Source organism: Pleurodeles waltl, chromosome 6 (genome assembly GCF_031143425.1).
Source record: "Pleurodeles waltl isolate 20211129_DDA chromosome 6, aPleWal1.hap1.20221129, whole genome shotgun sequence".
NCBI classification, from domain to species: Eukaryota; Metazoa; Chordata; class Amphibia; order Caudata; family Salamandridae; genus Pleurodeles; species Pleurodeles waltl.
The window spans coordinates 1,554,311,648-1,554,888,363 of NC_090445.1; the positions used below are offsets into that span (position 1 = coordinate 1,554,311,648).

Sequence of the window (576,716 nt, forward strand, 5' to 3'; positions counted from 1 at the left end):
TGAAGTGTTAAGCGTACCATTCTGGCCCCAATGTGTAAAGTCACTGAAAGTAGCATTCACATAGAGCTGCCAATTTTTTAATTTAGAAGGGACAGGTATGCTAGGCAAAGTCAACTCCCTAATTGTCGCTAAACCCAAACAGCTAGTCTGTTGTACTGTGTCATTGAGGAAAATCATCTGCACAGGGATAATACATGCTCTAAATAACGTGTCCCTGCCTTGCATTTGCCAATTTTTCGTACCCCAAACACTTTTCAAGTCAACAGTTTTGAACCAGTATTCATATCCCTCGACCGACAGTTTAGATACAAACAAATTGGAATACAGTAATTTAGTATCGGTCAATAACATTTGCTTATTAGAATACGGTGTAACTTTAAAATAGTAGGACCTAGCATTACGTGGATCATGCCCAGCAAAATATGCAAATTTTTCATAATACGTTTTTGAACTCCCTTGTGGAGGAGTCGAGCAATGTTCCCATTGCACATAATTAAACATGGGCTTAGGGCTACTAGCTTTATGAATAAAGTGGTGTCCATAATAGTTGTAACAAAACATGTCACCATGATTATCTCTAAACTGGTAAGCACCTTCATCGTCATAGACAGTATAATATTGCAAATCAGTTAGCATAGAATCTACTGTCTTCACATCCCAATCATCAGAAACAATGCCAGGTATAACAATATCATTCATTGATAATTTGAGGACATACGGTATTTGAATCAATTCAGTGGGACCATATATATCAAACATTACTTTATCCCACACAATTCCATCCGGAACTGGTATAGCAGAAATGTTCACTGTGGACAAGTCTCTTCGAACCATATGAGACGAAAAATGCGGTTTTAACACAGTCTCCACGTGCTCAATGTCAGATCGATCAGGAAGAAAATGACCATGTATTATCAGAAAAAAAGTAACCACAAATCCCAACCATAATAAAATAGTCATCACGGCCAAAAACAGCCAAAAATAGTTCCAAGGAAAAACAAAATATGTTCGTTTAAGCCATCCCAGCAGCCGTCGGGGACCGTGGACAGAAGACATCGAGGACGAGGAGCCGGACCCATCATTATCAGCGTCGTTGAAGCAGCCAGAAGCAGTTCTAGCAAAAGGTGCAACTGTGAACGAAGAAGCAGATGGAGGCTCTCGCCGTGGCACGCTATAAACCACATGTTCAGAAACGTCAGTAGAACGTACAGCAATTTGATCACAAGATTCCATATTAATCGCCGTCGGTGGAACAATCGCAAGATCATCATCCACCCTCCCCAAGCTCGGAGAGGAAACAGTGTCAGTGAAAATCACCTGCAGCGGGACCTCTTCCCCAGTAGTGAGAGGGATTCCGGAACTACTGGGTGTCCCTCTTGGTCTGCTGTGCAGAATCGGCCACATGTTGTAACTTGACATTATCAATGGAAACAAAGCGATTTCCTTTGGCCCCTCGCAGCGGCGGTAAAATCACAGTTCTCGTGCCGCTTACCCCTAACACAGGGACAGGTTCTCGATAAGAAGGACCAAATTCTTTTTTAACTGCGACCTTTTCACGCACTAGATCCCCAATCCTGGGTATCCAACCAGTAGGTGTTACTGGCTCATCCTTTATTCCTGAGGAGGCAGCACTGGCAGAAGAGTTATCTTCACGGAATTGTTGTAAATCCTGCAAAACAGTGACACGATCATTTATGTCAAAGGGCGTATCTGCCGCCTCCACACCAGGACCATCTAGATCAGGAACATACATTTGTGTTCCAAACAGGCACTCATATGAAGTACGACCCCCCCAGTGACCTTCTAGGCAAGTTATTAAGTGCTCTCTGTACTCCATATAGGTGGGCTATCCAACCACGACCCGTACCTATAACTCTGGCCGTTAAGGACTGCTTTAAATCACGATTTAAACGCTCCACGACAGAATTTCCCTCGGGATGAAATGGAGACGAGAATTGGAGTTGGACCCCCAACGAAGCCATGGTGTCCCTAAATGCCTTAGAGGCAAAAGCAGGGCCCTGGTCTGAATGAAAAGCCGCAACTGCAAATATATCGACAAAGATGCGCAAATCTTTAATAACAGTGCGAGCGTCAGCCGAGCGTTGTGGCCATACCCATACAAATCTGGAGCACGAATCTACAGCAACCAATATATATTTGTATGCACTATCTGGCGTCAGCGGACCACAATGATCCAAGTACACACACTGTAAAGGTTTATTTGAAATCAGAAGGGGCGTCTGCTGCGGGCGTCTAGCCGATGACGCTTTAATTTTTTGACAAACGTCACAACAAAGGACATATTGCTTCGTCTCTTTATAGAGACCAGGCCACCAGTAACGAGCCTGTAAAAGTGAAATCGTGGCAGCCACCCCAGCATGTGCAGAAGCCACCCCCTCATGTGCTGCAGAAATCAATCGAGGTCTCTCAATCTTATTGGGAAATTCACGTACACCAATGCCTGGAATTGTAACAGTAGCATTTAGCGCACCATTTAAGCAGTAACTATATTTTGAAGGAAATCCTTTAGGAAAGGGCGTGCCATCAGCCGTAGCCTTTATGGCAGCCGAAATGTCTGTGTCTGGTTTGGAACTCGAACGAGTCACTGCGGCCACAGTGGCGACAGCCACTGCCGATTTCGCGGCTTCATCAGCCAAAGTATTCCCAGCAACGTGTATTCCAACGCGCTGGTGTCCAAGTGTATGCACAACATGGATTTTAGGAAGCGTTTCCTTCAGATCCGCAACCTTACCCCACAACATTTTATGCTTAATGGTGTTGCCTTTAGTATCTCTGAACCCATTAATCTTCCAATAGTGTAAATATTCGTTGAAAGACTGCACACAGTAGTAGGAGTCACAGACCAGCAAGGTTAAAAGTGCCGGATCCGCGTGTTCCAACGCTAACAATAGAGCTTTGAGCTCAGCCAGCTGTGCCGTGCAATCTCCCAAGGTTTTAGTATAAGTATGTCGGGGGCAGAACACTTCCCCCTCCATAGTGCCGCACACCACCGCACATGCAGCAGAATACTGTTGTTTAGTCCCAACCGCTGGTTGCGCAGAGCCATCGGTATACATGACCACTTCATATTGGTCAATAGGCAATGTACCAGCAGGAACTGGGTGTTCTATTTCGTATTGAAGAAATTCTTGAGTCTGCAGTTTAGGGTCAAATACATAATCTACATCAGTGGCTGTCAAAGACGTAGCCCATTGTATCCATTGCGGGTGTAAAGCTTTCGAATTAGGAACACTCGCTTTTGTAACAGCCTCTAAGGCCGGAACCGGGGAAACAACAACTATGCGTTGACCCTGGGCCAGCGGTCTTTCTTTAATAACAGCCATCTGTACTGCAGTGAGAATTTTCTCAGTTTGTGCAAAACGTTGTTCTGCAGCAGAATACAAGTGAGACTTGTATGCAATCGGGACAGTCTCCCCTTCATTAAAGGTGACATAAGTAAACCCAACAGCCCCAGGTATCACCCTGATCACTAAATGTGTCTTATTGTCCCGTGTGTGTAAGTGTTTAACTGCTAAAAGATCACTGTGTAATTCTCGCAGTATGTGTGTATGTTCAATCGTCCAAAATTTACTCGAAAAATTCGGGCGAATCAACTCGTATAAGGGTTTTATACGCGTTGCATAATCAGGAATGTAAGTTCTGCCAAAATTCAGAAACCCCAACAATGACTGGAGCTTCCGAACCGTATTAGGAGGCTGCAATAAAGCACATTTCTCCAAAAAATGTGGCGCTAGGCTCTTGCCCTCACTCGACAACTCATATCCCAGGAAAATGACGCTGAGGAAGGCAATCTTTGATTTCTTAAAATTAAACTTATAGCCAATATCAGCAAACCCCACAACAATGCGCGATACACGCCTTAGATGTTGCAGAATCTCATCATCTGTCAGATATATGTCATCAACATATGATAATGCTTCAGGGTCGAACTCATGCAGCATTTCAGTTACACGAGCCGAAAACAGTCCTGGGCTATTCTTATACCCCTGAGGCAAACGACAACATTTTTTCTGAGAGCCAAACGCACTGAAACAGGTATAGTCCCGACTCTCGGGCGCTATATTCTGGCAGAAAAATCCATTCGAGATATCTAATGTTGTCTTGTATTTTTTACGCACTATATTATTCATAAGCGCTGTGCTGTGTGAATTCTGTATTGCATATGTGTGTGTATGACTATTTAAATGTCGGTAATCCACCACTATCCTATATGAATGGTCCGGTTTAGCAACCGGAAACAAGGGATTATTCATCGGCGAGACACAGGGCTCAATTACACCCTGATACTCCAATTGTGTAAGAATTTTTCTAACCGATACCCTAGCTTCAAATTTGATAGGATATTGCGGTTGTGGCTGAGGTTCGCCCTTTATCGGAATTACATGATAAGGTGATTGTCTGTCCCACCCCACGTTATTTCTATACAAGGCGGGAGCCTGTGCTAGAGCCCATGATTTACTATAGGACTCCGCGAGTTCTCTCGGAACAAGTGGTGAGAAGGAAGGTGTAATAACCTCCTCCCCAACTGGACAGTCGCGAACAAAGTCAGGTGGCCAATCTTGTTCGGCCAACAGAACATCATATGGTTTTACCACATGGTCCCAAAAAATGGCGTTTATAACACGGTCAATGTCCCCTTCCAATTGCAGAGTCACTTCATATACTCTATCAGGATCAGAGACACGCATATCCGCCGTCTCGACTTGTATGAAGTCATCAGTTGCTTTCACCTCCAGATGCTCTAGAAGACTCCGGCGAACTATTGTGACCTCTGCCGCGCTGTCTAACAGTGCTAACGCCCATGTCTTGTTCGTCAAGAGAACTCTCTTCTTGAGTGGCATGTCTAACTGAGACAGCTGCCACTTTCTTCTTTTTAAATTGCTGTTTCTGTTGCAGCGGTTTCTCTTCTTGTTTAATAGAAACCTCCGCTGAGCGTTGTGAATCCTGTCTCGGTTTCACGTACTCCGTCCTCCGCTCTGACCGCCCACCTCTCTCACTTCTCTTTTCCGAGGAGTCCTGAAAGGAACGAGATTGGCGTGTATCAGTATATTGATATCTATCAGGCGTCTTCAAAGTATCCCTATTCCTGAGATTATACTTATTCTGTGGGGTCTCCGGTTGCGGAGACTGCCCACCATCTTGCTTCGGTGTTTGCTGTTTCTTTTCCCAGCGCTTTTTCGAACCCTCAGGTTGTTGCTGTTTAGCATTTTCTTTATTATTTTTACCCTGTAACTGGGGTTTTTGTGGTCTAGCCCCTAGGCTATCACGACCAATACTAGAATATGTTTCCGCTATTATTCTGGGAAGCTCCCGCTCCTGATTAAGCAGCGGTACATCCCGAAGACGCATACGCACCGCTAGTGCTACTGCCTCTCCTTTGAGATTACTCAAAATAATAGAAGAAACTGTGGCAAAATTGCCCAGCAACTGCATGCCCAAATCCAAGGCAGGGGCAGCCCCATATTCATCCTGAATCTGTTTAAGTACGTCCGGTAAATAAGCTAATGTTGGTGTACCGTGTGCCGTAGTGTAGAGCGCGGCAAACACCGTGCCCCAGGTATTACAAAGGTCCACCGGAGGAACCATCCCGTACGGCAAACACATCGTCAAAATTCTATGTTTATCCTGAGGTCCCGTATGGGGAAATACTGCTTCCAGCGTATTCATTTTTTGCGCCAGCCAAAACGGAATCTCCTCTCGTTTAGCCGGTACCTTACCCATAACTGAGTGGACAGTGGCCGGATTAAGACCCGGAACCACAGCCTGTGGGTGCGCTGGAGCAGCACGCGCTGCATTCGTATATAATGTCTGCATCACAAACTGAACTAATCGTCTATATGTAGCCGTTAATTCCGTATATAAACGACGAACATCAACCACTGCCAATTGAGCAACCGCAGGATGTGGTGTATATGTAGCCAATAAAGGCCAGGTAGGACCATCATTACTCAGTGGACCTAACCTAACTTGTGCTATTGTGTGTGGGAGGGCGCCATCAAGCCAATTATGGTGTTCTTGATAAGATAAAGGTATTTCTAAATAAGCGTAAGCCCTGTATTGTCCAGGGACATTCGCAACTGTATTCGTGAAAAGTATTTGTTCCCCCATTCACTGCTGGAAACCCGACCCAAGAATAAAAAAGTTCCGTTCTATAGGCTGCATGGGCGTCCACCACAAAAGTGACTGGACCCCCCTGGACTGTCAGTCCATGTGTCAACAGATGTCCCGTGAGCGGATGTCGCATATTAATTGCTATGTTCACTACATTAGGATTCGCCATTTTATCAAAAACGGCTTCAGGTCAGAGAAGGCACACCAATATCGGGGTTTTTCCTTTCAAAGTTCAAGCTTGAACAACCAACCACTAAGCAATAGGAAGCACCTATGCTGTGGCGGCGGAAACCCTCAGCTCCACGGACGTCTCCGTATACGGAACCGAGGAGTCAAAATATATATGAGACCAAGAGAGTCAGTCGGAGCTAATCATTAGAGCCAGACCAAACGTTGGCGGCGCCATGTCGCGTGGGCTCTCATTATTCTAAATGAGACTACTGGATTTCTAGGTAGCAGGATCTATAACGGTGTGGGGGACTGAGTCTGACCCACGTGTGAAGAACTCTGTCACCCTAAATCCGGTTTTTGCTCCGGCTAACTAGCAGTGCCTCATTTCTCCCATGTGGAAGGAATGATTTGGCAGCTGAGCGAATGACATCTTTGGAACTTCTCAGGGAAGTCGTGGTTACTCAGATCCGAACCAACTCTCTTATTTCCAAATATGAAGTCTAAACTATTACCACGTCTATCGGCAATGTACCAGACTGTATCCTTGACTGAAGCACAGAGTAAGTATGTTATGGAGAACTCCAGTGCTGAAGTAGGCAAAACAGTGTGATATGAATAAAAAACAACACCGTAGAACTGGCTATTTGAAAAATAACAGTACGAAGCCTAATAAAAAGCATGTAGAGCAAAGTACACAGAGGCTCTAAGCTGTCAGCAAATGAATAAAATATATTCAGGGCAAAGTGCACAAAGGCCTCAAGCCTGAAGCTAAAGCGCAATGAATACGTAAAACTAACCACACTACAGCACTGTTGTCCTGATTCTGATGCTAGGACAGCTGCTCAAGTAGGACAGGCTTCTCTCAGAAATCTCTTTACTTTAGTATCTCATCATTTTTCTATCTGCTCCACTGCTTTCAGTAGGATGGGCTTGCTACTCTATTCAGCACTTATGACTGTAGATGGAAATCCCCTGTGAGAGAAGGTATAGTTTCTTAACTGTAACTCCAGTTCTCTCGTAGGGGTATTTCCATGATAGTCATAAGCAATCTTCCCTCCTCCCCGTTGGACTAGACAAAATAATATTCAGGCACCTTTTTAAATTAGCTAGTACTGCCTACAGAAAGAACTGAGGTAACTGCCTCTCGGTAGGCAAGATGGGATATTAGAGGTCCCAGTGTTCTTAAAGACACAGGCCCTCATTACAACCCTGGCGGCCGGTAAGAAAGCGTTGGTAATACCGCCAACAGGCTGGCGATCACAAAATTGGAATTATGACCACAGCGGAAACCGCTCAGACAGCCAGCCACTTTAACACACCGACCACCATGGCGGAATCAACAAGCACCACGGCGGTAACCGCCAACAGCTAGGCGGAAGACAATGTATTGCCCTCACTACTATGACCGGCCTATCCGCCACCTTTTCCGGGGCGGTACCAACGACATCAAAAGCCTGGCTGAAGCAAATCTCAGAAGTCAAAGGACTCACCTGTGGAGACTCAGGGAGCAACCATGATGCCATGGAGAACGAGCTGCACATATTCCCCATGCTCGTCCACCTTCTGCTGCATTATAAACATAAACGCCGGCGAAGATGACCACAGTGAGTACTGCCGCCTAGCACACAAGGGAGGGGGGAGGAAAAAGAGAGTGACACACACACACACAACACGCAGGACCCCCACCCCCAACACCATACACACAACCAGATGCAGTAACATTACATATTCACCTCGTACCCCTCAGGAATAAGGCAAGGACAAAATTATTTGAAGAAAGTGAGTGTAATACGACAAAATACTATGAATAAGTGCATCAAAATCCAAACGTATATACATATTTACAAATTTAGGGACACTGCTCAGTCCTCAGTGTCCGTGGGCCACAGGGCCACAACACATAGGCCAAGGCGCCACCTCACTCCTGCAACACCACAGAGAGAACACTGCAGGGGCATCAGGTCGAAAATACACAGGCACCTCAGGGGAATGAGGGGGGGGGGGGCACCACAGCTGGAAGATGCTACAATGCCACTGGTCCTGGAGGGGGATTCATGCCCACTGCTTGGTCCTGGGGAGTGCAAGGCCACAGTCTCGCAAGTGGGTGGTTTGCCCACTGCTTGGTCCTGGGGAGTGCAAGGCCACAGTCTCTCTAGTGGATGGCTACTTCCACTGGTTCTGGAGGCGGCATTGTGCCCAGTGTGCTTCATCCTGGGAAGGATGGGGTGAGTGGATGAATTCTCCACTGGTTCTGGAGGGGGCATTGTGCCCAGTGTGCTTCATCCTGGGAAGGATGGGGTGAGTGGATGGCTTCTCCACTGGTTCTGGAGGGGGCATTGTGCCCAGTGTGCTACATCCTGGGAAGGATGAGGTGAATGTATGGCTTCTCCACTGGTTCTGGAGGGGGCATTGTGCCCTGTGATGCAGATCTTGGGGAGTGCAAGGTCACATTCTCTTACCTGGGTGTCAGACCGAAAGGATTTGCAGGGCCCAGGCCGCTCAACAGCCCATGGATTCAGGACTACACACTGCCCGCCGGCGGTGACGGCTGCTCAGTGGTTGCAGTGGCTGTGCTCCAGCCCTTCCCCTGCAGCCTCGGACAGCTGCCAACTGGGGCTGTTGGTGCTGGTGGCGGTGCTGGCAGTGGTGGGGGGGAGGCTCTAGCCCATCCCCTGCAGCCTCAGGCGGCTGCCCTCTGGGGCTGCTGCTTCTGGTGGCGGTGCTAGTGGTGGTGCTGCAGTAGTGGGCGGAGGCTCCAGCCCATCCCCTGCAGCCTCAGACAGCTGCCCACTGGGGCGGCTGCTGCTGGTGGCAGTGCTGGCAGTGGTGAGTGGAGGCTCTAGCCCTTCCCCTGCAGCCTTGGACAGCTGCCCACTGGGGCTGCTGCTGCTGGTGGGGGTGCTGGTGGCGGTGCTGGCAGTGGTGGGGGGAGGCTCAAGGCCATCATCTGCAGCCTCGGACGGCTGCCCACTGGGGTGGCTGCTGCTGGTGGCAGTGCTGGCAGAGGTGGGTGGAGGCTCTAGCCCTTCCCCTGCAGCCTTGGACAGCTGCCCACTGGGGCTGCTGCTGCTGGTGGCAGTGCTGGCAGTGGTGGGGGGAGGCTCCAGCCCATCCCCTGCAGCCTCAGACGGCTGCCCACTGGGGCTGCTGCTGCTGGTGGGGGTGCTGGTGGCGGTGTTGGCAGTGGTAGGGGGAGGCTCAAGGCCATCCCCTGCAGCCTCGGACGGCTGCCTACTGGGGCTGCTGCTGCTGGTGGCAGTGCTACCAGTGGTGGGGGGAGGCTCCAGCCCTTCCCTTGCAGCCTCGGATGACTGAACCACCATGGTTGGTGGTGGGGGCTCCAAATGAATCTCAGCATCATGCCTCCTGTCCTTCCTGCCGGCAGGTGCAGGCTCCGTGCCCTTCCTAGACATAGCTGGTGGTGCCTCCATGCCCTTCCCAGTAGCAGCTGGGGGTGCCTCCGTGCCCTTCCTAGACGCAGCTGGTGGTTCCTCCTTGCACTTCCTAGACTCAGCTGGTGGGGCCTCCTTGCCCTTCCTAGACTCCTGGGCGCAGCTGGTGGGACCTCCTTGTCCTTCCTTGAAGCACCGGGTACACGCACCCTTTCAGTGTGGCTGCCTGGTGCCCGGGATCCTCTCCCACCTGCAGTAGCTGTCGACACTACTGTGGCCGTGAACTGGGTGGCTGAGGTGCTCGCCTGGGTTCTGACCACCCTGGCCAGACGTGAAGGATGGGGGGTGGGAGGTGGGGGGGGGGCGAGGAGGGAGTGGTAGGGAAGAGGTCAACGGTAGGTTTGGGAGTGGAGGAGGAAGAGAAAGTGGTTTGTAGGAGGTGTCTGCTGATTTTGGGTGCAAGTGCATGGGCTGGATGCTGTTGTGAGGAGGATGGCTGTTGGGTGTCTGAGTGCTTGCGTTTGTGTACTTTGGGAGGAGGGGGCACAGACACAGTGGGAGAGGACACAGGGGACGTGTGCATTGATGTGGGGGTGGTGACTGCCAGTGAGGGGCGTGTAGTGATAGGCGTGATGGTGGTAGTGGATGAGGATGTAGTGCATGCAGGTGTGAGTGTAGACGCTACTGGAAGGGAGGTGGACGAGGAGGAGGAGGGGGACACAATGGAGGCAGTGGATGTTGGTATGTCTGCTTCTGGATGGTGTTTGTGTGAGTGCCTGTGTGATGATGTGTGGTGGTTGTGTTTGCCTGAACCACTCCTGTGTGCATGCTGGTCTGCCTGTGTTCTTGGGATAGGTTGGGGTTGAGGGGAATGGGATTGGGTAGAGGAAGTTGGAGGGGGGAGACTAGAAACAGGGACAATGGCTGCCATCAGGGAGGAGGCCAGAGCCTGGATTGATCTCTGTTGGGCCACCATGCCAGAGTGTATGCCCTCCAGGAATGCATTTGTCTGTTGCAAATGGGCTGCCAGCCCCTCGATGGCATTCACAGTGGTTGACTGCCCAACAGAGATGGATCGCAGGAGGTCAATAGCCTCCTCACGCAGGGCAGCAGGGCTAACTGGGGCAGGGCCTGAGGTGCCTGGGGCGAAGGAGATACCCACCCTCCTGGGTGAGCAAGCACAGGAAAAATGCTGAGGGGCTGCTGGGAGGGCGGTGATGGTACAGGGGTGGCGGCTGTACCTGTAGTTGGGGGGGGGGCACTGAGGTGTCTGCCACCACCAGGGAGCTTCCATCTGAGGAGTTATCACTGTCTGAACTGTCCCCTCCAGTCTCCGCCGTGGTGCTCACCTCGCCCTCCGTCCCACTGGTGCCCTCACAGTCTGTGGATTAGGCTTCCTGGGCCCTGTGGGATGTAGCTCTCCCCGTCGCCAGTGCCTCTGCCCCTCCGCTAGATGATGCTAATGCACATAAGGACAGGGTGACAAAAAAAAAAGAGAGGGGGAGAGACAAAGGATACACTTGGTCAATGGCCACAACAACACCACCGTTGGCGTACACAACACACACACACACACACAAGGAACAGCCCTACGCACTAGGCAATGCACTAACAGTCACAATGCTAGTCACCAGCCCATGGACAGGGACACCTAGCGCCAATTGCAGCATACCTGAGACCCCCTGACCCCTGCCCTGTAGTGGATTCCTACTAGCTTGGTTGGAGGAAGTTTACATCAGACCCTGCCCAACATGGGACCTACCCTGCAATGTCCAGCCTGGCCTGGGGGCACCCACAGGCCCACATCCCCCATCCAGATGCCGCCCCATCATGCGCAAGTAGTATTATTGGGGCACTGTACTCCCTTGTGGCTGCTGTTATGCCCCCAAGCGTCCATCCAGCTCCGGATAGGCCACCGCCAGTATGCGGGCCATCAGGGGGGTCAGGGTTTGATGGGCACCTCTTCTTCGTTGGGAGGCCATCCCCAGCTGGGCCTCTGCAGTCTCAGGTCCTCCCACCGTTTCCAACAGTGGGTGCTCCGCCTGCCGTAGACCCCCAGGGTCCGCACGTCCTTGGCGATGGCACGCCTTTTATCCTTTTTCAGATGGGCATACACATAGGAAAAGGTATCAGTCAGACCGTCCTGCCTGCTACACTCATGGCCCACCATAGCCCTCACATCCCCTTACACACAGACATGGCCCACCATACATGTAGCACGCTGCCCAGGGCCCTTTCACCAACCCCCCCCCCCCAACGAGGCCTTCACACACCACTCCATGCATTCATGCCCCATGCATCGTGCTCACAGTGTACTCACCTGTTGGTCTGGAGGCCCATACAACATTCGGTACTGGAGTAGGACCCCATCCACCAGTCTCTCCAACTCTTCTGCGGTGAAGGCAGAGGCCCTTTCCCCAGTGACATGAGCCATGGTCGATTCCAGACACAGGTCACAGCAGCAGATGCAGTGTAGGCCCTCTCCTGTTTAAGGTCAGGTAGCAAGTGAGTGAACAGATAGAAAATGACAGTCACATCCGTGGCGGTGCATACCGTCACCGCCGGCGTACATCACCATTGGCCACTGTATTGAGGAGTTGCACGGCGGTTCTCGACCGCCTCCCGCAACGGCGCACAACGTCAGCGGAATTACCTCATTTCCACATGTCCTTCCTAACAGGAAAGGCGGACGCCATTTCGGGGGGGTGTCAGGCCATGGCACCTAACTGCGTCACAGTACACATAAGCACCATTTGAGCCTTTCCAACAATATACTGTTAGAGTCACAACATGCAATGAAGTGTAGTGTTTGGAAATATGGGATACTGACCAGCTGCTCACCGTTTTGCACCCTAGATTGCAACCGCTGCGGATGAATAGGAGACGGAGACATCCCCCATGTACATGCTCCTGGTGGACTTGGCAACAATGGAGGACAGGCATCTTATCCTCACCTATAGACTTGACAGGGCCACAGTCACAGAGCTGTGCGCCCAATTGTAGCCTGACCTGATATCTGCTATCTGTCACCCCACCGGGATCCCCCCTCTTGTGCAAGTCCTACCTGTGCTCCATTTCCTGGCAACTGGCTCCTTCCAAGTGACAGTGGACTTGGCAGCAGGAATGTCACATCAATGTTCTCAATAGTACTGACCAGAGTGTTGTCTACCCTGATTAAACACATGTGCAGCTACATCGTTTTCCCCCAGGTGGAGGATTTGGCCACAGTGAAAGCTGATTTCTATGCAATGGGACATATCCCCAACATTATTGGGGCTATTGATGGTACCCATATTGCATTTGCCCCCCCTCCCCCCGGAGAAATGAACAGGTATCGCAAGAGTTTTCACTCAATAAATGTGCAGATAGTATGCCTGGCGGACCGGTGTCAGTGCAGAGTATCCTGGGTCTGTGCATGATGCCTTTATCCTGAGGAATAGCAGCATCCTATATCTGATGGCTCAACTCCAGAGACACCGGGTGTGGCTAATAGGTGAGCCCTGGTTTCCACCCAGTGGATGTTGGTGTATGGGTATGGTGTGGGCCCTAAGGGTTAGTTTGTATCTAACAGTTGTTCCTCAATATTTGCTGGTGACTGGTTATCCCAACCTCTCATGGCTACTGACCCCTGTGCGGAATCCCAGGACAAGGGCAGAGGAACGTTGCAATGAGGCACATGGACGAACAAGAAGACTCATAGAGAGGACTTTCGGCATCCTGAAGGCTAGGTTTCGTTGGCTCCATCTGAATGGTGGTTCCCTGTGCTACTCACCCAAGAAGGTTTGCCAGATCATCGTGGCATGCTGTATGTTGCACAACCTTGCCTTACGTCGCCAGGTGCCTTTTCTGCAGGGGGATGAGGCTGGAGATGGGCATGTGGCAGCAGTGGAACCTGTGGACAGTGAAGATGAGGATGAGGACAACAGAAGTGCAATAATTTGTCAATACTTCCAATGACACACAGGTAAGACAGTGTAACTTCACTTTTAATTGACAGTTTTGTGTTTGACATTGTCACTGGCAGGCTGATTTTCCCACTTCTATAGCCACTTACTGTACCATTTGTCATCTCTATTTGCAGATATGTGTGCCCCACTATCTCTACTGGTGTGTTGACTTATATTTATACATTACTGTACAGTTGTATTGCAGTATTTAAAGCTTGTTAAACGAATACATAGTTCAATCATTTGACAGACTCCATACTTGTATTTTTTCTAATTGTGTTTATTTAAGTGCTAATAAGTAGAGGGGGATGTGCAATGGGCTGGGGTGATGGTGGAGGAAAGACCAGGATAGAGTCCAGTCTATGTGGATCACAGGTACATTGTTCAAGGGGGCATAGGAAGTGGACCAATGGCAGTTCAAGGTGGACAGGGTGGGACACAAGGGTGACAATCAGGAGAGTCTTATTTCCTGGTGGGGGTCTTGGCAATAGTCTCTGGCTTCTGCCTGGATCGTAGGGAACGTTTGCGGGGTGGTTCTCCTTCTGCAGGGGGAGAGGTGCTGGTGGCCTGTTGGTCCTGTGGCAGAGCCTCCTGTCCATTAGCGGCAGCGGAGGTGGAGGGCTGTTCATCGGTTTGGCTAGTGGTAGCGGCCCGGTGGTGTGCTACTGCCTCCCTTATACTGTTGCCCATGTCTGCCAGCACCCCTGCAATGGAGACCAGGGTAATGTTAATGGACTTCAAGTCCACCCTGATCCCCAGGTACTGTCCCTCCTGCAGCCGCTGGTTCTCCTGCATCTTTCCAGTATCTGGCCCATCGTCTCCTGGGAATGGTGGTATGCTCCCCGGATCTTGGTGAGTGCCTCCTGGAGAGCCTGTTCCCTGGGCCTTTCTTCCCCCTGTCGCACAGCAGTCCTCCCAGCTTCCCTGTTGTCCTGAGCCTCTGTCCCCTGAACCGTGTGCCCACTGCCACTGACTTCAGGTCCCTGATCGTCCTGTGTTTGTGGGGTGGCCTGGGGTCCCTGTAGTGGTGGACACACTGCTGATTGATGTGTCCTGGGGACAGAGGTATGGGCCCGCTGGGTGGGTACTGTGCTGGTGTCTCCTGAGGGGGAGGCTCTGTGGTGGTATGGAACTGTGCATGGGTAACCGACTGTCCGGAGACCCCTGATGGGCCAGGTTGGTCATCCACATCCAGGCGTCCAGAGCTGCTGTCATCACTGTGGGCCTCCTCTAGGGGGGGACTGGATGCTGGATGTTGCTGGCACTTCCTCTCCGGTGACGTTCGCTGGGGGACCCGTGGGGATGTAAATGCAGTGTTATTGTTTCTGCGTGTGTATAGGAAGTTGGCTCTGTATGTGCTATTTCAAAGTAAGGAATAGCATGCACAGAGTCCAAGGGTTCCCCTTAGAGGTAAAATAGTGGTAAAAAGAGATAATACTAATGCTCTATTTTGTGGTAGTGTGGTCGAGCAGTAGGCTTATCCAAGGAGTAGTGTTAAGCATTTGTTGTACATACACATAGACAATAAATGAGGTACACACACTCAGAGACAAATCCAGCCAATAGGTTTTGTTATAGAAAAATATATTTTCTTAGTTTATTTTAAGAACCACAGGTTCAAATTCTACATGTAATATCTCATTCGAAAGGTATTGCAGGTAAGTACTTTAGGAACTTTAAATCATAAAAATTGCATGAATACTTTTCAAGTTATTGACAAATAGCTGTTTTAAAAGTGGACACTTAGTGCAATTTTCACAGTTCCTAGGGGAGGTAAGTTTTTGTTAGGTTCACCAGGTAAGTAGGACACTTACAGGGTTCAGTTCTTGGTCCAAGGTAGTCCACCGTTGGGGGGTTCAGAGCAACCCCAAAGTCACCACACCAGCAGCTCAGGGCCGGTCAGGTGCAGAGTTCAAAGTGGTGCCCAAAACACATAGGCTAGAATGGAGAGAAGGGGGTGCCCCGGTTCCGGTCTGCTTGCAGGTAAGTACCTGCGTCTTCGGAGGGCAGACCAGAGGGGTTTTGTAGGGCACCGGGGGGGACACAAGCCCACACAGAAATTTCACCCTCAGCAGCGCGGGGGCGGCCGGGTGCAGTGTAGAAACAAGCGTCGGGTTCGCAATGTTAGTCTATGAGAGATCTCGGGATCTCTTCAGCGCTGCAGGCAGGCAAGGGGGGGGTTCCTCGGGGAAACCTCCACTTGGGCAAGGGAGAGGGACTCCTGGGGGTCACTTCTCCAGTGAAAGTCCGGTCCTTCAGGTCCTGGGGGCTGCGGGTGCAGGGTCTCTCCCAGGCGTCGGGACTTTGGATTCAAAGAGTCGCGGTCAGGGGAAGCCTCGGGATTCCCTCTGCAGGCGGCGCTGTGGGGGCTCAGGGGGGACAGGTTTTGGTACTCACAGTATCAGAGTAGTCCTGGGGTCCCTCCTGAGGTGTTGGATCTCCACCAGCCGAGTCGGGGTCGCCGGGTGCAGTGTTGCAAGTCTCACGCTTCTTGCGGGGAGCTTGCAGGGTTCTTTCAAGGCTGCTGGAAACAAAGTTGCAGCCTTTCTTGGAGCAGGTCCGCTGTCCTCGGGAGTTTCTTGTCTTTTCGAAGCAGGGGCAGTCCTCAGAGGATGTCGAGGTCGCTGGTCCCTTTGGAAGGCGTCGCTGGAGCAGGATCTTTGGAAGGCAGGAGACAGGCCGGTGAGTTTCTGGAGCCAAGGCAGTTGTCGTCTTCTGGTCTTCCTCTGCAGGGGTTTTTCAGCTAGGCAGTCCTTCTTCTTGTAGTTGCAGGAATCTAATTTTCTAGGGTTCAGGGTAGCCCTTAAATACTAAATTTAAGGGCGTGTTTAGGTCTGGGGGGTTAGTAGCCAATGGCTACTAGCCCTGAGGGTGGGTACACCCTCTTTGTGCCTCCTCCCAAGGGGAGGGGGTCACAATCCTAACCCTATTGGGGGAATCCTCCATCTGCAAGATGGAGGATTTCTAAAAGTTAGAGTCACTTCAGCTCAGGACACCTTAGGGGCTGTCCTGACTGGCCAGTGACTCCTCCTTGTTTTTCTCATTATTTTCTCCGGCCTTGCCGCCAAAAGTGGGGCCTGGCCGGAGGGGGCGGGCAACTCCACTAGCTGGAGTGTCCTGCTGGGTTGGCACAAAGGAGGTGAGCCTTTGAGGCTCACCGCCAGGTGTGACAATTCCTGCCTGGGGGAGGTGTTAGCATCTCCACCCAGTGCAGGCTTTGTTACTGGCCTCAGAGTGACAAAGGCACTCTCCCCATGGGGCCAGCAACATGTCTCGGTTTGTGGCAGGCTGCTAAAACTAGTCAGCCTATACAGATAGTCGGTTAAGTTTCAGGGGGCACCTCTAAGGTGCCCTCTGGGGTGTATTTTACAATAAAATGTACACTGGCATCAGTGTGCATTTATTGTGCTGAGAAGTTTGATACCAAACTTCCCAGTTTTCAGTGTAGCCATTATGGTGCTGTGGAGTTCGTGTTTGACAAACTCCCAGACCATATACTCTTATGGCTACCCTGCACTTACAATGTCTAAGGTTTTGTTTAGACACTGTAGGGGTACCATGCTCATGCACTGGTACCCTCACCTATGGTATAGTGCACCCTGCCTTAGGGCTGTAAGGCCTGCTAGAGGGGTGTCTTACCTATACTGCATAGGCAGTGAGAGGCTGGCATGGCACCCTGAGGGGAGTGCCATGTCGACTTACTCGTTTTGTCCTCACTAGCACACACAAGCTGGCAAGCAGTGTGTCTGTGCTGAGTGAGAGGTCTCCAGGGTGGCATAAGACATGCTGCAGCCCTTAGAGACCTTCCTTGGCATCAGGGCCCTTGGTACTAGAAGTACCAGTTACAAGGGACTTATCTGGATGCCAGGGTCTGCCAATTGTGGATACAAAAGTACAGGTTAGGGAAAGAACACTGGTGCTGGGGCCTGGTTAGCAGGCCTCAGCACACTTTCAATTGTAAACATAGCATCAGCAAAGGCAAAAAGTCAGGGGGCAACCATGCCAAGGAGGCATTTCCTTACAGTGTGACATCTTGTGCTTGGGTGGGTTGCCCTCTATTGTTGTTATTGCCCTGGCAGCTTTGCCTTGTATGAGTAGTTATTTGGTGGGCTTGCTGTTTCCATCTAATGTGCATGCTTTAGTGATGGGTGTCCATGCAGGTCTGTGATCGGGGTCCATGCATTGGTAGGGCATGCAGGGCTTGGTATTGGGAGGGGTGGGTTGTGAAGGAGGGGTGTGTGGGAGGTGGTGGAGTGATGGGAGTGTGGGTAAGGGTGGGGGTATGTGATGCCAAGCAGGTAGGGGGGGTGATAGTAATAGAGATTTGACTTACCAGTGTCCAGTCCTCCTCCTACTCCTGCCAGGCCCTCAGGATGCATTATTGCCAAGACTTGGTCCTCCCATGTTGTTATTTGGGGGGGAGGAGGTAGGGGTCCACCACCAGTCCTCTGTACAGCTATTTGGTGTCTTGCTGCCACGGAACACACCTTCCCCCGTAGGTTGCTCCACCTCTTCCTGATGTCATCCCTTGTTCTGGGGTGCTGTCCCACGGCGTTGACCCTGTCCACGATTCTCCCCCATAGCTCCATCTTCCTAGCAATGGATGTCTGCTGCACCTGCAATCTGAATAGCTGTGGCTCTACCTGGATGATTTCCTCCAGCATGACCCTTAGCTCCTCCTCTGAGAACCTGGGGTGTCATTGTGGTGCCATGGGTGTAGTGTGAATGGTATGGGTGAGGGTGTGTGTGGTGATGTGTTGGGGTGTGTGATGTAAGGTGCATAGATGGTGTATAGGTGATGGTGGTGTTTGGCTGTGATCTTGTCTGTGGTCTTGCTATCTCTCTTGTGGCACTTGTTTGTAATCATAAAGTGTTGTGGGTAATGTGGGTGGGTGTTTTATTGTGGTGTGGATGTGGTGTGTGTATGGGTGTCAGGTGTGTGTTATTTGAATTGTCCAATGTAGTGTTGTTTTGTATGTATGTGTGTGTGTGTGTGTGTGTGTGTATTTTGAGCACATCGGTATGTAGCGCCAGTGGTTTACCGCCATTGAATGTCCACTGTGGTGATTCGTGGGTCATATTGTTGTGGGCGTAGTTCTGTTGGCGTAACGTAGTGGGTTTGGATACTGCCAGTTTATCACTGACCTATGGGCTGGCAGACTTGTGTGTGTGGCTGTATAGTGACGGTTTGCTGTGTGTGTTATAATATGGGTAGCGGTAATCCACTGCGGCGGCGGTATGTTGGCGGCAGTCAGCATAGCGGTAAGCTGCACTTACCACCAATGTCATAATGAGGGCCGCAGTCTCCTTTTTATTCCTTTATAATGGCAGTCTATGGGCTACACTGACCTGCACTCCTTCATCCTTATCTTAGATAACAAGAGGGTTTGTGAAAGATTTTTTCTGTTATTTTTCAAAATATTCATGCTTTTGTCTGCATGTCTCCTTGGTCTATTTCCCTTTTGTATCAACAAGATGAAGACTGTTGGCCACTGTAGCCTAACCTTTAGGCTGCATAATAACATTCTTAAGTGACTATGCAGGTTTTCCTGAAGAAAGGCGAACATCAACACTTAAGAAGACATATTGGAAAAAGTGCTCCGGGGTCACTGCAGGTGGGCGGAACTATTCTACGCTTATGACTATCATGGATATGATATTTGTGTTTTGACCACTGACTCCATGTTGCCTACGTTGCACGTAGCATAGCTTGTCCACCGTCACATTAGTGGCCACCAACTACAGACTCCATTTTGTAGTTTTCTTAGCCTTCGCTTTATCGCCATGTTAAACTGCAAGTATTTTTCCGTGTACAACACGTTTTCGCTCATGTTTTTATTGTACGTGTCTGCGTGTTCTTCCTTATCACGAGCTAAGGCATAACATGGGGAGTTAGTCTGATGGGAATGCACTAGGATGATGTTTATGGTACGGCAGGAAATGGTTTAGTTTTGGGAGGGACACCTTGGGAACTTGGCCAGTTCCAACATGTTCCTTTCAAAGCTGACCTGAAGTAGTCCTGAATAACAAGGAGCCAGGGGGAGTTTTCTAGAAATCCCCTCTCTGGCTTGTTCAAGGTACATAAGAGACTCAGTATTGACGGTAGGGAGATTCTGAGACTTCAGTCAGGATTGAGACGTCAGTGCCTGATATACCGTGAGGGAAGATCTCTTTTTCACTTCAACAGTCGATCTTGGAGTCTATGGTTTGAAGCTACTGACAGAAAGATGAAGGAGCAACTGTGCCCCACGATGATGAATTTTTACTAATTATTTACTTTGTATTGTGTATGAATATATATATTGAGTAGTAAAATCTTAATACGGATATAATAATATCCACAAAAGTAACACCAATAAAAACATGCATGCAAATCACCAACACCATACATAAGTTCAAGATACTAAAATTCACGCAAGATAAAGAGGCATATAAAATATAAATAACACTTACAGGTCCTCACCTATACGCAATTCAAACAAACACCTATCACATGAAATGTAAAAACATATAAAATATAAAAAAACACTAACAGGTCCTCGCCTACAAACAAATCATCCCAACTGTTTTAAAACAGCATCCTCTTATGCCAGGCCACTGTTCCTTTAAAAAAAATGGCCCACGGAGCTACATACCTCATAATCATTTAACTGGTGAAGAAAAAGCAAAGCAGCCCTGCAATTGGTAAAGCTATAATTTCATAACAGAGGTACCAAGTGTAATTTTCTTAGAGGCGCATAGTATTTACAGAAGAACATAAAATGTAGCAGCGATTGTGGGGAGTGCTCATCACAGGGGCACATACAGATAGTGCTGGAGGAGAACTGTCTTTTAGGAAAGGATAGTAACCAGTGAAGGGATCCTAGTCTGAAGCAGGTTAAAAGCATTCTCTCATACACATTATGTAGAAACAATAAATAAGGGGCTGGGCCCCGGGCACATTTGTACTATACAGTAATCTTTGACAATTACCTTGACCACTTCATTTGATTCACGAGCTGCCCGCCTTAACTCAAGGAAGAGGTCACATATCCACGTTTTGTCTTTTTTTGGTAATCAAGTGCGGATTTTTAAACAAATGTGGGCAACCCACTTCATTCAGAAGTCCTTAGATGTATTTCAGCCGTGGGCTGGAACAAGCGGCATCATTAATAAGGCAATTCTGAATTATCAGCTGGTTGAGGGCGGCTTCTTTATTAAACCAAATTGCACACCACAGCTCCAACGGGGCGATGCTAATTCTATCCTGTAAGTATTCAAGACCCAATTCCTGATGGACAGAAAAATGGTGAGTAGAGGGTGCGGGACACCCAACAACCGGCGACAGAATTGAGTTCCCTCTCCTGAAGGTTCCCAACATCTTTATACCCCTACAACCCCATTCCATGGGTCACAGCCGGCAGACATTTTCTCCAATATGGGAGCAAGCGGCTCCCACCATATATTGGCAGCCAGGGAGGGGTAATACCCACTATACGCACCATGCGTAAAACCCAGTTTTTTAAAGCCGGGACGCAATCTACATGCTTCATCAAATTCTAGCCCCAGATACGAGAAGGAACCTACTTTTGTTAAAGTTCGTTCTCCTATCTGCATAGGGCACGTCTTGATATTTTCAGGACCACAAACCATTACAAAGGTCTTCGGGCAGTTGGTTCCCCAGTCGAAATTTTTCATGAACTCAACAAAACTATCCACTAGCAGCTTGAGCCCATTTGCAGTCCTCGCCAGTAAGACTGCATCATCCGCATACCGTAGGGCTGGAATGGTGTTATTGTGTATGTGCGACACATCAGCTCCTGTAGAAACCAAGGTTTTCTCTAGGTCATTATTGTGTAAAAGAAATAGAATGGGAGTGAGGACACACCCCTAGCGAACACCCTGACTTACACCAAAATGGGAGGTGGTCTCGCCATTCAACCCATACCTTATTTTTGTCCTCTGTTCCTAGTGAAGGAGTCTCAAAAGATCTACGAGACGGTCATCAAGACCCATGTTTAGAAGAATTGCCCAGAGATTTTCCCTATTAACATAATCAAACACACTAGACAAGTATATAAAGGCCAAGTGAATGGACCCACCTTTCACATACTTGTACTTGTCCTTAAGAAGGTAAAGGTTCAGGCACTGCTCAATAGTGCGCAGACATTTCCTGAAACCATATTGGGCCCAAGAAAGATTTCTTTTTCTCGTGAACCTAAGAGATCAAACGTTCCAAAACCACCCTCCCCATTAATTTTGAGGAGGAGTTGAGCTTTGAGATTGGCCGATAACACCTGGGGTCTATGGTATTGCCTTTTTTAAAAAATTGGAACCACTACAGAAGTTTGCCACAGGGTCTAACCCTGCACACCATATTAAAAATTCTGGTCAACAAAGGTGCCCAAAACTGTCACAAATCTCCTTTAGGACCGCACTCTCTAAAAAGAAAGAACCAGGGTTCAAGGGCAAAGTTATCTGTACAGATTAACACCTTGCCTCGTTAGCCCCATAGATACCTGAAAAATGGCCAACCCAAGCATCAGGGGGGGATATGCGATGTAATTGCCTCCGGCAGTTTGACATCTGAGAGGCCAGCCCAGACTACCTTCCAAAAAGCCTGAGAGTCCTTTTAGAGGCTTCTATTATATTTTCCCATTGCTCTAGCTTAACTTCAGCCTTCTGCTGTTTTACCACCTGGTTATATGCCTTTCTACAAGCAATGGCAGTAGCTTTGTCTGTAGGATTTTGGCTAAGTGCCTGGCGCAGAGAGACATTGGCTACCCTACATGATCTATCAAACCATGGGCAGCCAGTCAAAGAGACATTTTTTATTGGTCTACTCATGAGTTCCCTAATATAAGACGTGATCTCAGCAAAACCTGTTAGGCAAATGGCAGGGTCCCCACTGCTTATTTGACTTAATGTTTGCAGTGATAGGGGTGAGGTTTGCACCTGGTCCATAATTAACGCGTGATTTGCCGAGCGTCAAACTACCCTCCTACCCTTGTCCTTTGTCCCTAGTTTTAGTCTGGGACCAAGTTCTCTCGGTTTAGTCTGGGAGGGCACTTTAAGTTGGATTGCCAAGGTGTTATGGTCACTGAAAACTGAGGGAATCACTTCAAGCCCATTTGTCAGGGGCAAGAGATTCTGGGAAACGAATATGTAATCAGCTTTGGAGCTGCAGCCCCGGCCAAGAAAGGTTGGTGCCACTGTGATATGTGGGCAAGATTTGGGGCTAACCAAGTTGTGAGCCAGAAGGGGCACATATAAGTGCCATCCCTTCGGGTTCAGCCCCGTTTGATCCACTTCCCTAATATCATGATCGAATGGAGAATCCACTCAGGTGGATACATCTCTCAGTTTGGCACTGAAATCCCCTGCCAAAAGTATATTAATGGGCCCGCTACTAGCGTGAGCCCTATCAGTCAAAAAAACGGTTAGCTAGAGAGAGGTCAAGAAAGGAAGAGTTGTAAGTAAATGCAAAGTTATTGTAGTAATTTAACCAGATAAATTCTTAACTTGCCACCCGAATGAACTACTAAAGCTTGAATTCCATCAGAGTCCATTGTTATTGATAAGACCTTATAACCAAAACTGACCTTAATCCAGGCCACCAAGCCCCCTTTAATGCGACCTGAAGGTGAGGGGGTGGCAAACTTACTAAGGCTAGTGTATCCACCAATAACAAATTCTGAAACAGCCCAGGTTTCCTGCATAAAGATAACATCAAAACTAAGGAGTTTTCAGTGTTGAGTTTTGTCAGTTGATGGACACCTCTTGGATGGCAAAGCAGCCAGTTCCCCTGGAACATGTACAGGTGGATTAACTTCACATACAATCTGCCTGGTGACAATATGTCCCTTCTCCCCTGAATTCCCCTCCCCAGTAGTTCTACTAGGCTCAGTTTGGGCTGCCAGTGGTAGTCAATCCACCTCTTCTAGTTCACCCAAAACTTAGTAGTGATCGCTAAGTGGAAGGTGGCTTGGAAGGGAGCAGCTCCTTGAGCCCAATATAGGGGCTTGATGGAAAGGGTGGGTGTACTTATTGTTCTGAGCATCTCTCATGGGGGCTAGATGGTTATGAAAATAACCTAACAGTAGAGTTCTAATCTGTTTCAGCTTCGCCATACTAGCAACAGCGAGCGCTAGAATTTCCCTGGCAACATTCGGATCTCAGAAGCTGACAATCACGAGGTCTCCAAGTGATCGTCTCCTCACTAGCCTATATCACCCACCCGAAGGACAAACAGGATTTATTTAAAAAGGTCCCACTTACAGCTTACGTTTGTATTTAACCAAAAAATAACTTTGTTTTTAAGGGATGAGGTAGATTCCTTTATGGGGCCTTGATGCCTAGGGACATTATCCAGAATGACCACATATGGGTGAGAGGCTGGTGGCAAATTTATAACCGGGTACTGGGATAGGGAGTGGACAGCCTGCTGTTGTTCATGCTCGCTACCAAGGAAATGAGTACTATTTGCAATTTGAGGATTAAGCTCCTGTGTGTGTGAATTTACAGGAAGAGTGGCCAGCTGGTCAATTGAGGCTACCTTCTCTACCTCCTTTCTGTAAGCCTGTAGAGATTTGTGTGGCTACTCTAGGAAGGTGATTAGGTCTCAAAACAATCCCCCTAACAAAGGGGCAATTGAGTGCCCCTGACTAAGATGCTACTGACTGTGCTTGGGGGGTCCCTTAACCGACATTGAAACTAAATTACCCAAACTAGATTCTAGTATTGCTAATCAAGTATGGATTAGTAGCAGCTTAGAGTCCAATAAATTGTTGAACCAAATCTTCAGCGAGGCCTAAAGGTCAACATTTGGGGGGTGTGAAGGCACAGAACTAATGAGAGAATCTTGAGTCCAGGGATATGAATTGGGGCAGATTTAATTTTTGATTTAGAAATCAAAAATTAATGGGCTGGAGTCAAAGAAGCCACACAGAACATCTGGCACACCGGAACAATCAACAATACTCTCATCTACATCCTCAGCTATGTTATCCACAACCACCCCTTCCAGGTCCACGCAAGGGGTTTGAGTAACAGGGGCCGGGGTGGAGTATCGTGCAGCATATCTTTTTGCAGAACCAATGTTGCATATGGTGGCAGGGCTCAAGGGCTTGCTAGGGAGCCTAGATTCAATATCCTCTGCCACTAAAGAAAGGCGATGCTCTGTCAACTTAATTTCATTTGAAACCAAATCCATTGTGTGTACCAGAAAGTTATCAATGGAGGACCAGGAATGAGGTTGTGAAGTGGACGTGGAACTTATGGTCACCTTCCTTTTCCCAATTATGCCACAGGTCACTATGGAAAAGGCTACCAAGATCTAAAAATGCCTACGACAGTAATAACCCAAATATATGCATAAAAAAGTCTAAAGAATATGGGTCCAGCCCAGTCGCTGCCGGGCTAAGACGGGCCTGTCTTTGCCCGGGCATGGCCTGCGCTGCGAAGTGCACCCACACGCTTTGTAGCGCCCGTTGGTCTGGTCAAGTGGGTGCAGGTGCTGTGGAAAATGGCCACCTCCTGGGGCCTCAAAGCAGTCTGGGATATGTAGTCCCTTCAATATTGCTAGCGCGTTCCGTGCTGCAAAGTGCCCCCATGTGCTTTATAGCGCTCGTTGTTTCGGTCAAGTGAGTGCAGGTGCTGTAGAAAATGGCCGCCTCCTGGGGCCTCAAAGCAGTCTGGGATATGTAGTCCCTTCAAAGTTGCTAGCGCGTCCCATGCTGTGAAGTGCCCCCAAGCGCTTTATAGTGCTCGTTGGTCTGGTCAGGTGGGTGCAGATGCTGTGGAAAATGGCTGCCTCCTGGGGCTTCAAAGCAGTCTGGGATATGTAGCCCCTTCAAAGTTGCTAGCACGATATAGATATCTGTATCTTTGCATGTATGAATTTGCTGTTTATAGTTTGAAGATTCTTTGTACATGTTTTCATTTCATGGTTGCGCACATTTTAAACATGCACTTTCGGTTGTACTGACCTTCCTTTACGAACACTGCAGAGTGATTTAATAAATGTCTTCTTTAGACTAAGAGGTGCATTCCAGAGATTCTTTTCAGTGTGTGTGTGTGTGTGTGTGTATTTCTGCTCGATCAGCAGTAAAGCAAAACAAGGGGTTCATTTTGTCAGAGGGAATATGGTTAGTCCTGTAGAAAGAAAAATTTGGACATGTTTTAAGTGAGTTTTCAACTATCTTCCTCTTTTTCATTAAAACAATCTGACATGCAGACTGAAACAAATGTAGCACAAATATCACCCAAATGGAGCCCAAGTTTAGGCCAGTGACGGTGTGAAAAACACTTAGGCCCTCATTACAACCCTGGCGGTCATTGTTAAAGCGGCAGTAATACTGGCAACACGCCGGCGGTAACAAAAATGGAATCATGACCACGGCAGAAACCACCAACACATACAGCCACTTTAACACTCCGACCGTCACGGGGGTAGCAACAAACACCATGGCGGTAACCGCCAACAGCCAGGCGGAAGACAATGTACTGCCCACCCCATTACAACCCGCCCATCTGCCAGCTTTTCCTGGGCGGTACCAATGCCATCAAAAGCACAGCGGAAACAGTACTTTGAAGGGAACCCACTCACCTCTCGACACTCAAGGAAGAACCAGGACGCCATGGAGCACGAACTACAGGTGTTACCCATGCTGGTGTATCTTCTCATATACCAGGAGTACCAACGCCGGTGACGACGACCACAGTGAGTACTGCACCTAGTACACAGGGGACGGGGGGAGGAAAAAGAAAGTGACACACACACACACACGCAACACACCCACCCTCACCCCCAACACCATACACACAAACACATGCAACAACATTACATATACACCCCGTATTCCTCGCTGGCACGGAGCTGCCGTGTTTAGAGGGCGAACAGATGGAGGCACTTGAAGCACCTCTCAACCTAGAAGAGATGAAATCTAGTATTCGTGAACTTGCATCCGGGAAAACGCCGGGCCCAGATGGTCTACCAGCTGACTTTTACAAGGCCTTCGTACTGTAGCTAGCGCCCAAGTTGCTTTGCATGTATGAGGAAGCTGAGCGGAGGGGTTACCTGTCAGCCACTCAAAGAGAGGCGCTGTTGGTCTCCCTTCCTAAACCTGGGAGGGACCCTGTGGAGATGGGATCATACCGGCCCCTGGCAATGCTGAACACTGATTACAAAATATTCGCGAAAGTGCTGCCGATGCAACTAGTGCTGAGCATGCCGGGTCTAGTCCACCCTGATTAGAATGGGTTTGTCCTGGCAAGAGACACCTCACACAACATTAGAAGATTGTTCCGGGTCATGCAGTACGCAGGGCGAGACTGGCCGCGGGCGGGTTGCCTTGTCCTAGATTTGGAGAAGGCCTTTGACTCCATGGAGTGGCCTTACCTATTTAGAGTGCTGCGACGGTTTGGTATGGGACCGTCCTTTATTTGCTTGGTTAAACTGTTATACACCAAACCGCAGGTCCGGGTGAAGATGGGGTCCGTGATATCAGAGCCGATCTGTGTGTGCAGAGGCACGAGGCAGGACTGTCCTCTTTCGCCTTTATTGTTTTCACTCGCCATGGAGCCCCTGGCAGCGACCATCTGCGAAAAGGGAACTGACTGGGGTATCCCTCTTGGGGACGGTCTGCACATAGTGTCACTGTATTTTGACGATCTCCTTCTATACTTTAGAGACGTCACGCGGATCCCGCCGGAGGTTGGGCTGCTCCTGCACTGCTTTGCGACGATATCAGGCCTCAGGGTGAACTGGTCTAAATTGTGTCTCTTTCCCTTCAATCCGGGACTCTTGGACCCTGGGATTAGTCTGGCCGGCAGCCCTGTTCCATGGCAGCCATCCACGTTTCGGTATCTGGGCATTCGAGTCTACCATCGTGAGGAGGATTTACTTGAGGGCAACCTCACAAAGGCGGTGTCTTCGGTCAGGTCACAAATGTCATTTTGGAGGATGCTACCGCTATCGGTAGCGGGCAGAATAGCACTCCTGAAGATGGTGTTCCTGCCGAGCCTCTTGTATTTCTTCTCCATCCTCCCACACTATTCCCCCTGGGTTCTTTAGGGCCCTGGAGACGGGGCTGAGAGACTTTATCTAGAACGGTGGCCGATGTAGAGTTGCCTTAAAGAAGATGCACCTGCCGCCAGACAGGGCGGCCTGGCAGTCCCTAATCGGGAACACTACTACTTGGCCGCCCAGCTTCTTTGGATATCCAGGTGGCTGGCGGATACCCAACTTGCTGACACAGCATCGGAGGGAGCTCCCTGGTCACTACAGCAGATTCAACATCTGTTCCACCCACTTACGCGTGCGCCGACTCCACGACGGTTGTTCCTTAGGGTTGTCCATAGATGCTTCCACAGATCCCTCTGACTCACGGGACCGGCGGTGCCATTCGTGCTGGCCTTGGCGTTGTCGGGCACACCACGAGGCCCCAGAGTCACGTCAGACTCCGAACTGCATGCGTGGCACAAAGTGGAACTGTACACGTTGGGTGATCTTTATGAGGAAGGTCAGCTGCTCCCATTCGCTAGGCTCTAAGAACTGGGGCTGCCGCCCGGCCAGTTCCTACTGTACAACTCCTTGTTGCGGGCCCTGAGGGTTGGGTGGAGGGCATCTCAATAGCTCCTCCCACCCATTTATTGAGTCAATATTTGCAGGTGATTGGCCAAGGACGCTGCTTGATTAGTTGGCTTGCGGATGCATTGCGAACTCACACTGCTCTGGAGAACGACGCGCGCGGCGTGGGGAGTGGACATGGGCGGTCCAATGACGGAAGCGCAGTGGAGGTCAGCCCTCTCGGGCCACCTCAACATACCCCGTAATTCCAGATTTCGTCTAATACAGTACTACTTGGTGCACAGGGCCTACCTTATGCCAGCCCGAGTGAATAAATACGTTGCCCGCCAGGATGCGGCTTGTCCCCGATGTCGTGAGATTGGCGCTGACTTGTTGCATGTGGTATGGTCTTGTCCTAGCTTGTGTGCCTACTGGAGGGTGGTTATTGATAGCCTATCTGATTGCACGGCTCGACAGATCCCCTTTACTTGGGAGGCGTGCGTACTGGGGCTATTCCCTAGAAGTAAGTGGCACAGAGTGGAGGTGCGCTTCACGGACCTGGGACTCATTGCGGCGAATCAGCTGGTGACTTGTAGGTGGAAGTCGCCAGACAGCCCCCCCCCCCGCCGGCACGGGCCTGGAGACGCTCCCTCGAGGTGTGGGCGGGAGCAGAGTGTGCAGCGCTGAGGAGGTACTGGGACTATGCCAATTTCCGTTATCGACCAGCTGGGATGAGCTGATGACCTAGAAGTAGGAAGCTTGGATCAGTTCGATTGAGTGTCTGTTAAAGGAACGATGTGCTGCTTTGGGAGATTAAGGGGGTGATTCTAACCCTGGCGGTCGGTGATAAAGCGGCGGCCAACCCGCCAACAGGCCGGCGGTCCAAAAAATGGAATTCTGACCCTGGCGGGAACCGCCAACACAGCCCGCCACATTAACACTCCGACCGCCACGGCGGGACCGACAAACAGCGCGGCGGTCACCGCCAACAGACAGGCGGCAGACAATGTACCGCCCACACTATTATGACCGGCCAATCCGCCACCTTTTCCGGGGCGGGAGCACCGCCGATAAAAACACGGCGGAAACAGACTACGAACGGGAAAATGCGCACCTCTACGCACTCCACGAGGAAGGAGGACAGCATGGAACCCGAATTAAACGTCCTACCTGCTCTCGTCTACCTGCTCATCTACCACGAGTACGAACGCCGGCGCAGACGACAACGGTGAGTACTGCACCTACGACACAGGGGAGGGGGGAGGACGAAAGGTTACGTGCACACACATACGCGATACACCCACCCCCCCCCAAACCATGTACACACCAATGCAGAGCAACAAGTCACAGTGACACCACCCAAACCCCCGTAAAAAAAGCAAGGACATAATTAAATTGTGACTCGAAATTTATGGGAAATAAAAAACACTGATAAGTCACGGTCAAATAGCAATAACAATTCAAAAAAACCAATTCAATATCCAGTGCATACGATAAACCAAGGCAATAAGTCCTGCACATCTAACGATATTCCAAGTGTCCGTGGGCCAAAGTGTATCAACACAAGGGCAAAGCCCACACAGGAGACCTGAGTCCTTTGGAGAGAACACTGCAGGGGCATCTGATGAAAAAACTACAGGCACCTCAGGGGGAAGGGAAGGGGGGGGGCACCACAGCCACATGAGTCCACGACGCCAGATCCACGAAGGGGCCACCATGCCCACTGTGCCATCCTGGGGAGTGCAAAGCCACAGTCTCTCAAGTCTCTACAGTGGGTGGCTTGCCCACTCGGCCATCCTGGGGAGTGCAAAGCCACAGTCTCTAGTCTCTACAGTGGGTGGCTTGCCCACTCTGCCATCCTGGGGAGTGCAAAGCCACAGTCCATCAGGTGGATAACAGTCTCCACCGGTCAAGGAGGAGGCATGGTGGGCACAGTGAACTGTGAACAGTAACTCGAGACAGATCCTGCACTGTCCTTGTGCCAGTGGTGCTTGAGACGGCGGGGCCCAGCGGAGCGGTGCTTGACAGGAAGGGCCCAGCGGAGCGGTGCTTGAGACGGCGGGGCCCAGCGGAGCGGTGCTTGAGACGGCGGGGCCCAGCGGAGCGGTGCTTGACAGGAAGGGCCCAGCGGAGCGGTGCTTGAGACGGCGGGGCCCAGTGGAGCGGTGCTTGACAGGAAGGGCCCAGCGGAGCGGTGCTTGAGACGGCGGGGCCCAGCGGAGCGGTGCTTGAGACGGCGGGGCCCAGCGGAGCGGTGCTTGACAGGAAGGGCCCAGCGGAGCGGTGCTTGAGACGGCGGGGCCCAGCGGAGCGGTGCTTGACAGGAAGGGCCCAGCGGAGCGGTGCTTGAGACGGCGGGGCCCAGCGGAGCGGTGCTTGACAGGAAGGGCCCAGCGGAGCGGTGCTTGAGACGGCGGGGCCCAGCGGAGCGGTGCTTGACAGGAAGGGCCCAGCGGAGCGGTGCTTGAGACGGCGGGGCCCAGCGGAGCGGAGCGGTGCTTGACAGGAAGGGCCCAGCGGAGCAGTGCTTGAGACGGCGGGGCCCAGCGGAGCGGTGCTTGAGACGGCGGGGCCCAGCGGAGCGGTGCTTGACAGGAAGGGCCCAGCGGAGCGGTGCTTGACAGGAAGGGCCCAGCGGAGCGGTGCTTGAGACGGCGGGGCCCAGCGGAGCGGTGCTTGACAGGAAGGGCCCAGCGGAGCGGTGCATGAGACGGCGGGGCCCAGCGGAGCGGTGCTTGAGACGGCGGGGCCCAGCGGAGCGGTGCTTGAGACGGCGGGGCCCAGCGGAGCGGTGCTTGAGACGGCGGGGCCCAGCGGAGCGGTGCTTGACAGGAAGGGCCCAGCGGAGCGGTGCTTGACAGGAAGGGCCCAGCGGAGCGGTGCTTGAGACGGCGGGGCCCTGTTCAGCGGTGCTCTTCTGCACGGCGGGGCCCTGTTCAGCGGTGCTCTTCTGCACGGCGGGGCCCTGTTCAGCGGTGCTCTTCTGCACGGCGGGGCCCTGTTCAGCGGTGCTCTTCTGCACGGCGGGGCCCTGTTCAGCGGTGCTCTTCTGCACGGCGGGGCCCTGTTCAGCGGTGCTCTTCTGCACGGCGGGGCCCTGTTCAGCGGTGCTCTTCTGCACGGCGGGGCCCTGTTCAGCGGTGCTCTTCTCCACGGCGGGGCCCTGTTCAGCGGTGCTCTTCTCCACGGCGGGGCCCTGTTCAGCGGTGCTCTTCTCCACGGCGGGGCCCTGTTCAGCGGTGCTCTTCTCCACGGCGGGGCCCTGTTCAGCGGTGCTCTTGTCCACGGCGGGGCCCTGTTCAGCGGTGCTCGTCCAGTAGGTCAAGGGAGCCAGACCTGGCCTGGACTCCCTGCTCAGTCGCCCTCCGACCGTGCTGTTGCTGGACCCTTCGGTGACAGAGTCCTGGGCCCTTTGGTGTTCTTCCTAACACCCGGGATGGGGCTTGTGGGCCCCTCCTGCTCCGCGCTCTTGCTGGCTGACTTTTCCGCCCTGCTGCCCTTTCGCTCCTTAGATGGGGCTCTCGGGCCCTTGGCTCCCCTAGATGTTGTGGCTGGTGAAGTGGGCGAACTTTGCTCCTTGGGGGCAGCCGTGTCAGTCCTCTCACGGCGGCCCTTTAGCTTCCTGGTCTTCTTGCCTGGTGGGGGGCTGGCTGTCCCCTTGCTGCTGATTGAAGTGTCACTGCTGGCAAAGGGTGGGCTCCAGAACCCATGCACCACAGTGACACTCGAAGCTGGGCTGGTGGTGGCTGAGGTGCTCTTGGGACTCTTTGCAGATGGAGGGGGTGGGTCAGTGGAGGGAAAGAGGTCAAGATTAGCAAGGAAAACTTTCTTAGGACCAAGGTAAAAGGTAGGAGAAGTGGTGATGGGAGTGGAGGAAGAGGATGTGGTTGTAGGAGAGTCAGGTGTGCTGTCTTTGGGTGCAGGTGCTTGTGCTGGAGGCTGTCGTGAGGTGGATGGCTGTTGGGTGGGTGTCTGCCTGCGTTTGTGTGTCTTGGAAGAGGGGGTGACAGACATAGTGGGAGAGGACACAGGGGACGTGTAAATGGTAGTGGGGGTGGTGACTGCACGTGTGCGGACTTGACTGGAGGGTGTGCTGGTGATGGAAGCACTGGCTGATGGTGGTGTGCATGCAGGTGTGAGTGTAGACGTCACAGGGAGGGAGGAGGGAGACGAGGAGGAGGGGGACACAGAGGTGGTAGTGACTGTTGGAATGTCTGCATCTGGGTGTTGCTTGCGTGAATGCTTGTGGGTTCTGTGGTGCTTGTGTCTGGATGAGCTGCCCTTGGGTGTTGAGGTGTGTGCAGGCTGGTCTGATGGTGTGGATGGGATAGGCTGAGAAACAGGAGACAGAGACAGGCTGGAGGCAGTCAGAAGAGGGAGGCTGGAAACAGTGACAATGGCTGCCGTCAGTGCTGAGGCCAGAGCATTGAACGATCATTGATGGGCAGCCTGACCCGAATGAATGCCCTCCAGGTAGGCATTGATCTGATGCACCTCCCTTTCTACCCCCTGGATGGCATTCAAAAGGGTAGTCTGCCCAACAATGATGGTCCTCAGGAGGTCAATGACCTCCTCACTGAGGGCAGCAGGGGTAACAGGGGCAGGGGCTGAGGTGCCGGGGGTGAAGGAGACGCCCGCCTTCCTGGGCGAGCGGGCACGGAGCGTAGGCTGAGGGGCTGCTGGGAGGGCGGGGCTGGTGCGCTGGGTGGCGGCTGTACCTGTAGAGGCGGGGGGCCCGGATGTTGCCGCCACCGCTAGGGAGCTCCCATCCGAGGACGTGTCGCTGTCGCTGGTGTCACCACCGGTCCCCGTTGTGGTGCTCCCCTCGCCCTCCGGATCACTGGTGCCCTCGGTGTCTGTTCCTGGTCCCACCGGGGCCTTGTGACTTGCAGCTCCCTCGTGCTCCGATGCCAATTCTCCTCCGCCTGATGATGCTAATGCACACATGCACAAGAAGATGAAGAAGAAGGGTGGGGGGGAGAAAAACGAAGACCAGGTTGAGTGCATGCAATGTCAACACCGTTGGCGGAGAGGACAGACACAGGAGCCTCATGCACTAAGCCGCGCATTCGGGGTACACTACTCAGTACTTCTGACTAGGACAACAGGTCTAGAGACGACAAAGGCGCACATGTGTGATGCTGGACCATCGATAGCTGTACTTGTCACCCTACAGAGGTGGGGGCCGGGAGCACAGGGCCATGCCTAAAGGAGAGGACTACACTACAGAAAGCGCCCTGGCCTAATGTCACCCACAACCCTCCTCCCCCACCCAGACGCCTCCACTGCGCAGAGAGATAGCAGAATGTGCTGATACTCACCCCCTTGTGTCTGCTGTGATGTCCTCAAGCGCCCATCCAAATCAGGGTAGGCCACCGCCAGGATCCGGGACATCAGGGGGGTCAGGGTACGACTGGCACCCCTCCTAGGTTGGGAGGCCATCCCCAGCAGTGACTCAGCGGTCTTCCTGGTCCCGCGGCGGATGTCCTCCCACCTCTTGCGGCAGTGGGTGCCCCGTCTGACGTGGACCCCCAGGGCCCGGACTTCCTTGGCGATGGCACGCCAAATGTCCACTTTCTGATGGGCGCTGACCTATTTGACATGTACAGGGTGGGAAGGAAAAATCATCAATTTTCTGCATGTTAGATGCGATTGGCCCCCCCTCCCCAACCTTGCCATATGGCACATGCTCTCATCTGTCGTGCGTTGCACTCCTCATTCGCACCCCACCCCACCAACTTACATCCACCCCACTCCACACAGGCATAGCCCATTCAATGTGCACCCAGTGTACTTATCTGTTGGTCTGGAGGACCGTAGAGTAACGCATACTGGGGGAGGACCCCATCCACAAGTTTCTCCAACTCCTCAGACGTGAAGGCAGGGGCCCTTTCCCCAGTCGCAGCAGCCATTGTCACTTCCAGACCGAGGTCACAGCAGCACTTGCAGTATAGGTCCTCTCCTGTGGATGATCAGGTCTCGAGTGATTAAGCAGATAGAAAATGGCGGTCACGCCCGTGGCGGTGCGTACCGCGACCGCCGGCGCACCTCGTCATTGGCTCCTGAAACCCATAGGCCTCACTGTTAGCCAATGCGGCTTCGTATAGCGGTCTTCGACCGCCTACCGCCACGGTGTGCCACGCCAGCGCATTGACCTCCCATCCCATTGTCCCACTTCACAGGTCAGGCAGCCGCCATTTCAAGGGCCCACATGGCATAATTTGTACTGCGTCACACAGGCCTAGGCCTTGCATTGCAACACATACACGCCTTTCAATACATAGATAATCATGTGCTATGCATGCAGTGGTGAGCGTACCTGTGATTTGCTTGACTCTGTGCGCCATGTTGTCCTTCCTAGGCACCGTCCGCTGGGACTTGCGAGGAGAAGGATGAATCCTCGCGTGTACCGACCGCTGGTGGACCTGTTGACAATGGAAGAACGCCACATCATACTACGATACCGACTTGACCGAGCCACTATACATGAACTGTGTGCCCAGCTGGAGCCAGCCCTGATGTCCCCCATCCGCCAACCCACAGGAATTCCCCCTCTAGTGCAGGTTCTGTCAGTCCTCAATTTTTTGGCAAGTGGCTCATTCCAGACAACAGTGGCCATGTCATCTGGAATGTCTCAGCCTATGTTTTCAAAAATCTTGTCTAGTGTTGTCTGCCCTGACGAAACACATGCAGCGCTACATTGTATTCCCTGAGGAGGTTGATTTGGCCACTATGAAGGGTGATTTTTATGCCCTTGGACATATCCCCAACATAATTGGTGCCATTGATGGGACCCATGTGGCTTTAGTACCCCCAAAAGACGATGAGCAGGTGTACAGAAACAGGAAAAGTTACCATTCGATGAACGTCCAGGTGGTCTGTTTGGCTGACCAGTACATCTCCCATGTGAATGCCATGTTCCCTGGGTCAGTGCATGACGTGTATGTGATGCGAAATAGCAGCATCCCTTATGTGATGGAACAGCTACAGAGACAACGTGTGTGGCTAATTGGTGACTCTGGTTACCCCAACCTGCCTTGGCTATTGACCCCAGTGAGGAATCCCCGGACCAGGGCAGAGGAACGGTACAATGAGGCCCATGGGTGAACTAGGAGGATCATTGAAAGAACCTTTGGTCTCCTGAAGGCCAGGTTTAGGTGCCTGCATATGACAGGGGGATCCCTGATGTACTCACCAAAGAAGGTGTGCCAGATCATCGTGGCCTGCTGTATGCTTCACAATCTGGCATTGCGACGTCAGGTGCCTTTCCTGCAGGAGGATGGTCCAGATGGTGGTGTTGAAGCAGCTGTGGAGCCTGCGGAGAGTGAAGAGGAGGAAGACGAAGAGGATGACCCAGACAACAGGGACAGAGTTATCCAACAGTATTTTCAATAGCACACAGATAGGAATCACCCACGCCATTTAACATTTACTGAAAGCCCCCTGCATCTTTACTTTGTGTATTTCCCCCCAGTTCTTTTAAACTGATGTTTGATTTTCCCTTCCCTTTTCAGTGCTGTATGACCCACTGCGTGACTTCTGCTTGGTTAGCCCATGGACTAATGCTTATTGACATCGGTATGTTGTCATCACATAAATAACAGAACATTATTGATAAGTAATGTGTTATACATTTGTAAATAATACAGGCTGACTCCAGAATGATTTCAGTGCAATGAGTGATTTATTTTTAGTGCTATATATTGGTACATGATATTAAAACGGTGATGGGTGAGGGTGGAGTTATGTCCATGGCAGAGTCCAGTTCTCGGTCGCACAGGTGCATTGTCCATATGCCTGTGGAAGGATGGAGCAGGGGCAGTTCAAGGTTGGACAGGGTGACACTGTGGGACAGTGGAATGACATCCGGGGGGATATTAGGCTGGCGGGGGGCTTGGCATCCTACTCTGTCTTCCTTTGAGATCTCAGGTTCCTCTTGCAGGGTGGTTGTTCTTCAGCAGGAGGTGGGGTTCTGGTGGCCCGTCGTTCTGTGGGGGCCTCCTGACCACTAGCGCCGGCGGAGGTGGTAGGCTGTTCCTGGCTAGTGACAGGGGCCCTTTGCGGTGCCACATGGTCCCGCAATGTGGTTTCTATCCGGTTGAGGGCCTGGACTATGCTCCCCATAGCGGTAGCGATGTTCTTGAGTTCATTGCTGAACCCCATGTACCGTTCCTCCTGCTGTGCCTGGATCTCGGTGAACCTGGCCAGTACCGTCGCCATCGTCTCCTGGGAGTGATGATATGCTCCCATGATGGTGGTGAGGGCCTCTTGGAGAGTCGGTTCCCTGGGCCTGTCCTCCCCCCCCCCCTGTCGCACAGCAGCCCTCCCAGTTGCCCTGTTTCCCCGGGCCTCTGTCCCCTGGACGGTGTGCCCACTACCACTGCCCCCAGGTCCCTGTTGTTGTTGGGGTGTTGGGTCAGCCTGGGTGCCCTGTAGTGGCGGACACAGCGCTGATTGACGCGTCCGCGAGACAGAGGCATGGGCCCGCTGGGTGGGAGCTGTGCTGGTGTTCCCAGAGGGGTTTGGGTCTGCTGTGGCCTGTGTCTGTGTGTGGGGAACCGACTGTCCAGAGGTCCCCGATGGTCCGGGCTGGTCGTCAGGTTCTAGGTCGTCAGAGCTGCTGTCCTCGCTGGGGGCCTGTTCTGGGGGTGGGATGGACAAATCTGGACCCTCCGTGGCGGTGTGTTGGCGTTCGGGCCCTGCAGGGGTAAAGGAGTATGGTTATTGTTTCTGTGTGTGCCATGGCGTGCATTTTGAGTGCCCTTGTCCCCCAGTGCTGGCATTCCCTTGTGGGAGGTGTTGTGAGGGTTTGGGGGGGGGGGGGGGGGTGTATGGGTATGTGCAATGGTCATGCTTTGGTGGTGGCTGTCTATGGTTTGTGTTGGCATTCAGGGGTTGGTGTTGTTTAGGGTGGGTTGTGCTGGTGAGACATTGGCAGGGAGGTTGTGTGCTGGGGGGTTGAGATTGGGGGTGAGGAGGGGGTTGGCATGCTGGTGGTTGGGGGGGGGTGAAGTAGTTGAGATTCAACTTACCAGAGTCCATTCCTCCGTGTACTCCAGCGAGGCCATCAGGATGCAGGATGTTTACCACCTCTTGCTCCCATGCTGTGAATTGGGGTGGAGTGGGTGGGGGTCCGCCGCCAGTCTTCTGCACAGCGATGTTGTGCCTGGAGATCATCGAGCGCACCTTCCCCCGTAGGTCGTTCCATCGCTTTCTGATATCTTCCCGATTTCTGGGATGCTGTCCCACAGCGTTGACCCTGTCTACGATCCTTTGCCATAGCTCAGCCTTCCTTGCTATGGTGGTGTGCTGCACCTGTGTGCCGAAGAGCTGGGGCTCAACCCTCATGATTTCCTCCACCATGACCCGGAGTTCTTGGTCCGAAAACCTTGGGTGTCTTTGGGGTGCCATGGGGTGGTGTGGATGAGGTGTGGGGTGGTGTTTGTGGTGATTTGCGTGGTGATATGTGCGTAGATGTGGTGTGGGTGATGAAGTTGGGTTCCTGTGTGTGTTGGGGTTTTCTATTGCTGTGCTCGCTCTCTCTATCTCTCTCGCTCTCGCCTTCGCTCCGATTTCCAACTAGTGGGGGTTTGTGGGTGATGTGGGTGTGTGTTTTATAGTTGATTGGATGTGTGGGAGTGTTGTTTGTATGTGTCTCAGGTGTGCGTATTTCAAATTGTCCAATGTGGCTGTGTTTTGGAGCTGTGTGTGTATTTTGAGCGTGGCGGTGTGTACCACCAATGGAATACCGCGGTTGAAAGACCGCCGCGTGGATTCGTGGGTCAGAATGGCATGGGCGTGTTTGTGTTGGCGTGACGACGGAGGTTTGGTCATCTCCAGTTTTCCGCGGCCCGCGGATGAGGCGGCCTTCCTTGGATGTCGGATTTTTGGCGGTTTCACAGTTGGTGGTCAGAATGACCGTGGCGGTTTACCGCGGCCGCGGCGGTAGAATGGCGGACTTCTGACCGGCGGTAAGGGCCTTTTACCGCCGAGGTCAGAATGACCCCCTAAGTGTGGGAATTGGCGAGTTGTGATGCACTGCTAGAAGACAAAAAGGCATAATCTATTGAACCTGACGCCTGTCCCAACCCCTCTGCTGACATGTTGAATTGGCACAAATTGGTCCTCAGCCTGATCGGGGAAACAAATGTGTGGGAAATAATAGTATAGATGTCCGAAACCAACAGTTGTTACTAGTTTACTTGTTTAGTTCATATAGAGTTAATAACATCTACTTTCTTAACAACAACACTTGAACCAAAGCTCTAAGATGAGAATAACGGCATACTAATGAGTGTTGCCCAATAATGTGCTCACCAATTGATGGAATGCAGATTACCATCTACCAAAGCCACAAAGGCAAATTAGGATAATATTAGTAGAGTATTTTAAATGGGTGAACATTACTGAATGCAACTTATAGATGGTTCAGAAGTAGAGCCAATTCTATGAACGTTTTGCAGGTCACATTATAAACAGCAATGCAATATTGTGTTATATTTCAGTTGAATAGTGGTCAGCGCTAATGATGCTGTACAACGCACTGTGTCAAAATGTTGATAATTCATGTATATGATATAATGTTACAAAACTTTAATAAACAGATTTATGAAAAAAAAACATATACACCCCGTAACCCTCTGGAATAACGCAAGGACAAAAGGAATGGAGTCAAAATAGTGCAATATTAGAAATTTAGAGAAATACGTTCATAAATAAATAAACAGTATGTACAATATATACAAAATGAGGGACAATGTCCACACAAAAATAGTCTGTGGCCCACTGGGCTATAACACATAGGCCAAGCCCACACTTGACACTTGCCTCAAAACGGAGAGAACGCTGCAGGGGCATCAGGTCGAAAACACACAGGCACCTCAGGGGGAATGGAAAGGGGGGCACCTCAGCCAGAAGATAGTACTATGCCACTGCTCCTGGAGGGGGCTCCATGCCCACTGTTTGGTCTTGGGGATGTCAGACTTTGCCGTAGTCATACCTCTAAACATAGTATCTCTCCTACCAAACGTTCTTGCCACACACTTTGTTCTATTAAAAAACATTCTCCTCTTTATTCATGTGGAAAAATGCATTTGTGTAATAAGAGTGCTCGGTGGTGGTTAAACTGCTCAAATCCACGATGACTATATTGATGGAACTACAATTCCCAGCATCCTGGTGTACACATGATTAAGGGTGTAGTTCTTTCTGGAATTTTCATGATTGAGGGCGTGGTTCTGCTATAAAAACCGACCACTCCCATTTCCCTGTGCTTACTATTTTGGACTTTGCCTGGATTGGATTTGGTTTGGTGATTCCCATCTGGATTTGCCCTTTTGGTCCCCTGCCGTGCAGTGGATGGTCTCTGGAGTTCCAAGAAGCAAGTGGACGGGGTCGTAAGAGTGTTTACTTTTCAGGAACATTTATTTTTTGAAAGACTGCACCCAAGCTGAATGTTTCATGTTTAATAACATTGTTTATTTTGCAGACAGAATAGAAGCTGAGAGTTTCATGTTTAGTAACACTGTTTATTTAGGATAGGAAACTGAAGTAATTGCTTGTTTAATCTTCAGTATCTTTGTGTAGTTAAAAATCTGAAAAGGGAGTGTTTGACCTTTAACAACATTGCTTTAGGAATATCCGAAGCTTTGTGTTATTTTAGTTTAAATATGCCCTGGGGATTAGTTACAATTCTAGTGCAACATATTTTTGTTTAAAAGGATTCTTTTAAGTAAAACTAAGCACGGTCATTTGCAGACTTTATAAAAGGTTCCAGCTGAATTGAATTATGTTATTCTTAAATGTTTAAACAGATGACACATTTACACGTGCGCACTCATGTTTTAAAAAGACTTCTTATTTAAATGTTTTGTTTATTTGAAGAAAGAATCAATATAAGAGCGCATTCTATTGTGAAAGGTTAAACATTAAAATTCTCTGTTTCTTTTGAAGAAAGATTCATAGGTATTTTTACAAAGATGAAAAGTTACAGTTTTAGAATTCATTGTGCAATTTTGGACAAAAAGATGTAAACTAAAAGACATTGTAGATTTCATATTATATTTTAATTATTAGATAAACATATTTGAAGGATATTAATATTTCTTCTGAGATAGTATTTTTGTGAATATATTATTAAATATTTGTGTATTACTTGCCTTATAATAAATATTGGATAAATGTTTAAACATCCTTGTAATTGGCTTCTATGCATGTCTAAGAAACTTTTCTTTTTAGATTGCCTTTCATGCTGATCTTCTTTTTCCCTTTTGAGTATGATATTTGAAGTGATAATTGCCAACAATAAATCATAACAGAACAAAGACACAAATCCCGAGGAATCCGACTTTTCCAGGGGAGTGCAAAGCCACAGTCTCTAAAGTGGGTGCTTTGCCCACTGCTTGCTCCTGGGTGCTTTGCCCACTGCTTAGTCCTGGGGAGTGCACAGCCACAGTCTCTAAAGTGAGTGCTTTGCCCACTGCTTGGTCCTGGGGAGTGCAAAGCCACAGTCTCTAAAGTGGGTGCTTTGCCCACTGCTTGGTCCTGGGGAGTTCAAAGCTACAGTCTCTCAAGGGGGTGGTTTGCCCACTGCTTGGTCCAGGGAGTGCAAAGTCACAGTCTCTCAAGTGGGTGGTTTGCCCACTGCTTGGTCCTGGGGAGTGCAAAGCCACTGTCCCTTAAGTGGGTGGTTTGCTCACTGCTTGGTCCTGGGGAGTGCAAAGCCACTGTCTTTCAAGTGGGTGACATGTTCCACTGGTTCTGGAGGGGGCTTTGTGCCCAGTGTGCTTCATCTGCTAAGGTTATGGTGAGTGGATGCCTTTCTCCACTCGTTCTGGTGGGGGCTTGGTGCCCAGTGTGCTTCCTTCTGCCAAGGATAGGGTGAGTGGATGCCTTTCTCCACTGGTTCTGGAGGGGGTTTGGTGCCCAGTGTGATTCACCCTGCTGAGGATAGGGTGAGTGGATGCCTTTCTCCACTGGTTCTGGAGGGGGCTTTGTGCCCAGTGTGCTTCATCCTGCCAAGGATAGGGTGAGTAGATGCCTTTCTCCACTAGTTCTGGAGGGGGCTTTGTGCCCAGTGTGCTTCATCATGCCAAGGATAGGGTGAGTGGATGCCTTTCTCCATTCGTTCTGGAGAGGGCTTTGTGCCCAGTGATGCAGCACACAGGGGTGTGCCAGGTCACAGTCCCTCACCTGGGTGTCAGAGCCACGAGATTTGCAGTGACCAGGATGCACGATAGTCCATGTAGGGAGGGCTACAGTCCATCCACCGGTGTGGACGGCTGCACAGTGATGGTAGTGCCAATGCTGGTGGGGGTACTGCCAGTGGTGGGGGGAGGCTCCAGCTCTTCTCCTGCAGCCTCGGGGGCTGCTCACTGGGGCTGCTGCTGACAGTAGTGGTGCTTGCGGCGGTGCAGGTGGCGGTGCTGGCTGCGGTGCTGGCGGTTGTGCTGGTAGCCACCAGGCCTTCACCTGGAGGCTAGGATGGCTGAAGTGCCGTGGCTGGTGTTTTGTGCCTTTTTCTGCCCTTGGCAGATGGTGGTGTCACCTTGGGTCTGGCAGATGGAGTCTTTGAGGTGGCCTTGCTGGGTGGTTGTGGCTCCTTCCCCTTGCTGGATGCTGTCCCCTTCTTCACCTTGCCAGGTGGCAGAATGTTCTTGGCCTTGGCAGGGGTTGGTGGCACACTGGCTGGACTGACGGGTGCCCCCTTTGAGCCTCTGACAGCTGCAGACACCACAGAGGACGTGGACTTGGTGGCTGAGGTGCTGGGCTGGGTTTTGGCCACCCTTGTCCGAGGTGAAGGTCGGGGGGGAGGGAAGAGGTCAATGTTTGCTAGGAAAAGCTTCTTAGGGACATTGGGGTGGGAAGAGGGTGAAGGTTTGGGAGTGCTTGTAGGAGGTGTCAGTCTGCTGTGTTTGGGTGAAAGTGCATGAGCTGGATGCTGTTGTGAGGTGGATGGCTGTTGGGTGGGTATGTGCTTGCGTTTGTGTACTTTGGGAGGAGGGGTCACAGACAGTGGGAGAGGACACGGGACGTGTGCATGGATGTGGGGGTGGTGACTGCCAGTGAGGGGTGTGTAGTGATGGGCGTGCTGGTGATGGATGGAGGTAGTGGATGAGGATGTAGTGCATGCAGGTGTGAGTGGAGACGCAACTGGGAGGGAGGTGGACGAGGAGGAGGAGGGGGACACAGTGGAGGCAGTGGATGTTGGTGTGTCTGCATGGGGATGGTGCTTGTGTGAGTGCCTTTGAGATGAAGTGTGGTGCTTGTGTTTACCTGAGCCACTTCTGTGTGTTGATTGGGTGAATGCTGGTCTGAAGGTGTGCTTGGGATAGGCTGGGGTTGAGCGGATTGGGACTGGGTAGAGGAAGTTGGAGGGGGGAGGCTGGATACAGGGACTCTGGCTGCCATAAGTGCAGAGGCCAGAGTCTGAAATGCTCTCTGTTGGGCCGTCACGCCAGAGTGAATGCCCCCCAGGTATGCATTTTTTGCAAATGCCTCTTGACACCTTGGATGGCATTCAGTATGGTTGACTGCCCAACAGAGAGGGATCTCAGGAGGTCAAGAGCCTCCTCACTGAGGGCAGCAGGGCTGACTGGGGTAGGGCCTGAGGTGCCTGGGGCGAAGGAGATTCCCACCCTCCTGGGTGAGCGGGCACAGGAAACACGCTGAGGGGCTGCTGGGAGGGAGGTGCTGGGGGCGTGGCGGCTGTACCTGTTGGGGGCGGTACAGAGGTGTCCGCCACCACCAGGGAGCTTCCATCAGAGGAGGAATCACTCTCTATAGTCTCCCCTCCTGTCGCCATCATGGTGCTCCCCTCGCCCTATGTCCCACTGGTGGCCTCACCGTCAGTGGATTCGGCCTCCAGGCCAATATGGGATGCAGCTCCCTCCGTCGCTGGTGCCTCTGCTCCTCCGCCAGATGATGCTAATGCACACAAGGACAGGGGGACAAAACAAAAAGGGGGGGAGGGACAGAGGATATAATGCCAGCAACACCACTACCGTTGGCGTACACAACGCACAGGGAGCAGCCCTATGCACTAGGCCATGCACTACCAGTTAGTAAGATAATCAGCAGCCCATGGGGTACATAATATAACGCCATCAGCTGCACACCTGAAACAAACAGGGCCCTGACCAGTAGGAGATGCCCACTAACACCATTGGGGTTGGAGTGCTTCAGAGCCTGCCCAAAAAGGGACCTACCCTGCCATGTTTGTCCTGGCCTAGGGGCACCTACAGTCCACATCCCCACACAGGTAAAACCTTAACATGCGCAAAGTCATGATTCTGAATTTGTACTCACCCCCTTGTGGCTGCTGTGATGCCCTCTAGTGCCCATCCAACTCCGGATAGGCCACCACCAGGATGCGGAAAACGGGGGGGTCAGGGTACGACGGGCACCCCTTACTCGTTGGGAGGCCAGCCCCAGCTGGGCCTCCGCCATCTTCCTTGCCCAGTGGTGCAGGTCCTCCCACCGTTTGCCGCAGTGGGTGCTCCGCCTGTCAAAGACCCCCAGGGTCCGCACCTCCTTGGCGATGGCACGCCAAATACCCTTTTTCTGATGGGCGCTGCCCTGCAGGAAAAATACAGCAGAAAAGGGATTAGTCATACTGTCCGGACTGTCAAACTCACGGCCCACCATATCCCTCCGATCCCCTTACGCACATACATTGACCACCATACATGCAGTACTCTGCCCAGGACACCTCAGCCCCCCATACATGTGGCTTACGCACACAGCACTCCATACATTCATGGCCCACTCATCAAGCTCACAGTACTGTTTGTCTGGAAGACCATCGAGTAAAGTGTACTGGGGTAGGACCCCATCCACCAGTCTCTCCAACTCCTCCGAAGTGAAGGCAGGGGCCCTTTCCCCTGACACATGAGCAATTGTTGCTTCCAGACACAGGTCACAGCAGCACTTGCAGTGTAGGTCCTCTTCTGTTGAAGGTCAGGTAACAAGTGAGTGAACAGATAGAGAATGGCGGTCACGTCCGCGGCGGTGCGTACCATCACCGCCGGCGTACATCACCATTGGCTCATGGAACCCATAGGGCCTAACGTTAACCAATGCGAAGTTGCACGCACAACGCCAGTGTAATTACCTAATTTCCACTTGTCCCTCCTCATAGGTCAGGCAGCCGCCGTTTCAGTGGGGCACAGGCCATCGCACCTAACTGAGTCACAGCAGACATTGGCACGTCAACTGACTCTCGGATTTACATACTGGTTCTGTAAATGAAAATATGCATCATTATTTCAAATGATGTGTGAATATGACCCTCTGCTCACCATTTTCCTCCCTAGACTTCAACCGCTGAGGATGAATATGAGATGGAGACATCCTCCAGTGTCACGACCCCTTGTGGATCTGACGACAATGGAGGACAGACACATTATCCTAACCTACAGACATGATAGGGCCACAATCCAAGAACTGTGTGCTCAATTGGAGCCAGACCTGATTTCAGCTATCTGTCACCCCACAGGTATCCCCCCTCTAGTGCAGGTCCTGTCAGTGCTCCATTTACTGGCAAGTGGTTCCTTCCAAACAACAATAACCATGGCATCAGGGATGTCTCAGCCAATGTTCTCCATTGTGTTGACCAGAATGTTGTCTGCCCTGCTGAAACACAAGCGCAGCTACATCATATTCCCCCAGGTGGAGGATTTAGCCACAGTGAAGGCTGACTTTTATGCCCTGGGACATATCCCCAACATCAATGGTGCCATTGATGGTACCCATGTAGCATTTGTACTCCCCCACCCCCCAGAGAAATGAGCAACTGTTTAGGAATAGAAAAAGCTATCACTCTCTGAATGTGCAGATGATGTGTTTGGCGGACCAGTACATCTCCCACGTGAATGCCAAGTAACCTGGCTCTGTACATGACTCCTTTATCTAGAGGAATAGCAGCATCCCATATGTGATGGCTGAACTCCAGAGGCACCGGGTGTGGCTAATAGGTGAGCCCAAGGTCCCCACCCAGTATATATTGGTGTATGGGTATGGTGGTGTCCCTAAGGGTGTGTGTGTGGCTCACAGGTATCCATCGATATTTGCAGGTGACTCTCGTTACCCCAACCTCTCATGGCAACTGACCCCAGTGAGGAATGCCAGGACAAGGGCAGAGGAACGTTACAGTGAGGCACATGGGTGAACAAGGAGGATAATTGAAAGAACCTTTGGCCTCCTGAAGGCCAGGTTTAGGTGCCTCCATCTGACTGGTGGATCCCTGTACTACTCACCCAAAAAGGTGTGCCAGGTCATCGTTGCATGTTCCATGTTGCACAGCCTGGCCTTGAGACGCCAGGTGCCTTTTCTGTAGGAGGCTGAGCGTCTATGGCCACTTACTGTACCCTTTGTCATCTCTATTTTCAGATCTCTGTGCTCCACTCTGGCTCCTGGTGTGTTTACGCTACCCACTACAGGTCATACCAATGTTTATATTACTGTACATATGAATTGCAATGTTTACAGATTGTTGAACTAAAACATATTTCAATCAATTGACAGTCTCCAGACTTGTATTTGTTCCAAGGGTGTTTATTTAAGTGCTAAGAGGTTGAGGGGGATGTGCAATAGGCTGGGGTGATGGTGGAGGAATGTCTAGTTAGAATCCTGTCTCTTTGTATCACAGGTGCATTGTCCAGTGAGGCATAGGAAGGGGAGCAACGGCAGTTCAAGGTGGACAGGGTAACAGTGGAACACAAGGGTGACAATCAGGAGAGTCTTATGTCCTGGCGGGGGTCTTAGCAATGTTCTCTGGCTTCTGCCTGGATTGCAGGGACCGTTTGCAGGATGGGTCTCCTTCTGCAGGGGGTGGGGTGCTGGTGGCCTGTTGTTCCAGTGGCGGGGCCTCCTGTCCACTAGCAGAGATGGAGGGCTGTTCTTCGGTGTGGCTAGTGTCAGGGGCCCATTGGTGTGCCACTGCCTCCCTCATGGTGTTGGCCGTGTCAGCCAGCAACCCTGCAATGGTGACCAGGATGATGTTGATGTGTTTGAGGGCCTCCCAGATCCCCAGATACTGTCCCTCCTGCAGCCGCTGGGTCTCCTGCAACGTGGCCAGTATCTGGCCCAAGGTCTCCCGGGAATGGTGGTATGCTCCCAGGATCCCTGTAAGTGCCTCGTGGAGAGTGGATTCCCTGGGACTGTCCTCCTTTCCCTGTCGCACAGCAGTCCTCTCAGCTTCCCTGTTGTTCTGTGCCTCTGTCCCCTGAACCGTGTGCCCACTGCCACTGATCCCAGGTCCCTGATTTTCGTGGGTTTTACGGGGTTGCCTGGGGTCCCTGTAGTGGTGGACAAACTGCTGATTGACATGTCCTGGGGACAGTGGCATGGGCTCCTCTCATGTTGTTAGTTGCGGGGGAGGAGGTGGGGGTAAACCGCCAGTCCTCTGTACGGCTACCTCGTGTCTTGCAACCATGGAACGCACCTTCTCCCGTAGGTCGTTCCACCTCTTCCTGATGTCATCCCTTGTTCTGGGGTGCTGTCCCACGGCGTTGACCCTGTTCACGACTCTCCGCCATAGCTCCATCTTCCTATCCAATGGACGTCTGCTGCACCTGTGATCCGAATAGCTCTGATGATTTCCTACACCATGACCCTTAGCTCCTCCTCTGAAAACCTTGGGTGTCTTTGGGGTATCTTTGGGGTGATGTGTTGTGGTGTGTGCTGTGAGGTGCGTGGATGGTGTATGAGTGATGGTTTTCTGTGGATCAGATTGAGTGGGTGCTCCTGGCTTGTCTCTCTCTCTGTTAGCTATTTTATTTTCGTTGAAAGGGTTGTGGGTAAGCTGGGTGTGTTGTGTGTATGTGTGTCAGGTGTATGTAGTTTGAATTGTCCAATGTGGTGGAGTTTAGTAAGTGTGTATGTATTATGAGCGCGGCGGTGTGTACTGCCAATGGTTTACCACGGTTGAAAGACTGCCGCAGTGATTCGTGGGTCCTGATACTGTGGGAGTTTTCCTGTTGGCGTAATGGTGTGGGTTTTGGTACTGCCAGTTTATCACTGACCTTTGGTCTGGCGGTCTTCGGTGGGTGTCTGTATACTGCATAGTGGTGGATTTCTCTGTGTTGGTCATAATACCCGTAGTGGTATACCGCTGCGGTCACGGTATCTTGGCGGCCGTCAGCACGGGGGTAGGCGGCATTTACCGCCAATGTTGTAATGAGGGCCTTAATTTTGTCTGCAATATTATATAGCGTAGCCTTAACCTAAAGGTACTGAAGTGCTTTACATGAGCAACTGTTACCTTACACAAGGACACATTAATTTTGTTTTTAGACATAGTGAGAATAAGTGATTTGCCCAGAATCACAGGATGGAAAGCAGATGCTGAAACTCGAACCTGGTTCCACAGTTGCAAAGTCTGCAGCTCTGGCTGTAACACCACATCCTCTCCCTTAAGTGAAATATATAATCAAGGTATCAACTGGACAAAAAAAAACATAAAGATATCAAATTATTTTTAAGTACTATTTGGGAATTCGGACAATATGATCTCATTTTAGTTTTTTAGAGCACTAACCATAATTTGTATGAAAATAAGACCCTCTCATTTTTATAATTTCTAAAGGAAATGTTTAAGATATTACAGTTTTGATTACATCAAGATGATGTCAGGCGTGCCACACCTTTGTAATAAATATAGAATGTTAGCTACCTAGTTGTTCATTAGAATACTGTGGGGAGACAGAGGTCAGGGGCACAGACTCCTATAATTGTAGGAGGGAGGAGGGTGCAGAGGCGACAAGTTGACCATGATAGGCAGGCGGGAGGGGCAGTGGCATCACACCAGACCATGGAGGACAGGTGAAAGGGGGGCAAGGACAACAAAGTAACATGCAGGGTAGTCAAGAGAGGCTGTTGAAATGTACCAACCCTTTGAGGGCAGAAGGAAGAGGCGGTGGCATTACAACCATACATGCAAACAGACTCGATTCAGTCAGGAGACTCCAGATGTTTTTCAGCCCAAAAGGTCTTTATATTATCTGTCTCCTGCCTAACATTTAGGTGGTCATTATGACTGGCGGTATTCTGACCGACAGGGTTAACATGGCAGTATCACTGCTAACAGGCTGGCAGTAATGACTGCCAAATCATGACCATGGCGGTTATCCCTCCCCTAGCCAGCCAATGTACCACACCAACCACCAGCGAGGTACGAACACCGAACACGGCGGTAGCCACCTACAGGCAGATGGAAGACAAGGCTCCGCCCACCATATAATGACATAGCACAAAAGCCATGATTTCCAGGGTGGTAGCAACAACACCAAAAGCCTGGCAGAAACACATTACTTAAAAGGAGCCACTCACCTCCTGGGACACAAATGAGTCCGCAGCAGCCATGGAACCTGAACTGCAAGTGTTCCCGATCCTGTACCATGCCATGGGTGTCCTGGAGCACCAATGCAGATGAAGACAATGACGGTGGGTACAGCCACCTAGCACACAAGGGTGGGAGAAGGGGGGGAGTGATACCCACACGCACAACACACACCATACACCCAGAAACACATGCACAGGAGTAAACAGTAATAGAACCCCAGAGTAAATAAAAGCAGAACACATACACAGTTGCAACCTCTGTATTCCTTTCATATGAATTAGTAAAATGCTAAAACATGCACAACTGCAGAAATAGATAAATGCAGGTCCAACGGCCAGTCCAAAGTCACTAATGCCCACAGGGCAAAGTCCAAGCCCCAACATGACTCCTGACAACATCAGGACTCCACTGTTCAGGGGCATCATTTTGGAACTGGGCAGGCACCTCAGGTGGACGGGAGTGTGGGGTGGGGTGGGGTGGATGGGAGTTGAAACTCATTGTGTGGGGGCTCCTAGCCCACTGGTTCTGGAGGGGGCTTCCTGCCCACAGGATGAGGAGGGGGCTAGCTGCTCACAGGATGAGGAGGGGGCTGGTTGCCCACAGGATGAGGAGGGGGCTGGCTGCCCACAGGATGAGGAGGGGGCTGGCTGCCCACAGGTTGAGGAGAGAGCTTCCTGCACACAGGATAGGGAGGGGCTTCCTGCCCACAGGTTGAGGAGGGGGCTGGTTGCCCACTGGTTCTGGAGGGGGCTTCCTGCCCACAGGATGAGGAGGGAGCTGGTTGCCCATTGTTTCTAGAGGGGCTGGCTGCCCACAGGATGAGGAGGGGGCTGGTTGCCCACTGGTTTTGATGGTGTCCCTTGGCCTCTGTTTCTGATGATGCTCCATGGCCACTATATTGTGGGCCTCCTGGTCCAGGGATCCTTGTCCAGGGATTTCTGGGTGGCCTCCTTGTCCAGGGATTTCTGGGTGGCCTCCTTATCCAGGGATTTCTGGGGGGCCTCCTTGTCCAGGGATTTCTGGGGGGCCTCCTTGTCCAGGGATTTCTGGAGGGCCTCCTTTGCCTTTGATTTCTGTGGGGCCGCCTTGGATGTCTGGGGGGCCTCCTTGGCCTTTGATTTCTGGGGAGCCTCCTTGGCTTATGATTTCTGGGGGCCCCCCTTGGCCTTTGATTTTTGGGGGGCCTCCTTGGGCAGGTACTTCATTGGGGCCTCCTTGGCCCTGGGTTTTGGAGGTGATCCCATGCTCTTGCCAGTCTGTTTGGGAGGGGCCAGCACTGTAGCCTTCCGTTTGGAAGGGGGAGGAGTGTCCATGTTGCGGGGGTCCTGCTTCTTACTCATGTGCCCTTAGTAGTCTTACGGGCAGGAGGGGGGTAGAGAAAGGGAAGAGGTCAAGGTGGGCAAGGAAAAGCTTCTTAGGGACAATGAGGCGGGATTTGGCAGGAAGGATGGGAATGGAGGTAGAATGGAGGTAGAAGGAGTGGTTGTAGGAGGAGGAGGTGATGTGCTGGACTTGGGTGCAGGTGCATGGACAGTGTGCATGTGTGAGGTGGATGGCTGTTGAGGGTCTGAGTGCGAGTGTGTGTGTTACTAGAGGGGGCAGACAGGGTGAAGGAGGACAAACATGACGTGTGGATGGATGTGGTGGTGTCTGCAAGTCAGGAGGGTTTGCTGCATGAGGTGGCGGTGACTGCGCATGTCGTGTGTGGGGTGCATGTCTGCCGTTCTGCTGTTGTGACTGTGGGCAAGGCTGTGCAGGTGGCAGGATCTGGGACTGTTGATGCAGTGCATGCCGGTGTGAGTTGAGGATGTGACTGTGAGGGATGAGGAGAAGGGGGACACAGTGGAGGCAGTGGATGATGTGTGTGCATCTGTCTGTTGTCTGTGTGAGTGCTTGTGGACTGAAGTGTGCGGCTTGTGTCTGTCTGTAAGAGTCTTGTGTGTTTTGGGTGTATGCTTGTCTGAATGTGTGCGGGGGATGGGTTGGGGGTGAGGAGACTGGGAATGGGTAGTGGTAGTTGGAGGGGGGACAGATGAAACGGTGACACTGGCTGCCATCAATGAAGAGGCCAGAGCCCGAAATTACCTCTGTAGGGCTGTCAACCGACCGTTGATGCCCTCCAGGAAGGCATTGCATTGCTGCATCTGGGATGCCAGCCCTTCGATGGCATTCACAGTGGTTGACTGCCCTACAGAGATGGACCTCAGGAGGTCAATAGCCTCCTCACTGAGGGCAGCAGGGCTGACTGGAGCAGGGCCTGAGGTGCCTGGGACGAAGGAGATGCCCACCCTCCTGGGTGAGCGGGCACAGGCAATTCGGTGGGGGCTACTGGGAGGGTGGGGTAGAATGGGGAGGGAGGGTGGGATGGTAGAACCTGTAGTTGGGGTGGTCCCAGAAGGGCCCGCCATTACCAGGAAGATCCCATCGGAGGACGAATCAGACTCAGTGGTGTGACCTCCTGTCCCCGCTGTGGTGCTCCCCTCGCCCTCCGTCCCACTGGTCCCCTCGGCATCAGTGGACTCTGCATCCTGGGTCCTGTGGGCTGCAGCTCCCTCTCTCGCCGGTGACCCTGCTCCTTCACCAGATGATGCTAATGCACACATGGACAGGATGACAAAAGGAGAGAGGGGGGAGAGAGAGAAAGGGAGCACAGGGTCAGCACCAGCAGTACAGATGGCAGGCATATCAATGTCACACACTGAGACTGCGGATGGGCAGTATGGACCACACTGGCATACCATTGGCTAAGTATCACAGCAGGTAGGAGCCAATCATTGCCAGCTACACATCAGCTGGGACCAGCTAAGCCCTGCCTGACATGGGAAGCCACCTACCTAGCTATCTAATACATGCTTTACACCCTCAGGCCCTCCCACCATTCGCTATAGTGGGTGGTCCACCTGCTATAGACCCCAGGGTCCGCACGTCCCTGGTGATAATACACCACAATCCCTTCTTCTGATAGATGCCGACCTGCAGAGGAAACACAAAATTCAGTATACCATGAACCTGACAATCCAGCCTGTCTCACACATGGCCCCAAAAAAGCATTTCCCCTCATCAGGCACACACATGACCCGTATCCCTGCATTGACGCTGCCACCAGCCATACCCCCACCTGACATACAGCCAGCACACACACACATCTCCATGCAGTGATGACGCATGCAACATACCCATGGTATACTCACCTGTTGGTCTGGAGGCACATACAACTGGCCATACTGGGGTAGGACCCCATCCACGAGGCACTCCAGCTCCTCCAACATGAAGGATGGGGCTATTTCCCCTGTAGCACGAGCCATGGCAGGTTCCAGACACAGGTCACAGCAGCACACGCAGTGGAGATGTCGTCCTATGGAAAGTCAGAAATCAAGTAAAGTATTGGAAAGGAAATGGCGGTCACGTCTGCGGCGGTGAACACCGTCACCGCCGGCGTTGATCATCATTGGTTTCTATACTCCATAGAGGGCCATGTTAGCCAATGAGGAATTGCACGTCTGTGCGGACCGCCTTCCGCCATGACACCAGCGGTGTGAGGTCACTTCCACCTGTCCCTGAATATAGGACAGGCGGGTACCATTTTCTAATGCTGGTACACATGTCCAGATTAATTTGTGCGTCATTGTAGCCGAATGTACTCACCTACACAGTTCCAGTGTCCAACATACAAACATTCTCTGTGTACACTGCTGTAGTGTGTTCATGGTTCCTGTTGATACTCCTTTTCTACATTTGGGTCCCTTAGGTACCAACCACTGCGGAGGAATAGGAAGAGGCAAGCACCCGTGTACAGACCCCTTGTGGTCACATTTGATCCAGCAGTACTTCCAATGACACTCAGGTAAGACTGTTGAACTAAGCAATACTACATTTTAGTGTTATAATGTGTTACTGCACCATGATGCCAATCATTCCCTTTGCATCCCACCTGTCACCCATATCTTTCCTTATTGCAGATGTTGGTGTTCCAACATTGTACTGCTGTGATGTGTACAGGCTGTTGAGATACATTTGTTGGATGGGTCAACATGTTAACATTTACACAGGATCATGCAGTTCATTACATTACCTGTAGATAAAGCACTATTACTCAAGTTGTGTCCAAGGGAGTTTATTGAAAATTGTTCTACAATGGGAAGTGTAATAGTGTGGGGGTGATGGTTGGGAGTAGCCCTGGTTGGTGGTCTGGTCTGCTTGTACCACAGGACCAGTGTCCAAGGGGCCATATGAAGGGGAGCAATGGCAGCTCAAAGTGTCAAGGTGATACAGTGGAACACAAGGGGAACATTCAGGAGGGGGTCATTTCCTCACGGTGGTCTGTTCTTGGCAAGTGTCTCTGGTGTCCGTCTGGGTCGCAGGGAACGTTTGAGGGGTGGTTCACCTTCTGCAGGGGGACGGGTGCTCGTGGCCTGTGGGTCCTGTGGCAGGGCCTTCTGTCCATTAGCTGCAGCACATGTGGAGGGCTGGTCAGTTGACTGGCTAATGGAAGGGGCCCGCTGGTGTGTGGTGTACTCCCTCATGATGTTGGCCATATCTCCCAGCACCCATGCTATGGAGACCATGGTGGTGTTCAGGGCCTGCAATTCTTTCTTGGTCTCCTGGTGGTGTTCCTCCTGCAGCCACTGGTTCTCCTGCATGATGTTGATCCCCTGACCCATCTGGTCCTGGGATTGTTGGTAAGCCTGCAGAACATTAGTGAGTGCCTCCTGGACAGTCGGTTCCCTGGGCCTGTCCTCTCCCTGGCACACAGCTGTCCTCCGACCGTCCCTGGACCCCTGTGCCTGTGTCCCCCGAACGGTGTGCCCACTGCCACTGACCCCAGGACCCTCATTGTCTTGACAGGTGTGGACTGGCGGTCCCTGTGCAGGTGGGCACACTGCTGATTGACGTGTCGTGGGGACAGAAGTTTAAGGGTGGTTGCTGTGGTGTTGGATACTGAGGAAGAGGCTCTGTGGTGAACTGGGTGTGGGCTGGGGTATCCGACTGACCAGTGGGCCCTGAGGGGCCAGGAAGTTCATCCAGATCCAGAACTCCAGAGTTTCTGTCTTCACTGGGGGCATCTTCTGGTGGGGGATTGTGTAGCTGTGGCACCTCCTCGCCGCTGAGAATGGCTGGGACACCTGTGGGGATGTAAGTGGTGTATTATGCTACATGTCTGTGACATTTTCTGCATCCCTAGCTTCCTCTATATTGTTGTTGTTCGTGTATGGTAATGTAATGTGGGATTGTTAGTTCTCCATGCTGTGCATGCATTGGTGGTGGGTGTACATGCAGGGCTGGAAGGGATGTGCGTGCAGTGGGTATGGCATGCAGGGCTTGGCATTTAGGTTAGTTAATTGTGGTGGTGCACTGTGTGGGATGGAGTGGAGTGATGGGTTTCAGGGTGAGGGGTGGTGGTGGCATGCAGGTATGGGGGGATAGGTAGTAAAATTGACTCACCAGTGTCCAGTCCTCCGCCAACTCCAGTGAGTCCCTCAGGATGCAGGATTGCCAAGACTTTCTCCTCCCATGCTGTCAGCTTTGGGGGAGGAGGTGGGAGTCCACTGGATTATGAGCTGGTGCCTTGCTGCTGTGGAACGTACCTTCCCCGTAGATCATTCCACCTCTTCCTGATGTCGTCCCTTGTTCATGGATGCTCCGCCATAGCTCCATCTTCCTGGCAATGGATATCTGCTGGATCTGTGCTCCTAACAGCTGTGGCTCTACCCTGACTATTTCCTCCACCATGACCCGCAACTCCTCATCAGGAAAACGGGAGTGCCTTTGTGGGGACATGGGTGTTGTGTGGTGTGTGTTATGAAGAGGGTGTTGAGTAATGTGGTGGGGTGTGTGATGCGTGACAGTTGAATGGGTGGTTGTGGTGTTTGTGTGAAGTTGTCTCTGATTTGCATGGCTAGCTATTGCGATCTTTTTGTGTTGGCAAAGGATTGTGGGTGATGTGGGTGCGTGTTTTATAGTGCTGTTTGTGGGTGTGTGGGGTGGGTGTAATTGTGTCAGTTGTGGGTTTTTTGTTCTGGCCAATGTTGTCTTGTTTTGTCTTTGAATGGCCTTATCCACCGTGGCGGTGTTCACGCCAATGTTTTACCAACATTGAATGTCCGCTGTGATGATTGATGGGTCATCATTTGGAGAGCCTAGTGTTGGTAGCGTAACGGTATGGGTGGTAGTACTGACAGTTTATCACATTCTGTGGGTCTGCCGGGTTTGTGGTTGTCCCTGTTTTCTGTCAGTTTTGTATGTCTGTGTCATAATGTAGCAGACGGATGTCCGCCTCCGTGGCGGTCTGCTGCCTCAGTCAGCACAGCGGTATTTGTTATTTACTGCCAAGGTCATAGTGAGGGCCTTTATCTTTTTTAATGTAAGTCAGTGGGGAAAATCGATTCCCCAGGTTTCTTTTTCAAAATCTCCCTATTACCAAATTCAAAAATGTTGGTAAGTATGACACATCAGATCATAGAGGGCAGATGAAAACACCACACAGAGCAAGCGGGACGTAGTGCAACATAACAGACCATGGAAAGGAATCAGGAGGGGACAGGGCCATGCACATAGACATCAGAGGGAAAAAAGGCAAGGGCAGCAAGCTGACCCTACCGGACATACAGGAGGGACAGTTGCACCATAACGCACCATGAAGGGTAGGATGGAGGGGGCATGGGCACGACAACAGGCCAGACAAGGCAGGAGTGAGGGGGATAGGGGCCTTCACATGGAAAACTGAAGAAAGGCAGCAGGAGCAGCAAGCTGACTATGAAGGGAAGATGGGATAAGCACTAGAAGCACACCTTGTAGGGTACCAATGAGACTATAATACCATACACAGACAACTGAGGGAAGGTGGGAGGGGGTCATGGGCAGCAAGCTGACCCCACAGGGCAGGTGGGAGGGGTGGTGTCAGCACAACGGCCATGGTGGGCAAGAGGAAGTGGGCAGGGGCATGCACAAAGGACTATGGAGGACAGAGGGGAGGGGTAGGGGCTGGACACAGACAACAGGGGGCAGGGGAAGGGGCTTCATAACAGACCACACAGGGCAGGCAGGAGAAGCAGTTGCAGCATGACAGAGCATGGAGGGCAGAAGAGAGTGGCAGCAAAATTGACTATGGATGACAGCAGGGAAGGGCTAGGGGGAATTACAATTCTGACAGGCAGGGGTGAAGTAGCATGAACAGACGGCATCCATCTGACCATGCTAGGTAGGTGGGAGAGGCAGTGGCAGCTCAACAGAACACTCAGAGTAGAAAGGATGGCAGGTCTAAGAAACAAATAGGAGGGAGTAGGGCATGCACACAGATGTCAGACAGTAAGGGAAGAAGGGTAGGGGTAGCAAGATAAGCACAGAGGCTAAGCAGGAGGGCAATGATGGGGCATAGAAGTGGGCAATGAAGGGCAGGAGGAACGGGTAAGGACATCAAGCTAAATTGAGGGCAATAGCAGCACATTGGACCAAGCAGGGCAGGAGGGAGGGGGCTGGTGTATGGACTCAGACATTAGAGAGTAGGGAGGTGGTGAATGGAGCAGCAAACTAAAGCCCTCATTACGACCCTGGCGGTGAGTGATAAAGTGGCGGAAATACCACCAACAGGCTGACGGTAAGTACTGCCAAATTATGACCATGGCGGTGATAACTCCCATAGACAGCCAATGTACCACACCAACCGCCAGGGCGGAAACAACACTCACCACGGCAGCGGCCGCCAACAGCCAGGTGGGAGACAAATTACCGCCCACCATATTTTGACCCCGCAATCCGCCACCTTTTCCGGGGTAGTACCAACACCATCAAAAGTCTGACCGAAACACATCACAGAAGAGAAAGGACTCACCATCAGAAACACAGGGAAGAACAATGCCGCCATGGAACCCTAACTGCAAGTTTTCCCAATGATCTTCTACGTTATGGTCCACCTGGAACACCAACACCAACGAAGATGATGATGGTTAGTGCAGCTGCCTAGCACACAAGGGAGGGAGGGAGGAAAACGAGAGTGACCCACACATGCAAAACACACACACGACACACACACCATACACACAACCAGCTGCACACACAAAAAAATTGCCCCCAAAACACAGCAGAATAATGCAAGGACAACAGGAATGGACGAAAGTGATTGTAATCAACATCTAAAAAATGTAATTGATTTGTCAATGAAACCGATATGTACACATGTACACATAGGGACACTGCCCAGTCCAATGTTCAAAGGGCCCACAGGGCACAGTCTAAGGCCTAATTCAAATCATGATTTTGTCCGGATAGTACTCTGCAGGGCATCAGTTTGCAAATGGGCAGGCACCTCAGGGGGGGGGGAGCACCTCAACTGGATTCGGGAACAAGCCCACTGGCTCTGGATGGGGCTCAATGCCCATTGCTCTGTTCTGGGGAGTGCAAGGCCACAGTCTCTCAGGTGGGTGACTTTCCCACTGGTTCTGGATGGGGCAGCATGCCCATTGCCCTGACCTGGGTAGTGCAAGGCCACAGTCTCTCAGGTGGGTGACTTTCCCACTGGTCCTGGATGGGACTACTTTCCCATTTCTCTTTGCTGGGGAGTGAAAGGCCACAGTCTCTGAAGGGGATGACTTTCCCACAGGTCTGGATGGGGCAACGTGCCCATTGCTCTGTCCTGGCGAGTGCAAGGCCACAGTCTCTCAGGTGGGTGACTTTCCCACTGGTCCTGGATGGGGCAACTTGCTCATTTCTCTTTGCTGGGGAGTGCAAGGCCACAGTCTTTGGAGTGGGTGACTTTCTCACAGATTCTGGATGGGGCAACTTACCCATTGCTCTGTCCTGGGGAGTTTAAGGCCACATTCTCTCTGGTGGGTGACTTTCCCACAGGTTCTACATGGGGCAAGTTGCCCATTTCTCTTTGCTGGGGAGTGCAAGGCCACAGTCTCTGGAGTGGGTGACTTTCCCACTATTTCTGGATGGGGCAACTTGCCCATTGCTCTGTCCTGGGGAGTGCAAGGCCACAGTCACACGGGCAGGTGACTTTCCCACAGGTTCTGCATGGGGCAAGTTGCCCATTTCTCTTTGCTGTGGAGTGCAAGGCCACAGTCTCTGGAGTGGGTGACTTTCCCACTATTTCTGTATGGGCCAACTTGCCCATTGCTCTGTCCTGGGGAGTGCAAGGCCACAGTCACACAGGTGGGTGACTTTCCCACAGGTTCTGTATGGGGCAAGTTGCCCATTTCTCTTTGCTGGGGAGTGAAAGGCCACAGTCTCTGAAGGGGATGACTTTCCCACAGGTCTGGATGGGGCAACGTGCCCATTGCTCTGTCCTGGCGAGTGCAAGGCCACAGTCTCTCAGGTGGGTGACTTTCCCACTGGTTCTGGATGGGGCAGCATGCCCATTGCCCTGACCTGGGTAGTGAAAGGCCACAGACTCTCAGGTGGGTGACTTTCCCACTGGTCCTGGATGGGACTACTTTCGCATTTCTCTTTGCTGGGGAGTGAAAGGCCACAGTCTTTGAAGGGGATGACTTTCCCACAGGTCTGGATGGGGCAACGTGCCCATTGCTCTGTCCTGGCGAGTACAAGGCCACAGTCCCTCAGGTGGGTGACTTTTCCACTGGTCCTGGATGGGGCAACTTGCTCATTTCTCTTTGCTGGGGAGTGCAAGGCCGCAGTCTCTGGAGTGGGTGACTTTCTCACAGATTCTGGATGGGGTAACTTACCCATTGCTCTGTCCTGGGGAGTTTAAGGCCACATTCTCTTTGGTGGGTGACTTTCCCACAGGTTCTGCATGGGGCAAGTTGCCCATTTCCCTTTGCTGGGGAGTGCAAGGCCACAGTCTCTGGAGTGGGGGACTTTCCCACTATTTCTGGATGGTGCAACTTGCCCATTGCTCTGTCCTGGGGAGTGCAAGGCCACAGTCTCTCAGGTGGGTGACTTTCCCACTGGTTCTGGATGGGGCAACTTGCCCATTGCTCTGTCCTGGGGAGTGCAAGGCCACAGTCTCTCAGGTGGGTGACTTTCCCCCTGGTTCTGGATGGGGCCCCTCGTACGTCAGCTCCTGGAGGGCGACCTACATGTTGTCTGCTGGCGGTGACGGCTGCAGTGTGTTGGCGGATGGAGGTGCCTTCTGGGCAGCCTCTGAAGTTGCTGATGGCTACAGTGTTGTGGTGGATGGAGGTGCCTCCTGGGCAGCCTCTGCTGTTGCTGATGGTTGCACTTCATCAGCTGGCAGTGAGGGCCCCGTGACAGCTGTTGGTGGTGAAGGTGTGACTCTAACAGGCACCGCAGGAGTAGAGGGCTTCATCTCCTCGATTACATGGGGCGTGGATTCTTTACCCTTCCTGTTAGGGGTGGATGGCCTCTTCCCCTTTGTGGAGGGAGGTGCAGGCTCCTTCCTCTTCTTGTCTGTAGGTGCAGGTTCCTTCCTCTTCTTCCATGAAGTTGCAGGATCCTTTCCCTTCTTGGATGGAGGTGCAGGCTCCTTCCCCTTCTTGCCTGTAGGTGCAGGCTCCTTCCCCTTCTTCGATGGAGGTGTGGTATCCTTACCACCACGAGTAGGTGGTGCTACCACTGTCCCGTGGACTGTTTGGCTGAGGTACTGGGCTGGGTCTTTGGTACCCTGCTCATACGGGCAGGACAGGAGGGCGGGGGAGGGAATAGGTCAAGTTGGGCAAGGAAAAGCTTTTTAGGGACGGTGGGATGGGAAGAGGGAGGAGTGATGGGAGTGGAGGTTGAGGGAGTGGTTGTAGGAGGTGTATGTCTGCTGGATTTGGGTGCAGGTGCATGGGCAGTATGCTGATGTGAGGTGGATGACTGGTGGGTGTGTGAGTGCTTGCATTTGTGTCCTTTTGGGGGGGACAGACAGGGTGGGAGAGGACAAAGGGGACATGTGCATGGCTGTTGTGAAGGTGTCTGCTAGTGAGGTGTGTGTGCTGCTTGGTGTAGTGATACAGGTGGTGGATGTTGATGTAGTACATGCAGGTGTGAGTGTGGACTTGACTGGGAGGGAGGTGGAGGAAGAGGAGGAGGGGGAGACAGTGGAGGCAGTGGATGTTGTCGTGTCTGCAACTGTATGGTGTTTGTGTGACTGCTTGTGGGATGAAGTGTGGTGCTTGTGTTTGCCTGTGCCACTCTTGGGTTTTGTCTTGTGTGCATGCTTGTTTGTAAGTGTGCCTGGGATGGGTTGGGGTTGAGGAGAATGGAACTGGGAAGTGGTAGTTGGAGGGGGACGGTAGAACAGGGACAATGGCTGCCATCAGAGAGGAGGCCAGAGCCTGAATTGATCTCTGTTGGGCCACCAATCCACCCCGAATGCCTTCCAGGAATGCCCCTGGATAGTATTCACAATGGTTGATTGCCCTACAGGTGTGTGTTTTTCGTATTGGCCAATGTGGTGTTGTTTTGTATGTGGGTGTCCATTCTGAGTGCGGCGGTATGTACCGCCAAAGGTTTACCACCAATGGTTTACCGCCATTGAATGTCCACCATGGTGATTCGTGGGTCATAATGTGGGGGACGTTGTTCTGTTGGTGTAACGGTATGGGTGTTGGGACAGCCACTTTTGCACTGCCCTTTGGGTTGACGGATTTGTGTATGTGGCTGTATTCTATCGGATTGATGTGTGTGTGTGTCATAATATGGCGAACGGATATTTGCCACCGCGGCGGTATGTTGGCAGCCGGCAGCATGGCAGTAAGTGGCATTTACCGCCAATGTCATAATGAGGGCCTAACTGTGCAGGGCAGGTGGGAAGGGCAGGGCAGAACAATGGCAAATCAGGGCTGTAATGAGGGAGCAGGGCATGATCTTGGACAATGGATGGCAAGGAGGAGCAGCAAGCTTGGATGGGGGCAGCACAATGCAGGGCCAGGCCCTGTGCCCAATCCCCCACCACCTATTGTGATGGGCATCTTACTTATTGTTAAAAGAAACCTAGAAATTAATTGGAAAAAAACAAAGGTTACAGAGATGTTATAGTTGGGAAATAGAATTAAAAAAACGTAGAAATTCACTAAAAAAACAAAGGTTACAGGGAAGTTATAGTTGGGCTCAGATTTTGTTTGCAAAAAAAACATCGAAATTCAGCGGTTATAGTTAGTTATTTCAAGTAAGTATAACTCATGCCCTAGTCACAGGGACTAGCTACTCCAGCATTCTCTGTTGTTGAGTGGTGCTGTTCTGCTGCATTCTCTTCTTACAGGAAATGGTATGATCTAGACATTGAATGGTTTGAAGAAATTGCCTCCCACTGCAGAACTCTGTAAGGCTCTTGTCAGTTAGGAAAGACTTAAAGTTTATCATGACATGCAACAAGCAAATCTATGTGGCATGCCCACGTGATCCTGTGTCTTATATCTAAGGAACCTTTATCCGGTGAACTTTTGAGTGTACTTTGCAGGAATTCAACCAAGATGGCTGAAGAACTTTCTGCCAATATCAAAGAAATGTTTGATAGTAAAGAAGACCCTGGACTTTTGTTGTGTAATGGGAGCTGTTAAAAAGGAATCTGTGCGCGATGTGGAATATAAATTGGCTTCTTCTGCCTTGTTAAGAGGAGGAGCCTTTGGCATACACCTTTGCAATTATCTCTTGGAAGGAAAGCGTTTAGTTGCCAGGCTTGGTGACACTTAATATGCAGCTAGCTGTCTAGACCAGTAACCACACTTTATATGGCCCTGAGCTTGATATGTCTGCCTAAGGCAATTCTCCTCAAGAGAAAGATAGGCTTTTGGCCAAAACCCTTATTTCTGATAGGGACTTCTAGCTGCAGATTCCTCACCTTTTGAATATTACTCAGGCATCAGACTGGATCTGTAAACTTTTTTCATAGCACCACTGTGTGACGGAAGGTGGTGTCATGCGGCTCTGTACTGACTCCGCTTTGCTCTAGAAATGACATGTGGAGCCCATAAAGGAGCCACTCTGTGTGCTAACGTTATTATTTTTCTTTCTGCACCACTAAACGCTAATTTGAACAGAGAACCCAGCAATTTTGAGATTCTATCCTGTTGGTAAGGGATCATGTTGGAAAGGTGGATCTGCAGATTGTCTACGAAGGTTATGCCTTACCCTTCCTTGCTTCCCTCCCGCACCTTCCACTCTCTTCCCAGCGACTGACGGAGGGCAATTTCTCCATTTTGCAGCAGGAAATTCAATCTCTTTTGGCCAAAGGAGCTGTTAAGAGGTTTCCGGTGGCAAAAGTAGGATGTGGTTGATCTTCTGATACTGTCTGGTGCCCAAGAAAGATGGCGGTCTTTGGCCTATTCTAGATCTGCGCCCTCTCAGACTTTTCCGCTGTAAAGAGAAGTTCAAAATGCTCACCTTGCCCAGGTCTTGTCTGCCATCTATCGTGGAGACTGGCTGTTGGCGTTCGGCCTGGAGGACACCTATTTACATACTCCTGTCCTTTCGGCCTATAGTCACTACTTATGGCGCATGATGGACAGGAGTATTTTCAGTTCCCTGTGCTTCCCTTTGGTATCATCAGCACTCCTTGGGTGTTCGCAAAGGTGATGTTGGTGGTGTTGGCAGCACACCTTCGGAGGTCTGGGGTGCCTGTCTTCCCTTACCTTGATGACAGGCTGTTGAAGGCGAGCTTGCCTCCAGACTATGGCGAACATCCTGTCATCTTTGGGGTTCACTATAAACAAAGCTCAGACTCTTTCTCAGATGCATCATCAGAGCCATTCTGCAAACAGTTTGGTTTCATATCTTTCCTCTGGGAAAGATAATCCAGGACAGTCAGGTAATTACTCTGATGTTTCATCCTTGGTCATGGATTTAAATGAGGTGGACTCTGAGGCCGGTGGGACTGATGGCTTCCTGCATCCTGCTGGGTGACCATGCCAGGTGGCTTATGCAGGCTCTTTGGTGGGATCTGAAGGCCGAGGGCACACACATCAAGGGGACCTCTGTTACCACATTCAGATTTCAGAGACTTCAAAAGATCTGGAGTGGTCATTACTGGATTGTGACAGGGTCAGTGGCAGACCCCTCCCTTTCCCACCCAGAGCTGATAGTGGTGACCAATGCATTGCTTCTGGGTTCAAATGGCCATTTGGGAGAAGTGGAGATCAGGGGCCTCCAGGTTCTGTCCTGGTTCCACATCAGCCTTCTGTGTATGAGGGCTGTCCCATGGTGTTGAAAGCCTTCCTTCTGTCTTTGAAGGGTAGACTGATGAAAATGGTTCTGAACAACACCACTGCCATGTGGTATATGGTGGTGGGGACATGGACCGAGTGACAGGAGGGCTTGCACCCAGGGCCAGCTTTAGCACTGGTGGCACCCACTGCCATAGTCTTTTTTGGCTCCCATGACCACCTCTTCAGATTCCCTCACTACCACCATACAATAGTGACATTCATCTCTCCACAGGCCCTGTCTCACATACATTTCATTTGTGTTACAGTGCTGGTAAAGATTGGCTTCACTAAAAATAATGTATATCTATGTAAAAGAACCCTGCTTAGCAACATTAAAAATAGGTAATGAAAGACTTGGGTGGGGGGGGGGAATAACAGTCTGACATATTTTATGCAGTTTACATGCAGCTCTTTGATGACCGTTCTTAACAGTCATTGTTCTGTAAAACGGTGGTCTTTTATGAACTGCAGTAACAAAAGAATCTCTGACAAAAGCAGAAATCCACTCAACTATCCACATAAAATATACATCTGTAGTGTGCACACTACGGGTTCTTTGCAGCAGGTATATTAACCGTCTGTGCTTCTTTATGGTGAGAAAAAACTGCCACTAGACAAAGCTCTGATCTCTCTGGCTGGAACATTAATCACAAGAATTATCTTGACATTTTTATTGCTGCCTGAAAGCCGAGCCCAGAAGGAACTCTGCAGCAGGTGCTTTTAATTGGTAAGTTATTGCTAACACAGCTCACTAGCTCCAGGTTGGCGCCCCCTAGGTTGACACCCAGTGTGGTTGCCTCTTTCACACCTCCCTAAAGCCAACCCTCTTGCACCTCTGGAAGCGGATGTATCATGAAGGAGTTTTCTGTGTGGTGAACCACCTGGCAGGATCTTTGAATGCCATGGAGGAAGAGCTCAACCATCAGCACCTAGCAGACCACATCCAGAGGTGCTGCAAGGTCTCTCACGAGTGAAGAGAACCTTGGCTCAATCTATTCACCAAAGTCAATAACGTGCAATATTGGCGCTTCTGTGTGTTAGAGTGTCCAAGGCGTCTCTCACTTGTATGCCTTTACACCAATACCAGTCATGCCCAGAGTTCTTAAGAAGATCAGAACAGATCATCCTAGTGGCTCCAGATTGGACACGGAGAGAGTATGGTATCCAGATCTCCTGGGTTTGAGCATATGTCGCGTAGGCTCTTATTCTAATGAGACTGCTGGATTTGAGCGGCAGAATCGCCTGCGGTGTGGGGGGCTGAGTCTAACTCACTACAGGTGACACCTGTCGGCCTAATCCGGGTTTTGATCTGGCTAACTAGCAGTGCCTCATCCCTACCCTAGAGCAGGGATGATTGGGCAGCTGAGCGCATGAGACAATTGACTCCTCAGGGAAATCGTGGTCAGTCAGATCGCATCCATTTCTCTCATTCACATTAGTCTCACATATACAAGGACAGTCAGAGGCAGTATATGTTTCAATAAGGTTTTTAATGAAGCAATTGCATCTTAGATAATAAAGCATGTACTGCAATAACCAGGACGATGAAGCATGACAGGATTAAAATTGTGACAAGGAGAGTAAAGCATAAAAATAACGCTTCCATGTTGTCACTAGAATCAGTAGAGCAATTCCTACCGAGGCTATATTAGAGCACAGCAAGTTATGCTATAGTTCTGCACTTCAGGATCCCCTGGGAAGACATCATCCCCCATACCTGAGCAAGAGGCCTGTAGCCTACAGAAGCAGCTGTAGCGAAGCGTTCAGGAATCAGCATACAATCGTGGTCATATGACTGGAATCTCCCTCTAACGTGTATGGGACAGAGAAGTGTTTTTATTATAAAACAGCTGATATTCTGAGAAAATGTCCTTACGTAAGGATGTGTATGTTTCTATGAACACTAGAGACAAAGCGTTACCACATTTACCGGCAACCTATCTTACTGCAGCCTTGAAAAAAAGCACAGAGTGAAAGAAATTTCTTGTTTAAGAACGCAGTGCTGGTCCAGGCAAAGAACAGCTAGATAGAGAAAAAGAAAACAAAACTGCAAATGTGTCTATTCCTAAAAAAGTAAACAAAGCTGAATAAAATATATCTAGGTTAAAGTGCACTGCGGCCTAGTGTGCTAAAATAACGTGCTTGGAGCTATGACTAAACTGGCTCCACGACACCCTCCCTTTGCCGGTTCAAAGCCTAATAATATAAAAAAGCTATTAAAATCTAACCTACTATAAAAATGTCAATAATAACAAGTTAAAAAGACACTTGAGCATATGTAAAAAGACAATTTAAAATGTTAACTTGTGGCATAAAAAAGGCCCAATTTCAAGAGTCAGAGTCATTTTGGAAGATGCTAATCGAATCTGGGATAATTGAAGACAGGAAATCTTCCACGTTGGCAGGTGGTAAAGTAAGAAACTCATCGCCAAGAAGAACCAAGGAGCATTTGTGTTCCAAAGCCTGAGCGTCAGCCAAGGCAGCAGCATTCCGTGGTGTGCCCAATAATGAGTTCAGAGCTGCATCCTCCATTAAGGGCAACTCATAAGCAGCTTCCCGTAGGAAACGCACCCTCAACGTGCATGTCTGGTAATGAACCCTCAGGGAGAACATCAACAGATCAGCATCCTGTGAAAGCAAGAGCTGCGTAGAAAGACAAACTTTCAGTGCAGGTTCAAACGAGCACCATATACACCGAAACACAGGCTGCACACAATGCAAAACCAGTCTGTATGACAGAGACAAGTCACACTCCAATTGCTCCAAAGTACTGCATCATGCGCTCACCACACAGCTACGCTGGTGGAAGCGCTTTCATTCCTCCTTTTTGCGGCAGGAGAGCCATTGTGCAGAAAAAGTAGCAATTGCAAAATGCCACCTGTAATAGCTAAAGTTATCCAAAATCCTCAGAAAATACTGGAGAATATTGAGTGGATGGCTAATGGTATTAAACCAAATATAGAGGAGAAGGTGTGAACAAAATCAGAACCAACAGCCTTAAAGAAATTTGCGATTCTAGTAGTGCTGGATGCATTAAATATTCATCCCACAAGCTCACCAAAGAGTCTCGGCAACTTAGTACTTAAAAGGGACTGTATCTCTGCTGCTGACCTTGCCACCTGAAGTGTGTATGTCTTGCGTGCAGATGTGAGCGCCTCATGTTTTTGGAACAATAAAGCCTCAAGTCTGCTCAACTTGTCAAAATTCACATTGGAAGTAGAAATATGGGGCCAAATCTCAGCTACTCGCCTCTGTCTTGTAGGAGGAAAAAGTACGTTCCCGCAGCATCCAAAAATCTTAGAGACCGACACAACATAAACTATTCTGGCTCGCATCCCACAACAGTTTTCACTATTGAGGAGAACATAGCTGCCATTTGAAAGCACCTGGAATGCAGGTCTAATCAGGGGGAATCGAACTCCCTTCAGATAGCAAGCCAAGTTCGCTGCCGAAGCGTTACATGCCCGTGCAAGGACAGCTGTTTACAAACCATCAAATGGCTGACAGAAGTCTGCACTCACTATCGCTAAGAAAGACTTCTTTCATGCCACTGAGACATTTGTATGAGAAGGGCAGCTCCCACATCTCATGGATGTAACTATCTCCCAGCCTTTCATATCTGCCTACTGGAGTGTGTTTTAAACAAGACGTGAATTGGAGTGTTGAAATAGGCAGATTAATGACCCCGTGTATTAACCACTCAGCAGATGGTATTTCACCGTCAGTAAAAGGAAACTTTTCTAACTTTTCAATATTTAACATGACATAAGTCGCTTCTTTCTTAGCCATTAGTTGTTGTTGCTGCGTTAAATTAAAGGTAGAAAATATATCCCTTGCGCTAACATGTTGCCAGGGAACACAACCTGCTTTCAATGTTTGAAGTGACCAAATCAACTGCATAATAGACCTTAGTTGACTCTGTCCATTGTGTAAAGAAGATGTATCACTTTTTATTATATCTATTGCAGAAGAGACAATGTTGTTTAAGGTGTATATCTGGTCGGATAGGGTATTAATCCCATTGTCTAAAACAGCTAATGCCTTCTGTAAGTTTTCGTGATCCATTTACCTTAACCGGGCAGCAGCTTCTTGTTGGGAAAGTTTCCAAATTTCATTACAAACTGCTTATAAGAAGCGCTTTCTGGTTAGGGGTTATCTTTTGAGCCTCTCAATCTTCTTACAGTTGCCAGATCAGCCCTTTTTGTTTAAATCACCGGTGTTGATGCTATTTTTAAAAGACCTCCTCATGCCCTAATGAGACCTTAATCTGATCCTGACTTATCTAATGTGCACTCTGTTGAAGCCGCTTCACAATTGTCCCTTACAGCTTCTTACCATCAAGACTAGGCCTGCGTGTAGAACTCCACTACGCCAGTGGAGTTTGCGGAAGCCGGGCACTTTGCGCTATGTGGAGTAGGGTGGAGGTCCTGAATTCTGCCCTCCAGCACGGAGCAGAGTTTGTTCGCACTTGTGAGATTGAGTTTTGGTGCTCTCTTCTGAGTGTGACGATACTCCTGGCTGCGAGCACGTGCCAGGCTTCGCTTTTGCATGCGTTGCTTCCAGCGCAAACTCACTTCTGAAGTAGATTTTCTACTCCAGAGCCACTAAATCTAGTCAAAAAGAGATTTTGACTAGATTTTCTTCTCCAATGGACCTTGCAATTTGTTTTTCAGATTGAAAAGCCTTTTTTTCCAAACAGCAAGGAAGTGTGTCAGAGACTCCAACTTCCTGTTCCTGTCCAGCAAGCTCCTCCCAGTGCTTTGGCCATCTTCTGGTCACTTTTCACTTGGATTTTGCAGTGGAAGGATCACTCTCTTTGTCTCCTGGATTTACCTTTGGATAAGGGCATTGTTTTTGTTGAACCACACAAGTAAGTTAAAAAAATATTTTAGAAGAGTGTTGTTTGTTTGCTTGGGCATGCTCCAATATTTTCTTGTACTTTAATTTGATATTTGATTTTAAAATTTTATAGTGTTGGGTGGCCTGGAGTTTAAGTATGGGCCGGGTTATTATTTATTTTGCATTTCATTGATCTTTCACCTTTTGTAAAGGAAATTTGTTGCACAGTTCAGTACCTTTTCCACATGTTTGTAATATTTGCAATGTTACTTTAGTATGTGCCCTAGATTTCCATAGGGCCATTTAACCAGTAGGCCCAGTACTAGTAGTCACCAGTGCATGAAATAAATGTTTTAGTGGTATGTGTTTTGAAAACTTAGCGTAGGGATGGCATTGGATTCAATTTTAAACATTGGCTATTGTTTTCATTTCATTTTTGTTGTAAAAAGAGTATATATTGTGGGGTAATAATATTTGATGCATAGGAGGATGTTGTTTGACAATGTGGCTGGCAGCTATTTTGTCCACGCAGACAGTGTCCCTTTGCCATAGGTTTGCATGTGTTCTTCTTTGTTCTCCTTGCTGCTTGTTTTTATTGTTTGACCATGTGGCTGGCAGCCATTTTGTACATGTAGCCAGTGTCCCTTTGCCATACGATTGCATGTGTTCTTTGCGTGCCATGCCTTCTTGCTCCATTTTGTTGTTTGATTTAGGTGTCTGGCAGCCATTTTGTGCATGCAGCCGGTGTCGCTTTGCCATAGGCTTGCATGTGTTCTTTTTTGCCATGCCTCCTTTCTCCTTGTTGTTTTTGTTTGACCATGTGTCTGGATGGCAGCCATTTTGTCCATCCAGCCATAGGCTTACATGTGGTCTTTATTTGCCACGCCTCTTTGTTGTTGTTGTTTGACCGTGTGGCTGGCTGGCAGCCATTTTGTGCATGCAGCCAGTGTCCGTTTGCCATAGGGTTGCATGTGCTCTTTGTTTGCCATGTGCCTCCTCGCTCCTTGTTATTATTTTTTTACCATGTGACTGGCAGCAATTTTGTCTACCCAACCAGTGTCCCTTGCCATAGGCTTGCAGGTGCTCTTTGTTCTCCATGCTTCCTTGCTCCCTCTTGTTGTTGTTTGATCATGTGGCTGGCAGCCATTTTGTGCCCGCAGCCAGCCAGTGTCCCTTTGTAATAGGCGTGCTTGTGTTCTTTGTTGGTCATACCTCATTGCTCCTTGTTTGTCCCTGTGGCTGACTGGCAGCCATTTTGTCCACCCAGCTAGTGTCCCTTGCAGTAGGCTTGCATGTGTTCTTTCTTTGTCATGCCTTCTTTCTCCTTGTTGCTGTTGTTTGACCATTTGGTTGGCAGCCATTTTGTGCATACAGCAAGTGTCCCTTTGCCATAGGCTTGCATGTGTTCTATGTTTGCCATGCCTCCTTGCTCCTTGTTGTTTTACCATGTGGGTGGCTGGCTGGCAGCCATTTTGTCCACCCAGCCAGTGTCCCTTGCCATAGGCGTGCACGTGTTCTTTGTTTGTCAAGCCTCCTTGCTGTTTTTGTTTTACCTTGTGGCTGGCAGCTATTTTGTGCATGCAGCCAAGTGTGTTTTTGACATAGGCTTACATACAAACATCATTAATTATTAATCATTTGTTTTTTAAGTTCCTATTTTTATTGTTTCTATTTTAATTTTTAAATTTTAATTTTTATTTCATTTGTAATTTCTTTTTATTTAAATTTGTTTATTTTATTTTTTATATTTCTTTTTTAAACTTTTTTTTATTTTTATTTTGAATGTTTTTAATTTCTTAATTTCAATTATATATATGTATATTCTGTATTTTGCTTCGATACATCTGGTCCATTCCTTCACCCATCTATCCACCAAAGAGGCAAACCTGGACTACAACTTTCAGTTTGTTTAGGTATAATTCCATTTCCTCCAGGATTTCCTGGCTGCGGAGCACTGCTGACAAATCAACAGCATAATTCATTGTTATTTAAAGGATTATTCCATTTACCCACACACCTCTCTTTGACTACCAAGGTGTCTCCTTTAAAACAGATGAAGATAAAGCAAAGAGCTAGATCTGCCTGTTGTGCGGTCTGATTTGAAATGTAATTTCTTTATGGTGTGGTGGTGTGGTTTGCCTTTCCAATGTTTGCTTTAATAGGTATATTGCATAAGTAACCAACTGCGCTATGATTGCATTTCTCTGCAATCAACCTGCAACAATGCCATGTTTCACTAACTTCATATTTTTCTTGGTTGGTTGTTTTTAGGTGCGCAAGAGAAGAGACCCCACATCACTGCAGTACTGCTAAAGAGAAGGCCTTACTGTTACTTCGGTCCACAGGCACAAAACTATTTTGCTTATGCCACTGGCTGCCTAGAGCTTAAGATGGCCCTAAAGAAAGTTGCTCCCAAGAAAGTGGCCAGTGAGAAGAAGCAGCTGTCTGCCAGTGGCGTGCCAACCGCAACCTTTTTCAGGAGACATGTTCCTGCCACCCCGGCCTCTGGGGAGAAACCTGGGAGCAGCACTTCTGCATCAACAGCACCACTCCAACCCAAGCCCAAGAGCATGTCTGTCAGTGAGGCAGCCACTGCAATCATGGCAACACCGACGAGCAGTAATGCTGCATTGGATTAGTCACTTTTTGCAAAGTAGTACCCAGTCATTTCAGGAAACAGAGCAAAGTGGACAGCAGCCGCAGCCAGATCTTCCCGAAGTTGGAGGAGAAGAGGAGGTTGAGCTTCCTGCTGAGCAATAACCTCTTCTTTTAGAATCAATGGCTCCTTGATCACCAAGAAGAAAAAGGAAGGGTACTGCTCCACCATCTTCTCTAAGCACCACTTCTGATGACGATGACAGGGACATTGAGTGGACCCCGGCAGAGTCTGGGAGATACCAGTAGAGGCAAGGGAAACTAAAAGTTACTGAAAAAGACGACAAGCCAGTCATTGTGGAAGCTGGCACAGAGGAGTCTGACATTACTTTCCAACCTGCTCCGAGGGATGTGGCACAGGCAGCACCGCCAGCTCCCATATTTGTAAGGTCCCAGAAGAGACCTGCATCAACCCGTACCTCAGTAGAAGAATGCACTGCAGAGAGGCAATCAACACACCCACCTACATCCAATTCTTCTTCACGCATTGGCAGTAGCCCAATAGGAACGTATTCCTCCCCAGTTTGGGACTTTTTACAATTAGCAAACAGGAGGAGAACATTATCATATGCTCCGTTTGCCACATGAGTGTTCGTCGAGGTAAGCCAGGTTCACATTATGGTACTGGGGGACAGATGACCCATATGAAAAAACATCACAGAATCTGGTGGGAGGAGCACCTTAAAAAAATGGCTCAACATGGTTGCAATGGTGAAAGTGAGGAGAGCCAGGAAACATCAGCCACAACTAGTCAAATCACAGTGGAAGGTGAGGAAGAAGAGGGTGACATCCTCATGCAAAGCAACCCTGTCCTCAGCAGTGTGCCAGATTCGCCCCCTTCAGCGACCTAACAATGTCACAGGAAAACTCAAATTCAGATGGAGACACCACAGCATACAGTGACTGCACCATGACGCGCATTGAGTCTACCACCACCTATGTCTCAAAAGTGGCCCGCGTCAGTGGCCCCACAGGAGAAGAAAATCCTGACTACAATTACAGGCATGTTTAGGCAGGAGATTCCCTATGACCGCAACCACCCAATAGCACATTTGTACAATGGGAAGCTGGCAACAATCTTAGTGCTGGACCTCCTCCCTTTTTCTTTTGTGAATGGAGTGAGATTCTTGGAGTTTGTGGCAGCCCTCAGCCCGAAATGGAAGGTTCCAAGCCAGACCTATCTTGCCAGAGTTGCTTTTACAGCACTTCAACGCCATGTGCTACAATTGGTTGGGCAAGCTTTGCAGCAAAGTGGTGTTCACACTATCCTCCTGATGAGAGACATGTGGACCAGTTGTAATGTGACTGATTACATGTGCATCACTTCACACTGGATCTCTTTTCTGGGGGTAAAGCAAAACCATCTATAGGTCTTGGACCTGAAGAAATTTTTAAGAGCATTCAGCGCCAAACAACAGTAGCCATGTTTGCCATAGAGAAATCACACACTGCTGCAAATGTCTTGGAGAAATTTAATAGCAAGGTGTCTGAATGGCTGCGACTCAGTGGTCTTAGAGTTGGATTTGTTGCCAAGGACAATGGAAGTAACAAGGCCCAGGCCATGGCAGACAGTGGCTATTTCAGGGTCCTGTGTTTGGCCCACTGCATCAACCTGGTTGTGCAAAACCTTATTTTTAAAAAGACAGTCAGTAACATTCTGACCACCTGCAGATGCATCTGCACTCATTTCAGCCATTCTTTCAAAGCCCAGGAAAGAGTTACAAATGATTCGGGGGATAACAGAGTACCAGTTAAAGCCTTGATACAGGAAGTGCCAACACGTTGGAACTCAACCTATTATATGTTGAGCAGTACAAACAGATCAATCACTGTCATTTAAAAAGGAGCTGATGCAATTGAGAAAGCTATGATCACAGATGGAACAAATGGGGCCTAGACAAGAGCCTCACACAGATGCTGCTCCCTTTTGAGGTTTTCACACAGGAAGTTAGCAAGGAGTACTGTACAATGGGCCAAGCTATCCCATTATTTAATCTGCTACAAGAGCAGATAAAGACAGTGTCTGAAAGGTTCGCCTTTTGTGGTGTAAACGAAAACCCAGAAGCGCATGCCTTGGTTAATAGCCTAAGCTTTCGCTTGACTTGTAATGCAAGACTGCACAATGACATCATTTCGTCCTAAGAGTTTATCTGTGCCAGCTTACTTGATCAAAGCTACAAAAAAATTATTTCCACTATCATTCCTTTTTCTGAATGTGATGTTTTACAATATAAGAAGTGGATTGTAAGCAGGAGAATTGGAATAAGACTGCTGGAACTTTGAGTCCTACTCCACAGCTCTGGGGGGCCACCTTCAACTTCTAGAGAGGGCAGTCTTGTCTCACATCTGCCAAACCCCACCAACAAGAAAACTGGCGACAACAGCAACAGAAGAATCAGGCTCAACCTCTGCATTTGCTTGGTTTTAAGTGGCAGGTCTTAAGTCCAGTGCAGAGGCAAGGGAACAAAAGGTTGAGCAGGTGGCAGCACCAGTGATACATTGAGGGGAGGTTCCTGAAGTATCTGGATGACCTGAAAGAGGTGTATGTGAATCAAAACCCATTGGTGTATTGATATGAGAAGATGCACTAATGATCAGAGCTCAGTAGGTTGGCAGTAAAGTTTCTGGCTTGACCTGTAGCCAGTGTGTCTGCTGAATGTGTGTTCAGTGCAGCTGGTGCAGTTGTTACAGTAAAAAGCACCAGTCTCTCACCCCAGAATGTGGAGAGATTGGCCATGATCAAAATGAACCAGCATTTTATACCACCTGATTACATTCCAGAAACACCACAGGATGCGGAAGAGGATGATTGGTCAGAATCAAGCGTGTTAGCTGACCAACTTCTGGGAGGACCATCTGAGTTTGAGGACAAACTCTACTTCCCAGATTGAGCATACCAGTGCCATCATAGAAACTTATTTATTTCTCGTTCAGCTTTTCTCTTTCTTTCTTTGAAAAAAAAATATATATGCTAGTGCGTCATCATGTCTGTGTCGGATTTATGCTGACGTTATAGTCACTTATATGTCGGGATTTGAGGTGGACCCGTGTGCAGTGAAGAAGCCCCCACATACCCTTCAGGAAGTTAGAGCTGATGCATGCCTTACTCACATGCCATTGCCTATCCTATTTATTTACATCACCTAGCAGAGCTTTTCTAGAAGGTCATTGATAAAAAGACTGCCAGTGCCAATGTCTAATTCCAATGTGTGGATACCATGAAAGAGGAGGTATTTTGTTCAGCCACCATGCTTGGATTGGAAGAGTTAACTACTACGTAACTATTGCATCAATGAGTAGTGATATATTGATTGAATGTGAATTTGTGAGTGATGACTGATGCATGTGGTTGCTGACAGTGAGGGTGGGATTTCAAAAGATTTGTAAACTTGTTTCTGAAGATTTGCAAAGTTTGGGGGCTGATGGGTGATAATAATTTCCTGAAAGTGATTGGCCTTTCAAGAGTAGTGAAATTTACCTGCAGGGTCTACTCCTTTTTGTTGGTTCCTCAATACAATCCAGAAATTTAGAAACAGCAAAACCAGCGAAGACCTCGCCTCCTTCAGAGCCGCCATTGCTACCCATCACCAACGCATCAAAAACGGAAAAAAAGCCGCACTCCGTGAACGCATCAACACCTCCCTGCACAACACAAGAGAGCTCTTTACAGAAATTCACCAATCCTCCTTCTGAAGCCACCAACATCCCCCATCACAAGACCTCTGCGACAAACTGCCCACTTTCTTCCACCAAAAGATTAAGGACATCTATGACAGCTTTCCACCACAAAACCCACCTAGAGTCACAACCTGCGACTGACCCAGCTCCCCAGAACCCAACCTAATCATCCACAGCTGGTCCACTCTCACCACAGAAGAGACCAAAATCATCATGAACAGCATTCAGTCCGGACCTCCAACAGACCCCTGTCCTCACCACATCTACAACAGAGCCAGTGCATCCATCGCCCCTGAACTCCGCAAGACGTTGAACTGCTCCATCACAACAGCAACCTTCCCCGAAGATTGGAAACATGCCGAAGTCTGTCCCCTCCTGAAGCAATCCACAGCCAACCCATCAGAGCTCAAGAATTTCACACCCATATCGCTGCTACCCTACCCAGCCAAAGTCCTGGAAAAAGCCATAAACTCACAGCTGCAACAAGTTCTTGAGGACAACAACTCTGGATATCTCTCAGTCTGGATTCCACAGCAACCACCGCATGGAGACAGCTCTTCTTGCAGCCACTGATGACATTGCACACTCCTCAACCGCGGACACACTGCAGCACTCATACTCCTCGACCTCTCGGAATCATTCAACACATTCTTCCACAGCACCTTATGCACCAGACTCCACGCACAGGAATCCGTGGAAAAGCCTTGCAATGGATGCACTCCTTCCTCACCGGAAGAACACAGAGTTAGGCTCCCACCCTTCATATCCAAACCAACAGAAGTCAGCTGCGGAGTCCCTCAGGGATCTTCTCTGAGCCCAACACTCTTATATATAGATGGCCCTGCTCACAGCCATCTTCAGAGACCATAATATGAACATTGTGTCAAATGCCGATGCCACACAACTCATCATATCCCTCACTGAAGACCTGGACAAAGCTAAGAGGAACTTCCACACCGGGATGGAAGCTGTCTTCGCCTGGATGAGGGAGAGCAGCCTCAAGCTCAACTCAGACAAGACCGAACTCATCATCTTTGGAAACTCCACCTCAACCTGGGACGACTCCTTGTGGCCCACATCACTCAGCGCACCACCTACTCCGACAGACCACGCCCGCAACCTAGGTATCATCCTCAACTCTTCCCTATCAATGACCTGACAGGTAAACGTAGTCACCTCTTCCTGCTGACACAACCTCCACCAACAAAATATTAAAATGGATCCCGGTCGACTGCTGCAAAATAATCACTCACGCCTTAGTCACAAGCAAGCTCTACTATGGCAACGCTCTTTACGCCTGCACCACAACAAAGAGCATCAGGAAACTACAATTCATCCAAAACAGCGCTGCCAGACTCGTCCTGAACCTCCCCGCCAAGAACACATCTCCCAAAACGTGAGGACCCTCCATTGGCTCCCAATAGAGAAGTGAATCAACTTTAAAATACTCACCTACACGGTCCTTCACAACATCAGACTGGCCTACCTGAACCATCATGTCTCTTTCTATAAACTCACCGGACCCCTCTGTTCTGCCCAGCAGGCATTAGCTACTGCCCCAAGCGCCCGGAAAACTACAGCCAGAGGAAGATCCTTCGCATACCTCGTAGGTAAGAGCTGGAACAACCTGCCTACGCACCTCAGACAAAGCCCATCTCTCACCATCTTCAGGAAGAACCTCAAAACATGGCTCTTCGAATGAGGCCTAGATCCTCCACCAGCGCCTTGGGATCCCCTTAGGTGAGTAGTTGCGCCTTATAAAAAACTGATTGATTGATTGACTGTGTCATAATTATTTATCCCTGTAGAGTTTCTTTGTCACACCTTTCCCATCCAGTCATCGAGCCCTTAACCCTCTTCCCCCATGCTGTGTGATTTATTGAGGTGTGACCTAATTTTACACCATAAATGAATCACATACTTGCTGGGGTGGATGTGACGAAAGCAACACCAATGCACAGCATGACCTTCTATTACCTGAGCAATATTCCACACCAGCCCCATCAACATCTTCATTCATGCCTTGTGTATGTATTCCCTAAATGTTAAACCTGCTCCAAACACTTTTGAGTCTGAGCCCACTTCTCCTGCCTTTATGATTTTATTTCCTAAGTTTAGTTTTATAGCTCCCTACCATTGCTCAGAAGCATTTGATATTGCTAGATTCTATTATCATATGGCCTTCTTTGTTGTGTTTCTAATGCTATCATTGAGGTAGTCTGGTCTCAGTCTTCCCACAGTTATGACATATGACCCACAAACTCACTGTTTTATTTTTTTCTAGTTGGCAGTGATGGCTAACCCTTTAATTAAACCTGCAGTTGGAGTTCGCATAGGTGGGAGTAGCACCCTCTGCCTTCCCTGTTAGCGCACTATCATGCTACTTCTACCACTACCTTAAGATGCCAACTTAGGAAAAACCCTGCAGTAAGAAGGCTACCTTGCTTCATCTGTTCAGCTAAGAGAAAAACCATGGATTGAAGTGAACTTGTTTGGTTAGTAATTAACTCCTGCTGAAGAAGATGTTGTCTATGTATACTGGGTTTTTGTAGGCAAAATAGGCTAGGGCAATCATTCCCTAGTGGTCAATATACAGTTGCAAAGAGCAATAGAACAAGGGTCTAAGTAAATGACCTACACTTTTTTAGCAGATTAAAATAACAGGCTACACTAAAAGACAGCAGTACAAATTAAAAGTCTAAAACACCAAATTAAAGATCTGAGACGTACATAAAGTAAAAAACAAATATCTGCGTTATTATTTACAAATAGAAAACCCTCCCTCTCCACCTACAACAGCCCCAACACTCTCCCCAAACAAATAACCCCATTTCCAAAAAATCCAACAAAAAGACTAAAGTCCAGCCCAAATCCCTTCCCATCCTCTCTACCCACAACAAGTCCCTCCCACCAAAACACAAAAAAATAAAGAAATTGATTAAAAGAGGGCACTGTCATGGGTCCAGAGTTGGCCAAGCTCTGCTCAATGCTGGTGAGCCGGCTCTCCATCCGGTCCATCAGCTGCAGGATGCATCTAAGCATCTGAGCAATGCCCTGTTGGAGAGGGGGAATGCAGCAGCAGGTGCAGACAGGGGCCGTGACTGCTAGCGGCAGCACAGAAAATGTACTGGCCGGGAGGCTCGGGGCTGGCATGCTTCTCTGCTGGGTCCTGGGTCTGAGGCACCTGTTCCGGCCTCTTCCTCCTCCACGATCACCAGGCACCGATATTCTGCCCACATGTTGCTCAGTTTCTGCTGCTGCAGACAGGCTGCTACCTCCTGCCTTGTTGGTAGTGGTCGTCGAGAAGGAGTAACTATATCAAGAAAAAGAATATAAATAAATAAATTGTAAACAATGCTCTGAACAAACACTTCTTCAAATGATAGAAAGTGGGTGGCACAGTAACACTACATTGGTGGTCCCCTAGGGACATTGGAATTTGATGTGATTATGATTAGGGGAGTCACAGGGCCAATATTTTATTTGTTTACCTACACATGCCTCCCATAAAAAGCACTGACTGTCTGCTAGAAACAATTAAGGCAGAATAAGACCATATTAAAAAAAAAAAACCTGTGATTTCATTTTGTTTTCTTTTAAAGGCATTTCTAGTTACTAATCAGACATATTTAGTGGAAAATAAACATGAATTACCTCTCATTATGATGAGTAAAGCATGGAGTACAAGTTGATGTGCCAAATATTTGGAGGCATGCTAGCCAGTGCTTCAAGTATCTTGCTACTGTTTGTAGCTCGGGCAGCTCTAGCTGACAATTATCTATCCTTAATTCCAATGGCCCTCCTCTTCCTCACAATCCTTTTACTTAGCATAATTCCTACCCTGACTCTAAAGAGGCAGATGAATAAATGATATGTCAGACATGTCATGCATAAAATCCAGATATACTTATCCTGTTTGCAGTAGGTAAAGGCGGGTACAATGCACTGCACTACAGGGAAAGGAATGGGCTATATAGATTGTGTTTAGCACGTTCGTCACAGAGTATCCTCTATGGCAAACTTGAATTAAAATCGGGCTTTTACTGTCACACTTTACTCACTGGTCTCGCTCACCACTGCAAATCTCTTTCCAACAAATTGATTCACTGAGCAGTAAGGAAAGTAAAGAATCTTGACTTGATCTAATCCTGAGTAAGGCAGATGGATTAGGCAGGTAGGTACAGCTTTTGCCATAGGGGAATAGAGGGGGATCACTGATCTCCCTACAGAAGAAGAGCTCCCTTTTTTATTCATCCAAGCAATTATTCAATTGTCCTTTCATTCTTCCCCTCTATATACACATAGCCACGATGATTTAAGCTTTACTTTCTATCGTCCAGTCTTTCACCCAAATTCACAATACTTTAGCCAGTCATTCATTACCCACACTATCCACCCTTTCTCTCAATCACGCTTTCACCCATCCATCCATTTACCCGATACCAATACTCACCCACGCATCCTTTCTAATCCACCCTTTCTCATTCTTTTCTTTCACTCTTTTCACCCACCCTTTCTTTTAACCTTCCGTTCTTTCACATTTCTATCAAGCCATCATTTTTAGCATATAGAAGAGGCCATAAGTAACCCAACCACTGATGTAGCTGTAATGTGGGGCGTTCATGATTCCGATCACGACAACACCCTTGTAGCTCATGAGTAAGAGTAATTGTCAACAAGCAAGCAATGTAACTTATCATTGCCTGTCCCTGCCGCCACGTTTCCCCTTGCTCCATCTGTTCCTGAAGCTATAGAACTTGAGCCAGCTCCACTGGTTGGTGTGGCTATAAAAAAACAGTATACAGTTTTTAGATGCCAGGTACACCTCACATTCTTAATTTTTTACATTAAAAATGCAACCGCAATACAACATTATAGTTCAGTTATGACTGCAGTATCTTCTGTCAAAAATAGAAAAGCCAAGTAGTCAAGCCAACCAAAAGGTTTGCGTAATAGAGGTGCGGAGCTACAGCCTCGGCATGACGAGGACTATGAATCATTGAAGAGCAATCAAGGGGTAGAATACAAAATAGTCAATGAAAGACCAAAAAAAGATAACGCATGGCTAGCAGGAATTAAACAAAACTTGGATAGTGGAGTTGAAAAAAGGAGAAAGTAGAAAAAAAAGTAACCAAAACAAAATTAAAAGTAGTATAAAAGTGGGAAGATGTAAGGTAGGGAAATGATAATATTAAATATTAGGACTTACTGGGATGAGCAGAGCCATCAGCATTGGTGCTGGTGGTTGGCGCCTCCCCAGCTCCTGCTGGACCCGCTGGTGCAATGCCCCTCATCTTGCCCTTCAGTGCTGATGTAAGCAATAAAGAATATAAAAAAATACATTAGTGGTACCGTTAATCTCCACAAAATTATTATATACAGGCAAATGCAATAACATTGTACTTAAATCAGATTGTCTATGGTACTATGCTAATATGATCAACTATAGTTGAGTTGGCTATGTTCCTAAAATCCCTATTCCAAAGTTCCTCAACAAAAACTACTTTTGGAAATAATGCATTGCAGTGCATGATCTTTCATTCTATTCTCATTTCTCAAGCCCCTTGATGGACCAACTCAGTCTCCCTTTTGTCCAATGCATGCATACTCGCATCAATGTGAAACTGCGTTGCAATGGCTTCTTAAATAATCAGCCAAAGCGAGTGCCTACCTACGAGTATGATGATATAGTGCCTAACACCTGCCTAGCTCTAACTGGATCACATAATAAATAATATTCTTAATGTAAACTAAATGTAACTTACCTCTAAGTGGAAGCTGCGTGCTATTCAGAAAAAAAGCTTAGCATTGTAGAATACAAACACAATAAAAATATAATACTCACCCAGCCCCGGGATCTTGACACCTAGCAGGTCAAGCAGGTCTTGTTCGTGGTCGATTATGTCCACCCAGCGGTGCGTCAGCCACTGGGTGGTGCACTGGACCTGGGAGGTGGCTCTGACCAACGAGCGCACCCTAACCCAACGCTGCCGATGCTCCCATAGGGGTAGCCGCTCCCAGGTCTGCTGCCAGCATGGAAGGGAGGTGGTACTGCACATAAAAAACAATGCTGCCACCTCTGCCTTACTAAAGGTCAGCCAAGGCTGCACCCTTTGACGGCAGCTCCGCCCACAAGGCAAGCATCCGCAGTTGCCCTGCTCTGCCATGGTACTGGGTGGGATAGGGTGAAGAAGAGAAGAAAATAAACAGGAGGAGAAGGAAGGAAGAAATAAGGGAAAAATATACAATAAGTCACAAAAACACACACAAAAAAATAATCAGACACAAAAAGACACACTAATGCAATAAATAAAAAATAGGGGTAGATTAAGTGTAAGGGTAGAGGATTACAAAGATTGAGGTTGGAGGAAAAGTTGAAGGACGAGTGAAAAACAAGATGGGCGTGCCTGTGCAAACAGCACTGTGCAATTCGTGTGTGAATTTGAATGAGAGTTCGTACTTTGCATTTGAAGTCAAATGCAAAGTGAATGGGCGCAACAGAGAACTCTGCCTGCTCACAGAACTCCACGGAGCACAGTGAAGATCTTTAGCCGCTTCGCAGACGTCTGCGTAACGTGACTCAGTGCACTCTGTCCAGGCCTAATCAAGACTCTGTTCCTATTTGTCACCCCCTCAGCATGATGTGTAAGTGAGCTTAAGGGTTTTTTTTGTGTCGCTCTGCCTTAACCACCTTTTCCCCAGACAAAATGGTACTGCGGACAGAAGTATCCTTTCTGTTGAAAGTTGTGACACCTTCCCATGTTGGTCAGCAGTCACTGCAGGTTTTTAATGCTCCGTCTTGCCCCTGTAAAGAGGAGAAAAGTCTCCATAGCCTGGCCCCAAGAACACCAGGCGTTTACATAGATAGCACCTAATACCACCGGGTAGATGGTCAGCTCCTTGTGGGGCTCTCTGAAGAGAGGGAAGGCAAAGCAGTACAGAAGAGAACCACTTCCTGCTGGATCAAAAAGTGACCACCAGAAGGACTGCAAATTCATTCTACCAGGGCTCCAAGCTGCTACCACTGCGCTGGTACATGGAGTCCCTGTCTTAGCCATATTCTAGGTAGCTACGTGGGCATCTTTCCATACGTTCACAAAGCACTATTGTCTAGACAAAAGGGTTCGCAAAGAGGGGAACGTTGTCTGCTTGGTCCTGCAGGACTTTCTAGTTTGAGTTCATTTGGGCCTGAGCAAAGCCCTGCACAGGCACTCCTATGGATAAGGCCATCACCCAATGCCATTGCAGAGCTCATTGGGATCCAGCCTTCCTTACACAGCACTGTAGCCCTGAGACCCTGGTTGTCCATCTTCTACCTCCAAAATGAACCCTGGCGTTGTCTCTACCACACCACTGGATAGGAAATAGAAGAGGCTGCATACATTAGGGAAGAGACTTCTCTCTTCCACCAGCCTTGTACTGTGGTCTGTGACACTGCATCGTTATTGGGCCTGTATTCCCATATTGCATGGGATTTGGTTGCCCAGATGCTGCCTATGGTCTCTGAGGAGGCCAAGGCCATACTCTCCAAAGCTACTGCTGATGGTAGAGACACAGCAAAGTTGACCATTCACTGCAGATTGGATACCACCAACTTGCTGGGCAGAGCCAATGCTTCTACAGTGGTGCTTAGATGTAATGTTTTGCTGAGCACAACTGGAAATTTGGGGGATGTCGAGGCATCCCTTATGGACATGCTGTTTGATGGCACTCGCCTCTTTGGCAACAAGGCAGATTCAGCACATGAGCATTTTAACGATGTTATGGCCACTATTAGGTTGTTGGGGCTCACCATGACCCCACGACAACTGCATTTCACCTTCTGCGGCTACGGTAGGAGCGAGCGGCTGTATTCTTTGACCCCAGCCACCACGGCAAACTGGTGCCCCTATTCTTTTGTGGCCACTACTCCCACAGATCCCATGGGGCTCAAAGCCAGAGGTCTTCCTAATGCACTCCCCCTCTGGCAACTGAAGCCTCAAAGCCCATTTAGTATACCCTCAAAACATAATGGGCAACCGGTTGGCAGCAGAATACCGCACCTCCTGCCCCAATGGTGGACAATAATGTTGGACTAATGGGTGCTTTGATTATCCAATGGTGTTATGTCCCCCCTTTTTAAAATACCCTGCCACCTTTGCCATTGTCTCCTGGTCAGCTGATGGAGGACCACGTTTCGCTCTCGTGAGAGGAAATGCAGGCTCTTCTGGCCAAAGCAGCCATCAAAAGAATGCGTCCATCAGAAGAACCCTTTATCCTATTCTAGAACCTCCCTCTCAACTACTTCTTGCAAAAGGAAAAGTTCAAAATGCTCACTGTTCCTCAGGTTCTGTTTGCACTGAATTCCAGAGACTGAATGGTAGCTCTGGACTTACAGGACTTATACAACCATATTCCTTCCCGGCCAGCCCACGGGCATTACCTGTGGTTCATGGTAGGTCACAAGCATTTCCTATTCGCTGTGCTCCCCTTCAGCATTACTAGTGCTCCTCAGGTGTTCTCAAAGGTGATGGCGTTGGTCGCACTCCATCTGCGGAGGCTGGGGATTGCAGTCTTTCCCTACCTCAGTGGCTGGCTGTCAAAGTCAGGCTTACCCCAGGCAGTCGTCTCTCACCTCCAGACTACACTGGTCCTCCCGCATTGGCTTCTCTATCAACATACCAAAGTCACACTTGACTCCCTCTCAGATTCTCCCTTTCTTCTGAGCCATTCTGGACGATTTCTCACTTATCTTGCAGAGCAACGCATGTAGGATGTTCAGGTTATGATATCTATGAGACAGGTTCTGAGGCTGCTGGGCCTTATGGTATTCCTGCTGATAAAATGTGCCCTTTGATATATGTGAGCTTGCCAGTGGGACCTGAAGTTCCAATGCACTGTACATCGGGGGACCTTCTCTGACCTGGCCCATATATTGGAGGGAACTACAAAGACTTTAAGTGGTGGCTGACTAACCAATATTAGATCACTGGCAGACCCCTTTCCCTTCCCCAGCCAGAGCTCATAGTAGTAACAGATGCATCACTTCTGGGTTGAGCCAGCCAACTAGGAGAGACTCTAGTCTCCTTTGGAGTCCCAGCTCCACATCAACTTGATGGAGCTGAGAGCGGTATGCTTGACACTGAAAGTTTTCATCCATTGATCAAGGCAAGGTTGGCTCAGCTGTTCAGACAATACCACCACCATGTGGTACTGCACCAAACAGGGCAGAGTAGGGCCCTGACCTCTATGGCAGGAGGCTCTGCGTCTCTGGACTTGGCTAGAACATTAGGAAATGTTCCTGGTTATGCAGCACCTGCTGGGTTCCTTAAATTCCAGGGAGTCACTCAACCGGCGATGCCTTGTGGTTCATGAATGATGTTTCATCCAGAGATGGTGCAATGTCTCTTCCATGACTGAAGAGAACCTTGTTTAGATTGGTTTGCCACAGCTGAGAACGCACAATGTTTGCACTTCTTTGTGCTGGAGTTTCCAAGGAAGCTCTAGCTCGAGTCAATCTCAGGCCTCTTTTTTGCTTTTCTGCTGATACCTCTCCTGGTCAGAGTTCTCAAGAAGATCTGGACCGACTAGGCACCAAGTCATTCTTGTGCCTCCGTATAGGGCAAGCCTCCGTATTGGGCATGGAGAGTCTGGTATCCCAAACTCCTGAGCTAGAGCTTCAGTCTCCATTCTAGCCACCCCTTTGGGAGGACCTCCTGTTACAGCAACAACCAAACCTGCACATTCTCCATCTTAATGCATGGAGATTGAGCAGAGAAAATGTTCAACCTCCATTCCAAAATGAGTGGTGCATTTTGGCCATTTCAACTTTCTTGCTGTGGCAGGATTGATCCCACGATGTTCAAGTCACCACTTGTGACACCCTTCCTGACAGGTTTACAACACGTTTCCACCCATACATTTCATTATGGCCCAATGGGGCCTTAATTTGGTTCTTAAGTTTCTGATGTACTCAGTTTTTGAACCCATGCACAACTGCTCTCATCAACTGCTCACCATTAAAACAGTCTTCCTCCTGGCTTTTACATCTGCCTTGGGGTTATTGAGTTTCAACCGCTCTCAGTCAATCCTCCGTACACTGCTTTCTTCTGGGACGCACTTGTCCTTAGCACCCATGCCACCTTCCTTCCCAAGGTTGGGACACCTTTTCATGTCAGGCAAAAACATCTCCCTGCCAACTTTGTATGCTTCTCCTTACCCTTCCAAGGAGGAGGAGAAACTCCACCTCCTGGAATCAAAAAGAGCATTATCGCTCTATATTGATCATACTATAGACATCCAGGTGAACAATCAACTCTTTGTGGGATTTGCTGGATCAAAGAAAGGTAAAGCATTGCAAATGAGAATCATCTCCAGGTGGATTGTCCTCTGCATTAAAATCTGCTGTGCACTGGCCAAGAAATAACCCCCCTAAAGGTTTGCAGGCCGATTCCACCAAAGCAAAGGCTATGATCAATGCATTACCTTTTGGAGTTCCAGTCCTGGACATCTGTGAGGCAGACACATGGCCAAACATTTGTCAAATACTAGTGAGTTGGACATTTCTCCTGTCCTCAGGACTTTTTAGTGTAAACAGTCAGCAGACCCACCTCCAGAGAGATATTGCTTTGGTATCTATTCTAAGGTAAGGAATCTGCGACTAGATGTCCCTATCAGATGAACAAGTTACTTACCTTCAATAACACCTTATCTGGTAGAGCATCTAGCTGCAGACTCCTTACCGACTTTCCCACCCTTCCAATTCTGCAAACTGTGATTTCCATCTTAAATGTCCTTGAGGACCACACACTGGTTCTGTACCTCAATATGGCTTTGTGTTTCTGGCACAGTAAAAATATTCATGAAACTGAGGTCAATGCGCTGCGGTAGCACCTATATAAGCACCACGCATGTCACTTCCGGCACGAACAATGCCAACAGTGCCATGTGGAGCCAAATGATACCATCTACGGCGCGCAAGGATACTGCTGAAAAAAAACTCTGGATCCAGTCTGATAGTCTCTACCAGAGAGGTGTTACCAAAGGTACGTAACTTGTTCTTCTGATAGTGACTCTAGCTGCAGATTCCTCACCGACCCTCCCACCCTCCCCCTTCATGATTGGACTCTAACCATTAACAAGATGCTAAGTATAGGAATCTGCACCAGGTCTACCAGTTTGCTTTTGGGTCTTTATATCTTGGGGCGCAGACAGTCTCGAAAGCAACTGGAATCAGTGTGCAGGAGTGGTGCCTTTATGGGCCTACACATCATTTTTGGAGAGGAGCAGCATTAGGCCAGAGACGCGTGGTGCCACCTTCTTGTGTGCAGCGATACTATGAAAAATGTTTCTGGATCCAGTCTGACTTCTGAGGAATATTCAAAAAGCAAGGAACCTGCAGCTAGATATTCTCTACCAGAAAGAGTACTACCAAAGGTAAATAACTTGTTCTTCAAGATTAAGCCTGCTCTTTACAGTATTCCTGGACTAGTACTTCACTAGTGGGGGTTACTGTGCCTAAGACTTAAGTACCAAAAGTTGCAAAAATGCCCCATCCTATCATCCATTTGTTAAATAAGAACCTTAAAAGGGTAGAATACCGTTATCCTTTTTGTATGCAAATCTCCCTCAAGTCTAGAGACATTTTGAAAGATTCTTCAGCAGTCAAAGAAAAGAAAAAGGAAATTACAAATAGGAGTGGGACAGGTCCTGAGTACGTACAGGATAAGTATTGATTTTCAGTGTATTAAATATTTTATTGCTAACTGTTGTGGCAAATTCAGTATTGGAGGTATTGTCATTTCCCATAGATATGGAGGCATATTAATAGCTCTTCAGGTGAGGTGTTTGAGTTGCAGTTTTTTTTACAGTTCCTCCAAATGTGTGTGTTGTCAATTATGAACTCCAGAATAAGGACTCTAGTTTCCCCTCCTCCTCCAAGTTTGCCTCCTCTTGTAATTCTAATCGCTTATTGGTGCCCAGACTTATAGTTCTCAACTTGTTCCAATACACTTAATAATGGTGCTTGTGCATTTCCTTTCTTATTCATGATCTTTTCTGTAATCTGAAGGAATTTTGCAATAGTACACATAGAGACTTCTTCTGAGAAAACAATGTAGCGGCTTGATCATGCAGCCATGTTTGTATAAAATGATAGTGATGTAGTAGGTCAGGGCCTGAATTAGATCTTGGCAGGGAGGAATACTTTGTCACAAATGTGGCTGATATCCCGTCTGCTGTATTACGATCCCATTGTGTTCTATGGAGATCAGAATATAGCTGACTGGATATCTGTCACGTTTGTGACAAAGTATTCCATTAGCCATTAGAAATCTTTTATTTCAGCCACCAGGACCATAAAAAGTACAAATGCAATAAAAAATACATAATACTAATTAAAACAGTACTTTTCAGCATAGGAGGAAAGTATTCCATCAACTGAGATCTAAATCAGGCCCTCAGTATTTCTTATCAGAACACTACTTGATTAATCAAGATTAATGTGTTAACAACACAATTTCTCTGTCTGTTTTAGATCCTATCTCTGTCCATCCATAGAGCGGTCATTGCTGATGAGTTGTACATTCCCTGATGAGCTGCTCTAGACCAGAATTTACATTGAAGTGATTCAATCAATGCCATTCAGCATTTCATAGGCACTGATCCATAGAATGTCTTTTGTTCGAAATAGGCTTTTGCATTCTTATTTTTTAAGGTATAAATACATTGGTTTCACCTCTCCCTGAACTCTAAAAGCCCTTTCTACCCCTATACTCCACCCATCCCTGACCTGTAAAACCCCTCACTACCTCTAAACTCCTGAACCCCCAAACCCCTTTTTACTCCTAATCTCCAGCCATCTCTGACCACTTAAAACCCCTTCCAACACTTAAGCTCTACCCATCCCTGAATCCTAAACAAATACCCTCACCGCCCTTAAACACCACCCATCCATGACTCCTAAAAACCTCAATACCCATAAACTCTACCCAGCCTTGAACCCTGAAACCTGCTTTCTACAACTAAACTCTACACCTGAATCCTTAAACCTCTCACCACTCTAAACTCCATCCAGTCCTGAACCCTATAAACCCTTCATCACCCTCAACCTCTCCCCATCACAACTTTAAAACTCACTAGCCCTAAACTCCGCTCATCCATGAACCCTAAAAACCCTACACTCCTCCCATCCCTGAGCCTTAAGACTCCTCACACCTCAAAACACCTCTCTTCAGTGAACCCTAAAAACCCCAACCCACCCCTCGACCCATTACTGATACCTAAAAAAAAAAACTTCACCACCACTAAATGCCACCCATTCCTGAACCCTAAAAATCCCTCTCTATATCTAAACTACACCCATTCCTAAATCCCTAAAACCTCTTGGCACCCTAAAATCCACCCAGTCCTACCCTAAAAACTCTTCGCCAGCCCTAACCTCAACCCATCACTGAACCTTGAAAACATTCAACAGCCCTAAACTTCACCCATCGATGAACCCTAAAAAACCCTTTCTGTGACTGAACTCCACTCATTCCTGACACCCAGAAAACCCTGACCACCCCTACACATTATGCAAAAACAACAAGTGATGGACGGAATGCTGAACATTGTCAAACATTCACCCCCAGTCACAGATCTGGGTTTAATCCATCGTTTTTTTGCTGCCCATGCCATTCCAGTTTGGACCCAGCCATATGCAAATCAGTCTTGACCCTATTCCCCATGGGAACAGTCCAGCCCGAACTGCTGGGCCAGGTCTTCCCTGGACTGGAAACAAGCATCCTGGGACCGGTTTCGGGGTTTCACCCCTCATCAGCCAGGCTAGCTTGAATCCAGTGGCATGGGAAGCACGGGACCCACGTCTGGGCATACCCTTCCCACTTAGGGCGACAAATGCAAAAACAACAAGTGATGGACGGAATGCTGAACATTGTCAAACATTCACCCCCAGTCACAGATCTGGGTTTAATCCATCGTTTTTTTGCTGCCCATGCCATTCCAGTTTGGACCCAGCCATATGCAAATCAGTCTTGACCCTGTTCCCCATGGGAACAGTCCAGCCCGAACTGCTGGGCCAGGTCTTCCCTGGACTGGAAACAAGCATCCTGGGACCGGTTTCGGGGTTTCACCCCTCATCAGCCAGGCTAGCTTGAATCCAGTGGCATGGGAAGCACCCCTACACATTAGCCATCCCTGAACCCAAACGCCCCTCAATAGTCCTAAACTCCACCTACATTTAATGTTCCCTTAAAATTATCTTTCCTTTAAAATATTCCCTTTAATTTTCAATTTATTTGTATTCCCTCATAATTGTCTTTCCTTAAAATTGGTTTTCCACGACTTGTTTCCTTCCAATATGGGTTTTCAGTTTTTGTTTTTCCAATAATTCACATACATCAAATTCCATCACTACAGCTGTACAGCCAGCTGTTTCTATGCACCTTTGAATCATCTAAACGTTTACCTGCTGGCTTCCTCGTAATAAGTCCAAAGGTGACTCTTCAAGCGCTGACCATTTTTACATTAAGGGAGTCATTATGACCCCGGTGGTAAAAACCTCCTACTGCCACGGCGACGGCTGCCAAAAGACCATCGCCGCGGCTACCAGCCATCCAACGGATTATGACCACAGCCGGATTTCCATGACAAGGAAGGCGGAAATCCAGCTGTGGCCATGCCTGCGGATGGCAGTAATGTGGCGCTTCTGCCAGCAGCAGCACCACGCCAGTAGACCACCGCCAGTCGTATTGTGAGAATAATACGGCCTGGCGGTGTTCTGCTGGCAGATGCTGCTGCTGGCGGCAGCGCCCCCTCCCGTCTCCTGCCGGAGGACCCCCTGACTACAGGTAAGTCGGGTGCTCCAACAGGGTTGGGGGGTGTTGTGTGTGTGTTTGGTTGCGTGTGTGTATGTCTGTGTATGAATGGGTGTGTGTGCTGCATTTTGTATGTGTGTGCATGTTTGAGGGTGTGAGTGTGTGTATGTTGAGTTATGTTAATGCGTGTGTGCATGTATGTAAGTGTGTGCAGATGTGTGTGTGAATGGATGTATGCATGCATGGATAAATGTTGGAATGGGTGTGTTAATGCATGTGTGTAGGGAGGGGCGGTTGTGAAGGGAGGGTTTGAAGAGAAAGGGGAGTGGGGGAAACCTGGGGAGGGGTAAGGGGCCGGGGAAGATCCCTATTAGTGACAAGGAAGGTATTCCCTGTCACTGATAGTGCCTCCCGCCATGGTTTTTGTGGCGGTAAGGATGCCACGAAAACAGTGGTGGTAGGCCGGGTCATAATCCTGCAGACAGGCAAGTGACGGCCGCCGGGCTGGAGATTGAAATCTCCAGTCCGGCGGTCGTTACCGCCGTGACAGTCAGTGTGGTACTTTGGCAGTTTGGCTTCAGCCAAACCGCCAATGTCATAATATGGAGGAGAGTACCGCCAGCCTGTTGGCAGTACCTTCCTCCATATTAACGCCGACCGCCGGGGTCATATTGATCCCCTAAGTCTTGTGCACCTTGCACCATGAACATAGCAGCAGAAGACAGAAATGATGTTGGAAGATTCAATGATGAATAACTTAATACCAGATCCTCCCACTGCATTGTGGATGTATGTTCTCCTCCTCCCCTTGCTCTAATGACAATAGTCCTTCGTTTTTTGGTGAGTAGCACGCTACTCAGGAACCCTAAAGGATTAGTGGTGGATTAATATAGTTTCTCTATAAGCCCTTGGGCAACAGCACTGAAAGGAATGTGGCGGGGTCTGCGAGCGCTCCTGCCTAAGATATTGTATACTGATATCAGGATGATACCGATAGTAAGCAAAAAGTCCTTGGGCAACCAGATAATATAAATAAAAATCTGGAACACCAAAGCCCTTGCCCTCAAAAGAAAGCGTTAATGTGGCCCAACGAATGCAATGATGCCTACCCAGCCAGACTAGGAGACTACGCATCGAATCGAAAAAAGTGCTTGGTCAGGACAATCGGTATGTTGAAGAACAAATCCAAAAAGCTTAGGAGAACCACCATTTTAATAATGGCGATCTGCCAGCTAGGGACAAAGGAAGGCCATCACTCAACCTGAGAGGTGAGCTTGTCGATTGCAGGCCCATAATTTCACCGGATAACTTCAGTACTGATCCGGTGTAGGTGTATCCCAGGAATTGTTGCTGATCAGTTTTGAGCCAGACCATAGCAACCTCAGCCAGATAATCAGAAAGTGCTGCAGCAGAACCAGAAGTGCGAGTCGAATATAAAGAGCGATAAAACAAAGTAAAAGTGGCAAGGATGTCAGAGGGGCCTCGTTACCACATCTCCGTCGTCTCTCTGAAGCGCAGTGACATGTGAGGACTGGTATGATGGACACAGCATACGTGCAAGCGTGTGTCCAGGCCGCTCACCCTCTTCATAGCACCTTGCTGCAGCATATTTGCCACGATACAGCAGCTCTTGTTCAGCGGCCTCATGGAAGTCCCACATCAAGGAGGCACGCAATGAAGAAGATGAAAGGATAGAATCCGACGTCTGTTGATCTAGTGCCTGAAACTCCCTCTCTCTACGTGCATGGTTATTCCTAATAGCATGAAGCACACCAGAATGCTTCAAAATGCATACCCCTCTAATATAGGCTTTAAAGGCATCCCAGTCGCGCATGACTGAACAGACCCCCCCATTGAGTGCAAAATACTTCACTATAGCGTCTCGAATATCACTCTGGAACACCTCGTCCAACAGAGCATTGTAGGGGAACCACCATGCGTGCAGCAGCGGGGTCGGGGTCGGAATTTGGAGAGTAGCAAGCACCGGGGAATGATCTGACAGTGTGCGAGGGAGGAGGGAGATACCTACCAGAATGAGACAGCAGGGGTTGTACACCGGTGATCAATCACGGACCAAACACTATGTGGGCTAGAATAGAAAGTGTAGGCAGTGTCAGCAGGGTAGGGGGAACACCATACATCAGTAAGTTGAAACGTGTCAAGTAGTGAGTATAATACTTGAGTGGAATGAGGTTTAGTAATTCTGGTGTTATCAGTGGGATCAAGTTGTGGTAGGAGAGTCAGATTAAAGTTGCCACCCAATAGTATGTGTTCAGAGTGGAATCTTTCCAATAATGCCAACAGGCCCTGGAATAAATCAGGGGATCAAGTTGTGGTAGGAGAGTCAGATTAAAGTTGCCACCCAATATTATGCGTTCAGAGTGGAATCTTTCCAATAATACCAACAGGCCCTGGAATAAATCAGGGGAGTCAGTGTTTGGTGCATAGACGTTAACCATGAGCAGAGGTATGCCCACCATGGAACCTCAAACATATATATTGGCCCTCTGAATCAGATAACGCCTTATTACACGCAAAAGGCAGGCTCTTGTGAACAAGAATGCAGACTCCCCTGGAGTAGTAGCTATAATGGGAGAAAAACAATTTCCGCCCCATTGTGAAGCAAACGTGCAGGTTGCAGAAGGCTAAAGGTGAGTCTCCGGCTGGAAGGCAATCTTAACCCATATCTGTTTAGGTAGATAAGGACCTGCTTCCCTTTCCTGGGATTGTTCAGTCCCCTGATGTTTCATGTGGCGCAAGAAACCTTAAGGGCAACAGCGCCCACTGGTTGGTGCGTCATCAGTGTATTAGAGCATCAATGCAACTAGTGCCCAGTTCGTGCCATATTGCAATAGATGTGCTATGACAAAACAAAAACAATATAACATAGCAAACAATACATAACGAGCACCCGTTCCCCTGCCCATTCCAGAAAACACAAACATTTCCAGCATAACCCCAAACCCTTCAAAAACACTACATTCAACAAGGTGGGGCACTCCATGGGGGAATAACGATGCTCCATCATGGCTAAAACCAATAACACCATATGAAAAAAGGTAATAGAATGTATCATTGTTGCAAGTCTGCTAGATTTTGTAGGGGATACCCAAAGCACTGCTGACCAGGGGTAGAGTAGTCTGTAAATAGGAGCTCAGAGTAGCCCAAGGAGGGGAGCAAAAACAGCCGGAAGCCATCAATAGTGGATGTAGGAGAAGGCCTCACTCCGGTGGGGTACCATGTGCCTCCAAGGAGGAGCAGTGCGGTGAGTCCTGGGAAGAGCGGCACATTGCCTCAGCTCAGTCGAGTCTCTGTTGCTTACAGAACAACCCGCATCCTCCTGAATGTTAAATACATGCACCTTGCCATTCAGGTCTCTCCATAGATGTGCTGGATATAACATTCCGTAGTGCTAACGAGCTCACAGCAACAAGTTTTTAACTTCAATGTGTTTGTGCCGAGCCTCCTGAACTGTAGGAGTGAAGTCAGGATAGAGCAACAATCATCCCCTGAAACTGTAGCGGGGCTGCCCACTGCGGCTGCTGCTGCTGCTGGTAGTGGTGGGGGGAGGCTCCAGCCCATCCCCTGCAGCCTCGGACGGCTGCCCACCGATGCTGGTGGGGGTGCTGCTGGTGTAGCTTGTAGTGTTGGGGGGAGGCTCGAGCCCATCCCCTGCAGCCTCGGATGGCTGGCCACTGGGGCAGGTGGCAGCACTGGTGGCAGTTCTGCTGGTGGAGCTGGTAGTGGTGCGGGAGGCTCCCCCCCATCCCCTGCAGCCTCGGACAGCTGCCCACTGGGGCTGCTGCTGCTGGGGGCAGTGCTGCTGATGGAGCATGTAGCGGTGGGGGGAGGCTCCAGCCCATCCCCTGCAGCCCCGGACAGCTGCCCCACCATGGTTGGTGGTGATGGCTCCGACTGAGTCCCAGCACCAGGCCCCTTGCCTCTACTGCCTGCTGTTGCAGGCCCCTTGCCCTTCCTTCCAGCAGCTGGGGCTGGCTACTTGCCCTTCCTTCCTGCCCTTCCTTCCTGCAGCTGGGGCTGACTCCATGCCCTTCCTTCCTGCAGCTGGGGCTGGCTCCTCGCCCTTCCTTTCTGCAGATGAGGCTGGCTCCTTACCCTTCCTTCCTGCAGCTGGGGCTGGCCCCTTGCCCTTCCTTGAAGCACTTGGGGCAGGCACCCTTTCCGTCTGTCTGTCTGGCTGGTGGCCGGGATCCTTTCCCACCTGGAGTTGCTGGGGGCACTACTGTGCCAGTGGACTGGGTGGCTGAGGTGCTTGCCTGTGTTTTGACCACCCTGGACTGACGTGAGGGACGGGGTGGGGGAGGGCTAGGGAAGAGGTCAATGGTGGTGAGGAAAAGCTTCTTAGGGACATTGGGGCTCGAAGAGGGAGATGGGTTGGGAGTGGAGGAAGATGGAGTGGTGGTAGGAAGTGTCAGTCTGCTGTGTTTGGGTGCAGATGCATGGGCTGGATGCTGTTCTGAGGTGGATGGCGGTTGGGTGTCTTAGTGCTTGCGTTTGTGTACTTTGGGAGGAGGGGACACATACACAGTGGGAGAGGTCACAGGGAACGTGTGCATGGATGTGGGGTGATGACTGCCAGTGAGGGGTGTTTACTGAATAGTGCGCTGGTGATGGTGGTAGTGCCTGAGGATGTAGTGCATGCAGGTGTGAGTGGAGATGCTACTGGGAGAGTGGTGCACAAGGAGGAGGAGGGGGCCACAGTTGAGGCATTGGATGTTGTTATGTATGCTTCCAGATGGTGTTTGTGTGAGTGCCTATGGGATGAAGTGTGGTGCTTGTGTTTGCCATGTCCACTCTTGTGTGTTGTCCTGAGTGTCCTCTCGTCTGAGTGTGTGCTTGGGATAGGTTGGGGTTGAGGGGAATGGGATTGGGAAGAGGAAGTTGGAGGGCGGAAACAGAGACAACGGCTGCCATCAGAGAGGAGGCCAGAGCCTGGATTGATCTCTGTTGGGCCACCAAGCCAGTGTGAATGACCCTCCAGAAATGCATTGAACTGTTGCATTTGGGCTGCCAGCCCCTGGATGGCATTCACAATGGTTGACAGCCCAACAGCGATGGATCGCAGGAGGGCAATACCCTCCTCACTCACAGCAGCAGAGCTGACTGGGGCAGGGCCTGGGGTTCCTGGGGCGAAGGAGATGCCCACCCTCCTGGGTGAGCAGGCATGGGAAACTCGCTGAGGGGCTGCTGGGAGGGCGGTGCTGGTACTGGGGGTGGTGGCTGTAGCTGGGCTGGGCACAGAGGTGTCTGCCACCACCAGGGAGCTTCCATCGGAGGAGCTATCTGTGTTCAAACTGTCCCCTCCAGTCTCCGCTGTGGTGCTCCCATCACCCTCCGTCTCACTGGTGCCCTCACCGTCGGTCGATTTGGCCTCCTGGGGATGCAGCTCCCTCCGTCTGCCGGTGCCTCTTCGCCTCCGCCAGATGATGCTAATGCACATAAGGACAGGGTGACGAAACAAAAAGGGGGGGAAGAGACAAAGGATACACTTGGTCGGTGGCGGCACCAACACCACCGTTAGCGTACATGACACACTCACACACAGGGAAAAGCCCTACGCATTAGGCCATGCACTACCAGTCACAATGCTAGTCACCAGCCCATGGATAGGGACACCTAATGCAAATTACTGCATAGCTGAGACCCACAGACCCCTGCCCAGTAGTGGATGCCTACTAGCTTGGTTGGAGGACTTTCACATCAGAACCCTACCCAACATGGGACCTACTCTGCAATGCCAGGCCTGACCTAGGGGCACCCACAGGGCCCACACCCTCTACCCAGATACCACCCCACCAGGTGTAAGTTGTAATGTAGGGCACTGTACTCACCCCCTTGTTGCTGCTGTGATGCTCGGAAGCACCCATCTAGCTCTGGATAGGCTACCGCAAGTATGCAGGCCATCAGGGGGGTCAGGGTTCGACGGGCACCACTTCCTTGTTCGGCGGCCATCCCATCTGGGCCTCCACCTTCTTGCATGCCCAGTGTCTCGGGTCCTTCCACCGTTTCCAACAGTGGGTGATCCACCTGCCGTAGACCCGCAGGGTCAACACGTCCTTGGCGATGGCTCGGTGTATACCCTTCTTTTGATGGGCGCTGTCCTGCAGGGAAAGGTATTAGTCAGACTGTCCTGCCTGTTATACTTATGGCCCACCATGCCCCTTCCCATCCCCATTAGCACAGAAATGGCCCAGCATACATGCTGCACGCTGCCCAGGGCCCATCCATCACAATCACTGAGCTGTGTGCCCATTTGAAGCCTGACCTAATATCTGCTATCCGTCACCCTACTGGGATCCCCCCTCTTGTGCAAGTCCTATCAGTGCTCCATTTCCTGGCAACTGGTTCTTTCCAAGTGACAGTGGGTTTGGTAGCAGGAATGTCACAGCCAATGTTCTCAATAGTACTGACCAGAGTGTTGTCTGCCCTGATTAAACACATGTGCAGCTTCATCATTTTCCCCCAGGTGGAGGATTTGGCCACAGTGAAAGCTGACTTCTATGCAATGGGACATATCCCCAACATCATTGGGCAATAGATGGAACGCATATTGCATTTGTCCCCCCGTACCTTCCCCTCCCCCCCCTAGCTAAATGAACTGGTGTTCAGAAATCGAAAGAGTTTTCACTGCATGAATGTCCAGATGATGTGCCTGGCGGACCAGTACATCTCCCACGTCAATGCCATGTATCCTGGGTCTGTGCATGATTCCTTTATCCTGAGGAATAGCAGTATCCCAAATGTGAAGGCCCAACTCCAGAGGCACAGGGTGTGGCTAATAGGTGAGACCTGGTTCCCACCCAGTGGATGTTGATGTATGGGTATGTTGTGGGCCCTAAGGGAGAGTGTGTGGCTAACAGTTGTCCCTCGATATTTGCAGGTGACTCTGGTTACCCCAACCTCTCATGGCTACTGTCCCCTGGGAGGAGTGCCACGACAAGGGCAGTGGAACGTTACAATGAGGCACATGGGCAAACAAGAAGGATTATAGAAAAGACCTTCGCCCTCCTGAAGGACAGATTTCGGTGCCTCCATCTAACAGGTGGGTCCCTGTGCTACTCACCCAAGAAGGTCTGCCAGATCATCGTGGCATGCTGTATGTTGCACAACCTTGCCTTGCGACGCCATGTGCCTTTTCTGCAGGAGGAGGAGGCTGGAGATGGCCGTGTGGCAGCAATGGACCCTGTGGACAGTGACGATGAGGAGGCAGAGGATGAGGACAACAGAAGTACAGTTATTCGTCAATACTTCCAATGAGACACAGGTAAGACGGTGTTATTTCACATTAATTGACAGTTTGATTTGTGACATTGTCACTGGCAGGCTGTGAATTACTACTTCTATGCCCACTCACTGTACCCTTTGGCATCTCTTTTTGCAGATGTTGGTGCCCCACTATTGCTCCTGGTGTGTTCAGCCAACTACAGGTCTTTCCTATGTAAACATTACTGTACGGTTGAATTGCAATGTTTGAATCAGGTTAAACAATTACATTTTGAAAACATTTGACATACACCATACTTGTATTTTATCAAAGTGTGTTTATTGCAGTGCTCTGAAGAAGGGGGGTAGTGCAATGGGCTGAGGTGATGATGGAGGAAAGTCCAGGTTAGAGTCCAGTCTATTTGTATCACAGGTGCAGTGTCTAAGGGGACATAGGAAGGGTAGCAATGACAGTTCAAGGTCGACAGGTTGACAAAGTGGGACACAAGGGCGACAGTCAGGAAAGTCTTATTTCCTGGCGGGGGTCTTGGCAATAATCTCTGGCTTCTGCCTGGATCGCAGGGAACGTTTGTGGGTGGTTCTCCTTCTGAAGGGGGAGGGGTGCTGTCGGCCTGTTAGTCATGTGGCGTGGCCTCCTGTCCACTAGCGGCAGCGGAGGTGGAGGGCTGTTCAGCAGTCTGGCTAGTGGCAGGGGCCCGCTGGTGTACCACTGCTTCCCTCATACTGTTGGCCATGTCTGCCAACACCCATGCAATGGAGACCAGGGTGGTGTTAATGGCCTTCAAGTCCTCCCTGATCCCCAGGTACTGTCCCTCCTGCAGCCGCACGTTCTCCTGCATCTTGTCCATGATCTGACCCAGCGTATCCTGCGAATGTTGATATGCTCCCAGGATCAGGGTGAGTGCCTCCTGGAGGGTCGGTTCCCTGGGTCTGTCCTCCCCCTGTCACATAGCAGTCCTCCCAGACTCCCTGTTGTCCTGTGCCTCTGTCCCCTGAACCGTGTGCCCACTGTCACTGAACCCAGGTCCGTGATTGTCCTGTGTTTGTGGGGTGTCCTGGGGTCGCTGTAGTGGTGGACACACTGCTGATTGACGTGTCTGGGGGTGGGGGACTGGATGTTACTGGCACCTCTTCTCTAGTGACATTGGCTGGGGTTACCTGTGGGGATGTAAATGCAGTGTTATTGTTTCTGCATGTGACATATTGTGCATGGGTGTGTTGCCCTCTATGGTTGTTATTGCCCTGGCAGGTTTGCCTTATGTGAGTTGTTTTTTGGTGGGCTAGGTGATTCTCACTAGTGTGCATGATGTGGTGATAGGTGTCCATGCAGTTCTGTGAGTGGTGCATTGGTAGAGCATGCAGGGCTTGGCATTGGGATAAGTGGGTTGTGATGGTGGGGTGTGTTGGAGGTAGTGGGGTGATGGGAGAGAGGGTGTGTGTAGGGGTATGTGATGGCATGCAGGTAGAGGGGTGATAGTAATAGAGAATTGACTTTCCAGAGTCCAGTCCTCCTGTTACTCCTGCCAGGCCATCAGGATGCATGATCGCCAAGACTTGTTCCTCCTATGTTGTTAGTTGTGGGGGAGGAGGTGGGGGTTCATCACCAGTCCTCTGTACAGCGAGTTGGTGTCTTGCTGCTTTGGGACGCACCTTCCCCCATAGGTCGTTCCACCTCTTCCTGATGTCATCCCTTGTTCTGGGGTGCTGTCCCACGGCGTTGACCCTGTCCGTGATTCTCCGCCATAGCTCCATCTTCCTAGCAATGGATATCTGCTGCACCTGTGATCCAAATAGCTGTGGCTCTACCAGGATGATTTCCTCCACCATGACCCTTAGCTCCTCCTCTGAGAACCTAGGGTGTCGTTGTGGTGCCATGAGTGTGGTGTGAGTAGTGTGGGTGAGGGTGTGTAGGGTGATGTGTTGGGGTGTGTGATGTGGGGTGCATGGGTGGTGTATAGGTGTAGGCGGTGTGTGGCTTTGGTCTGGTCTGTGGTGTCTGTCTCTTGCCAAAGGTTTGTATTCGTAAAGGGTTGTGGGTGATGTGGGTGTGTGTTTTATAGTGGTGTGGGTGTGTGTATGGGTGTTAGGTGTGTGTAGTTTGAATTGTCCAATTTGGTGCTGTTTTGTTAGTGTGTGTGTATTTTGAGTGCAGCGGTATGTACCGCCAATGGTTTACCGCCATTGAATGTCCGCCGTGGTAATTCGTGGGTCGTAATGTTGTGGGCATAGTTCTGTTGGCGTTACTGTGTGGGTTTTGATACCACCAGTTTATCACTTTGGGCTGGCGGACTTGTGTGTGTGGCTGTATAGTGACAAATTGGTATGTGTGTGTCATAATATGGTTAGCGAGTATCTGCCGCCACGGCGGTATGTTGGTGGCAGTCGGCATGGCGGTAAGTGAAATTTACCACCAATGTCATAATGAGGGCTATAGTGTGCACAGAGTCCAGGGGTTCTCTGGAGGCTTAACAGAAGCTAAAGTAGATAATACTAACGCTCTCTTTTGTGGTAGTGTGGTCGAGCAGGAAGGCTTATCAGAGGCTAGTGCAAAGCAATTGCTGTACACACACAGGCAACAAAGGAAGCACACACTCATTGACTAACTCCAGGCCAATGGTTTTTATATAGCAAAATATACTTTATTACTTTATTTCTGGAATCCCAAGATTCTGATTGCAGGTAAGTATGTTTGCAAGTAAGTAGCAAGCATATGTATCAACATCACTTTGTTTCAATTTGGTAAATTAAACGGTTTTCAAATAAATACGAATAATCTGTTTTAAAAGTTTCAAACACAGTTCTAGGGTGGAAGAAAAGTTAGTACAGTTTCGAGGTAAGTACAAGACTTACAGTTCCGGTCTCCGGCAGTTAGGATGTCCACAGGTTGGGGTACAGGTTAACCCCAAACACCCACCACCAGCAACTTGGGGCCAGCCAGGTGCAGAGGTCAAAGTTGCTGCAAGATTAAAAAAAGGGGCTTCTATGGAGACTGGATGCACCCAGAATTGGATCTGTCAGCAGGCAAGTACCCATGTCTTCAGAGGGCAGATCTGGGGTGTTTAGGAGAGCACCGGGTGGGCACAGGTCAGCACCAAACATATACCCTCATCTGCACAGGGCAGCCAGGTACAGGGTACAAACTCAGCGTCAGCCTCCCAATGCTTTTGAATGGGGGGACCCTGGGCGTCACAAATAGGCTGCAGGCTGGGTCCACAAGGTTGGTTCAGAGTAACCAAAGGATGTACAAAGAGGACGGTCGTCTGCTGCATGTTGCTGCACTAGATGTTGAGTTCCCAAATGCAAGGGGGCTGCGGGTGCAGGGTACCTTTGGGATTGGGTATCTTCGCCCGGATCCTTCACCGGCAGGGGGTCCTCAGGATTTAGGCGGTCATTCTGACCGCGGCGGGCGGCGGTCGCCGCCTGCCATGCGGTCACTGACGAATGACCGGCCATTCCAACTTTCCCGCTGGGCCGGCGGGCGCCCTCCAAAAGAGCGCCCGCCGGCCCAGCGGGAAAGCCCCTGCAACAATGAAGCCGGCTCCGAATGGAGCCGGCGGAGTTGCAGGGGTGCGACGGGTGCAGTGGCACCCGTCGTGATTTTTACTGTCTGCTAAGCAGACAGTGAAAATCTTTGTGGGGCCCTGTTAGGGGGCCCCTGCACTGCCCCACGACACCCGTTCCCGGCAGCCTGGTTCTGGCGGTGAAAACCGCCAGAAACAGGCTGGCGGGAAGGGGGTCGGAATCCCCATGGCGGCGCTGCAAGCAGCGCCGCCATGCAGGATTCCCTGGGCCAGGGGAAAACCGGCGGGAAACCGCCGCGGTCAGAATAGCCCAGGAAGCACCTCCAGCCTGTTGGCGGTGCTTCCGCTGCCCTCCGCCGCCAGGGTTGGAATGAGGGCCTTAGTCTCCATGCGTCGTTGTGTTAGTCAGGAGGGTCAACCCAGGGTGGACACTAGGTCAGAATTGTCTGTAGACCTGCTCTAGACTATTGGGCCACCTGGACCTGGGCCAGGGGCGTTGAGTGCATAGTGGCCAGGACTCACAGATTTCAGGCTGCTCTGGAGTCCTTTGCTGAGTTTCTTTGTGGACAACGCCACTGTCCTCAGGAGATCTTGATCCTCTGGTGGGCAGGCAGGCCTCTTGGGGTTTTGAAGAGGTCACTGGCCTGCAGGATGCATTGCCTTTTCGTAGCAGGGGCTTCAGAAGCTGTAGACAGGCCTTTAGGACAGGGGCTAAGTCAGTTGGTGTCTGCAGTCTTCTCTGCTGGGGGTCAGCTTAGCAGTTCTTCTTCTTTCTTCGTCTTGTCTTCTTGAGGTTGCCAGGAATCTGGTGAGAAGGGTTCAGGGGTGCCCTTAAATCCTGGATTTAGGGGCCTTACAAGGGTCAGGGGATAGTAGCCAATGGATACTGTCCCTGAGGGTGGCTATACCTTTCTTGTGCCCACTCCCTTTGGGGAGAGGGACACATTCCTAACCCTATTGCTCCCTGTCCTCCAAACCAAGATGGAGGATTCTGCGAGGAGGTGGTCACTCCAGCTCTGGACACCTTTGGGGTAATCCTAGCTAAAGTGGTCACTCCTCCGTGTTTTTCCCTAATTTTTCTGACGGACTTGCTGCCAAAAGTGGGGCTTTGTCTGGTGAGCGGGCATCTCCACTAGCTAACAGAAGGGTGTTCTGTGTTTAGGGTAGGATGTGTTCTAGTTGAGAGCAGTCCTCTCTATGTCAGCTTCATAGAGTGTAGGAAAGTAGCCTCTTTCTAGCATGGTTAAACCCACTTTGTGGCCTGTTTGTCAGTGTGGTTGACAGTGTTCACTGGGATCCTGCTAACCAGGACCCCAGTGATTATGCTCTTTCCTTTCTAACTTGGTTTCTGGAACCATTTTCACCCCACATTTGGCAGACTGGTGACCCAATGTAAGTCCCTAGTATATGGTACCTAGGTACCCAGGGCATTGGGGTACCAGGGTATCCCTATGGGCTGCAGCATGTATTATGCCACCCATAGGGGGTCCACCAAAGTGTTCAGCAGGCCTGCCATTGCAGCTTGTGTGAAAGGGTATATGTACCCTTACACCACCAGGTCAGTACACCAGGTCACTATAAGTCATCCCTATGATAGACCCTCTCAGCCCAGAGAGCAGGGAGCAGGTACCTGTGTGTGAGTGCACCCCTGCACTAGCAGCGATGCCCCCACAAACTCCAGATCAATTTTCCAGGACTTTGTGAGTGCGGGGATGCCATTTTGCGCGTGTGCTGGACATAGGTCACTACCTATGTCCAGCTACATAATGGTAACTCTGAACCTGGGCATGTTTGGTATCAAACATGTCAGCATCATACCCCAAATCTGTTGCAATATTGGAAGTATGATTCCATGCACTCAGGGGGCTCTTTAGAGGACTAACAGCATTGCTACCACCAGTCTTGCAGGGTTTTCTGGGCAGCCCAAGCTGCTGCCACCCCTCAGACAGGTTTCTGCCCTCCTGCTGCTTGATCTGATCAATCCCAGGAAGGCAGAACAAAAGATTTCCTTTGGGAGAGGGAGGTAACACCCTCTCCCTTTGGAAATAGGTGTGACAGGCTTGGGAGGGGTAGCCTCCCAAGCCACTGGTATGCTTTGAAGGGCACATTTGGTGCCTTCCATCCATACACCAGTCCACACCAGTTCAGGGACCCTCAGTCCCTGCTCTGGTGCGAAACTGGACAATGGAAGGAGGAGTGACCACTCCCCTGTCCACCACCACCCCATGGGTGGTGCTCAGAGCTCCTTCAGAGGTCCCTGGGTTCTGCCATCTTGTTTTCAAAGTTGGCAGGGAACTCCGGGAGCATCTGAGTGGCTAAGCAGGTGACATTAAAGCCACCCCCCGATAGGTGCTTACCTGGCTAGGTGACCAATCCCTCTTTCAGGGCTATTTAGTGTGTCTCTGTTGGGTGGGTCCTCAGAATCGGCTTGTAAGACTCCAGCAGGATTCCTCTGCAACCCCCACTTCGACTTCTGGCTACTGGAACTGCGACTGGATCCTCCAAGAACCGACAATGCAGCAAGCCACGAAGAAGACTCTTCTGAAACTTTGTTTTCATGGCTCCTGTCAGCATTGCAACATTTCCCCGGCTGTGCATCCTCAGAAGACAGCAACTCTTCAGCCTGCACAAGAAGAAGAAGGAATCTCCTTTGGAGTGAAGGAGTCACTCCCCTGCTACCGCAGGCACCTATGGCAACGAAGTCCGCCTGCGTGGATCCTCCTCTCCACCTGAGCTACATGGAACCAGCATCTCAGGTGGTCATCCAGAGTAGCCCACTTGGTCTTTCCCGCCAGCTGTCCAACTTTGATCCTTCCCAAGCAGGATAGTACCCCCATGCACCACGTCTCTTGCAGCTGCCAAGGCTTGTTTGCATCTCCTCCAAGGGTTCTTCAGGCGACATGTAGCTCCAGCACTCCTTTCTGTGACTCACAGCCCTCTGCGTGGTTCTCCTGCAGTATGGGATCCCTTTCTGTAATGCTGCTAAGGCTCCTTCTGCAACTTCTGAATACCCATCCTGTGGGACTCCTATTGGTGCTGCCTCTGGTCCTGTGGACTCTCTGTGACGGTGAGGGCCCTTGTTACTCCCCCTACTCCTGGGCCTTGCTGGTCCCTGGCAGCACCACTTTTCCACAAACTGCGAATTTGCCTTTGCCAAGGCTTGTTTGTGGAATTCCTGCATCGACACCCGTCTGCAATCTTCACTCCAGTGTGGGACATCTTCTGCATCCATCAGGAAGTCTTCTCTGGCCCCAGGGCTTCAGTGCTTACCTGTTGTTCCTCACCATCGACCAACTCCTGTAAGTACAGCTGGGTAGGTAATAGCTCCTATTCCTCCTGGACTCCACTGACACTTTTGGATTTGGTCCCCTCTCTCCACAGGTCTTCTCCAGGAATCCACCACTGGTTTTTTGCAGTCTTGTCTGTGTGTCTTCTTTTCTTATTTCTCTTTTTTTTTGGGTGGTGTGGGGAAATCCTAGTGATTTACTCCTGCTTTCCTGGTCGCTGGGGGGTGTTGTGTTACCTACCTTTGTAGTTTCCTGGTACCCCCCCCCCAGCTTCCCTCTACACATTCAACTTACCTGGGTGGAAGTCCTGCATTCACATTCCATTTTTGTTTAGTATATGGTTTGGGCTCCCCCTAGAGTCACTATTGTTTACCTACATTTGCATTGTTTTCTAACCTTTTCTATGCCTATTTCTGATTACTAGTATACATATTTAGTGTGTTTACTTACCTCCTAAGGGAGCATTGCCTTTTAAGTAATATTGGCATTGTGTCACTAAAATAAAGTACCTTGATTTTTGTAACACTGTGTGGTTTCTTTCAGGTGTGTAAGTGCTGTGTGACTGCAGTGGTATTGCATGATCTTTGCATGTTTCCTAGATAAGCCTTGGCTGCCCATCCTCAGCTACCACTAGAGAGCCTGGCTTCTAGACAGTGCCTACACTTCACTAAGAAGGGATGCCTGGACCTGGTATAAGGTGTAAGTATCTTAGGTACCCACCACACACCATGCCAGCTTGCTACATAAAATCTTTGTATTCGGGTGTCATGGTCAGCTGTGTCAAACGCGGCTGAGAGGTCTGGGAGAAGTAGTGCAGCAACTCCATTGCAGTCTACTGGGTTTTTAAGATCATCCCAGATGGCGATGAGGGCAGATTCTGTGCCTCTTCCTGAGCTGAATCCAGTTTGGTAGTCTGAAAGTATGGAGTTATCTTCAATGAATTGGGATATCTGGGCAAAAGCAGCTCTTTCAGTTTGCTCAGGCAAACTCCATTGGTAATTGGTCTGTAGTTGTTGGGGTCATGCTGGTCCAGGTTTGTTTTCTTTAATAATGGGTCTATGTACACCTTTTTAAGGTCTTCAGGAAAGATTCCCACAGTTAAAGAAATATTGATGATTCTTCTTACTGATGTGGCAGCAGAGATAAATAAAACAATGTTCTTGAAGATGTGTGGTAGACAAGGGTCAGATGGGCAGCCATAAGGCCTATGTGCTTTGACCAGATCCATAAATTCACTTTGTGATATTTGTTTGAAGGAGTGCAGAGGCTGAGTTGGCTTACTCCTGGTGGGGGTGATTTTTGGAAACAGGTTGGTGCTGGTGGTTTTCCTTTTGTTTTAAATAGGAGTCCAGTGTGTCTGCCTTGGTTGTGTAATGATTTGTCAGTTTGTTTGTAAATTCTTGAGAATATGATGAGTTCCTTCCATGCATTTAGGTTTTTGGAATTTCTTGTGAATTTTATGAAATTCTTTATTTGGAGATATAGCATTTTTAATTCTGAATAGTAACCTTTTCTTTTGCTTTTTTGATTGATTGATTTGTATATTTAGTTAAGTTTGTGTAGGTGAAGTTTGCTTGAATGTTGTTTATTTTGAGCCACGTTAGTTGCCACCTTCTGATTTGTTGTTTTATGTTTTTTATTTCTGTATTTCTACAAGGTGCTTGTTTTCTTATGTCCTGTTTGGTTTTTAGGTCGAGCATAGCAGCGCACAAGCTCTGCTTTTCGACCTATTGTAGCCTATTCCGTGAGCTTTAACGATGCCCATCTCATGCACATCACTTTCATCCGCTCCTGGGATTCCTTTAAAAAATCCTTTGATGTCATTATTAAATGTTTACGTTTTTCCCGCCTTGAGACTCTTTTCTTACACTTGCAGACTGACCCTGTTACATGGATTATTGCACGGTTGCCGATATACTATAGTAAGGGTGAACTATTTTTTTTCTTTTGTCTTTCTCCTTCGTGATCTATGGCGGCCATGCTGCTTTGAAGTTTTATAGAGCGCAAACAGCGCAAACTCGATTGGCGGTATTGGAGCACTCATCACATTGTTCACACTGTTACCTAATCGGTGTCATTTCAGTTTTGCTTTTGTCTCTCCCCTTCGCACTCCATTGCTTTAAAAAATCCCTTGTAATTGGTAAATGCTGTAGTGAAAAAACACAGAAATCATCAAAGCGGATCTCCCAGCACAGCAGGAGAGCCAATACTAAAATATTCACTACACTCAGGGAAACACGCCCCATAATGCTTTGCGGGATTCCCTTTACAAAACATGTTTGCTCATAACTCTGCCTGTGGTGGTCCTAGGAGAATGGGGCCACCTGCAAAACACTCAACACGAGGTGCTCTTTCTAACTACTTATCTCTGGGTCCCCACACTAGGTTAAAGGGGACCCCAAAATAATTGCCCCTCCCACCATTCAATGTCTTTTTAAGATCTCTCATGGCTCAAACTTTCGTTTTACAGGTGGGAGTAGTCTGTATTTTAAGGGCCTTGTTTATAAAATCATTATAGTAGGCCTACTACCCCTGAAAATATATAATGCACTATTCATTCTAGGGGCTAAATATGTGGTTACACTCTATTACTTTCTGCCATTCTGTTTTCATGTGGTTATGATCTGCAGGGGCTAACTATATGGTTACATGATCATGTTTCTTACAAAAGCTGTTTTTATTGCGGTATTCTCTAGGGGCTGTTCTGAGCATGACAGTCAACATACTACAATATTAGCAGAACTCGCAAACCTGCCCCATAATGCTTTGCAGGGCATTCCTTTTACAAAATATGTTTGCTCATAACTCAGTCCATGGTGGTCCTAGGGCAATGAGACCACCTTCAAAATGTTCATCACAACGTGCTCTTTCTGTTTGTATCATCTCTGGGTCCCCACACTAGGTTAGAGGGGACCCCAAAATAATAACCCCACATACCATTCTGTGTCTTTTTCAGTAGTTTGTGTTTTAAGGGCCTTGTTTGAAATACTATTCCGGTAGGCCTACTAGTCATTTAGTTATATGCAGGGCTACTGGAATTATGTGGCAAGAAAAGTCCACTTATGCATTTACAACACCAATAGCTCTAACTCAAGCAAATGCGAGACCTATTGCATGGCAAATGCTTGTTCTGAGGGGTATTAGGATATCCAAACCGTTCTGTAGTCACTCAAAACGTTTTTGAACAGAATTTATTGTGTCTAGATTTGTGTGGGCTGTTAGTTGTGTTTCTAAGTATTGAAAATTGAGTTTTTGTCTATGGTTGATAGGTGAATGTATGCAAGGTGGTCTTAGTTGTGTTGATTTATGGTGTTTTATGTTGGAAAGTTACCAAATCGTGGTCTGACCATGTGACTGGTGTGATGGTTTGAATGGTAACTAGTTCTGGATTTGCGAATATGACATCTAGGATGTATCCATCGATGTGTGTGGGATGTGTACAATATGATGAAGGTTCAATGTGAGTAGGCCAGTGATGATAGCTTTTGGATGGGGCACTTCGGGTTTGTCAAACCAAATGTTTTGGACCCCAAGAATGCATAGGTTGGAGTATAGTGTCATGAGGTTTGAAACTGGGTATAGAAAAATGTCTGGGAATGTTAAATTGCTAGGTGGTGGACTGTAAAGGAGGAGGAAGTTACAGGATGAATTAGGTATAGGGTTGCATCTGTTGATGAGGATCTCACAACCTTGTATGGTGTTTGCTTTGCTGAGATTTGTTGCTTGTTTGAATATAACAGTTAGTCCTCCTCCTCTTTTGCCTATACAGTTTTGTGTGGTGGTTTGGCCTGGACGAACGGCTTCATGTAACATTGGGGCAAGGTCATCTCCCAACCATGATTCAGTTATGAAGAGTAAGTCAGGTTGTGTGTCAGTGAGTAGGTCGTAGATGTGGTGCTTATTTTTAGAGAGTGATCGAGCATTTATTAGTAGGCAGTTTAGAGATTGTGTTTTGGTGGTGGTGTGACTTTGTTTTGTAGAAGTTTAATCAGTATATTTTAAACTTGTAGCAGACGTGTCATTAGTGCTGCTATTAGCTGTATTAGGGTCACAATAATGTTGTTTTTTTGTATTTTGTGTTCCTCATCCAGCAGACTTAGAAGGCATTTAGTTGGGTCTGTGTGTATCATGGTGGATATGGTGACTTCAAGTGACATGGTGAGCTGTTTTGTTTTTGTAGAGTAGCCTTGTTGTGTAATAGACATGGGGATGCAAAATTGTGAAGAGTGGCATGTTGTTGATTTTGTTTGTGTCTGTTTAGGGTGGAAGGAGTATGGGTCAGGAGTGGTGACGGAGAAGCATATGGGTCATATTCTAAGGCCTCAGAATAGTGCAATAGATGAGAGGCAGGTGAATTAATGTTGCTGTGTTGGGGTATTTGTGGTAGATATTGGTGAAGATTGAGAATATAGAGGGGAAGTTGGTTCAGGATTTGTATTATTTGTGTAGTCATGAAGGTGGGAGGGGGAGTGACGGAAAGTATTATGAAAGTGTGTATTATTTTGATGTGGTAGTGTGTGTGTGTCTCACTGTTTTTTGGAGTAGTGAGAGGAGATGTAGTTTTCTGTGAAGGATTGTTATGTGAGTTACTGCTGGTGAGTGATATTTGAATAGCACAGGGGATGGTGATGTGTTATGGTGAAGAGTGTATGTGGAGTGTAAGAAGGCATGGACGAGAGGTATGAGTGTGTTAGATTTGATCACTGGAAGATATAATATGTGTGGTGTGTAAGGATTGTATGGTTGTGTGTAATTGGTAAAAAGAGGAGGAGGGGGTTGATGGATGGTGTGATGGCAGAGTATAGGTTTCGTCATGATAACAAGAGATCTGTTAGGAGGGATTAGGGGGTAGAGCTGGTGTGTTGTATGAACAGGGAGTGTGTCTTGATACATTAAAGGTATGTATAATGTGGCTTTGTGTTGTGCTGGTGATGTGTGGATGTGTTAGTGGTATAGGATAGAGTTGTGTTTTGTGTGAAAATGAAGGTGCCATAGTGTTGTGGTAGAATTGTGTATAGGTGTGGTTTGTGGGGTTTTGTAGTGGTTGTTGATATGGTTTGTTTGTGGTGAGTAGTGTGTATTTGCTGAGAGAGAGTTACTATGTTTGTGGATGTGGCAAGGCTTAAGGTGGTAGGTGGTGAATGGCATTTTTCATAGAGTTTTTAAACAGAAGTAGCGACCAAACAGCTAGTAAGATTTCCTTAAAAATTGGCAGGAGTATAGACTATAATGGAGAAAGGATCCTTTTTGGTAGCAGATGTAAATTGCTTAATTAGTTTTAAAGTTTAAGGCACAAAAACTTAGTGATATATTCCCTGCAATATACTGCAGTAATTTTGCAGTATACTGTGGTACATGCCAGTGACAAGGCACTAAGGGCCACATGTACAAATATTTGGAATTGCAATTCCATGCAAATCGCAATCAAGGAATAGCAATTCTAAATGTAAGAAACTCCATTGAGTTTTTTTGCAATTCCCGGTGGGACGCAAATAGACCTGCCTCATTAATATTAATGAGGTAGGTCGCAATTTGCGACCCATCGGGAATCGCAAAAATCACAGGGATGGTGGTCTGCTGGTGTCATCAAATAAAGCAATACTTTTTTTTTTAACACAGCCCGTTTTCCTTAAAGAAAAACAGGCTGCTTTTTAAAAGAAATAAATGAAACGTTTCAGTTTCATTTTTTAAGAGTAGACAGGGCTCTGTGCTCTTAAAAAACGTTTTCGCATGCATTCACAAAGGGGACCTCTTTCCCTTTGTGAATGGGTTAGCACCAATTGAAATTGGTGTTAACTGAGATGGTTTTGCGACCGCAATCACGGTCACAAAAAAATCATACATACCATTTAGATTCGATATTAGGAAGGGACGCCCTGGACATGCCCCTTCCTAATACCGAATCGCAAAACCCAAATTGAGATTTGGGAACAAATTACTGAATCGCAGTTTGGGCTTTGTACATTTAAAAAAACACTTTTCTAGTCTCAAAGGAGCCGATTCTGCAAAAAAATGCTTTGTACATGTGGCCCCAAATGATTGGGTAATAACTGCCTTTACAAAAGTAAAAAGGCAGTCATGTTGTTTTCACCACACTTTGGCTGTGTTCTGCGTTTTAAGCCTAAATATAGTGTACTACCAATTTAAAAGTGACTAGGAAGTGATGTGTCAGTTTACATAGGTGTGTGAATGTAGGTAAAAGTAATAAAGATTTGTAGAGTACTACAGTACTACCTAGAAAGTGCTACAGTACTTAAAATAAAAAATAAAAAAACACTGTGGTACACTATATTTCCCCTTAAAAGCTGGAATGCCCTGAGTGCGGTCCATATGTACTCCGAAAACTTTTTTAAAAAGATATAAAGAAATAAAACTACTTTTACCTACCTTTACACACCTATATAAACTAACTCATCCCTTCCTATCAACTTATAAAAAAAAAATAGTATATTATATTTACACTTAAATCCTTGACGCAGACTAAGGCCCATATTTATACTTTTGACGCAAAACTGCGCTAATGCAGTTTTGCGTCAAGAAGTATAGCACCGGCTAGCGCCATTCCAGGACGCCAGCCGGGCGCCATTTAGTGCAAAGGGTGGGCTAGGGTAAAAAAAAATGACATTAGCCGGGTGGGGTTGCGGTATGGGAGAAGGGGGTTTTGCACCAAAATATGACGGTAGACTGGTTAGAGTCAATAAAAATGACCTGCCTAGCGTCATTTCTTGATGCAAAACCTACCATACCACATGACTCCTGTCTTATAAAAGACAGGAGTCTTGCCCACCACCCCAATGGCCTGCACGAGGGACAAGTGTCCCCTGCTCATGGCCATTGCACCCAGTGCCATGTAGGGAGGCCCATTTCAAGGCCCCCAAATGGCACTTTAGGAATAAAATAAGATACTTACCTATACTTTCCTGGGATGGGGTCTTCCATCCTCCGCTGTCCCTCTGGTGTGGGTGGGGGTGTTCCTGGGGCTGTGAAGGGCACCAGTGGGCTCTTTCCATGGCGGGGCCTCCTGTCCACTAGCGCCGGTGGAGGTGGAAGGCTGTTCCTCGGTTTGGCTAGTGTCAGGGGCCCTTTGTTGATCCACTGCCTCCCTCAAGGTCTTGCCCATATCAGCCAGCACCCCTGCTATGGTGACCAGGATGGTGTAGATTTTTGTGAGGTCATCCCTGATCCCCATGTAGTGTCCCTCCTGCAGCCGCTGGGTCTCCTGAAACTTGGCCAGTACCGAGTCATGGTCTCCTGGGAATGGTGGTATGCTCCCATGATGTTGGAGAGTCCCTTGTGGAGAGTGGGTTCCCTGGGCTTGTCCTCCCCCTGTTACACAGCAGTCCTCCCAGCTTCCCTGTTGTCCTGTGCCTCTGTCCCCTGAACCGTGTGCCCACTGCCACTGACCCCAGGTCCCTGATAGTCCTGAGGTTGCCTGGGGTCCCTGTAGTGGTGGACACACAGCTGATTGACGTGTCCTGGGGTCAGAGGGATGGGCCCGCTGGGTGGGTGCTGTGGTGGTGTTTCCTGAGGGGGAGGTTCTGTGGTGGTTTGGGACTGTGGCAGGGTAACCGACTGTCCAGAAGTCCCAGATGGGCCAGGCTGGTCATCCTGATCCAGGCGTGCAAAGCTGCTGTCATCACTGTGTGCCTCTTCTGTGGGAGGACTAGATATGGCTGGCACCTCCTATCCGATGATGTTGGGTAGAGGTCCTGTTGGGATGCAAATGCATTGCTATTGTATCTGTGTGTGCCATCTTGTGCAATGGGTGTGTTTCCCTGTATAAATGTGCTTGCACTGTCACCTTGGCCTTGTGTGATTGGTGATTATGTGGGCTGGGTGAGTCTATTGAGTGTGCATGCTGTGGTGATGGGTGTCCATGCATTGTTGTTGCATGTTGCATGCAGGGCTTGGTATTGGGAGAGGTGGGTTGTGATAGTGGGGTATATGTGAGGTGTTGGAGTGATGGAGGTGAGGGTAGAGGTGGGAGATTTTGATGACATGCAGGTAGGGTGGGGGGGATAAAGTAGTAAAGATTTGACTTACCAGAGTCCAGTCCTCCTGCTCCGTCTACGAGGCCCTCAGGATGCATGATCGCCAAGACTTGCTCCTCCCATGTTGTTAGTTGTGGGGGAGGAGATGGGGGTCCACCGCCAGTCATCTGTACAGCAATCTGGTGTCTTAAAACCACTGAATGTACCTTCCCCCATAGGTCATTCTACCTCTTCCTGATGTCATCCCTGGTTCTTGGATGCTGTCCCACGGCGTTTACCCTGTCCACGATCCTCCGCCATAGCTCCATCTTCCTTGCAATGGAGGTCTGCTCACCTGTGATCCGAATAGCTGTGGCTCTGCCCGGATGATTTCCTCCACCATGACCCTTAGCTCCTCCTCAGAAAACCCGGGGTGTCTTTGAGGTGCCATGATGTGGTGTGAGTGATGTGTGAGGTGATGTGTGGGGAGCTTTGTTGGGATGTATTATGTGATGTGCGTGGATGGTGTATGTGTGATGGTGTTCTGTGCCTCTGGGTGATGGTGTGGTCTTTGCTTTTCTCTCTCTCTGCTTGTTCTAATTTGTACGTTGAAAGGGTTGTGGGTAATGTGGGTGTGTGTTTTATTGTGGTGTGAGTGTGTGGGTGTGGTGTGTTTATGTGTGTCAGGTGTGTGTAGTGTGAATTCTCCAATGTGGCGGTGTTTTGTAACTGTGTGTGTATTTTGAGCGCAGCAGTGTGTACCGCCAATGGGTTACCGCGATTGTAAGACTGCTGCGGTGATTCGTGGGTCGTAATACTGTGGGCATATTCCTGTTGGCGTGATGGTGTGGGTTTTGCTATCGCCAATTTATCACTGACCTTTGGTCTGGCGGACTTGTGTGGGTGTCTGTATAGTGGCGGACTTCTCTGTGTGGATCATAATACCGTAGCGGAATTCCGCCACGGTCACGGTATGTTGGCGGCCGTTGCCACGGCGATAAGCGAGATTTACTGCCAGGGTTGTAATGAAGGCCATAATGTTTAGTCATCTCAATGTACTGTGGTATACCCCAAAATGACAGCAGTATACTGCAGCACAATATATCAAATATGTTTTTTTCCATTATGGGCCGAGATTCACAGTGGTAAACTTACACTTTTGTGTAACCATTGTTTGGTATTCACATAGGCATTTTACCAGTGGTATTTCTTCTACTGCAAAGTCTCTGCACATAAAAAGGCAGGACTGTTGTATCTTTTTACGTTTCGGAAACACTACATTCATAAAGATACTACTCATAAAATACCTTAGATAACAGCAAACAATCGTAAACTTACACTAAAGTATAAGTTTACCTTTATGAATCAGGCCTGATAACTTTATAAACTACTTAACCAATTGAGATCTAATAGCAAAAAGGACCCTTTACACCCCATATTCTACATTCCTTCAGTCATAGTCTGTTTAAACAACACTACTCTACTCCACTATACAACATGCCACTCCACTCCGCTCTGATACCCCAGTACACCCTACAGCAATCCACTCCACTCTGACATTCAGCTCCTTACCATTCTACGATACACCACTGCACTCTATAACAAGCCTTTCCACTGTACCACATAATACTCCACTCAACAACATGCTACCACTCTGACAGTCCATGCCACTCTACTGAACACCACACCACTCTACCACAAGCCACTCCCCTCTACAACTTGCCACTTCACTCTATGCCCCTCCACTCTAAGACAATATATCACATACCACTCCTCTCTACTGTAAGACATACTGCTCAACTCTACGTCACTCAATTGTACCACATTCCACTTCAATCCACGTAACTCCAATCTACGCTCCTCCACTCTAAGATACTGTACCACAAGCCCCTCTGTTGCACGACACTGCACTCTACTGTATGACATGCCTGTACACTGTATGCCACTCCACAAACTCTACTCCACTCTATGCCACTCAAGTGGACGCCAGTCTACTCCATTGAATCACACAGTACGACACCCCACACCACTGTACAACATGAGACTCAACTCCATAATACACCACTCTACTCTAGGACATGCCACTCCACTCCACTCCACTTTAGGACATGCCACTCACTGTATGACATGGCACTCCACTCTGACACACCACTTCACTCTAGGACATGCCTCTCCACACTACTACACCCCACTCCACTCTACGACATGCCACTACACTCTATGCGACTCCACGCCACTCTACAACACTACCCTCCTACACTCTGACACTGTGCTCGATTCTATGCCACTCTGTAACACTGTTCTGCACTCCGTCACTCTACAACACTCTATTGTGCCCCACTCCATTCTACACATTTCTGCTCTACTCTACACCACTCCACTCTACCCCTCTCCACTATAGGCTGACACAATACTCTGACATGACAGTCAATGCCACTTCACTCTGTGGTATTCTATGCCACTCCACTCTACGCCATTCCACTCTCCTCTGCGCCACTCTATGCTATGGCACTCCACTCGAGGCCACTCACCTGTACTCCACGACAAGTCACACCACTCCACGACCCACTCTGCCACACTACAAGACTCTGTTCCACTCAATGCAACTCCCTCTATGCCACTTCACCACAATTTACTCCACTCTACTTTAGAACACAGTACACCACTCTACTCCACTACTCTATTCTATGCTACTCAACTCTACGCAACTGTATGCCACTTGACTATGAAATTGTATGCCACTCTACTAATTTAAAAAATATATATGTTTTTATTGATTAAAAGGGTCAAAGCATACATAAAAAAGTATTTGCAATGCAATGGGTCTCGCGTTTGCTCGAGTTAGAGCTATTAGCGTTGTAAATTCCTAACTGGACTTTTCTTGCCACATAAATTGAAAATGAAAAGTAAAACACTTGACACAAGCAAGTCAATTCAAAGTGCCACGGCTGCCATGAGTGTGAGCGCGAAGGAGAGACATAAAAGGAAAAAGAAGGTCTCTTCCAGTCAAACATATCAGCAGATGTGCAATTATCCATGTAACAGGGTCGGTCCCCAATGCAGTAACAAAACCTCCCCAAGGCAGGACAAACATAAAGCATTTATCAAAGGATTTTTGAAAGGCAAGCCCACGAACGAGTGAAAGTGATGGGCATGATGTGGTCTTGGTTAAAAGCCCACATAGATACCAACACATCTAAAAAGCAGCTTTTCGCACTATTATGCGTGACATAAAAAACATTCCGTCATTGTTGACATTGGCATGAGCTATAGTTTGTAGGTCTGGGATCATATAGAAAGGCATAACATTTAGACATATATGTTGTGTCACTAGCATGCAGCGCAGTGAAGACACGACACACAGGTGTTGGGTGAGTAACTCTTTTATTGCTCGTCTCAAACCCAACTTAACTTTCCCACGTCCCCACCACTATTTATGCCTTCCCCGCATCATTCCTGGTGCACTGCACCTCGCGCCTTGCTGCAGGGGGGAACACTCTATAACCCCTTCCACTCAGGGGAAGTGGTCTTACCCACTTCCTGCGGCAACACTACATCCTTTCCCAGCGGGGGAGACAATATGAACAAACAGAATAACTGCAAACAGTGGGGTGATGCTGAAAGCGTATGGCCTGCGGCAGGGCAGGTTAGGAAGGTCTTGGCCCGGGTCACCACTGTTAGGATCAGTCACATGCAAAGTCTGCATAGCGTCAGGAAGGCCCTGGGTTGTGCCTCAACATGTATCATCCGCTCCCAGACCTCTCTGACACTGGGGCGTGGTTTGTGCTTTCGCTGGGTGCCTTTGCTCTCGGGGATTGCTCTTGCGCTTGTGCCGGCGCTGGAGTAGCCGCTTGTTTATCAGTGGTGGGTCTCTCTCCGTTGCTTGGGGTCTCCTGGTATACGGGGTCCGTGTCTGAGTCCGTCCCAGCATCCGTCATAACCATGCTTCCTCTTCTGTCCTCGCAGGATGTCAAAAGGGGCAGGCGTTTGAACAATGCCACATTGCGGGTTACGGTCTCTGGGCCCCGGCGGGCTGTCACCATGGTGCCCTTCACGGCAATCACTATCCACGGGTGTGCCTCGAAGGGCAGGCAGAACTTGCCTCCGGGTTGGCGGTCTTTGAGTAGGACAACAGCGCCCACCTGCACTTTGACTGCTCTAGCTCTCTGTCTTCTGGAGGCATAGGCATTGGTACGGGCCCTCCTTGCTGCAGATCGGTCTGGTGGTGGTGGTTGTGTTGCCCACAAGGGGTGATGTGGGATGGCATTCGTTATTGTCCTTCCAAAACAAAGTTGGCTGAGAATCACCCCGGTGGTGGTGTGGGGAGTGAATCTGTATTCTTGTAGAAACGTATAGATGGCGCTTTCCAGGTTCCTGGATTCCGCCATGGCAATGCGGATTACTTTATTTAGAGTTTTGACGAACCTCTCCACTTCTCCGTTCGCTTGAGGCCATCGGGGTGTGACTCGCCGGTGCTTGGTTTTGGTGGAAGCCAGAAAGTCCGCCCACTCTCAGCTGTTGAAGGGGGAGCCCGTTGTCTGTGTGCACCTCGCCGAAGAAGCCATGGGTGGCCATGAGTTTCTCAAATTTCGGGATGACCGTGTGTGCAGACATGGAATGCACAACCTCAACCTCGGGGTACCACAAGTAGTCGTCAACTACCACTGTTGTGTAACCATTTTAATTATAGCTTCATGCATGTTAGTTTAATATTTTAGGCCGCTGTGCACCTTGACCTAGATATATTTTATTCAGCTTTGCATTGTTATTTTTACAATAACCAGTTTCACGGTCTTGTTTTAATTTCTTCTATCTAACTATTTTTGCTTAGCCCAGCACTGTGTTCTCAAACAACACATTCTTGATCACTCTGTGCTTCAGTCAAGGCTACAGTCTGGTACATTGCCGGTAAACGTGGTAGAAGTTTAGTCTCCAACATTCGTAGAAAATACACATCCTTACGTAGGAACATTTTCTTACAACATCAGCTGTGTTAATTATAAAAACACTTTCTAGTCCCATTACACGTCAAGAGGGAGATTCCAGCCAAGGAACCACAACTGTATGCTGAATGCTTCGCTGCAGATGCTGACGCAGATTACAGGCATTTGCTCAGGTATTAGGGTTGATGTCCTCCCAGGGGAACCTGAAAGGCAGGATTAGAGCTTAACATGCTGTGCTCGAAATATTATTAGATAGAGAATATCCGGATGTGACCTGAGTGACCACAACTTCCCTGAGAAGTACGATATGTCATGCGCTTGGCTGCCCAATCATCTCTACCTTTCGGGAGAGATGAGGCACTACTAGTTAGCCTGAGCAAAGCCGGGATTTGGAGCGACAGGTGTCACCCACCGTGGGTCAGACTCAGTCTCCCACACTGTGGACGATGTTGCTGCTCAAAATCCAGTAGTCTCATTAGAATAATGAGAGCCTGCGCAACACCACTACCATGTATGACCCATCGGGAAGGCTTCCGAAGTCTGCGCTCACCCTTTGCCACGGGGCCAAGGGCCCTTCTTCGGTGATGACCGGTGCCAGAGGATCCGGGGAGCCACTGGCTTGGCAGACAAGACACCCTTGATGGCTTCTTCTACTAGCTGATCTAGTCCTGGAAACCACACCTTGTTACGGAGGCGGGTCTTAGATTTGACAATGTCCTGGTGGGCTCCCTGGGCGAGGGACATGGCTCGGGCCGTCAAACTGGATGGTATTACCAGGTGGAACTGTCTCAGCAGGCAGCCATCTTCGCTTACTGAGAGCTCATGTTGTACATTGAACAAAGCGTGTAGACTGGCTTGAGCATCCTGCGTATGGAAGATGTCTGGGCGCTGGAGTGGTCGCCAGTCCCCTGACCAGGTGGCTGTTAAGGCAAGTTGTAGGCATTCGTCCTGGTTGGTAGCAGCTATTACTTCACTGAGTGGTATGGGCAATGGTCTGGCTCAGTCTACCACAAACCGCACGTACTCCTCCGTTTCTTGGGCCTCTGCCACTTCTTGAGGAGTGGCCAGGCAGGCATGGTGTGATAGAAAGTCTGGGGGATTCTTTGTGCCTGGCTGATATTCAATGGTAAAGTCAAATTCTTGGAGTTGCAAGATCCACTTCTCAATCCTGGGGAGAGGTTTTGAGGACGACCTCTTGAAGAGAGGCAGCAGTGGTTTGTGGTCAGTGACTACAGGGAATGGCTTGCCGTACAGATATAGGTGGAAATGGCGACACCCCCATTGGATGGCAATGGCCTCCCTCTCAATTTGGGAGTACCTCTGTTCCGTTGGCGTGAGAGTGTGGCTGGCAAAGGCGATGGGAGCCCATTCTCCGCAGTCTTGCTTCTGCGCTAGGACAGCTTCTAGGCCTGTGGGACTGGCATCGATGACCAGCTGTGACTCCCGTTGGGAGTCAAAGAATGCCAGTGTGGTCTCAGCGGAGAGTGCATCTTTGGTGGCTTGGAAAGTGTGTTCTTGTTCCTCATCCCACTCCCATTGGTGGTCAGCTTGTGTGAGCCGTCGCAGAGGGCCAGTGATGTCTGCCAGGTTCTTCATGAACCGGCCACAGTATGTGACCATGCCTAGGAAGCTTTGGACCCCCGAAACTGAAGTTGGAGCCGAGGCTTCTTGGATATCCCTGACTTTGAGTGGGTCCAGTCCGAAGCCGTGCTTGGAGAACAGGTATCCGAAGAAACAGATCTCTTCCTTCAGGAAATCGTATTTCTCTCAGTGGAGCATCAGCTCCTGCTTCTGTAGTCTCGCAAACACAGCCTGCAGCCTCTTCAGGTGTTCATCTAGGGTAGGGGCGTGAACAGGGTGTCTTCTCTCATGTTGAGGACTCCTGGAAGTCCTTGCCGAACTCCTTTTATGACGTGTTGGAAAACATCTGCGCACTGGAAATGCCGAAGTTGAGCCGCTTGTACCGCCAGAGGCTATTGTGGGTGGAGAAGGTAGTTATTGGTCGGGGTTCGGGGTGTAGCATGATTTGATGGTCCATTTTTGAGAACCAGCGGGATCCGGTTAGTTCGCTGAGAATGTCGTCTATGGTTGGAGTCAGGTGTCTTTCTCTTTTGATCGCCAGGTTCGGCATGCACATGCCCACGCAAATGCGGCCAGCGTCTGGCTGCTTGTTTCCGTGCCACCACGATCGGAGACACCCATGGTGTGGGGCCTGAGACCCATTCAATGATGCCCTCTTGCTCCAGGAGTTGGAGCTCGTGCTCTACTTTTGGGCAGAGGTGGAACGATACTCGCCGATGCCTGATGGTCGTGGGGGCGACTGAGTCGTCTATGTGGAGTCAGAGCGGGGCCCTTTCAGGCAGCCAATGCCTTCAAACAGGGAGCTGAACTCTTCCACCAGGTCTCGGAGTGCCTTAGCATGGATGCTGAATGTGAAGTGCACTAGGTCAAGGTCTTGGGCAGTCTGGCAGCCAAGCAGGAACCCGGCATCGTCCTTGGACACGTAGATCTTCGTGGTCTTGCTGGAGTCGTTGTGGGTGACCTCCGCTGTGAACACCCCAGCTATTTCTAGAGGTCGGGTGTTGCCTAATGTGAACACTTGCCCACCTGTGGGTCGGAGCGGCGGCAGCGGCTTGGGTAACGTCTAGTACACACCCATGGCCATCAGGTTTATGGAGGCGCCGGTGTCCACTAGTGCTGATATGGGGAATCCTTGGATGAGAATTTGGCATGTGGGTAGCCACCGATTCCCAACAGTGTGTACTACGTGGACTATGTGATGGTCGCCGTCCACGTCGCTGTCCGAGTCTGGATCTGGAGTGGTCGCAATCATTTTGATTGATTTTTTTGTTGTGGGAGTTGTAGTTTTGGGCATAGACCGGCAGACTTTTGCGAAGTGGTTGGCATTTCCGCATGCGCTGCATGTGTTGCCCCAGGCATGACAGGTGGTGGGGTGTGGTGCTGGACCACCACACCACTTACAGGGCTTGCCTTTCAACCTTCCTTTGTAGCCGTCGTCTCTTGCTCGCTCTATGTTCGTCGTTACCGCGTTGGCCGCTTCCGATTTTACCTCGACTGGTGGTGCTTGCTCCATGTGCGCCGCACGAGCTCGCGACAGTTCTTGGGACTGTCCGAGGGTGAGGATGTCTTTCATGGGCATGTTGGGTTGTTGTAGGATGCTCTCCTGGAGCTTTGATAACGAGCACCCTTGGATGAACTGTGCCCGGATTTCGTCCTCCTCGTCGGGTAGCGTACAAGTGCTGGCTAACTCCTTCAGCCTGGCATAAAAGACGTCAACTGACTCGTCCGCTCTCTGGCGAGCTTGGCGCACCAGAAATTGCTCGTAATCTGGGTTCGCTTAGGGCTCGAAATGTGCCATGATTACACCCTTCATGGTTTCATACGTGTGCGGCCTTGCCTATGTTACTGACTTGAAGACTTTATGGATGTCTTCCCCACCGATGTGAAGAAGGAGGGGGTCTCCGTTTTTCTGCCTGGACGTCCAGAGCCTCGAAGTAGGTTTTGAGGCGCTCCACCCAGACTTTTTACCTCGCGGCCTGGGTGGGAGGGGCGCTGGTGATGGTGAACTGCTCCAGAGGAGGTATATTGGCCATGGCGAGGACGTGGTGATGTGCCGTACACATGGTTTTGGGTCCTCGGTTACCTCCTATGTCACTGGCCTGAGGTTGTCTTCTCCTGCACCACCTCCTTGCAATTGAGTTGTGGAAACTCTCGTGGTGCAGCTCAGGAGGATCGTGGGGTTGGGAAGCTAAGGTGGCAGATGGGAAGCGTGCCTGGTGCAGCCCCAGATTCACCCTCCTATGCCCCAAACATTCCTCTGATAGGGTTGCCCTGCTTCCCAGTGTACTACACCACTAAGACAATGGCAAGCTGGACGTCACTCTCACTTTGCACTATAGGTGACCTATATGCTGAGGGCCTTCCCCTCCCCTTTGACGAACTGGTTGCAGACCACGATTTACCAGTGCGGTCTGGTCTCACCTGGTGCACTGTAGGTATTTCTCCCTTCTTCTTTCTATTTTTATTTTTTTGGGTTGCTGGTGGTGGTGGGCGTGGCAGTTTGCAGCAGAAACTCTCTTGTTTTTCGTTGATTTCGTGAGGATGGTAGGAAAGCCCTCTGGGGGATACCCGCGCTGAGGAGTGGGGTAGTAACAGTCCTCAGGGAACCTCCTCACCTTGCGATGTGTTGCCAGCAGCAGAGGGTGTGGTAGGGCGGAACGGCCCCCTGGAGAATATGCGCGCCGATGCGTGGCGTGCCGTCGGTGGCCATGGCTGGGAGGAGCAAACTGCAGGCAGGATGGTCGCGGCTGCGTGGCTGTGTGTGCAGCGTCTTCTTCAGGTTTCCGCTGTCGGAGGGGTCTTATCGGCAGTTGTCGGGACGGGCCTTGAGAGTTACCACGGCCGACTGGTGGTGGGTGGGGCGCGTCTCCGCACGCGTTGGGCCCGTAGGTTAAGGGCGCGGCACCGGGCTGGAGTGGTGCAGCGCACCGGATCGTAGGCGCTACCTAAAGGCGGTAGGCCCACCTTCGTCCCCAGAGAATGTCGTGTCCCTAGCATGCAGCGCAGTGAAGACACGACACACAGGTGTTGGGTGAGTAACTCTTATTGCTCGTCTCAAACCCAACTTAACTTTCCCACGTCCCCACCACTATTTATGCCTTCCCCGCGTCATTCCTGGTGCGCTCCACCTCGCTGCAGGGGGGAATACTCTATAACCCCTTCCGCTCAGGGGAAGTGGTCTTACCCACTTCCTGCCGCAACACTACAATATACACATTCAAATTGTGACAGATCTATTGCATGGTAAGCAATAGGGTCCAGTAACGAAGTTGATTGGGGCATATCGGTCCCTGGGTTGAATTAAAGGCCTGGAGAGAACCAGGAGGATGGAACTGACAGCACTAATAAGGGAAAGTGGTGTACCTCGTGTCCAAGTGCAGGTGTGGTTGAGGTGAGAGAATCAGTGCAGGATCATAATGTTGTTGTGAAGAGGGTAGGGTTGATGGGCAGCCACTGTGTTGGGGAGGGATAGGGACTGTGGGGGAGGGGGGACTCGGGGAACATTAGCAAAGAGTAGGTTAATGGAAGGATATGGTGTACGGTATTGTGGATCAGGGTGGCATTGTGTTGTCTCGTATATGTTGGTGAAAATGAAGAAGTATCATTGCCCAGTGATTGGAGATAGGGTGCTTACGGAGACCGCGCAGTTCCTAATCTCGAAATGCCTCTTCCACAGCTTCCCGTTTTAAGTAGGGCTTCTCACCAAGCCTCCATCAGCGGGGAGGTGGCAGAGCACCAATTAAGTGTCAAAGTGTGGATTGCCAGCTGGAGCGCTAGGGAAGCAAAATGGGTGCATACCTTGTGATTTGTCCTGCGCTTAAAGATGCCTAGTCCACTGGCTTACCATGTATTTAGATCAGTCAGTTCTGTCACTTCCCGTAGGGTTTTGAGAACTGTATGCCAGTCTTGCCGTAATGTGGGGGCAGGACCGTAATACATGTTGAAGGTCCGCATCTACGAGAGGGCATCTTGCACAGGTAATGCAGGCAGTTGGATTATAGCGGTTTAAATGGGCTGGGGTGAGGTACGCGCTATGTAAGAGGTAGAACTGGATATTCTTGAATCTGGAATTCAGGGAAGCTTGTTGTGAGTGCTCAAGAGCCGGTTCCCATTCCATATTTGTCAAGTTCCCTCCCCACTTCGGTTTCCCATTGCCGACCGAGTGGTATCAAAGAGTTCTTGAATGGCCCTATAAATCTAGGTGACAAGATGTCGGTGCCTACATTAGTGGCGGCCAGCAGTTTTAGGAGGGGGGGCGGGAAGCACACTCACACTCATTCTTTCACACACACACACACACGCATGCAAATCCATTAACAACACTCATCAACATTCAAACATGCACGCACGCACCAAACATTCATTTAAACAATCACACACACACTTACCTTCAGCCTTGGAGGTCTCAGGACGGTCGGGATTGCTGCCTTCCCTCACTGGCTGACCTTAGGTCAGCCAATAAGGGAAGGCAGCAGTCCCAACTTCGTCACAGAGTGGGATGGGGTCAGTGAGTCTGCTTACCTCATCCCTCTCTGTGACAAGGTGTCACTGATTGACATTCGCCCTGGGCTCTTCAGGGCTTAAACCTGAAGTGCCCATGTCGAAGTCAATGGGTGACACTTCCCTCATCACCCCAGGGAGGGCCTCAAGGCACCTTTGCTGAGCCGAGGAAGTCACGCCCACAGGAGCTGTGACCTCTTCAGCCCAGCAGAGTTCCGCTCAGGCAGTCAGGAGTCTGCAAATTGCGCATGTCTGCTCCTGGCTGCCTGACCTGAACATGAAGAGTGTCTGTCAGGCTGACCTTTGTTCAGCCTGACAGCCACTCTCCACGAGGGGCAAAAGGTGGAGGGGCGTGGCCCCTCCGCCCTAAAGGACTTGCTGCACTTGGCGTACACATAGTGAGCACTGTGCGTACGACTGAATGAGTAGGCCGCTCAGTGTTCACTGCATCCCACAGCGTGCGCGCTGCGTTCTGCAATTGCTGATATGAGAAATTGCCCAGCTGGTAAATCGTGGTCTGCAACCAGTTTGTCAAAGAGGAGGGGGAGGCCCTCAGCATATAGGTCACCCATAGTGCAAAGTGAGAGTGACGTCCAGCTTGCCATTGTCTTAATGGTGTAGTACCCTGGGAAGCAGGGAAACCCTATCAGAGGAGTGTTTGGGGCATAGGAGGATGAATCTGGGGCAAGGTGATGGATGTGAAGCATGCATGACCATGCTTTTGACACCTGGAGGTGCCAGGGAGAGGGGGGAGCACCCTAGGGAAAAGTAAGTTACGAAATGTAGCTGGCGAGATTGTGCCTAGGGTGCCAGTGGCCTGCATTCTATAAGAATAGGCTTGCAATCAAGGCGGCCCTCTAGCGGCAACTAACGGCCCTCTTTTTCAATCGTGACTCCTGTTTCTTGAAAGGGGACCTTGGGTCTCACTCAAAGCAATGCTCCCCGTGATACGCTGAAAATGTCGTGGCATGTAACGTTCCATGCCACCGTCTACGGAGGCGTGTGAGTTCCTCAGAGGTGGTGTGTGATTTCCTCAGAGATGGTGTGTGATTCTTGGAGTACCACGTTTGTCTTTTGGCATCTTACGTATGAGTAGACTGTATATCATTTCGTTGGTGTATCAATGCCGCGGACGTTAAGTGTAAGAAGCCTTATATTTTTTCTACATGTCACTGACATGTCTGGGTTTGGGGGTCTAGGATGGGGGAGGAGAGGCCAAAAGGAAGGAGCACAGTAGGTGCCGTCTGCGGTAGCAGTCGGGGTAAAGCGTAGCGCGAATGTAGCCGCTTACTACCACACAACAGAGTAAAAAAATCAAGCAATGGGAATAAACTCAGGTTAGCGTTTAAAGGGTAACCGAGGGAGCGCTCCACAGCTAGTGGAGTTCCCAAACAACTAGCTAACTGCATTCTCTACTAGTTTTCAGGGGTATGGCTCGTGGGAATATCCAGGCGTGCCCTTTGCGCCCTTGGAAGATCAGTGTATTCATTTTGGGCATGAGTTGTCTATAAGGTCCGGGGGGCTGGGAGAAGGGGCCATCATGCTGTGTTTTTTGTCTGGAGAGACTGGTGTGTAACTTATTGTGATCAGTTATGTAAGGAACACAGGGCTTTTACAATTTGAAAACTATAATAGCAGTTTTTGAAGTCATAAGCAGGCATGCCACTCCATCCTACCACATTCTACCATACTCTACACTACTCTATGCCAGTCCACTCTACTTCACTCTCACTTTCTTACACTCTGCGACACACCACACCAATCAATTTACGACAAGGTACTCCATTCTATGAGACTTTACTGCACTCTATGCTAAACTGCTCCACTCTACAGCACTGCATTCCACTTTACTGTACAACACACCACTCTATACTTTACTACACGCTACGCTATGCCGCTCCACTTGATTCCACTGTGCTCTACTTCACTGTATGACACTTTACCCCACTGTATGACACTCCACTCTATGCCGCTCCACTCTCTGACAATCTACTGCACTCTATGCAACTCCACTACACACTATGCCATTGTATGACACTCTACTCCACGCCCCTGCCCGCCTCTCTACAACACTCTACTCCATTCTGCTACTGTACAACACCCTAATCCACTGTCACACCCTACTCCACTCTACACCACTCTATGCAACTCCCTCTAAGCCACTCCACCCCACTTTACTCCACTCTGTCCTATGACACGCTACTCTACTCTATGCCTCTACTCCATTCTGTGCCACTCAACTCTCTAACACTCTGCCACTGCTCTTTACCATTCTCTGATACTGTGCTCTACGCCACTCCACTCTACAACACTCTACCCTGCTCTATGCCCCTCTGTTACACAGTATGACACTGCGAAATGCTGTCCACTCCTTTCTACGACACACCACTCCGCAGTATGACATGACACTCCATTCTACGACACTCCACTCCACTGTAGTCCACTGTGTGCCACTCCACTCTACTCCATTCTATGCCACTCCACGACACTGTACTTGATGACACTCCATTTGATGAGACTGCACTCAACAACACTCAACCCAATGGCACTCCACTATACAACCCTCCACTAAGCTCCACTCTTGACATTCCACTGTATTCTGTGACATGCCACTTCACTCTACAACACCCTACTCCATTGTATGACACTCCACTGTACTTTGTGACACACCACATCACTATACGCTGCTCTACTCTTGAAAACTCAAATGTATTCTTCTCTACTGGATGCCAGTCTACTCCACACTACCACACTCAATTGTTTGGCACTCTGCTCTACTCTACTGTACTACACTCCACAAAACTGCTCTACGACCCTATACCCACTGTACCTCACTTTCTGCCACTCCACTGTACAACACTCTACCCACTGTATGGTATTCTAGGGCACTGTATGAGATGACACTCCACGACATTCCACTCCCCTAAACCAGGTGATGGCATTCCACTGTAAGACACTCCACTCTGATACTCCACTGAACTACACTTCTCTGCACTCTGTCACTCCACAGTACTGTACGACACGCCATGCCACTCCACTCTACAGCACTCCACTCTACTGTAGTCCACTCTATGAAACTGTACGACACTCCACTGTAGGGCACTTCACTCTATTGTATGCCACTGTACTCAACTCTAGGCCCATCCACTCTATGGCGCTCTACTGTACTCTGCTACTCTACAACACTGTAATCCACTGTACAACAATCGATGCAACTCCCTCTATGCCACTACATACTAATTGTTTTTTTAAAAAGTATTTATTCATTTTTCTAGACAAAACAAAGTAGTGCAGTATTACAATCGGAAGAAATGTAGCATAATCCCTGTGGTAGGCCAAGAATAGGGGTTTCCCAGGTAAGGACAAGGAACAAAAAGAATAGATCAACACCAGGCATCCACAATTTTTCAGGCGCTACATGAGGGAACAGTGAAAATAGCTGGGCCATTCACAATTCTCAAATTGAACCACTAACATTAGAGGGAGCAGGAGAGTGTGGGTGCTGGGGAGCCCCCAGCTCATCTAACCCAATTCCAGTGTCAGCTATCACAACAGGGGCTGAGTCGTCTTTTTTAGGTGTGGCAGATCCTGGCTCATCTCCCAGGAATGTGTTGCAATCTCCCAACTCGTCCAGCATGTCACCCCAGTACTCAGGGTCTCTTTCAATGTTACCATCAGCGCAAACTCTCCAGAGCTGCCACTCATCCGCTGCCACCCATTCCAGGAAGTCAGACCTCCATTTAGACAGAGTTTGAAAGGTCGGGCTAGCCAGTGTATGGCTGTGTCGTTGTGCCAGTACTAGGCCCAGTTGAGCGAATCTGTATTGCATTTTGTGCCCCTTCTTGGGAAGAGGCTGCAGTCTCAGCAGGCAGGGTTGTAAGTACTACATTCACCTTTTTCACTCTGTGCACCTCCTGCAGCACCTCACCCCAAACAGTTTTTAACTGTGCACAGTGACATGCAACATGTTCAAAACTGCTGGGATTGTACCACAGCTAATGAAACCCGCCGGACATGTCGGGCAAGCTCTACGCAAACGCTGTGGCATCAAATATGCTCAATGGCGTAGGTAAAATTGTATCAACTTAAAGTGGACATTGCTGACTACATCTCACACCTGTGCAAGGGGTCTGTTCCACTCGCCATCTGTAAGCGGGGTCTCCGACTCCACATCTCAGAAGACAGGTTTCGGTGGAATATTCGTCCGCCTGTCATGCCTTAGCTGTGAGATAATACCTCTGAAGGAGCTGGGACCTAGAATCACCTGTAGTACTTGGGACTGCACTGGTTCCCCCGGGAATGATGTCCAAATCTCTGGGGCCATACAAGATTAACTGGCATTTTGTAGAAAGTCTGTCCGATCCATAGATCATAGACAATTGAGTGAGTTTCAACCTCCTCTACAGTCATAAAGGAAACTGTCTGCGATCTATGCCATATTACATTTCACCTCCTCTACAGTCATAAAGCTACCATTTAGAAATAGGTCCCCGCTTACTGGCAACCACCTGCATGCCATTTAGTAACATCCATAGTCTCGAATATACAAGAAGGGGAGGAGCCACTAAATTGGGAGTATCCTGGCATAGGGTGCCTGCTTTGGAACCTTTGTGACAGCTCTTACCCACGCTTGGGCTCCCTGAGTGATAACAAATGGAGTCCCGACATGAAACCCACTGCCGCTCATGAGAAGCCTGGGAAGCTCAGGATTTGCAGTGGAGCCAGTGAGCAATTTTTCCTCCCAGATGGGTCCATCGTCGCACCACTGCAGCTGACCTACAAGATAATACAATTGGAGATCCAGGAGACCAAGTCCACCATGGCTGAGATTCAATTTCAAGATCTCCAGGTTGGCCCTGCTCCTCGTACCCGTTCACACCAAGTTCACCAACAACTTTTCAATCTGCTGAAACAGCGTTGATGGCAACATACAGAACCAGTTTTGCATTAATTACAGGCAGCAGGGTAATAAGACCATTTTTCCTAAGGCTATTCTACCCATTGCCGAAAAAGGCAGCGTGATCTAAAACTGAACAGATGCCATAAGGCTTTTCCGGATCCTACTCATGTTCAGCTCTTATTGGAGGTGGCAGTCATGGGTTTTCTGCAGACCCAGATAGCGAAAATTCTGATTTTACCATGTCAAACCCACCATAGGAGGATCAGATTGATCTAAGTCAATCAGGGCTGCACAGGGTACAACACTGTTTTGTGACGATTAATGCAGGTCCCTAACACTGCCTTAAAGTCTGCCATCAGCTGCAGGAGAAGGGGCACTGAGTGTTCAGGGTCCCTTGCATAAATCAATGTATCATCAGCATACATGAACATGACGTGTGTCTTGTCTCCCATATGCATTTTACTTACCTGCAAATTACTTCCATTTTCGTTGTAAATGCATATGCTCTGTAAACATTTTCGTTGTAAAAATATTTGTGGTAAAAATGCATTTGTTGAAATGAACACGTTGTAAAGGCATTCTTGGTAATGCCATGCGTGGTTCCATCATACAACCGTTTTTCATCAATTCAATTAAGAAGTTCAGAATATTTTAGGGGAAGTTAATTTACCCAATTCATCTGTATCACAGTTCAAACCACAGCCTCAGTGCCCGCTAATGCATTTCAACGTTCTCACACAAGTATGATTTTGTCCTCACAACATCAAAGCAAATGCATTATCAAAAAATCTAACTCCTAATTCATCCAGAAAGGTGAAGCCTCCTGGGCTGAAAATTCCATGATCAAAAAGAAATTCTTTAAGACCCAAGCATTATAGAATTAAGGAAAAACAAACTTTTAGATTCAGTATTCAATAGGTGGCAAAAGATGAACACAAAAAAATCAAAAATGGTTTATTATGGTGCAAAGGAAACATTTATGTGCCTAGTGCTGAATTATGACAAGTTATTTGTGAAACCCATGATTTCCCTCTTGCTGGTCATTGTGGTATCACTAAGACTGAACAACTAAAACATATTTCAGAGTAGGTTTCATAGTTGAACTATCCCCTGATGATGGATTCGCTACTATTATGGCGGTGGTGGACTTATTCACAAAAGTGACTCACTTTACACCAGTCAAAGGCAATCATACAGTGACAGAAATTAGTGACTTGTTTCTATAAAATATTGTTTGCATCCACGGAATAACCCAAGTAATGATTTCAGATTGAGGATCTCTGTTTATCTCATGCTTATGGGAGACATTGCAAGACGGTAGGATCAGAAATTTGACTCTCATCTGCATATCATGGCTAAAGTGAAGAAGCAAATTAAGATCTGAATCCGTATAAACTCCTTCCACTGTATAAGAAACAGGACCCTTGCCAAAAATTATAACTGATAAGTAGCTTCTGAGGTGACTTAAGAGCTAGGTCCTTTTTCTCAGATTTGATCTGCGTAGGCTGTAATGGAAATCACCCAGTTAATCGGAGAGCAAGTCCTCTGTGTCATTTTGGCTACATTCATGTTGGCTCTTATGGTCTATGGGACTTTTTGAGAGACACTGTTAAATTTTCTTACCCAAGTGTAGGAGGAGTATGTTATTTGTCAGAACATATCATGACTATTGAGACAGAAATGTCTCTGACTTGGATTCCTGTTTCCCACTTTAGAATTCAGACAGTCCATTATTGAATATGTGACTATAAAATCAAATCTCTTTCTCATCTTCCCTGAAGTTTTCCTATTCTTTTCCTGTTTAAATGCCAGTCTGGTGGTAGGATGTAATACAACATAGCTGTGTTCCTTCGCTTATTATCATACTCCCTCCACATGCCGATCCTTCCTCTTCAATGTTGGGTCTTCCATTCCCAGATTCCTGATTCTTGGTTGTCTCCAACCCTTTGAAGACTTCATCAGTCAGGAGGTCCTAATGCTTTGGCTGCTCTTTCCTCCTGAGACTGTGGCAGCTTCTTGAGGGCATTTGCCTAACACATATATCAGTGCATGGTGACATCATGGCTTCCAGGAACAGTTAGTTGCTCTTACCTCAGACAGCAGAAGATCCAGATCTGGAGTCAGGGTAAGTATCCAGAAATGAACAATGACTTTGTCATTTTTAATAAGTTGTTAAAAAAATCAGTAGAACATTTTCATTAATTTAGTATGACCTTAGGTTCCCATTTTTCGCCAATTCCCACCTGGCCTTGGGGTCTGCTCATTAATTTAAGTGTGGTTAAGAATGTAAAAGGAAGTGAGATGAGGATGAAGGGCTTCTTCCTGTTGAAAGCCAAAGAATAAACATTGGGTGCAGCTATTTTTAAGTTTCATCTTGATACACCTCCCATCTTATGGAAAGTGTTACCTCTGATTTTAATTCATTTGCCAGTGCATAATTTATTCAGATACATTGTTTTTCTAACAAATTGTTTGAACACATTGATTTCCTCTTTATTTAATTTAACTATTGGCCATTGCTAAACATGACCTTCATCGAATCTTGATTAGATAGCTTAAGTTTAAAAGGAAAGTGTGACCCTGTACTTATTTAAAAGTTAACTCAGGGCCATGAGCTAATCTGTAGGTGTTTGGGAGCTGCTGGTAGCTCACGATCTACTAGTTGGAGACACCTGCCCTCAATGATCTGTGATTAAAAGGCATACATGCATGCATGTCCTATATGTTGATAATAAAACCCTTGTATAAGTGGTGGTAAACTGGTAGTTGCCTTATTATCTATGTCAAGCTTCATTGCTTGTATAACTAACTTGTGTAATGTGTGTAGAGTATTTGTTACCAGACAAGTTTCATCCTATGTATATCCAAATCATGTAATGTATGTAGAGGCTGTTCTTAGTGCTGCACCCAGAGTCCTATGGTATTATGGCAATGCTGAAAGCAAAAAATATTTTTAGTGAGTTGGAATTGCCCTTCTTGATGAATGTTCTGCAGAAGGTTTGATGAGTGTTTTGCAGAAAGTTGGGTTAGAGTGGGTGATTATATATTGGCAAATTAGGTTAATGTACAGACACCCACACCTTGTTATATGCACTGTTGGACATGGGTATCTATTTTAACCATGACTTTTTAAAATAGCCATTGTACCAAAAGCATGTGTAATTAGTGGAAACTCTCACATGCGGATTGCACTCTAAATTCACAAGATAATAGCAACAGACGCCCACGATTAGATAATGTACTTCGGAAAACGAGAAGTCAGCATGATTTCTTTTCTGTCACATCTGTAACTGTGAGGATGTGCAGTGACGCTGGATAGAAATCGTAACAAGACTTTATGAAACAGCCAAGAACTGAGGTAATTTGGGACATTGTCCCTTAATTTTAAAACAACTTTAGTAAAAACGTTGAGCTTCTTTTTGTTTTTGTCAGGGTATTTGATTAAGGCAAGTCTGCTGCCTAAAATATCATCGTTTTTAAGCACAGTTCATGTTGCACTTGTATGCAACAAAACCAGACATCTCATCTTCCTATAAAGACATTGTGTGTTCAGCAGCTATAAAACAACGCTTCTTAGTATAGGTCACATGGATCTGTCTTCTGGATTAGCTATGAAAATGTTAATTTCGCCATAGCTGAGTCAAAGGTTTGCAATATTTCTCATGAATAGCGAGTTTCTGACTGCTGCAAAATGTAAGGAATTTAAGTTTGGAGACAGGACGACACTGGCGTGGTCCACTGTTTTGGACGTAAAACCTCTCTTAAAGAGGAATTCACTTACTTGCTTAGGTCGCCTCATTATCACACACACACTTGATTAAACTATTGAGCCCAGGAAAAAGTCTGATGCATTATAATGGTGTATGCTTCTTTCACTTCATGGAGTGTAGCTGTTTCGCTGGTCAGAGATAAAGCAATTTGAACTAAGAAATATCCGACATTCGGCAGTGTTTTAACCTGAAAGGTGGCAAAAGCTCAGTACTCAATAGTAATAGTGTGTTCCTACATAGGAACCTACACATGAAGATATTGGCAACAGCAGCTTTTGACAAAATGTAATATTTAGTAACTCCAGGCATAATTGTGTTTTTTCTTTGCATCTTTACTAAAATTGTTTACAAAGCATGTGTTGGTTGGTGTAAAATTGCAGTTGGAATGTAATGAATAAAGGTAGGCAGCAGAAGTAAAAAACGTATGATGAGTATATACCCACCAACTTATCCTGTTAGTATGTGTTGTGTGAAGGAACATCAATACAATTACTCAGGTATATGTTGGGACATCTGTCAATTTTTTTCAATGATGTTCTGAATCCAGGAAATGTAATTAGCTATTTTGGTATAAGCACCATACTGTTTAGCAACACCACACTCTAAACCCCAAGAAACAATGCCTCCCACATACCACTTTTTGGATGGAACGTCCAGAAAAACTAATGGTCCACCACTGTCTCCTTGGCATGAATCCTTTCCACCACCCTCGGACCCAGCACATATCATATTATCAGTCACTATGTATGCTTTCCCGTTTGATGCTTTCTTGCTTGCATAGGTAGCCTTACAGGTGTTGTGATCCATCACGTCTACCTCCACAAACTTCAGCTTTCTTGCCAAAACACCTCTCTCTGTATATCCCCAGCCAGCTACAGCACCGGTGTCACCGGTCGTCACCTGGAAACGGTTTTCTTTGCCTGGTAGGCAAATGGGCAGCACATTTGACTTGATTTGAATCTTTGTCTTCAATTTGATGAGAGCAATGTCATTATTATAATTGAAGTTATCATTCAGAAAACCTTCATGTATAAAGACTTTTTCAGGCTGGGCTTCCACGTAATCTTTGGACAATAACCTCAAAAGGCCCATCTTGAGTGTCATGTCTGAAATATCCGAAATGTCACTTACAACATGAGCTGCTGTTAGGACCCAGCCATCACGCAGAAGTGCCCCGCCTGACACCGCCCCGCCCCTGAATAATATCAGAACTTGCCAGGGAAAGTCCCCAAGACTCGCATCCTGACCGCCATATATGCGCTTTGTTGCCTTGATGGTCTTCTGTCCACATTCTAGGGAAAGAAATAGAAAATTAAGTCGTTGTTCTGTTCAGTTAATAGGACACGCAAAAGGCAGAGTCTGTCAGACATACATTTCTAAGTGCTAAGTAATATTTTAAACAATGGGAGTGTCTTAATCTGAAGCAGGATGTTGGAGGCTTCATCAGAAACTGCTTTGTGCCACTTCACGTGAAGTTTCACATCTTTGCTGACAACAGTGAACATAATTTGCCTGTCATTGGATCCATAGCACTGGTATCCCTTCAGATCAAACATTTGGCAGTACAGGGATATAGGCAAAATTGTATGAGACAAAAACTCAAAAAGAGGTCCTTCTCCTTGCTTTAAATAAAGGGAAAAATGTCTAAACACAGGCATAAAAAGGTTATGATCCAACATAACCAGTGGCAATACTTGATATAGTTCCGCATGCAATAACTTGGACACAAAAACAAATTGCATTAAGGCTAACTCAAAATTCAAATTATACTCTGAATGGCAATAAAGGAATTCTTTTTTAGTTTGATTTTTATTAAGAGAGGTGCTCTTAATTAATGTAATCAGCGCAAAAATATAAATGGAAAATACTCTAAAAACAAGCAGTCTGCCGCAATAATGATGGCCCTCCTTCATACTGACTAGGACTGCTGACACAAGGCATGTGTTGGCCGAAGTTTCATGCAGGCATCAAGAAAGGCCTGTATGGGGAACGTGTCAAACAGGCACCAAGGCACATCTACGGTGGACGTTTCAAGCAGGCACCAAGACATATCATTTTCATATGCCTGCAAGAAGCTTTGTTTGGAGTGCTGTCATCCCTCGAATTAGTCTTAATAATTGGATATCTGATAACAGCCCTCCCATAATGGATGTTATGTATGACCGACCTCAAGTGCCTCTAGCAAAGGATATATATGTCTCTAAGAAGTGTATTTCAGCAGAGGGTATGTGCTTGTATGCATTGTAAACTGTTCCATAAGGTCCTATGTTGTACCTCACTGATAAGGCCCAACAAAACGAAACATTCCTGGGGTTGCTTATGTTCTCTTTGAGAAGGGAGGTGCTTAGACCTTCCAACTAATCTGATCCTTTTGGGGGCAACCAAGGCTGATTTGCATTTACTTGGTCATCTTCTTTAATCGCAAAGGCAACGGAAAAAGCAATGGCTTTGAATGGACCCAGCGTAATAACCAGTGGCTCAAACATTTCCATCCATTATTTTTGCTGTCTCTGTGCAGTCCCCTACAGCACAGAACGAGGCGTTTAAGTGACCCCCATTAAACATGGATTATACTCATAAGTAACGCCTTCTGACGCCTATTACCAGTTCCACTCTGTTTGCATATCAAAATATGGTCTACAGAAATCCTAAAGCCTTTAGCCCGCTGCCGAGGGCTACACTGGTTTTTAAAGGCTCTGAACCGGAGTTATAGGCCTGAGCCCCAGGTTCGGGCCTATAACGAGGAAGAGGGTCTTTAACAAGTGGTATAGCCCAATGCAAAATGGCTAAAAAGCTATTAGAACATTCCACCCACTAAGGGTAGAATGTTCAAAATAAAGAAAGAAACAGAAAGATAAACAATGGAATGTTGAAACATAAGGCTTATACCAGAGGCACTGCATAGTCTTCAGTTGAGCTCCCAACATTCAAATGTTCTAAAGTCTTATATTGTGCCATTTGTTGTAGTTTTTCTGCTATTAACTTAAATGGAGTAATATTTTTTCTGACAATACTTTGCTGCTACAGCTTCCCTTCTATCAGATTAACATACATCTTTTAGTCAGATGCCTACAACAGAGGTTATATCTTTCACAGATATGCTGTGCTTTATTTAACCCAGTTGGGATCATTAATCTGTAAACTGCCTCTTCGTCCATAGTATGCATATATGTTAGCTGCCTAAAAAAGAACAGAGTATATGGCTATAAATTGCCTAACTCAGCAGAGGTCTATAATCTAAGTAGTTACGTCTAGCAGATGTCTACTACTTGAAAGCAGACTCCTTGGAAGATCTGCCAAGTCTCTTTCCACTCGCAGTTGAGGATTAGGCCAGTAAAATGTCTTTTTACTATGGATTTTACTACTGAAATCACAGATCCTACAAGAATTTGTTGGCAATTACATTCAACAGGACATCCTCAATGTCACATAAGTGTTAGGGACATGCAAGTAGGGGAGGAGGTGGAAGGTACAGTAATGATCATTGGTTGTAGTGTGGATGGACATATCCGTGTTAGCCAGAGAATAATGATGACCGGAGAAGATCACAGACAACATGGGTTGACAGCGTTGGAAATGTAAAAGCAAGTGGAAGACAGGGCCAGCATAGAGCTTATAGTAGAAGCGATGGTTGTTACTGGGAGAAATTGGCAAATTCAGCAGAGTGGGAGAAGATTCCACATGCAATAGCAGTTTACTTCAGTTGATTGGAATGAGTCCAAGAGGAATACTGGGCATGGATACCGGGGCCTTGGCATTGAGAACAAGCCTCCATTGCATGACTGTGAAAGGTAGACATCATGTTAGCAGAGGTTTTGAGCAGGTGAGAGGGCCTGTTGTGGAAAAGGTCAAAATAAATTACTGTACCCTAAAAGACAGTGGGTCTACTGAGGTATCATGACAGGTATCAGAAAACACGATTAGATTCGTTTTTTTAGAGTGACCTCTCAGCCATTACATTTTATAACTTAGAAATATTCATATAATGCTGCAAAACGCTGACATTAAACCTCTTTTCAGTGTTGACCTGTCATGTAAATTTATCCCACGCATCATTTCTACTCTTAACTCTGCTGCTTTCATGGACTCTCGCTCCATGCCGGGCAAGGCAGTCTTATGCATTGTGCTATGTTAGAACGTTCTCCCCGCAAAAACGTATGAGATATTTTACTTCTAATAAATACATCTTCCAATATTGGATCCTGAAAACCACACCATTTAAAATACCAATTGGCTCTCACTGCTGGTTACTCGAACTGTACTCGATCTATTAAAATGTAGACAAACCGGGTTTGGTGATCAAGCAGTGTCTCAAACTTAGCATGCTTTTTAGGTTGTACACAAAATGAAACAAGCGGAAGATTTATATCTGTAAGTGGGCCCCAGCCTTTCCGCCCCCCCCCCCTCCCCCCCGCCGCCTGATACAGCCAGCTGTGTTCTGCAGAGAGTCTTATCCTGATGTCCTCGAACAATTTTTAAACACATTGTTTTAAATACCGTTTGCCTGTAATTTATTTTTAATGTGGGTGTTGTGTGAGAGTTTATTACAGGCATTCTGCAGAGAAATGTTGTTTGTTTCATGCAACATCCATAAATAATCTTTTTGGAGCAAAAGAGGACCTCATATATGTGAAATTGGGAGGGTTTCACAGACATTATTTGCAGTAGTAGTAGTGAGCTACTGCTGTTACAATATTGGAAAGACACATCATTATCCCTGAGTAATAGACGTAAACACATTTAGGATTTGGAGTCTGCCTGTGCACTGTCGGTGACCTGGCCAAAGAAGGCATGAAAGAGGTTAAACTGGATAATAAATTCAAAGTTGTTCTGATTAAGGAGCACCCAAAATCCGTTTGGCCCAGGGCCTCCAAAATCCCTCCCTATCTGGTATTTAGTTAGCGAACATTCCGGACAAAATAATATATATTTTAATGATACTGTTTGTGAGGAGGTTCAGTCAAATAAGAATTCCGTGACTACAAGTTTCTAATTGTACGACAAATTAATAATTAGTATCACCAGTCAATTAGCATAGATTTATTGCACTTAGCTGGTATATAAGCTCTGTGAATTAAGCAGTGGGCAGTGATATTTGTATAGAGTATAGATCACAAATCTAATTTCTGGCAAGGCCTACTGGGTCTTTCATGCTTCTGAGGTCAATGAACTGAATATCCTTAAATGTTACATATATGAGCAACAGAGTCACAGTATCGAGTTACATAAAAACATAGAGCTTCTTCATAAAAATAAAGAATTACAATCAGAATGTCGTGCTTTCTGTACCAAATTCCTTAAACATTGACTAGTCTGTCACTATGGTGGAGGTAAAGGGCCAGATGTAGCAAAGGTTTGCGACTCGCAAACGGGCAGAATCGCAATTTGCGACAGTGCAAAATCGGAAATGGGATGCAAAAAGCCCATTTCCGACTCGCAAAAAGCGATGGGACCCGTTTGCGAGTCGCATCCGTTGCGACCCGCAAATACCAAGTCGCAATTTGCGAGTCGCAAACCTTATGCAATTGCAACTCGCAAATTGCGACTAGTCGCAAAAAGGCCATTTTGCATGTCCCATTTACCACTAACTCAGAGCAGGTGGTAACCATTACCAAAGTATAAAAGGAGACCCAGAAGGCATCTGGGTTACACAAGATGGCGGAGATATAACTGATAGCAGTGAGAAGTAGAGTCCACGCAGCCCAGCAGAGGAGGAGGAGGGGCCACAGACAGGAGAAGATATATAGAACAAGGCAGACTCTTTTTCAGCAAACTGAGGATGAGATCTATGACAAATACCGCCTTAGCAGCGCAGCCATCCTAGAATTAATAGATTTACTCAAACCACAGCTAGAGCACCAAACTCTGCGTGGCTGCGCCATCCCTACGCATGTGCAAGTGCTATGCTCACTGCACCTCTTGGCCTCAGGGAGCTATCAGGGGGTCATTGCTGTGGCAGGTGGGGTATCCCAAAGTGCAGTGTCAAGGTTCCTCAGGGCCTTCCTAGATGCCTTAGTCACGCACATGTCCCACTTCATATACTTACCAAGGAATGAGGCAGAAATGAACAGCACCAAGCTGGACTTTTACCGCATTGCCCACTTTCCCCATGTCATAGGGTGTGTAGATGGGACACACATTCAAATATGCCCCCCTGCTAATCTAGAACACATTTTCCGCAACAGAAAGTGTACCCACTCACTCAATATTCAGATTGTTTGTGACGCCCATTATGTCATCACTGACATTGTAGCTAAGTTTCCAGGCAGTACCCATGACTCATACATTTTTAGGCATAGTGGGATACATCAACGCCTGGAACGTGGGGAATTCGGAGACGGTTACCTCCTAGGTAGAGCCACAGACACTTGCAGACATACACACAGGTCACTGTGCACGACAATCTGGACTTCCTAACAGTGTACTTTTGTGCCCAACAGGCGACAGTGCATATGCTCTCAGGCCTTGGATCATGACTCCGTTTTTAACACCCAGCAATGATTCAGAGAGGCAATACAACAGTGCACATAAGAGGACCAGGAACCTCATTGAGCGCACCTTCGGACTCCTGAAGGCAAGATTCAGATGCCTCCACCGCAGTGGAGGTGCCCTCCAATACACCCCCATTACTGCATTTAAAATTGTGGTCGCATGCGCCATCCTCCACAACATAGCCACCCGACGTGGGCTACCTCTCACCCCTGCAGACCCAGATCCTGATAATGAAGAGCAAGAACAACCACATCGCCATCATGGGGATAGGAGTTTGGCAAATCAAGGCAGACTGAGACGGGAACACATTGCAACACAATATTTTGGACGGTACGTGTCAACTCCAACCATACTCACCTATTAACCAAAAACTCCATTTGTTAAGTGGCAAAAAAATAACTGTTTTATTAGTGTATTAAATAAACTATTCACAAGTGAAGATTGTCCATGGGCAGTAAAATGCCAACCAGGCATGTGGCACATTAACGTCATGTGCCACATTTAATGGTCCAGGGTGATCTCGAAGACCTTCTGCCCCTCCTGCCAGCCTGGCTGGTCCCTGCTGCTTCCGTGGTGCTCTGCCTGCCACTCCTGAGCACCCTGCTGTCAGTGACAGAGACACTGCTCACTGTTGAGCCCTCCTCACTGTCCTGGGGTGTTTCCCCTGTGGCCCTCGACATTTCCCATGTCTCCATCAGTTCGATAATGTGGGTGAGACGTCCCAGGCCCCTTGCCACATCCCCAGCGAAATGGCCCATCTCCACTTGCAGCCCAACTGTCGTCCTCGACAGGCCTGTGGTATTCATGGCGAGCCTGCCGATGGACGTGGCCATCCTGTCCAGTCTGTGCATGATCTGCCGATCCCTGCGCCGCCCACCCTCTGCCTGGGCCAGTAGTCCTCCCGCCAGTTCCCTCATGGCAAGGGCAAGGTCCCCAGTGTTACTGCAGATCATGTCCATCCGTGTGTTGAGGTGCTGCATGCTGGCATGGTTGTTGCACACAAAGCGGTGCAGCACACCACTAATTCTGCCCAAAATTCTGTTCTGCAGGCGCTGACCACGCAGCAGATGTGCCTCACTGGTGGTTGGAGGAAGTAGCCCGGATGCAGACTGCAGCCCAGATGGTATTGACCTGCGACGCCTGCGCAGCGGTGGCTGCCCTGTGCTTCCACCTGTCTCCTCCCTGCCTGTTGCTGGGGCAGCCTCTTGCGGAATTGTTGCAGCAGGTGTGGCTACTACAGGGATGCTGCTGACCGTGCAGGTGGGGGTGCTGGGGGGTCCTGTGGTGTCCTCATGGGCCTGGGTGCTTGGAGTGTTGGTGTTGTCTTGCTGGAGACCTGTGGGACATGGGGAACAGACTGTCAGTGTCTACTATCTATTGCACACTTCCTAATAAACATTTGCCTATGAACTGCCTACTTGACTACATTTCCCATAATGCATCATTCTGGCATTTGCTACCCTGAAATGGAGCTATTTTGGTTGTGCATGCCCCTGAGTACATGGTGGGTGGGGGTATGGCATTGATAGGGGTACAGGCATATCACATGGTACTCACCGGTTGATGAGCCGGGCTCTTAGGTGTCCAGGTCCCCAAATCCAGACACTGCCCACTGCTCCAAGGTTTCTTCCACCCTTTCTTCCAGGGGTGTGGGTGGTGGCACAGACGATGGTTCCCCTCCTGTGCCTCTCATCTCCCGGAGCCTTTCAGCCACCCTCTCCTTGGTCCGGGAGCAGAGGTCATACCACCTCTTCTTGATGTCGTCGATGGTCCTATGGCTCACCCCCAGGGAATTGATCTTGTCCTGGATGTCCTGCCACAGTTGTTTTTTTGTGGCCTCAGGAACATTGTGGGCTGCTCTCCCAAACAAGTCATCATAGTGCTGACAGCATTCCTCTGTCAGCACCTCCAGCTCCCTCTCAGAAAATTTGAGCTTCCTCTTTCTTGGGGTTCCCTCCATGGCAGCTGCTGTTTGTCCTGTGTGAAATTCAGCAGTTATAAAAGGGTGTGGTCCTCCCTCCTCCCAGGTGTATTTGTAAACTTCCTGGCTGTGATGTCATCATCATGTGTGTAAGGAAATGCCTCCTTGGCATGGTTACCCCCTGACTTTTTGCCTTTGCTGATGCTATGTTTTGAATTGAAAGTGTGCTGAGGCCTGCTAACCAGGCCCCAGCACCAGTGTTCTTTCCCTAACCTGTACATTTGATTCCACAATTGGCACACCCTGGCATCCAGATAAGTCCCTTGTAAGTGGTACCCCTGGTACCAAGGGCCCTGATGCCAAGGAAGGTCTCTAAGGGCTGCAGCATATCTTATGCCACCCTGGAGACCCCTCACTCAGCACAGACACCCTGCTTGCCAGCTTGTGTGTGCTGGTGAGAACAAAACGAGTAAGTCAACATGGCACTCCCCTCAGGGTGCCATGCCAGCCTCTCACTGCCTATGCAGGTATAGATAAGTCACCCCTCTAGCAGGCCTTACAGCCCTAAGGCAGGGTGCACTATACCATAGGTGATGGCACCAGTGCATGAGCACTGTGCCCCTACAGTGTCTAAGCAATACCTTAGACATTGTAAGAGCAGGGTAGCCATAAGAGTATATGGTCTGGGAGTCTGTTTTACACGAACTCCACAGCACCATAATGGCTACACTGAAAACTGGGAAGTTTGGTATCAAACTTCTCAGCACAATAAATGCACACTGATACCAGTGTACATTTTATTGTAAAATACACCCCAGAGGGCACCTTAGAGGTGCCCCCTGAAACCTTAACCAACTATCTGTGTAGGCTGACTGGTTCCAGCAGCCTGCCACACTAGAGACATGTTGCTGGCCCCATGGGGAGAGTGCCTTTGTCACTCTGAGGCCAGTAACAAAGCCTGCACTGGGTGGAGATGCTAACACCTCCCCCAGGCAGGAGCTGTCACACCTGGCGGTGAGCCTCAAAGGCTCACCCCTTTGTGCCAGCACCGCAGGACACTCCAGCTAGTGGAGTTGCCCGCCCCCTCCAGCCCCGGCCCCCACTTTTGGCGGCAAGGCCGGAGAAAATAATGAGAAAAACAAGGAGGAGTCACTGGCCAGTCAGGACAGCCCCTAAGGTGTCCTGAGCTGAAGTGACTCCAACTTTAGAAATCCTCCATCTTGCAGATGGAGGATTCCCCCAATAGGATTAGGGATGTGACCCCCTCCCCTTGGGAGGAGGCACAAAGAGGGTGTACTCACCCTCAGGGCTAGTAGCCATTGGCACACCCTTAAATTTAGTATTTAAGGGCTCCCCTGAACCTAAGAATTTAGATTCCTGCAACTTACCGAAGAAGAAGACTGCTGAGCTGAAAACCCCTGCAGAAGAAGAAAGAAGACACCAACTGCTTTGGCCCCAGTCCTACCGGCCTGTCTCCTGCCTTCTAAAGAACCCTGCTCCAGCGACGCTTTCTCCAGGACCAGCGACCTCTGAATCCTCAGAGGACTGCCCTGCTTCCAAGAGACCAAGAAACTCCCGAGGACAGCGGCACTGCTCCAAAAGAACTGCGACTTTGTTTCAAGGAGCAGATTTAAAGACCCCTGGAACTCCCCGCAAGAAGCGTGAGACTTGCAACACTGCACCCGGCGACCCCGACTCGACTGGTGGAGAACCAACACCTCAGGGAGGACCATCCGGCGACTCCGAGTCCGTGAGTAACCAAAGTTGTCCTCCCTGAGCCCCCACAGCGACGCCTGCCGAGGGAATCCCGAGGCTCCCCCTGACCGCGACTGCCTGAACTCCATTTCCCGACGGCTGGAAAAGTCCCTGCACCCGCAGCCCCCAGCACCTAAAGGAACGGAACTCCTGTGCAGGAGTGACCCCCAGGAAGCCCTCTCCCTTGCCCAGGTGGTGGCTTCCCCCGAGGAGCCCCCCCCTTGCCTGCCTGCAACGCTGAAGAGATCCCTTGATCTCTCATTGATTTCCATTGAAAACCCGACGCTTGTTTCTACACTGCACCCGGCCGCCCCAGTGCCGCTGAGGGTGTACTTTTTGTGTGGACTTGTGTCCCCCCCGGTGCCCTACAAAACCCCCCTGGTCTGCCCTCCGAAGACGCGGGTACTTACCTGCTGGCAGACCGGAACCGGGGCACCCCCTTCTCTCCATTGAAGCCTATGCGTTTTGGGCACCTCTTTGACCTCTGCACCTGACCGGCCCTGAGCTGCTGGTGTGGTAACTTTGGGGTTGCTCTGAACCCCCAACGGTGGGCTACCTTGGACCCAAACCTGAGACTTGTAAGTGATTTACTTACCTGACAAAACTAACAAAAACTTACCTCCCCCAGGAACTGTGAAAATTGCAGTGTGTCCACTTTTAAAACAGCTTATTGTGTTTTATGTAAAAAGTATACATGCTAACGTAATGATTCAAAGTCCCTAAAGTACTTACCTGCAATACCTTTCAAATGAGATATTACATGTAGAATTTGAACCTGTGGTTCTTAAAATAAACTAAGAAAAGATATTTTTCTATAACAAAACCTATTGGCTGGATTTGTCTCTGAGTGTGTGTTCCTCATTTATTGCCTGTGTCTATGTACAACAAATGCTTAACACTACTCCTTTGATAAGCCTACTGCTCGACCACACTACCACAAAATAGAGCATTAGTATTATCTCTTTTTGCCACTATCTTACCTCTAAGGGGAACCCTTGGACTCTGTGCATACTATTCCTTCCTTTGAAATAGTGCATACAGAGCCAACTTCCTACAATGTGCCAGGAAGTGTTTCTAGAGTGTTCTGGTGTGGTTTCTGGAGTGTTCTGCTGCACCTGTAAGCAATTTTCAAGGTAATCGCAATTTGCAACACCTACTTGCTAATTGCGAGTTCGTTTTTTGCACACTCGCAAAAAGCGACCTCGCAATCTGCGGACTCGCACACTGCGTTGCGAGTCCGGGTGCGAGTCGCTATTTCGGAACGTTTTTTTTCCTTGCATTACAAATTGCGACTCGCATTTTGCGAGTCGCATAAACTCGCAAAATGTGAGTCGCAATTTTTTGTTTTGCTACATCTGGCCCAAAGTCCTTTGCCACCCTGATTCATGGAGTACTGACCGTCAAACTTAAATTCTAGCACTTAATGAGGATAAAAGCTCTGCCTAGTGACAAAGTGCGATCTCATTCGGCACTGCTGGCATGATGGTCGACGACACAAATGCTTAGTGTGTGTGTGACATTGCAGCAACATGACCACAATGTAATATCAGGACTGGTCCGGTTCGGTAATGTATATTGTTTCATGCCTATGGGTGTTTAGGGGACAATAGGGCCTGAATTGTGCTGATGAGGGTTTTACAACTGCGTAATTAAGGCCAGAATCTCTGCCCCCTGTGATCCAGAAGTGTTGTGGTGGAAGTGACCGCATACCGCTAGCGGTTGACGTAATACCGTAAGGCGGTGTTTACCGCCATGTGCAAATTCATTGGTTAACATGGTTGTCAATGGGCATTGTTAGCGTATCATGATCGCTGACGGCGGTGACGGTGCACACCGCCGTGGTGCGTACGCGAACTCGTTACCCCAACTTCACTTGACTCCGTGATCTCATGCATGCAAGTACTCCACTGAGTGTACTGCTGTGTCCTGCCTCTGGTCATGGAAATGGTACGTGTTGCAGGGGAAAGGTCCCTGGCCTTCACCAATGAGGAATTGGAGAAGCTCGTGGATGGGGTCCTGCCCATGTATGCCAAGCTCTACGGTCGGCCAGAGGTACAGGTGAGTAGGCGGATTGGGGTGCATGGATGTGTGTAATAATGGTTGTTGGCTGCATACATGTGTGCACTTGTGACACTGTGGCCGAGGGTTCCTGACATGCTGCGTGTGTGTATGCTGTTAGGCTGTTTTAAATGTCCGTCCCATAGTGGACGTGTAGCCAGCTGTATACGATTGGCCATTGTCTGACCTCAGTGTTACTTTTCTGTGTGTCCCTTATAGGTAAACGCCCAGCAGGAGAGGGGACTTTGGCATGCCATCGCCAAGGAGCTGCGGACCCTAGGGGTCTACAACCAGCGGAGCACCCACTGCAGGAAGAGGTGGGAGGACCTGCGGCACTGGGCGAGGAAGATCTGTGAGACGCAGCTGGGGAAGTCCTTCCAACGAGAAAGGGGTGCCCGTCGGGCACTGACCCTCCTTATGCAACGCATCCTGGCAGTGGTGTACCCGGACCTGGATGGGCACTTGAAGGCTGCACAGCAATCACAAGGGGGTGAGTACATATACCATATTTTGGCTCCTTGATGGATGTGTGTGTGTGCGTTTGTATTTATGCTGTCTAGCGGCAGGGACTCTGACTGATGTCTATCTACATAATGGCCCTGTTGGGGAGTAGGGGTGTTTGGGTCAGGTCTGCAGTACGTCAGGTCCTTAAGTTCGTTGGGGAATGGCTGTAGAGCAGGGTTCTGGCCACTAGTCAGGGGCATAGTCATGTGTATAGCGGTAGGTGCTGCCTGGTGGAATATTTTCTGGGTGGGTGTATGTGTGAACCACTAATGTGCCTCCATTCAGCTATTTACAAGTGTCTCTTCTGTTTTGTCTCCCCATCCCTGTTCTCTTGTGTTGTCTGTGTACATCAGCATCATCTGGTGAGGGAGCTGATGCACCGGCGAGTGGGGAGGCAGCAGCCCACAGATCCTTGGAGGTAGAGTCATCCAACGCCAAGGGAACCAGTGGGTTGAATGGCGAGGGGAGTACCACGGGGGAGGCAACTACCACTGGAGGTAGTGACTCTGATACCTCCTCTGATGGGAGGTCCTTGGCGGTGGCAGACCCTAGCGGGCCCACCCCTACTGTGTCATCTTCCCCCACCCCCCATACTATCACCGCCCTCCCAGTTGCTCCCCACAGAGCTGCCCGTACCCGCTCACCCAGAAGGGTGGGTGTCTCCTTCGCCCCAGGCACCTCCTCCCCTGCCCCAGTCAGCCCTGCTGCCCTCACGGAGGAAGCTATTGACCTCCTGAGAACCATGTCTGTAGGGCAGACAACCATTGTCAATGCCATCCAGGAGCTAGCATCAGAGGTGCAGCAGACCAATGCCTATCTAGATGGCATTCACGGTGCCGTGTCTGGCCTAGAGAGATCTTTTCAGGCTCTGGCCTCCTCTTTGACGGCAGCCAGTGCCCCATGTCATTCCGTCCCCCCTCCAACCACCTCTACCCCTTCCAGCACCCCACTCCCTTCACCCGTCCAAAGCACACATTCTGACACGCAGGCACACACCTCTACACACAAGAAGCACACTTCAAAACACAAGCACCACACCTCCCACCACAAGCATACACACAGCCAACATACACATGCACACACACCAACATCCACTTCCCCCAGTGTGTCCACCTCTTCCGCCTCCCTGTCTGTCCCCTGTACATGCACACCCACAGGGACTGCACCCTCATTTAATGTTGATGACCCTATTCCTGCAGTCACCACAATAGCATACATCCATTTATGCACCCCAGACACCATAACTGCACTCACCACAATGACTTTAGTTGACACATGCAGCACACTCACCAGACTTGCAGACACCCAGAAAACATCCATTTACACTGGCAGCCTGTCTTGTCGTACTGTGTAAACCCCCCTCCTCCCAAGACACTCAAACGCACGAAAACACCCACCCATCACACATCCACAACACCTCAGCATACCTGCATCCACGTCACGCACACCTACATCTGTCACGACCACTCCCTCTACCTCCACTCCCACATCTTCCTTCAGGTCCACCCCAATTGCACCTAAGAAACGTTTCCTATCCTGTGTTGACCTATTTGAACCCACTGGCCCATCCCGTCTCGTCCCTAAAAGTGCTCACCTCCTTGCCCTGTCCACTTCGCAGCCCGACCCTGTCCGCCCTTCCCATTCCCGTGCTACCTCCCCTGTGAGGAAGAGATCCCGTGCTGACCCAGGAACATCTGCCGCACCCCAGGCCAAGTCCGCTCCTTCATCTGCTGTGACAAAACCTAAGCCCCCTCTACCTTCCAAATGGAAATCTAAGCCCCCTTACCAGTCTTAAATCCCCACCCCCACCACCACCTGCCCCTGTTCCCTGAGGTGCCTGGATGCCCCACTGTTGCCCCTATGCAGTGGAGTACTGTTGCACTTGTGGGAGTCAAGTTGGGGCCATTGTAGCCCATTGGACTTGTTTTACTATGGACTGGCCATTAGCCTTCTATGCACTTCTGTTGCTCAGTGAGCAGAATAAAGGTTAATGTGTGGCCTGTGTTGTTTGAGGCACACTCTGGATCCGTGGTCTCTTGTTTCATTGTTTAGGGGTGTTGGGCACATGTATGTACTTTGGGCTGGTTGGATTTGCCTTGTGTCGGGTAAGTACCTCTTGCTGTGGGGTGTATGGCTTGTGCTGCTGTGAAGGGTTGTGGGAGCATTGCAGGGTGGGTAAGTAACTGTGCCCTTTCTTCCCTTGTTTAGTAGGTTGCAGTACTTACCATTGTTGTCTTTGTCGGCGGTCTCGGTCGTGGAGGTATATGGCAAGGAGCAGGGCTGGCATGATCTGCAACTCTCTCTCCTTGTCTGCTTTGGTGTATTGTGTGAGCCTCCAGTGAGTGTTTCCTTATATTTGGTTCGTTTCCGCCTGGCTTTGCGTGGCGGTGGTTCCTGCCCCGCAACTGACGGCGGTCTAGTGTTTCATTATTTGATGGGCGGGTAGGGCCTTTCCGTCAGCCTGTGGGTGGGCTCTGCTGTTGTTCTATACACTCCTCTGCTGGCGGTGGGTGGTTTTCAGGATGCCTGTGTTTCAGTTGGTTTATTATTTGGCGGTTCGGACCGCACGTCTGTTGGTGGTTGTTCCCGCCACCGCTGGCAGTGCGGTGTTTACCACTGTGTTCATAATGAGGGCCACGGACTCTGACTTAAAATGCAATACCCTGGCAATAACTGGATGGACCCCAGGGGTTGGAGGTCTAGCAGGCACCCGAACGGCTCTCTTGACTGCAAAGAATGATGAGAGGCCTTCAGGTTCTATCTCATCTCGGGTCCAGATAGCCAGGAATTTATTCATGTCTGCTCCGGGGCCTTCCATGCATTCGGGGAGACTAATAATCTGTATGTTGTTCCTCCTGCCTCTATTCTCAGCATCTTCTGCCTGCAGCTCTAGTACTTTTACCCTGTTTTCCATCCCTGCTAGCTGGTTGGTCACCTCCAGACGTAAGTTTTCCAAAGCATGTTCCGTCATTGTTACCCTCTCTGTGAATTGTCTGTGATCGTATCTGAGGAGTCCCAGGTCTGTGGCCATGGTATCTATTTTGAGCTTCACAGCTTTACTGGATGCTGATTTTGCTTGAAGAATAGTGTCCAGTGTAGCACCATTGTGTTCCTCTGTGTCTGTGCCCCCAGTCTTAACAATGGTCCCCGGCGCAGTGGCAATAGTGCCCTGATCCAGGTCAGGGTCTCACGTGTCTCGTTTCTTAGAGCACTTGCCCATTGTGGTGTGGTCCTGAGATGGGTGGGGAGGAGGAAAGCGCTTCCGCCCCCTTAAGTGTCTCGTGTCACTGGTAGTAAGTGTCTCAGATCAGGCTAGGCCCAATGTACCCAGAGCACTGCAGGGACAGATACAGTGCAGCAGTGATACTATGAGGTGTAGCGTTCTGAGGGCTGCAGTCCAAGGGCCTTGGCGTGCAGTGGTCGAAGTCCTGGCTCGGGTAGCTCTCTGCACACCACACTCAGGATGGCCTCCGATGCCGCAGAACACCCCTCTGCTTATAACTACTCAGTGGCACTGTGTGTTTCTTTGGTGCATAATAGATATGGGGGTACTCAGGGCTTCATTCCCATTCCCTTGGTAGCCTCAGTGTATCCGGTGAAACATATTAAGCTTCCACAGCACATGTGACCATTCTTAACTTGTGGTTGCCAACTGCAGGGTGTTGCTTGCCCTGTCAGAGTTCACTCTCTTCTTCAGTTCAGGTGGTTCTTCTTCTCCCACTAGTCCACAGAGCGCAGGCAATCTCTCCCACCTGAGCCCCTGATTTCTGCCCCTATCAGCGCCACCTCACCTGTTCCAGACCTCAGGGCTGTCACAGTCCCCAGTCATCGCATAGCTGCATGGGGCAGCCACCTTCCAGCAGCAACAGGCTGTGTCCAATGTAAGAAGGGGGCCAAGTGTGGTGAAGCCAGGAACAAGTAGACGGCACTGGGCCTGCAACAGCTTGTATAATTTCCAAAGGTTTGGTGCTGCTGGTCTAGCAAGTCCACGCCTCAACCCTCCCCCGCTCGGCTCGCGGGAAGCGGGGCATAGGTACCTTCAGTGGGGTCTGGCAACCAGCTCCCCTCACGCTGCCTGTCAGGACACCCAGTGCACGCTGGAAGGTCGGCCAGTGGTGGTCTTGTGTCGATCAGGTGCGGGTTCCACACCGATGGCCGCCATCTTGCTTGAAGCAGCAGTGCAGTCGGGTCCGCCCTGCACCACCGGAGCCCTGCACCACTAGAATAGGATGGCCACCCCCAGGCTGTGTTCAGTGCAAGGGGGGAGTGGTCAGCCCGGCAAGCGTGGTGGAACCAGGCCTGCAACTGTTGGTATGCTGCATGGGGCCTGCAACCACCTGTATGGTGTCCACGGGGGCTGGCGCTGCCAACCCAGGTGAGTTCATGCTGCACCCCTCTCTCAGTCAAGACGTAGGGGGTAGCCCAAACACCCTCCTGTGGGGTCCGGCAGTCGGATCCACTCACGGTGGCTGCTAGGACACACATAACATGCTGGTGGGCTGATGAATGCCATCTTGCTCAGAACAACAGTGCTGCCAGGTCCCCCCAGAACCACCAGAGTGCTGCACTGTTCGGGTTTGACAGTTGTCACACAGTGGGGGAGGATTCGGCGGCCGTCCTCTTCAAATTATGAGGACAAGACCCACCATAGCCATTTTGAATGGGTCTTGGCAGAGGGACTCGGCCGTGAACTCTACTGGTTTATTTCCTACCACACTGGCACCAAGCCACACCCCCACAGCAGCTGAAAATTCTTGTCTGTTGTCCCAGGTGCCGGTCCAGAAACCTCTCCATGGAATCTCAGCGATACTATTTATTGCTGCCTTCCCATTTTTACTTTTCTTTGCAGCTGTCAGCATAACCATCACTTATGTGTTATATGTGAACTTCCCTACAACTACTCTCTTTTTGCCATGATAAAAAAGTTAGGTCAAAGGAATCATCATGACAGAGGCAGAGACTCCGGAGGAGTCTGGAATTGCAGTGTCAAGAAGGAAGAAAGAATTTATAACAAGGGAGTATGGAAAGCATGCACGATGTGCTTCAGTACACTTGGAAATAGAGCCAGCGCCTACCTACCTTCAGCCTTCAGAAGGAGAGTCAAAAAAATGACAGATGCTTTATAATCTGGTGCAACTGCTTCAACATTAAGCTTTCTTGCTGCACAGTTTCTCACTTCATCAAAAGGGACAACATCATATTCAGGAGAAGTGCGAGTTACAGGAGAGGAGAGTCAGGTGTCTTAGCTGACTATGTGGCCATATTGGTTTTCTCATCTGTAGGGTAGCTGGTAGTTTGAGGCTATATCTCTTTCTGAGGTAGAGGAGGAAAGACGACCTAGGAAGGAGGCTGTTGTCATGAACCTTGAGGAAGTCCATAATCTTCCTGCCTTTTCAAGTGCAAGTATTTCTTGTGTCTCTTCTGAGAGTAACACTCCCTTATAAGATGCCTTGAGTGGTTCTTTTTAAGTGGTTCACACTAGGACTTTTATGCTTCTAGTGTTTGTGGAACCTCTCCCTTTCTGCAGCTCAAGAATGAGAAAGGTGAAGGAGATAGAAGCAGGTGATGAGCAGAGATATGCTGAGAAGGAATAGGTACAACAGGTGGTACCAGGGCTCCTTGATTGAAAGGTATGGTTAATTGGGAGAGCGTTCACTGTACTAGGAATAGGCAAAAATTCCTCATTTAAGGGTTCCATAGGCTCTGGCGAGTGAGAATATGTCTTGGTTCTTATGCAAGACCTCACACTTTTGAAATCAAAACCTTTGGGGCCAAGAGTATCAAAAGTGAGCATAGGCGGTAAGCTGACGATTTTAAAAAAAGTGGGTTGCTGTCATAACAGGCAGTATATAGAAAATATACTGGCAACAGTAGAGGATAAGTTAGCGACAAAAATGGCTGAAATTTTTAGCACATTATTGTTGAAAATTGAAGTACTTACCCAAGAGGTTCATAGTCTGAGGGTACAAGCAACATCGACACCAGCAGATGTATTAACAGTACCTCTAGATTTACCATCTGGAAATTGTGTTGAGCAGGCAATACTCGCGGGCAGCAGTCTAAGACATAAAGCCCCATGTAACGAAACAAGTTTGGAGGCGGAGCCCACTATACCTAGGGAACCCGAAGTGATTCGAGGGTCCCTAGAGGGTAGGCCTCAACCAACTTGAGTCCATAAGGTAGCAAGAGAGCACAACAATAATTATAATGTTAGGATTGATCTCCCACCGGAGGCTGCTCCATTTGTATGTATATTGTCAGGAGTCCCAGAACTTAGTTCAGGTAAAAAAGAAGGTTACAATGACTTAAAAAACAAAGTAGCCTTCTGGCTTACTAAGAATAAACCCCTCCTCCCTACCATTGATGGTAAAATCTTAAATGTGAGAAGGGTGGGTTGGCTTGGCCACATGATTAAAGATATCCCAGGTGATCTGGTAATAGTTAATTTCAGGAGTACTAATGTGGTCCCATTTTTGAGAGGCTGGTGCCCGCAACTTGCAGATGGACCAATAGTCATGTGGGAATTACCAGATTTTTATCCTACGGTGTATCCCGAGGTGAAGGTGCCTTCCCAGATTAACAAAAATGTCATTAACCCTCCCAGGGGTTGGTTCGTACCAGAAAGCATTGAACCCTTGATTACTGCCGGGAGATATGGGCCGTTATCCTGCCTTGATGAGAATGATTGACTCAATGGTAGAGAAGAAATAGTTAATTTAACTTTATTGAAATCCCCCCACATAGAAGATATAAGTTGGAAGGCTATTGCCACAGATCAAAGTAATAATCCTGACATTACCCCTGTTGGTACATTGTCTGCATTACCCAATTTTAGTACGGACTCACCCTCTGCTTTAGCTGAGCCTGTTGATATGTTATCAAGGTATATATCCTGGAATATAGCCGTTCTGGAGTCCAGCCAGTGTATTCCTGATTGGAGGGACTTCATAGATCAGGGCGATATAATTGCATTCCAGGAAACATGGGCTATCACACCGATATTTCGGGTGGGGTATCTGAACTTTAGCAAGCCAGCAATTAGAGGCCAGAAAGGGCGTCCTGTTGGAGGTCTTACAATTTGGGTCCGTCAAAGTGCGGGTGTAAGAGTTGAAGAAGTGACAATTGATAGTCCAGACATAATTGCCCTAAAGATAAAGTCCAATCAAGGTACAAACATCCTGTTGGTTAACATTTATGTCAGGGGCCTCCAGGGAGGCAGGGTCTCTCCGACCCTCCTCCTGTTGGATGACATTCTATCAGGAGCAACGACCGATGGCCACAAGATTGTGATGGGGGATTTTAATACTTGTTTTGAGCCTTTGGGTATTGAGGACGGCCCGCTCACCGAGGATGAGGATCTATCCTGGGGTATTCCCCAACTCTAGATACCTCCGATTGCTAAGCGGTCGAGCTCAGCCACCTATATCAAGGGGCTATGCTTGGATATGGGTCTAAGAGCTGTTAATGGAAGGGTCAAGTCAGATAGGAAGGGCAGGCATACGTTCAACAACGGCAGACACAGTAGTCGTATCGACTATATTTTGGTCGATGTGAGGCAGTGGTTTGCAGTTGTTGATATGCTAGTTACGGAACGCCCAGAGAGCGATCATGACCAGCTGGTTTTGACCTTAAGGGATTCCAGCTTTCAGAGGTCTGAGGGCAGTGGTCCTAATATAACAGAAAAAGAGGTCATTGTGAGCAATGATACGCGCAGGGTACGCTGGCCCAAAATAGCTGTGGACGCTGGGGCCCGTAGGGCGATAAGAACCTTAGTGTCTAGTTCTGTGGAGCTTTTAAACAATTGTGGCTCACAGGACGAGATTAACAGCGAACTTATACTTACCCATTCTGACTTGTTTCAGGAACTTAAAAAGTTGTTCATCAAATTTATCCCTAAACAACCTAGGACCAAGAAATACTCATCCACTACCTGGTTTGATAAAGAGTGTAGCAAGTCAAAAAGAGTTCTCTTTGAGGCTATTAAAAACAAAAATCATAGCCAGATTAGATCTTGTAGAAAACTCTTTAATGAGGCAAAACGCAAAGCAAAACAAAAGTGGGACGAGGAACGCTGGCTTATGCTGTCAGAAGCCTGTGGTAAACGCAATATGCAACAGTTTTGGTACCTCATAAAATGGGGTATCTCGCAGGACGCCCACTATAGCCCAGCATCTGTCTCTAATCATCAGTGGGTAAAAAATTTTGAGGATCAGTTTAAGTGTCATACAGTAGAAGTGACTATACCCTACTGTCTTGAGCCTGTCGAGCCGTTAATATTCTCAGTTACTGAAGTTATCAATTGCCTGCAAAACATTCCCAAAAGGGAGGGCCCCTGGCCCAGATGGTATTCCAGCTGACATTTTTTTGGAAGACCAGGACCTGTGGGTACCTTATATACTCCACCTGGTGAATGCAGTTGCAGCAGGCGCTAAAATTCCTGACTCATGGTATGGGGCAGAAATCCTTCCTATATACAAGAAAGGCGATCGCTCAGTACCCTCAAATTACCGGCCTATCAGCCTTATTGATGCGATCCAAAAAATCATAGCGTGCCTCATTTTAGGGAGGATACAGGAATGGATAACAGACTCAGATATTTTGACTCCGTTGCAGGCGGGTTTTAGACCTCATGTAAGCACCCTTGATCAAGCCTTTCGTTTTGCCCTTTTATATTGGAAAACAGTTTTTTTGGGTAAGAGCAAGTTGTATGCAGCTTTTGTGGATCTAAGATCTGCATTCGACTTGGTCCCTAGGACTAAATTATGGGATTGCATACTGGAACAGGGAATGCCCAGGGCTCTAGTGCGACTCTTAATGAATCTTCATGCATACACTTATGCCCAAGTCCGCTGGGGTAAGCCTGGCGAGGTTACGGACAGGTTCCATGTTTTGAAAGGTGTTAGACAAGGATGTGTCCTGGCTCCCACTTTGTTTTCCCTGTTTATTAACGGGGTTACCAAATATTTTGCAACACATCCCACGGATGCTCCCCAGATAGCGGGAATGAAAGTACCATTGCTCATGTTCGCGGATGATACCTTGTTATTATCAAAGACAAGGCAAGGGCTCCAGCAGGCCCTACTCAGATTTGAGTTATTTTGTGACGAGCATGAGCTAGAAGTAAATGTTTCTAAAACAAAATTTATGGTACTAAGAGGTCGAACACAAACTGTGGCAAGGGTTAAAATGGGTGGTGCTATTCTTGAGCAAACTAATGAATTTACATATCTGGGTGTGCATTTTAGTGATAACTTTAGTTGGAAACCCCAGATTGATATCCAAGCACTTAAACATGTTCAACTAGGCGGTGCCCTTCTTAAGGAATATAAAAGATCATTTACCCGCCCGATGTCCCCACTTATGGAAATCTATGGGTCAAAAATTCTTCCCTCAGTCTTGTATGGGGCAGAGCTTTGGGGTTATAGCAATCTGGACCGACTGATGCTGGCCCAAAACAGATTTACAAGAGGGGCGGTTGGTCTTTCGAGGTCATCCCCACGTATCCCGCTCCTTTATGACCTTGGGCTCCAACCGGTGGAAGATCAAGCCAGATTTCGGCCCTTGGCCTTCTGGCGGAGGTTGTGGTCTACCCCAGAGCTGTTATTATATGCGAAAGCATGCCTCGAGGTAAGGGACACCCTAGGATCCGATAAGATTGGTTGGTTTAAGGGTGCTAGAACCACCCTTTGTGCCATGGGTCTAGGTGCCCTTTGGCACAACCCAGACTCAGCTACTTTTCCTTCTAAAAAAGAGCTGAAACATCTATACTGGGAATGGGTGGTAGGCATAAGACACTCATCCCTTATAGGTAGTTCCCTTACAACAACATTTGTACACGTGAAAGATGCCTCTGCAATTGATAAGTACTGGGATGTTATTACAAAACCTATGGACCGTAAACTATATCACCAAGTTAGAGTGGGCTCAATACCATTAAGGTGTTTAACCTCAACCTGGGGCACTGGAGGCCCAGATAAATGCCCATTGTGTACTGAAATGCGGGAAAATGTGAGCCATTTGTTCTTTGTCTGTCCATTATATGCTGCCCCAAGGAAGAAGTGGTTGGTACCCCTATGCAAAAGTCTGGGCACACAATCGGCCGAGACTGCTTGTAGAATCCTTAAAACTGATCTTTCACCTACTATAGTAATAGGGGTGGCCAAATTCCTGGGGTGGGCATGGATAATTCGTTCTGAACTACTAAAACAGCTACATGTTTTAGATAAGTAAATTATCTTGAACTTTAGAACTGAGTTTTTAAAGCAATGTACTTCTTTTTTTTAATATGTTAAAATATTTAACAAATGAAGCATTAGATAGATTTAATACGTTCTTAGTAGCTTTTATGAAATATTGTATTTATTGTTATAATCGTTAGCACTGATAATTTTATAAGTATTATGACGTGTAGCATGTCTTTTATGATGAAATATCGAATAAAGACTTCATTGACTTGACTTGATTTCAAAATCAAGATGGTTCCTGGCAGCAAAGATTAACTCACATCCAGGTAGCTCTGTACACCCTCAATTTGGAATGGTTTGACATGGAATGGGAGCGCTGGTAACAGTAGGGAAGGTCTGACAGTCAAACTGTGTAAAAAAAAGACCAGGATTGTAGCTCCCTAGTCCTGCTGGAGCTATTATCCTTTATGGCTCTTATTCAGTATTCTGTAGCAAAGTCAGCAACTTACAGAGAATTCTTTGGCATTTTCATTATTTCAGGCCTTATGTTTTCAAACATATTTGCCCACTGGGGCAATGAACTGTGTTTTATTATTTTGTTTGGCTTCAGCAACCCACTTCGGATATAATTGTAAAATCAGGGATGCTTGAAAATATAAGGCCCGAAATAATGAAAACGCCAAAGAATTCTCTGTAGGTTGTTGAATTTGCTACATTCCATAATGGCCTGGTATGAGTGCGCTTTCGTTCAGGACAACTCTTTTTGGTACAAATTAAACAGCCTGTCCATCCATGAAGGCAGCATCACTGGATAAAGAAGCAGATCTATGTGTGACTTTATGGATGGTCACTTTCAGAGCAGGTTGGAACATTGGCAGCAAAAATGATTTTCTTATTTTGAATTTGTCCACTGGGGTAACGAACTGTGTTTTATTTTTTTGTTTGGCTTCAGCAACCCACTTGGGACATAATTGTAAAATGTGCAGGACTACCTTAACCAGGATGCACTTTACAGCTCACTTGAGGTCCACCGAGACAGAACTGGTATTCAACTGATATCCGGTGCCTGCAATTAAATCTGCTGAGCCGCCAGGCAGTTGGCCTTTGAAAAAGGAAGGAAATGTTTCTTCTCTGCGAAAGAAGGGAAGAACCAAGAAAAACATGTCCAGAGATGCTTGAAAATCCAAGGCCTGAAGTAACGAAAAAGCCAAAGAATTCTCTGTAAGTTGCTGACTTTGCTACATTCCATAATCACCTGTTGTGAGTGCGCTTTCGTTCCGGAAAACTCCTTTTGGTATAAATTAAATGGCCTGTCCAGCCGTGAAGGCAGCACTACTGCATAAAAGAGCAGATCTATGTGTGACTTTATAGATGGTCACTTTCAGAGCAGCAGGTTGGAACATTGGCAGCAAAAACGATTTTCTTACTTTGATTTTGCCCTCTGGGGCAATGAACTGAGTTTTATTATTTTGTTTGGCTTCAGCAACCCACTTGGGATATAATTGTAAAATGTGCAGGACTACCTTTACCAGGATACACTTTGCTGCTCACTTGAGGTCCACTGGGACAGAACTGTTATTCAACTGATATCAGGTGCCTGCAACTACATCTGCTGAGCAGTCCGGCAGTTGGCCTTTGAAAAAGGAAGGAAATGTTTGTTCTCTGCTGATGAATGGATGAACCCAGCAGAGATGTTTGAAAAGATAAGGCCTGAAATAATGAAAATGCCAAAGAAGTCTCTGTGAGTTGCTGACTTTGCTACATTTCGTAATGACATGTTGTGAGTGCGCTTTCGTTCAGGACAACTCTTTTAGGTACAAATTAAACAGCCTGTCCAGCCGTGAAGGCAGCACTACTGCTTAGAGGAGCAGATCTATGTGTGACTTTATGGCTGATCACTCTCAGAGCAGCAGGTTGGAACATTGACAGCAAAAATGATTTTCTTGCTTTGAATTTGCCCACTGTGGTAATGAACTTTGTTTTATTATTTTGTTTAGCTTCAGCAACCCACTTGGGATATAATTTTAAAATGTGCAGGACAGCACTTACCAGAATGCACTTTGCAGCTCACTTGAGGTCCACTGGGACATAACTGATACTCAACTAATATCGGGTGCCTGCAACTAAATCTGCTGAGCAGTCAGGCAGTTGGCCTTTGAAAAAGGAAGTAAATGTTTGTTCTCTGCTGATGAATGGATGAACCAAGCAGAGATGTTTGAAAATATATGGCCTGAAATAATGAAAATGCCAAAGAATTTTCTGTAAGTTGCTGACTTTGCTACATTCCATAATCACCTGTTGCGAGTCCGCTTTCGCTCAAGACAACTCTTTTTGATATATATCCAGTGTCACAGTCCCTCTCGATTTGTACCCGCCAACAATGGTGCGCGTATGGGTGAGGAGCCCATCAATATGCGAAAGACACTCCTGTTACAAAGGAGACATGCACTACGGTGCTAAAGCAAAGTTCTTTACAGGTTTGAGTTGAAAAAACATTGTAATAAAGTGCAATGCCATCAAACAACTAAACGCGTTTCAGCATTCCACACGCCTGGCTCAGGGTCAATCACCATAGCTCCTGGCACCATAAAATAGACAATTGCAAACAACGTAAACAAAGGTTAAGGGGGCCTAAAGCAAATGCAAAAGTGGTGGCCATCCTGAACTCTTACATTAAATGTAAATGGAAATGCATAGCGTCATACATTAAAAACTGGAGCAGTCCATTTGCTGTTGACAAAATTCTGTACATGCATGACAACAGACCTTGAAAATTAAATCAATCCATGCCACCTTGACATAAATAATATAACATAACTTTGCGAACATAATAAGTACTAAGTCATCACGATGCTAGATAACAACATCAGCATGGTTGTAAATGCAGTATTTCTAACCAAACGTGTATAACATGCTTACCAGATATGCAATTGTAACTCAGCCCATATTGCCAATGTGGGCTAATACCTTACACTTCTAGATAACATCAGCATGGTTGTAAATGCGATATTTCTAGTCAAACGTGTATAACATGCTTACCCAATATGCAATTGCAACTCAGCCCAAGTTGCCTCAGTGAACTAATAACTCAGTTATCCAAACAGTATGCCTATGTGAGGACAACCATATGCCTCATCACGTAAGGAATTCTGCTGCGGTACAGAGCTTTGACCCCTGTAGACATCCCTTAAGACATGGACCAGGAGCAGTGCAGAATAAGTGTGTAACTTCTGCCACTAACAATTTGAGTTCAAAGTAGGTCCCCGCTTCCCACCTGGGACACCCATAACATATGCCAAAGTTGGAGGCTGCGGGGAGGAGGGGGGAGCCCCAAGCAATCCACTGCCACACCCAGCTCCCCAACCAGCACCCATTGTGGCCCTATGAGGAACCAGGATATTTTTTTTAAAGTGGGTGCTCTGGTGCCCTCCCGGGGAACCCACAACACAGCTAGCCACTAGGGCTAATGGGGATATCCCAAGGCCCCCAATGACTTTGGCGGTTACTTAGCCAGGAGTCTCCTGCACAGGGAACATCAGGGTCTCGGCAAAAGGGGTCCCCAGGACAAGGCACATACAGGGGGATGCTCTCCATCCTCCCCATTTAGTAAAAAGCATTCCTGGGGGATGGGTTCCAAGGGGCTTATAAAGGCTCTGGGAGGAGACCATATGCCCTCCCTCCCCAAAAAATATAAATACACTGACACCCCCAGGCCCTAGCCTACACTGGGGGGGAACTAAGTTTTAAAATGTGTGAAAGTCCCTATTCTTTTTAATTGGAGCTGCTGGTCCTTCACAGATGTGTGGCATCGAGAAAAAAATGTTTTTTGGTCCTGGTGAGGAGGGCTCCCTCTAGAACCCCCCACCACCACACCTAGGGCTGAAGGGCATCCCCACCCTGCCCCCATGTGTTTAAAAAAAAAAAAATCACGGGACAGAGGACTAAATTCCTCAGTCCTAAAATACCTACCGCCACATCTTTGTTGATGCAGTGACAGTAAATCAGATTTTAGCTTGAGATCTGTAGGCTCTGCGGATCCTCTGCAGCATCAAATATACTTTTTTTAATCTTCATCTCTCAAAAATGACTGAATTTATTTAAACCAAAGCTTTCTGCCAAATGTAATATAATTCTAGCTAGTCGTTTTCAAGGTACCTTTGTTCAATTTACCTACAGAAAATTGGATAGATTTTAGAAATGTGGTCTTTGGTTGACAGTCAACTTACCCCCTGTCCAAGCAGGGACCCTCACTCTAGTCAAGGAAAAGGAGAAACACACCCAGTGAACCCCCACTCATCCCCTTGGTAGTGTGGCACGAGAAGGCAGGCTAAATCACAAGCAATGTGTAAAGTATTTGTACGAACACATGCAGTAATACAGTGAAGACACTACAAAATGGACACCACACCAGTTTAGAAAAATAGACAATATGTATCTAAATCAAACAAGACCAAAACGACAAAAATCCAGCATACACAAGTCAAGATATGAATTTTCAAAAGAATAAGAGTCTCACTCCATAGAAAACAATAGAAACATTGCTGTTACGCAAAGTACCTGGTTTGCGTTGAAAATAAAGCTGCACGGGTGAGAGTGTGTTGGGAAAAGTCAGCAGTGCGTCGCTTTCTCACTCGCAATCGAGACCATGCATCATTTTCTTCTCCGGTCGGTAGGCGCTGCGTCATTTTTCTCTCTTGCAAGAGAGCGATGCGTTGATTTCCGGATGGGCACCTTGGATCCATGCAGGCTTGCGTTGATTTTTGACGCCCAGCAATGATGCGTGTGAAATCCGGCTGCATGGTGATGGAGAACCACGCTACCTGGGGTTTGCGTCATTAGCAGCCGCAAGCGGTTGTTCCATTGTTTCTCCAGCTCCAATGCAGGTGGAGTGCCGATTTTTGCCCCGAAGCGGGTGACGTGTCATTTTTCAGCCACATTGCAGGTGGTGCGTCTAAACATTTTCAGTCCTTGTTCTGCCAACTTCACCTCTCAAGGGCCCAGGGACTGGATAGGACACCACTCGGCATGGCAGGAGTCTCAGCAGAGAGTCCAGGTGCTGGCAGAGGAAGTCTTTGATGGCCAGAGACTTCAAAACAGGAGGCAAGCTCAGTTCAAGCTCTTGGAGATTCTTCTCAAGCAGGAATGCACAACTAAGTCCAGTCTTTGTCCCCTTTCCCAGGCAGAAGCAGCAACTGCAGGATAGCCCAACAAAGCACAGACAGGGGCAGCACTTCTCCTCAACTCTTCAGCTCTTATGCTTGGCAGAGGTTCATCTTGATCTCAGAAGCAATCTAAAAGTCTAGGTTTTTGGGACCACTACTTATACCTTTTTAACCTTTGAAGTAGGCAAACCTCAAAGGAAAGTCTCTAATGTTCATAAGATCCTGCCTTGCCCAGGCCAGATCCCAGACACACACCAGGGGGTTGGAGACAGCATTGTGTGAGGGCAGGCACAGCCCATTCAGGTGTAAGTGACCACTCCTTCCTCCCCTGTAGCTCAGATGGCCCATCATGATATGCAGGCTACTCCTCAGCTCCATTTGTTTAACTGTCTGGAGGGGTTTCACAAACAGCCCAACTGTCAGTCTGATGCAGACAGGGAATCCACAAACAGACCGTGCCGCAGAATGTTTTAAGCAGGAAAATGCCCACTTTCTAAAAGTGGCATTTTCAAACTGACAATTTAAAAACCAACTTTACCAAAATATATTTTTTTTAATTGTGAGTTCAGTGACACCAAACTCCATATTTCCATCTGCTCCCAAAGGGAATCTACACTTAAATGTTATTTAAAGGCAGCCACCATGTTAACCTATGAGATAGATAGGCCTTGCAACAGTGAAAACCAAATTTGGCAGTATTTCACTGCTAGGACATGTAAAACACATCAGTACATGTCCCACCTTTAACATACACTGCACCCTGCCCATGGAGTTACCAAGGGCCTACCTTTGGGATGGCTACAAAGGGAAGGTTTGGGCCTGACAAGTGGGTACAGTTGCCAGGTCGGACTGGCAGTTTAAAACTGCACACATAGACACTGCAGTGGCAGGTCTGAGCCATGTTTACAAGGCTACTCAGGTGGGTGGCACAACCAGTGCTGCAGGCCCATTTGTAGCATGTAATTCACAGGCCCTGGGCACCTCTAGGGCACTTTACTAGGGACTTACTAGTAAATCAAATATGCCAATCATGGATAAACCAATCACACATACATTTTACACAGGGATCACTTGCACTTTAGCACTGGTCAGCTTTGGTAAGGTGCCCAGAGTACCAAAAACAGCAAAAACAGAGTCCAGCACACAGTCAAAGCCTGGGAGGCGGTGGCAAAAAAGACAGGGTAGACGATGTCAAGGATGACAGGTCTAACAGTAGTGAAAACGCAACCCCTCCCTTTTTCTCCACCCCTGCTTGACAGATCACCATGAAACGTTCGAGGCGGGAGTTGAGGTGGATGAACTTTTGGAAAATTTGGTGAAGATTTGGGTGGTTGCCAGTAGGTAGTTATAGTTAGGACCTTGTTTCCATAGGAACAGCATTTTGTTTGTTGCCAATAACTTTGGTGCCGCTTGATGAATCTTCAGAGCATTTTTTAATCTAGTTTGCCACTCACTTTAATTACTGTCTTGAAAGTTTCAGCGTGATCTGTCAAGTGGGGGTCGAGAATAAGAGTGGGGGGATGTTCCAAAACACATTTTCCCCATGCAATTTTCCATAGGGACTTTAGACATGACTACAGCTTGAACCACTGGACAGAATTACCCCGAATTTGGCAGAAACCTAGACCTTATACAAGAAAGATCAGTTTGTAATTTGGTGTAAATCTGTTCAGTAGTTTTTGAATTATTAAAGAAAAAAGATTTATGTATATCTAGGGACATGGATCCATTGCAGTAGATCTGGAGGTACATGCACCAACAGCAATGCCGTGAATGACTGGCCACAACCTGACAGGGAAGTTGAGGCCGCCATTTTCTATATCGAGACTTGGTGCTGGGAGTCACAAATTTACATCTGAAAATGAATGAATGGGTCAGGGTATAAGTACCCTGGCATGATGGGTGTGATAAAGGAGTCAGAAAGGGATCCCTGATGGAGACAAATTAAAAAACAAAACATTTTGTTTGTGCATATGAGGTTTTGTAGATCCACTGCTGTGCTCAGTATGGCCCCCACATGTAAATCAATAACAGATCCGTGAATCCAGTGTTCAGTCAAAAATAAAACATATACACCCCCTCCCAGACCCACTCACACCTCCACACAACCACTCTTAAACCAACTCACACGTCCATAAACCCACTCAGACACCCACTCACAGACCCATACAGCCACTCATACACCCATTTGCACACCCATACAGCCACTCACATACCCACCCACAAAACCACTCACACACCAACTTACTGACCCCAACAGGTAGCCACAGACCCCCCACATCCCCATAATACCACACACACTTACAGACCCATGCATATAGTCACACACACACCCTCAAAACCACTTACACTTCCAGTCACAGACCTACACAACCACTGACAAAAACACTCACAAAAGTAAAAAGCCACTCACACACCCACTCACATACCCAGGCAGCCACTCACACACCTTCAAAACCACTCACACACCTACTCACAGATCCACACAACCACTTATGCACCCACTCACAGACCCATAATCTATTAACATAACCACAAAACCACCCACACACCCATTCAAAGACCAACTCACAGACGCACGCAGCCACTCACACCTGCTCACACACACATACAACCACTCTCACACCCACAAAACCACCCACACACACACCAAATGACATGCCCATACATTCACTCACACACCCAGTCACAGAAGGACACATTTACTCACACACCCACACTGCCACTCATACAACCATTTACACACCCACTCATAGACCCATGCAGCTATTCCCACTCCCACTCACACACCTAAAATAGCCTGCAATTTCACCTGCCTCCGGACCTGCATCGCACCTGAAAGGCCAAGCACCAGCAACAACCACCTCAAGTGCATCCTGCTCAACATCCGCTCCGTCCACAGACACGCCGTAGAACTCTGGAATTTGCTCGACACAACATCACGGAAACCTGGATGAACGCCTCCTCAGCCCCCGACATCGCCATAGCCATCCCGGACGGATACAAGATCACCCGGAGGGACCGCGTCAACAAGACCGGAGGAGGCATCGCCATCGTCCACAGGAACACCATCCGCATCACGACCAACTCCGACGACACCCTCACCGCCACCGAGCACCTTCACTTCCAGATACACACCGACCCCAAGACCACCCTCAGAGGCACTCTACAGACCCCCGGGACCACGCACACAATTCAGCGAAGCCATCGCAGACTTCATCAGCCCGCACGCCCTCACCTCCCCTGACTACATCCTCCTAAGGGACCTCAACTTCCACCTGGAGGACAACACTGACAGCAACACCACCACCCTGCTGGACAACCTCACCAACCTCGGACTCAAGCAACTGGTGAACACCCCCACCCACTACGCCGGCCATACGCTTGACCCCGTCTTCTCCTCCAGCAAGCACATCTCCTTCAGCCACTCCACCGGACTTCATTGGACTGATCACAGCTGCGTCCACTTCAACTTCAGGAGAACCACGACCCACCACCACCAGCAACAGGCTCCCCGCAGGAGCTGGAGCAAGATCACTGCCAACCAGCTCACCACCTCCCTCCCGCCACCGCAACGGACCCCAACGAAGCAGCCCGCAACTTCACAAAGTGGCTCACCAACTGCGCCGACGATCTCGCACCTCTGAAGAACCCACCCAGCAGACCCGGCAGCCAGAAAGCCTTGTGGTTCACCAACGAACTCAAAACATCCAAGAAAAACTGCTGCACCCTCGAGAAAGCCTGGCGCCACGACCAGACTACAGAAAACATGACAGCCCTCAAGAACGCCACCCGCATACACCACCAGCTGATCCGCACCACCAAAAGAGCAACATTCAAAGAACGACTGGACAACAACACCCACAACAGCAAGGAACTCTTCAGCATCGTCAAAGAGCTCTCCAACCCCAGCGCCGGAAACAACGACATCACACCCTCGCAAGACCTCTGCGATTCACTCGCCTCATTCCTCCACCGCAAGATCGCTGACATACACAACAGCTTCGGCGCATAGACCGCGCACCTAACCACCGAACCAACGCCCCCCACCACCACCCTCTGCAACTGGACCCCGGTCAGCACCGAAGACACCACCCGCACGATGAACACCATCCACTCCGGATCCCCTGCCGACCCCTGCCCCCACCACGTCTTCAACAAGGCAGACTCCATCATCGCACCCCAACTCCGAGACATCATCAACATCTCCTTCACCACCGCCACCTTCCCGGAGAGCTGGAAGCACGGCGAGCTCAACGCCCTCCTGAAGAAACCGACAGCGGACCCCACCGACCTCAAGAACTTCCGCCCCATCTCGCTCCTCCCTTTTCCTGCCAAAGTCCTCGAGAAGACCGTCAACAAACAGCTCGCCGCCTTCCTCGAGACCAACGGACCCCTCGACCCCTCACAGTCCGGTTTCCGAGCCAACCACAGCACCGAGACTGCCCTCATCGCAGCCACCGACGACATCAGATCCCTGCTCAACAACGGGGAAACAGCTGCCCTCATCCTCCTGGACCTCTCTGCAGCGTTCAACACAGTCTGCCACCGCACACTGATACAGCGCCTCAGCAACACCGGAATCCAAGAAAAGGCATTGGAATGGATCATCTCGTTCCTCAACGGAAGAACCCAGAGAGTCCGCCTCCCCCCGTTCCGGTCCGCAGCCACCGAAGTCATCTGCGGCGTACCTCAAGGATCCTTGCTCAGCCCCACCCTCTTCAACGTCTACATGAGCCCCCTCGCGGCCATCGCACGCCAACACAACCTCAACATCATTTCCTACGCCGACGACACCCAGCTGATCCTCTCCCTCACCAACGACCCCGCCAGAGCCAGCCTACACAAAGGAATGAAAGACGTCGCAGAGTGGATGAAGAACAGCCGTCTGAAACTGAACTCAGACAAGACGGAAGTCCTCATCCTGGGATCATCTCCCTCCGCCTGGGACGACTCCTGGTGGCCCCCTGCCCTGGGCACCACCCCCAAGCCAACGGACCACGCACGAAACCTGGGCTTCATCCTGGACTCCTCCCTCTCGATGACCAAACAAGTCAAAGCCGTCTCGTCATCCTGTTTCAACACCCTGCGCATGCTCCGAAAGATCTTTCGTTGGATCCCCACCGAAACCAGGAAAACGGTCACCCAGGCGCTCGTCACCAGCCGACTGGACTACGGGAACGCCCTCTACGCAGGAACCACAGCCAAGCTTCAGAAAGGATTCCAGCGCATACAGAACGCCTCCGCACGACTCGTCTTGGACATCCCCCGCCACGCCCACATCTCCGCCCACCTGAGAGGCCTGCACTGGCTCCCCGTCAACAAGAGAATCACGTTCAGACTCCTCACCCACGCACACAAGGCTCTCCACGACCTGGGCCCCAAGTACCTCAACAACCGCCTCACCTTCTACACGCCCACCCGCCAGCTGCGATCGACCAGCCTCGCCCTCGCCGCCGTACCACGCATTCGCAGAATCACCGCCGGAGGAAGATCCTTCTCCTACCTGGCGGCTAAGACATGGAACTCCCTCCCCATCCACCTACGGCAGACCCAGGACCATTTCTCCTTCAGGAAGCAACTCAAGACCTGGCTTTTCGAGCAGTAATGGACCCCCCCTACCCAGCGCCTTGAGACCCTTGAGGGTGAGTAGCTCGCTATATAAATTGTTGATTGATTGATTGAAAAACTACTCATATACCCACTCACAGACCCAAACAACCACTCAGTCATGCTCACAGAAGCACAGAGCCATTCACACAACCATATAGCCACTCACACACCCACTCTCAGAAAACCACTCACACACCCACTCACAAACTGACACACCCACTCACAAACCCACAACACCACTCACACAACCGCAGACTGACACAGCCACTCACACACCCCCATACAGCTACTCACACACCCACTCACACACCCACAAAACCATTCACACGCCCACTCACAGATCCACACAACCACTCATAGATCCACTCACACACCCATACAGCCACTCACACACCCATACAGCCACTCACAAACCCACAAAACCGCGCACACACCCACTTCCAGACCCATACAGCTACTCACACACCCACTGACAGACTGATACTGCCACTTGCACACCCACAGAATCACTCACTCACCCACACAGTCACTCATATACCTACTCATGGAAGCACACAGCCACTCACACACTCACTCACATACCCACAACACCACTCACACACCCACGCACACACACAACCACCCACACACAGACCCATGCAGCTACTCACACAGCCACTCATACACCCACAAAACCACTCACACACCCAAATACCCAAACAACCACTCACAGAAGCACACTGCCATTCACACGGCCACACACACACACACACCCATAAAGCCACTCATGGACCCATGCACAGTCCCACAAAACCACTCACATGCGCACACACAAACCTACACAACCACTCACACACCCATATAGCAACTCACACACCACAAAACCACTAACACAACCACTCATAGACCCATAAACCTACTCACACACCTGTACAACCACTCACAGGCCCACTCACAGAAGCACATGGCCACTCACCCACCTATTCACACACCCATACAGTCACTCACACACCCACTCACACCCACAAAACTACTCACACACCCACTCACAGACCCATACAGCTATTTACACACCCACTCACCGACCCACACAATCACTTACACACCCACTTAGAGAAGCACACAGCCACTCACACACCCATACAGCCAATCACACACCCACAAAACCACTCACACACCCACTCACAGACCAACACAATCACTCCCACACCCAGTGACAGACTGATACAGCTACTTGTACACCCACTCACAGGCCCAAACAATCACTCACACACTCACAGCAGCATAACACCACTCGGACACCCACCTACACAACCATACAGCCACTCTCCCAAAAACAACTTACACACCTACTGACAAACCAACACAACCACTCACACACCCACTGATAGACTGATGTACATTCTTGCACACCAACTCACCTACCCACAGAATCACTTATACACCCGCACAGTCACTCACATACCTACTCCCAGAAGCACACAGCCACTTACACACCCATACAGCCACTCACACATCCACAACACCACTCACACAGACACTCCCACAACCACTCACAGACCCACGCAGCTACTCACACATCCACTCATACACCCACAAAACCACTCACACACCTACTCACAGATCAACACAACCACTCTCAGATCCACTCACACACCACAAAACCATTCACACAACCACTAGCACACCCACTCCTAGACCCATACAGCTACTCATATCCACTCATAGACCCATAGTTACTCACACCCACTCACACCCCCAGAAAACCCCTCAAACACCCATACAACCATTTACAGACCGACTCTCAAGCACACGGCCACTCACACACCCATACAGGCACTCACCTACCCACAAAACCACTCACACACCCACTCACAGACCCATACATCTGCCGCACACACAAAACCATTCATACACCCACTCACAAACCCACATAATCACTCACACACCCACTGACAGAAGCATACAGCCACTCACACACCCACAGACCCACACAACCTCTCACACACCCAGTGACAGGCTGCTACAGCTACTCACACATTCACAGACTCATTCACATACCCACTCACAGACCTAAATAATCACTCACACCCCCACTCATAGAAGCACATAGCCACTCATACACCCATACAACTACTCACACACCCACAACACTACTCACACACGCACTCATAGACTCATACAACCATTCACACACTGTAGGAGGCTGTCTCTCTATATAATGTAAGAAAATGACATGCCCTGTGCAGGGAGTCCAAACAACCACACTTTGGTATCCAGAGGTTAAAAGCAGACCACCTAATGCTCTGTTGTTGTGGTAGTGTGGGCGAGCAGTTAAGCTAATCCAGGAAATGTGCTAAGCATTTGTTGTGCTCACAGTATCAATAAATGAAGACACACACTCAGAAGAATAACTGGAGACCAATTTATGTAAATATTATAGATTTTTATAAAAAATTTAAGACCAAGATTGTCGTTCTACAGTAGGTATACTTTTCTAGTTATGATTTTTCAAAGTTTAGAAAATGGATACTTTTCTGTGCGTAATTACGCCCCATAGGAATCAATGGGAGAAATTAGAAAAATGCATATAAAATCAGGCAATGCTCTCAAAAGTGTCACCTTCTGTTTTTAGGTCGAGGTCACGGATGGGTCCAATGGGTCAGCTGGAGAAGTTCAGTTGGTTCCCAGTTTGAGCGGGAGCAGTGGTGAGGTTTTGGAGCTGGCGCACAGAGGAGAAGAGGGACACTTGGGAACACACTGCACAGAGGGATTTAAAGGTAAGTCTCCCGGGTCCCTTTGGAGGGGGGAGGTCACAAGGGCTTGGGGACCACGAGCACACAGCTGATTGGTCAGTGCAGGAGCAAGGGAGGCCAAGTGCAGTGCAGATATGTCAGCTAGGCTTTGTGCATCTTGGAGTCCTCGTGGTCGGGCAGGCAGAGTTTAGGGTGGATTGTAGGTCAGCTGGGCCTCTCAGGGGGTGGATATCAGGTTTCCTGAAGCCCCTTGACTGGTGTTTCATCCTGTGCTTTTGGGAATGTGGAATGGACTCTGCTTCTGGGTTTCTGATGTTGGGGGTCCGGTACCCCTGGTACCCTACAGCCCTAGAAAGTCCTAGTGCCACCAAACTTTGCACAGTGGTGGGTCTGGTCCTTTGGAGCTGTTGTACAGTTTTGGCTGGGCTGCTGGGTCTAAGTCATTGGTCTGCAGTAGGTCAGTTAACCGGACTTCACAGGTTTCTTGCCTGCAGGGGGCAGGAAAGTTATACCTTCACTCTGAGTAAGTGTTCTTGGGGATTTGTAGAAGTCTGGAGGCAAAGACACAGGAGGGACATATCTGCTCATGCCCTCACATGCATTAAAGTGCACCCTGCCCTAGGCCTGTATAGCCTACCAGAGGGGCGACTTACCTATATTGCATGCAGTGTTAGTGGACATCACCCATGGTGAGTGTCATGTCCAGTGAGCTACTTTGAGTCCACCTTGTCATGCATGTGCAATGTCAGTTTGCATGAGAATGATGTGGGGCCTCTGAGAGTGGCACAATTTGTGCTGCAGCTACAGGGGGCCCTCTTCAATATCCATGCCCTAGGTACCAGAGGGACCATTTACTAGGGACTTACAAGGGTGGCTGAAGCGCCAATCACAGTACAGTTTTGGGGAGATAGGAACCTGTTTAGCAGGGGTCCAAGGCACTTATAGTTGGAAACCACATCATTATCCATGCAAAACGTAGGGGGCTAACCATGTCAAAAGAGACACTTTTTCACACAGACCCATACAGCTACTCACACACCCGCTCACAAAACCACACATACACCCACTCACAGACCCACACAGCCACTCACACACACACACCCAAGCCCACACAGCTACTCACCTGCCCACAAAACCACTCACACACCCACCACTCACAGACTCGCTCATAGAAACACTCAACCAAGCACACACCCAATCACACACTCAAACACTTTGTCACAGACCCGCAAAACCATCCATGCATCCACTCACAGACCCATACCATCTCTTACAAGCCCACTGTATTAAATGTGCTGTTATTTTAAATAGGTGTTTTTTGTTGGGAATGGACCCATCATGGAGCCAAAATGTGCTGCTGTTTTGTATTGCAAGTGTGCTTTTGGTTTGGGAATCCATGACGATTCCACACATCTGAGTGGGAAATCAGAAAAAAATAATTTGAAAAGGAAATTAACTAGTTTTTAGGAAAAGGGTTTGCTCTGAAAAGAGCCTGTGTGTTTATGATGTGTAGATAATTATAACACATTGAAGAGGATGCAGTTGTTTAAGTTGTTCAGGAACACCATCTTACCTCCGTCTCTGAAATAGGCTCTGTCTTTTTGATCTATTCCATCCATATCGAAGCATAAATTGTTGTGGTATATAGAGCCCATATTGTGGTTCTGAGGAATGCTGAAACAGTTTTATTGACATGTTTCCTGGATTTCTGTATTTGTGGACACAAATTGGTTGACCACTGGCACTTCTGTTGTAGGCAAATTTAGGTGAACACCAAGGTAGTGTGTAGAGAAAGTGTCATTAATTTACCAAAGGTATACTTCATTACTATTTCGAGACCTACCCCAATAATTGTGCCTAGGTCGTTGCCACCACAGTGCACAATCATAAGATCTGAGTTTTGGCAATCTGCAATGCTTTTAAACAAAGGCAACAATTGATGCCACTTTACCCCTCTCTGGCCAGCCCAAGTAATGTCTACATTAGATAAACCTAAGTCCCTGTCAATGTCACTCTTTCTAGCACTCTCTCGGGCCCAAAACATGAAACTATGGCCCAGAACCCAAAAACCATTTTGGAGACGCACAAAGGAAAGGCTGCAGCAGAATGAGACCATTTTGAAGATGAAATGTAGTTAAAATGGAAGCTACCACCTATAATATAAAAGAGGATATGTGATTGGATGGTGGAGATGTGTAAGGAACTAAAATTAGGTAGTGATTTCAAGAAATAACATAACTAACTCTGTGATTGGCTTTGGAAAACTAAAAACATTTATGTTGTTTGGGATATGCTTGGAATTGCAAACATTCAACCTCACCTGCTACAGTTTAATTTGAAGCTAGTTTGCTGCTCAGAGAAGTTCCTTTGAACGCTTGACCTAGTGCTAGCAGAGAGTGTTCCAAACATGGTTACTACGGAAACAAAGCTAAAAGAGTGTGTGAAGGAAATGAACAAAAGAGACTGCAGCGTAAAACTGAAAAGTAGAGTGGTGTACCAACACTGGTCTGTAGAGAGTATATGGCTTGTAATTGAATATTTTTTGCAAAGTAAACTATAAATAGAAAGGATTAACAGAATATTGTTAAAATTCATATGAATATTGTTAAATGTAAGCAATGGAAGGGATTCCATGATGTAAGGGATTCCGTGTGGCTCCGCCGCAAATTTATACTGGGGCCGTGCTAATCGCTGCAACTGATTCAGGGATCAACCCCAAAACACTACGAAATTGGGCTTCTTTACAGGATTCTTAGAAAGTGTTAAAAAATATGGACCACTTAGAAGTGGTATAAAAAAATTAAAAGATCAAAGGAGGCCTGCGAGTACAGTACAGTAGTATCAGTGATAGCATAGTGGGAAGCCATTATTGGAACTTTTGTACAGAGAGTGGAAGAGAATTTCTATATTTCTGGCTTGAGATTTGCACTAAAAAGAGATATTCGGTGATATTACCAGAAGAGTTGGATAACAGAAAAGAGATTTTACAGGTATGTTAATTAGAGTCTACTATAAAAGGAAAACAGGCTCCATTTCAAAAAGAAAATGAAATGTTTCACTTTCATTTTTTAAGAGCAGGCATTGGTTCATGCGACCACTGCCTGCCCATAGAAAATATTTTTGCATGCATCCATAAAGGGGAAGGGGTCCCCTCAAATTGAATGGGTTACTACCAAATTGAATTTGGTGGTAATAAGTGAATGTTTCACAACATCATTTTGGTTGCAAAACATTCATACATACCGCTGCGAGTCGCTGTTAAGAAGGGGCGCCCTTGACACGCCCCTCCCTAATATGGAATTGCTAACCCATTTTGCGATTCAGTAATAGATTACCGAATTGCAAAATGGGGTTTGGTACATCCAAAAAGTATTTTTTCTGGTCGCAAACGGCCCGATTCTGTGAATCGGGCCACTTGCCACAAGAAAAAAGCTTTGTACATGTGGCCTCAATGTAAAAAAATATTACTGCATATAAGCTGAAATGAAATGTGTAGCTTCCAGACATAACAGAAAAAGGCAAATAGAAGGGAGGTTAGATGGGGACATTACGCAAAAACATAGGTCCTGATTTAGAGTTTATCTTTAATCTTGTGGACATTGTAATATGGCGGATGGGATATCCATCCACTTTGTGATGGAATAACCTGTCCACCAACCTCTAAATCAGGCCCATAGTGTCCAGCAAAGGAGATAGAGAAATTATCAAGGCAGTTTGAATGAATGTGTCTGGAATTAAATGTTGGTGATCACTTAGAGTATGTAATTTATTAGTATACAATTTATAACTACTCCCACAGTTATACAAGCACTTACATACCTAGTTTAACTCCCACTAAAGCACTTATGTACCTGCCACTGATATAGCCTGAGATTGACTGATATACTCAGAAACACATCAATAAAAGCATTTTCACATATATTTACTCACCTATACATCCACTTATAAAGTCATTTCCAGACCTACAGAGGCACTGTCACCCCCCCCACTCAAACACCTTTACAGTTATTTATATATGAAGCACTCATGTAGTTAGGTAAACATGCACTTGCCCACATATACACTCAGTTATATGTGAAGTCACCTACACATTTAACCAATCATGTACCTGTTTACAAAACCAAACAGCCAGTTACACACCTAGTCAGACAGCAACTGAGGCAATTTCACATCCACTCACACCCACACAGCAGTTTTGTACGCACCACTAACCAAGACAGTTGCACACACAGACACCCAAACAGTCACTAACATCAGTTAGCAATACATAGAGCCACTTACATACCTGTTTACTCACTAATACACTCAATTACACAGCCACTCATATACCCACACAGCTACTTACAAATCCAGTCACACACCCACACAGACATTGATGTGCTCATTGATATATGCTCCCCACCACTTGCAGACCCAGCACCCCACTTATGCAGACACTTCTACACCCATTGATATACCCATAATAAGACACTTACACATGGTGTGACACACTGTTATAACCACTTATGTAGGTACTTAATTGCTTACAGTACATACTCTAATAGTATGTAATGTAAAGATACATGTATTCTGTATTTGGTTTTCAGATATCTGCTTGTCTTGAAAGAGGAGGATTTATGATGCTAAGAAACAGTACTACCTGCATAAAAGTGATATTAAAAAAGGCCTGATGATGGAAAAATTGTACTGGAAGTGTACTGGACAAAAGAGCAGCTGGTAATAGAACTAAGGAGTTTTTATAAAACAAAATGTGGAAAAATTACACCTAAGTAGTGAGGATTAAAATCAACTTACAATAGAGAATGAGTAAGTCACACTGAGAGTGAAAAATCTTAAAAGAAATCACTTAGTTTGACATGGAGACAAACAAATTAAAGAAATAAGATTGAGAATATTTAGAAGTAGGATAATACCGAATTTGGTATGAAAGATGAAGCAGTATACGAGGAGAAGGGCAGCATTGAAGCAAAAAAAAACATATTGAGAGTGTGGGTGATAAAGCGTTTACCCTGAAACATAAACTATTTACCTTGATACTAAAGAGAATGAGAACACTGGATAAAACAGTTTTGTGTATGAAGAAAAGACGCAGAAAAAAGGTTTATTAATTAAAGTAATTTTTGAAAATGTTTTGAAGGAGAATGGAAACATACATCTAGCACTACAACTTCCTTTAACGAAAAAAGCTACTTTTAAGAGAACACACTAGTGCATACAATTGAAACAACTGGCCAATGTGATTTGGTAAAAGATAGTTCTCCCATTGCAAAAGAGGAGTTAGAGGAAGAGATAGCTGAAGAGGTACAAGGAAGCTGTAGACATGCCCCTGTTTATAAACAGGACTGTCATAGTATTTGTAGTGTTCACCAGTAATCAATAGATATATAAAGAAATTTTCTACTTCACTTTCCAGATAGAAGTATGAGCGGAAAATTGCAATGTTGCAAGCGTTAGATCCATGCAAAGTCAGGAAATATACTAAATTGGAAGGACACTCACTGGCTGGTCTATCCAGGAAAGTGTGCACAAGAACTTTTCATTATTTTAGAATGTTGGCTGTTCATAATTCAAAAATATGAAATTTAGTTAGAAGACTATACTTTTTAAAAAAGTATTGCACTAAACTATGTTTGTATTTGTTGTTGGCACACTCACTACAAATTCCAAATTCAGAGTGTTGATGTGTTCTTGAAAACTGATCAAGAAAACAGAGAAAATTTGCCAGAATTTAGAGTGTACTTATTTGTGGAGGAACACTTTGATTTGTTAACATGCCAGATCATGCATAAGTATTGCTAAGACAAATTATAGAACAAAAAAATGCCTGCCAGAGAAATACATAATAAGTTAGAGGTGGTTGAAATTCCAGAGGAACTTTGACATCTTAATGTTTATGAAGGAATACCCATACAATCTAGATGCCCTTTTCAAGCAATAGTTTGTATGGAACCAAAGACTAGGAAACTTCAACCCACTGAGCTTCAGAAAGGGCTTAAGAGTAGAGTTGTGTACTTACCTTTAGATTTTAAATGCAATATATTTTTATTGATTTTGGTCAAATTAACACAGCAAATCATAAGTACACGTGTGCATTTACCGGAACCCCCAACACACCCAGTCACTAGCTAGTGCAGTGAAAGAAAACAGAAACATGTGCATCAATGACCTCATGATGTCAAGCTAAAGAGACCCAATCCCTTTTCAGAAATATACCGACCCATCCCTTCAAACAACAGTTACTCTTATAAAGGCCCCTGACGCCGATAATAAATATGTCAACAAAGGTCCCCATATATCATTGGGCCTAGAAGTTTTTGGTAATTCATCCACATACAGTTCTAGTTGGGTTATACAGTACGTCATATCAGATATCCAGTTCTTCTTGGTGAGCCTGCCCCCACCACCCCAAAGTAGAGCCACCCTTCTCTTTGCCAGCAATTAGGCCAGCAACACAAATCTGTGATTGGGAGTCTGAAAGTATTTTACCATTCCCAGCAATCACACCTTAGTATCACTGGTTACAGACTCTGCAGCCATTTCCGTCAAAGTCTCAGTAACTGGATTCCAGCATTGCATGACTGAAGGACATTGCCAGGCCAGGTGAACAACGTCTGCGTCCAGCTCCCCACGCGGCACACAATTGGTATTATCCTGTTCCCCAATTTTGTAGAGTTTACTAGAATTGTAATATGTTTGGTGCAAAGATTTAAAATGAAACAGTCTCAAATTACAACTGGGTGTAAGCATGTATAGTTGGGCACAGCAAAACCTCCACCCAGCCTCCTCCAGTGGGCGAAGTAGTTGTGCATTCCAGCTCTCTAAAGCTTTTGCAGTATTAACCTGTTTATACACTAGTGTAGCAATATAGAGTTTGTAATTACATTTTGCCGAGAGGGGTTAGTAAAGAGGACCTGTAGTGCAGTAAGGGTTGGGGACACACACTGGGAGTTGAGGGTAAAGAGTATGCAGTGCTGCCCAAAGCCTGTAATATGTGAACGTCAGTAGAGGTGTGGGGCCCTGTTCATCAGGAATCTCCTCTACTGCCACAAAAGCATCTTCAGGGTAAATATCTCCTATTTTGTGAATGCCCACCTGAGCTGGTATTTTTCGGGCTTTTTCTTCCTGCATGACAGAAATGTCAAGATGGTACTGATCTGGCAATGCAGGAGCATCTAAGGGTAGTTTCCCGGCCAGTTTCCCCAGGAGCTGGCAAGCCACTGAAGTAGTTAGTATCATGTGCCATGTACTAATAGTGGGTGAAGTGTGCCTGTGCGCAAAGATAATAAAGGTAAAAACCAGGGGCATTGAATCCCCCTTTATCATAAGGTAATGTTAGCATCTCCTAACAGATTGTTGGTTGCTTTCCCACCCAAATCATCTGTAGAAGGTGTGTTCGTAATTTCTAGAAAAAATATGCCAGCAGAATAATGAGTAGATGAACCAAAAAAGTACGGGAATTTAGGTAATATGACCATTTTAAGACCTGCTATCCTATCCACCGTAGACAACAGCAGCCCTTGATCCTCTAGTTTTGTCATTGCCCTACCATAGTTTGCCTTGGCCACCTGCTCTGGGTCTCTCTGTATCCACACTCCTAAATATTTGACTTGTTCCTTGTCCCAGGTAGGCGGAAAATCTAGGGGGCATTGATTAGTGTCAGGCATGAGCGGGACTATAGCAGATTTTACCAGTTAAATTATAGGCCAGAATAATACACAAATTTAATGTATTAACGGATCACAGGAGATAGGTATCTGTGGGGGTCCCAAATGTAGAGCATCATATCATCCGCATAGAGCAAAGTACTCAGAGGTCTTAACCGGAAAGACAGGGCAGAGACTACATGCCATTCTCTAATAATGGAGGCCAGGAGCTCCAATATTATTTCAAATAACAATGGAGACAGAGGATACCCCGTCTTGTGTCTCTGCTCATAGGAAAGCTCTCAGATGTATGTCTATTGACTCGCACTCGAGCTACCGGATCTGTATAAAGGAGGCATATCCATTGAAGAAATGCAACAGGCATGCCCATGTGGGCCATAATAGTGAACATATGCTCCCATGCAATGGAGTGGAATGCTTTGGTGGTGTCCAGGAGCACCACCACCACCTGCCGGTCAAGATCCGACTGGTGGAACAATGCAAATATAGTACCCTGGTTGTGAGAAGTAGACCTTGACGGTATAAACCTGGACGGATCTTTCAATATCAACTTAGGGAGTAATGGCTGGAGCTGTCGCCAGCATTTTAGCCAATATTTTTGTGTCAATATGTATTAAAGATAATGGCCTATATGATTTGCATAGTTCCAGTGATTTGTCTGGCTTCAGTAGAGTTACTATTAAAGCTTCCCACATGGAAGGAAATGAGCTTTTTCTGATACGCTTCCTAATATACTGCATGTAGCTGAGTGGCTAGGATCTCACAGAACTCTTTATAAAATACCCCTGTCAGGCTACCTAGCCCAGGAGCTTTGCCATTTGGGAGTGTCCTTACCGCTTCTCTAATATATTCAACCATTACTGGTTGCATGAGATAGCCCTTCTGTCCCAGAGAAAGCCACACCAATGCCACATCTTCTAAATATCAATGCCCCTCAGCTGCAGGGGCAGTTTCACGACTATGCTACAGTGTCCCATAAAATTGTCTGAAGGCAGTAAGAATGCCAGGTATGTCACACTGTTCATGTGTGTCTGCAACTACTATCTTAACTATATATTCCACAGTCTTCTATGTCCGGAGTCATGTAAACAGGCTACGGCCTGGTCTCCCCCGCCCCCTAACCATATGCCTGCACCACATGCCGCTTTGGCAAAAATTGTGCTTCTTGTATCGCTAATTCTTGAAACTCCATTAGGTGTTCCCAGATAGCAGGGTGGCGAGACTAGACCTACTCTCATAGCCTCTTTCAAGGGACCCTAGTGTTTGTTTTGTTTTGCGTAGTTTGGTATGGACTGCTTTCAATACTCCTGCTTGGGTGTTCATACAGATCCCCCTTATCGTCACTCGCAGAGAATGTCCCTCCCAGCTACAGTCCCTGTATTTTTTGCAAAGTATTCAGTGATTGCTATACGTATGGTTGCACGAAAGCGCCATGTAAAAGAAGGTGGGGTGACTGCGGCTAGTGCTAAACTTAGCATTACTGGTGAGTGATTAGAGAGTATTTTAGGTATATGTTTTATCTCTTTTTTCTGTAGATAATAACCAATAATTCAATCTGGACCAAGTTCCATGCATTGATGATGCAAATGTGCCTTCCCTCTTCTGTGGGTGCTGAAGCCACCAGGCATCTACCGTCCCACTCTCCCTCTTGCAGCATTCCAGTATCACATGTGGAGAGTGCTTACCATGCCATTCTGTTGACGCTGATCTATCTAGTGCAGGATCTAGATACCTGTTCAAGTCCCCTCACCACAGTATAGTGGATGGGTGGAATTCATGTATATGTCTCCATACAGTTGTGAAAAAAGTAGAGTCATCCACATTATAGTTTTAGGTGTTAACTAGAGTGATACGGGTTCCATAGAGTGTGCCCTGTGCAATTGCAAGTCAACCTTGATCATCTACTAGAGAGTGCGTTACTTCAAAGGGGACACCTCTCTACACTAGCAGCAAAACCCCTCCAGCATAAGAGGAGTAGGATGAGGCCAAGCAGTAAGCCTCCCAACATGAGCCTGTAGTTATGACTGTGGTAGGTGACAGATGCTTTTTCTGTAAGAGAGTGATAGAAATTATCTGTCAATCCATGTAGTTAAGGACTGGGTGAATCTTTTGGGGATTATTTAACCCAGGAACTTTCTTGGTGACAAGTCTCACCGTGCCCCCCAGATCTATCGATGTTGTGTGTATCATCACTGTCTGCATTAAGGGGTCACCAATCAGTTGTGTGTTGTACACTTTAGTGAGCATGATGGGAAGCACAGTGTAACCAACTGTAAACCTCCCTCCTCCCACTTCAGCAATCTCATCCTGCTAAAGACATTCCCCCAATTGCTAACATGCAAACATAACAAGATCATGTCATACATCAGCTTCATAACTCTTATGCTTATAAGAACACACTCATTTGAGGTGCTGTCTTCTAAAGTGGCACCATGTGCCCAATACTCCACCCATGGAGTGGAGGTGGCCGGGCTATGCAGAAGTGTGCCAATTTACCGGCCATCGTAAAGGAGTAGTGGATTATCACCAATGCCACAGATGGATTCAGCTCTCGTTCCTTATCCCATACTGTAGGTTAATGTGAGCTTCGACAAGCAAAGAGCAAGTACTGCATGGCTAGTTGATGGAACCTCCACATCCTCTGTATCCTCTGGGTGCTGATCATGTTTCCACAGTGAGTGATTTGATGTATTATCAGATGCTTTGGGTGTCACACATATGTTCTATGTTCCGTTGTAGTCGATATGAAGTTGAGCCGGGTAGAGCGCTGCATAGGATATGTCTGCCATTTGTAACATTTGCTGACAAGTTAATATTCCTGGCGGGCCGCCTGTAGCGACTGTGTAAAGTGTGGATAGAATGCAATTTGGATTCCCTGATAGTGGATCTCATGTTTCCCACATGCTAAGTGCGACACCATGTCTCTATCAGGGTAATTAATCAGTGTTGCAATAATTGGTCTTGGAGATGCGGCAGGTGGCGGCTGCTCCTGGAGTGCCTGATGTGCTCTTTTTACAGTCATAAGGAAAGGCAAGTTTTCAGCCCCAAACAGTGTTGTCAGCATTTTCTCCATGTAGTCTTCCATTCTCTCAGTGCTAGTTGACTCTGGGAACCCAGTAATTCTTACATTATTTTGGCACGACCCTGCTTCCAAATCTTCATTTTTTGCTCAAATAACTGTCAGGACTTTTTCCATATTGAGGCATTTTGCGGTTACTGATTTTGAGTCATCCTCTGTCACCGATATTCACTGCTCCGCTTCCTCAAATTCTTGCCAACTGTTTGTCCAACTTGATATGTGAGCTATGTGAAGATTGAGGCTGTCAATCTTCTCATCTATTGACTGTAGGCTTGTCTTCATTACCAACAATGTAAATTCTAGGGTAGTGGATTTCAGTGTAGCCGCACTCTGCAAGCTTGCCGTCTGGTCCAAAGCAAGTCTGGTATAGGGTGCCATTTTCAAGGAACGTCTTGTGTCAAAATTGAGGCGCAGTTTTTTTGTCAGTGTTTCCCATATTGGCCAAGGAATTGTGGTTGCCTGGGTCCTAGACTGGGTCTTAGTTGTCTCGCCTGGGGCTCTTGTATGCCAATTACAGGAGGTTGTAGTGTCAAGTCTAGCCACACCAGTCAAGGGCATGCGTAAAAGAGTGAGTCTGCTCCACCTCCTGCCTCTCGTATAGCCCCCTTCTCAGCAGTGTCAGCCAGGCCTAGGCGCTCTCCAGTTATGTTCAAGCATTTCCAGTATTTCACCCCCAGTTACTACATCAGCAACACCACTGGCCCGCAAGCGTTTAACTTTAGTGTGGGTCAAATGGCACAGACAGGGCCTTCCTCTGCAGTACGCCAACCAAATGGGTCAGTTGTTTGTGGGCTAATGTAGTTCACTCCTCACTGCCGCCATAAAGGTCTCCTCGCCGATTGCAGCCACACTCCCACTGTGCCGTTCACTGCCGACAGGTAGTCTCTACATTCTCAGGTGCAGTTTATTAATTCCATTCTTAACTGTACATTTATGCTGCCATACCTGCCCACCCTCTCAGAAGTGTTCATGGGCCATAAGCAATTAGCTGTCTTCCCTGAAGATTGACAACCGTTGGGGCATTTATTCATGCAAGTTCTGCTAGGTCCGTTTCCATCGCCTTCTTTCACTGTCCAGCAGGCCCAGCAGATTCAGCAAGATCGCTGCAATGGCCTTCCCCAGCATTCTGAGCCACCTTTGCCCAGCCACATCCCCACCAAATGGTCCCCCAGTCAGGCAGCAGACTGTGCAGGCCACAAAGCTGCAAAGCGCCTGATGAGGGATTGCTCTGCAGAAATATCCAGGTCTCTGGTCGTCTCGACATACACACTGGCAGCTGATCAATAGGGCACACAGGGCACCCACTCTTACAGTCTAATGTGTTCTGTGCTGCTATCGGGTCACCATTATTTCTGGAGAGCTCTGCTTTAATAATATCTCCATGGATCATGTGTTGACCTTCCGCCTCGTTCCTCCGCAGTTGCAATCACCACATTTCCTGGCCTTCACGCAGCCTGCCTGGGCTGCAACTATGTGCCGCTATGTCCGTGGTGAGGGCATGTAGCAGCTTAAAATCAACTCAAAACCGTCTACTCACCCTCTAACAGACCAATGAGGACAATATTTGAGTTTACAGGCAGGCAGATGGCAGAATAATATATGGATTTTTGAGCCCAGCTGGCAGACCTACACTAAACTGCGGCCATCTTGCCTCGGGCTATCTGGCATCCCCTAAATGCAATATTGAAACTGTGGGTGTATAGAGAGATCTGGACAAACTGCTTGTTATTCTAGTGAATGGTGTGCACAAAAAAATCTGGCAGAAACTAGTGGGTGTGAATAAGGTGAAGAAAGATACATTTTATCTTAAAGAGAATAATATGTGTTAGAAAAGTGAAGATGTTGTCGTATATGGAAGTTGCATGGAGGGAGAAATGTTTCCTACAAGTGAACAGTTTGAAAAGGTGGATAAAAGTAGATCTGAATAAAATATTTTAGTGCTACAGTATCCATCCACTGCATTCAAAAGAGGTTATGGGTGATGCCATTGAACTGTATCACATAAAACAAGCTAAAAGAGCTCCAATAAGTGTGCAGGAGAAAAGTTTAGAAGCTTGATGTTTTCCTCAACTATTTCCCACTGAAGTAGGTGGACCGTCTGGTGACTGCCCTGTGCAAATACCTGCACCTGAGTATAGGTCAACAAGATTTTATTCAGCGGACCCTAGATTTTGACAAAGTATTCAATCTGTTATTTGAAAGTGATTTGAATGGACTGAAATATGCTTTTATTAACCATATTCTTAGGACAGGAGTTAATGTGCAAAATATGTCTGCAAAAGACTTTGAAGAAATCATTGATGGCAAAGATGAGAAGTTTGAGTACAATTTGGTCAATCTGATGGCATGCCAACGTGGCACCAATGAATACTGGTATTGTCATCATGGTGAGATGAAATGCATGTTGCAAAACATAGGTGCACCAACTTGGTGTGTAACTCTCAGTTGTACAGAGTATGCATGGGATGATTTACATGAGTTTTTGAGAGAAGCAAACTCTAACATTAAAGGCATTGAATTGAAAACATCAGGAGAACCTTTATCTTTGGATTCTGCAAATGTTTGCAGGTACTTTAACTACAGATTTCAAGTTCTGTTGTCCTTCATCTGCAACAAAACAAATCCACCTCTTGGAGAAGTTACTGATTTCTTTTGGTGAAAAGAGTGCCAAGCAAGAGTTGCTCCTCATATTCATACGCTATTGTGGATAAAAGATGCACCTACATTTGGAACAGACACAGATGAATCTGTACTTTCGTTCATAGAACAGTATATTACATGTAACACCCCAAAAGACACTGAGGAAAAGGGGTTAAAGCAGAAAGTCCTGCATTTTCAGTCACATAGATGTGGGAAGTACTGTCGGTGGAAATACAGAGCAAAAGAGAAATTGTACACACAATGTTGTTTTGGGTTTCCAAGACCTGTTATTTCAAAATGAAGGGTGAACAGTTTTATGTCAGCAGTAAGACATACACTTACTCATAAGTCACCCAAAAGCACCTACAACCTGAGGAGAACAGAGGTTTACAAATATATTAATGACTACAATCCTGTCATTTTTAAAATGTGGAATACCAAAATGGAGATTCAGTTTGTGGCAGATAACTGTAGCTTTTACTCATTATGTAACTTGATACATAAAAAAATGAGAAAATTTAAATGAAATATGTGTGGGAAGAGATTTCTGCTCAAAGCTCTCTAACAAAAAAACTGTACAGCTTCAGTTTAAAGATGCTTTTGCACAGAGAAATTGGATCATTGAAATGCTTTGATTGGTTGAGTTCAGCTAGTTTATATTCTGAGCTGAAGGGAACTGGCCTTGCATCAACTTGAAACAGAGTTTTGAAATGGTTTCCAGAAATTCAATATCTTCCAGAATTTGAGCCAGATAGTATTGACATTGTAAAAAGAAACATGTTGGACACCTATTATCTAAAAAGGAGGGCACACATTGAAAATATGTGTCACTATGATGTACTCCAGTACTACACATATAGATACAATGTGACAGAAAATGTAGATGAGGGTATATTTGCAGTAGGTTGCAATGGGTTTTTGGTACAACATAGCAAACACAGGCTAACTAACCATAGCAATCTGAGATGCCATACTGCTGAAAAAAGAGAATTTTTCTATTTGGCTCTTTTGCAGCTGTTTAAACCTTGGTGTTCTGAATCAGAATTACTAGGAGAGTTTGAATACTATGAAGACTTGTTCAATGCTACAAAGGATGTTATTCAGTGCTCAGTACTTCCCAACTGCTTGAAAATGTTGAATGATGAAATTGAACAGGAATTGCGCTGATGAGGTAGCTAAGGAGAGTTGACAAATCAGCCAAAGTTCAGGTCCTCAAAGTCAGTACCCACTTGGACAGCCAATAATTGAAAATGAGGATGCTATTGCAGTGAATGAGATGGAGACTGTAATGGAGCAAACAAGACAGTAAACAATTAATTTGGGAGATTAAGTTGGACAACTAAATGATGAGTAAATTGATATATATTAATATAAATGAAAGCAACAGATGAGCATGGATTACTTCATGACAACCAACAGTGCGCATGCTCAACATTTAAGCCTAGAAATTTATATTTAAGCTGTCAAGCTGGTACTGGTAAAAGATTCTTAATACAAGTTCTTACCGCTTTCCTAAAGAAGACTACAGACTACAATTTATTATGTGTGACTACAGCACCTACCGGATTAGCTGGACATAATATTAAAATTATCACTTTATACTGACTTTTGATGCTCCCTATGAAACAAGACAACAAACTGGAATACCAAATGTTTATCCAGTGACGCTTGTCATGAAGTGTCAAGAGTGTTAACAAACTTAAAACTTTTACTCATCATTGAGGTGAACATGCCTCAAACTTAATGCTTGTCTTTGTTCATCTGAGAATGCAAGAGGTTATGAGAATGGATTATGATGCCCTATTTGGAGGAAAACACTTGGTTTTGGAGATCTGGTGCAACTTATACCTGTGAAATGTCAGCCTTTATTCAAAGCCATCCTCCATGATGAAATTAGGAATTCTTTGGGTAGCATTGGAATTCTGAATATTTGGTTACATTTTGAATACAAAGAATTAATTAGGAATTTGCGACAACCATCGGACATTGAATAAGGAAATATTTTGAAAAAGGTTAGAGTAGGTGTTCTTTCAAAAGAAGAAAGGCATGTTTTAGAGAGTTATCTTCTTAAAAAACTGTTTCCAACAATGAAGACAGCAGCAGAACTAATGTTCACTTTCATACAAGTAGGTAAGCATATTGTGTGCCTAATGCCTACATTTGAAAAGTGTGCCTCTTTCTACAAATAATTGCTGGAATTGGAGAAAGCAGAAACTTTACAACTGAAGGCAATAGATAAGTGGAATACCAGGGTGTGACTGTATTGCTAAATGAAAAGTTACAAACAAAACTGGATTCATTAAAGAAATTGTTACATGAACTGCAGGATTGGAGAAATGTTTAGGTCTATGCAAAAACTGTGGGTTGATTTTGTGTCGAAATTTAAATGTTGAGGAAGGTTTGGTCAATGGTGCTATGGCTATGGCTATGTTGATTGTAATAATTCTTCTAATAGGAATGAGGTGGAATACCTTGTGATTAAATTTGATCAGACTGAAAACGCGAAGCAGATTGAACAATCTATTGCATGTTCTTTGCTTGTGATAGAGTTATATGTTCGACTGAAACAGTTTCTGTTTCTCTAGCATACATTCTTGGCATTCATACATTTCCAGGTTTAAGTTTAGATGCAGCATTCATTTATATTGGTAGTACTGTGTTTAAGAAAGGTATGTCATCTCTAGCTTTGTTTCAAGTTAGGACATATTCTGGTTTGTATCTCGTTGCATTTGATGAGAGCAGAGTAAATGCAGACTCAAGTTGTGTTACGGAATACAACCGACTAAGAAGTGTTTATGCTTCTCATTTAGGACAGTTTCCAGTTTATGAGAAACACTCCATCTGTCTGAAGCAGAAAGTTTCAAAGCAACGTAGTGATAGTATTGCAAAGAAGGAAATGAAACAGAACAAGGAAGTTCTTAAGAAACAAAAAATTGAAAATGATGGGAGATATTGTTGGTTGTCAATTGTCAAACCCCTCTGGTGTGAAATGCTGTACTAATGTTGTAGCAAATGTTTTGTTTGCATTACCTCATTTTGTAGATGCAATTCAAGAGAATCAACAGAAGGTATTGTGTTCTTCACTGTGTAGTTTGTTGAACCCCCCGAGTACCAAGAGAACGAAATTACATTCCACATCAGTAAATTGAGACACTGCAGATCTATGTAGTGGAGCTGTATAGTTCACTCAAACTACTCTAGAGGATGCACAGGAGTTTTTAATGGTAATATTTGGTGTCTTCGAAGAAGATGAGATACCTGTAAATTACTTGTTTGAACTTAGTTACTTGTGGCACTAGGAATGTGATGACTGTTCATGTATATCAACTACCCAAATGGAATCAGAGCATTTTATTTGTTTAATGTTATCAGATTCCCAAAAAGTGTAAGCTTTGACACACTAGTGTAGAAAGCTACTCAAAACAATGTATGTCCAAACTGTTGAACAGATATTCTGTCGATTTTAAATGTAGCAAGAAGTGGGAGGTATGTTATTTTAATGCTACAACGATGCAGAGCATAGGTTAGTAAATTGCATTCTGAGATTACTAACTTTAAAGCAGGACAAATATCTATCTCTGGTAAAACATACAGTACTATCACTATCACTTTTCATGAAGGAGTTAGCATTAGCTGGTCAGTACACTGTCTATTTAAAAAGTAGATCAACAGAATGTAATTATAGGAACCTTAAATGTAGACAAAGGTTACCTTGGAAGTTCCTATGTTTTATTTTTGGAACCAAAATTCTAAGGAGGGTCACAGTTGTAAAAGTGAAATAGTCTAGTTATTGTAGATGCATTATCAGGATTTATGATATCATGCGGCCAACCAAGGGTGAAGTCCTTAAAAGTTTAGCCTTTGCAGATGCACCTTATATATCTAGAAGAACTTCTATATGATGAAGTTCCCAATTTCAGCATATGTTTCTTTAGATCAATAAAGTAAGTATAGGTAAAATTATCGTTTGAAAAATTGTAGTCAGTGCAATGCACAATGTTGCTTATTTGCAGCGACATACTGTGCATGTTCGGGTTTGTTTATACAGTCTATACTATTGTTTTTTCCTCAATGTTGACTCTTTATACAGTATATCAATTATCTTGTACAAGTATAAAAGCTTAGAACACTAAAAAAGGGAAAACAAAATATTTATTCTTATTGTAACATAGCATTACAGCATGGGGAAATGTGTAGTGATTTGTTGCAATTATGAAGTTATGCATTGTTGACAATTCTAAGTTAATTTAACATTTTATAAATTCTAATACCAATTCATATCTTTTTCTTTTTATACAGATGAATGGCACCATCTATCGGAGTAATGTAGTTTACAAGTTTGTTCTTCCAGTGTTGTTGTATTTGTTATATTGTAAGGGTGTTTCAGACTACAATTAACAAAAACACATACACCCACTTACACAGTCAGACACCTACTTACACTCTCATACAGACAGTCATACACACCCTCACACACTCATTTCTCACATACCCACACATTCATTGACATAGACTCATACACCCATACAGATACTGTTTGAAATGGGTTCTCTGGTTGGAAATCAGTTTGCACTCTGTCCAAGCAGGGACCCTCACTCTGGTCAGCGCAATGGAGAGACACACTTAGATAGCCCCTGCTGACCTAGTTGGTAGCTTGGCACAAGCAGTCAGGCTTATCTCAAAGGCAATGTGTAAAGTATTTGTACCAACACACACAGTAATACAGTGAAACACTACAAAATGGACACCACAGCAGTTTAGAAAAATAGGCAATATTTATCTAAATCAAACAAGACCAGAACAACAAAAATCCAACATACAAAAGTCTAGATATGATTTTTTTTAAATAAAAAGAGTCTTACTCCGTAAAAAACAATAGAAATTTTGTTTTTACACAAAGTACCTGGTTTGAGTAAAAATATAAAAGCTCACGGGCGAGCGTGCATCGGAAAAGTCTGCAATGCGTTGATTCCTTACTCGAAAGTGAGGCTGTGCATTGTTTCTTCCCCGGTCGGATAGGCAATGCTTCGTTTTTCTGATGGATACAACTACCTGTGGATTCCTCACCTAATGAATACTCCCATGGCGCCAGCATTCGACGGAAATCTTCTTCCTAGCTTCTGCACGTCGACGAGGACGTCACATTTGCCCACGCGACGCCGTCTGACGTCATACCGGCAATAAGAGGTCCTCGCCGACGTGCCGACGTCAGTTAGTTTTTTCCATGCATTCGAAACGGTTATCTTCGAGGGAGCTACTGTTGCTTTCGAAGTTACAGTGTGTGTTTCTGCTGCGTGTTTTTTCTCTGAGGTTACTATGTCTCAGAGGAAGTCTGGTTTCAAGCCCTGTCGGGAGTGTGGGGGCAAGATGTCCGTTACTGACCCACATTCGGACTGCTTATGGTGCTTAAGCTCCGACCACGACGTCGCAACATGTGATTCATGTCAACACATGAATCCGACAGCCCTAAAAGAGCGAGAAGCCAAACTCTTCATGGCGAAGTCAAAGAGGAAGGAGAAGAAACATCATAGGAAGTCCTCCTCGCCGAAGTCTCATCGGCGTCATCGAGACTCCCGGCGCCGTAGGGATTCACGGCGCCATTCGAGCAAGGAGAAGTCTTGATCGAGGTCGCCTTCGGCTCGGCGTCGAAAGACTTGGGAGGTCAGTCCCACAGTCACTTCACATCCATCGACGCCATTGCCTTCTCCGGCTCCGCCGACTTCGCCTGGGCAGACATCTTCAGTGGTTGAAGTGACGCAGCCTCAGGTGTTCTCTCCGGCGTCGCAGACGTCGAGGCTGGCGTCGGGGTCGCCTTCGATCCAGGCACCCCAGTATCCGGCTTTTCCTGCCCCTGGAGCCGATAATACCGCATTTTTGAATGCGATGTTTACCATCTTCCAGCAGATGGCTCCAGGCGGTGCTCCGACTGGTCCTTCGGGGCCGTTGGCTTTCACCTTGGGTGCTCCGGTGCCGCTACGGCCAGCACCATTCATGCCCTTTCTCCCCTTGGGGAATGTGGGCTCGGCGCCGGTGTCGGCTCCGGTGTCCGCTCCGGTGGCTCCAGAGGTTTCGGCCCCGGAGGTTTCCATCCCGTCGACTTCGGGGTTTCGGCCAGTGACCCCGATAGGACCATCTGAGATGGCTCCTAGCTCAGCATCGAAGCTTCCTGTGGTGCCGGACATGGCGTCGGATGGATCCGGTGATCGGCGTCGTTCCTCGACTTCGGCAGATGCCATGTCGACGCTGCGTATTGAAGAGAGGCCACATTCTAGGTGACGTGCTCTCCGTCTCTTGGAGGAGCAGGAATACCAACGGGTCTTGGAGGAAGGAGAAATTGAGGATTCTGGCGAGGGTCTTCATGGACTGGATACAGCTAGTTGCCTGGATACTTCCCCTGAGTGGGACTTGTCATCTCCAGGGGAGTATACTGAGGAGGCAGCCACTTTTCATGCTGTAGTAAGAAAGGCAGCTAACTTCCTCTAACTGCCTTTGCCAGTAGCGGAGGTGAAACAGAATTTATTAACTGAGGTCCTACAGCCGGCCTCTACTGCGGCAGAGCCTCTTTTACCATTTAACGAGGCTTTGCTTGATCCGGTATTGGAGGTTTGGAAGAAGCCGGTATCTTCCTCGGCTGTTAATAGGGCTGTGGCCAGGAGGTATTGGGCTGCACCATCTGACCCTGGCTTTCTGTCCAGACACCCTACGCCGGAGAGCTTGGTGGTCCAGGCTTCCTGTTCTGCTAGATCTGCGCCTGGATCTTTTCCGACAGTGCCGGGGGACAGAGACTCCAAAAAGTTGGACTCACAATCGAAGAAAATATTCTTGTCCTGTAGCATGGCGTTGAAGTCCACCAACGCTACATGTATCTTGGGGAGGTACATCTATGCTCTTATGGACGAAATAACATCATCGCATACGGAGCTTCCTCAAGGACTCTTGAATATCGTGTCGGATGCTCAGGCTGCTGCAACCCAGGTTATCCAATCTGGGTTGGATACAACTGACTGAGTGGCTAGAGCGATGGGCACGGCGGTGGTTGCGAGGAGACAGGCTTGGCTTCGCAACTCAGGGTTCTCTTCGGACGTGCAGTTGACCCTGTTGGACCTCCCGTTTGATGGGGACAAACTTTTTGGGGCCAAAGCGGATTCGGCCTTGGAAAGGTTTAAAGAAAGCAGGGCCACAGCCAAGTCATTAGGACTGCAAGCCGCTTCTTCTGCCTCCTCCAGGTTTTTTAGGAGGTTTCGTGGATTTGGACGTGGCTCTTCCTCCTCTTCCTTTCGGGGGAGATTCCAACAACCTGCCTCTTCTCTCACCTTTAGATCAATTAGAGGGAGGGGTAGGGTCCGCACCAGGGGAGCCTCTCAGCAGCACTCTGCCTCTTCCTTGTCCTCTGGAGGGGTGCAGCAGGGGAAGCAGCCTTAGGCTTCCACCAATTCCCACTCACTCCTCTCCTGTAGGGGGAAGGTTACAGCATTTTCTTCACAAGTGGGAAGTTATTACATCAGACACTTGGGTTATATGCATTGTGGGAAAAGGCTACACCCTTCCCTTTCGGGAGTTTCCGCCCCCCATCCCGCCCGCCCATCTTATTGTTCAAAAGAACACCTCCTGTTGTTAGAACAGGAGGTTCAAGTCCTCCTCTCAATGGGCGCGGTGGAGTTGGTTCCAGAGCAGAAAAAGGGTCAAGGTTGTTACTCAAGGTACTTCCTGATCCCCAAGAAGGATGGTCGATTGCGTCCAATTCGGGACCTGAGGATTTTGAATTGGTTCCTCAAACAGGAAAAGTTCAAGATGCTGACCCTAGCTCAGGTGCTTTTGGCGTTGAACAAGAGAGATTGGATGGTGTCTGTCGACTTGCAGGATGCTTATTTTCATATCCCGATACTCAAGTCGCACAGGAAGTATCTCCGGTTTGTGGTGGGGTCGCAGCACTATCAGTTTGCGGTCCTCCCGTTCGGTCTTACTTCGGCACCTCAAGTCTTCACGAAGGTGATATTGGTGGTTGCGGCAGAGCTCAGAAGGAAGGGGATAGCAGTATTCCCTTACTTGGACGACTGGTTGATCAAAGCCAAGTCCCCGGAGCTTGTGTTGCATCATCTGCAGTCGACAACCCAGTTGTTGTTCGACCTGGGCTTTTCGGTGAACGTGCCCAAATCTCACCTAGAGCCCTCTCAACGCCTCCTGTTCATAGGGGCAGTACTAGATACAACATTGGATCGAGCCTTTCCTCCGCCTCAGCGGATTCAAGATATTCAGGAGTTGGTTCCAATGTTTCGAAGTGGAGCGGTCGTTCCAGTCCTCAAGGTCCTTCGTCTGCTCGGTCTGTTTGCCTCCTGCATACTGTTGGTCACGCATGCTTGCTGGCACATGAGGGCTCTTCAGTGGTGCCTCCGAAGGCAGTGGTCTCAACACAAAGGAGATCTCGAAGGTTCTGTCAAGATCTCCAGAGATGCTGCTACGGACTTGAAGTGGTGGATTGCGGGCAACAATCTTTCACAAGGAAGGCCGTTCACGCAGTCGCCACCAGTGACCACGGTCATAACGGATGCTTCCACTCTAGGGTGGGGAGCTCATCTGGGGGATCTGGAGATCAAGGGGCTTTGGTCTCCAGAGGAACAGATTTTTCATATCAATCTGTTGGAGTTGCGGGCTGTACGTCTGGCTCTCAAGGCCTTCCTCCCATCCCTTCGCGGTCAGTCGGTTCAGGTCCTGACGGACAATACTACCGCGATGTGGTATATAAACAAGCAGGGAGGAGTAGGGTCGTACCTTCTCTGCAGAGAAGCTCTTCGACTATGGTCCTGGGCAAAGGACCATCAGATTTGCTTGGTAGCAAATCATTTGGCCGGAGTCTTGAATGTACGTGCGGACGGTCTCAGTCGCCATTTCTCGGCCGACCACGAGTGGCGTCTCCATCCAGATCAAGTCCGTCTAATCTTCCAGTTGTGGGGGGTTCCTCGGATAGATCTGTTTGCCACCCGGGAGAACTCGCACTGTCCGTTATTCTGCAGCCTCCAGTATGCGGTGCAGGGGGCTTTGGGGGATGCGTTTCAGAGAACCTGGTGTGACCAGTTGCTTTACGCGTTTCCCCCCATACCCTTGATTCCTCGAGTATTGAGGAAAATTCACCAAGACCGGGCTCAAGTAATCTTAATAGCTCCGGATTGGCCAAGGAGGGTGTGGTATTCCGACCTTCTCCAACTCTCAATGTGCCCTCCGCTCCGTCTCCCTCTCAGGGCAGACCTCCTCTCGCAGTCGCAAGGGCAGGTTTTACACCCCAACCTCCAGAGTCTGCACCTACATGCCTGGAGATTGAGCGGGGCAACCTGAGTTCCTTCTCTCTCCCGCCTGATGTAGTGGATGTTATCTTAGCGGCCAGGCGACACTCCACTAAAACTATCTACGCTAATAGGTGGTCTAAATTTGTGTTATGGTGTGGAGAGAGACAGATTGATCCCTTACGCGCTCATTTGTCGGATGTTTTATCCTTTGCTTTGTCTTTAGCGCAGAAAGGTTGTGCAGTGGCTACTATTAAAGGTTACTTATCTGCCTTGTCAGCCTTCATTTGTCTTCCAGACCAACCATTGTTATTTAAATCTCCTATAGTACTTAGATTCTTGAAGGGCCTTATGAATAAATACCCTCCAAAACCTTTCGTTATGCCTCAATGGGATTTGTCCTTAGTCTTGACTTTCCTTATGGGGTCCCCTTTTGAGCCTATGCATTCTTGCCCATTAAGGTTCTTAGTTATTAAAACAGTTTTCCTGGTGGCCATAACATCTGCAAGGAGAGTGAGTGAGTTGCAGGCTTTATCGGTAAAACCCCCTTATACAACTTTTTATGGGGATAAGGTGGTGTTGAGGACCAAGGCTGCTTTCCTTCCGAAGGTTGTTTCACCCTTCCATTTGGCTCAAACAATTACTCTGTCCACGTTCTATCCTCCGCCTCATCCTTCAAAGGAAGAAGAGAGACTTCATCGCTGGGACCCAAAGAGGGCATTAAGCTTCTTCATAGACAGAACGAAGTATTTCAGGCTGGATGATCAGCTTTTCATCGGATACGTGGGCAAGAGGAGAGGCAGTCCACAAGAGAACACTCTCCAGGTGGGTTGTTCTTTGCATTAAAATTTGTTACTCTTTAGCAAAGAAGGATCCTCCTGATGGTATTAGAGCCCATTCCACCAGGGCTAAATCGGCTACTTCGGCCTTGGCTAGGCCTGTGGTCGACATCTGCAAGGCCGCAACTTGGTCGTCCCTTCACACTTTTACGAAGCATTACTGCTTGGACTCTGAGGTCAGAAGGGACGGCCATTTTGCACGGTCAGTGCTGCAGGATTTCTTGGTTTGACCATACAGGCACCCACCACCGGGCGTGGTACTGCTTTGGGACTCTATTCATTAGGTGAGGAATCCACAGGTAGTTGGATCCATCAGAAGAGCGAGTTACTTACCTTCGGTAATGACTTTTCTGGTGGATACATTAGCTACCTGTGGATTCCTCATGGTCCCACCCGCCTCCCCGTGCCTTTTTGGTCTTACCAAGTAATCCTTGAGTGTGCTCCTCTTGGTTTTGAGGACTGGTGTAGATTATGTATATATGGATATTTGTATATATATATTTATTTGTGTATATACATATTTAGTGTATATATGTATTGTTTGAAAGAAAAAAAAAAGTTTTATTAAATCTATAGCCATGTTCTTGCAATGATGTGTAGTTTGCGTTGTTATGAAATGTTGCCTTTATTTTTCATTACATGGGATTATTGTTCTCAGGCACGTAAAAAATGTTGGTACTGACGTCGGCACGTCGGCGAGAACCTCTTATTGCCGGTATGACGTCAGACGGCATCGCGTGGGCAAATGTGACGTCCTCGTCGACGTGCAGAAGCTAGGAAGAAGATTTCCGTCGAATGCTGGCGCCATGGGAGTATTCATTAGGTGAGGAATCCACAGGTAGCTAATGTATCCACCAGAAAAGTCGTTACCGAAGGTAAGTAACTCGTTCTTCTCTCCCGCAAGAGAGCAATGCGTTGATTTCCAGATGGGACAACTAGGATCTGCCCAGGTTCCCGATGACTTTGATGCCCAGCAATGATGCGTGAGAAATCCGGCCGCACAGTGAAGGAAACCACGCTGCACTAGGATTTGCGTTGTTTTCAGCAGGCCTAAGTAGGTGTTGTGTTGTTTCTCCAGCTGCGATGCAGGTGATGCGTTGAAATCAGCCGCAAGGTGGATGGTGTGTCATTTTTACAGCCGGGTTGCAAGTGGTGCATCAAACTTTTCACTGCACGGCTCCCTGTGTGTGGATTTCAGTCCTTGTTCTACCAACTTTACATTCCAAGGGTCCAGTGACTGGATAGGGCACCACTTGACAGTGCAGGAGTCTCAGCAGAGAGTCCAAGTGCTGGCAGAGGATGTCTTTGATGACCCTGAGACTTAAAAACAGGAGCCTAGTTTAGTCCAAGCCCTTGGACATTCTTCACAAGCAGGAATATACCACAAAGTCCAGTCTTTGTCCTCTTTCAAGCAGAAGCAGCAACTGCAGGCCAACCCAGCAAAGCACAGTCACAGGCAAAGGGACAGCTCTTCACCTCTTCTCCTTGGCACCGGTTCTTCTAGGTTCCAGAAGTAATCAGAAAATCTTGGGTTTTGGGTCCACTGCCTATACCCCTTTCTGCCTTTAAAGTAGCCAACTTCTAAGGAAAGTCTCTGTTGTTCCTTGCCCAGGGATGGCTCCAGACTGACACCAGGGGATTGGAGACTGCATTGTCTGAGGGCAGGCACAGCCCATTCAGGTGTAAGTGACCACTCCTTCCTCCACTCTAGCCCAGATGGCCCATCAGGATATGCAGGCTATGCTCGAGCTCCCTTTCTTTCACTGTCTAGAGGGGATTCACAAATAGCCCAACTGTCAGTCTGACCCAGACAGGGAATACACAAGCAGGCAGAGTCACAGAACAGTTTAAGCAAGTAAATGCCCACTTTCTAAAAGTGGCATTTTCAAACTGACAATCTTAAAGCCAACTTCACTAAAAGATGTATTTTTAAATGGTGAGCTCAGAGATCCTAAACTTCATATTTCCATTTGCTCCCAAAGGGAAACTCCACTTAAAAGATATTTAAAGGCAGCCCCCATGTTAACCTATGAGAGAGATAGTCATTGCAACAGTGAAAACCAAATTTGGCAGTATTTCATTGCTAGAACATTTAAAACACATCAGTACATGTCCCGCCTTTAACATACACTGCCCTCCTGCCGATAGGGCTACCCAGGGCCTACCTTAGGGCTACCTTACATGTATAAAAAGACATATTACAGGTTTGGGCCTGGGAAGTGGGTATACTTGTCAGGTCGATTTGGCAGACACAGCGCTGCAGTGTCCGGTCTTAGCCATGTTTACAGGGCTACTTATGTGGGTGACACGACCAGTGCTGCAGACCCACTAGTAGCATTTGATTTAGAAGTCCTGGGCACCTCTAGTGCACTTTACTAAGGACGTACTAGTAAATCAAATATGCCAATCATTGAAAAGGCAATTACACATACACTTTACACAGGAAGCACTTGCACTTAAACACTGGTCAGCAGTGGTAAAGTGCCCAAAGTACCAAAAACAGCAAAAACAGAGTCCAGCACACAGTCAAAACATGGGAAGCAGAGGCAAAAAAGACAGGGGAGACCACGCCAAGGATGCCAGTTCTAACAGGAACTCACTCATGAACTCACACACTCACATAGCCATTCACATACTGTGAGTAGCTGCCATGGTGTGTGGTGGGTACCTAAGGTACTTACACCTTATACCAGGTCTAGGTATCCCCTAATAGTGTAGTGCAGGAAGTGTCTGGAAGCTGTGAATGAGCAGCCAAGGCTTATTTAGGAGGCATGCAAAGCTCATGCAATACCACTGTAGTCACACAGCAGTCACACACATGAAAGAAAACACTCAGGGGGTTATTCTAACTTTGGAGGAGGTGTTAATCCGTCCCAAAAGTGACGGAAAAGTGACGGATTTACCACCAGCCGTATTACGAGTCCATTAGATCCTATGGAACTCGTAATACGGCTGGTGGTATATCCGTCACTTTACCGTCACTTTTGGGACGGATTAACACTCCTCCAAAGTTAGAATAACCCCCCTCAGTGTTACAAAAATAAAGTTACTTTATTTTAGTGACACAAATACCAAAAGGTACTACAGATGCGACCCTCCAATAGGAGGTAAGTAACACACTAGTATTCAGAAATAAGCATAGAAAGCAATATGCAAATGCAAATAGGCAATAGTGACCCTAGGGGGAGCCCAAACCATATACTAAAAAAATGTAATGCAAATGCAGGACCCCCACCTAGGTAAGTGGGATGTGTAAAGAAGAGATAGGGGTACTAGCAAACCCCAAAGGTAAGTACTGCAGTGCCTCCTAGCGACCAGGAAGGAAGGAGTAAGTTGCTGGATTTTCCCTAAACCAACCAAAAGGAAGGAAAAGAAGAAAATGAAACACCCAGATGAGACTTCAAGAAACCAGCAGTGGATTCCTAAAGAGGAAGACCTGTCGAAGAAGGGGACTAAGTCCAGAAGTCACAGAAGAGTTCAAGGGGAGCAGGCGCTGCTACCCATCCAGCTGTGGTTGCAGGAGTTGGTTGACGGTAGGACAAAGACAGCCAGGAATGCCGATCTGGAGCAGGTGAAGAGTTCCTGGAGGATGCAGTTGACGTCCCACACCGGATGGATGATCACAGTTGGTCAGATGCATGGAAAAGCCACCAACAAGCCTTGGCAAAGGCAGAAGTCGCAGTGAAGCACAAAGTGGAGATGCAGGGGCCCAGCAAGGTCCAGGAGACTCAACCCATGGGGGAAGTCCTAGGGGTATCCTCAGCAAGGCAGAGAGTCCACAGAATAAGAGGCAACCCCAAAAGAGAACCCCCTGGACAAGGAACCATGAGTCACAGAGGAGCCCACGCAGCAGAACTGGCAAAGGGACCCACGCTGCAGAAGCATGTAGAGAGCTGTGCTTCGTTGGAAGGAGTGCTGGGGGCTGGGCTACACGGAGCCTGAAGATCCCTGGGAGGAGATGCCAACAAGCCTTGGTAGTTGGAAGAGATGTGGTGCATAAGGGTACTGTCCTGCGTGGGAAGGCAAAGGCTTACCTCCACCAAAGTTGGACAGCTGTCAGAGAGGACGAAGAAAACTACTCCGGACCACCACTTATGATGCAGGATCCATGCAACTCAGGATGAGAGGAGATCCATACAGCCAGTCGTCGTTGCAGTTGGTGCCTGCGGATGCAGGGGAGTGACTCCTTCACTCCAAGGATGATTTCTTCTCATGTAGACTGAAAAGTTGCCACCCTCAGAGGATGCGCATCTGGGGAAATGTTGCAGAATCTGGAAGGAGCCATGGAAACAATGTTGCAAGCAGAGTCTTCATTGTGAATGCAGATTGTCGGTTCCTGGAAGGTCCAGTCGCGATTCCAGTGGCTAGAAGTTTAAGTAGAGGTTGCAGAGGAGTCCTGCTGGAATCTTGCAAGCTGAATCTGAGGACCCACCCAAGAGAGAGACACAAAATAGCCATGTAAGGGGCTCAGCGCTTTGAGACCCTCACAGGTGAGAAGTGCACTTTACAAATTCCCTGATTGAATGATCGGTCAACTAGCCAGGTGAACACCTATCAGGAGGGGGCTCTGTCGTCACCTGCCTGACCCGGCCACTCAGATGCTCTCAGAGGTCCCTGCCAACCTTAGATTTAAGATGGCAAAACCCAGGGATCCTCTGGAGGAGCTCTGAGCATCACCCCTAGGGTGATGATGGATAGGAGAGTGGTCACTCCCCTTTCCATTGTCCAGTTTTGTGCCAGAGCAGGGACTGGAGGTCCCTGAACTGGTGCAGACTGGTTTTTGCATGGAGGGCACCAAATGTGCCCTTCAAAGCATACCAGTGGCTTGGGGAGGCTACCCCTCCCAAGCCATGTAACACCTATTTCCAAAGGGAGAGGGTGTTACCTCCTTATCCCAAAGGAAATCCTTTGTTCTGCCTTCTTGGCCTCGAGATGTTCAAGCAGCAGGAGGGCAGAAACCTGTCTCAGGGGTGGCAGCAGCTTGGGCTGCACAGAAAACCCCAGAAGGCTGGTAGGAGCAATGCTGGGGGTCTTTTAGGGAACCCCCAGAATGCATTAAATCATACTTCCAATACTGGTATAGGTATTGGGGTATGATTCCAACATGTTTGATACCAAACATGCCTAGGTTCGGAGTTACCATTATGTAGCTGGACATAGGTGGTTTCCTAGTAAAAAATGGCATCCCCGCACTGACGAAGTCCAGGAAAATAAAACTGGAGTTTGTGGAGGCACCTTACTAGTGCAGGGGTGCCTTACACACAGGTACTTGCACCCTGCCCTCTGGGCTAGGAGGGCCTGCCGTAGAGGTGACTCACAGTGACCTGGTGCAGTGACCTATAGTGAAAAGGGTGCATGCACCCTTTCACGCAGGCTGCAATGGCAGGCCTGAAGATACACTTTCCATGGGCTCCCCTTGGGTGGCATAATACATGCTGCAGCCCATGGGGATCCCCTGGTACCCAAATGCCCTGGGTGCCATATACTAGGGACTTACATGGGGGCACCACTATGCCAATTGTGGGGTGTAAATGGTTCAGGTAACCAAGTTTAAAGGGAGGGAGCATAATCACTAGGGTCCCGGTTAGCATGATCCCAGTGAACGCGGTCAAACACACTGACAACAGGCAGAGTATGGGGATAACCATGCCAAGAAAGAGGGTACTTTCCATACATACCCACCCATACAGCCACTGTCACACCCACTAACACATCTACACAGAGACTCACACACCCACTCAGTCACACAACCGATTGCACACCCACACAGACATTTACATCTCCACTAACACACCCATAGAGTCACTCACACAGGTACTGACATACCCACACAGCCACTCACACACCCACTGACACTCCCATACTGTCACACACCCATTTAAACAAGCAAATGTCAAATCATATAGACTTATACATCCACACAGATACTCACACACAAACTCACACACCCACACAGGTTCTCACATATCCACTCACACACCCATACAGTGATTCTCACACCCATTCATACACCTACATAGACACTCACACACCCACTCAAATAGTCACACATCCAATTACACCTCAACAGTCATTTAGATCCCCCTAACACATGCATACAGAGACTAAAACAGCTACTGACATGCCCACACAGCCACTGACTCATGCACCGATACAGCTACTCTCTCTGTCACTCATTGATCCATACAACCAGTCACACACACACAGACTCACCCACTTACACACCCACAGACACATCCCTAATGACACACCCATACTGTCACTCACAGAGGCATTCTGACAGTCACACAGACACAGCAGTTCACACTCCCACACATTTACTTACACACCCATTTACACAAGCAGAAATCTACACACATACACTCATACACTTACACACTTATTCACACATCCACACAGCCACTTACATGCCCATTAATAGACACACAGCTACTCACATACCCAGAGAGCCACTTACACAAACACTGATATGTCGATTCATCCACTAACATACCCACTCACACACAATACAGTCACTTGGACATCCTTTTCCATTTCAGTATTCTAGACAACATTGCAAAATGTTTGCTAGTATCTTCTTTTTTTACAAAAATAATCTTTTTATTGTTTTCCCCCAATAATAGGGACACAAAATAGAACATTGCAACAAACCATTGTAATATGAGAGATAACTGCCATTTCCATCCAGGTGACATGTAGCACAAACTTAATACCACAAATCATGCACCCGTTCTTATTACAGATATCTTGTGTACATTTATCCCCATGTGCTTCCCTCCTGGCACTACAGAAGACCCAGTCTCATCATCTTATGTGTTCAGCCTTCATCATATGTCGATTCTGCTGGTGTTTTTTCCCTCCCTTCCCACAAACTTCATCAAAAGTGCCTCCCAAGCCTGTAAATCCTCCCCCACTCTATTGTCTCGCCTGCATTGTCTGAGGCGGACTTCCTCTACCACCATTCATTCTGTCACATCCCTCTTCCAGCCCTCCACACTCAGGCCCATTTGACCCATCCAAGTTATCACCATCCTATCTTTAGCTTACAGGAGTGCCAACTGATTTAATTTGTATTCCATCTTCCTACCCTTGCATGGTTTTATGTCACCCAGTAGACTGACCGTAGGGTCATATGGTATATTATTGTCACAGACGTCCTTCAGGTGCTGGACTACAGTATCTCAGAAGGCTCTGACTAATAGCCAGTGGCATGACAAATGCCGAAATGAAGTATTACTTATTGGGCAACGGTGACATCCATTCGTCCAGGTAGGATCTTTTCTATGCAAGAGCACTGGGGTAATGTAAGTATGATGGAGAAAATTAAAGTACACTAGTTTAAATCATACATTGCAGGATACTGTGCAAGACTAATCAACATGTTCTCTACCATTGTGCCTCCTCTATCCATGTCCCCAGTTTCTCCTCCCATGCAGTCTTGGATGGAAACTGGGGGCCATATTTACAAAATTTGACATAGGGCAGCACCGCAAGCCTTCTTGCGGCACAACCCTGTGTCAAAACAAAAGGGCAGGAATACACTGCTTTTATAAGATACAGTGCATTCCTGTCCTTGTCGCCTGACCTGGCGCACAATGAGCTGCCATGCGCCAATGCTGGCACCCTTGCACAGAGGTGTGTGCATTGTGGGGATGATTGTTTTTCTGCAGCACACATAGAGGAAAAAACAAAGATAATAATATTTGTCCTTGTTGCGCCTCCCTTATGCCACCCTTGGGCCAGACACAAGCATCCTGGGACTGGTTTCAGGGTATCACCCTTCATCAGCCAGGCTAGCTTGAATCTGGTGGCACAGCAAGCACGGGACCCATGTCTGGGCATACCCTTCTCACTTGGGGCGACAAATTTAAAAACAACAGATGATGGCCGGAATGAAGAACAAATCAAAAATTCACCCCCAGTCACAGATCTGGGTTTAATCCATATTTTGTTTTTGCTTGCCTTGCCATTTCAGTTGAGACCTAACCATATGCAAATCAGTCTTGACCCTAGCCCAGACTGCCAGGCCAGGTCTTCCCTGACCAGAAACAAGCATCCTGGGACCAGTTTCAGGGTATCACCCTTCATCAGCCAGGCTTGTTTGAATCTGGTGGCACAGCAAGCACCGGACCCACGTCTAGGCATACCCTTCCCAGTAGGGGTGACAAATGCAAAAACAACAGATGCTTGTTTACGGTCCAGGGAGGAAGAATTGATGGATTAAACCCAGATCTGTGACTGGAGGTGAATGTTTGATTGATTCCGCATTCCATCCATCATTTGTGTTTGTTTGCTCATCTCCACTCAGTAGCAGAGATGATTGGGGCAACCGGGTACATGACATAAATGACACCTCAGGGGAATCGTGGTCACTCAGATCTCATCCATTTCTCTCAGTTACATTAGTCTCACGTCAGCAAGGACAATCAGAGGCAGAGTAAAGTTCAATAAAGTTTTATTGAAGTAACTGCATCTTAGATAATAAAGCATGTATTGCAATAACTAGGATGATGAAGCACAATAGGATTAAAATTGGGCAAGGAGTGTAAAACACAAGAATAATGCTACCATGTTGTCACTAAGGTTTTTAGGGATAGTTCCTACCTAAGCTATGTTAGATCACAGCATGTTAAGCTCTAATTCTGCCCCTCAGGTTCCCCTGGGAAGACATCATCCCTCATACCTGACCAAGAGGCCTGTAGTCTACATAGGCAGCTGTAGCGAAGCGATCAGCAATCAACATACAGTCACGGTCATCTGGCTGAAATCTCCCTGTAATGTACATGGGTCAAAGTAGTGTTTTTATAATAAAACAGCTGATGTTCCAAGAAATGATCCCCACATAAGAGTGTGTCTATTTCTGTGAACATTGGAGACAAAGCGTACCACTTTTGCTTGCAATCTATATTAGCCTTGAGAAAAGCACAGAGTGAAAGAAATTTCTTATTTAAAAACGCAGTGCTGACCTAGGTGAAGAACAGCTAGACAGAGAAAATAAAACAAGACAGCAAACATGGCCAATGTTAAAATAATAAAACAAAGCTGAATAAAATATATCTAGGTTAAAGTGCACAGCGGCAGGCCTAGTTTGCTTAAATAACATGTATAAAATCATAACTAAAATGGCTACACAAAAGCCTCAGTCTATATTCACAAGGCCATGAAAAGTCACACAGAGTGGCTCTACATGACCTTGTAAATATCGCTCTGCAGTGTCTGCTGCAGGACCATTACTAAAAGTGACGTTGTAGCGACGCAATGGTCCTTAAAATATGGCCCTGGGTCTTAGGCCTGCCAGTTAACATAGCTTTATAAAGGTGTGAAACCAAGTGTTGTGTCCCCCCTCCCCAGCTCCAAGAGTGCCGGAAACATAAGTGAGGAAGGCGGGGCAGTTTGGTAAGTGAGCCACAATCCCTAGGCAATAATGGCTATACTAGCATGTAGTAAGAACTGCCCATCTCTCAATGCAAAGTCTTCCTGTACCGCTTCAAATGTAATGAATTCCTCATTGAGATAGACGTCTCCCAGAGACCCACACCCCGCTCCCGCTGCACCAGAATGTCTACTGCATTAGCTAAATTCGGAAGGCAGGTAAGTACCAGAAGGCAAATGGAGCCCTTCTGAGCACCACTTGCACAGCTCGCTCCCATAGAGACACAGTTTGCTTAATGAGAAACCTAGCTGAGTACCGGCTGTTGGAATGTAGTGAACGCTGGAGCGCAGTGACACAATTCTCATCTGCCACAATTCTCCCAGTTCTCCCCCTCCCTGAGCCAATGGGCCACATGCTGGATTGGAAGGCAAGGTAATACAGCTCCATGTTTGGCACCACAAGTCTGCCCTTCTTCGTGGGCAAATATAAGTGCTCACAAGCTACTTTACAGCAATGAGGGGCGGGGGAAGGTAAAAGAGAGTGACACACACACGCAACACCCCCACCGTCATCCCGAACACCACACACACAAACACATGCAACAACATTACATATACACCCCGTAACCCTCAGTAATAACGCAAGGACAAAATTAATTGAGTCAAATGAGTGTTATATTAGAAATAGTTAGAACTACGTTAATAATTCAAAAACAGTATTTACAAAATACACAATATTTACAAAATGGGGGACAATGTCCACTCAAAATGTCAGTGGCCCACTGGGCCAAAACACATAGGCCTAGGCCACACTTGACTCCTGCCTCAAAACGGAGAGAACACTGCAGGGGCATCTGGTCGAAAACACACAGGCACCTCAGGGGGACGGGGAAGAGGGGGGCACCTCAGCCGGAAGATGGTACCACGCTACTGCTCCTGGAGGGGGCTCCATGCCCTCTGCTTGGAACTGGGGAGTGCAAAGCCACAGTCTCCCAAGAGTCTCAAGTAGGTGGTTTGCCCACTGCTTGGTCCTGGGGAGTGCAAAGCTACTGTAGTGAATCCTAGTTTGTTTTAATAGGATAACAGAAGTTAGCTTAGCCTTAGGTTTGCAGACTCGTGCCCCATGCCCTAGTGACCTTTAACCTACTTAGCTTGCTCTGTCTTAGACCATTTATTTAATGAATTCTTCTTAGATGGCTGCCTTGTTTATAGTTAGGCCTTTTTGTTTAGAGTTATGTTATCAGTGTCACCGCGCAAAAGCGTCAACTCAAACAAACTGTAGGTGCTCACATTAGAAATTACCGTCCCAAACATGCAGCGTTATCTATTGTTTTGGAACAACCTACGTCAGGGGTCCAAGTAGATCTGTATAAATACATCACACTTTAGACAGAAAATCAGAGGGATTCCGACCAGATACCATCGCTGCTTTCGATGCTGCATGTCGCCTTGACGCTGACTCAGACTTCGTGTTCTTCTGAAGTCTGAGCTCGAGACCTCATTCAAGGTAACCAGAGTTGGGGGACACGGCATTGGCAGATTAGGTTTAACATGCCCAGCTCTCCTCTAGGTAGAAGGTTAGACCTATCATGATAGGGTACTAGAACATACTCCATACTTTGTCTTTCCATGCTAACGCAAGATGGTGGGGGTCTTCAGAATTATGGTGGTCATTCTGACCCTGGCGGTCTTTGACCGCCAGGGCGGAGGACCGCGGGAGCACCGCCGACAGGCCGGCGGTGCTCCAATGGGGATTCCGACCGCGGCGGTAAAGCCGCGGTCGGACCGGCACCACTGGCGGGGTCCCGCCAGTGTACCGCGGCCCCATTGAATCCTCCGCGGCGGCGCAGCTTGCTGCACCGCCGCGGGGATTCCGACCCCCCCTACCGCCATCCAGATCCCGGCGGTCGGACCGCCGAGATCCGGATGGCGGTAGGGGGGGTCGCGGGGCCCCTGGGGGCCCCTGCAGTGCCCATGCCACTGGCATGGGCATTGCAGGGGCCCCCGTAAGAGGGCCCCTACATGTATTTCACTGTCTGCTGCGCAGACAGTGAAATACGCGACGGGTGCAACTGCACCCGTCGCACAGCTTCCACTCCGCCGGCTCGATTCCGAGCCGGCTTCCTCGTGGAAGCCTCTTTCCCGCTGGGCTGGCTGGCGGTCTGAAGGCGACCGCCCGCCAGCCCAGCGGGAAAGTCAGAATTACCGCCGCGGTCTTTCGACCGCGGAACGGTAACCTGACGGCGGGACTTTGGCGGGCGGCCTCCGCCGCCCGCCAAGGTCAGAATGAGGGCCTATGTCTCTCTCTTCACAATTCTATTTCTTGCACTGTTCATTATCTTAATCATTGCAGCCCATGTTGTATCAAATAAAAACTATTGAAACATTATTGCATCTTCGTTATTGCCTGTGTTTGGGACGAGACATAATATATCTGTGAGAAAGGAGTAATCTCCATTTAACCACGACACTCCCTTAGATATCATACTTCTGAGTCCATGCTTAACGGCTGCCACAAATCACCTTTAACTGTTTGGGTTCTTGGTGAGGTACTGCTAGTGAGCCGGAAGGGTTGGGACTACAGTTGCAACTTGTTGTAGGATAGGCATAGTCACATACAAACATAAGTACTGTCATTCTCGAACCAGCAGTCTTGCCTAGAGCAAGAGTCCAAACTACGACACCACAGTCTCTCAAGTGGGTGGTTTGCCCACTGCTTGGTCCTGGGGAGTGCAAAGCCGCAGTCTCTCAAGTGGGTGGTTTGCCCACTGCTTGGTCCTGGGGAGTGCAAAGCCACAGTCCCTCAAGTGAGTGGTTTTCCCACTGCTTGGTCCCGGGGAGTGCAAGGCCACAGTCTCTCAAGTGGGTGGTTTGCCCACTGCTTGATCCTGGGGAGTGCAAAGCCACAGTCTCTCAAGTGGGTGCCAGTTTTCCACTGGTTCTGGAGGGGGCTTTGTGCCCAGTGTGCTTCATCCTGGCAAGGATAGGATGAGTGGATGCCTTCTTCCACTGGTTCTAGAGGGGGCTTGGTGCCCAGTGTGCTTCATCCTGCCAAGGATAGGGTGAGTGGATGCCTTCTTCCACTGGTTCTGAAGGGGGCTTGGTGCCCAGTCATGCAGCACATGGGATGTGCAAGGTCACAGTCACTCACCAGGGTGTCTGATCCACACGATTTTCTGTGGGCAGGATGCATGACACACCATGCATGGATGACTACAGTCCATCTGCCGACGGGGACGGCTGTACAGTGGTTGCAGTGCCGGTGCAGGTGGCGGTGCTGGCAGTGGTGGGGGGAGGCTCCAGCCCTTCCCCTGCAGCCTCGGACGGCTGGCCACTGGGGCTGCTGCTGCTGGTGGCGGAGCTTGCGATGTGCAGGTGGCGGTGCTGGCCTCAGTGCAGCTGGCGGTGGTGGCCACGGTGCAGGTGGCGGTGGTGGCCGCGGTGCAGGTGGCTGTGCTGCCAGTGGAGGAGGGAGGCTCCAGCCCTTCCCCTGCAGCCTCGACGGCTGCCCACTGGGGCTGCTGCTGCTGGTGGCGGTGCTGCTGTCTGCGTTGCAGGTGGCGGTGCTGTCTGCGTTGCAGGTGGCGGTGCTGTCAGTGGAGAGGGGGGGCTCCAGCCCTTCCCCTGCAGCCTCGGACGGCTGAAGTTCCCTGGCTGGTGTTGGGAGCCCCTTCCTCCCCTTGGTAGATGGTGGTGCCTCCTTGCTTCTGCCAGCTGGAGTCTTTGCCTTGGTCTTGCTGGCTGGTTGTGCCTCATTCTCCTTGCTGGATGCTCTCCCCTTTTTGCCCTTTCCTGGTGGCGGAACCTTCTTTTCCTTGGCAGGTGTTTGTGGCACACTGGCTGGGCTGAAGGGTGCCTCCTTAGAGCCTCTCAGAGCTGCAGAAACCATAGTGGACGTGGACTTGGTGGCTGAGGTGCTGGGCCGGGTTCGGGCCACCCTAGCCCAAGGTGAAGGACAGGGGGGAGGGGTAGGGAAGAGGTCAATGTTGGCAAGGAAAAGCTTCTTAGGGGCACTTGGGCGGGAAGAGGGTGAAGGTTTGGGAGTGGAGGAAGAGGAAGTGGTTGTAGGAGGTGCAGTCTGCTATGTTTGGGTGCAGGTGTATGAGCTGGATGCTGTTGTGAGGTGGATGGCTGTTGGGTGTGTGTGTGCTTGCGTTTGTGTACTTTGGGAGGAGGGGTCACAGATACAGTGGGTGACCCACAGTGGGGTCACTAGCAATCACCACCCCCACATGTGGGGGTGGTGATTGCTAGTGAGGGGTGTGTAGTGATAGGCGTGCTGGTGATGGAGGTAGTGGATGAGGATGTAGTGCATGCAGGTGTGAGTGGAGACGCTACTGGGAGGGAGGTGGACGAGGAGGAGGAGGGGGACACAGTGGAGGCAGTGGATGTTGGTGTGTCTGCTTCTGGATGGTGCTTGTGTGAGTCCCTGTGGGATGATGTGTTGTGCTTGTGTTTGCCTGAGCCACTTCTGTGTGTTGATTTGGGTGAATTCTGGTCTGAAGGTGTGCTTGGGATAGGTTGGGGTTGAGGGGATTGGGACTGGGTAGAGGAAGGTCGAGGGGGGAGGCTGGAGACAGGGACAATGGCTGCCATCAGTGCTGAGGCCAGAGTCTGAAATGCTCTCTGTTGGGCCGCCACACCAGAGTGACTGCCTCCAGGAATGCATTTGTTTGTTGCAAATGCCTCTCGACACCCTGGATGTCATTCAGAATGGTTGACTGCCCAACAGTGAGGGATCTCTGGAGGTCAATAGCCTCCTCACTGAGGGCAGCAGGGCAGACTGGGGCAGGGCCTGAGGGGCCTGTGGCGAAGGAGATGCCCACCCTCCTGGGTGAGCGGGCATGGGAAACAAGCTGAGGTGATGCTGGGAGGGCGGTGCTGGTATGGGGGTGGGGGCTGTACCTGTTGTTGGGGTGGGCACAGAGGTGTCCGTCACCGCCAGGGAACTTCCATTGGAGGAGGAGTCTCTGTCTGTAGTGTCCCCTCCTGTCTCCATTGTGGTGCTCCCTTCGCCCTCCGTCCCACTGGTGCCCTCTCCGTCGGTGGATTCGGCCTCCAAGCCCATGTGGGATGGAGCTCCCTCTGTCGCCAGAGCCTCTGCTCCTCCGCCAGATGATGCTAATGCACACAAGGACAGGGTGACAAAAAAAAAGGGGGGGGGGAGACAGAGGATACACTTGGTCAATGCCAGCAGCAACACTACTGCTGGCATACACAGCACACAGGGATCAGCCCTATGCACTAGGCCATGCACTACCAGTTACAACCCTAGTCACCAGCCCATGGGGTACATTTCCTAACGCCATCAGCTGCACACCTTAAACCAACAGGACCCTGCCCAGCTGTAGATGCCCACTAACACTATTGGGGTTGGAGTGCTTCTGAGCCTGATCAACAAGAGACCTAACCCTGCCAGTTCGCCCTGGCCTAGGGGCACCCACAGCTCACATCCCCCACCCAGGTACAACCTTAACGCATGCAAAGTAATGAATCTGATTCTGTACTCAACCCCTTGTGGCTGCTGTGATGCCTTCAAGCTCCCAACCAACTCCGGAGAGGCCACCGCCAGGATGCGGAACATCAAGGGAGTCTGGGGACGACAGGCACCCGTTCCTCGTTGTGATGGCAGCCCCAGCTGGGCCTCTGCCGTCTTCCTTGCCCAGCGATGCAGGTCCTCCCACCGTTTGCGGCAGTGGATGCTCTGCCTGTCAAAGACCCCAAGGGTCCGCACCTCCTTGGCGATGGCACCCCAAATACCCTTTCTCTGATGGGCGCTGACCTGCAGGGAAATATGCATAGAAAAAAGAGATTAGTAATACCATCCGGACTGTTACACTCAAGTCCCACGATATACCTCCCATCCCCTTATGCACAGACATTGACCACCAGACATGCAGCACTCTACCCAGGACCCCTCAACCCCCCCTACACAAGGCTTACACACACAGCAACTCCATACATTCATGGACCATGCATCAGGCTCACAGTATACTCACCTGTTTGTCTGGAGGACCATGGAGTGAAGTATACTGAGGTCGGACCCCATCCACCAGTCTCTCCAACTCCTAGGAAGTGAAGGTAGGGGCCCTTTCCCCAGATACTCGAGCCATTGTCGCTTCCAGACACAGGTCTCAGCAGCACTTGCAATATGGGTCCTCTCCTGTTGAAGGTCAGGTAGCAAGTGATTGAACAGATAGAAAATGGGCCCAATGATAACCAATGCGAAGTTGCACGGCGGTCATCGACTGCCGACCGCAATGGCCCATAACACCATGGGAATTACCTCATCTCCACTTGTCTCTCCTTAGATGTCAGTCAGCTGCCATTTCAGGGGGGCACAGGCCATGGCACCTAACTGCGTCACAGCAGACATTGGCACATCAACTGACTTTCAAATTCACATACTGTTTCTGTAAAAGAAGAAATTCATTTTTGTTGCAACATATGTGTGAATATGACCCTCTGCTCACCGTTTTCCACCCTAGAGTTCAACCACTGAGGAAGAATAGGAGATGGAGACATTTCCCCATGTACAGACCCCTTGTGGTCCTGGCGACTATGGAGGACAGGCACATAATACTTACCTACAGACGTGATCAGGCCATAATCCAAGAACTGTGTGCCCAATTGGAGCCAGACCTGATTTCAGCTATCCGCCACCCCACTGGTATCCCCCCCTCTAGTGCAGGTCCTGTCGGTGCTCCATTTCCTGGCAAGTGGTTCCTTCCAAACAACAGTGGCCATGGCATCAGGGATGTCTCAGCTAATGTTCTCAAACGTGTTGACCAGAGTGTTGTCTGCCCAGCTGAAACACATGCGCAGCTACATCGTATTCCCCCAGGTGGATGGTTTGGCCACAGTGAAGGCCGACTTTTGTGCCCTGGGACATATCCCCAGCATCATTGGTGCCATTGATGGTACCCATGTAGCATTTGTCCCCCCCCGGAGAAATGAACGAGTGTTTGGCTGACCAGTACATCTCCCATGTGAATGGCAAGTATCCTGGCTCTGTGCATGATGCCTTTATCTTGAGGAATAGCAGCATCCCATATATGATGGCTCATCTCCAGAGGCACCGGGTGTGGCTAATAGTTGAGCCCAAGGTCCCCACCAAGTATATGTTGGTGTATGGGTATGAGGTTGTCCCTAAGGGTGAGTGTGTGGCTAACAGGTATCCCTCGATATTTGCAGGTGAGTCTGGTTACCCCAACCTCCCATGGCTACTGACCCCATTGAGGAATGCCAGGACAAGGGCAGAGGAATGTTACAATGAGGCACATGGGCGAACAAGGAGAATAATTGAGAGAACCTTCGGCCTCCTGAAGGCCAGGTTCAGGTGCCTCCATCTGACTGGTAGATCCCTGTTCTACTCACCCAAAAAGGTGTGCCAGATCATCGTTGCATGTTTTTTTTCATTTTTTTGTTGTCGTCACACACCTCGGTAAATCGCTCCTTAATTCCACAGGGTTCTTATTTCTGTATCTGAAACAAAAGTGGACATACCGCCCAAGGATGGCCCCATATCACCTGCTCAGCCTACCTGGGGCCGCCCCCCTGTGGCTGGCACAGATGTAAGAAGGGTTTTTGAATCATTGGACAATATACCTCTGGGAAGGGGCCCATTTCAAGAGCGGAGCCAATTGTTTCCTTTTTTTCCACCTCTGTTCAGGGCCACCTGCCTTCAGATCTAATTTGACTGTATTCACGAGCATATCCAGCCAGCTCCTATGTAATGGGGGCTGCCATCACCCACTTCAAACAAGTCTCCCTTCTGGCTAATAAAATAGCAAAAACAGCAAGCTCCTACTGTTTCTCGACCACCCTACCAAGTCGTGTGGTTTGCCGAAAATGACAAGAGGGAGATTTACAGTCCGTTCCTTTCCTATAATCTGCAACAGCATTCCCACCACCTCAGACCAAAAAGAAACAACTCCTGGGCACTCCATAAACATATGAATGTCAGAGGCGATTGGAACTCCACATTTAACACAGTTCACCAATTCCCCTTTCTTTATTTTCATAGGTTTTGCTGGGGTGATATGAGCTCTATGTATCACATACAAATGTTTTTACCTCAGCGCGGCAACCTTAACTACCTCAAAACACATTCTCATTGATTCTTGCCACCCTGACTGCTGTATTTCTTTTGTCATAGTGCCTTGCCACAACTGCTCCGGCAACTCAAAATCACCATTGATCAACTCCAGAATCTCCGAATACCACTTTGCAACCTCATTGCAGTTGGGGGAGCCATTAAAAAGGTCTTCTGATAAGGGATTTTTCCCCAACCGGCTTCGTCGAGTAGACTGTGCCCAGTCTGCCAGTTGAAAAGATTTAAACCTGGACAGAGTACCTCCTGTCTTCCCAGGAGAGTAGCAACGCATCCTGTATGAGATCACCCCAGTATTCCAAACCGGCTTTTCTTATTGGTTTAGCCAAGGCATCTTTCAAACATTCTGGAGTGCCCGGAGAGTCCCAGATAGGAACTCGCTGATTGTAATAGTCGATCTTAATGATGGATTTCACCTGATGCCAACACATTGCTGCCTCCCTCAACATTTTTTATCTTATTTTTTTAAAGAATTTTGGATCACCAAACTTAAAAAGAAAGTGATTTGCCACCCCCTGGATAGTTCGTGTCATTGCTTTGAACATTGCACTTATTGCTGTATCATCCAGGGAGGTAAATAACAACCCCGAGTTCCTCAGCAGAAAGGCCCAAGCGTACAGCTGTAGGTCTGGTAGTGATAAGCCTCCCTTCTCTCTCCTCCTCCGCAGCTTTTTCCACGCAATCCTGGGACCCTTACATGCCCAAATAAATGAAGTGATAGCCTGTTGAAGCTTATTGAGATGTCTACCATTCATTTGTAGCAGAATAGCATTCTGGATTAAATTAATTTTGGGGAGAAGAAACATTTTAACCAGGTTTGCCCTTCCCAGTACTGTCAACGGAAGATAGGCCCAGCCCTTCATTAAATTAATACACTCTTCTAACAATACTTTTTGATTTCTCACCACCAATTTCTCAATGTCTTGTGTAATTAATAAACCTAAATAATGCATTTCAGCCTTCCCATGTCAGCCATCCCCTTCCTGGTTCCGTGCCATAATTTCAGTATTTTCTGAATTAACCTGATAGCCAGAGACAGAGCCAAAATCCTCGGCTAGTCTTAGTAAGGCTGGAAGTGCGGTCGATAAGTCTGCAGTGAATACAATTAAATCATCTGCATAAAGTGCTACTTTCCTCTCCAACTGCTCCCATTTAAAAGGAGCTATTTCAGGAAGCTGTCTTATTCTCCTGGCAAAAGGTTCGATATACAGATCAAACAAAAGTGGAGACAACGGGCAGCCCTGCCTAGTTCCCCTCGATATCCTAAAAGAGTTTGTTAGTTTCCCATCCATTAGAATTCTAGAGTGGTCATGATAAATCTGTTTTATAGCCCTACAAAAGTTATTTCCCAAATTATAATTGCTCAGAATCTGAGCTAAATAACCCCAATTGACCCTATCAAAGGCTTTCGTAGCGTCCAAAGCTATAACCCCCAAGGGGATCTTATAAGCAGTTGCCAAATCCATTGCCCCAATTAGAGTATGCGTGAGCTCGTGTAAATACCTGCCCTTAACAAACCCCTTCTGATCTGTATTAATCAAATCCTTTGCCCTCAGATTTAATCTATGCGATAAAACCTTTGCAAATAACTTGTAGTCCGAGTTTAGCAGCGAAATAGGTTTGTATGACTCACACCTAGCCGGATTTTTACCTGGTTTCAGAATCAGTGAAATGACTGCCTCATTCCAAGACGCAGGGATGGGGGAGTAGTTTGTAAAAACCTCAGAGAACAATCTTAACAGGAAAGGCGTTAATACCTGCTCCAGAGCCTTATACAATTCACCCAGGAGACCATCAGTGCCTGGAGCCTTCCCCCCTTGCTTCCCCTCAAGACAGCTGTAATTTCACCTGAAGTGATAGGTCTATTCAACCAATGCTGCTGCTCTGGGGATAGAAAGGGAAGAGTATCTTCCCCCAGCCAAGTTTGAACAGCCAATTCCGTAACCTTAATCTCTTCCATATAAAGTTGGGCAAAAAATTGTAGAAAGGCCCTATTTATTTCCCCACTCTCTCTGGTCCTCTGTCCTTGCTCTACCTTAATTTCCTTAATACAGTTCCTTACTTGATCCCTTTTAACTTTCCATGCCAATAGTTTCCCTGGGCTTTCCCCATATTCAAAATGTGCCAACTTGCTTCCCTCCCATCACTTTACGACCCTAGATTGCAAAAGAGCTTCAACTTGCTGTTTAAGAGCGTCCAGTCTCTGCTGCCTTACACGTTTATCCCCTTCATCTGTGCTCTTCAATAACTGCTCTCTGCAATTCCTCATTTCTGTTTCCAAGTGCTCTAATTCTTCCCTATGCAACTTATTTTTATAGCTGGCAGTGCTCATAAGAATCCCTAGTAACACTGCTTTATAGGCATCCCAAACCACATGAAATGGGGCTGTACCTAAGTTCTTTAAAAAACTCCTCAGTTTCTACACGCAGCCTGGTTCCAACTTCTTCATCTAACAATAAGGAGTGGTCTAACGTCCACCGACTCACCTCCCTCTCTTTTAGTAGATTAATTTTTAATACAACCGCTCCATGATCAGATAGATGAGGGGGAAGATACACTATATTAACTATCGCATTACGCCATAGCTGATCCACCAAGAAATAATCAATCCGTGAAGAGTGGCTATATTTCTTATTATTATATGAAATAACCTGCTGAGAACCTGCTCTATCCCTCCACCAATCCTCCAATGCCCTTTCCTTCCTTCATGATCCTTCTCAGAAACTGCTGAGAATTCAAGTTCACTGTTGATCTGCTTTTAGTTGATCTGTCCAGCTTTTTGTCCAGTATTATATTGAAATCTCCTGCCATTAACACTGGATCAGAAAAGTCCAACAGCTGACAAAACAGCTTCCTAAGAGGCTCTGTATCATCACTATTGGGGCCATAGAATCCTACCAGAGTGATAGGTCTACCAAGTAGCTTAGCTTTGATTATTATAGCTTTGATTATTATCCATCTACCTGTAGTATGTGTATTGACCTTTAATATTACTGGATCACACTGATGCTTAAACAATATTGCCACCACCCTAATATGAAAGCCCTGTTCAGTACATACACAGAAGCGGACCCAATTCTGATTTCTAAACAAGGCTTTACATTCATCCCAAGTTAGGTGCGTTTCTTTTAATATCAAAACCTGAGCAGAAGAGTCCCTCAGAAACTGTAGAATCCTGTCTCTCCTGCCTCTCACCCTCAGACCATTCACGTTCCAGGACAATATTTGAAGTTTTTTTTGTTATTACAACTGACACCTTGGGCACCCTTCTTATACATCCCTTACGAATTGTCTAATGTGCTGAGGTGTACAGGACTTTTTTTTCTTCAATATTTCCCCCATCTGCTCCCCACCCTGTGCTCCCATCACCTCCCCCCACAGTCGTGCCCCCCCTAACCCCCCCAGGAGAACCCTCCCTTTATTCAGGTCCATGACCCCATTTTGAAGCACCAATTGGTCATCCCTCGGCGGGCACAAATTATTTCTCTATACCTGCATCTTTAATAGTCTCCAGCAGCTCATCTGCTGCTTTCACCTCTCTTATATTATACATTTTATTCTTATACATAATCCTGAGGGTTGCGGGGAATTTCATCTGAACCGAAGCGCCTTGTTTCCTAAAATCTTCCATCCGCCTCCCCAGCTCCCACTGCCTATTTATAGTTGTACTGGACACATCAGATCTGACCTCAAACATAAAGTGATCCCCCTTTAATGTTTTCTGTCTAAGTGCCAGGGTCAGGATTTTTTCTTTCAAAGAATAAGTTTGGAAGTTTATCAAAATCTTCCGAGTTTTGATACTATCTGGCCTTTTCTTGAAAGGGTCCCTATTGATCAGCTGGATATCCCTTGCTATTTCTTCTGGAGTCTCTTCCAATGAAAGCGAGCCTTTAAGAAGAGAACTCAAAAACATTTTTCAATTTTCCCCTTCTACACCCTCCAGAACATTCACCTCTCTCACATTGCTCCTCCTAGAATTGTTTTCCAGCTGTTCCAGCTTGTTCTGTAAGGACTGCTCAATTCCCTTTAACATATCAATTTCTCTTTTATGATCTCTGATTTCTACTTTCATTTCTCCCACCGCCTCCTCCAATGCTTGTGTTCTTAAAACCAAAAGGTCCAGTTTTTTTCCAGAGCTCCGCAGGCCTCCCTTATTTCCCCTTGATTATTCTCAGAGATAGCAAAGCCATTTTTAATATCCTTCGATAATGTTGAGAACGCTATCTCAAAAGGGGAAGCTGGGCTGCTACCAAATACTACTGAGCCAGAAGTGGAGGTCAAAGGGGGGGGGAAACAGGAGCTTTGCCTTGTGTGCGTGGTGATTTTGTGGGCTAGGTGATTCTCTCTAATTGGCATGCTTTAGGGATGGGTGTCCATGCATTGGTGTTGCATGCAGGGCTTCATATTGGGATGGGTGGGTTGTGATAGTGGGGTATATATGAGTTGGTGGAGTGATGGGGGTGAGGGTAGGGCTAGGAGTGTGATGGCATGCAGGTAGGGTGGTGGATATAGTAGTAAAGATTTGACTTAACAGAGTCCAGTCCTCCTGCTACTCCTGCGAGGCCCTCAGGATGCATGATCGCCAAAACTTGCTCCCCCCATGTTGTTAGTTGTGGGGGAAGAGGTGGGGGTCCACCGCCAGTCCTCTGTACGGCTACCTGGTGTCTTGCAACCACGGAACGCACCTTCCCCTGTAGGTCGTTCCACCTCTTCCTGATGTCATCCCTTGTTCTGGGGTGCTGTCCCACGGCATTGACCCTGTCCACGACTCTCTGCCATAGCTCCATCTTCTAGCAATGGACGTCTGCTGCACCTGTGATCCGAATAGCTGTGGCTCTACTTGGATGATTTCCTCCACCATGACCCTTAGCTCCTCCTCTGAAAACCTGGGGTGCCTTTGGTGTGCCATGGATGTGGTGTGAGTGGTATGTGTGAGGATGTGTGGGGTGATGTGTTGTGGTATGTGCTGTGAGGTGCGTGGATGGTGTATGGGCTCAGAATCAGTGGGTGCTCCTGGCTTGTGTCTCTCTCTGTTGGCAATCTTTTTTTGTTGTTGAAAGGGTTGTGGGTAATGTGGGTGTGTGTTTTATAGTGCTGTGGGTGTGTGGGTGTAGTGTGTGTATGTGTGTCAGGTGTGTGTAGTTTGATTTGTCCAATGTGGTGTAGTTTTATAAGTGTGTGTGTATTTTGAGCGTGGCGGTGTGTACCGCCAATGGTTTACCGTGGTTGAAAGACTGCCGCGGTGATTCGTGGGTCCTGATACTGTGGCCGTATTTCTGTTGGCGTAACGGTGTGGGTTTTGGTACTGGCAGTTTATCACTGACCTTTGGTCTGGCAGACTTGTGTGGGTGTCTGTATAGTGGCAGATTTCTCTGTGTGGGTCATAATACCCGTAGCGGTATACCACCGTGGTCACGGTATGGTGGTGGCCGTCAGCATGGCGGTAGGCGGCATTTACGGCCAATGTTGTAATGAGGGCCTAAGTGTGCCACATCCCCCACATGAATGCCCCACTCAGACATCGCCTGTCTAATTTGTATTACGAATGGTCCCGGTGCTATCACCAAAAGTAGCAGCGATAGCGGATGGCCCTGCTGTGCCCCCCTACTCACCTTCCATGGGTTCAGGCACAATTGGCTGACTCCGATCATAGCGGTGGGTTCAGTATACAGCATTTGTATCCATAATCTGAACTGTGATCTGAATCATATCACTTCTAGCAGGCTCATTAAGTTGTGCTAGTCCACAGTATCAAAAGCCTTGTCGATGTCGATAGACACCATCATTGGGTCTTTACTTCTTTCTTCAAGCTCATGTATTACATGCATCAACCTTCTTAAGTTAACGGTTGTGTTCCACCCTGGTATAAACCCACACTGATCAGCATGTATCAATTGGGAAATCACCGGCCGCAGCCAGAGAGCAAGAACCTTGCAAAGGACTTTAGTTTCTGTATTAGTCATGAGTGTATGATAGGAGGATGGACCGGAGGGCATTTAGCCTGGTTTTAGAATCATAGTGATACATCTCTTCCTCGTGGATGGAGGAACCAATCCCTTTTCTCTCGCCTCTAGGCACACTTCAAGTAGCTGTTGCGAATATTCCTCCGTGTAGGCTTGATAACATTCAGCGGTAAAACCATCACTCCCAGTTGACTTTCCCCCAGAGAGGCATGCTAGTGCCAGCCTGACCTCCTCCAATGTGAGGGCACCATCCAAGTCTTGTGCTGATATTTCCCCTACCTGTGGTAGGGACAGAATCGAGAGGTAATCAGATATGTGCTTCAGGTCAAAGACATGTGGGTTAGTGTATACTAGTTCCACGTGGTCTATGCGTGTAAGCAGTATAGGGTGCTGAATACATGGGTCATTCCCTGTAGGGGTTTCAAGATGCACTATAGGAGAGAGTAGGGTTTGCCGTGGAAGGATCTATGCTAGGGGGTGCCCTGAGTTGTCTCCCTCTTTATGCAACAGTTGGCAGTAGGACTTCAAGTTATAATGCTCAAGTCTGTCCCTACTGATGCCAACTGATGCCACAAGGTGGCTTCCACGTGCTGCCTCTACTCATCCTCTGGAGGGAGCCTCTGTACCTCTGCCAGATCATCCTCTTTGCAGAGAAACTCTGTCTGGAGGGCTCTACACACCCTGCAGGAAAGGACCACACACCTGCTCCCCAAGACAGCCTTCATTGCCTCAGGCTCCGTATCATGACTCTGTGTGGTCATCCAGTTGACCTCAAAATAGTCTTTCAGTGCTTCCGCCACTGTTTCCCGACACACAGTGTCCTGCAGTACCTCAGTTGGGAATTGCCATGTGCAGGGTGACCCAGGACCACTCCCCCATTCAAGTATTCATGTCACCGGTGCATGGTCAGATAAGCAACGGCACAAGTGAGCCACTTCAAGCACCCTGGTGGCTAAATGTCCATCCACCAGAATATGATCTAACCTACTGAATGTAATCTGTGTTGAGAAGTGTGTACTTCCACTTCAAGTGTGTCTCTCTCCATATGTCACAAACCCCAGTTGTGTCATAACTTCCCGTAGCTCTCATGTCATCCATGCTTATTGTTCTACCGCAGAGGATGTTGATCCAATTTGTCATCAATTCTGCAATTAAAGTCTCCCACCCAAAACAAATTATTATCAGCCACTGAGAATGCAGCATCCCTGTAGTGATATTTGTATTTTGACCACTGACTTCATGCCGCACCACTTTGCACTTGGCTTGGCTGTCCAGGGTCACACTAGTGATCACCAGTTACAGACTCCATTTTGTATTCAGCTTAACCTTAGCTTCACTGCTTCACTGCCACGTTAAAGGTACGAGTAGTTTTCAGTACAAACATGTTATGCAACATGTGGTAAATTGCTGCATGTTCTCTTTCTCACTGAAGAGCTAGGACATATTATCACCGAAGAGCTAGGACATAATATGGAGGAGTTAGTCAGTCAGCACGATGAGGATGGTACAGCAGGGAACAGCTTAGGCTTGGGAGAGACACCTTGGGAAATTGGCAAGTTCCAACCTGTTTCTTCCAACTCTGACCTAAAATAGCCAGCATTTTTTAATACTTCTTGTGCCAGCAGGAGGGTTTTTTCCAGAATACTCCTTCTTTGGTTTTTTAAGATATAAAAGAGACCCTGATCGACAGTAGGACATTCAGAGATCTCAATCAGGATTTAGACGTTGAATGCCTGATATATATTTCCCGGGAGGGTAGAGAGCTCTCTTTCTCGCAGTCGAACGGGGTCAACACTTGCTGGCAGGAGAATGATGAAGCACCTGACAGGCCGTACGGTGATGCATTTTTAGTAATTATTTGCTTTGCATTGTGTATGAATATATATACATATATCAATATGAGAGTTTGTATCTTTGCATGTATATATTGGCTGTTTATAAATTGAAGATTCTTTACACATGGTCTTACTTCATTGTTGCACATTTTAAAAGTACACTTTTTGCTATTCAAGCCTTCCTTCACGAACCTTGCGAAAAGCTATAATAAATGTCTTCTTCAGATTAAGAAGTGCATTCCAGAGAATCATTTGGACTCCTCTCAGTGTGTATATTTTGGCTCAGTCAAAAGTAAGGCAAAACACTTTGGCATAGGTCGGCAGGGGAAGGATTTGTGGATTAAAAGTGTACATTTAAAAGTGAAAATATGTTTGGCAGGAAGACTAAAGCATCTGCTTCTAAAAATGTGCGTGAACAGGGTGTTTTTCAGATTCCTGGATGGTACCGCGCACCTTATGATGAGTTAGCTAGTGAATTTTCACATTTGGCTGGTTTATCAGAAAGCTGGGATGAATGTTTGAATGAAGCATAACCATCAAATGTTTTATCTTGCTTAAGTAAAGTACCGGTTGAAGGGAATGATCCTTCTGTTTTTGGCAGACAGGGGTGGATACTTTTGTCTGCATAGAGAAAAATGCATGAAAAATGTGAACAGTTAGAAAGGGTAAATGAAAAACTGGAAAAGCAGCTTGTGGATTCAAAGAATAGTGTTACCATGTTGTCTTGCCAAAATATATTATTGCAAGATAAGGCAGACACGTATCAAACCATCGCAGAACGTTCTGCAATCACAGTAGCTCAAAACAAATATCGTAAACGTAGAGGAAGGATAAATCCGAAAAAGGTCCATTTAGTAATTGCTAATGCTGGTTTGGATTCATGCCCAGATTTGTCTTGGATTAATAGCGTTTGGACCAGCAGTAATACATCAAACCTGTGATGAGCAGAGTGAAAAAGGTGGGGAACAGGGGGACCTACAGGAGCAGAATGTTGTGCGTGCACAGCCAATATTTAGATGAAAATTGCAGCATATACCACAAGATCCAGCAGGAGTTGCACTACATGCTCCTGAAGATTACACTCAGCAAGAAGTAAATGACATTATGGATCACTTTAAACAGAGAACAGGGGAGTCCCTACTTGCTTGGGTTGTGAGGTTGTTTGAAACTGGTGCTTCGGATTGATACAATAGCTACCTGTATTCCTCACTTTATGAATTCACCCATGCGCCAGCATCCGATGGAAAATCTTCTTCCCAGCTCTCCACGTAGACGAGGATGTCACAATTGCACAGCTCCACGTGACTCTGACGTCACTGTGCCAATAAGAGGTCCTCGCCGGCGTGCTGACGTCAGTTCCCTTTTTTTCCGTGCCTTCGACACTAACGGTTTTCTCCTAGCTCTCGCTACTGTTGGAGGTGTTCCATCTTGTTGCTAGTTTCTATCTGGCTTCTAGTTATAATGTCTCCTCCTAGGAAGTCAGGATTCAAGCCATGTCGAGAGTGTGGGGGTCGCATGTCAGTTAATGACCCTCATGACGATTTCCTTCAGTGTCTGAGCTCTGAGCATGACGTCGAGGAGTGTGTTTCCTGCCAGAGCATGAATCCAAAGGCTTTGAAGGAAAGAGAGGCCAAACTCTTTTTGGCCAAGGCAAAGGAGGGTCATAAGAGCCATCGTAGATCCTCTTCCCATGCTTCTTCGAAGAAGCATGAGAAACGGTGTCGTCATGACTCGGCCTCGTTCGGCTCGGAGCCGATCAAGGTCTCCATCTCGTCGACGTCATGCGACGTGGGAGGTGAGTCCGACGGTGACTCCACAACCTCAGAGCCCTGAGGCTTCTACGGCGCTGTCAGTCTTCAAGGTAGAGCCACCTCCGGACAGTCCTTGATTTTCACCTGCTGCTCATGAGTCCGATGTTCAGCAAGCACAGATGCAACTTGGAGATCAGCGGTATCCCGCCTTCCCGGCTCCGGGAGCGGATCCGGTGGAATTTTTGAATGCCATGTTCTCCATGTTCAATGCGATTGCCCCTGCTGGTGCACTGGCTGGTCCCACAGGTCTGTTGGCATTTTTGTTGGGCTCCCCTGCTCCATACAAGGCAGCACCGTTTATGCCATTCTATCCATCTGAGGGTGCTGGACCAGCACCGATGACTTCGCCTTGAGGCCCTGTGGTTCCCATGATGTCACCTTCCAGGCCTATGGCGCCGATTTCATCGCCCCATCAGCCGGTGCATATGGTGGAGCCGCAAGTGTCCTCTGCGCCGTTGGGATCCGTTCCGGTGCCGGATCCGGGTGATGGATTTGACCGAAGTCAACCTTCTCTTGTTCCACGTCAAGTATTGAAGCCAGTGTCTTCGACGTCGGCCAATTCTGTGTCGACGCCGAGGTTGGAGGCTAGACTGAGGTCATGCAGAAAGGCCTTGAGACTCTTAGAAGAGTACCAAAGGCAGTTGCTGGAGGAAGGGGAGATTGTGGAGCCCTTGGAAGAATATCAAGGGCTAGATTCGGCCAGTGGGCTTGACACTTCCCCAGAATGGGACTTGTCTTCACTGGGGGAGCTCACGGAGAAGGCAGCCTCTTTTCACACAGTGATTAGGAAGGCGGCAGAGTTTTTAGATCGTCCATTGCCTGCTGCAGAGGTTAAGACAAACATTTTAACGGAGGTCCTGCATCCTTTTTCGACTTCTGTGGATCCTTTGCTTCCATTCAACGATGCTCTTAGGGAGCCCATATTAGAGCTTTGGAGGAAGCCTGTGTTGTCGCCTGCTGTGAATAGATCTGTAGCACGAAGATACAGAGTGGCGCCTGATGACCCGGGGTTTTTATAAAGACATCCTACCCCGGAGAGTCTGGTGGTTCAGGCCTCTTGCTCTATATGGTCTGCTCCCTGTGATTCCATCAGACAGGGAATCCAAAAGGATGGAGCAATCCGCAAAGAAGACTTTCTCGTCTTGCAGCATGGCTCTCAAGGCTGCGAACGCTACCTGTGTGCTGGGTAGATACGTCCGCGCCATGATGGACTCCGTGAAGGCTCTGGTTCCTCACCTGCCGCAGGATGTACAGAGGCCATTTGGTGAACTCCTATCTGATGCGCAGGCTGTGGCAAAACAAATAATACAGTCTGGTCTGGATTCCACGGACTCAGTGGCCAGGGCAATGGGTACATCGATACCAGGAGATACGCTTGGTTGAGGTCCTCTGGGTTTTCTTCGGATGCATAGACCACTTTATTGAATTTGCCCCTTGATGTGGAAACGCTGTTTGGTGATAAAGCGGACTCTGCCCTAGAGTGCTTTAAAGATAGTCGGGCCATGGCAAAGTCTTTGGGTCTGCAAGTCTCTTCTGTTACCCCTTTCAGGTCCTTTCGGAGGTTCAGGGGGGTTGAGCGTGGAGCCGTTTACAGTGGGAGACCCCAGTCCACGGTCCAGCAGCCTACCAGCTTCCCATATCGATCCTTTAGAGGGCGGGGAGGGTTAGGACAAGAAGGGCCACCCAGCAGCACCCTGCATCATCCTCTTCCTATATAGGACAACAGCAAGGGAAGCAGCCCTAGTTTTCTCCCCTTTATCCACCATACTTCTCCTGTAGGGGGAAGATTACCTCTTTTTCTCCAAGAGTGGGAGTTAGTTGCATCAGACTCATGGGTTCTAAACATTGTGAGAAAAGGATATTCTCTCCCTTTTCAGGAGTTTCCTCCTCCCATCCCCCCATCTCTCGTTTTGCTCAGAAGACCATCTCCTGTTGTTACAGCAGGAGGTTCAGATCTTAGTGTCAAAAGGTGTGGTGGAGTTGCTTCCAGAGCAGGAAAGGGGTCAGGGTTGTTATTCAAGATACTTCCTGATCCCCAAGAAGGACGGTCGTTTGAGACCCATTCTAGACCTGAGGATTTTGAATTTGTTTCTCAAACAGGAAAAATTCAAGATGCTGACTCTGGCACAGGTACTTCTGGCGTTAAACAGAGAGGATTGGATGGTGTCTGTCGACTTGCAGGATGCTTACTTTCATATTCCTATACTCAAGTCGCACAGGAAGTATCTCCGGTTTGTGGTGGGGTCGCAACACTACCAGTTTGCGGTCCTTCCGTTGGTCTTACTTCAGCACCTCGAGTCTTCACAAAGGTGATGGGAGTGGTGGCAGCAAGTCTCAGAAGGAAGGGGATATCGGTATTCCCTTACCTGGACGATTGGTTGATCAAAGCCTCGTCTCCAGAGGTTGTGTTGCGTCACTTGCAGATGACAACTCAGTTGTTGTTCAGTCTGGGTTTTTCGATAAATGTACCCAAATCTCACCTGGAGCCCTCTAATTGCCTCCTGTTCATAGGGGCAGTACTGGATACAACATTGAATAGGGCCTATCTTCCGCCTCAGCGGATTCAGGACATTCAGGCATTGATTCCAATGTTTCAAAATGGAGCGGTTGTTCCAGTCCTCAAGGTTTTACGCCTGCTTGGTCTGTTTGCTTCTTGCATTCTGTTGGTCACTCATGCACATTGGCACATGAGGGCTCTTCAATGGTACCTCCGCAGGCAGTGGTTTCAGCACAAAGGGGATCTTGAGGAGTCAATAACGATCTCCAGAAAGGCTGTAGCGGAGTTATGATGGTGGGCTGTGGACGGCAACCTTGCTCAGGGAAGGCCGCTTTCACTGCCGCCTCCGGTGGACACAGTCACGACGGATGCTTCCACTCTAGGGTGGGAGCTCATCTGGGGGACCTGGAGATCAAGGGTTGTCGGTCTCCACTGGAACAGACTTTTCACATAAATCTGTTAGAATTGCGGGCGATACGTTTGGCTCTCAAGGCCTTCCTCCCGTCCCTTCGCGTTCAGTCAGTTCAGGACTTGATGGACAACACTACTGCGATGTGGGATATAAACAAGCAGGGAGGAGTAGGGTCGTATCTTCTGTGCAGAGAAGCTCTGCGTCTATGGTCCGGGCTTCAGGACCATCGGATTTGCTTGATAGCAAATCATCTGGCCGGGGTGCTCAACGTGCGTGCGGACTCTCTCAGTCGGCATCTTTTGGCCGATCACGAGTGGCGTCTCCATCCGGTTCTGGTCCTGCACATCTTTCGCCAAGATCGGGTTCACGTCATTTTAATAGCCCCAGATTGGCCAAGAAGGGTGTGGTACACGGACCTTCTCCAACTCTCACTGTGCCCTCCGCACCGTCTCCCTCTCAGGGCAGACCTCCTCTCGGAGTTGCAGGGGCAGGTTCTACACCCCCACCTCCAGAGCCTGCACCTTCATGCCTGAGATTGAACGGGGCAACCTCAGTTTCATTTCTCTCCCACCAGATGTAGTGGATGTTATTTTATCGGCCAGGTGACACTCCACTAAGACCATTTATGCCGGTAGGTGGGCAAAATTCATGGCTTGGTGTGGAGAAAGACAAATTGATCCATTGAAGGCCCACCTTTCTGATATTTTATTATTTGCTTTAGATTTAGCAAAGAAGGGTTGTGCAGTGGCTACGGTTAAGGGTTATTTAGCTGCTCTGTCAGCCTTTCTTTGCCTCCCAGATCAGCCCTCATTGTTTAAATCACCTATTGTGATTGGGTTTCTTAAGGGTTTGGTTAATAGGTTTCCTCCCACTCCTTTTCATGTGCCTCAGTGGGATCTAAATCTTGTTTTAACCTTTTTAATGGGGTCACATTTGAGCCCACGCACTCGTGCCCGTTAAGGTTTTTGATGCTTAAACTGTTTTTTTTAATTTTCTCGTTGCTATAACCTCGGCTAGGCGGGTTAGTGATCTTATCTTCAAGCTCTTTCTGTTAAACCCCCCTTTACCTTGTTTTCCCCCAGATAAAGTGGTGTTGAAAACCAGGGCGGCTTTCCGGCCAAAAGTTGTCACTCATTTTCATATAAGGCAGACCATTACCCTTCCATCTTTCTACCCTCCTCCTCACCCCTCGAAGGAGGAAGAAAGGCTCCACCATTTGGACCCTAAAAGGGCACTTAAGTTTTATTTTGAAAGGACGAAAGACTTTCGCCTGGAGGGTCAGCTGTTCGTGGGGTATACTGGACAGAGGAATGGCAGAGCAGTCCATTAAAGAACAATCTCCAGGTGGGTCATTCTTTGTATCAAGATCTGCTACTTGTTGGCAAAAAAAGTTCCCCCTGAGGGTATCAGAGCCCACTCCACCAGGGCTAAGTCTGCTACTTTGACCCTGGCAAGGGGGGTTCCGGTGGTGGATATTTGCAAGGCAGCAACTTAGAGTCAAAGCAATAATGGTTTGCGAAGCTGTGGAGGGACGCCCGAGGTTAGGAGGGACGGCCATTGTGCATGGTCTATATTGCAGGATTTCTTTGTGTAATCAGGCAGGCACCCACCTCCGAGTACAGTACTGCTTTGGGACTCTATTCATAAGGTGAGGAATCCACAGGTAGTTGTATCCATCAGAAGAACAAGTTACTTACCTTCGGTAATGCTTTTTCTGGTGGATACAATAGCTACCTGTGGATTCCTCACAGTCCCACCCACCTCCCCGTTGCCTGTCTGGTTACACTAAGATATGTGGTTGTATAGGTGTATGTATGTATGTATTGATGTTTTTTCCTGTATATATAAATGATGGTTTTGATTATATTGCATTGTGGAAGTTTTATGTATATATGTATTTATTGGAGTTATTGTGGGGTCGGTTCTCACCTGTTCGCCTCAAAGGCACGTAAAAAATGGGTGAAACTGACATCAGCACGCAGGCGAGGACCTCTTATTGGCACGGTGACATCCGGCGGAGTCACGTGGAGCCGTGCAATTGTGACGTCCTCGTCGACGTGGAGAGCTGGGAAGAAGATTTTCCGTCAGATGCTGGTGCATGGGTGAATTCATAAGGTGAGGAATCCACAGGTAGCTATTGTATCCACCAGAAAAAGCGTTACCGAAGGTAAGTAACTTGTTCTTCTGGTGTTATGTTAGATGTTGGTGACTCTCACAAGTTCTGTACTCTAAGTTCTGATCTAGTAATACAGAAACAGTTCAGGGGCTTTCAAGGACAACACCAGACCACTTTGTTACAACTAGTTGTTGATGTATGTAATCTGAAGTACCCCACTGATTCAGAGTGGTCTCCCAGTGAGAAACCCTGGTATACTTTACATGATGCAATGCAAAGAATTAAGGAGGAGGCAATGACATCTGCCATTTTCTTAGGCAATGCACACCAATTTTTAGATGGACTGTTTACTGTGCCAGTAAGAAACACAATAATTTGCCTTGCTCCACCTGCCTATCAGCAAGTAATTATGACTTTATTAATCAATCAGACAGGGAAGGCTTTGAAATATGTATTAGAAATGGTCAGAGAGATAGGTGAATTAGGAATTTGCTATAAACCTGAGAGATATTCAAGGACTGAGGGTCACAAAGATAAGAACAGAGTGTCCAGGAAAGACATGTTTACAGCGCTACTAAAAGATTGTGTCAAAAAACAACAGATTGATGGGCTAGATACCAAACGCTTAAGGGAAATGTACCATAAAAGGGGTTTAAATCGAAAGGAAAGCAGCAGAAAGATAAACAAGCAAGATAACAAGCGTGAAACGCAGAGCCAGTCACAGATATCAAGGGAAGGAAAAGAAAGGGAGAAAAAATGTCTTCAAGAGAGAGTGAGGAAATCCTGGACAATGACTGGGTAACTTTTGAGAACAGAGACGAGGGTGAGCCTGCTCGTAAATATGAAAGCATATATCCAGACCTCACTTGGGCAAACTTTGACAGGTTTAAATCAGACTAGGAAACTGGCCAAACTCCGGTACAAAGTTGGGCTCGTTGAGATAACAGACCTCATGTTGATTTAGAAATACATTGAAAACACAAAAATTTGCAAAAAGTTTGAGCCTTAGTTGACACGGGAGCAGGAATCATATTTGATTTATGGAAATCCTAAGAAGTTTAACAGACCGCATTACACCATTACAGGGTTGGGGGGAAGGCAGAACCCCGCTGTACAAACAACAGTACAAATGAAAATAGGGAGAACAGCAAAAAGAGAATATACTGTGCTGATTGTGCCTCTTTTGGAATACATACTGGGAATTGACATTTGGAAAGGAATTACTTTGTATTTGGATGATGGTTGTTATCAGTTTGGAACAAAAAGATACATTTCAGTGGCTGCCATGAAAGTAGGTCATTTAAAAATTCCCCCAGTGAAGGTGCCCCTGGCAACTAAAGTAATTCATTTGAAACAGTACCACATTCCTGGAGGGTATGATGAAAGAAGTGAAACTATAAAAGGCATGATTGAGGATGGTGTAATAGCTCCAACTACTACTGAATGGAACAATTCACTCCAACCGGTTAAACAACCTGACGGGTGGTACAGAATAATGGTTGATTACCGTGAGCTGAATAGACATACGCCTCCTTTGACAGCCGTGGTCCCAGACATCATCACTTTGATTGAACAAATACAGAAACCTACAGGGACATGGTATGCCAATGTTTTTTTCTCTATATCCTTGACACCAGAATGTCGAGCAATTTTCATTCTCCCACTGCGGAAGGCAATTTAAAATGTTATCTTTGCCACTGAGGTACATATATAGTCCCACTACCTGTCACCGGCTGGTGGCGGAGCACCTGGATGAAGAATCTGTCATCCCAGGTGTGCAATTGACCCATTACATTGATGATGTGATGATTCAGGGAGAGACAGAAGAACAGGTGCAGATTCAGTTGGAGAGAGTAGTGGAAATCTTGAGGAGTAAGTGGTGGATGATTAACACAGATACAACACAAGGACCATCTCAAAATGTGAGGTTTCTAGGCATTCAGTGGAATCAGGGACACAGAGAGGTGTTACCACAAGCAAAGCAAAAGATTCTCGAGCTTGCCACGCCCGCACTAAGCAGGAGACACAGAGATTTATTGGATTGTTTGGTTTTTGGTGACAGCACATCCCTCATTTGAGTCAGATCTTAGCCCCTCTGTAGAAAGTGACAAGGAAGAAACATGAGTTTGAATGGGGTGAAGAGTAGTAGCGTGCTTTTGATTTGGCAAACAAAGCAATTCAACAGGCCTTAGACTTGTGGCCACTGCAGGAGGGAGATACTGAGTTACATGTAACTGTTCAGGGACAATATGCAAATTGGAGTATGAGGCAGAAACAGGGAAGGATGAGGGTGCTCCTGGGAATCTGGACTAGGAAACTACCTGACTCTGGGGAGCGCTATACTCCTTTCGAAAAAAAGCTTTTGGTCTGTTATTGGGCTGTAGTGAATACTGAGCAAATAACACTAGGTTATTCTGAGACCTGAAATACCAACTATGCAGTGGGTGATGAATTCACTGAAGTCTCACCGTATAGGACATGCACAAGAGGCTAGTATCATATGCTGGAAATGGTACATACAAGACCAGACTCAAGTAGGACCAGCAGGCACTGCAGCCCTACATGAACAGGTGTCACAAGCCCCTGTACAGGATGAGGAGAGGTTGCAGACGGTACCACAGGTAAAAGAGTCATCAGTAAGATGGGGTGCACCATTTGAATCCTTGTCCCCTGAGGATAGGAAACATGTATGGTTCACCGATGGTTCATCCAAATATGTGGGTACCAAAAGACATTGGAAAGGAGTGTCATACAATCCAGTTACCAAAAAATTGCTGACCACCACAGGAGAAGGAAAAAGTAGCCATTATGCAGAGTTGTACACTGTGTATCAGGCTCTAAAGCAAGAGCTGCCTGGGACTTGTCATATTTACACTGATTCTTGGTCCACTGCCAATGGGTTAGCCACTTGGCTTCCCACATGGCATGCACATAACTGGTTTATCCACTCAAAGGAGGTATGGGGCAAAGAGTTGTGGCAGGAAATTTGGGAAATGTTTGAACAGAGTAAAGTCACAGTATATCCAGTGGATGCCCACTGTCCCATTGACTCACTAGAACGCTGGTTCAATTCCCTTGCAGAGGATAAAGCCAAAATTTCAGAGACAGAAGTGGCAATAACGGATTCTGACTTGGTGGGGATGGCTAAATGGGTGCACCAAAAATGTGGACACCTTGGAGAAAAAGTCACTTACAGGTGGGCAGAGATTAGAGGGATGCACATTCCCCTAGACTTGATAAAAACTGTAATTTTGCAATGTTCTATTTGTCAGCACACACAACAGAGATCTGTCCCGCCAACAGTTAAAGATCAATTGAGGAGCAGAATGTTACCAGGACAGATATGGCAAATTGATTACATTGAACCACTACCGATTAGTAACGGGTGTCAATACGCCTTCACCATAGTGGACACTTATTCTGGGTACCTAATTGCTGTTCCTTGCAAACGTGCTATTATGCAACAATACTATCAGAACTTTGGATTTATTAATTTTATACTATGGAGTACCACTCCAGGTCCAGAGTGACAATGGGTTACACTTCAAAGGCAAATTGGTGCAGGACTACTGTTCTCAGCACAATGTTGAGTGGATATATCATATTCCTCATTATCCATAGGCCTCAGGACTGATCGAGAGAATGAATGGCTTACTGAAAGCTCAATTGCCAAAATTATCTGATGGAACTTTGAAAAACTGGAGAGAGCATTTAAATGAAGCCCTTAAGATTCTTAACAATAGACTATTAACAAATGCTGAAACACCCCTGATGCAAATGTTAACTCCAGCTTTGCAAATACAACCATATGTGGCCACCAATACCATCACATACTGGGAAATAAAACCTGGAGCCTTAGCTCCTCTCTGAGACACACCCAAATCTGCAGGTCTTCACTTACATGCTTTACAAGTTTATAGACTGAAACCACGAGACATAGCACTGGGTAAATGGAGTACAGATTCCCTTGGAGCATTTCGGATTGATTGCTCCCAGATCTGGGTTGGCCCTCAAAGGTATTCAGATTTTAGGGGGAGTGATTGATGCAGATTACCAAGGAGAAATCAAAGTTATTCTGTTAAATAGTGGAGAAGTTGATTTATTAGTTCAAATTGGAGACAGACTTGCCCAACTTGTCATACTTCCATTGTATGGAGGTTTCGTGAGGAAGGGGACTGCCCCAGCCCTTCTTACTGTACGTGGGGAGGGAGGTTTTGGTTCAACTGACAAAAACCCTGGTGCTAAAGTGTGGATTGAATCCCCAAATGGCCATCCAAAACCTGAAAAAATTATAGAAAAGGGCCCCAATAATGTCCTGTTGATCATGAAACCAGGAAGGGAAAAAATTGAAACATAATCCAGCTGATAAATGTTATTTGTGAGAATGATAATACTTGTTTCTTTTACAGATCATACTACAGCTTGTTTGTGCTGTGAGTGTGTTGTGTGGTTTCCTTTTGGGCTTGTGCGTGTGGGGTTGGGAAACACCTAACACCCCCAACCTCAACTTGATTGATCGACCACATCGCGCAACACCTTTACTGCATCTGAATGACAATATTTGGATTCCTTTGGCACAGACCGTGCTCAACAGATCTGACTTCTGCATGGGCGCCATGAGAAGCACTGTGGATGTTTCGTCAACCTGTTTAATCACCATACCAACACCAACAAGCATCTTGTTCGAAATTTTCAATGCCACTAAGCAGGATAAAGATGTGCAAGAACATGATGTTGAAACTCACTTCAGTCCTTATGAGTATTGCAGGGACTGACAGGAAACAACCAATGAAAAGTGGGACAATCTCACTCAGATAATTACCTACAACATTACTACCGGTGACATGTTACTACATGTCGGGCAATTCTCGTGACATTGGAAAATGCATTCAGTTTCGTTTAGAAAAGAAAAAATCAACCTCTCAAAACCTACCCTGGGAACATAGAGTTTTGTGCTTTCACCGAACTGACAGACATTGCAAAAATATGTTGGATCACATGGGTTGTCATCATCTAGTGACTTTTGCCAGTCACATTAAACATATCAAGTTGCCAGTTGGCTGGCTGATTTAGTGTGGAAACCTTACTTTTACTTACATTCCAGCTAACATAACGGGCGGGCCGTGTACTTTCGCACGGTGGGACTCATGATATTTCCATCTAACTCTATACATACCCGTTATCCTAGAGACACTATGCAATTAGATGAAAATTGGGACTCAGATATTCATTTATTATCCCAATCAGAGTATCTAAGCTTAAGTCTTTCTATTGTAGGCATGCCTAGTTTAGCTGTATACAATGCTAGGGTAATTAATAAGCTAGCATGTCTAATAGTTGAAAACATTAACCATACTCCTATTGCGTTATCTGAATTTTTATTAGATGTGCGTGGTACTAGAAAAGCTGCATTACAAAACAGGGCTGCTGTCGACTACCTTTTGCTAAAACATAATCATGGTTGCAATGAATTTGAAGGCATATGTTGTTTTGATCTTTCTGACTACTCTTAATCTATCAAGGCCCACATTGATACACTATATACATTAGTGAAAGGGGTAAAACAGGATATAGATCAGGGATGGTGGGACTGGTTGTTTCAGTGGTTACCTGATTTTGGACAACTGCGCAATGTTTTGGGTGGAATATTTGTAGCATTAGCTCTTGTAATATCATTATGTTGCTGTGTACAATGTATTCCTAATCTGTTTGCAATGTTTAGACTAAGAAAAGTTGATTTTAAACCTATAGACTACATGACTCACTGGTCAAAGGGAAGAATGTAGTGATATTTTTATTCTGACCACTGACTTTGTGTTGCACCACTTTGCACTTGGCTTGGCTGTCCACCGTCAGACTAGTGATCACCAGTTACAGACTCCATTTTGTATTCAGCTTAGCCTTAGCTTCACTGCTTCACTGCCACAATAAGGGTACGAGTAGTTTTCTGTACAAACATGTTATGCAACGTGTTTTCTATTTCTGCGTGTTCTCTTTCTCACCAAAGAGCTAGGACATAATATGGAGGAGTTAGTCAGTAAGCACGATAAGGATGATACAGCAGGAAACGGCTTAGGCTTGGGAGAGACACCTTGGGAAGCTGACAAGTTCCAACCTGTTCCTTCCAACCCTGACCTAAAATAGCCAGCATTTTTAATACTTTTTGCGCCAGCAGGAGTTTTTTTTTCAGAAAGCTCCTTCTTCGGTTTTTTAAGATATAAAAGAGACCCTGATCGACAGTAGGAGATTCAGAGACCTCAATCAGGATTTAGACGTCGAATGCCTGATATATATTTCCCATGAGGGTAGAGATCTCCCTTTCTTGCAGTCAAACAGGGTCATTGGCTTGCTGGCAGGAGAATGATGAAGCACCTGACAGGCCCTACGGTGATGCATTTTTATTAAGTATTTGCTTTGCATTGTGTATGAATATATATACATATATCAAAATAAGTGTTTGTATCCTTGCATGTATATATTGGCTGTTTATATATTGAAGATTCTTTATACATGGTTTTACTTCATTGTTACATATTCTAAAAGTACACTTTTTGCTATTCAAGCCTTCCTTCATGGGTCTTGTGAAAATCTATAATAAATGTCTTCTTCAGATTAAGAAGTGCATTCCAGAGAATCTTTTCGACTCCTCTAAGTGTATATATTTTGACTCAGTCAAAAGTAAAGCAAAACAATCCCTTATCGTACTATAGAATGAGTCATCATCCACATTCACCCCATAGGAATTTACAAAGGCCACATCCACCCCATCCAGTCTACCCTGTATCAATAAGTATCGAACTTGCACATCCGCTTCCATATATGTCAATGCGAACGGTGTGCCTGGGGGAAACCATATCAACAATCCGTAGGAGTACGATGAATAATTGGCACAGTACACTTGACCCCTCCATTCTGTTTTTGCTAGTTTGTTTGTCACCTTATCTGTGAGATGTGTTTCCTGTAAACAGGCAACACCCACCCCATGCTGTTTAATAAGGGAAACAATCTGTATCTTTTTTGGTAAGAGCCCCCATGCATTCCAAGAAAGGAATCTTAACTTACTCGGGATAGACATTGTCATACATGACAATTGATCCCTTCGGATAGTCTCCATCATGTCAATCTGGCAGTGACCCCAAAAAAACACAATCAAATAATTAACCCAACAAACATTCCCAGAACCCATCCAGGGCAAGTAACAGCAAACAAATACCACATGCTTGTCTACAATCCTTGATGTGCCAGGTCTTGCAGAATTGTCACCCTTTGTCACTCCTGAACTTCCCTCCCTAGGAACCCCTCAAAGAAATCCCTTCCTCCCCAACTGCCCAAGTAAAACATCTCAAGAAATCTCCCCATAACATCCGCTATGTAACTTGTATGATTAAGTGCAACACTGTAGTAATTCGTGCCTCCGTCCACTACTCAGATTACCAACCACCCTGTTACATCGGGCAAATACCCAGAAACATGTAGTGATCATCCCACGTTGTACATCCTCTCCCATTCACTACTCTCTCCACATTCTTGCACCTCGCATTCAATGTAGAACAATTGTACTGCCATCCAGAGGAGCAAGTTACATAATTTCACACAACAGCTAGTCGGACCGCCATTACTACTGGCATCTCAGCGCACCCGTTCATGCCACACTAAATACAAAAAGGCTCCTTTTCATCTCCCAGAGGCAAACACTTACACATCCTCTTGTGTAAACACCAATCCCTCTTCATCACTCAGCTCCAGTCTTCACTCCAAGGCAACTTGCTATTCATACACTACTGCTATGGTGACATGCCCAGTTGCCAGTCCATTGCCACATGATTCCTCTCAGTCATGTGGCATTGGGCCAACTGAGGGCTCAGACATCTGTCTCTGGAATGACTCCCCGGTGTCTGCAGAGGAGTCTGAGTTCTCATCCTCCCCGAGGAGACCTCTCCATGGGTCCCCAAGGCCTCCTGGTGGTTCACAGTGGTCGTGGCCATCGTATCATTCTCGCATCACCACCGGCCAGTGCCCCCTTAGTGGACTGCATCTTTTGGTCTGATCGATGATAAAGGGCCCACTGCCTTTTGCCAACCACATGGAAGGCCTCCACTTCAGCCAGAGGCCTGGCCCGGGTGGTACCTGCCATACCAAACCAAGTCCACACATCTTCCGGATGCTCAAAAAAGTGAGATTTGCCAGCATCAGTGACCCACAGTTTAGCTAGATAAAGGAGCACGTATCAGCGGTCCATGGTTCTGAGGTGTTGTTTGACCTCCAGAAATACTTTGAATCCTGCACTTTGTGGGTATGAGCAGGATAAACTGCAATATTTTGTCCTTCAAATTGAGGAGTTGAGGCCTTTCTGGCAGCCCTGAGGATCACATCTGTTTCTGCAGTTTAGGAGCTGGGTGACAAGAGCCCTAGATGGGGTGCCTGGGGAGGCATCGGCATTGCTGCCGGGTGTGTGCCTTCTATAAGGAAAGGCTCTGACAGCCCTACCGGCTTCAGCTCCACACTCACCCAGTGTTTCAGGAACTGCTCTGTTAACTATCCCTACGCTCTCTCCAGATTCCCCACAGGGGTCTATTGTTCCTTTTTGAGCGTCCCTCCACATCCTCAGCTTGATCCTAAAGTGTAGTAGTGACGGTAGTCATGTGCACTACCTATTGTTTAAGCTGGTGCACATGTTTGATGGGTCATGATGTTTAATTCTGCCACTGTTACCCTGTCAGCCACCTTGCGCAGATCCACAGGGAGCAGATTAACCTCCACCGATGCTCCTGCGATTTGTCCCTCCAGTGCCACTCTTGGTTGCTGGATGGCTTCCAGCGAGGCTGTACGCGACAGATCTCCTGTCGTTCTGGGGACTGCTCCGGCATGCCCCTTCCCTGTCTACTAAGCCTGTGCCTGTTCTGATGTGGGGTTGTATATTGCGTTATGATGTTACCCTGCGCCTGCCTCTGAGGTCTATCTTTCCACATGATGCAGCCCATACAGAGCACAGTGTCCCACCTAGGCTAATGACAGTTTAAGTGGCTGTTCGCCAACAGTACAGTTCGCACAAGCAGGAAGGAGTATGTGACCACTCGTATTGGCCTCCTACCTGTGCAGCTAGCCAGCCCCCTGTTGCAGGGTAGGAGAATTCAGAACACCCCAACCCTGAGTCCCACAGCACCATCACGCCACTTACTTGCTGTCCACCATACTCTCAAGAGGATTGCCTCCAATACTCAAAGGGTCAGAAACAAACAGAACTTGCAGACAACCTTATTACAGGTTCCCAAGCTGCTGACTCTGCACAGCTAGTAAGTTACCTTGCACGCCAGTCGCCAACCAGCTACCAGCCTCCAAGGGGCCATTCACACCATCCGAGTGTCCACTTGCAGCCAGGTCTGTCACGCAGAAGGGCTCCTGCATTTGGGCTCCGCTGAAAGCAGAAGGAACACAGGAGAGGAGGGAACGATTGTGGAATCCTTGGGGCGCTACTAATGGGGGGAGCCACCAGAGCAGTCTGGTGCATCAACAGTGGATTCCAGGTCTCCAGAGTCACTTAGAACAAGTCTGTCTCACAGGCCGCACTGCCTTTATGCCTTCAGGACAGCTCCGATCACCTGTTTGCTGTGTATCCAAAGTCTTAAGAGGCCTGCGCCTTTCGTGTTCCCAGCTAATCATTGTTGTCAGGAGCAAATGTCCCGCAGCCAGTGCTCAGTTCCACTCCAGCACATGAAGGGTAGCAGCAACTCACCACTGGCGGTCTGCCCTCACCCCTTCTGATCCCACTGGGAACATTGCGCTCAGCAATGGCTCTCAGAGCGTGGGTGCTGCCTTAGGAGATCTCCCAAATCTCTGATTCAGTACCTGGAGGTCCTTCTCAAATGAGGGTCCTCAGAGATTTCACCATCACTGTCGCTACAGTCAGTGGTTGAGCTATGCAGCAGAAGCTTCCTCCGCTCTATCTGCCCGCTTTGCTGGCTCACCGGCCTCCCTCACTGGCACCATTTGGGGGCCACGCAACACACTCTCCTCTACTATATTTCAGGAGTTATGGGCAAAGAGGCTGCTCCTACCTCCAGGCAAGAAGTTGTCTCCTATGCACTGTGTACCCTGGCCCATGCAAACCACCAATCACCATGGACCAAAACACATTCTGGATACTCGTGGTACCGCCCATATTAAACAGCCGTTGTGACTGCCAGAGAAATGCCAGCTCCTCCAGTTTATATCCAGCCATCTCGCTTGTCTCAGGGTTGTGTATGTGGTAGTGGGTTAAACTGCAGTCACCCTCAGGCTGTGGAGTGCGCTTGTATGTGTAGGATGTTAGAGGATATGTGGGTCAGGGGACAGTGCTCCCTAAAGGCATATCCTGTCAGCCATCTTGTTGGCCACACACTTGCTAGTGTCTTCTTTAATACTTTATAGGTTTATTTACCTTAGTGAATATCAAAGTAGCCACATAGACTTCTTTAATTTCACTTATGCAGGGTGTAGTACATATATACATACAAAACCTCAGAAAGTCTTAAACACACAATTGCACAAAATCATGAACAATGTAGTTAGCTTGTTCTTTTTAACCAGAAGAAGTAGTTCTAAGAAGAACAGTTTTTTGTATAGTTTTTGGAACAATGTTATTTTTTTTCTTCGTTTTTTCTTTGGGAAAAAAATAACCAGGGTAGTACAATGGGTAAGGGAAGGCACCTTTTAGGAAGCAAGTGACTTCAGTCTTTCAAAACAATGCAAGTCGACGGGGAGGACAAAGAAAAAGTAACAGCTGTGGTTATTCACAGCGTTCATGGAGGTAGCCACAGGAGAGATGTTCAGACCCACAGACATATAACATTTGCCACAAGAGTCACCATCTTAGAAAGTTTCTGGGAAAATCCAAGAATGGTGATCACTTCTTGAGGTGCCAGTGGTTCTGCGGATGGTCCTGTTGATGATGACTCTCCAGATGCTGCCTTTTCCCTTATCATCCGATCATATGTTCTCTGATGGATCATTTTTTAATGTTTCCACATAGATGAACTTCCAAGGGAATACTTCTTACCCGTTCCTCGTGATAATTTCTTACCACAAATGTTGCACTGCATGATTTAAACTATCTCTTTCTTTTCTCCAGATGGAATCATGAAGTGTTTCCATACATTGGATTTCTTTTTTGGTGGTAGCATATCTTCTTCCTCATCTCAAAGAGGTTCAGGGGCTCTTCAATCTTCTGAAGAAGACATAGCTGCACTGGTAGAAAGTACTTTTGCAGGATTGCAAAAAAACACAGTGGAGCACTTGAATTCATTATTCTCTATAGAGACCTGAAAGCCAAATGACTGACTTAGAGTGTGGTTTGCCATGTGCATGGGGGAGGACTTACTGTATCTAATCAGAAATAGAGCTTTGGGTGTGTTCCAAGCAACACAGCAGATCCGCAGTTCCAGCCCGTGTATCTGCAGATTCACTGAAGTGGTAAAACAAATAAGTATGTTTTGATGAATCCGAGCCCATGGATCCAAATCCAGGGATCCGCTGCAATTTCATCACAGGAACTAGTAACCATAGAATGGCCATGTGGGCTTCTTTCTTAAACTCGCTGTGGATCCCGCGGACCCACAAATTAATTTTTAAAAAGTGGAAAACTTGTTGTATTGCATTTACAAAAACATTACATAAGTTACATTAACTTGAATTGGTATTAGTTACTTTTAAAATGCATAATAATAATAAATGTGAGAATAAAATGTATTTATAATCTTGTAAAAATGGGTATTACTAAATTGAACGTACAGGTGAAATTGTAGTACAATTTATATTAAAAAAATTGTGAAATGCACTGACAAAAAGGTTACAGGCACATTATAGTTAGGAAATCACATTAAAAAACTTAGAAATTCAGTAAAAAAAAGCAAAGGTTACATTGAGATTATAGTTAGGAAATAGAAATAAAACCATCCTTATAAATTCACTAAAATAAAAAGGTTACAGGGAAGTTTTAGTTAGGCACAGATTTTACAAATACAAAATCATAGAAATTCAGCAGTCATTGTTACCTTAGCTAAATATAACCTATGCCCCCTATGCTATTAAACAGAATTAATGATATCCCTTTGAAACCCAAATATTTGATGGCAACAGTAAACGTTTCCTTATCTACATCAATACAGCACTCGGATGGACTTAAAGCCTGCAGGTACTTCTTAAGTTCAAGATTGGTAAGTTTGATGGAGCACTCTGAAATGGTGCTGGAAATGATGGACTTTTGCCTTACACACAATGGGGGTTATTCTAACTTTGGAGGAGGTGTTAATCCGTCCCAAAAGTGACGGAAAAGTGACGGATTTACCACCAGCCGTATTACGAGTCCATTATATCCTATGGAACTCGTAATACGGCTGGTGGTATATCCGTCACTTTACCGTCATTTTTGGGACAGATTAACACTCCTCCAAAGTTAGAATAACCCCCAATGTGTTCCTGTTTGATGGAGACTACGATTTGCAAACGCAAGAAACCACCATAGGCACTTCTTTTGCCCCCTCATATTTCAATTTAACAATGGGGTGGTGGGAGGCAGAGACTGTTTGAAGTGAGGAAATTGCTGAACTATTACAGCAGGTGATTCTCTGAGTCCGATACATAAATTACTTATTTGTAATATGGGAAGAAGCAGTGGAGGATTTGGAGAAGTACATAAAGGGGGTCATGCGGAACACTGGCGGTAACACTGCCAACAGGCTGGTGGTGTTCCGCCAGTGTATTATGACCGTGGCGCATTAGCCACGGCCATACCGCCGGCCCCTCCACTATACTGCCAGGCTTCAGCCAGGCGGCCATAATCCCCAGGGCAGGGATTATGAGTCCCCAACCGCCAGCCTGTCCATGGCTGTAAACACCACCATGGAAAGGCTTGGCGGTAAGGGAGACTTGGGGGACCCTGCACTGGCCATGCACTTGGCATGGGCAGTTCAGGGGCCCCCAGGCACAGCCCCATCGTGCATTTCAAATGCGCGACAGATGCTGCTACACCCGCTGCACATCAACATTGCAGCAGCTCTATTATGAGCCAGCTTCAATGTTGAATTGACTTTTCCGCTGGGTCAGCGCAAATGTCAAAATAGGGTGCCATTAATACCGCCAGCACTGGCAGTATTGTGGCACCTGCGGCTTCTGCGGTCTTTTTTCAAGACCCGCCGAAGTAGTAATGAGGGCCTAAGTCAATAAACAACAATCCACATAAATTGAAATTTGCGTATGAAATAAGTGCGACGCAAAGCAATTTCTTAGACATAAATGTGTATATTGTTGATGATAAGATCAACACCAGAAACCACAGAAAATCGTCCAGCTGTAACAGTATATTATATTCCAACAACAGCCATCTCCGGGCATTAAAAGGGAGTTTGCCATTTGGGGAGTTCCTCAGGGTGAAATGCAATTGCCCAGGGTATGATGAATATGAACAACATGCCAATGCGATGCACATAAGATTTATGAACAGAGGTTACCCAATGATAATACTAGATGATGCATTAAAAAAACTAAAAGAAAGGAAAAGGTAGGATCTCCTAGTGGCCACCAACTTTTCAATAAAGAATAAGAAATAAGATATATTCTTGATTACAATTTATCTCATTGTGAAATGAAAAATTTGTTGAAAGCTAATTAGAAGATACTGAAAATGGATGAAACTCTAAGGGACTTGTTATCAAATCAATCAAAGATAACATTAAAAAACTGTATCACTTGAAGATCTTTTAACAAGAAGTTTCATGATAAATTATAAACCTGAGGCACCTAGTTCATTTAGGAAAAAAGGAATGTTTTTTTTTTAGAAACGCACAAAATGCAAGACATGCCTGCATGGTCTCAATTAGACAACAATTGAGCTACAACATGGCCAGATAAAGAAAATAAAGGAATAGATCACCTGGAAGACCAAATATGTGATTTATGTACTAGAATGTGGATGCAGTAAGAGGTGTGTTGGAAGTGCTGTAAACAAGTTACAATTGTGTATCTTACTAGACTTACGAGCCATCACAAATAAGGATTTTATTTAAGTAGTTGCCAAGCATATTTTTGAAGTACACAATGGCAACAAGAAGGATCTGAAATATTATGGAATTCAGCATATCACGACAAAACGTAGAGGTTATGATTTGGAACTTGTGCTCAGAAAATCGGAGTAAAGGTGGATTTTCCTGATGGGAACAGAAAATCCATGAAGATTGAACTCCGATGCCAAACTCACTGTCCATCTATAGTTCTTTTTAAGTGCATTGTGAAACATTATCTTGAATATGGATACACATCTATAGTCATGCCAGCAAATAACTCTTTAAATCTCTGGGGGGAATGTGAAGCCTCTAACCAAGTCCTTTAATGTTTGTTCATTGTCATCTATGCCCTTTTATAATAATGGCGCAAGATATATAAGCTAACAGTCTACAGACATTGTACTGTAGAATACTATAGGTGTATTTTAAGCATATTGCGTATTTCAATACCATTTAGCATACACCCAAGACAGCGAGGTAAATGAATATTGAGGTGCACATTTAGTTAAGATATGCCAACCTTTGTCCAACCAGTAATTATGCAGACAAAAAAGATGTATAAGAAAGAGAAAGGTTTAAAGGGGAATGTTCCATAGAACTGCTGGCATGGGTGGCTTATAACAAAGTAATGTACATTGATGTACTTGACACATGCATAGGCCATAGGATATTATATGATAAGATGACTAGGTTATATTTTACCAACAATGCACTTTATTACTGAGTAAAGGTTGGGCAACATGACACCTGGACTGTGACACATATATGTTTTATTTGGGACTGTGCAATTCATGTATTTATTCAGGAGGAATGCTATACAATGTACTTTACATCTGCACAAACCAAGGGACAGTGTTTTATTGAATGATATGAATTTCTATTGTGCACTTTACTGCTTTGGCTGGGCAAAGTGATATGATGCTATGTGTACTGCTGCGAATGCACTTTAAAATTAGATCCATGCAATACAAAAGCCCTTATCATGAACTTTATTACTCTGGCTGGGTGCAGCAATATGATGTCATATGACTTTTACTTATGTACTTTAGAAGCATAGTCATGATAGTTTTCACTGAATAATATGAATCTTCATTTTGCACTTCATCAGTTTGGTCAAGTTAAGCAAATATGATGTCATGGGTACTGGAACTAATGCACTTCAGAACTATAGCCATGCAATGCACTGTTCCTTATTCATTTTGGAGCAACAACCATGCAATATATTAAATTAGAATTTAGAAAAATTCTGCCATAACATAAAGAAGTGGCCTTCATCAGGTTGGAATGGTTAAAACCGTTTCAACAATGAGCCTCATTAGGTACTGTGGGTGAGTGCAAATTGAGTAGATGAGATTGGGAATGTATTTCTGTGACTTTAAGGTTGGGGGTTTTATAAGAAACATATTCGGTTGACACTTGTTTGTTTATTCATGCATGAGAAGATACATGTTTATATTGGTACTTTACCAGGATTTTTTTTATATATATATATATATATATATATATATTTGTTTATCCGTTTGGTTTTTCTGATTGTGAAAAAAAAGTTGCTGCCCTAGGTAAAGAAAATGTTGGCCCTAGTTTTTTTTCTTTGAGAAATGTATGCCCTAGTTCTTTTTTTTTAAACAACAGGAATCTAAAATTATGCTATTTGAGTAAATTTATGAATATATTAGTTTGAATTTGTTAAAAATAATCCCCCAATCCACCCCGCAAGTAAGAAGGTAGAAAACAACATTGTAAGCAATTATCCTGGTAAAAGGTATGAGTGTGTAGAATATGGGTAGTTCACCTTAAATCAGAATATTTTCAAATATCTTTGACAAGGTTGATTTAATTTCATTTCAATTCATTGTAATTTTGAATGAGGGAAATATCTGTGCATCAATTTGGTCTTTCTGACTGTGAAAGTAAAACTGACGGTCCAGTGTTTGTCCTTATTTTGACTAGTAGTGGTAATATGGGATGGTCCCTTTAAGAAGACACTCTTTCAACACACCTCTGTGGCCCAGTTGAAGGCTTCAGCTGAACCGCGTAGGCAATACGTTTCCTTTGCACTTACACTTTTGCTAATGAACTTGAAAGAAAATAGCAATATTGGAATTCACTGGATTGTGCCATCTCCTGCTTTAACCTCGAGGAGTGTAATCTTGAGAGTGCGGTTGGCGAAGCGCAGAGCTGATTGGTGATATACATATTGACTTAAAAAAACAAAGGTTACAGAGACATTATAGTTAGGTTCTGAATTTACTTGCACAAAACCAGAGAAATTCACCTTTTATAGTTATGTCTAGTAATTATAACTTGTGCCCTAAGGTAATTATATCTCACGCCCCAGCCATGCACAGTTTTTTTTCATCAAAATTGTTACTGCAAACATTACATTGATATTATCAATGATGTTATCAAGGATGTCAAAAGTGTCGTAATTTGTGGGGCAATTAGCAGTGCATGGCGAGGGAGCAAGTTATAATTACCTTAGGGCACAAGTTATAGTTACTTGAGATAACTCTAACAGGTGAATTTCTCTGGTTTTGTATGAGTAAATTCAGAAACTAACTATAACTTTCATGTAACCTTTGGGTTTTAAGATCATTTCTAGGACTATAACGTCCCCGTAACCTTAGTTTTTTTTCTGTGAATTTCAATGCTTTTTTTTTTTTTTTTTTTACATAAGGTAATTGTAATTACTATAGGTTAATCCAACCACGGCTGCACATGGCCGATGTTGACTGCAGGGCATGGCCTGCGGCCAGACCCTTCAGCTAACCCCTATAACCACCCAACCTCACACCACACACGGCAAAAGGCCATGCGCAGCAGAGGTAAGGTGCAGGGCAGGCTAGGCCCTGCAGCCAACTCCTATAACCACCCAAGCCTGTGCTGCGCATGGCCAAAGGCCGAGCATGGCAGGGGTTGGCCACAACGTCTGGCCTGTGGCAAGGCCATGCAGCCAACTCCTATAACCACCCAACCACGTGCCATGCACGACCTTCAGCCATGTGCAGTGGAGGTTGGCTGCAGGGCCTGGCCTAAACCCTATGCCATGCATGGCCTTCAGCTCTGCATGGCAGGGGTTGGCCACAAGGCCTGGCCTGTGGCCAGGCCCTACAGCCAACCCCTAGACACACAGAGACTTTGGACATACAGAGTGGGATTGGCTGCAGGGGCCCTTTAATCACTGAACCCTGTGCCATGCAGGGCCTGCAGCAGGCTGTGGCAGGGGTTGGCTGCAGGGTCGGCCTGTGGCCAGGCCTTAACGCCAACTCCTCTAACCACCCAACCCCATCCCATCTCAGTATTTGGAGGAATTTTCAAGTAATGACCGTATAGATCAAACAATGGGTCTTCCCGGATGGAGGTTTTTTTAAGTATCTTTATGGAGCTTAGGTAGTAAATCCAACAACAGAATTTTAGGATAATCACATCTTAAAAAGAGGTACTTCTCCCATTCCAGGAGCCCCTTCCCTCTCAATTCGAACACCATCTACTAATACCTCTGATTAGCCGATGTTACCTTAGCCTGTTTAGATACGGTATAACAAAAGGAGTCTCCAAGGTGCTTCAGTCCTCCAAATACATTGATCACTATCTGAAACCTTTTGTCAGTGCCCTCCCAGCATATATAAAGGAGACCACACACTTCCTCATGATCGCAGAAGATTTACATACGAGGAAGAATATATACTGCTCACACAAGATATAACAAGCTTGTACACTAGTATCAGGCATGACTTAGGCATTAATGCCATCAGACACTTTGTGAGAGGCAGATCCATCTTCTTGTTTCTGCATACGGAAATGTTACTTGACATGATCCACTATTGTCTTACCAACAACTTTTTTCTTTTTGACAAGCAGGTATTCAGGCAAGTGCAGGAAACTGCGATAGGCACCTGCTTTGCCCCCAGCTACGTGAACTTGTTCATGAGCTAGTGGGAGGAGCAGGTGTCCATGGATTTGAAATATTTTGATAGAGGAGTAATTCTTTGGAGCAGATTCATAGATGATATTTTTGTCACCTGGAAGGCAGATGAAAGTTCTGCTATGGATTTTGTATTCACCCTTAACAATAATGAGTACAATTTGCATTTCACAGGACAGACAAGTAAGTCTCAGACTGTGTTTCTAGATGTGAAGATCATAGTAACGGAAGGTAAATTGACAAACAGGCTATTCTGCAAGTCTACTGCGGGGAATAGCCTACTGAATGCATCTAGTGCCCACACATCTGGCCTGATTACAGTATTCAGTATAGGGAACTGTTGGGTGCCAGGTGGAATTGTAGCACCACAGAAGCTTGAACGTGAAAAGAGAATTATGAAACAAAGGTTTAAAGAGAGAGACTACAGTGAAAAGGTGCAAAAGGTTTAAAAGGCCAAGCCTGTGTAAAGGTGGATGTGATTCCCACGGCATAGTTATTGCACACTAGCAGCAACTCCAAGGAGGATAAACAGGATCAAATAAGGTTTGTCACTACATACTCGAATCAGGTCTATAATGTAAGAAAGCTACTAAACAAAAGCTGGAATATATTGAAAATTGACCAAGTACTGGATAAATATCTGCACAACACCCCACAGATCATTTTTCGCAGAAGTGGGCCACTTAAAAATAATCGAAATCACGTTTTGGTCACACAGAATGTTATGGGAAATAAACATAGGGGATTCAACAAGGGGTTCTCTGTTGTATGAAATGCAAAGCATGCGTAAACAGTTTCAACTGTACCAGTATTAAAACTGGTTACACCACAAGAGAATATTCATTAACGGAAACCATAGTTATGACACATAATATTGCATTTACTGTCTGATTTGCCCGTGCGAAAAGCTCTATGTAGGGAGTACTATTTAGAGAGCTAGGAAAAGAGTACTGGAACATAGGAGAGCAATCTGGCATAATGATCACCAGTACCCAGTTGCCAGACATTTTAATGAACACCATTTTGGCAATGAGCATTTGTTAAGATTTTTTCGGATTGACTGTGTGGAACTAGACATATGAGATGGTAATAGAGCTTGCAATCTAAGAATCTTGGAATCCAAATACATTGCAGATTGTGATAATTTAGCTCCTATGGGGGCTCAATTTCAGTGAGGAAATGGTTGTGTTTTGGGGTTAAAACTTTGAATTAGATTTTATGGGCCTTTCATTAGATTCTTTAGGTTTCACTGTTTTTAGAGTTGTTTTTAAACTGCACTTACACGTTTTATTGTCTTTTCTCTTTCACTTAAGTATGAACATTGACTGATTATGAACATAGCCAACCAAAGCACCTATAGTCACTATGAACTCCTCACTGCACCTTAACAACAGCCATTAGACAGAGTAGCTCACTTGGGCGGGATTGAGTTTTTAGGTTTGGGCAATTTCATTAGAGGCACCTCACTGTGGTATGCTTAGTGCCATTAGGACTATGATTTGTTTGGCAATAGCAGTTGTTGTGCATACATAAAATTACCCCTTGCTGTTGCCCCATGCCCAAGTGCCCTGAATTTGATTCTGAGCATTTAAATCATTTACTTTTGATCTGCAGAATGGTGGATTAAAATTCTGCCTACATTGCTTCTGGAGAATATGTACAAGTACCCCTACCTGATTACAGGATTTTAAACTGTTTATTTTGGGGATTTGGGCATAATCAAACGGGGTTATATGTTGAGGACGTGCACAAATAAAGCACGTTATCACTACAAATGGGACTACAGTTAACCAGCAAGTCCGTAAAAACCAGCGCGTACAGTGGGGTATGTGGAGTCATGCTCAGGTTTTGAAAACAACATGGTTTGTGTGGCATGTACAATAGGATGTATATTTATCAGTGATAGCCAGGATATGGAATGCCCTTTGACACCAAGTACAGTTAATATGATTATATGACTACAAATTGTAATGTGTAAACTGATAATGTCAGCTGTGGAAAAGCTTTGCGGCACATTTCTAGATGGCAGCTATAGTTACACAAGCTTGTGGCTCCTGCCCCACTTCCTCCTTGGCATCTATTGTTCAAAGTCCATGTCCCTGCTCCTCATTACAGCCCTGTGTGGCTGTTGTTCTGCCACTGCCCTTCCCACCTGCCCTAAGCAGTTAGCTTGCTGCCCCATCCACCTTCTCTCTACCCTCTGTTGTCCATGCACCAGCCGCCCCCCTCCTACCCTGCCTAGTCCAATATGCTACCACTACCCTCCATTTACCTTGATCTCCCTGCTCACACCTCCTGCCCTCCATTGCCTAATTCTATTCCCCATAATTGCCCTCCTGCTTAGCCTCTGTGCTTAGATTGCTGCCCCTACCCTCCTTCCCCCGTCCTCCGATATCAGTGTGTTTGCCCATGCTCCCTCCTTTTTGCTCACCATGTTCCATGGGCCTGCCACTGCCCCTCCTATCTACTCCAAGTGTTCTGTTGATCTGCCACTGCCCCTCCCACCTGCCTGGCATGGTCAGATGACTGTCGCCTGTCCCTGCCACTTCCACCCTGTCTGTTCGAGTTCCATGCCCCTATCCCCTCCTTCTGTCCTCCATGGTCCATTTTGCTGCCATTCGGTTCTGCCCTCCATGTTCTGCTATGCTGCAACTGCTCCTCCGGCCTACCCTCACATGGGCTGTTGTGAAGCCCCATTCCCCTGCCCTCTCCTGCCTCTGTCCAGCCCCTACCCATCCCTTCTGTCCTCCATGGTCCTTTGTGCATGCCCCTGCTCCCACCCTCTTGCCCACCATGGCTGTTGTGCTGCCACTAACCCTCCCACTTGCCATGCATGGCCTACTGTGCTGCCACAGCCACTCCAACGTGCCCCGCCCTGTGTAGTCAGCTTGCTGCCCCTGACCCCCTCCTACCTTACATCTGTTGTCTGTGTGTTTGCCATTATAGTCTCACTGTTTCCCTCCATGGTGTGATGTGCTTCCAGAGCCCACCCTACTTGCTCTCCATGGGCAGCTTGCTGCTCCAGCCCTGCCCCATTACCCACTGCCCTCTGTTTTCCATATGCAGGCCCCTATTTCCTCCCTCCTGCCTTGTCTGGTTTGTTGTCAAGCCCCTCACCTCTCGCTCCTGCCCTTCATGGTCTGTTATGCTAAAACTGTCCCTTCTGTATGTCCAGTACGGTCAGCTTGCTGACCTTGCCTCTTTCCTCTCCAGTCTGCCTCCTGCCCTCTGTTATATGAGCCCATGTCCCTACCCCATTCTTCCTGCCCTCAGTGATCCAATGTGCCATACCTGCCAACATGTTGGACTTGGTAAGAGAGAGATTTTGAAAAAAAACGGGGGCATTGATTTTCCACATTGACATATATTGAAAAAGGGGAGATTTTAGGCAGGAGACAGACACAATAAAGCCCTTTTTCGGCTTAAAAAAATCAGGAGTCTCCTGCCTGAATTGGGTCTGTTAGCAAGTATGGTTGTACTGCCTCTTCCTTCTGCCCTCAATGGTCTGTTATATTGCCACATCCTCTTTTGCCTGTCCTGCATGGTTGGTTGGTTGCCTCTGCCTCCCTTTCCCCTGCCCTCCATGATCCGTTGTGCTGCCACTGCCCCTTCCACCTGCCCAGTGTGGTCAGCTAGTTGCGTCTGCATCCACCTCCCTGCACTCAGTTATCCGAGTATGTGACCCTAACATCTGCCTTTCCACTGTATTCTATTACTAACATTCTACATTTATTACAAATGTGTGGCACACCTGACGTCATCTTGATGTAATCAAAACTGTAATACCTAAACCATTTCCTTGAGAAATTAGATTAGTGCTCTAAAAATCTAAAATGAGGATATTTTCTGAGTTCTCAACTAGCGACAAAGCACTTTTAAATTATTTGCTATTGTGATGTTTTTTATCCAGTTGATCACTTGATTATATGTTGCACTTAGGGAAGAGAATGTGGCATTACGGCTAGAGCTGCAGACTTTGCAACTAGGGAGCCAGGTTTGAGTTTCACAGTCAGCTCGACCTTCTGTGATACTGGGCAAATCACTTAGGCCCATATTTACACTTTTTGACGCAAATCAGCGCTAGGGCAGATTTGCATCAAAAAGTTTACCGCCGGCTAACGCCATTCCAATGCACCAGCTAGGCGCCTTATTTATGGTATGACTTTAGCCGGCGCTGCGGCCTGATTTGCGTCAAAATAAATGACTCAAACCGGGCAGCTGAGGCAAAGGGAAGACTGGGGGATTGTGTGTTAAAGAATGGTGCAAGTCAGGTTAGAGTCAAAAATATTGGCTCCAACCTGACTTGCGCCATTTTGTGACGCACAACCCCCATGGAAATGACTCCTGTCTTAGCAAAGATAGGAGTCATGCCCCCCTGCCCAATGGCCAGAGTGGCATGTAGGGGGGCCCAAGTTAGGCCCCCCATGCCACTTTAAATAAATAAAAAAACTTACTAACCTGCACTCACCATGGATGGGTCCCCCCATTCATGGGTGTCCTCCAGGGGTGTGCTAGTGTGGCAGGGGGTGTCCCTGGGTGCAGGGATGGGCACCTGTGGACTGCTTCCATTGTCTCCCACCATGGAAAAGAGCCCACAGGTACCTTAATGCCTGCCCTGACCCAGGCGTTATTTCTTTACGCAAATCAGGGTTTATGTCATTTTCCGGCTCCGCCTACCACCCGTGGGCCATTTTTGCCCAGTTGGATAAATATGGCGCACGGATGTTTAAGTTATTTTGTGGACGGGAACGCCTACCTTGCATGTCATTAACGCAAGGCGGTTTCACGCATCCAGAAAATGATGCACACTGTGAAATGTTGACCTTCGAGGGGTCGGGCGTCAAAGTATAAATATAGTCTTAGTTTTGCGCTGAATTTGCATAAAAATAATGACGCAAACCCGGCGCAAGCAGAATATAAATATGCCCCTTAATCTCCCCATGCCTAATGCCCAAAAGGAATGTGTCCTTGTGTAATGTAACTGATGCTCATGTAAAGGACTCCAATACCTTCTGGTCAAGTCTGTGCTATATAAGACTGCAAAACAACAAAACAATTAATGCCCTCAATTTAAGAGTGCCTGGCACCTTCTTGGGCCACATTAGCATCATTTTTTTAAAGCTAATGTGGCCCAATTAGGCCAAAATCGCAGCACCAAGTTACAAAGTGGCGCAATGCATGCCTATGCCAGGCACAATGTATGCAAGAAGGGCGTTCCCTCGCTAAACGTTTTGACACTAGTTCCTTATCTACCGCCATAGTATGCCGTATGTTAAATAAGGCGCACACATGGTGGCATTAGGGGGCGCAAAGGAGTGTAAGAAAAGTGGCGCTGCATTGAATGCAGTGCCACTTTTCTTAAATCATGCCCTAAGTGCTTTCGACATTTCTGTCATTGGACTATACCTGGGCTACATTTGGGTGTTATTTGTGCTACATTTGGGATCTTTTATCTCCGGTGGTCCTCTTGGGAGATATATTTGTTATGAAGCTCCCTAATCTCCTAATTTACTTCACTACCCACAGTAGAAAATGCTTTCAGTTTTCCACCTTGACAAATATCTTGATGGAATCGGACGTGCCACACTTTTAACATAAATTCAGAATGCTAACATTCTAGTTGCTCCTTAGAACACTGAGGTAAATTGTTGATAACCAGGGAGTTAACTGGCAGTCTGCTAGTGGTGTTAAGAGTGCATGTTTCAATCTACATGTCAGAATGTTTTAATGAAATAGATGAAGATAATATTTGAGAACTGACTTAATTTTTCTTTCTACAGCTCTAGCCATGATTTCTATGACAAAATGAAACCCCTCATTTTGATCATTTCTAAATTAGGGCCCATATTTATACTCTATTTGCGCCGTATTTGCGTATTTTTTTTTACTCTAATTTGGCGCAAACTTAACTCCATATTTATACTTTGGCGCTAGACCCGTCTAGCGCCAAAGTTATGGAGTTTGAGTCATTTTTTGTATGTGAAAACCTACCTTGCGCTAATGACATGCAAGGTAGGCGTTCCCGTGCAAAAAATGACTCGAAGGCATGTGTGCATTATTTATCCTCCGCCGTCAAAATGACGCACAGGAGGAGGCGGGCCTTAAAACATGGCACCCAGCCAGATTTGTGACGCCTGGGTCAGGGCAGGCGTTAAGGGACCTGTGGGCTCATATTCATGGTGGGAGACCATGGAAGCAGTCCACAAGTGCCCTTCCCTGCACCCAGGGACACCCCCTGCCACCCTCGCCCACCCATGGATGGGAAGACCCATCCAAGGTGGGTGCAGGTAAGTGCAGGTAAGTATAACTTGGGCCCCCTTAGATGCCACTGTGCCCAGTGGCCATGCCCAGGGGACAGTAGTCCCCTGGGCTTGGCCATTGGGCAGGGAGGAGCATTACTCCTGTCTTTGCTAAGACAGGAGTCATTTCCATGAAGGCGGTGCTTCAAAAAATGGCGCTATTCAGGTTAGAGACAATATTTTTGACTCTAACCTGACTTGCACCATTCTTTGGCGCACAACCCCCAGTCTTCCCTTCGCCTCCGCTGCCCGGTTACCGTAATTTATTTTGACGCAATCCAGGCCGCAGCGCCGGCTACCATCATTCCATAAATAAGGCGCCCGGCTGGCGCGTTGGAATGGCGTTAGCCGGCGGTTAACTTTTTGACGCAAATCTGCCATAGCGCTGATTTGCGTCAAAAAGTATAAATATGGGCCTAAATGTCTTAAATTTTACTAGTTCGATTCAAGTAAGATGGCTTTAAGTGTCCTAGACGTTTGTCATAAGTAAGGCTTTTAGGGGCATGTTTATACTCTGTTTGCACCGAATTAGCATCATTTGTTTTACTCTAATTCGGTGCAAAACTAACTCCATATTTATACTTTGGTGCTAGACCCGTCTAGCACCACATTTATGGAGTTAAAGTCATTTTCTGGAAGTGGAGACCTACCTTGCCTTAATGAGATGTAAGGTAGGTGTTCCCATGCAAAAAATGACTCTATGGTCTTAATGCCATATTTATACTCCCATGCAAAAATGGTGCAAGGGAGGAGGGGTCAAAAAATCGTGCAAAGCTTGCTTTGCCCCATTTTTTAAAGCCTGGGTCAGGGCAGGCATTAGGGGACCTGTGGACCTATTGCCCCGTAGCGTAAAAAAATTACACTAATCTGGTTAGAGTAATTTATTTTGACTCTAACCTGCTTAACGTCATTTTATTTTTTTACGCTAGCCTACCCTTTACACCGGCTTGCACCATTCCATAAATATGGTGCCCAGTTGGTGCTAAAAAATGGTGCAAGCCGGTGCAAAACCTTTTGGTGCAAAACTGCATTAGTACAGTTTTGCACCAAAAAGTATAAATAAGGCCCTTAGTACTCTAATTGTTCTTTAGAATACTCTGGGAGGCTGCAGTAGAACATAAGGGAATCAATTAACAGGCGGGTCATGTAGAAAGTATGTGTTTTACTAAGAATGCCAGACTTCATTCTCATATGGCTGAGAAAGATAGTGTGAATTTACAAAACAAATGCTCTCATTTTAACTTCTGCAGCACCTTCCATAACCCCTACGGGAAAATCATGAAAAAACTGTTTCCTCTCAACATGATCATGAAAACCCAGCAGAAGATTTTTTCACAGGTTAAAATCACTTTAGCCACAAATGATTTATATTGTAACTAAAATCTGTTATCACTCTTTACACGTTCTTCTTTTTGTGTGCCTCAAAACCTGCCATTCACTACAATGCATTTCAATGAGGTGCTATCATGTATATTGGTCCCAGGATGGCTGACATCACTCTCTGGTTAAAGTGCTGACAGCCAATCAAATCTCACCATGAGATCCATGCTTAGGCTTCGCCCAGTTATACAAATTTTGATTTCTGCAAATATCTCAAACTTCTGAATGGATTTACATCAAACAACAAAAAGGATGCTTTCTGGACCAAGAGCTACTTCCTGCCAAATAGAAACAACCCCAAACAGCAAACTAGGGTTACATGTAAGTGATATCTCTTTCCTTTTTGGTTTGGCTACTATGGTCTTCACTCTCCCTAGTTTCCACTAGGGTTAGGTCCTTTGGCTTGAACACAGTTTTGATCATTGTACGTTCTGTCAGCATACCAACTGTATTACAAATACCTATTTTCAAGCACTGGTGTTCCTTATTTTTGCTTTTTGAATTCAGTTTACAGTCTTAAATATACCATTTTGGACATTTGTTCTTAACCTGTGTGGCGTGCACCACTGGAGGTTGGTGACACCTACTCTGGGGGTCCAGGACTGTTTAGAAAAATTAAATAATGTTAACGATAATAAAGTATGCACAAATAAAAAAGCAAAATTGAAAACTGAGAATTCTGTAAATGTGAAGTAGTATGAAACGAAAGGCTAAAAATGAAGGGCCTGATATAGATGCTGCCGGAGCGGATTACTCCATCACAAACATGACGAATATCCTGTCCTTCATATTACGATCCCATAGTACCCTATGGAGACCGTAAATACAGCGGACAAGCCATCTGTGAGGTTTGTGACAGAGTAATCCCTCCACCAGGATCTCAATCAGGCCCTAAGTAGTTATCTTTAGTTTGATTTGTTGGAGCAACACAATTACAGCAAATAGAATATGTTGTAGACATAGGACATCCTCAACTGAAGCTCTAACAAAAAGCAACAAAAAAGCATGCATGCATGCATTCCAGAGTTTTACATATCTCTTCATCTTTAAGAATTAAAAAACGAATTTAAAGCTCCACCCTTCCCACTAAAAGTACAACTTAGATTTTTCTATATTTCATTGTGAATTAAACAAAATATTTGAACATTTGTGCATGATGCATTCTTGTTTCTGTATTTATGTGTATTTTTTTGAGGTTTCAGCACCGTGTGCACACCTAAGCAAAAACTAGCTGATAAATGTCACTGTCATGTTTAGATGTTTAACAAGCAACATGATCACTTCACGTTGAAATTACCATGCAACTGCTATGAATTGTGACTGAGATGCAGTCCTGCTGACTTCGACCTCCATCCTGCAAAGGAAGATAGCCTGCAGACTTAGACTGACTTCCTGATCCATAAGACTCATATATGGGGGTTAGTTTTTTCCAATAATATCTGGCAGAGGGTTCTCCCGCTATGCTCTCTTTTGTATAGTATTAATGGCATATAGGAGTAAGGTAATGTAACAATTAACATTGTTGCATTGTTTATATTTTTCACTATTCTGATAATGCTTAATACAATTATATGTCTCATCTGTATAATCATTGTGGCTCATGTTTTCTTTACAAGAATACGATTATTTCAATAAATGTTTTGAAAATACGTTTTTATATCTTTCTTGTTTATACCTTGAGCTTTCACAAATAACAAACAAAAGGGGTTAGATCTGTTTCCACAATCCTTGGGAATCTGAACGGTCATGTTCGAAGTTACCAGAAGCATTTATTACCCCTGTAAGGCTAGTGGGTAGATGTGGTACTGTGAGGTAGCTGAAATAAACCAACACTTATTGACGATATATGTAGACTAAGGGCCTGATTATGACTTGCGTGGCGGTCGGACCATCTTCAGTCTTAACAATTAGAGACAGACAATTAATAAGATCAAGGATCAACATAATGTATTAGCCAACTAGGAGCTACTCTATGAATAAAGATGGGCAAGTGGATGATGAAATTCTTCAGAAGATAACACCTGTCAAACCGGGCATCAACAGCACACTTACCAGAAGGGCAGCAGAGAAGTACCAGCTACATAAGGTAGAGAGCTGTGAATATAGCAACAGTGTAGGGAAGCAACTAGCCATCAGAGCAAGACAAAAGGAAGTACAGAATGGCATTATTGCCATTCAAGATAATCAAGGTCAGCTAGTTGATTGCCTGGACGGTATAGTTGGAGGTATTTGTCAATTTTTATAGCACATTTTATCAGGAGGACTTGGCCCACTCATTGCATGTTATTAAGCAATATCTAGATCAAGCAGATGCTGTAGTATTAGGAGTAGACGTTAGGACAGACCTCGACTCTCAGCTTACTCTAGAAGAGTTACAAGAAGCACTGGTCTCCCTGGCATTCAGGAAGGCTTCAAGGCCATATAGAATATCATTGATTTATTGCTCACTGATGATGCACTGGACGGGTTCACTTCTCTCTGACGGAAATGAGAGGGGTGGGTGGTCAAGCTGGATGACGACTGGAGGGAGGCATGCTAAGCTCTGAGAGAACTGGTGATTTGAACTTGATTGAGCATGATCCAAGTAAATAATCTTCATGCCACTTATTTATCCCCCTATCGCCTATGACCAATGGACCCAGTGGCCCAGGCCGCATGTGTACACTGTTCTTTCACTGATGCTGATTTCTACCATGTGGACTAGGATTGCCTGGCTTTTCTGCCCCTTCTGGGAGGAGGTGAGTCACAAAATGTCAGAGTTACTTGGTTGTTCCATTGATTTGGGTCCTTCGGTGACTCTGTTGGAACTTTTAAAGGAACATGGAGGGCACTCTCCAAAAATCTTTTCATAGGGGTGACCTGCTTGGTGGCGAAAAGGGATACTGCCCGTCATTGAAAGCAGCCTACACCCCCCTCACTGCTGACCTGTTGGAAGGGAGTGGACTGGAGTGCACACCAAGCACAGACAATATATGAAGCACGGGAAGCCCTTATAAACATGATAAATTATGGGGGAAATGGTGAACACATCATGGGTTATCAACATAGTGAAATGTTATTTGACATGATTATTCAGACTCAATAGAGCTATTATCATTACGGAATAATATTTATGTCACAGTGAATGATGCTTGCACTGTTAAACACAATGCAATTTGGTAATAAAAAAAGGGTAGACCACGTCTGAATCCTGGATCTTATAGGCCAATTTCGCACATCAAGAGCAGTGTTATAAATTTCATCAAAGGTGTTTGCAACCCTGTTAAGCAGGGTCATTGCCAAACTCGTCTCTCCATGGAAACATTGGTATGTCCCAAATTGTAGTACGACAGATCATTATAGACTGGTAATAATGGTGTTTGATATAGCAGATCCCAGGAGGATCATTATGGCAATGATCTAGCTTAACACATAAAGAGGATTGAACAGGTCACCTGGGCATATCTTGGGATGTACCTGAGATGGTAGTAGGGCCTAATTATCAGGCAGAAATACGGATCATGCATTGCAATCTGACAACTAAAATACAATTGGTGAGTATGAAGATTGATAATATTAAGAATTAAGATTACCAGGGGGACAAGGCAGAGGTGCCCATGCTCTCCTTTTTTCTTTGCTCTATTTAATAATCCTTTTTTGTTCAAACGTATTAATAATTCAGCTATAAGCGCCAGGGTGATAAATGGCTTTGCAACTAAGATGCTGTTATATGTGGATGATGTGGCAGTTGTCACCACAGACCTTGATGGAGCCATCCAGGAGATAGAAGCGGAAGCGACTCATTTTGGACGGATTCCAGTGTATTTCTTAAATAAGGGAAAGACCCAAATTGGTTGTAATGATGATACTCGCTTTAATGATTGTCAGAAGACTGACAGTACAATCTACCTGGGAGTCAACATAACCTCCAATAGATAATATTATTTCATCTAACTTTCCTATACTGTATAAAATTAAGGAAGACCTGGCAAGCATAAAAAATCTCCACCTAACAATAATCGGGTCATGTACTGTAAGTAAAATGTTGATGGTCCTAAAGGTTCCTTACCTATTTAGAGTAATCCCACTTGGGAAAGGGAATGATTGGTTTAAGAAGCTGGAAGGTATCTGTAGCAACTTATCTGGGAGTAGAAAAGTGCAAGAAGAGCCCTGAAATGCCTATTCCTGACACTGGAAAGGGGTGTTTGGGCCGTTTCTAACTTTAAGTACTATTATTGAGCAGCAATGCTGCAAAATATAGAGTTGTTGATCATTGGTTCTCACTGTATTTATTGTGTGCCAGACAGCATGCTGAGTATTTACGAATTTGCCCAGGGCAAGGAAGCTAGCGTGTCTCCTAAAATTTTTGGAACCTGTCTATTATAAAAAACATGAGATTTAAAACGATTGCGGCTGCTTATAAAATTTGGATAAGCCTGGGGGGTAAATTGGCCACAGTCCGGTATAGATTTTACACTTCGCTTCGGCACTCACTCCTTTTTTCCTCGGTATTTTATGACAAATACTGTCTGTCTTTGGAGAAGGCTGGTATATGGAAATTAGGGGACATCTTTTCTGAGGGTCAGATCTGCTCCTTTACAGTTGATGTACGGATTGCCCAAGCAAAGCTTTTTTAAATACATACAAATTAGAGACTTCTTTTATAAATGGGTTGACAGTTAAACGTCATAAGAGCAGACTGTGGTTGTCCAGTTCTTAAACCCCTGGGGTGGCAAAAAATGTAAACAATATACGAGCAGTTTATTAATCTTAAACTAGATGATTTGAATATTCAACAAGAGAAATCTGTAAGAAGACTGGATACTGCTTCAGATAACAAATTTTCCAGGCAATCTGTGAATCTTGGGTGGAAGATACTGTTATGTGCAAGATCAAGACGTCAACATTTTAAGACGTTGTACAACCTATATTATACCCCTCGGAAGCTAGGCTGTGCAGTTGGGGAAGATGAATACATTCAAATTTGTCCATGATGTGGGGACATCGAGGATGATATAGTACACATGTTTTATACTTGTATAAAACTAGACCAGTTCAGGAATAAAATGTGTGAGTTGTTGAGCATGATTCTAAACACTCAGGTCTACATTGTGCCTCTGTCTGGTTAAGCTACTAGGGGTAGATGTGCAGTATAGTGATAATAGGGGTAAACTCTATCCAATTTTTGTTGCCATGGCAGTAACGCAAATCTACATCACAGAGGCATTGCTGAATCCAGAACCTCTCTCGTATCACCAATGGCTTTCTAGATTGTTGTCAATATATTACATAGAAGAGAGCATACATCAATATAAAGGTGAGGGAGCAAGGTCAAGAGGTATTGTTATCTGGAAACTGATGGCCAATTGGCGAGTGTTAGACTTGATAGCCATAGGGTGGCCTTCCCCCAACTTTTTGCCTGCCTCCCTCAATTTTTCCGATCTCGGTTTTGCTGGTTTTAGGACTCTGCGCACTTTACTAGTGCTGACCTGTTCTAAAGTGCTTGTGCTCTCTCCCCAAAACATGGTAACATTGGCTCCTACCCAATTGACATATTTTATTTACCTGTAAGTCCCTAGTAAAGTGTACTATCTCCCCAGGGCCTGTAAATGAAATGCTACTAATGGACCTGCAGCCCTGATTGTGCCACCCACATAAGTAGCCCCTTAACCATGTCTCGGGCCTGCCATTGCAAGGCCTGTGTGTGCAGTTTCACTGCCACTTTGACTTGGCATTTAAAACTACTTGCCAAGCCTTAAACTTCCTTTTATTACATATACATCACTCCTAAGTTAGGCCCTAGATAGCCCTACGGCACGGTGCTATGTAAGTAAAAGACAGGACATGCACGTGTACGTTTTTCATGTCCTGGTAGTGAAAAACTCCCAAAGTTGTTTTTTACTATTGTGAAGCCTGCTCCTCTCAGAGACCAGCATTGGAAGTTCCATTTTATACTTTTAAGTGGTAATTTTTGATCTGAAATGAGTGGCATTGTCATGTTTGGTATGGTTGGAATGGTAGTGAGGAATCCTGCATTCACGTGAAGTTGGATTTAACATTACTATTTTAGAAATGCCACTTTTAGAAAGGAGAACTGGTCACTTCAAAAACACTCTTTGAAGTCTTTTACGCTTCAAAGGCACATTTGGGTATTCATACTGGGTCTGTGACCCCCTCAAATCAGACACTACTGAACCTACAACTGGACTCTGTCAGAAAGACTGCAGTGCTGCCCAAAGGAGTCATCTGGACTGCTTTTCTGGAAGGACTGCTCTCCTGCTTGTTGCCCTGCTTCCTGCTGCTCCCTGACCCAGCCGGAAGGAATTTGTCTTCCCCACTCAAGGGATCCCCAAGGGCTTGTCAGCTTGCCTCCTGTTAAGAAGTCTCAGGGCCATCAAAGACTTCACCTAAGACAGAAAATTCATTGTACTAGAATAATTGATGCAACGCCTGCAGAATAGATGCAACTTCTGTCTCGCACCTGAAAATCTGGTGCAGCGCCTGCAGAATTGACAGAGTATATGTTTCATCATCACAGCACATTTGGATTTTCCATGGATCGTCTCAGGGCATCAATTTGTCATCAAACCCCGCACAGCAGTAAGAAACTAAGGCTGCCTGCCTGGAAATTGATGCGTCACCTAAACAGCGAGGAAAGAATTAACACATCACCTCCGTAATGCCTGAAAAATCGATGCATCGCTTTACTTTTCAATGCCTCACCTCCTCTGCGGCCCGCAGCATCTTTATTTTTGATGCATCCCAGGTACTTTGTGCTAAAGAGATGCATTGATTCCCATGGATTAAGACTTATTAAACCTCCAAAAAGTGATATCCTGACGTGTGCATATTGGATTTCTGTTGTTTTGGTCTTATTTTATTCAGATAAATAATATCTATTTTCATAAATAGGTATGGAGTATTTTTATGGTGCTTTCACTGTGTTACTATATGAGTTATTGAACAAATACTTTACACATTGCCTTCTAAGTTAAGCTTGCTTGCTCTGTGCCAAGCTTCCAGAGAGTAAGCACTGGATAATTTGTGTTGTGTTGTGATTTACCCTGACGTTGGTAGGGTGCATACCTCTGCCAACGACAAATCCAATACCTAACAGCTAGGTACTCTTTAGCACCTTCTGGCGCCAGAGCAAGTCATACGTTAAGGACCATCCTGGTGCATAGGAATTTGATACTTTGAAGGTTTTGACCCTTTTGTATCCTCCAGGTTAATGGTATAGCTTTCCTAACAATCTTTCTTTTTTTTTATTTTGGTATCATGGGGTATGGCGGAATTTGTAAAGAGGGATGACTCTGGAGGTAACAAATCAACATTATGTATTTTAAATGGCAATTGATGATTAATGAATTTAGTGATGTATGATTTTTCAGATGCGTATTTATTATGTATGACTTTAATGATGGAAAAAGACTGGTTAGTCTTCTTGTTTTTTTTTATTTATTTTGAAATGTTTTTCTCCTCAATTAAAAACAAAAAAAGAAGCAGGCAAATGAGAGTGACAAGCAATGGTAAGCAATGGGCGGACTCCAAGCCGCTGTATGTTGTTGAAGAGCCACAATGTGTCTAGTAGGATTCAAAACGAGTCTGACTTAGCTGTTTTCAGGATGAATTCTAGTTGGGGCACCTCATTTGAATCGCTACAGAACATTGGGCACAAAGACCTTCATTGGGAGACCTCTGAAGCACATTTAGTCCATATGCTTATTGTAAGCTTCAACACTCTGCTTTTTAGAAGGAACACTTAGGCCATTGGATCATTGGCCAGAGAAACCACATTTTTTTCACATATGAAAACTTCTATTTCATGTCCTGATCTTTGAAACAGAGCTTTCTCACCTAGCATCACTATATTACAGGTAAGGTGCTGTGGAGGTTGGGAAGTGAGGGTAGCATAGAGCTAGCAGCTGCTTGTCCCTCAATGCTACATTGATTGGTTTTATGCTGGATTAGAAACTGAGTGCAGCACTCATACCCCATGCACTGTCTTCCTAAATGCTGGATGGTAGTAGAGGGCAGAGTAACTTTCAAACAGACACTTGACACTTACCTCCACATTGTTTGGACAGTTGGATGCAGGGGGGCATCTGAATGACCTTTGGGTAATCTCTCCTATACCCTTTCAATGTCTGGCTAAGCGGTGGTAGGGAGTGAGGTCAGGAGGCGTAGATCTGTGTCTTGTAGAGGTGGTAACAACATGTACGGTTTAGGGTGGCCTGTAATTCATTCCAAAGAGAATTCCCAACAGCGGTCCAGTGGCAAGAGTACTGAAGCACTGAGGGTTTCATTTACAAGAAACTGGTGCATCATGATCAATGAGCTAGTTTTCTTGTGCTGCCCTGCACGCCCCTAGCGACGCCATGCTAACACCATGCTGTATTTACAGAATAGTGCTTCATGGCGCAGTGTCCACAGCTGCGTCAGCAATTCTAACGCAGTTATGGTGCTAAACCTTAGCATTGTTGGTAATCCAGCAATGCTGGGGGGGCACTGAAAACAGCACAGCGTCACTTTAACGCCTACCCTGAGCAGGCATTAAAAAAATTACGTTGTGACGGCACAGAATGGCACAGTGAAGTCTTGCAGATTTCACTGCACCATTTCTGCAGCCATTTTTGTGGTGGAACACCTATCTTGCATTCATTATACCTGACGCGTGTGTAATGTGGTGCAAGGCTTTACAAACTGGCTCAATGGTAACATTGTGCCAGTTTGTAAATGTGGCACTGTGTGAGGGACTGTTTGCCTTGCCGTAGCATCAAACAAATGGCGCTATGGTGGTGCAAGGGGCTTATAAATGAGCCCCTGAATTTGTAAGAAGCCTCCCAGTGCTGAAAGACATCCACCGATGTTTAAGGGCCCTGCGTGGGCCCCTGCTTATTTTGGAGAGGGGTTTGAGAATGAGCCCGAGGAGGACCCAAAGAGTAAGGTTTCTGGGACTGTGGGTGGGGTGCTACAGTGAAGCACGAACTCCGTCAGCTAGACAGAGGCCAATTCCGTAGCATCTCCACTTGGTGAGCTGTGCTAGATGCATATCGCTGGAGGGGTGCGACCTCCACTGACAGCAATGCGCCACAGGGCTTCTACCACCAGGGTAGTATTGTGACGTTGCTCCTCAAAGTGAGGCAAGACATGCACTACCCTGTGGCATCAAATATTATTCAATGGTGACCATATGTGACCAAAGCAAAAAGCCCTACCTCATTAAAACACTTTGAAATTGTCACGCACAGGGCCAAGAGCAAACTCACCTTACCATACACAAGTAACATGTAGTATATCAAGGTACTACTCTCATTTGTACCGAAATAATTACCCTATGTTAGACTATGTACAGTGATTCTTTAACTGTGTGTAATAGTATTAAAGTACTTTTCTTTTTGTAAAAAAAAAAAAAAAAAACGAAGTACTGGCCGGACATTGATTTATTATTTATCACCTGATGACAGTTACACAATGAATGTCTAGCTTCACACCACTTTCTTGAGCAAGCATCGACTATTTGACTATGCTACTGTGAGAGTCAAGTGCCAATCTGTGAACTTGTTGCTCAGGTTTGGGTCCAAAAGCAAGGTTATAGTTAAGCCAATGGACATCAGTGTTAAATTGCTCAGGCTGATAGAATATGAGCCCTGTACCCCAAAACTGGCCAAGTGGCACCTGAAAATGTCCCTGCATCCATCAAATCCTAAAATAGACTTCTATGTATTTTACACCTTTAGTTTGATTTTTTAAAATAAGTTTTACACCTTCAGTCAACCTACTTGGAACAATAAAATATGCCACCAAGGAGACTAGCTATAATTCAGATTTGGCAATGTTGGAGTATAATACCTAGTGAGAGAATTGTGACTTTGTAAATCATCATAATAGCAAATAAGGTATCTTCATTAAAATGTTTTTAAGCCCAATGGAAGATGCAACCTGCAGCCTAGCTTTTCGGAATGAAAAAGATGTCATTAGTATTCAAAACCGCAATGCAAACATGGTCTTTAACATCAGAACATTGCTAGGGTCTATGCTCTATTTTCCCCCACATTGAATGGGTGAACAATATATATATATGAATATATATATATATATATATATATATATATATATATATATATATATATATATATATATATACACACATACATATATATATATATATATATATATATATATATATATATATATACACACAATGGTCTACATTACCAGGGTCACAGACAGGGAGCGTCTTTTCTCCTGTGGTGGTCTCCCATACGCCTGCTGCTCCACAACGGTAAATGCCTGCAAATAGTCAAGGCAGAGAAGTGAATAATTAACATGTGGATGGGATTACATATAAGGGCACACACAGAAGGTTGAGATACCATGCATTTTAGGCAGGGCCGGCTTTAGGGCAGTGCGAACACGTGCGGCCCCACAGGGTGCAGACCTTGATTGGGGGCGCTGACCTCAGGAGGGCGCTGTGTTTAGCAATAATGTATGAAACTTGTGATTAAAAAGCACCTGCTGAAAAGTTCCTCGTGCGTCCAGCCTTCAGGAAACAATTAAAATGTCAAGATACCTCTTGCTATTAATGTTCCTGCTAGGGAGAGAGATGGGAGTTTTGTCTAATGGCAGCTTTGACTCGCCCTAAAGTAGCACAGAGGGTTAATATGCCTGCTGCAAAGAACAGAACTATATTTTTATGTGGACAGCCAAGTGGATTAGTAAAGCCAGCCTTTACAAGGGCTTTGTAACAAATGAATGTATGGGAAAGTGGGCTATGGAGAGTTGATGGGCACATTTGCCGGGTGATAATAAACAAATCTGAGGAGGTGGACATGGTGTGGAGGTGCAAAAAAACCAAAACTGTCGCACAGGGTGCCACCAGCGCGAAAGCCTCCCTGATTTTAGGACGGGTAACACTGGACGTGTCTGCAGTGTAAAACGCATACTCTGCTGGAGGTAGTGGAGAGGGACCATAGTCTGCCATTGTATGCCAGAAGGTCACAGTGGCAACATCAACCAACGTATTGTGTGACAATAAGAATTAAAGATGGGTAAACAGTGTGTTACAAGGATGTTTTTCACCAAGGGGTTCTGAGTGACATCAAACAGACAATAAGAGCGATCTCATTGAGAACCCTGAGGTGAAAACATTTTTATTCACTTTTTTACCCTTCTATAATTATGTTGTAGATGACCCCCAAAATAATCTGACAAAGCTTTCAATTACTGCATGGGGGGAGTAATGAGGCAGCTGTACATAACCACGCCTCTCCTCCCTGTATCAAATGTAAAATAAACAGTGCCTAGCCTCTTGCCACAGCTGCCCCCTTTATCCGTGCTTCCCTTTACCTCTTCTCCAGAAGCTGTGCTCCTTGTTTTTCAGTTCTGTTCTGACAGGCTCTCAGAGAGCAACCTAGAATTCCTATATGATCTAGCAACAATGGGAAACAGAATCTGTTCAAAACTACTGTTATGTCACACCAGTGAATTACTAGATTTAGAATCCAGTTATTCACACTAGAGGTTCTCTATCAGAACCAGACATAACAAACATATGTATGCATATTTTCTGTGTTTCATTTTATTGGGCTAGTGGTGTGATGTTTTTCTGCTGCTGTTTTTGTGTTGGATAATTAAATTGAACATTGTGTTTTCCTTAGGTTGTTTTCTGCATTCCGTTTCCACTACTTTGTTCTGTTGTGCCCCTTTGTGTTTTAGGTGTATAATTATTTTCAGTTGTGTTATTGTACTATGTTGTAATCTTACAAACATAAGAACATAGGTTGCTTGTTAAAATCAGAGACAGATCACAAAACGTTAGTGCGCAGTCGCGTCTACATAAGGCACAGGCATCCTAAAATCTATAATACTGATTTTTCCAGCAGAAAAAGTTAATTATTATGACAAAGCGACACATTTTTTCCAAATTTGGCTTGCTATAGCCCTGTTGAAATTGGGCCAATTACTACCCTTTCCACATTTGACTGTCTCGGGTAGCGAGGGTGAAAATTCACAAGCTTCTCAGGGAGTAAGGCCCATATTTATACTTTTTTAGTGCCGCATTTGTGCCGCTTTTTGACGCGAAAGTGGAGCAAACTTACAAAATACAATTGTATTTTGTAAGTTTGCGCCGCTTTTGCGTCAAAAAATGATGCAAATGCGGCGATAAAAAAGTATAAATATGGGCCTAAGTGTGGGGGAACGAGCTCAGAACTCAGCAATCAACAAATACAGAACTTAATACCCAATCCAAAGCTTGTTTTTTAGAAAAAGAAAGTACTTTTAATGAAACAACAGACAAATATGACATATTCTAATGTATTGATATGTCACTGTTTTCCCTGCTACGGGTGCTAACACCTTTCTCTACCCAATGCTGTCCTGCAGTCTCTTCTAGAGGAATGAATTAGATCAGGGGTCTCCAAAATTTTCTGTAGGGAGAGCACCTCTGGTCAGTAAAAATCATAGTGAGCTACTGAAAGCTAAACAACTTGCATATTATGACACCCCCACACCCAGCTTCATTGACTTTCAGCCTGATGTTCAAAGAGCCATATCCTAAGGTTTGAACAAATCACTATGGGCCTGATTCTAACTTTGGAGGACGTTAGGATATAATGGACTCGTAATACGGTAGGTGGTATATCCGCCACTTTTGGGACGGTTTAACACCGTCCTCCAAAGTTAGAATCAGGCCCTATGACTTGGGACACTATGACAAGGCTGCCATGTGTGTCAGTGAGAATGTGGTCTTTGGGGATGTATGAACATGTGTGCATATGAAAGGGATATATTTGGATGGGTGACTAAGAGCCTGTGTTGTATGTACTTGCAGTACAGGATATACCTTTAGCTATAGGAGGCACTGTTACATAAAACAAACATACAATCTTTTTTTTATGAGAGAAATGTAAAATGTAGAAAAATGTAACATTTTTCTGCACTTTAAATTTCTCCCATTTTAAAAATTTTTTTGTCTTTTTCAGTTATACTTATGGCACAGTATCTACTGCCCTTTTGGAGCAAGACACCTGTTGTCTGTAAATATTGGAACTGGGAGAAAATTAAAATTAAGAGTTAAACTAATCATTAGGGTAACTTTTCATGTGTTCATCAGGTTGATTCTTAACACTGGTTCTAGTTGGGAACTGCTCCTATGCCTATGTTTGTACTTTGTACAATACATGTGAAACTCTACATAACTTAATAAAATACATTTTTTGAAAAATGTAACTTTCATTTAAATTTTCTCCCATTTAAAAGCATTCAGAAACATAATTTTGTTCACAATTCCAATACTCAGTTTGCAAGGACTTTTATTTAAGAGATAAATACCTCAGTTCTTCAGAAGTTCACCTTTGTGGCCCCGTCCCAGCCATGGTCATAAATCTAACTGAGCAGGGTTCTTTATCTGGCCCTGCTATCTGCAGCCTGATGATAATAACGGAAAATAAGCACAGCCTTCCCCTAACTTTAAAATTGATTTATGATCTTGTGCTTATTTAAAAATGAACTCAAGGCTGTGGGCTACTATGATGGCGTCTGGGAGCTACTGGTAGCTCACGATGGACTGGTTGAGGACACCTGAATTAGACGCAGATGCAGATAACGTTCCCCCACTTATTTAAATGCACAATCAGAAAGCTTGATTTAACACCTGTAGCTGTGGGCTAAATTAGTCTCAACTCTGTTGCTCTTGAATCATTCCATTGCAGTTCTCTGTCCTATCCACAGGCATGGACCAGCAGTGCGTGTTCATTACCTCCTTCACAGTTGAGGAGGAAGGGCGACTGTCACCCACATGTTTGAGATGTGCAGCCTCCCAGTGGAACAGATGAAATGCAGCTTAACAGGCACTAGCTTAGAGGTCTCAGTGCTTTCAGTACTTGTGGGATTCAAAGGCAAGGCACGTGCAACCCTCTTCTTTGGGCAGTGCAAATGAATTTCATAGCAAGGTATTCGCAACCCTTTTCAGGGTTGCTGGAGACAAACCACATGGCAAGCAAGTTGCAACCTTCTTCTAGGTCAATGTGTACTCCGGGCATTTGCAGCCCATGCAAGTCAAACTGCTTTCTCTCAGCAGCATTGTGGCTTCTCGTGCCGTCATCAGCAGCAATGCTGAAATTGAGACCCACTGCAATCATCAACGGAGACACATATAGTTCATTTTGGGGATTCTTTCAGGTGCATTAGATGTGAACCACGGAGGGAGTCCCAGAGACCCACTTACAACAAAGTCTATCCAGGCCAAGTAGACTCCTTCCCTATTCCAACAGGCAGGCTTCTGTGCACTAGGCAGAAACACTGTTCCTCCTAAAGAAACTGCAGTCTTCAGGTGATGTTCTGTTACCTCTGGGTGACTGGCTGTCAGGGAGACCCAGCCTCGGTTACACAGCAATCCTTCAAGTGATCTGCGTAGTACTCCCTTCTTTGGTCAAGAAGAACGTGGAGCTGGAACATAGTGGGTTGGACCGGATCCCACTTTAAAATATTTTCCATAGAGAGGAGGGGATCCACTGCCTCATGCTTTAGAATTGGTTCCAGTTGGTACCTTTTCGCATTACATTTCCAGGCTACTCTCCAGACACAGTCTCTGTGTAAAGTGATGTTTCTCACAGCAGGTACCACTGGGGCTGTCTCCTAGTTGGGGCACTCACAACAAGGGTACAGTGAATTGTGAGATTTCTGTACCTGGCTGTTTACCATCTTCCTGAGCAGTAATCAGGGAGAGGAAAAATGTCAGGCCTTACCTAGAAACCTCCTCACCTTGAACAACAGAAACTGCAGTCCCACATCTCACTCCTACAATCAGTTTTGGCCCTGGAATCACACTAATCTAGGGTGTGCAGAGAGGCCTAGGACTAGCCCTGACATTGTGAGGTCAAGGACCCGAGCCATGATCTGGAAGGGCACACTAATCACACCCTCATTTTGGACAGAGGCACATAAAATGGTGGTGGCTGTGCACCATGTTTTGAGAGTCCTTAGTGTGCCTAGATCTTTTATATGTGACCAGCTGGTTCTTCCTGGTAAATGGACCACTGTTATGTGAAACCTAAAATCTTGCACTGAGATCCTGGGTGAATGTTGAGTGTGTGTGCATCTAGACTGTACCTAGAATACATGCATGGTAGTAGCACTCTGGGTGTGTATGAGCTGAGTACTGAAACCTGTAGCAGAACTCCCTTTTTTGTCTAATTAAATTCGTAATAAGTTTCAGTCGACCATATCAAATACAGATTTGAATTCTACAAAACATACTGTTAACTGTGCATTTGATATATAGTATCATTTAGAGGAAAACGATGATATACAGTCAATTGACCAGTGTGAAAACCTGCTTCTCTTAGTGGGATAACATGATTTGTTAATGCCCATTCCTCTAAATCCCTAGGCACAATTATAGCACACATGTTTGCTGAAAAATTGATTGCAGAGTCATCCTGTAGTGCTGTGGGTCATGAACATCCCCTTTCTTACCTTCATACCTTAGATTTGAAACTTTGTTTCCTTGATCCCTTTCTCAAAGGGCATTATAGACCTTACCACTTTCATTTCATAATCAGCCACAGATGTCATTAACTTAAATTATATTTGATGTTTCACTATTCCTCCTTACTGTACACCTATAGTGTGGCATTCATTCCACTGCCTTTCACAAGAATCTCTCACTTAAATGTTACCCTTGTACTTCATTGGTAAGTCTAAGAAGTAGAAAACTAGTCAATAATAATTTCTTGTCAGCCTGCTGATCCTCATCTACTAATTTTGCATTTAAAAAAACCCTAAAAATATTACTGTCCCCACTCCAATAAGTCTCATGCAGCACCTTTACAGAAAATTTGCAATTCATTAAAGAAATACTCATGTTTTTCAAGGTCTGCTCAAATCCTTAGCACAGAGGATTAGAAGCGCCATCATGTTGCCTTACCATTATTGTTCGCTCTCATGCTGTAGTATGTTCCATTGCAAGTATACTGAATTTCTGCACCATACTGAGTGACACCAGCTTTTGTCACGTAGGCCATCTTTCCATTGTCAATGTCTTCTGGCTGACCACAGTCGATAACTAAAAGCAGGAAAGATCACATTTTCAGTAAAACATATCACAGTGGTTTCTGTGTTTCTGTGGTTAGTGTAACTGGCTATGGATGGTGTAGGCTGGTTTTCTGTGACTACATGAGTCATTTAAACAGGTCTTATTTTGATTTGTATGCCATTTTGTGTTGTTAACTGTCATTTCCTCTTCTCAACAAGAGAAGATAGATTGCCCTGGTCTCCTACAAAGGCCATATTGAATCTAACTTTAGCTTTTAATTTCAGATGTTGCACTTAGTACCGGGATCGTAGTAATGTTGGCTCTGGCTGTTCTTCCTTGCCTCTGCAGATGGGCTAAGGATAGGTCAGACTAGAAGGCGAATCTTAAAGGAAGGGTATATAGAGCACCAAACGTCTAGTTTCTACACTTAACTAGCTTAAACGGAAAAAACAATTATGCATGGTGCCTTATATATCCTTAGATTACTGGGTAAGGCCCTCTGTGCCATCCTTACATATTCAAAAATATAGAGTAGAGTATATGGATCCACTTTCAGAATTACAATCACTACATTAACTGTAGCAAAAAACTATTTTACAGTAGTCCAACATTGTTAATTGTGCTTGTTATATTACTGTTCTTTTCTTAATGAAGGATTTGTTTTGGTAGATTAGGAGTGTTTTTTCTTAAAAGGAACAGCTAACGTGCTTCACCCTCAGAGGCTTGCAGGCCTGAAGTTTTTTTAAGAGTGAGCATATTTTACAAAATATTTTCAATCAGAAAAGAAAATAAATGTCAACCATTGATAGACAAGTAAAACCAAAAGCAAGAATTGTAAAAGCTTTACAAAAAATCCTTTATATGTGAATTATAGTGGTGTGGCATGACACTCATAAGGCACACAGAGGAAGAAAAAGGGAGAATGTGTGCTATTTGTGTAAAGCTATAGAAATACACAACTCTCTATTATATGTAATCCCAGTAAGAACACATCTCACTTAGTGGTTTTCTCAAAGCAAACATTTTTCATTCTTTGTAAATCTATTATGTTGTCAGAAGTCACTTTAAAATACATTGCATTAGGTAACCCTTTACCCCTCTATAGGTTATTATATTGTGCTCATATAGATAAAATAAGAGTGAACGAAAAGGAGCAAGAGAAGAGCATGATACTAGGAAATTGCTCTGGTACCAAATTTTGTTCGCACTAAGTAACGTCTCTGTTGTCGGGAGGGAATGAAAGGAGTGGTCAGTGAGGAAAATAGGAAAGTGAAATACAACCTGTAGTTATAGGTCTGGAGAGGCTTCCCTCAATGATAACTTGAGGTGGTAAAGCAAAGTGTGTAGGCTCATTCAAGTAAGTAAGCTTATCTGTGGTCACTGATATGTCTGTCACTTCGGTCCCAAGAGTAGAATTGTTTTCAGTCTGTGTGGGCTGTGCTCCTAAGTATGAGACAAGCTGCTCTCTGCCATTGGTTAAGACAGAAGTTCATACGCTAACCTCTACAACTTTTGTGTGCAAATCTTTTTAGTGTTTTTACCTTTTTTAACTGTAAAATACACGATAGGGCAAAGCCATGCGAACAGAATTGTATTTAATCCAATAATGAGAAAATCAGAAAACATCCACAGAAATATTTAGCATTACTTTCAGAGTTTGTACAAAACTAGTGTATGTAGTCAATATATTTATCTTTAACTATGGATCCTCTCTTTCATAAACTCAAACATCCGATAATCTTCGCCATCACTGTTATGTTAGCCCATGATATGCGATAGGGGACAGGCTTGTCAGTAAATTGCCCTGTGGTTTTATAGCACATAGTGTGCCCCGTGACAAAGTACAGGAGTTAATAGAAAGGCTGAGGAGGCTATCCTCGCAGCCAGTAACCAGCTATAAGTGATTCACGATTCTGTATTGCTGCAAAGGACCACGCCACACAATTCACCACAAATTGGCAACAAGGGAGTGATAGTGCCTCCTGCGTGTCTTCCACATGCAGTACTGCCCAGTCTACTTGCCTCTCGACCTGACCCGGTATCTGCTTCTCTGCAGCCTCTTTCTCCTAGCGCGGACTGCCTCCGGAGGTCAGCGGACCCTGCATCGGGCGGGAGGTGTAGGAGTCTGGCCTGGCTTATAGTGGGTACCTTGTGGTACTTACACCCTGTGCCAGGTCCAGTTATCCCTTATTAGTAGAATAGAGGTATTTCTAGCAGCTTAGGCTGATAGAAGGTAGCTATGGCAAAGCTTAGGCTGAACTAGGAGGCATGCAAAGCTCCTACTATACCACTTATATCATATAGCACAATATCATAAGAAAACACAATACTCAGAGTTACTAAAAATAAAGGTACTTTATTTTTATGACTATATGCCAAAAGTATCTCAGTGAGTACCCTCAGTTATAAGGTAAGTAATATACACACGTCATATGTACACAAACCCAAAACAGGTAAGTAATAGTAGGAAAAGTAATGCAAACAGTGTAGAATTACAATAGGATGCAACAGGTGAACATAGTTCTAGGCGCAACACAAACCATATACTCCAAAAGTGGAATGCGAATCACGAATGGACCCCAGACCTATGGGAGCTTGTAGAGGGTCGCTGGGACTGTAAGAAAACAGTCAGGGTGTCCAAGATACCCCACCCCAAGACCCTGAAACGTAGGAGTAAAGTACCCCTACTAACCCAATAGGACACAATAGTCGTGATAGGGGGATTCTGCAAGAACCACAAACACCAGCAAAGCACTGTAGACGGATTCCTGGACCTGAGGACCTGCAAAGCAAGGGGACCAAGTCCAAGAGTCGCGATAGTGTCTGGGGGGGGCAGGAGCCCGGGAAACCCCGGATGAAGGTGCAAGAAGGCTGCCTCCGGATGGAAGAAGCCTATGATTCTGCAACAAAAAAGAGAGCTAGGAACTTCTCCTTTGGATGGAAGATGTCCCACGGTATACTGGAGGTTGCAGAAGTGTTTTCACGCAGAAATATTGCAAACAAGCCTTGCTAGCTGCAAGAGTTGCAGTGGGAGTTTTTGGATGCTGCTGGGGACAAGGAAGGGCCAGGATATAGCCCCTTGGAGGAGGAGACAGAGGGGGTGCTCGGCAACTCCGAAAGCCCCCACAGAAGCAGGCAGCACTCGCAGAAGTACCGGAGCAGGCACTTAGAAGATTTGTGAACCGCAGAGTCACAAAGGAGGGTCCCACAACGTCAGAGTCCAACTCAGAGGGTTGAGCACTGCAGGACGGAGTGCTGGGGACTCAGGCTAGGCTGTGCACAAAGGAATCCTTGGAGCAGTGCACAGAAGCTGGAGCAGCTGCAAATCACGCAGTACACAGGTTTGCAGTCTAGCGTGGGGAGGCAAGGACTTACCTCCACCAAACTTGGACTGAAGGATCACTAGACTGTGGGAGTCACTTGGATATAGCTCCTGTGTTCTAGGGACCACGCTCGTCGAGATGAGAGGGGACCAAGAGGACCAGTGATGCAGTCTTTTGGTGCCTGCGTTAGCAGGGGGAAGATTCCGTCGACCCACAGGAGATTTCTTCTTGGCTTCCAGTGCAGGGTGAAGGCAGACAGCCCCCAGAGCATGCACCACCAGGAAACAGTCGGGAAAGCCGGCAGGATGAGGCGCTACAATGTTGCTGGTAGTCGTCTTGCTACTTTGTTGCGGTTTTGCAGGCGTCCTGGAGCAGTCAGCGGTCGATCCTTGGCAAAAGTCGAAGAGGGAAGTGCAGAGGAACTCTGGTGAGCTCTTGCATTCGTTATCTGAAGAATACCCCAGAGGAGAGACCCTAAATAGCCGGAAAAGGAGGTTTGGCTACCAAGAAAGGAGATTGGCTACCAAGAAAGGTAAGAGCCTATCAGAGGGGGTCTCTGACATCACCTGCTGGCACTGGCCACTCAGAGCAGTCCAGTGTGCCCCCAACACCTCTGTTTCCAAGATGGCAGAGGTCTGGGACACACTGGAGGAGCTCTGGGCACCTCCCCTGGGAGGTACTGGTCCGGGGAGTGGCCACTCCCCTTTCCTTTGTCCAGTTTCGCGCCAGAGCAGGGCTGGGGGATCCCTGAACTGGTGTGGACTGTCTTATGCAGAGATGGGCACCATCTGTGCCCATCAAAGCATTTCCAGAGGCTGGGGGAGGCTACTCCTCCCAGCCCTTCACACCTATTTCCAACACCCTCTCTCAGAGGAAATCCTTTGTTCTGCCTTCCTGGGCCGGGGCTGCCCAGACTCCAGGAGGGCAGAATCCTGTCTGAGGGGTTGGCAGCAGCAGCTGCAGTGGAAACCCCGGAAAGGCAGTTTGGCAGTACCCGAGTTCTGTGCTAGAGACCTGGGGGATCATGGAATTGTCCCCCCAGTACCAGAATGGTATTGGGGTGACAATTTCATGATCTTAGACATGTTACAAGGCCATGTTCGGCGATACCATTGTGACGCTATACATAGGTAGTGACCCATGTATAGTGCACACGTGTAATGGTGTCCCCGCACTCACAAAGTCTGGGGAATTTGCCCTGAACAATGTGGGGGCACCTTGGCTAGTGCCAGGGTGCCCACACACTAAGTAACATGGCACCCAACCTTCACCAAGTGAGGGTTAGACATATAGGTGACTTATAAGTTACTTATGTGCAGTGAAAAATGGCTGTGAAATAACGTGGACGTTATTTTACTCAGGCTGCAGTGGCAAGCCTGTGTAAGAATTGTCTGAGCTCCCTATGGTGGCAAAAGAAATGCTGCAGCCCATAGGGATCTCCTGGAACCCCTATACCCTGGGTACCTAAGTACCATATACAAGGGAATTATAAGGGTGTACCAGTGTGCCAATGTGAATTGGTAAATTTAGTCACTAGCCTGCAGTGACAAATTTAGAAAGCAGAGAGAGCATAAACACTGAAGTTCTGGTTAGCAGAGCCTCAGTGATACAGTTAGGCACCACACAGGGAACACATATAGGCCACAAACTTATGAGCACTGGTGTCTTGGCTAGCAGGATCCCAGTGACACATAACAAACACACTGACAACATAGGGCTTTCACTATGAGCACCGGGCCCTGGCTAGCAGGATCCCAGTGAGACAGTGAAAACACCCTGACACATACTCACAAACAGGACAAAAGTGGGGGTAACAAGGCTAGAAAGAGGCTACCTTCCTACAGGAGGCCTGCATCAGTTCTCGACAGGGGCTTGGCTGAGAGCTGCTAGTCATCGCAGCACACCCCGAGGCGGGCGTGTGGTAGCCTAGTCTGATGCGGTGAGCTGGCAGTGTATACACGCACATCGAAGCGATGGCGCTGGGTTCTCATCCTTATACTGCCGGGACAACGCTAGTGAAGCGGTGCAGTGAGTTGGCAGCATCTGCACGTGCTTCGTAGCAACGTGCTGTGTTCTGTTCCTTGTGTTACCAGAACAAAGACCAGGAGGAGCGCTCATGTCCTGGCAGTCGGAGGAGGGCTGTTGCAGCTGATAATTGCTGGACACTCCCTGCTGGTTGCGCCTGGCTGTAGTGGGCCCACACCAAGAAACCACGTGGCTGGTGATCAGTCCCCAGAGACAACAGAATCAGCAGAGACAGATCTAGTTAGTGGAAGGTACTTGTTAGGAACACTTGCACATTGAAAATAATTTAAAAAATAAATGTGTCAGGAGCACAGACACATAAGTGATTAACCTCTAGTGACCAATAAAATCTCCATAAAAAAAAGGAACTCAGGGCCTTTCCTCTGCCCTATACCTTGGTCATCTTAAATCCTGGGGAACGTGCAGACAGCTATTCCTAGAACGCAAATAATAAAGAGACATAGCATATGTGTTTTTTGTCTCCCACCAATCACCGTTTTTCAATTTTGACTACAAAATGTCATCCATCCCTGCTCTTGAGCCGTTTGTTGTAGAGGGTCCTCCTTCTGCACCAGCTGTTCGAAGGAAAGAATGGATTGATAGGCTGGAAACCTACTTCCCAGCAGTGGGGTTAGACAATGATATAACCCCCACACTTCTACACCTTGGAGGTGCGGCAATTCATAAACTGGGCAAGTCAGTAGTGGAATAAGGCCCACCTTTCACTTACCAGTCACTTAAATGGGCCCTGACGGCTCATTTTGAACCTCTAGTGAATCCAGACTAGGAGAGGTTTTTATTAAAGCAAGCTAGGCAACTCCCTGAAGAATAGCTTGACACCTTCTACGCAATGCTAAAAGAACTTGCAAGCACCTTCACATTGCCGGATGTAGACGATGAGATCCGCGCACAATTTATACAAGGCTGTGCATCTGTCAAGCTGCGAGAAAACATCCTACAGGTGCCTGGCATGTCTATGGTGAACTTACTCACGATGGACCACTCCAAAGAGCTGTCAAAGGTGCACACAGCACATATGGAAGCTGCTCTGCAGACCCAGATCAAGGTGGAACCTGTGAATGCAGTCACTTTGGGGGCAACGGACAAAATGAAGACCAGGCCAAAATCTGCCACAAGCTCATGAGTATGTTAACTGTGTGGTGGGCTGTTTCCTCATCAAGGTCCTTGCCCTGCTCAAGGCAAGAAATGTTCAAACTGTAATGAAATTAACCATTTTTGCCAAAGTGTGCTGTTTGTCTGCACATCGGAAGTAGCAAAAACTCTAACCAATCAACCTAGTACAACAACCAATGAATATGATATGGACGATGATGATGATGAGGAGGACTGGGGCTGTCCACATTGTACACGCCAAGCAGCTGGGAGGGTGTCCTCAGAGACGCATACTGAGGTGCACTGTACTTCTTGAAGGTCACAGGGTTCCTGTTTTGATCGACACTGACGCATCCATTAATATATTAGCACAATCAGTGCTGCAAACTCATCCCATACAGCCTCAGCTGCATCCAATGTCCACTTGGGTGTATGCTTTTGTGTCCTCTCAACCACTACCTTTGGCAGGAGTTTTTACAACAGATATTTCTCATGATGAGAATTCAATTCGCACCAAGATCTATGTCACCAGGACTGGGCCTGAAATGTTGCTGAGCTGCAAAACGGCTGAACAACTTAATCTCATCTCTTTTACCTTTAGTGTACACCTTGGGACTGTTGGTAATCTTATAGCCGAGTTTAAACCATTTTGTGAAGGGATTGGTTGCTTGAAAGACCGTCTGATACACCTGCATATAGACAAATCTGTTTAGCCGGTTGCCTTAAAGCATCGACAAGTGGCATTCCATCTGTGCCCTAAGGTGGAAGCTGAACTCCGGAAGCTTGAACAAGCCGACATTATCGAGCGTTTGGAAGGTCCCACACCCTGGGTGTCACCAATTGTAAACCCAAGCAGCCTGGCGAGGTCAGGATCTGTGTCAAAAGGTGTTTGCCTATTGTTGCCATCAAGCGGGAGCAACATTTAACACCTACAGTCAATTACATTGTTGCAGAGGTGCCTGGATCCAAGTGGTTTTCTAAAATGGATCTGCATGCTGGGTATCACCAAGTACTGTTGGATCCTGACTCTAGAGTCATCACAACTTTTTCTACCCATGTCAGTCTGCAAAGGTACAAACGCCTGAGTTTCCGGATATCCAGTGCTGCAGAGGTGTTTCTGGACACTATTATGGGGATGCTCACTGGTCTGTCAGGAGTCATCAATGTCACCGATGACACCCTGGTACATGCCCCTACCATCGAACTACACCTTCACCATTTGAGAGCGACCTTTAAGCAACTGCAAGAGAGTGGTCTCACACTTTACGGAGATAAATGTGTATTCTTACGGAAAGCAGTTGCATTCTTAGGATATCGTTTCTCTGGAGAGGGAGTAATGCCTGATCCTTCCAATGTACAGGATATTCAGTCAGAATTTGCACCCATCAATGTATCGGGTGTCCGCATCTGTTTGGGTATGATCAATTACTGCGGACGCTTCAACAGAAATCTCACAGTTTTGACGGCCCTGCTCCAAGACCTGATAAAATCAAATTCTGTATGGGAGTGGGGGCCCAAACAAGAAGCATAATTCCAGTCCACCAAAGCGGCTCTCTCAGAGCACACCACATTGGTATATTTAGATCCCAACAAAGAGTCAGAGTTGTCGGTCGATGCCAGCCCTTCTGGTCTAGGGGCTGTGTTGGCACAAAAGCAAGAGAATGGAGAGTGGGCTCCCATGGCCTATGGTAGCCATGCGCTAACAGACACTGAAAAACAATATTCCCAAGTTGAAAAGGAGGCTATTGCGGTGTATGGGGTTGTCGCCATTTTCATCTATATCTATATGGCCAGCCGTTCATTGTTCATACGGATCATAAACCATTCATACCCCTTTTCAATGGATCTTCATCTAAACCTCCTCCAAGAATTGAGAAGGGGATCCCACAGTTGCAGGACTACTGTTTCACTGTAGTCTACCGATGTGGCTCTCTCAATCCAGCGGATTTTTTTGTCTAGGCATGCGAGGCCTGCCACCTCTTGTGAAACTGTTGATGCTGATGATGTGGAGGAATATGTGTGTTTGGTGGTGGAAAGGTCAAGGCCACTGCCTATTTCTTTAGATGCAATTAAGACAGCCACAGCAGATGATGAGTGTTTTCAACTGGTCATGTCAGCAGTGGCCTCTGGGAACTGGCATAACATTCTACAACATGTGGCTCAAAGAACTGTGGAGCCCCAGCTGACTCTATCCTCGTTACACAAAGTCAGACATGAGTTAGCATTGTCCTAAGAAGGATTTTGGGAGTTTGCCTGACGGCCATCACATATTCCTAGCAATTGATGATTTCTCCTAATATCCAGAGGTTGAGATCTTACAATCCATCACCGCCTCCCAATACCATTCCCCGTCTGGCGAAGATCATGACAACACATGGGTTGTCGCATGAAATTCAAACTGACAATGGACCACCTTTCCCTAGTCAGGAGTTTCGCCGAATATCTGAAGTATCGGGCATCACTCACAAGAAGATCACTCCTCGATGGCCACAGGCAAATGGGGAAGCGGAACGATTCATGAGGACGCTCAATAAAGTGTAAAATTGCTGTGGCAAGTGGTCAAAATGTGGACCGTGCCATATATGCTTTTCTATGTGAATACCGACTCACCCTTCGTGTTACCCAGTTCCATGTGTATAAATCTGATGGTGTGAGACACCATTCCTCATGTAACTGATTCTTCCGAAGTCCATGACAGCGCAACTGAGGCACTCTCACTGAGGAAGGTCTAAAATTAGAAAGTGTTGAGGAAACATAGGGCAAAGAGGAGAGAGATCCATGTTGGCGACTCTGTTCTTGTGGAAAACAAATGGTTGGGGAGCAAGTTTATGCTGCTCTTTGAAAAAGAACCATGGGTGGTGAGTGCCATAAAGGGCACTATGGTGACAGCTGGTAAAGGTCATAAAACCATCACAAGGAAGACATCATTTTTTAAGTTATTTCGGGGGCCTGGTCATGATCAGGAAAAGGGTGAGTGAGTTCCAGTTGGAAAGTTTGTTTGAAGCTGATGGACAAATCTTTGCAGATCATCCTGATGGTCGACCCACGTCTCTGGGTCAGCCTTTGAATGCAACTGACTGTCAGTCATCACCTCTGGATGCATTGGAAATGCAGGACTCTGAGCAATCTGGAGTACATGTTCAGGAGGTGCCTGAATCGCTGATGAATGTCCCTCTGTCACAGCGACGAGGAATGGAGAGATATAATTTAGATCCTCGACCACAAGGCTCGTCGCGACTGCAGGGATTTGTGGTGGACTAACTGCTAAAGTGTTATTTTTTTGTTTGTGTTTGTTTTATTTTTGTTTGGTATGGGGAGGAATGTTATGTTTATCATGGGCTAGCCCATGATATATTATCTGGGAGGGGCTTGTCAGTGAATTGCCCCATAGTTGTATAGCACATAGTAGGCCCGTGACGAAGTAGAGGAGTTAATAAAAATGCTGAGGAGGCTATCCTCGTGGCTAGTAACCAACTATGGCCCTGATTTATACGTTTTTTGCACCTCAGTACTGCCATTTATTGACGCAAAAGCGGTGCAAACGTACGAAATAGAATTGTATTTTGTAAGTTTGTGCTGCTTTTGCATCAATAAATGATGGTAATGCGGCACAAAAAAAGTATAAATCAGGGCCTATATGTGTGTGAGTGATTCATGCTTCGGTATTGCTGCAAAGGCCCACGCCACACAATACACCACAGTCACCATCTGTATGTTCATCAAATTAATTTTCTCAGTGGCCACAAATTCTACCGTGTTTACGGGGACAATCACAGGCCTTGAAAATTGGTTCCTGAAGCAGTCAGCACCTATCCATGCCTCATCTCCATTTCCCCAAGGAAGGAGGAGTCTTTCATCCAGTTTTGTGCAATTTCTCGTTCCTCGTCCTCCAGCACGCCTATGTCTGCATCCCATTCCTCCCACTCCCTCCGTAGCTTTTACATTGTGTCAGAGGCAGAGCCAGCCTTAGCTGAGACAGTGCCCGGGGTGGAGAGAAATGTGGCGCCCTTGCTGATGAAGTGAGTTAAATGAGGCAGCAGGGTGTCCTGTTTGTGTTGAATGGTCAATACCTGGGTGAACAGCCTCTGACCCCTGAACACAAACCTACCCGGAGCTCCCCCAGCTCACCTAAATTACCACAGATGATGGTTTTCTTTATGTGTGTCAGCAGGGGTGAGAGGGTGAAGAGAGGGCAAAGAATGGGGCTAAAGGGGTGTTGAAAACATCACCTGCAGCATGATAATGAAGAACTAAAACCCCTTTAAACTGGCAAATAAGACAGAAACAAACAGGCAGGGACAAGGCTGGAGCACGATGAGAAGGGCGCTGCTGTTGGCATAACCTTAATGTACACAGCTCCATGCACCCCTCACAATATTGGCGCCCTGGGCCTGGGCCCAGCTCGTCCATGCTAAAGACCAGCCCTGGTCAAAGGATTTGATGATCAACATTCTATACTGACATGATACTTTCCCAGTCAAGGGGAGAGGAGAACTGCTGTACTCAGGTATGTCTTTATAAGTGAGCAAGTATAGCCTTGGAGCATGTTGTAGCTAAAGATTACTGTAGAATTGTGTATATACCAGTCCAAATTCCTCCTTAATCTGACGTCTCGTCAGGGGTAGTAAGCGCTATATTAATACTATTAGAATGACAATTACAATTACAAATGCCGTTTGTAATGAGTGCAGCTCTTGCTCAGTCTTGAAACCTTTTCTATTGCCTGTCTCTGCAAATGAGCCTATCATTATGTTGTATTGTTCTTTTGCTTCAATGTAAAAATCTTAATAAAAATAATATTTAAAAAAATCTGAGAATGCATTCAATGTCCTTCTTTGTCACATCGCTCGAAGTTGAGCTGCCTAGTAAGTCCCACCCGTGAAACCCTCCATGGTGAATACCTCAGACAGTGCTGTGCTTAACCACAACAGGGCTTGACCAGTAATTCTTCCACTCTAATCTATCCCCCTTTAGCTGCCTTCCACGTTGCCAACATTGTTTGTGTAGCTGGGATAATCCTTTATGGCATATAGATAATGCAGCGGGCATTGTCTCTAAGTGCCCATACTTCGAAGGCATAAGCAGACCTGGCTCCTCACCTACACTGGCGGAGTAAATCCATTCATTCACTGCGATCAATTGCTTGGCTTGACAGCATGCTTCTGGATCAATCATCGCAAGACCTCCATCATAACTGGATTTACAAAATTTAGCATAGGAGACTCTTGGGTGTCTCCTATTCCATTGAAAAGATCTTAGTAGTGACTTTGTGTTATTCATATATTTGCGGGGTATGATGAAGGGAACATTTTGAAGAGTGTACAACAGCTTAAGGTGGATGACCGTCTTAACTAGAGCTATACGCCACATTATAGAGAGCTGAAGGGGCATCCACACCTGTGTGTCTCTGCAAACTTCTTTCAAACAGTGAATCAATATCATCTATCCTAGCTGTTTCGGTATTCAGTGTGACCTGTATGCATGAGTATCCGATGCTACGTGTACTGACTTGGCTCCCATGGTCAAAGACCCATGAACCCAGCTTTTCCCCTCAGACATAGGAGGAATAACTTTGACCTCTGCCTCTTTTTAACATAGATGTGACCTGAACTTGAGGGTTTTGCTGTGTGTCACGAAGTATGAACAAGGTTTTTCATATTCAATACTATCTTTGTTTGTTTTCTCTCAGTGGTAATATAACAATAGAACTTATAAATGCGACTATAACAATAATTGCACTTGTGATTTTTCTCTCTCACCGTAACTTGCTCCAAGTTAATAAAATTAGTGAAGGTCATTTACAGCCAAAACATGTTGACCATTTTGATGTGGGAATGATTATGATTCCTAACATCGCCATTTGTTTTTTAACCTTATCAGTAGTCCCTATAATAAATTATGCCTTGGATGTACCTGTAGATAACTCTAACTATTTATATCTAGTATATATGGATCACATTCCTTTAAAAAAATATTTATATCCTTATTTGTGCTCCCCATCTAGTCGAGCCCACCCGGGGTAAATACTCTTCCCAGGGAGAAGAAGGGAACGGGGTAATGAAGCATGCCATCATTGGAGGTTGAGAGTTCCACAAACCTAACCAAATGTAGTTTAGCACATATTGGTCAGTCACGTACCATAGCATAGTCGGATTCACGATACTTTGTTGGTTTTTGTTTCCTTCTATTTTTCATTCTCCAAATGGTCTAATAATAAAATGTGAGAATACTATAAGGTTATAAATAATTCTATTTCCAAAGTACATCTATTGAGCAAGTACTATCCAGTTACTTGCTTCAAATGACTTCCCTTCGTATGTAGTCTTACTTCAAGGTTGCAACTCGGGAAGATTGTGCTATTTGCTCATTGGAAAAATGTTTAAGTTCTATTATGTTCATAATGATGTTGGAGTATTCATGGTCAATCATCCTAAAGGACGAGGTGTATGGTACTTCCAAAGTATATTTGCTCTCAAGGACTTTTTGTGACATACACCACTGTTGCAATTCATCCATTGCTCAACCCTAAATTGTGGTCCAATCTGATATTGGAATGTTTTTCTAAGTTTGTATGTTGTCGAGTCATGGCATATGTCGAAGCATTTTGGTTTGTCAAGAAATGTCTTCTGCCAATATAGTGACCTACGAATTCAGAATTACACACAATATTCCTCTTCCATACCAGACAACTCATTCTGCTATTTTCTACATTACTACTGAGGTATAGTTTTTAAGCCTTCATAGTCTAATCTTTCGTGTGTACCGTGAATGGCCTGGCTTCAGGTACTGTTGACTATTTGCACTTAGAGACTGAAACTTGCATTGCTTATATATGCCACCTTTTGCACTGTAACCTTTTCTCTATTAAATTCATAGATCGCCGTTTGTAAGAAAGAAGAACCCACGCAGCTGTACATCAAGGTCTAATGATTTCTATGCCTTGAAAACAAAAGTGCTATAAAAACAGCCTGCGTTGACCGTGTGATAGCACTTTGTTTTTACTTTTAGCTGTGCTGCTGTACAACAGGTCTGTAAAACATTGCCAAAGCCAATTGATCTTGAGCGTAGGTGAGGCCCTTTAGCTTTACCAATGTTTATTAATTTATTTGTTTAAAAAAACAGTGCTTTGTAATCCAGTCTGATTTACTAAGCCAATAACACAAGGCCATGGCGTCATGTTGAAGAAAGGCTTGAGAGGCCGCAGCGCTGACCAGAGAAAGGGTCCTTTAAGCCAAGGCTCTGGCTACTCAGTTCTGTCCACAGATACTGCCCGGGGGAATAATGATGATGCCAGCTCCGTGGAAAAGACTTGTGTGCAGTTATTGGGAGCAGGGTAGGTGGCAAGAGAACAGCAGAGCGCTCTCTGCCTTTTGCAGGCCATCTAGGTGGGTGAAGGAGCATCAGAAAGCAGCAAAGAAACCAAATGAAGGAGTGGGTTGAAGGGGGAAGAGTACCCTGGTCTGCTCAAATAATGAAGTGAATGTGAACTTGTGTAATGTAACTGGTGCTCATGTAAAGCATTTCAATGCCATCGGGTCCAGTCATGACTATATGATACAAGAAAAAAAGCAAGCAGGAGGCAGTGGGAGTAGGCGAGAAATAGTACCTCAATCATATTGAGAGCATCGGATGGGCACAGAATTAACTTGAATTAATCTGTGCTTGGTCGCTGCTCCATAGAACTGAAAATTACATTACATCTGGTCTGGCCAATTAAGGAGGCTGTAAAGAAGAATACGGGAATCCAACAAATGATAGTCAGTTGGTGGTCTCCAAGCCCTTTTTTGTATACAATAGTGTCTCGCAAGCGCATGTACTCACAGGCTTGACCTTAAAAACGAAGGTCCTGATTACGAACTTTGCGGAGGGGTTTACTCCGTCCCAAATGTGACAGATATCTGATCCACCATGTTCCAAGTTCCATAGGATATAATGGAACTTGTAATACCATGGTTGGGATATCAGTCACATTTGGGACCAAGTAATAGTGGATGATAAACCTCCTTCTGAGGGAAACTGAAATACCACATACCAAGCAGAGAAGAGATCAATGCACCATTCAAGAGACATGTCCTTTGCCCCCCATCCCCACCCCTGGCAAGGACATGCCTTCTAATTGGTGGGAAGCCTGCAATCCACACAGACTACTAATGCAACATCTTGCCTCTGAGGAGCTTCTCAGTGAAGTCCACATGCTCTCCTCTGAAATGTCCATTCCTAGCAGTTCAAAGGAATACATAGACATAGTGCTGACTACTGGTAATACATTGCTTGAGAATAAGCATTGCTGTCAGATGAACACAATTTTTTTCTCACCTGGTCACTCATGTACAGTTTTTTAAATAAGCTGAGCTGGGTTAGACCCTCCAGTTCCGATTCAGTTTGGTCCGTTATTCTATTCATCAATTGCATATTAACTGAGGAGCCATGAAATGCATCATTTAGAACTTGCTAAAAGGTTGGCTGGAGACGGGGGCTCCAGTGAAGGAAGGGATAGTTCTTCACACTAACATTCTTCTGTTCCAGAAAATGACATACCCAAGCAATCTAGCAAGTGCTTTCTATTCCACAAAAAATATTTTGACGTAGATATTGATAACAGTGATGTCACTACTGGAGTAACATCTCTGTTTCTAGATGTTTCTTTTAACCGATTACTAGGGTCCGAGGGACACACTTGATATCTCTCAGTGCTTTTCAATGTGTTTTATTTCATTTGTTGCTATTGTTATAATGAGACATTCACTTTGGGATTTGTTCTGATTTATTTGGTTATATTTGTTCAAAAGGTTATCCCATCAAAATGTTATGACTTTGTTGTGTTTGACCATGAATCTGGATCTAGACAACACTGGTCAACGTTTAACATGGACTAAGGAGGCAGGGCATTCTATCATAAGCTTACCGACCTCCAGAGAAAGATTCAAGGTCTTATATCTGGTTCTTTACAAGCAATGTTTCGGATGTTTAAAGCTATTCTAGTTGCATCTCATTGCGTAAATTCCTGCTGGAACGAGTATTCAAATTATGCTACTTCAGGGCACTGCATTTCAGATCTTCACATTTGACATTGCACTACAGAGATCTACTTTCAAAATGCCTATCTAGTATGCTCACACCGCATGCCTATCTCAGAATAAATCCCCACTCCCACCAATGCCCAAACCCATTCTCCCTTTAATACAAATCTACAGCAACACAAGAGATCACACCCTTGACAATTGCATTGCACCTTAATGATCCCCAGCCTAAAGCTAGGGGCTTTAGGACAAAAAGGTAGATTCCTGCAACTCTGATCTGGAACATGCAGAAAATGCTTCCATTACTTACCGATAATGGCATTACTCCTAGTCCTATTCCCTCACCTTCCTTAAACACCAGTGAGGCCCGTTCCTCCCTCAGGCCCCACCCTTCCCAATATAAAACACCACCTATCCCTACCCCCTCCTGTACATAAACAAGTCAACCAGAAACTCAGTTGTCTCGTACCATTAGGACCTAGCTGCTATTCGAGAGCACCTGGAACGCAGGTCTAATCAAGGGGACTGGGACACCCTTCAGATAACAAGCCAAGTTCGCTGCCGAAGCATTAAACGTCCCGTGCAAGGACAGCCATTGAACGGCTGACAGAAGCCTTGCGTTCACTACCGCTAAGAAAGACCTCTATCATGCCACTGAGACATTTGACACCTCATGGATGCAACTATCTCCTATCCTTTCATATATGCCCACTGGAATGTGTTTTAAGCAGGATGTGAATTGAAGTAGGCAGATTAATGACCCAGTGTATTAACCACTTAGCAGGTGGTATTTCTGCCACAGTAAAAGGCAATTTTTCAAATTTTTCAATATTTAACATGACATAAGTTGCTTCTTTTTTAGCCATTAGTTGTTGTCGTGTTAAATCAAATGTGAAAAATATGTCACTTGCGCTAAAGTGTTGCCAGGGAACGTGACCTGCCTTCAATGTTTGTAGTGTCCAACCTAACTGCATAATTGATTTTAGTTGAGTCTGTCCATGGTGTAATGAGGACATGTTGCTCTGTACTATGTCTATTGCAGAGAAAACAATGTTGTTAAACATGTATATTTGGTTGGACAGGGTACTAATCCCATTATCTACAACAGCTAATGCCTTCAGTAAATTTTCCTGATCTATTTGCCTTAACCAAATTTCATTATAGACTGCATATAAGAAGCGCTTTCTACATTGTTTTCTGGGGCCTAACAGGAAATCCTGTAAGTCAGAGTTATTAGACAGGAGACTGAGGTGTTCTCTAACAGCATGTAGTGAGGAACTCTTCAACCATTGCTGGCATAATTTCCCTACACTGGTTGTTGTTACTATACCCGCATGTTCAGATGACACATAGCGAGGGTCATGCCTACTTGTTCTAAAAACCCCCGAGGAGTTTACAAAACGTTTATGACACCCATTGGTATCTATTGGCCACAGTAACCACCCACCAGGATGTGAAAGTGAAGCATTAAATGTGCCGTTTTGGACCCACTCATCGAGATGATCTTCAGTTGCATTTATATACTTTTGCCATTTGTAAAATTTTGCAGGGGCAGGAACACTAGGCACATTCAAATCCTTAATCTTTGCTAAGCCTAAACAACTTGTCTGTTGTGTAGTTTCGTTTAAAAAAATCATTTGAACAGGTATCAGGCATGCTCTAAACAGAGCTTCCTTTCCCCTTATTTGCCAATTTTTTGTTCCCCTCACACTTTTTATGTCAATCCACTTCAGCCAATATTCATAGCCTTCAATAGCCAAGCGGGAAACAAAGGAATCTGAATAAATGAATTTTGTATCTGTCAACAATATATGTACATTTTCCGCGAATGGTAATTTGAAATAATATGACTCAGCATTTTTAACATTGTGCCCAGAAAAATATGCACATTTTCAGAGTATGTTTTGGAACTCCCTTGTGGTGGAGTTGGACAATGTTCCCATTGTGTGTAATAAAAAATAGTCTTTGGGGTACTTGCTCCGTGAATAAAATGGTGTCCATAATAATTATAGCAAAACATGTCACAATAATTTTCTTTCGATTGATAAATATCCTCACTTTCAAATACAGTGAAATACTGCAACTCAGTCATCATAGAATCAACTGTTTTCACATCCCAGTCATCAGAAACAACTCCAGGTATTATTGCATAGTTCATAGAAAGTTTAGACACATATGGTATTTGAATGACCTCCATCGGGCTTTATATATCAAATGTGATTTTATCCCCAAAAATACCATCAGGAGTTGGTATAGCGGAAATGTTCAAAAAGACAAGTATATGTGCACCTTGTGAGAAGAAATATTAGGTTTTAGGACCTCATCTACCAGTTCAACTGTTGATCGTTCAGAAAGGTAATGACCATGTATTAGTGAAAGAATGTAATGACAAAGCCTATCCAAAGAAGGAAAGCTAACACAGTCAAGGAAAGCCACAGATCCATGGGAAAATAAAGTAATTTATTTTAAGCCAATTTATCAACTTACGTGTTTTTGGCAGTTCAATTGTAGAAGAGGCAAATGAGTCCGAAAAGGTGTCAGTGATGTCGGCAAAGTATCCAGAAGCAGTTTGGGTAAAAACTGGAGCCATATTTGAAGGAGGAGAACTGGTAGGAGTCTCTCGCGGTGATTAACTGTAAATGACGCCATCCGTTTGTGTAGAGGTCGAATCAAATCTTTTTGTGTTGCTTGTTGCAATAGATGTTAGTGCAACTAATGCAAGATCATTTTCCACCCTCAACAAGCTCAGAGAGGTGTCAGCGCTGCTGCTCCAAACTTGTAGAGGGACATCTTGACCAGTGGTGAGAGGGATTCGGGTAGTACTGGTTGTTCCTCTTGGTATGCTGTCCAGGATTTGCCACATGGTTAATTTGACATTGTCGATGGAGACAAGGCCGTTTTCTTTAGAGCCAGGCAGCAGTGGTAATATAACAGTTCTGGTACCATGTATTCCCAGGACTGGAACCGGTGCACAATAGGAAAGATCAAACTCCTTTTTCACAGCAACTTTTTCACGTATTAGATGCCCGACCTTTGGAATCCAGCCAGTAGATGTTATTGGTACATCCTTAATTCCTAAGGAGGCAGCACTGGCAGAAGCGCTGTCGTCCCGGAACTGTTGTAATTTCTGCAAGACAGTGACACGTTCATTTATGTCCAAAGGTGTTTCTGCCGCCTCCATGCCAGGACATTCAAAGTCTGGAACATACATTTGAGTTCCAAACAGGCACTCATATGAAGTACAACCCCTCCCCCCCCGGGACCTTGTAGGCAGATTATTAAGTGCCGTCTGGACTCCATACAGGTGATTAAGCCAACTACGACCCATACCTAATACTCTGGCTGTTAAGGATTGCTTTAAATCTCGGTTTCGTTGCTCCACAACACTATTTCCTTTGGGATGAAATGGAGATGAGTAATGGAGTTGGACCGCTAATGAAGTTATGTCGTACCTGAATGCCCTTGAGGCGAAAGCAGGGCCCTGGTCTGAGTGGAAAGCTGCAACTGCATATGTTACGAGAAAGACTTGCAAATCTTTAATAACAGTTTGAGCATCAGCCGAGTGTTGTGGTCACACCCATAGAAATCTGGAGCAATAGTCAACAGCAACTAAGATATATTTGTATGCACTGTCAGGTGTCAAGGGACCGCAGTGGTCCAAGTACACACATTGAAATTGTTTGTTTGAAATTAGGAGTGGTGTCTGTGGTGGGCGTTTGACGGTGGACCTCTTAATTTGTTGGCAGATATCACAACAAAGTATATACTGCTTGGTCTGTTTGTATAGACCTGGCCACCAATAACAAACCTGCAATAATGATATTGTAGCCGCCACACCAGCATGGGCAGAAGCAACCCCCTCAGGTGCTGCTTTGATCAACTCTGGTTTTTATTGGGAACTACTCGAACTCCCACACCTGGTATTTTTACTTCTGTGTCAAGGAAGCCTCCCATCTGGTAGGAATATTTATCAGGAAATGCTTTTGGTAAGGGCGTGCCTTCAGCCATGGCTTTCACGGCAGCCCATATGTCATCGTCCGGTTTCATCCTAGAACGAGTTCATGCAGCAACAGAAGCCGTAGCTACTGCTGATTTGGCTGATTCATCGACCAGCGTATTCCCAGCAACATGTATTCCAACATGCTGGTGTCCAAGTGTGTGTACAACATGGACATTTGGTAGCGTTTCCTTTAGATCCGCTACTTTCCCCCACAGAAGTCTGTGTTTGATGGTGTTACCTTTGGAATCTCTGAACCCATTCTGGTGCCAGTAATGCAAATACTCATTGAAGGACTGAACACAATAGTACAAATCAGAGACAATCAGTGTTAGCTGGTCAGGATCCATATGTTCCAGTGCCACCACCAGAGCATTTAGCCATGCTAGTTTTGCAGTGCAATCACCTAGGGTTTGCGTATAGGTATGGTGTGGATACAATTTACTACCCTCCATATAGCCACTTACGACTGCGCAAGCTGCAGAGTATTGATGCTTTGTGCCTGTGGCAGGTTGTGCTGAGCCATCGGTGTACATGGCTCTTTGATATTGATCAATGGGTAATGTATTTGCCGGAATTAGGTATTCTAGTTCATATCACAAAAATTCTTGAGTTTGTAACTTTGGGTCAAAAATATAGTCAACATCAGCGGCTGTCAGAGACGTTGCCCATTGGATCCAACGTGGATGCAGTGCTTTAGCGTTTGAAACGCTGGCTTTGGTAACAGCCTCAAGGGCTGGAATTGGAGACAAAACAATAATGTATTTCTCCTGGGCTAGTGGTCTTTCTTTAATGACAGCCATATGAAGAGCAGTGAGAATTTACTCAGTGGGAGCAAAACGTTGCTCTGCTGTAGAGTACAAATGTGATTTGTATGCATTCGGCACTGTCTCACCCTCATTGAATGTTACATAGGTGAAACCAATGGCACCAGCAATTACTCTGATGACCAAATGTTTTTATTGTCCGTTGTGTGTAGATGTTGTGCTGCAAGAATGTCTTGTTGCAATGCTCTGAGAATGCATGTGTGTTCGATTGTCCAGAATTTACTGGAAAAGTCAGGACATATTAAGTCATATACAGGTTTTATGCGTGATGCGTAATCTGGAATGAATGTTCTGCCAAAATTTTGAAAACCCAATAGGGACTGGAGGTTTTTAATAGTATTTGGAGGTTGTAACTGCGTGCATTTTTCTAAGAATTGTGGCGCTAGGCTCTTTCCTTCACTTGATAATTTGAGTCCCAGAAACAGGACGCTAAGGAAGGCTATTTTTGTTTTCTTATAGCCGAATTCGGCAAATCCCACAATAATGCAGGCTACCCATCTTAGATGTAGCAGTAGTTCATCGTCTGTGAGGTAGATATCATCTACATAGGACAATGCTTCAGGGTCAATGTCCTGCAATATTGAAGTTACACGGGCCCGAACAGTCCTGGACTATTTTTATACCCCTGTGGTAAACAACAGAATTTTTTCTGGGAGCCTAGTGCACTGAAACTTGTTAAGTCTCTACTCTAAAGCACTATATTTTGGCAGAAAAAAACATTTGAAATATACAATGTTGTTTTGTATTTTTTGCGCCCTATGTTGTTCATAAATGCCGTGCTATGAGGGTTTTGTATAGCACATGTGCGTGTAGTACTGTTTAAGTGTCTGTAGTCTAAGACTATTCTGTACGAATGGTCCAGTTTAGCTACAGGGAATAAAGGATTATTAATTGGTGAGACACAGGGTTCGATTACACCCTGGTACTCTAGTTGTGTGGGGATTTCCCTCACTGGTGCTTTAGCATCATGTTTTATTGGATACTAGGGTTGAGGTTGGGGTTGATTCTTAATTGGAATTACATGATAGGGGGAATCTTTATCCCACCTTACGTGATTGCAATATAACACGGTGCATGCGCCAATGCCCAGTCAGTGGCGTAGGAATCTGCAAGTTAATCGGGAACAAGAGATGAGAAAGAAGGTTTGATAACCTCTTCCCGATATGGGCAAGTATGGACAAATTCATGTGGCCAATCCCTTTCGGCCAGTAGAATATCATATATGTTTACGACGCGGTCCCAAAAGATTGCATCGATCGTGTGCTCAGCGTCTCCTTCTAACTGGAAAATGACTTTGTACACCCTATAAGGCGTGAAGACACGCATGTCCGCTGTTTCAACTTGTAAAAAGTCATCAGTTGCTTTCACCTTCAGATGCTCTTTAAGATTCCGGTGAACTATTGTGACCTCTGCTGCGCTGTCTAGCAGAGCTAGTGCCCACTTCTTGTTCTTTAATAGAGCCCTCTTCTTGAGTGGCATGACAAATCGCAACTGCTGCAACTTTTTTCTTTTGAAAATGGGTTTTGTGTTGGGGAAATTTCTCTTCTTTTTTAACAGAAACTTCTGTAGAGTGTTGTGAGTCCTGTCTCAGTTTCATGTACTCAGTTCTTTGCTCTGACCGCCCACCTCTCTCACTGCGTTTTATCAGTGAGTCCTGAAAGGAACAAGATTGGCGTGTATCAGTATATTGATATCTGTCAAGCATTTTTATATTTTCTCTGTTTCTGAGATTATATCTATTCTGAGGGTTCTCCGAATGCAGAGATTCTCCCCTTTCTTTTTTAGGTGTTTTCTTTTTTTATCCCAGCGTTTTTTAGACCCCTCAGGTGCTTGCTTGGTAGAATCTTTGAGATTTACTCTGAAATTGTGATTTCGTGGGTCTGGCCCCCCGGACTATCTCGACCAATACTAGAGTAGGTCTCTGCGATAATCTTTGGCAGCTCACGTTCTTGATCCTATGGAGGAACGTCCCGGAGCCGCATGCGCACTGCTAGTGCAACTGCCCCTTTAAGGTTACTTAATATGATTGAAGATACTGTGGCAAAATTGCCCATAAGTTGCATCCCCGAGGCCAGGGCTGGGGCAGCCCCGTATTCATCTTGAATTTGTTTTAATACTTCCGGAAGATTGGCAAGTTTCGGCGTACCGTGTGTGGTAGTATAGAGCACGGCAAATACCGTGCCCCAAGTATTGAAGTTATCTACTCTGGGAACCATCCCAAAAGGCAAGCATATAGTTAATATTCCATGATTATCCTGAGGTCCCGTATGGGGAAATACTACTTCAAATGTATTTATTTTTTGAGCTAACCAAAACGGAATGTCTTCTTGTTTGGCAGGTACCTTACCCATGATTGAATGTACAGTCGCAGGATTAATACCTGGCGTTGCTGCATGTAGTTGCACCGGGGCAGCACATGCTGGGTTTGTATTTAAAGTTTGCATTACAAACTGTACTAACCGTCTGTATATTTGTGTAAGCTCAGCATGTAAGCGGCATACTTCACAATCAGAGATAGAGGACTCTGGAGCAGCCCCCCGCGTGAGAACCAGAGGACTTCCTAGGTTGTGCTGAACAAGTCTGCACTCTCTCCTCCTCCTCACTCCCACCTTCTGTGGCCCAGCCTCGCCCCTCCTTGTACTGCTTGCTGGCTGTGCCAGCTGATGAAAAATTAAACGATAGTATAACTATTGTTTTATTTTTCATCTCCTGGCTCTTGGCCATGGGGTTGACGCTCCTCCACCATTGCAGAGGAGCCTCCCGTGGGAGGGGGTAGAGGTGATGTGGTGTTTTATGTTGGGAAGGGAGAGGTTTAGGGGAGGCCAAGGGCCTCATTGCTGTTTAAGGAAGGCGAGGGAGGGGCGGTAGGTAATACAATTTACTTCCTAAAAAAAAACAGCTGCAACCAAGACCAGGAATTGATGCATGTATAATACGATTTTGGTAAGGTGAAGAAACCAATGGGCTGGCAGTATCAGAGATACTATGGTAAGAATGTATTATTTTTATGTATAATTTTGTCAAATCTGCATGTGTGCCTGTGTGTATAAAGGTTCTGGCTTTTTAGTAATACTTTTACATTAAATCTGAGTAGGAAATGGTTGTCTACTATAGGTTTGCCCAGGCTTGAAATTAAGTTGTCTTTGATTGTCACTGTCAGTTGACCTGCGAGTGGTTGTGTGTGGGATGTGTTGTTCATCTGTAGACTAGAGAGGGTATATACTCTATCACCTGCACTTTATATGAACTTTGGAGAGTGTTTTCTTGCACACATTACAAACCTATTGCGCTGTTAACCCAATGTACAAATCAATTTCCTTGAAATTCAGGCATCTTTCTGAGCATCGTGTATTATACTAATGTTACTGTTGCTGGACTTACATGTGCATATACTGAAATTTGAACCACATCACGTTTTAAGTATTGAATCAACATCAGTATTGTATTAACATATTTACTAAAGTGAATAAAACTATGGACCACTATTTAAAAGCACACTGTGACGGAATTACTATTAATATATTTAGGGGCATATTTATACTCTGTTTGCGCCGAATGTGCGTCAAAGATTTTGACACACATTCGGCGCAAACCGTGCACCATGTTTAAACTTTGAGGCCCGAGCCCACGTACGCCAAAATTCCGCAGTGTGCGTCATTTTCTTGATGCGGGAAACCACCTTGTGTTAATGACATGCAAGGTAGGCGTTCCCGTCCAAAAAATGACTTAAACACCCGTGCGCCTTATTTATCCAATCACGCTAAAATCCCACACGGCTGAGAGGCGAAGTCGGAAAATGACGCACAGCCCGATTTGCATCAAAAAATGACGCCTGGGTCAGTGCAGGCGTTAAAATGGGGCAAACCCACCTGCACTTAATGAAAACACACAGAAGCAACAGCAGAGCTCCAAAAGTAAGACATGGAGGTGATTTTCATCCAGCATACACGCAGACGCAGAGCACAGGACCAACAACAGCAGCTTCCACAGCAGGGACCCCAAAAGCAACGCAGAAGGCAGGAGAGGATATTCCGCACCAGGACAACCCTTCTGGGACTCAGCCAACAAGACCTCATCCAGAGGTACAGGCTCAACTGGCAAGCCATTCAGCTGCGGCTGCGCAACATTGAGCCACAGTTGGCACCCAGCTTGCAGACACCCCGCACCATTCCCCCAGACACCAAGCTGCTAGCTGTACTGCACATGTTGGCAAGTGGCTCCTTTCAAACCACTGCTGCCCTGGTTGCCGGGATCTCACAGCCCTCATTCTCTGCATTCCTACCCAAGGTATTGGATGCCATCATCTCCCTCACACCCCCCACATCAGCTTCCCCAACACACAGCAGAAGCAGCAGGAGACCAAACAGGACTTCTACCAAATCAACGGCTTCCCACACGTCCTTGGTGCCATTGACAGCACACATGTACGCCTTGTGCCACCTGCTGCAACGAACATCCATACCGCAACAGGAAGAACACACTTCATCAATGTGCAGGCCATTGTCGATCACCGGGGATTGATCACCAACATCGCACACACTCCATCAATGTGCAGGCCATTGTCAATCACCGGGGATTGATCACAAACATCATGGCAAAGTATCCTGGGAGTGTACATGATTCATTCATATTCCGCCACTGCACCATCAATTAACACTTCCAGGATGGACGATATGGAAATGGCCTACTTGTTGGTAAGTACAGAAAACTACTTATATACACCCAGCTCAGCAACCCTCTAGGACAAACAACACATACACCACTACATTGACACATGGCCAAGAAGACAATGAGGTTGTGACAGTGCTAGTCATGTTTGATATCCTGACCCATTTGGATATACACCTATGGATAAATGACAGAACCAAATAACAGCAGATGCCACTCCACAGACACAAGGGAACAATTTAAAACAACACAATGACAATGACATGGCCTCAACTGGCAGTACAACTTGGAAGATAAATCTTCCAATATCACATCAATAACACTCAATCAAACACTCTTCCAACCAATACGTACTGTGTAAGGGGTGTGTAATGTGTTATGCTGCAGGTCAAAAACTATGACACATAGCATGATGATGACTACAATGAAGGTGACATGGAATCATTGAGGCTGTACCAATATCTCACATCACTCCTGCTCTCACATTGCCCACTACCAATAAGCAAGTGGACTTTGCGAAGAACACATATTGATGGGACAATATTGAAAGTGCACATTCCTACACATACGGATTTAGACAATTTCACACACACACACAACAGATGTACAGGCAAACGAACCTTCTGACACTCCAAATGACAACCTCACAACCAAGTAGCCAGCTGAACTAGAACATGTTCAGTAGTATAGGTACACGTTACAACCCGCGTCGACTTGGCAAGGGCTGAGAAATAGGTCTGCAGAGATTTTGTCACACATGTGAAATTAGTGCCTAGTCAAATGTCAACACATCAGTGCTGACAACATACATAGTGAGACCCTTAGATGTGTTGTACATTATCACCTTGCCAAATCTAAGGGTCTCACTATGTATGTTTAAATAATTCAATTGCACATGTGAAATTGGATGGGATGTCCAGGGTATATAGATGCAACTGTGTTATCACCACTGTGGAATTGATTCTGTGTATGGAAGTATCATGTCACACCCAGTTAAGACACATGGACACCTCTTTTACAGTACATAATGCAAGGGAGTACACAATGTACAGCAACTCTACAAAAAAACTGCTGCCATCCGGTCAATCAGCCAAACACCCGTTCAGATAAGGAAACAACCCAATGCTAATGGTACATCCTAGAAGCCTAGGATTCCACACAACAACACAAACACAGATGAGTCACAGACAACACAAAAGAACAACTGCCATGCAAAGTGATAATCATGGTGCAAGCAACATCAACATTTTCTCACTCATTTTCTCTTTCAGCTGATCAGGGGTATGGGATCCAGCCATGGATCATGACTCCATTTGCAAACCCAAGCACAGCATCAGAGTGTGCCTATAATGAGGCACATCGGAAGACATGCACCATAGTCGAGAGGACCTTTGGCATCCTGAAGTCAAGATTCAGGTGCCTCGACATCACAGGAGGCAGCCTCCTATACTCACCTGAAATGGTGTGCACAATCATTTTGACCTGTGCCATCCTGCACAACATATGTGTAAGCAGGACCATTCCCCTATATGAACCCAACCCACAAATGCCTGAAGAGGAGGATGCTGTCCATCAACATGAGGGGGACCATCCAAACACAGCTGCAGGATTGCGTCGGAGACAACATATTGTCCAAAATTTCTTTTAACTCTACTCCTCCATCACCACTGTCTTACCATATGTCAATAAACACCTATTCTAATCACTATATCATGTTCTGGATAATCATTTTTGCATAACATTATCCCTAACTATCAGAATCAGGGTGTAGCCTAATGGAGCACTACAGAAATACAGATTAGGATATAGAAAAGTCCACATCATATTTGATGCATATGAATGTACCGCAAAATTCACACACACTGTAAATTACATATAACATCTGAAGGTCAATAGCAGAGGACCACAGCTATTTCACACATACATGTTGGAAACATGGTTCATCGCAGCATATGGCACACAACTAAGACACCATCAGTCAATAATGTAAAAAAATGCCTCATACATGAGGCAGTGGAAGTGCTATTTCATTGGTGACAAGAAGGTATGACCAGACCCTTGACATCAGTAGGTGTTACATGAGCTATCTTTGCAAGGACTATGGGCCTGATTCTAACTTTGGAGGACGGTGTTAAACCGTCCCAAAAGTGGCGGATATACCACCTACCGTATTACGAGTCCATTATATCCTATGGAACTCGTAATACGGTAGGTGGTATATCCGCCACTTTTGGGACGGTTTAACACCGTCCTCCAAAGTTAGAATCAGGCCCTATGTGTGACAAGAATTCCATATAAGCAGCAAATGGATAGCATAAGTGCCCCAGGTATGACTAGCATTGCTCACAAGACATCCCCTGCACATGGCAGCCCAGGTCTTAAGCCCTGCCACACCCATGTTCACTGTTGCACCCCACCCTTCCTCAGAGGTTCCTGGAAAGGGAATATGTGTACCCAGATAATCCCTCCTCTACCCACACCCAGACTCACATTCTGAATCCAGTGTGCTTCCCTCTTTAGTATGGTATGCCATAGTCATTGTACTTCTGTCTGCATGGACTTCTGGTTAAATAATGCACTGCCTTGTAGTCTGTAGGACATGTAATCACCTGTACATTGCTTCCCGTGTGAAAGGTACTGTTGGCCCTTTGAACTTGATTCTCACCTACAGGACTTGTGAGAGACTGAAGCTGCACACACCTGTGAGCACCTCATGCAGACCAGCCATTTGAACATGCAACCTGACCCATGGGTAGTAAACAAAGAAGTGCCTAGGAAGTAGTATCCAACATTCCAGGACATGTGATGGCTTAGTTTTGGAACATTGCCATGATCAACCGTCTGCTATCTATCCTGTGCATGCTTTGTCATTGGTGGTGCTTATGTTCCAAAAAACCTAGGAAGTGCACACAGCATTTGTTGCTACGTGTATGACAAACACATTTCCTCTCTCATTTTCACACTGAATAGCTTCTGATGGTTGGACACATTGGCTCCACATGCATACAAGCAGATTTGCAAAAATGCGTCTTGTGATGTTCACACAGTGGGACAACTATATTAGTAAGAGCCAAATCACACACATTGGCACATAAGCATTGAGTTACTGTATTGAGTTGCATAGCCTTGCTATCCTCTCTTGACGCAAAACATGCCCAAACTAGGTAATACCTAATTGTATTCCACACGTTTGGCCATCTATTGCATCAGAGAAGAGTACAAATCCAGTACAACAAGTAGAGGATCATGGTCCGCAGTAGTATGATCTGTCACATGTGCCCACACACCGGAATGCACAATGTTGGTGCAATCAGCCTATCTCTGTATTGTCACACCTGTCATGTACTATTACAAATGAGAAATGACCCAAACCCAGTCAAAGACAGAAATGTTGACGCATATGCATCAAAAAAGATGCACATGCATCACAAAATGATGCATATGCGTCGAAAAATGACGCTCATTGCCATGAAACATCCATTGGCCCTGAGCGGTAATTCCACACTGTATCCCCTGAAATTGGTTAAAAATGCATAAGATTAAAAACGCACCGCATTTGAGGCAGGAAGTGATGTAATAGGATATCCTGTTTACAGAATTGGTACAGTGGGTGTACTTTCACTTTCACTTTGCAGTCTGGGATATTTCCTGACTGTGTGGCTGTGTCTTGACTTGTCTCTCTCTGTGCATTTTGTGAATTTGTTTCCTGTGTGGTCTTAAAATTGTCTTTTTGTGTTTCCGAAGTGTCTGTGGTATCTTGTGTTTTTTTGGTCATTTATGGTGTCTAAATTTGTCTTTGTACTGTTGGGAGTCTGTTGTGGGTAGTGTTAGTTTGAGGATAGTTGGGCTTTGTCCTGTAGTTTTTTTTGCATTTCCCTCTCCTACTTTCCATCCATTCACCTCTGTACCCCTTTATTCCCTGTTTTTTGTGCAAGTATGTTGGGTAGGCCTCGTTTTGGCAGAATGGGAGAGGAGGAGCTGGGTGGCTTTATTTGGCTGGTGTGCCACTTCATACCCTTAATGATCAAAGCAGGTGGGCGTGTGATACAGGGGTATCACACAGAGGCAAGGAGGCTCCGGTGGGCAAAGATCCTGTACCATCTAAAGCGAATCTACAACACACGGTGCAACAACCACCAGCTGAAACACCGTTGGGCTGACCTGGTTGCCCAGGAGCAAGACCTGCTGGACCACCTAGGGATTGTGATTGGTGGCCCTGTTAGTGAGTAAACATCAGAGTAATATGCACATTTAAATGCTCTGTAGTGACAGTAGCAGATTTGTTCATATGCTGCAGGCAATGTAACTGGACATGTAGAATGCAAGTTAAACATACAGTTGCCTGTGAGATATACAATAATTCCTACACGTTACCGTCATTTGTTGACGCAACAGCTACACTAACTTACAAAACACAACAGGAGCTTGTAAATTAGTGCTGCCTTCACGTCAATAGATGATGCAAATGTGCCTATAACATATGTTTCATGCATGGTCTGTGAGAGTACCAAGAAACACATGTTTTAAATCCAGATATTTTCAAGAAATATTGTGTCCCTCAATTTTTTCGGATACATGTCTGAACTGGATTCGGACACATACGAAACAAGTTATAGCTGACCTCAGGTAACTTCTTAGACTGATATCTGGACTTTGTAGTGCCACAATTAAATTAGGGATGGATGCCAAAAGTTATGCACACAGGTAAGACCACAACGATCAAGTTTGTGGGCACAGTTCCCCAGTTTATTCGATATCGCCTCAGCCATCCATCTAACCATCACCAACCGTCACCTCGCGTCCCCGTCATTCTATCTCTCGAATGACAGCGATCGCGTGCGGTGATCGCGTGTGCTAATACATCACAGGTTCATAGCTCTATGGTTAGTGCAACTTACCATAGCTGTGGCACATAAAATTAAGCAAATGATACAAATTGAGGGCTAACAACTGTCCCCGGCCCTCTGTACATTGTACCTGTGTGTTTTACATTGGTCTTAGTGAAATCAGATGGGTGACTGGTATTGCAGTCCTCCAGGAAAGTAGCTTTGCTTGTCTCTCATGGATACACATGATGAGAGGAATACACTCTATGAATTAGTCTGCTAACTAATGACGGAGCATGATTACCACCACTTGATAGTTAGGGCACTGCATGTGTGCAGATATGTGTGTATCACTCACTGGAGTCCCCAGGTCTGTACATGTTTGCAGTGGTATGTCAGATGCAGTATCATCATGTCTGAGAGGCTTGACTTTCTGATTTAATATTACACATAGTATTTGTATTTGGAAGTGTTGTACAGTGCACAGACATTGAGCACATGTATCTCTTCCATGCCTTACAGGAGGACCTGCCCCCTACACTATCGGAGAGGTGGCTCGATTTGTGGACTCAGACATCTCCAGTAAGTGTTGATATTTCTGTTCTGTGTTGTGTTTGCTGCTGTTGTGTGATATTGACTCCTGTGTCTTGGACACATAGCAAGGTGTGATGCGCTGGCCAATGATCGGATATGTTCCTTGAGTGGAGTATCATTTTTTCCCCCTCTTTAAGTTGGCCAATCATTAGCGTATTGTCATAAATAGGGATCGTAGGTCAGTCCTGTAGGCACGGCCATGTGAATAGGGATGAGTTTTGTGGATAAAACCTAAAATAAGAAAATGTAGCAGAGGACCATATTTGTTATTTAGTCAGCAAGTCAGACCCTGATTCTCACAAAATAGGGATGCCAAAGTCTTACCCACAGACATCAGCTTCCCTATTCACTAATGAACATGTTTGACTGTATGTTTGACTTCCTAGCAGCATGTAGCTCCACATGTTGTGCTACGAGTATGTGGCACTTGAGTGCAATGGCCTAGGTGTGCATGCAGCTCATGGCCAGATGTGTGCTTGCATCTATCTGCTTGTTGTAAGTCATGTGTTACCGGTAGGAAATTATGTTGACAATTGTCTGCATTTCCAAAAATAAGTGTGGATGGGATTGTCCAAGGTTTGGCTGTATCCTAGTTGGACTTCGTCCTTACCTGTGGCGGGCTGCCCAAACCCTTGTACAGCTGTCCAAAGCTTCCTGGGGGTCCACCCCCGGCACACAGGTACGGTTGTGAAAGGTGTACCTGAGACTGATGATCCAAGTTTAGTACACAGACATGTAAATCTGTAAGTGACTTGTCCAAACCTAGGATACCCACTCATGATTGGCAACTGCATTCTATTCTGGCAATTCCATTTACAACTCACACATCTTGTGGCCCTTGATTGTCATCAAGAAGATAGTCATTAGTTGGCCTGTCAGTGGTGGAGAACTTGCAGCATTTGTTTTACCTGACAAATGGCTGAATAATGATGCATAAGTTATTCAAGTTGTTACCCATCTTTTATAGTATAGCTGTGCTGTTTGATAGGACATGTGTAGGCTGCATTGGCATGTACTTCCTCAGGGACAATCAGTGATCTGTATGATGATGTGGGCTGTTTCTGGTACATTAGATGTATTGTCTGATTTACTTCTGGAGCCATTTCACACAATGAAGTACCTAATGCTTGGTTTTCTATTTGTTTTAACAGCTGCCAATATGAATCCCATTCAGATTCTGGAGTTTCAGCACAAGGCGATGCTTTACCTCCACATTCTGGATGTGGAGTTTGGGTTCCACAACATGGCAAGGCGTTATCGCCAGGAAAGAGCCTCCGGAGAGTGTAAAGGACATTTGCCTAAGGGGTCCCTTCCGTGTCCTCCACAGCCACCACCACCAGCACCACCACTACCACCCAGGTGGCACCAACCTTAGCAGGCACCTTTGTTGGACCGTCAACCTACACTGCTGCAGGACCTGTCACAGCTACCTCCTCCTACAGGCATGGCACCGACAAGGGCACATACTTCCTCAACTGGCATCCAGACCACACCTGCTGCAGTCATAGACCCAGCAGCTTTTCAACAGATGCATCGGAACTTGGACCGTATGTTGCGGAAAATGACCAGGCTGCAGCAGGAGGTGGCACAAGTAAATCGGATGGTGCGTGCCATAAAAAACACCCTGCGGAGGGCAAACTTGTAGACAATATACCCTCAGCCATGATTCCCTCCCCTCCCTTCTCTCTCCTTGTTCTTTTAATTAGTGGGTTTAGGGGGCTTAGTGTATGGTTAGTATCGGCCATTAGTTTAGTTAGTAGTAGTGGGTGGGGGGGGTGAGGGTATGATACTTTTTAATATCTGTTTTTTATTATGTGTGTGGGTGGGTGTTGGATGATGTTGGGGTTTTATTAAAAATATATATATATATAAAAATACAAAAAATATATATTTGTTTAGTATAAGATAGTATGTGTGTAAGTTAGTATATGTTGTCCCCCATGTGTCCCGTCTAATAAGGGGGGCGGGGTTGATGTTTAGATTGTTTCGTTAAATGTGATAAGTAAGTTTAGCTTAGGTTAGTTAGAGCCAGTTGTGGGTAATGTGTAGTTAGGATAGGTTAGGTTAGGTAAGGTGTTTCCCCAGGTTTTTATCTTTTGTTTTTACTCTTTAATAAATATTTAGGTAGCCCTTTACAGTATGTGTCACATGCTTGGGGATCAGGGCCTTGGCATGAGTGAACAGTGTCTCTTTTGTATTAGCTTTTCTGTTCCATGCTGCAACCAAATCCCAACTGAGCTGTTACATTGGCAGCTACACCAAAGCTACTTTGCTAAGATTCTGCCATCCATTGCACCCACCACTCACGGTTACTATGGATCCCAAAGTGTTGTTCATTTTTTATGTATGTTCTCAATGTCACATACTTTGCTACCAGAATTGGTATTGAGGACACTGTGTTAAATCTGCCTGCAGCCTGATGTCCAAGCGAATCCTTATAAGGTGAGTGATAGTATGCTCTCATGTAGTATGGTTTACATAACTTACACCTATCATTTGTTACAATGTTCAGCCCAGTTACATATTTGTATGTAAACTCATACACATCCATTCATGCAGTATGGTGTGTGTTAGGTAAAATTAGGGTCAAATGTCACATACGTTATTTTTGGCTTGAAGAAAAAGATGAAGGCATTAATTTTTGGCATAGACATCCCTTGAGGCAGCGTTATTCTGTCCGACACAGCATTATGGTGTATAGTTTCTTTTTTCCTCAGAAATAACCCTCAGGAAGGGCAGATGATGGTACAATCCAGACCACTGTGCATAGTTATCAGCCAACATGCTTTCAGGTCAGGTGTACTGACAATCTATAATCATTGACCTGAGGTAAACATAACTGATCTACCTCACGGTTGATGTGTCACATTACACAGAAACAAAGTTGTTGTGTAAGTGCTATTTATTAGAAAGTGCTGTAGTGCTAAATGTACATTGTCCATGATTGTGAGTTCATTAGTGTGACACCGTCCATTGTGATCCTACACAAGTGCAAAAGGACATGTCATTGGACATGCTGGGGTGAAGTGTCAGACAGTGCAGAGGGACAGGATTTGCCAATGAGTTAGTGAGAGACAATCACAGGGCAGGGTGACAAGATAAACAGTGGGCTGAATAACAGTGCTTGAGTACAGTTGTTGCAAGACTGGCATGTTACAAAGCACAAGACCTTGGCAATAGGTGGCCATGTGGCAGGGACTAGTGCTACCGGGTACTCTTACGGGTGAAGGTGACCTGTACCACGTCTTCATCTTCTTATGTGTGTGTTGTATCCTCTGCCCTTGGTTGTGGTGGTTCTGAAGGGGCAACACACACCTCAGTGTTTGAAGACGTGGAGTCAGACATCCCACTAGCTACCAACTGTGGGGCTATTAAGGGCAGTACTGCAGCAAGGAGAAGCTGCTGGTTCTTAAGAATAGCAGCCACATCACTGTGGTAGGCAGCCAGGTCGGCCCTGAGGGGTTCAATATTGCATTCGGGCACGCGTTGACAGAATTGTTGTTGTAGCTGTTGTGTCAACTGTCAACTATATTACAGCTGTGCTGATTTCCTTCAACCATTTTTCAAGTTCCTGCAAGATTGATATTCGCCCTTGCATGGCTGCTGCCTGTTCTGCAGTTGACATCATGCACGAACGCACCCCCTCTAGGCTGCCTGCCATATTTTCCATCCCCACCCGCACCTCCTTGGCCAGCTCCTGCTGTACTCCAACTACAGTTCTCTCAAAGCTGCTGCAAGTGTCATCAGAGTCCTTAGCTGTGTTGGAGCTGGCAGGTCGTACAATTGGGGTGGTGGGTCAGTCCTCTGTGATGGCTGCTAGTTCTGTGCTCCTCCTTGTGACTGTATGTGGGGTCTGGAGGGTTCCAAGGACATCTTGGAGGGTCTGCTGGCTGATGTTTGTCAGCTTGTCATCCATGTCATCAGGGTAGTCCTGGACAGGCATATCCGCAGGAGAGCCATCGCCCTCTGCAATGAGATATGGTACAATTAGTGTGTCTGTGTTGTGGGACTTGTAATGTGACGTGCCTGCCTTCCTATTATTTTCACAATGTGATCTTGCTTCCTGTTCATTGTACCTGTCTTTCATATTAGCATTCTCCCAGGCCTATGCCCCACCTGCATGTCACATGTATTGTGGTCAGTTTGTGGACTTGTCAGCATCACATCCTCTAGGTGTTGGTTCTGGCCAAATTATGAATTGCCACCTTCTTGTCCTACTCAACCCTCCGTCTACTTCCATTCTTATGGTGAGGCCTATCACTGGCTGTGAGTGTTCTGATGGCACTTGCACCACACTTAACATTCTTAACATTCTGGAACTGCCCCAGTCCTTGATATTTCACATCCACCTATATGTTGCAGAGTCCTAGCATATACTATGTATTGCATTGGCATGGCACGATACGGATGTCAGCATTGGTAGTGTGTACTGCTGATGTTGGGAAATGTGTGCTATATTGGATTGCACTGATGGTCTTAGCAGTGTTCCATTTCTTCCTCTGACTGCGCGGGTGAATTTCTGTAGCCAGTTACATATGTCCTCCCCCTCAATGCTGTTGTCTGAGCAGTATGACATTTGGGATGTTGCATGGTGTCATTTGAGCTATTGTGAGCTAGGCATAGGGTGGACCCTGACATATGCAGCATGGGTATGACATTAGTGCTTTGTACCTCATAATGTTTATGACAATGGCTGATATTTGCAACAACTATGAACAATCACATTTGAAAGGATTGTAACATTTGTATTGATTTCAGGGGATTGATGAAGTTGTCATCCTGAACCCTCTAATTTGGGTGTGTTTGATCCATGGGGACGTTACTGCCATTAGCTACTTGACCTGCACACACAGCAGAGGTGGTAGTGGCAACTGTTGTCAATGTTAAATTCCACTTGCAGATATTTCCTGAGGTTGTTAATTGGGCCCTAGTTCATGTAGAGAGAATACTGGCTGACGTGTGACAGCACGCCAGTTTTACATTGTACCCTACCCTCATGGCCTGGCTTTACCTTTCCAACATCCTTGGCATGGCAGCATACCCCCATGCAAAGTTTGTTGGTGTACTGTAGTACTGTGCCCCAGGTTTCCTCTGAACGGGCCATGCCCCTGTACTGTGCCCCTTTAACAATGCCACTCTGTGAATATCATGACTTCCATGCATTGTGTAGTAGGTATGTCCCCCCCCCCCCGGTTGCAGTTAACAATTAGGCATTTTAGTTCCCCATGTGACTTACCCTGCATCTGTGTTGTCTCCTGGTAGTCTGCGCTGTCCTGTCTTGGATGCCTGTGACGATCTCCTCAGGGATGACCGCTGCCACCATCTCCTCCATATGGTCCAGGGCCTCCTGCGGTGCTGGACTCCCACCTCCAGTCTGCAGTGCTGCCTTCCTGTTCCTGGCCATCTTTTCCTTGGTCCTGCGCTTGCAGTCATGCCAGCGTTTCTTGCACTCGATGACTGTTCTACGTACTTCTGCCACACAGTTGATCTTGTCAACAATTTGTTGCCATATTGCCTCTCTCCCACTAATTGGCAACTTTGAGGTGACAAACAGTTGGTGCTGGTATTCTGTCACCTATTTCACCAGAATGTCCTGCTCCTCTGCACTGAAGCAACACTTTATTTTCTTCTTCTCCTTGTTCTGGGTCTTGTGTGGATCCTCCTGGCTGGTTCCTGGTCTGTTGTCATCTTCCTGGGGTCTGTGCCAGCATCTGGGATCCATTTTGGCTCTCCTTAGCACATTTTGCTGTGTTTGTGCAGCTTTTTGATGCAATTCTGTCAAAATACAGCGCGTTTCCAGTTTGTGACGGCGTAAACCGGCTCACAGTCATTTTTGCCGCGTTAATGCCGTTTTTTGTGACGCATTGGTTTGAGTAAAAAAAAAAGACTCACACCTGTGGTTTGCGCTGCTGTGCGTCATAGTATAAATTTGACGCCTGAACGGTGCAAAGAAATGGCGTTAGCCGTCGGTAACATTTTTGACGCAAAACTGCGTCAGCTCAGTTTTGCGTCAAAAAGTATAAATATGGCCCTCAGTGATTTAATCTGCATATATTGGTTTACTGAGGTCTGATGTTATGTCAGTTTCCTCTTCTTTGATTTCCTCAAGGAAAAATAACTTTTCAATTCAATGTGTTCATTATTCCTCTGAAACCCCATTGTCTGTGCTGTATATATGTAACCAAGCTCTCAATGAGTCATTGGGTTGCCCTTCTCCATAGCCATCAATACAGATTCATGCAGTCATGGTAAGAGGTAGCTTTCCTTTCAGTCCTGTGGTTCCAGGCTCATATTCCTACCTAGAGGTTCACAGGGTGCAGTTGTAAGTACCATGAATATGGATCCACTCACAGGGGATTCACCACAGACACAATTACCATAAGTAGTAGCCCATTTCTAGTAGTGACCACCATTTGAAAACTCATGCTATATCACTGGGTATTCAAACAGCTCTCACCATATGCTGTCCTAAGACCACAACAATGGTTTGAATTGGATGGAAGTGTAAAATTGAACGATGGGCAGTGGAATTGCGTGCTCGATTCACAACTAAACCTCCTGTAACACCACAACCTTCTACACAACAAGAAACCCCAAGTAACCATAACCTGGCGTTGTGATGCTCTTCGCCAAAACCTCTCACTAGAATAATTGAGTACCGCCATGACTCACTGATGGGATAAGGTGAACAAAAGCTGCGCAGGGCACGATCTGTTCCTTCTTATATACATTCGTAATCTGATGTTTGTGTAAAAACAGTTTTCAGTAAAATTAGTAAAAAAAATACAAATTTTCTCTGAAATCGATAAAAAACAAAAACAAATCATACACAAGCCCTGTTCAACTTACTGCAGAATTGGTGGGTACTTTGACCCTACAAAAACGAAAGCCCACATCTTGCAGTGCCAGCTGGCTGACCTATCCTGTCATTTTTCATTTTTTCTGAGTGTCCCTACTTTTTGAGGCGGTCCATGTGGTCCAAATATAAGGGACCACTCAGCCACAGACTCCAGTGATTCCCAGAAGATCCATAGCGGCAGCTGGGGCAAGAGGATCCCCAAGTGGTCTCCCTGCATTCTTGACTGCATCCTCAAGCCCGCTCAGTAATGGTTCAGGCTGATTACAATTATTTATCACGTAAGGCGGTAACGCTTCACTGTACACCACGGCCGAGGCCTGACGTCCTCACCATGCAAGGTCTATCCTCTCTTTTTAAAGGGGATTGTTCTTCTCCTCAAATCAAGTGTCTGAGAACTCTATGATTGTAATGAGAGGGAGAGATAGAGACTGTGACAAGATGGAAACAGAGATAGAGATAGAGATAGAGACAGAGATAGAGATAGAGATAGAGATAGAGATAGAGATAGAGATAGAGAGGGAGATAACTGGTGGATGTAAAAGGCCTGATTTAGATCTTGGTGAGAGGAATATTCGGTCACAACTGTGAGGGATATCCCGTCCCCCATATTACAATCCCATTATATCCTATGGAGATCGTACTACAGGAGATGAGATATCCGTCACGTTTGTGACGGAGTATTCCATCTGCAAAGATCTAAATCAGGCCCATACATCCCACTAAACCGGGTCCCATCCACTCTTTCTACTTCCTCTCTGTGCCTGGGGGAATCAACAAAATCTTCATACACACCAAGGTAGCCTCACTGAAAGGAATGTGTGGCTGCCCACACACCATGCTAGCAGCAGAGCTAACCTCGTTATGCCTCCTTCCAAAATAAGGCTGATTCATTGTGACTTTGGAAAATTCATGTGGGCTTCTCAAGGCAGGTCAAAGCCAGTAAAGATGACAAATCTTTGAACTCTTAAATAAAGTGGATTTGGAGTGAGCTGGTGCCCCAGCTGTCACAAATTGAGAACCCTTATTCAGTCTGTCTTGCATTAACAGAGTCAGAGATATCTGTTCCCAAAGACTCTGTATTCAACAGATGGTTGGGTTTCCTTCAGTGCCACAGGAAATGTGACCTAGGCACACTAGTCACACCTCAGATGTACTGAAAAGAGTAAAGATGATAAGAGGGTTCACCTCACTTTTACTGTCCTAGCTTGTGTACAGAGGTTAAAAGGTGTTGTCAGATCTAGCTAATGTACCACCTCTCTAGGAAGTCAGGAGGACAGAAGACAGCATTGGGTACCACTCCCACTGTCAGTGGTGCTATTTGAGAATATAGTGCATAATACCCTCCAGCCACCTCAGCCAAAAATATATGTATTATGTTGGACCATGTCACCAGGCACCCTGAGGCATTGTCCTTCAGAAGCATCTTACCCCAATGCCTGGGTATTTTTTCAGTGTCTGTTCCCAGGTTGTTTTCTCAAAGGAGGTAATGTCTGTCAGGGAAACCAACTTTGTGTCCACATACATGAAGGAAATGAAAGAATAATGTGGGGTTAGGGCACCAACAGAATTTTCTCATTTTAGCTCCTCCAGAACAAAAGACTGATTAAGCTATTTACTAAGGAACTAAACAGTATGATGGATGTTCTAAAACACGTTAGATGTAGTATTGTAGCCATCCTCCTTACAAACTTGGCACCCATTTTTTCCACATTCCCGTCCATGCTTATTGCATATACATCTCCTGTCTTTCACTTTATTTATCTTGGTGTGCCTCTCCCTCCATCTACTTGCCTCCACTTAACATATGTTCCCCTCATCCACCCCTTCTTTCTTCTGTTTGTTTTTTTCTTTCTCTGCCCCTCCCTTGCCCTTTTCTGTTAGTTTTAAATATCTCTTTTAATGTTCCCTCTTATCATGCCATATCTCTCTCACATCTTGACTATATCCATCTAAGCACTGGTCTCACACTCTTTTCTGTTTTCTTCAACTTCAATTCATTTGTCATCCTTGCTTTGCACCCTATCTCCATACCCCTTTTCTGTTCCACCCATCTGGCCTGCCTCTTACCATGCTTCTACATAGCTGTGCTTGAATTAAGACAAATAATTTCCCTCTGCTATTGTTCTTCTCAGGAGGTACAAGCTGCTGTTTTCAGCACATAACTCGAGTATATCTCCCCTACCCTTCCTGCCAAGAATGCAGTCAGCAACAATTGTTACTTCGACTATCACTTTTCTGCATTCAATGCCTAGACACAGTTCACCCTCTTCTAGGCTGAACTGTTTTAAGGCATGGGCACTTGCCTGGGACCGCTCATTCCAAGAACCCTCCCTCCAAGGTAAAGTGATAGGGTCTCACTGTAACAATCTAGGATTGGTGTGTAGAAAAATGATTTAATATCTGAGCATACAGGCTTCACAGAAACTGAGGGGAATATGCACAGCTTTGAGTAATCCACACATGTACGTTTAGTCTTAAAAGTGTGAGTAACTTTACTATTTTCACTAGTCACCATTCACAAATGCAATGATACTCAAAACTGTAGGCTTACATGTCTTAATACCTTGAAACAGGAATTGGAGGCAAATTTGCAAGCGTAGTATACTACAGCCAAAAAGGACCAGTATTATATCCGGGACCACCCATGGCCAACTACTGATACTGCAACACTCTCCCATAGAAAATAATGGCAGCAGGGACATCAAATAGAACCCGTAAGAAATAATGTCAAATTGAAGTATTTTATTTCAACATTTTGAAAACATATATGCCTTCAGTTTAATGTTGAAAATATTATAGATATTTTAAAAGTAAATATTATTTAATGATGACATATTTTTTTTAACCTTTTTCATTTAAAAATAAATGTTACAATTTTACAATACAATGCAAAACAAAAACATGTATAAAGCACACTGCTACCTCTGAAAAGGTAGCCTAGTGCTAGCGGCTTCAAGATGCAAGGGCAGTAGAACTGCAACTATATGGGAGCAACTGTTGATCAAATAAATGGGTCTTTGAAAGTTTCCGAAAAACAGATTCAGAAGGTGCTAAACAGAAAGACCCAGGAAGGGCATTCCATTGTTTGGCAGTCAAATAAGAAAACAAACAACCGCCTCTCCTTGCCTTAATGATCCTTGGTACCAGAAGCAAGTTTTGTCCACTGGACCTGAGTAATCTCTCCTGCCGATAAGGCAAAAGTCTTTTCCTCAGGTAACCAGGACCTTGTAAGACACACGCTCTGCAGGCAAAAGTAAGAGCTTTAAATTTAATGCAGCTATTGGTGGACACCCAGTGCAACAGCGCAGCAAATACAGGGCCGACATGCAAGCTGGAGGCTCCAAAACCAGTCTGGCTGCTACATTCTCGATAATCTGTAAGCTATGAAGCAAATAGGCTGGAAGACCCAGACATAGACTATTAGCATAATACAATCTTGTGGTTATCAAGGCATGGACAACAGATTTGCGGCAATCCTCAGGGGTCAAATAGATCATCTTCCTGATCGATTTCAGCACCAGGAAACAGCTGGCCGAGACAGCCTTAACTTGGGGGTTCAAAGGATAGATTACATCACATTTTACGCCCAAGTTCCGTACCACTGAGGCTGACTCGAGGGGAGCCCTTAACTCAGAAGGCCACCAGTTAGAGGCATCCGAGTATAAATTTGTGCCAAAGAAAACAATCTTGGTTTTATCCAAGTTTAATTTAAGGCAGTTTGCACTCATCCAGGCCCCACCATATCTCAGACAGTCCCTGAACGCCGCCAGTGCCCATATTCCTTTTCCTGGTAAGAGAGCATCAGCTGAATATCATCTGCTTGAGAAACAGCTAGCTTCAACCGAACTGGCCAGTGGGGCCAGATAAATCTTAAATAGTGTAGGGCTCAGAGCAGAGCCTTAAGAAACTCGCACTCCAGAGGTTCAGGAGAAGAAGTAAAAGGTGGAAGGAAAACCCTTTGAGTGCGTCCCTCAAAGTACGATTTCAACCAGGCCCAGGCCAGATTCTGAATGCCCACTTCCCATAGTCTGTCCAAGAGAATGGAGTGAGAGACCATATCAAAGGCCGCTGACAAATCAAGAACAACCGTATTGTAAAGAATAGTGAAAAGTTAAAACGTTATTAAACATGAAATAAATTAGCAAATATATTTGTATGTAAAATAATTTGCTTTATTAGTTTTAAATGTAGAACAAAATAAAAAAGGTGCAACATTAGTCATTTAATTTAAATCTAAAATTGAATTATTTTAAATATATTAAATCAAATTACAATTAATTTTGTAAAGTTTAAATTAAACAGACCTTACTAAAAGTAAATGTTTTATTCTTTGTTAATTATTAAGTGAAAGTAAAAAATGTTATTGGCAAACTTAACAAAAACCATCGCTATACACATGTTTGTACTATATAAACGCTCAAACCTACTCTCTATTTAAGAATTAAATGCACATACATTTTTTTTGGCTTATACTGATCCTAGGTCATGTCATAAAATCTTAAGTGTATACATGATTAAAGCCTACTCCACTATCATCCTTTATTCTTGGTCTTAAATTCAGGGACTTGCTTACGCCCATATGAGAGCGACGTTGCATCCTGGTTACTAAAAATAACATAAAATTAAACCTAGATACTAATGACTGATTACTAGCTAGGAGCTAAAGTTGACCATTTGGGTACTCTTCAAACATAAACCGAGCAACCGGGCACACACATTATTAATTATTAAATGGATGCATACAAATAATTAAAAGTGATGTACTTATATTTTAATACAAATTAAGGTTACATAAATTTTTGAATTCAATAAATGCTACTCAATTATTTAAAATAAAATAATAAATATGGTTTGTTATTGGATTTTTTACATTAGAATAAATGTATTTATATTTGTAATTTGTTTAAATAATTGAATGTAATCATTTCCTTTAGGGTTTTATTTTAAGGCCCTATCTCTATTATTTTCTATTGGAAGGTGTTGCAGTACAAGTGGCTGGCCATGTGTGGTGCTGGACATACAACAACTTTAAGCTGGAGCAATTTACTACTATTGTGGGTCCCTTTTTGGTTGTAGTAACTTTAGAAGTGTAGTTGTGAATTGCAATGGGCTTACTCTTGAGTGGGTGCACGCATGACCATAGCAAAACGCCTCGTTTTTCCTCCCTAAATGACTCCCGTTTAGTAGTACATAAGCCCTTTCTTCCAGCCACTCACTCTGGTCCCTCCCACAATTAATACTAGGTAGTACATTTACATGTCTGAGGGTCTTTCCATAGAAAAGATAGGGGAGGTGGAGATGGGGATATACACTTGTGGTTTGTGAATAGCTTTTTGTAGTACTTTAGTAGTACTATTTTAGCCCTACTAAACGTACTACAGATAGCAGTTTGCAAATACGACCCACATTTTGTGAATCAAGTCCACAGTATGCATGACCGGCCAGGTGACCCTTTAGCCTCGAACTATTGTTGGCAATTAAGTAAAACTAGCATTGTCAAAGCCAATATGTCTTGTCTATGTGAGAGGTATTGGCTTTACCAATGTCTTTTATTCATGTTGTAGAGTAGCAAGACAGCTGTACAGCATGGCTAAAAGTGTAAAAAAAAACACTATGAGAGCTGTTTTCCCCTTCCCATGCTCTAGTGTTTTTTTTATAACTTCCACACTCCTCTATAACATAGGTAAAAGACATTGGCACAGCCAATAGCTTTCACATAGGCTAGACACATTGGCTTTGCTCTAAGGGAGGGAAAACAACACCCTGAAATTGCAGAACAAAAGAGAGGGAAACTGGTGCAGAGCACACACTCCCTCTAGCTCATCACAGAGCTTTGGTTACCTTTATGGGGTCAGGTTGGAGCCACACATGGATGAAAACTGGAGATGCTCCTCCTAACCACTGATTGCTGTGGGATGTGAGGGTGCACTGGATGGATGGGGAAATGAAACAACCCCAGTCTGGTCTGCGTGTGGCACAGCACAAAGGGGGAGCAGGAATGAGCTTGAGCAGAATAAATAACACTCACTACAGGAAAAGGCACACTCAGTGTGAACCCTCCGCTGCAGATGTATAAGCAGAAGCATTTTCTGGACTCTCACTGTGAAAAGAAGTTGCAGACTGGAGTCAATGGAACTTGAAAGTCCTCTGATGTATACACGTGATCACTTCGACAAGCTGATAAGCCCTGACTGTATTATATTGCTTTTTTTTTAATGTTATGTGTCGGGGCAACATGGACTACTGGGGGAAGGGTGGGAAGGAGTGAATGGGTATAAGTATCTAAAACAAATGCTCAATGACACAGCCAGCGCTGGCTACATCATAGCCCTTTTTTCTTATGGCAAGAGGGGATAAAACTATGGAGCCAATTATCAAATTTCACCTGATGTAATGGTGACAACAGTCAATCTGAAGCAATCAGTACTTGCTCCATGCTCCAGCCAAAAGAAGAGGAAGCGAAGATAGCACATGCCTGCCAATTTGAAGACAGCAAAGAAGAATGACAATGAAACCAATGAATGGTAAGCAATGGATGAGCTGCAAGCCCCTTGTTGTATACAATATCCCTCACAAGCTAGAGCACATGCAGCACATGCACTGCCGCAGGGGAACCCTATAAATTATTTTTCTGACTTGAGTCTTTCTTCTTACTTTACCCTGCCTCTTTTAACTCACCCCTCTATTTTAACTCTCTCTTGCTACCTATCTCTAATTATCAAAATATATACATCCTCTTTCGCTCTTATATTTCTGTACCTCATCTCTCTATCCCTCGCTCATGACTTTACATCTCTACACTGTTCTCTATATCTCTACCTTTCTAATCCTATTGCTACTCACCACTTGCTCTGCTATGCACTGCTTTGTTTCCAGCTCATCTCCTTGTCCATCTCCACATGTAGCTCACCTCATTCTTGTAGGAAAGTGGAATATTATATTGTGTGGGGGTTAGTCCTCACCATGTAAATCTCTCACAATACCCAAAGATGGATCTTGGATTCACACTAGTAAATCCTTAGCTCGGTCCTGCTAGTGTGTGCAAAGACCACTCAGGTTTTACTAGGAGGAACATGTGTTAAGCATTTCAGAGCACCAACATGGACGATAAGTAACTGACACAACGCAAAAGAAATTCAACACAAATTTATAAAAATAGAGCTTATTTTTATCTTAATTTAGCCACCAAAATGAACAGAATTGAATAAGTATGATCAGAGTTATAGATTTTAGAAGCTATTTTAAATTACAGCAGAGCTGGTATTTAAACATTGCCTTGAAGTCTATGGGAGAAATATTACTGGTTGCAAAAATTTACTTAGAAAGCGGGTTGCGTGGAACCCTTATAGGGTTATGGTTGTGCAGTCCTTAGGACCAGATCTCAACAGTCAGTCCAGTTTTACCTGGCCTGTGGCGTCGGGGTGTAGTGTTGCCCAGGCTGTCTGTGGTGCTGAATTGGACTCACGTTGAAGTCAATGGCAGGGAACCACTGGTGACAAACAACCACTTCAAGGTTCAGCTGCAGGGAACCCTGGCAGAGTTAAAGTTGTGCAGGTCCTGGGACTAGGCCACAGCAGTCAGTTCATTTCTATCTGGTGCATGGGGTCTGGGTGCAGAGTTGTCCTGGCCCTCCGTGGTACTGAACAGGACTCGCACTAGTGCTTATTTTACCACTTACATAACGGTGCTGACAGAGGGATGCAAAATCTCAGCTGGACCTGGGTTGCAGATGTTGGATGCAGGTTGCACGCTCTGACCTGCAGTGTCCAGGGTGAGGGTTAGTTACTGGACTGACAACCAACAAGCCTTGGAAACTGTAAAGGTGCAGAAATCCTTTAGGAACTTCCCAGGGTGCGAGGGAGTGGTGTACCGGCCTGAAACTTGGAGGCAGGTGGAATTACAACTCCCAGAAGACACTAGACCACCTGCCTTTCAACGAGTCCATGGTGGGCCTGATGGCCGGTGAAACTTCGGATCTTGCTAGTGTTTTTACCTGCAGTTTGCAGGGGTCTGGTGCCATCAGTTAAAGGGAGTCTGAGGGTGCTTCTGACTTCCACAACAGTCCCTCTGGTAGGGAGTGATGAGTTCCAGCCAAGGCGAGGGTCATTTATGCAGTTCCCAGTCTGTTGCCTCAGAGGCAGAATATCCCTCTTTTGCCTTGGTGCAGTGGGCAGAGTCTGATTGTCGGTGATACAGAGCTCCTCTTTGCCCTTCTTCGAAGTTGGTCAGTCAGAACTGATGTTCTAGTGTCAGGGGTGTCCCTTAAATCCAGTATTTAGGGGAGTTAGGGGGTGTTCAGACTAGTGGGCAATGGGCAGCTAGCTCCTACAGCTAATCCACCCCTGAAACGACCACATCCGGTGGGACAGGTCACCTTTAGCTACACAGAACCCTCTATTCTGCCACTTCTAAGATGGCAGAAATCAAAATGTAGGGCACAGACAGGGCTGCTCACCCTAGAGGTGTAGTCACCCTGCTGGTGGTGTGTACAGTCCTGCATACCTAATTTCCCACCTGTCCATGAGCAAATGTGCCTAGGGCAAGGGGGAGGGCTGTATCCTCCACTGGGGGACAACACAGATGGCTATCAGGGGCAGTGAAGCCTTTGAAGCTCAGCATCCTGATGGTCTATTCACTAGGTCGAAAGAGGGGCGGGAGGTGTGACCTCCTTCCTGCTTCAGTCTTTGTTTCTGACTCCTGGGAGCACCCAGGCTGCCTGGCAGGGGGCTAGAAACCTGTCTTGGTGGCAACAAGCACAGGGAAAAGGACAGGCTGCTCAACCAAAGCACAAAGAAGGATGCCAAACAGGTGGGCAACCTCTAGCGTGCCACCTTGGTGCATGCCAGCTGTCCCTTGACACCAGATTCATGTTGGGGGAGAGCAAGCAAGTTGTTTGACAACAAACTTAACATATATAGTTGGTACTATAATGGAGCTAGTAGACCAGGTCCGCCCAGGCTTAAGTCCCATGTTATCCTATTGACCGACTTGCACTTATAGTGTACCTTAATGGAAAGGACACTTTAGAGACGTGTAAGCTCATGCTTACATTCCTGCACCTTAAATACAATGCACCCTGCCTCCTGGACTGCGGAGAGCTTCCTTTGGGGTGTCTGACATACAAGTAAGGCAGTGCTTGGGGCTGTGCCACTCACAGTGAGGGCACACTTGAACTTTGCACTGTTCTGGCAGTCTGCAATGGCAGGCCTACCATCAGTAGTTTGCAGTGGTCACCTAGCATGGCACAAACTCATGCTGCAGCCCTGGGGGGCCCTTTACCACCTAGGCCCTGGGTACCATTTACAAGGGGCTTACAAGGGGTTAAAGTCCTGCCAATCAGGGAATCACCATGTCGACAAATAATTTAGGGAGAAAACACGTACAATGAGACCTGGTTAGCAGGTCCCGGGGGCACTATCAGAGTCAAAAAAGCAGCATCCAGTGGTCCAAATTGGAGCAAGAAGTGAGGGGCGGGGCATATGCAAAAAGCCCAGTTTTCCTACAGTTCTTAACCTATACTCTCATAACCTCCCCTCTATATCTCTATAAACGTATCTCTCTATCTTACCTCTTTCTACCAGTTTTTCAAATCCCTCTCTCTCGCATCTCTTTCTACCTCACCTCTTTCTCTTTGCCTAGAATCTCTCTCACTCCCTCATCTCTTTCTACCCCACTTCTGTCTCACTATCTAAACTTTCAATTTAACTTGCCGTTTATCCTTTTTGTGAGCTCTATACCACTTTCCTCTCTTTCTACCTCTGCTCTCACTACCTTACTTGATCTCTTTTTTGTTATCTATCCAACTTTGTCTCTCATCTTTCAATGCACCTTCCCTATTTCAATTTACATCTTTAACTTACCTCTGTTCCTCTACCTCTCTCTAACTCGCCTCTCTTCTCCCTTAACGCTCTCTCTCTCTGCCTCTTTGCAGGCTCCACCCCCTCCCTTACACCAGATTTCATTCTCCCTATCTCCAACGTGTTCTAGTTCTCCCTAAAATATTTTCTATTTCTCTATCTCCATCATGCTCATTCTACTTCCCCTTATCTTTCTTTCTAACTAATATTCTCGCTTTACCATATGTCAGTCTAACTCACCTCTTCTCTATCTCCAATCCCTTCTGCTTCTACTTCAACTAATTTGCTATATCATTCGCTTTAGCTTATAGTTCTCCTGTTTTACACCAAATGCAATTTCTCTATTGAATAGAATCAGAAATCAAAGAAATGCACAGATAGAAAAAGAAGAGGAGCAACAATATTATGTACTGTTCCACTAATAATCTACCAAGTCACCGTCGCTACTTGTTGCAAGATAAAATACACTCTAAGTCAAAGTTTAAAAAGAAATGGCTTTATCAATGTGATTCCAAGCTTTCTTTTGGCAATATTTCACTGGTGGACGCCGGGCAGCTTCAGCTTTAGGCTGGTTTTAAGTACAGCATCTCTTAAAGTTTATTTTATAGATTAATCACAAGGCCTTAAATTTACTGAAAAGTGGTAATATATTTAAAAATGTTCCAAGTATGGTGCCCCAAAACCTATCTTGGCTAGGGTCCCAAAAATCCTTAAGATGGCACTGTCTCAAGGAACCTCCTCCTTAAACATTAAAGCCCTCTTTATGCATAGTATGAATTTTTACACCCAGTACTATACCTAATGTGGACGATTGCATCCAATATGCAGGGGCCAGCAGTGATTAGCAGAGGTTACATTTGCATGCTCTAGGTTTCCTAGAATTCTGTGTCTCCCAGTATTACATGTATTTCCATGCTTTCTTTCACAACCATAGGAGAAACAAGAAAACACTCCAAACTAATCAAGGACAGGAGAATTTACCATTATCATGTCAATCTTCGAATATTTGTTGAACGCGTATTTTATGTTGTCCTCGCTGTAATGTCGGCAAGCAGGGAAAGTAATATTAAGGGCATGTTAGTTCTCAAGCATGCGAGTTGTCCACATACTCAGTGGTGATGACAAAAAAGGGGAGTTTTAACATATTGTACGAATTTTGCATTATAGATCAAGCATCAGAAGAGTTAATAAGGCCAACACTTTGCTGCTTTATATGTGGATGGGGTGCACAGGGGGACAAACGCAGAAACCCACTGTTGTGTGGGGGAATCAAGGGCACCTACACCACTCTTAGAGAGGGTGCAGCAGAGGCCTGCTGCCTGTGGATGCACCTCATCTGAGCATAACCAGTTATGAAAATTATTCTCTTAACTCTTTTTCCCTCCATCCGGGGTGACAGGTTTCCGTTCTACATCCCTGTCCACTATAGTTCTTACCGTTTGTAATGGATTTAGCAGCAGAGGAATTTTGACTTCTTTTCGAGAAGTTAGACTTGATGTAAAAGGAAGAAAATAGCTACTACGCGTCGATTTTTCAACATGGGATTGTCCTAAGAGTCAGTTGCTTAGAGTACTCTTCTGATATTGGGATTGATCTGTGAGGGCTGGAAAATATTCTAAGCATACAAATCCTGGAGTAACTTTTCCTTAGACACTCTAGCCTTCAGCAATGAGCCTGTCTCACTTATCTTATTAGAGTCTGTTAGAGAGAATGTTCCTTCTTATGTTTTCAAACTTACTGTTACACCGTGGCATGGGCTTATTCCAGGAACCGTCTTTTTGGCACTCTGCTGTGAATGATGGCAGGATATAATCCCCCTGTACAAGTGAAATATACATCAGCGCTAAAAATATTTGTATCTCTTACTTTTTGAACATGAGTATATCTATATAAATATATCGAGAGGTTATATCTATGTCAACAAAGATATAGCTATAGTTAAAGATATCTCATTCAACCAACTATTCATAAATACAATAATCACATCAACAAGGAAAACAACACAGGAGAAAAAGAAATTTCTTCAGCGTACCATAGCTCATGCTGATTTCATTAACATTTCTTAGTAAACTACTGGAGTATTCAGAAATAGATGGTCATTTGTTAGTCTGAAGATATTTGACATAAAAGATTATAAATCAGTGATTGAATTTAAGAGGCCCAAAAAGGGCATTCTTGGGGCCTACCTAGAGTTTTCCTGAATTGGTGGCCTGGTTGATTGATCACTATCTTGAGCTTTGCCTATATGTCATTTGGTAGTGCAACCCTAAACTCATCTTTCGATAGGGTCAGAGTCATGTGTGAGATCATAAATATTTTTACATCCCCTATAAAACCACTGGCACCTTTAATCTACTGAGATCTGAAAAACCTTTGTTTATGGGCATACACATGAAGAGGATTTGTTCTCATTATATGAGCCTGGAACTTCATTTATGAGTATTGTTACAAGTTGTTTTCCTTACTTTTTATTGTACATATTTACACATCTTGAACAGAGAATATAATTTCTAGGATATTCTAATAGGAGGTTTCCACTTTGCACTGGCATACAAAATTCAGGATCTGGTGAGGGGTATGCAATGCAGTACAACATACTGTACATTTTTACCTCAAATGTTTACACTATGTATATGTGACTAATAAACTTTACATACTTGGGATGGAAGAGGACAGCAGGGGGGAGCAGGTAGACAGATAGACAGGCAGGAGGGCTGGAAGGTTGGTGTCACTTCATATGCTATATGGAAGATTCTGGTCCAGGGATCACATGGAGGGAATAGAGTGAAGTAGGATGGAGGCAGGAGAGAGAGCGGGCTGGGTTTTTGCCTTGGTCCTGTATGGTCATTTCAAATTCAAGCATCATCTAAGGTGTCTAAGGTGGAACAGAGGTGAAGGTGGGCTTGAATCTTCTCTGTGTCCTGAGTTTTCCCCTGAGAAGGGTGGAGAGAGTAATGACCCCACACTTGATATGCATGCTTGCTTCTAATCTTTTTTTCAGGGCATTTATTATTGAGGAACTTAAGTATAACATTGTTCTCAAACAGTGAGGAAATATTTACAGCAATTTCAAATAACTAGTAATAATTAAGATATTTTAAGTTTGACTATATAAAATTCAAGATTAAACTCAAATACATGGTTTAGCAGTTATAACTTAGTCACAATTTGGTTAAAAACAATGTGTTGTAAGGCCGCAGATGAGTGTAGTAAGTGGGGAGGCGTGTGGTATAGAATGAGGTTGTAGACCTTGGCAGTTTTAAGGGGTAGGTGAGTTGTTTTGAGGAATAGGTTGGGTAGGTGACTGCAGAGGTTTGCAGAAGGGGTGTTTTTGAACTCAAATACCCCCTTCTGATCAGCGCAGTGGTGTATGATGTTAATATCTTTGCAAATTTTTTGTTGCACACAAATACCGTCTAAAAATACTGTGATGAAAAGAATATCATGAGACAGACTATTGCAGCTAAGAACAGCATTTTTTAAGTGATTAATATCATTTTATTTAATACTGTTGTATATAATTCGATTACAATTATTTTGTAATGCTTTATCAGTTCTTACAGTTCAATTGAATAATTAGATTATTAATTATGAAATTATTTTATTATTTGGATTAATTTATTCAGTTCATTTTTATTGTATTCTAGATTCGTGTTTTATTATTTTTAAGTATTTCTGTGGTAATGGTTCTTATTTACTGTGATTTTCTTATTTTTAAAGTATTATTTCGAATTGTTTTTGTAGGTTGGTGGGATCATACGGGAGCAGAATGGAAAGTGTACAAATATTCACAATTTTAGTGTTTTATTAGTTAAATAATTTTAATTAGTTATATTGTTTTATTAACAAGCCATTTTTAAATTAATTGTTTAAGAAAACTTTATATTTAGTTGTTCACAAAAAATGGCAAACATTCATTTAAAAAATATTTTTAATCAATATTTGCAATTATATTGGGTCTGTTATTTTTTCGGATGCTAATAATTATTTTCATTTTAGGTGAGTTTTTGGTAGTTGGGTTTGTAGGGAAGGATGGGGTTTTATGTTTATTACAGGTTAATTAGGTAAATATAAAAGTCTTTGTGTGTATTATGTGTTTTAATATTTTATATTTAACTTATGTATTTTGGTTTATTTGATTCTAATTTGCAATGTATTTGTATATATTTATATTTTCAACTTAGATTGTGATATTTTTAATTGTCAAGTTTATTAATATGAATTGAATTGTTTTGCATATGTTGTCTTTAGTTTGTATGTACTTTAATTAACATTTTCTATTATTATTTTTTTATGCTGTGATTTTATTTTTTTATATTTTATAATAAGTATTCAATGTTTTTCTACCAGCTTCCCGACTGTCCAGCAGGTTGAGTGGAAATAGTAAATCTGATCCTGCCAAAGTCTAAAACATTCCCTACTGTTGCTTAAGTTCGAGTGGGACTAATATATGTGAGCATTCCAAAGTCCAACACTTTCCATACTGTTGCTTCGGTTGGTGTGGAAATATCAAGCCTGGCCCCTCTAAAGTCTAATATTTCCCTACTGTTGCTCAGGTTGGCGATGGAATAGTAACTCTAATTGCTCCAAAGTCCAACACTTTCCTTACTGTTGCTTAGGTGAGGGTGGAAATAGATCTGCCATCTTCAAATCCAACACTAGTTCTTAAGTTGGAGTGGAAATTATTAAATCGGACTCCTCCAAAGTCTTACAGTTTTGCTCCTGTAGCAGGAAGGAGTGATTCTTGGCGGAAGTTTTAATGGCATGCTTATAGAATGAAGCTGTCAGGAGAACTATAAATTCTAGGGGAGAAAACACAGAAGTAAGAATTACATCAAGAGGCATTTGGAGTGGGATGACACTGTTAGATTCAGAAGAGTAGGGGGGATTAGAGACATTTAAGCAATGGACTGCAAAAGATAACATTTGAACACTAGGTGGAGGACCCTACACAAGATGCTTAACATATTTAAAATCTGACTCAGATTCGGCATCACAATTCCCCGTGGAATAAGTTTATGTTGAAATTTAGACTGGTCAATACGTGCTAAAGTGAGCGAAATTAGCATTTCCGCCCAATATAGCCCTTGAGGGCCTGTGCTTAAGTTTCACTTGCTCTGCTCGTTTCCTCTTCAAAACAGTGTGAAAAGGATCCTAAAACGTCCGAAGAGGATATAAAAGCATTCGCCTACATTATTTCCCCATTATTTATAATCGAGGCTATAATCCGTGCCAAAAGCATTTGTCTCCGTTCACTTATGGTTATTTCCATTGATGTGCATTGCACCTCTTATAACCTAGTGGGCCTTAATGGTCCTTTCAGAATTATACATATTGTTCTATCCTCGCCCTTCATAATCTACAACGAGGCTGCTGCCGGCATCATCAATACAGCAGCTTTTCATTCTGTAAGTAGCATTTCTAGCAACATACCCTCTCAAACGCAGCAAAAAGAAATACAAATACATTTTATGAACAGCATTTTGTGATTGTACAAGTCTAGTTTCTGGCTCAAAATTATTAGCAAGATGTTAACTCCCCTTGGGGCCAGTTAGAGAAAAACTGCCTGCAGTGTGCTGAACAAAGTAGAAAATATATATTTTTGTTTATTGTGAACGGCGAAGGAACAAAAGAAGGAAGTGTGAAGAGAGAGGTGTGATAAATTGGTGATAATAAACTTGCAGCCTGCTGGGGGTGTCAATGGCAGAGGCTGTTCAGGATTTTAATGTCGTAGTTGGTCAAAGAGTAAGTGCACGTTTTATTGTTAGAATATAATGCCAAGTACTTTTAGCACCATCGTTGTTCATGTTTTGATGGTTCACCTCCTTCCCCATGCCATCCTGACTTTCGTTTACAGTTTCACTTATTACATTCAAGTTAGCAACCTCATATCTTCACACTATATAGATGGGAGAAATTAGTAAGCCTCTTATTTAATGCACTTGTGTGTGTGTGTGTGTGTAAAATGTTTATGATGTGTTTTATAATGAGAAATATTTTGCTTTATCTGTAGTTCAGTGATATTGCATTTTTTAAATACATTTTATCGTATTTATTACATTTATTATCGACCTTCTATCAAACGCGCTGGACAAGGTAATAACAAATCACGTTTGCCTAATTGGTGGAGGCGAGGCCTGACAAGATGGCTGACAACATGTATTAGATCTGAGCTCCACCGGCCCTGGCCATAGTCCTGCAATATCTAGATTTCATGGAGGCATCGAAAGACATCGACTTACCCCTAGATTACATAGATGACTACACGAATGACAGCACCTGCCAGCCCTGTCATTGCTGCTCAGAGCTGCACCAGTGATTGACAGTCTCCCCAAGATGGCAGGCGTGAAATCTAGCGCGGCCCAGCCAGGTGAAGCAGCAGAGCAGAGGCCAGATTCACAATGTGGCCCGGGCATCACTGACTAGACCGGCGCTACCCAAATTGATACAGGAGAGGTTGCAGCAGGGACTGTGAGTCCGAGGAGTGGAGCAGCGGACATCGATTGGTGGGCATCTAGCTCCTACTCCTTCCCAGGTCGATTGTACATCAGAGACACCGGTGAGGGGACCGCTGTCCTCGGCGCATAGGGCCCAATATGTGATGCTCACATCGACAGCTGAACCCAGACCTCTTGTGGCCAAGGGGACTCAGGTCAAAGAGCTCAGGAAGTGGTGGTGAGTGGCAAGCGTGAGCTGCCACATAGCGCGGGCCTATATGTTCAAGGCTGAAAAGCTGTGATGACTCAGTTGGTGGTAGGGGGAAGAAGCAAAAAGAGATAAGTTGGCCTGGATGCGCTCTTGGAATGCTGTGAGGAATGTGTGGCCCTACTTAGGATGCACAGATGGTAGATGCCCACAGAGACCAGGCGAAGGACTGTGGCCTCCTGTTAGCAGTGATTGAAGGTCATAGGGAGATTTTGAGGTACTTGTGGGCGCTATCCCCTGTTTTTCCAACCTACCTGTAGGGCAAGCTGTAACCGTGGGTGGATAGAAACTGGCTGCTATAGGGCAACCTTATCCATGTTGTTCATTGTGTTGGACAAGTTCAGGAACACTGCCTGGTTTTGGGTGAACTGAGACAAGAACGTGGTGTTTTCATCGGACACTCTGATTGGGACTGACCCGAAGAGGTTGCTATATACTGATCAGAAATAGACATTGGATCACTTCAGATATTTTGTGATGCAGATAACACATTCTCCACAACAGCAATATGACCTCAATATGGATAAGGTGCTACAGGGGTTGCACAAGTCCACTGATTTTTGGAAAACACTCCCACTTTCCCTTGCTGGCTGCATTGAGCTTGGAAAGATAGGGCATATTTACTAGAAAGTGGAGCAGGGCAGGGCAGCAAGTGACCTTGTTGCGCTGCCACGAGCCACTGGGAAAGGGCAGAAATGCACTGTATTTACAAAATATGATACATTTCTGTCCTCTTCACCATGCTCTGGTGCCCCCGACGCAGAGTAAGGCAACACAGCCACTTGAACTGCCTTGCCTTACTCCATATCAATGAGGCCATTAAAATCCACGCAAAGTGGCTTTGCGTGGGCTTGTAGATATGTGTCTGCACTCTGTCCCGTTGGAGCATAAACAAAAAGTGATGCACTGGCTGCACATGGGGCTTCTAAATATGCCCCATAGTTTTTCAGCCACATTGCCTCTAGCACTTGTAGAACTCAATATGTATGCTCCACCAGTCCACATTTAAAGAAGTAGGCACACTTCTGACCTCAATGACATGGGCAGTAAAAGATCCATGGTAAAATTGTGTGTTTTAACTGAATACTGGGGAGGTAGGTCTTGGACTCCCAGATCTGGAATTGTAGAATTCAGCAGCGCAGGCGCAGCTTGCAACGTTGTGATGTGACACAGAGGACAACAGGGAAAAATGATTAGTGAGGGGCAGCTGGGAGGGGGGCTCCCTACCCACCACATTGATACAAAGTCAAGCAATACTCATGGATTGTTCAAAAATAAGCATGTTACCATAGCCTGGGGCACTATGATCAGGAGAATACTGAAACGTCTTTCCTTTTGTAGGTCCCTGGAAATACGGTGGATTCAGTGTTTCAAAATATGTGTCATGACATATCACTGGCACGATGGAAAGGCAGCAGTTGTACTACACTAAGGGCCTCATTATGAGTTTAGCAGTCGGACAAGCCAACCGCGAATCCCACAGGGAGGACACCACCGGCATGGCTGTGACGACTCCCCAGGCATATTACAATAAGGGCTGACCGGTGGGAACATAGTAATACTCGTTCCCATCAGGCTGCCTGCTGAGAACAGTGCTGTGATATTGGCCCTGGCTCCATTAAGGGAGCCGAGGCCAATACTGTAGCATCCCAGCACCCTCGGAATGCGCATTGTCTGCAAAGCAGACAGTGCGCATTCCACCTGTGCTCGGCAGGGGGTCCCCTGCATTGCCCTGGGCATGGGCAGTGCAGGGCCCCCATGGCCCCCAGCATACCCTTACCACCAGCCTTTCCATGGTGGTGCAAAACCATGGAAAGGCTGGCAGTAATTGGGGTTGTAATCAGCCAGACAGCGCTGAGTTCAGCGCCGCCCTGGCTGAGTACAACCCTGACCACCATCACTACATCGGGAACGATGTTCGTGTCGGGGACGGCAGTCTTCAGGTGGGTCCGCCCACCAGGGTCATAATGTGGTGGTCGGACCGCCTAGAGTGCAGCAGCCCTAATGCCACAGCGAGGGTGGAGGTCGTAAGACCCCCACATTTCTAAGGAGGCCCTAAGTGACCGGTTTCCTGAGGAGACCTTTCTGACAACGAAACTGCACACCGAAAAAGATAGATAGAAACAACCTGGAGGGGATTGGATGCAGTTCTGGAAACACCATTGGCAGATAAAGAATGGGATTTGGTGTGTGGAAAAGTTCAAACCATATCCAGCAATGCCTTATACAAGTTAGTGCATTTTAACTTAGCCCACTGTACATACTTGGCCCAGATTCAAGTACATAGGATTTTCCTAACTAAACCCCCAACGTGGCCTCGGTGAGAGAAGAGGGATGCAGATTATTCTGCACATGACCTGGAGTTGCGACCCCTTGTCTGAATATTGGCAAGGGGTGATTGACAAGCTACGATGCAATGTGGGGCTTCTGATTGAGCGAGGTATACAACACTGCTCTCTGAATCTTATTCCTTCTAGGACTCAATGCAAATTTGCCTCTCTGGGACTGGTGCTGCCTCAACACTGCATTGCTATCCATTGGATCCAACCGCAGCACCATAAAGTGACAACCTGGGATAAGGGTACCCAGGAATGGGCGACTGCAGAAGAGATTCACACTAAAATGGTTAGTACGGATGAGAAAGCAGCTGACGATTTGTACGACTGGCCTGTATTGAGCACCACATGGAGGTTTTGCGAGAGGGAATGCTTTAGAGCAGCATTACTCAAAGCACGTCCCGGAGGTCAAATGGCCCTCCTGACCTTTACACGCAGCCCCCCGGTCAGCAGCAGCACTGGGCTGCGGTTTACTCAGCTCAGCACTAAAATGTAAAGAACTTAGATAAACGTGCAAGCATTTGTTTAAAGGTTATTTGAAGTTAACAAAGGAAAGTAACTAGGGTGTTTTGCACCCCATAACTTCAGTAACAACCTAATTTTTAAACACACCTTTCAGCAAAAGTGTAAAAAATGATGAAGTATCTTCAGAGTTCAAAAGTATATTTCATTAACACACAGATCCATTTCACTTTAGTACATAAGATTATCAGTGCACTGAGAAGTATTTTTTTAAACTGAAAGTTTTCAAACCTGGATTTAGAAACATTCATACTTCCCACCCATTCCCGTCCCCTCTCACACTGACAAAAATGCCAAGAGAGAACTAAAAGGCAAGTCAGTGGTTATGTGCACTCTTTGAGTTCCTGGGTTCCTATTATAGATTAAAAAAACATAGCTTATTACATCAAACACAGGAGAAAGTTTTTACAGCACACATCCCCAAGTCTTGTATTTCGATTTCCTCTTATATGTGATAATGAAAAAAAGAGGGAAAATGAAGTAAAATAATGGACTAGCATCACACAATTTGGTTAAGTGGGTAAGCGAGGACTAATCTCAGGTTTTCTGGTTTCACATAGTGCAATTCAGCCACTAGATGTTTATTTGTCCTTTCTCCAACAAGCAAGTAGCCCGACCAAAAACCCCGACCGCCACCCTGCTGTTATCAATGCAGCCCTTGGTCACATCACAGACCACGCTTTTTGGGCCTTGGGATAATGTTTGCGAGTACCCAGGCTTTAGAGACTCAATAAAGTGACAATGATGACAACTTTTGACATAGGTTTCCTGTTCTCCTGGCTGTTCACGTGATCTATATTTTACAAATGTGATTTGTACTGATTGTCTTGGACTGCATATCTTATACTGCTACTGTTTTGTATGGTTTCTATGAAAACTTCATAAATACATTTGTAATAAATAAAATAAAAAGTTTGCATAGTTTGTACTAGGGGAAAAAATAATTAACCAAAAAGACAGGAGAATATACAGGTAATGGAATACACAAAACAGTCAAAGATGTTGACTAGAGCGTGGCACAAAAGGAACATATATAGAGAGATGAAGGAACATATTGAATGAGAGATCAAAGAATGGAGCCAGAGAAAAACAAGCCAGAGAAAATTAAACAAATTGTGAAATTAAAGGTGGAGGCAACTGGCATATAATGATATGGGTTGTGATAAGGAACACAGAAGAAAAAAACGAGTGCTAGAGTTTTGAAAATTCTGAATTTAAGTAGCGTTATAGTTAGGAAGGTCAACATAAAGCGAGGGAGGATAGTTAAGGCTTGGATCGAGAAAAGCGAGTGTCTCAGGGCGCACTGCAAGGATGGTGCAAGGGAAATGGTGTTTCAGGGCACAAGGCCACGCAGGACAAAATATGAGTATGTTTTGGTGTGCAAGTACTGGCTAAATCAATGTTCATCAGAGTAGCCAAACTGAGGCAAAGTAAGCAAGGGACTTTCGGTTTCAGTGCATAGGTAAGCTAGGGCGTTTCAGTACACCATCCCAGACTAGAGAAGCTTATGGGCATATTTATACTCTGTTTGCACCAAATTTGCGTCATTTTTTTAATGCAAATTCAGCACATACCTAACTCCATATTTATATTTTGACACATCTAATGACAAAATATCTGAGTTTGCACCATTTATTGTATGAATGCACCTATCTTGCGTCAATAAGATGTAAGGTAGGAGTTCCCACCTAAAAAATGGTGCTATCCCCAAGCCCCATATTTATCCCCCATGCTAAAATGACGCACTGGTGGAAGGACGGGCTAAATTTTGCACCATTATTTAACTCCTGGGTCAGACCTGGCATTAGGGGACCTATGGGCCCATTTCCATGGTTAAACACCATGGAATGGGTCCACAGGTGCCCTCCCCAAGCTCTAGGAACACCGCAACCCACACCAGAGGGACACCAGAGGATGGGGAGCCCCATCCGAGGTAAGTAGGATAAGTATTGGTAAGTATCTTTAAAAAAATGTTTAACCCCTTCTGTGCCGAGGACGTAGTGGTTACGTCCTTCGGCACAGTGCTGCTGTGCCGAGGACGTAACCACTACGTCCTCGGCACACAGCCCAGAGGGAGCGCTCTCGCTCCCTCTGTGTGCTTCCCCCCACCCCCCCAAAGTCAGGGATGGAAGGGGAAGCCCTTCCCCTCCCACCCCGACCCCCCCAACCCCCCCCCCGTGACGTCAGCGCGCGAGCGCGCGCTGATTAGTCACAGGGTCTCCCCCATCGCGCTGGAAGCAGAGCTTCCAGCGCGATTGAAAGAGAAATGCTTTTGCATTTCTCTATCAATCCCATGGGGGAGGCCCCGAGAGGCTTCAAAGGGAACGAAATGTATTTCCTTCCCTTTGAAGTCTCTCACAGGGTTTCAAAAGCCGGATTGCTTGCAATCCGGCTTTTGAAACCCCACTAGACACCAGGGATTTTTTTTTTTTTTAATGAAACTGTCAAATGGGAGCGACCCCTTGGGCAAGGGTCGCTCCCAGGGGGGCATTTTTTTAGGAAGGCCTTTTCTGCCCCCCCTGGCGGCAGATTGGCCTATTGTTAGGCCGATCTGCCCCCAGGGGGGGCAGAAACCTCTAGGCACCAGGGAGCTTTTTTTTTTCTTCTTTTTTTTGTGATGTTTTCTTTTTTTTTTAGGTGGGGAGCGACCCCTTAGGCAAGGGTCGCTCCCCTAGGGGGCAATATATATTTAGGCCATTTCTGCCCCCCTTGGGGGCAGATTGGCCTATTTTGATGAGGCCAATCTGCCCCCAAGGGGGGCAGAAACCATTAGACACCAGGGAGTTTTTTTTTTCTGTGTGAATTTCACGCAAGGGGAGCGACCCCTTAGACAAGGGTCGCTCCCTGGAGGGGGGGGGGATTTTTTAAGCCATTTCTGCCCCCCTGGGGGGTAGATCAGCCTATTTTGATTCGGCTGATCTGCCCCCAAGGGGGGCAGAAACCACTAGGCACCAGGGATTTTTTTGTTTTTTTGTTTTACAGATGGGGAGCGACCCCTTGGACAAGGGTCGCTCCCCTGGAGGGGCAAAATGTATTTAGGCCATTTCTGCCCGCTTTGGGGGCAGATCGGCCGATTTTAGGTCAATGGGGGCAGAAACCACTAGGCACCAGGGATCTTTTTTTTGCGCCGTCACGCAAGGGGAGCGACCTTGTAGGCAAGGGTCGCTCCCTGGGAGGGGGGTGGGGGGGGGAGCTAGGGGGGGCAAAATTATTTTAGGCCATCTCTGCCCCCCCTGGGGGCAGATCGGCCTATTGGTATTAGGCCGATCTACCCCCAGGGGGGGCAGAAACCTCTAGGCGCCAGGGCAAAAAAACATTTTGTGTTTATTTTTTTTATTTGTTTGTTTTTTTAGAGATGGGGAGCGACCCATCAGACAAGGGTCGCTCCCCTGGGGGGCAAACTGTGTTTAGACCATTTCTGACCCCCTTGGGGGCAGATTGGTCGATTTTAGGTCAATCTGCCCCAAGGGGGCTGAAACCACTAGGCACCGGGGATTTGTTTTTTGGCGCCAATGTCACGCAGGGGGAGCGACCCCGTAGGCGAGGGTCGCTCCTGGTGGGGGGGTGGGGGTTGGGGATGCAAATTTATTTTATGCCATTTCTGCCCCCCCTGGGGGCAGATCGGCCTATTATTAGGCCGATCTGCCCCCAGGGGGGGCAGAAACCTCTCGGCGCCAGGGCAAATTTCTTTTGTGTGTTTTTTTTGTTTGTATGTTTGTTTTTTTAGAGATGGGGAGCGACCCATCAGGCAAGGGTCGCTCCCCTGGGGGGGCAAACTGTATTTAGACCATTTCTGCCCCCCTTGGGGGCAGATTGGTCGATTTGAGGTCAATCTGCCCCCAAGGGGGCAGAAACCACTAGGCACCGGGGATTTGTTTTTTGGCGCCAATGTCACGCAGGGGGAGCGACCCTGTAGGTGAGGGTCGCTCCTGGTGGGGGGGTGGGGGTTGGGGATGCAAATTGATTTTAGGCCATTTCTGCCCCCCCTGGGGGCAGATCGGCCTATTATTAGGCCGATCTGCCCCCAGGGGGGGCAGAAACCTGTAGGCGCCAGGGCAAAAAAAAAAATTGTGTTTTTGTTTGTTTGTTTGTTTGTGTTTTTAGAGATGGGGAGCGACCCATCAGACAAGGGTCGCTCCCCTGGGGGGCAAACTGTGTTTAGACCATTTCTGCCCCCCTTGGGGGCAGATTGGTCGATTTGAGGTCAATCTGCCCCCAAGGTGGCAGAAACCACTAGGCACCGGGGATTTGTTTTTTGGCGCCAATGTCAGGCAGGGGGAGCGACCCCGTAGGCGAGGGTCGCTCCTGGTGGGGGGGTGGGGGTTGGGGATGCAAATTTATTTTAGGCCATTTCTGCCCCCCCTGGGGGCAGATCGGCCTATTATTAGGCCGATCTGCCACCAGGGGGGCAGAAACCTCTAGGCGCCAGGGCAATTTTTTTTTGTGTGTTTTTTTTTTTTGTATGTTTGTTTTTTTAGAGATGGGGAGCGACCCATCAGGCAAGGGTCGCTCCCCTGGGGGGCAAACTGTATTTAGACCATTTCTGCCCCCCTTGGGGGCAGATTGGTCGATTTTAGGTCAATCTGCCCCAAGGGGGCAGAAACCACTAGGCACCGGGGATTTGTTTTTTGGCGCCAATGTCACGCAGGGGGAGCGACCCCGTAGGCAAGGGTCGCTCCTGGGCAGGGGGGGTTTGGGGGGGTGGGGTCCAAATTTATTTTAGGGCATTTCCCCCCCTCCTGGGGCCGGCTGAGCTAGAGGCCAAAATCCACAGGTAGGCACTTTGCAAAAAACACCTCTGTTTTCTGTGAAAAAATATGTTGTGTCCACGTTGTGTTTTGGGCCATTTCCTTTCGTGGGCGCTAGGCCTACCCACACAAGTGAGGTACCATTTTTATGGAGAGACTTAGGGGAACGCTGGGTGGAAGGAAATATGTGGCTCCTCTCAGATTCCAGAACTTTCTGTCACCGAAATGAGAGGAAAAAGTGTTTTTTTGGCCAAATTTTGATGTTTGCAAAGGATTCTGGGTAACAGAACCTGGTCAGAGCCCCGCAAATCACCCCATCTTGGATTCCCCTAGGTCTCTAGTTTTCAAAAATGCGCTGGTTTGCTAGGTTTCCCCAGGTGCCGGCTGAGCTAGAGGCCAAAATCCACAGGTAGGCACTGTTTTCTATGAAAAAATGTGATGTGTCCACGTTGTGTTTTGGGCCATTTCCTGTCGCGAGCGCTAGGCCTACCCACACAAGTGATGTATCATTTTTTTCGGGAGATGTGGGGGAACGCTGGGTGGAAGGAAATTTGTGGCTCCTCTCAGATTCCAGAACTTTCTGCCACAGAAATGTGAGGAACATGTGTTTTTTTAGCCAAATTTTGAGGTTTGCAAAGGATTCTGGGTAACAGAACCTGGTCCGAGCCACACAAGTCACCCCATCTTGGATTCCCCTAGGTCTCTAGTTTTCAGAAATGCACAGGTTTGGTAGGTTTCCCTAGGTGGCGGCTGAGCTAGAGGCCAAAATCTACAGGTAGGCACTTTGCTAAAAACAGGTCTGTTTTCTGTGATGTGTCCACGTTGTGTTTTGGGGCATATCCTGTCGCGGGCGCTAGGCCTACCCACACAAGTGAGGTATCATTTTTATCGGGAGACGTGGGGGAACCCTGGGTGGAAGGAAATTTGTGGCTCCTCTCAGATTCCAGAACTTTCTGCCACAGAAATGTGTGGAACATGTGTTTTTTTAGTCAGATTTTGAGGTTTGCAAAGGATTCTGGGTAACAGAACCTGGTCCGAGCCACACAAGTCACCCCATCTAGGATTCCCCTATGTCTCTAGTTTTCAGAAATGCACAGGTTTGGTAGGTTTTCCTAGGTGGCGGCTGAGCTACAGGCCAAAATCTACAGGTAGGCACTTTGCAAAAAACACCTCTGTTTTCCTTCAAAAATTTGGCTGTGTCCAGGTTGCGCTTTGGGCGTTTCCTGTCGCGGGCGCTAGGCCTACCCACACAAGTGAGGTATCATTTTTTTCGGGAGACGTGGGGGAACGCTGGGTGGAAGGAAATTTGTGTCTCCTCTCAGATTCCAGAACTTTCTGCCACAGAAATGTGAGGAACATGTGTTTTTTTAGCCAAATTTTGAGGTTTGCAAAGGATTCTGGGTAACAGAACCTGGTCCGAGCCACACAAGTCACCCCATCTTGGATTCCCCTAGGTCTCTAGTTTTCAGAAATGCACAGGTTTGGTAGGTTTCCCTAGGTGGCGGCTGAGCTACAGGCCAAAATCTACAGGTAGGCACTTTGCAAAAAACACCTCTGTTTTCCTTCAAAAATTTGGCTGTGTCCACGTTGCGCTTTGGGGCGTTTCCTGTCGCGGGCGCTAGGCCTACCCACACAAGTGAGGTATCATTTTTATCGGGAGACGTGGGGGAATGCTGGGTGGAAGGAAATTTGTGTCTCCTCTCAGATTCCAGAACTTTCTGCCACAGAAATGTGAGGAACATGTGTTTTTTTAGCCAAATTTTGAGGTTTGCAAAGGATTCTGAGTAACAGAACCTGATCTGAGCCACACAAGTCACCCCATCTTGGATTCCCCTAGGTCTCTAGTTTTCAGAAATGCACAGGTTTGGTAGGTTTCCCTAGGTGGCCGCTGAGCTACAGGCCAAAATCTACAGGTAGGCACTTTGCAAAAAACACCTCAGTTTTCCTTCAAAAATTTGGCTGTGTCCACGTTGCGCTTTGGGGCGTTTCCTGTCGCGGGCGCTAGGCCTACCCACACAAGTGAGGTATCATTTTTATCGGGAGGCGTGGGGGAATGCTGGGTGGAAGGAAATTTGTGGCTCCTCTCAGATTCCAGAACTTTCTGCCACAGAAATGTGAGGAACATGTGTTTTTTTAGCCAAATTTTGAGGTTTGCAAAGGATTCTGGGTAACAGAACCTGGTCCGAGCCACACAAGTCACCCCATCTTGGATTCCCCTAGGTCTCTAGTTTTCAGAAATGCACAGGTTTGGTAGGGTTCCCTAGGTGGCGGCTGAGCTACAGGCCAAAATCTACAGGTAGGCACTTTGCAAAAAACACCTCTGTTTTCCTTCAAAAATTTGGCTGTGTCAACGTTGCGCTTTGGGGCGTTTCCTGTCGCGGGCGCTAGGCCTACCCACACAAGTGAGGTATCATTTTTATCGGGAGACGTGGGGGAATGCTGGGTGGAAGGAAATTTGTGGCTCCTCTCAGATTCCAGATCTTTCTGCCACAGAAATGTGAGGAACATGTGTTTTTTTAGCCAAATTTTGAGGTTTGCAAAGGATTCTGGGTAACAGAATCTGGTCCGAGCCACACGAGTCACCCCATTTTGGATTCCCCTAGGTCTCTAGTTTTCAGAAATGCACAGGTTTGGTAGGTTTCCCTAGGTGGCGGCTGAGCTACAGGCCAAAATCTACAGGTAGGCACTTTGCAAAAAACACCTCTGTTTTCCTTCAAAAATTTGGCTGTGTCAACGTTGCGCTTTGGGGCGTTTCCTGTCGCGGGCGCTAGGCCTACCCACACAAGTGAGGTATCATTTTTATCGGGAGACGTGGGGGAACTCTGGGTGGAAGGAATTTTGTGGCTCCTCTCAGATTCCAGAACTTTCTGCCACAGAAATGTGAGGAACATGTGTTTTTTTAGCCAAATTTTGAGGTTTGCAAAGGATTCTGGGTAACAGAACCTGGTCCGAGCCACACAAGTCACCCCATCTTGGATTCCCCTACGTCTCTAGTTTTCAGAAATGCACAGGTTTGGTAGGTTTCCCTAGGTGGCGGCTGAGCTACAGGCCAAAATCTACAGGTAGGCACTTTGCAAAAAACACCTCTGTTTTCCTTCAAAAATTTGGCTGTGTCCACGTTGCGCTTTGGGGCGTTTCCTGTCGCGGGCGCTAGGCCTACCCACACAAGTGAGGTATCATTTTTATCGGGAGGCGTGGGGGAATGCTGGGTGGAAGGAAATTTGTGGCTCCTCTCAGATTCCAGAACTTTCTGCCACAGAAATGTGAGGAACATGTGTTTTTTTAGCCAAATTTTGAGGTTTGCAAAGGATTCTGGGTAACAGAACCTGGTCCGAGCCACACAAGTCACCCCATCTTGGATTCCCCTAGGTCTCTAGTTTTCAGAAATGCACAGGTTTGGTAGGGTTCCCTAGGTGGCGGCTGAGCTACAGGTCAAAATCTACAGGTAGGCACTTTGCAAAAAACACCTCTGTTTTCCTTCAAAAATTTGGCTGTGTCAACGTTGCGCTTTGGGGCGTTTCCTGTCGCGGGCGCTAGGCCTACCCACACAAGTGAGGTATCATTTTTATCGGGAGACGTGGGGGAACGCTGGGTGGAAGGAAATTTGTGGCTCCTCTCAGATTCCAGATCTTTCTGCCACAGAAATGTGAGGAACATGTGTTTTTTTAGCCAAATTTTGAGGTTTGCAAAGGATTCTGGGTAACAGAATCTGGTCCGAGCCACACGAGTCACCCCATTTTGGATTCCCCTAGGTCTCTAGTTTTCAGAAATGCACAGGTTTGGTAGGTTTCCCTAGGTGGCGGCTGAGCTACAGGCCAAAATCTACAGGTAGGCACTTTGCAAAAAACACCTCTGTTTTCCTTCAAAAATTTGGCTGTGTCAACGTTGCGCTTTGGGGCGTTTCCTGTCGCGGGCGCTAGGCCTACCCACACAAGTGAGGTATCATTTTTATCGGGAGACGTGGGGGAACTCTGGGTGGAAGGAATTTTGTGGCTCCTCTCAGATTCCAGAACTTTCTGCCACAGAAATGTGAGGAACATGTGTTTTTTTAGCCAAATTTTGAGGTTTGCAAAGGATTCTGGGTAACAGAACCTGGTCCGAGCCACACAAGTCACCCCATCTTGGATTCCCCTACGTCTCTAGTTTTCAGAAATGCACAGGTTTGGTAGGTTTCCCTAGGTGGCGGCTGAGCTACAGGCCAAAATCTACAGGTAGGCACTTTGCAAAAAACACCTCTGTTTTCCTTCAAAAATTTGGCTGTGTCCACGTTGCGCTTTGGGGCGTTTCCTGTTGCGGGCGCTAGGCCTACCCACACAAGTGAGGTATCATTTTTATCGGGAGGCGTGGGGGAACGCTGGGTGGAAGGAAATTTGTGGCTCCTCTCAGATTCCAGAACTTTCTGCCACAGAAATTTGAGGAACATGTGTTTTGTTAGCCAAATTTTGAGGTTTGCAAAGGATTCTGGGTAACAGAACCTGGTCCGAGCCACACAAGTCACCCCATCTTGGATTCCCCTAGGTCTCTAGTTTTCAGAAATGCACAGGTTTGGTAGGTTTCCCTAGGTGGCGGCTGAGCTACAGGCCAAAATCTACAGGTAGGCACTTTGCAAAAAACACCTCTGTTTTCCTTCAAAAATTTGGCTGTGTCCACGTTGCGCTTTGGGGCGTTTCCTGTCGCGGGCGCTAGGCCTACCCACACAAGTGAGGTATCATTTTTATCGGGAGACGTGGGGGAACGCTGGGTGGAAGGAAATTTGTGGCTCCTCTCAGATTCCATAACTTTCTGCCACAGAAATGTGAGGAACATGTGTTTTTTTAGCCAAATTTTTAGCTTTGCAAAGGATTCTGGGTAACAGAACCTGGTCCGAGCCACACAAGTCACCCCATCTTGGATTCCCCTAGGTCTCTAGTTTTCAGAAATGCACAGGTTTGGTAGGGTTCCCTAGGTGGCGGCTGAGCTACAGGCCAAAATCTACAGGTAGGCACTTTGCAAAAAACACCTCTGTTTTCCTTCAAAAATTTGGCTGTGTCAACGTTGCGCTTTGGGGCGTTTCCTGTCGCGGGCGCTAGGCCTACCCACACAAGTGAGGTATCATTTTTATCGGGAGACGTGGGGGAACGCTGGGTGGAAGGAAATTTGTGGCTCCTCTCAGATTCCAGATCTTTCTGCCACAGAAATGTGAGGAACATGTGTTTTTTTAGCCAAATTTTGAGGTTTGCAAAGGATTCTGGGTAACAGAATCTGGTCCGAGCCACACGAGTCACCCCATTTTGGATTCCCCTAGGTCTCTAGTTTTCAGAAATGCACAGGTTTGGTAGGTTTCCCTAGGTGGCGGCTGAGCTACAGGCCAAAATCTACAGGTAGGCACTTTGCAAAAAACACCTCTGTTTTCCTTCAAAAATTTGGCTGTGTCCACGTTGCGCTTTGGGGCGTTTCCTGTCGCGGGCGCTAGGCCTACCCACACAAGTGAGGTATCATTTTTATCGGGAGACGTGGGGGAACGCTGGGTGGAAGGAAATTTGTGGCTCCTCTCAGATTCCAGATCTTTCTGCCACAGAAATGTGAGGAACATGTGTTTTTTTAGCCAAATTTTGAGGTTTGCAAAGGATTCTGGGTAACAGAATCTGGTCCGAGCCACATGAGTCACCCCATTTTGGATTCCCCTAGGTCTCTAGTTTTCAGAAATGCACAGGTTTGGTAGGTTTCCCTAGGTGGCGGCTGAGCTACAGGCCAAAATCTACAGGTAGGCACTTTGCAAAAAACACCTCTGTTTTCCTTCAAAAATTTGGCTGTGTCCACGTTGCGCTTTGGGGCGTTTCCTGTCGCGGGCGCTAGGCCTACCCACACAAGTGAGGTATCATTTTTATCGGGAGACGTGGGGGAACTCTGGGTGGAAGGAATTTTGTGGCTCCTCTCAGATTCCAGAACTTTCTGCCACAGAAATGTGAGGAACATGTGTTTTTTTAGCCAAATTTTGAGGTTTGCAAAGGATTCTGGGTAACAGAACCTGGTCCGAGCCACACAAGTCACCCCATCTTGGATTCCCCTACGTCTCTAGTTTTCAGAAATGCACAGGTTTGGTAGGTTTCCCTAGGTGGCGGCTGAGCTACAGGCCAAAATCTACAGGTAGGCACTTTGCAAAAAACACCTCTGTTTTCCTTCAAAAATTTGGCTGTGTCCACGTTGCGCTTTGGGGCGTTTCCTGTCGCGGGCGCTAGGCCTACCCACACAAGTGAGGTATCATTTTTATCGGGAGGCGTGGGGGAACGCTGGGTGGAAGGAAATTTGTGGCTCCTCTCAGATTCCAGAACTTTCTGCCACAGAAATTTGAGGAACATGTGTTTTGTTAGCCAAATTTTGAGGTTTGCAAAGGATTCTGGGTAACAGAACCTGGTCCGAGCCACACAAGTCACCCCATCTTGGATTCCCCTAGGTCTCTAGTTTTCAGAAATGCACAGGTTTGGTAGGTTTCCCTAGGTGGCGGCTGAGCTACAGGCCAAAATCTACAGGTAGGCACTTTGCAAAAAACACCTCTGTTTTCCTTCAAAAATTTGGCTGTGTCCACGTTGCGCTTTGGGGCGTTTCCTGTCGCGGGCGCTAGGCCTACCCACACAAGTGAGGTATCATTTTTATCGGGAGACGTGGGGGAACGCTGGGTGGAAGGACATTTGTGGCTCCCCTCAGATTCCAGAACTTTCTGCCACAGAAATGTGAGGAACATGTGTTTTTTTAGCCACATTTTGAGGTTTGCAAAGGATTCTGGGTAACAGAACCTGGTCCGAGCCACACAAGTCACCCCATCTTGGATTCCCCTAGGTCTCTAGTTTTCAGAAATGCACAGGTTTGGTAGGTTTCCCTAGGTGGCGGCTGAGCTAGAGGCCAAAATCTACAGGTAGTGACTTTGCTAAAAACAGGTCTGTTTTCTGTGATGTGTCCACGTTGTGTTTTGGGGGATATCCTGTCGCGGGCGCTAGGCCTACCCACACAAGTGAGGTATCATTTTTATCGGGAGACTTGGGGGAACATAGAATAGCAAAACAGGTGTTATTGCCCCTTTTCTTTCTCTACATTTTTCCCTTCCAAATGTAAGACAGTGTGTAAAAAAGACGTCTATTTGAGAAATGCCCTGTAATTCACATGCTAGTATGGGCACCCCGGAATTCAGAGATGTGCAAATAACCACTGCTTCTCAACACCTTATCTTGTGCCCATTTTGGAAATACAAAGGTTTTCTTGATAGCTATTTTTTACTCTTTATATTTCAGCAAATGAATTGCTGTATACCCGGCATAGAATGAAAACCCACTGCAGGGTGCAGGTCATTTATTGGCTCTGGGTACCTAGAGTTCTTGATGAACCTACAAGCCCTATATATCCCCGCAACCAGAAGAGTCCAGCAGATGTAACGGTATATTGCTTTCGAAAATCTGACATTGCAGGAAAAAGTTACAGAGTAAAACGTAGAGAAAAATTGATGTTTTTTTCACCTCAATTTCAATATTTTTCTTTTTCAGTTGTTATTTTCTGTAGGAAACCCTTGTAGGATCTACACAAATTACCCCTTGCTGAATTCAGCATGTTGTCTACTTTTCAGAAATGTTGTGGTTTCTGGGATCCAGCGTTGGTTTCATGCCCATTTCTGTCTCTGACTGGAAGGAGGCTGAAAGCACAAAAAATCGTAAAAATAGGGTATGTCCCAGTAAAATGCCAAAATTGTGTTGAAAAATTGGGTTTTCTGATTCAAGTCTGCCTGCTCCTGAAAGCTGGGAAGCTGGTGATTTTATCACCGCAAACCCTTTGTTGATGCCCTTTTCAGAGAAAAAACCACAAGCCTTCTTCTGCAGCCCATTTTTCAATTTTTAAAAACAAAAACAAATTTTTCACCGTTTTTTGGCTAATTTCTTGGCCTCCTTCTGGGTAACCCACAAAGTCTGGGTACCTCTAGAATCCCTAGGATGTTGGAAAAAAAGGACGCAAATTTGGCGTGGGTAGCTTACGTGAACAAAAAGTTATGAGGGCCTAAGTGCGAACTGCTCCAAATAGCCAAAAAAAGGCTCGGCACAGGAGGGGGAAAAGGCCTGGCAGCGAAGGGGTTAAAGTGCCATCAGGTGCCCTAACTCAGGACCCTCTGCATGGCACAGGGTGCAATGGCCATGTCCAGGGGACACTTTTCCCCTGTGCTAGACAATGGGGTGGTGGGCATGACTCCTGTCTTTCCTAAGGCGGGAGTCATGTTTTAGTGGTTGTGCACATGGAAATGTGGCTAACTGCAAGGATGGTGCAAGGGAAATGGTGTTTCAGGGCACAAGGCCACGCAGGACAAAATATGAGTATGTTTTGGTGTGCAAGTACTGGCTAAATCAATGTACATCTGAGTAGCCAAACTGGGGCAAAGTAAGCAAGGGACTTTCGTTTTCAGTGCATAGGTAAGCTAGGGCGTTTCAGTACACCATCCCAGACTAGAGAAGCTTAGGGGCATATTTATACTCTGTTTGCACCAGATTTGCGTCATTTTTTTAAACGCAAATTCAGCACATACCTAACTCCATATTTATATTTTGACACATCTAATGACAAAATATCTGAGTTTGCACCATTTATTGGATGAGTGCACCTAAACTTGCGTCAATGAGATGTAAGGTAGTAGTTACCACCTAAAAAATAATGCTATCCCCAAGCCCCATATTTATCCCCCATGCTGAAATGACGCACTGGTGGAAGGACGGGCTAAATTTTGCACCATTATTTAACGCCTGGGTCAGACCAGGCGTTAGGGGACCTATGGGCCCATTTCCATGGTTAAACACCATGGAATGGGTCCACAGGTGCCCTCCCCAAGCCCTAGCAACACCGCAACCCACACCAGAGGGACACCAGAGGATGGGGAACCCCATCCGAGGTAAGTAGGGTAAGTATTGGTAAGTATCTTTTAATTTTTTTTTTAAAGTGCCATCAGGTGCACTAACTTGGGGCCCTCTGCATGGCACAGGGTGCAATGGCCATGTCCAGGGGACACTTGTCCCCTGTGCTAGACAATAGGGTGGTGGGCATGACTCCTGTCTTTCCTAAGGAGGGAGTCATGTTTTTAGTGGTTGTGCACATGGAAATGTGGCTAATCTCTTTAGAGCCATTTTTTTGCCTCTAACCAGGCTACCGTCATTTTCTAATGCACAACCCCCTCCTTCCCTACCGCCACCTCCACCAAGCTAGCGTCTTTCTTGAAGATGCTATCCCAAGTTTAGCGCCGGCTTGTGCCATTCAATAAATACAGTGCCCGGCTGGCATTGTTAAGTGACGCAAGCCAGCGCTAAACTTTTTGACGCAAAACTGCATTAGTGCAGTTTTGCGGCAAAAAGCTTAACTATGGGCCTTAGGGCCTGATTCTAAGCTTGGCGGGCGGCGGGAGGCGCCCGCCAAGCGGGAACCGCCAGAAGACCGTACCGCGGTCAAAAGACCGTGGCGGTCATTCTGGGTTTCCCACTGGGCTGGCGGGCGACCGCCAAAAGTCCTCCCGCCAGCCCAGTGGGAAACACCCTTCCCACGAGGAAGCCGGCTCCGAATGGAGCCGGCGGAGTGGGAAGGTGCGACGGGTGCAGTTGCACCCGTCGTGAATTTCAGTGTCTGCAAAGCAGACACTGAAATTCTTTGTGGGGCCCTCTTACGGGGGCCCCTGCAGTGCCCATGCCATTGGCATGGGCACTGCAGGGCCCCCCAGGGGCCCCACGACACCCCATACCGCCATCCTGTTCCTGGCGGGCGAACCGCCAGGAACAGGATGGCGGTATGGGGTGTCAGAATCCCCATGGCGGCGCAGCAAGCTGCGCCGCCATGGCGGATTCCCATGGGCAGCGGAAAGTCGGCGGTACACCGCCGGCTTTCGGCTTCTGGCCGCGGCTGTACCGCCGCGGTCAGAATGCCCGGCGGAGCACCGCCAGCCTGTTGGCGGTGCTACCGCCGACCCCGGCCCTGGCGGTATTTACCGTCAGGGTCAGAATGACCCCCTTAGTGTCTAAACTCTCAAGATCAATAACTTTGGCTAACAGTCAAACTGCCTGATCGTCAGGACAAGACATCAATGCACAGGTTCTGCTACCTGACCCTTATGGAGTGGCCTATACTGCAGGAAGGAAAGGCTTATTTACCAATTATGACCTGCAAAACATGTGTGTGTGTGTCATTTGAGTTTACTGTAAAACTGAAGAAATAGTCGCAGGAAGGCCTGAAATCAGTTTTTTCGGCCTTTGAATGTCAGCAAATGAGGTCTCAGACTTGATTGTCACTCTTCCCATCTCATCTGTGACATTAGGGAGGGCCGTGATCAATACTTAATTTGTGCTTGTGGTTTCCAGTGCAGGGCACCTGCACTTATTTTTGAGGGCCGGCACTTAGTTTTTTGCCTCAAGCATTTACTGCAAGCAAAAGACACATATGGGAAAGACAGACGAAGAGAAAAACGAGAAAGCGTCACAATGGGAGAAAGCAGAAAGCTGCAAGAGTGAGCTGAAGGGGCAGGGAGTGGCTGTAAATGGATTAAAACGGCCCGAGATGGCTTCAGGGTTATGCTGCCTCGGTATTTTGTGTTCACACATTTTATTGCAGCAGTCGCATGTTTTTAAGAGGCGGGCTTGGGGCACCGGCATATTTTTATTTACAAATTAAGCACTGGCCGTGATGGACATTAAGAGAGTTGGCAACGTCCAATTTGTGTTCCTTAAATGAAAGGCAAAGCTTTTTTTTTAATTGCCTCTGTCGGTGAGCTACTTTAATTTTAAAATTAAGCCCTGCAGACAAAACGCATTTTCCAAGCCTAGACTGATGTGAGCGAAGTAGGATTTTTTCAGAATCTGAATACAGCAGGCACCAAACTGTAAATGACCATCGAGGCTCATGCATTCACGTAGCCACAAAAGGTATGTAAGTTAGAGACTGACAAAGGGTTGGCACGCTCTGTGACCTTCGCATCAGTGTTATTGAAAACTATCTCATCCTCAAGAGACAGAGTGACTGCCTTACATTTCTTAATCAGATAGAACTACTGTAACACACTTTCTCCTTCTTTCGCCATGTCAAGCTTCAGCAGTAAAATTAGGACAACAAAGTATTTTAAAATCTCCAATACTAGAGGAAAGCAAATGCAGACAGGTGTTTAACTGCATATGCAAACAATTGACAAACAGTACATTTACACCAGAAGAAGGAGCGGAGATAATTGGGTCCTCCTTGAGGGTTGTTAGGCAGGAGGCACCACTTTCTTGTGAAAAAAGCTGATAATAACGCCTGAGGAAAGCATCCAAACTCATACAACTATCTTAACAACACTCCCCAATGGCACATTATGAACATCTAACCACGATTCTGTTTTGCTCAACCTCCCAGCAGTATTCAGCATTGTCAGCCATCCTACACTACTTGCTACATTCTCCCCCCCCCCACTCTCCGAACATCTCAGTAATTACACCGAACTAGCTGAATTGATAACTGTTTCTCTGTAGCCTGGTGTGCCTCTCACTATCCACTAATTCTCAGGGGCATAGCTTGATCCGCCATATTGGGGTGGTGTGAAATTAAGATTATCCAACAATCACGTTGGTTAAAATAGATTAGATGAGAAGCAGGGCAGGAGAAGGGCATAAGAAGCAGTAGGAAGGGAGAGGAGTGCGGATTGTGAAGAGTACTTAAAATTTATATTTTGTAAAACAACCATTTTTAAGACCTTTAAAAACAGACGAGAGTGAGTGTGCGTTTGTATTTGTTTTTGTCTGTATGTGTATGTTAACATCTCCAGTGAAATCTGACAAAAACCTCACCATACCCGATTTAATGCACATTCACCCAACTATTTAGTACAGAATACATTTTATCAGGGGGAGGAAAACATCCCAAACATCCCCCTGAAGCTACGTCCCTGCTAACTCTGCTTTCTCTTGTTGGTCCCAAGGCTTAGTCAATTATCTTGTCCTTGTAAATACTTCCTCACCTGGGGCCAGACATACCATCCCCATTGTAAACCACACATTAGCAAATTGCACGCTGATTAGTTTGTAAACAAGCATGTCATTTTGAGATACGATCTCTGTAATAATAGCGTGCAACGCAAATTGAGCATTCTCAAGAGGTGGCAAGGTGACCTGCCAAATGAATGTTCATTCAGCAGGAACCTTTTGCAAAGTCTATGTGAATGGCTGAACATGCAATGATGGTGGCTTGCAAGGGATAGTAGACCATCACCACTGTTTTTCCTTTCCCAAATGGGAGACATAAAAAAAAAAAGAAAAAGCAGGTCCCTGTCATTAAATATAAAGGCGCCTCTTTTAAAATAAAATGTTTCCTGTTTGGGGAAACATTATAGGGAGAAGGGCCACTTCATGCTCCTGTTGAGGCCATCCAACCCGATTCCTGAAAGAGACAGCAGTCTCCTAGTGGACGCCTCTCTTCTGTAAACCAGTTACTATCCCAAATTGAGAGGTGGGAACCTTTCATGTTTTGTGATCACAACTAAGACCATAAACCAGGGGTACATTCCTTTGTGATTTGCAAAGTGGAAAGGAGCATATCCTTCATGGCCCTCCTACATATGCTTCAGAAAGGATGGCAAAACCCCTTGGAGTATTTTAGACTGGTCGGCCTCAGCGTGCTCTTCTCCCAAATGTTTTGCATTCTCCTCTCCCGTTTTGCTGAGTTTGTGTTTTGTTATCCAAAGGATTATGTGCATTTTACCTCTGCTAACCAGAACAAAAGTGCTTCTGCTCACTCCCTAAAACATGTAAAATAGGTGTACACCTGAGTGGCATATTTTATTTACTTGTATGTCCCTAGTAAAGTGGGATACCACACACCCAAGGACAGTAAATTAAATGCTGCTAGTGGGCCTATAGCACTTATAGTGCCATCCACTTAAGTAGCCTTTAAAACATGTGTCTGACCTGCCAATGCACCCTTTGTGAAGTTTTAACTGGCAATTTTACTTAGCAAAATAAACCTTTTGTCAAGCTTTAACACTCCCCCGCCTTAATACATGTCAACCCTATGCTAGGCTGTAAACAGCCCATAAGGCAGGATGCATTGTATTTAAAAAGTTGGACATGTACTTTTCAGTTTTACATGACATGGTAGTGAAAAATCCACAAATTTGTTTTTCACTACTGTGAGGTCTACCTTTCCCATAGGATAACATTGGATTAACTTATTATATTTAATACATGATAACCTTTGCTTGGAAGCTAGTAGAAATGTCATGTGTGGTGTCTTAGGGATTGTAATGTAAACCTCTCTTTAATAGTAAAGTGGGATTTTAAATTACATCTCAGAAATTGCATTTTTAGAAAACTTGCACTTCCTTGTCCTAACCATTTGCTGCCTGCAGCCTGCTTCCTGGGTCACATGATGAGGTGTATCTGGCAGTTGGTCTTTGCATATTCCTCCCAGACAGGCACACAATAGGGGGACTGGCTTTTGGCCGGATTGATCATCCTGAAGGATGAGAGGGGCGGAGCTGTGCACAACCCCACTTGGACTTTAAAGAAGCTGTCTCAGCCCACACACAAATAACTTCACACTAGTCTTTGTGCTCCTAGGCCTGTGGCCATCTCTGTACCTCAAGGGACTGCCCTGCTGCTCCAAAAGGACAGCCTGCTGCCTAACGTCTGCCATATGCCTTCAGATGACTGCCCTGCTGTTGAGACCTGAGTTTCTGGTTCAACCCAATGCCGCAAATGGAAGGCTCTTCTTCAGCTATTTATGTATGCCAAAGCAGGTAGCAGCTACCTTAGTAATCTCTTGGTTTATTGTGAGTTCATAATCCAACCAAACTTCCAGGTTTTTTACAACCGTCACAGGATGGGGTGGGGTTACCCAGAGATTCAGGCCACAAATGTGCACCCCAGGGTATAGCAGGATTACCTACAAACAAAACCTCATTTTAGTCTCCATTTAACTTTAAGGAGTTCATTACCATTCATGTTGCCACCTGAGCAATGCAGGAGGGTAGCGCTGCAACATTCTGATCTCAATATTTGTGTCATCCTCTCTATGATATCCGCCAGAGGTCTCACATATAAATTGAAATGCAGTGGGCTCAGAAGTTAAAGAGTATAATCTAGACCAGTGATGATTTGTATGCACCTGAAAAGAGCGATTGCCTAAGAAGGATGTAATCCAATCTAACGCAGTATCTTGTATTCCCATTCCCTTAAGTCTTTGAAGCAGTGTATTTTGATTGACAGTGTCAAATGCTGCGCTGAGATCAAGTTAAATCAGAGCGGCAGCCCCACCTTCATCTAAATGATGTCTCTAGTACTCTGTAACCTGAAGAAGCGCAGATTCAGAATTATAACTTGTTCGAAATCTCCAGACTGAGATGTATCGAGTAAATCATTGTTTTCAATATGTCTTGTGTGTTATGAGTTCACATTTTTTTCAAGCACTTTAGAAAGAGTTGGCAGTAGAGATAGTGGTCCAGAGATAGAACATTAGGTTATTTCAATAGCGGTGTAACTAAAGCCGTCTTCCAGACTTTTGGAACTCCTCCTTCTGCCAGTGGTTGATTTAATAATTGGCCAATGAGCTCCAAGCATTGGTCAGAAAGCTTACTCATAATATCTGGGGGGCAAAAATCCAATGGAGAGCCTGATTTAATAGAAGCAAAGAATGGCCTTTACAGACATAGGGCCTGATTAGGAGTTCCGAGGATGAGAAGACATGCCGCCAAACTTCTGATGGGGAAGTTGTCGCCATGCTGGCTATCTCCCCCCCGGACACATTATGACTTTCTCGCTGGGCTGATGGGCGGAAATCACGGTTTCTGCCTGTCAGTCTAGCGGGAAAGTGGCGGAAGCATTGTTACCGGCTCGTAATTGAGCCAATGGCAAAGCTGCCACCTTAGGGGGCACCATCACACTCGCAAAGCCATTGTCTGCACAGCAGCAGGCAGTGTGCATTGCAAGGGTGGTGGGCAGGGGGACCCCTGCACTGCCGATACCCAGTGCATGGGCAGTGCTGGCGCACCTGTGGCCCCCTGCACCTGTTCTCTGCCAGCCTTTCCACGGTGGTGATACCGCCATGAAAAGACTGCCAAAGAACCAGGTCGTAATCAGCAGTGCAGCGCTGCATGCAGCGCCGCCCTCCTGATTCCAACCTCTGCCACTGTCAGCCGATCGGCATCAGCGATCCCAGCAGAGACAGCAGACCGCCAGGGTCGTATTGTGGCAGTCGGACCGCCACAGCAGCAATGGTCCTGACTGCCACTGCAAGGCTGGTGGTCTTAAGACCACCAGCCTTGTAATGAGGCCCATAGTGTCTAAGGGCTGAATACTCCTCAGGATAGTATTCACTTTGGGAATAGTTGTTTAAAAACTGGCCACAGGTGTGCTGGGAAAAGTAGCCTTGATCTCCTCCACTGTTTTGATAAAAAGTTCAGCAACTTCCTCACATTGTATATGGGAAAGAAGAGTAATTGAAATCAGCTTGGTATGATCTGACAAAGAGAACACTACTCTAAGTAAAGTCTTAGGGCAGTTTTGAGTCACAGTGATTTTAGTCATAAAATAGGTTGTTTTGGCTTCACGACAAGCTTTATGATAGGACTTTAAGGCATTTGTGTAGATTGCCTTATCCTCTTTGCTAAACGTTTTACGGCATGCTCACCCTACCGTTTTACATGCTTTTTTTCCTTATAGAGAGCATCATTATACCAAGGTGCCAGAGGTAAAAATCTACTGTGTCTCATAGCAGCAATAGGTACTAAAATATCTAAGGAAGATCTTAGCCAGTTATCAATCACAGGTGTGTCTAGTACCATTGAATTACGTTATGAAGGAGAATTGTCCTCTAAATTGCATTCCAATTAGAGATATCCAGTTTTGGCTAACTTCTGCTACAAGGAATAGACTGCTGATCTTGACAGACTGGCAAAAAGCATATTGAGAAGAAGCAGGGAACAGCAAAATGGTTAGACAATATCTCGGGTTAAAGGCGTATCAGCCTTTGCCGTTTAAAAATGTGTAAATATTAGGGCTAATAAATGGCCCGCTTTATGAGTGGGGAATTTGTTTATTAATTTCATATCCACGGCCAGAAAATCAAGGACATAGCCACGGTATTTGACATCTTCTAGGTGTATATTCAGATCTCCAAAAACAGTGAAATTAGCATGTTTAAGAATGGCCGGGGCTAGGTCTTCGACAAGACCCGAGCCCCAATTACCCACCAAGAAATAAGTTCCCATCCCATCTCGCTCATCATGACAGCAGTTTACAATTTAAACTGTGCATGATACACTGCATGACTCCTCTGGGATTATCTTCCTAGGTTAGGGCCACCACAAGAGGAAGCAGAAGCACTTTCCAGGAAACCACTCTCCTTCGAAGACATTTATAGATTTTTAAAGGCAAACAATCGTGCAATCTACAATAATAATGGTGCAGCTCACATGGCTAGACCACTAGATGGCGTTATGTCCAATGTTTTCTCTTTCCCTTGAGTTCATTATTTTTTAATACTTAGAAACGAGTGCTCATGCCACCTGAAATAAACATGCATTTTCAATGCAACGGGTCTCGCATTTCTCCGAGTTAGAGCTATTAGCAGTTGTAAATTCCCAACCGGACTTTTCTTGCTTCATTAAATGGAAAAAAACGAGCGTGATCGCGGTGCTAAACAAGCGAGATCGCGCTGCGAAAAAAGAGAAAAAGTAGTCCACAAACCAGACGGAAAACAGTGAGCTTCTTATGTTTTCAGTACTTGGTCGCTGCGTTCGGGGAGGGCTAACCACCGGAAAAGGCATGACATATGCATGCCTTCCACTAATTAAAGCAAGCAGATTTTAAAAGGCAAGCCCACGAACCAGTGAAAGACACTGACGTGACATGGACGGGGCTCCAAGCCCTTTTCTAACTACTGCATGGTCTCGCAAGCGATACGCATGTGCATTCGCATGCTATGCAGGCTCAACCCTAAAAAGAAGCATCCAGAGGGCCCCACATTAAGGCCCTCATTCCGACGCGAATGACGGAAGCACCGCCAACAGGCTGGCGGTGCTTCATTCGTCATTCCGACCGCGGCGGTACAGCCGCGGTCGCCCAGCCGGGTCCGGCGGTTTCCTGCCGGATTTCCCCCGGCTGGGAGAATCCTCCAGGGCAGCGCTGCCTTGGGGATTCTGACCCCCTTCCCGCCAGCCTGTTTCTGGCAGTTTTCACCACCAGGAAGAGGCTGGCGGGAACGGGTGTCCTGGGGCCCCTGGGGGCCCCTGCACTGCCCATGCCACTGGCATGGGCAGTGCAGGGGTCCCCTAACAGGGCCCCAGCCTGCTTTTCACTGTCTGCCTAGCAGACAGTGAAAAGCGCGACGGGTGCAACTGCACCCGTCGCACACCTGCAACACCGCCGGCTCCATTCGGAGCCGGCTTCAATGTTGCAGGCCCCCTTCCCGCTGGGCCAGCGGGCGCTAACATTGTTAGCGCCCGCTGGCCCAGCGGGAAGGTCGGAATGCCGCCAGCGGTCTTTTGACCGCAGAGCGGTCAAATGGCGGTTCCCGCCAGGCGGGCGGCGACCGCCGCCCGCCGGGGTCAGAATGACCCCCTAAGTTTTAGCCACAGTCCACACCAGAACCCCTGAAAAGCCAGCCATGGTCTTGCTTTTCACCGATCTATCTTCTTGCCTCCTTTTTCTTGCCTCTTCTTCTGCACATTTCCTGTATCTCTGCAGCGTACTTCTCCTTTAATTCTCTACCCACCATCTAACCGCACAACCTTCTCTCATCTATTTTAAATATTTTTTTATCCATTTATGTGGGAAGATAAAACTCCAGAGATGGAGGTGAGCAGGGGAGAGACTGTAAGGTGCTGGAGAAGAACTAGAAGGAAACCATGAGCTGCTGGTTCAGAGGTGAGAATGGATGGAAAGAGGCAGTGGGATGTATGAGGGGAGAAGTGAAGCACAGGAGGACAGGAGAGAAGTGGGAGAGAGAGTTGCAAAAGCAGATGGAGAAAAGAGAGATGCAGGTGGAAAGGGACGTGAGAGAATGTGCAGGCAGCTCCATTGAGGCTGAGAGGTGTTTGCAGAGAAAATAGTAAGGATTGCCACTCTAGCATCAACCAATGAAAGCATGAAGGTGCAATCACAGAAACAGTGTGGAGTGCTGGATTGAGAAGTCTCTGCATGCAAGAGTAATGCTTCAAGTCTTCCTAGATGTTTTTCCACTGCTCTGTCTCCAAGTCTGATAAGGTGCAACTGCATGATGCTGGTGCTATGGAACATGGTAAGGGGATCAAAGGCCATTGTGCTGATGTATGCGAAGGGTAATAGTGTCACGGTTGAAGAGCATGAAGGTGCAATCACAAAAAAAGAGTGCTGATGTGAGTAGGCTGTGCAGGGGTAAACCTCTAAGCCTTCCCTTATGTTTGTGGCATTGCCCTGTCTCCAAGCCTGCTAAGATGCAACTGCATGATGTGGGTGGTCAGGAGCCCGGTGAGCAGGGCAAGGCCTGCTGTGCTTGTGCCCTGCAAAGGGTATTAGTTTCTCTGTTGCAGAGTTGTTACTGAGTAGTATCACAGAATTCTACTTGATTTATCTGCCTTCTTGGCAGCCAGTACACAATATTTTTGGGCCAGAAGGCTATGTACTGGCATGGGGCCCGAAAAAAGAGAAATGAGCTGTATCTTTCATGTTGCCTGCATTTGGGGGTAAAATTAACTTAGACCATTATTTCTGTATCGTCAGCATATAAGCTATGATATCATATAAAGAAATTATGCCACCTAGGGCATCATGTATTAAAGTCGTTTTTGCTTGCAAAGCCTGTGATTCAGGCTTTGCAGCAGAAAAGCACCTTCCACAATGCAAGAAACCCCTTTTTATGTTTCACTGTGTACAAAACCGCTTTTATGAGCTGGAAAAGTCTTCCCAACTCTGTGAGAAATTGGGTTGTTGGTTAAGGAGGGGAGGACCTGTGAGGCCTTCTGAAGCAACTGCCACAATCCTTGTCAGGATGAACTACAAAAAGTCACTAAATTAACCTTTGCAATAACCCTCTGGTAGCTTGGCACAAAAGCAGTCAGGCCTAACTTAGATGCAATGTGTAAAGTATTTATGCAGCACTTCAACAGTAATAAGGTGAAAACACTGCACAAGACAAATCCCACACTAATTTGAAAACTTAGAGTAAAATGTAAATCTGACTCCAAAATTACAAAAATACAATAAGTAGAACCAGAGATATGAAATTTTAAATTTTAAACTGAAAATAGTCCCTAAATAATCAAAGCACCAACCACCGACATCTAGTCGCAAATGGAGCAAAGTTATGGACATCCACAATAGTGAGCAGTTCAGATACACAAAGTGGATTGGGCCCGGTCTCCACTTACCATACCTTTAGAACTTTTAAAGAAAAATGTCTGAGAAGGTAGGGTTTAGCAAAGCAAGGCAGCTGCTAGTGCCCGAGAAAGAGGGGTCATCATGGGGATGCTGACTCAGTGAAGATTTCTGCGTTCGTCAGGGTGGCTGTGCCTTTTTTTATTTAGGGCCAAAACTCTGGAATGACCTGCTTCTAACTCTAAGAGAATGTGCAGATTCTGGAGACTTCTAAAAATCTGGCTGTTCCAATTATCTGGTCTTTAATGACTAATTTAAGCTGCCTTTAGTGCTGTGATCAGTAATTTCTTGCTAGCGCTGGGAAACCTTGTTGGTAGCCATGCGCTCTAGAAATTACGTATTATAATAATAATGAGAACTATAGAGTAGAGTGCCATTTTTGAAGTTCAACAGGTATTAGGACTTATAGATACATATAAAGATATTTGAAGATGGTTCTGTGGTAGTTATTTGCTAAGTACCGAGGGGGATTTTAAGGACGTTGTTGCTGTGAGAGGTGTTGGGAAGTAGAAAGTAAGACCTATTAGGAGGTGACGTGATGGCCTATAAATAAGCAAAGAATATCAGCTGAGCCCTCCAAACAATACATGTTAATATCCTTCCTTCCATGTATGGAGTGATGGTGCTTAAATGTCACTTTTCCTAGTACACATTAATCGTTGTATTGCTTCTGTTTACCTCTGCAATCACACATTCATGCCTTACCTGCATTAGCATGTATCCTGTTTGGCAGGAGAGGGTGAATTTGTCCTTCACCACATATTTTTTCTGAACTGGGTGTATTCGTCCTTTGGTCGGAACCACTGGATCCGGACATGGTCGACCTGTGCAAACATGAGAGATGGAGAGCTTGGTGAATGGAGGACATACCTACAGGTGAGTCATGGCCACCTAGCACAAGCATGAGAGATAGATAATTGGTGAATGGTGGACAGACCTACAGGTGAGTCATGGCCACCTTGCACAGGCGTGAGAGATAGATAATTGGTGAATGCTGGACATACCTACAGGTGGGTCATGGCCACCTTGCACAAGCGTGAGAGACAAATAGCTGATTAATGCTGGACAAACCTGCAGGTGAGTCATGGCCAACCTGTGCAAGTGTGAGAGATGGAGAGCTTGGTGAATGGAGGACATACTTACAGGTGAGTTATGGCCACCTTGCACAAGCGTGAGAGATAGATAATTGGTGAATGCTGGACAGACCTACAGGTGAGTCATGGCCACCTTGCACAAGCGTGAGAGATAGATAATTGGTGAATGCTGGGCATACCTACAGGTGAGTCATGGCCACCTTGCACAAGCGTGAGAGATAGATATTTGGTGAATGCTGGACATACCTACAGGTGAGTCATGGCCACCTTGCACAAGCGTGAGAGATAGATAATTGGTGAATGCTGGACAGACCTACAGGTGAGTTATGGCCACCTTGCACAGGCGTGAGAGATAGATAATTGGTGAATGCTGGACAGACCTACAGGTGAGTCATGGCCACCTTCCACAAGCGTGAGAGATAGATAATTGGTGAATGCTGGGCATACCTACAGGTGAGTCATGGCCACCTTGCACAGGCGTGAGAGATAGATAATTGGTGAATGCTGGACATACCTAGAGGTGAGTCATGGCCACCTTGCACAAGCTTGAGAGATAGATAATTGGTGAATGGTGGACATACCTACAGGGGAGTCATGGCCACCTTGCACAAGCGTGAGAGATAGATAATTGGTGAATGCTGGACAGACCTACAGGTGAGTCATGGCCACCTTGCACAAGCGTGAGAGATAGATAATTGGTGAATGCTGGACAGACCTACAGGTGCGTCATGACCACCTTGCACAAGCGTGAGAGACAAATAGCTGATTAATGTTGGACAAACCTGCAGGTGTGTCATGGACAACCTGTGCAAGCGTGAGAGATGGAGAGCTTGGTGAATGGAGGACATACCTACAGGTGAGTCATGGCCACCTTGCACAAGCGTGAGAGATAGATAATTGGTAAATGCTGGACAGACCTACAGGTGAGTCATGGCTACCTTGCACAAGCGTGAGAGATAGATAATTGGTGAATGGTGGACAGACCTACAGGTGACTCATGGCCACCTTGCACAGGCGTGAGAGATAGATAATTGGTGACTGGTGGACATACCTACAGGTGAGTCATGGCCACCTTGCACAGGCATGAGAGATAGATAATTGGTGAATGCTGGACAGACCTACAGGTGTGTCATGGCCACCTTGCACAAGCGAGAGAGATAGATAATTGGTGAATGCTGGACATACCTACAGGTGAGTCATGGCCACTTTGCACAGGCGTGAGAGATAGATAATTGGTGAATGCTGGACATACCTACAGGTGAGTCATGACCACCTTGCACAAGCGTGAGAGACAAATATCTGATTAATGCTGGACAAACCTGCAGGGGAGTCATAGCCAACCTGTGCAAGCGTGAGAGATGGAGAGTTTGATGAATGATAGACAGACATAGAGTTAGGTAAGCGCCATGATCGCTAGGTTCACCTGTTTCTGTTACCAAAACTCAACATCATGATTTAAAGTAGCCTTTGGAACAGTATGAGATGGCTCCGAACCAGCTGCAAGAGTGCTGGGAAAGTGGGGTAGTAGAGGAATTTATTCTGTAACGCAAAACATGCAGGTTTAACATTCTGTCATTCATTATACATTATTCGTCTAAAGGACATTGTCTATAACTGTTCTGCACAGCTGCTCCCTGCCCAGAACTGAATTGCACAGCAGCAGCCTGTCCATAACTGTTCTGTACATCTGCTCCTTTTCCACAACTCCTATTCACGTTCTATAACTGTACTATACACACCCAACCCTCGTCGTTATGTGTACTGAACATCTGATTCCTGTCCATAACTGAACTGCATTGCTACTCCCTGTCCATAAATGTTTCGAATAGCTGTTCTCCATAAGAGTTCCCTATACAAATGTCCTGTTCATAAACGATCTGTATACCTGCTTCCTTTCCATTACTTCTGTGCACATGAGATCCTTGTTCATAGATCTTCTGTATGCCACACAGCTAACTCTGCCTCGGCCCCCAAAGTTTTGTACAGAGGTCCCTTCTCCATATCCGTACTATACACCTGTGTTATCTTCTTAACTGTACTGTGAACCTGCTCCATGCCAATCGCTGCTCCCTACACCTCTTCTCTGTTAACCGTACTATCCACCCACTTCTGCTGAGACCATGCTGCAGACCTGTCCTTGTGTGCATTGTATTGCACACTTGTTCCCCATCATTAAATGTAAGGGACACCTGCACCCTATCTTCAACCGTATTCCACACCTCACCTTTTTCCATAAATGTAACGCGAACCTGCTCAGGCTGGGCTCTACCTCTATGCCCAAATACTCACAACACATCTGTTCCCTGTCCCACGTTATAGTTGACGCCTGCTCACAGTTCATTACAGTACTGAACACCTTATCTGTGTCCATAATCCATAGTGGTACTAGATACCTGCTGCCTATCGATAACCGTACTGCACACCTGGAATGCTCCCTTCACATAACTGACTGTACACCTACTCCATATACAAACTGGACCACACATCTACTCACTCTCCACATACATATTGGGCATGTGCTCTCTGTCCATAACATATCCTACACCTACTTCTTAGGATTAGCTGTAGTGGACATCGGTGCCCTGTCCAACACTTCCGAGTATTTCCACACAGATGCCCCCGACCGCTTAGGTGTACACACATACTACTTACCACGAGTTTTGCCCAATTTTGAGTTGCCCCCACAGAACTATGATGCACGTATCCCACTCTCAGCCTCCCCAGATGCTTCCGTCCCCTACCTACTGTAGTGTATTGGATCTTCCAGCCCGTGTGAGTTCCAGACAAATCAGTGTCGAAGGCTATGTCCACTTTGTTGCTTCCAGTCTCAATTTTCGGAGGTAAAATATTCCCACAAAAGGGGCCATATTCTTTCTTGCTAGTTTTAATCTGAAATGTGAGAACAAAAGGTTTATCCGTTGTGGCTGTGGACATGATTTGGGACTTGGCTGTTTTTCCTGAAGATGTCAATTTAACATTTTCTTTAATCAACTTCAGTTTTCTCGTGAATTTTCAAGAGTTTCGTAAGATCTGGAGATAAATGAATGCAATCATAAGGATTCTTTTGGAAAATGTGGTTAGGTTCCTTTAGGCCAGGTCCTTTAAAACACAGGAGGGGCCAAGACCTCAAAGCCAGTCAAGTCAAGTGGCCAAAGGAAGGGCCCATACTGCATTTAAAGGGAGGAAAATAACCAGGCTACCCTACCCAAGATGGAAGGATCAGGCAGAGCACGTATTTAGTATCACAATGGAGTGTAGACCTTCACTCGCCACAGTCATGAAAATATTGTTATTGGGTGTACCAAAAGCCACCTTTAGCAATAGCCGTTTTATAACAGGCTGACCATGTCACCTTCACATAAACCCCTCCAAACTAGCCCACTGCCGCCCCCAAATGTGCCTCTTTATCAATAAATGCATAATTTCAATAACTACCTACAATAAAACTAGACTACAACTGACTCTCTCAAGAGCAAAATCACAATTATCTCATCGTCCTTCTGTGTAATGTTTTAATATACCATCTCCTGGAAACCACCAGGTCCTACTCCACAGACACGATCACCTCACCATCACTTCCATTTCCCTCATCCCCATTGGTGATCTTTTATCTTAAAAGGAAGAATCTCCAACAAGAAAATTGTCTTTGCTCAACTGTTCTTGGTCCAACGAGGGACAAGTTCTTCTGTCAAATCAAGGATTACCTCTTGAGCATCACCAACAATGTTTTGCTGTTAGGGCTTTTGTAAATCTTGTCCAGCAAATTATGATTTTGCAAAGCTAAATGGATGTGGACGCCCTTTCACCCCTCCCAGCTTGCAATCCCGGAGTATTTTCAGAAAGCATGTAAAGGAAGATGTCTTTCTGTATATGCACCAGGGGCGGCAGATCTAACCCTTTCCTTCGTTTAACTCCTCAATATACACTCCTCACTATTTTAAAAGACTTTATCACAGCCTTTACTCAAAAATGTTATCCTATTAAAACTCCCAAATACTTTTTAGCCTACAACCGAGACATTGTTAAAGCCGAAAAAATGTTAACTTTCAATCTCGCTAACTTTATATACTATTTGAGATAACAATTCCTACTTGTTCATAGCTCTTCATATTTCTTGTGATTTAACTAACAGTTTCAACTCTTAAGCAATTCGAAAATACGCATATTTTGCAACCGTTATAGCAACTTATTTTTACTTTTAAATTAGCACTTGAAATTTAAAAAAAGACTGTTGCATGATTTTAACACTTAACCAGCAATCCTTAATTTTTCATATTTAGGATTGGAAGTTGTCATTGCTTGAATATCCATGCTGTTCTTGGCAAACCTAGGGAGCTGTTGATGCTTACCTTGAGTCTGTCATATGGACAGGCCACATCGGGGTGGGACTCCACGTCAAAGGTCTCCACGAATTGCAGATTGATAATAAAACCGTCCTCCACTTCGATTTTGTAGGTGCAGCTGGAGAGTTTGGCATAACTGCTGGGGTAGTCAGGGCTCGTGATCTCCCCACTCCTTCCAGTGAACAGCTGATCTTTACAGTTAGCTGAAAGACAAATAACAACACATCGCATTGTAAACTTCTTTTGTGGTGGGCCACTTTTTAAATTCTGCTTGACTGGACTTAGGGCCTGATTTAGAATAGTGTCCGCCGGAAAGGCAGAGAATGTAAGTGAAATTTAGAGATGACCACCGGACCAGGAGAATAGTGAAAGGAAACGCCATCATGGAGGTTGCCTTGAAGGTAAAAAAAGTTTGGTGGACAGCCACTGACTACAATTTAAAACTTTTTTTGTTTTTCAGACAAAACCTCCTGTAGTAGGAGTCTGTTTTTGAAAAACACTAATCTAATGACCACCACACCCTAGGAGTTTTGTTTCTGAGCGTTGGGGTGATTATTTGGTTTTTTTTCTGCTCTTTGCCGATGAACAGAAAAAAAGGACATCACACCACCATCCCTAAATAGAGTGGGTGGTTTAATGCCCTTCCTCCGATGACCCCTACTCCGTTGGGCAGTCAGAAGGAGCTTTCCGTCAGCAAAGTCAACAGGAGCCTGGTTGGAGGAAAGCTTAGGGTCCGCCATCTCTAAATCAGGTGGGTGGATCAAGAGTTTGGCACACAGTGTACTCCGTCACATTTGTGGCAGAGTTCCCTGTCCTCCAAACTGTAAATCAAGCTCTCATCCTTTAGAAAAGCCTTCACCTAATGTAGCTTAGTCCACATTTAATAAATTATAAGCACGTTTTGGTCTAAATCTGAACTGTTGGGGATTGGTCACACCGAGTTGGTCCCTCACATAGTGATGAAAGACATGATGGGTCCATCGGTACACTGAATGAAACCCATAGTGACATGACTACAGAGTGTGTAACAACATAGGTGACTGTCCACTAGCTCTGGGTTTATAGAAACCATGAGTAGCTGGCTAGAGTGCCCAGGATCATTGAGCCAAAGTCTGCTTTTACCATAGACACATGGGGCTTGATTCACAAAGCTATTTGCTAACACAAGCAATAAGTAGCCCCTCATTCTGAACATCGGGATTCTGAATTGAGCTGCACATTGTAATTACCACAAACTCACAATTTTACAAGACTAACAGCCATATGTATGAAGCATTTTTCCGGTTGCCAATGGCCTATCGGTCCGTTAGCGACCAGAAAAATGCATTTTTTTGCACCAAAGCAAAATGCGACTCGCTAACTTGTTTACCGAATCGCATTTTGCTTTTGCGATTCGGTATTAAGAAGGGGCGTGTTTAGGGCGTCCCTTCCTAATACCGAATTGTACTGGCATGTAGGAATGTTTTGCAACTGTAAATGAGGTCCCAAAACATTTGCAGTTACCACCAACTTCAAGTTGGTGGTAACCCATTTGCAAATGAGAAGGGGTCCCTAGGGACCCCTTCCCCTTTGTGAATGGCAGCGTAAATATTTTTTCGGAGCAGGTAATGGTCCCATGGACCACTGCCTACTCTGAAAAATTGACAAGAAAACTTTTCATTTTTTTGTTTGAAATGCGTCTCAGACTGTATTTTAAAAAAACTGCTTAGTCACAGACATGGTGCTCTGCTGTCCCCAGCAGGCCACCATCCCTGTGAGTGTAGCCATTCCCAATGGGGTCGCATATTGCGACCTACCTCATGAATATTGGTGAGATAGGTCTTTGTGACCCCATTGGAAATCGACAAATGTGTCTGCTACACATTTGTACATTTCATTTTGCGAGTCTCTAATTGCATCTGACAAAAAGTTGCAATCAGAGACTCGGAAAATGAAATGGACATACATCTGGCCCTAAATTCACCAGGAAAAATCATAAATGTGTCCAGAAAAAAATTGCCATAATGAAGCTGAAACATGAGATAATCGGTGCACAAAATACTAATACTACGTGTTATGCCTGATACCGATATGGGGAACTCAGAATAGGTAGTAATTAACTCACCAGGAAAACACCACACCCTGTGTTATCGTTATTTACCAGTAGTGATAACTACCACTTAGACAACATGCGATTCAGATTGAGGCGCAAATCACCTAATTTACAAGCGGAAAGTCAATTCTGTAATCCTCAAAATTTGTGATTGAACCAGTAAATGGAATTTTTAGGTAAAATTTGACTTGAATGGTATAATTTTGAACGCCAGTAAGTTGTTTCGCAGGGGTAAGATAGTGACGATTTAGGGCAGATAAACCTGCAGAAAGAGGTGAATACCTACAAACGCATACATTTAAGGGTATTCACAATTGTATGCAGGTGTATGTTTTTTACTGGGAGACTGGTCCTGGATATATTCTTGTCAGGTGCAAAAGTAAATCTGTTTTCAAAGTTGAAAATTAATAGAGTTCCAGAGAAAGAAGTTTCACTTTGAAGATAATATTTTCCCCAAAGGCACACAAAAAGTTAGTGTAAATGCACAGTTGCACCATATTTACACATTCAGAAATATATACTTAGTAGAATTTGAATATTCAAACATATGAGTACCCCTGAGAAAGCGTGACAGTTGCCACTTGTCAGGTGTGCTCCTGGGCTTACTTATGGATTTAATTTCAAGAATCTTATAAATAAAAGTCTTCCAAACGCATGGCCGTACTGGCCAGTTGGGCAAGCAGGTAATCCTCGGGGAGGATGGAGCCCTAGGAGGCTGGGTTTGACACTTGGGAAGGCCGGTTTCGACCTCCAGGATTGTTGGTACACGTTAGGCGATCTCGGCATCAACTTGAAAGGGTAGCTCTTCTGTCTGCAGATGGGGGCTGAATTTATAATTTTTTGCCAGGATTGTTTTAAGTTCCCAGTCAAGCCATGTCCAAACGTAGTAGTAAGTCTATGGAAATACAATTCCGACTTTCTTAGTGGTGTTGGATTCAAGCTCTGTGATGTGGCAGACATGTTTAGTGGCATCTTTATAAACATTTCACACAACACAGTGCAGCAAGGCAACTTGCTGTGATGCGTTGCATGAAAGGGTGACATCGGAAATGTGCCATATTTACAAAGATATGGCTAATTTCTGCTGACCCGTTGTGCTAGTTCACTGTGTGCTGCATAGCACCAACGCATGCACCCTTGCACCACAGTGATGGTAAATAAGGGTCTCAGTGGGAACAAGAGGGTTCAGTACAGAATGTAAAAATGCTGAGGTAGGGGCAAAATGTTTAGTGCAAACAGAATTTCTTAGGTACCTTTTGTAGAGGACGAGGTGATTAGTGCAATTGTTGTTAGCTTTTGAGTGACCTTTGGAAGCTAATTGTGAGGAACTCTGCCTTCAGGACACTCAGACGGGACTGGTGGTGTGCCCAACGAGCTTTGAATAGAGTTTAGGATCTTGGAAAGCGGTGAGAATTGGTTAGAACCATTGGCCAACAATCAAATTTAAAACTATTTCTGTATTGATGGCATGGTCCAGGCCTGAGGATTGGAGTACATTACTGATGGAGAGCCAGTAATAGAATAGATTATTGGAGACTCTGCAGGAAACAGGATCAGGAAAGGCAGAGAAGCTGATAACAATGACTTAGGAAGACTTAAATCAAAGAAAAAACTTTTAAGAGAAGAACCAGAAACTCTGATGGCCACATGGAGGCATTGCAGAGTGTTTTACGATCAAATGTGTCAAAAGTTACTAAAATATAAGTAGAACACATCATATGAGTCGACATGTTGGCCTGAATACTTAAGGACAGATTGCATTCATAGGCCTAGTTATGAGTGTCCCTTGTCAGATAAAAGGATTATAGCACCCTATAAAACTCAGCAGCAAGGTGTTCATAAGTTATTAGATGTGATCATTATCATCTATTATGACTTTGGGAACTATCATGTGGGTTTTAATGCTTATTGTTTCAATATCCACATGTCTCAGTTAATTTATTTCCTCTGTTAAATTCCAGCAGGTTTGATGCGCGGGGAATTAAGGGAGCTTGCAATCTTTATCACAAGCAGTAATTTGCGGTGGGCATGGCCCCACTTATAATTGCGATCTCTTTGCAAACTGTTATTTACTCAGGTATCACAATTTTGTAGGCCACGGTCAATCTCACTAGGTCCACATATTCCAGGATTTCTATCCATAAAGTGAAAGTATTGACATTGCGGAAACTCACTAGGCTTTTCCAATCTAAAGTGAATTTCTTCAATGTTAGTTTAACCTAGGGCCTAGGCTAAGGAAATAGGATTGATCCTTATTTCTACACTCAGAGAGTAGTGGGATCAGGTGACACCCTAGAAATGGATCCCCTATGTCTAGACTCAGGAAAGAGAATAGCTGGATGTTAGAAATGGGATCTTTGGTTGGCAGTCAGCTTGCACCCTGTCCAAGTAGGGACCCACACTCTAGTCCAGGTAAGGGAGTCAGACCCCTAAGATAACCCCTGCTACCCCCTTGGCAGCTTGGCACAAGCAGTCAGGCTTATCCCAGAGGCAATGTGTAAAGTGTTTGTACCGACACACAGTAACACAGTGAAAACACTACAAACGGACACCACACCAGTTTAGAAAAATAGCCAATATTAATCTAAGTAAAACAAGACCAAAATGACACAAATCCAACATGCACAAGCAAAAATATGAATTTTAAAAGATTAAGGGGGTCATTCTGACCCCGGCGGTCTGAGACCGCCGGGGCCAGGGTCGGCGGGAGCACCGCCGACAGACCGGCGGTGCCCCGCAGGGCATTCTGACCGCGGCGGTTCGGCCGCGGTCAGATGCGGGAAACCGGCGGTCTCCCGCCGGTTTCCCGCTGCCCTGCAGAATCCTCCATGGCGGCGGAGCGCGCTCCGCCGCCATGGGGATTCTGACACCCCATACCGCCATCCTACCCGCCAGGAACAGGATGGCGGTAGGGGGTGCCGCGGGGCCCCTGGGGGCCCCTGCAGTGCTCATGCCAATGGCATGGGCACTGCAGGGGCCCCCGTAAGAGGGCCCCACAAAGTATTTCAGTGTCTGCTATGCAGACACTGAAATACGCGACGGGTGCCACTGCACCCGTCGCACCTTCCCACTACGCCGGCTCAATTCTGAGCCGGCGTCCTCGTGGGAAGGTTGATTTGCCCTGGGCTGGCGGGCGGCCGCCCGCCAGCCCAGGGCAAATCCCAAAATACCCTCAGCGGTCTTTCGACCGCGGAGCGGTATTTTGGTGGGGGAACTTTGGCGGGCGGCCTCCGCCGCCCGCCGAAGTTAGAATCACCCCCTAAATCCCAATAAAAGCACAGAGAAACACAATAGCTCAAACTGGAGCTATCACAGCATCATGACGGAGTCATTCCCAACAGCCCGACACCACTCACGAGGGAGTGCGATGCCGGTCACGGAGTTGCACGGACCCTAGAGACAGTACCCCAGAAACGAGACAGAGTCAAAGACGTGGGGCGGAGTCGGGGAGGTGAGGCGTTGCTGGAGCTTCTGCAGAGTTGGTTCCATGCTGCTACAAAGGAGGTGAGGCATCGGTTCCTTAAGGAAGTGAGGTGTTGGTTCCTTGTGGAGGCAGCAGACGTGAGGCAGCGGCGGCGAGGTGTCAGTTCCTGACGATCCAATGGAGTCGAGTCCAGTGGGTCAAGACATGATGAGGCTACTTCACAGGGCCGCGGTCACATCAGGGGGCCACAGGCGCCACGGTGGAGTTGGGTGTCACGGACGTCGGTGACAGGACACTCTGGACTCACGATGTTGCAGTGTGAGAAAGTATCCTCTTTCTAGCATGGTTACCCCCACTTTTGGCCTGTTTGCGAGTGTGTGTCAGTGTGTTTTTACTGTGTCACTGGGATCCTCCTAGCCAGGACCCCAGTGCTCATAGATAAAAACCTATATGTCAGTGTGTTTTGCCTGTCTCACTGGGATCCTGCTAGCCAGGATCCCAGTGCTCATAGTTTGTGGCCTAATGTGTATGCCTGTGTAGTGCCTAACGGTATCACTGAGGCTCTACTAATCAGAACCTCAGTGCTTATGCTCTCTCTGATTTTAAATTTGTCACTGTAGGCCAGTGACTTCATTTACCAATTTCAATTGGCAAACTGGACCCCCCTTATAAGTCCCTAGTATATGGTACCTAGGTACCCAGGGCATTGGGGTTCCAGAAGATCCATATGGGCTGCAGCATTTCTTTTGCCACCTATAAGGAGCTCAGACAAACCCTTACACAGGACTGCCATTGCAGACTGCGTGGAAATAGTGCACACATTATTTCACAGCCATTTTCACTGCTAAGAAACTAATAAGTCACCTGTATGTCTAACCTTCACCTGCTGAAGGTTAGGTGCAAAGTTACTAAGAGTGAGGGCACCCTTGGACTAGCAAAGGTGCCCTCACATAGTCCAGGGCAATTTCCCGGGACTTTGTGAGTGCGGGGACGCCATTACACGCGTGCACTACATATAGGTCAATACCTATATGTAGCTTCACTACGGTAACTCCGAATATGGCCATGTAACCTGTCTAAGATCATGGAATTGACCCCTCCTTCCAAATCTCCAAATCTGGTATTGGGGAGCCAATTCCATGCATCCCGGGGGCTCCACCATGGACACCCATTACTGCCAAACCAGCTCTCTGACACTTGCACTGCAGCTACAGCTGCTGCCACCTCACAGACAGGGTTCTGCCCTCCTGGGGTCTGGGCAGCCCAGTCCCAGGAAGGCAGAACAAAGCATTTCCTCTGACAGCAGGGTGTTACACCCTCTCCCTTTGGAAATAGGTGTTACAGGCTGGGGAGGGTTAGCCTCCCCCAGCCTCTGGAAATGCTTTGAAGGGCACAGATGGTGCCCTTCTTGCAAAAAACAGTCTACACCGGTTCAGGGACCCCTTCTCCCCTGCTCTGGCGTGAAACTGGACAAAGGAAAGGGGAGTGACCACTCCCCTGTCCATCACCACCCCAGGGGTGGTGCCCAGAGCTCCTCCAGTGTTTCCCAGACTTCAACCATTTTGCTTTACAAGGTGTGGGGGCACTCTGGAGGGCTCTGAGTGGCCAAAGCCAGCAGGTGACGTCAGAGACCCCCTCCTGATAGGTCCTTAGCTGATAAGGTAGCCAACCCCCCTCTCAGGGCTATTTAGGGTCTCTCCTGTAGGTTCTATTCAGATTCTGCTTGCATGTTTTCTTCAGGAATCCTCTGCAACAACTTCAGACTCTTCTGACCTCAGATCAACCGCAGCCTGCTCCAAGAAACGCTGTAACTGCAACAAAGTGTCTATAAGAGACACTTTTCTTCAGCAACCTCAGCTCCAAGTCAGCAACTGCAACAGTTTCCATGGTGTGCATGCTCTGGGGACTCCCTGTCTTCATCCTGCACCAGAAGGACCGAAGAAATCTCCTGTGAAATGACAGTCACTCCCCTGCTCCAAGCAGGCTCCTTCGAAGACGACGACCGGTACCCTGGGACTTCTCTCACAGTGACCAGCATGCTCCTAAGGACACAGAGGGTGGATATAATTGACATAGACTGTCCTGGGGTCCTGTTGACGCAATTTGGAGGAGGTAAGACCTTGCCTTCCCCGAGAACGACGGTACCCCTGTGTACTACGTCTTCTTCGCCTCCTGAGGCCTCTGTGCACTCTTTGCAAAATTCCTTCGTGCACAGCCTGGCCCAGGTCCCCAGCACTCCATCCTGTGATGCACAACTCACTTAGTTGTTCTCCAGCAGCGTGGGATCTTTTTTTGTTGTGTTACATCAACTGCATTTTGCACCTCCTTTAAACCCAGATCCTGCGACTCCTGGGGGTGCTGGCTGGTATCCTGAGGGCTCTCTAAAGTGCTGAGAGCCCCCTCTTCCTCCTCACACAGAGTTGAGGCCCCCAGGTCCATCCTGGGTCCATCCAGTGCCATTTTGACACAAAACACCCTTTTGTCATAGCCAAGGCTAGTTGGCGACTTCCAACATGAAATCTCATCTGCAATGATCTTCACACCGGGGGACATCTTTTGCATTATGCAGGAACCTGCTGGCATCTTCCTAAGGTGCAATTCTGCAGTCTTCAGCTAACCGTGGGCTCTTCTTTTGCACCGTCTTCTGGGTTGGCAGGGGCTCCTGTCCTTCCTAGAACTTCTTTCGACTTCTGGACTTGGTCCCCTTCCTTTGCAGGTCTTCAGGTCCAATAATCCAGCAGTTGTTCTTTGCAGACTTGGTTGGCTGCTGCAAAATTCCCAAAACGAGGTGTAGTGTGTCCGAAAGAAACTTGCTGTACTTTACTCCTGCTTTTCTGGGCTCTGGGGTGGGGTAATTTACTTACCTTTACTGTATTCTTCCTCTCCCAGCGATTCTGCACACACTACACTTGTCTAGTGGGGGAATAAGTGATTCACATTTCACTTTCTTAGTATATGGTTTGTGTTGCCCCTAGACCTATTTTCTCCCATTGCATTCTATAGGATTTCCTATTGTTTGCATTGTTCTATGACTATTTACTTGTCTAATTTTGGTGTCTAGTGTATATATTGTGTATAATACTCACCTCCGGAAGGAGTATTATCTCTAAGATATTTTTGGTACTGTGTCACCCAAATAAATACCTTTCTTTTTGGTAAAACTGAGTATTGTCTTTACTTGTGTATAAGTACTGTGTAACTATAAGTGGTATTGCATGAGCTTTGCATGTCTCCTACTTCAGCCTTAGCTGCTTTGCTATAGCTACCTCTATCAGCCTAAGCTGCTAGAATACTACTACTTCCCTAATAAGAGATAACTGGAACTGGTATAAGGTGTAAGTACCCAAGGTACCCACTACAAACCAGGCCAGCCTCCTACATGCAGGACGTCAGAGGTGCTGTGGCGGTGTCAGGCCAGCAGAACCAGGCCTATGGCATCAGGCACTGTTGTTGCACCTCAGTGGGGACCATGGCTTTGGGTGCGGAGTCGGTCACCGACGCCAGTTCTGGAGTTGTCCGGAGTTGATGCACTTGGTTCTTCTTGTTTTTATGTCAGCTTTGACACCCAAGGACCCAGGACCTGGAGTGGGCAGCACCTGGAATGTCAGAGTCCACAGCACGAGAACTCAGAGGCTGGTAGGTGAAGTCTTTGCTGTCCCTGAGACTTCTTAACAGGAGGCAAGCTCAGTCCAAGCCCTTGGAGAAACTTCACAAGTAGGATGCATAGCAAAGTCCATTCTTTGTCCTCTCCAAAGCAGAAGCAGCAACTGCAGGCCAACACAGCGAAGCACACACAGCAAAGGGGGAGTACTCCTCCTCAGAGTCTCTCCTTGATCCAGAAGTGTTCTAAAAGTCTGGGGTTTTGAGTCCAATACTTATACTCATTCCTGGGTTTGAAGTAGGCAAACTTCAAAGGAAAGTCCTTGTAGTGCACAAGACCCTGCCTTTTTCTGCCCTGGTCCCAGACACACTCCAGGGGGTTAGCGATTGCACTGTGTAAGGATAGGCACAGCTCTATTCAGGTACAAGTGTCAGCTCCTGCCAATACTCTAGGCCAGGAAGACCCAACAGGATACACTTCAGCTCCCTTTGTCTGACTGTCTAGAGTGAATGCACAACCAGCCCAACTGTCACCCTGACCCAGACGTATATTCCACAGCAAGGCAGAGGCACAGAATGGTTATGCAAGAAAATGCCCACTTTCTAAAAGTGGCATTTTCAAGCTCACAAGTTTAAAACCACTGTCACTAAAAGATGTATTTTTAAATTGTGAGTTCAGAGGCCCCAAACTCCCCATATCTCTCTGTGCTCCTAATGGGAAATTACACTTCATAGATATTTCAAGGCAATCTCCATGTTATCCTATGGGACAGTTATGCCTTGCAATAGTGAAAAACAAATTTAGCAGCATTTCACTATCAGGACATGTTAAACACACAGTACATGTCCTACCTTTTAAATACACTGCACCCTGTCCATGAGGCTGCCTTGGGCCTACTTTAGGGGTGCCATACATCTACATAAATGGAAGGGTTGGGCCTGGCAAGTGGGTGCACTTGCCAGGTCAACATGGCAGTTTTAAACTGCACACAGACGCTACAATGGCAGGTCTGAGACATGTTTACAGGGCTACTCATGTGGGTGGCACAATCAGTGCTGCAGGCTCACTAGAAGCATTTGGTTTACAGGCCCTGGGCACACATAGCGCACTTTACTAGGGACTTACTGGTAAATCAAATATGCCAATCATGGATTACCCAATCACAAGTACAGTTTAGACAGAGACCATATGCACTTTAGCACTGGTGAGGAATGGTAAAGTGCCCAGAGTCAGAAAGCCAACACAACAGGTCAGAAAATAGAGGAGGAGGGAGGCAAAAAGTCTGGGGATGACCCTCTAAAAAGGGCCAGGTCCAACACTGGATTTGGTTACACAGCATTCACTGTGTTCATACACAGCGGGTACTGTACTGGGGCCACAATGCCACCTAGATACCACGTTTGCATTGAGTGTATAGAGTAATGTGATCAGAATACATCATGAATTCTGCATGTTTATTCACAGTGGGCTGTCCATCCTACCCAGCCCTGGTCCATGCTACTTCCCTGCACTAGGAGATCATCCATTACATAGAGAAATGAAGGGCCTGGTTGTTGGTGGGCAGTGTCAGGCCTGTGGGTCTGAGAAGATGGGTGATGCTCCGACTCCAATTGACAGGAAAAAGACACAGGTTTGGGCTGTATGGATTCCAAAACGGGATCCTGTCCTGAAGTGTCACCTGTGAGACTATCAGGGGAGAGGCCAAATTCAGCCAAGACACAAATGAATCTTGTTTTTAATAAAGTGGCCCATATTGTACTTCAGCTGATTATAATTATGGTAAATATCTGCTACCCAATTTAATTATACTAACGTACCAACCTCAGAACGATAGAACTCTGTGTTGGATTTGATGAGATTTCAACTATGGCCTGCAGGTCACAGCATATCTCAGCAGTGAACCTTTATCTTACTAAGCTGTTCTGCCGGACACATAACTCCTACGTGTATTGCATTGCTCATTGCTTGCTCTGTCTCAGCCACAGGTCTGATAGCCCTGTGTGGTGACGAAGCATAATTGCACACTTTTCTCACAGAGCCGAGAGGACTCTATCACAATCAGGTCCATGGCTACTCAGTCTCTCGGTGAGTGGGAGACCAGGAAAACAAACAGGAATACAATGCAAACGTTCAGGATATGGCCCAATGCCCATAAGACCTACTCTCAAGACATCTCTGGGCACTATCATAGTCCCTAGTAGACTTTAACAGGCACTGCCTTCTTTAGGGTGAATCCACGTAGGTGTGTGGCCAAGTCGCATAAGGAGACTTCCTCCCTCTCAGAGATCTTTCTTTAGACTAGGGCTACGGGAATTATGCAGCAGAAAAAGGCCACGTTATGTGGCAGTGTTGAGTAAATTATGCAGCAAGCAACTGCAAATTATTATCAGCATAATGTGGCACATTTTGTAATTGTATTTCTTCTTTATTTCGTCATTTTAACACTTGTTAACGCTGTCTGGGAATTGGGTGCACCCATTAGTACCAGTTTAATACCCAAATATAGCAATCAGCAACAGAAAGGTGACCAGTCCAGCTTTGCAAAGGGCCTTTCACTGGTAACACGCAACACTGCATTTTTAGTAAGGTTTGAACTGTTTGAGCTGGAAACATTTTTTGGTATGAAATCTGCAAATTATGCGGCAGATGATGGATTATGTGGCAAACAAAGAAGATCTATAATTATGCTAAAATCGCTGCAGAGGGACAATCACATAATTCCAGGGCCCTGCTTAGACCAAATCTGGCCAACTGACTCATCCTTCTAGACGTGTCTTCCTATGCACACTTCAGGCATACCCATCCAATGATCTGGCCAATCACACACCTATGAGTTAGGCCCTACCTCTGCAGCTCAGGAACCAGCCCACCTGCTGTGAGGAGAAATTAACAATTATCTGATCCCTGCTGGGCGGTTAGCAGTGCCACCTAAAGGAATGACGGATATCTGCACACAGAGTACCTATTCACCCTCTAAGAACGACATGTGCCTCGCTGGCCTACTCACTGCACTCACCAGTACATGCAGACAATAGGAAATGACCCTTACATACCAAAAGCTATGCAGACGGAATGCTAACTCCATAGACACTTTACCCACAGAGCCCAGGCGATGGCCGCCTAAGTGAAGGAAGAGGATTCATCATGTACACTTTTTATTTGGTAGCATCTCTCGCTCGGAAAACCATGGGCGTGAATCACAGAAGGAATTACCAATGAGCACTGCTGTGAAGTTAATTGGCTCCTGGGATATCTTATAGACACACACACTTGGGCGAGAATAGAATCGATTTTATAATTGACCTGCACAGTACCATAATCTATCACGTTGATGTTGCAATCACATTTTTATTTTGCCATGGTGTTGTGGCTTGCTGTTTATTGAGGCAGTTTTATGTAGGATATTTATTCTGATTGTTAAATTCTGAAGACGATTGTGCTGCAGCAGGTTTAATGCATTTTAGTACAATCCGGTTCAAACGTAAAATCCACCCCACATTAAGGATATGCTATTGGAATGTCCGTGCAATTGTTATATGTGTTGATTCCTACCCTCAACCCCAATTTAGGGCAATGTATTTGCTCAGAATATAAATTATATTTGAATTTGGAAACAAAGACTAACGTATGCATCCCTTTGCATTGTGGAATATGCCTGCCCCTTAAAGGACTTCAGTGATCTATTTAGTCCAAAATGTTTACGTTTATGAGCAGTGTCTTTACTGATTTGTTGAAACGTCTCCCTCTAACCCCACTCGTCCCAAAGGGTATAACAAGTGTCACTTTCAGTTTTATGCTGGAAAGTACATGTAATATGTCGTCCATGTTGGGATACAAAATCAAACCTGGAATATTTTAAATATCAGACCTACTTTGCTTTAACCAGTACTACTGAATATTGATACCTCAGAATATAGTGGTACAAGGACATCGAGCAACAAAATAACATAATGTAAGTTCATATAGGAAAGTATAGTGTCACTGGTCCTAACTCCACATCTACGTACCTTGAAAATACATATATATCACCAACATATATGTGGAGTTCGGTATAGAAAATCTAGACTTACTTACCTCTCTATATTTTATTTTTGATATTTTATCCGCAATATTGTGTCCCATCGATATTCTAGTGTTAGTATTCTTGGTGCACACTGCTCCACCCATGTATTTTCAACGAGTCCGCCCTAGCTGAAAGGAGCATTTGGCCTTTAGTGATCAGGCAACAATTCTAGCAAGTTACAGAATGTCTCAGTTCTGCCCATCAGTAGTCAACAGAGTTGGGGATCATTTTCCCAACCTAAGTTTCTGATTTGTTTTCTGGTTACCTCAACTCCATGAGAGGCTGAAGATAGAAAAAGGAGATTTTTGGGAATGAGGTGTGTAGAAGTAGCCTTCAGGTCCTGGAAAAACAAATACCACGGGCCATATTTATACTTTTTGACGCACAACTGCGCCAACGCAGTTGTGCGTCAAAAAAGTTAACGCCGGCTAATGCCATTCCAAAGCACACTGCGGGCGCCTTATTTATGGAATGACGTTAGCCGGCGCAGCTGACTGGTGTGCGTAAAAAAAAATGACCCACACCAGGCAGCGCCAGCGTAGGGGAAAATGGAGCTTGGGCGTCAAAAAATGGGGCAAGTCGGTCTGAGGCAAAAAATCTGCCTCAACCCGATTAGCGCCATTTTTTTTTACTCCCACCCTCCATTGACATGACTCCTGTCGTAGCACAGACAGGAGTCATGCCCCCTTGCCCAATAGCCATGCCCAGGGGACTTATGTCCCCTGGGCATGGTCATTGGGCACAGTGGCATGTAGGGGGGCACAAATCAGGCCCCCCTATGCCACACAAAAAAAATATATATATACTTACCTGAACTTACCTTAAGTTCCCTGGGATGGGTCCCTCCATCCTTGGGCGTCCTCCTGGGGTGGGCAAGGGTGGCAGGGGGTGTCCCTGGGGGCATGGGAGGGCACCTCTGGGCTCCTTCCGAGCCCACAGGTCCCTTAACGCCTGCCCTGACCAGGCGCTAAAAAATGACGCAAAAGCGGCTGGACGTCATTTTTTTTGAGCCGCCCACTCCCGTGCGCCATTTTTGCACGGGAGTTTAAATAAGGCGCACATGCCTTGGAGTCATTTTTTAGACGGGAACGCCTACCTTGCATATCATTAACGCAAGGTAGGTGTCCACGCTAAAAAATTACGCTAACTACAAGATCTTTGGCGCTAGATGGGTCTAACACCAAAGTATAAATATGGAGTTAGCTTTGCGTCGGATTTGCGTAAAAAAAAACTACGCAATTCCGGCGCAAACAGAGTATAAATATGCCCCCACATGTCCTAAAGCTTATCTTTAAGAGTTCACCAATGACTCCTTTACTTTGGTATCTCAGGTGTCTGAGGTTGCATTGTTCCGGTTGTAACAGACTTATAGAAGTTGAGTCCTGATAACAATAGCTCATAGTATTTTGAGGAAAGTTGCAGAATGTGTCCAGAGAAGAAAGCTTTCCTTGAGCTGAATATATGGGTCTCAATTCAGAAAGGTAAACCTATGGCGGGGATTTCTGCACATCAATTTATACATATGTCTGGGCATAAATCTCTGTCTAGATGCTATTCAGAAACCCCAACTGGACATGTATGCCTAGCTGTAGGAGTGCAACAACTCCAACTCCAAATACATTATCACGTTCCTACAACTAGTCTTTTTATGAGCCTATTTTAGGCCTACATCTGCCTTTTGTAGTGATACGTATTACAGACAGAGATCTGCCTGCACTATTCAGGACTGCACACTGAAACACGAGTCAAAACAGGCATCACTGGAACAAAATAATACACACCTGATAAAATTACTACTGGGAGCCTAAACCTAGAGCCCACACACTAACTTTGCCCTCATCCTCTTGTGCTACAAGATGTTGAGGAGCCAGACATCAGCTACAGCTGGGGTGTGTTTTATGTGTGTGTGCTTCTTTGGGATATACAATGTGTAATGATGTGTGCTGTGAAGTTTAGATGTGATAAGTTGTGTTTTTAGTAATATATTAACAATTTACAGATCTATAATATTTTGGGGCATATTTATACTCTGTTTGCGCCGGAATTGCGTCTTTTTTTTTACGCAAATCCGACGCAAAGCTAACTCCATATTTACACTTTGGCGTTAGACCCGTCTAGCGCCAAAGATCTTGGAGTTTGCGTCATTTTTTAGCGTGGACACCTACCTTGCGTTAATGATATGCAAGGTAGGCGTTCCCGTCTAAAAAATGACTCCAAGCATGTGCGCCTTATTTAAACTCCCGTGCAAAAATGACGCACGGGAGTGGGCGGGTCCAAAAAAATGACGTCCAGCCGCTTTTGCGTCATTTTGTAACGCCTGGTCAGGGCAGGCGTTAAGGGACCTGTGGGCTCGGAAGGAGCCCAGAGGTGCCCTCCCATGCCCCCAGGGACACCCCCTGCCACCCTTGCCCACCCCAGGAGGACGCCCAAGGATGGAAGGACCCATCCCAGGGAACTTAAGGTAAGTTCAGGTAAGTTTTTTTTTTTTTTTGTGGCATAGGGGGGCCTGATTTGTGCCCCCCTACATGCCACTATGCCCAATGACCATGCCCAGGGGACATAAGTCCCCTGGGCATGGCCATTGGGCAAGGGGGCATGACTCCTGTCTGTGCTAAGACAGGAGTCATTTCAATGGGGGTTGGGAGTCAAAAAAAATGGCGCAAATCGGGTTGAGGCTAATATTTTGCCTCAGACCTGACTTGCCCCATTTTTTGACGCCCAAGCTCCATTTTCCCCTACGCCGGTGCTGCCTGGTGTGGGTCATTTTTTTTTACGCACACCAGTCAGCTGCGCAGGCTAACGTCATTCCATAAATAAGACGCCCGCATGGCGCTTTGGAATGGCGTTAGCCGGCGTTAAAATTTTTGACGCACAATTGCGTTGGCGCAGTTGTGTGTCAAAAAGTATAAATATGGCCCTTTATGTTTTAACATTATTTATATTTATTTTAACATTTAACATTTGTAAAATGTGATTTGTAGGGGTGTCTGCAATGACTAAAGTTATTTGGTTATTTTTACTTTATTTAAATTCAAATATTTTTGTTGTTGTTGGGCGTTGTACTGGTAGTGTTCTTCTCTGCCTCCACTGATTTCTACAGGGCCTGTTCCAGAGCGTACATTTACAACCAAATTTACCTTTTTTTACACCTGCTGGGAATTCATAAATACATTACTGGGTGGGTAAACACATTTTGTGGTGGGGGGAGATCTCCACTAAACGTGCAGCTGTAAACTTACTCATGGGGTAAGAAGTGTGCATTCTGAAGAGTGATTTGCCTTAGAGGTTTTGGAGGTTTTGGGGTGAACAACAATATGGGATTGTGGGCATTTCCAAACTCCTCTCCCTTCACCTTCTCTATAGTGGGATGATACATTTACTCCAGCACACGGCTGGAGTACCTCCTCCTACATGTGTGTGGGTGCAATATCCTTTCTTTCCTCTCTGACTTTAGACACAACAGCTGATAACATGGAGTCATGAAGCAGTTACTATAAATCAGAGTTTGGAGCACAACGCGGATTCCAATTGTAGGTCTATTTGCAGTGCTTAATTTGTAAAAGAATGAGTGCCAGGGCAGGAAGTTTTGTTCAGAAGCCCATAGCGGCGCTACTGAAGATCGGTGTTCTCAAGGTTCGATGATCTGCACTCAACCTCATACCTCTTTAATCCACCATCAGACACCCTTGCAGCCCCTTTTCCTGCTTTATACCTTTGTCACTGTTTTCATGTGTTTTTCTTCCTCCTTATTTCCCCATATTGTGTTTCTCTCTCTCTTGCTCTGGATCAAAGTCTTGTGAGGAAAAATAGGTGCTAGTAACCCAAAACGGAGTGCCGGTGGGCCTCACCTGCAGCCACAGACTCAAATTAGGTACTGCCTCAGAACCGTTGCCTAGATGGGTAAAAACTATCTTGGTTGCTCTCTTGCAGACCATCTGGAGGCATACGACCTGTTTGACTTTGCACAGGTGGGTTTCAGGCCAGGATGGAAACAGAAAATACTTTGGTATTGGTCTTGCATGATATTAGAATGGGTCTTGATGTGGCTCTTCCTATTGCACCCATTTCATAATTATTTTCTGTTGCCATTGATATGGTGGCTAAATCTATTCTGATCTACTGTCTGGTGGCACACAGCCTTTGGAGCATTCCTGTGTTCTGGTGTTCCTCAGTTCTACTAGGTTGGATGGAATCCATGGTCCTTCAGCCCTTCTACTTCATGTCATAGTAACCTGAGGAGTCCCCAGGTATTCTCACTGTCTCCCATGCTGTTCAAAGTGTTTATCACTTCCTTGTCAGTTATCATTAGATCTTTCTGCCTTGATTCGGTCTCTTATGCAGATGATACGCAGTTAATACTACATTGGGAGTCCAGCATTGCCACCAGCCCTGCTTTGCAGGTCTGGATGAGCAACAGTCTGCTGAATCTCAGTGTCAGCAAGACCATAGTTCTGTTCTGGGGCCAGGATAGTCCAAGGGGCCCTATTTTATAGCCAGAGCAGATGCGATTTTTACCCTCCTCTCTTGATGACTAGGGGCCCAAAAGTTTCCTTTTACGTTCTTGTGCACTCTTTCAGCTCAGTTACTCTGGCTTATGTTGACAGTTCTTCGCCACTGAAGAGCTTACTTGGGAGAGAGGGATTTTCTCGATTTTGGCACTTCGGTTGTCAAATCACTTAAATCTCCCACTCCCGTCTATAGGGAGATAAAGGGCCTTTAACGAGGCACTCCAGATTACTATGGGATTTGCAGTCCTATTTCCAAGAAGCCTTCAGGTGGATGTGCATTAAAAGCATCCCCAATCATTCATTAATTCATTCTTTCATTTTACTCTGGTTCACCTCTACAAGTACCTGTAGTACTTTGCCCATACCTCCCCTTTTTCCTATAGTTCCCAGATTCATTGTTCCTCTCTACATCAAAAGGTCTATTTGTGCATCAGGAAATTTCTGTTTATATTTAAAGCATAGAATATATGAAACATTGTGGCCCAACAACAAATATCAGTCTAAACGCTTTCTCCAGCAGTTATACTTACTACGGCCCCTTTCCTAGCCTCGAGCGGGGGCGGGGGGGAGGGGGCACTGGAATCATGCAATTCTGCAGCCTTGGAGTTTTAGTTAATTAAGGATTTGCTGCACTTGCCAAATAATCCAAAATCCGCATCATTTACAGATTTGAACAAAAAATATTTCTAGCGCAAACAGATCTAGAGTTACTGAAATGCTACTACAAGCGTTGCTATGCAGTGGCAAGCTCAAACTGTGTTACTATGTGTAAAAATGGAGAAACAGTGAAATAATACTCCTTCATATTGTGCCGCATCACACCACAAATGTTGCCTTTTCTTGTCATCTAGCCAACCTTGCCACATAATTGAATCCTCGCTTAAGGCATAATTTGAATGGCCCTGCCAAAGCGCTTGCTTATTATTTATGCAAACAAGTAAAATCATCAGTGACTAGCGGTCATTACATTAATCTATAGTTTTCTCGCCCCCATATTACCTATGCCACACTTGGTAAATTCTCAGCCGGTTTCGTTGCTCCTGCCTATCTGTGGCAGATGAACGCACTGTAGACTGTTCTCTGCTCTATGTGATGCAAGGTCAAAGAAGTGTAACTGTGTGTTCACAGTGGTGCCCCCGGTCTGTCACCCGGCTCCTTACATGTAGATCTGTAGACCAGATCAAGAGGACAGGCTCATGGCTCCTAAATCGTGGAAAGGCCTGCCACTCCACTTTAGAGACTCAACCTCTCTTCTAGAAGTCCACAAGAAGCTGAAGGCCTAGCTTTTCAGTTAACTGACCACCATAGGCAGAGCTAGGCACACATATCTGCTCAGCACCAGAATACCCTCGCGAGTGACAGTGTGCTTTAAAAATACATATAGCATAATAGAATTAAACTGTAAGGATAGGCCAAAAATAGTGATGCTCTTCCCTGCTACTCACGCTTACTTTGAGGCCTCCTCCTCCACAGGTCACTAGGGGGCAGGCTACAAAATTGGGCTGAACAGGCAACCTGCAAGAGCTGACTAAAGCAAGGCACACAAATCATTTGTGCCTTGGTGCCCTATTTACAGCTCCCAAAATCATGCTGCCTCACACAGCCCCCAATGCGCCTATGCCTTCTGCCTCGCTAAATGGAAGATCATATGGCTGATAGGCAATGCCCTCCTTGCCACACTATTTAAAGAAATCACTTTCTACAGTAAGAAGCCCACAGAGACTGCAGACATGCCTTCACCTAAATTGTATACACCTACAACAGCACTCCTTAAGCTCTCAAACTCCATGCACACTGTAAGACACACACATAGGCGTTCACACACACTCAGTACACGCCGTCAGCCACATGCAAACTCTGAACTGTCTCAGACAAAATCTGCACATTATCAGAAATGCCCTGCACACCCTCAGATCCTCGGAGCAAAACTATGCACAGGAAAATCTTCTATCAGCGGTCAGCTTACACCCTACCACCCATGCTAGAACACTTAGCCCTAGATTTCAGAGGACCTAGCGCCTCCTTGCGACACATTAGTGTCTTTTTTTTTACGGTAATGTGCACCAACGAGGACAAAATCGCTGTGCCAGATTTACAAAGTGGCGTAATGCACGCATTGCCCCACTTTGTAACCCTTTGTGCATTATGCCTGCTCCAGCCATGATGTATGCAAAGGGGCGTTCCCCCATTTGTGAGGGGGCTGAAAAAATGACGCAAGAAATTTCTTTGCGCCATTTTTTTCAGCATTTTTAATTCCAGCTCAGTGCAGGCATTAAAAGGGGGCACATCATTGGTCACAATGGGCTCCTATGTACTGTTCAGGGTTAGCGCCAACATTTTGGCGCTAACCCTGAACAGTACATCAGTAGTATCAAAAATGTTGACACTATTGCCCCCTACCCTGCGCCATGGTGTGCCGTATTATAAATACGGTGCACAAATGGTGGCGAAAGGGGGGTGCTAAAGGGAGCAAGAAAGTGACGCTGCACTGGGTGCAGTACCACTTTTCCTAAATCTGTCCCTTACTTTTATGAAGCCCTGGGGTGGCAACAGCAGTAAGTCATAACACAATTACTTATAATCAGATGAAGGTGGCAGTATGACAACACTGCTAAACTTATCTTACTAAAGGAAAATGAGGTTATCTCCATAAAACATAATGAAACCTTCTACCTGGATAACGGAATATCGTGGCACCTTCTTCTTTAGCAAGCCTGGAAAACTAACCTTTAAACTGACACTGCACAACTTCTGTTGGCTGTCTCTGGCTGATGAGACAGCCCAGGTATGAGATGAGCTCATCCTATGCTAAGATCCAAGGGTCTACAAAGACTCTCCCCTTCATCCTTGTGGATGATGCCCACTAGTTGTGTCATTGCTGATTCTTGTTGGACTATGTTCCTTCTAACTCAAGTTTCCCAAATCTCAGCCATTACATCTACAGACCGCTTAAAGTGCAGCAGCCTGGTATGTGATCTGTGAGAGAACAATGGGAATCCATCTCGGTAGTTGTGCACAAGCTCCACGGGCTCACCATGAAAGCCTGTTTGACCTTCAGAGCGCTATCCTTCACGTCGGCCCAAAACCTCACCAATGGATAACGTGTGTTTATCCCTAGACAAGGCAGCACGCTGCATGTCCGTAAGCGTGCTGCCTTTTTTCACTTAGAGTGAAAAGAGAACTGAATTATATCAGTGGAGCTTCCACTCCTCCAAACCCACAGTTCCCTCACCTCATTTAGAGGTAGGGGAGCCACGGGTCTCTTATGGCAGAGCATCAGCTGGTTCCACTGTTGAAGGCCCATTATTAGCTGTCAATCCAGCTAAGGGCAGTGAGTGTGTGAGCGGTACGTTGCCTTATTTAGTAGTGGCAGACTCGCTAGATTTCTGATGGCAAAGAATCAGCTGGTTCCACCTTTGGAGGCCTATGAACAACTGCCAATCCACCTACGGGCAGTGTGTGTGTGAATGATGCACTTGCCTCATTTAGATGTAGTGGACCTGCTCAGTTTCCGATGTCACAGTATCACATGCTTCCACCTTTGGAGGCCTATGACCAACCACAAATCCACCTTCAGGCAGTGAGTGTGTGAACGGTGCGCTTGCCTCATTTAGACCAGGTGGACGCACTAGGTTTCTGACAGCAAAGTATTAGATGGTTCCACCATTGGAGTCCCATGACCAACTGCCAATCCACCTAAGGCAGTGCGTGTATGAACAGTGCGCTTGCCTCATTTACACATGGTGGACCCGGTAGGTTTCTGATAGCAGAGTATCAGGTGGTTCCACCGTTGGAGGCCTATGCCCAGCAGCCCATCCACCAAAGGGCTGCAAGAGTGTGGACGTCAGAAGGTCCTCCCTATTTAGGAAAGGCTTTTTCTTGCAATTTTCCACAGAATACGAGCAGAAAAATTAAAACAAACATCTCAAGTACCTATAAATATTACGTTGCATCGGGACATTTGTGTCTGAAAAATAAAAACAACATGCCAAGCGGAACGGCATAACACACCAACCCATCTGGCATACAGTTTCACCAAACGTTCGACCGCAGTTTCAGTGGAATGGTTTGCAGAAACGTGCAATTCAAAACACAGCTAGCAACCCAAACCTCTTTCGCCATGTCTTCTGATGCATCAACGCATTCCACTTTTAGCTAACAGGCGAACAATTCCTCCAGCACACTTCTTTCTACCCAACCTCCACCGGTCAGACATGCACAGAGGTGATTTGGTTTGCAATAATTATGTGCTCTCCTCACTCACACTAGTTTCTTATTTTCAGTCTATGACTGCTTTTGGTCCCTCCTACATTTATACTCTATTCAAAGGAGACAGATGGCATCGCTGAAGCACCTGGCACGGAACAGAACCATGGCGCCTGACATCTGGCTGAAGGTAATGTACTTTCAAGAGAGTACTTATTGATTGCACCGGGAGCATATCAAACTATAATCAACCCAAAGTGAAAAAAATGGCCCAGCTCAGTAAAGGCCTCCCTCCTATCAACTGCAGTAGCTGTTTCATCCGACTGGATCTTATGATGAATTGCTTCTGCTCGCCGCTGATTTCCAATAAGCAGCGTAAATAAAAATTCTCTTCAGCATGATCCCAGATGTTTGAAATTGGGAACGTTCGCTCCAAGAGCATCCCTGCGCTCAAAATGCAGCTAGGCACTGCAGACTATGCAAAAGCCAAGGAGATAGGCCTTCTCAATGTATGCACTCAGGATCTATCTAGAACAGCAGAAGTATCAGGCCACCCAACCTTGCTTCAATTGAAAAAAAGAGCTGAGGTTTAGGAAAGAGCTTTAAGAACAATACCACGAGGCAGCAACAGTTCACTTACGCTCTCCGGATCCAGCTTCCCTCTAATTGTATCTTCTCTTTCTGCCATGCCAAGCTTTCTGCTGGCTTTTAGGTAGGTTTATGCTAAACAAACACAGCGTGCTTACATATATACACACCTTATTTTACCCACATTTCTCAAACTTTGTGTTGTCCCAGCTTCTGATCTTGCCCTACTCCCGAGATAATTTCAGTAAAGTATTTCATTTTATCTAGATCTTGATATGTCTTGGCTATCAGGCCCATACTTTGCAGTTTTCAGGATCAGGTCGACATTCCCATGTACCACAATGCCCCCATAGGCTCTTCTGTTACTTTTAAATTCGCTGCCCGTAGTGGCTATTGATTATGTCACAAAAAAATGCCCAGTAAAAACATATTTAGTGGTGGCTGGACTGGAATCTTCAGCTAAAAAATCCTTAACGTATAATTCTGAAGAGAACGCGAATTTGTGAAATATGTAAAAACCAATAAACTTCTTGAATCCATGAGAAAAGAGTTCCGTAGCATTTGATTTGCTGATAATTATGTCAATGTGTATCATGTTTTTATAGTAGATATACTATATAATAATACCTCTCTTGAGGGAAATACACCAAAATGAATTAAATCGAGAAAAGTATGATTAAGATAAAGAATCAATAGATATCCATGGTGACCCATCATGTAAGTATAAGTTTCTACCCTAATACTCGAAACAGGAATTGGTATTCAGTTTATTCCGCAAGTATCTGGTCACCCTTCACGTGTATTTGCTTTACTAGGTCAACAGACCTTAAGATCAAATTGGCCTTTTTAAAATTTTATTTTGCTCTATATAGTTTTGTCTCAGTTTAATTAATTGAGTCTTATTTCTATGAGAACAACTAATAAAGCTCGTTTAAAAATCTCTTTATTGTTGACAGAATCATTGTTAATGCAGAGTGCAGCAGCAGCAGGAGCAGGGCGCAGAGCTGTCCCAGTCAGGGATTAGAGGGAGTCACACAGCATAGCTTAGAGCAGGTTTGAGGTCTGATACATAGCTATGCCTACAGGTCGAGGAGGTTGAAAATCTTCCCAGTCCAACTGCCTCCTTTTCACGCCAGCGGGCATATTTGTTAAACTTGCGCTAGAAAAGAAGAGGAGAGGGAACACCAGTGAGTGTGGGTGCTTATTGGTGAGGTGATTCAGGTTTGTGGTAAATTGTGCTGCTTATGTATGCCTCTGGGACAGTCATTTACGGCTGGTGGCCACGTGGTTCATGGACGAGAAACACGCGCCTCGATGTATCAAGATTCAACAATTCCTTATCAAAATGTGGACTTCCTATTAAGGCAGGAGGGCCTACTTTTGCAAGAATTAGTAGAAAGGCCGAGGGTCCTAATATACCTAGGGCTAAAGCTTGTGTTTCTGTCAAGGGAGAACTGAACTCCATTCGCAGTGCTCCTTCTCATTCCTTACATCTATTGGTCACTAAGAAAAGGGAAGCAGGAACCTGGGGGGAGGGGGAGGGGGGAACAACTAGAGTGAGAGCAAACAACAACATTTGTGCTGCTGGGTGCAATAGAAGATTGTTGATGAGGCGGTCCAGGAGCAGTGGCAGCCCTGCATTTAATTGAGACCTGTGAGAGATTGCTCAGAGCTAGGATAAGTGATCAGTGTAAATAATATATTTTCACCCTGTTCATGGTCAGATGCCCAATTAGTAAGTCCGTCTACACCAGAGAATGGGATGCAATCCATAGGTTCCAAATTGTGGTGAAGGTTTCGGCCACTGCCCTTTTTCAACCCACGGATTCATCAAAATCCCTATCTCTCAACTGACTAAAATATGGCAACCCCGCCATCAAGTCATTTATTTATTCTGCAGCTGTAGCTTTTCATTTTTCTCTGCTTTCCCCTCATGGATGAATAACAACAATATTGTCTAACTTTAATGGGTTAAGTATCCTTTACAAACATATCATTGTATTGGGTGAATACCTTTTATTATTAGCTCAAATGGGGCGATATTTTTTAAACGATCATAAGAAAGAGATATTTCTGTCAGACAGTGTTTAGGCAGTGTTATTCTGATACGATAGCTTCACAGAACACATGCAATTGCTTTTGTTCACACTATTGTATGTGCTCCTTGGTTCTCTTATGTCTTGCTCAGTGTTTAATTTGAGCTGGTGGTTTCAGGTGCTAGGCACCAGCACTTAATTGTCAACACCAGCATTTATGCCAGCTACCACATGGTGGTGGTGTCTATGTAATTAAGGGATGAGCAGAATAACAGTTGCTTATTAATTCAATATACATTAAAAACAACTAATTCCAGCAACCCAAGCCATTTTTATACATTTGGTGGCCTAAAAAGGGTCTGGAGTGTCACACTTGAAGTAGTGTGATGGTTAGTAGTTGTATAGGTACTGCCATTTGGCAGCGAAGGCAGTAGCAATGGGTGCATCAAGCTGCAGAATCCTCCTGATGAGGGCCTTGACATTTATTTTCTCATAAACTAAGCACTGTTCTTGTTCATTCATTTTCCTAGCTTGCATGGTTTGCACTACCTTACAGGGATAAACAGGATGGCTTTCAAGCCTGATCATAACAATTGAGGCCAGAGGATTGTGCATATGTGTCTTAGCCTTTTTTTCTACAGATCCCATCTACTCTGACTCCAATACCCATATGTCACAATCTCTGTTAAATGTTTTTCATTGGTGTAATGTTCTCGGTGTTCATGTTTTAATTGTGTCTGACCCCTATGGGGCACTAGGTCTCCCACAGTTCCTGGCTGATCCTTCACACTTGCATGTTGAGTACCAGAGACACCTGTTCAATGAGAAGTACCTGCCATTGCAATCCTAAAAGGCAATCAGTGTCAATCAGAATAATTTCTTCCAATCTCCAACCCTTTTGGTGGCCATGCTTTTATTTGTTTACTTAGAGATACAAACAATTCATGGATGTTCAAAGGTGTTTAGGGAGGAGCTCTAGAATGGTGTCCTATCTTGCACATCTATGTTAATTTATGGATTAGGCATTGAAAGTAGGTCAGTTGCATACATTTGTTTGGTAGGCCAAAGAAATCTGAGAGTCAAGTACAGAGCAGTCAGGCCAGCAAAAACATTGGAAGGCAATTAATGTTGTACTTTTTGGATTAGAGAGATGTTAGAAATTGTGTTTCTCGTTGGCAGTGATACACACCCTGGCCAAGTAGGGACCACAATCCTAATTAGGGTAAGTCAAAAACACAACCTAAATTAACCTGTGCTCACCCTCTGGTAGCTTGGCACAGTGCAGGCAGGCTTAACTTAGAAGGCAATGTGTAAAGTATTTGTGCAACATACACACAGTAATCACAATGAAACCACCACAGCAAGACTCCACAGAGGTTTATGAAGAATAGAGAGTATTTATATGTGTAAATCAAGACCAAAACAACAAAAATCCAATCAAGAGATCAGGAGAAATTATTGTTGCTGAAATAATTGTAAAAGCAGTGTTAGATTAGCTTGTGCTCCTTTTTAGAGCTTTTACGGTAATTAAGTTCAGCTCTGCAATGTTAGGAATAATGCTTCAGGTTAACCCACCCCCTTGCGGGAATCGTTGCCGCTGCAGTTGCTGTTAGTGGGCCTCATTCACGGGGCCCACGGTGCAGGGAACATGTTGCACTGTGAAGAATCGGTCTGGTGAAGTGCTCCTGCTGTCCTGATGTTGGAGGCCCTCTCACATGGGGCCCGCAGTGCTGGACAGTGCAGTCAGTAGGGGAATTCGGCCAGCACTTAGATGCTGGAGAGGCTTGCAACAAGGTGAGAGAGGAAGCGCTGCTCTTCGGGTCCTGGGGCAGAGTAGCACCTCATTCATCTTACGTCGGTTGGTCAAAGTGAGCATGTCCCTCTGCCCTGGGGAAAGAGACACTTTAGAATGTAGATGCAAGGCTCATGTCTTACCAGACACCAGCGACAGCCACACGGGGGGAAAACTTTGATGTCCCTGAGATTCCTGGGAACAGTCAATCCTGGCAAAGTGGCGATCCTGGCATCATAGCAGTCTTTATTCCAGCAGAGGTCAATTTGAGACCATAAGTGTACTGATTTTAGGGAGTCAGAAACCCAGTACTTATAATAAAAAGTGCCTTTGATGTGGGGGATGACTTCAAAAGGCTTCTCTGAAGTGCACAGGTTTCCCTTTCAGTCCAGCCCCGGCTCCAGACCATCAGTGGCAGGTAATCAGCCCCTTTGTGTGGGCTTTGGCCACTACCCTTTGAAATGTAAGTGGGAGCTATTTCCAACCTCCTCCCCAGGAAGACTCATCAGTATGCAGATGAATCCAGATGCAGTTGGGTAACCTGTGTTGTGGGTGTCTGAAGGGAATGCACAAGTGCAGCTCTCACCTAGCTCAGGCCTAACATGGATTGGAGACAGGCTGTAGGCACACAAGACTGTGAGGGCAGAGAAATGCCCACTTTTTTAAAGTGGTATTTCTAAAATAATATAAATAAATATGGCTTTATCAGTAAAGAGGATTTATCTTTACAATTCCAATGATACTAAACATGGTGCAGCTACTCTTCTTTGATCAGGAATTACAGCCTAAAAGTATTGCAAGGAATTTACAGTGCTGGCCTGTGAGAGGAGCAGGCTTCACAGTAATGGGAGTTTTTCATTACCAGAAGGCACATGTTCTGCCTTTTACATACATCGCACCCTGCCCTTTGTGCTACCCAGGGCCTACTCTAGGGGTGAATAATATGCAAGAAAAGTGATGCCCAAGGCTTGGCAAGGGGTTTTGATGGCCAAGTCGAGGTGGCAGTGAGACTGCACACACACACAGGCTCTGCAGTGGCAGGTCTGAGACATATTTACAGGACTACTTAAGAGGTTTGGCACAATCAGTGCTTCAGGTCCGCTGGTAGTATTTAATTTACAGGCCTTTGGTATATGGAACACTACTTTACAAGGGACTTACATGTAAATTAAATATTCGAGTTGTGGATACACCACCGTTACCAGGTTTAGGGGAGGGGCACATACACTTTAGCACTGGTAAAGGCAAAACATTTGTGATAAGACCACCCTAAGGATGCCAGGTCTAACAAATGAGAATCTCTCTTTGGTTGTGGTCCTTTATACGAGTGTTTTTGTATGATCTAACCATAACGTTTGTTTGTAATGCCCATGCTTGACCACGGGCATCTTGGCACTGAATAACAGATGTTTACTGTGACCCAACTCAATGGAACTCATTTTATTATCCTAGAAAGGAGTGGAACCACTGGTATTCAAACCTGCTACCACATGAGCAAACACAGATCTACGAAGTGAAGCATTTGTCCACTGAACCACCATATCTTAGGGTTGAGTGGGAATCTACATACTTTTACAACAGTTTTGCTATAGCCTAATTTTAGGATGACCATCATTCTGGGTGATGATGTCAATATCAGAGATGGAGAGGATGTCTCATGTAGCAGACGTATTTCAATGTGAATTTAGACGTAAAGAGTTCGGAATTACTATTGTGAATAAAATTACAGTTGTGGGAAAAGGGGTTGTCTTAGGTTGTACCCACTCATGCTTGGAAGATCTTGGGATGAAGGGGGAAAGGTTTAGAACACAGAGCTCCTTGAGTAGAGACCGTTTTAGAAGGCCCTGATCTTTTGTATTCTGTTTTTGTAGCTCTGAGGCACAATATTTCATCGTTCATTCCGTCTTGACTGATTTGCCTCAATTGATCTGAACCATATCCAGAAACCCCACCTTACATCAATATATAATTTGTTTATATATGAAATCCGGCACCTGAGGGTTTTACAACGATCCTTCAGGCACATATAAAGATTAAACAGCCCTGAAGAAGGAATGGGTGCAATTGTTAATGCTGAGTTATTAATGATTTTATTAATGAATATTGATGTATTTTGGGTGTTGGATTTGCGTAGAGAAATTTATTAACTTAGAGAAAATTAATGCACGCATTTGAAGGTTCACCCACCAGAGTGTCCGTCATTGTGCAGGAACTGTACTTATTAATGGCTTATTAATATGAAATGTTGGGCTTATGTTTTATTAATGTAGTATTATGTCATATTAAAGGTTACGTATTATGTATTAACTTTGTTAATCGTAGGCCTTAACTTTGCGAGGTCTTGGTCTAGTTGCACGGCCTCATGTCAAACTGCATTTCTTAGGCAACTAATAAAATGAATGCTAAGAAAATTAAATTGCGATTTTCCACTGTAGTGACAATATGTTTGTAGCTGAAGTTAGTTCTCATGAGAAACTGCTTTCTAGAAGATGCTGTACTCTCTAGTGAAATAATGTTTAATGTAATGTGTGCAAGATTGACTTTCCCAGGAGAAGACATTGGATGCAGGGACTGGAGTATAAGCTGCAAGAATATTGATACCTGACGAGCCGAATGATGAAAGTGGGAGAAGAGGAGCCAATCATTGACATGTGAACCATGTACTAGTGAAAATGTAGATTTGAGGTTTCATTGGACTAAATGTAAACATGTGATCCCCTGACCAATTAGGATATGGGAAGTAGTTTTAGGAAATCTAACTTAGCCAGACTGCACATAGAGGAGAGAGACCATTCCCCCCATTCTTCTTGAGCAGCTTAGGCCATTAGCTATATTCTTTCAAATTGCTTAAAGAGACTTTGCTTATTCTGAACTTTGATGCTGAATCCTGATGTCTTGTTGACCGAACTGGTGTCCTATTGACAAAGACTGTCACAGCTTGCTGAACCATATTGAGGACAGGTATACTGTCAATGTTACTAATTGTTATGTCTATTTGCTTTTGTTCGTAGGTATCAACCACTATTTTGATAGAGCCATAGTTAGATGTTCTTCTAAAATTGTGTGATTAAATTGTTTTGCACGAAGCCCAAACATGCTATTCTAATCTGGTGTTAGGGTCCTCACTGATTACGTTTGCTACATGTAATAAAGGTTGATGTCTTTTCTTTGCTGAATCTAAATGTACATAATATCATTTGTGCAGTTATTCTTGCTATTAGTTTGCACTGTAACTTTAGAATGTGTGGTAGTTCAAGCTTTGATTAGATTGTGATTCTTTCACCACTTTGGTCAGCCAGTATTGTTTCTATATGTCTATATGTTTCTATATGTTTATCATTTGATTTTGAGACAAGTTAAGTGACATTAGCATTGTTAATATAGGGAAATAAACATTCTAACTTTTACATAAAGTTGTGGTTATTCATGACTGAAAGGTCATGGTGTGTGGAAATTTCTGACTCCTATTGATTATTGATGTCATTGATTGTTGGTGTTATTGAGGTGTATAAGTACGAGGTCCATGGTGGGAAAAAATCGAAGCTCACTCAAAAGGTCCATTGGTCTATACTCATCTCCCTTGCAAGTTTACTTAATAAGGTCTGACGTGCTAACACAACTCACCACAATAGCAAGCAGCACATGAACATGAATAGAGAGAGTAACAATAAAATGGTCCATGCACAGGCTAGAATATACTGCTGCCTAGAAACAGGTCTTGCTTCCTTATTTTAAAAACAAGTATCTGTATTTTAGCATAATGTTTTCCTACACACCTTTGCTCCCTAGCTTTTAATACCCCCAGCACTCCCACCCAAATCCCTACTCAAATGACTAGTAACTAGTAACATTTCCTGCTGGCAATTCCCTCTATTTTCCTTGATTGGCAATACACTCCCATCATTCCGAGAGGGTAACACCAATGACCCAGCTCATGATACCTTCCCCATCTCTCCCAAACTTTGTACGCCTCAGAATCTAAGTAGATTTACATATTATGACATATGAGTGAGAATACATAGCATTGGGTGACCTATTCTACTGTGCAGTTATAAACGTGTGGTAGGAATGTGTGTTAATGAAGAGTTTGGTTTTGTTGGCAAGCCCCATTGGGTGCTGATGGGGTGTCTTGTTGGTTGTTTCTGGTTTGCTGTGTTGAGTGATCCTGGTAGTAGTAAAAAACTTGTTGGGCCCTTGTTGTGGGTCTTGCTGGATGGTTCTGGTTTCCAGTGGTTAGTGCTCATGAGGGTGTTTTTTTTGTCCTGTTTAGGAGAACCTTGTTCAGCGATGGTGGTTGACCTGTGTGCTGTTGGGTGACTGCAACAAGTGCGTTCAACATTTAGCAGCTCCAAAGTTCACTCACCTGTGCATGTCCTCCTATCACTGTGGAGCGAGAAGCCCAGTCTGCAGCTGCAGTAGAATCCCCCCAGGTGATTGTGACAGTAGTGATCACAGATTGGCTCGTCGTTCAATTGATGGTCACACTCGTTAACATCTGAAGGATAAAAAAAAATGATATCAATGTCTTGACATAGAAGTAGAGGAAATGTTAATAGGCAAGAGGAAGTGGGAAGGAATGTAATGCAAGAAAGAGGACTGCAAAAAAGAAGATGAGAGAGGAAAGAAGAAAGTTCAGAAGGAAAAAAGTAAAGGAAGATGGTGGCGAGAGAGAGTAGAAAAGAAATTAGGAAGGAAACAAATATGAAAAAAGGTAGGGAGAGAAGGAAGTAAGACAGGTGGCAAGTACTGATGAAGAGATGATAGGGGAAGTGACCTTGTGCTCATATCCTGGCTCTTTTTATTTTCAGCTGTATGTTAACCAGTTTACTACATCCCCCTTGACTTTGTTATTTAGATTAAGAGGATAGGGATTGGATGCACCACCCTGGTGCATTCTCGAGACACTCGTCCTGGGTTCATACCGCCTGATGCAGTGGATTGACGAAGAGCATTCTTTTTACTTTACTCAGTGTTGAGATCACACTGTCTTGTGCCCTGGACCCAGGCTCATCTGAAGCTGTTGTGGGGAACTATTGCAAAAACATTATGCAGGGTCCCACTCTGTCTTACATACAGGGATAAAACACCTCACTCTATGCAATTGTTTTCTGAAGAAAGTACAAAGCATCTCCTACCTTTGGCACCCCTTAGTGATGTGGATGCCATGAAGCCTCATCATAATCCAACAGGCCAGACCTGCATCATAAATAAATCTTCTAGCAGGAGCACAGGGCCCTGAAAAGTGCTGGGCCTGGCAATAAAGAGCCCTAACTACCCCGCCTTGCAGCAGTTCTACAGGAGCTCACAACCTTGCTGTACATCACTAACAATCTTATGTATTCATCAAAGTGAGGCCCATACTGAGGCATGACACTCATCAATGCCAGATTATGTCTCACTTTAACATAGACATCTTCACTGTTACAGGCACTTGGTTTGTTGGTAGTCATTGCTCAGTGAATCACTTGCATTGCCTCCAGATTTCATCACCTTGAATACAAAACATCCACAGGTTTGTGGGAGAGCTTTTTTTGAAGTCTAGAAGTCCTCCAAGAAAATTAATCGCCAACCCCACATTTCAGGTCTTGGTACGAAACATATGCCAATTCCATCAGTCACATTATCATTTTTGATTATGGGGGTCATTCTGACCCTGGCGGTAATTACCGCCATGGCGGAGGTCGGCAGTAGCACCGCCAACAGGCTGGCGGTGCACCGCTGGGCATTCTGACCGCGGCGGTTCAGCCGCGGCCAGAAACGGAAAGTCGGCGGTGTCCCGCCGACTTTCCGCTGCCCTTGAGAATCCTCCATGGCGGCGGAGTGCGCTCCGCCGCCATGGGGATTCTGACACCCCCTACCGCCATCCAGTTCCTGGCGGTTCTCCCGCCGGGAACAGGATGGCGGTAGGGGGTGCCGCGGGGCCCCTGGGGGCCCCTGCAGTGCCCATGCCAATGGCATGGGCACTGCAGGGGCCCCCGTAAGAGGGCCCCAAAAAGAATTTCAGTGTCTGCCTAGCAGACACTGAAATTCGCGACGGGTGCAACTGCACCCGTCGCACCTTCCCACACCGCCGGCTCAATTCTGAGCCGGCGTCCTCGTGGGAAGGGTGTTTCCCGCTGGGCTGGCGGGCGGACTTTCGGCGGTCGCCCGCCAGCCCAGTGGGAAAGCCAGAATGACCGCCGCTGTCTTTTGACCGCGGAGCGGTCTTTCGGCGGGAACCGCGTGGCGGGCAGCGACCGCCGTCCGCCGCGGTCAGAATGACCCCCTATATTTCAACAACCAAAGATAAGATAAGCTACTTCCGAAGTGATTTTGTTCCATTTCCCAGCATCAAACAAAATCAGTTTTCTCAGGAACTTCACACTGTGGTATGGTGTTCACAGTGACACTCAAATCTACAACCATAGTGAGTATCTTTTAACTGTATAATTTCATATTCTGCATACTACTATTACAAGAGGCCATACGTTGATTGCAGGTGATAGCAGAAGGCTTCAAGTGAAACCTTGTAGGAAGCTGGCTCTGTATATACTATACCAAAATGAGGTATAGTGTGGACAGAGTCCAGGGGTTCCATAGAAGCTTAACAGAGCCTAAGTAGACCATACTAATGCTCTCTTTTGTGGTAATGTGGTCGAGCAGTTAGGCTTATTAGAGGGCAAAGCATTTGGGCCCATATTTATACTCTGTTTGCTCCAGATTCGCGTAATTTGTTTTAATGCAAATTGGGCACAAAATTAACTCCATATTTATACTTTGGCGCTAGACCCGTCTACTGCCAAAATTATGGAGTTTGAGTCATTTTTTGTACGTGAAAACCTACCTTGTGCTAATGACATGCAAGTTAGGCGTTCCCGTGCAAAAAATGACTCTAAGGCATGTGCGCCTCATTTATCAAAATGACGCACAGGAGGAGGCGGGCCTTAAAACATGGCACCCAGCCAGATTTGCGCCATTTTTTAACGCCTGAGTCAGGGCAGGCGTTAAGGGACCTATGGGCTTATTTCCATGGTGGGAGACCATGTAAGCAGTCCACAGGTGCCCTTCCCTGCACCCAAGGACACCCCCTGCCACCCTCACCCACCCCTGGAGGACAACCATGGATGGGGGAACCCATTCATGGTGAGTGCAGGTAAGTATAATTTTTTTTTTTTAAAGTGGCATAGGGGGACCTGACTTGGGCCCCCTTACACGCCACTGTGCCCAATGGCCATACCCAGGGGCCATTGGGCAGGGGGGCATGACTCCTGTCTTTCCTAAGACAGGAGTCATTTCCATGGGGGTTGTGCGTCAAAAAATGGCGCAAGTCAGGTTAGAGACAATATTTTTTACTCTAACCTGACTTGCACCATTGTTTAGCGCACAACCCCCAGTCTTCCCTTCGCCTCCGCTGCCCAGTTACCGTAAGTTGTTTTGACGCTAACCAGGCCGCAGCGCCGGCTAACGTTATTCCATAAATAAGGCGCGTTGGAATGGTGTTAGCTGGTGGTAAACTTTTTGATGCAATTCTGCCCTAGCGCTGATTTGTGCCAAAAAGTATAAATATGTGCCTTGGTGTACACATACAGTCTAGAAATGAGGCACACACTCAATGACTAACTCCAGACCAAATGTTTTTATATAGCAAATATATATTTTGTTACTTTATCACTAGAACCAGATGAACTTTGTTGGAGGTAAGTACAGTTGTCAATAGGTATCAAGCATATGTACCAAATGTACATTGTTTGTTTTTTGCAGATAAAGCAGTTTACGGTTAAGTAACACTTTTTATTTAAAAAGATGACAGTGCAATTTTTCATAGGTGTCAATAGAGTCCTGGGGGTGGAAGTATTAGCAGAGTTAACAGGTAAGTACATGACGTACAATCCCAGCCTTCAGGGGTTAAAATGTCCACAGGTCAAAGTCTAGGCTGAATCCAAACGTACACCGCCAGCAACCCAGGCCAGCTGGGTGCAGAGGTCAAAGGTGGTGTCAGGCTTTCAATGGAATCCTATGAGAACTGGAGGTGTTCGTTAGAAAGCAGATTGCAAGTAAGTACCCGTGGTTCCAGGACACAAACCTGGGGTGTTTAGGTCAGCACCAGGGGGGCCACAGGATCACACCAAGCACACACCCTCAGCGGCACAGTGGTAGCCGGGTGCAAACACCCAATGAAAGTGGGGGACCCTGGGGATCACACAAGAGTCTGCAGGCTGTGTCCAGGGGGGCGGTTTTGGGAAATCAACAGCTGGACAGGCAAAAGAGGTGCCTGCTGGACCTTGCTGGACCATCGGTCAGATTCTCCAAGGCCAGGGGGCTGCAGGTGCAGGGGTCTCCTTGGGCACCAGGAATCTTTGTCGGATCCAGTCACGGTCAGGGGGGTCCTTTGGATTAAGGCTACAGGAGGGATCATCCCAGGGTGGACTCGAGGTCAGAATAGCCTGGGGACCTTCTCTGGACAGGTGGGCCACCTGTACTCGGGCACTGGGCATCGGGTGCAGAGTGGGCAGGGCTCGCAGATCCGGGACGGTTCTGGAGTCCATTTTGGAGGTTTATGCTGGACAGGGCCGCTGTCTCAGGAGTTCTTGGTTCTCTGCTGGGCAGGCAGTCCTCCGGGGGTTTGAGAGGTCACTGGTCCTGCAGGATGCGTTGCAATCTTGGTCTTTGAAGCTGCAGACAGGCCTGTAGTCAGTTGTTGTCTGGAGTCTTCACTGATGGGGTTGGCTTAGCAGTCCTTCCTCTTTCTTCTTTCTTCTTGAGGTTGCCAGGAGTCTGGTGAGTAAGGTTCAGGGGTGCCCCTAGATATTAGATTTAGGGGTGTTACAGGGGTCAGAGAGCAGTAGCCAATGACTATTGTCCCTAAGGGTAGCTACACACTTCCTGTGCCCACTCCCTTTGGGGAGGAGGGCACATTCCTATTCCTCTGTGTGCATTTTATAATAAATCCAACACTGGCATCAGTGTGGAGTCATTGTGCTGAGAAGTTTAATACCAAACTTCCCAGCCTTCAGAGAAACCATCATGGAGCTGTGGAGTTCATAATGACAAACTCCCAGCCCAGGCACTTAATATAGCCACACTGCACTTACAATGTCTAAGAATGGACTTCGGCACTGTACGGGCTTAATGCTTATTCAGCTATGCCCTTACCTGTGGTATAGTGCACCCTGCCTTAGGGCTGTAAGGCCTGCTAGAGCTAGAGGGGTGACTTACCTATGCCACAGGCAGTGGTTTGTGGGCATGGCACCCTGGCAGGGGTGCCATGCAGACTATACCTTTTTCTTCTGACCATCACACAAAGTCTGTAAGGGCAGTGGGCATGTGCTTAATGAGGGGTCCCTTACAGGAGCGGCTCATGTGGCTGGGGCTGGGTGGGTCAAGGGGGCATGGAGGGCGTGGGAAAAACTTTTTTTTTTTTTTTAAACATACTTGCTTTGCTGCCATGCCACGCTCCTCTCCCATCGCTGCTGCAGGCACAGGCTCCCAGCCTGCCCTGCACCAATCCTGACGCTGCTCAGAGCAGCAGCAGGATTGGCTGAGAGCACCCAGCCAGGGCACTCCCAGGCAGACTGGGAGCCTGTGCAGGCTATCTCCAGCCCAGCAACCGTGTTGCTGGGCTGGAGAGAGCCCTGAGCACATGTGTGTTTGGCTGGCCTGAGACGGCCGGACAAACACACATGTGCTCTGAGGGGAGTGCACAGTGCACTCCCCTAAGCTCGTCATCCCCACTGCCCCACCCCTTTTACATGGAAAGGATAATAATTTTATATTTGTAATTATTTAGCCTTGATGAAGTCCGTTTTGGATGAAACGCGTTGGCTAATGAATGTCTGAAGGATTAAAATGACCAAAGAGAATTGATTGGAGTAATACATTGGAATATTTCCCCAAAAGACTTGGATGGATTACATTTCTTATTAACACTTATAATATTCAAAAGACTATGGTGGTGCATTGACTGAATGTATGGTGTTTTGCTGGGTCTTCTGATATGCATGAGGATAATAAAAAGAGTTTATTATCCTTTCCATGTAAAAGATTTGCAGCGGTTGCTGCTAGCAGGGGCGACGATGCTCCGCTCATACGGATGAGCCACGCCTGGTCCCTTAGGGTGGCATAATACATGCTGCAGCCCTTAGGGACCCTCCTTGGTCACACAGCCCTTGGTACCGCTGGTACCTTTGACAAGGGACGTAGCTGAGTGCCAGGGGTGTGCCAATTGTGGAAACAATGGTCCAGCTTAGCTAAAGAACACTGGTGCTGGGGCCTGGTTAGCAGGATCCCAGCACATACTCAGTCAAGTTAGCATCAGATATCAGGCAAAAAGTGGGGGGTACTGCAAACAAGGGGTCAGTTTCCTAAAAACCTATTGATCAAATACTTCATTTTCTCATTAAATTTAACATCATGATTGAGATGCTTCAACCCTCCTTCTCCATATTCCAGCAGAAGGCAGGTAAAAAGTAAGAACCATATGATGAAAGCGTTTTATGATTCTTTTATCTAGAGGGATATAAATACGATTCCCTTGTTCTCCTATAGCCATAGTTCCTCTCAGATTTGCTTTCTTCTTGCTGTGAAGATTGATCACACAGCCCTTTAAAAGGCTGCCAACAACATAACATTGTTTTCTTTGCATACTTTCAGAACAAAGGTAAAATTGAATGCAAGTAAAACACCTAATTGAGATCGTCCAAAAATCCTAGGTCAAGCAGGACCTCTCCGGGTCTGAACTCAAATGTAAAATGTATTGGAACTACAAATTCGAATAATAAAAAGGAAACACAACACTTAATAACTCTTCATAAATCTCAAATAATACCTCCACGAGGAACTACTGAAGATCTTGCTATGCCTTAAGCACCATTTGACTGCTTAATTAGATGTAGTCAGCTCAAAGGACTGGTGTTACAAGATGTATATTTTTTCTCTCTAGAAGTTCCGAAATGTATTTCAGTATCTCCATGCGAACTGCCATAAGTATTGTGTCATTCACTATCAAAGTCATTCTATTGTAAACTAACCTTTTCCCTTGGCCTACTTCTAAGAGGCTAGGTATTCTGCCTTGAAGTTGTTTAGGTGAAACCGGGCGTCTTATACAGGGGCCAAATAAGGTGAGGTGACATTTTGCCTCCGCACAATGAACCTGAGTGCGCCTGTGTTATTTGTCAACAACTCCTTCAATAGAGCCACTATCAGCCCATTTACAATATTGCCGTTCTTTTATGGATGTTGGAAAAAGCTTCCATTATTGTGTAAAAATACCACCCATGGGCAGCTCTCAGCCAGGATTGAGCCTGTGCGACATAGGTGGACTTCTCGGATACTCAAGAAAACTAGGGGGCATATTTAAGAAAAGTGGGGATGCACACAGTGCAGCACTACTTTTCTTGTGCCCTTTAGCTCCCCCTACCGCCACCATGTGCGCAGGCCATGGCTCAGGGTAGGGGGCAATAGCTTAATTTTTCTTACACTATTGATGTTCTCTGCAGCAGTGGCGCCAATATTTTGCCTCTACTCCGCAAGAGTACATAGGGGAAAATTGAATTCTATGGCATGTCCCCTTTTAATGCCTGCTCTGAGCAGGGCATAAAAGTGCCAAAACAAATGACGCAAGAAAATCTGTTAATTTCCTTGCACCATTTTTTCAGCCCCCTTAATGGGGGAAGACCCCTTTGCATACATTATGCCTGGCGCAGGCATAATGTAGCACAAAGGCTTACAAAAGTGGCGTAAACGCATGCATTGCGCCACTTTGTAAATATGGTGCGGCATACATGGCCTTCTAGCACCACATTACCATAAAAAAATGATGCTTATGTGACTTTGGAATGGCGCTAGGAGCTCTTAAATATGCCCCCTGGTATTTTAATTATGTGCACTCTGGACTCATCCTTCTTATGTGTCTCATCAAGGTGGTGGTGCTCACTAAGTTGAGGAATCTTGACTTCTGTTTGTTTGGTAATCATTGATCAAATCAGTAGTTATAGGTGGTGTTACTCAAAGATTGTGACCCCCGCCACATTTATTTGATGCTTATGACCAACCATTGCATGAGATTCATAGGCCAAAGATTAAGGTGGTCATTTTGACCCTGGCGGTCTAAAAAAACGGAAGCACCGCCAACAGGCTGGCGGTGCTTCCAGCCCTATGGTCGCACCGCCGGGGCCGGCGGTTTCCCGCCGTTTTAGCCCCAGTGGTGATAATCCGCCAGGGCAGCGCTGCCCTGGGGATTATGACACCCCATACCGCCAGCCTGTTTCTGGCGGTTTGCACCACCAGGAAGAGGCTGGCGGTAGGGGGTGTCCTGGGGCCCCCTAACAGGGGCCCGGCCAGCTTTTCACTGTCTGCATAGCAGACAGTGAAAAGCGCGACGGGTGCAACTCCAATGTTGCGGCCTCATCCCCGCTGGGCCGGCGGGCGCAAACTTGGTTTGCGCCCGCCGGCCCAGCGGGAATGTCATAATGGGGGCCGCGTGAGTGCGCCCGCATTGGCAGCCGCACGGCGGTTACCGTCTGGCGGGCGGCTAAATTCTGTGCATAACCGGTCTATAGTGATCTGATTGTGAAACTCGGGTATTCTTAGTGACATTAAGAAGTGAAGGGGGGTCAATAGGGCAAGCTTTAGCAGTTACAAAATGATGCTCTTAGCTCTGAGCATTATTGTGGACACAACCCAAGAATTTAAAACTCAACTGACTTTTCACAGATATTTATGTCCTACCCCTCCCCAGATTTATGATACTGAAATTAATCTTCCACTCCTCTTTTGCTACGCAACAGTAGGTTAACAGTATATTAATAAACTTACTATAGTTACATTTATCTTATATCCACTGACAACAAAACTTGGCCTTGCTTTCTGCTTAAACTGTAATGAGAACAGAGGTTGACTGTTGTAATTATTGCAGAAGCAGTTATTAAAACACAGCTAGCCAGCTCAAAGGACAGCATTATAAAAGTATACTTGCCTACTCACTCGCATTCCTACAGAACACAATTACACCCCTTACTGCCTGAGGAGCAGAATGTGACATTGGACTGAATACCAAAACAAGCATTTGCAATGCAATAGGTCATGCATTTGTGAGAGTTATAGCTATTGGTGTTGTTAATGCTTAATTGAACGTTTTGGTCCAATACTGCACATTGCGCTATGTAAATCCCATAGCAACTATACTGAGTTGGTGTGTGCTCTCATCGGTTCACAATCCCAGGCAAGAGAATGAGGATCTCCGAAAAGCAAACAATCTGCCTTTGAGAGGAGAGCAGATAACTTTTTAAAAAGTAGTCCAGAAACCATGTGTATAACATGGACGCTGCGTATATTAACAGTAGTTGGGTGGTGCTCTGGAGAAGGGCTAAACCCCGGAAAAGGCATGATAAATGCATGCCTTCGACAAATGAAATCAAGGACATTTTTAAAGGCAAGCTCACGAATGAATGAAAGCAATGGGTGTCAAATTGGCGTCGTTAAAGCCCACAAAATCAATTCCAACAGTTCTGAAGCGCTTGGGCATTCTATCTAAAATACAGATAAACAATGATTCCAGAGCAACTACCATTACACAAATCGCTCTGTACGCAAAGCAGTACTAAATAATCCTTGTTGCATATCACAGCACTTCTCCTTGAGACTACTACTGCCTAAGGAGTAGTTTGCATCGAGCCTAAGCACTGTGATGGATAGGTATGTCACATCTCTTACCTTAAGAATCGGAAATTAGGCTACTAAGGGGCACATGTATGTACCATTTTTCCTGTTGCAAACGGTCCGATTGGCAGAATCAAACTGTTTGCGACAGGAAAAAAACATTTGGTATGTGCAGAGCCAGAGCCAAACTAGTGCTAACCCATTCGCAAACGGGAAGGGGTCCCCATGGGACCCCTTCCCCTTTGTGAATGGCAGCGAAAATATTTTTTCAGAGCAGGCAGTGGTCCCATGGACCACTGCCTGCTCTGAAAAATTTAAAAGAAAACTTTTCATTTTTTTCCTTTAAGGAAAACGGGCTGCATAAAAAAAAAAAATGCTTTATTTAAAAGCAGTCACAGACATGGTGGTCTGCTGTTCCAGCAAGCCACCATCCCTGTGAGGGCGGCCATTCCCAATGGGGTCGCAAATTGCGACCTATCTCATGAATATTCATGAGGTAAGTCATTTGCGACCCCATTTGGAATCGCAAACAGTGTAAAGTACACTGTTGTACATCCGGTTTTGTGACTCACAAATTGCAAGTTGCTAAGACTCGCAGTTTGCGAGTCGCAAAACCGGATCTTTTTACATGTGCCCTAAATGCTTCCCACATACTAAGAAGTTTGTTGTTTACAACAAAATAATTTTCACACCTTTTAGTCCTTTCCAAAAATAAGCCTTGAAAAATTGTTTCAACAAAATGGCGAAACTAGTCAGATGAATGTTAATCCTGGATGTAGAAAGAACAAGGTGGAAAGTTATACAGAGAATAAGTAACATCACGATATTCGAGCAGCCATTTCTCTGGACCCATTTATTTTCAAACTATTTAATTTAGGGATGTGCATCAACTGCCGTTTATATTGCACTGGCCTAGACCAAGACTTCACACTTTTGGTCTAAATTATACTTGAGCTAACAGATGTGCGAATCAGCTTTAAAGCTCATCATAGGATTTTCCTCCAGTTTGTAACATATTATTGCTGTATTAGTAACCTTTCAGTTTCAAAAGTGAAAGCGCATACTGTTAAAGCCTATCTATAACCTCTGTTGCTACTCCTATATTCCTGGTTACCCCTTTCCCATATGTTCCGTCACAGGGACTATGACAGTATGAGTAGACTTCTCTGACTGACAACATTCTAGGGAGCAAGAGAAGGGGTAAGTTGTTTTCCAACAATGCAACTACACAGTTGAGTAGTTGACATATGTACTATTGAACGTCTTTTGATGTCATATAACAACACCTAGGAAGGTTCTCAGTCCCATCTTTTCTTGTCCTGCAGCTTTGACCAGCTGCAAACTTGCTCCAGTGCTTCGAGCAATTCGCATATAGTGGAGAAATAACAATAGAAATATGTGAATATTTAGTTATCCGAAGAACTGGCCTGTGTTATACACAAAATTGGGACCAGGCAGACTCTGCCGGATCCCTCTTTCATACTTTGCCGTTTACGTGCGCTTTCTCTTAGCACACTGTAGAGTAGGCAAGCAGACTTAAATACGATTGCTTTTTTTTATAGATACCCATTGTGTCAGTAAGCAAGCCATAATGTTCAAAGGAAATTTCTGTTGGTAAAATCCACTAATGCTCCAAAGGAACTACGCTGTTGTGGTGGAGGCTGCTCTGCATGATGTTGATCGACTGTAGGAAACCTCATACCTTGTGCTGCGTAGAAGGCCTCAAACCCAGTGACTCTCTTCTCGTTAGAGTAATCAGATCGGAATATGATGGCCATTGAGTTATCAATGGAGTAATACCGCTTGTTGCCAGGAGCTTCCTCTGTGTCTGTACTTTCTCTGCCACAAAGCAAGGCCATCTCTTTTCCACTGGTAATAATCTGTAGAGCACAAGATACAAATGATGAGATAGACTGGAACACAATCTAAACACTGACCTGGGCACAGTCACATTTGTCAAAGACCTGTCCTCTATCCCTGCATCAAGTAGCCTTCCAACACCCATTCCAAGTTATCAGCAGTCCTTCATCCATACTTTCCAGATACCAGCAGCATCTGTTTCCCTTATGCTGAGATAGCTGCAGCCTGCCATACCACAAGTCCCACCTCTTCTTGCCAAGGTCCGGAAGCTTCCAATTGCAATGTGGCTGTCCATTTTTAATCTCAATATTTAAAATACTCCAGAAAAGAAATTAACAAATAAATTAACAAAACTTGATTCAGAGTTTAGCAGGAGGCTTTTCCATCCCCAAAGCTGACAACAATCAACATCTTACTCACTTTATGTAGAAAAACAGCACATTGAGAAAAGTTGGAAGTCATCGGCGAGCCAAGAGAAGCAATCACAGACTACAAAGGAGAAACAGGATGTAGCAGGCCAGTGGGTTGAAGAAAAGAAGCTCACTGGAGGGAAAGGACTATTTGGTAGAGTTCGGCTCTCTGGAGCAGAAAGGATATCAGGAAGAACTGAGAAACTCAATGTCGGAGAAGAGGTAACCAAAAAGAGTTTCACTGTGGTGCAGAGAAGCTGCCAGAGGAAGTTGGGGAACTTGCAGGAGGAGCAGGCAGTAAGAGCAGAGAAACTGAACTAAAAGCACTTGTAGAGGAAACAGTAGCAGCTGAGGAGCCTCTTGCAGATTATGGAGGACCTGAGTCTTTTGAAGAAAGTGACTAAAGAGTAAGAAAAGGAGTAGGTGACTCAAGAGGAAAAGGAAACAAGTGTGAAGCTTGGTGGATCACTTTACTCCAAAGAGACAAATCAACCCTAATTGAGGCTAGAGGTTGATAGGAAGAATTAACTGTCAGATTCAGGAAAGACCACATGACTTTCATGAGCAGAAAAGGAAGGAGTATCCCACATCATGGAACTAGGAACCAAACAAAGTACAGAAAAACTGGCATAGTAGGACTTCACCTAGTCATTGACTTCCTGGAGACTAGACATATCCAAGAGACCCTGTGGGGGCAGCTAGCGACAGCAATTGATGGCGGAAGCAAAAGATAACCTTTGAGGAGAAACTGGACACCAAACGTCTTCCATATTCGTAAGTTAAAGCTGTCATTGCCTTTTGTACTGTTGTACTTTGAAATGTGTCTTGTCTGGTTATTCCTCTGCCCCACCAGCCACATATCTATTGGGTAAACAGCCTAATTTAACATGCGTCCATCTATCCTTTCATCAGCAGTTTAGAATCTGTCATCTCTGTATACCTCAGTATTAGTATGATCCCATCCCCTCTCTCCAGCACCCTTAATGCCCCTTGTGTCCAGCACCCTACCATTTCCTGTTCTTCGCCAGCCTCCCCTCATGTTTTGCAGCTTCACATGTTCTAGGTACTAATCAACTCACCTTGACATAATCATATTCACACAAGTAGGAGAGCTCCAGGTCGAAGTGTGTGAAGTAGAGCTGGATGATGTAACCTTGAGGCACAGTGAGGTTCCAGGTCCTCTGCACGTGGTTAGGATAAGTGTCAGGGAAGCCCGGTGAGGCAATCCTACCGAACATTACATTCGGAGCAGTCATGGCTCCTGAAGAACATATGATAGCCAGGAGTAGTCTCAGCTGAGGCCTAGTGCATATTGGGAGAAAACAGGAGACATTAATGTAAAGCCAAGAGGAGCCACAATAAGAGACTTTAGATATTGGTGGAGACACAAGCGGAGCTAGGACAGTGAGGGGGGATTTGAAACATGATAATAATAAGTCTAATTCAGATAGGGAGAGAAAAGGGGCACATAATACAGTCACCAAGAGAAAGCACTGGTGAAGATACAGTTTACTGAGAGAAATGGAAGGCTTGGTGCACTGGTCAGTATAAGGTATTGTTGGTTCTACGGCTGTAGATGAGAAAATGAAGACACTAATTGAAGGGCAGGAGACAGATGGGGACCGATAAGTCCTAGGGCGGAAAGGGAATGTGAAATAAGACACAATAATAGAAACAAAGAAACAGAGCAGAGCCCACACCAGAAAGAAGGAAGAGTAGACGTAATATAGGGGAGAAGAAGGCATAATCTAGGGCAGAGAATTTGGGAACGAGAGGCAAGATGTAAAGTTCACACTGAATTCCCACTAGCACAAATAGAAGTCATTGGAACCATGGTACAATAGTAGCAAGACACCAGTGTGACATAATGCATAGAGAGGGGAGATTGAGGAACTGCTTGTGAGCACGACCAAGAGCAAAGATGAAGCAAAGATGAAGAAAATAGATAAGATGCACCAGTTAGCCATCCACTCTTCACATTGCCCAGAAAAAGAATGAAATGTTTCATCATTACAGGCCTTATGGGCAAGGAAGTGGGCTGTCCTGATCAATGCCTGATCCACTGTTTCTTGAAAATATCATTTTTAAATGTTTTTCTAAAGTGTGGGAGTTAAGTAGTGAGCTTGAAGTTCTTGAAATTAGCTGTGGAAGGGTCATATGTATTGTCAGTAAGAAGCTTGAATGGAGCAATGATTTGGTGAAGCATTAGCAGGATTTACTAACTGTTGTAACTGTATTCTAAGATGATCCCTTCGATGTGGATCATGAAAAGAAATGTGTTGTACTTAAGCTGCTTTCACTAATGCCAAGATGGGTCTTTGGTCAGAGTCTGTGATCAGAAAGTTGCATAACAATGAACATAACAGCTGGTTACATGCAGTGTTGGCCGTGTGCATCCTGAATATCGACACCAGAATATCGATGGGATACAATATTGAAGACAAAATATCGAAAATAAAATATTGATATGTAAGAAAGTCTAGATTTTTAATACCTAACTCTCTCTCTCTCTCTCTCTATATATATATATATATATATTTATATACATATATAAATATATGTATATAAATATATATATATATATATATATATATATATATATATATATATATATATATATATATATATATATATATATATATTATATTTATATATGGCTACAGGGATGTTATAGTTAGGAAATACTACTGAACTTCTATGGTTTTGTACGAGTGAAATTTAAGCCTAACTATAACGTCCCTGTAACCTTTGGGTATTTTTTGTGAATTTCTATGGGATTTTTTTAGTCGTCATTATTATTCAATAATTCATTCAATAAGAATTCTTAACTCTTATTATATTATATTGCAATTCCTAACTATAATGTTCCTGTAACCTTTGGTTTATTCCGTTAATTTCTATGTTTTTGTATGTTCTATAACGTCCCTCTACTAGTTAATGCACTGCAGAGTTCTGTGTCTGTAATCTGAGTGCCACAAAATTGAATCTTGTTTGGAGCAGTGGAGAATAGTGACTTGTGTATGTTTAGTTTTAATAGATCTCAGTCTGTGACAAAAAGCACTGTAACTATTTAATTCAATATTTAAACTTGCATTACACAAGATGGAAGTCAAAGTGCTACAAAATGTGCAAAAAAATTTAAGATAGAAAAAACCCTTTCAAAATATAGATTTTACTAATACCCAGACTGTACATGGCGTAACTTTTTTATAACTGTCTTAAAGCAGACACTTCACAGCTCTTCTGGTAACTCCCTTGGAATACTAGTCATGAAGAATACATCTGTGTCATCAGGAAGCTTTATGTGGTTCCATCAATTAAAGCCAATGCCGGCTTCTGAGTAGTATTGACATTTGCAGATTAACCACTTGTGTACATTTAAACTTCTTTCAGACAAGCAGACACCCCTGCAGGAAGGCTTGTTGAGTTGCCTGCCTGTCCCTCGGTCTCACAGCACTTACATTGCAGGTAAAGCATTTCACTCACAGAATTAACCATCCCGGGATGGTTATCTTTCGATAAGAAGTATGGGAACTCTGTGAGTATTTAAGTGGGTTTGTTAGAAGGTTCATGAGTGCCTGAGTGGGTCTGTGAGTGGGTGCATGAGTCTGTAAGTGGACCTGCCAGTGGGTGTGTCAGACTCTGAGTGGGTCTGTGAGTGGCTGCAAGAGAGTGTGAGTGTGTCTGGGAGTGAGTGCATTAGTGTCTGAGTGAGTGTGTGAATGTTTTTTTTGTTTTTTTCACCGGTGTTTACGAATGCGCTGCAATGTTACATGGGGGGCCGTGCTGAGCATCACAACGCATTTGCAAATATAGCAAGTGGAAAAAAACATTTTTAACATGTTGTACACATAAGGTGTCCAACAAACACCCCTATATGCCACTCATTGTGTCAGGGTACCTCAACCCTGACCACTTATACCACTTTTCATGTTTAGTTTCAGCCCCGGTTACCCTGTCCTGCTACTTAAAATGACGGCTGTAACTTTCTGCCCAGGTTGTGGCCAGGCAATTACAGCATTCCTGTTGACGCACACATTCTGGATTCATTGCAAAATAGTTGTAAAGTATTGTAAAGTATTCACACACCTAGATATACAAATTTGTTTTTCTTCTAATAGCTCAAACACTACTGAATGGATTTACATCAAATAACAAAAAAGGGTCCTTTCTGGACCAAGAGCTACCTTTTTGCCAAATTTGGTGTAATTCCGTCCATCGGTTCAGGCTGTAGTGTGTGTCTAAAATCTCTATGGAAATTAAAATGGAAACACACTTTTTTTGCCCCCCTCTTTTTGTAGGCCCCCCACTTGACAGATCACCCTGAAACTTTCCATGCACAACATGACCCAACTTCACACTTTTTTGGAAAATTTCATGAAGATTCATCAACCAGCGCCAAAGATATAGCCAAGTCAAAAATCGCTTTTCCAATGGAAACTAGGTCCTAACTATAGCTACCTACTGGTGACAGTATATATATATTATATACTGTCACCAGTAGGTATATATATTATATACTGTTACCAGTAGGTAGCTATAGTTAGGACCTAGTTTCCATTGGAAAAGCGTTTTTTGACTTGGCTATATCTTATATATATATATATATATATATATATATATATATATATATATATATATATATATATATATATATATATATATATATATGCCTCTTTCCTGAGAATGCCTGCCCCAATCCACAATCCATTCATCTGGGCAGATCCAGGAGACAGCACAAGCCGGTACAAGTCACTGCCGCACTCCAGTTAACACAAATCCAGATCATTTATTGTTTGAGAGCAAACCACCAACACGTTTCGACTCCCACGAGTCTTGATCACGGTCAGTGAGTACTTATTTTGTTACAACGTATATACACACATGAAAGCCCGACCTACTCTTTAAGAGGCGTTATGGGACATGTAGTTTCACAACATAAATAATATTGTTAAAGAATAATAACAAACGTTTTTCCAGGGGGTATAGCAGCCTATTTTCACAGTACTTGACATATATATAGGGAATTCTCCTGTTTATACCATCTAAGATTTGCCAAATAAACACATCATATTCAAATGTGCACACCGCTCAGTCATATGCTCAAATCATAATCTCAATGGACCAAGTAGTTGCTATGATTGCATCTGAATTGGTATATGGGTTGAAGGGCCACGTCACTGAAACCTAGAAGATCTGTCAACCCACAATGTTTTACCACATCTAGCATCCTTCCCAAGCACAAATGTTAAGCATGTTTCATGCACTTGAGCAACTGCATACCTTCACAGACGCTGAACACATAACCTCCAAAACTAGGTTTCATCCTCAACACAGTTATTATTTTCCAGTGTGAAAGCATGGAATAGAGGAGTTGCCACACGCTCTAAACATAGTGCCTATAGGCATGTGAAGTGTGGCCTACTGTTACATATGTCGGTCACAAATGCCTTTCCTACACATATATGTCTGACAAAAATGCTTTTCCTGCACACGCAGCAACATGCGAGCCTGTACATGAAGACACATTTGTACTATGTATCATGAACAGCTGTATCACAAAGCAACATGATACAGTCATGCAGAGCAACATAACAGTGAACTTGATAATGCAGATGGCAAGTAAATAGCTCCTTAAGTACATGATAACGTACTGCTATTCCTGCCTTTGGAAATGACACTGAGGGATATATTGTATTTTATTGTAATGTGTTGTATTGCAGCATTTATATAGCACTTACTTACCCTATTTGAGGCGCCGAAGCTCTAGCATGTATGAGTAGCACACCACACCATGTAGGACGTGTGGGTTAAAGGATGTTGTCTTTGTTTTGATCCTATGGGAGAAGTGTCCATGTTGTGCGTAATGACCATCAAGGTGTGGTTATCGTGTTATGGCATGCAGTGGCACACAAGCAGCTTTGTGGTTTTCAGTATGCTGGTAGCTTTGAACAGGTCTACAGGTCCCTTTGTGGTATTTCATTTGATATCGACTGCTTAGCTGAATACTACACTGGGTTGTCCAATCTGAGATTTTATGTACAGTTGTGGTCCTGAGCTGGCATGGTGGAGGGAGAGAGAAGGGGAGAGATCTGTTGGTTTGGACATTTTTATTATCATCCCATATCTGGGTGTCTTTGTGAGACATAAAGAAATTGTTAGATTGTATAGACGTTTAGGATCTGCAGTGGTAGACTATATTGAAGTTCTCCTCATTGTCCAGCAATGTATACAGATCTCTTCAGTTATTGTATGCCTGTTTATTTGGTGATGGTTGTTTTTTTGGCTGTACCGTTCTGGTGATGGACTAACCTCACAGGAGTTATGATTTATGTGAATTTAAGAGGTCTAAGTTATAATTTTGACCTCTGTGTTTTATGGTTTTACTAATGTTGTGGACCATAACATTTGTATATGCAAATACATAACTATATAATGCTACAGCAAACCATAGGTCAGCCCTTCTTAGCTTATCTGTATATCAAAAGCAGTTTGCTGGTTGAGTTGTTTGCAATTTGCAGGTTACAAGCTGAGGACTGTGCTTTAGGGCGTGGTTGTTTTCTGGGCTCAGTTGCCAGGATGTGGATGGTGCAGTTATCTAGGAAATAGCCATGTTTTTAACTGTCTTGGGAAGTGTATATGTTCTTGGGTGCTTCTAATGTTGGTTGGTAGTAAGTTCCAGCGCTTGGAGTCTTGTACTGGGATAGCAGTGCCTTTTCCTTGGAAGGCAATGTGGACAATGCAGAGTGCCTTAAACATTGCCCTTCTAGCTATAAGTAGGCAGGGAGTGATTGCAAGACTGGAGTCATGCATTATTATATCAGTATTTGGCCTTTGACCATTTAAATGTCCACCATGCTCACTGCTGTATGCTCCATACCTGTAAAAACAGAGCACATATAAAAGTGCTGAGACTCAAACATGATGTGATAACACTTCACATTGTCATGTCTTCCCCTTATGTGTAGGTACCACCAAAACAAGTGGAAGCCCAACCAGTGGATATTGGCAACACATTACCGATTCCTATGCCCCTGTCAGGTGATGCAGCCATCATCAGACAAATGCAGATGTACTTGTGTTGATATGACTCACCCTTCCATCCCTCAGGTCTCAAACCTAAGGCAGAACCCAACCATGTCAGGCTTCAGCATCATTCTAGACCAGAGAGGGGTGAACATCTGTGGAAGGTAAGGCTAGTTTATGCCGCAGAGATGGTTAATTACAATTGGTGTGACTTCATGTTTCATGCTTTGGGAGATGACTATATATGGCAGCAGACAGAAAGAACAGTGCTACAGTGTGCTTCATGCCATTAATGTGTCAACATTTATGAACTACTCACAAGTGAAGACATTTTTCATGATTTCCTCTTTGTCCATCTGTCCATCACATGAGTCTGTGTCAGTGATGGGGGGTGCACTGGTGGTGTCCATGTGTGATTGTATGTTGCTGTCAGGAGTATTCTCAAGAGGTATTCCTTCCCGTGCTGCTAGACAATACACTACAATCATGTAAAATACAATCTTGATCTTAGAGCTGCAAAGGTGTCGGTCACCAGAAAGGATTTAGCATCGTACCCTGAATTTGAGTATGCCAAAACTTGTTTTAATTGTGCCTATGACCCTCCTTTGTGATGGGTTGTAGGCTTCCTCTGCTGCAGTTTTAGGATTAGACATGTTGACTTTGCCCTCCAATCAAATTATGGGTTTCGAAGCCCATGTGCATTAAACATAATCATAGTCCTACTATATACATACATATATATATATATGACAGAGAATAAACACATCCCAGGAAATATCATCATTAACAATGTCGGATTTGATGCCCTTAAGGACCTTAACTGACTTGGAACAAGAATCAACAGGAGACATTGAAGGTGAGAATCATGGAGCTTTATCAGATCATGAATTTTGTTCCGCACTACGATTGTCAACGGATGCTACACTCTCTAGTCATTTCAAACCCACGTCACAGTTCTGTCCCCAACTGCCGGCTGGAAATAAGATTGATGTGTTTCAGGATCTAGTGACGGATGGGCTGACAAAAATAGCCCTGGGACTATCCAAAAAAAAAAAGTATGAGAATGTAAACATGACACCAGAGGATTGTGGTGCATTGAAGGATCTACGGAATGACAACACAATCATCATTAAACCCTCGGACAAGGGAGGCAACATTGTATTATTAAATAGTGATGATTATATTAAGGAAGCTAAGAGACAATTAGGAAAGAAAGAAAACTATAGAGAACTAAAAAGTAATCCTATGAATATTTACATGATGGAATACCATGGTATTTTAAAAAGATGGCTAGAAAAAGGATTGCTAGAAGATGAAGAGTACAGGTACTTGAAAACATACCATCCGATTACTCCTACAATATTTTTCTGCCAAAAAGTCATAAAAATGGTACAAATCCACCAGGGCGTCCCATTGCAAGCTCCATAGGATCTCTTCTGGAGAATACTTCAAGAATTATTGATATATACTTGTTTCCATATGTTTCAAATCTTCCATTTTACTTGAGAGACTCTATGAATTTCTTAAATAGGAATAACAACATACCATGGAAAAAGAATTATATCATGGCTACAATTGATGTGGTTTCCCTATATACATCCATTAGACACATGGATGGGCTAGAAGCTTGCAAGTACTTTTTGAGATCAAGATCTATCAGTTTATTGGAACATTCTGAAATGTTACTAGAAATGTTACAGTACTGTCTGACCCATAATGTATTTATGTTTGATGCAGGAACAAGGAACAGCTATGGGATCTTCTTTTGCACCTACATGTGCAAATCTCCTTATGGGCATGTGGGAGTCACAAGTGTATGGCAAGAGAACAATCAGGAAATGCTAGAACATGTTGTCATATGGGTACGTTACATCGATGACCTCTTCTTGATATGGAAAGCGGAAAGAGAGCCCTTAGAACATTTCATAAGATCTTAATCATAATAATCCCCAACAACTAAATTTTACATATGAAATAAGTGAGTTGGAAATTCATTATTTGCATATTAGGGTATATACAAAAGAGGGAAAAATCTGTAAAAAATGCACAGAAAACCGACTGGTGCAAATAGTTTATTGCATGCAATTAGTGGACATCCAAAGGCCTTAAAATGGAGTATACCATATGGGGAATTTTTGAGAGTCAAATGCAATTGTACAGAGAAAGCAGAATTGGAAACTCAAATGAATGAGATGTAAAAAGAGGATAACCAAACTTGGTTTTGGATGACACACGAATAAGAGCGATGCGACGGGAAAATGAGCTCTTGGTCCCCAGAACAAAAAGCTGTGACTCAAATACAAATTCTATACAATACATTATACTTTTTGATGCAGGAAATCAGAAAATAAGAAAATTCATAAATAACAGTTGGTGACTGCTATTATTGGATGAAACACTGTCTAAATTACTACCTAATCATCAGTTGATCACATATAAAAGAGCACCAACATTGGGTGATCATCTAACAAGCAGTCATATAATCTCCAAAAAGAAAAATGCAACGAACTGGCTGAGTGATAAACTACAAGACTTTTGGAAATGTACAAAATGTAAAGAGTGCACTTTTGGTAAAAATATGACACAATTTACAATATTAGATGGGAAGATCATGAAAATCATTGAAAGAATAGACTGTGAAACCCCCTTTGTAATTTATGTTCTGGAATGTATATGTGGCAAGAAATACGTCGGTAGCATAGTGAACAAGTTGAAACTATGAATTCTGCAACACATAAGAGTGATAAATTACCAAGACCTGACATATTCAATAGCGAAACACATATGGGAACAACATCAGAGTGTCCAAAAAGGGTTAAGATATTATGGCATCCAACACATTAAACAGAATGAGAGGGGAGGGGATCGAGAACAAAGTTTGAGGAGAATGGAATCTAAATGGATCATTCTGATTGGAACTGAAATATCGTGGGGCCTGAATACAGACGCAGAATTACATAGACACCTATAAGAGACAGGGAATGAGAGGGGAAAAAAAGATATTTTGAAAAGAGACAGGAATTGATTTTTTCATCTATCCTGAACTTGTATACAAAAAAGAGGGCTAAACTATGAAACAGGTAACCCTGTAGTTCTTCTAGATTGTTTCACTCTTAGTTTTGTCTTTCCTCTTTTCTTCTTCTTTTTTTGCACAGAATATGTTTCAGATGAGCTCAATTTGCCCTTTCGTTTAAAGGTACTTTACCATGAATTAAGAATCCCATAGAATAGATGTACCTGTAAAATGAAAAATAATTCTGTTCTATGTACCTTATAGATGTTGGAATAGGATTGTGTAAATATAGGTACTTTATTCAAATTCCCTCGCTTTAGCTTTTTTCCTTTTTTCCTTTCTTCCTTTTCCTTTTCTTTTTCTTTTTCCTGCCTTGAATATGTTTAAGATGAGCTTAATTTGTTCTCATGCTCAAAGGTACTTTACCATGAGTCAAAAATCCCAAAAATCCCCAAATTAGGGGAGATGAAAACTTGATAGGATTCATAGAACAGATGTATCTTTAAAATGAAACATAATCCTGTTCTTTGCACTTCATAGATGTGTAGAACGTGAATGTGTAGATATAGGCATTTTACTCAAAACAATAATAATTAGAGAGGAAGAAAAATCAACAGAGATAGAGTAAATAGAAGTGTAATTATATATGGATACATTTGAGAACTGAGTATCAGATTTAGAAGTACATCAAATTATATTTTGTTTCAATAAGAAACATTAATGTTTAAAAATCTCTGTTATAGATAAACAAACTTTATTTTGGGTGAAAAAAGTGATAATGAAATGCCATTTTAGTGATATGAAACGATACTGGATTTTAATTGGTGGATGTTGGGTGATCACATTACTTAAATACACTAACTTCACAACTAACTCTATGGCCAGTCGAAGGCTCAGGCCGAAACGCGTTGCCATGTTTGTTTGAATAGCACTATGCACTGTTGTACTCTACAAGAAACAAGAAAATAAATGACCTTTCGAGTTGATGGATGGTGCCGGCGTCATTCCTGCCATGAGAAGCTCGTAAATATTGCCTCTCTAATACTGTGTAATGATTTTTGTTCTAATATATATATATATATATATATATACATATATATATATATATATTGTCCGCCACACTGCAAACTCTGCTCCTCAGTGGCTATGGTGGCGAATGAAGAACACTGATGTATAGTGCAAGGAAAATTCTATTCCAAAATTTAAATAAAGTAAATCAAGGGTACATTCAAAGAAAAAAAAGATGTCCAACGTGTTTCGGAAAGACGCCTTTAACTCTTCCTGTATTGTGATTACTGTGGCTCTCTTTGTACTTAGGAAGATTTTTTGTCCTTCTTCCATTTCCATGGGCCCTAATGACTAGAACATTTAACTCTTCATGTTCATGGGATTCCATAGTATCCATTTTCAAACATATCCAGACATCTGATGCTAGACATATCCTTCACAATGCATTGAAAATCAGTATTCCTATACATTTACACATTTCAAAAGATGAAGAAGTTCCACAATCCAATTTCCTATTTGCTGTCTAAATATGTTCTCAAACAATGCATAACCAATCATAAAGAGAATACGTTATATTGTTTTCACATCACAATGTCTAGGCATATGCAACACAAGTCAACTTAGTTATTGACCATTCTTCACATTAAAAAGACCTCATATATATGTTTTGTTTCTCTTGACCCCAAAGTACAACATAGAGTTACTATCCTAAAATACAATATTTTATAATACAAAAACCCAGGTAAATCTCACATTGTTACATTCATTTTCCCAAAAGTGCAATGTGCATATATCATGATGAATGTGAATCGTACTTCTAATAGAAATAAATTAAATTGCACTTATTCATAAAAAATACATAGTGCTCTCTTTAAAACTTATATGACTTCATCTTCCTTGCACTAAATATTGAAATCTAGTGTATTCAATAGGAAAAGCCAATCCTCCAACCGTATTGCACTCGTATTGTAATAAGGAGCATCTTGTTTCCTTATAAAGAAAAGGGAGGGAATTTAAAATTTAAGATTGCCTCTAAATGACCCCAAATTGCATTACATTTACTAAAAGGGGAAGATACATTTTATGTCATTATTGCACTGTCCAAGAAAGAGATAAAGCGCACAGTGTTGTCCTAAAAAAAGTGGAGGGTGACATTAATTTCCATTTTTAGCACACCTTTCATTTCCTTTGAAGGGTATCAAAAATTCAGTCACACCCTTCAATAATCCTAAAGTGCATTACATTTACCAAGAAGGGAAATAGAGTTAATACTCCCATTAAACTGTTTAAGAAAGAAATAAAGCCCACAAAGGACAGCTGCCACAGGCCCAGGGACCAGCAGCGGCTGCCGCAAATGTCAAAGGAAAGGCAGGGGAAGACTGGGACGGAGGAAACAGTAAAAAAAAAACAACAAAAAAAAACATAGCTTTCCCGCTGTTTCCACCGACTCATGCCGCTTCACTTGTCGCTTCTCTTCTTTGGACACCAGCACAGGCTCCCCATCAATCTGAGTGCTGTTTTCATGCTAAACCTAGCATGAAAGCAGCACCAGGATTAGTCTGAGCAGCTCGGACTGCTGCTCAGACACAGCCTTGGGGTCTATGAAGTTTCTCCAGCCTCGCTGTTCAACACAGTATAAGATGGCCGGCAAAACACATATGCGCACTTAGGTGCCCTCTCTCCTCCTCCTCCCTCTCACCTCCCATGACCCAGCCTCGCCCCTCTCTGCACTGCTGGCTGAGCCAGCAGATGAAAAATAAAACAATAACCAACTATTGTTTTATTTTTCATCTCCTGGCTCTTGGCCGAGGGGGGGGGGGGGTTATGCTCCTCCGCCATTGCAAAGCAGCTGCCCCTACCAAGGAGACCTATCCATCAAACCAATCCCTCCATTCAATCATCAATCCTTTTACTTATCTATCCCTAATTTCATTCATCCAATCATCCAGCCATTCAATCATCCATCCTTTCACTCATCCATCCACCCTTTCGCTTCATCTATCACCTCTTCATTCCATCCATCACTCTCCCTTTGCTCATCCATCTATCCACCTTTTCACTCAGCCATCCATCCTTACACCCATCTATCTTCCCTTCATCCCGTCCATTCATACATCCCTTCATTTAACCTTTCTCTCAGCTATCCATCCTTTCACTCACTCGTCCATCTATCCACCTCTTCATCCATCCATCAATTCATCTTTTCACTGATCCATCCATCCATCCTTGCATCCAACCATCCATCTACTCTGCCTTTCACTCATCCATCCATTGTTTTACTCATCCATATTAATATAGATCCTTTCACTCATCCATCCTTTTGCTCATCCATCCATACTTTCTCTCCATCCATCCATTCATCTGTCCATTCACCCCTGCACTCATCCATCCTTCAATCCTTTCACTCGTTCTATCATCCATCCACCATTCCTTTCACTCATTGTACCCTACTTCTATCTTTTCTCTCATCATCCGTCAACCTGTCCTTTCACTCCATCCATCCATCCATCCTCCCTTTCACTCATACCCTCTCCCTGCCTTTCACTCTTCCATTCTTACTTCCATCCTTTCACTCATTCATCGGTGCATATATCCATCCACCATTTCATCCATCCATCCACCCATTCTTCCTTTCACTCACTCACCCTCCCACGTTAATTCTAAGCTTTTGTCTGCCGAGCTGCAGACAGAAGAGGCCCATCAAGAACGCCCCCTAGCTGCTAAAGAAGGGAGGGGGCTAGGGGTGACAATGCCCCTGTTGTGAAGCTTAACTGCATGCTTTCCTCTTAGTCCACTAGTGTAATTGTTGTCCGGGGCTGGTTACTTCCCTCTCTACCGGTTGAGAAAAGGAGCACTCTGTGTGCCCAGCTCCATAATGGTTTTTTTCAAAGTGAAACCAAATGCAGTAGTGTTACTGCCAGAAGAGCAGCCCTGCACTCCTCCTACAGACTGCCCCTCTGTGATGACCAACAAATTGTTGCCACCCACTCCCTCCTTGTCGCATCGGCCTGCCCCACCCCCAGTCATTGAAGTGGATGGTATTTTGTAACTTTTCCCATGGCCACTGCTTACAGGGCCCAAAAGCAACAGGATCACTTGCTTTCTAATTCAGCACTCCGTCTCTGATGATGTCACTACTGTGGCTTGTGCCTGCAGGACGAAGAAAACCTCGCCCAGTTGGCACTTGAGCAGGACATCGGCAAAGTTCACCCAAGAGATTCAGCACATTGTCTCTGAGCAGTGATTTATTTTCAGCTGCCCTCTGTTTATTTACGTGTTCTTGCCTGTTCCCAGATGGAGGCAGGGCAACACCCTTTTGCCCATGAGCACCAGTCGCACCTGACTGCAAGGTGTTTATCGTCCATAAGATGATATAAGGCAGGAGGATAATTTGGGGGTTGTGGGGCAGAATACATTTCATACTCCTATTGCACTGTCTGATGAGGAAATGAAGTGCATAATGCTTTCTTCAGAAGGAGAGACATTTATTTCTATTATACTAATTTAAAATATCTGTGGGGTATTTGTCTCGTCCATAGGATGATATGAGGCAGGACAATCGGCGAAGTAGTGGATACTGCCTTTGTAACTCCCTCAATTTCTTGAACATTTTTCCACTAAGGCACTCAGTTCAGATAATTGTGCCATCCAAGTTCAAAGTGTCCAAGTCACCCCCTTCATATTCAATTTGATGAACATGATTTCTGATGATTTAATATGTCTAATTACAACATTAAAAGCATGATCATCTATCTCTCCAAGTCAGACAGTGCACAATCCCTTTCAACACTAGGAATTTCTTTTGTTAACATCATTCAATAGTTTACAGTTACACACATAAATCTCCACATCTGTGTTGTGCCCCCAGGGTATCTCAGGTCCCAACGTGAGCATTAGATTGGACTCCTTCTTCTTGTCCCCTCCACAGGGATGTGCTTTTATATGTCTAATCCCATAAAATAAGAATCCATCTAATGAGCCTTGAAGGTACTGCATGAAGTGATTAGCCTTAGGGTATGCTTCATCACTATTTTTGGTTGTCCTTCATGTATGTTGGAAAATCCGCATTTTCATTTTTTTTTATTGTACTTCCAACATACAGCCATGCACACTTGCACTCAAGTACATATATTACATATTGTGTGTTACAAGTTATCTTGTCCCATTTGGTGATTGTCTGTCTCTCAAAGGTTTTGTAGCTTTTCACAGATTGTACCGTTGGGTGTGTGCTTTGTGGTTTCTGTACACATGTGCCATTCCAGTAGGTAACATCAATATGACATATATGTAGTCAGTGATAACCACAACATGTGAGAAGCTGGCAATGCTATGCAGATCTGTCTTTACCTTTTGCTCATTGGGGTCTGGTTTAGGGGAACTCTGGTGCTGAAGTGTAGGATAGCCTCCAAAACATGGCATGAATGCAAAGAGAGTCTTTTTTACACCTGAGCCACTATGGCACTTGTGTTCTGGAAGGAGCCTGATGCCAACAGGTGCAGTACACCAAGTAATGTTACATGAGATGGACTTACATGCAGTCTACCTGTCGTAGACTGAAGGGAAGACGATGTTTTTTCTAGGAGCCTCAACATGGTGCCCTTGTTTAGCATACATCCTTGTTTTGTTTCCTCTAAAGGTTTTCAAAACAATGTCAGCCTTAATGTGTATCTTTCCTCCCTGTGCTGCCTTCCACCGGGGCCACTGCTGGCCAACTGCAGGAATGTCAGTATCCATCTGCACAGTACATCCTCCATTGTATCATTTCTGGGGTTTGTGAGAGGTTTGGGGCGGGGCTTCTGGTTGTCGCGTCGCGGGAAGCACTCGAAAGAATGACACGGACTCAGGGGTGAAGGTGAAAACCGCTCTTTTATTATCAACGCAGTTACTTTCTAAAGATACTTTTCCCGTGCCTCCGTGCCCTTTTATCTCCTCTACTCCATCCCACTGGCTCCACAGGGGAGTGGGCTTGCCCACTCCTACAGCAACACTACATTCCTCCCCAACGGGGGAGACAAACGAAACAAACAGTATTCAAGATCAAAACTGTGGATCGTTGGAACACCACAACCTGAGACATGTGCTGGATGGGGTGGCACTTGCGCTGTGTCACGGGTGCCGGGATCAGACAAATGCAAGTCTGCGTATCGCCGGGACGGATCTGGGTTGTACCTCAAATGGTACTCCCCGCTCCCGGACCTCCCCGACGCTGGCACCCGGCTTGGGTCCTCACCAGGCATCTCGGTCCTTGCGGATGACTCTTGCACCTGCACCGATGCTGGAAGAGCCGCCTGTTCTTGTTGGCTCGTCGTAGGTTCCTCAGCTGTGGGCCTCCCTCCATCGCCTGTGCTCTCCTGATGAACTGAGTCTCCTCCTGGATTGGTCCTGGTGTCGGCTACGACAGTGCTGTCCCTTCCATAGTCATGGGACGTAGAGTGAAAGAGGCGTTTGAACTGTGCTACATTGCGGGTTACCGTCTCCAAGCCCCGGCGGGCTGTTACCATAGTGCCTTTCACGGCGATCACTGTCCACGTTGCGCCTCGAAAGGCAGATGGAATTTGCCTCCTGGGTGGAGGTCTTTGACCTGGAAGGCATCTCCTACTTGCACCTGGACTGCTCAAGCTCCCCGCCTCCTGGAGGCATAGGCATTAGGGCAGGATCTCCTTGTTGTGGACTGACTTTGTGGTGGTGGTTGTGTTGCCCATGAGGGCTGATGTGGAATGGTATCTGTTATTGTCCTCCCGGAGCAGAGTTGGCTTGGGGTCACACCAGTGGTAGTGTGGGGGGTGACTCGGTACTCCCGGAGGAAGGCATAGATGGCACTCTCTAGGTTCCTGGATTCTGCTGTGGCAATGCGGATCATTGTGTTCAGTGTTTTGAAGAAACACTCTACCTCCCCGTTTGCCTGTGGCCATCGGGGCGTGACTCGCGGATGTTTCGTGTTGATGGAAGCCAGAAAGTCTGCCCATTCTCGGCTGTTGAAAGGGGGTTCATTATCCGTGCGTATTTCACTGAAGAGGCCGTGAGTAGCCATTAGTTTCTCGAATTTAGGGATGATTGTGGGTGAGGACGTGAACTGTACCAGCTCTACCTCTGGGTATCGTGAGTAGTCGTCAACCACTACCACCATGTACGACCCATCCGGCAGGCTCCCAAAGTCAGCGCTCACCCTTTGCCACGGGGCTGAGGGGCCTTCTTCAGTGATGACCGGTGCTGGGGGGGTCAGAGGAGCCACTGGCCTGGCAAACTAGGCACCCTTTGACAGCGTCCCCTACCAGCTGGTCTAGCCCTGGAAATCAAACTTTGTTCCAGAGATGGTTTTTGGATTTGACGATACCCTGGTGGGCTCCATGGGTGAGGGACACGGCTCGGGCCACCAGGCTGGACGGTATCCCCAGGCAGAGCCCTCTCGGTAGGCAGCCATCCTCGCTTACTGAGAGCTCGTGCCTGACATTGAACAAGGCGTGGAGTCTAGATTGGGCATCCTGCGTGCGGAAGGTTTCTGGGCGTTGGAGTGGTCGACAGTCCCCTGACCGGGTGGCTGCTATTGCGATCTGTAGACATTCTTCCTGGTTGGTGGCTGCTACCACTTCACTGAGCGGTATGGGCAAGGGTCCGGCCCAGTCTACCACAAGCAGCACATATTCCTCCATCTCCTGGGCATCCGCCACTTCTTGGGGGGTGGCTAGGCGGGCATGGCATGACAAAAAGTCGGCTGGGATCCTCGTTCATGGTTGGTACTCCACGGTAAAGTCGAATTCTTGGAGCTGCAGGATCCACTTTTCGATTCTTGGGGGAGGATTCGTAGATGACCCCCTGAAAAGAGGCAGCAGTGGTTTGTGTTAAGTCATTAGTGAGAACGGTTTGCCGTACAGGTACAGGTGGATGGCAATGGCCTCTCGTTCGATTTGGGAGTACCTCTGCTCCGTTGGCGTGAGCGTGCAGCTGGCAAAAGCGATGGGGGCCAATTCTCCACAGTCTTGCTTTTGTGCCAGGACAGCCCCTAGACCCGTGGGGCTGGCATCAACGACCAGCTGCGACTCCCATCGGTGATCGAAAAACGCCAGTGTGGTATCAGCGGAGAGCACGTCTTTGGTGGCTTGGAATGCACGCTCCTGTTCATCTCCCCACACCCACTGATGGCCTGCTTGGGTGAGCTGTCTTAGAGGGCCGGTGATGTCAGACAAGTTCCTCATGAACCGGCCACAATACATGACCATGCCAAGGAAGCTTCCGACCCCCGAAACAGACGTGGGGACCGAAGCCTCTTGAATGTCTTTGACTTTGTATAGGTCTGGTCTGATTCCGTGTTCGGAGAACGGGTATCCAAAGAAGCAAATCTCCCGTTTGAGGAAGTCACATTTATCTTGGTGAAGCATCAGCCCCTGCTTCTGCAGTCTCATGAACACAGCTTGCAGTCTCCTCATGTGTTCGTCCAAGGTTGGGGCATGTACCAGGATGTCGTCGCTCACATTGAGGACTCCCGGGAGCCCTTGCAGGACACCTTTGACGGCGAGTTGAAATACTTCTGCCACACTGGAAACGCTGAAGTTGAGCCGTGTGTACCGCCAGGGCCGGTGAATGTGAAGAAGGTGGTTATCGGCCGAGAGTCAAGGTGTAGTACAATTTGGTGAAATCCCGATCTGAGGTCCATTTTGGAGAACCACCGGGATCCGGCTAGTTCACTTAAAAGTAATCTATGGTCGGAGTTAGATGCCTCTCTTAATTGCCTGGTTCGGTATGCACATGTCCACGCAGATGCGGACGGCTTCTGGTTGCTTGGGTTTCCGCGCCACGACAATCAGGGACACCCATGGGGTAGGGCCTGATACTCTTTCAATGATGCCCGCCCGCTCCAAGAGTTGTAACTCTTGCTCTACTTTCAGGTGCAGATGGAACGCCACCATCTAATGTCTGAGGGCTACATGTGTAGCCGGAGTGGTGGTCCTTTCAGGCAGCCAATGCCTTCGAAGAGGGAGCTGAACTCCTCCACTAGGTCCTTCAGAGCGCTAACATGGATGCCGAATGCAAAGTGCACTAGGGTGAGGTCTTGGGCGGTCTGGTAGCCAAGCAGAAACCCTGAGCCATCTTTGGACACATAGATTTTCGTGGCCCTGCTGGTGTCGTCGTGGGCAAATTCTGCGGTGAATACCCCAGATATTTCCAGAGGTTGGGTGTTGCTGAATGCGAAGACTTGCACTCCTGTGGGTCTGAGTGGCGGCGGCGGCTTGGATAGCTTCCGATATTCATGCATGGCCATCAGGTGTATGGAGGCGTCGGTGTCAACTAACGCCGATATGGGGAGCCCTTGAATGAGTACTTGGCATGTGGGTAGCCGCCGGTTGCCGATGGTGTGTATCACGTGGACTATCTGGTGGTCACTGTCCATATCACTGTCCGAGTCTGGGCCAGGGGCGGCCTCAATTGCTCTGACTGACCTCTTCGGTGTGAGGCCCGCCGTCTTCTGTGTAGACCGCCAGACTTTCGCGAAGTGATTGGACTTCCTGCATGCCCTGCATGTCTTTCCCCGGGCTGGGCAGGTGCCGGGGTGTGGTGTCGGGCCGCCGCACCATTTGCAGGGTCTGTCCTTTTGCCTCCCTTTGTAGCTGTCTACTTTTGCTTGCGGTGTGTTAGCGGTCTCTGCATTGACCGCCTCTGTTTTGACTTGTGCTGTTGGTGCTTGCTGCATGTGCGCAGCACGTGCTCTTGACAGTTCTTGGGATCGCCCGAGGGTGAGGATGTCCCTCATTAGCATGTTTGGTTGTTGCAGGATGCGCTCCCTGAGCTTCGATGAAGAGCATCCTTGGATGAACTGCGCCCGGATTTCATCTTCTTCATCGGGCAGTGTGCATGTGCTGTGCATAGAAGACATCAACTGACTCATAAGGCGTTTGGCGGCTTGGCGCAGTAAGAACTGCTCGTAGTCTGGATTTGCATACGGTTTGAAGTGCACCGTGATTGCTCCTTTCAGGGTGTCATACATGTGTGGCCTTGCCTCCACCACTGACTAGTCACTTTATGGATGTCTGCCCCACAAAGGTGGAGGAGGAGGGGTCTCCGTCGCTCTGCTTGGATGTCCAGGGCCTCGAAGTAGGTTTCAAGGTACTCCACCCATACCTTCCACCTCGCGGCCTGGGTGGGGGGACTCCTGTGACAGTGAACTGCTCCAGGGGAGGTATGCCAGCCATGGTGAGGGGCTTTGGGGTGTTGGATAGTGCACCCTGCGGCTAGTGCTTGGGGTCACCGGCTTACTCACCTCCAGAAGTGGATGAATGCTGCTGCATCGCCTCCTTGCGTGTCTGGGAAGAGAAATCCCCATTGAGTAGCCTGGAAAAGGTTGCAGGGCGAAGGTCCAGGGTCGTTGGACAGCTGGGGATGGCAATGTGGCCACTAGACGCTGGGCGGGGCCTGATGCAGGGCAATTTACTAAAAGGGCCTCAGCCGTGGGCAGGGATTGTCCAGGGAGGGCCTTGCAGGGTGTGGTGCACCTTGACGTCACTTGTGCCTCCTAAGGAGTGCTGGCGAAGTTGGAAGGCGCAGCAGTATTCACTGGGCCCTCTGGGGAACCGTACGCGGCTGAGGGTGTGGCAGTAGATGTCGGACGCTGTCTGGAGATTTAACGCCATGGGCTGGTAGGACGCGTCGTCGTCTCCTGGTTTGCCAGCAGTGACTCTTCACTGCGTTGTGCTGCGAGGGCCCGTCTCTGGGCGGGTCCAGCCGGGCATCGGTGGAGCTGCAGCTGGGCTGGGGGTGCCGCCGCATGCACTGGGGTCGAGCGCTGAGTGGCGCGGCACGGAGCAGGAGCGGTGCTGTGTGCTGGGGGTGCAGGCACTACCTCGTGAAGGTAGGCACACCGTTGTCACCAAATGTCACATCACAGCAAGCGCTCTAAAGAACGACGCGGACTCAGAGGTGAAGGTGAAAACCGCTCTGTTAGTATCAACGCAGTTATTTTCTAAAGATACTTTTACCGCGCCTCCGCGTCCTTTTATCTCCTCTACTCCATCATAGTGGGCGCGCTCAAACTCACGCGGTACCAGAGGGGTGACACCTGTAAACCCCCTGGCTCCACAGGGGAGTGGGCTTCCCCACTCCTACAGCAAAACTACACTGGTGTACGGAAAATAAAATGGTTTCTCTACATGCACTTTTTAACGCCAGTTACACGAGGGCTTACTCTCTCTGCGTCATGTGACTTCAGTAGCTTGCACCTAGCATTGCTATCTGTTTGCATTGTTTACGCTCTGAAACACCCTTTTGCACACATCAAAGTGGGTTTGGCACCACACAATGCGAAGCGGTTTTGGCATAACGCCCACGTCAACTTCTGATGCTACGTTGGCATCAAAAAGTCAATCGACACTGCTATTCGCCCTGCTAAGTGCTGGTTACCATTGAGCCAACCCTCACCACAATGTTAGTAAATGCGTGCCCTAGTAAGTAGAAATAAATTAGCTTCCATAGAACAGCTTCAACTGGAGATGAAGAATCCAAGAAGTAATCGTAGATGCATGAACCCAGGGCCGGCTTTAGGGTAGTGCCGGTGGTGCAGCCGCACTGGGCGTTGACCCCAGGGAAGTCTCTATTTTATCAATAACTTACCATTTTAAAAACACCTGCTGCAGGGTTCCTTGTCGTCCAGCTTTCAGGTACCGATAAAAATGTGAGGATAACTCTTGAGATTAATGTTTCTGCTGGAGAGACAGATGGAGTTTTGTCTAGTGGCAGTTCTAATTCTCCATAAATTGCACAGAACAGTGACTGTTGAACTGTCATCGAAGAGCTGCAGGTAAACTGCATAAAGTAGGTTGGGACATTATGGGGGGGTCATTCCGACCCTGGCGGTCGGTGTTAAAGCGGCGGCCAACCCGCCAACAGGCAGGCGGTAAAAAAAATGGAATTCTGACCCTGGCGGGAACCGCCAACACAGCCCGCCACTTTAACACTCCGACCGCCATGGCGGGGCAAACAAACAGTGCGGCGGTCACCGCCAACAGACAGGCGGCAGACAATGTACCGCCCACCCTATCACGACCCACCAATCTGCCACCTTTTCCGGGGCGGGAGCCCCGCCGATAAAAACACGGCGGAAACAGACCACGAACGGGAAAACGCTCACCTCTATACACTCCACGAGGAATCTGGACAGCATGGAACCCGAATTAAACATCCTACCAGCGATTGTCTACCTGCTCCTCTACCAGGAGCACGAACGCCGCCGCAGGAGACAACGGTGAGTACTGCACCTACGACACAGGGGAGGGGGAGGAGAAAAGATTACGGGCACACACATACGCGACACCCCCCCCCCCAAATCCCCACACACCAATGCAGAGCAACAAGTCAGATTTACACCCCCCAAAACCCCCGGAATAATTCAAAGACAAAATAAAATGGTCATTAAAATAGAAGTATATTAAAGCATATTTGAACTTAAGTGAAATATGAGATTTTTAAAACAAATAAATCACAACATGAACAATGTATACATATTCCAAAAGTCCGGCACATCTTGGCTACATGCCATTGTTCGTGGGCCAATGTGCATAAACACATGGGCAAAGCCCACACACGAGACCCGATTCCATTGGAGAGAACACTGCTGGGGCATCAGATAATAAAACCACAGGCACCTCAGGGGGAAGGGAAGGGGGGGCACCTCAGCCAGATGAGTCCACGACGCCAGATCCACGAGGGGCCTCCATGCCCACTGTACCATCCTGGGGAGTGCAAAGCCACAGTTCCACAAGTCTTTTCAGTGGGTGGATTGCCCACTGTACCATCCTGGGGAGGCCAAAGCCACAGTCTCACAAGTCTTTTCAGTGGGTGGATTGCCCACTGTACCATCCTGGGGAGTGCAAAGCCACAGTCCATCTGGTGGATTACAGACTCCACTGGTCATGGAGGAGGCATGGTGCCCAGAGTGCTTCGTGAAGCCCTGCCCGACACAGATCTGGCCCTGCCAATGGGCCAGCGGTGCTTGAGATGAAGGGCCCAGCGGAGCGGTGCTTGACAGGAAGGGCCCAGCGGAGCGGTGCTTGACAGGAAGGGCCCAGCGGAGCGGTGCTTGAGAGGAAGGGCCCAGCGGAGCGGTGCTTGAGATGAAGGGCCCAGCGGAGCGGTGCTTGAGATGAAGGGCCCAGCGGAGCGGTGCTTGACAGGAAGGGCCCAGCAGAGCGGTGCAGAGACGGCGGGGCCCAGCGGAGCGGTCCTTGAGATGAAGGGCCCAGCGGAGCGGTGCAGAGACGGCGGGGCCCAGCGGAGCGGTGCTTGAGATGAAGGGCCTAGCGGAGCGGTGCTTGACAGGAAGGGCCCAGCGGAGCGGTGCTTGAGATGAAGGGCCCAGCGGAGCGGTGCTTGACAGGAAGGGCCCAGCGGAGCGGTGCTTGAGATGAAGGGCCCAGCGGAGCGGTGCAGAGACGGCGGGGCCCAGCGGAGCGGTGCTTGAGATGAAGGGCCCAGCGGAGCGGTGCTTGACAAGAAGGGCCCAGCGGAGCGGTGCTTGAGATGAAGGGCCCAGCGGAGCAGTGCAGAGACGGCGGGGCCCAGCGGAGCGGCGCTTGACAGGAAGGGCCCAGCGGAGCGGTGCTTGACAGGAAGAGCCCAGCGGAGCGGTGCAGAGACGGCGGGGCCCAGCGGAGCGGTGCTTGAGATGAAGGGCCCAGCGGAGCGGTGCTTGACAGGAAGGGCCCAGCGGAGCGGTGCAGAGACGGCGGGGCCCAGCGGAGCGGTGCTTGACAGGAAGGGCCCAGCGGAGCGGTGCAGAGACGGCAGGGCCCAGCGGAGCGGTGCTTGAGAGGAAGGGCCCAGTGGAGCGGTGCTTGAGAGGAAGGGCCCAGCGGAGCGGTGCTTGAGATGAAGGGCCCAGCGGAGCGGTGCTTGACAGGAAGGGCCCAGCGGAGCGGTGCAGAGACGGCGGGGCCCAGCGGAGCGGTGCTTGAGATGAAGGGCCCAGCAGAGCGGTGCAGAGATGGCGGGGCCCAGCGGAGCGGTGCTTGACAGGAAGGGCCCAGCGGAGCGGTGCAGAGACGGCGGGGCCCAGCGGTGCGGTGCTTGAGATGAAGGGCCCAGCGGAGCGGTGCTTGACAGGAAGGGCCCAGCGGAGCGGTGCAGAGACGGCGGGGCCCAGCGAAGCGGTGCTTGACAGGAAGGGCCCCGCGAAGCGGTGCTTGACAGGAAGGGCCCAGCGGAGCGGTGCAGAGACGGCGGGGCCCAGCGGAGCCGTGCTTGAGATGAAGGGCCCAGCGGAGCGGTGCTTGAGAGGAAGGGCCCAGCGGAGCGGTGCAGAGACGGCGGGGCCCAGCGGAGCGGTGCTTGACAGGAAGGGCCCAGCGGAGCGGTGCAGAGACGGCAGTGCCCAGCGGAGCGGTGCTTGAGAGGAAGGGCCCAGCGGAGCGGTGCTTGAGATGAAGGGCCCAGCGGAGCGGTGCTTGAGATGAAGGGCCCAGCGGAGCAGTGCTTGAGATGAAGGGCCCAGCGGAGCAGTGCTTGACAGGAAGGGCCCAGCGGAGCGGTGCAGAGACGCCGGGGCCCAGCGGAGCGGTGCTTGAGATGAAGGGCCCAGCGGTGCAGAGACGGCGGGGCCCAGCGGAGCGGTGCTTGAGAGGAAGGGCCCAGCGGAGCGGTGCTTGACAGGAAGGGCCCAGCGGAGCGGTGCTTGAGATGAAGGGCCCAGCGGAGCGGTGCTTGAGATGAAGGGCCCAGTGGAGCGGTGCTTGACAGGAAGGGCCCAGCGGAGCGGTGCAGAGACGGCGGGGCCCAGCGGAGCGGTGCTTGAGATGAAGGGCCCAGCGCAGCGGTGCTTGAGATGAAGGGCCCAGCGGAGCAGTGCTTGACAGGAAGGGCCCAGCGGAGCGGTGCTTGAGATGAAGGGCCCAGCGGAGCGGTGCTTGACAGGAAGGGCCCAGCGGAGCGGTGCAGAGACGGCGGGGCCCAGCGGAGCGGTGCTTGAGATGAAGGGCCCAGCGGAGCGCTGCAGAGACGGCGGGGCCCAGCGGAGCGGTGCTTGAGATGAAGGGCCCAGCGGAGCGGTGCAGAGACGGCGGGGCCCTGTTCAGCGGTGCTTCTCACGGCGGGGCCCTGTTCAGCGGTGCTTCTCACTACGGGGCCCTGTTCAGCGGTGCCTCTCACGGCGGGGCCCTGTTCAGCGGTGCCTCTCACGGCGGGGCCCTGTTCAGCGGTGCTTCTCACGGCGGGGCCCTGTTCAGCGGTGCTTCTCACGGCGGGGCCCTGTTCAGCGGTGCGGGGCCCTGTTCAGCGGTGCTTCTCACGCCGGGGCCCTGTTCAGCGGTGCTTCTCTTGGCGGGGCCCTGTTCAGCGGTGCTTCTCACGGCGGGGCCCTGTTCAGCGGTGCTTCTCTTGGCGGGGCCCTGTTCAGCGGTGCTTCTCACGGCGGGGCCCTGTTCAGCGGTGCTTCTCACGGCGGGGCCCTGTTCAGCGGTGCTTCTCTTGTGTTCCTAGGGAACCAGATCTGGGCAATCATTCCCGCTCAGTCGCCATCTGACCTATCGCTTGCGGGGCCCTCCTGTGCTGGACTCCTGGGCCCCTGGGTGTCCTCCGTCACACCCCAAATGGGGCTGGTGGGGCCCTCCTGGGCAGCTCGCCTGCTGTCAAAGCCCAGCTCACCTGAGTCCTTGTTCAGTTCTGATGGAGGTTGAAGACAATCCGACCCCACCCTGAAACTGCTTGTTCCAGCACACTAGTTTTTAAAACAGTGCACTAAGAACAGAAGCTCAAGGGAAGGGGGGAAGTGGATAAAATAAAATAAAGAGACAACACCGTTCTTGCGTTTCCACTGTTGAAGTGCTGCACAAATCTGCGGCCCTCTCTGACTTCTGTAGAAACTAGTGCCTAATGAAACATAAACAAAGAACAGATAAGTACAACCTATTCCTAACTGGGTTCCTGACTATCCCTTTATTTATTAAAAAATTTCTTCTAAAAGTACCTCTTGGATCCTGGTCTCTAGTTTCCAGGTTTGGAATGTGTTACTGCTCTGGGATGTGCTTTCTATTACTCTAAAGCTTCTAAAACATTAAACAAATACCGTTATCAGAATTACCAATATCAAACATTCATCTTAATATAACTAAAGCCTAAATTCCCAATAGCAGACTCACTTTTCCCATATTTCCAGAATCTTTTATAAAACAAATACTGTACTTTTATGTCAAAATACAGCATGTAATTTGTGCAAGTCCTTGATTTACTGTTTGCCTCACAAAGTTCCGCAAAGTATTCTTGTAACAAAGAGTTTGAATCACAATGTTCGTGGAAGGTATCTTGTTTCAAATTGTCTATACACGAATCCAGAAATTGTTGTCAAAGTTCTTTCAGGTAATAAAAGTTTTGCACTTACTTGTTGCTGGCAAGAGATACTGATCAGTCTAACCTTGTCTTCTTTCTCTTTTGCAGGTTGCTTGTAGGAGAGAGGCTGAGGCAAGGAGGAACCGGAAACCGGAAGAAGGAAGAGCCAGCAGCTGCGCCCATTGAAGCCAATGAAAGTCTGTAGAGAGCAGGAGTGCCAGCGCCGAGGGATCTGTCCTCAGGTAAGCGGGAGGTAGACGAGCACAAGCACTGGGTGAGGCTCGGGGCTGCCTTTTATAGACAGGGCTGGGTGTGGTCCTCACATGCTGCACATGTTCTTGAAAGGTGTGCAGAGCTGGGTGTGGTTTGAAGAGCTGGGTGTGGTCCTCACATGCTGCACATGTTCTTGAAAGGTGTGCAGAGTTTCAGTTATTATGCAAATGAGTTAAATTAACACATGGCCTAGAGCGGAGTGTTTTAAAGAAGCCTTGGTAAAAGCAAGGCCCAATGTGTAAACAAAACAGCACATTAAACAACATACACAGAAGCCTAGGGGGGGGGAAGGTGAGATAACAAGAAAGGCTTTCAATAGTAAGTTTAAAAGGGAGCTATTACAGAACCCACTAGTGCAGTGAGAGGGGACATGCTCTTTGCTGTGCACAAACCCTAACAGTTGCCCCCCTCAATGGCCCTCCTACAGGACGGGGTTTTCCTGGATTTTTTTAAATAAAACCGTCTAATCAGCTGTGGGGCATGTACATATGATGCTGGTTCCCATGAATTCTCAGATTCATCATATCCTTTCCATTCTACTAAATAAAACAGACGTCCACTAATTCTTTTTGAGTCTTTTATGCTTTTCACTTCATATTCTAGATTTCCCTTAATTGGTATGGGTGGAGGTGGTGGTTCAGGTCGGGTTTTTGGATTGTACGGCTTAAGCAAGGACACATGGAATGTAGTATGTACTGGATATTCTTTTGGTAAATCTAATTTTACTGTTACCGGGTTTACTATGGCAGTTATACTAAAGGGTCCAATGAAACGTGGTTGCAGCTTTCGGGATCCCTCTATGTTTAGGTTCTTTGTGGAGAGCCATACCTTGTCACCGATTTTATACATTGGGGCCTCAGATCTGTGTTTGTCTGCTTGTCTTTTCATGCTTTCCTTGTACTTTAATAAATGTTTCCTGGCTTTGTCTTGTATGTCACCTAACCTCGTTAGTCTATCCGTTACTGTAGGTAACAGAGAATCTTCTAACAAAATGGGTATAGCTCTTGGATGATACCCCTGCAAGAAATAGAATGGTGAGCAAAGTAGAGCTGAATGCTCAGTATTATTATAAACAAACTCTGCTACAGGGAGAGCTTCCAACCATTCACTAGAATAATCAGCCAATAAACAACGTAGCGTTTGAAGTAAGGTTTGGTTCAGTCGTTCAGTCTGTCCATCTGTCTCTGAGTGGAAAGCAGTGGATAATGCCACATCTATTTTCAGTTTTTTACATAATTTTTTCCAAAATTTAGAGTTGAACTGGCTCCCTCGGTCTGACACCACTTTGCTTGGCAAACCATGTAAACACACAGTTTCCCTTATAAAAATATCGGCAAATTCTGCCGCCGTGGGTAATTTCCGTAATGGTACAAAATGTGCCATTTTAGATAAAAAATCCACTATAACCAACACTGTTGTGAAAGATTTTACAGGTGGTAAACCTACAATAAAGTCTACGCTCACAGTGTGCCAAGGTTGTTTGGGTGTTGGCATTGGTATTAACAAGCCGTCAGGGGCCTTATGAGAAGATTTATGTCTTGCACAAATTGGACAGGTAGTGATAAATTGCTTAATGTCCTTTCTTATAGTGTCCCACCAAAAGTGTTTTTGCACATTTTCCAGGGTTTTTACCCAACCAGGATGACCTGCCAACGGTGAGGCGTGATGCCAAATTATCACCTGTGTTTGTAATTCAGAGGTGGGCACTAACAGCATGTTGTCGTGATACAATAAACCTCGTTGTATTGTGTTATGGGAATCCTTTAACCAATCCTGAGGTGCTATTTGCATGTGTGCATTATATAGATCTGTGATGAAATCCTTCTGTTGTACTGGTGCCAAAAACTTTTGGGGAGGAATAATGGGTTCTCCTATTTTATCTTGTTTCATGTCTGAGGTATGTCCGTATCTAGATAACACATCAGATTGAATTTGTTGTGCACCTGGTCTATAGGTTATTACAAAGTCAAATGTGCTAAAAAAAATTAACCAGCACATCTGACGTGGTGTTAGTGCTTTAAGTGATCCAAAAAACTGTAGGTTCCTATGGTCAGAAAAGATTGTAACTGGGTACTTGGCTCCCATTAAATGGTGCCTCCATTCTGAAAAGGCTACTTTGATAGCTAGTAGTTCCCTTTCAGCCACAGTGTAATTTTGTTCAGCTGGTAATAACTTTTTGGAATAGAAGGCTATAGGATGTAACTGGCCATCTACTGCATCTCGTTGAGAGAGAACTCCTCCTAAAGCTACTTGTGAAACATCCGCTTTAACAAAAAAAGGCAAGTCAGGATCAGGATGTTTCAGAATTGGGGCTGAAGTGAACTTTTGTTTTAGGAGTTGAAAGGCGTGTGCCGCCTCATCAGTCCAAAGAAATCGTTGCCCTTTCCGCAACAAGGTAGTTATTGGGGCCGCAATGTCTGCAAAATGTGCAATAAACCTCCTATAAAAATTGGCGAAACCCAGAAATTTCTGAATATCTTTTACAGAGGATGGTTCTGGCCAATCAGCAATAGCACTGATTTTCTTTACATCCATAGTTATTCCTTGAGGTGACAGGCAGTATCCTAAAAAGTCCACCTTGCTGACATTAAAAGTACACTTTTCTAACTTAGCAAAAAGATGATTTTCTTTTAACTTTGATAATACTGCACGAACATGTTGGGTATGTTCTTCTGAGTTCTTACAGTAAATGAGGATGTCGTCTATGTATACTATGACACAAACGTCCAGGAATTCGTGTAGGACCTCATTTATAAAGAACTGAAAGGCCGCAGGGGCATTACATAACCCAAAGGGCATTACTGTGTACTCAAATAAACCAAACTTTGTTTTGAAAGCTGTCTTCCACTCATCCCCCTCTTTTACTCGGACTAGGTGGTAAGCTCCCCGCAGATCTAGTTTAGTGTATACAGTAGAATGTCTTAATTGATCCAACAACACAGGTATTAGAGGAAGAGGATATTTATTCTTTATTGTAGCCTTATTTAGTCCTCTATAATCGATACACGCGTGCAGGGATTTATCCGGCTTCGGGATAAAAAAGAGTGGAGATGACACCGGAGATGTGGAATGACGGATGAACCCAGACTGTAGTAGGTCATCTAGGTAGGTTCTTAAGTATTTGGTTTCTTCGTCAGTCAAAGCATATACTCTGTTATTAGGTAAAGGGGCCCCTGGGATAAGATCTATACGACAGTCATAAGACCTATGTGGGGGCAGCGCACTAGCCTTTACTGGATCAAAGACGTCTTTGAAGTCAGAATATTCAGGAGGGAGACTTGGTTCATCTTGTGTAACACTAGCACAGTGTAATACTGTGCTCTGTTCTGTACCTGCTTCTTGATAGCAATTGGTTATACAGAAAGAGGAATCCAAAGTAACAGTTCTATTCACCCAATCAATTTTTGGGTTATGAGTTGTTAACCAGAGTACCCCGAGAATCAAACCAAAATTAGGAGTATCTATCAGATCAAAGCTAATCACCTCTGTGTGCCCGTTCTGACAGACCATAACAAGTGGACTTGTTTGTTTTGTGATTAATCCAGAGGTCAATTCTGACCCATCCACTGCACATACTGCTTCTGGACAAGGCTTTAGGCACATAGGAAGTCCTAAGTTTTCAGCTAACTTATTATCCACAAAATTTCCTGTCGCGCCTGAGTCTAGTAGGACAGGGAGAGAATGCCTCACTTGGGTAGTAACAATTAAAACGACCTGAATTATGAAATGTCTAGGTATGTGCGGTACCATGAAGGCTGCAGCATTAGAGGTTTGATTAAGATGTTTTCTCGAACAAGTAACCTCTCCCCTTGTCGAGCTTAATCGTTTCCCGATTCAGTTAAGGAGGTGGAGGAAACAGCACCCTTTTGTGGATTTTTAGGCTTTACTGGACATTCTCTGGCAAAGTGACCTGCCCTTCCACAATATAAACATAATTGAAGTTTTCTCCTTCTTTCTTTTTCCTCTGATGTGAGTGGACCTCTGAGTGTCCCTATTTGCATAGGCTCAGGTTCAGGGAGTTTATTATCTGGGTCTTTCTTCTCGTGTCTAATAAAAGTTAACCGTGATTCCAGTTTGTATTTATCTCCCTTGCTTTCTCCTAGTCTATGTTCTAATTTCACAACTAAATCTACAAAGTCCGAATAGTCTTCTGGCAAATCAACGATATGAGCCAGCGCGTCTTTTAACTCGTCTCTCAAACCTTTATAGAAAAGGGAGACACGCTTTTCTTCTGGCCACTGTGTCTCAGTGAGTAAACGATTAAAACTAGTGAGATAGGTCAATAAATCCTTGTTACCTTGTTTAAGATTTAAAAGCTCATTATCACGTGCCTGCATGAAAGTGTGTTTTGCAAAAAGGCTGGTCATGGTACGTTTAAATTGATTCCAATTATGGAGGATGGGATCATCTCTCTCCACGAAAGGAATTGACCAATTGGCTGCTGTGCCACCCAAATAAGACAAGACGAATGCCACTTTCGTAGCATCAGTAGGGAACTGTTGTGGCTTACAAACGAAGTGTAATTGACATTGATTGATAAAAACATGGAATTTGTTACTATCTCCATGAAAACGTTCAGGTGCTGCTAAGGGCACAGCATTAGGAAGATTAACAGCAACCTCAACTGGGGGAGGCAAAGTTGTATGTTTTGATGGCGCCCCTGTCCCTGAGGAGGTTTTAAACAAAGGCGTAAAAGCTGTGTTCCACTGAGATACCCTAAATTTATACCTGCTTAAATCCTGTTTTAAAGAGGTATTCTCCATCTTTAATCTCTCTATTTCCTCTTGTATATGTTGCAAGATGCCAGACACTGATTCATTATGAGCCAAATCCTCATTTAGGGCCTGCGCCATATCCGTGATGTCAATGCCCTCTATTTCTTCCCCGATATTCATCGTCCACCAGAACTGATTTTTTTTATTTTTTTTTAAGGCTTGTGCTTCTGTCAAAGCCCAGCTCACCTGAGTCCTTGTTCAGTTCTGATGGAGGTTGAAGACAATCCGACCCCACCCTGAAACTGCTTGTTCCAGCACACTAGTTTTTAAAACAGTGCACTAAGAACAGAAGCTCAAGGGAAGGGGGGAAGTGGATAAAATAAAATAAAGAGACAACACCGTTCTTGCGTTTCCACTGTTGAAGTGCTGCACAAATCTGCGGCCCTCTCTGACTTCTGTAGAAACTAGTGCCTAATGAAACATAAACAAAGAACAGATAAGTACAACCTATTCCTAACTGGGTTCCTGACTATCCCTTTATTTATTAAAAAATTTCTTCTAAAAGTACCTCTTGGATCCTGGTCTCTAGTTTCCAGGTTTGGAATGTGTTACTGCTCTGGGATGTGCTTTCTATTACTCTAAAGCTTCTAAAACATTTAACAAATACCGTTATCAGAATTACCAATATCAAACATTCATCTTAATATAACTAAAGCCTAAATTCCCAATAGCAGACTCACTTTTCCCATATTTCCAGAATCTTTTATAAAACAAATACTGTACTTTTATGTCAAAATACGGCATGTAATTTGTGCAAGTCCTTGATTTACTGTTTGCCTCACAAAGTTCCGCAAAGTATTCTTGTAACAAAGAGTTTGAATCACAATGTTCGTGGAAGGTATCTTGTTTCAAATTGTCTATACACAAATCCAGAAATTGTTGTCAAAGTTCTTTCAGGTAATAAAAGTTTTGCACTTACTTGTTGCTGGCAAGAGATACTGATCAGTCTAACCTTGTCTTCTTTCTCTTTTGCAGGTTGCTTGTAGGAGAGAGGCTGAGGCAAGGAGGAACCGGAAACCGGAAGAAGGAAGAGCCAGCAGCTGCGCCCATTGAAGCCAATGAAAGTCTGTAGAGAGCAGGAGTGCCAGCGCCGAGGGATCTGTCCTCAGGTAAGCGGGAGGTAGACGAGCACAAGCACTGGGTGAGGCTCGGGGGCTGCCTTTTATAGACAGGGCTGGGTGTGGTCCTCACATGCTGCACATGTTCTTGAAAGGTGTGCAGAGCTGGGTGTGGTTTGAAGAGCTGGGTGTGGTCCTCACATGCTGCACATGTTCTTGAAAGGTGTGCAGAGTTTCAGTTATTATGCAAATGAGTTAAATTAACACATGGCCTAGAGCGGAGTGTTTTAAAGAAGCCTTGGTAAAAGCAAGGCCCAATGTGTAAACAAAACAGCACATTAAACAACATACACAGAAGCCTTGGGGGGGGGGAGGTGAGATAACAAGAAAGGCTTTCAATAGTAAGTTTAAAAGGGAGCTATTACAGAACCCACTAGTGCAGTGAGAGGGGACATGCTCTTTGCTGTGCACAAACCCTAACACCTGCTGCCGGACTTCTTCGCCTTGCTGCCCTTGCCCTCCTTGGAAGAATCTCTGGGGCCCTTGCCTCCCTTGGAAGAATCTCTGGGGCCCTTGCCCTCCTTGGAAGAATCTCTGGGGCCCTTGCCTCCCTTGGAAGAATCTCTGGGGCCCTTGCCTCCCTTGGTGGATGGGCCAGGTGACGGTGCAAGGCTGGTGTCCTTGGGGGCAGCCGTCTCAGGCCTGTGGCGCCAGCCCTTCCCTTTTTTGCTTCTTTTCCCAGGGGGTGGGCTGGCTGTCCCCTTGCTGCTGGCCGATGTTCCTGCCCTAGGAGCTGGTGGACTCCAATAGCCCTGAACAATGGTCCTAGTAGGTGCAGGGCTTGTGGTGGCTGAGGTGCTGGTTGGAGTCTTACGAGATGGAGGGGGTGTGTCAGTTGTTGGAAAGAGGTCAAGGTTGGAAAGGAAAATCAATTTAGAAAGACAGGGACGGGTAGTTGTAGTGGGTATGGGAGTGGAGGAAGAGGATGTGGTTGTAGGAGAGTCAAGTGTGCTGTCTTTGGGTGCAGGTGCTTGTGACGGAGGCTGTCATGAGGTGGATGGCTGTTGGGTGGGTGGCTGCCTGCGTTTGTGTGGTTTGGAAGAGGGGGTGACAGACACACTGGGAGAGGACACAGGGGACGTATAAATGGTAGTGGGGGTGGTGACTGCACGTGTGTGGACTGTTCTGGTGGGTATGGACGTACTGGCTGATGGTGGTGTGCATGCAGGTGTGAGTGGAGACGTCACAGGGAGGGAGGAGGGAGACGAGGAGGGGGACACAGTGGAGGCAGTAGGTGTTGCTGTGTCTGCATGTGGATGTTGCTTGGGTGAATGCTTGTGTGATCTGTGGTGCTTATGTCTGGATGAGCTGCCCTTGGGTGTTGATGTGTGTGCAGGCTGGTCTGTAGGTGTGTCTGGGATAGGCAGAGGAACAGGGGAGTGGGACTGGGTTGAGGAAGTTGGAGGGGGGAGGCTAGACACAGGGACAATTGCTGCCGTTAGTGCTGAGGCCAGAGCGTTGAACGATCGCTGATGGGCAGCCTGACCCGAATGAATGCCCTCCAGGTATGCATTGCTCCGATGCACCTCCCTTTCTACCCCCTGGATGGCATTCAAAAGGGTAGACTGCCCAACAATGAGCGTCTGGAGGAGGTCAATGATCTCCGCACTGAGGGCAGCAGGGGTAACTGGGGCAGGACCTGAGGTGCCAGGGGCGAAGGAGATGCCCGGCTTCCTGGCCGAGCGGGCACGGGGCGAAAGCTGAGGGGCTGCTGGGAGGGCGGAGCTGGTGCGCTGGGTGGCGGCTGTACCTGTTGTTGCGGTGGGCACGGATGTTGCCGCCACCACAAGGGAGCTCCCTTCCGAGGACGTGTCGGTGTTGCTGACGTCTCCACGGGTCCCCGTTGTGGAGCCCCCCTCGCCCTCCGTCTCACTGGTGAACTCGGAGTCGGTTGCAGGGCCCTCCGGGGCCATGTGAGATGCAGCTCCCTCGTGCGCCGATGCCACTTCTCCTCCGCCTGATGATGCTAATGCACACATGAACAGGAAAACCAAAAAAAAGGGGGGGGAGAAGAAAGGAAGACATGTTGAGTGCATGCATTGGCGGCACCGTTGGCGGAGAGGACAGACACAGAAGCCCCCTGCACTACGCCGCGCACTCGGGATACACTACTCAATGATAGTGACTTGGCCTACAAGTCTATGGACGACAAATGCACACATAGGTGAGCCCGGGCCATGGATAGCTGTACTTAGCACCCTACAGAGGTGGGGGGCGGGGGTACAGGGCCATGTCTAACGGAGGGGCCTAGCCTACAGAAACCGCCCTGGCCTAGAGATAGCCACAGCCCTCCTCCCCCACCCAGACGCCTCCACTGTGCGCTAATATAACGGAATGTGCTGATACTCACCCCCTTGTGTCTGCTGTGATGTCCTCACGCACCCATCTAAATCGGGGTAGGCCACCGCCAGGATCCGGGACATCAGGGGGGTCAATTGACGACTGGCACCCCTCCTACGTTGGGAGGCCATCCCCAGCAGAGCCTCAGCGGTCTTTCTGCTCCCGCGGCGGATGTCCTCCCACCTCTTGCGGCAGTGGGTGTCCCGTCTGTTGTGGACCCCAGGGCCCGGACGTCCTTGGCGATGGCACGCCAAATGTCGATCTTCTGATGGGCGCTGACCTATGTGACATGTACAGGGTTGAAAAATAAAATTCTTCACTTTTCTGCATGGTCGATGTGCGCGGCCCCCCCTCCCCAACCTTGCCATGTGGCACATGCTCTCATCTGTCGTGCGTTGCACTCCTCATTCGCTCCCCTCCCCACCATCTTACATCCACCCCACTCAACACAGGCATAGCCCATACTACGTGCTCCCAGTGTACTTACCTGTTGGTCTGGAGGACCGTAGAGTAGCGCATACTGGGGGAGGACCCCATCAACAAGTTTATCCAATTCCTCAGATGTGAAGGCAGGGGCCCTTTCCCCAATCGCAGCAGCCATTGTCTCTTCCAGACCGAGTTCACAGCAGCACTTGCAGTATAGGTCCTCTCCTGTGGATGATCAGGTCTCGAGTGATTAAGCAAGTAGAAAATGGCGGTCACGCCCGCGGCGGTGCGTACCGCGACCGCCAGCGCACATCGTCATTGGCTCCTGAGACCCATCGGGTTCAATGTTAACCAATGCTGCTTTGCGCCGCGGTCTTCGACCGCCTACCGCCACGGTGTGCCACGCCAGCGCATTGACCTCACATCCCATTGTCACACTTCACAGGTCAGGCAGCCGCCATTTCAAGGGCCCACATGGCTGAATTTCTACGGCGTCACACAGGCCTAGGCCTTGCATTGCCACTCATACAAGCCATTCAATGCATAGCGAATCGTGTGATGTGCAAGCTGTGGTTACGTACCTGTGGGTTGATTGACTCTGTGCTCCATGTTGTCCTTCCTAGGCACCGTCCGCTGGGACTTGCGAGGAGATGGAGGAATCCTCCCGTGTACAGACCGCTGGTGGACCTGTCGACAATGGAAGAACGACATGTCATACTTACATACAGACTTGACCGAGCCACTATACAGGAACTGTGTGCCCAGCTGGAGCCAGACCTGATGTCCCCCATTCGCCAACCCACAGGGATTCCCCCTCTGGTGCAGGTTCTGTCAGTACTCCATTTTTTGGCAAGTGGATCATTCCAAACAACAGTGGCCATATCATCAGGGATGTCTCAGCCTATGTTTTCTAAGGTTTTGTCCAGAGTGTTGTCTGCCCTGATGAAATACATGCGGAGCTACATTGTTTTCCCTGAGGTGGGAGATTTGCCTACAGTGAAGGGTGATTTCTATGCCCTTGGACATATCCCCAACATCATTGGTGCCATTGATGGGACCCATGTGGCCTTGGTTCCCCCCAGTGGAAGTGAGCAGGTGTACAGGAACAGAAAAAGTTATCATTCTATGAATGTTCAGGTGGTCTGTTTGGCTGACCAGTACATCTCCCATGTAAATGCCAAGTTCCCTGGGTCAGTGCATGACGCGTACATCATGCGAAATAGCAGCATCCCTTATGTGATGGAACAGCTACAGAGACACCGTGTGTGGCTAATAGGTGACTCTGGTTACCCCAACCTGTCGTGGCTACTGACCCCAGTGAGGAATCCCAGGACAAGGGCAGAGGAATGTTACATTGAGGCCCATGGGCGAACTAGGAGGATTATAGAAAGAACCTTCGGCCTCCTGAAGGCCAGGTTTAGGTGCCTGCATATGACAGGGGGATCCCTAATGTACTCACCAAAGAAGGTGCCATATCATCGTGGCCTGCTGCGAATCAACCACGCCATTTTACATTTACTTAAAGTCTTCTGCCTCTCTACTGTCTGAGTTCCCCCCCAGTTCCTGTTAACTGAGTTGTGACTTTCCCTTCCGTTTTCAGAGCTGTGGGCCCCACTGCGTGACCTCTGCTTTGTTTGCCCATGGACTACAGCTGTGTGACAGTGGTATGTTGTCATCACAATGTAACTGAACATTTTGGCACCGTTATGTCTAATACATTTGTTCAAAATACAAGCAGACTCCAGATTTTTTTAGTGCAAGAAGTGATTTAATTCAAGTGCTAAATTTAAGGGACATGATTGTAAAATGGGGATGGGTGATGGTGGAGTAATGTCCATGGCAGAGTCCAGTTCTCAGTCGCACAGGTGCATTGTCCATATGCCTGTGGAAGGATGGGGCAGTTCAAGGTTGGACAGGGTGACAATGTGGGACAGTGGGATGACATCAGGGGGTATCGTTTGCTGGCGGGGGTCTTGCAATCCTACTCTGTCTTCTTGTGAGATCTCAGGTTCCGCTTGCGGGGTGGTTCTTCTTCTGCAGGAGGTGGGGTTCTGGTGGCCCGTCGTTGTGTGGGGGCCTCCTGTCCACTAGCGCCGGCGGAGGTGGTAGGCTGTTCCTGGTCCAGGCTAGTGACAGGGGCCCTTTGTGGTGCCACATGGTCCCGCAATGTGGTGACTATCTGGGTTAGGGCCACGACGATGGTCCCCATTGCGGAACTAATGTTCCTCAGTTCCTCTCTGAACCCCATGTACTGTTGCTCCTGCATGACCTGGATCTCCTGGAACCTGGTCAGTACCATAGCCATCGTCTCCTGGGAGTAGTGGTATGCTCCCATGATGGAGGAGAGGGCCTCTTGGAGAGTCGGTTCCCTGGGCCTGCCCCCCCCCTGTTGCACAGCAGCCCTCCCAGTTCCCCTGTTTACCTGGGCCTCTGTCCCCTGGACGGTGTGCCCACTACCACTGCCCCCAGGTCCCTGTTGTTGTTGGGGTGGTGGGTCAACCTGGGTGCCCTGTAGTGGTGGACACACCGCTGATTGACGTGTCCTGGAGACAGAGGCATGGGCCCGCTGGGTGGGAGCTGTACTGGTGTTCCCAGAGGGGGTTAGGTCTGGTGTAGCCTGTGGCTGTCTGTGGGGAACCGACTGTCCCGAGGTCCCCGATGGGCCGGGCTGGTCATCAGGGTCCAGGGAGACAGAGCTGCTGTCATCACTGGGGGCCTCTTCTGGGGGTGGGATGGACATCTCTGGACCCTCCGTGGCGGTGTGGTGGCGTTCGGGTCCTGCAGAGGTATAAGAGTATGGTTATTGCTTCTGTGTGTGGCATTTCGTGTAATGGGTGGGTGGCCGTGTCCCCCAGTGCTGGCATTCCCTTGTGGGGGCTTTTGTGACGGTAGCTTGTGGGGGTGATGGGTGTGTGCAGTGGGCATGCGTTGGGGATGGGTGTCCATGCTTTGGGGACGCACGCAGGGCTAGGTTTTGGGATGGGTGGGATGTGATGGTGAGCCATTTGCAAGGAGTTGGTGTGATGGGGGTGGGGGTGAGGGTGGGGGTATGATTTGGCATGCAGGTGTGGTGGGGGGAATGGAGTAGTGAAGATTTGACTTACCAGAGTCCATTCCTCCGCCTACTCCTGCGAGGCCCTCAGGATGCAGGATGTGCAAGACTTCCTCCTCCCATGCTGTGAATTCTGGGGGGGTAGGTGGGGGTCCGCCGCCAGTCTGCTGTACCGCGATGTTGTGCCTTGATACCATGGAACGCACCTTCCCCCGCAGGTCGTTCCACCGCTTCCTGATGTCGTCCCGATTGCGTGGATGCTGTCCCACAGCGTTGACCCTGTCCACTATTCTGCTCCATAGCTCCATCTTCCTGGCAATGGTGGTGTGCTGCACCTGTGCCCCGAAGAGCTGGGGCTCTACACAAACTATTTCCTCCACCATGACCCTGAGTTCTGCGTCAGAGAACCTGGGGTGTCTTTGGGGTGCCATGGGGTGGTGTGGATGAGGTGAGGGTGGTGTATGTGTTGTAGAGTGTGGTGAGTGTGGTGGTGTATGGTGTTTTGTGCGTGGAAATTGTGTGGGTGATGTTGTGATTTGCCTCTGTGTGATGGTGTACTCTATGCTGTGCTCTCTCTCTCTCTCCTTCACTCGCAATTGTGGTCGTAGGGGTTTGTGGGTGATGTGGGTGTGTGTTTTATAGTTAATTGGGTGTGTGGGAGTGGTGTGTGTATGTGTCTCAGGTGTGTGTATTTTGAATTATCCAATGTGGTAGTGTTTTGTAAAGGTGTGTGTATTTTGACCGCGGCGGTGTGTACCGCCAATGGAATACCGCGGTTGAAAGACCGCTGCGGGGATTTGCGGGTCGGAATGGCATGGGCGTATTTCTGTTGGCGTGACGGTGGAGGTTTGGTCATCGCCAGTTTCCCGCTGACCTTTGGTGTTGCGGACTTTTGTGGATTTCGGGTTTTTGGCGGTTTGCCAGTTGCGGTCAGAATGACCGTGGCGGTTTCCTGCGGCCGCGGCGGTGTTATGGCGGCCTTCTGGCCGGCGGTAAGCGACTTTTACCGCTGAGGTCGGAATCACCCCCATGTGTTTTTTTCCTCTAGTCTTTCATTATCTAGCCCTAATGCTGCTTAAAAGGGTTCGTTTGGATAGATTAACACTCTAATTAGTAAGGCCGGCCCCTACCAGTGCTTTAAAATAAAAATAAATTTACGTGAAAGAGGGGCTGTGAAAAGATGAGAGGGCACTTCTGCCTGGTGGTAGTGAGGAAATCTGAGGAGAAGGTCAATCGGGGTGTGGGAGTTGGTGCCAAAAATGGCTGTGGCACCGGGCGCCACCAGTGCTAAAGCCCACCACCCATGGACTGGTCTTCAGCCGAGAGACACCGTCCGCCCATGGAAGCGCCTCCAGCAATACAGTGGATGAAAGCCAGGCGCTGCCCATCCTTTAGGGCAGAGGGGCCACGCCCCCCACCTTTTGCCCCTCATGAAGAGTGTCTGTCAGGCTGAACAAAGGTCATGTGTGTGAAAGAATGAGTGTGTGTGTGATCTTTTAAAATTAATATTTGGTGCGTGTGTGCGTGCATGTTTGAATGTTATGAGTGTTGTTAATGGATGTGCGTGTGTGTGTGAAAGAATGAGTGTGTGCGTGATCTTTTAAAATGAATGTTTGGTGCATGCATGCATGTTTGAATGTTATGACTGTTGTTAATGGATGTGTGTGCGTGCGTGCGTGTGTGTGTGAAAGAATAAGGGTGTGTGATCTTTTCAAATGAATGTTTGGTGCATGTGTGCATGTTTGAATGTTATGAGTGTTGTTAATGGATGTGAGTACGTGCGTGATCTTTTAAAATGAATGTTTGGTGCGTGCATGCATGTTTGAAAGTTATGAGTGTTGTTAAAGGATGTGCGTGCGTGTAAGAATGAGTGTGTGTGTGCTTCCCGCCCGCCCCCTTCCTAAAGCTGCCCGACGCCACTGATAAAAGCAAATGCATAGTGTTTCCTACAGCGTAAACCACCTCTCAAGTTCCCACATCTCACCCCGCCTTCCTTTATCCCTTTTTCTTCATTCCTTCTCTCCTTCATTTTCTTTTCCTTCTCTTCTTCCTGTTGTCTTTTTCCTTTCTTATCTCCTTTCATTCATTCTTCTACCTCCCGCTACTCTTGCTCCCTGTCTTTCTCCCTGTTACTCTGCTCTTTTTCTTTCCTTCTGTGTTTCTATTTTGACGCTCCCCTGTCTCCGGCAAGATTTTCTTTTGTTCTCTCCTAATGACATGCACTGATGTTTAGAGCGCTCCCGCGAGTTTCACCCTGGTCCCCTCTCAGGCCACATCTTGTTGGTGCTTTCTTATCCTTTCCTCGCCTGCTCCTTATTCAAGGAGTCTCCTACTCACGCTTTGACAGTTTTTCTTCCTGCCTATTAACCAGGCTTTCACCACAGCAGCGTCCTGATATTTCTTCCCACTTCCTCAGTCACTTCGTGCTCTTCTGGCTGTGCGCTTACACGGTAGTGTACATTGATGCCCACATCCCTCCTTACCCTGTTTCTCCATTTATCCATTGCAGCTGCTGCCTCTTGATGTTTTCCACTCATACACCATGCATTCTCCTATAGACTCAGAATGCCAAACCCCTTCTTGCCTCCATTCTGGATGTAACACACGCTGCTCCTATTTTACTCTCAGTCCTAGAGTGCCCAGATGTTTTCCATCGCCTGACTTGCAAACTTAACTTCACTAATATCAGTGGCCACTGTCACTACCCCATTCAGAGGTCCGAGGGGCAAGCAGGAGCTACTGGGCTCAACTATATGGTCCGAGGCCATTTACTCCTGATTCACCAGGGCCTGACTTACAATGGGTCCTGGGTAACTGGCCGAAGCATTACCATGGCCGACACTTGACTCGCAGTGATAGTTCAGATCAAGCAGTCAAAGGCTTCGCATGGGGAGACAGGTGCTGGACAACACGAGCTCATAACTCAACACATAACCAGTAGCAGCAATAACTGTATTGTCCAGTCATATATAAGCATTGATGGAAAACAGAGTATTTAATGTTAACACACAATGCATGTCCGGCACACTAAATAGTCAACACAGCTCCCTTAAGGTCAGCATTATAGCGCTCTCCAGTTTGGAATCCTGAGTCCCTCTGACCCTTCTGGTATGTGTGGTTATTTCCCATTACATACTGCATGTGACTCCCTGATGGGGCCCATGCTAGGCCCACTCAACCCAAAGTTTCAGCTGTGCCTTAAGAGTTCATTAACAGCTATTGAGCTACGTTCGTGCAAGTCCCAAGTGGCACCCAGCTAGTCCTACCCAACCCAGTGATAGCCAGCAGTACCAAAAAGGTCAGGATGCTCCTTCATGAATATTGGCCTCCCAACTCAGAGGGCCCATACCCTCTTGAGATCTCATCCCCAATGACATAGCAGCCTCCTCAGTCTCTGGATGATGTCCAACATCCATGCCTACTCCAGTGGCAATCAGCAAGCAAGTGTTTCTCCTAGCTCCATAGTGGTCCCCTCTCTCCTTGTTGCATGGGAGGTTGCATATCTTGTCCGGCCCCTGGCAACAGCATCATCTCCATGGTGGTCCCATCATCTGGCTACTAGGGAGGGTTATGACGTGTACCTCACCATGGGTAATAGCCCACACTCCTGGGTCGCCCCCTCGTCAGCTACACAGGGGTCACCAACCTGGTCTCTGTCACTGGCAATGGCCTGAACTTCACAGCAGCCCTCTACTCTGCACATTGGGATCTCCATCCTGATTGCATACACAGACAGTGACTCACACTTCACTGTTGTCCCAACAGGATCAGTTGTCCCACTTTTCACCAGAAGGAACACAGCCACAAAAATCTTATCCAAAATCATAAAATAACAGCCCTGCCCCCCTTATATCCAGACTCATCCTACCTGAATAGCCAGGCAAACTTCCTGGTAGTACTACAGCCATTAATCTGAGGACGTTCGTAGGAGCAATTTCCCAAAGTGATCCTGACAGGTGCTCCAGCAGTTTATCTTGATGCTGGGAAGGCTTGAGGCTCAGTTGAATGGGTTTTCAAACGTACTGCTCTAGAGAGGCTTAAAATGGGCAGGGAGTTCTCGGGTTTGGGTAAACTATTGTACACAGAGCCCATGGCCCATATCTGTGTTAATGACCAAATCACTGAACCTATTGCGGTCAACAGGGGGCCCAGGAAAGGTTGTACCCTGCTCTCGCTGCTGTATGCGCTTGTGGCTGAACCTCTGGCATGTGCAACTAGAGAACCACATGTAAACAAAGAATTTAGGGCCTGATTTATGAACAGTTAGCGCCATTTTTTAACGCAAAACCGGCGCAAACTTACAAAATATAATTATATTCAGGCCCTTAGAATCTTAGGATAGCAACGAAGTCTACGCTGGTTACCTTGTATTTTATGTCAAGGACCTGCCACTAACCTTTCTCTTATTCTACAGGAAATCTTTACAATTTGGGAATCTATCAGGCCTAGAAATTAAGTGGGATAAGTCCTTGATCTTTCCACTAACCACAGCCACACATGCCAGCCTGTAAGACCTCCCCTTTACAACCGACCCGGCCGAATACTTGGGAGTTAAAGTTCATAGAGATCACATGATTATAATCCAGCCATAACTATGGCGCAACCTTGTGCAAATTATGTGATAATATAGAGGGATGGATAAAATTGCCTCCGTCCTTAGCCGGCCGAATCGCTACCATGAAAATGGTGATACTTCCACAACAGTTGTACTTTTAACTGAATATACAAATAGCCGTAACCTGAGAATTCTTCCAACATTTACAGCAGCTTATGATAAAACTGTCATGGGCAGGTAAACAGCTGAGAATTGGAAGGATCACGCTGATCTGTCCCTACATTCAGAGAGGCCTGCCAGCCCCTGACTTTGAGCAGTACTACCATGTTGAATAGTCTGGTTTGCTTACCACTGGATAAATAAATCACTTAACCTCCTGTACTTACATTTGAAGAAGGATGCAACACACCTTGCTGCCCTAGTAGAGAAATGTTCAACAACCTGTGCAGACCCGGTAGGGACCACTACCTATTCATGGCACTGGATGCTGAAGCGTACTACTGGCGGCTCACTTTTATACGCTCCTGAAGTCAAGCTCAGCAGCTGTGCATGGCTGCTGATATATCTTGAAAGACGGACACATGCTGAATTAAAAATATTTCAATTCACAAAGATTGGCAGTTTATTGTCTGGAAATTAGTTCAAATCACTCGACCAAATTGAAGATCAAGGTCAAATTCTGACACAATTAGATGTATTGCTTTATTATAGGCTCCAGGATGCCCGCCACTACTTGCTTGCAACCTATTACACAAAACCTACATCCTTTGCACCACTATCAAACCTAATGATCTCCATTATTCCGACACTTAACATTTCACACTTGTATGCACTGAACTGGAGTTCTGCCCCAGTATCTCTCCTTGAATCCTGCTTGTGTTGGCAAACAGATATTGCCTGCAAAATCACTTATGAGTAATGGTTATATAGCAATCTAGCCACAAAGCAAGCCTTATAGAATAGTAGACACAGATTGATAAAGTGCAAATATGGCAGCAAATCTATACAAGTTGGGCCTCAAGGAAGGTACCTGCTGCTCGAGAGGTAAAGATGATATGGCTGACTTTATACATTTATCATGGAACTGTCCTGCCTTAAACATGTACTGGTGTGATTTATTCACTGAACTCAGAAAAATTATAAATGTCACTCTATATCTGGATGAACTCTTGGCTTTGCTGGGTTGTGTTAAGAACATACTTGCACCAACCTCAAATGTACAGCACTAACATTACTCTTAGAAAAGAAGCAAGTTGCAATGCAATGGGCTAGAGTTCCTCTGCCTACTAAGGTTGGATACAAATGTAATATATTGCAATACTATGACAGAACATTTGACCATGTTAATACTTAAGAGGTCTCTTAGACCTGCCAACCTTAGGGTGGTCCTCCCCAAAACGTTTTGCCTTACAACTCCTGGTTTTGCTGAATTCGTTTTGTTGGCCTTAGGGCTCTGTGCACTTTACCACTGCTAGCAGTGCCAAAGTGCTTCCGTTCTCTTGTTTCATCTTAGTGAAATTGGCTTACACCCAACTGGCACATTTAATTTAATTCCAAGTCTTGAGTAAAATGGTACTACATGTACCCAGGGCCTGTAAATTAAATGCTACTAGTGGGCCTGCAGCACTCATTGTGCCACCCATGTAAGTAGCCCTTTAAACATATCTCAGGCCTGCCATTGTAGCCTGTGGATGCAGTTTTAAACTGACATTTCAGACCCTTTGACCAGGCCTAAAACTTCATTTCTAATACATATGTCACCCCAGGAGTAGACCCTAACCAACCCATAAGGCAGGGTGCAGTATATTTAAAAAGTGGACAAGTACTTTTACCTTTTACACATCCTAGTAGTGAAAAACTCTTAGATTTGTTTTCTCTATTGCAATGCCTGCTGTCCCCAAAAATATAATTGGGTTACTCTATTGAATTTAACATGTGATAACTTTCGATTGGGAGCAGGTAGGAAAGTTGAGTTTGGTTTCTAAGAAATTGTAATTTAAAATCCTCTTTGATTCTAAAGTTGGATTTCAAGTCGCAATTCTGAAAATGGCACTTTTAGAAAGTTGGCATGTTCTTCTCCGAACCATTTTGTGCCTGCAGACTGTATTCAGGGTTACATGACTAGGTGTAGCTGACAGTTAGGGGGCATAGGTATTATAAGGATTTGCCATCTCTTTCAGGATAAGGGAGGGGAGTTATCACCTGCCACACTTGCACATCACAAAGACTCTGCCTGAGCACACTCACAAAGGGTTTCACAATAGTCTAGTCTTTTGTGCTCCCAGACAAGCAAAGACCAAGACAGAGAGACAGGAAATTCCAGACACCTCTGTAGTTGAGGACTCTGGAAGCTTCTCCCACTTCAAAGTGGGCACCAGGTATAAAATGTGGACCTTCAGACCTAACTGTTCAGATCACTTTGGGACCTGTGGAAGATGTGAAGTATGCCCAACTACCCAAACTCCGCTTTGCTACTCTTCTGCTGCTGTGAGGTGCCCCGCTGAATCCAGCATGCCTGTGTGGACCCAGAACTCCAGGAATTCTCCACGGGTCAGTCGGCTGGCACCCTGTTCTAAACAGCAGGGACATAACAGTCTTCTTCAATGTCAACGCAACTTCTCGCATCTCGATGCAGTGTGACACACCTCACCAGCCCAGACAGCTTCTTCAATGATGACAAAGCTTGATGCTGGCATCGGGCCAGCGCCATGCATCTTTTTGCTCAGTGCCGACGCAGCACAGCACAAGTCCTCGCAAGCTCCCTTTGACTACTTCCTCGCCGATGACACCTTTAAAATTATATATCTCCGTTTCCACTGATTGGATTTTGGTTGTTTTGGTGTCAAATAATTCATTACAGATTACTCTGTTTTTCTAAATTGGTGAGGGATTTTCTTGTGTTGTGTTTTCTCTTTACTACTGTTTGTGTGCTCCATAAACACTTTACACATTGCCTATAAGTTAAGCCTGACTGCTTTGACGCCAATTTACCAGAGTGTTAAGCACAGCTTAATTTGGGGATGTGTTTCTCCCTGACAAGAATGTTGTTGCTGCCTGAGTATGGTTTCACCCACCACAAACCAGAAACCCAATTTCTCACAAGGTCCAAGCTGAAAGATATCTGGGCCTCACTACAAATGTACCTCATCAATCACACTACCAATGATTTATTAACTGATTCTAACAGGAATTCTATATACCCAATGTAAGGAAATGCCTCCTTGGCATGGTTACCCCCTGACTTTTTGCCTTTGCTGATGCCAAGTTATGATTTGAAAGTGTGCTGAGGCCTGCTAACCAGGCCCCAGCACCAGTGTTCTTTCCTTAACCTGTACCTTTGTTTCCACAATTGGCACACCCTGGCATCCAGGTAAGTCCCTTGTAACTGGTACCCCTGGTACCAAGGGCCCTGATGCCAGGGAAGGTCTCTAAGGGCTGCAGCATGTCTTATGCCACCCTGGGGACCCCTCACTCAGCACATACACACTGCTTGCCAGCTTGTGTGTGCTGGTGGGGAGAAAATGACTAAGTTGACATGGCACTCCCCTCAGGGTGCCATGCCAACCTCACACTGCCTATGGCATAGATAAGTCACCCCTCTAGCAGGCCTTACAGCCCTAAGGCAGGGTGCACTATACCATAGGTGAGGGCATACGTGCATGAGCACTATGCCCCTACAGTGTCTAAGCAAAACCTTAGACATTGTAAGTGCAGGGTAGCCATAAGAGGATATGGTCTGGGAGTCTGTCAAACACGAACTCCACAGCACCATAATGGCTACACTGAAAACTGGGAAGTTTGGTATTAAACTTCTCAGCACAATAAATGCATACTGATGCCAGTGTACATTTTATTGTAAAATACACCCCAGAGGGCATCTTAGAGATGCCCCCTGAAAACCTACCCGACTTCCAGTGTGGGCTGACTAGTTTTGCCAGCCTGCCACACACCAGACATGATGCTGGCCACATGGGGAGAGAGTGCCTTTGTCACTCTGTGGCTAGTAACAATGCCTGTAGTGGGTGGAGGTGCTTCTCACCTCCCCCTGCAGGAACTGTAACACCTGGCGGTGAGCCTCAAAGGCTCACCCCCTTTGTTACAGCTCCACAGGGCACTCCAGCTAGTGGAGATGCCCGCCCCCTCCGGCCACGGCCCCACTTTTGGCGGCAAGGCCGGAGGAGATAATGATACAAACAAGGAGGAGTCACTGGCCAACCAGGACAACCCCTAAGGTGTCCTGAGGTGAGGTGACTCTGACTTTTAGAAATCCTCCATCTTACAGATGGAGGATTCCCCCAATAGGATTAGGGATGTGCCCCCTCTCCTCAGGGTAAGCACAAAGAGGGTGTAGCCACACTCAGGGCTAGTAGCCATTGGCTACTAACCCCCCAGACCTAAACACACCCCTATATTGAGTATTTAGGGGCCCCCAGAACCAAGCAAGATAGATTCCTGCAACCTGAAGACGAAGAAGGACTGCTGACCTGAAAGCCCTGCAGAGAAGACGGAGACACCAACTGCTTTGGCCCCAGCCCCACCGGCCTGTCACCCCACTTCAAGAAAAACTACAACAGCGACGCGTCCCCCAGGGTCCAGCGACCTCTGAAGCCTCAGAGGACTACCCTGCATCTAAAAGGACCAAGACCTCCTGAGGACAGCGGCTCTGCTCCAAAGAAGAAACAACTTTGCAACAAAGAAACAAACTTTAAAGGACTGCACGTTTCCCGCCGGAAGCGAGAGACTTTCCACTCTGCACCCGACGCCCCCGGCTCGACCTGCGGAGAACCAACACTACAGGGAGGACTCCCCGGCGACTGCGACCCTGTGAGTAGCCAGAGTTGACCCCCCTGAGACCCCCCAGCGACGCCTGCAGAGGGAATCCAGAGGCTCCCCCTGACCGCGACTGCCTGCTTCTAAGAACCCGACTCCTGGTAAAGACACTGCACCCGCAGCCCACAGGACCTGAAGGATCCGACCTCCAGTGCAGAAGCGACCCCCAAGTGGCCCTCTCCCTTGCCAGGTGGTGGCTACCCCGAGGAGCCCCCCCTTGCCTGCCTGCTTCGCTGAAGAGACCCCTGGGTCTCCCATTGAAACCTATTGCAAACCCGACACCTGCTTGCACTCTGCACCCGGCCGCCCCCGTGCCGCTGAGGGTGTACTTTTTGTGCTGACTTGTGTCTCCCCCGGTGCCCTACAAAACCCCCCTTGTCTGTCCTCCGAAGACACGGGTACTTACCTGCTGGCAGACTGGAACCGGGGCACCCCCTTCTCCTTTGAAGCCTATGCGTTTTAGGCACCACTTTGACCTCTGCACCTGACTGGCCCTGAGCTGCTGGTGTGGTAACTTTGGAGTTGCCCTGAACCCCCAACGGTGGGCTACCTTGGACCCAACCTTGAACCCTGTAGGTGGTTTACTTACCTGCAAAACTACTTACCTCCCCCAGGAACTGTTGAAAATTGCACTGTCTAGTTTTAAAATAGCTTATTGCCATTTTTGTGAACACTGTACATGCTATTTTGCTGATTCAAAGTTCCTATGATACCTGAGTGAAGTGCCTTTCATTTAAAGTATTGATTGTAAATCTTGAACCTGTGGTTCTTAAAATAAACTAAGAAAATATATTTTTCTATATAAAAACCTATTGGCCTGGATTGTCTTTGAGTGTGTGTTCCTCATTTATTGCCTGTGTGTGTACAACAAATGCTTAACACTACCCTCTGATAAGCCTACTCCTCGACCACACTACCACAAAATAGAGCATTAGAATTATCTCTTTTTGCCACTATCTTACCTCTAAGGGAAACCCTTGGACTCTGTGCATGCTATTTCTTAGTTTGAAATAGTACGTACAGAGCCAACTTCCTACATTTGTGGATCAGCGGTGGGGTACAAGACTTTGCATTTGCTGGACTACTCAGCCAATACCTGATCACAAGACTAAATTCCAAAAATTGTCATTAAAAACTGATTTTTGAAATCTGAGCTATTTTTCTAAATTTTTAAAAGTCCTGCTAGGGCCTTGTGTTAGTCCCTGTTAGCATTTCTTTTAGAGTTTAAAAGTTTTGTAAAAGTTTGAATTAAGTTCTAGAGATAGTTTTAGATTCTTAAAAAGTATTCCAACTTTTAGAAACAAAGGGGGTCATTTTGACCCCAGCGGGCGGCGGATGCCGCCCGCCTGGAGGGAACCGCCATATGGCCGCTCCGCGGTCGAAAGACCGCGGAGGCCATTCTGGCTTTCCCGCTGGGCTGGCGGGCGACCGCCAGAAGGCCGCCCGCCAGCCCAGCGGGAAACCCCTCCCCACGAGGAAGCCGGCTCCGAATGGAGCCGGCGGAGTGGGCATGTGCGACGGGTGCAGTTTGCACCCGTCGCGTATTTCAGTGTCTGCTAGGCAGACACTGAAATACACAGTGGGGCCCTCTTACGGGGGCCCCTGCCGTGCCCATGCCATTGGCATGGGCACGGCAGGGGCCCCCAGGGGCCCCGCGGCACCCCCTACCGCCATCCTGTTCCTGGCGGGCGAACCGCCAGGAACAGGATGGCGGTAGGGGGTGTCAGAATCCCCCATGGCGGCGCAGCAAGCTGCGCCGCCATGGGGGATTCCAAGGGCAGCGGTAAACCGGCGGGAGACCGCCGGTTTACCCTTTCTGGCCGCGGCAGAACCGCCGCGGTCAGAATGCCCTTCGGAGCACCGCCGGTCTGTCGGCGGTGCTCCCGTGGCCGGTGACCCTGGCGGTCACCGGCCGCCAGGGTCTGAATCAGGCCCATAATGTCTGCTGCAGAAGAGATAGTGATGGAACTCAACCTCACCCCTTACCTGCATCTTAGGATGTCAGAGTTAAGGTCTCTCTGCAAAATCAAAAAGATAAAGACTGATTCAAGCCCTACCAAAGTACAGCTCCAGGAGCTTTTGGCAGAGTTTGCTAAAAACAACCCCTCTGATGAGATCTTCACAGAGGGGGAAGCTAGTGATGTGGAGGATTTCCCACCTCCAGTCCTAGATAGGGAGCCCAGGGTTTCTCAAACCCTGTCTCCACAAGTGATAGTCAGAGATGTTGCTTCTCTCACAGGAGAGTCCAACAGCTCTGGAAGCATTGAGGGCAGCCTCAATGAAGATGACCTCCTGCTAGCCAGGTTGGCCAAAAGATTGGCTTTGGAAAGACAGATCCTAGCCATGGAAAGGGAAAGACAAGAGATGGGCTTAGGTCCCATCAATGGTGGCAGCAACATAAATAGGGTCAGAGATTCTCCTGACATGTTGAAAATCCCTAAAGGGATTGTAACTAAATATGAAGATGGTGATGACATCACCAAATGGTTCACAGCTTTTGAGAGGGCTTGTGCAACCAGAAAAGTAAACAGATCTCACTGGGGTGCTCTCCTTTGGGAAATGTTCACTGGAAAGTGTAGGGATAGACTCCTCACACTCTCTGGAAAAGATGCAGAATCCTATGACCTCATGAATGCTACCCTGATTGAGGGCTTTGGATTCTCAACCGAGGAGTACAGGATTAGGTTCAGTGGGGCTAAAAAATCCTCGAGCCAGACCTGGGTTGATTTTGTTGACTTCTCAGTCAAAACACTGGATGGTTGGATTCAGGGCAGTGGTGTAAATGATTATGATGGGCTGTACAATTTATTTGTGAAAGAACACCTGTTAAGTAATTGTTTAAATCATAAACTGCATCAGCGTCTGGTAGACCTAGGACCAATTTCTCCCCAAGAATTGGGAAAGAAGGCGGACCATTGGGTCAAGACTAGGGTGACCAAGACTTCCACAGGGGGAGACCAAAAGAAAGGGGTCACAAAGACTCCCCAGGGGAAGAGTGTTGAGACATCCAAGTGAAAAAGTAAAGAGTCTTCTACAGGGCCCCAAAAACCTGCTCAGGAGGGAGGGTCCAAAGCCTCTTCACAATCCAATCCTGGGTACAAGGGTAAAAACGTTGATCCCAAAAAGGCCTGGTGTCGTAGCTGTAATCAGCAGGGACACCAAACTGGAGACAAGGCCTGTCCCAAGAAAGGTTCCACTTCAAACTCTACTCCAGTTAGCACTGGAATAGCCAGTCTCCAGGTGGGATCAACAGTGTGCCCAGAGCAAATCAGGGTTGACACTGAAGCTACATTAGTCTCTGAGGGTGGGGTGGACTTAGCCACACTGGCTGCCTGGCCCCCTAATATGCAAAAATACAGGCAGTAGCTCTTAAAATTAATGGGACTAGTGTAGAAGGCCTGAGGGATACAGGTGCCAGTGTCACCATGGTGACAGAGAAACTGGTTTCCCCTGGTCAATACCTGGCTGGACAAACTTATCCAGTCACCAACGCTGACAATCAGACTAAAGTACATCCTATGGCTATGGTAACTTTAGAGTGGGGAGGGGTCAATGGCTTGAAACAGGTGGTGGTCTCCTCAAATATCCCTGTAGACTGTTTGCTTGGAAATGCCTGGAGTCCTCAGCATGGGCTGAGGTAGCACTCAAAACCCATGCAGCCATGCTGGGTATCCCTTAACTGGTGTGTGTCAAGACAAGGGCACAGTGCAAGGCTCAGGGTGAAAAAGTGGTGTTGGAGCCTGGAATAATGGCCCAACCCTCCAAGAGGAAAGGAAAGAAGACTGGGGAACCAGCTTCAACACAACAAAAGAAAAAGAACCTCTCTTCCCAGGAAGAAGTTCTGCCCTCTGAGGGAACTGAGCCCATGGAGTTGGAACCTTATCAGGTTGAGCTCCTAGGCCCACGGGGACCCACAAGGGAACAGTTGTGTAAGGGACTGGAAACCTGCCCCTCTCTTGAAGGCCTTAGGCAGCAAGCTGCTGAAGAGACCAAAGGAAAAATCACTGGAACACATAGAGTCTATTGGGAAGATGGACTCCTCTACACTGAGGCAAGAGATCCCAAACCTGGTGCCACTAGGAGAGTGGTAGTGCCTCAGAAGTTTAGGAAGTTCATTCTGACCTTAGCTCATGATATTCCACTTGCTGGGCATTTGGGACAAACCAAGACTTGGGAAAGGTTAGTTAACCATTTCTATTGGCCCAACATGTCCCAGAAGGTAAAGGAGTTTTGTGTCTCCTGTGCCACCTGTCAAGCCAGTGGTAAGACAGGTGGACACCCAAAGGCCTTCCTCATTCCACTTCCAGTGGCGGGGGTCCCCTTTAAAAGAGTGGGTGTGGACATAGTGGGTCCACTAGAACCTCCCACATCCTCAGGGAACCAATACATACTAGCAGTAGTGGATCATGCTACTAGATACCCTGAAGCAATTCCCCTTAGGTCCACTACTGCCCCTGCAGTAGCTAAAGCACTCATTGGTATCTTTACCAGAGTGGGATTTCCTAAGGAGGTGGTGTCTGACAGGGGTACCAACTTCATGTCAGCATACCTGAAACATATGTGGAATGAGTGTAGGGTGACTTACAAATTCACCACACCATACCATCCACAAACCAATGGCCTTGTAGAAAGATTTAACAAGACATTGAAAGGCATGATCATGGGGCTCCCTGAAAAGCTCAAAAGGAGATGGGATGTCCTCTTGCCATGTCTGCTTTTCGCCTACAGAGAGGTGCCTCAGAAGGGAGTAGGGTTTTCCCCCTTTGAACTTCTGTTTGGCCATCCTGTAAGGGGACCACTAGCTCTTGTAAAAGAAGGCTGGGAGAGACCTCTTCATGAGCCTGAACAAGATATAGTGGACTATGTACTAGGCCTACGTTCCAGGATGGCAGAGTACATGGAAAAGGCAAGCAAAAACCTTGAGGCCAGCCAACAACTCCAGACGATGTGGTATGACCAAAAGGCTGCTATGGTTGAGTTTTAGCCAGGGCAGAAAGTCTGGGTTCTGGAGCCTGTGGCTCCCAGGGCACTTCAGAACAGATGGAGTGGCCCTTACCCAGTGCTAGAGAGAAAGAGTCAGGTCACCTACCTGGTAGACCTAGGCGCTAGCAGGACCCCCAAAAGGGTGATCCATGTGAACCGCCTCAAACTCTTTCATGACAGGGCAGATGTGAATCTGTTGATGGTAACAGATGAGGACCATGAAGCTGAGAGTGAACCTCTCCCTGATCTCCTCTCCACAGACCCAAAAGATGGCTCAGTAGATGGAGTGATCTATTCAGACACCCTCTCTGGCCAACAGCAATCTGACTGTAGGAAGGTCTTACAACAGTTTGCTGAGCTCTTTTCCCTAACCCCTGGTCAGACACACCTGTGTGTGGACACAGGAGACGGCATGCCTGTCAAAAACAAAGTTTTCAGACAGTCTGACCAAGTTAAGGAAAGCATCAAAGTGGAAGTCCACAAGATGCTGGAATTGGGAGTCATTGAGCACTCTGACAGCCCCTGGGCTAGCCCAGTGGTCTTAGTCCCCAAACCTCACACCAAAGATGGAAAGAGAGAGATGAGGTTTTGTGTGGACTACAGAGGACTTAATTCTGTCACCAAGACAGATGCCCATCCCATTCCAAGGGCAGATGAATTGATTGACAAACTAGGTGCTGCCAGATACTTAAGTACATTTGACTTGACAGCAGGGTACTGGCAAATCAAAATGGCACCAGGAGCAAAAGAAAAGACAGCATTCTCCACACCTGATGGGCACTATCAGTTTACTGTTATGCCATTTGGTTTAAAGAATGCCCCTGCCACCTTCCAAAGGTTAGTGGATCAAGTCCTTGCTGGCTTGGAGTCCTTAAGTGCAGCTTATCTTGACGATATTGCTGTCTTTAGCTCCAGCTGGCAGGATCACCTGGTCCACCTGAAGAAGGTTTTGAAGGCCCTGCAAGCAGCAGGCCTCTCTATCAAGGCATCCAAATGTCAGATAGGGCAGGGAACTGTGGTTTACTTGGGACACCTTGTAGGTGGAGGCCAATTTCAGCCACTCCAACCCAAGATCCAGATTATTGTGGACTGGGTAGCTCCAAAAACCCAGACTAAAGTCAGGGCATTCCTTGGCTTGACTGGGTACTACAGGAGGTTAGTGAAGGGATATGGATCAATAGTGACACCCCTCACAGAACGTACCTCCAAGAAAATGCCCAAGAAGGTAAACTGGACTGTAGAATGCCAACAGGCCTTTGACACCCTGAAACAAGCTATGTGCACAGCACCAGTTCTAAAAGCTCCAGATTACTCCAAGCAGTTCATTGTGCAGACTGATGCCTCTGAACATGGGATAGGGGCAGTTTTGTCCCAAACAAATGATGATGGCCTTGACCAGCCTGTTGCTTTCATTAGCAGGAGGTTACTCCCCAGGGAGCAGCGGTGGAGTGCCATTGAGAGGGAGGCCTTTGCTGTGGTTTGGTCCCCGAAGAAGCTGAGACCATACCTCTTTGGTACTCACTTTGTAGTTCAAACTGACCACAGACCTCTCAGATGGCTAATGCAAATGAAAGGTGAAAATCCAAAACTGTTGAGGTGGTCCATCTCCCTACAGGGAATGGACTTTATAGTGGAACACAGACCTGGGACTGCCCGTGCCAATGCAGATGGCCTTTCCAAGTTCTTCCACTTAGAAAATGAAGACTCTCTTGGGAAAGGTTAGTGTGAGAAAGTAGCCTCTTTCTAGCCTTGTTACCCCCACTTTTGGCCTGTTTGTGAGTGTATGTCAGGGTGTTTTCACTGTCTCACTGGGATCCTGCTAGCCAGGGCCCAGTGCTCATAGTGAAAACCGTATGTTTTCAGTATGTTTGTTATGTGTCACTGGGACCCTGCTAGTCAGGACCCCAGTGCTCATAAGTTTGTGACCTATAGGTATGTGTTCCCTGTGTGATGCCTAACTGTCTCACTGAGGCTCTGCTAATCAGAACCTCAGTGGTTATGCTCTCTCATTTCTTTCAAATTGTCACTAACAGGCTAGTGACCAATTTTACCAATTTACATTGGCATACTGGAACACCCTTATAATTCCCTAGTATATGGTACTGGGGTTCCAGGAGATCCCTATGGGCTGCAGCATTTCTTTTGCCACCCATAGGGAGCTCTGACAATTCTTACACAGGCCTGCCACTGCAGCCTGAGTGAAATAACGTCCATGTTATTTCACAGCCATTTTACACTGCACTTAAGTAACTTATAAGTCACCTATATGTCTAACCTTTACCTGGTAAAGGTTGGGTGCTAAGTTACTTAGTGTGTGGGCACCCTGGCACTAGCCAAGGTGCCCCCACATTGTTCAGGGCCAATTCCCGGACTTTGTGAGTGCGGGGACACCATTACACGCGTGCACTACATATAGGGCACTACCTATATGTAGCTTCACAATGGTAACTCCGAATATGGCCATGTAACATGTCTATGATCATGGAATTGCCCCCTCTATGCCATCCTGACATAGTTGGTACAATCCCATGATCCCATAGGTCTGTAGCTCAGACCTGGGTACTGCCAAACTGCCATTCCCGGGGTTTCACTGCAGCTGCTGCTGCTGCTGCTGCCAACCCCTCAGACAGGTTTCTGCCCTCCTGGGGTCCAGCCAGGCTTGGCCCAGGAAGGCAGAACAAAGGACTTCCTCAGAGAGAGGGTGTTACACCCTCTCCCTTTGGAAAATGGTGTTAGGGCTGGGGAGGAGTAGCCTCCCCCAGCCTCTGGAAATGCTTTCATGGGCACAGATGGTGCCCATTTCTGCATAAGCCAGTCTACATCGGTTCAGGGACTCCTCAGCCCTGCTCTGGCGCGAAACTAGACAAAGGAAAGGGGAGTGACCACTTCCCTGACCTGCACCTCCCCTGGGAGGTGCCCAGAGCTCCTCCAGTGTGCTCCAGACCTCTGCCATCTTGGAAACAGAGGTGCTGCTGGCACACTGGACTGCTCTGAGTGGCCAGGGCCAGCAGGTGACGTCAGAGACTCCTTCTGATAGGCTCCTTCAGGTGTTGCTAGCCTATCTTCTCTCCTAAGTAGCCAAACCCTCTTTTCTGGCTATTTAGGGTCTCTGCTTTGGGGATTTCCTTAGATAACGAATGCAAGAGCTCATCCGAGTTCCTCTGCATCTCTCTCTTCACCTTCTGCCAAGGAATCGACTGCTGACCGTGCTGGAAGCCTGCAAACTGCAACAAAGTAGCGAAGACGACTACTGCAACTCTGTAACGCTGATCTTGCCGCCTTCTCGACTGTTTTCCTGGTGGTGCATGCTGTGGGGGTAGTCTGCTTCCTCTCTGCACTAGAAGCTCCGAAGAAATCTCCCGTGGGTCGACGGAATCGTCCCCCTGCAACCGCAGGCACCAAAGAACTGCATCACCGGTACCCTGGGTCTCCTCTCAGCACGACGAGCGAGGTCCCTTGAATCCAGCAACTCTGTCCAAGTGACTCCCACAGTCCAGTGACTCTTCTGTCCAAGTTTGGTGGAGGTAAGTCCTTGCCTCCCCACGCCAGATGGCATTGCTGGGAACCGCGACTTTTGCAGCTACTCCGGCCTCCGTGCACTTCCGGCGGAAATCCTTTGTGCACAGTCCAGCCTGGGTCCACGGCACTCTAACCTGCATTGCACGACCTCCTAAGTTGTCCTCCGGCAGCGTGGGACTCCTTTGTGCAACTTCGGGTGAGCACCGTTTCACTCCACTTTGTAGTGCCTGTTCCAGCACTTCTGCGGGTGCTGCCTGCTTCTGAGAGGGCTCCTTGTCTTGCTCGACGCCCCCTCTGTCCCCAGACGCAATTGGCGATATCCTGGTCCCTCCTGGGCCACAGCAGCATCCAAAAACCCTAACCGCACGATTTGCAGCTAGCAAGGCTTGTTGGCGGTCTTTCTTCAGGAAAACACTTCAGCACGACTCTCCACAGTGTGGGGGATCCATCCTCCAAAGGGGAAGTCTCTAGCCCTTGTCGTTCCTGCAGAATCCTCAGCTTCTACTGTCCAGTAGCAGCTTCTTTGCACCCACAGCTGGCATTTCCTGGGCATCTGCCCATCTCCGACTTGCTTGTGACTTTTGGACTTGGTCCCCTTGTTCCACAGGTACCCTCGACTGGAAATCCATCGTTGTTGCATTGCTGGTTTGTGTCTTTCCTGCAGAATTCCCCTATCACGACTTCTATGTCCTTTGGGGAACTTTAGTGCACTTTGCACTCACTTTTCAGGGTCTTGGGGTGGGCTATTTTTCTAACCCTCACTGTTTTCTTACAGTCCCAGTGACCCTCTACAAGGTCACATAGGTTTGGGGTCCATTCGTGGTTCGCATTCCACTTTTGGAGTATATGGTTTGTGTTGCCCCTATCCCTATGTGTCCCCATTGCATCCTATTGTAACTATACATTGTTTGCACTGTTTTCTAATACTATTACTGCATATTTTGGTATTGTGTACATATATCTTGTGTATATTTGCTATCCTCATACTGAGGGTGCTCACTGAGATACTTTTGGCATATTGTCATAAAAATAAAGTACCTTTATTTTTAGTATATCTGTGTATTGTGTTTTCTTATGATATTGTGCATATGACACTAGTGGTACTGTAAGAGCTTCACTCGTCTCCTAGTTCAGCCTAAGCTGCTCTGCTAAGCTACCATTATCTATCAGCCTAAGCTGCTAGACACCCTACAAACTAATAAGGGATACCTGGGCCTGGTGCAAGGTGCAAGTACCCCTTGGTACTCACTACAAGCCAGTCCAGCCTCCTACATTGGTTGTGCAGTGGTGTGATAAGTGCTCTGTAACTACTTACCACTTTTGTCATTGTACTTTTCATAAGAGAAAAATATACAAAACAAGTTCAGTGTATGTACACCTAACCAAAAAGTTTTGCATTTATTTCTCACCTCTTTTCTAAAGTGCTGAAAAGTACCTCTAACTTTCTAAAAAGTTCTTTAAAAGTTTAAAAAGTTTTTTGTCTTTCCAAAAGTTCTGAAATACATTTGTCTTCACTTTTTCTATCACTTAAACACTTTCTAAAATGTCTGGCACAGGCCAAACTGTTGATCTGTCCAAACTTGCTTATGATCACCTTAGCTGGAAAGGAGCAAGGAGTCTCTGCATAGAAAGAGGTTTAAGTGTAGGGAAGAATCCCCCTAGAGAACTGTTGGTGAATATGCTTGTTGAACAGGATAAGGCCAGAGGTGGCACTTCTGTTGAAAAGTTAGCTGATGGTTCCCAATCTGATCCTGGGGCACCCCTAGCAAAAGCTTTAGAAGGGAAACTTCCTAGCCTGCCCATTAGCAGACAACCTAGCATAGTTGGTATTGATGTAGAGTCACATCATACAGATAGTGTGGTCTCTCATCACAGTAAGAGTATTCCTTCTCATCATAGTAGAAGTGCTGTTTCTGTTAGCCAAGCTGTTAGGGTGCCGTCTGTTAGGGACAGGTCTCCGTCTGTTCATTCTCACCATACTTCTGTTACAAGGCATGTCCCACCCACCCACCCTGATGACAGAGTGTTAGAAAGGGAGCTCAATAGATTGAGAGTGGAACAAACCAGACTGAAGCTCAAGAAGCAACAGCTGGATTTGGATAGACAGTCCTTAGAAGTGGAAAGAGAAAGACAGAAATTGGGTTTAGAAACCCATGGTGGCAGCAGCAGTATTCCCAATAGTCATCCTGCAAAAGAGCATGATTCTAGGAATCTGCACAAGATAGTTCCCCCTTATAAGGAGGGGGATGACATTAACAAGTGGTTTGCTGCACTTGAGAGGGCCTGTGTTGTACAGGATGTCCCTCAAAGGCAGTGGGCTGCTATCCTATGGCTATCATTTAGTGGAAAGGGTAGGGATAGGTCCCTTACTGTGAAAGAAAGTGATGCCAATAATTTTGCAGTTCTTAAGAATGCACTCCTAGATGGTTATGGCTTAACCACTGAACAGTACAGGATGAAGTTCAGAGAAACCAAAAAGGAGTCTTCACAAGACTGGGTAGACTTTGTTGACCATTCAGTGAAGGCCTTGGAGGGGTGGTTACATGGCAGTAAAGTGACTGACTATGAAAACCTATATAACATAATCCTGAGAGAGCATATACTTAATAATTGTGTGTCTGATTTGTTGCACCAGTATCTAGTGGACTCAGATCTGACCTCTCCCCAAGAATTGGGAAAGAAGGCAGACAAATGGGTCAGAACAAGAGTGAACAGAAAAGTTCATACAGGTGGTGACAAGGATGGCAAGAAGAAAGATGGTGAAAAATCTCAAGATAAGCATGGGGATAAGGGTAAAACCAAAGCTCCCACTTCAAATCTTAAACACTCTTCAGAGGGTGGGGATAAAACAAATTCTTCCTCTTCTTCTCAACCTGCACACATTAAAAAGCCTTGGTGCTTTGTGTGTAAAAACAGAGGCCATAGGCCAGGGGATAGGTCCTGTCCAGGTAAACCCCCTGAGCCTACCACCACTAATACATCAAGCTCTAGTGCCCCTAGCAGTAGTGGTACTAGTGGTGGGACTGCTGGCAACAGTCAAGTTAAGGGTGTAGTTGGGTTCACTTATGGGTCCATAATAGAAACTGGGGTAGTCAGTCCCAAGACAGTTTCTGTCACACCTAGTGGCATTGGCCTTGCCACACTGGCTGCTTGTCCCCTTACAATGGATAAGTACAGGCAGACAGTTTCAATAAATGGTGTTGAGGCCCAGGCCTACAGGGACACAGGTGCCAGTATCACTTTGGTGACTGAAAACCTAGTGGCTCCTGAACAACACATCATTGGACAACAGTATAAAATTATTGATGTCCATAACTCCACTAAGTTTCTTCCCTTAGCTATAATTCAGTTTAGTTGGGGTGGAGTTACTGGCCCTAAGCAGGTGGTGGTATCACCTAGCTTACCTGTAGACTGTCTCTTAGGTAATAACCTAGAGGCCTCAGGTTGGGCTGATGTAGAGTTTTATGCCCATGCAGCCATGCTGGGCATCCCAGAGGAATTGTTCCCTCTCATTTCTACTGAAATGAAAAAGCAAAGGAGAGAAGGCCTGAAAACTCAGGATCCCTTTCCATCAACAGGTAAAAAGGGTAACACAGTATCCCCTAACCACCCTGCCATTCAGGATACCATTCCTGTGGTGAGAGAAACCTCTCCTGGGGTGGCACCTGTTCCAAGGGAAGCATCAGCTGGTAAAGCTGTACTCCCTGAGGTAGAAGTACCTCTCTGTGGGATAACTAACATTGGTGAGAAAAAGAGCACCATTTTAGTTAACATGGAGCATCCCTCCAACCCTCCCAGAGAAACTTTAGTGCAGAAACTCTGTACTGCCTCACAACACTTAGGACAGCATCCTTGCCCTAGTGTGGAGCTCATAGGACAGTATCCCTGCCCTGCTCCAACCCAAGAGAAACAGCATCCCTGTTCTCTCTTCCAGCCATATGGACAAAGTTTTTGCCCAGCCATGGCTTTTCTGAGACAGCATCCCTGTCTGGCATTTCCATCACTACAAATAGGTTCAGTGGACAATTCCCACTGCTCTAAACTAAAACTTACTGATAGAAACTCTGAAAATACATCTTCACATTGTGGCTTAGCTAAAAAACTTCAAACGGTGGTTTACATCCCCACAGGGAAGTAACCATATAGTGGATGATAAAGGGAGTAACCAGTCTATTGCAGAGCTACTCTCTACTTATCACCACTTAGACAATAAAGTCTCAACTGGCCAAGGTTAGCCTTATTGTCCTTCGTTTGGGGGGGGTTGTGTGAGAAAGTAGCCTCTTTCTAGCCTTGTTACCCCCACTTTTGGCCTGTTTGTGAGTGTATGTCAGGGTGTTTTCACTGTCTCACTGGGATCCTGCTAGCCAGGGCCCAGTGCTCATAGTGAAAACCCTATGTTTTCAGTATGTTTGTTATGTGTCACTGGGACCCTGCTAGTCAGGACCCCAGTGCTCATAAGTTTGTGACCTATAGGTATGTGTTCCCTGTGTGATGCCTAACTGTCTCACTGAGGCTCTGCTAATCAGAACCTCAGTGGTTATGCTCTCTCATTTCTTTCAAATTGGCACTAACAGGCTAGTGACCAATTTTACCAATTTACATTGGCATACTGGAACACCCTTATAATTCCCTAGTATATGGTACTGAGGTACCCAGGGTATTGGGGTTCCAGGAGATCCCTATGGGCTGCAGCATTTCTTTGCCACCCATAGGGGGCTCTGACAATTCTTACACAGGCCTGCCACTGCAGCCTGAGTGAAATAACGTCCACGTTATTTCACAGCCATTTTACACTGCACTTAAGTAACTTATAAGTCACCTATATGTCTAACCTTTACCTGGTAAAGGTTGGGTGCTAAGTTACTTAGTGTGTGGGCACTCTGGCACTAGCCAAGGTGCCCCCACATTGTTCAGGGCCAATTCCCCGGACTTTGTGAGTGTGGGGACACCATTACACGCGTGCACTACATATAGGGCATTACCTATATGTAGCTTCACGATGGTAACTCCGAATATGGCTATGTAACATGTCTATGATCATGGAATTGCCCCCTCTATGCCATCCTGGCATAGTTGGCACAATCCCATGATCCCACAGGTCTGTAGCTCAGACCTGGGTACTGCCAAACTGCCTTTCCCGTGGTTTCACTGCAGCTGCTGCTGCTGCCAACCCCTCAGACAGGTTTCTGCCCTCCTGGGGTCCAGCCAGGCTTGGCCCAGGAAGGCAGAACAAAGGACTTCCTCAGAGAGAGGGTGTTACACCCTCTCCCTTTGGAAAATGGTGTTAGGGCTTGGGAGGAGTAGCCTCCCCCAGCCTCTGGAAATGCTTTCATGGGCACAGATGGTGCCCATTTCTGCATAAGCCAGTCTACACCGGTTCAGGGACCCCTCAGCCCTGCTCTGGCGCGAAACTGGACAAAGGAAAGGGGAGTGACCACTCCCCTGACCTGCACCTCCCCTGGGAGGTGCCCAGAGCTCCTCCAGTGTGCTCCAGACCTCTGCCATCTTGGAAACAGAGGTGCTGCTGGCACACTGGACTGCTCTGAGTGGCCAGGGCCAGCAGGTGACGTCAGAGACTCCTTCTGATAGGCTCCTTCAGGTGTTGCTAGCCTATCTTCTCTCCTAAGTAGCCAAACCCTCTTTTCTGGCTATTTAGGGTCTCTGCTTTGGGGATTTCCTTAGATAACGAATGCAAGAGCTCATCCGAGTTCCTCTGCATCTCTCTCTTCACCTTCTGCCAAGGAATCGACTGCTGACCGCGCTGGAAGCCTGCAAAACTGCAACAAAGTAGCGAAGACGATACTGCAACTCTGTAACGCTGATCCTGCCGCCTTCTCGACTGTTTTCCTGGTGGTGCATGCTGTGGTGGTAGTCTGCCTCCTCTCTGCACTAGAAGCTCCGAAGAAATCTCCCGTGGGTCGACGGAATCGTCCCCCTGCAACCGCAGGCACCAAAGAACTGCATCACCAGTGCCCTGGGTCTCCTCTCAGCATGACGAGCGAGGTCCCTTGAATCCAGTAACTCTGTCCAAGTGACTCCCACAGTCCAGTGACTCTTTTGTCCTAGTTTGGTGGAGGTAAGTCCTTGCCTCCCCACGCCAGACGGCATTGCTGGGAACCGCGACTTTTGCAGCTACTCCGGCCTCCGTGCACTTCTGGCGGAAATCCTTTGTGCACAGTCCAGCCTGGGTCCACAGCACTCTAACCTGCATTGCACGACCTCCTAAGTTGTCCTCCGGCGGCGTGGGACTCCTTTGTGCAACTTCGGGTGAGCACCGTTTTGCTCCACTTTGTAGTGCCTGTTCCGGCACTTCTGCAGGTGCTGCCTGCTTCTGAGAAGGCTCTTTGTCTTGCTTGACGCCCCCTCTGTCCCCAGGCACAATTGGCGACATCCTGGTCCTTCCTGGGCCACAGCAGCATCCAAAAACCCTAACTGCACGATTTGCAGCTAGCAAGGCTTGTTGGCAGTCTTTCTTCAGGAAAACACTTCTGCACGACTCTCCACGGTGTGGGGGATTGTAGGAAGTTGGCTCTGTATGTGCTATTTCAAAGTAAGGAATAGCATGCACAGAGTCCAAGGGTTCCCCTTAGAGGTAAAATAGTGGTAAAAATAGATAATACTAATGCTCTATTTTGTGGTAGTGTGGTCGAGCAGTAGGCTTATCCAAGGAGTAGTGTTAAGCATTTGTTGTACATACACATAGACAATAAATGAGGTACACACACTCAGAGACAAATCCAGCCAATAGGTTTTTATATAGAAAAATATCTTTTCTTAGTTTATTTTAAGAACCACAGGTTCAAATTCTACATGTAATATCTCATTCGAAAGGTATTGCAGGTAAGTACTTTAGGAACTTCAAATCATAAAAATTGCATGTATACTTTTCAAGTTATTCCCAAATAGCTGTTTTAAAGGTGGACACAGTGCAATTTTCACAGTTCCTGGGGGAGGTAAGTTTTGGTTAGTTTTACCAGGTAAGTAGGACACTTACAGGGTTCAGTTCTTGGTCCAAGGTAGCCCACCGTTGGGGGTTCAGAGCAACCCCAAAGTCACCACACCAGCAGCTCAGGGCCGGTCAGGTGCAGAGTTCAAAGTGGTGCCCAAAACACATAGGCTAGAATGGAGAGAAGGGGGTGCCCCGGTTCCGGTCTGCTTGCAGGTAAGTACCCGTGTCTTCGGAGGGCAGACCAGGGGGGTTTTGTAGGGCACCGGGGGGGACACAAGCCCACACAGAAATTTCACCCTCAGCAGCGCGGGGGCGGCCGGGTGCAGTGTAGAAACAAGCATCGGGTTTTCAATGTTAGTCTATGAGAGATCTCGGGATCTCTTCAGCGCTGCAGGCAGGCAAGGGGGGGATTCCTCGGGGAAACCTCCACTTGGGCAAGGGAGAGGGACTCCTGGGGGTCACTTCTCCAGTGAAAGTCCGGTCCTTCAGGTCCTGGGGGCTGCGGGTGCAGGGTCTCTCCCAGGCGTCGGGACTTTAGGTTCAACGAGTCGCGGTCAGGGGAAGCCTCGGGATTCCCTCTGCAGGCGGCGCTGTGGGGGCTCAGGGGGGACAGGTTTTGGTACTCACAGTATCAGAGTAGTCCTGGGGTCCCTCCTGAGGTGTTGGATCGCCACCAGCCGAGTCGGGGTCGCCGGGTGCAGTGTTGCAAGTCTCACGCTTCTTGCGGGGAGCTTGCAGGGTTCTTTAAAGTTGCTGGAAACAAAGTTGCAGCTTTTCTTGGAGCAGGTCCGCTGTCCTCGGGAGTTTCTTGTCTTTTCGAAGCAGGGGCAGTCCTCAGAGGATGTCGAGGTCGCTGGTCCCTTTGGAAGGCGTCGCTGGAGCAGGATCTTTGGAAGGCAGGAGACAGGCCGGTGAGTTTCTGGAGCCAAGGCAGTTGTCGTCTTCTGGTCTTCCGCTGCAGGGGTTTTCAGCTGGGCAGTCCTTCTTCTTGTAGTTGCAGGAATCTAATTTTCTAGGGTTCAGGGTAGCCCTTAAATACTAAATTTAAGGGCGTGTTTAGGTCTGGGGGGTTAGTAGCCAATGGCTACTAGCCCTGAGGGTGGGTACACCCTCTTTGTGCCTCCTCCCAAGGGGAGGGGGTCACAATCCTAACCCTATTGGGGGAATCCTCCATCTGCAAGATGGAGGATTTCTAAAAGTTAGAGTCACCTCAGCTCAGGACACCTTAGGGGCTGTCCTGACTGGCCAGTGACTCCTCCTTGTTATTCTCATTATTTTCTCCGGCCTTGCCGCCAAAAGTGGGGCCTGGCCGGAGGGGGCGGGCAACTCCACTAGCTGGAGTGTCCTGCTGGGTTGGCACAAAGGAGGTGAGCCTTTGAGGCTCACCGCCAGGTGTGACAATTCCGGCCTGGGAGAGGTGTTAGCATCTCCACCCAGTGCAGGCTTTGTTACTGGCCTCAGAGTGACAAAGGCACTCTCCCCATGGGGCCAGCAACATGTCTCGGTTTGTGGCAGGCTGCTAAAACTAGTCAGCCTACACAGATAGTCGGTTAAGTTTCAGGGGGCACCTCTAAGGTGCCCTCTGTGGTGTATTTTACAATAAAATGTACACTGGCATCAGTGTGCATTTATTGTGCTGAGAAGTTTGATACCAAACTTCCCAGTTTTCAGTGTAGCCATTATGGTGCTGTGGAGTTCGTGTTTGACAGACTCCCAGACCATATACTCTTATGGCTACCCTGCACTTACAATGTCTAAGGTTTTGTTTAGACACTGTAGGGGTACCATGCTCATGCACTGGTACCCTCACCTATGGTATAGTGCACCCTGCCTTAGGGCTGTAAGGCCTGCTAGAGGGGTGTCTTACCTATACTGCATAGGCAGTGAGAGGCTGGCATGGCACCCTGAGGGGAGTGCCATGTCGACTTACTCGTTTTGTCCTCACTAGCACACACAAGCTGGCAAGCAGTGTGTCTGTGCTGAGTGAGAGGTCTCCAGGGTGGCATAAGACATGCTGCAGCCCTTAGAGACCTTCCTTGGCATCAGGGCCCTTGGTACTAGAAGTACCAGTTACAAGGGACTTATCTGGATGCCAGGGTCTGCCAATTGTGGATACAAAAGTACAGGTTAGGGAAAGAACACTGGTGCTGGGGCCTGGTTAGCAGACCTCAGCACACTTTCAATTGTAAACATAGCATCAGCAAAGGCAAAAAGTCAGGGGGCAACCATGCCAAGGAGGCATTTCCTTACACAACCCCCCCCCAAACGAAAGAGGATGAGACTAACCTTTCCCAAGAGAGTCTTCATTTTCTAAGTGGAAGAACCTGGAAAGGCCATCTGCATTGGCATGGGCAGTCCCAGGTCTGTGTTCCACTATAAAGTCCATTCCCTGTAGGGAGATGGACCACCTCAACAGTTTAGGATTTTCACCTTTCATTTGCATCAGCCATTTGAGAGGTCTGTGGTCAGTTTGAACTAGGAAGTGAGTCCCAAAGAGGTATGGTCTCAGCTTCTTCAGGGACCAAACCACAGCAAAGGCCTCCCTCTCAATGGCACTCCAACGCTGCTCCCTGGGGAGTAACCTCCTGCTAATGAAAGCAACAGGCTGGTCAAGGCCATCATCATTTGTTTGGGACAAAACTGCCCCTATCCCATGTTCAGAGGCATCAGTCTGCACAATGAACTGCTTAGAATAATCTGGAGCTTTGAGAACTGGTGCTGAGCACATTGCCTGTTTCAGGGTGTCAAAGGCCTGTTGGCATTCCACAGTCCAGTTCACTTTCTTGGGCATTTTCTTGGAGGTGAGTTCAGTGAGGGCTGTCACAATGGATCCATATCCCTTCACAAACCTCCTGTAATACCCAGTCAAGCCAAGGAATGCCCTGACTTGAGTCTGGGTTTTTGGAGCTACCCAGTCCAGAATAGTGTGGATCTTGGGTTGGAGTGGCTGAACTTGGCCTCCACCTACAAGGTGTCCCAAGTAAACCACAGTTCCCTGCCCTATCTGGCATTTGGATGCCTTGATAGAGAGGCCTGCAGATTGCAGAGCCTTCAAAACCTTCTTCAGGTGGACCAGGTGATCCTGCCAGGTGGAGCTAAAGACAGCAATATCATCAAGATAAGCTGTGCTAAAGGACTCCAAGCCAGCAAGGACTTGATTCACCAACCTTTGGAAGGTGGCAGGGGCATTCTTTAAACCAAAGGGCATAACAGTAAACTGATAATGCCCATCAGGTGTGGAGAATGCTGTCTTTTCTTTTGCTCCAGGTGCCATTTTTATTTGCCAGTACCCTGCTGTCAAGTCAAAGGTACTGAGAAATTTGGCAGCACCTAATTTATCAATGAGCTCATCAGCTCTTGGAATTGGATGGGCATCTGTCTTGGTGACAGAATTGAGCCCTCTGTAGTCCACACAAAACCTCATCTCTTTCTTTCCATCTTTGGTGTGAGGTTTGGGGACTAAGACCACTGGGCTAGCCCAGGGGCTGTCAGAGCGCTCAATTACTCCCAATTCCAGCATCTTGTGGACTTCCACCTTGATGCTTTCCTTAACATGGTCAGATTGTCTAAAGATTTTGTTCTTGACAGGCATGCTGTCTCCTGTGTCCACATCATGGGTACACAGGTGTGTCTGACCAGGGGTTAAGGAGAAGAGTTCAGGAAACTGTTGTAGGACTCTCCTACAATCAGCTTGCTGTTGGCCAGAGAGGGTGTCTGAGTAGATCACTCCATCTACTGTGCCATCTTTTGGGTCTGATGACAGAAGATCAGGGAGAGGTTCACTCTCTGCCTCCTGATCCTCATCTGTTACCATCAACAGATTCACATCAGCCCTGTCATGGAAGAGCTTAAGGCGGTTCACATGGATCACCCTCTTGGGGCTCCTGCTTGTGCCCAGGTCCACCAAGTAGGTGACCTGACTCTTCCTCTCTAGTACTGGGTAAGGGCCACTCCATTTGTCCTGGAGTGCCCTGGGAGCCACAGGCTCCAGAACCCAGACTTTCTGCCCTGGTTGGAACTCAACCAGTGCAGCCTTTTGGTCATACCAAAACTTCTGGAGCTGTTGGCTGGCCTCAAGGTTTTTGGTTGCCTTTTCCATGTACTCTGCCATTCTAGAGCGAAGGCCAAGTACATAGTCCACTATGTCCTGTTTAGGCTCATGGAGAGGTCTCTCCCAGCCTTCTTTAACAAGGGCAAGTGGTCCCCTTACAGGATGACCAAACAGAAGTTCAAAGGGTGAGAATCCTACTCCCTTCTGTGGCACCTCTCTGTAAGCGAAAAGCAGACATGGCAAGAGGACATCCCATCTCCTTTTGAGCTTTTCTGGGAGCCCCATGATCATGCCTTTTAATGTCTTGTTGAATCTCTCAACCAAGCCATTAGTTTGTGGATGGTATGGTGTAGTGAATTTATAAGTCACTCCACACTCATTCCACATGTGCTTTAGGTATGCTGACATGAAGTTGGTACCTCTGTCAGACACCACCTCCTTAGGGAAACCCACTCTGGTAAAGATACCAATGAGGGCCTTGGCTACTGCAGGGGCAGTAGTCGACCTAAGGGGAATAGCTTCAGGATACCTGGTAGCATGATCCACTACTACCAGGATATACATATTTCCTGAGGCTGTGGGAGGTTCCAGTGGACCAACTATGTCCACACCCACTCTTTCAAAGGGCACCCCCACCACTGGAAGTGGAATGAGGGGGGCCTTTGGATGCCCACCTGTCTTACCACTGGCTTGACAGGTGGGGCAGGAGAGGCAAAACTCCTTAACCATGTTGGACATATTGGGCCAGTAGAAGTGGTTGACTAACCTCTCCCACGTCTTGGTTTGTCCCAAATGTCCAGCAAGGGGAATGTCATGGGCCAATGTTAGGATGAACTCTCTGAACAGCTGAGGCACTACCACTCTCCTAGTGGCACCAGGTTTGGGGTCTCTGGCCTCAGTGTACAGGAGCCCATCTTCCCAATAGACCCTATGTGTTCCATTTTTCTTGCCTTTGGACTCTTCAGCAGCTTGCTGCCTAAGGCCTTCAAGAGAGGGACAGGTTTCTTGTCCCTTACACAGCTCTTCCCTTGAGGGTCCCCCTGGGCCTAAGAGCTCAACCTGATAAGGTTCAAGCTCCAAAGGCTCAGTTCCCTCAGAGGGCAGAACTTCTTCCTGAGAAGAGAGGTTCCCTTTCTTTTGCTGTGTTGCAGTTGGTTTCCCAACTGACTTTCCTGTTCTCTTGGTAGGCTGGGCCATTTTTCCAGACTCCAGCTCTACTTTTTCACCCTGTGCCTTGCACTGTGCTCTTGTTTTCACACACACCAGTTCAGGGATACCCAGCATTGCTGCATGGGTTTTTAGCTCTACCTCAGCCCATGCTGAGGACTCCAGGTCATTTCCAAGCAGACAGTCCACTGGGATATTTGAGGAGACCACCACCTGTTTCAGGCCATTGACCCCTCCCCATTCTAAAGTAACCATTGCCATGGGATGTACTTTTCTCTGATTGTCAGCGTTGGTGACTGTGTAGGTTTTTCCAGTCAGGTATTGGCCAGGGGAAACCAGTTTCTCTGTCACCATGGTGACACTGGCACCTGTATCCCTCAGGCCCTCTATTCTAGTCCCATTAATTAAGAGTTGCTGTCTGTATTTTTGCATGTTAGGCGGCCAGACAGCTAGTGTGGCTAAATCCACCCCACCCTCAGAAACTAGAGTAGCTTCAGTGTGGACCCTGATTTGCTCTGGGCACACTGTTGATCCCACTTGGAGACTAGCCATACCAGTGTTACCTGGATGGGAGTTTGGAGTGGAACCTTTCTTGGGACAGGCCTTGTCTCCAGTTTGGTGTCCATGCTGTTTACAGCTATGACACCAGGCCTTTTTGGGATCAAAGTTTTTACCCTTGTACCCATTGTTTTGTGAAGAGGCTCTGGGCCCACCCTCCTGTGCAGGTTTTTGGGGGCCTGTAGAAGACTCTTTACTATTTTTAGTTTTGGTTGTCTCATCACCCTTCTGCTGGGGAGTCTTTGTGACCCCTTTCTTTTGGTCACCCCCTGTTGAAGTCTTGGACACCCTTGTCTTGACCCAATGGTCCGCCTTCTTTCCCAATTCTTGGGGAGAAATTGGTCCTAGGTCTACCAGATGCTGATGCAGTTTATCATTGAAACAATTACTTAACAGGTGTTCCTTCACAAATAAATTGTACAGCCCATCATAATTACTTACACCACTGCCTTGAATCCAACCATCTAGTGTTTTCACTGAGTAGTCAACAAAGTCAACCCAGGTCTGGCTCGAGGATTTTTGAGCCCCCCTGAACCTAATCCTGTACTCCTCAGTGGAGAATCCAAAGCCCTCAATCAGGGTACCCTTCATGAGGTCATAAGATTCTGCATCTTGTCCAGAGAGTGTGAGGAGTCTATCCCTACACTTTCCTGTGAACATTTCCCAAAGGAGAGCACCCCAGTGAGATTTGTTCACTTTTCTGGTTACACAAGCCCTCTCAAAAGCGGTGAACCATTTGGTGATGTCATCACCATCTTCATATTTAGTTACAATCCCTTTAGGGATTTTCAACATGTCAGGAGAATCTCTGACCCTATTTATGTTGCTGCCACCATTGATGGGTCCTAGGCCCATCTCTTGTCTTTCCCTCTCTATGGCTAGGATCTGTCTTTCCAAAGCCAATCTTTTGGCCATCCTGGCTAACTGGATGTCCTCTTCACTGGGGCTATCCTCAGTGATTTCAGAGGTGTTGGTCTCTCCTGTGAGGGAACCAGCATCTCTGACTATTATTTTAGGAGTCAGGGTTTGAGGGACCCTGTTCTCCCTAGATAGGATTGGTAGGGGGGAATTGTCCTCCAAGTCACTATCCTCTTCCTCTGAGTTGCCACCCTCAGAGGGGTTGGCCTTTTCAAACTCTGCCAAAAGCTCCTGGAGCTGTATTTTGGTAGGTTTGGGGCCCATTGTTATTTTCTTTAGTTTACAGAGTGACCTTAGCTCTCTCATCTGTAGATGGAGGTAAGGTGTGGTGTCGAGTTCCACCACATTCACATCTGTGCTAGACATTATGCTTCTAAAAGTTGGAATACTTTTTAAGAAACTAAAACTGATTCTAGAATCTAATTCAAACTTTTAACAAACTTTTAAACTCTAAAAGAAATGCTAAACAGGATCTAACACAAGGCCCTAGCAGGTCTTTTAAGAATTTAGAAAACTTTTCAAATTGCAAAAATCGATTTCTAATGACAATTTTGGAATTTGTCGTGTGATCAGGTATTGGCTGAGTAGTCCAGCAAATGCAAAGTCTTGTACCCCACCGCTGATCCACCAATGTAGGAAGTTGGCTCTGTATGTGCTATTTCAAAGTAAGGAATAGCATGCACAGAGTCCAAGGGTTCCCCTTAGAGGTAAAATAGTGGTAAAAATAGATAATACTAATGCTCTATTTTGTGGTAGTGTGGTCGAGCAGTAGGCTTATCCAAGGAGTAGTGTTAAGCATTTGTTGTACATACACATAGACAATAAATGAGGTACACACACTCAGAGACAAATCCAGCCAATAGGTTTTTATATAGAAAAATATCTTTTCTTAGTTTATTTTAAGAACCACAGGTTCAAATTCTACATGTAATATCTCATTCGAAAGGTATTGCAGGTAAGTACTTTAGGAACTTCAAATCATAAAAATTGCATGTATACTTTTCAAGTTATTCCCAAATAGCTGTTTTAAAGGTGGACACTTAGTGCAATTTTCACAGTTCCTGGGGGAGGTAAGTTTTGGTTAGTTTTACCAGGTAAGTAGGACACTTACAGGGTTCAGTTCTTGGTCCAAGGTAGCCCACCGTTGGGGGTTCAGAGCAACCCCAAAGTCACCACACCAGCAGCTCAGGGCCGGTCAGGTGCAGAGTTCAAAGTGGTGCCCAAAACACATAGGCTAGAATGGAGAGAAGGGGGTGCCCCGGTTCCGGTCTGCTTGCAGGTAAGTACCCGCGTCTTCGGAGGGCAGACCAGGGGGGTTTTGTAGGGCACCGGGGGGGACACAAGCCCACACAGAAATTTCACCCTCAGCAGCGCGGGGGCGGCCGGGTGCAGTGTAGAAACAAGCGTCGGGTTTTCAATGTTAGTCTATGAGAGATCTCGGGATCTCTTCAGCGCTGCAGGCAGGCAAGGGGGGGATTCCTCGGGGAAACCTCCACTTGGGCAAGGGAGAGGGACTCCTGGGGGTCACTTCTCCAGTGAAAGTCCGGTCCTTCAGGTCCTGGGGGCTGCGGGTGCAGGGTCTCTCCCAGGCGTCGGGACTTTAGGTTCAACGAGTCGCGGTCAGGGGAAGCCTCGGGATTCCCTCTGCAGGCGGCGCTGTGGGGGCTCAGGGGGGACAGGTTTTGGTACTCACAGTATCAGAGTAGTCCTGGGGTCCCTCCTGAGGTGTTGGATCGCCACCAGCCGAGTCGGGGTCGCCGGGTGCAGTGTTGCAAGTCTCACGCTTCTTGCGGGGAGCTTGCAGGGTTCTTTAAAGTTGCTGGAAACAAAGTTGCAGCTTTTCTTGGAGCAGGTCCGCTGTCCTCGGGAGTTTCTTGTCTTTTCGAAGCAGGGGCAGTCCTCAGAGGATGTCGAGGTCGCTGGTCCCTTTGGAAGGCGTCGCTGGAGCAGGATCTTTGGAAGGCAGGAGACAGGCCGGTGAGTTTCTGGAGCCAAGGCAGTTGTCGTCTTCTGGTCTTCCGCTGCAGGGGTTTTCAGCTGGGCAGTCCTTCTTCTTGTAGTTGCAGGAATCTAATTTTCTAGGGTTCAGGGTAGCCCTTAAATACTAAATTTAAGGGCGTGTTTAGGTCTGGGGGGTTAGTAGCCAATGGCTACTAGCCCTGAGGGTGGGTACACCCTCTTTGTGCCTCCTCCCAAGGGGAGGGGGTCACAATCCTAACCCTATTGGGGGAATCCTCCATCTGCAAGATGGAGGATTTCTAAAAGTTAGAGTCACCTCAGCTCAGGACACCTTAGGGGCTGTCCTGACTGGCCAGTGACTCCTCCTTGTTATTCTCATTATTTTCTCCGGCCTTGCCGCCAAAAGTGGGGCCTGGCCGGAGGGGGCGGGCAACTCCACTAGCTGGAGTGTCCTGCTGGGTTGGCACAAAGGAGGTGAGCCTTTGAGGCTCACCGCCAGGTGTGACAATTCCGGCCTGGGAGAGGTGTTAGCATCTCCACCCAGTGCAGGCTTTGTTACTGGCCTCAGAGTGACAAAGGCACTCTCCCCATGGGGCCAGCAACATGTCTCGGTTTGTGGCAGGCTGCTAAAACTAGTCAGCCTACACAGATAGTCGGTTAAGTTTCAGGGGGCACCTCTAAGGTGCCCTCTGTGGTGTATTTTACAATAAAATGTACACTGGCATCAGTGTGCATTTATTGTGCTGAGAAGTTTGATACCAAACTTCCCAGTTTTCAGTGTAGCCATTATGGTGCTGTGGAGTTCGTGTTTGACAGACTCCCAGACCATATACTCTTATGGCTACCCTGCACTTACAATGTCTAAGGTTTTGTTTAGACACTGTAGGGGTACCATGCTCATGCACTGGTACCCTCACCTATGGTATAGTGCACCCTGCCTTAGGGCTGTAAGGCCTGCTAGAGGGGTGTCTTACCTATACTGCATAGGCAGTGAGAGGCTGGCATGGCACCCTGAGGGGAGTGCCATGTCGACTTACTCGTTTTGTCCTCACTAGCACACACAAGCTGGCAAGCAGTGTGTCTGTGCTGAGTGAGAGGTCTCCAGGGTGGCATAAGACATGCTGCAGCCCTTAGAGACCTTCCTTGGCATCAGGGCCCTTGGTACTAGAAGTACCAGTTACAAGGGACTTATCTGGATGCCAGGGTCTGCCAATTGTGGATACAAAAGTACAGGTTAGGGAAAGAACACTGGTGCTGGGGCCTGGTTAGCAGACCTCAGCACACTTTCAATTGTAAACATAGCATCAGCAAAGGCAAAAAGTCAGGGGGCAACCATGCCAAGGAGGCATTTCCTTACAGGGATGCATCCTCCAAAGGAGAAGTCTCTAGCCCTTGTCGTTCCTGCAGAATCCTCAGCTTCTACTGTCCAGTAGCAGCTTCTTTGCACCCACAGCTGGCATTTCCTGGGCATCTGCCCATCTCCGACTTGCTTGTGACTTTTGGACTTGGTCCCCTTGTTCCACAGGTACCCTCGACTGGAAATCCATCGTTGTTGCATTGCTGGTTTGTGTCTTTCCTGCAGAATTCCCCTATCACGACTTCTATGTCCTTTGGGGAACTTTAGTGCACTTTGCACTCACTTTTCAGGGTCTTGGGGTGGGCTATTTTTTTAACCCTCACTGTTTTCTTACAGTCCCAGCGACCCTCTACAAGGTCACATAGGTTTGGGGTCCATTCGTGGTTTGCATTCCACTTTTGGAGTATATGGTTTGTGTTGCCCCATCCCTATGTGTCCCCATTGCATCCTATTGTAACTATACATTGTTTGCACTGTTTTCTAATACTATTACTGCATATTTTGGTATTGTGTACATATATCTTGTGTATATTTGCTATCCTCATACTGAGGGTACTCACTGAGATACTTTTGGCATATTGTCATAAAAATAAAGTACCTTTATTTTTAGTATATCTGTGTATTGTGTTTTCTTATGATATTGTGCATATGACACTAGTGGTACTGTAGGAGCTTCACTCGTCTCCTAGTTCAGCCTAAGCTGCTCTGCTAAGCTACCATTATCTATCAGCCTAAGCTGCTAGACACCCTATACACTAATAAGGGATACTTGGGCCTGGTGCAAGGTGCAAGTACCCCTTGGTACTCACTACAAGCCAGTCCAGCCTCCTACATTGGTTGTGCAGTGGTGGGATAAGTGCTCTGTAACTACTTACCACTTTTGTCATTGTACTTTTCATAAGACAAAAATATACAAAACAAGTTCAGTGTATGTACACCTAACCAAAAAGTTTTGCATTTCTTTTCTCACCTCTTTTCTAAAGTGCTGAAAAGTACCTCTAACTTTCTAAAAAGTTCTTTAAAAGTTTAAAAAGTTTTTCTGTCTTTCCAAAAGTTCTGAAATACTTTTTCTTCACTTTTTCTATCACTTAAACACTTTCTAAAATGTCTGGCACAGGCCAAACTGTTGATCTGTCCAAACTTGCTTATAATCACCTTAGCTGGAAAGGAGCAAGGAGCCTCTGCATAGAAAGAGGTTTAAGTGTAGGGAAGAATCCCCCAAGAGAACTGGTGGTGAATATGCTTGTTGAACAGGATAAGGCCAGAGGTGGCACTTCTGTTGAAAAGTTAGCTGATGGTTCCCAATCTGATCCTGGGGCACCCCTAGCAAAAGATTTAGAAGGGAAACTTCCTAGCCTGCCCATTAGCAGACAACCTAGCATAGTTGGTATTGATGTAGAGTCACATCATACAGATAGTGTGGTCTCTCATCACAGTAAGAGTACTCCTTCTCATCATAGTAGAAGTGCTGTTTCTGTTAGCCAAGCTGTTAGGGTGCCATCTGTTAGGGACAGGTCTCCTTCTGTTCATTCTCACCATACTTCTGTTTCAAGGCATGTCCCACCCACCCACCCTGATGACAGAGTGTTAGAAAGGGAGCTCAATAGATTGAGAGTGGAACAAACCAGACTGAAGCTCAAGAAGCAACAGCTGGATTTGGATAGACAGTCCTTAGAAGTGGAAAGAGAAAGACAGAAATTGGGTTTAGAAACCCATGGTGGCAGCAGCAGTATTCCCAATAGTCATCCTGCAAAAGAGCATGATTCTAGGAATCTGCACAAGATAGTTCCCCCTTATAAGGAGGGGAATGACATTAACAAGTGGTTTGCTGCACTTGAGAGGGCCTGTGTTGTACAGGATGTCCCTCAAAGGCAGTGGGCTGCTATCCTATGGCTATCATTTAGTGGAAAGGGTAGGGATAGGTCCCTTACTGTGAAAGAAAGTGATGCCAATAATTTTGCAGTTCTTAAGAATGCACTCCTAGATGGTTATGGCTTAACCACTGAACAGTACAGGATGAAGTTCAGAGAAACCAAAAAGGAGTCTTCACAAGACTGGGTAGACTTTGTTGACCATTCAGTGAAGGCCTTGGAGGGGTGGTTACATGGCAGTAAAGTGACTGACTATGAAAGCCTATATAACATAATCCTGAGAGAGCATATACTTAATAATTGTGTGTCTGATTTGTTGCACCAGTATCTAGTGGACTCAGATCTGACCTCTCCCCAAGAATTGGGAAAGAAGGCAGACAAATGGGTCAGAACAAGAGTGAATAGAAAAGTTCGTACAGGTGGTGACAAGGATGGCAAAAAGAAAGATGGTGAAAAATCTCAAGATAAGCATGGGGATAAGGGTAAAACCAAGGATCCCACTTCAAATCTTAAACACTTTTCAGGGGGTGGGGATAAAACAAATTCTTCCTCTTCTTCTCAACCTGCACACATTAAAAAGCCTTGGTGCTTTGTGTGTAAAAACAGAGGCCATAGGCCAGGGGATAAGTCCTGTCCAGGTAAACCCCCTGAGCCTATCACCACTAATACATCAAGCTCTAGTGCCCCTAGCAGTAGTGGTACTAGTTGTGGGACTGCTGGCAACAGTCGAGTTAAGGGTGTAGTTGGGTTCACTTATGGGTCCATAATAGAAACTGGGGTAGTCAGTCCCAAGACAGTTTCTGTCACACCTAGTGGCATTGGCCTTGCCACACTGGCTGCTTGTCCCCTTACAATGGATAAGTACAGGCAGACAGTTTCAATAAATGGTGTTGAGGCCCAGGCCTACAGGGACACAGGTGCCAGTATCACTTTGGTGACTGAAAACCTAGTGGCTCCTGAACAACACATCATTGGACAACAGTATAAAATTATTGATGTCCATAACTCCACTAAGTTTCTTCCCTTAGCTATAATTCAGTTTAGTTGGGGTGGAGTTACTGGCCCTAAGCAGGTGGTGGTATCACCTAGCTTACCTGTAGACTGTCTCTTAGGTAATGACCTAGAGGCCTCAGGTTGGGCTGATGTAGAGTTTTATGCCCATGCAGCCATGCTGGGCATCCCAGAGGAATTGTTCCCTCTCATTTCTACTGAAATGAAAAAGCAAAGGAGAGAAGGCCTGAAAACTCAGGATCCCTCTCCATCAACAGGTAAAAAGGGTAACACAGTATCCCCTAACCACCCTGCCATTCAGGATACCATTCCTGTGGTGGGAGAAACCTCTCCTGGGGTGGCACCTGTTCCAAGGGAAACATCAGCTGGCAAAGCTGTACTCCCTGAGGTAGAAGTACCTCCCTGTGGGATAACTAACATTGGTGAGAAAAAGAGCACCATTTTAGTTAACATGGAGCATCCCTCCAACCCTCCCAGAGAAACTTTAGTGCAGAAACTCTGTACTGCCTCACAACACTTAGGACAGCATCCCTGCCCTAGTGTGGAGCTCATAGGACAGCATCCCTGCCCTGCTCCAACCCAAGAGAAACAGCATCCCTGTTCTCTCTTCCAGCCATATGGACAAAGTTTTTGCCCAGCCATGGCTTTTCTGAGACAGCATCCCTGTCTGGCATTTCCATCACTACAAATAGGTTCAGTGGACAATTCCCACTGCTCTAAACTAAAACTTACTGATAGAAACTCTGAAAATACATCTTCACATTGTGGCTTAGCTAAAAAACTTCAAACAGGGTGGTTTACATCCCCACAGGGAAGTAACCATATAGTGGATGATAAAGGGAGTAACCAGTCTATTGCAGAGCTACTCTCTACTTATCACCACTTAGACAATAAAGTCTCAACTGGCCAAGGTTAGCCTTATTGTCCTTCGTTTGGGGGGGGGGGGTTGTGTGAGAAAGTAGCCTCTTTCTAGCCTTGTTACCCCCACTTTTGGCCTGTTTGTGAGTGTATGTCAGGGTGTTTTCACTGTCTCACTGGGATCCTGCTAGCCAGGGCCCAGTGCTCATAGTGAAAACCCTATGTTTTCAGTATGTTTGTTATGTGTCACTGGGACCCTGCTAGTCAGGACCCCAGTGCTCATAAGTTTGTGACCTATAGGTATGTGTTTCCTGTGTGATGCCTAACTGTCTCACTGAGGCTCTGTAATCAGAACCTCAGTGGTTATGCTCTCTCATTTCTTTCAAATTGTCACTAACAGGCTAGTGACCAATTTTACCAATTTACATTGGCATACTGGAACACCCTTATAATTCCCTAGGATATGGTACTGAGGTACCCAGGGTATTGGGGTTCCAGGAGATCCCTATGGGCTGCAGCATTTCTTTTGCCACCCATAGGGAGCTCTGACAATTCTTACACAGGCCTGCCAATGCAGCCTAAGTGAAATAACGTCCACGTTATTTCACAGCCATTTTACACTGCACTTAAGTAGCTTATAAGTCACCTATATGTCTAACCTTTACCTGGTAAAGGTTGGGTGCTAAGTTACTTAGTGTGTGGGCACCCTGGCACTAGCCAAGGTGCCCCCACATTGTTCAGGGCCAATTCCCTGGACTTTGTGAGTGCGGGGACACCATTACACGCGTGCACTACATATAGGGCACTACCTATATGTAGCTTCACAATGGTAACTCCGAATATGGCCATGTAACATGTCTATGATCATGGAATTGCCCCCTCTATGCCATCCTGGCATAGTTGGCACAATCCCATGATCCCACAGGTCTGTAGCTCAGACCTGGGTACTGCCAAACTGCCTTTCCCGGGGTTTCACTGCAGCTGCTGCTGCTGCCAACCCCTCAGACAGGTTTCTGCCCTCCTGGGGTCCAGCCAGGCTTGGCCCAGGAAGGCAGAACAAAGGACTTCCTCAGAGAGAGGGTGTTACACCCTCTCCCTTTGGAAAATGGTGTTAGGGCTGGGGAGGAGTAGCCTCCCCCAGCCTCTGGAAATGCTTTCATGGGCACAGATGGTGCCCATTTCTGCATAAGCCAGTCTACACCGGTTCAGGGACCCCTCAGCCCTGCTCTGGCGCGAAACTGGACAAAGGAAAGGGGAGTGACCACTCCCCTGACCTGCACCTCCCCTGGGAGGTGCCCAGAGCTCCTCCAGTGTGCTCCAGACCTCTGCCATCTTGGAAACAGAGGTGCTGCTGGCACACTGGACTGCTCTGAGTGGCCAGGGCCAGCAGGTGACGTCAGAGACTCCTTCTGATAGGCTCCTTCAGGTGTTGCTAGCCTATCTTCTCTCCTAAGTAGCCAAACCCTCTTTTCTGGCTATTTAGGGTCTCTGCTTTGGGGATTTCCTTAGATAACGAATGCAAGAGCTCATCCGAGTTCCTCTGCATCTCTCTCTTCACCTTCTGCCAAGGAATCGACTGCTGACCGCCCTGGAAGCCTGCAAAACTGCAACAAAGTAGCGAAGACGACTACTGCAACTCTGTAACGCTGATCCTGCCGCCTTCTCGACTGTTTTCCTGGTGGTGCATGCTGTGGGGGTAGTCTGCCTCCTCTCTGCACTAGAAGCTCCGAAAAAATCTCCCGTGGGTCGACGGAATCGTCCCCCTGCAACCCCAGGCACCAAAGAACTGCATCGCCGGTACCCTGTGTCTCCTCTCAGCACGACGAGCGAGGTCCCTTGAATCCAGCAACTCTGTCCAAGTGACTCCCACAGTCCAGTGACTCTTCTGTCCAAGTTTGGTGGAGGTAAGTCCTTGCCTCCCCACGCCAGATGGCATTGCTGGGAACCGCGACTTTTGCAGCTACTCCGGCCTCCGTGCACTTCTGGCGGAAATCCTTTGTGCACAGTCCAGCCTGGGTCCACGGCACTCTAACCTGCATTGCACGACCTCCTAAGTTGTCCTCCGGCGGCGTGGGACTACTTTGTACAACTTCGGGTGAGCACTGTTTCACTCCACTTCGTAGTGCCTGTTCCAGCACTTCTGTGGGTGCTGCCTGCTTCTGAGAGGGCTCTTTGTCTTGCTCGATGCCCCCTCTGTCCCCAGACGCAATTGGCGACATCCTGGTCCCTCTTGGGCCACAGCAGCATCCAAAAACCCTAACCGCATGATTTGCAGCTAGCAAGGCTTGTTGGCGGTCTTTCTTCAGGAAAATACTTCTGCACGACTCTCCACAGCGTGGGGGATCCATCCTCCAAAGGGGAAGTCTCAAGCCCTTGTCGTTCCTGCAGAATCCTCAGCTTCTACTGTCCAGTAGCAGCTTCTTTGCACCCACAGCTGGCATTTCCTGGGCATCTGCCCATCTCCGACTTGCTTGTGACTTTTGGACTTGGTCCCCTTGTTCCACAGGTACCCTCGACTGGAAATCCATCGTTGTTGCATTGCTGGTTTGTGTCTTTCCTGCAGAATTCCCCTATCACGACTTCTATGTCCTTTGGGGAACTTTAGTGCACTTTGCACTCACTTTTCAGGGTCTTGGGGTGGGCTATTTTTCTAACCCTCACTGTTTTCTTACAGTCCCAGTGACCCTCTACAAGGTCACATAGGTTTGGGGTCCATTCGTGGTTCGCATTCCACTTTTGGAGTATATGGTTTGTGTTGCCCCTATCCCTATGTGTCCCCATTGCATCCTATTGTAACTATACATTGTTTGCACTGTTTTCTAATACTATTACTGCATATTTTGGTATTGTGTACATATATCTTGTGTATATTTGCTATCCTCATACTGAGGGTGCTCACTGAGATACTTTTGGCATATTGTCATAAAAATAAAGTACCTTTATTTTTAGTATATCTGTGTATTGTGTTTTCTTATGATATTGTGCATATGACACTAGTGGTACTGTAAGAGCTTCACTCGTCTCCTAGTTCAGCCTAAGCTGCTCTGCTAAGCTACCATTATCTATCAGCCTAAGCTGCTAGACACCCTATAAACTAATAAGGGATACCTGGGCCTGGTGCAAGGTGCAAGTACCCCTTGGTACTCACTACAAGCCAGTCCAGCCTCCTACAGTTAGTCACATCCTCTTTCGTTTGGGGGGGGGGGTTGTGTAAGGAAATGCCTCCTTGGCATGGTTACCCCCTGACTTTTTGCCTTTGCTGATGCCAAGTTATGATTTGAAAGTGTGCTGAGGCCTGCTAACCAGGCCCCAGCACCAGTGTTCTTTCCTTAACCTGTACCTTTGTTTCCACAATTGGCACACCCTGGCATCCAGGTAAGTCCCTTGTAACTAGTACCCCTGGTACCAAGGGCCCTGATGCCAGGGAAGGTCTCTAAGGGCTGCAGCATGTCTTATGCCACCCTGGGGACCCCTCACTCAGCACAGACACACTGCTTGCCAGCTTGTGTGTGCTGGTGGGGAGAAAATGACTAAGTCGACATGGCACTCCCCTCAGGGTGCCATGCCAACCTCACACTGCCTATGGCATAGATAAGTCACCCCTCTAGCAGGCCTCACAGCCCTAAGGCAGGGTGCACTATACCATAGGTGAGGGCATAAGTGCATGAGCACTATGCCCCTACAGTGTCTAAGCAAAACCTTAGACATTGTAAGTGCAGGGTAGCCATAACAGTATATGGTCTGGGAGCCTGTCAAACACGAACTCCACAGCACCATAATGGCTACACTGAAAACTGGGAAGGTTGGTATCAAACTTCTCAGCACAATAAATGCACACTGATGCCAGTGTACATTTTATTGTAAAATACACCCCAGATGGCATCTTAGAGATGCCCCCTGAAAACATACCCAACTTCCAGTGTGGGCTGTCTAGTTTTGTCTGCCTGCCACACACCAGACATGTTGCTGGCCACATGGGAAGAGTGCCTTTGTCACTCTGTGGCTAGTAACAAAGCCTGTACTGGGTGGAGGTGCTTCTCACCTCCCACTGCAGGAACTGTAACACCTTGCGGTGAGCCTCAAAGGCTCACCCCCTTTGTTACAGCGCCACAGGGCACTCCAGCTAGTGGAGATGCCCGCCCCCTCCGGCCACGGCCCCACTTTTGGCGGCAAGGCCAGAGGAGATAATTAGAAAAACAAGGAGGAGTCACTGGCCAGTCAGGACAACCCCTAAGGTGTCCTGAGGTGAGGTGACTCTGACTTTTAGAAATCCTCCATCTTACAGATGGAGGATTCCCCCAATAGGATTAGGGATGTGCCCCCTCCCCTCAGGGAGAAGGCACAAAGAGGGTGTAGCCACCCTCAGGGCTAGTAGCCATTGGCTACTAACCCCCCAGACCTGGCTACTAACCCCCCAGACCTAAACACCCCCCTAAATTGAGTTTTAGGGGCCCCCAGAACCAAGCAAGATGGATTCCTGCAACCTGAAGACGAAGAAGGACTGCTGACCTGAAAGCCCTGCAGAGAAGACGGAGACACCAACTGCTTTGGCCCCAGCCCTACCGGCCTGTCTCCCCACTTCAAGAAAAACTGCAACAGCGACGCGTCCCCCAGGGTCCAGCGACCTCTGAAGCCTCAGAGGACTACCCTGCATCTAAAAGGACAAAGAATTCCAGAGGACAGTGGCTCTGCTCCAAGAAGAAACAACTTGGCAACAAAGAAACAAACTTTAAAGGACTGCACGTTTCCCACCGGAAGCAGGAGACTTTCCACTCTGCACCGACACCCCCGGCTCGACCTGCGGAGAACCAACACTACACGGAGGACTCCCCGGCGACTGTGACCCTGTGAGTAGCCAGAGTTGAGCCCCTGAGCCCCCCCAGCGACGCCTGCAGAGGGAATCCAAAGTCTCCCCCTGACCGTGACTGTCTGCTTCTAAGAACCCGACGCCTGGTAAAGACACTGCACCCGCAGCCCCCAGGACCTGAAGGATCCGATCTCCAGTGCAGAAGCGACCCCCAGGTGCCCCTCCCCTTGCACAGGTAGTGGCTACCCCAAGGAGCCCCCCCTTGCCTGCCTGCTTTGCTGAAGAGACCCCTGGGTCTCCCATTGAAACCTATTGCAAACCTGATGCCTGTTTGCACTCTGCACCCGGCTGCCCCCGTGCCGCTGAGGGTGTACTTTTTGTGCTGACTTGTGTCTCCCCCGGTGCCCTACAAAACACCCCTGGTCTGCCCTCAGAAGACGCGGGTACTTACCTGCTGGCAGACTGGAACCAGTGCACCCCCTTCTCCATTGAAGCCTATGTGTTTTGGGCACCACTTTGACCTCTGCACCTGACCGGCCCTGAGCTGCTGGTATGGTAACTTTGGGGTTGCCCTAAACCCCCAACGGTGGGCTACCTTGGACCCAACTTTGAACCCTGTAGGTGGTTTACTTACCTGCAAAATTAACTGGAATTGTTGAAAATTGCACTGTCTAGTTTTAAAATAGCTTATTGTCATTTTTGTGAAAACTGTACATGCTATTTTGCTGATTCAAAGTTCCTATGATACCTGAGTGAAGTACCTTTCATTTAAAGTATTGATTGTAAATCTTGAACCTGTGGTTCTTAAAATAAACTATGAAAAGATATTTTTCTATATAAAAACCTATTGGCCTGGATTGTCTTTGAGTGTGTGTTCCTCATTTATTGCCTGTGTGTGTACAACAAATGCTTAACACTACCCTCTGATAAGCCTACTGCTCGACCACACTACCACAAAATAGAGCATTAGAATTATCTCTTTTTGCCACTATTTTACCTCTAAGGGGAACCCTTGGACTCTGTGCATGCTATTTCTTACTTTGAAATAGTACATACAGAGCCAACTTCCTACACCCAAACACCTCTGTCAGTGTGATTAACTAGGGCCCACTTTGTTGGGGACTTCTGAACCACATATAAGCTGGCCTACAATCACTTTCTTTGCAAGTTATTCAACTGTGTAAAAAACGTTACCTTAGTTATTGCCCCAGATATGTAACTAATGACTACATCACCTATATCACCTTTTTCCCCCAAAATTAATAACATGAGTTAAAAAAAAAGAGCAGTAGCCCCCTATCTTCATGGGGGCAGACCTTGGTGTACTCCTCTCAGTCTAAACAGACTGCATTACCATGAGAGAAGCCTACGTCATGGCACACACTATGATCCATGTTCACCCTTGACAAACAATCATTACTAGGGAGCCAGCTATTGTTTCAGTTTGGGCACTGAGGGCAGGGGTCTACATCCATCACCATGTAGGGGACCTTTCCATCTCAACTGCCACACAATTTCCATTCTGCGTGTAACTTGATTTCACTCAAACACAAGGTATACACCAATGGTCTTCAAGTGCTGTGATTGCCCCCAGCATGGCTGTAGCTGCACTGACCCCATGCTTCCACTTCCTCCTGTTTCATGCTGCTCTACTGCCTGGCATACACAAGTCAACGGTGGACTTGGATGGAAAGAATATTCCCAATATTTCTAAAGAGGGGACCAGGTACTAGAAGTACTCTTTACTGGTCACAAAATACTGGTCACAATTTGAGACCAGTATTTTAGCATCCACTAAATATTTTTAAGAACCAGCCTATTTACTAATAGGTAAGTTCTTACAATTTCAAATCATAGTGGGTCAGAATCCGACTCACCCCATGATTATTAATGAAATGAATCACAAATTGTGACGACTCAATACAATTGGAGACCATCACAGGGATGGTGGCCTGTTTGTGGTAAGCAGACCACTATGTTTGTGATTGCCTTTTAATAATGCATTTGTTTTTTTTTAAATGCAGCCATTTTCTGGTCTCCCCTCCTAGACAGCACATGCGCTGTCTTTTGCAAGATGATTGTTAGCTTAAAGGTCTGCCCATTGCTTAGCTTTGGGTGGCTTCATTGCCACTCTCAATTGCATGCTTGCTTCTTGTTCGTTAGCATGCATGGGCTTTCCTTACTTTACTTACTAATGTTTATTTCTCCCCTGGAGCATGTAAGCCTTTTTGTGTCCTTCCACAGCCCGCGTTTTCAGGCACAAGATTTTCTTTTTTTAATCACCTATGAAAGTGCCTCTGTTTTACATGTGTGTCCCTAGTGTGCTTCTATTCCTCTCCACACAATTCTCTCTCTTGCTTATGTGCTTCTCCCCTTCCCCTCTATGATGCGCTCACCATCGTGTCCTGCCTCCACTCGCGTTGCTTTCTTGGCCATATGCTTCTCCCTCTCCTGGCTTCATGGTGCTCTCTCTAACTCATCCATTTCCTTTCCTCCCCCTCCACACATGCTATATGTTGCTCTTGTCCTTTCTCATGTGTCCCTCTCCGCACCCTCCATGTTACTTCCCACACCTGCAACCTCTGTGTTGGTACCATAGCCCTGTGTTGCTAAACCTCCCACCAGTGATACTTCTCGTTACTTCTTGTTAATAAAAAGAAACTAAACTGTTTAAAAACAAAAGTTTCCTTCTTTGGTTGTTTAAAAATTGGCAATGGTCCTCTGTACCACTGCCTACTCTTCAATAAATCTTTTCTTTTAAAGGGACCCCTTCTCTTTTGCAAAACATTAGCACCTCCTTTGAGATGTTGTAACTGATTCATAAGGAACTGGTTTGGTATTTGGAAGAGATACCGACAACATGCACTGTCTAGATAATGAACTGGTATCCACTTGGAATCCCATTTTTGTGAGTCTCACAACTTTTCCATTTCCTAAAATGGGATTAGTACACAAGAGAAAGCATTTTAACTGTCAAAATGCTGAATTAGAGCATTTGCAACAGTTATCATGGCAAGTACATTCGTCTCTATGCTCCTAAACCCAATGCCAAACAAGGTTGTGCCCCCACCAGTTTGACACATCCTGTGCGCAAACACTGTATGCTATCTCATGCACTGGCATTGTGAGCCCCTGTCAGATCCTGTTCAGGCCAATAGAGCACACGGAGGCTATTGGGCCCAAACTATAGCGGTTGAGGTTGTTTGCTACTGGTGTCTGCCCTACTATGGCTCTGCAATCTGGGCCACGTTTAACCATTAGCAGGTGAGGTAAAAGTAGTGGGGCAGCATGGGGGGCAATAGAAAAACAAAAAATAATGTATCTGCTGCTTGATGCTCTTCTGCTGTGCACAGGTTAAGGCTCCCAGACTCCCCTATGGCCAATCCAGACGCTGCTCTAATGCTGGTAATACCCATGACAGCTGTGTCAGGACTGGGCGGAGCGGCTGGTTTTGTGCTTCGTCTGGGCCTGTGAGCCTGTGCCTGCTGTTGTCCTCCACCCAGCAATGCAGCTGGGTTGGAGAGAGGTGAATGCACATGTTGGCCACCCTAAGACAGCTGACATGTGCACTAACAGCAGTGCCCACCACTCCTCCACCATTCTTCCTATGGCCCGCCCCCAAGATTCTGCTCCTATCGAAAAATAAAATGATAATAAACCAGTTATCATTTTATTTTTCGTTTGCCTCTGGTAGCAGGGGAGTGATGCTCCTCTACCATAACAGAGGAGCCACCACTGTGTTTAACCCTTTCTGCACTTGAGTCTTAAGCAGCGAGTGTGAGCAGTCACAAGTTTTTCAGGGAAATACTGCTGGAAGCTAAGAACTCAACAGCCAACTAAGAGACACAATAACTTAAAGTCCATGTTGCCTGCTGTTTGGTTCTGCAGCAGTTGGGTGGGGGAGGGTCAGGTGCAGTCCTCATCTGGCCAAATGAAGACAGGTCCTGTGACAAGACAGTTGCGGTTCTCACTCGACAGTGACACAGGCCTTCCGACATCTGCAAATGCAACACCAGATCACAGCCCATAGTGACTGCCAGGCAGGTTATTGAACTTTTAAAGTCTTTTGTGTGCAATTCTCAGCACAAACTGTGGATAGATGCAGAAGACACATTCACAGCATGTGTTGCTCCTGGCTCTCTTTTCTCAACTAGGCTGCTTTCTCTGGGTGTTCCTCATGCGGGGAACACAGTGGGCTTCTTCTCCTTGACGTTCTCTCCTTTACTCTTTCAGAACGAGGCACACTTCCTGGCACTAGGCAGAGCCCCAGCTCCTCCAGCAGAAAGTACAGACTTTAGGTGGTGTCCCTTCATTTCTCCAAGACAGGGTATTAGGTAGACACAGCTCTGGCCACGCATCAGTCCTTGTAATACTCTGTGGAGCATTCCCTTCCTTGGTCATGAAAAACTTGGAACTATAACATCCTGATATCACATGTTCACTGTATGTGCACACACATACACAGCATTCTCATGGGATGTTAGAGTAAGAATCTAGGATCCACATAACGGCAAAACTTCACACGAAAGGGTTTCATAGTCCACACTCTCACTGACACCAAGGAAAAGGTCTGATCAAACCCTAAAGCACTAAACACTGAGTGCTGCCACCATCACCTGATGTGATACACCCAGAGCCAGGACAGTAGTCCACTGTCTCTATAAGGGTATGCTTGGCGCGCCCCCACTGGTCATGGAACAGGTTCTGGGCCTCGCATTGTCATTGCTAGTCCTAGGCGTGTGTGCATATGCTGGATTAGAGTTACACCAGGGCCAAAATAAAAGCTAGGATACCAGTTTCACTCGCAGTTAGGCACTTCAGGCAAGGATACACGTCCGTTCACCATGCAGGGGACATTCCAGTCACAACACCACCTTTGGCACAATCCTCTTTATTTTTCATTGGCAAACAGGGGTTTTGTTTGGACCTCTCTAACAATGGATATAACTGACCGCCAAGGACTCTTTCTTCTTTTAAAGAACTTTAACTGTGAGGCACTTTATGTTTTAACGCAGATTAAAGAACATCAGTGGGAACAAACATATCCACAGCAAACTAATAACTCAATAAAAAACATGTCATGCAGTTAGTAAATTCACCATCGTCATAGAATTTTTGAAACATGCTGTTACTGAGTCGCTTCTACAGTCAATTATCCTTTTTTTGTTTGGGTTTTTAATATAAAAAAGTGATGTGCAAAAAGTAAAAGTTAAATCAAAAATGCTTAGTTCACGTTTCTCTGCTTGATGGCATTGGCTGCTTTTGTAAAGGACGCATTCAATCAGGATGCCTCTTCAAAGCACATATAAACAAACACCTGAAATTGTATGCAGCACTTCAGATTTTTTAACCTGGATGTCACCCATGCCTTGCGTTTGCTCCTACTCGCCCCACACTTCTCCAGTGGTCCATTTCTTTTGTCTAACCCCGGAATGGCCCTTTCAATGCCCTTATCCATGCCTTACGTTTACCCCAACAAACCCCATGCTGATCACATCTCTTTGTTCCTATTTCACCTTTACTCCTGCCCCATGCCACGAATGTGCCCACCACCCTGGCTGTACCCCCACTATCCCCATGTGCCCCCGTCTCTGTGCTGTGATTTCACCTTTGCCCTTCCCCCCATGCCACAAGTTTGCCCACCACCCCGGCCGTACCCCCACTCACCCCATGCTGCTCCTGTCTCTTTGCTGTGCTTTCACCTTTGCTCTGTTGATTTATCCAGAGCGTGGAGTTTGGCTCCGGCCCTGAGCTCAGAAGGCAGGGGCTGCGCTTTTGGGAAGTGACGAACACATCCCAGCCACTCCCCCCACCCGCTCATATGGCTAGTGGGCAATGTGGGGGAAGACAGAAGATACCTGGGATCTGTAGAATCTGACGTCAGGTGGTGTACTGGCAAGGCTGTGCTGGTCCAGTAAGAGAGTGCGGGCGTGGGCTGAACATCTAAGGGGAAACTTAACCTCACCCACCCACAAATGTAAAGCTACACACCAAAATATGCACTTTCACTTCTTTATCGCATGCGTGAGTGTTGACATTATGAAACACCTGTTTACTGGCAGCTGACGAGGAAAGGGGAAAAGGCAGAAACATAGCCATTTTAGATTTATAATGCAACAAGCCGCCTTTTTAATCAGCAGAGACAAAACAGCTAGTGCAATACAATCATGCAGACTAGAAGGTTAAATAAGGGGGGATAAAAAAGGGCTTAATGCAGCTTATTAGAAATTGTGTAAAATATCCTACCTACAGGGTAGAGTCCAGAATACCTATTGTCCAGTCTCTATTGCAATTAGGTTTTAGTTATGGACATGCCTTAGACTTGCTATGATTTTTTATTGACTTTGGGCTCGCTTCTCCTCTACCTGTGTTTCTCTCTTTTACTTTAAAATAGTGTTCACACGTAGACAGTGCCCGCTAAAGGATAATGCTCTGTAAAGGAGAGGTACTACAGACTGCAAGTGTGTTTCTCCGATTTTTGCACTTGCATAAGTTAAACAGGTAAGCGATAATGTCGTCTCTTTCATCCGATGAACATAGTACAGTAAGAGTGAAAGAAACTGGGTTTTTGATTGAGGGGGTGAAGACCTTTCTCAAGCAGCAACCACAATCCCTTTCAGAGTGAACCACAAAAATGTCTAAGGGCCAAATGTACGTAGCTTCGTTTTTGCAAATTCCTAATTGCAAATATTTGCCATTCGCAATTAGGAAATTGCGAACAGCTTTGCACTACAGTGTGTTTTACACTGTTTGCGATTCCCACTGGGTCGCAATTTCCCTACCTCACTAATATTCATGAGGTAGGTCACAGATGCGACCCCTTGGGAATTGCTAAAAACACTGGGATGGTGGCCTGCTAGGGTAAATCAGACCACCATGACTGTGTTTGCTTTTAAATAAAGCAACGTTGTTAAAAATGTAGCCCGTTTTTCTCAAAGGAAAACAGTATGTGTTAAAAAAAAAATGAAACATTTCAGTTTCGTGTGCTTTTAGAGTAGACATTGGTCCGTGGAACTACTACCTGGCCTTAAATATGTTTCTACAAGCATTCACAAAGGAGAAGGGGTCCCTTATGGACCCCTTCGCATTTGAGAATGGGTTACCAACAAATTGAATTTGGTGCTAAAAGCTAATGTTTCGTGACTGCAATTTGGTCTCAAAACATTCATACATACCAGTGCGGGTCGCTATTAATAAGGAACAACCTTAACACACCCCTTCCTAGTACCCAATCGCTAACCTAATTTCATATTCTGCAATAGGTCTTCAAATTGCAAAATAGGGTTTAGTGCATCCAAAAATGCTTTTTTCTGGTCGCACACGGCCCAATTCTGTGAATTGGGCCACTTGCAACCTGAAAAAAGCTTTGTTCATCTAGACCATGGTCCTTTACTTAACGCTCTGGTAGCGTGGCACAAAAGAAATCAGGCTGAACTCAGAGTCAATATGTAAAAGTATTTATGCAGCAAAAAACTGTAATAAAGTGAAAACCCTACAAAAAAAAACACACTACTTTAAAAAACAGAGTAAGTTATAGTAAATGAAGTTATACCAGCACAACAAAAATCCAATCAGTAGAACCTGCGATATGCAATTTCAAAGTTTTGGGTAACTACAGATCCAGAAAGCACAAGGTGTCACTCAGAGTCATCTGGTCATGCTAGAGTGGGAAGTCACAATTTCAGGCTGACCGCGATACAGAGACCAGGGTAGTTCCAGTGAAAATATTACCTTCTGAAGGTTCTGCACAAAGAGTCCATGATGCAATGAAGGTGGCACAGAAGATCGGGAAGAGTGTCGCAGATGGTCATCGCTGTAGCACAAAGATGAGGCCGGGCACAACAGATGGTTGTCTCTGTAGTACGAAGATCCAGTCGGGCACTTTGAACACTCGATGCTGGAGCTTTGCATTAGCAGTCTCCGTGGGCTGTCAATGCAGTAGCGCACACTGCAGATCTCATGTTGCACTTTGTCATTGGCGGCCGCTGTTGTGCGAAGAGTCTAGTTCACAGAAGCTTTGTGTTGGTGGTCATCATAGGTGGCAGAGTCTCAGTGCAAACAGGCCTGCTCATGGTCGCCAGTAGTCCAAAACTTCAGGTCCTCCCTGAACCGGGTCCGAACTGGATTCAAGGTAGCATGGCTTATGAGGGTTGATACCCTGAAACTGTTCCCAAGATGCTTGTTTTCGGCCCAGAGTGGACCTGGCATGGCAGTTTGGGCTGGACTGTTCCCATGGGGAGCAGGGCCAAGACTGATTTGCATATGGTTAGGTCCAAACAGGGTGACATGGTGGGCAAAAAACAATGGATTTATGCCCAGATTTCTGACTGGGGGGAATGTTTGCTACTATTCAGCATTCCATCCATCATCTGTTCCTTTTGCAACTCTCTAAAAGTGGCATTTTCACAATTGTGATTTAAAATTCGACTTTCCCATTAGAGAGGTGTTTAAATGATAGTTCATGTGAGTGTAAACATGAGATTTCTACCTGCTCCCCATCAAAGGGTATCACTTGTTAAATGTAATAAGTTAACCCAATGTTATCCTACAGAAGAGATAGGCCTTGAAATAGTGAAAAACAGCTTTAGGAGTTTTTCACTACCAGGACATGTAACACATACATGCACTTGTCTCACTTTTTGAATACAATGCACCCTTCCTTATGGGCCTTTGCGGCCTACCTTAGGTGTGACTCACACGTATTAAATTAAGGTCTGTGACTGGCAAAATGTTGCCAGGTCTGAAGGCCAGTTTAACACTGCACTACAAAAAGCAATGTCAGCCCTGAGACATGTTTTAAAAATGCTACTTTGGTGGATGGCACAATGGGTGCTGCAGGCCCACTAGTAGCATTTAATTTACAGGCCATGGGTACATGCAGCACCACTTTACTAGGAGCATATAAGAACATTAAATGTACCTTTTGGGTGTTAGTCAATTTGGCCATCTTTAAAGGATAGAGCAGTGGTTAGCAGTGGTAAAGGCACAAAGTCCAAAAACCTGCAAAACAAATTCAGCAAAACAAACAGGGTGAATGCAAAGAGTCTGGTGGACTACCACTTAAGAGTGTCAGGTCTAACAGAGAGTGAGCTGGGATAAGGGGTTTTACAGGTGATCAAATCTGCTCCTCCTCCTCCAGTCGCAATGTTTACGTTGCTATAGATTGCAAAGGAAACACTGTTCAATTTACATAGGCTTCTCTCTTTCTATTGATTATTGCACTTGATAAAATCCATGCATTAACATGCAGGGTAAAGTGAGTCCACTCACTTATGTGCGTAAATGTGTTTTGCTTGCTACCCTAGGGATAGGTTCCTTCTATGAGCGTTAATTAATGTAAAGTTCAGGCTTGTAATAAACTTTGATAGAGGTTACAAATTAATTCCTCCATTATTTTCACATTACAGCTAAGTAGTATCATCTCAATTTTTAGGTAGTGTGTTTGGGTTAATAATTTATGGTAAACATAATCCAGAAGTTGTGTATTGAAATAAATAGAAACAAACATCAGGTACAACTTTATATGTACTAGACAGTAAACTATAGTGATGACGTTCTTTTCTTTGCCATTCCATTGGTAAAATGAAGTTCATATCAGAATGAACACCTGTTTTATGCTGCATTAATTGTAGTGTACACTTAGGGCCTCATTACGAGGCTGGCGGGCCGACAATCGGCCCGCCATCCCGGGGGTGAGAAGACCGCTGCAGTCCTAGAAGTCTTCCCACCGGACCTATTCCGACTTTCCCACTGGGCTGACCGGCGGAAACCATGGTTCCTGCTGGTCAGCCCAGTGGGAAAGGTGCGGCAGCATTGTTCCTGGCTCATAATTGAGTCGGTGGAAATGCTGCTGCATGCAGGGTGCACCAGCACCCTTGAAATGCATTTCAAGGGTACTGGGCAGGGGGACCCCCGCAATGCCCATGCCGCTGGCATGGGCAGTGCAGGGGCCCCCCTGTTGCCCCCTGTGCTTATTCTCTGCCAGCGTTTTCATGGCAGTCAGACTTCCATGAAAAGGCTGGCGGAGAACAAGGTTGTGATCAGCAGGGCAGCGCTGAGTTCAGTGCTGCCCTGGATAATTACAACCAAGACCGCCATCACCCCCTCGGGATCTTGAATCCTGGCGGAGACGGCAGTTGGTTGGCAGGTCCGCCCGCCAACCTTGTAATATGGCGGTTGGACAGCCACAGCCGCGGCGGTTTGACCCCCACCTCAAGGCTGGCAGTCCTAGGACCGCCAGCCAAATAATAGGGCCCTTAGTTTCAATTAAGCCTTAAAGAAGTTTGGTGAGGATGAACAAAACGTGTTGACTGTTTTTTATAAAAATTATGTGACCATGAAGATATACTGACTAAAGGTTGTTTTTATGAAAGTCATGAGACCATGAATGCACTGAATAAAAGTTTCTGAGTTGGAACATTAATCAAGAGTATGAACTAATTCCTTCTTTTTTGGACTGCGTACAAGAGAGACTGGTTGTAGCACTTCTTGTTAAAAAAAGTAATCTCCCACACAATAGGTCATATTAGCAGAATGTCTCCAGAACGCCTTGTTTTTTATTTGGGTTTTCAGAGGTCTCAAGGAGCGTTCATCGTGGGTGAGCCCATCGTGTTGCTACTAATCACCGTTTTCCTATTTTTCTTCTGACTTTTCCAAGCATCACAGTCTAATCCAGAGAATTGGTTATTTGCAATATGTGCCTACTGTATGCAAGCATCGGTTTGGTCATTGGTGCTTTGAGTGGACATTCTGGCTTGATTTGAACAAGGACATTTCTCTTTCTTTTTAGAACTGTCCTTGGTATGATTATAAATATCCTTCAACATTACAGTTCAAAGGTATGTATGCTCTTCCTGTTCTTCATTGTTCATTTTTTGCATCCATGTGGTGTCACGAGAATGCCATCACTAGAGCAGAAGAGGCGCCAAACATATGTAGTCTGTCTTCTCCAAAAATATCTATATGTTTTCGGCACATGACTCATTTATATTCTGACAAGATTCAATTTCTTGGTCTGTATGAGGTCACAGGAGGTAAAAACGGGCTATCAGGTATCGAAAACCTGAGCAGTCCTAGAATGGAAACTAGGCATTACTGGGGAAATTGTATGGTATTTTCACAAAGTGCTCTGTCACAAGAACCTTTTTAGATATTTTTTTCTAGTCTGGGCATACAGCGCTTCTAATTAAGTCTGGAAATCCTAGTTATTTCAAGAAGATTACATTGAAAACCATAGCTATTTTTGAAACAGGAACTGCTAAAGCTAAAGAGAGCTCTTGTTTTTTTTCTTTGTACAAGCAACATTCATATTGAAGGGCAACCAAATTTCCACAAATCTTTTAAGATTGTCACTTTAAGGCTTGGCAGGATAAAACAGATAGTATGATTTCTACAATGGTTGAAATTGAACTTGACCATGCTTGAAGGTGAGATCTTCTTCGTCTTCAAGCCTGTCAGTCTGCCCCTTCTTCCTCAGCTTGTGCTTGGATTAGAGGTTTGTTAGGAGACTTGCTTTTGGCTTTACAGTACCCACATTCACAAAATGCCCAGCTTTATCGAAGTCTAAACCTAGCTTCTGTTGTCATCTCTTTTCTTTTTCATATTTCGATTAAGACTCATTAATGTTTCTGATTTGAATTGGTCCTCTGCTGGACTCAGACGTTTTTGCCTGATCAGCTCTCTTTTTTTTATAACAACTACTTTATCGTCTTCTTTGCCCTTTTCGCCTTATCTTTTACTCAGATAGTGACTTAATTTAATAAGCAAATCGATCAAACCAAAACATTTCCTCAGTGAATCTACTATTAGTGCTGACAGGTCTTACAACTTGTCACATAGCCCACGGTAGAACAGGTGCACTTGTATGTTTTCAGGCTATTCCACCACCAATTTATTGAAGACATTAAACATTACAGAAGAAACAAGGGGCCTGATTTAGAGTTTATCAAATGGGTTACTCTGTCATAAATATGCAGGTATCCTGTCCCACTCCATTACATATAGCATAGGATATAATGCACTTGTAATAAAGCAGATGGTTTAACTTCAACATTTGTGATGGAGTCACCCATCCTCCCAATTCTAAATTAGGGGGTTTATTTAGTCGCCAACTCTTCCTTTTCTTTGCCGGTCTTCGTAAACACAAAATGGAATAGAAGTGCTCCTCAAGCACTTGCAAAGCGACAATTCCCAGGTAAGTGCATTACCTTAGTTCAGAAGAATGCAGGAAAGGCACAAATGCACCAAGAGTTACCTGTTGTTCTTTGTCTTTTCTAGTTCTGGAATCTGGACCTGGACCTGGTCCCAGTCAGTGAACTACAGTGAGGAGGATCGGCATCGGTGATCTGCTGTGAGGAGGAGCTTCATTTATGAACTATAAGGAAGAGAAGGCTCATCAGCAAATGGAGCTGTCAAAAGGTAAGTATGGAACTAACATTAGAGGCAAGCACATGCTGAGTACAAGCAGGATGATGATGAAGATCTGTCCCTCCGGAAACTTGAGAAATGGCAGAGACCTGGGGTGTAGATTTGCCTTATATGCAAATCCAAGCCCAAGATAGTCACTGTAATGAAGTGAATGAAATGAAGCATATTCTTACAAGAGAGAAACACCCTGAGTGAGGCATCATCTCCAATAATGGGAGTGAGAGAACTGGACAAAAAACATACCCTGCTGCCCACCAGGCACAGGACAGAATTATGGAAAGGGGATTCTGCCACCATTTATCGAGTGTGCAGGTGGCATGATGTCCCCAAATGGGCCAGTGGAACCGGCAGCATGACAGAAAGACTAAGGCCCATATTTATACTTTTTTAGTGCTGCATTTGCATAATTTTTTTAGCGCTGCATTTGCATAATTTTTTGACGCAAAAGCGGCGCAAACTTGCAAAATACAATTGTCTTTTGTAAATTTGAGACGTTTTTGTGTCAAAAAGCGGCGCAAATGCAGTGCTAAAAAAGTATAGATATGGGCCTAAGAACTAAGGCAGATTATGACCGAAGAGTCAGGTTTCATGCAATTTCCTAAATCTTAAATATTCCTGTCATCTAGGAGCCCCTGAGGAAGTTTAAAGAGAAGAGAAGCACTTAGTACTACAAGAGTCTTACCTGAAAAAGAAGTACAATTGAACCTATGGACAATTAGGTCTCTTTGGGAGGTGGAGCAAAGTGGATGAGTAATTCTGCAGCTGATAAAACTTTGGGCAAAGCAGCCAAGGATACCAACATTTATAACTCTGTGGACCAAACACAGAGCTTTAGAAGCAATCACCTTTGTTATAGTAAGCCAGAGAATAGAACAAAAATGTGCTAAAACATGGTCACATTTGTGCAAATGAAAACTTGTGCAAGGAGCTGCGTTCTGAATGTACTGAAATTGGTTAAGACTTTGTTTTTGTACCAAGAAAAATAATATTACAGTAGTTAAGATGTGAAAAAATGAAGGTGTGATGGTAGACTTTCTTTGATTCAAACATGAAAAAGGGAAAATACGACATGCAGTATTTGAAAAGGCAAGGGCGTAGCTTTAGAGGGGTGTCTGAGGTGTTACACCCTCCTAATGAATGTACTGTAATAAATAGTTGGGTGCAGGTGCTTTCAGTTGGGTGCTGAGAGATATGAGTGGGATTTCAGCAGGAATCTTTACATACACGCAGACCAAAAAGCACATACACTCTAAATGTCCTCAAAATATTGGTCATTTTACAGAATATTGTGTTTTCTCTCTTAGTACTCCTACCAAACCACGTTCCTCTTGTTTTCCACTGGCACTCAGGCCCCTCCAGTGCACCCTGCTTTTCGTATAATGTATTTCCTGATTATCGGTAAATCTGAAGTTCACCCCCCACCAATCTTACTGACCAGGCTACTCCCCTGTGAAAAAGACAGTTTTCTGTAACAATTAAACCTGTTCACCCAAAGAAAGGAAGTCAAGGAGGACTCCTAAATTCCTGACTGGAAAAACAGGATTTGGACGTTGAAGGAGGACAGAGAAAAGTATGCCAAACATTGTGGGAATTGTATTGCAAGTGAGAATATCCCATGAATTTTCTAGTTTCTTTCCAATATTTAAAAACACTTGGATATCGTCAGTATCCAACTTAAATAATGTATCCGTGTAATAAAGCAGACTGGACAATGGAAGGAGATACAAATCGAATACAAGTGGAGATAGGAACGACTCCTGAGGAAGTCCCTAAGTGGGTGGTCTAACTTTTGAGATGACAGGACAATTCTGAACTACTTGTGATCTGTAGAACAAAAATTAATTATTCCCCTGTAGAGCTGAAACAGAGATGGCATATTCAGGCGGGCAGCGGATAACAACGCTGACAAGTCTAGTAAAATCAGGGCTCTGAAACTGCCACTAGTTCCAACGATGTACAGTTCTTCCATCACGGAAACCACTTCTACCCCAGTGCTATGGGTCGGTAGGTGATAAGTATGTCTAAAATTGAATATACATTTTTATCAATTCAGTTTTGAGCTCGGGAGAGATAACTGCAAAGATAAAAATTGAAAATGTCCTAATTCATGGGGCAAAACAATAATTGATAGTATTTTAAGAATGTTGCCAGGGTACATGTTTGGAGTGCCCACAAGCTTAGCGAAACCAAAAGATAATGGGTTTAGGCCAGGGAAAGTTCTGTAAGGGTCACAGCTCCAGCATACTCTATATTTGTGCCTGTTCAGCCATAGACTCCTGTAGGAAGTGCTCCCCTTGCTTCTACCACATCTGTCATTTACTAGGCCCCTTAGGGGCTGACGGCGTCACTTTAAACTATTTTTCACTCTTGCTGTGCTTATCAGCTGCACGTCTCTGCCATCCAGCTACCTGCCCACCTCAACACATCACCCAGGGTGAACTTCTTGCGCTTTGGTGGGAGAAGATTTTCTCCTCATTCTTTTTAGCCTTCAAAGGAGTCAGTCACTGTTTGTGGCTCCAAACGACTAGTTATGTACGTTGGATTCAACACACATTACGGGACAATATACCACTCTACAAGGAACCCAAAAACGATCACAAAAATGCCTGAGCACTGCCAAAGGAAGTGCACACCTACAAAGGGATCTGAGGGCCTGATTTGGTTTGGCGACCAGTTAGTTTGCCAGTACCTTGTCCGCTATACTTATGGATGATCAGCCTATTCTGTTTAGAGTTGGGCAGACCATCATGTTCCTCTGCCAGTGGAAACATTACACCAGTGGCAGGAAGTCAGACAGTCCTCCTGCTTCAGTACTTAGGGCAGATGATCTGATGTATTTTTGTTTTACCTTCTGTACTGTCAGGAAAAGCCTGGCGGTCCTGAAGAGAAAAAAAGAATAACAACTCCAGAACCATGGGATTAAAACTCCCAAGCTGGGAGGGCCATTACCCCAAGGTCCCTCCAGTCATCGTCCCATTCATTACTAGTGGAGATAACCTATCTCCACAACTGAAAAAAAGAATGTAAGGAATGCTGATCCCTATCACAGCCCCTAGGAGTACATAATATGTACTTACCCAGCATTCCTTCTGTTCTTTTTTTCTGTCTCAACAACAGAATGGTGTGAGGACTCAAGGGAGCTGCTTCTGCTGGGCTGAAGTGGCTTCTATCATTATTATTTTCTTTCCTTCTGCCTGGCAATAGGGGAATCATTCCTGGCTGCGCCTTCCTGTTTGTGGGGCTTGGGGGAGAGGCACAAGGGTGTATGGCTGGGACTGGCGGGCTATTGGTCAGGCCGCCCATTGTCGGTCCTGTTTCAAGGTCTTCCTCTTAGGTGTTGGTACAGTTCTTGCTGTTCCCTGGGCTCCATGGTTGCCAGAGGGCAGTACGGGTGGCTGAGTGTGTGTTGCCTGACTTCCTGTTGGAACGGTAGCCGTCACTGTGCAGGCGTGGAAGTGCTTCAGCTAGCGCCGGCTCCTGGATTTTGATGTTTTTCATTTTTCCTGCCTCTTCAAATGCACGGGGTGTGAGGGTAAGCACTGCACAGCAGATTTGTTGCAAGGGACTGGTGTTTTTAGTGTATTGCTCCATGTGACCTGTTTCTTCTCTCGGTTGTGGGGTGCCTGCTTGCTGATATGGAAAACGAAAAGATGTGGAGCATCATTCCTCAGTCTCTATTTCTTCCTCCTCTGATTCTCCTTCACCTCCTCGTTCAAAACAGTGTATAGAGGATGTTGAGGCCTGCTTAAGTGCCAAATTAGAGACACTCTTTAGGAAATAGGGACTGTTGGCAGGTATAAGGGGACCATACCTGTGGTGGCATCTCCATCTTCGGAATCTGAGGGGGAGAAAGTGTCACCTAAAGAGCAGAGGGGAAAATATGTATCTAGGACATTTTGCCTTATCTTATTCATCATGTCAAGGAAAATATGAGTTTTCCTGAGGAAGAAGTGCCAAATACATCTTCTGGGCCCCTGCTGTGCTAATTTCAGTGCACCACTCCTGTTGATGTGCCTGTGCACCCTCGCATTCAGGAGGTCCTTAAGCGGGAGTGGAAGAATCCTGATAAAATTATGATGCCCTGCTTTATGGCAAAGTAGCCCTTGCAGGATAAGTTGAAGAATTTGTCGGACTCACTTCCTGTTGATTCCTTTATGGCCAGTTTGGTCGGGCTTACATCTCTGGTGGAGGATGCCTTTATCTGGGATTCTGTTGATAAGAAGGTGGATGTCACCCTTAAGGTGTGTTGAGTGTCCATATGGCTCTTAGGGCCGGCGTTTATGGCACTTATGTGGCACGAACACTTATTTCTGATATGAAATCCCTTTATAGGGCACTGGATGCGTCCATGAACTGTTCTGGGGTGCTGGAGCACATTGAGCTACAAATGTAATTCCTGTCCAATATGCCATTTGATGTGGTGAGGGCCTCAGGGCTGTCTGGGGTTGCTTGTGTGGCAGCTCATCGTAGTCTCGTTCTGTGGAACTAGAAGACTGATGCAGCACAGAGGTGTAGGAGGCTGGCCTGCTTTGTATTGGGTACCAAAGGTATTTACACCTTATACCAGGTCCAGTTATCCCTTATTAGTGAAATGTAGTCAGTGTCTAGCAGCTAGGCTGTCTAGAAGTAGCTTGTAGCAGAACAGCCAAGGCTGAACTAGGAGACATGCAAAGCTCTTGCAATACCACTGTAATCACACAGTACGCACACACATGAAAGAAAACACTCAGTGTTACAAAAATAAAGGTACTTTATTTTGGTGACACAATATCAAAAATACCTTAGAGACTATACTCCCTTAGGAGGTAAGTGATATACACAATATATACACTGGTAACCAAAAACAGGTAAGTGTGCAGTCAGAAAAAAGGTGCAAATAGTGAAAATCATAATAGGTTGCAATTGGCTAAGAGGGAACACAAACCATTTATTAAAATAGTGCAATGCGAAAGTCGGTTTCCCAACTAGGCAAGTATAGTGTGTAGAGGGGTGCTGGGAGTGTAAGAAAACACCAAGGTAAGTAATAGACCCCACCCCAGAGCCCAGCAAAACAGGAGTAAATCACAGTAAGTTTCCCGAAACATGCAAGCAGTCGTGATAGAAGATTATGCAAGAACCAGAAGAGACTGCAAGACACCAGCGATGGATTCCTGGACATGAAGACCTGTGGAAGAAGGGGACCAAGTCCAAGAAGCACTGAAGAGTCCAGGGAGAACAGAAGCCCCTGCTAACCCGGCTGAAGGTGCAAAAAAAGAAGAACCACCAGTGAGAAGACAAAGTAAGTTATGCACCCAAGAAGACAGATGTTGGTTCCTGGTTGGTGCAGAAGATGTGCCCCGCTGGATGGGTGATTACAGTCTGCTTTGCGTCGCTGGATTCTGCCAACAAGCCTTGGCACATGCAAAGCTCATGGTTAGTAGAAAATGGCGCTCCCCGGGACCAGGAGGGACCAAAAGGGGGAGGCAGAGGGGGCTCTCAGCAACTCAGAGAGCCCTCAGAAGACCAGGCAGCGTGCACAGGAGTCCCACAGCACGGGGATAAAGAAGGTACAAAAATGGAGGCCCATGCAGCACAACACAAAGGGATCCCACGCCGACGGAGAACCACTCAGGAAGCTGTGCATTGCAGGATGGAGTGCAGGGGGCGTAAGCTGTGCTGTGCATAAAGAACTTCTTGGAAGGTCGCAAACAAGCCTAGGCAACTGCAAGTCACGTGGTGCATGGGGTTACTTTCTTGCGTGAGAAGGCAAGCTCTTACCTCCTCCGAAGTTGGACAGCTGGCCGTTGGGACTGTCGGGTCACTTTAGTCCACCACCCATGTTGCTGGATCCATGCTCGTTGTCTGGAGAGGAGACTCACGCCACCAGTTGTCACTGCAGAAAGGTGCCTGCTGAAGCAGGCAAGTTACTCCGTCACTCCACAGGAGATTCCTTTGGTTCTTCTGGTGAAGGTTGAAGACGCAGTCCTCAGAGGATGCATGACCTGGAAACTGTTGCAGTTGCTGGCAGGAGCTGAAGATACAATGTTGCAGAAGCTGTCTTTGCTTCTTTGTTGCAGTTTGTAGAGTTCCTGGATGGTTCAGCTGTGGTTCAGTTGGTAGAGGATGAAGTAAAGGATGCAGAGGATTCCTGCTGGAGTCTTGCAATCTGAATCTGAAGAAACACCCAGGAGAGAGACCCTAAATAGCCCTGAAAGGGGGATTGGTCACCTAACCAGGTAATCACCTATCAGTGGAGGGCTCTGATGTCACCTGCTGGCACTGGCCGCTCAGATGCTCCTAGAGTGCCCCACCATCTTGGAATCCAAGATGGCAAAACCCAGGGGCACTCTGGATGAGCTCTGGGCACCACCCCTGGGGTGGTGATGGACAAGGGAGTGGTCACTCCCTTTCCTTTGTCCAGTTTCTCACCAGAGCACGGACTGGGGGTCCCTGAACCGCTTTAGACTGGATTATGCAAGGAGGGCACCATCTGTGCCCTTCAAAGCATTTCCCAAGGCTCTGAGAGGCTACCCCTCCATGCCAGTAACACCTAGTTCCAAAGGGGCAGGGTGTAACACCCCTCTCCCAAAGGAAATCCTTTGTTCTGCCTTCCTGGGCTTGAGCTGCTCAAGCAACAGGAGGGCAGAAACCTGTCTGTGAGGTGGCATCAGCTGGGCTGCCTGGAAAATCTCAGAAGGCTGGTATGGCAGTACCGGGGGTCCTCTGTGGAGCCCCCAGAGTGCATGGAATTGTACAACCAATACTAGAATCAGTATTGGGGTACAATTACTAGCTGTTAGACACCTTACATGGCCATATTCGGAGTTACCATTGTGAAGCTGGACATAGGTATTGACCTATGACCAGTGCACGTCTAAAATGGCATTCCCGCACTCACGAAGTCCGGTAAAATGGTCCTGGATAATCTGGGGGCACATCTGCTAGTGCAGAGCTGCCCTCACACACAAGCACTTTGCATCCAGCCTTCAGGGTTGGAAGGCCTCACATATAGGTGACTTATAAGTGACCTGGTACAGTGAAAATGTCTCTGAAAGGGTGCATGCACCATTCCACGCAGACTGCAATGGTACTCCTGCAGAAGCATTTGCATAGGCTCCCTATGGGTGGCAAAAGTTTTGCTGCAGCCCATAGAGATCCCCTGAAACCCCAATGCCCTGGATACCTTAGTACCATATACTTGGGACTTATAAGGGGTGACCAGTATGCCAATTTGGGATGAAATACTGGGTTACCAGTATGTAGTGACAAATTTGGGAACAGAGAGAGCATAAGCACTGGGATCCTGGTTAGCAGTGATCCTCAGAAGCCTCGCTCCTGACTATATGGTGGAGCCAGACGTCCCGTAGAAGGTGCCTGCAGCTTTTTCTCGAGGCCTGGTAGAGATCTACATCAGACGCCTGGGTTTTGGACACTGTGCAGAACGGTTACAAGATCGAGTTTGGGGGTGTTCCCTCCATTCATTGGGAGCGAGGCGGACCCCTTGGCCTGTCATCCATGTGAAGCACACTGCTTTAGTGCAAGGAATTCACTCTCTTCTTGACAAACGTGCCATTCTAAGGGTGCCTCTCTTGGAGAGAGAAAGGGGGTTTCAATCTATCATCTTCCTTATCACAAAGGCCACTGGGGATTCCAGCTGGGTTTGGACTTGAAAGCCTTGAACAAGCTTGTGTGTCATGTCCCTTTCAAAATGGAGACGCTGCAGCAGATCATTCCGTTAGTTGTCAATGGTCAAGTGATGTGCACTCTGGACTTGCAGGAAACTGACAACCATGCCGGTCTGAGGATGTTTACAAAGGTTGTGGCTCCTCTGGTGGCATCCCTGCATCTTCAAGGGATACACCTGTACCCCTACTTGGATGACCTGCAGATTCACGCCCCCTCCAAGAATCTGGTTCTTTGGGATGTCCGAGCAGTTTGTGCTGCTCTCCAGGCTGATGGATTTCTGATCAACTGGCAGAAGTGTCAGCTGGTTCCCTTGCAAGATCTGAACTTTATAGAAGCTCTGTTTTGGATGGACCTCAACAGGGTATTCCTTCCACCACCCAGGTTGGTGGCACTGAGGTCCTTGGCTCACGAGGTGATGGGCCTGCCTGCAGTGCCTGTCCGCACGTGGCATCAACTCTTGGGGTTCATGGCAACGGCTGTCTTCACTGTTCCATGGGCTCACTTTCATCTCTGGCCCCTGTGGCTCCATCTGCTCTCTTTTTGGGATCTTTGCTCCAGGGACTTGGAGATGTGTCTCCTACAGAGGTCTGGCCTTGGGGTGGTGGACTCTGACAGAATGAGCCCTTTTGGTTCTTCTCGGACGATGGTGTGGTTTTGCAATTGGATTCTGCTTTTGTGCCGAAGTTATTCCATAAAGGGGTATGCCCATATAAGACCTACTATACCTGGCTCATGAACACTATATATAATAAATATATTTACATATATATATATATATATATATATAAGAATTGGTATACCGTAGGAAAGAATACACTGAAAAACTCTATAATAAGAAGGAGCTTATTATTTGCTCCCCATCTCCACTCAAAAGCTTTGTCTAGCAATAAATTTTACTAGTTAAGAAAATTAGTATGATCCACATCTCTCAGTTAGTTTATTGTCTGGATATTTAAAAACATATGAGTGAGGGAACATAGCACATCATTACAACTACCAAAAATTAAATGCAAATACAATTTCAAAAAACAAACTGTGTCAGGTCTTCCAAAGTAATGAAAGAAGACTGCTATATCATATACATACAGTCCTTGTTAGAGGTAGACCTTAGGGACAGAAACACGGTAGAGGGAATTGGATGTCCCTTTGGCATTTATACAATGTGTCCCACATGCTAAATTCCATCCTTTTATTTCAACCTCTCAGTGGACTCCTCCAGAATGTTATGTCATAGGACTGCATGTATATGACATAGCAGCCTTCTTTCATTACTTTGGGAGACCTAACACAAATTGTTTTTGTAATATACAAACAATAAAATAACTGAGAAATGTGGACTATACTCATTTTCTTAACAAGTAAAGGTTATTGCTAGAAAAGCTTTTGAGTGGAGGCAGGGAGCAAATAATATGCTCCTTCCTGTTGTAGAATTTTTCAGTGTATTCTTTCCTACTGTATACCAATTCTTATATATATATATATATATATATATATATATATATATATATATATATATATATATATATATATATATATATATATATATATATATATATATATATATATATATATATATATATTGGTCTTGTCAGCTTTGGGGTCCGGCTTGAGGAGTGATGGGGACCTGTATTGGTCACTGCTGGATGTGAGGCGTGCTTTACGGCTGTATTGAGACCAGACAAGGTAGTCTTATTCCCTGTTTGTGTCTTTTGGGGCCTCCTCTAAAGCGAAGGAGCCCTACACTTTGTCTATCAGCTGATGGATTAAACAGGTGATTGAATTGGCCTATTCCATCTCTGGGGTTCCTCCTCCGGTTGGTTTGCAAGGGTGTTCTACCCTGGGTAGGATCTGCTTCCTGGGCTGAGAGCTGTGATATAAGAACCTGGCAGCCATTTAGTGGTATATCAGTACATAAAAGTACGTTGGCCTTATGTGCGTTGTATTGGATATACTAATGCGCGATTGCTGCGCCTCCGCACATCTTGGAAAGAATGCGCTGGTATGCTGAAGCAAGTTTCATCTTTGCAACCCGCCCGCTGGCTCACGAGGCGCCCTCATGAGCAGCGGCAACGCCTGGCCTCGCGCTGGGAGGGCTGCCGGGGATGCAGTAGTCATTGTAAATCTACGCACCTGCTGTGGTTTAATCTCTCTCACCTGCCCGCCAGCGCGCGAGGCCGCCTCGTGATGAGCAGTAAATTGGCGCTGATGGGTTGGAGCCGAGAGCCTGTCTGGTTGCAGTCCCCAGACTGGTCGGGTCATCACTCTTCCAATTAGGCGCTGGCTGTCCATTAGGGGTTTCCACGCGTCGCGGTGTTCCCACCGCCGGGCACCCCGCCCGGCCTGGACCAGGCAGAACCACGACAGCTGGGGTGCCCCCTAATCATAATAGATGTCCTGTCCATCGCAGTAATAGGACATCAATGCAGTGCGCAGGTTTTCAATTTTCTCTTTGAAACGTATATTTGTCGTTAATTTTGAAAGCAGACGAAGAGAATAGGGCGCCTCTTTGTTGTAATTGCTTCCACCACTTTTGGCAAACTTCTGTTCCAGTGTAAGGGGGAAAGCGGCGGTAGACGTCTACTACGGCCGAGCCCGTTGACCCAAGTACCCCAAACTATGACCATGGTCAGCTGTGACCAGAGACGCGATAGTGTGACACAAGAGCCGGGGATGTGACTGCAGAAACGATCCCTAGCAATGTAGCAATAACACACAACAAAAACACTCAACACTAACAGATATCACTTCACACAAAAACCCCACTTAATCAAACCAACCACAAAGTTTTAATCACTCCCCTGTCGGTCCGAAAATGACACTAAGGCCTCGGTAAGAAAGTACTATGGAAATGCTACAATACAGTACTACAAACGTTAACAAATACGACCACATATATGGCGCTGTGACTAGAGGCTCGGCTGATCTCACAAATGAAGGCTGTGACCGCAGGACCTAAGCAGGGTCGGACTGGGACAAAAAATACAGCAGTAATAAAAGTGGCCCTTGTAGTGTTGGGGGCCCTAGGCCCTCATGCTAGTAAAAGAGATCACACAGACACAGTGGCATGGTCTGTAGAACTGGCCCTGGGCACGTGCGCCCGGCCCTTTTTATTGGCAGGGTCACCTGACCGGTGACGCCTGTGTTGGGTGGGTGTGGGGTGTAGACGGGAGGCCAGCCCTCAGCAGAGTGGCTGGCAAAATACTAGAAGGAGGACACTACAGCCCTCATTAGCAAACCTGATAGCAAAAACGTGACCCACATCTGCAAACCAGGACAGTTTTGAACTTGTATGAACTGTATGAACTTGCATCCATACACGCTGTATCACAAAGCTGAATGTGTAATTATAGAACCAAGGCTGTAACCTAAAGCTCTGACCACTAGCTGTACACTGGGAGCTAAAGCAGCCTTGGAAATGGTTTCAGTACTACACATTTGGTGATTCTCCCCACCTACAAATTATTTATAAGAAATTGGGTCAAACAATTTTTTTCACAGCACCGATGTTCAAATATGAAGTTATACGTTGGACATCTGGGCTAACGCAGGGTCTAATTTGTGATCCCATGGTAAAAAGGCTAACCCCAGGGTCTAAGAAGCGATACCACAGCTGAATCTATGACACTAGAGCTACATGGCTAACTGCAGCATCAGAACAGTGACCACAGGACCAATGCTATGATAACAGAAGAGTTGAAGCTTCTGGGGAGGAAGGGGTGTTTGGGGTGTTACACCCCCCAAAAATGTATCCTGCATTAAATAGTTGGGTACAGGTGCTTTCAGTCGAGCATAGTGAAGTCTGTGTCGGATTCCATCATGGATTTTTACATGCCCACAGTAACAATAACACACAGACACACATTCTCACTCATATCGAATTTGAAGGCCTTAAAACTTGGTTACATTGAAAAATATTGTGTTTTGAGTATCCTTGACAATCCGCCCTCATTTCCACTGCCCCTTAAGCCCTCCTCATGTCCTGCTTCTCATATAATGTATTTATACAAGCTTTATAAGTGTGATTGTTGGGCAATCTGAAGCTCACCCCTCCCCAACCCCAATCTTGCTGACCAAGCTACACCTCTGGATAACAGAGTAAACTTATGGGACAGATATGGGAGACAAGTTCACTAAATTATTGGTGGAGCTCAACCGGGTCATACGGACAGGTCAATTGAGGCAAAATGCCAAAATGGGCCACAAGATGACCACACTCATGTCTGATGGTTCATCGAAAAGACAAATCAATGAGGTATGTAGTAAACTCCAAGATTATTGCTATGTCCTTTGTTTATTAATTTTGTGTATCACCAGCTAACCAGTGCTGGCCATCTAAGCTGCAACCTCTTGACCTAAGAAAGAAGGAACAAGTCATTGAAAAGGTAACATAGCCTACTGGCAGGCTAGAACTGCCACCTTTGAACATGGGGAACAATGTTTGAATCCAGTCTTGATTCACCATATTGTGATTCTGGGCAAGTTACTTAGAAGCCCTGTGTCTAAAAAGGGTGAGGGGGATGGGTAGCATAGTCTGTTTCTGTTGTAAGTTAATACAATGTTTTGGGCCAGGTTATTCTATTAAAAACTTCAGTTCAATAACATGTCACTTTCTCATTGGAAGAGCAGACACAACCACATCATACCCTCCTTTGCAGTTGTAGTTGAGTTATACCAAGCGCAATGCTATGAAATAGGCGTTAAAATATATGACTTATAACGTATGTTCATATTCATTATCTGACATTTCAAAGCAGTAAATATTTGAGGGAATTTATAAGCATTTATTTTAACTATTGTACATTGCGTGTACATTATCCCAATTTTATCGGGCAGTGTCTGCACTAAGGGCCAGATGTATCAAAAAAATTTGCACTCGCAAACGGCAAAATCGGCCGTTTGCGAGTGCAAAATAGTGGTCTGCAATGCATCAGAGGCATTCGCAGACCACAAAATAGAAATCACAAAAATTTCGATTTTTTGCGTTGCGACCTGGATTTTGCAGAATGGTATTTTGCACATGCAAAATACCATGGTCTGCAACCAGGTGGTAACCTGGTGCAAAAATTAAAAATGCAGTAAAACTGCATTTTTAAATGTATCATGTAAAGCACACATGCCCTTTTGGCATGTGTGTACTTTACATGTAAAAAAAAAAAAATGGGGGTGCAAGAGAGGGGGCCTTAGGCCCCCAGCACCCTGCCCTTTTGCATTTCCAAAATTGCGATTTCTGGTTCAGAAATCGCAATTTTGGAAATACAAAAAATTTGCAGCTATGGGACAACAGGCCCATAGCTGCGAATGGGGCCAGTATCGCAATTTGCGATTCGGTAATTGCATTTGTGATTTTTAAGAAATCGCTATTACCGATTCACAAATGTGATACATGTCCCTTTGCGAGTCGGTAATAGCGATTTCTTAAAAATCGCAATTACCGAATCGCAATGGGCCAGATTCATACATCTGGCCCTTAGTGACTCAAAAAGACATGATTTTAAAACTAAATAAAGGTAATGTTGGTTTGTAATTGAAGAGAGGTTGTTTCTTCAATGAGTAAAACAAATGTTCTGTCAGTAATATGGTAATGCTTTGGTAATAACACCGCATGAGGTAAGAGTTGGCTTCAAAATGCAACCTTGGGAGTGTCAGACTCCTCACAGCATTTTGTCATATGCTGCTAACTCTAGCCCACGGTCTATAGAAAACAGACACCAGGAAGCACAGCGAGCTGGAGCTCTCCTGTCTTATAATGCAGCCTGAACCTCTTCTCGTCTCACAGTACTTCCTCACTGGGGCAGGTATTTCCAGAATAAACAAGATGAAAAGTCTTGGTCAGACATGGTGGCTCCTGTCATATTTTATTGATGGGGCAAGACACAAACCTCCCTTATAACTTGTCACCTGTGAGCACAGGTCTGAACTATAAGTTCCGGTCTGCGCTGAGACTTTAGTTGTGAACAGAGCATCTAAAGTTCATCTAAGTATTACCTCCGAAGGATCACGTTATCCCAACTAGAAGCTTTTATCTAACTTAGTAACTGGATAGTGACCCCTTAACGAATGGGCAGATTAATTAATGCATCATGGGAAACATGGATGAATGGTTTGGGGACTCACCTCCTAGCATTCGGCCAATGATGTTCATGAATGCATTCCAATGCTCTCAGCATTTGAACCTTCAGCAAATAAAGATATTTTCGGGATCATCTGAACAATATGTGATTGGGTTGCTGGAATTTGTTGCAGAATATTGGACCTGCCACATATAGTAACCTATTGATTTCATATGGGCTTGTGGAACTACATATCGAAGCCCTTGTAAGATGCTGTGAGATTGGGATTTGGCGTGGAGGTAGGGGGCCTTTGCCAAACATAACTCTGATAGAGTGTCGAAGTTTAGGATTACCGGAATGGCGTGTTTCATGTTTTCTACCATATCTCACGCCTGGTTGTGCAGGAGTGTCGTCATCGGAGGCAGTGCTGCCCACAGGGACACACAGGGAAGTCTTGCGATTTACCTCCGTCCAGCCAGTGGAGGCCAAGTTAATATGTTTTCTTATCACTAGCATGAGCAGTGGCTCTTCCTTCTTCTGTACCTGTACAAATGATGGAAACATCTAGAGCAGTGGCATAGCGCAAAATGATGAGGCCTCCTTGAGTCTCCCATTCATCACAGCCTGAAGGAGGGATGTTATGATCTTGATGCATATTCTATTCTAGGTATGCCCCTTTCTAATTACAAATTTTGGTATATATAGTTAGGTATCTGTCTTAAATATAAATGCACAATTATGAATTTAATAATTTATTGCAACATGATAATTCAGATTGCTTGAATATATTCGTGTTATTTTCTGCAGAGTCTGAATTTCTTTTCTAGATATTGTGTTTAAATAATGACACAGTTTCATAGAAATAGATATCTTGATTTCTTCCTTATGGTTTTTAAACAACGAACAAGGTTTCACAACATAAAAGTAAGGGAATGATTAGAGGGACTTTACCATTATTTGTTTATTTTGAAATATTCATCAATGTTGACAGAATATATAAACTAGAACAAAGCATTATTAGATCGAGAGGAACTTTGTAACAGAATTTTGAGATTGAGGATCATACAGAAGCCATAATCACCTTTCCTTGCTGATGGTTACGAGGTGGGTATACCCAGTCCTTTACTTGGCTGGTCTGCTGACTCGCAGATGTATACCAGAACAGAAGCTGCTTTTTCTTTACTGAACATTGGTTTCATTGTTCAGAAAAGGTATGTCGGTGTGTGAGCCATCTATGAAACTCGAATAAGTTCTGTTTTGGTGCTAGGTTTAGCTTCAATAGCCTAGAGAATGGTGGGTTTTGGGATATTGATGTAAGGAAGCAATACAATACCATCATGTTACAATATTTCCAGTTCTGCCTTCTGACAAGTATTATTGCCTCTTCCTTTTTTATATTTATAATAGTTACAATTCATATTACATGTATTAGGATAGGATTTTGATTTTAATACATATTGAAAGTATATTCCTAGCTTTCTAGTGTTCGTAAGTGTGCCTATTCATAATTAAAGAGGGTTTGTGTTCCACTAACTATCCCTTTGAAGTCTTACAAGCTGACCTTTACCTAAAATGCACCTCCTCCAGTAATGTTCGGTGGTTTGCGGGGAGGTTTCAGTCCACAGGGTTTTCTGTCTCACATTAATATATCAACCAAGTCCTTGATACCAGTGGGTCTAGAAAAGACATGCTCCGAAAGGAAGTCCAATAAATGTATCATTGACACCCAGTTTGGGGCTAATCATTGAATAATCTCGGACAAAACACTCAAGATATTACCAATTATTACTAATAGCAGTGACATCAATTTAAACATCGGCTGCTCCTTCAGTTCATATGGGAGCTTCTTCTCTGCAGTGGGTTTGTCAGGCATGTGACTAATAAAATGTTATTCCCCTTTTTTATTTCAGGGTTGAACCTCATGTTTTGAATCTGTTTTGTAATTCTGCAGTAACCCATTCCTAGAGGAGTAAATTATAGAGTGCCAATTACACAACATTTCTTGGCTAGCGGGTTACTTAATACAAGAGTTGGGGTAACTTTCATTGTAAATATGCTCACTGCATATATCATTGAAATAGTTTGTTTGTGGGTGGAATTTGATGCTGTAGATGCCAAAATGGGAAATGTCCATATATACGGAGAATGATGAACCTTATCATGACTTTGAAGTCCTTTTAGGATACCAAGACATCAACTATAGTTTGATGGACAACTACACCATGTAGTTCAGAATGTTTTAATGGTTCCCTTGCGTAATGAAGTGGCTACCTGGCCCATATTAGTTGGATGTAGACCATGTCCTCAAAGAATAAATCTGAAAACTCTAGAAGAAATACACTTATTAAATCATTCAATGTTGATCCATATGCAGCTTTGTCAGCTTGTTTTACAATTGAGTACTATGGGAGCATTTGTTCCTTGCCCTCACAACAAGTGCATCCCTCAGTGCAGGCAATTAATCTGCAGACAATGCCATCATAGGCAAAACAAGACAAATTTACATTTTAGATCGTTCTTAAAACTGATCATCTAGAACACCCACAAAATCTCAGGATAAGCAGAGGATGCTAACTATGTGTGTTTCACTTCGTATGGTACTACCCACAAACGAGTGTTCTACACGAAGAACAACCTTTACAGATATCTATACTACTATGCATGGCACGCTCTGCTTAGTAATATTACCAAATGTGTTAAAACAAATACTGAATGAGTACGGAACAGCACTGGTTCTTGATTTAGAAATTAAATTAATAGGAGATTTTGAGCAGTTTTCTCAAAAGTTTTGAGTAACATTTGAGGAGAAACCACAGTTTTAGCAGAGCGCCAGTCGTTGGCAGACGTTCCTCTTCAAGATCGTGAATGGGAGCTTCCAAGAATAATTTCAGAAGTTTACACTTCTGTGGGCCGTGATATGTTCTGTTCTCAAGCCACAAAGCTGAGATTTAAAAGAAAAAATGACAAAAAAGGCTTCGGTAACAATAAAGCTGCGCAGGAAGCTAAAAACAAACAAGAGCAGAACAGGCCACCAGTACTGTATCCCCTCCAATGCAGAAGTCCAGTGGGGGTGATTGCAGTCCACAGAGTTCTCTGTTAATTTGATGGACTATGATAACATTAACACGCTGGATGAGTATCAGTATTCTGATAGTCATTCTTCCCATTCTTTGCAGGACCACGGGGATTGTAAAATGACAGAATGCAGTGAACGGACTGATTGTCACAGAAAGGACAAGACCGTCAAACAAAAATTTAAGCCATTGTGTGAAGTTGAAATTAGCAATAGAAGAGAAAGGTTTGTACCCAAGGATTGATTACAGAAAAAGTAACTGGTTTCATGAAAAAGCATGCATTGGCAACTATGGATACTTCTGCAAAATCGGATTTGGGCAGTAGTGCTTCTGGACAGTGCAGCTGAAATTACACCTGTCTCCCTGCCAGAATATCATCTGGTGCTGACTCCCACTAAAGAATATATACAGGTTGAGACACCGGATTGAAATGTAAACTCTCCAAACTGGGTTTATAATGTAGAAATATACATTGAGAGTAATATGTTGCACAAACTCAAACCTATAGTCCGGTTTCTTTTATCAGGAGCAGAGGATGACTGTCCTTTTTCAAAGGGATGAACCTCAAGGTGAGGATATAATAATGCAGGCATTTCCCCCTTAGTATTGAAACACAAAAGGAGAGTACTAGGAGTAACTTAACCCAACACATGCTCCCGTTTTAACTAGAAAACCATAAACACACAAAAAGTGTGGGGTGTTGCTGAAGGGAACTGGACTGTTAGGCCCTGTTCAGGAAGCGCTAGTTGGATGCGTATTCTCCGGGCAAGGAAAGGGTGTGAAGAGTGGCTGTACCTTAGAGGGAGTTCCCTTTACGGACTAGGTGGTGTCACACACATTATAGTGTCATGCTTCATCATATGACCACCTAGCCGCACCCAGGTAAGATAATACTACCTTGGCGGACTCAACCTCATTGTTAAAAGAACTGCTGAGGGAGTGCTGAAATTAGATCTAGCTGGATAATACAAGGGACCCAGATAAAGAATTGGTGAATAATAATAATAAAATTACCTTACAAATCACCTGTTTCGCTGGGGATTTTTAATGTAGGTGTTCGTAGGTAGGTATAAAACCAGGGTAGGGACTTTCTTGTGCCCCTTAGCGTCCCCCTACTGCCACCATGTGCACACCATATTCAAAATATGGCACATCATGGTGCAGGGTAGGGAGCAATAGCGTCAGAATTTTGAACGCTATTGATGTACTGTTCAGGGTTAGCGCCTTTTGGCGCTAACCCTGAACATTACATAGGGGCCCATTGTAAGCAATGCCATGCCCCATTTTTTAATGCGTGCTCTGAGCAGGCATTAAAAATGCTTTAAAAAATGGTGCAAAGATTTCTTTGTGCCATTTTTTTCAGCCCCCCTAACGGGGGTACGCCGTCATGGAAAGGCTGTCAGAAAGCCAGTGCTGAGGGCCGGAAGGGGACCCCTGCACTGCCCATACACACGGCATGGGCAGTGCAAGGACGCAGCTGCAGCACCCTTGGAATGTGCACTGTCTGTGCTGCAGACAGTGCATATTCCAAGGCTGCTGTTGTGCAATGGCATTGGCCTCGGCTCCCTTAAGGGGCTCCCTTAAGGGTAACACAGTTTCTGGCAGGCTGACCAGCGGAAACGTCATTTTATGATGTTTCCGCCGGTCATCCCAGTGGAAACATTGTAGTACGACTGGGGGGGGGGAGGCCGCCGGCTTGATGACGGTGCTAAGATAGTATAGCAGTCCACATGCATGAGTTTGCATTTGCAACAGAGCACTCTGTCCACCAAACTCTAAACCGGGGCCCTAAACATTCTGCTCCTTGGTGCAACAGAGATCTGTTTGAGAAAAGGAAATCTCTCATGTTACTAGAGCACAACTGGAGACACTCACCCTCTTCCTCCAGCCTGGATCTCCTCAATATGGCTAAAAGATATTATAAGAAAAATATTTCCAAGTCAATCCTGTATCTATTATGCCAAAAATCATGTGAAACAAACTATTTGAAGTAGACAGAATGACAGCTCCCTGCCCTCAGATTTGATTAATCCTTTGTTAAGTCTGAAAGATTTCCTACATTCTTTAACCATCAAGTTCAATCTATTGAACGATGGTTGCCCTACCTGTCAGACTCCCGGATGTACCTGCCTCTCACATGTAAATCCAAAAAACTGGATCCTCTATGAGGAAGCCCCGAGCGTGATCTTTGAAAAAACATTTCTAAGGTTAAACATTAGACCTCAACATTTACTGGTTTCCAGGGAACATTTCAGAGGGAACTGTTTTTCGTCATTTGACAAAGTAGGTGAAATATGGTTCCCAGTCAGCCTTAACATCAACCGTCACTCCACACCCGAAGAAATCCACAGTGGATGTGGGGAAACCCAATAATCTTCACCCTTTTTCTGGTCAACCCTTGCAAAGGTGATCAAATCTGTGTTGCAGCACAGCGTACTCCATGCGTATCTGACAAAAACACTTTTTATGAGACCCAATCACACTTCAGACCAGGCCACACTACACAAACTGCCTAACTACAGGATGTGGATAATGCACTTCACATTCAAGACCCACGATTCTTGTCCTCTCATACAGACTGACTTGACCACTTTATCTAATACAATTAATCATGACATGTTTATGAGGACTGTCCACAAATGAATGGGAATCAACAGCAGAGATCTAAAATGGTGTGGCTCTTATTTTTCAAACCAAACACAGCAGATCAAGATTGACAATTGCCTGTTTAGTCCGGTCGTGCTAAAGCAGGGCGTCTTATAAGGCTCCATCCCGGCTCCTTTAATTCGAACCCTTGGAGTCCTACTCAAGAACTGGGGAATCGAATATCACCTATATTCGGATGATTCTCAAATCTGTCTCAAGATCTATGCCTTCAAAGATGTTTGATTACTTGCCCAAACACTGCCAGCACGTCAAGACTGGACGACCCCTGACAAAGTGAATTTACCCATATCTGTACCTCATCATTTACATGTTTCCTATGAAAATGCTAAATGCTTATGTGTGCAATAACATGCACAGTCACGTATTATTAATCAATTGAGATTTTGTTTTTGTAGCAGCTTCAAGATCACTAAAGACTTAATAATCTTGAATATTTACACACTTTCTAAATTAACTATAACTCTGTCACTCCATGTTGTACATTGTACATTTCTGCTAAACCACATTAGCAAAGCATAGCCTCATTCTGCAGCTGGCACAGTGAAACAAGGATGTTAGAAAGGAGTAGAGTCAGTTCCTGGTAGTGTTAACTATATCTCTCTCCAAAGATCTTCCCATGAGAAGATTCTGTCACCTGCTCATTAGTCACTACGTAATACTTTCCCTTTTGTCATGCGTTTCCACTTTCATTTACCTGTATTGAGACAATTGTGAAAATATGATGGAAAATGTATGGATTTTAGCATTACAAGCTCCAAATAACCAATGGAAAAGCTCTAGTCGGTTGAAACAGGCATTGTCTTGCTTAATGTTGGAATGCTTGCTTGCTATTTTGCATTAAACTCATGTTAGACTTCTATGTGATATCTCAAGTGTCTTTTTCTTTTAGACTACTTATCATTTTAAACATTAAAGACAAAGTTTATTTTTCTCTCACCCAATCGGTCTCCACCTGTCCAGTCCAGGATCCTTGACTGCAAGCACGTTATCATTGACACTGCCAAATCTCTAGGAGTCATTCTTGAAAAACAGACTTGAAATGGAAATGCAAATCAGTACTACGGCTAAGTGTGCACTTTTCAGTTGGTACTTACCAGTTCATTCCTGACTTTGATCTTAACACTCTGGTCCAGTCCTTCATTCTGTCAAAGATTGATTATGATAACTCTCTCTTGAGAAGACTTCGTAATATACACCTCAACCCCCCCAAAGGCTGTGCTTCATGCTGAGAACGTTTTGTCTCTGCAACTAAGACCTCAGATGTTATCACACCAGTGCTTCTAAAGGGTTCTACATACCCACTGCCTGTGTTACCTTACAATGAAACTTAAAAAGTCTGGCTGGTCCATATCTTTATGGCAAGGGCATAACAGGGGCCCTTACAGCCCTTGCGGTCCTGGAAAGGGGGCCTTTACCCATACTGGCAGGGCCCCCCTCAACCCCTACTGATGTGAGTGTGGGGGGACACTTCAGCATATTTTTCGGGGCCCTCATGTTTTGTTACTCCACTGCTTTATGGAGCGCAGAAACACTGCTATTAAACCCCCCAATATTAAAAAAAAGTAGAGTGCAATGGTACAATCCTTCACTGGGAGTGCACCTAGATTCTGTAACTCTGTCCCCCAATACCCACGAACCACTACTTCTCTGGACACCTTTAGGTTTGACCTGACATCTCTCCTCTTCCAAAAATACTCCTTGTGAGCTGGTAGTTAAATTCTGCTGTGATAATGTCCCCTCTTCTTTGCAATCATGCAGTTTCCATTTGTTTTTGGTCATGCCGAAGTTGTTTGAATTGCATTGCTATCTTTTGGCCACATGCTCTAACGTCTTCCGGCCTTCATCTCCTTAATAAAAACCACACAATTAAATATCACTTTTATCAGAGTAGTACTTGCCTCATGTACACATCTTCCACGCCTGCCCTTCAGATGAAGACATGCAAAGAAGAACATGTTGTGTGGCTCACAATGATATGCTATTTGAAACGGTAATTATAAAACACTCTGAGGCCCACTGGGTCAAATCTGCTCTATAGAATAAAAACCTTAAATAATAAATACACACAAATAAATGTGATGGTTAGGCTGTGCACCTTGAAGGTGACTCCGGTGCTGAGCCAATCTGGATTCCAATCATCATTGTCCAGTCATGGAGGATTACTCAGTTTTGACTCTGGTGCTGGGGTTAATTGAAGAAAAGAGGAGTAGGTGATTGGGTGGCTTTGTTAGAGCCGAAGGGTCAACGGCGCATTTCACTTTTCGGAACTGTTGTTTCGTTTTGGAACCTTGAGCTGCAGGAAACCCATTCTTACCCAGGATTCAAATAAAGGTGACTTGAGTAGGTACATCTGGAGTTATTTTATTATTTCTACTGTTTTCCTAGACGTCCTCTTTTTTATGATTGTATTGACATCCTTTCCTCGTGCTTTTCTTCCCCTTACAAACCACAAAGAGTTTTCAGTGGTCAAATAAGAGGCTCCACATTTGTTGTGCGTGGTTGGTAGACTGTGTTTCATTCAAAAAACGTGCATGGAGTATGCTATTATGGCTACAAAAAAATCATAGATTTCCAGGCACGTGCCTGTTTGCCCTAAAATATATGCAATGTCTGCTAGTAGACAAATATACTCATTGTGCCTAAGGGGAAATTTTCAAATGTTCATGTTTTGTCGTTTTTTTTTCTTTGTCTAAATGGAAAACATTTTTTCAGAAGGGGAAATCCCTTCTAATAGGCTGCCAAACAAATGGCAGTGTTTGGTGCCCTTAACACCATCTAGGGCTATTTACAAAGGCACACTTTATTATTTATGCTAGGGTTGATGCAGTATCAGTAGCCATCCATGTGTGATGCTGGACTTCCTCCAGCTCTGAACTGGAGTATGTTTTCGACTGCTCTGGGTCATTTTTGTCTGTAGTAACAATATGAGTGCAGTTTGTGAATAGATAAGTGCTTACACTTTGCAGGTGGTTGCATGTCCATTCCCTTCGCCCCTCCCTCATCCTCATTTAACCTCTCCTTACTCCTCATTAATCCATCCAATGTAGTAGTAACTATTCCCCATTTTGCAGCGACTCCCCAGTCCCTCCTACATTTACTACACCACTTATACTTATGTTTGAGGAGCTCTGGGCAATCAGCAAGATCCCCAAACAAAAAGATAGACCAGGTAGAGGTGCTGATCTCCGCACATAACTATATGAATAGCATTTTGTAGTAACTTAAGCGTATTACAAAATGCAGTTGGTGAATGGGCCCCTAAATGTGCTCTTGGATCCATATTTTCTTGAGCTCATGTTCCCAGGCTCTAATTTCAATGGGTCAGTTTATCATTTGAACCTTCTGAGGTGGGTAATGCTAAATATCTAACGTCTGTCACCAGTGCACAAGGATTCCTGGAGATGAACATGAGCTCTACAAATATGCCTGCCATGTTATTACAGTAATTGTATACTTTTTTGAGAAGCCTTACATCTGCATTTACATTTAGAAAATGCGTAGAAAAAGTTTGCGAATATTGACAAAGTTCTATTTGTGGATGTGCACAGCATTGCCAACATTACATTGCATAAGAGTAGCAAGTATAAACAACAGCTATTATGAGCTAGTGTTACAAGAAGTCTATGTAAGATATAACAGCATACAAGCCAGAGCTGTGCATATTGCTGCATATATATCTAGAAATAATGAACAGGTAACTAGTGGTTATAACGGCCTCTGTTTCTATAGATGGACATGTTTCTGGCCACTCTCCCCTGTGGGTGTCATCACGACCTAGGGACAAAACCCCTGTTTACCCCTAGTCTTACCAAATGTTGCAAGGATGATAAATTAATAACCAATCACCCATAATAGGTGATAGGAAAAAACTGGTCCCATACCCTATTGGTGGGATCCTGTATGCATTTAGCTGTGGCATACTTCGCCCCATGGACTTGTATGGTGGCCGAACAAGCCTGTAGTCACATTAGCTTCAAGGTCTCTGTAGGAAAGTCACTCTTTTTGGCATGGTTACCCCCACTTTTTGCCTGTCTGTCAGTGTGTTTAGACTGTTCTCACTAGGACCCTGCTAACCAGGACCCCAGTGATTGTGCTCCCTCCTCCAAAGTCGGTTACTCTGGTACCTTTTACACCCCACAATTAGCATACTGGTGTACCCCTGTAAGTCCCTAGTATAGGATACTCAGGTACCAAGGGCTTTAGTACACCAGGGGACTCCCATGGGCTGCAGCATGTATTTTGACACCCATGGGAGCCCATGCAAACTGGGTCTGCAAGACTGCCATTGCAGCCTGCGTGAAAAGGTACACGCACCCTTTCACTGCTGGTCACTGCACCAGATCACTGTAAGTCACCCAAATGGCAGGCCCTTTCAGCCCAAAAGGCAGGGTGCTAGTCCGTGTGTGTGAGGGCACCCCTGCAACAGCAAAGGTGCCTCTACAACTTCCAGTTCCATTGCACTGGACTTTGTAAGTGTGAGGAAGCCATTTTACCAATGTACTGGCCAGAGGTCACCACTACCTGTGGGCCAGGCCAGCTACATAATGGTAACTACGAACATAGACATGTATGGTATCAAACATGTTGGAAACATACCCCAGTACCGATGCCGGTATTGGTGGCATGATTCCACACACTCTGGGAGCTCCTTAGAGGACCCCCCAGTTTTGCTCCTACTAATCTTCCAGGGTTTGAGGGCAGCCCATGCTGCTGCCACCCCTCAGACAGGGTTTTGCCCTCCTGCTGCTTGACCAGCTCAAGCAGGGGAAGGCAGAACAAAGGATTTCCTATGGGAGAAGAGGTTTGCAACACCCTCTAGCTTGAAAATAGGTGTAACAAGACTTGAGAGGCGTAGCCTCCCAAAGCCACCGGTTTGCTTTGAAGGGCACATTTGGTGCCCTCCTTGTATAAACCGGTTTGCACCAGTTCACGGACCCTGGACAAAGTAAAGAGGAGGGATCACTCCCCTGTCCATCACCACCCCATGGGTGGTGCCCAGAGCTCCTCCAAATTGCCACTTGATTCTGCCATCTTGGAAATAAGATGTGCAGAGGCCCCTGGGAGCATATGAGTGGCCAGGTCAGGCAGGTGACGTCAGTGACCCCCCTCTGATAGGTGGTCACCGTGCATAGTGACCAAATCCCTTTTAGGGACTCCCTTGCAGGTGTGTCTCCAGATTCAGCATACAAGACTCCACAACAACACCTCTGCATCAACCTCTTCTGCTCCTGGCCACCGGGACTGCAACTGGACACTTCAGGAACCAAACAAGACTGCAACTCCTGAGACGACGTTGCCTTGCAATGTTATTTCACCGGCTCCTTCTAGCAACTGCAACATTTCCACAGATGTGCATCCTCTGGGGTCAGCAAGACTTCAGCTGCACCAAGAAGCAAGAAGGAATCTCCCTTGGAGAGAAGGAGTCACTCCCCTTAATCTGCAGGCACATAAGGCAACAATGTCCGGCTACGTGGACCTGCTCTCCTCTGGAACAGCATTGATCCTGCAACACAGGTGTTGGGTCTGAATGGTCCCCTTGGTCCTCTCTGCCTTCTGTCCAACTTGGGAGACGGTGACCCCTGCCTCTCCTTATAGGATGCAATCCCTGTCCACTGCGACTTTTGCAGCAACCAAGGCTTGTTGACTCCTGCTCCAAAGGATCTTCAGGCTCCAAGTAGCCCTGGCCTACAGCACTTCATCCTTGCAAGGACGGTCTCTCCTCTGCTGCTCCAGCGATGTGGGACTCCTCTCCAGACGTGCTGACTGGGCCTCACTGCAACTCACTGTGCCTGTTGCCAGTGGTTTGCCTGTGAGGGCTGGGACTGCTTCTGCTGGCTCTCCCAAATGCTGAGAGTCAGCCCGGACTCCCCTCCCAGGGTCGAGTCCCCAGGGCCTTGCTGATCCTTTTAAGCTCTGCAACTATTCTTCTGTCCTGGTTTGCACTTACCAAGGCTTGTTGATGGTCCTCCTGACTGCTGACCCCTCTGCAATCGGTTGACTGTCGTGGGACATCTTCTGCATGATCCCAGGGACTCCTCTGAAGCTCCTGGACTCCGCAGCTGATCCCCATCCTCCTTCGTAGACACAGATCTTCACCCACAGAAGGGTGGGTAGTGGCTCATGCACCGTCTGGACACTCTATTGTGGACTGTACTCTGTCCCCTTCTTTTGCAGGTCTTCTTGTTCCAGAATCCACCTTTGGGTTCCTCTGGTATGGTCCTTTTTTTTTTTTTTTTAGCAAAGTTCCTTTTCTAAGTCCCCTTGTTAGCCTATGGGAAATCAGGTAACTTACCTCTGCCATCTTGATTGCTGGGGGTCATTTAAGTACTCACCTCCTGGGGTTCCGAGTTCTCCCAGCTTCCATCCCAACTAACTACTTCACATCCTTGGGTGGGTGACCTAACTTTGCATTTCACCATTTTAGAGTATGGTTTGGCCCTCCCCTAGGGCCCTAGCTATTTTCTACTATTTCTTACCAATGCTTGTTGTTTGTTATGCTAATTCCTAACTATTACTGTGTATATATATATATATATATATATATATATATATATATATATATTGCCAACAATCCTCCTGTTACATGCATGTTACGTGATCAAGGCTACGGCTGAAACGCGTTGTTCTGGGAGGAAGCATTGGTGAATAAAAGTTTTTTGGACCCCCATTTGGTGCCCGGGAACTTTCTGCATGTAACAGGAGGATTGTTGGCAATAATATGTGGATGGCTAGGTCCACGCCTGGACTTCTACTGAATTAGCAGCCTCGGATGTCTGGCAATGTTGGTGTTATATATATATATATATATATATATATATATATATATATATATATATATATATTGTATACATATTTCCAGTGGGGGACTGCCTATAAGTAATCTAGTTTAGTGTTACTATAATAAAGCACCTTTGTTTTTGTCCCCCTGTGTGGTTTCTTTCATGTGTGATAAGTTTCTGTGTGACTAGTGTGGTATTGTATGTGCTTTACACTCCCCCTAGGTAAGTCGTGGCTGCTCATCCACAGCTACCCCTGGGGAGCCCTGGCTTCCTAGACCCTGTTACTAATTAATAAGAGGTTTCCTGGTATAAGGTGGAAACACTACAGGTGTCCACCACACACCAGGTCAGCTTCCTACAGTCTCATTCAGGCCAAATCACCTATAATCTCCCACCAGCGTCCGAATGTTCGGAGTAGGGGTAGAAAGGGATTTAGTCCCCAGGTCCTGATCACGACCACAGGGGACAGTGGCCAGAAACATGTAAACCTATAGAAACAGAGGCCATTATAACCACTAGTTTTTAGTGTTTCTTCCCTTTTTAGGTCGAGCACGCAAACGCTCTGGCGTGTTTTAATCTATCTACGGGCTTTTAACCAGGCCCACTGCATGCCCATCACTATCACTCATTTGTGGGCTTGCCATTCAAAAATCCTTTGTTATCATTGGTAAATGCTTTACATTTGTCCCTCCTTGGGACAGTTTGTTACCGCCTTGGCCATCGACCACATTACATGGATAATTGCATGTTTGCTGATATGTTTGACTGCAAGTGAACTTATTTTTCCCTTTGTGTTCTCCTTCGCGCTTATGCTCATGGCAGCCATAGTGCTTTGAATGGGCTCGCTTAAGTCAACTGTTTTACTTTTCATTTTCAATTTATGTGGCAAGAAAAGTCCAGTTAGGAATTTATAATGCTAATAGCTCTAACTCGAGCAAAATCGAGACCTATTGCATTGCAAATGCTTGTTTAATCATATCACCTGAGGGCAGGAATAAACTAAACAGGGCTCCATCAGGTAGATATTTTTAACTATAAAGAACTTTCATCCCATTATTCATAATACTGAGAAACTTAAAGTGCTCCTGTGTCTCTCACAGGTTGTTGCACGCTCCATTCCGAAAGGGAACCGGAAGAAACCCTATGATGAAGCATACCATCAAGAGGTAACTCTGGTGGGTGAGGTTTTTACTCAAAAAAGCAGTACGCCTTTTTCAGATTCCTGTAGAAAAGTTGAATGTTTATAGTTTTCATCTACCAGAAGGGACCCTCTGATAGTTGCCTGAACGGTGTCTCGTACCTCGCAGGAAACAAATCCTCCAGCGGTTGATCGTCAGGTACTCCTCCATGACTATAGATATCTCTGCCGTACTAGCTGCTTTCTGAAGCAAGAATCTATGTGACCTCCAGATTCCTTCCCTGGTGGGCTTGGTCAAGCCAGCAATTGTGACTTATACCATTAAATGGTCAGATATTAATATGGTGCCAACCTGCATGCCCCTTACCTTCTCAGTTATGTTGCTAGGCAGTAGGATCATATCTATCCTTGAGTTTGTGTTGTGTACTACGGAATAGAATGTATAGTCCCATTCTCCATGTATGAGTCAAGGGCAGTTCGTCCAACTGTACTTTAACCTTGAATGCCATTTCTCTAGAGGCCCCCCCATCCATGACAGAGGATTTGTCACTCCATCACCATGTTGAGTCACCTAGAGTATTATAGTTGCCTCTGATAATCCTGGCATCTTTCACAACAGCTTCTCCAAAAACCTTCCCTGCCACTGGTTAAGACATTTTGTGACACAATTGATAAGATCTCGGTCCCCACCCTACCCTTCACCATAACATAAACTCCTTCACCGTCTGCAACATTTCCAGTGTGATGAAACGGAATGATGTAGAGGTCAAAAATGCCAATTTTGCCTTTGAACTTTAGAGGAAGATGATGAATAAATCTCTGAGTGTTATATATATTTCAAATTGAAATTTACCTGAATCGCTCCTTCACAAATCAGTTTCTTGCACAGCTGCAATTTAAACTTTTTCAGTTGCTATGTCGTCATGCATTCTTCTTCTTCCTGAGGGATAATGAAGCCCCTTTACATTAAGTGTGAGGACACAAAACTACCCAAATCGGGACGAGTCGTTGTCCTTCGGATAGATGCGATCAGTGCAACCAGCTTTTTCCAAGTCATCCCATACCTCTGTATCAACTTTCCCTCTTTCACCATGCAACTTCTCACGCAAGTTGTACAAAATACAGCAACAAACAGAAATCTGTCAGACTCAGCTTCCAGAATCTTGCCCAGCAGACCAGACCAGCCTCCTTTCCTGGTCCAATCGTATTGTGGGTTTCCTTCCAAAAGTCTTAAAACATCAACCAGCATCACACACTTTTTGTGTCAGCCCCAGTTGTTTCTGGATACAAATGGTGCAAGTCGTCCCTCCATCACTGGCTGCCTTCCAACTTGCCCTAGCCACGCTAAGTGAGTTCATTTCCCCCTGTCCCTGAAACAGCCATTCCTTGTTGGTAGGTGACTCTGATGGTGATCTTTCTTGTCGAAAGGTTCCCCTCTGTCTCAAGATCTTATATGCCTCTCCAAGTTCCCTTATGGTCCCAATACCTTGAGGCCACCCTCAATTGACTATAAATGGTAAGTTCTGTTTCCTAATTGGGAAGCAACACCACATGGGAAGATCCAACTGGATTTTGTATTTTCCCTGTTTAAATGCTATACTGGGGATTTTAGCAGTTTTCCTTTTGCCAGGGTAGTCTGAGTTTGGTCTTACAGCAGGATGACCTTGTGCTTTCTAAATATCTGTGGTGAGTCCTGTCTCGATTTTAATATGTTTTCCTCTTTCTGTGAGTATTGTTGACACTTTTTTTTATCAGATAATCTAAGATATAACGCCTAGGAAGGAACAGAGATGGTGTTAAGTCAAGAACATATGAGGCGATGTGTCCCAACAGATAACAGTTCTGACAGCATATAAATCAGCAAAGTCAATAAATAAGCTTCGAATAAAAAAGGATAGAGTCAAGTGACTTTAGAAATCATGACTTTTTTATTTCAAATCAAGAATAAGTACATAAGACAATAATATAAAGTTAATCAGAATGTATGGTAAATCAGAATTGGGAGTTATCAGATGCAGCAAGAAATTGACATAAAGTCAAGGCAAACATATTCGAAGTTCAAAGTATAAGACAAACCAACCAAGGGTCAGTCACCAAAGCCTAGGAGTCCGAAAACATGGATCGCCTCTAAATGTCCTAGTTTCTACAGACATATTCACAGTAGAAGCTAATGAAAATTGCACAGTCAGCATACAGTGAGAAATGCTCAACAAATAACACAGAATCATAAAATGTCACCTATAGCACTATTTCCCAAACGAAGAATAATCTATTCTTGTCTGGCCTAACATCATCGGATGTGGTAGTATAAATGTAGTTACAGAAACAGTGGAAGTCACAGAAGCAATTATTCAGACAATAAGGGCCTTCAATATTACAAAAGGCTCTCTTTATAGTTCTTTGAGATTGAAGGGAAACACACATCATGGCCACATTTTAGAAACAAAATGGAGTGGAGGCCTAGTTCGAGCTTAGTTACCAAGAAAAAGAAAATGCTGTATTTCAAAAGTGTGGTGATTTTGTTTTAAAAGAGAAATGTTCATTATTTTACCCACACATTTTAGTAATTCAAAATCAGCTCTCTCAGTATGAAGACGGGTTGGTCACAATACCCTGGGACACTGTGCGTGGGTCTACAGTACAGGGTCTCCAATGAGTAGCTCATGAGCTACTAGTAGCTCTCAAGCTACTCTTAAGTAGCTCTCCTGTGTGTAACCCAGCCTACAAAAACTTTAAAAGTTTATATTTAAAACAAACATGCAAACTTGACTGATGTGGTCACTATTAAAATTCTAATAATATTTGTAGCTCTTTTACTATAAAAAAAAAATGTTGGAGACCCCTTGTCTAAACAAGGACTGGACATGTTTGAAGCTGCTTCCTCCTTTAAAATGTCAAACTTTGTTATCTTTCCATGCACTATTCTCAAAGTTCTTACACTTCAGTTGCAGAACCACTATTGGACACTGTAAAGTAAAACAACACTTCAGGTAGCGTAGGTGTCTAACAAGAACTTAATGTAAAATAGTCAACAGAAGAGCAAAATAACACACAACAGTTGTTTCAGAGGATCAGATAATCTGCTCAAAATCCAGTTGGAGCATATAATGTTATTTTCACACCGTTCTATACACTTTTTCTCAATACAATTCAATGGAAATGTGCACCCGTGGCAGAAACGGTTACTCCAACAAAACCATTGAGCAGAAGGCAGGATTCTGCCAAGAGAAAGAATGTGTATTTCGGAGTAATATAAAAACAACTTTGAAATTAGGTCATAACACATCAGTGAATGTTGGGGGGAGGACATGTTCTCCTAGTGCTCTGGACGGGCGTCCGTCAATCCCTAATCATTTGCCAGTAATCCTGCTACTGTAAGGTCACAGGCATCGCTGTTGGGCTCTGGACCCTTTACATGCGGTATTGTGCTGAAGTTGGTCCATCCTGTGTTTTTGGCACTGAGCCCTGCCGAACCTGAGCTGGGACGGCGTAGAGAGCGGAGCTAACTGCGAGAGCGGTGGCGATCTGACTTCCCCCGTCGCTAGCGCTGGCTCGCTCCTTGGAGCGGGAACCCATGGCGCTGCTAAGGACCCTGCTGTGAGGGGCTTCCCTTACTGGGGCTGTGCCTGTTATTTTAGTCATGCCACTGTGGCCTGAGCTCGATGTTTAGTGGTGTTCGGCGAAGTGGTCTGCTGAGACGCGGCTCGGTTCGATGATTTCAGAGGGGCTTAAACAGTAGCCGACTGATTGACTCATAGTTGGACTAAGATAGTGGGGCCTACTTCCGGGAGAGCCCAGGCAGACCTGCTTCCATAACACGCAGTAAGTGCTGAGGATCTATAATTGCAGACGAGGTGGCCCATCAGACAGGGCATTGTGTACTCTCCTCCTAAATGGTGTAACTGCCTGTGAGTGTAGCAGGTAGGGGTTGCTTGTGCCAGGAGTCTAGCAACCTCGGCGAGTGCAGATCTGATCGCTCTTGGCACTATGACTAAGGCACTATAATTATGGTTTGCAGAACTGGAAGGAGCATCCTGGGCCTCACAGACCTTGCACAATTGCTCTAATTACCTTTCTAATTCTAGTATGAACTGGTCCTTGCTAGAGTTGCTGTGACTCAAAGGAGGGGAGGCCCTGCAAATTGCGAGACGCTGTGATTCCTGATTACCATGCTAGTGAGACGCTTTACAGGAGGAATGTAGAGGAGGGCATCACTAAGCTGCCTCTCTTTCACATGCTTCATCGAGGTTGCAATAGCTGTTTTTTTCCTGAATTGTCAGTGTTTTGTCATTTAGAAGGGAATCATCATACCTGTCAATCTGTATGTGGTCCTGTAAATAGACTGTGCAGGCTTGGGGCACTTACCTGGTGTGATGAAACGAGGTGCCCTAAGGGGTGGACGTTCTGAGCCCACAGTCATGCCCGTAATGAGGCTCTGTGTGCTCTATCCACATGAAAGGGAGGAGGATGCCAAGGGTCAGGCATGCCGCAATAATATACAAATAGTGGGTCTTCTGGAAGGCATGGAGGGCTCTAACCCAACGTTATTCATTGAACAACGGCTTTGAAACACAGTTGCCCCTCTGGGCCTCCATCTTTATTTGTAGTGGAACTAGCTCACAGGGTCCCGACCCGTCGCCCTCCACCCAGAACACCTCTGCATCCCACAGTAGCTCAAATACACAATTACAGAGACTGCAATAACCTACCAAAGGCTAGGGAGGTGGTTGCCATCAGACTAGACAATGTCATGGTGTCCTCTTTCCCAGACTACACACTGAAGGTACAGAGACAGTAAAGCGCCAGTTGAGGTACGAGGGCTTTACATATGCCCTAATGTTTGCTGCCCTCTTAAAGATTATACATGATGAGTGCTCAATGTTTTTTTATTCTGCTGATGCTGCCTGGGACTAGCTGGAGTGCTGATATCCACATGCTCGCCATGTGCCACCTTCAGAGCCCCCACGGAGCGTGGGGAGTGGTCTACCTTGTTGTCGCAGAAGGCCACAGCATTCAGTCTCAAAGGCAGCACCTGACCCACAGCAGGTCTTAGAGGGCAGAGTGGCGGTGCTAACCATGATGGCATCACTGAGCTCTCAGCAACGGCATCCCTCTCCCTCAAGCTCCCCAGCAAGTCTGAACACTGATTCCGATTGCAATACTAGTATTGCACTCTTCCCCACTGTGACACATCAAACTGCAGAAATTGTGATTTGACCCCCGTAGAGGGTATTGCCATAATGTGTATATGGATGTTAATATATAACAGTATGCTTTATTCTGTTTTTAGATTATTTTCTCCTGTTTGCTTCTAAAGTGGTACAGGGTATCCCTTGGATGATAGGTATGCAATTATTTGGATGCTAAGCCTGCTGTTTTATATAACATTTTGATATCTTCACAGTTGTCTCTAACTGAGGTTCGAGGATGGTCATGTTGGGGAGTTTGTACTTATTGTTCCCTATTAGTGAGTGCCTTCGTTAACTTCACTTGGTTCCCCCTCTCAAGCAAGTGCAAGCAGGTTTAATTGTTTATCATGTTTACTTGATTCATGTTTGTTTGGTCTAACATGGTTCTCTTTTTGGACCTCGTATTGGGGAATTGTTAGTTTTTACATCAGATGAGACACCAAGAATGCTGTAACCCCCTTACTTTCTGGAAATGTCCCCACAGCTATAACCTATACTATGATAGTACGATGTATACAATTAAACATAAATACAAAATACTGACCTGGAAAGTCAGGGGACTGGAGACAATTCATAAACGGCAATTACACCGCAGGAAAGCTAATTTAGTATGTTACATAAGACCCACCTTTCCTCCCCTGAAGCAGTTAAGCTGCGCGTGAGATGGAGAGGGCAAATATTTGCTATAACATATTCAGGATTTTCCCAGGTGGTGGCACTATTGATAAGGGCTGGAGTTACGTTTGAAGGACAGGCCACTAAAAAGATTCTTAGGGACGTTATGTCTGAGTTTGTGATTTGTTGGACGAGGGGATGGTTGTTGTGGTTAGTACATATGCACCAAATACTTAACAGGGTGCTTTTTCACAGAGGGTATCCACTGCATTGTCAGAGTGGTCACACCTGCCCTGGTTTCTCAGTGGTGATTTTTAATGTAGTCCTGAATATCAACTTGGACCGCTCACATCCCCCACTACCCCACACTAATTTTGCCAAACAACCTAAGTCCCTTACAAATTAATTGTCACATTGGATCCTGATTGACATATGGAAGGCCCATAATGTTAGTATGCGTGAATAATCATTTTTATCGTCCCCACGCAGATTGCATGCACAACTTGACCGTATCCTCTGCCCGGTTCACATGGTTGGAACCTTCTCTAGTGTTATTTACTTGGGGAACACCTTCTCTGATCATAACCTGCTGGAGGTGCTCCTGTCCTGGGTTAGAGTACCTATGCCTGTACCCACATGGTGCATAACACCAGCATTATTAGAGTATGCCATATTTAGAGATACATTGGGTACTGCCATTGACAATTATTGTGCTGAGACTGAAGGCACAGCCTCTACCCTACTGTTAGAATGGGAAGCATTTAAAATTGTGATTAGAGGGATTTCAATAGCAAATGCCACATGGGTTCAACAGTCCATTCTTCAGGACCTACAAACATAGAGAAGCAACTGGGAACCCATGAACAGGAGGTAACACATGACCCCAAACATCACCCAGTCCTACAGGCCATTAGGATCCAACATGCAGAACTACTTGAATAATAATGTATTCTTGACTACAAAACATACACGCAAAAGAAACATTCTGTGTGAGACAGGGTGGGCACTCTGCTTGCCCATATGTTTAGACCGCAGTTGTCTTTGACGCCAATTTTATCCGTAATTACATCAAACAACACATGATGCATTACACAGTTAGACATCAACAGCGCTTTCATTTCACATCAACAGCGCTTTCATTTCTTCACATGGGCACTTATAAGAGGCTAGCCCAAAACAGCTCCCAGCAGAGAGGGAAGATTTTCTGAGCTATTTGAAACTCCCATGGGTTTCAGGTGCAGTGTGTGTTTCCTTGGCATCTCCTATTATACTGGAGGAACTACACACTGCGATTTGGGGAATGGTGCATAATGAAACACCAGGTATTTATCGTTTATTGAATTTCATTCCATCTTTACCACCCGGCTGGTTTCCCATTTGGAGAAGCTCTATAGGGTTTCCTTAGAAGCTAGTGCTTTACCCTCATCAACTAGTCAAGCACTGGTCACTTCCCTGCTTAAGCCCGGCCATGCCCCGGAAGATCTCTCTTCTTGCAGGCCACTCTCTTTTGACCTTAGTTCACAAGATCCTCACTAAGGTCCTAGCTCAGAGTCCTCTACCCTTACTTCTGGAGCTGATACATTTTGACCAATGTGGCTTTGTGCCCTGTAGGAGCACTTCTTTAAATATTAGGCACATCTATCAAGTTATGAAAATGGCAGGTGACTCCTTTCCCAACACTGGTTGTCTCTTGCTTGACTTACATCAGGCATTTGACGGTTTTAGAGTGGGAGTACTATTTGCAGTGTTGGAGAAGTTTGCCATTCCTAATGCCTACATCACATGGGTCAGGGTACTTCATGCCAGCCCTGCGGAACCTCTAGCGCAGAAAATTCATCAAGACGCATCAGGCTTGGTTTTTTCACGTGGGCCTCAACCCCATTCGGTTTCCTTATATGCAGACAACATGCTTATATACACCTGAGATCTAGGTGGGGACCGTCTCCCTATTTCTAATATACTCCATAAATTCGGTGGGTTATCTTGTCTGCATGTGAAACAACGCAAGTCATATGCATTTTCTTTTTGGGGTAATGCACCTTGGGATAACGTCTCCTTTGGTGAACAAACAGTTCCGGTAGCACACCATACTTTTGGATACTTAGGTATACAGGTATAGTGCTCCCCCTTGGATCTTCTTGAAGGGAACCTGCTTAAGGCCATTTCAGCACTAGGAGCCCAAATAAAATTCTGGGTCACCTTGCCCTTATTGGTGATGGACAGAATGGCCCTTGCCAAAATGGTTTTGCTCCCTAAATAGTAATACTCTTTCACTAATCTACCAATAATGATTCCACAACATATTTTAATGACCTTAGATTCTCTTTTGATGGACCTCATTTGGGGCCCTGGCAGTTGCTGCATTGCTTTTCATAAGTTACAACTGCCGACAGACAGTGGTGGGTTGGGAGCTCCTGATGTTCGGTCATATTGTCTTGCAATCCAGTCACAGTGGCCTTCACACTGGCTGGCCAGAATACATCTGCATCAAATAGGTTATACACTCACCAAACTAAATACTGGGAACATACAATCATTACTTTTGCCGAGAAGTAAACACCCCCTATCTGACTTACCTTTAAACTCCTCCATAATGCCTTTGGTATCGGAATACTGCACTCTGTATCACATACACCACGACTGCTTATGCCCTGAACATTCTATTATGCAGCCTATCTACTCCTATAGGCACGTCCCTTAAGTAGGTGTATTGGGAGGCCGCTTGTGTCTCTGTAATATGTGACCTATTTGACGAGGATGTGTTGATTTAGTAATGCAGCTTTATTCAGTCACATGATCTACCTGGGACTTTAATCCTTACACATGCCACCATATTGCATTATCTTAATCATCATTGGTCCTCACAAGGAGAGGAACCGGGCACACATCGACTTGTGAAGGAGCTTCATGAAATGGGCACGGGGAGACATTTGATTAAGTGGCTATACAGAGGACTACTATCCCATCTAATTGTTGGGCTGACAAATCTTATATATTGGTGGAAAGCTGATTTAGGTCGCTCACTTCATGATAAGAAGTGGCAGTTTCTTGAAGACTACCCAAGCAGGATACCCCACAACCCCGGATTTAAGTTAATTCAGTATTCACTGTTCCGTAGGGCATATTTGACTCCATTAGCCCTACACAAAATTTTCCCAGCAGCTGCGTCCCGTTGTCGGAGATGCTGCACAGCAGACACTGATCTCTTTCATATGATATGGGGATGTTCTAGGCTAGCAAACTACTGGATAGGGGTTTGAGAGACGCTCCGCACCCTTACTGATCACACTTAATGGAACACTGCATACTAGGGTTGTATCCTCATCCCAAATCATCCTCAACGGAATCTCGATTTGTGGACTTGGCTCTTCTCCTTGCTGAGTGACAAAAAACACATTGTTGGAAGTCATCCTTTCCTTCCAAGGAACAGAGCTCGCACAAGGACATTTGTCATTGGGGATGGGCTGAGAGCTTGGCCTTGAGGAGGGAAGAATACAAAGCGCTACGCAAGCGTCCCATAGCCATGCTATGGGACGCACAGTTGAAGCAGTTTAAAGCCAGAGAACTGGCACCCATTTAAAATACCAGATGGTACATTGAGTTTTGAACATGTAGATTTCTATCCCTGTCATTCCCCTGACCTTGTTACTTGGCATCATCTTCACTGTGTTAGATAAAGAGTAAGGTGGGACAGTTATCATAATCTTAATGTCTCAATTGGCTTGGGTGGCTATTGTACTGTCTTGGTGGTGTGATTGTGGGAGGGTGGCTGGGAGTATGTTTTTCTGTGCTGCATGTTCCTTTTATGTTAATTCTTAAGTGGTTTTGAAAATTTTATCGACCATGCTTATTGTTAAGTTATATGTACGTATGTACATGATAAGCCTTTACAATCTATTTATATGACTCAAGAAGGTAACTGTTATATGAGGTTGATATAAATGACTCTGTGAAATGCAATAAAATACGTTGAAAAAATAACACATTAGCTCATGTTAAGGCATACATGTGCAATGGCAGGTTCATATTAAAGTACTTGTATTAAAACACAAAAAATACAATGCTGCCTTCTCAGTGTCAAGGAAGGTAACTCTATTATATGAGCTCTTGGTCTGTTAGAGAGTTCCTTGATGGTATCCTCCATTTCCAACTCCTGGCAAGTTGTTTGCGTCACTTGATGCATTATTCTCCCTTTGAAGTCCACAGGTTCTTGATTTAGATTAGCCTTCCATTACCTAATTAACTCATAAAAGCAGAACTTGAGTTTGCTTTGGATGAGACTTGATTCATTTTTTTTTGCCATTTCTATATTTGACTTGTGTATTCCTTCTCTCGACGACCAATCAATGTGCAAATCTTTTGACAATAAAAGTCTATATTTTTCCCTTTGTGACTTGGAACACTTCTTGCTTCTTTCGGAGAAGTCTGCTAAGACACGTGTCCTAACCTGTTTCCATTTCTGTTTGAACATAGACTTGAAGACTGGTTATTATGTATCCTTTTTCCCACGTGCACCCTGGTTTTTCAGTTTTGTGTGGTAGACGCCATCCACTTCAGTCTGCATGTGATTAGCCCTATAGACTGAAAGAGTGCATGGGGTCGGATTTAAAAATCTTTTACAAGTACGGCAGAGCATGTATCCTGCCCAGTAGTGTGCCAGTTTCCCCTACTTCAGACGGAGGACCATATTCAAAATTCACCACAGTCACCCCAGGTAGGTATCTCTGGTTGTGAGGTATTTAATTTGAGTTGAAATCCTGTCATCCAGAGGCCAATGGCAATAGGTGAATTGAAAATGTTAGAGATTCCAAAGTCCTTGGGATTTTCCGATTTTAGAAGTATCTATGTATTGTTGATGTAGTTAGCAGGGAAAACCGAAACTGTTGTTTAGTTCTGTTAAGGCAGTCATGTAGATGTTGAATAGGAGAAGTGAGATGAACCTTGGGAGACTCCTGCGTTTATACTGTAGGGATTTGATGGAAATGGAGCCACATGAACAATGTTTGTACCATTGTGTTGGTAGGAAGAGATCTCAGTGAGAGGTCTACCTTCAATAACAGCTTCTTTGAACATAAGGATTAGGGTTTCAAAGTCAACAGTATCGAATGCTGTTGAAAGAACCAACGATAGTAATGCAGCAACCCACATTTTGTCCAGAGTATTTTTTAGATCATCCCTGATGGTGATTAGGGCTGAGTCTATGTTTCTTCCAGAATGGAATCCAGTTTGGAAATCAGAGAGTATGGAATTATATTCTATGAAATTAGAGATCTGGATGAAAGCAGCTTTTTCCATGTGTTTGCCAGGGAATTGTCCATTTACTATTGATCTATAATTGTTGGGACCTTGAGAACCCAAATCACTTTTCTATAGTAGGGGTCGTCTGTATGTCTTTTGTATGTTTTCTGGGAAAGTTCCTGTTGACAGAGAATTGTGGCTCTGCTTTCTGACTGAAATGACTGTTGATGCTGATAGAAAGGTATTTTTGTGAAAATTTGTGGGGACAAGCATTAGACGGACAGCCTGCTGGTGCACTAGCTGTCAATATATCCTGGAAATTGGTCATTGGCTGTTTTTAAAAGATAAAAGAGATGCAGTGGTCCTTGTTTTTTTGTGTTTTAGTATGATTTCGAAATGTCTGCTTTGGCTGTGTAATGAGTCGCCTATTTATTAGAAAAATTCTAAGAGTTGAGAAGGGTTCCTTGGAGACTTTCTGGGTTGTGATAATCGGACACTATTTTAAACAGCTCTTTATTGTGGCATTGTGGCGCCTGCTAGAATAGCATTGTTTGGCTTTTTTGATTTGTGACTTGTACATTTTATTGAGGCTATGAAGGCACAGTTTGAATGTACTGCTATCACTATGTAGGGGACTCAACTTGTGGGAATCCCCTGTAGGGGTTTGCCCACAGGCATCCTGGCTGATGTACACTATAGATTGATGTTTAGGCTGCATGCTGTACCATATGGCACGGTGGGCCATGTCCATGCCATGGTAACCTTTTGTGCCCTGTCCAGTGTGCCAAAGTTGTATTTTTAAAATTCCTCAATTACAAAATAATTGCACATTTGAATAGCTCTAATTTTCATTTCCCATTTTGTTGCAGTTGCTGTAGTTATAATTAATGAAATGAAAATTTGCTTCACCCTTAATATGTATTTTACTTTATGTGGAATTAATCAAAGGAGTGTAGCAGTGCCTATCAGTAAGCACTAAATATATAGCAAAATGCTTCAGTACCTGCTTATTTAACAGTCTCTGTGGCATGTGAAAATCTGCATCTGCACATTGCCCTCAGACTTTGGGAAACCAAGATTTGAATCCATAAACCTGCATTGTGACCAAAATCCAACAGACCACTCTCAGTAGCTCTCAGGTATGTCCCTCTCATGTAATAGATTTTTTGCTGACATCATACTTCATGGTGGACTTTGTAGTTGTAGATTTCAATATTCACCTGTTACTTCACTAATGCAAGTTCTACTAGCTCTTCTTCCCATTCCCCAGGGCATTTGTGGTCATCGTAGTCATAGTTTGCTTCATTACAATTCTTTACACATACTTCAGTGTGATTGCCTCTAATCAAAGAAGTCATGAAATCTACCATCTAGGGCCTGATTTAGAGTTTAACAGATTTGATTAGTCCTTGACAAACGTGGCAGATATCTCATCCACCATATTACGATTCCATTATATCCCATGGACATCGTATACCGCAGACTGGATATCTGTCACGTTTGTGATGGAGTTGACCATCAGACAAACTCTAAATCAGGCCCTTAGTCCTGACCTTTTAAAGGGTATTGGTTTGTCAGTGATTAATTCCAAAGCACACATAACCATGTGTCCTTTTTCAATCATGTGCTGTCTTCACATTGAACATGTGTAGTCAGTAGTCAACCACACTATCCCTCTTCTCTTCACATAATGAGTACCACCTACTAGCATAGTACATTTTGGGCCTGGTGGGGCAGGGATTTCCCTTGCCTGGTAAATATATGTGTGTATACCACTACTAGAGTGCCCAGCTACATGTGAACCTGCTATCCTAACTATTGATAGAGCCTGAAATTTAGTGGTGTCCCTCATGTCACTAAAGTCATCAGAATGTGACAGTTTATGTCTTATGATAATCAGAATACTAATGGTTTAAACATAGAAATTGCACTAACACGTTTTATGAATGTGGCTTTATTTATGATGTAGAGTTCGACTTGGGTGGTATTGGAATTTAATTAAATGTTAACATGGTTAAAGTGTTATTAAAATGCAATTTAGACTCTAGACTAATAGAATATATTGAAATAATAAACTTCTAATGGTTATTAATTAAAATATCTGTGCAAAACTAGAAGAAATTTAGAACTCTGTCATATCTATTGAAATGTATGAACAGAATTCTTGCGCATTTAGATGAATGTAACAATATTATTGAAGCATTATTAATAATTACTTTATGTGTGCGTATTAAATATGTTTTATTAAATTGTATTAGTTAAATGTATTGTTGAAATTCTCTTGCTTTAGCTTAAGTGAGGCCTTTATGTTGTATTTCATGACTGTTCAGGAAATGTTGATTTATTTTTTTGTAACATGAGTGTTCTTTCAGACTTTGTTCCTATGAGAAGGCTAGCTTTTGGTAATAGACCCCATTGTTTAGACATAGAAAGATTGTATTCTAGAGTCCTTGTGTAGGAAAGTACCATCTTGCCTGGCATGTTACCCCCATATTTCACTGTATATATGTTGTTTTAGTTGTATGTGTCACTGGGACCCTGCCAGCCAGGGCCCCAGTGCTCATAAGTGTGCCCTGTATGTGTTACCTGTGTTATGACTAACTGTCTCACTGAGGCTCTGCTATTCAGAACCTCAGTGGTTATGCAATCTCATTTCTTTTCAAATTGTCACTAACAGGCTAGTGACCAATTTCACCAATTTACATTAGCATACTGGAACACCCTTATAATTCCCTAGTATATGGTACTGAGGTACCCAGGGTATTGGGGTTCCAGGAGATCCCTATGGGCTGCAGCATTTCTTGTGCCACCCATAGGGAGATCTGACAATTCTTACACAGGCCTGCCAGTGCAGCCTGAGTGAAATAACATCCACGTTATTTCACAGCCATTTACTACTGCACTTAAGTAACTTATAAGCCACCTATATGTCTAACCTTTACCTGATAAAGGTTGGGTGCTAAGTTACTTAGTGTGTGGGCACCCTGGCACTAGCCAAGGTGCTCCCACATTGTTCAGGGCAAATTCCCCGGACTTTGTGAGTGCAGGGACACCATTACACGCGTGCACTATACATATGTCACAACATATGTATAGCGTCACAATGGTAACTCCGAACATGGCCATGTAACATGTCTAGGATCATGGAATTGTCACCCCAATGCCATTCTGGCATTGGGGAGACAATTCCATGATCCCCCGAGTCTCTAGCTCAGACCCGGGTACTGCCAAACTACCTTTCCCGGGGTTTCACTGCAGCTGCTGCTGCTGCCAACCCCTCAGACAGGTTTCTGCCCTCCTGGGGTCCAGCCAGGCCTGGCCCAGGAAGGCAGAACAAAGGACTTCCTCAGAGAGAGGGTGTTACACTCTCTCCCTTTGGAAAAAGGTGTCAGGGCTGGGGAGGAGTAGCCTCCCCCAGCCTCTGGTAATGCTTTGATGGGCACAGATGGTGCCCATCTCTGCATAAGCCAGTCTGCACCGGTTCATGGATCCCTCAGCCCTGCTCTGGCGCGAAACTGGACAAAGGAAAGGGGAGTGACCACTCCCCTGACCTGCACCTCCCCTGGGAGGTGCCCAGAGCTCCTCCAGTGTGCTCCAGACCTCTGCCATCTTGGAAACAGAGGTGCTGCTGGCACACTGGACTGCTCTGAGTGGCCAGTGCCAACAGGTGACGTCAGAGACTCCTTCTGATAGGCTCCTTCAGGTGTTGCTAGCCTATCCTCTCTCCTAGGTAGCCAAACCTCCTTTTCTGGCTATTTAGGGTCTCTGCTTTGGGGAATTCCTTAGATAACGAATGCAAGAGCTCATCAGAGTTCCTCTGCATCTCTCTCTTCACCTTCTGCCAAGGAACCGACTGCTGACCGCGCTGGAAGCCTGCAAAACTGCAACAAAGTAGCAAAGACGACTACTGCGACCTTGTAACGCTGATCCTGCCGCCTTCTCGACTGTTTTCCTGGTGGTGCATGCTGTGGGGGTATTCTCCCTCCTCTCTGCACTAGAAGCTCCGAAGAAATCTCCTGTGGGTCGACGTATTCTTCCCCCTGCAACCGCAGGCACCAAAGAACTGCCTCACCGGTCCTCTGGGTCTCCTCTCAGCACGACGAGCGAGGTCCCTTGAACTCAGCAACTCTGTCCAAGTGACTCCCACAGTCCAGTGACTCTTCAGTCCAAGTTTGGGGGAGGTAAGTCCTTGCCTCCCCACGCCAGACTGCATTGCTGGGAACCGCGTGTTGTGCAGCTACTCCGGCTCCTGTGCACTCTTCCAGGATTTCCTTTGTGCACAGCCAAGCCTGGGTCCCCGGCACTCTAACCTGCATTTCACGACCTCCTGAGTTGTCCTCCAGCTTCGTGGGACCCTCTTGTGCAACTTCGGGTGAGCTCCGGTTCACTCCACTTCGTAGTGCCTGTTCTGTTTATACTCATGACAAAGCCCAGATGTCTTTCAAAAAATTCTTCAACAGAGGACTTTTTATCAGGGCCAGACATTTCAGAGGGCGCGTTCCCAGCCGAGGTTCATTTGCGGGCACTCAGCAGTTCTATTATCATAGAGGGAGAGGAGGCTGGTACAGAGAGTCAGCTGACTCCTCCTTCTACCCCACCTGCTCCAGAGTGGGAACGCTTCAGGTTTCACAGAAGCCCTCGCCGTGGACAACAAAGAGCGATCTAGGATTCTGGATATTCCAGTAAGAATTATCCCCTTTTCAGATGTAATTTTGGTGGCCACGGTGGGATTGTTTCTAAACAATTGGAAATGACTTACAGGCAACCATTGGGTTTTAGAGAAGGTGTTAGGCTTCAAACTCGAGTTTTTCGATACTCCAAAGCAGGCACATCCCCTAATCCAGATGTATTTTTCCCAAGCCGAAGAGTCCTTTATAGACTTAGAGGTTCAGTCACTGTTAGACAAAGGAGCAGTATGTTTTTCCACACCTCATCCGCCTGGGTTTATCAGTCCAATCTTTTTGGTGGACAAAAAGGGTGGGGGTCATCTGATGGTTTTAAACCTCAAAGATTTCAACTGATGGATCTTGTACAGACATTTCAAGATTTAGGGGATTTACATGTTGAGAGATAGTTTGTTGGAAGGCTACTGGATGGTCCGTCTGGACCTCAAAGACACCTATCTATCCGTCCCCGTATTCCCTCCTCACAGAAGATTTTTACAATTACAATGGAGGGAACATTGTCTAGAGTTCAAGGCCCTCCCGTTAGGTCTGTCATCAGCACCATGGTGCTTCACAAAATTGATGAGACCAGTGGTAGAGTTTCTCCGGTCCTGGGGAGTTAGGTTGATAATTTACTTGGACGACCTTCTGTTGATGACACGGAACCATCAGACTCTCCAGAGTCATTTATCGTGGACCATCAGCTATTGCAGAAACTGGGATTCATCATTAATGTGCAGAAGTCACTGCTGAAACCTTTACAATTGATAGATTTTCTGGGTTTGCAGATAGATTCTATCCATGCCGAGTTGATACTTCCTTCCCAGAAGATTTGCAATATCAAGAGGTAATTGAGGTCTGCATTAGTCAGCCAGACTGTGTCCTTGAGGTCGATTGCCAGGATACTGCACCTTCTGGCCTCATCCATACAAGCCATCTTCCCTGCACCCCTTCATTTACGGTTCCCTTCAGAGGATGAAAATTCAACACCAAAGGAAAGGCCTGACTTAATCAGAGCAGATTCCTCTCTCTGACGAGGTCAAGAAGGAGATTCTTTAATGGCTGGAACACATAGAAGCCTGGAATGGCAGAGCCATCTTCGGGTCTTCCCCAGAGATTGTGATCGAATCGGATGCCAGCCAATGGGACTGGGGAGCAAGATGCGGCTCTCTTTCAACGGTGGGTTGTTGGTCAGAAGCCGAACCGGGTCTCCACATAAACTGCTTGGAACTTCTGGTGAGCTCCTTTGCTATAAAGGGTCTCTCTCACCTCAGAAGACAGATTGTTGCATTCTATTGAGGATGGACAACATTTCAGCAGTGCGATATGCGAACAAATTGGGGGGGCGAAATCCAAGATTCTAGTAGAGATAGCCATGAAATTTTAGCATTATTGTCACAGTCACCACCTTGTTATTATGGCGGTGTATCTTCCGGGCTTCCCAGAATGCCATAGCAGATTGGTATCTGCGGGATTCCAGCGATTGGAAACTGGATTCAATGCTGTTTCATCAGATACTCAGGGAGTGGGGCCCATGCAAAGTGGATTTATTTGCGTCACGCCTCAATTTTCAGTTACCAAAGTTCTTCAGCTGGCACCCAGACCCTCTGGCTCTAGCAACACATGCTTTTCTTTAGGACTGTCTCAGGTTCGGAGTTATGCGTTTCTCCCATTCATGATGATTCCCAGGGTTTTATCTCACACCAGACGACAGAAGGAAGAGACTGTTCTCATGACCCCTTTTTGGAGGGCCCAACTGTGGTCCCCTGTAGTCCTGCTGTTAGCTTGTGCTCCTCCTCTTCTTCTTCTTCCTCGTCAGAATATTCTGGTGAGCCCGTAGGGTCTGCAGCACCCACTGATTCCAGGTGGAAATCTGAGATTGATGGCCTGGATGGTTTCAGGATGAGATGGAATTCCACAGGCATTTTGCAATAAGCTGCTGATTTCCTAAAACAGGCACGGGCTCCAGGCACACGCAAGCGGTATGCCTCAGCTTGGCGGAGATGGAGTGGTTGGTGTGACGTGCGGAGTCTCGATCCCTTGGGGACAGACATTTGCATAATAGTGAATTTTTTGTCGGAGCTTGCAGGGTCAGGTTTGGCTTACAGATCAGTTAACAATTTTACGTCTGCCATTTCTGCTGGCCATGTGCCGGTTGATGGTAAACCGGTCGGAGAACATCCTTTAATTTGTAAAGAGATGAAAGGGATTCGCATGTCTCTTCCTTCTTGACCCAGGTATTCTTCCCTAGGGGATGTGGATATAATTTTGAGATTTTTTGATAAATGGCCAGCTAACTGTTATCTGCCTCTCGCACAAATCTCGACAAAGTTAACCATGCTATTATGCCTCATCTCCTGTAAGCAGGTGTCGGACATTCGAGCTTTAGATTTAGCAGGGAGAGTCTTTTTTCCAGAGGGTGTAACCTTTAAATAACTCAATGAACTAAAACTAATTGGAGGTTGGTAACTTATCCTATGTTTCCTGAGAACCCACAATTGTGTGTTGTGCAATGTTTGAAGGCATATGAGATTGTTACTGAAGAGCTAAGACAGGATTCGAGGGGTCAACTGTTAATTGCTCTACAGAAACCTTTCAGACCAGTGTCTGCAGCTACTTTAGCCAGATGGATGAGATGATTGTTGAGTGAAGCTGGCTCAGTTTTTGGGGTACATTCGGCCAGAGGAGCCATGGCCTCCAAAGCTTATGCTTTGGGTTCTTGTTTAGAGGACATTATGAAGGCAGCAGATTGGCCTTCTGAGTCTACTTTTTGTAAATTCCATCATAAACCCTATTGTAGATGTAGCATCAGTGGTAAAGATGCTGCTTTAAACAAGCATAATCAAAGCCTCCGGTCCTTACATAGAATAAAAAAATTACTAACTTACCCGTCAAGAATTTTCATTTCTATTAAGGACACAGAGGCGAAGATTATCCAACCCATTTTATGTACGTGCTAATGTTGCAGATATTATATGTTTTATTTCTTGTTCTTATAGACATTTTATGTTTTTTTCCCACCATAATTGATAGATAATTGCATTTCAGTGTTGTTGTAGGTTATTTTTCTCCCATGTGAGTATTACAAATTTTTTTGTCACTTTCAGGGCTCGGACGGAAAATGACTTGAGTGGAGGTTGTCGCTTGCCTGCATATACAGTAGGAGGATGGATCCTGTGGTTCTTGATCTGCTTATCCCTGGAAGCTGAAGCTCCTCCGTGTTTAGGCTCCCATTGAGCTGATGGATCATTGTGACAGTGAGATATGGAGGTTGTTGGTCCGTTTGGATCAGCACAAGTTATAGTACTTATGAGACTTTTCAAAGAAAGAGGAAGTTATATTTGAGGTCATGATATATATACAAAGCTTCTGTATGGTGATTGAGCCATGTGATGCTATCCTATTGTACTCATGGGTAATGAAGTTTTTATTACTTCATTTTGATTGGCTGCTGAGTTTTTTCAGTAAAAGAAAGAGAAAGAATACTCTTTTCCTCCGTGACCATAATAGAATTGAAAATTCTTGGCGCGTAAGCTAGAAAAAAAAATATTTTTCATGCCCCATGCTTTTTTCACTGCTTTGAGATTTCTTTCCTTCATGTCGTTTGACTGAGCCAGTGTTTATGGGTTGGTATTTGAGAATGTTAGAAGTGCATGTGTGAGGGTGTATTGAAAATGTATTGCTAATTAATTAAAACCATATATATATAAATATATATATATATATATATATATATATATATATACACACACATAAAAGAATCGATTAAAATGGATAAAAGTGACATATCTGTGTTATCACACATAGATTTTGACATTATTGATTGTGAAAATAAGTAATATCGGAATCATGGTGCAGTTCATTAAAACTTTTAAAAATTTTCGCAGACCCCCGGGGTTGTCTGAGCTTTTAAAACAATAATGAATTGTGTCCTTGAAATTATGTAGTCCTAATAGGCGAAACAAGTTATTATTGATATTTCTGTGTCTGATCACTTCTGAAGCTAGATAGATCCACCCTGCTATGTCTCCTTTTCTCAAATAAGGCCATACGATTTGTGTTTGAAACAGATATAGGCCCTAATTATGTCCTTGGCGGTAACAAATGCCTAATGCCGCAGTGACGGTCGCCAAAAGACCGTCACCACAGCTACCATCCGTCCGCCAGATTATGACCACTTCCGCCACAAGAAGGGCGGAAATCTGCCATTGATCATACTGGTGGATGGTGGTAAGGTGGCGCTGCTACCTCCCACACCGCCATGCCGGTAGACTGCGGCCAGCCATATTATGACCAGTGATACGGCCTGGCGGTGTTCTGCCGGCAGGCGCTCCTGGCAGGAGCAGCGCCCCTTCCCGTTCCCTGCAGGAAGACCACCTGGAAGAAGGTAAGTTGGGCTTCTGACTAGGGAGGGGGTGGGAGGTGTTGTGTGTGTGTGGGGGGTTGTGTGCATGAATGTGTGAGTGTGTGGGTGAATGCGTCTGTATGTGCAGTGTTGTTTGTGTGGGTGTATGCATGTATGTGAATGCGTTTATAAATGGTAATGTGGGTGCTTGTCTGCATGTCAGTGTGAATGTGTGCACCTATGTGTGCGAGCATGACTGGATGTATGCATGTATGAATGCGCGTATGAAAGTGTGAGTGGGCGTATGCGTGGTGCATGTCTGCAGGTGTGTGCATGTATAGGGGGTGGGGGATTGGAAGGGGGAGTATGGATGGAGGGGGGAATAGAGGGTATCTGGGCAGTGTTTGGGGGGGTGGGTGAGCCGCCTACCAATGACAGGGAAGAAATTCCCTGTCACTGTTAGGGCCTACCGCCATGGTTTTCGTGGTGTTGCTAACGCCACAAAAACCATGGTGGTAGGCTAGCTCACAATACCACCTGCTGTACTATAGTGGCCGCCGGGCTGGAGATTGGTATCTCCAGCCCATCAGCTGCTACCGCCATGGCGGTCTGAGTGGAGAAGTGGCGGGTTGGCTGCAGCCAATCCGCCATTCTCATAATGGGGCGGTGTAAGGAAATGCCTCCTTGGCATGGTTACCCCCTGACTTTTTGCCTTTGCTGATGCTATGTTTTGAATTGAAAGTGTGCTGAGGCCTGCTAACCAGGCCCCAACACCAGTGTTCTTTCCCTAACCTGTACTTTTGTTTACACAATTGGCACATCCTGGCATCCAGGTAAGTCCCTTGTAACTGGTACCCCTGGTACCAAGGGCCCTGATGCCAGGGAAGGTCTCTAAGGGCTGCAGCATATCTTATGACACCCTGGGGATCCCTCACTCAGCACAGACACACTGCTTGCCAGCTTGTGTGTGCTGGTGAGGACAAAACGAGTAAGTCGACATGGCACTCCCCTCAGGGTGCCATGCCAACCTCACACTGCCTATGCAGTATAGATAAGTCACCCCTCTAGCAGGCCTTACAGCCCTAAGGCAGGGTGCACTATACCATGAGTGAGGGCACCAGTGCATGAGCACTGTGCCCCTACAGTGTCTAAGCCAAACCTTAGACATTGTAAGTGCAGGGTAGCCATAAGAGTATATGGTCTGGGAGTCTGTCAAACACGAACTCCACAGCACCATAATGGCTACACTGAAAACTGGGAAGTTTGGTATCTAACTTCTCAGCACAATAAATGCACACTGATGCCAGTGTACATTTTATTGTGAAATACACCCCAGAGGGCACCTTAGAGGTGCCCCCTGAAACCTTAACCAACTACCTGTGTAGGCTGACTGGTTTTAGCAGCCTGCCACACTCGAGACATGTTGCTGGCCACATGGGGAGAGTGCCTTTGTCACTCTGTGGCTAGTAACAAAGCCTGCACTGGGTGGAGATGCTATCACCTCCGCCTTGCAGGAGCTGTAACACCTGGCGGTGAGCCTCAAAGGCTCACCCCCTTTGTTCCAGCACCACAGGGCATTCCAGCTAGTGGAGTTGCCGCCCCCTCCGGCCACGGCCCCACTTTTGGCAGCAAGGCCGGAAGAGATAATGAGAAAAACAAGGAGGAGGCACTGGCCAGTCAGGACAGCCCCTAAGGCAACCTGAGCTGAAGTGACTCTGACTTTTAGGAATCCTCCATCTTGCAGATGGAGGATCCCCCCAATAGGGATAGGAATGTGATCCCCTCCCCTTGGGAGGAGGCAGAAAGAGGGTGTAGCCACCCTCAGGGCTAGTAGCCATTGGCTACTGCCCTCCCTGACCTAAACACACCCTTATATCCTGTATTTAGGGGCTTCCCTGAACCTAGGAAATCAGATTCCTGCAACTTACGAAGAAGAGGACTGCTGAGCTGAAAAACCCCTGCAGAGAAGACAGAGACACCAACTGCTTTGGCCCCAGCCCTACCGGCCTGTCTCCCTCCTTCAGAAGAAAACTGCTCCAGCGACGCTTTCCCCAGGACCAGCGACCTCTGAATCCTCAGAGGACTGCCCTGCTTCCAAAAGACCAAGAAACTCCCGAGAACAGCGGCCCTGTTCAACAAAGACTGCAACTTTGTTTCCAGAGGAGCAGATTTAAAGACCCCTGCAATCCCCGCAAGAAGCGTGAGACTTGCAACACTGCACCCGGCGACCCCGACTCGACTGGTGGAGAAACAACGCTACAGGGAGGACCCCCCGGTGACTCCGAGACTGTGAGTAACCAAAGTTGTCCCCCCTGAGCCCCCACAGCGACGCCTGCAGAGGGAATCCTGAGGCTCCCCCTGACCGCGACTGCCTGACTCTAAGATCCCGACGCCTGGAAAAGACCCTGCACCCGCAGCCCCCAGGACCTGAAGGATCGGAACTCCAGTGCAGGAGTGACCCCCAGGAGGCCCTCTCCCTTGCCCAGGTGGTGGCTACCCCGAGGAGCCCCCCCCCTTGCCTGCCTGCATCGCTGAAGAGACCCCTGGTCTCTCATTGAAACCTATTACAAACCCGACGCTTGTTTGCACACTGCACCCGGCCGCCCCCGCGATGCTGAGGGTGTACTTTCTGTGTGGACTTGTGTCCCCCCCGGTGCCCTACAAAACCCCCCTGGTCTGCCCTCCGAAGACGCGGGTACTTACCTGCTGGCAGACTGGAACCGGGGCACCCCCTTCTCCATTGAAGCCTATGGGCCTGATTACGATTCCGGCGGGCGGCGGAGGCCGCCCGCCAGAATTCCGCCCTCCATAATACCGCTCCGCGGTCAGAAGACCGCGGAGGGTATTATGAGTTTTTCCCTGGGCTGGCGGGCGGTCTCCAAAAGACCGCCCGCCAGCCCAGGGAAAAACTCCCTTCCCACGAGGATGCCGGCTCGTAATAGAGCCGGCGGAGTGGGAAGGTGCGACGGGTGCTGTTGCACCCGTCGCGTATTTCACTGTCTGCAAGGCAGACAGTGAAATACATTTTGGGGCCCTCTTACGGGGGCCCCTGCAGTGCCCATGCCGTTGGCATGGGCACTGCAGGGGCCCCCAGGGGCCCAGCGACTCCCCATCCCGCCATCCGGTTCCCGGCGGGAGAACCGCCAGGAACTGGATGGCGGGAGGGGGAGTCGGAATCCCCAAGCCGCCGCAGCAAGCTGCGCCGGCTTGGAGGATTCCTTGGGGGCAGCGGGAAACCGGCGGGAGACCGCCGGTTTCCCTTCTCTGACCGCGGCTAAGCCGCCGCGGTCAGAATGCCCCGCGGGGCACCGCCGGCCTGTCGGCGGTGCCACCGTGTCCCGCGGCCCTGGCGGAAGTAATCCGCCAGGGTCGTAATGACCACCTATGTGTTTTGGGCACCACTTTGAACTCTGCACATGACCGGCCCTGAGCTGCTGGTGTGGTGACTTTGGGGTTGCTCTGAACCCCCAACGGTGGGCTACCTTGGACCCCAATTTGAACCCCATAGGTGGTTTACTTACCTGCAAGAACTAACAATAACTTACCTCCCCTAGGAACTCTGAAAATTGCCCACTTTTAAAACAGCTATATGTGTTTTATGTAAAAAAGTATATATGCTATTGTGATTATTCAAAGTTCCTAAAGTACTTACCTGCAATACCTTTCAAATGAGATATTACATGTAGAATTTGAACCTGTGGTTCTTAAAATAAACTAAGAAAATATATTTTTCTATACAAAACTTATTGGCCTGGAATTGTCTCTGAGTGTGTGTTCCTCATTTATTGCCTGTGTGTATGTACAACAAATGCTTAACACTACTCCTTTGATAAGCCTACTGCTCGACCACACTACCACAAAATAGAGCATTAGTATTATCTCTTTTTGCCACTATCTTACCTCTAAGGGGAACCCTTGGACTCTGTGCATACTATTCCTTACTTTGAAATAGTGCATACAGAGCCTACTTCCTACAGGCGGTATGTACCTCCAGCCTGTTGGCAGTACTGTCGTCACATTACCACTCACCGCAGGGGTCATAATGACCCCCATATTGTGTTTTATTTTTGTTTAGACCATAGGTGTAAGACATTGCCCCTATGCTGTCTTCAAGTTAAGCTGGGAGAGAGATGAGTCAACAGTCAAATGTCTAGACGTTGAGCTTGTGCATGTTTTGAGTGTTGGTTGCGTTGTAGGATGTTATAGATCTATGTATGTGCACATGTATAGGATGGACTTTGGGGATGTTGAAGGTGTGTGTTCATGTTTATGTTTATGTTGGTATATGTATGTGTGAAGGAGGTTTGATATTTCATTTTTCTGGAATATTTACAAAAAATGTATCAGCTTTAGATTGAAAGTCATTGCCTACTTCCTACTGCTCAAATCCATCTTGCATGGATAGATATTTTTCTGGGATTCTGTCTCTGAGACTTCTTACATTGATTCAACATGTCAGTCATCTATTACAAGATTAAGTGCAGCTTTCTTTGGTCCTTCTAATATGTGATTTGTCTTTGGCATCACCCACTGCTTACTGTCTTTCACTGTCTGTTTTTTAAAATGGATTCTATTCGCTGATGTATAATTAATTATTGGTCTTTCTTTCTGATTTCCTTTGCACAGTTTTCATGGACTCCCACAATGTCAATGGCATTCCCTGCATTGCTGATGAGGGTCATATACTCAGGTCTCCAGGAGCACACTACCTCTGGAAAATTTAACATTGAGACTGAGACAGGCTTACAATATCACTGCAATAAGGACAAATTGACACTGAATGAAATTCATAGACAGTAAGGGGCTCATTTACATGCCCCTAGTGCTACCAGATTGTCACTTTTTGTGACGCTCCGTTGGCGCTGTGCACTGCACCATATTTACAAGGAGCTGCTAAGCCACTTTTTGTGGCCTAACATCATCTCTGCCCCAGATTTACAAGTATTCATAAATGTGTGGCGGCGCCAAAAACTAACACCACCCCAGGGGTGGCATTAGCATGGCACAACAAGGAGAAATACTTTTATTTCTCCTAATTTTTGCTTTTTCTATTTGTGCTGCATTCTGCAGCACACATAGAAAGAGCAAAATGCCATGAATGATTGTTTATGTGCAGAAAGGTGGTCTTTCCTGCACATAAACAATCATTCAATAATGACAATTTGCTATTTAAATGTGGGTTTTATTCTGTGCTAGGGGAAACACAGGGGTGGGCCATATTTGTGTAAATATGGCACATCCCTGCATTTCAGAAGTGATGCAGCACGGAGCTGCCAATTTTGGTGCAGTTTTGGTGCAGTGCTGCGCTGCACCACTTCTGTGTAAATATGGCTCTAGGTCAGAGATATTGCGACTCTAGAAGAGGGACACACTGCTATTGGGATAAGGAGACAAAAACTACATGATAATGTCACTCTGACACTGAGGCAGAGACAGTGTTGTGACTTTTAGGGGCATATTTACACTTGTTTTGCGCTGCATTTGCATCATTTTTTATGCAAATTCAGTGCAAAACTAACTCCATATTTATACTTTGAATTTATGGAGTTAAAGTCATTTTTTAGACATGGAAACCTGCTTGCGTCCATAAGATGCAAAGTAGGCGTTCCCGTGCAAAAAATGACTCTATGGCCTTAGCACCATATTTATCCCCTCGTGCTAAAATCACACACAAGAGGGAGGAGGGGTCAAAAAATGGTGCAAAGCTTTCTTTGCACCATTTTTTAACGCCTGAGTAAGGGCAGGCATTAGGGGACCTGTGGGCCTATTTCCATGGTGGAACGCCATGGAATAAGCCCACAGGTGCTCTTCCCAGGCCCCAGGGACACCCCCACCCACACCAGAGGGACAGCGGAGGATGGGGACCCTGTACCAGGTAAGCATAGGTAAGTACAGGTAAGTATTAGTTTTTTTTAAGTGCCATTGGGGGCCCTGAAATGCCCCCTCCACATGGCACTTGGTGCAATGGCCATGCCCAGGGAGATGAAGAGGAACTCTCACAAAGGATCTTGAGTGTAAAAAGTGCTGAGGATGACCAGGGAAGGATAAATGGATCTCAGTGCTTTTTATAATCATGGGACGTGAAATAGCTCTCATGGTGGCCTCTGGTTCACTGTACACTATCAGTCCCAAAGACATATTTGGTGTGACTTGGCCTCATGTTAAGTTTTATCCCAAAGATATTAACCCAAAAGGATAGCATGGTAAGAGCATTGATGTGAGAGGTTTTATTTGGGCAGACATCAAGGGGCATATTTATACTCCGTCGGCGCTGAATGTGCGTCAAAAAGTTTGACGCACATTCGGCGCAAAACTTGCCCCATATTTAAACTTTGACGCCCGAGCTCGCGGACTTTAAAATCCCCCCCGTGTGCGTCATTTTTTGGATTCGGGAACTCGCCCTGCGACATTCATATGCAAGGTAGGCGTTCCCGTCCGAAAAATGACTTAAACGGCTGTGCGTCGTATTTATGCTTCCGGGCAAAAATGCAGCACGGTCGGGAGGCGGAGTCGAAAAATTACGCACAGCCCGATTTGCGTCAAAAATTAACACCTGGGTCAGGGCAAGCGTTAAAATGGGGCAAACACACCTGTATTTAATCAGAACACACAGAAGCAACAGCAGAGCAGCAAAAGGGAGACATGGAGGTGCTACTCATCCAGCGTGCACGCAGACGCAGAGCCCAGCAACAACAACAGCAGCTACCACAACACCAGCAGGGACCCCAAAGGCAGCGCAGAAGGCAGGAGAGAATATTCCGCACCAGAACAACCCTTCATGGCCTCAGGGAACATGACATCATCCAGAGGTACAGGTTGAACTGGCAGGCCATTCAGCAGCTGCTGCGCAACATCGAGCCACAGTTGGCACCCACCTTGCTGACACCCTGCACCATCCCAACAGAAACCAAGCTGCCAGCTGTACTTCACATGTTGGCAAGTGGCTCTTTCCAAACAACTGGTGCCCTGGTTGCCGGAATATCACAGCCATCATTTTCTGCCTTCTTGCCCAAAGTACTGGATGCCATCATTGGACTCCCACCCCGCCACATCTGCTTCCCAAACACACTGCAGAAGTAGCAGGAGACAAAACAGGGGTTTTACCTCATTAGTGGCTTCCCACACGTCCTTGGTGCCATCCACTGCACACATGTACGCCTTGTGCCACCTGCTGCAACTGAACACCTCTACCGCAACAGGAAGCACACACATTCCATCAATGTGCAGGCCATTGTCGATCACCAAGGATTGATCACCAACATCGTGGCAAAATATCCTGGGAGTTTCTATGACTCATTCATCTTCCGTCACTCTACCATCAATCAACACTTCAAGTATGGACGATATGTATGATACGCATCACAAGCGTCTGCCATCTATCCGGTGCATGCTTTGTCATTTGTGGTGTCTACGTTACCCAAAATCTTGGAAGTGCACACAATAGATGTTGCTACATGTATGACTAGCACATGTCCTCTCTCATTTCCACACTGAGTTGCATCTAAGGTTTGGACACATTGATTTCACATTCATACAAGCATATTTGCAATGATGCATCTTGTGATGCACACACAATGGGTCAACAACTACATTAGTAGCCAATGCACACACATTGAGCCATAGGCATTGAGGTATTGTAGTAATGTGCGTCACCTTGCTATCCTCTCCTGATGCCAAACATGCCCAATTTGTGCAATACATATATGTAGGCCACACATATGGCCATCTAGTGCGTCAGCCAAGCGTGTGAATCCTGTTAAGGAAGTAGCGGATCATGGTCCGCAGCAGTATGTCTCACATGTGACCATACACCGTCAACACCAAAGTGGGTGCAATCAGCCTATCTCAGTTGTGTCACAAATGTAACATTACATTAAAATGGCAAAATGACCCAAAACCAGTTACTGCCCTGAAGTTTTTACGCATACGTGTCAAAAAATGACGCACAAGCGTCAAAAAATGATGCTTATGTCTGAAAAACGACACATAATGCCCTAAAAATTGGTTAAGTGTGAAGACTATTTCCAAATATATGGATGTGGCCTAATTTTTACTCCTGTGCATCGAAAAAAATTACGCACATACTGTATGCGTAAAAAATTATGACGCATAACGATAAAAACGGCGGCCATTTTATGCAGGAAGTGATGTATTGGGATATCCTGTTTACAGATTATGTACAATGGTGGTACTTTCACTTTAACTTTGCAGTCTGTGATTCTTCTAGACTGTGTGGCTGTCTTCTGAGTTTTATCCAGTGAAATTGTGCTTTTGTCTCCTGTGTGCTCCATTACTTGTTAGTTTGTTATCTAAAAGTGTTGTTGTATACTGTCTAAGTGTTTATTGTGTACTATTGTCCAGTATTGTATTGTCTTTGTTGTTTGTGGGAGTCTGTTGTGGGTAGTGGTAGTTTGGGGATAGTTGGGCTCTTTTAGTTGTTAAGTTGACTTTTTTGTCATTCTACTTTCCCCCTTTCCCCCTTTTCTCCTTTGTTCTTCTTTATCCCCTATTCCCCTTTTTCGGTGCTAAGATGTTGGGTAGGCCACATCTTGGCAAGATGGGTGAGGAGGAGCTTGGGGGGTTTATATGGCTGGTGTGCCATTTCCTCCCACTTATGATTGAGGCAGGGGGGTGGGTGATACAGGGGTATCACACCAAGGCACGTAGAATCTGGTGGGGAAAGGTCCTGCATCACTTGCAGCGTGTATATCGGAGCCAGAGGAAAGACCACCAGCAGAAGCACCGCTGGGCTGACCTCATCTCCAGGGATCAAGATCTGCTGGACCACCTGGGAATAGTGATTGGTGGCCCTGTTGGTGAGTAAAAATCATGTAAATGTGCACGATTAAAAGCTCTGTAGTGACATCAGATGATTTGTACAATATCTGCCGGCTATGTTGTTGAGTGTGTGGAATGCTTCGGAAACATACAGGGTCATTGATGGACTATGTTAAGGACCACTATTGCTAGCTGTCAGGAAGCAAGTGCTCTGCAAACTTACTGAATACTTTTGCTTAATGTAAGTTGGTGCCGCCTTTGTGTCAGACAGCAACACAAATTAGGAGCCAATCATGTCTATATAGGTCACATTTGCCAATGAAGTATATATTTTCCAAAATATTACCGACCTTTGTTGACGCAACAGCTAGACTGACTTTAGAAACACTACATGATGTAGAAAATGAGTGCAGGCTTCACGTCAATTGATGATAGCAGTGTGGCCCAGACATATGTCTCATGTGTGTCTGGTAAGGAAAGCGTTCACAGAAGTTCTATGAATGTTGGGGATTATTGTGGTCCTTGATCATTTTGGATACATGTCAGATCTGGATTTGGAAACAGGGAAAAAGTGCAAGGTGCCCTCAGCTAACATCTTACACTGGTATTTGGTGTGTGGTGTTCCACCTTTCATTTAGGGAAGGCAGGCCAAAGGTATGCACATGGGTTCATATCTCTGTGGTTGGTGCAAATCATCATAGCTGGGCCACATCAAATGAAGAAACTGTAACAACATGAGGACTTACAAATGTCCCTGCCCCTCTGTACATTGTACCTATGTGTCATACATTTGTCATGGCCACAATGGCTGTTAGACGGGTAATGCACTCCTCAAGTAAACAGGCTTTGGATGTCTCTCTTGGATGCACATGATGAGACAAATACACACCATTATTATGTCTGCTCAATAATGAAGGAGCATGTTTGCCACCACATGATAGTTAGGGCCACTGCATGTGTGCAGATATGTGTGTATAACTCACAGGAGACCCATGCTATGTACATGTTAGCTGTGCTATATCGGATGCAATATCATCATGTCTGAGTGGCTTTACTTATGTAATCTTACACATAGGCCCTCATTACAACATTGGCGGTAAAAGCCGCTTACCGCCGTGCAGAAGACTGCCAACACAACGCCGCGGAAAACCGCCACAGCTATTATGACCCAAAGCACGGAATCCGCCAAAATTCAGACACCCACACAAGTCTGCCACACCAAAAGTCAGTGATAAACTGGTGAAAACAAAACGGACACCGTCACGCCAACAGAAATACGCCCACACTATCACGACACACAAATCCACGCAGCGGTCTTTCAACCGCGGTATTCCATTAGTGGTACACACCGCCGTGCTGGAAATACACACACACATACAAAACATAACCACATTGGACAATTCCAAATACACACACCTGATACACATACACACACCACTCCCACACACCCATTACAATATAAAACACACACCCACATCACCCACAAACCCGCACAACAAAAAATTCAGAAAGAAGGCCAGAGAGAGACACCACCAGCAAGAACAACAGCATCCACAGGCACACAACACCATCACCCACACAACTTCCACGCACCTCACACAACACACCACTACATATCAGCACACTTATCACCATACAATCCACCCCACACATCACCTACACCACCCCATGGCACGGCACAAACACCCCAGGTTCTCGGAGGAGGAGCTCAGGGTCATGGTGGAGGAAATCGTCCGGGTAGAGCCACAGCTATTCGGATCACAGGTGCAGCACACCTCAATAGCAAGGAAGATGGAGCTATGGCGAAGAATAGTGGACAGGGTCAACGCAGTGGGACAGCACCCAATAAATCGGGAGGACATCAGGAAGAGGTGGAACGACCTACGGGGGAATGTGCGTTCTGTGGTCTCAAGACACCACCAGGCGGATCAGCGGACTGGCGGCGGACCCCCACCTCCTCACCCACAACTAACAACATGGGAGGAGCAGGTCTTGGCGATTCTGCATCCTGAGGGCCTCGCAGGAGTAGGTGGAGGAATGGACTCTGGTAAGTCAAATTTTAACTATTACATCCCCCACCCTACCTGCATGCTATCACATACCCCCACCCTCACCCCCGCACCCCAACCCCTCACATATGTCCCAACATCACAAACCACACATCCCAACACCAAGCCCTGCATGCATCTACAAAGCATGGACACCCATCACTAAAGCATGCCCACTGCACATACCCATACAACCCCCTAAACCACCATCACACAAGGTCCCACACAGGAATGTAAGCACTGGGGTACACAGCCACCCACCCATTGCACACCATGGCACATACAGATGTAATAACCATCCTTTTATACCCCTGCAGGACCCCTACCCAACGTCACCGGACAGGAGGGTCTACACCACCAACAGAAGAGGCCCACAGTGATGACAGCACCTCTGTCCAACTGGATCTAGATGACCAGCCCGGCCCATCGGGGACCTCGGGACAGTCGGTTCCCCTCACACAGGCCATCACAGACCTTCCCCCCTCTGGAAACACCAGCACAGCTCCCACCCAGCGGGCCCATACCTCCGTCCCCAGGACACGTCAATCAACAGTGTGTCCACCACTACAGGGAACCCAGGATAACCCACCACCCCAACAACAACAGGGACCTGGGGGCAGTGGTAGTGGGCACACGGTCCAGGGGACGGAGGCCCAGGAACACAGGGGAACTGGTAGGGCTGCTGTGCGACAGGGGGCGGACAGGCCAAGGGAACCCACTCTCCACGAGGCCCTCTCCTCCATCATGGGAGCCTACCACCACTCCCAGGAGACGATGGCAACGGTACTGGCCAAGTTTCAGGAGACCCAGCGCCTGGAGGAGGAACAGTATATGAACTTCAGGGAGGAACTCAGAACCATCAGCTCCACCCTGGGCACCATCGTAGGGGTGCTGAAGGAACTCCTCAACACCAGGAGGGAAACTGTGGCACTACAAGGGGCACCTGACACTAGCATGGACGATGAACTGCCCACCACCTCCGCCGGTGCTAGTGGACAGGACGCCCCGCCACAGGACCACCACACCAGCACCCCACCCCCTGCAGAGGGAGAACCACCCCGCAAACGGTCCCTGAGATCCAGGACAAAGACAGAGCACGATGCCAAGACCCCCGCCAAGAAATGAGACCAACCTGATTGTCATCCTACTGTCCCACTTTGTCACCCTGTCCATCCTTAAACTGCCCCAGCTCCACTTCCTATGCCCATTTGGGCAGTGCACCTTTGAGACTAATAGACTGGACTCTGCCATGGACATTCCTCTCCCATCACCCCTCACTATTTCACTACCCCCTCCAATATTGAGCACTTAAATAAACACACTTAAAACAGAAAACAATCTGGAGTCTGTCTGTGATTTCGAAATAGTGTATTAGCAATTACAGTGACAAAATGCTCTTTCAATTGTAATGTCAACATACCTATGTCACACAGCTCAAGTCCATGAGGAATCAAGCAGATGTCACACAGTGGAACCCACATCTGTGAAATCGTAAGGGAAAGTGACAACTCAGTGACCATACACTGGGTGAAAACGACAGACAGTAGAGAGGTAGTAGTGTTTAAGTACATGTAGTAGGCAGGTCTGTACTCTTACCTGTGTCTCACTGGAAATATTGCTGGATCACTGAGTCCCTGTTGTTCATGTCTTCTTCCTCTGCTTCCTCGTCTTCACTGTCCACAGGCTCCACAGCTGCAACAACACCGCCATCTGGACCATCCTCCTGCAGAAAAGGCACCTGTTGTCGCAATGCCAAGTTATGAAGCATACAGCAGGCCACGATGATCTGGCACACCTTCTTTGGTGAGTAGAATAGGGATCCACCTGTCATATGGAGGACTCGGAACCTGGCCTTCAGGAGGCCAAAGGTCCGCTCGATCACCCTCCTAGTTTGCCCATGGGCCTCATTGTAGCGTTCCTCTGCCCTTGTTCTGGGATTCCTCACTGGGGTCAGTAGCCATGACAGGTTGGGGTAACCAGAGTCACCGGCAAATGGCGAGGGACAAGTATTATATACACACTAACCTGTAGGGTAACCCCAGACCCAGACAACCATTCCCACTGACTTGCCTCCACGTGCTCACCTAATAGCCACACACGGTGCCTCTGGAGTTGCCCCATCACATAAGGGATGCTGCTATTCCGCAGGATGTAGGCGTCATGCACTGAGCCAGGGAACTTGGCATTCACATGGGAGATGTACTGGTCAGCCAAACATACCATCTGTACATTCATAGAATGATAACTCTTCCGATTTCTGTACACCTGTTCACTCCTGTGGGAGGGGACCAAAGCCATATGGGTCCCATCAATGGAACCTATGATGTTGGGGATATGTCCCAGGGCATAGAAATCACCTTTCACTGTAGGCAAATCCTCCACCTGAGGGAAAACGATGTAGCTCCGCATGTGTTTCAGAAGTGCAGACAACACTCTGGACAATACGTTGGAAAACATAGGCTGGGACATCCCTGATGCTATGGCCACTGTTGTTTGAAAAGATCCACTTGCAAGGAAATGGAGCACTGACAGCACCTGCACTTGAAGGGGGATTCCTGTGGGATGGCGGATTGCTGACATCAGGTCTGGCTCCAACTGGGTACACAGTTCCTGGATTGTGGCACGGTCAAGCCTGTATGTGATTATGACATGTCGCTCCTCCATTGTCGACAGGTCCACCAACGGTCGGTACACCAGAGGATGCCGCCATCTCCTCACATGTCCCAGCGGACGGTGCCTATGAAGGACAACAGCGAGCACAGAGTCAAACAACTCAGAGGTACGTACCCACAGTTTACCCAGAACACCAATCATACACAAAAGGTGGCCTGTATGTGTGTTGAGTTTAGGCCTAGGTATGTGTGACACAGTTGGAAATGAAGCCATGTGGGCCCCTGAGATGGCGTCTGCCTGACCTCTAATGTGGGACAATGGGATGTGAGGTAACTGCGCTGGCGTTGTACACCGTCGCGGTAGGCGGTCGAAGACCGCGGCGCAATGCTGCAGTGGTTAACATTGGACCCTATGGGTCCCAGGAGCCAATGATGATGTGCGCCGGCGGTGACGGTACGCACCGCCGCGGACGTGACCGCCATTTTCCATCTGTTCAATCACTCGATACCTGATCTTAAACAGGAGAGGACCTACACTGCAAGCGCTGCTGTGACCTCGGTCTGGAAGAGACAATGGGGAAAGGCCCCCTGCCTTCACATCGGAGGAGTTGGAGAAGCTCATGGATTGGGTCCTCCCCCAGTACACGCTACACTACGGTCCTCCAGACAAACAGGTATGTACACAGGGAGCATGTTGTATGGGCTATGCCTGTGTGGAGAGGGCTGGATGTAAGAAGGAAGGGGGGAGAGTGCTGCGTGCATGAAAGACGGTGAATGCATGTGCCACATGCCAAGGGTAGGGATGTGGGCCAATCACTTTGACGGTGCAGTTGGTAATAACTTCTCTTTTTCCCCTGTACATTTCATGTAGGTCAGCGCCCACCAGAAAAAAGATATTTGGCATGCCATCGCCAAGGACGTCCGGACACTGGGGGTCTACCACAGACGGAGCACCCACTGCCGTAAAAGATGGGAGGACATTCGCCGCTGGAGCAAGAAGACGGCGGAGGCTCAGCTGGGGATGACCTCCCAACGTGGGAGGGGTGCCCGTCGCACCATGACCCCCCTGATGTTCACACATCCCCTGTGTCCTCTCCCAGTGTGTCTGTGACACCCCCTCCCAAGATACACAAACGCAGGCACACACCCACCCAACAGCCATCCACCTCACGACAGCCTCCAGCGCATGCACCTTCACCCAGTCACGAAACGTACACCTCCTACAACCACAACCTCTTTCTCCACTCCCAAACCCCCTCCAGCTACCCGTCCCAGTGTATCCCAAAAACTTTTCCTGTCCACCCTTGACCTCTTTCCCACACCTCCCCCACCCCGTCCATCTCATAGGTCCCGAACTAGCACCTCAGCCACAACATCTCCGGGACCAGTGGTGCCTGTAGTCACCGGAATCGGGAGAGCACCGGCCACCAGGGCAGCCAGTGTGGCACGGAGCCACAGCACAGACAGTCCCCCACCTGTGAAGCATCAGAAGTTGGCCAGTGCCCGGCGGGAGAGGGGGAAGACTCCAGCCACCAAAGCCGCTCCCAAGGGTACAGGTGGGAGTGTGGAGTCAGCTGTGACACCTTCCAAGGTGGGGAAGGGCCACAAGAAACCCGGCAAGTCTGGGAAGAGCAGCACGGCGTAGAAGACCGCCATCATCCCCGCTGCCTAGGAGGCCACCGCCAGCACCATTCCAGCTTGCCCAGGATGCCACCGCCAGCACCAGCCCAGCTGCCCAGGAGGCCACCGCCAGCACCAGCCCACCTGCCCAGGAGGCCACTGCCAGCACCAGCCGACCTGCCCAGGAGGCCACCGCCAGCACCAGCCCCCCTGGGCCATGAAGGACCGCCAGCAAAAGCCCTGTTGGGCCATGAAGGACCGCCAGCAAAAGCCCTGTTGGGCCATGAAGGACCGCCAGCAAAAGCCCCTTGGGCCATGAAGGACCGCCAGCAAAAGCCCATTGGGCCATGAAGGACCGCCAGCACCAGCCCCGCTGGGCCATGAAGGACCGCCAGCAAAAGCCCTGTTGGGTCATGAAGGACCGCCAGCAAAAGCCCCTTGGGCCATGAAGGACCGCCAGCAAAAGCCCCATTGGGCCATGAAGGACTGCCAGCACCAGCCCCGCTGGGCCATGAAGGACCGCCAGCAAAAGCCCTGTTGGGCCATGAAGGACAGCCAGCAAAAGCCCCGTTGGGCCATGAAGGACCGCTAGCAAAAGCCCCGTTGGGCCATGAAGGACCGCCAGAAGCTGAGACCCTGCAATGGAGACCGCCATCTCAAGCACCGCTGAACAGGGCACCACCATCTCAAGCACCGCTGAACAGGGCACCACCATCTCAAGCACCGCTGAACAGGGCACCGCCATCTCAAGCACCGCTGGCCCATGAGCGGCAAGGGCACTGACGCAACTGAGTCATTCACGGGGTGAATGATGCACTCTGGGCACCATGCCCCCTCCAGAACCAGTGGAGAGATACATCCACTACCTCTGTCCTTAGCAGGATGAAGCACTCTGTGCACAAAGGCCCCTCCAGAACCAGTGGAGTAAGGCATCCACTACCTCTGTCCTTAGCACGATGAAGCACTCTGGGCACAAAGCCCCCTCCAGAACCAGTGGAGTAAGGCATCCACTACCTCTGTCCTTAGCAGGATGAAGCACTCTGGGCACAAAGCCCCCTCCAGAACCAGTGGAGTAAGGCATCCACTTGTGAGACTGTGGCTTTGCACTCCCCAGGATTGAACAGTGGGCAAGCCACCCACTGTAGAGACTTGAGAGACTGTGGCTTTGCACTTCCCAGGATTGAACAGTGGGCAAGCCACCCACTGTAGAGACTTGAGAGACTGTGGCTTTGCACTCCCCAGGATTGAACAGTGGGCAACCCACCCACTGTAGAGACTTGTGAGACTGTGGCTTTGCACTCCCCAGGATTGAACAGTGGGCAAGCCACCCACTGTAGAGACTTGAGAGACTGTGGCTTTGCACTCCCCTGGATTGAACAGTGGGCATGTGGCCCTCTCGTGGATTTGGCGTCGTGCACTCAAGCGGCTGAGGTGCCCCCCTTTCCCTCCCCCTGGGGTGCCTGTTTAGTTGTTCTCTGATGCCCCTGCAGTGTTATCTCCATCATGGTTGGGGATCTTGTGTGGGCCTCGCCCATACCGTGTGGTCCCAGTGTTCCACTGACTTTCTTAGAACACTACCTGGACTACTATGCTTGGTATACCTTATGTACATGGTGTATATATATATTTCTGCCTAGTTGCTTTTAATATATTACAATGGTTACACTCATTTTCTATTGTCTTTGCGTTCTTTCGGGGGGGGTTGGGGGTGTAACTATAATGTATAGATATGTATTAGTGTGTGTGTTGTAGTGGGTGAGGGTGGAGGTGGGGGTGGGGGTGTTGCGTGTGTGTGTGTCTGTTTTTTGCCTCCCCCCTCCCCTGTCTCATAGGTGCAGTACTCACCGTGGTCTTCACCGCCGGCATTCGTGCTCCTGGTAGAGGAGCAGGAAGACTATTGCAGGTAGAATTTGGAGTTCTGGGTCCATGGCGTCCTCGTTCCTCGTGGGGTGTGTAGAGGTGAGCGTTTTCCCTTCGTGATTCCTGTTTCCACTGTGTTTTTTATCCACAGTGAATCCGCCCCGGAAAAGGTGGCAGATTGGCCTGTCATAATACTGTGGGCGGTACATTGTCTCCCGCCTGTCTGTTGGCGGTGACCGCCACGCTGTTTGTTTGTACCGCCGTGGCGGTCGGAGTGTTAAAGTGGCTGTCTTTGTTGGCAGTTTCCGCCATGTTTGTGATTCCAAATTGTTTACCGACGGCCTGTTGGCGGTCTTACCACCACTTTAACACCGACCACCATAGTTTTTGTCTTTGGAATTGTTGGTCAGTGCACAGATTTTGAGCACATTTCTTCCTTCCATGCCTTACAGGTGGACCCGCACCCTACACTGTGGGCGAGGTGGCTTCATTCGAGGACCCCGACAACTCCAGTAAATGTCGATATGTCTGTTATGTGTTGTGTTTGAGGGTGATGTGTGATGGACTCCTGTGTGCTGAACACATAGCAAGGTGTGATGCGCTGGCCCATCATTTGTCTTGTTCCATGAGTGGGATTTCATTATCTCAGCATTTTGGAGTTTGCCAATGCTTATCCTATTGTCTTATCTAGGGATTCTAGGTCATTCCTGTAGGCCCCCCAATGTGAATTGGGGTGAGTCATGTGGATAACACTTGTATCAACAAGAGTCGCACTGGACCTAATCTCAGATTTAGGGGGTCATTCCAACCCTGGCGGTCGGTGATAAAGCGGCGGCCAACCCGCCAACAGGCAGGCGGTTAAAAAAAATTAATTCTGACCCTGGCGGGAACCGCCAACACAGACCGCCACTTTAACACTCCGACCGCCACGGCGGGACAAACAAACAGCGCGGCGGTCACCGCCAACAGGCAGGCGGCAGACAATGTACCGCCCACCCTATCACAACTCACCAATCCGCCACCTTTTCCGAGGCGGGAGCCTCGCCGATAAAAACACGGCAGAAACAGACTACAAACGGGAAAACGCTCACCTCTATACACTCCACGAGGACGGAGGACAGCATGGAACCCGAATTGAACATCCTACCTGCTCTCGTCTACCTGCTCATCTACCACGAGTACGAACTCCGGCGCAGACGACAACGGTGAGTACCGCACCTACGACACAGGGGAGGGGGGAGGAGGAAGGGTTACGGGCACACACATACGCAATACACCCACCCCCCAACTATCTACACACCAATGCAGAGCACCAAGTCAAAGTGACACCACCCAAACCCCCCGGAATAATGAAAAGATATAATTAAAGTGAGAAACTAAATTTATGTATAAAATAGGTTCATTGAAGTCATGGTAAAATAGGAAAATGAATTTAAAAAAATCAAGTTAAAACATTGCGTAACCGATAAATAGAGGCAATAAGTTCTGCACAGTCACTGAAATTTCAACTGTCCGTGGGCCAAAGTGTATCAACACATGGCAAAGCCCACACAGGAGACCTGAGTCTGTTGGAGAGAACACTGCAGGGGCATCAGATGATAAAACTACAGGCACCTCAGGGGGAAGGGAAGGGGGGGCACCACAGCCACATGAGTCCACGACGCCAGATCCACGAAGGGGCCACCATGCCCGCTGTGCCATCCTGGGGAGTGCAAAGCCGCAGTCTCTCAAGTCTCTACAGTGGGTGGCTTGCCCACTGCCATATCCTGGGCAGTGCAAAGCCACAGTCTCTCAAGTCTCTACAGTGGGTGGCTTGCCCACTGTTCAATCCTGGGGAGTGCAAAGCCACAGTCGATCAAGTGGATAACAGTCTCCACAGGCAATGGAGGAGGCAGGGTGGCCCGAGTGCAGCGTGAACAGTAGCTCGACACAGAACCGGCACTGTCATTGGGCCAGCGGTGCTTGAGACGGCGGGGCCCAGCGGAGCGGTGCTTGACAGGAAGGGCCCGGCGGAGCGGTGCTTGAGACGGCGGGGCCCAGCGGAGCGGTGCTTGAGATGAAGGGCCCAGCGGAGCGGTGCTTGAGACGGCGGGGCCCAGCGGAGCGGTGCTTGACAGGAAGGGCCTGGCGGAGCGGTGCTTGACAGGAAGGGCCCAGCGGAGCGGTGCTTGACAGGAAGGGCCCAGCGGAGCGATGCTTGAGATGAAGGGCCCAGTGGAGTGGTGCTTGAGACGGCGGGCCCAGCGGAGCGGTGCTTGACAGGAAGGGCCCAGCGGAGCGGTGCTTGACAGAAAGGGCCCAGCGGAGCGGTGCTTGAGATGAAGGGCCCAGCGGAGCGGTGCGTGAGACGGCGGGGCCCAGCGGAGCGGTGCTTGAGATGAAGGGCCCAGCGGAGCGGTGCCTGAGACGGCGGGGCCCAGCGGAGCGGTGCTTGAGATGAAGGGCCCGGTGGAGCGGTGCTTGAGATGAAGGGCCCAGCGGAGCGGTGCTTGAGACGGCGGGGCCCAGCGGAGCGGTGCTTGACAGGAAGGGCCCGGCAGAGCGGTGCTTGAGACGGCGGGGCCCAGCGGAGCGGTGCTTGAGATGAAGGGCCCAGCGGAGCGGTGCTTGAGACGGCGGGGCCCAGCGGAGCGGTGCTTGAGATGAAGGGCCCAGCGGAGCGGTGCTTGAGACGGCGGGGCCCAGCGGAGCGGTGCTTGAGATGAAGGGCCCAGCGGAGCGGTGCTTGAGACGGCGGGGCCCAGCGGAGCGGTGCTTGAGATGAAGGGCCCAGCGGAGCGGTGCTTGAGACGGCGGGGCCCAGCAGAGCGGTGCTTGAGACGGCGGGGCCCAGCGGAGCGGTGCTTGACAGGAAGGGCCCGGCGGAGCGGTGCTTGACAGGAAGTGCCCAGCGGAGCGGTGCTTGACAGGAAGGGCCCGGCGGAGCGGTGCTTGACAGGAAGTGCCCAGCGGAGCGGTGCTTGACAGGAAGGGCCCGGCGGAGCGGTGCTTGACAGGAAGGGCCCGGCGGAGCGGTGCTTGACAGGAAGGGCCCGGCGGAGCGGTGCTTGACAGGAAGGGCCCGGCGGAGCGGTGCTTGACAGGAAGGGCCCAGCGGAGCGGTGCTTGAGATGAAGGGCCCAGCGGAGCGGTGCTTGACAGGAAGGGCCCGGCAGAGCGGTGCCTGTCTTGCGGGGCCCTGTTCAGTGGTGCCTTTCTGCACGGCGGGGCCCTGTTCAGAGGTGCCTTTCTGCACGGCGGGGCCCTGTTCAGCGGTGCCTTTCTGGACGGCGGGGCCCTGTTCAGCGGTGCCTTTCTGGACGGCGGGGCCCTGTTCAGCGGTGCCTTTCTGGACGGCGGGGCCCTGTTCAGCGGTGCCTTTCTGGACGGCGGAGCCCTGTTCAGCGGTGCGTTTCTGGACGGCGGGGCCCTGTTCAGCGGTGCCTTTCTGCACGGCGGGGCCCTCTTCAGCGGTGCTTGTCCTGTAATTCAAGGGAGTCAGACCTGGCCAGGACTCCCTGCTCAGTCGCCCTACGACCGTGCAGTTGCTGGACCCTTCGGTGACGGTGTCCTGGGCCCTTGGGTGTCCTCCCTCACACCCGGGATGAGGCTTGTGGGGCCCTCCTGGTCCGCGCTCCTGCTGGCTGACTTCTCCGCCCTGCTGCCCTTGCCCTCCTTTGATGTGGCTCTCTGGGCCTTGCCTCCCCTGGATGTTGTGGCATGTGAAGTGGCAGAACTTTGGTCCTTGGGGGCAGCCGTGTCAGTCTTCTCGCGGCGGCCCCTTACTTTACGGGTCCTCTTTCCGGGGGGGCGGCTGGCTGTCCCCTTGCTGCTGACCGATGTATCACTGCTGGCAAAGGGGGGACTCCAAAATCCATGCACTACGGTGACACTTGAAGCCGGGCTGGTGGTGGCTGAGGTGCTCTTGGGACTCTTAGCAGATGGAGGGGGTGGGTCAGGTGAGGGAAAGAGGTCAAGATTGGAGAGGTAAACTTTTTTAGGACCAAGGTAAAGGGTAGGTGTAGTGGTTATGGGAGTGGAGGAAGAGGAGGTGGTTGTTGGAGAGTCAGGTGTGCTGTCCTTGGGTGAAGGTGCATGGGCTGGAGGCTGTCGTGAGGTGGTTGGCTGTTGGGTGGGTGGCTGCCTGCGTTTGTGTGTCTTGGAAGAGGGGCTGACAGACACAGTGGGAGAGGACACAGGGGACGTGTAAATGGCAGTGGGGGTGGTGACTGCACGTGTGCGGACTGTACTGGAGGGTGTGCTGGTGATGGAAGTACTGGCTGTTGGTGATGTGCATGCAGGTGTGAGTGGAGATGTCACAGGGAGGGAGGAGGGAGACGAGGAGGTGGGGGACACAGAGGTGGTAGTGGCTGTTGGCATGTCTGCATCTGGGTGTTGCTTGGGTGAATGTTTGTGTGATCTGTGGTGCTTATGTCTGGATGAGCTGCCCTTGGGTGTTGAGGTGTGTGCAGGCTGGTCTGATGGTGTGGATGGGATAGGCTGAGGAACAGGAGACAGAGACAGGGTGGAGGCAGTTAGAAGAGGGAGGCTGGAAACAGGGACAATGGCTGCCGTCAGTGCTGAGGCCAGAGAATTGAACGATCGTTGACGGGCAGCCTGACCCGAATGAATGCCCTCCAGGTATGCATTGCTACGATGCACCTCCCTCTCTACCCCCTGGATGGCATTCAAAAGGGTAGACTGCCCAACAATGATGGTCTGTAGGAGGTCAATGACCTCCTCACTGAGGGCAGCAGGGGTAACAGGGGCAGGGCCTGAGGTGCCTGGGGCGAAGGAGATGCCCACCTTCTTGGGCGAGCGGGCACGGAGCGAAGGCTGAGGGGCTGCTGGGAGGGCAGAGCTGGTGCGCTGGGTGGCGGCTGTACCTGTAGAGGCGGGGGGCACGGATGTTGCCGCCACTGCTAGGGAGCTCCCATCCGAGGACGTGTCGGTGTCGCTGGTGTCACCACGGGTCCCCGTTGTGAAGCTCCCCTCGCCCTCCGTATCACTGGTGGCCTCGGTGTCTGTGCCATGGCCCACCGGGGCCTTGTGAGTTTCAGCTCCCTCGTGCTCCGGTGCCAATTCTCCTCCGCCTGATGATGCTAATGCACACATGCACAAGAAGATAAAGAAAAAGGGTGGGGGGAGAAATAAAAACAGGTTGAGTGCATGCATTGTCAACACCGTTGGCGGAGAGGACAGACACAGGAGCCTCATGCACTAAGCCGCGCAATCGGGGTACACTACTCAGTACTTGTGACTAGGCCAACAGGTCTAGGGACAACAAACGCGCACATGGGTGATGCAGGACCATGGATAGCTGTACTTGTCACCCTACAGAGGTGGGGGACGGGGGCACAGGGACATGGCTAAAGGGGAGGACTACACTACAGAAAGCGCCCTGGCCTAATGTCACCCACAGCCCTCCTCCCCCACCCAGGCACCTCCACTGCGCGTAAAGATAGCTGAATGTGCTGGTACTCACCCCCTTGTGTCTGCTGTGATGTCCTCACGCGCCCATCCAAATCGGGGTAGGCCACCGCCAGGATCCGGGACATCAGGGGGGTCAGGGTACGACTGGCACCCCTCCTAGGTTGGGAGGCCATCCCCAGCAGTGACTCGGCGGTCTTCCTGGTCCCGCGGCGGATGTCCTCCCACCTCTTGCGGCAGTGGATGCCCCGTCTGTTGTGGACCCCCAGGGTCCGGACTTCCTTGGCGATGGCACGCCAAATGTCGACTTTCTGATGGGCGCTGACCTATTTGACATGTACAGGGTCGAATTGGAAATATCATCATTTTTCTGCATGTTAGATGTGATTGGCCCCCCCTCCCCAACCTTGCCATGTGGCACATGCTCTCATCTGTCGTGCCTTGCACTCGTCATTCTCTCCCCACCCCACCATCTTATATCCACCCCACTCAACACAGGCATAGCCCATTCAACGTGCACACAGTGTACTTACCTGTTGGTCTGGAGGACCGTAGAGTAGCGCATACTGGGGCAGGACCCCATCCACAAGTTTCTCCAACTCTTCTGTAGTGAAGGCAGGGGCCCTTTCCCCAGTCGCAGCAGCCATTGTCTCTTCCAGACCGAGTTCACAGCAGCACTTGCAGTATAGGTCCTCTCCTGTGGATGATCAGGTCTCGAGTGATTAATCAGATAGAAAATGGCGGTCACGCCCGCGGCGGTGCGTAACGCGACCGCCGGCGCACCTAGTCATTGGCTCGTGAAACCCATAGGGTTCAATGTTAACCAATGCGGCTTGGCGCCGCGGTCTTCAACCGCCTACCGCCACGGTGTGTCACGCCAGCGCATTGACCTCACATCCCACTGTCACACTTCTCAGGTCAGGCAGCCGCCATTTCAAGGGCCCACATGGCTTAATTTCTACTGCGTCACACAGGCCTAGGCCTTGCATTGCCACTCATACAAGCCATTCAATGCATAGCGATTCGTGTACTGTGCAAGCTGTAGTTACGTACCTGTGGGTTGCTTGACTATGTACTCCATGTTCTCCTTCCTAGGCACCGTCCGCTGGGACTTGCGAGGAGAAGGAGGAATCCTCCCGTGTACCGACCGCTGGTGGACCTGTCGACAATGGAGGAACGTCATATAATACTTCGATACCGACTTGACCGAGACACTATACATGAACTGTGTGCCCAGCTGGAGCCAGCACTGATGTCCCCCATCCGCCAACCCACAGGAATTCCCCCTCTGGTGCAGGTTCTGTCAGTCCTCCATTTTTTGGCAAGTGGGTCTTTTCAGACAACAGTGGCCATGTCATCAGGGATGTCTCAGCCTATGTTTTCTAAGATTTTGTCTAGAGTGTTGTCTGCCCTGACGAAATACATGCGGAGCTACATTGTTTTCCCTGAGGAGGGTGATTTGGCCACTGTGAAGGGTGACTTCTATGCCCTTGGACATATCCCCAACATAATTGGTGCCATTGATGGGACCCATGTGGCCTTAGTACCCCCAAAAGACGATGAGCAGGTGTACAGAAACAGGAAAAATTACCATTCTATGAATGTGCAGGTGGTCTGTTTGGCTGACCAGTACATCTCCCATGTAAATGCCAAGTTCCCTGGGTCAGTGCATGACGCGTATGTTATGCGAAATAGCAGCATCCACTATGTGATGGAACAGCTACAGAGACAACGTGTGTGGCTAATAGGTGACTCTGGTTACCCCAACCTGCTGTGGCTACTGACCCCAGTGAGGAATCCCCGGACCAGGGCAAAGGAACGGTACAATGAGGCCCATGGGCGATCTAGGAGGATCATAGAAAGGACCTTCGGGGTCCTGAAGGCCAGGTTTAGGTGCCTGCATATGACAGGTGGATCCCTAATGTACTCACCAAAGAAGGTGTGCCAGATCATCGTGGCCTGCTGTATGCTTCACAATCTTGCATTGCGACACCAGGTGCCTTTCCTGCAGGAGGATGGTCCAGATGGTGGTGTTGTAGCAGCTGTGGAGCCTGTGGAGAGTGAAGAGGAGGAAGACGACGGGGACGACACGGACAACAGGGACACAGTTATACAACAGTATTTTCAGTAGCACACAGGTAAGAATCCCCCACGCCATTTTACATTTACTTCAGCCCTCCTGCATCTCTACTTTCTGTGTTTCCCCCCAGTTCCTTTCAACTGAATTGTGACTTTCCCTTCCCTTTTCAGAGCTGTATGACCCACTGCGTGACTTCTGCTTTGTTTGCCCATGGAGTAAAGCACATTGACATTGGTATGTTGTCATCACAATGTAACTGAACATTTTTGAACCGTTATGTGTAATACATTTGTTAAGAATACAAGCAGACTCCTGAGTGTTTTAAGTGCAATTAGTGATTTATTTAAAGTGCTACATATAGGTCCATGATAGTAAAACGGTGATGGGTGGGGGTGGAGTAATGTCCATGGCAGAGTCCAGTTCTCAGTCGCACAGGTGCATTGTCCATATGCCTGTGGAAGGATGGAGCAGGGGCAGTTCAAGGTTGGACAGGGTGACAATGTGGGACAGTGGAATGACATCAGGGGGTATCTTATGCTGGCGGGGGTCTTGGCATCCTACTCTGTCTTCCTTTGTGATCTCAGGTTCCTCTTGCGGGGTGGTTGATCTTCAGCAGGAGGTGGGGTTCTGGTGGCCTGTCGTTGTGTGGGGGCCTCCTGTCCACTAGCGCCGGCGGAGGTGGTAGGCTGTTCCTGGTCCAGGCTGGTGACAGGGGCCCTTTGGGGTGCCACATGGTCCCGCAATGTGGTGACTATTTGGTTGAGGGCCAGGACGATGTTCCTGAGCTCCTCTCTGTACCCCATGTACCGTTCCTCCTGCTGTGCCTGGATCTCCTGGAACCTGGCCAGTACCGTCGCCATCGTCTCCTGGGAGTGATGGTATGCTCCCATGATGGTGGTGAGGGCCTCTTGGAGAGTCGGTTCCCTGGGCCTGTCCTCCCCCCCTGTCGCACTGCAGCCCTCCCAGTTCCCCTGTTTCCCCGGGCCTCTGTCCCCTGGACGGTGTGCCCACTACCACTGCCCCCAGGTCCCTGTTGTTGTTGGGGTGTTGGGTCAGCCTGGGTGCCCTGTAGTGGCGGACACACCACTGATTGACGTGTCCTGGAGACAGAGGCATGGGCCCGCTGGGTGGGAGCTGTGCTGATATTCCCAGAGGGGGTTAGGTCTGCTGTGGACTGTGTCTGTGTGTGGGGAACCGACTGTCCAGAGGTCCCCGATGGTCCGGGCTGGTCATCAGGTTCTAGGTCGACATAGCTGCTGTCCTCACTGGGGGCCTGTTCTGGGGGTGGGATGGACAAATCTGGACCCTCCTGGCCGGTGTGTTGGCGTTCGGGCCCTGCAGGGGTAAAAGAGTATGGTTATTGCTTCTGTGTGTTCCATGGTGTGCGATTTGTGGGTGCCCTTGTCCCCCAGTGCTGGCATTCCCTTGTGGGAGGAGTTGTGAGGGTGGTTTGTGGGGGGGATGGGTATGTGCAGTGGTCATGCATAGGTGATGGGTGTCCATGGTTTGTGTTGCCATTCAGGGTTTGGTTTTGGGTTGGGTGGGTTGTGCTGGTGAGACATTGGCAGGGAGGATGTGTGCTGGGGGGTTGGGGGTGAGGGTGGGGGTGTGGGTTGGCATGCTGGTGGTTGGGGGGGGGAGTAGTTGAGATTATACTTACCAGAGTCCATTCCTCCGCCTACTCCAGCGAGGCCCGCAGGATGCAGGATGTTCAAGACCTCTTGCTCCCATGCAGTGAATTCAGGAGGAGTGGGTGGTGGTCCGCCGCCAGTCTTCTGCACAGCGATGTTGTGTCTTGAGACCATCGACCGTACCTTCCCCCGTAGGTCGTTCCAGCGCTTTCGGATGTCTTCCCGGTTTCTGGGATGCTGTCCCACAGCGTTGACCCTGTCGACGATCCTTTGCCATAGCTCCGCCTTCCTGGCTATTGTGGTGTGTTGCACCTGTGTGCCGAAGAGCTGGGGCTCTACCCTTATTATTTCCTCCACCATGACCCTGAGTTCTTGGTCCGAAAACCTGGGGTGTCTTTGGGGTGCCATGGGGTGGTGTGGATGAGGTGTGGGGTGGTGTTTGTGGTGATGTGAGTGGTGGTGTGTGGTGATGTGTGCGTAGATGTGGTGTGGTTGATGATGTTGGGTTCCTGTGTGTGTTGGGGTTTTCGATAGCTGTGCTCTCTCTCTCTCTCTCTCTCGCCTTCTCTCCGATTTTCTAGTAGTGGGGGTTTGTGGGTGTGTGTTTTATAGTTGCTTGGATGTGTGGGAGTGGTGTTTGTATGTGTATCAGGTGTGTGTATTTCAAATTGTCCAATGTGGCTGTGTTTTGGAGCTGGGTGTGTATTTTGAGCGCGGCGGTGTGTACCGCCAATGGAATACTGCGGTTGAAAGACCGCCGCGTGGATTCGTGGGTCGTAATGGCATGGGCGTGTTTGTGTTGGCGTGGCGGTGGAGGTTTGGTCATCTCCAGTTTTCCGCTGCCCGCTGATGAGGCGGCCTTCCGTGGATGTCGGGTTTTCGGCGGTTTGGCAGTTGGAGGTCAGAATGACCGTGGCGGTTTACCGCGGCCGCGGCGGTATGATGGCGGTCTTCTGACCGGCGGTAAGGGCCTTTTACCGCCGAGGTCAGAATGACCCCCTTAGTCTGCCTATCAGACCCACATTGTCCCAGAATGGGGCTGCAAAATGCTTACCGACAGACTTCTGCTTCCCTATTCACTAATATACTTATGAAACTGTAGGTTGAACTACCTAGCTGCATGTAGCTCCTCATGTAGTGCTACAAGTATGTGGCACTTGAGTGCAATGGCCTAGGTGTGCATGCAAATCATGGCCATGGGTGTTCTTGCAACTCTGTGTCTGTTGTAAGTCATGCTTTACTGGAAGTATATGATGTGGACAAAGGTCTGCATTGCCAGACATGTGTGGCGCTGGGATTGGTCAAGGGTTTGCTGTCTCCTATTTGTAGATACACCTTACCTGTGGTGTGTGTGTAGAGCCAAACACATGTCCAGGGTGTCCATGTTGTTTGAAATTGTTAGTTGTTTCTCCACCCCCCCCACCCTCAAACACAGGCATGGGTTTGTGAATAGTGTACCTAGGACTGATGATACAAGTATGTTACACAGACATGTAAATCAGTGAATCTTTGGTCGGAACCTAGTATTTACATTCAGGTATAGCACATGAGTACTATACTAGCAAGTCCATTTACAACTTGCAGATCATGTGGCCCTAGATTTCCATCCCGTACACTGACATTTGTAGCCCTGGCATTGGCGGAGGATGTGCTGCATGATTGTTAGCTGACAACTGGCAGAACTCTGATGCCAAAATCATGCCAGTTGTTACCCATCTTGTAGGGTTTCGATGTGCTATGTGTGATACGACCTTTGACGGCTGGCCTGCCATGTACTTCCTCAGGGACATTCAATGATCTGTATGATGATATGAGCTGTTACAAGTACAGTAGATGTACTGTCTGATTTACTTCTTGTGCCATTTCACACAGTGCAGTTCCTAATGTAATTTTTTGCCTTTGTCTTCACAGCTGCTAACATGACACCCATCCAGGTCCGTGAGATCCAGAGGCGGGCAATGCGTTACCAGCATATCCTGCGGGTAGAGTCGGGGTACAGACGGATGGCCCAAAGATACAGGACTGAACGTGCCTCCAGAGCCTGGAGGGCTTTCCCACAGGGTGGCCCTACTTTGCCCACCACCGCCACCACCAGCACGACCACCACTTCCACCCAGGTGGCACCACCCACAGCTGGGACTGTTGTCCCAACAACGTCTGCAAGTGCTCCAGGCCCTAGCAGTGGAACACCTTCAGGGCAGCCCACAGGCATTGACAATACACGGCCACACACGTCCTCAGCTGGTACCCAGACCGCCCCAGCTGCAACAATTGACCCTGCTGCTTTTGTGGACATGCAGCGCAAAATGAACCGTGTCCTCTGGAAAATTATTCACCTGAGCCAGGATGTTCGCCATATGAACAGGCGTGTGCGGTCCATTAAGCGGACCCTCCAGAGGGCCAACCTCTAGACTTTGTTGATGGACATGATTCCCTCCCCTCCCTCCTCTTTCCTTGTTCTTATACTTAGTGGGCTTAGTGTTAGGTTAGAATAGGCTGTTAGTTTAGTTAGTGTTAGTGGGTGGGGGGTGGAGGGTCCTGATTATTTCACTTTTTTCTTTTTGAGTGTGTGGGTGGGGGCTATGTTGGGGTTCTTGTGTGTTTAGAAAAAAAAATACAAATTAAAAAAAAATATATATATATATATATATATATTTGTTTAGTATAGTATAGTATGTGTTTAGGTTAGTATCTGTTGTCCTCCATGTGTCCCGTCTCATAAGGGGGGTTGATGTTTAGAACGTTTCGTTACATGTGATAAGTAAGTTTAGCTTAGGTTAGATGGGGACAGTTGTGGGTGATGAGTAGTTAGGGTAGATTAGGGTTGGTAAGACTTTTCCCCAAGTTTCCTCTTCTGTTATTAACGTTTAATAAATATGTAGTGAACCCTTTACAGTATGTGTAAAATGCCTGTTGATCAGAGCCTGGGCATAAGTGTACATGAATTTTGTTCTAATACATTTGTGTCCTATGCTATGGACAAATCCCAACTGAGCTGTAAGATTGGCAGCTACCCCAGAGCTACCTTGCAAAGATTCCACCATTCATTGCAACCACCAATCACAGTTACTATGGACCCCAGCGTCTTTTTTTTCATTACATATGTTTTCAAGGTCACAAACAGTGCATCCAGATTTGGTACTGGGGACACTGTTTTATGTCTGACTACAGTGTAATGTTCAAGGAAACCCTTATTAGCTGAGTGGTCGTAAGCACTCTTGTAGTATTGTATTCATGACTCACAGACATCATTTGTGACACTGTTCAGCATGATTACTTATTTGGATGTAAACTCATACACCTCCATTCTTGCAGTTTGGTGACTGTTCTCTTATATTTGTGGGCAATGTTTCATACATTAGTTTTACATTGAAGCAACATTTTGAAGGCACTATTTTCTGGTTTTGACATCCCTTGAGGAAGCGTTAATCTGTCCAACACAGCATTATGGTGTATAGTTTCTCTTTTCCTCAGAAATTACCCTCAGGAAGGGCAGAGCATGGTAGAATCCCAGCCACTGTGCATTGTTATCAGCCCACATTATTTCAGGACAGTTGTATTGACAATCTATGATATTTGATAGGAGGCAAAATTCAGTGATCTACTGCACGGTTGATGTGTCACATTACACAGAGGCAAAGTGGTTGTGTAAGTGCAATTTATTGAAAAGTGCTGTAGTGCTATATGTACATTGTCCATGATTGTGAGTCCATTATAGTGACATCTTCCATTGTGATCCTACACAAGTTGTAAAGGAAAATGCATTTGACATGCTGGGGTGATGTGACAGACAGTGCAGAGGGACAGGATTTGCAAATGAGTAAGTGAGAGACAATCGCTGGGCAGGATGACAAGATAAACAGTGGTTTGCAGAACAGTCATTGAGTAGAGTTGTTGTAAGACTGGCATGTTACAAAGCGCTGGACCTTGGTAATAGTTGGCCATGTGGCAGGGACTAGTACTTCCAGGTACTTTTCCGTGTGAAGGTGATCTGTTCCACGTCTTCTTCTTCTGATGTGTGTGTTGCCTCCTCTGCCCTTGTTGGTGGTGGTTGTGAAGGGGCAACACACACCTCAGTTTTAGAAGACGTGGAGTCAGACATCCCAGTCTCTGCTACCTGTGAAGGTCTTAAGGGCAGTACTGCTGCAAGGAGGATCTGCTGATTCTTAAGAATAGCAGCCACATCACGATGGTAGGCAGCCAGGTCGGCCCTTGGGGGGTCATGATTGCATTCGTGCATGCAGTGGAAGGTTTGGGGTGCAAGGTGTGTGGCAACTCCCTTACTGCAGTGGTGAATTCCTAACAGTTTGTTGTAATCCTTGCAGGATGGATGTTAGCGCTTGCATGGCTGCTGCCTGATCTGCAGATGACATCATTCACAAACGCATCCCCTCTAGGCTGGCTGCCATAGTTTGCATCCCCACCCGAACCTACTTGGCCAGCTCCTGCTGTACTCCGACTACAGTTCTCTCAATGCTGGTTACTGTGTTGTCTGAGTCCTCAGCTGTATTGGAGCTGGCAGGTCTTACAATTGGTATTGTGGGTGGGTCCTCTGTGATGGCTGCTTGTTCTGAGCTCCTCCTTGTGACAGAAGGTGGGGTCTGGAGGGTTCCAAGGACATCTTGGAGGGTCTGGTGGCTGATGTTTGTCAGCTCGTCATCCATGTCATCAGGGTATTCCTGGACAGGCATATCCACAGGAGATCCATCGTCCTCTGCAAAAAAATAGGGTACAATTAGTGTGTCTGTGTTGTGGCATTAGTTATGTGACATGCCTACCTTGTGATGTTTTCACATTGTGATCTTGTTTCCTGTTCATTGCTCCAGTCTTTCAGATTGGCATTCTCCCAGGCCTATGGCCCACCTGCATGTCACATGTATTGTGGTAAGTTATTAGACTTGTCGGCATCATCTCCTCTAGTATTGTTTTAGGCCAAATAGTGAATTGCCACCTTCTTGTCCTACTCAACCCTCCGTCTACATCCATTCTGATGGCGAGGCCTTTCACTGGCTGTGGGTGTTCTGATGGCACTAGCAGCACACTTAACAATCTGGACCTGCCCCAGTCTCTGATCTTTCACATCCACTTATATGTAGTTGACATGTAGCGTATCCTATGCATAGTATTGTTATGGCACGATATGGATGTTAGCATTGATAATGTCTACCGCTGATGTTGGGGAATGTGTGGAGATTGGATTGCCCTGATAGTCGTAGCAGTGTCCTATTTCCTCCTTTGACTGTGCAGGTATATTTCAGTGACCAGTTACATGTGTCCTCCCCCTCAATGCTGTTGTCTGAGCAGTATGACATTTGGGATGTTGCATTGTGGCCCAGGCACAGGATGGACCCTGGCGTATGCAGCATGGGTGTGTCCTTAGTGCTGTGTACCTCCTAATGTTGATGACATTGGCTGATGTTTGCGGCAACTATGGGCATTCACAATTGCAAGGACTGGAGCATTTGTCTTGTTTCAGGGGACTGTTAAAGTTGTCATCCTCAACCCACTAATTTAGGTGTGTATGATCCATGGGGACGGTACTGCCATTGGCTACTTGAGCTGCACACAGAGCGGAGGTGGTAGTGGCAACTGTTGTCACTGTTACCTTCCAGTTGTCGGTGTGGCTAGAGGTTGTTAATTGGGCCTTAGTTAATGTAGGGGGTATAGTGGCTGATGTGTGCCGGGATGTCAGTTTGACGTTGTGCCCTTCCCTCCTGGCGTGGCTTTACCTTTGCTACATCGTTGGCATGGCAGCATACCCCCATGGGACTGTTGTTGGTGTAGTGTTATGGTGTGCCCCAGCTTCTCTCTGTTCAGGCCATGCCCCCATGCCATACCCCTTTACCCATGCCACTCCATGTATATGATGACTTCCATGCATTTTGTGGTCGGTATCCCCCCCCTGCTTACAGTTGACATAAGTGCATTTTAAATCCCCATGCGACTTACCTGGTAGTCTGCGCTGTCCTGTGCTTGAATCCCTGTGACGATCTCCTCAGGGATGACGGCTGCAACCATCTCCTCCATGTGGTCCAGGGCCTCCTGGTGTGCTGGACTCCCACCTCCAGTTTGCAGTGCTGCCTTCCTGTTCCTGGCCATTTTTTCCTTGGTCCTGCGCTTGCAGTTATGCCAGCGTTTCTTGCACTCGATGACTGTTCTGCGTATTTCTGCTACACTGTTAATCTTGTCAACAATTTGTTGCCATATTGCCTCTCTCCTACTGATTGGCAACTTTGAGGTGACAAACAGTTGGTGCTGGTGTTCCGTCACCTCTTTAACCAGAATTTCCTGTTCCTCTGCACTGAAGCTACACTTTCTTTTCTTCTTAAAACTGTCCTGGGTCTTGTGTGGGTCCTCCTGGCTGGTTCCTGGTCTGTTGTCATCTTCCTGGGGTCTGTACAGGCATCTGGGATCCATTGTGGCTCTCCTCTGCTGAAATGGCTGTTTGTGGGGAAATTTGACGTTATTGCGTCAAAAAACGCCGCATATCCGGTGTGCGGGGTCGTAAATTGACCTACAGTCATTTCCGCCTCGTTAACGTCGTTTTGCTTTACGACTTGACGCTGCGGTGTGCGTAAACAAAAATGACTTACACCTGTGGTTTGCGCCACCGTGCGTCAAAGTATAAATTTGACGCCCGCATGGAGCACCGAAATGGCGTTAGCCGGAGGTAATATTGTTGACGCAAAACTGAGCCGGCGCAGTTTTGCGTCAAAAAGTATAAATATGGGCCCAAGTTCTTGAATCAAGTCATCAAGGGAAAAGTCTGCATGGCTACATTTGGCCCACCTATCTTAAGTTCGATGCTCCAGTATGATCATATATATAATCATTATTACAAAAGGAGTTGACTAAGTCATTGTGATCAGTGACGAATGTGTGGAGGAAATTTTGTCCAAAACCCCAGTAGTATTTGAAACCAAGTTGGGAACAGTTCAAATTACATGCATAAGATTATTCTTAAGAAAGATGCTACTCCCGTTAGACATAAAGAAAGAAAGGTGCATTTGATGGTGAGACAGGAGGTAAAAACAATGCTCAAATTAATGTTATCTGAAGTGATGAATGAACCAGGTGAAGAACTGTAGTGGTTGTCTCCGATTGTGATCACTTAGAGGTTTTTCTAGACCTATGGTGGCTAAACCAAAAATATTGTGATGTATTCTTTTCTCTTTACAGACATCAATGAGATGATGTTATTACTCAAGGATGGATAGAATGTCTGAAAGTTAGATTTGATAAATGTTTACCATCAAATCCGTATTCATCCTGATTTCAGAAAACTCAAAGGATTTATCACCTCACATAGGGAATTTCAATTCACTGGTTGCCATTTAGGTTGGCCTCTATGGCCAGTGTCTTCCAATGTTTAATGAGAGGGTTGTTGGGGGGAGCAGGAGAACGTTGCCTTTTTCCAACATTACATCGTTGTTTGCTGCACAATTGATTAACATAATATGATGTTGAAGGGGGTTTTGGATAAACATTGGCTAGTGTGGGAATTAAGTTATGTAGAGATAAGTGCAGGGTTATGGAATATTTTATTTCTGAGCAAAGGGTGAGTCCTAAAGCAGATTTGGTCAGTGCCATGGTTAGGGGCAACGGCTGTTGACAAGGATTAGCTCAGGTCCTTTATGTGATTCATCAGATACAATGCATAGTTTGTAGAAGATGTTATAAAGTAAACTGAAGATTTGTGAGTGCTGCTTAGAAAAAGTGTTCCGTTCTCATGGGAAGTAGTGCAGCAAAATTCTTTTTACACCATTAAAAGAGCAATAGATGAAGCAGCGATTTTAACTACTTTTTACATCGGTAAGAAGACAGCCATTGCTGTAGTTGCCAACACAACAGGTATAGTTGAAGTCCTTTCTGAATTTAATTGCACCAAGGAATATACTTACCTCGTGCACCCTAACATATTCTGAAAGGAATTATTCTGTAATAAAAGTGAGGTTTTGACAACACTTTGGGGTGCTGCATATTTTAGTACATATATTTGAGGAACAAAATCCACACTCGGGGTAGACCACACACTGCTCCTTAGGGCTTCAAAATCTGATGGTGGCATTAGTGGGTCCTCAAGGGTAGCTAGATTGGTAGCCAGATTGTAAATTTCATTTATAATTTGTAATACACTCCATGCTCGCGAAATCAACTTTCTGATTTTCTTTTCCGCCTAACTAATATAAGTAAAGTGCAAGGGGAACTTGAGACTGGTGGAGTAGTTGCGGCTGTGTCTGATGCAAAGGGAAGTTTGGATGACATAATTTCTAAGGACGAATGTGCACAAGCCATGAGTAAAGATGAGGTTGTGAATACTTTGGCCGATTTGGTGCCCAAAGAATCAAGGAGAAATATTTTTGCTGGTGCTAGACCTTTGTGCATTTTAACCCTGCTAACCAATTGTAAAGTGCCTGTGCTCCCCCTTTAAACATGGTCGAATTGGCATATTCCTAAGTGGTGTAGTTAACTTATATAGAGTCCCTAGAATATGGTACAACGTGTACCCAGGGCTTGTAAATTAATTGGCCATAATGGACTGCAGCACCTATTGTGCCATTCACTACAGTGACAGTGTAAAACGTGGCTTTAGACCTACCAGAGCAGCCTGACTGCAGCAGGGTAAACAATACATTTTGGCCTATCAAAATAAACCATCTTGCCAGGTGAATACCTCACTTTTAAATATTAATGTCACCCCTATGTAGACCTTGTCGCCCACAAGGTAGGGTGCATAGTATTTAAAAGTAGGACATGCAGAAATGTAATGTTAACTAGTTCTTACAGTGACTACCACTCATGAGCTATTTTCCCTGTGGCAGGCCCAGCTGTCCTATGTAGAAAACAATAATAGAGATTAAAAATCATAATACTTTATTTTGGGATTGGGATAAGCTAGAAAAATAAATATAGTTAGTCAACTATTTTTAATAGTTATTAAAAATCCAATTTAATGGTGAAGTCAGATTTTAATACATATTAAGGAAAGCTCCTGTTTTACCGCCTGAAATTCTTGGAGGCTAAATTTGCATTTGCTCTCCTACTTCTGACAGCCTGTAAATAACATCTGAATAGGTCTGAAAAGGGTGTGAAGTGCCTCCCAGGATCAACAGTAGACTCTTATTGGGCCCCAAGACTTCTCTGAACTTCACAGAATTTGTAGGGAGGGGGACTGTGAGCATCCTTTTTGACATTGCAGTATCACATTTGGCTTGAATGTCAAATCTAGCCTGACAAATCTGCTCAGTTTTACAAATAACTCTTGGACTTTACTAGAAAGGAAGAGAAACAGGATGCAAAAAATTCTGGTTGTTGGAAAACCTACTTTTATTGTAACAGACTTCTTCCTATGGGTATAGTGGCTGCCCCAAATTGGATTTTAGTGTTAGATGTGAGAGGACTCTAGGATTACCAAGCACACACACAGCCCTCACCCCAATTTGAGTGTGACGGAAGGCTTTCACCATTTTGAAAATGCCCCAAGTGGGTAGGTTTGGTCACAGGATGTTTTACTCCATCTTTTAAGGAGTGGCTATGCGTAGGTTTGGTCACAGGAAGTTTTACTCCATCTTTTAAGGAGTGCCTAACAGCTATTCCCACCCACTAGCTCATGCCAGGCATAATAGAGCATCTCCAGACCTCCACTTCAGAACACACCTGGACATGAGGGTGATCAGAAGAGGACTGAACCTGCTGCCTGTGACCCCCAAAGGACTGGGTCTGTTCTCTCTTGTAATCAGGACATAGAAGTGGATACCAAGGACCATAAACTGACTTCTTATTCAAGCTACAAGGATTAAACAAGCTACATAAATCCTCTACTGCAACAGCACTGCTGTCCAATGGTAACTGGACCTGGACTAGTCTGTGCTGTTGGCCTCTGTCGGACACTCTGTGAGTCACAAAATGCCTTCCCTGAGGTCCTGGAGGCCTTTGAAGTGTACTCCTGTGGTATTTTGGGATTTAAAGGACTTAGGGTCAAATTTAAGAAGCCCCTTGCACCACCTTGCACCACATTTGCATAATTTTGTGACTCCATTGTGGCATTAAGGTGGCATTTCCCCTGCCATATTTACAAAGTGGCCCAATGTATGCATTGTGCCACTCTATAACCCCTTGTGCCACATTATGCCTGCGCCAGGGATTATGTATGCAAGGGGGGTGTTCCGGCACTAGGAGGCCCAAAAACATATGGCACAGTGAAATAGCAGATTTCACTGCGCCATTTTTTCTATAATTTTTAACACCTGCTCAGAGCAGCCGTTAAAATGACGCACCCATTTAAATCAATGGGCCTCCTTGCATGTTGCTACACTAGCATGAGAATGTTTGATGCTAGTGAGGCAAAGCACCACAATACCGTCAAAAATGTTGACACTATTGTCCTAACTACCGCCATAGTACGGCGTATGTTAAATACGGCGCAACCATGGTGTTGTTAGGTGCTGGTAAGGGTGGCGCGGAAAAAGTGGCGCATCAGAGCTGATGCACCACTTTTTTATAAATCTGGGCCTAAGTGATTTAATTTTGTTAGAGAGGGAACTCCTTTGCTATTGCGATGCCAGTATCTCACTGCCAAGACTATGGCTCACCCTTCCGATTTAAATGCAGGTGGAGCGCAGCTTGACGACAGCAGAAACTACATAGTCAAACTTCTCTGAGGCCCCAACGGAGTGAGGGCTGTCGGAGAATTGGCTACATGTCTGCTTGCCTAATTTAGATGGTAGGGCCTATAGCTGTTTTTCAATACCTATCACCACCTGTGGAAAAGGGCACTTAAAAGTACTCAATACCCCGCTTGCCACTGGGAAAAAGTTCTCATGGTGAAGGTTTGCATTGTGTTTTTTATTCACAAAAAGAAAATCCCACTTTGGGATTGCCTTCTTGAAAATGAAAAAATATTGTAACTTTGGTGTACGGCTCCATCATGTTTGAAAGACCCATCCAGCAAAGTTACAATGCATTGACAGGAATCGCCTTGACGGCAGTTCCTGTCAATGCTTGAAATGTCTGCCGGGCCACCAAACACTTCAAAATTTGCTGGTTGGCACCTTCACCAGGATGACGGAGTAATTTAGTTCATCGCCCCAGTGGAGGAAAGGCCAACCACTGAAATCTATATTGACCCCTAAGAAGGCAAGTTTTTTGACCAGGATGAACCTGGTTGGAATATATCCAAACCACACTCCATCACGGTCAGCCTCAAATTGCAACTAGTTCCCGGTATATTGCAACCATTGACTGTCATTGGTAGTTTGTGCTTCTTGGCACTACTCCTACTTAAAACTTCAAAAAAGCATATCTCTAGTTCCTCATATTGGATTTTTTTAAATTTTGGTGTCATTTTGTTTCTTAAACCTTATTCTATTTTTCTAATTCAGTTTGGGATTTCTATTGTTTTGTATTTTGACTTTGTTACTGTTTTGGTACTGCATAAATACTTTACACATTGCCTTAGGCTAAGCCTGCCTGTTCTGTGCCATAGCTCCCAGGGGTAAAATCAGGTTAATTTAATGACTTTAAGAGTTCACCGTGACAGAGGTTGAAATTATTCCTTGAGGTTGGTAATCACCGACCTCAAAAAATAATTCAATGTCTTACACTGCCATTTTGGTGGATGTACACTCCAAATGGTTGGAGGTTGTTTTCTTACTCTCCATAACCACAGGTAACAACATCAAGGCTGTTAAACACGTAGGGCCTGATTTAGAGTTTGGCGGAGGTGCCTACTCCATCATGAACGTGACGGATGTCCCATCTGCTGTGATTCAATTCCATTATAGCCTATGGAAATAATAGTACAGCGGACAAGATATCCTTCACTTTTGTGACGGAGTAACCTGTCCACCAAACTCTAAATCAGCCCATAATTTGTAAGTTGTATATTGTTACTGATGCAGGCAATCAACTTACCTCAGGCGAAATGATAGAGTTTTAGGAGGGTTGTGCTGTCAGGCATGTTAGGACTTCTCTCTCTAATATCAAAGCTCATAGTTAAGTGTAGTGGACAACCATAATGGTTAAAGAAGCAATGGAAATGGCATTAGAAAGTGAGCAGCAAATGTTGAGTACAGTTAGAGATTCAGGGGCATATTTAAGAGCCCTTAGTGCCACCGAAGCATCACTTTTCGGGATGCTCGAGTGGCACTAAGCACTGCTCCATATTTATAAGGAGGTGTAATGCCACTTTTTTGTGGCATTACGCCTACTTGTAAATATGGACCCCTCCAATGCAGTTTTCTGCGTCAGAGGGGCGTGCAATGGGTGTTGCAGTGGGTGTTCCACAACAACACCCATTGCTTTTGACACTGCCTCAGGTTTACGAGTTGTCGTAAACCTGTGGCAGCGCCAAAAATGAACACCACACCGGGTGGTGTTAGCATGGGAAAACCAGGAGGAATGGTTTTATTCCTCCTCGTTTTTTGCTTTTTCTATGTGTGCTGCATTCTGCACCACACATAGAAGAAGCAAAATGCCATGGAGAATTGTTTATGTGTAGGAAGGGACACCTTCCTTCACATAAACAATCTATCCCCTCAACGCAGACACCCTTGCAAGGATGCCTGCGTTGGCGCTAGGCAGCTTAACTCAGCACCAGCGCAGGGGGTAGCCTAGGGGTGCGTCATATTCCTCTAAACACGGCACACCTCTGAGTTTATAAAGTGGTGCAGCACTGCACTCCTATTTTTGGCGCAGCAGCACACTGTGCCACTTTAACGTAAATCTGGGCCTATCACACTACAGTTAATGAGCAAACACAGTGTAAGGGTTTTTCACTTACCTTACCGCACCTGTTGCGGGCTCCATGGTTTTTGCTGTGGCCCTTCTTTTCTGGTGTTTTTCCCTCAGCCTTTCGTGGACACAGCCACTTTCTCCTGGTGCCAGCTGCCTCCTTTGCTGATCTCAGTGCTATCAAGCTCACACTATTGCATTGTATTGTAATCGTATTTATATAGCGCTTACTACCCCTGACGAGGCGTCAAAGCGCTTTTCAGTGAGTAGCACGCTACTCTGAAACCCAACAAGAATTAGTGATGGATTAGTATCGGGAAATAATGAGTACAGTTTTAGTATTTTTATGAGTTAATTTGAGCCGCGGATATGAGAGTTTGTTAGTTAGATTGACTGGAGTAATGGAGCGGTGGAGGAGGAAAGAAATCCATAAGTGTTAATTGGGAGTATATCCTTCATTTACTCAACCCAAAGGCTTAGGATGAGTAAAGGGGGATGGAGGAGGGAAGAGTATGTGGAAGGGTTAGGGAGAGCATAGTAGCAGGGTGAGATAAATGCGGGAGAATTTAGTAGGGTTGTGTGGGAGGTCACGTTAGTAGAGTGAGTTTTGGTGAGTTAGATGTGGAAGCGGAAGGAAGAGCTTAGGCAGAGTTATTTAGGAGATGAAAGTAGTAGAAAGGATTTGGTATGAACCATGGGACAACTTCCTTCCCACATATTGCACCCAGGAACGCTGCATATGGGAAGGGTTATTTAAATCCAAATATTTTATATTCAGCATTCCCCCCCAATAAATAAATATATATATATATATATATACATGTATATATATTTATATATATATATATATATATTTATTTGTGTATATATATTGCTGTTTCATATCCATTGTGCCAAATAAATATCCAGTTTGATGGCATTCCCATGTTTATTTTGAATATTATCTTTTATTATCACAATCTAAGATGCCCAGTGCTTCTCTTTCAAAAATAAAAAGTACTTTATTTTATCAAAAGTTCTAATAGTACAATTAGATATTCAGTGCTCAGGTGCAAGGCCAATCTCATTCAAGGTGGGTCTCTGGTAGGCTATTTACTCCTCTCTTTCTCTCTCCACTCTACGGTCGGAGTTCTGGTGGTGTAGTCTCTAGATGAGGTTCATCACTTCCCTCTTCTCTTAGCATACATTCACTTCTTGGGGCTAAGGAGCTCATATAGTTTCACCTATTTCTCTTCTGGTGGCATCAGACTGCAGTGCTCCTCCTCCTCGTCCTTGGGTGGATTGAGCGGTGTTGTGTAGGACCATGCATAAGGTACATAGCAGTCCTGCTCAAGTGGGGTGACTGAAGCCAATGCAATGAGTCTTCGGAGGGTGATAGCAGCTTCCTGCAATGCCCCTCCTGCGAACTATAGTGATTTCCCAGCACAGATGGGCCTTGCTTGCTCTCTTGGCCTGAATCCTCTGGTGAGAACACAGTCAGTTGCGTTGGAACCTTCCTAGATGAAGGCAGTTTGGCAGTGCTTTTCTCCAGAAGCAGGGTTTTGGCAATGACAGAGTACTAATGATGGAGTACTGCTAGGCACTGTTTGGGCGGCGATGGCAGCAGTCCAATCAGGTTCTGGGACTTCAATGCCTGGGTTGCCAGGTGCTAATTCAACATGTAGTGCCTCAAGGCCTTTACCTCATTCTTCAGAGCAGCATAGTGCACTCTGCAGCCTTGGGGGGCTGTGCACGGCTAGCACTCACTGGGTTGTGCCCTGGGCACAGGTTTTGTAGTCCTCGCGTTCTGGGCTTCCAGGACCACAAGGCACAGACTCAGCAATACTGCGGTCACACTGTTCAGGATTGCAGACATTCAGCACGGGGCAAATATAAATCCCAGCTTCAGTCAAGCTAAATGAGCTGGTACACTTCTTCAAGTACCACGATGACTGGGAGGCCACTCGGGTATGCCTTGAAACTGCTGTGATTACTCTGAGGATATCTGGGACTGGGATCTTGGGGCTAGGATTCCAGGTTCACCATCAGCAGTAGAACTTTAGAAGAATGGGACAGTAGACTCTCCTTCATATGACCCCGGAAAAAAGGCCTATAATCACTGTAGGAAGTTGGCTCTGTATATACTATTTCAAAGTAAGATATAGTGTGCACAGAGTCCAAGGGTTCCCCTTAGAGGTAAGATAGTGGCAAAAAGAGATAATTCTAATGCTCTATTTTGTGGTAGGGTGGTCGAGCATTAGGCTTATCAGAGGGTAGTGTTAAGCATTTGTTGTACACACACAGGCAATAAATGAGGAACATACACTCAAAGACTTACTCCAGGCCAATAGGTTTTTATATAGAAAAATATAGTTTTCTTAGTTTATTTTAAGAACCACAGGTTCATGATTTACAAGTGATACTTCAAATGAAAGGTATTCACTCAGGTATTCTAGGAACTTTGAATAATCATAATAACATGTACAGTTTTGACAAAAATGGCAATAAGCTATTTTAAAAGTGGACACACTGCAAAAATCAACAGTTCCTGGGGGAGGTAAGTAAATGTTAAGTTCACAGGTAAGTAAAACACTTACAGGGTTGAAAGTTGGGTGCAAGGTAGCCCACCGTTGGGGGCTCAAAGCAACCCCAAAGTTACCACACCAGCAGCTCAGGGCCGGTCAGGTGCAGAGGTCAAAGAGGTGCCCAAAACACATAGGCTTCAATGGAAACAGGGGTGCCCCGGTTCCCGTCTGCCAGCAGGTAAGTACCCGCGTCCTCAGAGGGCAGACCAGGGGGGTTTAGTAGGGCACCGGGGGGAACACAAGCAGGCACCGAAAGTACACCCTCAGCGGCACAAGGGCGGCCGGGTGCAGAGTGCAAACAGGCGTCAGGTTTTGTATTGGAATCAATGGGAAAACCCAGGGGTCTCTTCAACGATGCAGGCAGGCACAGGGGGGGTCCTCAGGGTAGCCACCAGTCTGGGCTAGGCAGAGGGTCACCTGGGGGTCGCTCCTGCACTGGAGTTCGGTTCCTTCAGGTCCTGGGGGCTGCAGGTGCAGTGTTGGTTCCAGGCGTCGGGTCCCTTGTTACAGGAAGTCGGGGTCAGAAGGAGCCTCTGGATTTCCTCTGCAGGAGTCGCTGTGGGGGTTCAGGGGGGTCGTCTCTGGTTACTCATGGGTTTTTCAGTCGCCGGGAGTCCTCCCTGAGGTGCAGAGTGGAAAGTCTCACGCTTCCGGCAGAAAATGTGGAGTCTTTAAAGTTGCTTCTTTGTTGCAGAAAGTTGCAGTTTGTTGAACAGGGCCGCTGTTCTCGGGAGCTTCTTGATCCTTTGGATGCAGGGCAGTCCTCTGAGGCTTCAGAGGTCGCTGGTCCCTGTTGGATGCTTCGCTGTTGCAGTTTTCTTCGAAGTAGGGAGACAGGCCGCTGGGGCTGGGGCCAAATCAGTTGTCGTCTTCGTCTTCACTGCAGGGCATCAGGTCAGCAGTCCTTCTTCTTCTTTAGGTTGCAGGAATCTGCTTTCCTAGGTTCTGGGGAGCCCCTAAATACTGAATTTAGGGGTGTGTTTAGGTCTGGGAGGGCAGTAGCCAATGGCTACTGTCCTTGAGTGTGGCTACACCCTCCTTGTGCCTCCTCCCTGAGGGGAGGGGGGCACATCCCTGTGCCTATTGGGGGAATCCTCCAAAATCAAGATGGAAGATTTCTAAAGGCAGGGGTCACCTCAGCTCAGGACACCTTAGGGGCTTTCCTGACTGGTGGGTGACTCCTCCTTGTTTTTCTCATTATCTCTCCTGGACTTGCCACCAAAAGTGGGGGCTGTGTCCAGGGGGTGGGCACCTCCACTAGCTGGAGTGCCCTGGGGCATTGTAACACGAAGCCTGAGCCTTTGAGGCTCACTGCTAGGTGTTACAGTTCCTGCAGGGGGGAGGTGTG

At 46.7% G+C, this 576,716-nt stretch overlaps 1 protein-coding gene across 2 annotated transcripts; it reads right to left on the reverse strand.

The window, feature by feature from the left end:
- Nucleotides 1-127,536: 127,536 nt before the first annotated feature.
- On the reverse strand, nt 127,537-479,934 carry MASP2 (MBL associated serine protease 2). Of its 2 annotated transcripts, XM_069241231.1 has the most exons (11): nt 479,852-479,934; nt 393,537-393,759; nt 391,890-392,067; nt 380,916-381,047; nt 350,249-350,445; nt 348,641-348,788; nt 345,511-345,629; nt 312,866-312,944; nt 263,911-264,048; nt 258,198-258,272; nt 127,537-131,609 (listed from the first exon to the last, which is right to left on the reverse strand). In XM_069241231.1, exons 1-11 carry the CDS (start codon nt 479,854-479,856, stop codon nt 130,834-130,836), a joined length of 2,070 nt encoding a protein of 689 aa, XP_069097332.1. In that variant the 5' UTR covers nt 479,857-479,934; the 3' UTR covers nt 127,537-130,833. The 2 variants fall into 2 exon arrangements, with proteins under 2 accessions (XP_069097332.1, XP_069097333.1); XM_069241232.1 differs by lacking the exons at nt 127,537-131,609; nt 258,198-258,272; nt 263,911-264,048; ... (2 more) ...; nt 348,641-348,788; nt 350,249-350,445 and adding an exon at nt 373,669-373,883.
- Nucleotides 479,935-576,716: the final 96,782 nt, after the last annotated feature.

Bases quoted from the DNA above. Each gene is read 5' to 3' on its own strand.
- MASP2 (XM_069241231.1), bottom strand. The intron at 392,068-393,536 runs GTGAGTTGATTA...TGTGCTCTACAG, and splicing joins GTGAATATGATTATGTCAAG to ATTATTACCAGTGGAAAAGA. The intron at 258,273-263,910 runs GTAAGGCAACAT...GACTATTTGCAG, and splicing joins CATGAGAGCGAACAATAATG to GCATTTACCGTTGTGGAGCA.